Source organism: Molossus molossus, unplaced genomic scaffold (assembly GCF_014108415.1).
Source record: "Molossus molossus isolate mMolMol1 unplaced genomic scaffold, mMolMol1.p scaffold_m16_p_1, whole genome shotgun sequence".
NCBI lineage: Eukaryota > Metazoa > Chordata > Mammalia > Chiroptera > Molossidae > Molossus > Molossus molossus.
In genome coordinates, this window is record NW_023425344.1 from 29,511,037 (window position 1) to 30,087,752 (window position 576,716).

The 576,716-nt window shown below is 42.7% G+C and overlaps 3 protein-coding genes and 1 non-coding gene across 9 annotated transcripts; 3 read left to right on the top strand and 1 right to left on the bottom strand.

Annotated features, from left to right (window-relative positions):
- The first annotated feature begins 101,271 nt into the window (after positions 1-101,271).
- On the top strand, positions 101,272-146,417 carry NSUN7 (NOP2/Sun RNA methyltransferase family member 7). Its single transcript, XM_036278197.1, has 12 exons — positions 101,272-101,407; positions 101,698-102,086; positions 116,025-116,083; positions 116,715-116,845; positions 120,838-120,990; positions 121,336-121,519; positions 123,087-123,297; positions 136,020-136,163; positions 136,903-137,004; positions 139,213-139,330; positions 145,174-145,297; positions 145,779-146,417. The coding sequence occupies exons 2-12, from the start codon at positions 101,774-101,776 to the stop codon at positions 146,415-146,417; spliced, it is 2,178 nt and encodes a 725-aa protein (XP_036134090.1). The 5' UTR covers positions 101,272-101,407; positions 101,698-101,773.
- Positions 130,370-130,476, top strand: LOC118621168. Its single transcript, XR_004957642.1, has one exon. It is a non-coding gene; the product is annotated as a U6 spliceosomal RNA (small nuclear RNA).
- A 4,455-nt stretch (positions 146,418-150,872) lies between the features above and the next one.
- Positions 150,873-432,121, bottom strand: APBB2 (amyloid beta precursor protein binding family B member 2). 6 transcript variants are annotated; one of them, XM_036279992.1, is made up of 17 exons: positions 431,979-432,121; positions 392,940-393,054; positions 366,332-366,446; positions 338,727-338,795; positions 328,073-328,888; positions 257,892-258,097; positions 250,562-250,647; positions 250,407-250,467; positions 221,103-221,249; positions 218,304-218,431; positions 175,054-175,059; positions 164,756-164,870; positions 161,479-161,566; positions 160,727-160,810; positions 158,535-158,650; positions 156,893-157,072; positions 150,873-152,719 (listed from the first exon to the last, which is right to left on the bottom strand). In XM_036279992.1, the coding sequence occupies exons 4-17, from the start codon at positions 338,743-338,745 to the stop codon at positions 152,552-152,554; spliced, it is 2,220 nt and encodes a 739-aa protein (XP_036135885.1). In that variant the 5' UTR covers positions 338,746-338,795; positions 366,332-366,446; positions 392,940-393,054; positions 431,979-432,121; the 3' UTR covers positions 150,873-152,551. The 6 variants fall into 6 exon arrangements, with proteins under 6 accessions (XP_036135885.1, XP_036135876.1, XP_036135912.1 ...); XM_036279983.1 differs by having other exon boundaries at positions 257,892-258,100; XM_036280029.1 differs by lacking the exon at positions 175,054-175,059 and adding an exon at positions 251,026-251,088 and having other exon boundaries at positions 151,787-152,719; positions 257,892-258,100.
- Positions 432,122-532,861: 100,740 nt separating this feature from the next.
- On the top strand, positions 532,862-544,531 carry UCHL1 (ubiquitin C-terminal hydrolase L1). The gene is made up of 9 exons (XM_036273809.1): positions 532,862-532,960; positions 533,083-533,094; positions 533,550-533,678; positions 536,503-536,653; positions 538,891-538,976; positions 539,054-539,101; positions 539,848-539,914; positions 540,767-540,825; positions 544,104-544,531. Exons 1-9 carry the CDS (start codon positions 532,928-532,930, stop codon positions 544,188-544,190), a joined length of 672 nt encoding a protein of 223 aa, XP_036129702.1. The 5' UTR covers positions 532,862-532,927; the 3' UTR covers positions 544,191-544,531.
- The last annotated feature ends 32,185 nt before the right edge of the window (positions 544,532-576,716 follow it).

Consider the following 576,716-nt stretch of genomic DNA (forward strand, 5'->3'; position numbering starts at 1 on the left):
GAAGATTCCAATGATGAGATTTTTTTTTTTTTTTTTTTTGTTAACAGTTTACATTGGGAAGAAAGTACATGTAAAGGAGCATCTGGCTGATTTCTGTTAAAAGTTGCAAGATTGACAAGATATGTGGAGGTAAATTGGCCTGTGCATTCCATGAAGCTCACCAATAAGGGGAAACTGCACCCAGAAGCGAACCCTGGATGGATGTATGCCTCATTCTCACTTGGATTTAGGCATTTGATCTGCTGTCTGACCCTGGGAGAGAGCTCCTTATCTTATTCAGTTAGAAGCTGATGCTAGACAAATAATGGTCATTGCCATTTGAAAAAGTGTTAAATAGGGGGAAATAATTTTTAAACGTCTCATGAATATTAAAAAGTGATTATTGAAGACTAAAATGTGATCAGTGCCCGACAGAACACCCTCTTCTCTCCACTTAGCTTCACTTTTAAAGAAGTAATCCCTTTACATCAATGAGGCCCTTTGTGCTTTACCAATCAGGTTCACTTACCTCATCTGATCTGATCTTACAAATCATTTCTAAGAGCTACTGTATACCCTTTTTGCAGATTAGGACACTGAGGTCAATTAGTTCAAGGTTTAATTTCATGGTGGCGTGGAGACTAGGTCCTGGTTCTAGTCAAATCTAAAAACAGCATTTGCCACCTTTAGGAAAAATGGTTCCTTAAAACTAGCAAAGAATTCTGAAGCATTTTCAGTCCCTTTGATTTTTATCTTCCCAATGGCAAGATTTAACTCAGATCCATTAAACATTTTCCGTGTTTTAGATTCATTCCTTGTCAACACAGGCCAGAATGAACTATCAACAACAGGAAGTCTGAATACGCCCAGGTTCTCTCGTTATATCTAGCGGTTGACACTACCAGGCAGGAACAAGGTTCTCCACACTAAAAAACTCCAGTTCCACACTAGCCACTCTTCTCTTTCCCAGAAATATCTGGATCGTGGCCTTAAAAGTCTCTCACTGTCACGGACCCTCTGAGTTAAAAGATTCAAGAGGGGACGTTCTCAGACTCACAGATTTTTCCACCTCAGAACAGGTTTTTCCATAGGAAGCACTGGGCCAAAGCCTGGGGAATTATGAGCAGAAATCATAAAATGAGTTTGAAAGTGTGAAGGTAACTGACTCCGGGTGAACTGGAGCTGGAGTCAGGGAAGAGGGCCCTTGCGGCACAGGTCCCCGGAAGCAGATGCTTAGGGCGGTTCTGAGCTGGTTACTTTCAATGTTGTCTGGAATGTCTGCTCCTTCTTTCCCAGTTTTGCCCACTGCCACCTATTAAATGGGTATAGTTTTTGTTCCTAACTATTTCTCACTGCCCTCCCCAGAAATATGGCAAAAATAAAACAGATTTTTTTTTAAGTGGAAGGCTACAGCAAACAAAAATGCGAGCTTTTATAATTTCTTCTTTGTGGCAGAGCCTTGGTGCCTAGAAAAAACAACAACAACAACAATAATAATAATAATAAAATTCTCAGGCAAACTCTACGCTCCTGGGGCATTTTAGATGTGCAAACCCCTTCCTTTTGCGTCGTGCTCCCTTCTTTCCTTTTTGTCTGTGAGGCAATGTGCTAGCGTGAAAGCAAACATCATGGAGATGGGTTTCCTACAAATCTTAATTTTATCCCTTGGCTATGTGACACTGGACAAATTGCTTAAGTGCTCCGAGCTTCAGTTTTTTCATTATAAAATAATAACACCCACTTCTCTGTATTTCTATATGAGTTAAATGAGAGGTGCAATCTTAGCACAATTCCTGGCACATAGAAAGTATTCAAATAATGGTATTTCCTTTGGTACCTGGTGGTGGGGGGCTACTTTCACAGCTCACAAAGAATTCTTTCCGGTATTTAAATCTTAGATCAAGTAGCATTATTCAAAGATACCCTCAGTCACTAAGGCAAACCTCAGACCCTTGTAAAGAACCAAAGTATAAAAAACACCCATGTACATGGCATTTCTAATGAGATATTATCATCTTTGATCATCACAACTGTGAGCTGAGGTACGTATGAGTAAAGCACAAATCATTTTTATTGTCCCCTTGCTCAGATTAGGAAACCGAGGGTCTTAAGAGTTGTTCCAAGTTGCTAATAAGTAGCAGAGCCAGGTGTTGTCGTTTTTGGTTTGGGGTTTTGTTTTGTTTTTTAAACATGTTTTTATTGCTTTTAGAGAGAGAGGACGGGAGAAAGGGGAGAGAGAGAAACACTGATGTGAGAGTGAAACATCTATCCACTGCCTCCTGCACACCCCCAACTGAGGATCAAGCCTACAACCAGGGCATGTGCCCTGACCAGGAACCAAATCATTGTGCACAGGCATCTATGCTCAACCAACTTAGCCACACAGGCCAGGGCCAGAGCCAGATTTTTTTTTTTTACTGCTTTTTACTATTCCCTACTACTAGAACTGAGATTACCTTATTCCTATACCCACTTAGGGAGCAGAATCAAGGAGTTCCAAAAGATTGTTTCAGTTCATGGTTGTGGGGAGACGGCCAGGAGATTCTGGCCAGAGTACCTGGACACTTCTCATTTTGGAGGCATAGAGAGCCAAAAAAGAAATTCATCAAAGATCTGTGCCCTGTGAAAGTCAGGTGTACTGACCCTATGGCGTATGCTTCCAATTCTGTGATTAACATAAGGGCAGTAAGGTAAAGAGCCTGGGCTTGTTGTCAGCAAGCTTGAATATATCTTGGCAATTGTGGGGTCATGGGCAAGTTACATACTCTTGCTAAGCCTTAGTTTGCTGCCAATGGCAATACTTAACTGTAGGGTCATCATGATGATTAAATAAGCGCTACACATAAAGCACAATGCTCAATACGCTCTAAGTTTTCAATACATGTTAGTTATTTTTCTAACCACAGAACATGTACTAAAATGATACATGTGAGGCCTAAATGAGGAATGTAATAAATAAATGCAAAGAGCTAAGAACAGTCCTGACACATAGTAATTGCTGTTTGCTATGAATTATTGTTGTTGTTATTTCTCTGTAAAACAATTTTTTGTGACTGTGGTGAGGTCAGGGTAAACAATTGACTTTTTAGGGGATAGGAACTTCTGTTATTTATTTCTTATGAAAGCTGACATGTTAGGTAAGGTACCATCTTACAGTGTGACAAAGGTTAATAATATCTTCTCAGTGGTTTTATTTTCCACCTGTTTCCCTCATTTCCCCTAATTTTACCTAAAACAGAAAAGTTATTGCTGGATGGGATAAAATCACTGACCTGAACCCAAACTTTCTATCAAGACTGCTGATATTTTTTTCCCAACAAAAATCATTCAGGAAATAAACCTTAGTTTAATCTAGAACATGTACTTGACCCAGAGAGACCTTTCAACACCATAGTTTCCACCTCTCTTCCCCTCCTATGGTGGCCACTAACTACCCATAAGAAGACATTTTTTTTTTTTATCTTTTTCTTTTTCTTTTTGAACTTGTAAGAGTTTATCTGAACCTAACTGATGACATGCAAAAAAACCTAAAAATATTTTACTTTGAAAATTTTATATTAAATCCCCCCTGGATCCAATGTGTGCAAATTTAAGACAAATTGTTCCTAGGCATTCTTTCATCCAAGGGATTTGGCCCAACGACTAACCCTAGAAGGCAGTCAGCCCGCAGGTCAAGGGTGAGGGAGGGCCTTTCAGAGCAGTTAGTCGGCGCCTGGGTTTGTGGTTTCCATGCCACCCCCAGGAGGGCCCCTAACTGAATTTTAAAAATGTACTGAGTTTACAGAAAAGGGAATTAAGTATAGCAGGGGTTCGCGGCAAACATTAATCTTGGAAGGCAAATCCTTGATTTTGAGAAAGGCCTTCAATACAAGGAGTCCCTTGACCTTCGCTCTCCCTCACAAACAGCGCTGCCAAAGCCCGCCTGCCTGGGCCGAGGCTCCCGCCCCCCCTGCCCGCTGGGATGCATGGAGCACTAATGTAAATTATAGGCCCTTCAAGGCCCACTGGAGACCAAGAAATGGCTTTGTTATGGCAACAAATGCTGTTAATTCCTTTAGATCCCTTTAGGTCCCCTTCTCCACCAGAGAAGATCTCCAGAATTCTTTTTATTTTATAATGGAAAACAGCCACACATAAGAAGCTCAATCATTCAGCAATAACTTATCAGAAGAGATTGTCAACATAAAATTACCAGCATTGATTTAGTGCTTACCAGAGCATTTGCCAGACATTGTGGAAGCACTTTGCATGTATTTTGATTCTCACTAGAACCCCACAAGACTGAGGGTGCTGTTGTGCCATTTTGTAGACGAAGAGACCAAAAGCACAGTGCAGGTCAGCGACACTGCTAAAGTCCCACAACTAGAAAGTGGCAGAGCCGAGGTTTAATCCGGGCAGTCTGGCCCCAGAGCATGTCATCCTAACCACAAGACTCTATTGCCTCACAAAAGATTCTATATATGCCTCTGATTATATTATATGTGGGTGTGTGTGTTCTAATACCAGTAGTGCCAGCATAAACGGTGCCTGGCACATAGTAGGCACTCAACAAATGTTTGTTGAATGAATGAGTGAATGTGGATATACATTTAAATGTTATGGTACCAATATTTAGAAGTATGTGTCAACGAAGGTAGAGTTTAGCTCATCTAGGATCTGAGGTTTAGGGTCACATTAGAGAATGAATATAAGTGTGTTCTCAAAAATATGGTTAAGATTTTAATTTGACATACGCTACAGGAAATGAGTATTTTATAAGACGGAATTAACTGCAGGTGCGGTCAAATATACTGACCATAAAAGCCACATAAAAGTAATGTGAACAGCCCTGGCCTGTTTTGCTCAGCGGTTAGAGCATCGGCCTGTGGACCGGAGAGTCCCGGGTTCGGTTCCCGCTAAGGGCACATACCTCCATTACAGTTTGTTCCTGGCCCTGGTTGGGGTTGTGTGGGTGGCAACCACTCGATGTGTCCCTCCCTCTCACATTGATATTTCTCTCTCTCTCTCTCTCTCTCTCTCTCTCTCTCTCTCTCTCTCTCTCTTCCTCCCTTTCTCCCTCCTACTCTATCTGAAGATAAATGCAAAAATGTCCTCAGGTGAGGATTACAAAAAATAAAAATAATGTGAATAATCTTAACTTTGCTTCTATTATTTCTCTGCTTGTAATACCCTGTGTTCTACATCCATCCATTACCAGTTATAAACACAGTAGTTAGGAACACAGTGTGGCTTAGGAGTTGAGTATCGACCCGTGCACCAGAAGGTCCCTGGTTTGATTCCCGGTCAAGGCACATGCCTGGGTTGCAGGCTCAATCCCCAGCATGTAGGAGGAGGTTAATCAATGTTTTCTTCATCATTGAAGTTTCTATCTCTCCCTCTACCTTCCTCTCTCTGAAATCAACGAAAACATATTTTTTAAAAGTTTAAAAAAAAAAAAAGAACACAGTCTGGCCCTGGCCAGTGTTGCTCAGTTGGTTGGGTGGCATCCTGTGCACCAAAAGGTCCAAACCAGGGCACATGCTCGGGTTACGGGCTCTATCCCCAGTAGGGGGTGTGCAGGAGGCAGTTGATCAATGTTTCACTCTCACATTGATGTCTCTCTCTCTCTCTCTCTCTCTCCCGCCCCCCTCTTCCTGTCTCTATAAAAATCAAGTTAAAAACAAACAAAAAAAGAACACAGTTTGCCCTTTCACCCAAACTTCTGACAGTTTGAGTTTCTTCCAACATAATTTAAAACTTTTAATTAAGAAAGAATACAGTCTGGAGCCAGATACCTGAGTTCGAATCCTGTCTCTGCCACATACTGTGTGACTATAGGCAAAAAACTTGACCATCCAAGGTCTTTAGAATCTTAGAATTCTCATCAGTACCCACCTTACTGGGAGTGTTAGGAAGAGTTCATGTGTTACTTATAAATGGGATCTGATAATAGCACCAACCTGTTATAAGCCCATGTAAGTAATTACTGTTATAATTATTCATTCTACCACCCATCCATTATTTTATCCAACAAATATTTATCAAGGATCTACTATGTGTGAGGTTCTGTGCATCATGCCGAATATAGACAAATAAATGAGATATGGTCCCTGTCTCCAGGAAACTCATATTCTATGGCAATAGGTAAGCAATCAGCCTATGACCTTGCAGTGTATAAGCCCAGAAAGTTAGTGGTAGTCTAAGATCGACTTAAGGGGTCAATCTAGGGTAGATGACATCAGAACTGAGAGGTCTGAAGGTTGTGTAGGTGTTAGGCATACAAAGTAGATGAGAAGTATATTTCAGGAAGAGGAAAGTCACCAAGAAACAAGAGAAACGGTGGATCCGGGGGTGTGAGGGCAAGGACGTCCCTGTGGCTAGACGGTTGGATGGCAGTGGCATGGCTGAAATGGACAGTCAGGGCCAATTCATGAGGAGAATTATCTGTTATGCCAGGGAGTTCAGAGGAATTTTAAATAGGGAGTCCTGAGATCAGGCTGGCATATCAACCAGAGTCTAAGTTAGTGGCAAGGTGGATGCCGAGGAGAGGATTCAGGATATATACAAGTGGTAGGAGTCGTGGTGTTTGGTGACCTATCAGAGAATTTGGAGTAGAAACGATCATTCCATAAACACTTACTGAACACTTACTATGTGCCAAGCACTGTTCCAGATCTTGGGAAAACAAGCACAAATCCCATCCTGATGGAGCTTACATTCTAGTTGGGGAGGCAGGGGAACGTCTGACCGACAGTGACAAGATGCGGAGATGGTGGGTGGCGGTGAAGGCTCATCACCGGCGTGATGGAGGTCTTGGGGTGCGGTGAAGTGGCAGGATTTGCAGCTGGTAAGGTGGGTTTGGGCCAGTTAGGTAAGAGACTAGAAAGCAGATTGGTCCTTATTGTTATGAGTGATCAGATTTGGGAAGAACGTGACATGGTCACAGGTGTGTTAGAAAGAAATCTCAAGCTCAGCATAGAGATAGATTGAAGAGAGGAGAACTTGGGGGCAGAGAGACTAGTTGTGAGGAAATTGCAATGGTTCAGGTGAGAGATGACAAGGTCCACAGGGCAGTGACTGTTCCAAGAAATGCTGAATGTGGTGGCCACTGTGGATTACCTCGCTCCACTCTCCTTTCACGGTACCTACCGGTCCTGACAGGCTAGTACCAGCACAGTCTACCAGCATCTTTCTTTCAGGGCCGAGCTGACTAGTCTTTTTCACATCCCAACCTCAACCTATTACTCTGGCAACAACAATCAGTCCCTGGTCCAGTGACCCATATGACTCCTGCACTCAAAAATATTTGGTTCCACTGTGGTTATGACGACAACTACATTTCCTAGACTCCTTTGCAGTTCAGGTTCCAAATGTAATGTGCGTTCTGACAAGCATATCCATTTGCACAAGATTTGGAAAGTGAAAGTGAGGAAGAGGCCAGATTTCTGGTTGTTTCTGCTGTTTCATCCAGCAAGCACGGTCATAAACACACGGAGGTTCCTGTGGCAGCACCCCAGGGTGCCGCTCTAGCTTTATGGGTAGAGCATGGAGCACAAAACACCGTTTTTTGGTTTTTGCTAGATCAAGCAGACATAGCATGGCTCTGTTCAAATGTGGTTGTGGGAGCTTTCTGACCTCAGATTGCATAGAAAGTGTGTGTCATGAAATTCAGTAGTTCCAGAGATGCTTTTCTGCTTCTCTACTTTCCTGATTGTGGCTGGCAATGTCACTACAGAAGTCATACCTCAAGGTCTAGCCAAGTGCCTGCTCTTCCAACAACTATGTAGGCACCTAGCTGCATATATTAAATTCCTTTTTGGTTAAAACAGCAAGAGTGATTTCTATTTGCTGCGATTGAACCCTACCTGATATGTCGAATAGATAGAACTGAGAGAATTTGATGCCCATTGAATGTGGGAAGGAAGAGGGGAGTGGGTAGCAGTGAGGAAAAGGGAAGAGGCAACTATTCCAAGGGTTCTAGCTTCATGTGGCCATCAGTCAAAACAGGGATTCACAGGGAGGGTTGGAGTTTGCAGGTAGGAGAGTGGGGCATCTCATGAGTTGGTTGGACAGGTTTTCCACAGCATCCAGAGTTGAAATTAGGTCATTACTGACTAATAAGGGAGTAGAAGGATATTCGGTTCCAGAAACTAAGTGGCATTTTTACTGAAATGCATTACTCACCCACACCTTCAAGTTCAATTCTTGCATGAAGAATCATATAGAATAGCAATGGTGGAGTTAGTGAAATTGATACACCCTTACCTGTCTGCCCCTAAGGACATTTTCTCCCCCATGTCTTACTGTTCAGAAAGTTAGCTAATAGCTCCTTCCTTAACTTGGGGAAGACTAGTGCATTTTTCTTTTCAGAATGGTAAGTACCAGTATAGTCTACCAGCATCTTTCTTTCAGGGCCGAGCTGACTAGTATTTTTTGTTTGTTTGTTTATCCTCACCCAAGGACATTTTTTTCCATTTTTGTTCAGATAGATGGGAGGGAGGGAGGGAGACAGAGAGACAGAGAGAGAGAGAGAGAGACATCGACGTGAAAAGGACACATCGAGTGGCTGCCACCTGCACGACCAACCAGGGCCGGGGACAAACTGCAACCAAGGTACACGCCCTTAGCGGGAACCGAACCCAGGTCTCTCTGGACAGCAGGCCGACGCTCTAACCACTGAGAAAAACCGGCCACGGCTGACTAGTATTTTTCACATCCCAATGTCAACCTATTACTCTGGCAACAACAACCAGTTCATGGTCCAGTGACCCATATGACTCCTGCACTCAAAAATATTGGGTTCCACTGTGGTTATGACAACAAACCTGAACAAGTAGTGTGGCTTTCTTTTTCTTTATTCTTCCTTTTTTTTTTTAAGCAGTTGATTCCATTTATTGTCAGCATGGTGAACATGTTGTAGGCAGTAGAAAGGGAAACAGACCTCATTAGCAACTTTGAACTCTGTGGACGAGTAACAGCCTGACACTGCAACCTCGAGATGGGAACATGTTTTCTGTTTCTACAGTAACATTCCGGGACCTATGCAATTGTCATGAAGTATGTGCCTAAGTGAATACATTCCTTAATGGACCTGAGGATTGGATGCAGGAGATAGAAGTAGAAGATTTTGCAATCTGTTATAAATATGAGCACCCATATTTTCACAAGCAAAAACAGGCCTTTGGTAAGACTTCAAGGTGCATTTGAACGTGCCTTTCTTGTATTGTTGGTGATATTTAGTCATAGTTCATTAAATGTAAATATATTTGCTCAACTGTATTACGATCCACCTCTCGGGACTGCAGAAATTGTCTTGTTGAGTGTTGTCCCAGCTCCAAGCGGAGGTCCACGTGGTAGGCCCTCAAGGAATGCTTGAAGGGAGTTTCTAAACTGGGATCAAGAGACAATGTTTCAGTACTGGCTCTGCTTCAGTTTCCTCAGCTATGAAGTGAGTTTCCAGGTCATAAATTCTTTTTACTTCTTTGAAGGGCTTCTTAGTCATAAATTTTTTTTGATGGTGGGATCCTATTAACTCTCCTTTACCTTGAGGTCTGGGTCCGAATGACTGGGTGTGGAGCTCCATTCCAGAAATTATTCTGGCTACTGGACTGTTTCTGTTTGCCATTTGTTTACCATCAGAACATTTCCCCTTTCCATGGGGATTTTCTGAAAAGGTCACATAGCCACTTCAGAAAACTGTCCTCTTGTTGAATGACAATGGTAGCCTGTGGTTGGCAACTGGAAGCGATTGCTGTCTGACCTAAGCAGAAAGAGGGGGCTAAGCTACTTAGCTGCCAAGGACAGCGGGAAAGTCCAGCCTCCCGTGACGACACTGGGACTGTGGCTAAATATCTTCCATAGAAGTGATGACTAGGCAAAGTTCCACCAAGGCCTTGCTAGGCCAGCACAGGAGACGGAAGCATCTTCTGTAACCAGTTCTGGGCTTATAAGGAAGGAGTTTCAAAATAGTGTGGACATCCCATCAGCACCACCTTTTTAGTTCACTTCCAAAACACATACATGAGATCATCCAGTGTCTTTAGGAATCAAGGACAATCCTGCTATAAGCACACTGAATAGCTCTGGATAGAGTTATGATTATGAACCAACCTAGTCATTCATCAATCAAATACTTTCTGAGTCCCTGCCATGTGCTAGACTCCGCAGTAGGTGTTAGGCTCAGGATGGTACATGAAGTCATAATCTATAGACTGAGGTCTGGTAGTGTAAGCATTGACATGCAGAACTAATTATTATAAGAGCAACAGGGCCCTGCTCTGCCTGGGAACAGAGAAGAGGAAACAATTTATTCCCGTCCCAGGACTGCTGTCAATTCGTCTATCCTGTGTGCTGGCAGGGCCAATGTCTGTGTGTCGCTCTGCCTTCCCATCTCACACCTGTCCTACTTGCGGGAACTTGTCTCTCTGTGTCTGGGCCAACCACTCTGCTGCCCAGATCCCTCAGTGACTTCCATCCCTTAGCGAACATAGAACCAACCCCGCCTTTAGCAAGGCACATAATTTGACTCCCACTTTCCGCGCAGTTTTATCTCTCGCCACTTCATTGAACTCATCGAACAGTCCACACTCCATGATGCTCTTTTCATGCCGCAGTGCCTTTGGTCCCTGTAGCAGATGCTAGGGGATTTGCCACATCAGGCCACATTTACCCGTCCACTCTAAAAGTTGCTGCAAACAGTTGTCTCTCTCTCTCTTTCTGAGGCTTTTTTTTTTTTTTGTACAAGAGCCTGGACAGTGTGGCTCAGTGGATTGAGCGTCGTCCCATGGACTGAGAGGTCCTGGTTTGATTCCCAGTCAGGGCACGTGCCTGGGTTTCAGGCTGGATCCCAGTAGGGGGCATGCAGGAGGCAGCTAATTGATGTTTCTCTCTCACATTGATGTTTCTATGTCTCTCTCTAAAAAATCAGTAAATATTAAAATCTGAGGAAGAACTAGGAAGGGCAAACCAGACGTGTCCCTGGAAGCAACTCCCCTCATGCAGCTTCTTTCCCCTTCGGTTGGGATGTGTCTGAGACATGCTCGATGCTACGTGGCTCCCAGAGCTGTGCCAGGGGATTGAGCTCCCAACTGATTCCCAGGCAGAGCAGGGCCACATGGCAAACACCTGATAACTATCCTTCTTCCATTCCCTGTTGCATTCTCCACTCCTCTACTGTTGTTTCCTGGGATCTTCTCCCACATTAACTAGTGTATTGAAGTTCTTTTTTTTATATCCTCACCCGAGGACATTTTTTGTTCAGATAGAGTCAGAGAGAGAGAGAGGAAGAGAGAAAGAGAGAGGAACATCGACGTGAAAGGGACACATCGAATGGCTGCCACCCACACGACCCAACCAGGGCCGGGGACAAACTGCAACCGAGGTCCGTGCCCTTAGCGGGAACCGAACCCGGGTCTCTCTGGATCACAGGCCGATGCTCTAACCGCTGAGCAAAACCGGCCAGGGCAGAGCTCCTTATTCTTAAGGCTCTGCTAACAGCGCCTCCTCTGTGATGCCAATTTCCATCCAGCACACACCACCATCCACAGTGCGAAGGCCTCCTTCCCTAAGAGCCTGGCCGCTCACCAGACCTCTCTTATGTATCTCACCGCACTGTCATTATGTGTGTTTGACTTTGCCCACTAGGAACTGTGCCTGACTCATCTCTGTGAACCCAGACCCCGGCAGGGTACATTGTATAGAGTAGATACCTAATAAATATTTGATGAATGACTATATGACCCCTCTGCTGTGGTTTCCTGGCTATAATCCTTATGAACACAGCAAGCCCTTGGAAGCCATGTTCCTGACCCAGCACTTCTGGTGGAGAGATTCCTATTGTGCCTTGAGAGGAGGTTAGGAAGCCTCTCCTTGCCTCGCCCAGGGACTGATTATGATCCTGCTGCAGGGAAGGGGCCCCTTTCAATGCAGGGCGGGTCTCCAAGCAAACTCGCCCAGGCCATTAGGAATCAATGGAGCAAATTCCAAGGCTGTGAAAAATCAGTGACCAAGGCCTAAGGGCTGGCGTAGGGGCTCCTGAAAACTGCTGTAGATAAGCCTGGGGCAACTCAGAGGTGCCAGTACTCCTTAAGAAAGTTTCTACATTTGTCGTTTTTATGACAGGGTAAAAAGCAGCTCTGTAGTCAACTAAGGACTAAGTGCATAACCCAAAAGGAGATGTAATCCGGGAGAGGAATCCAAAACTGTTGGTGGAGCAGGCAGCTGGTCTTTGGGGAAGGCCGGTTTCAACCGCCTCTCTGTGCTTTGCCTGCAGTGTTGTTTTCATACCTCACGGCCAGGGAAGACCTGACCCTGCTGAAGGACCAGGATTAGCAGGGGTGGAAGGCGCAGGCCGATCCCCTACGACGTTAGACTTCAAACAAACAAACAGAAACACAAATTCCAGAGAAGGAAAGTTGGTCTTCCCTGCTGAGCAGAAATGGAAATGAACGAAACAGTTTGCAGCGTAAGAAATGGGAGCTGACAAAGGGAAATGACCCCGTGTTCTACCATGTTAGTGGAAATAAAGAAAGAAAGACTTGAAGGGGGCAGTAAACGCACTACGTCGGCAAGGAAGGAAGGAAGGCATTTGCATTTTTCAAGGGCTGCTGTATGCCAGGCAGGTAGCACTTATTTATTTCTCATATCAGAGAAATTTGAGGTATTATATTATTGTTATTAAACTTAGAGCTCAATTGCTTTGAGCTATTAGAGCCATTCTACAAATGGAAAAACAAACTCAGGGAGGTTAAATGACTAGCCCAAGGTATCCCAGCTAGTTAGAAATGAAATCTAGGTTTAAATGACAAGAAGAATTTGAAAATAATTCATATCCAGTTCATGAAACAAAATGACCATCACTGTTTGATTTAGGTCATATGCTCAAAGTAGAAGGAATCCTATCCTAATTCATTTTTCCTTCCTCTGCATTTGCAAACTCACAGAGGTGAATTTTGGTTCTTGTGAGGTGGGGGTATGACTCTGGGAGAAAGACAGGGAAAGGACTTTTTAGAAGATCAAGTTTAAAGAGGCCCAATTTTTGGAAAATCTCCAAATTTGGGTTTAGCAGTATGCTTGGCTTAAAGAGAAAGAAGGGAGGAAGGAGGAGAGGGGGAGCCTAGATTTAAATTTTTTATACTTCCTAATATTGGTTGTGACCAGAGGGAGACACTAAAATACCACCCACAAGACTGGCAAGTACTGCCCTACTTTCAATTCAGCCCAAAGCAGGAAGGCTTAGGTATGTCACGAGAAAGCCTCCTGTTACTGCCTTGAGACCAGAACAAAAGCACTGGAGGAAACTCCCATCTTGACTGCATGATTTCCAAAGACGCCTTGCTGGTCTTATGACTGTGATGTCTCAAGTGTCACAGTTGTGTAACTCGTTGATATTTAAGAATGATCCTCGAGCCCATCACATAGGATTAGGAAGACAATGTACATTAGTTTTAGTAAAAGGGTAGAAGAGTGATAACTCTTGTTGAAGAACAAAGAGAAGAAGAAAGAAACCTGGCCTAGAATCCTGGACATGTGGGTTCTAGTTCTGGCTCCTTCACCAGTTCGAACTTGAGGCAATAACTCTACCTCTGCACTTTCCTCTGCTCTCAGGAAGGAACTGTGCTAGACGTCACAGCGGAGAACTCCCAGCCCCAGAGATCTAAGGCAGCAATCTTCAACCATGTCCTGCCAGAATTTTGAAAATATGCAATACCTGACCATGTAGTCAAGGGGCACTGATCTTTTTTCTTTTAGATTATCAAATTAAAAAAAAAAAATGACAACAGCCAGAACAACAATAGCTGTCTGGTGTGAATGAATCAAAATGATACCTCTTCTGCCCTGGCCAGTTTGGCTCAGTGGTTAGAGCGTCGGCCTGCAGTCCAGAAAGACCTGGGTTCGGTTCCCGCTAAGGGCATGTACCTCGGTTGCTATTTGTCCCCGGCCCTGGTTGGGTCGTGCGGGTGGCAACCACTGGATGTGTCCCTTTCATGTCGATGTTTTTCTCTCTCTCTCTCCCTCCCACTCTATCTGAACAAAATATGGAAAAGTGTCCTCGGGTAAGAATAAAAAAAAAAATTATACCTCTTCTTTTTTGTCAAATCAGCCAAAAAGAATATATTTTTTAGTGTGTCACAGAACTTCAGTAATTAGTTATATGTGCTATAAAATGAAAAAGGTTGAAAATTGCTGATCTAAGGGATTGATTGGAGGCTTTCAAAGTGGTAGGTACTTGAATGTCATTTAGAGCTGGTGGGCTACGAATCAGAAACCAATCCAAGGACTATTTTTACTGCTGTTTATTTCAAATTTCCTAATTTGGTTTCGACTAAATGAAAGAGAAAGAGGGAGAAAAACTGTCAAGAGGGAAACAGGAAATAGCAAATAAAAAATTTAAAAATAACAAATATCTTTTTAACATGTTAAATAACAAAACCAGTCATGTTTAGTGTACTAAAAGAGTTCTTTTGGCCCTGGCTGGTTTTGCTCAGCGGTTAGAGCATCGGCCTGCGGTCCAGAGAGACCCGGGTTCAGTTCCCGCTAAGGGCACGTACCTCGGTTGCAGTTTGTCCCCGGCCCTGGTTGGTCATGTGAGTGGCAGCCACTGGATGTCTCCCTTTCATGTCGATGTTTCTCTCTCTCTCTCTCTCTCTCTCTTCCTCTCTCTCCTTCCCACTCTGTCTGAACAAAAAATGGAAAAATGTCCTCGGGTGAGGAGTAAAAAAGAAAAAAGAGTTCTTTTGGGTAGCAATGTCGTACTGTGGAATACAGATGGGGTTTGAGTCCAGAAGACCTAAAACTGAATAATAGTCTTATCACTTATGGTATAAACCACCCCAAATAAATCTCTTCATCTCTTTGAGTTTCAATTTCCTTGTGTAGAAAAAAGAATAATTATAACAACAGTAGTAGTATCTACTACTTACTACTAGCCACAGGCTCTCTGTATTATATCTCTGAATCCACCTACACTGCATGAATTAGGTATTACTATCCCTATTTTATAGATAAGGACATTGAGACTAATCAAATTGAAGAGTAGAGTGAGATTCAAACCCAATTTGGTAAAACTCTAAAGTTTATTCTCTTAACTACCCTCCTATACTTCCCCCAAAGGATCATATAAGTAATATTTTATTTTATTTTTCGTTTTTTGTTTGTTTGTTTGTTTGTTTTTATCCTCACCCTAGGACAATTTTGCATTTATCTTCAGATAGAGCGGGAGGGAGAGTGGGAGGAAGAGAGAGAGAAATATCAACTGGTTGACACTCACATGACCCCAACCAGGGTCAGGGACAAACTGCAACCGAGGTACGTGCCCCTAGCAGAACTGAACCCAGCTCTCTCTGGTCCATGGGCCGATGCTCTAACCACTGAACCAAATCAGCCAGGGCCATATAAGTAATATTTTGTGAATGGTGATATATAATTGTTCCATATAATATTCGTTATCAATACAATAATAGTAATAATGCAGTGGTAACAACAATAATGGTGAATTTTATATATATACAAATATTTTAATTTTCTTTTTCTTTATTGCTTTTAGAGAGAGAGAGAAGGGAAGAGGGAGAGAGATAGAAACATCAATGAGAAAGAACATCAATTGGCCACCTCCTGCATGCCCCCTACTAGGGATCGAGACCACAACCTGGGCATGTGCCCTGACCAGGAATGGAACCTGCGACCTCTTGGTGCATGGTCGACGCTCAACCACTGAGCCACACCAGCCAGGCCATTTTTTTTTTTTAATCCTCACCTGAGGATATTTTTCAATTTATCTTCAGATAGAGTAGGAGGGAAAGAGAAAGAGAAACATCAACATGAGAGAGATACATCCACTGGTTGCCCCCTGCACAACCCCGACCAGGGCAAGGGACAAACTGCAACCGAAGCACATGCCCTTGACCAGAATTCAACCCACAAATCTTCGGTCCTTGGGCTGACGCTCTAACCGCTAAGCCAAACCTGCCGGGGCTAATGGTAAAATTTTAAATGTTCATAATCAAAGTAAGTATCCAAATAGAAATCTATATAATCTTATTTAAATGTCTAATCAAACAGGGACTGGATGACGACTCCATGCTAATCAGCCCCTGGGAGCTTCCCTCATCAGTTGTCAACATTGCATATCTCAGTCTCTAGGCTCAGAAATAGAGTTTGCATGAGCAGAAATGTTGACATCTGAGAAACAGTGCAGAGAAGATACAGAACATAGTGAAACCTCTTTGTTCTATACAGTTTTATCACCGAAAGTGCCATCTGGCCAAGCACACCAGAAAATAACCAGAGATTACCAGCTGGCAAATTTTACCTTTGAAAAAGATCAACCAAAAGACTCAATATTCAGAGCAGTAATTCTGCATTGTAGTCAGAATAAAATAGGTGGTAAAGTGTCCCTATGAGTCATCAAGGCCAACAAAGAATCCCTCTGGCCTTTCAGAAGTAGATCACGTTAACTTGAAATTGAATCTTAGTGCAGGAGAATGGGGCATAGCTCCTTTAAAAGAGGATGTGAGAAACCAGATGACTCAAACAGGTGGCGCGGGGACCTGGGAGTCCAGTCCTACCGAGGTATCAGTGCCTGCCTCAGGAACCCTCCTCTCTACCTACTAATTGCTTAAATTTCTTCAGTTTCCTTAAAAAGTCTTGGCACTTTTCAAACCTGCTAGGTACAGACACAGAATGTTAAACGTGAAAAGGACCTTAGAACTCATCTGGTCGAATGTTCTCATTTCACAGGGCATAAAACAAAGGCCCAGAGAGGTCAAGTCTGAAGGCCCCAAAGCTTGTCAGCAGCACAGGCAAAACGTGAATCTCTACTTTCTAAATATTGTTCTCCTAACAGATGATGTTGCCCCATCTCGTCCTCCACCCTTCAGTGCTTCCACACTGATTTTTATTTTGACACATCTACACCTGCATCTCACTCAGCTATGCACTAAGATCTTTGGGACGATAATAATCACAGAGCTCTATTCACAGGCAGTAGATAGTTCTTCCTATAGGCACAATTCTAAGCATATGAACTCATAGATTCTTACAACAACCCTAGGAAGTATGTACTGTTATTATCTCTATCTTACAGAGACACAGAGAGGTTAAGCGAATTGCCTTAGGTCACACAGCTAGTCAGTGATAGAGCCAGGATTTAAACCGGGGTCAGTTAGCTCTAGTGTTCATGTTCGTATTTCATACAGAGATGTAGAGTAATGATTACTGGTTGCCTCTGGAGAGGAGAAATGTGGGGGCTACAAGGACTAGAATAGGAAGACTTTCTTTTTCCTGTAAATCCTCATAGATTGTTTACATTTTTGCCATATGTCTGTTATTTATTCAATAAACAAATAAAAATGATAACTATTGTGGGTGTCTTTTAAAAACAGTTCTAAAATGGGGAGTGGTGATGGTTGTACATTCTGGATGTACCCAATGCTGCTGAATTGCACATTTAAAAATGGTTAAAATGGGTCCTGGCCTGTGTGGCTCAGTTGGTTGGGCCTTGTCCCACACACTGAAGGGTTGCCAGTTCGATTCCAAGTCAGGGCACATACCTGGGTTTCAACGCTTGATCCCTAGTAGGGGGCATGCAGGAGGCAGCCCATCAATGTCTCTCTCTCTCTCTCCTCTCTTTCTCCCTCCCACCCTCCCTCCCTCTAAAAATCAATAAAAAATCTTTTAAAAAATGGCTAAAATGGTTACATATATTTTACTACCAGAAAAGAAGTTTTAAAAGCCTTTCTGGCCATGACAAAGGATACTGGGGCAGTGTTCTCCAAGACTTCAGGCAGCATGTTTGGGTCTGGAGCCTAAACATCTCACGATAATTCAGTAAATATGTATTGTACACTATTGTACATTAGGCTCTGTGCAAGGTCTGGTGGGGTATGTAAAGATGATAAAGCCATAGTCTTTATTTTCAAAAACTACGGGAAAGGCAGCTTGGGTGAGGAAAACACACCGTCAAGAGGCGGAGCTGCTTTTCTTGAACCATGACGCCCGAGCTACCAAAAGGGCATTTCCATGAGGTTCAAATGAGACACTGTAATGTACCTAGCCCAGCGACTGGCACATAGTAGGAGCTTAATCAATGCCAGCTGTTATTATTGTTATGCGACTCTTCTGAGACTTACTTTCCTCTTTTATAAAATCAGAAGCTTTGGGTTAGATAACCTACAGAAGCTATAACCAGGAATGGGGGTGGTCTTCTTTGTTTTGTCAGTGAGTCCAGTGGGGTAAAGCTCGCTGGTATTCCCACAGAATGAGCAAACAGGCCCCAGAGGAGAACCGGTGAGCTCCATTCCGAAGTGACAGATGTTCTCTGAGCTTCTCTGTGCCGACTCCACACAATGGTCCCTGCCACAGGCTCAAATGGGCTCAGATCACCCGCTGGAACTGCCTCTGGCTCCCACCACGGGTGAGCCCCTTGCCAAACAGCCACTGTTGAAATGAAATGATATGATCTTACCCTTAAATAAACTACATTTAAAATGAAGTAACAAATACTTAAAACTCATCATTTCCTAATTGTTTCATTACATTTTACTAGTGCGGAGTTTTAAGGCTATTTATACCGACTGTACTTGAACGGTGGAGAGTATACCATGGCGGCCATCTCTTCTGAATCCTTGAGTGATGTCACATTCGCACTACAGAAATCAGCAAATATTACAAATCAGCCTTCAACTTCACCCAAACTGACTGTTAAACATTTACTAGCACACTGCTGGCTCAAAGCGGCGTGCACTCGGGGTCCCGGAAGGACGCTCCCACTGCTCTGGGACAGAAGAGTGTGTCATTGTTACCCCGCTGCACGGAAGTCAGGGCCCACGAGGGCCCCGAGGAAACAGGCTACTCGACGCGGCCCTCTTCTCTGTTTCTTTAACCGAAATAAAATAAATAATTCTGAGTGCTCGGCCCCCAGCCAAGGACCTCTCATGTTCGATCCGTCATCCCCTGTTTGCAAGAGCTAATTACAGCGAGGGGTGTGCAAAGCAACAGCTCCCTGTGTTCAGAGTGGAATGATGGCTTAGTCACCCCTGACAGCGTGCAGGCTCGGTACTTCTCCGGCCAGTGAGCACAAATCCCAATACAATGGCATGTGACTTTTTCTTTTACTAAATGAATCAGACTTTGTGAATAGAAATGTAGATCTCCTCCGCCCACTCAGGCCCCACCATGCCAGTTAGCATATTTTCTGTTTTTCTAGTTAAATTGACTCACCAATAGTTCTGGGAGACTGTTGGTTCCCATGTTCAGTACCGAGAACAGCAGAGAGAGATGGAAGTCTTGCTCTGCAAAGTCACTGGTTACATAGCATAAATTTGATTGCTTTCCTGTGGAGAAAATGAAACCCACTCCTAAGAGAGAGCACTGGGCACTGGGTTTGGGCAGAGCACCTTTTCCCTCTCAGTGTCTGGGTTTCAGTGCCCTCGCTGTAGGCCCAGCACACTGCAGGGTGGCTCCCAGCTGAGGGCCAGGCTGCAACTGGACAGCTTAGAGTGTAAAAGGTCCAGGCCTCAAGACCCTAAACACTGACAGATGATGCTGTTCCCCAAACTATAAGTAATTCAAATAGTAATAACACAGTAATAAAATTTCTAATAACTCAAAACCTATGTGCAGAAACGTGTCCTATCTTGAATTAAGCGCATGGATTCTACAGCCAGACTTAGAGCTTGGATTTAAATCCTGTCTTTTCTACTTATCAGTTTTGTGATCTTGGGAAAGTCACTTAATATCTGTGTTTCAGTTTCAAAAGGGATAATTGATACTAATTACCACAATAGGGTTGGCATGCGGGTTAAATATGTTAAAATTTGTAACATGCTTAGAGAAGTGGTGTCTGGTACATATTAAGTGCCATATAAATGGTAGCTATTATTTAAATGCTGACATGCTTTCTAATTTTTTTGGATTGAAAATCTGTGCATAGGTGAATTTGCTGACATGCTTTCTAATTTTTTTGGATTGAAAATCTGTGCATAGGTGAATTGAAACTGAATTACCACTTATTGTACTTCTCTGTACCAGGCGCTGTTGTGAGGACTTCATAAATATAGTCATTAAATGATCATTCTTTGGATGGAAAGAAAAATAAGCCAATGGGGAAAAATAACCTAAAAATTCATGTAGGAGAAGAGTAGTACTGTAAATACAAAATTTCAGAGCTTGATATTTAGGGCACATGTGGCAATATAATAACTCACCCCTTTACTACACAAAGAAGTCCATCTTATCTTCACACATGGTATAATTCATTGTCAGACTTCGGGATATGGTCCTCCCAGCAGACGTCACTGCATTAGGACTTCTCCTAAGGAGCACTGTTTTTTCTGTTTTGTTTGCTACCAACATATTATAGATAATTCAAGTGAAAGTAACACATCCTTTATATTAGGAGCAAATAATGGAAGAATCCCACTATGGTATTTTGAACTATTCTTCTCTGGTGAAGACTAAAGAAGAGAAAGAAAGAAAGAATACATGTTGGATAATAAAAACTAATACTTGGATACTTGCCATTATGCTAGAAACTGTTCTCAGTGCTTTGCAATATGTTAATTAATCATTTGCATAACAATCCTATGATATATTTACTATTATTATCACCTCTATCTTACAGATGAGCAAACACGTACAGAGAGACTGCATGACTTAACCAATATCACACAACTAATAAGTGTAGAGCTGGGATTTGAATCAAGCAATGTGGCTCCCAGATACTGAAGTTCTTGACCACTACAATACGTTGCAGCTCAATAGGTAAAACACCCTTGAGATTCATATATTTTTCTTCCTCTTAAATATACTATGAATCTAATATGTGTATTTTAAATATACTATATAGAAAATGTTTTTTAATATACCACAAATGTAAAGATATTTATTTTCTGCCTCTTACATATACTACAAATCACTATTTCTGGCATTCACTTTTTTAACTTTTTACTCCTTTCAACACCACTACATCTCTATACAGTCTAAACCACACAGATGAGTACCTGGATTGTTCTCTAATTAACTTATGGGTTGTCAGTTCTATGAAATTTCTATGGAGACAAGGATCAAGTCTTAGACATATAGCCTATTCCCCACAGAGTCCTAGGAAATAATTAATCTAAGGACTAATATTTACAGGTCACTTAATTTGTGTTTGGCAATATTCTAAGTGTTTTATACTTATTCTCTCACTCATCCTCAGAACAGCCTTTGTGGCACACACTATCATTATCCCCATTTCACAGATGAGAAAACTGGAGTTAAGTGACTGTCTCTAGTCAACCAGCTAGTACAAGGCAAAGCCAGGATGTCAACCAAAGTCTGTCCAACCCCAAAGCTGCCAGCTCAACCACTAGAATATCCTACACACCTGCTGGTGCTAAATACGTAGTAGATACTTAGTAAATGTTTGTTGAGTGATCCATTGATGGATTCTTCATGTGTCTGTTTATTCTTTTATTTTTAGTGAAAGAGGAAAGATGGAAAATCAGGGGAGAAACAGAAAAGACACTTAGGAGGGGACCAAGGCAGCGACAGCTTTGTTGGCACCATGCAGGCACTATGCTCCTACACACTCTGATGTGACTGGAGACCAGAGGTGGCACTGTCCATCTTGCTTCCTTAACTTCCAACAACTACATATTTTGTTAATCTTGAAGTTTACATTTCATTCATTCATCTATGAAGTGATAGACTATCTGGGGACATATCAATGAACAAGATAGATAAAAATCCCTGCTTTCGTAAAGCTTACGTTTTAACTGGGGGGATGTAAGCAATACATATAATAAATAACTTATATAATAGCTTTAAGGTGGCAAATAAAACAGGATAAGGGAGCCCAGGAGTGTGAGAGGGTGAAGTCAGAATGGGCCTCACCTATAGGGTGGCATATGAGCTAATATTTAAAGATGAGGTTAAAAGAAAAATAATAAGAATAGTAGATCCATATTGCTAGATTATAGAAATTAAGAATGACTCTTTCACAATAAAATTACTACTGAGAAGAGGAAAAGTCACTTGTAGTTCTTCCATTCTTCCCTGGGAGGTCTCAGAGATGACGAAGCATCTATAACTCAGTTCTCATCTCAATTTGTTTAAAAATAAAATTGCTATCCCTGTCTAAGTAGTGGGAGCATACTTTTGAACCTCCAGTCAGTTGTGTTTGTCCATGCACATGCGGTTTGTGAGTTTGTGCATTAAGTGTTTTGTTCTCATGAGCACAGAATTATAATCCACGAATGACAATGAGAATCACCGCAGGACAGCAGAGACTGTCTTTCTGTTCGTGAATCAAATGAAGTACAAAGCTAGTAAATATCTTTTCAAAAACAGTAAACAACAATTAAATATATATATATAAATACACAGCCTGGCCAGTGTGGCTCAGTGGTTGAACGTTGACCCATGCACCAAGAAGTCGCCGGTTCGATTCCCGGTCAGGGCACATGCCCAGGTTGTGGGCCTGATCCCCAGTGGGGGCACGCAGGAGGTGGCCAATCGATGTTCTCTCTCATCGATGTTTCTGTCTCTCTCTTCTTCTCCCTTCCTCTCTCTCTAAAATCAATAAAGAAAAGATGTTAAAAAAATATATATATACATATATATAAATATACAAAGAAGCACTACTTAAATAGTTTCTTAGACAAAGAACATATAAAATTGAGTATGGCCTTGGCTGGTTTGGCTCAGCAGTTAGAGCGTCAGCCTGCGGTCCAGAGAGACCCAGGTTCGGTTCCCGCTAAGGGCACGTACCTCAGCTGCAGTTTGTCCCGGCCCTGGTTGGTCGTGTGGATGGCAACCACTCGATGTGTCTCTTTTCACGTCGATGTTTCTTTCTCTCTCTCTTCCTTTCTCTCTCCCACTCTATCTGAACAAAAAATGGAAAAATGTCCTCGGGTGAGAATAAAAAATAATAATAATAATAGATAAATAAAATTGAGTATGTTTCCCAGTTCATATTCTGATACAGTAATTGCCGACAATTATTGAGCTCCTACCATGTGCAGACATCGTGTGAAGTGTTTTCTGTGTATCATTGCATTTACTGCATTCACTCACTCAACAAAGATTACTGAGCGCTCACTTGTGCCAGGCACCGTCTTAGACTCTGGGGACATTGCAGGGAACAAAACAGACAAAAGCCTTAATGTTATGGGTGTTCAATAGGTCGGCTTTGATAAGTGCTTTGAAGAGAAATCAAACCAGTGGGTGGAGAGTGCCTTCGGGAGGCAGTGTTGCTGATTATTACATAGTGATCTGAGAAGATCTCTCTAATACGTGACAGTTGGTGTTCTGAGAAAAATTATTTCTAGGCAGAGCATACAGCAGAAAGTAAGAACATGTTTAGAATTTGACTCTGTTAAGCTAAGTAATATTTTATAGAAAACTGGAGGCTTGGAGGTAGTATTTTTATATATGTGTCCATCTCACATAAATAATAGGGAGCAAAGCCACAACATGACTCCAAGTCTATTGACCTCAAAATCCATGCCTTTCTCTTCCAAAATACCATCAGTTTACTTACTCATTCTAACCAGAAGAGTTATTCCTTTATAAGGTTGGCAGAGCATAGGACTACTAGGAATTAATTGGTGCTGCTGTTATTTCTATAATTTACTGTAGCCTTAGGCAAATAACTAACACTTGCTCTTCTCCATCGCCTGTAAAATGGGATTCAGGTAATTAACAACTCAGAACAACTGTTATGAGAACTAATTAGCTACTGCTTACAAAATACTATGAACATTAACAATAAGAGTGTTTTCATTCTGAGTATCACATTTTCCTCCCAGTGGAACTCTGGATACCGCATCCCTGTCCTTCCCCAACTTCCACGTCCGGTCTAGCTCAGATTTCCCTCTGTTGGCGAAACGAATTGCCTAGTTATGAAAACTGGAAGCCCAGGAGTCATTTTTAACCCCCTTTCCTTCGCTACACCCTTTCCCTCGTCCTGTTCATTCTACCTCCAAAACGTATCTTATACACATCCATTGCTCTCCATCTTCAATGCCACCAGTCTACTTCAACCTACCACCTTCTCTTGCATGAACAATCGCAATAATCTGCTAATTGGCCTCCCCCTCTTTTCCATCTTGCTCCTTCCCAACGCATTTGCCACATAAAGTCCAAGGGTGACCTTTGAAAACAGAAATCCATACATATCATTTCCCTACTTAAAACCCTCCAGTGACTGCCTATTGCAGACAGAGTAAGTACAAATTGGCGAGAGTGACCAACTTTATCAGGCCTTGCCCCAGGATTTCAGCACTAGAAGTCCTGCATCCCAGGAAACTCTTCAGTTCTGGGCAAACAAGGATGATTGGACACCTTAACCATGGCCTATAGGTTCTCACTTACGTGAAGAGCTCCTGCCTACCCTTCAATCATACCACCCTTCCCACACTGGCCTCTGCCAGGTCCGGAAACATCCTGACCCTTTCCATTCTCAGTGGCTTGATGCTTGCCTTTGCCTTGGCCTGGAATGCTCTTCCATGGCTGGATTTTTCTCAACCTCTATGGCTCATCTTAAATGTTCCAGAAAGGCCTTCCCTGATCCAAGTTAACTCAATAGTTCCTTTTTGCTGTTCTTTTTTTTATTCTCACCCGAGGACATTTTTGCATTTATCTTCAGGTAGAGCTAGAGGGAGAAAGAGACAGAGAGAGACACTGATGAGAGAGAGAAACACTGATGTGAGAGAGACTCATCACATCGACTGGTTGCCACCCGCAAGACCCAACCGGGGCCGGGGACAAACTGCAACCAAGGTATGTGCCCTTAGCAGGAACTGAAACCAGGTCTCTTTGGTCCGCAGGCCAACACTCTAACTGCTGAGCTAAACTAGCCAGGGCCCTTTTTTCTGTTCTTTTAACAGCATTCTTCTATATCCTTCCTTCTTAGCACCTATCATTACTTTTGATTAATTTTCCATATACCTATTTATCTGTTTTCTACCATTGGAATGTAAGAGGTCAGGAACCTTGTCTGCAGTGTTCACTGTGGTACCCCCAACACAGAGCACGTGGCAAGTGCTCAGAAAATATTTACTGAACCAAATTTTAAATTTTGAGCCTCACTCTCATCATACAACAGGCCCTGTAGGGACAGAGATGAAGGTCTTGCAAACACCAGAACATCTGGTAGATCTGGCTGCCCCATCCACACCCACCCCAACTGGCGTCTAACACCAGACCTCAAGGGGACCCCAGAGAAATTCTGGTTTCTCTGGAGGCCTGGATAGGTTAGAGGACTTGTCCTAAGCTACACACTCAGTTTACATTTTTTCATAGGCAGGGCTAAAACCAATATTTCCTGATTCCCTACCAACTAGACTCTAATTTCAAAGGATCTTAGTGGAGGGAGAAATCCTTTTGCTTTAGCCCTTCAAATAACACTCTACTCCATTAAAAAATAAGCTATCTGGAGCCAAGAGAAATAAATGACTTTTCCAAGGTCACACGACTATGGAAAGGCAAGGAGAGACTTCATTCTTCTACCACATTGTCTCTAGTTTGAAACATTTTTATTCTGGGCTTTTTACAACCATGCAATCAAGTATCCTTTCCATAATAAACAGGTTAGCAAATGCTATTAAAAAAAAAAAAAAAAAAAAAAAAAAAAGGGCCCTGGCCCTTTTGGTTCAGCGGTTAGAGCGTCGGCCTGCGGTCCTGAGAGACCCGGGTTCGGTTCCTGCTGAGGGCACATACTTCGGTTGCAGTTTGTCCCCGGCCCTGGTCGGTTGTGCGGTGGCAGCCACTCGATGTGTTCCTTTCACATCGATGTTTCTCTCTCTCTCTCTGTTCCTCTCTCTCCCTCCCACTCTACCTGAACAAAAAATGGAAAAATGTCCTCGGGTGAGGATAAAAAAAAAAAAAAAAAAAAAAAAAAAAAAAAAAAAAAAAAAAGGAAAAAAATTGGATGCAGGGATACCCAGGAGTGGCAAATTATTTGAACAGGTGTAATGCTTTTGTTCCTGATTCATTAATTCATCCAACAAATATCTGATTGAGTTCCCGTTATGTGCCAGGAATTGTTCTGGACACTCAGAATATAGCAAAGAATAAAGCGAACAGAGTCTAGAAGCCCTCCTAGAGCTCACACCCTAGTGTGGAAGACAGATCCTAACAAATAAATACATTTGTATGTGTAAGGTGGTCGAAGTGTTATGAAGAAGAATAAAGCAGGATTAGGAGAAAATACAGTGAGCATCGGGGAGTACAGCTGCTTTAAAAACAGATGGTCAGGGAAAGACACGCCAGTAAGATAATAACTTGAGCAGTGATATGAGTGAATCAAGGGCAGACGAGAGGAAGAAGGTCTCAGGCCAAGGTGAGCAGATGTGCAATGGCCCTGAGGCAGCACAGGGCTTGACATATTCAAGGGAATGCCCAGGGCCTTGTGGTTGGAGTGGAGTAAACCAGAAAGAGGAAGGAAAGGTCATACAGGGAGTTGGGGCCAGATCCAGATGGTAACTGCTCTTTAAACTCCTCCCTTATAAACCGACATGTCTTTATAAAGCTAATATTTACAAAGCTAGGCCTTGGAGAGAGGGGTTTTATTGAATGCTTTTGTGTGCGTGTTTCAGTATGTTCACAAGCACCACAGGATTGGTTTTTTTCCTTCCCCTGACTGCCTCTTGCTGTTAGGAGGTTAATCTGTCTAAATGCATTCAGCTTCATCTGTTTGGAAATCAGTCACTTAGTGCTTGTAGCCAAAAAAGATCAACTAATACATCTCAACCGAGCAGATAGGAGGAGCCACTCCCATGGATCAGATGACTGCAGAAACCTGAGCTATTGTTCAGCCAATAGTTTCATGTTGGTTTCTAAAAATAAGTAAGAATCTGAGTCATCCTTCCTTAGTCAGAGAGTTTTATTCCTTTTCACCCAGTGATTCCCGGTTGGTTAACACAGCACTTAGCAGCGACGTGGGCAGGTCCAACTGTCACCCTGTCATAGGTGGTGCGGCTGTGAGGGAGCCCGGTGAACTGGCTCTGAAGTCAGGCCTAAGTCAAATCCTGTCCTCAAACCACTCTCGAGACTGTTTGAACCAATTAACTTCTTTGAACGTCAGTTTTCTCATCTGTAAATGCTGTATTAGTTTCCTACTGCTGCGTAACACGTCTAGAGGGCTGGAACAGCACCCATTTTTATCTCGTGGATCTGGAGGTAAGAAGTCCCAGATGGCATAACTGGGGCCTCTGCCCAGCGTCTCACAAAGCTGAAATCAAGGTACGGGTCAGGGTGTTCTTGCCCAGGGCTCTGGGTCCTCTTCTAAGCTTACTTCTGCTCTTAGTAGAATTCAGTTTTTCTCAGGTGTGTCCGTGCCAGCTGTCTGCTGGGAGCTGCTCGGCTCTTTGAGGTGCCTACATTCACAGATGTTAAAATAGTATTTTGCACATAATAAGTGAATCTCTGTTTTAACTGGAGCATTGATTTGATGACTTGATTTGGAAGTTCTATTGGATCCAATTTAACAAGACAAAGATGGAGTTTCTCCTTTTTCCTCTGAGTACATTACTTTGTAATGCAATTGTTTTGGTGAAGCTACCCCTCCTTCCTTCCCATGTACTTGGGTGGAGTTCATCAACACAGGACTTTGAGTTCAGGCTTTTATAGTATAGACACCAAAATATTTCTGGGAATTGAGTCATGTCCTGCCACTTTAGAACGGGGAAGGAATGGCTTCTGCAGGTTATTGAAGGCCTGGAAAACATAAAAGAGGAGTGGGTGAAGTTCTGAATCAACGTTAGAATACAACTATTTTGCTTGACTGCATTAAAGATTATCAAGGCTACCGTTTTCACATTCATGACATGACACACTGTTTACATCATGACATCATGATTCACAACACAGTACCCACAAAGAGCATAAACTCTAGAGCCACACTGCTAGGGTTCAAATCCTGTCTCTGCCAGGCTCTTTCTGTGTGGCCTTGGGCAAATTCGTTAATCTCTCTGTGCTTAGTTTTCTCATCTGCAGAGCATCTACATCATGGGGTTGTTATGAGGATTGAATTAAATATTTATGAAGTGCTCACAACAGGGCCTGGTGCAGAGAAGTATTATATAAGTGTTTGTTAAGCAAATAAATTTTCTCCATCAACCCTTTCATCTAACCTGCTAAGAAGTAGCAAAAGTAGTCACTTAAGGATTCTGTCTCTTACAAGACAGTGGTATGGATTTTTCTAATTCTGTATTATTTATTTATTTAGCAAAATTTGCATGTCCTACAAAGTTTAAAAGGGTACAAAAAATAAAAAGTAAGTTTTTCTCCTACCCTAGGCATCCAGTTACTGAGCTTCCAGAAGCAATAATTGATACTAGTCTCTCATACATTTTCCTAAGATAGTCTATACATAAACTATAACATCAATATTTATATGTTAATATATCAAATAGATCATTTTCACAGATATGTTTTTAATACTAACGATCATATTATATTCTGTTCTGCACCCTGCTTTCCTTCACTTAGCAGTGTCTCTTGGAGATCCTGCCACATTAGCACATAGGGAGAGCTGCCTTGTTCTTTTTGCTGGCTATAGAGTATTCCACTGAGTGGGTATACATATTTAGTTAACCAGGCCCCTGTTGATGGACATTTAGTTTTCAAACTTTTCTGTTATAAATAATACTGTGATTAATACCCACATATCATTTTGCACATCCATGAGTATATCTACAGGGTAGATTTCTAGAGGTGGAATCGTTTGGTCCAAAAGTATGTGCAGTGTTGACATGGATTGCTGAGCTGTCTTCCATTGAGGCTGTACCAGTTTATACTCCCTCCAGCAGAATATGGGTGCCTGTTTTCCCACCCCTTCACTAAAATAGTGTGTTGTTTCAATGTTTTTCTTTGCCATAGACTTTAAGCCTGACTTTGACCCTTTGGTGTTAATATGGTTATCCACATTTACTAGCAAAAGTAGCAGCAGAAATAATTCGGGATGCTCTTATAGTCATAAGAGTGCACACACATGGGTCTCTGGAAACCAGGACTCTCTAAGGCAAAAGGCAACTAAATCTGACTCTGTCCCTTCTCTATGGTAATAGGTGAGCTTTCAATACAAGGCTGCAAACACTTTATGGGGACAAAGACTCAGCAAAGACCTAAAAAGCTCTTCCACATGCAAACAATACACCTGCTCTGGCTGCTTACCATGGATCCGCTAGGGTTCACATGGCATTGGGAGCACTGGCTATTTTGAACACGGACTTTGGGGCCTTTTATTCTGAAGATGGCTCTCAGCAGGTACAACAGAGTTCTTGTGTTCAGATGGGAGAACAGCCAAAACACCAAATTGCCTGAGTCAAAAGTGTGCAAAGCCAACCGGGAAAATGTTGGAGTCAATGAAATCTATCAGCATTCAACGTCATGGCGCCTCTGGGACTCACTGTTCCGTGCCTGGGCCTGGGAGGGGCAGGTGTCTGTCAGTGCATTTAGCTAGTGAAAGAGGTTTTCTGCTTGGATTTTCACTTAAAACTACTCATTCCTGGTAATATTATGCTTTATGATATTACTCATGTGATAGGCGGCAGCATGCAATACTATAAAAGTGATTCCATGTACCAGAATATGAACAATTTTGTTTATTTTGGCACATAATTGGGGGGAGGGAGGCTGCAAGCCCAGATGAAAATCCACTTTTTAAAGTAATAAGGTCTGAAGTATAGATTGCACATAATGGAATTATAGATAGCTATAGTTCCGATCTCTTTGTACCTCAGCCTTGTCTGGTAAAGTCTTACCAGTTTTGGGAAAATTTTTCTTTGAGCCGAGGGTTTAGTTCAAGTTAGTTAGATGTTTGATAAAACTCTAAGTCTGAATTTTTATTTCTCTTCTTTTCCAGGTAAAATTTTGTTCCAAGTTCAATTTTCATTAAATAACACATAACTCTCCCTGCCTCCCTCCTCTTTTCCCATGATGATGGCATCTAATCTATGAGGATGGATATTATGTCACTTGGAGAAAGAATTTGGTTAAAGCCAACCATGCACACACTGTCTGTTTGCTTTTCCCTAATTTGTATGCCAAATAAACAGGTGAATGAATTATCTCCGTTTGGTCTCGTACATCTTCTGTAATGACTGCACAGATATGTAAAATTTCCATACAGCAGCTTTGATATGCTAATCATGGGACTGCTTGCTGCTTGGGTCTTCAAATGAAGATCTTGCCATTATGTAAGGATGTAGCACTTTGGGTGTGTGGACTCCTGTTCAGCTGAAAGCAGTGTCTAGAGAAGGGGACAGATATGAGTCATTAGTAATCAATACTCAGAAGAGCTGGATGGGAGTACTGGCAGGTAAAGAACCCTGGGCAGGGTCCCTGTGGTGTCCACTACACATAAAAACGGAGGCGGGGGGGGGGGGGTTATTTGGACTTGCTCCAAAAATGGTGACTCAAGATGAATCTTCTACCTTTCCCTTTCAATCAAAATTTCCCCACTAAGTCCCTCCTGTATAGACATTTTAGATTAACAGTGGCTAGACTAATATGTCCGCCTTCCTGATGTGCGCCTGAAACCTAATTTTGTTAAATGAGCATCTGATAAATTACCCTGTCTCCCTGGCATTTTCATTTCTCAGAAGGAGGAGAAACAATAGGGGAAATACTATTCTTTCCTTAATTTTTACTGCAAAGGCAGAGTGAGACCACAAGAGACAAGTATTATGACAAAGAAGATAGAGAATCTTAAACTCTGGAAAGGCCAATTTTCTGAGAGTCCCCAGAAAAGGATAACTCTGAGTCTCTACATAGACTCTCTTTTTTAAAAAAATATTTTTAGCCCTGGCCAGTTTGGCTCAGCGGTTAGAGCGTCGGCCTGCAGTCCTGAGAGACCCGGGTTCGGTTCCTGCTAAGGGCGTGTACCTCGGTTGCAGTTTGTCCCCGGCCCTGGTCAGTTGTGCCGGTGGCAGCCACTCGATGTGTTCCTTTCACATCGATGTTTCTCTCTCTCTCTCTGTTCCTCTCTCTCCCTCCCACTCTACCTGAACAAAAAATGGAAAAATGTCCTCGGGTGAGGATAAAAAAAATAATAATAAATAAAAAAATAAAAAAAAAAAATATTTTTAGTTTATTGACTTTAGAGAAAGAGGAATGAAGAGGAAGAGACAGAAATATCAATGAGAGAGAACATCAACTGGCCGCCTCCTGCATGCTACCCACTGGGGATCTGACCCACAACCTGGGCATGTGCCCTGACTGGGAATCGAACTGGCAACCTCTTGGTACATGGGTCGATGCTCAATGACTAAGCCACACCAGCCAGGCTCTACATAGACTCTCAAAGGGACTTGGTTCAAGGAGACAAAAAAAAAAATTCTAAAAGTGAAATGTCAACTGTTGATCCCAGTGGATATCTAGGAGGGACGCCAGCAACTAGGTCTGTACTCCATGCCCCAACTCCCTGGCCACAGCTGGCCTCAGAGTGGATACCTGATCCAAGCTGGGTCAGTGAGTTTCAGGTCCGAGGAAGGAACTGCTGAACTGAGAGTCTAGGAGTAATGGTCACATCCATGCCCTAGAATGGAGCTATGAACTGCCACTGGTGTGACCCTGCCCTTCCCAAGGTTTTGTGTTTGACTCCCTTGGAATTTTTAAATCTATTAAGACCAGAGTTTTGTTTCTATTATTTGCAATCAAAAGAGCCTTAAGAAATACAAATCTTGAGATTCCAAAATGGCAGCAGAGTGAATGGAAGCTACACAGACCGTCTCCCAGGACCAAATTGGAATTACAACTAAAATAAAGACAAATCATCAGGAAAAAGCAATCGAAAAGCAGTTTGCGAGGACCATGGAACCGGGGACACTCACTCAATCCTGGTAGGATTGCGAAGGCGTGAGAGAGGGGCTGGGAGCCCACAAACAGCAGCGGCCTTAGCTGTGAGAAGCACCCTTGGGTTAAAGTCCCAAGCAGGTCCACAGCGCAGAGCCGGGACAAACGCTAAAATAGCCACAGCCACTCACCTGGGGCTCCGGCAGAGGGAGGGTGGACTGGACTTGAACTGTGTGGGGACACTCGAGATTTGGAGGGTGCTCAGAGCTTTTGCTGAGTTGTGCCTATGCAGGACGGTGGTCATCTTACTCCTTCCCAGGGCTCTGGGGAGAGGCAGTGGCCCTTCCCTCAGAGATTCAACCTCACCCTGTGGGCCATTGAAATGCAAATTGAGGCTCATTAACAACCACAATCTGCCCCACCCTCAAGAAATCCCCTTACACTGAAAACCTGAGGAAGTTTTTCATTCAACTGAGAACCCTTGGCTCTTCAAGTAACCGCTACAGATAGCCTCCAGGCGAAAAACTAGAGGATAACTGAACCATTCCTAGGCTAGCAACTCTAACTAGGAAAGTAAGACTTGACAGTGGTGTTTAACGTGGGTTCTCCCTCTCTCATTCAAACCCAGGAGAGGGAGCCACAAACAGCAGAACACCAACACCCTCAGGGAAAATTTGGCAGGTTCCAAAAGCCACAGAGATAGCCAAAATGGTGAAACAAAGAAACAAACCCCAAATGAAAAACAAGAGACCTCTACCAAAGATGAGATGAATGAAATGCAGTTAAGCAAGTTAACAAAGCTAGAATTCAGAGCCATGATCTGGAGGAAGCTCAACAGCATGAGTAAGGACATCAACACCATGAGTAAAGACATAGAAACATTGAAAATCAACTAACTGGAAATTAAAAACCAACAAGAAAAAATGAAGAATGACATAGCAGAAATAAAGAACACATTGGAAGGACTAAACAGCAGACTAGAGGAAGCTGAGGACCGGATCAGTGAATTAGAAGACAGGGTAGAAAAAATCAACCAAAAGGAAAAAACAATTTAAAAACAGAAAGACAGCTTAAGAGAACTGTGGGACAACTGGAAACGTAATAATATTTGCATCATAGGATTCCCCGAAGCAGAAGAAAATGAGCAAGTGTTAGAGAATATATTTGAAGAAAGAGTGACAGAAAACTCCCCTAATTTGGTGAAGGAAGAAGGCATTTAGTTAAAGAAGCACAAAGAGCCCCAAGTAAGAAGAACCCAAACAGGCCCACACCAAGATACATAGTAATCAAGCTGCCAAAAATTAAAGACAAAGAGAGAATCCTAAAAGCAGCAAGAGATAAGCAACAGGTTACCTACAAAGGAAAACCCATAAGGCTCTCAGCTGACTTCTCACAAGAAACACTACAGGCCAGAAGGGAATGGCATGAAGTAATCAAGGTCATGAAAAGCAAGGATCTGAATCCAAGACTACTCTACCCAGTAAGGCTGTCATTCAAAACAGAAGGTCAAATAAAGTGCTTCCCAGACAAAAAAAAAAAAAGGCTAAGGGAATACATTAGCACCAAACCAGCACTGCAAGAAATGTTAAAAGGATTGCTGTAATTAGTAGAAGCAATAGGAAGAAAAATATAACCACGCTAAACAAAAATGGCAATAAATAAGTACATATCAATAATCACCTTAAATGTAAATGGATTGAACGCTCCAATAAAAAGAGACAGAGTAGCTGATTGGATAAGAAAGCATGACTCTTCTATATGTTGCTTACAAGATACCCACTTCACAACAAAAGACTCACATAGGTTGAAAGTGAAGGGATGGAAAAAAATCTTCCAAGCAAACGGAAAGGAAAAAAAACCTGCAGTAGCAATACTCATATCTGATAAAAAAAAAAGATTTCAAAATGAAGACCATAACTAGAGACAAAGAAGGCCACGACATTATAAATTTCTTTTTACCCTCACCCGAGGGCATTTTTCCATTTTTTATTCAGGTAGAATGGGAGGGAGAGAGAGGAACAAAGAGAGAGAGAGAAACATCGATGTGAAAGGAATACATCGAGTGGCTGCCACCCGCACAACCGACCAGGGCTGGGGACAAACTGCAACCGAGGTACACGCCCCTAGCGGGAACCGAACCCGGGTCTCTCAGGACCGCAGGCCGACGCTCTAACCGCTGAGCCAAACTGGCCAGGGCCACCACATAATATTGAAAGGATCTACCCAACAGGAAGATATAACCTTGATAAACATATATGCACCCAATATATGAGCACCAAAATATATTAAAAATTTTCTGGAGGACTTCCAAGGAGAAATCGACAGCAATACAATCATAGCAGGGGACTTCAACACCCCGCTGATATCACTGGATAGATCCTCTAGACAAAAAATTAGCAAGGAAACAGAGACTCAAAATGAAGCACTAGACCAAATGGATTTAATAGATATCTACAGAGAATTACACCCCAAAACTACAGAATTCACATTCTTCTCAAGTGCACATGGGACATTCTCAACGATAGACCACATGTTAGGAAACAAACTCAGTCTCTACAGGTTCAAGAAGACTGAAATAATATCAAGCATCTTCTCATATCACAATGGCATGAAACTAGAAATCAATTGCAACAAAAACATGCAAAGACATTGGAACACATGGAGGCTACATAGCATGTTATTAAACAATAAATGGGTTATCAAGGAGATCAAGGAAGAAATTAAAAATTTCCTGGAAACCAATGGAAATGAACACACAACAACACAAAAACCATGGGATGCGGCAAAAGCAGTTCTGAGAGGGAAGTTCATAGCACTACAGACCTACCTCAAGAAGCAAGAAAAATTTTGAATAGACTATCTAACCTCACAACTTAAAGAACTAAAAAGCAAACAAAAAGAAAACCCCAGAGCAAGTAGAAGGAAGGAAATAGTAAAAATCAGAGCAGAAATAAATAACATAGAGACCAAAAAAACAATTCAAAGGATCAATAAAACAAAGAGCTGGTTCTTTGAAAAGATAAACAAGATTAATGGACCCTTAGCTAGACTCACCAAGAAACAAAGAGAGAGAATCCAAATACACAAAATCATAAATGAAAGAGGAGAAGTAACAACTGACACCACAGAAATACAAAAGATCATTAACAGCTACTATGAACAATTACATAGCAACAAATTCGACAATCTAAGCAAAATGGACAAATTTCTAGAAACACATAGTCTCCCAAAACTGGACCGGAAAGAGATAGAAAACTTGAACAGACCAATAACAATTAAGGAAATTGAAGAGGTAATCAAGACTCTCCCAGCAAACAAAAGCCCAGGCCCAGATGGTTTCACGGGGGAGTTTTACCAAACATTCAAAGAAGAACTAACACACATTCTCCTCAAACTATTTCAAAAAATTCAATAAGAAGGAAGGCTTCCAAACTCATTTTATGAGGCCAGCATAATTCTAATTCCAAAACCAGAAAAAGACATTACAAAGAAAGAAAACTACAGGCCAATATCCCTGATGAACATAGACGCCAAAATTCTGAACAAAATACTAGCAAATCAGATCTAGCAATACATCAAAAAAAATTACTCACCATGACCAAGTGGGATACATCCCAGGGATGCAAGGCTGGTACAATATTTGCAAATCAATAAATGTGATACACCACATAAATAAAATGAAGAATATAAACCACATGATCATATCAATAGATGCTGAAAAAGCATTCGAAAAAATCCAGCATCCATTTCTGATAAAAACACTCAGAAATGTGGGAATAGAGGGATCATATCTCGACATAATAAAGGCCATATATGAAAGACCTACAGCCAACATCATACTCAATGGGCAGAAAATAAAAGCATTTCCTTAAGAACAGGAACAAGACAGAGATGCCCACTTTCACCACTCTTATTTAACATTGTACTGGAAGTCTTAGCCACAGCAATCAGACATGAAGTAAAAATACAAGGGATCCAAATTGGAAAGGAGGAAATGAAACTGTTATTATTTGCAGATGACATGATATTATACATAGAAAACCCTAAAGACTCCATCAAAAATCTACTAGACTTAATAAATGAATTTGGCAAAGTAGCAGGATACAAAATTAACATCAAGAAATCGCCGGCATTCTTGTACACCAATGATGAACTCACAGAAAGAGAAACTGAAAAAACAATCCCATTTACCATCGCGCCAAAAAAATTAAGATACCTAGGAATAAACTTAACCAAAGAAGTAAAGGACCTATTTGCAGAAAACTACAGGTCATTGAAAAAAGAAATAGAGGAAGATATAAAAAAGTGGAAGCACATACCCTGTTCATGGATTGGAAGAATTAACATCATTAAAACGTCCATACTACCCAAAGCAATCTATAGATTCAATGCAATCCCCATCAATATACCAACGACATATTTCATAGAACTAGAACAAATACTTCAAAAGTTCATATGGAACCAAAAAAGACCCCGAATAGCCACAGCAATCTTGAAAAAGAAGGACAAAGTAGGTGGGATCACAATACCAGATTTCAGGTTATACTATAAAGTGACTGTAACCAAAACAGCCTGATACTGGCACAAGAACAGGCATATAGACCAGTGGAACAGAACTGAAAACCCAGAAATGGACCCAAGGCAATACGCTCAATTAATATTTGACAAAGGTGGCAAGAGCATACAGTGGAGTAAAGACAGCCTCTTTAATAAATGGTGTTGGGAAAATTGGACAGCTACATGCAAAAAAATGAAACTAGACCATCAACTTACACCATACACAAAAATAAACTCAAAATGGATAAAAGACTTAAATGTGACCCGTGAATCCATAAAAATTCTAGAAGAAAATGTAGGCAACAAAATTTCGGGCATCATACGCAGCTGAATTTTCACTGATAAATCTCCTAAGGCAACAGAAACAATGGAGAAAATGAACACATGGGACTACATCAAACTCAAAAGCTTCTGCACAGCAAAAGAAACAACCATCAAAATGGAAAGGCAACCCACTGTATGGGAGAGCATCATTGCCAATGATACATCAGATAAGGGGTCAATTTCCAAAATATATAGAGTACTCATACAACTCAACAAAAGGAAGACAAAGAACCCAATTGAAAAATGGGTAGAGCAGCCCTGGACGGTTTGTCTCAGCGGTTAGAGCATTGGCCCGTGGTTCAGAGAGACGCGGGTTCGGTTCCTGCTAAGGGCACGTACCTTGGGTGCAATTTGTCCCCGGCCCTGGCTGGGTTGTGCAGGTGGCAACCACTCGATGTGTCCCTTTCACGTCGATGTTTCTCTCTCTCTCTCTCTCTCCCTCCCACTCTATCTGAACAAAAAATGGAAAAATGTCCTCAGGTGAGGATAAAAAAAAAAATGGGTAGAGGAGCTGAATAGACACCTCTCCAAACAGGACATACAAATGGCCAAGAGACATAGGAAGAAATGCTCAACATCACTAATCATCAGAGAGATGCAAATTAAAACAATGAGGTATCACCTCCCACCTGTCAGAATGGCCGCCATCAACAAATCATCAAACAACAAGTGTTGGCGAGGGTGTGGAGAAAAGGGGACTCTAGTACACTGCTGGTGGGAATGCAGACTGGTGCAGCTACTGTAGAAAGCACTATGGTGTTACCTCAAAAAATTAAAAATTAAATTGCCATTTGACCCAATTATCCTACTTCTAGGAATATATCCTAAGAAGCCTGAAACACCAATGAGAAAGAATATATGTACACCCATGTTCATAGCAGCACTATTTACAATAGCTAAGATCTGGAACAGCCCAAATGTCCATCAGTAGACGAGTGGATAAAACAGCTGTGGTACATATACACAATGGAGTACTATGCAACGGTAAGAAAGACCTGTTATCCTTTGAGACAACATGGAGGGACCTGGAAAGTATTATCCTAAGAGAAATAAGCCAAGCAGAAAAAGCAAATACCACATGATCTCACTTATTTGTGGAATATAATGAACATAACAGTCTGAGGAATAGGGTAGACCCAGAGACGTGGAAGTAGGGTACAGACTGACAACCCTCAGAAGAGGGGTTGGGGGGGAGGGAAAAGATGAACCACAGAACTTATATGCATGTACGCATAACCAACGGGCACAGGCAGCAAAGTGGGGGACAGGGTCCAGGGAATGGGGAGGAGGGTGTCAAAAGGGAAAAAAAGGAGAAACATTTGTAAGAAAAATAAACAAAACAAAACAAAAAAACCAAACCAAACGAGATAAAAAAAATAAAAAAGAATACAAATCTTCACCCTGGTTGGTTTGGCACAGTGGTTAGAGCATCGGCCCACGGACTTAAGAGTCTCAGGTTTGATTCTGGTCAAGGGCACGTACTTCAGCTGCGGTTCAGTCCCTGGTCCTGGTCGGGGTCGGGTCGGAGGCAGCCAATCGATGTAACTCTCATGTCGATGTTTCTCTCTCTCTCTTCCCCTCCTCCCTCCTGCTCTATCTGAAGATAAATGGAAAAATATTCTCAGGTGAGGATTAAAAAAAAAAAAACAGATATTTTTGCCTGAAGAGTAACTATGTTTCATCTATAGCTATTATTTTAAAAACTATCTATAGCCCTGGCCGGTTTGGCTCAGTGGTAGAGCGTCAGCCCATGGACCAATGATTCGCAGGTTCAATACTAGCCAAGGATGAGGATAAGAAACAAACAAGCCGCCCTGGCCGGTTTGGCTCAGTGGTTAGAGCGTCGGCCTGCGGTCCTGAGAGACCCGGGCTCGGTTCCCGCTAAGGGCGCGTACCTCAGTTGCAGTTTGTCCCCGGCCCTGGTCGGTTGTGCGGGTGGCAGCCACTCGATGTGTCCCTTTCACATCAATGTTTCTCTCTCTCTCTCTGTTCCTCTCTCTCCCTCCCACTCTACCTGAACAAAAAGTGGAAAAATGTCCTCTGGTGAGGATAAAAAAAAAAAAAAATTAAAAAAAAAAAAAAAGAAACAAACAAGCCAACGGTGAGGATAAGAAACAAGCAAACACCAAAACAAACAAACAAACTATCTATAGATATTAACAATTTATAAGTTAATTCTCGATTTTAGGTTGATAAGATTGGACTTTTTTGCCATTGTGTAATTTTCTACTAAAAGCCCAAATAAAGTAAAACTGTGTTGATGTTAATAAGATGATAGATTCTAATGAAGAAGAAGGTTGGGAACCACTGATCTAGTACTTTCTCACAATGTAATGGGCCTCTTGGTGAGGTAATGACATTGAAACCTAAAAGGTTGATGGGCATATGCTTAAGGCAGGAAGTCACTGACACCTGCGCAGGCTCTGGTGCTCTAACCAGAATAACCACATGGCTCAGTGGAAGTCTTGGGTAGAGATGCCTGCAGCTACACTTGTAACAGTTTTGCAGCCTCAGTCGGACTCTCCCATCCGGAGTGAGCTTCCACTGGAGGATTCAGTCTTCACAGCGCTGTGCGATGTACTTTGAAGGGTCTGTGCTCCAGCTGAGCCTTTCTTATGAGGGTCTGTGTACTGGGGGAACGTACTGCCACCAGTCTCTTCCTTTTAAACACAGTTATAGTGTGTGGTGGGAGATGTAGCCCGTACTTTGAAAGCAGACACAGTTTACCTTCTTAGAAAAGGACCAGTGGGAGGTTGGCCCTGGCCCGTTTGCTATTAACAAAGGTGGGTGCTTTGCTTTTTTTTTTTTTTTTTTTTTTTATCCTCCCCCGAGGATATTTTTTCCATTTTTGGTACAGATAGAATGGGAGGGAGAGAGAGGAAGGGAGAGAGAGTGAGAAACATCGACGTGAAGGGACACATCGAGTGGCTGCCACCCGCACGACCAACCAGGGCCGGGGACAAACTGCAACCAAGGTACATGCCCTTAGCGGGAACCGAACCCGGGTCTCTCCAGACCGCAGGCCGACGCTCTAACCGCTGAGCCAAACCGGCCAGGGCTAAGGTGGGTGCTTTGAAGCAAGGGCAGAACTTCTCCCTCGTGGAGTAAAAATGGAGAGTCACTAGTGGTTGGATAGGAAGATTTCGATTTTGTCATTTCTCTTGACATTGTTGATTTAAATGAGTGTCAGTATTGCAAATTATGGTCAATCTATTTAAAAGGCCAATTCTGCACTGTGCAAAAAAGTCATCTAAAGGAAGGACCCTAGTGGTCCTCATGCAACATGTGGTGCGTTTTAACCAATGCATCTGTTGAATCAATATAAAAATCTCACTTCCTGCTTTAAGATTATTTGAAAGTTTAAGATAAATTATGCATTATCATTAAAAGTATATAAAATCAATAATAATTTAGAATATGATATTAACAGCTACACACCACTGCCCCCTCCACTCCTATCTATACAGTGTCCTCTGCTTGACCCATGTGAGTCAGAGAAACAAATAGTTTCTGAGTTCAGAAGCCTTACTAACCAACCATAGAAACCATCCTGTATAACTGTTAATCCTCAAGTCTCATTAATTTAGTGACTCCTTACATTATATGCTCTTAAGGCATAATTTTTTTCAAGTATATTTTAAAGATGGACTACCTCTGGTTGTTCTTGCCCAAGAAAAAAAAAATCAACTTGGCCTAGTTCTCTGTCACAGAGGACTCCTGAATCCTAAGCAAACCCAGTGGTTCCAGATTTTTTCTTTTTAATCCTCACCTGAGGATATTTTTCTATTTATCTTTAGATAGAGTGGGAGGGAGAGAAAGGGAGAGAAAGAGAAATATCTATGTGAGAGGGACACATCGATTGGTTGCCTCTTGCAAGACCCCAACCAGGGCCAGAGAGGAACTGCAACCAAGGTACGAGTCCTTGGCCGGAATTGAACCCACAACTCATTGGTCAGCAGGCCAACGTTCTGCTGCTGAGCCACACCAGCCAGGGCCCAGATTTTTTTTTTTTACTGATTTTTTTTAGAGAGGAGGGGAGAAGAGGAGAGAGGTAGAAACATCAATTGGCTGCCTCCTACACACCCCTCAATAGGGATCGAGCCCGCAACCTGGGCATGTGTCCTGACCGGGAATCAAATCAGGACCTCTCAGGCCATGGGACGACACTCAGTCCACTGAGCCACACCAGCTGGCTTTTTTTTCCTTAAAAATCTTTTATTTATTAATTTTTTAATCCTCACCCAAGGATATTTTGCCATTGATTTTCACATAGAGTAGGAGGGAGGGGGAGAGAGAGAGAGAGAAACATTGATGTGAGAGAGACACATTGATTGGCTGCCTCCTGCATGACCCTGACCAGGGCCGGGGACCAACTGCAACCAAGGTATGTGCCCTTGACCAGAATTGAACCCGTGACTCTTTGGTCCAAGGGCCGTCGGGCTAACCCTTGAGACAAACCAACCAGAGCTGGTTTCAGATTTTGATGTTTCAGACATTCTTTGAAACAACTGGGGAATTCTGTACCATCTGGAAAAAATTGCTGTTTTCAGGTAATATTACTCAAAATAAGGATGTTCTTTCATCTATTTTTAAAATTGAAAAAGTTGCGTAGATTGTAACTTGAAAATGCAAAGACACTCAGTTGGAGAATGTATGTTTTGACCAGAATAGTAGTTGACTTGCTTTTCAAGCCACCACAGAGCAGAAAGATGGAATAGTGCCTAAGGCAGAGAGAGGACAGGTCATTTCCGAAACCCTAGGTCAATACCAGCAAATAATTCCATAGAGCCCATCATTTCTGTTTATATTCATTGTTGTCTGAAAAAAGAAAGAAAAATCAGATCGTCTTGTCTACTACTTGAAACAAGTTTAGAAAATGGGAGACCAACAACTACAGTATCAGTCTGAATCGATCCATGTTGGGAACACCTTGATAGTAAAATGTGTTATGTAATAGGATGTGTGGCCTCTCTCTAAAGTACATTTTATTGCTAACCATAAGTAAGCCATGTGTTTAGAGTGTTTCAAACCCAACCTAAGAAAGAAACTATCTTCCTTTAGTTGTTTCCTTGTATCCGTTCAGTTAGTTTCTTCATGAAAATAAAAATACAGTGAAACCTCGGTTCTCAAACGCCTCGGTTTTCGACCAAATGGAGATTCGAGAAACTTTTGTCTCGGAATCCGAACAAATATTTGGAACTCGAACTTCCGAGTTGAGCCGAATGGCGTTCATTCGGCCCAGCGCGCCTTGCTTGCGTCATCAGTGTGAGTGCAGAGAGAGAGTCACGCTTTGTGGAGTCACGCTTTCCTATTGGTTTCATTGCTTCGGTTCTCGAACAATTCGGTTCTCGACCATCCTCCTGGAACGAATTATGTTCGAGAACCGAGGTATCACTCTAAGTATTTCTGTTCAATAGCTATTAAATGCTTAATTTGCCAGTCTCTTTCTACTATGTGGCTAGTCAGACTCTGCTGAAGGTTTTATGCAATTGAAAGAGGTAGTTACATTGACACAAGCTGCCACATTTGAAAAACAGCCTGAACTCCAAGCTTATTTTTAACTGGGCCATGTTTCCTCACAGACATAATATGCTAAACACTGGATTGGTCCCCTTGATAATTCAACAGACTTATTTAAACCCAATCTATTGGCACACTTAACATATCACATAAAATGTTTCCAGCCAGTGCCGACATAGCTGTGCTATTGCTCAAATTTTATTGTGCAATTTTAAATTTCCTTTTTGAAATCACCAACTATGGCTGAAGCCTTATTTTCTCTTTGGGGGCAGGGTGTCAAAAAAACCTCCTGTGTCCTTGATGTATGGGAGGAGATAAGTGTTTGTGGAATTGTCCTTTTGCCCTCTCAGAACTGAGTTTTTGCCCTTCTCTTTCCCTCCCCTCTGCTGAATGTAGTCACCTCCAACTCCCCGAGCTAAGGACTAGCCCCTGTGGATGGTACCCAGTTTTTTCGAATTTTAAAGCCCTTTTCTTACCGGGAGCTACATTTATCTCTTGATTAGCCAGGTTTTCTTCTTTCTGAAGACGTGACCTGCACAGTTAGTTTCCTATGTAAACACTGTACCTTCTCCAAGTCACGCAGGGCCTCTGTGCCTTACTACAGGCGTTATATGCACATCAATTTATACCCAGATTCGAGATTCCTTTACTTATTAATGACTGCGTGCTCTCCTTCCCTAAACCTCTGCCCCATCTGACCCTTACCAGTTTTTGAGAATATATTTCTTAGGCTTTTAGAGTTCTCTTATTAAGAGATTTCGTGCCCTGGCCGGTTTGGCTCAGCGGTTGGAGCATTGGCCGGTGGACCGAGAGTCCTGGGTTTGGTTCCCGCTAAGGGCACATACCAAAAAAAAAAAGAAAGAAAGAAATTTTGCAGTTGGATTGCCCCAGCCTTGATCCTTTGATAACAGTGGGAAATTCAAGGATTCTGGAATACATTATGGGCCACAGAAATCAAATCACGAACATACGAAGGAAAAGTTTTTTTGGGAAAAAAGTCTCAGTTAGTACCCTTTGTAATGGCTATGAATTTTATGGTGCAAATAGAAGTAAAAGGTTCTGAAAACTGAACAGAAAAAGGCCATCATTCTTATTAAGAGAGACAGTGAAGGGCTCTCAAGAAAGCTGTAGCGGAAGGAACAGTAAGATCTGACACAGAAAGGACGCCTGTCCTTCCAGAAAATCGACTGCAGACGTGCAAAGCCACCATCTGCAAGAAAAAGTGCAGCCAGAGAAGACTAATTGGAACCTGTTCCTTAAGTACTTTATCTATTGATGGTTCTTCTTTTGTTACAGCAAAAACATTGTCATATAAAGTATCTCAGACAGTCCAAATGACAAAAAATAAGCTTTTATGTAACAATTATTATGTCTCCTTATTAAACAGTATGCTACCACTTATGTGATAACCATATTACTGAATTTTGGGATCAGTACTGGAATCTCAGAATACAAAAATATTAAATTACAAGTTACCTTAGTTTGCATTGCTTTTTATTTATTTATTTATTTTTATTTTTTTTATCCTCACCCGAGGATATTTTTCCATTTTTTGTACAGATAGAGTGGGAGGGAGAGAGAGAGAGAGAAACATCGACGTGAAGGGACACATCGAGTGGCTGCCCCCCGCACGACCAACCAGGGCCGGGGACAAACTGCAACCGAAGTATGTGCCCTTAGCAGGAACCGAACCCGGGTCTCTCCGTACCACAGGCCGACGCTCTAACCGCTGAGCCAAACTGGCCAGGAGTAGTTTGCATTGCTTTTATCTTGAAATTTTTTTCTGTTTTTAGGTTCTGTCATGTCTAAGAAAAAAACTAGAAAATCTGCCCCCCTTGGCATGTTCTAATTAATAAATTGTATTAGACACAGAATTTCAATAAATATCCATTTCTTCATTCTTCAAAAAAAGAGGCATTCAGCACATCTCTGGCCCATGCCAAGCACAGCGTGAGGCACCGGGCGACAGAGATGGAGTGGACAGTCTTTGCCATTGAGGGCCATGCTTTACTGAACATCGATAAGCAGACAAATAATTAGTGCGCAGGAGAGGATTGTAGCTAATGCTTATGGAGTGTACCAGGATAGGTGATCTTTGAGCAGTCCTGAAGGATGATAAGTAATTTGCTTGGTGGGCAAAAAAAGGAAGAGCATTCAAGAACAAAGGAACAGCATTTGTGATGATATTAATGTGAGAAAGAGGCAAAAATGGTTGCTTAATGTGGGTGGGACAGAGGGGGCCTTTGGGAGGTCACTGGGAGATGAGGCTGGGGAGGCAGGCAAGGTCCAGGCCATGGAGGGTCTTAACCCCAGTAGGAAATTTAGGCTAGATCAAAGTTAGGAGAAATGAGATTTTAAATCAGGAAGTGAAAGGATCAGATTAGCATTTTAGGAAGATCACTTTGGTAGCAGTGTAGATGGAGTAAACAGGGAAGAGTCAGAGACCAATGGTCAGGCGGTTACTGCATGGATCTGAGCAAGAAGGATAATTACTAACATATACTGAGTGCTAATCATGTGTCAAGCACTTGACATGTGTTATCTCCTTTCATCCTCACAACGATCCTATAAGGTACTATGTTAGTCAGGACAGGCTAGGTTATGCTGTGACAAGAAACAATGCCAAGCCCTGGCCAGTTTGGCTCAGCAGTGAGAGTGTCGGCCTGCGGACCGGAGAGTCCCGGGTTCGGTTCCTGCTAAGGGCACATACCTGGGTTGCAGTTTGTGCCTGGCCCCGGTTGGGGTCGTGTGGATGGCAACCACTCGATGTGTCTTTCTCATGTTGATGTGTCTTTCTCTCTCTTCTTCCCTCTCTCCCTCCTGCTGTATCTGAAGATAAATGCAAAAATGTCCTCAGGTGAGGATAACAACACCACCACCACCAAAAAAACAATGCCAAGATCTCAGGCTTAAAACAACCAAAATAATTCTTTGCTCATGCCTCATGTCCCATGCAGGTTAGTTGGGGAGCTCTGCTCCTCAGTCACATAGAAACCCAAGATACTGAAGGCTTCCTTTCAATATAGAGCTCACAGCAGTGACAAGGGGTCATTTATCACAGAAGTGGGAAGGGAATGTGGTTCATTGTGTCTGGGCTCTCAAAGCCTCTGCCCCCAAGTGTCACAGGACCACAACCAACTCCACAGGGGGCAGGGAAGTGTAATCCTACCATGTGCCTAAAAGGAGAACCAGAAATACTTAGATACCAGCACCAATTACTACCACATCCTAGTTCTGAGTATAGAGTGAAAATGCATATTTCTGACCTTTTCAAGTTGGACGTAGTTATATGACCTAATTTGGCCAATGAGATGAGGGAAGTTTTAGGAACTAGGAGTCTTTAAGAACTAAGAACCAGAACATAATTTATCAGGCTCTTGCTTTCCTTGTGCTATGGCAACTGGTCATATCCCAGATTGTGGCTGCTCCTTTAGTCTGGGTTCCAAAGTGAGAATAATACATAGCAGAGCCTCCATTGACTTCCAGTGGGTATGTAGTGTGAGCTGCTACTGTAGGTGACTGAGATTTAAGAATTTTGTAGCTATAGCATAACTCAGTTCACCTGGGACTGTTACTGAGCAGACTCAGAACATTTCTGTGCAAATTTAAAAATCTCCACAGATAGGCTTATCATTATTATTATTATTATTATTATTATTATATTTCCATTTTACAGGTCAGGAAAGTCAAAGAACATGCCCAAAGTTGCACTTAATCATTCCATTGTCTTCTGACAAGAAGTTGGTCATCTCCACATACTTGTTGCCCTCTATGTAACTTGTCATTCCTCTCTGGCTATTTTCAAATTTTTCTCTTTATTTTTATTTGTGTGTGTTTTTAATCTGAGAATAATGGACCTAGGTATGTTTTTGTTCTACTTATATTGCCTGGGATTCATTGTGTTTCTTGGATTTGACAATTTCATCGATTTGGGGAAACTTCTGGCCATTATTTCTTCAATTATTTTTGTCTCATTCTCACTGTCTTCTCCTTTTGGGACACCAGTTACATATAGTCTGATATTGTCACACAGGTCTCTGAACATCTATTCATCTTTTTTTTTTTTTTTTTCCAATTCTCACCCAAGGATATTTTTTCGTTTATCTTCAGATAGAGTGGGAGGAAGGGAGGGGGAGAGAGGGGAAAACATTAGTGTGAGAGAGACACATCAATTGGCTGCCTCCTGCATGAACCCGGCCAGGGCTGGGGATCAAACCACAACCAAGGTATATGCCCTTGGTCAAAATTGAACCCATGACTCTTTAGTCTGTGGGCCCGATACTCCAACTGCTGAGCCAAACTGGCCAGGGCACATCTATTCATCTTTCTTTTGTCTATCCTTCTGTTCTTCAAATTGAATAATTTATTCTGATTGATCTTCAGGTTTACTAACACTTCTGCCATGTCCTATCTGATATTCAACCTCTAGCGAATTTTGTTACTTTGTTTTGAGAAGTTCTAAAATTTGCATTTGCTTCTATTTGATAGTTTCCATTTCTCTGCTGAGATTCCCTATCTATTCTTTATTTATTTACTCATTAAAATAATATTTTCCTTCATTTTGAACATATTTGCCTTTAGTTCTTTGAATATCTTTATAATAACTGTCTTAAAGTCTTTTTTACTCAATCTAATATCTGAGTAATCATAAGATTAATTTCTATTTTCTACTTTTGTTTTCCTACTATTTGAATGTCCAGTAATTTTTTTTAAACTTATCTTTATTGTTGAATGTATTACAGATATCCCTCTTCCCCCCTCCCCTTGACCTTCTCCTCCCCAACCCCGCCTCCCCTTCTACTATTCCCACACTACTGTCTGTGTCTATGGGTTATGCATATATGCATATAAGTTCTTTGGTTTCTCTCTTCCCGCCCCACATCCTCCCTTACCTGTCAGGTTCATCAGTCTAACAACCAATTTGTACTTCTTAATCCCTTCATCTTTTTCACCCAACCCCCCAGCCCCCTCCCATCTGGCAAGCAACAAAAGTTCTCTGTATCTATGAGTCTGTTTCTGTTCTGCTTGCTCGTTTTGTTTGTAGATTCAATTGTTGATAGGTACGTATTTATTGGCATTTTATTGTTCATATTTTTTTATCTTCTTCAAGAAGACCCATCAATATTTCATATAATACTAGTTTGGTGGTGGTGACCTCCTTTAGCTTTTTCTTGTCTGGGAAACTCTATATGACCATTGATTCTAAATGATAGTTTTGCAGGATAGAGTAATCTTGGTTGTAGGTCCTTGCTTTTCATCATTTGAAATATTTCTTGCCACTCTCTCCTGGTCTGCAAAGTTTCTTTTGAGAAATTGGCTGACAGCCTTATGGGAGCTCCATTGTAGGTAACTAACTGCTTCTCTCTAGCTGCTTTTAAGATTCTCTCTTTGTCTTGAACCTTTTGCATTTTGATGATAATGTGTCTTGGTGTGGACCTCTTTGGGTACTTCTTGTTTGAGACTCTCTGTGCTACCTGGACTTGTATGTCTATTTCCTTCACCAAGTTAGGGAAGTTTTCTGTCATTATTTATTCAAATAGGTTTTCAATTTCTTGCTCTCCTTCTTCTCCTTCTGGCACTCCCACGATGCGAATGATGGTACACTTGAAGCTGTCCCACAGGCTCCTTATGCTATCCTCATTTTTAAAAATTATTATCATCTTTTTTTTGCTATTCTGATTGGGTGTTTTTTGCTTCTTTATGTTCCAAATTGATGGTTTGCTTCTTGGCTTCACCTACTCTGCTATTGATTCCCTGTAAATTATTCTTTATTTCAGTTAGTGCATCCTTCATTTCTAACTGGTCCTTTATTATGCTCTTGAGGCCCTCACTAAGTTCATTGAGTGTCCTTATAAGCAGTGTTTTGAACTCTGCATCTGTTAGATTGCTTATTTCCATTTTGTTTAGTTCTTTTCCTGGAGTTTTGTTGTGTTCTTTCATTTGGGACATGTTTCTTGGTCTCCTCATTTTGGCTGACTCCATGTATTTGTTTCTACGTATTAGGCAGAGTTGCTATGTCTCCTAGGCTTCCTAGGGTGGCCTGTTATATTAGGTGTCCTGTAGGGTCAAGTGGCACAGCCTCCCTGATCACTCAGCTGGGCCCCCAAGGTGTACCCTCATGTGAACTTTACACCCTTCTGTTGTAATTGAATATTGCTTGCTGTTGGCATATCAGTGGGAGAAATTTACTCAGGCTGACCAGCTGCAAGGACTGGCTGTGCCCACTAACGACCAACCTCTGACTACCTTGGATGATTAGCTATGCACAGGCCCACCACACAGAGTAAGACTTACTTCATTAGGGCTCTGGTACCCACTGAGTCCATTCCTTGAGTCTGTCACTTGTGGAGGTGGTTGGATGGTGGTGCTTTGATGTGGTCTGAATCTGTCCATGGGGTGTGCTGGCTCTGGGGCAAAGTCAGCTACCGCCTGTGTTCTACCCAGGGCCACCAGGCATAAGCTACAAAGCAATCTGCGATGGCTGCTTCTAGTGCTGGGCATGGAGGTGCCCAGATGAAACCAAACTGTGAATCAAAGCTGCCTGCTTCTAGTGCCAGGCCTGGGGCCACTCAGTGAGAGGTATGGGGCTCTCAGGCTTGCTGTAGCCAGATGCTACTTGTTTGAGAGAATTTAGGAAAATCTGAAACAGGAGCCAAACAGGCCAATCCTATGGTAAAGTCACTGGAAACAGCTTGGGTGGGCCTGAAAGTTCAGTGGGGCAGGACCTCAGGGAATCACCAGGGCGGGGCTACCAGTGTGAGAAAGGTTGTTGGAGTCCCAGATATGGCGGCTGTCTGCCGGCCTCATCAGGGAAGGGCTCACCAAAGGAACAACAGCCTCTACCAGCAAGTCTGTCCAGGAGAAAGTTGCCTCTCCAGTCCTCACCCCGATGCCAAACAACTCAGTTCTTCCCTGTATGTCTCTGATGTCTTTCAAGCTTGCCTCCTCTTCATGCTAGAGCTCAGAGGGAGTGGGTCAAAGTAAGTTCGTGCATGGGCCCTTTAAGAGGAGCTATCTGGGGCTCCAGAAACCTCAGCCTCCCTCAGCCTCAGTTCCCACTAGTTTTTACAGCCAGAAGTTATAGGGACTTCTCTTCCTGGCACTGGAACCCTGAGCCGGGTGCCTGGTGTGGGACGGGGACCCTCTCACTCCTCAGGGAGGACCTTTTCAGCTGAGGTATCCCTCCTGATTTTTATCCGCCACACTTGAGTGTGGGACCAGCCCGTCCGTGCCTACACCCCTCCGACCAGTCTCGATGTGGCTTCTTTAATTTTGTAGTTGTAGGACTTCCCTTCAGGTTGATTTCAGGTGGTTCTAAAGGATGTTTGTTCTGTAGTGTAGTTGTAATTTTGATGTGGGAGGAGGCAAGACCACGTTTACCTATGCCGCTATCTTGACTGGAAGTCCTTCTCCAGTAATTAGTGTAATACGGGAGGCTATGGGTGACACATTATAGAAACTTTGGATTCTAGATTCTGTTATCTTCCTTTCAAGAGTTTTGATTTTTGTTCTAGTAGGCAGCTCAATTATTATCTGGCCACTTTGAACTTATGGAGGCTTTTTTTTTTTTATTCCTTTGCTAGTGTAGATCTTTGGAAAGTCTAAGATATCTTCCCAAGCCCATCTAACTGATGTGCTCAACCTTCCACTGTTACCTCTGTGGATCTTGTCAAGGCTCGGTGGTAGACATTGCTAGGGCAGATCTAGTGTAGGTCTTCCTCTAGGGCAGTAGTTCTTGAACTTTAGTATATATATATATATATATATATATATATATATATATATATCTCAAAATCATCTCAAGAGCTTATTAAAACATAATTTTCTGGGCTTCCTCCCTGAGTTTTTGATATAGTAGATCTGGAACCATAGGATTTGCTTTTCCAACAGTATGTTTCACAAATTTTCAGGTGATGCTGATGCTACTGGTTTGGGGACAATAATTTGGGGGGGGGGATGCTCTAGAACATGATCTTTACTTTGAAAATGTGATCTTTCTGGTGTCCTAGCTGGATGCATGAGGTATTACTAAAAAAGTATTAATGTGGCTTTCCACTTAGGCTGAGCCAAAACTCTGATGATCCCCATCCCTGCTTAAATTCTAATATTCCTGCTCAGCTGTCAACCCCACTGGAGCTGATGTCTGGTAACCTTTGGACAGTCTCACCTTACACGTGTGCAACCCAGCGCCTAGCCAAGTACCCACAGGAGAACTCTACAAGGATTTTGCAGCCCTCCCTCTGCAAAGCTCTCTCCTTTGCAGTGCCTGACCTTGCAGATTCTAGCTACTAAGCTGCCCTAATTTTTCATGGATGACTGAAAAAAGTGGGTTGGCTGCCCTCACCAGTTTGGGTCAGCAGTTAGAGCATTGGCCCATGGACCAGAGAGTCCCAAGTTCGGTTCCCGCTAATGGCACATACCTCAGTTGCAGTTTGTCCCTGGGCCTGGTTGGGGTCGTGTGAGTGGCAACCACTCGATGTGTCTCTCTCACATTGATATTTCTCTCTCTCTCTCTTCCTCCCTCTTTCCCTCCTGAAGATAAATGCAAAAATGTCCTTGGGTAAGGCTAAAAAAAGAAAAACGTGGGCTGGCTAAAGAGGCATAGAAGGAGTGGTCCAACAGGCAGGAGAAGAGCCACCGTCCCAGAAATCAATGGCAAAGAGTTTTTATTTATTTATTTATTTAATCCTCACCTGAGGACATTTTTACATTTATCTTCAGATAGAGTGGGAGGGAGGGAGAGAGAGAAACATTGATGTGAGAGAGATACATCAATTGGTTGCCACCTGCACGACCCCAACCAGGGCTGGGGACAAACCACAACTGAGGTACGTGCCCTTGGCCAGAATCGAACCCGGGACTCTTTGGCCCACAGGCTGATGCTCTACTCACTGAGCCAAACCGGTCAGGGCAATGGCAAAGAGTTTTAAAAAATATTTTGAATTCATACTATGTCACCCACCCCCATGCTAAGAGGTTTACAAACAAATTTGTTTTTAATTTTCAGTCAACCCAATGTTATGGTATTACTATCAATCCCATTTTATAGATGAAGATGAGGATGCAGATAATGAAACTGACATTAATTAAGTAGCACAAGGTCATGCAGCAGGTGAGTAGCAGAGCCAGGACTTCAGTCTAGGTATTCTGGCTTCAATACTTGAAGACACCACGGTGTTTGCATCACTCCAAAATAGGAGAGGATGACAAATGTTGCAGGGCTGTGCGGGAAGCTGAAGATTTATTTATTTATTTATTTTTTAATCCTTACTCGAGGACATTTTTCCATTTTTGGTTCAGATAGAGTGGAGGGAGAGAGAGGAAGAGAGAGAGAGAGAGAGAGAGAGAGAGAAACATCATCGTGAAAGGGACATAGTGAGTGGCTGCCACCCGCACGACCAACCAGGGCCGGGGACAAACTGCAACCGAGGTACGTGCCCTTAGCGGGAAGTGAACGTGGGTCTCTCTGGACCCCAGGCCGACGCTCTAACCGCTGAGCCAAACTGGTCAGGGCTTCTTCTTCTTCTTCTTCTTCTTCTTTTTTTTTTAAGGAAGCTGAAGATTTAAAAGCACCTACTGAATTAGGCACTGGGGCCACTGGTGAGCTCAGCAAGAACTCTCTGCAATAAACAGTAGGTGCCACTTAACTGCTCAACATTATCAAGTTCCTGGGCTTCACTCTTCTATTTGGCCAGCAGAGTGCTCTACACCGCTCAGCCCCTGCTTGTATTGTCATCCTTCTCAGAGACTTTTCTAGGTTTCTGCTCAGAAAGAGGGGACTCCCTCCCTCCTGCGTTCAGAGAAGACAAGACCCCCAGCTCCAGCTTCCTAAGAGAAGTGTGAGGTTCCTATTCACAGCCCAGCAACTACGCCCAGGCACAGATTTGGATGCATTTGAACATATCATCGACTCAGTTACCTATGTTCAGATTAGCCTCAGCAAATCTTTAAGTGCTCCCAGCTGTCTGCAGGTGTTCAGGGGATTATTATGGAGAGATGTTGATCAGCTGTTCTCCATGTTGCCTGTGGGCGGAACAAAAGGAAAGGGGCTTAAATGTCAGCAAGGGGTTTCATGTAAGTGAGAACTCAGTGAGGCAGGGAGGTCTTGTGTTTCTAGCCTTTCTGTTTTATTTAGCCCTAAATATTCCCCACCCTACCATTTCTTCTATGTATTATCACAAAAAAAGGACAAAAAACAACAATGACAATAATAGTAAATGAGTATATAGTTCTTACTTTGTGTCAGGCATTGTTGAGTTTTTGTTTTGTTTGTTTGTTCATCCTCACCAGAGGATATTTTTTCCATTGATTTTCTTAGAGAGAGTGGAAAGGAAGGAGGGAGAGAGAGAGAATCATCAGTATGAGAGAGATGCATCAATTAGTTGCCTCCTGCATGACCTCAGCTGGGGCCAGGGATCGAACCTACAACCCAGGTAGGTTCCCTTGACCGAGAATTAAACCTGAGACCCTACGGTCTTCAGACCGATGCTCTAACTGCTGAGCCAAATTGGCCAGGGCAGGCATTGTTGAATTTTAAAATCATATTCACTCTCTTAATACAACCACCTCACGGAACAAATATTGCCGTCCCCATTTTACAGATAAGAAAACAGGCTCAGGGTCAATAACTTGCCAAAGGTTGCATGAACAAATGGCAGAGCCAACATCTGAAGCCTCATGCCCAAATCCATCCTTTTAACCACTACCCTATATTGCTAATCTGTAGATGTTGCACTAGAACTGAATTCAAGATAAGGAAGAGCATGGAGAAACGCATGGGGCTACAGTAAATTGTTACAAAATGACTCTAAATAACGGTACCTCCCTGGATTCACAGCATGTGTAGTCCTCTTCCACACTGAACCCATGCCGGCATGACTCAACTGGCCAATAGTATGTAATAGAAGCAACTTTGTGGGACTTCAAAGCCCAGACCTTCAGAGGACTAGAGCTTCTGCTTTCTCTCTCAGAACCCAACTGTCTTGTAAAGAAGTGCAGGCTGTCTACCTGTGGGGAGAGACCACATGCAGCGAGACGCTTCGGAGGTGCTCAGCTAAGAGCCAGCCCTCTAGAAGCCTCTAGAAGCCTCTCCTCCCAGCTGAACTGTCCAGGAAGCACCATTTAGAGCAAAGATGAGCTGTTCCTGTTGAGCCCTGCCCCCACTCCTGACTCTTAAAGGGGTGTGTTTTCAAGTCACTACGTGTTCTTTCTTATTGTGGTGAAATACGCATGACATAAAATGTACCATTTTAACCATTTTTTAGTATATAGTTCTGTGGCATTGAGTACATTCGGATTGTTGTGCAGTCATTACCACCACCCAGCTCCAGAACTTTCTCATCCTCTCAAACGGAAACTCTGTCCCCATTAAACACTATTCCTCCCTCCTCCCAGCCCCGGGTCGTCACTGTTCTACTCTCTGTGTCTATGACTATAAGCCAATACATTTTATGGTGGTTTGTTAGGTAGCAACACATAACTTCATACAGATACTGATAGATTTAATCATCTGATTTTAGAATATATTAATGTGTTTGTTAGTTTGTTAAATACCACAGAGTTGTGGAAGCATCAGGAACCCGCCCAGAGCTTTAGTTTGCTGTGTCATTTGTTTAATTCTAATGTGCCAGGGCCCACGGTGTTATTGGTAAAATTATAATTATGCCTAACATTTACTTTAAGGTTGAGAAGGCAGCTTCACATTTAATATGTCATTTGCCTTTCACAACAGCCTTGTGAGATAGAACTAGTTTTCCATTTCATAGATCAGAGGACCAAGGATCAAAGAGTTTAAGTCACTTGCTCAAGGTCACAGCAAAGAGTAGAAGAAGTTGGTCTGCAGCCATGTATTGATCACTCTGATTTGGGAAGGGAGATGGGGAAGGGACTCTAAAGACAGGTCAGCAGCTTGAAAGAGAAGACATGAGTCTTGTCCTCAAAGAGCATCTGCTCTTCAGGACACACCCATGGACACACACACACACACACACACACACACACAGGAAAGTCCTTTGATCATGCTGAGTGCCAATCAAGATGACTCCCAATGAAATGTTTTATAGGGTGTGGCTGGACCCCACATTAAGAAACAAACAGGTTGGTTGTATTTTGGGCAAGAATAGCATGAATACATTCCCACTGAATAAAGCCATAGAATCATGTCCCATTCCTAAAAGAGTCAAAATCAATTCAGTGGGTCACAAACTCTACTTTTTTTAATGCAATAGAGCAGAATTCATTGAAATAGTATGGATGAGTGTTTTTTCTGTGGAGATTATTTTATTTATATTGTATACACATACTTGACTCCTCAAAATCGTGTTTTTTAGGGGGTGATTTGGGTCACTTTGTGAAATGTGTTTTCTTACTGTGGATGCTGGTGAAAATGCGTGAAAACCAGTGCCCACCCCACCCCTCTCCTGACCACAGCCTTTCTCAAAGTGCAGAAATATTCTGCAGTCTCTGGAGACATGTAGCCTGTCCACAAGCACTGGCCTTGGGCCAACACAGTAGAAAAGAGATAGATGTCATTTGAGCACAAGGACAGCAAGTTATTGACCCAGAGGCAAGTATGAACTAGCTGGATGGAGATACTGGGTCTCCATCAAAGACCTATAATTCCTCCAGATTTTTTGGGCCTCCATTCACCTATCTCTAGAATAGGGGGTTCGAACTAACTTGTGTTTAGGGAAAGTCTTCTACCAAGAGAAGAAATGCTGAGAAGATTTATACCACTGCCTCCTCATTTTCCCAAGGAGGGACACCTGGGGTAAAGAATGCAGAGGGAAAGTCAGTCTTTTTTAAAAAAAAATGTATCTAACTTTTTGTTTGTTTATATTTTTTCTGAGGTTGATAGAATAGATAAAGCACATTATCTTAGTTAATGATAAGATAGTTAACGTAGATTTCTGGTTTGAGGCAGGGGACTTGCCTTGAGTAACCCACCCAGGTCCATCTGTCTAAAATCATGAAATTTACATAATTTTAATTCCATGAATTAAACAATAAACTGTAATCATCTATGTTCAAGGTATGATGGTAGAGTCATGGCACTCCATCACATATAAAATTTTGTCCCTGTAATTAAGCCATGTACATAAGAGGGCAGTGGGAATTCCTGAGGAGTTAAAGGAACACAATCGTGGTGATTCCTTACCCTGAACTGAGAACACACAAACTCCTCAATGGCAGGATTTCTATCCTGGAGCCTACACAGAGGGAGGGGAGCTGGGTCAGTGACCACTGACAGCTCCCGATGTTAAGAAAGGCTCCATGGCAGAAGAGAAGGAGCCTGCCTATTACCAACAGCCATTGTTTAGAAAGAAAAGGCAAGTTGTAGAGTCTCAGCAATGCTGGCTCTGCCTCTGCCAGTACCAGCAGGAGGACAGGTGCAGAGAGCACGGAAGGGTTCTTCCGGCCTTAGACGTGGCCCGAGAAATGTCCCAGGAGTCCGTGCTTCTTGACATGCTGGGCTGACCCTGGAGCTTTCCAGGGACACTCACATGGGTCTGGCTGGGAGTGACTGGGAACTCACAGCCTTGTTTGCACTTTAAGAGTAAAAATTGTTTTTTGGTCAAACAGAAAATATCCTTGTCTGTTTGAATTTAAAACACAGTGATACAGTTTGGAGACTGATATAAGAAAATTCATTCTCATTGGGGAACTCTACACCTTTGTTCAATTTAGGGAAAGTATAAAGGAATTGTTCGAATTGCTTCATTTATATTTTCTCATGGTATAGAGAAATATATGTGATTTGATGACTAAGTTTTATGGTAATTTTTTTTAGAACACATTCAACAAGATGCCATTTAAAAGATTTGGATATTGCCTACCTCTCTGGATATGATAAAAGTTACATAAGTAAGAAAAGATTTATTAAAGGTCAGTGAATTATATTACTAGACCAGTGATTCCTTTCCTCCCCCTAAACTAACCCCAAGCCTAGCTTATCTCAGTAAACCAAAGGAAATTTAATCTTAGCCTCTACTATATATTCAGTGCATTCTGGCTGACATTTTAAACCCTGTTAGAAATCTGGTCAGCTTCCAAGCACATGCAATAGTAGAATGGAGAAATAGTATAGATAACTATCTCATTTTTCTTTCTCTCTGAAACACTGACAATGATTCTTTGTAAAATGTCTCAGGACATTGAAGGAAGTTATCAACAAACATTTTGCAGAAATCTGTCAAGAGCTGAGTATTGCAATTTATATAATGTGGATATTCCATTTCACAGGCTTCATGTGTTGCATGATTAAAACATGCATGGAAGACAATGGGGTCTATAAGCTGCCAAACATATGAGCAACTAGGAACCAAGGTGCATGTTTAAAGAGTGGCATATTCAGTTCCTGAGAGGACAGATGATGACCTTGGTGGCCTAAGCAAAACCACCAGATACACACTGATCCCCAACCACCAACCAGAGCAAATTTCAACCAGCAAAACAGGAGAAGCTCATAACTTCATTTAGTTGCTCAGAAACCCTTACAAACATGCCGATTTCAGTGGCATATGCCCTGTTAGAGTTCCAAGCTATGAGATAGGAATATCACAGACCCTTGAAATTCACAGATAAACTCAAGCCCTTATTTCTGCAATTTATTTTCAGCTGTGACCAAGGCCTACATTTTGGGCAGGATTCCACCCTCTTCCCATCCCCGTCCTGCAGAGGAACTACTGAGTCATGAGGCGCGTGAATCAAGATGCCAAGGCTATGGCTCCGTCCCAAACTGGATCACAACCCTTTGGAAACTGAACACTGGAATGTGGTAAGAAGACTTCATGATAGCGTCACACAGCACAGCAGGGTTCGCTGACTCACTCTCAGAACCAACCACCCAAGGGAATTTTAGATTTTTTCTTTGATAAGTCTCAATTCTTTTTAATGTGTAGGAAGAGACCTATAGATCGCTTAATTCTACTTATTTTAGGATTTTTATTTGGGATTTCACCTGTGATCACCTACTCTTTTCCCCAGAAACAGTGGGCAGTCACACCACTTCCCCAGATCAACACAGTAATTTCATGCTTGTGAACGACAGATGAACATTAGGTTCAAGCCTCTCATACTCCTCAATAAGGATGATGACATTTCCTTTCATAACGTTGTACTTTGCATGTCAATCTTAACTAAACTATTTGCTTAGGTTAAAATTATGTGGAGTATTTTTTTAAATCCTTTCTGGATGCACACATTTAAAAAGAAGTCCATATGTTATATGTACATATGTATGTGTGTGTATACACACACACACACACACACACACACACAAATATACAATCAAGGCAACTGTTTGTTAAAGTAAATCCTTTTTAAAAGCCATAATTTCAACTAGTCACCATGACTGTGTGCATCCATCTCTCTTTTTTTGGTTAAAATAATGACTAAAGGTAGTCAATTTGTTCATGCCATAAAAAAACACATTTATAATTGAATATCTCTCTATAAACAATAGGTAATGTGCCGATGGTTTCTGAAGAAATGCGAAGTCCAAAAACTCATCAAGGTTCCTTTCCTCACCTCTATTGAACTTTCATTACTGGGTGAAGAGAGATCACTCATTTTGTCGGGCATTCGAAAGATGCCACCATCATGTTTCTGTTCCTAACAATCTCTGTGTAGGAATAGTATTGAACGGTTCATAAAGTATGCTCCTATTATTGTTCCATGGTCCCACAGCTCCCTGAGAGGGGAGGCAGAGCAGAAGTAGTTATTTCTATCGACATATGGGAAATATAAGCTGGAAGAGGTTGAGTTACTTGCCTGAGGCTGTCATACACACCAAGTCACAAGCTGGGATTCAAACACAGGTCTTTTACTACTTCGTAAATGAAAAAAAAAAAAAAAAAGACACTGGTGCTTTTGAAGCAGACTAAAACTCCCATTTGCTTAGTTTTTCCTCTGAAAACTAAAAGCAATAAACAGATCACCAGGTGGGTCCAACAAATGTGGCACCTCTGTTATAACCAATGGGCACCCATCCGTAGGCGGGCAGTCTGTGCAGTGTATAAGGGACAGTTGTATGGTCTGGCAGCAGCTACCCTGTGTGTCCTGGGAGGAGTTCCAAGGCCCTGCAACTGGGCTGTAGCCACCAAACGTTCCCCCTAGTCGAACCCTCGTGGTCTTCTCCCCCGTCCTCTGATAAAGGACCAGAGTGGGGGAGAAGGCAGTTGGCACTGGAGGGCTGGTTCTGGGTGAAGGGTTGGTACAGTTCCTTGTGTGGGGAAAGAGATAGAAGATGGGAGAGATTAGCCACAGTATTTGGAACTTTCTCCAAGGGAGGGTGGCACAAGTAGCAGAACATGAAGTCCTGTCCTGGTCCTGGTTCTCCAGGCGACAGTGAGCTGGGGAAGAAGTTCGAGGTGGCGTCAAGTCCGTCCCTCACTCACTCACTCATGTGTTCATTCAACAAATAACTGTAGAGCACCTCCCGCGCAGCATGTCCCAGGGCACAGATCAAAGTTCCTGTCCTCGCATGTCTATATTCCGGCGGGGAGAGGAACAGCCAGCAAATCGGTAACTCGTGCGCCCGCTGGAGAGAAGCGCTGTGAGGACCGGGAGAGCGGGGTGAAAGAGAAAGTGGCTCCTGGGAGAACGGGAGGTACTACTCACATGTGTTGGCTGGGGACTGATGAGGTGCACCCACTGATAATGACATTTGAACAGAGACTCGAGGGGAATGAGGGAAGAAGCATGGGGATGTCTGACAGGAAGAGAATTCCATCCAGAGGGGCCAACAAGCGCGAAGGCTTTGCTGCAGAGAGTGCTTGGCCCGTGTGAGGACCAGCGGGGCAGCCCGGACGGGCTGAGGGGAGTCAGGGGGAAAACTGTAGGAGATGAGATCAGAGGGACTGTGGAGCCCAGGCCACGTAGGGACCTGTCGGCCAGTGTTAGGCTTGAGTGAAAGGGGCCCCATTGGAGGGTTTCCAGCAAGGAAATAATAGGATCTGACTTTTTAAAGTATCTTCTGGCTGCTGTGTTGAAAAACATGTTGGGCCTACACCAGGTAACATGATGAAAATCTACTTCATTCTTGAAAGACCTTGGATACTAGTCAGTTGCCGTCATATTTTTCAGATGGGTTTCCTGCTTCTCTCTAGACAGGTTTCCATCCATTTGTTTTATTTTCAATCATCAGATTCTTTACAATAGTGTGATCTTGTCATCATCCCTTTTCAACCCCCATGTAAAGCTTTTCAAATGGCTTTCACTTGTTCCTAAGAGACAGTTTTCCCTCTATCCTCTGGCCTAAGAGGTCCTGTAGATTGAGCCCCAACCACCTCTCTCCTTTTGTGCTCCCTACATCTTCCACCTTCTACTCCAGACCCTTGGGTCTTTTAGTTCTTTCTGGTTCAAGGCCTTCCTCCAGATCATTTCTTCTTCCTGACATGTTCTTCCTGTGTTTGCATGGAGCATCCTTGCACATCCTTCGCCTAAGGGCTCCAGGAATGTGTTGAGTTACTTAATTCGTGGATCAAATATGATCTATAAAATGAATCCACACTTTGGAGTCATTCTTGTTTTGGAGAAAGTTCAGATATCACTATTACTAAAATTCCATTCAGTATTGTTTTAGATTATGTGAAAGTATTTTGGAGTAAATATATGTCATGTTTATAAAACATGTGATTGCTGTTTGGAATACCTTCCCTGGATGTTATAATTCTAATTCACCTTCCCACATCATTACAGCATGATAAATTACATGAAAATTCCTGTTAAATAAAGGCTTGTTTGTCATAAATTTTAGTGTGACTACTTATTATGGATTTCCCCATTTTGGTATTTTTTAGCAATCTGAGAGACCAGTTCTCCCTCTGTTATCAGAGGTATATTATTTTGTCTAAGTCTTTGTAGATATCTTTTAAAATTCTGGAGTTGTGCTGTTTAGTATGGTGCTCAGCAGCACCTGGATTCACATTTATTTTTTTTAAATCCTCACCTGAAGATATTTTTCCATTTATCTTCAGATAGAGTGGGAGGGAAGGAGGAGGAGAGAGGGGGGGGGAGAGAGAAGAGAGAGAGAGAGAGGAGAGAGAGAGATTGTTTGCCTACTGCATGACCTCTACTAGGGCTGGGGACCCAACCAATACCAATGTATGTGCCCTTGACTGGAATCAAACCCAAGACTCTTTGGTCTACGGCCAACGCTCTAAACACTGAACAAAACTGGCCAGGGCAACATTTTTAAGCCTTTTTTTTTCAATTCTCACAAGAAGATATTTTCTCCTTTGATTTTTAGATAGAGTAAAAGGGAGGGAAGGGGAGAGAGAGAGAAACATTGATGTGAGAGAAACACAATTGATTGGTTGCTTCCAGCATGACCCCAACCAGAGCCGGGGATCAAACCTGCAACCCAGGTACATGCCCTCTACTGGAATCAAACTAGTGACCCTTCAGTCCGCCCACTGACGCTATAACAATTGAGCCAAGCCTGCCAGGGCAGATTTACATTTTAAGTTAATTAAAATTAAAAAATTTTAATTCTCACCTGAGGAATTTTTCCCATTGATTTTCAGACAGAGTGGGAAGGAGAGAGAGTGATAGAGCGAGAGAGAGAGAGAGAGAAAGATAGAGAAACATCGATGTGAGAGAGACACATTGATTGGTTGCCTCTCTCACAACCCTGACCAAGGCTGGGGATTGAATTTGCAACCGAGGTATGCGCCCTTGACTGGGAATCACACCTGAGACTCTTTGGTCTGAAGGCCGATGCTCAACCACTGAATCAAACCAGCCAGAGCAAAATTAAATTTTTAAAAATCCATTCCTCAGTTCACATGTGGCTACTGGCTACCATACTGGATAACCCAGATACTGAACATTTTCTATCACTGCAGAAAGTGCTCTTGGACAGCATTGTTCTAGAACCTGCCTTTCATGTCTCCCGAGTGTTTTGATACGTCTTCTATCAATGGCCTTTCAGTCAGTGCCTACATTGTGACAAAAATTGTGGTAAGACAGTACCGTATGGATGGATAGATAGATAGATACCTTATTTATTTTACATAGGATTAAACCATGAGCCAGCTCATTGAGGTTATTCTATAATATCCCTGTAATAAATTAGAAATCTGATGCCCATTAACTCAGGTTTCCATATTAAACTCCTTAATCAACAGGCAAAATATAAATTGGTCCACATCCATCAGACCATAGAGACCTACGATGCAAATGAAGGACACTTCTTGCCAGTGTGGAGCTCTTTCTTTTCAGAATCTGGAGAGCTTACAAGTTCAAAGATCCTGGGCACGAACCCTGAGGCCTAAAGAGCCAGGGAACATTAAAAACTGCAACCAAACGATGCATGGGCATAGTGTTCTTTACTGAAGAAGGTCAATTTATCTTTTTTTTTTAATGGATAGAGTGGGAGGAAGAGATGGGGGAAGAGGGAGAGAGAAACATCGATGTGAGAGGGCCACATCAACTGATTGCCACCCACACAACCCCAACAGGGGCCGGGGACAAACCGCAACCGAGGTACGTGCCCTTAGCGGGAACCCAATCCGGGGCTCTCTGGTCCACAGGCCGATGCTCTAACCACTTAGAAACCGGCCAAGGCCCAATTTATCTTTTATCATCAAAATTACAAAACTGTTAATGTCTTCTAAGAAATGGTTTGCATTAGAAAATCATATACATAAACACATAAACAGAGAGAACAAGATGGGAGATGATTTGCAAGTCTAGAAAGCAGAAAAAAAAGACCTTTGAAATGTACTTTGAATGATACCTACTAAACATATCCACATAAATTAGCCTAATCCTTGGTGGCTGAGAGTAACCAACATTTTTGCAAGTGATGCAAAACGCTGCAGAGTGAAAGGCAATTCCAAGTTACTTAGCCTAAGAAATTCCTTATTGTGAACATCAAAAAATGGTGAGCAATTATTTTTCTCAATAGAAAATCAGTTTCTTTTCATTCCCACTAACAATTAGTAAACAAATATTTAAAGAATATTGGTTTGAAGCAAAGGCATCACATCAATACCTGTAGTGCTCTCGTGTCTTGGCTTGGCTCTAGAGGTAAATATATTCATTGCCATTTTATAGATGGGAAAACTGAGTCTCAAAGATTTCCTATATTTCCTGGGTAATAAAATTGAAACTTGGGTCTCACCAACTCAAGAATTCCTTCCTGACTCACTTTCAGGCAAAATTGACTCTGACTCATCTTTGATTTCTGTGGTTAAATTCTGAATGAATCCAGAATATTAGAAATCAGTTTAGAAAACTGAAATAATACTTGAAGGAAGCAGCTAGGATATTTTCCATGTAAGATCAACTTAGCTTTTGATTCAGAATATTCTCTCTCTTTTTTTAAACCAAATTTATTTTAAAGGTTATTCTTCAGTCCATGCAAATGTCTAGAATATTTTTATTTATTTTTTTATTTAATCCTCACCCGAGGACATTTTTCCACCTTTTGTTCAGATAGAGTGGGAGAGAGAGGAAGGAAGAGAGAGAGAAACATCGACGTGAAAGAGACACATCAAGCGGCTGCCTCCCACACGACCCAACCAGGGCCGGGGACAAACTGCAACTGAGGTACGTGCCCTTAGCGGGAACCGAACCCAGGTCTCTCTGGACCGCAGGCCGACGTTCTAACCGCTGAGCCAAACCGGCCAGGGCTATTTTTTAGTTATTTAAAAGCTGACACATATTTTCATTTCATATAGTTTAATAAAGTTCTTCATCCATTAAACAACCCGAAGCAGGGGTCAGTAACCTTATTCTGTAAAAGGCCACTTAGTAAATACTTCAGACCTTGAGGGTCATACGGTTTCCAGCACGTTTCCGCAATCTGTCATTGTAGCATGAAATCAGCTGTAGAAAACACATAAACAAATTAGCCTGGCTATGTTACAATGCAACTTTATTTATGGACTCTGAAATTTGAATTTTTAAAAAATATGTTTTTATTGTTTTTTTTAGAGAGGGTGGAAGGGAGAGTGAGATAGAAACATCTATGTGAGAGAGAAACACCGATGGGCTGCCTCCTGCACACCCCCTACTGGGGATCAAGGCTGCAACCCAGGCATGTGCCCCGACAGGGAATCAAACTGGGACCTCTCAGTCCATGGGACGACGCTCAATCCACTGAGCCACACCAGCCTGGCTGAAATTTGAATTTTATATAATTTTGTATTCCATAAAATATTATTCCTCTTTTGATTATTTTCAATCATTTGTAAATATAAAAACTACTCTCAGCTCCTGGGCTGTATAATAAGAAAATATTTACCAGGCTAGATTTGGCCTGTGGCCCATAGTTTGCAAATCTCTAGTCTAGCGCATGAAATCCAAACCCGGAGAAATGAAGAAACCTGTTTCAGAATACGGAAGAACTAAGACTGTGCCCTATTTTCCACTTACTCAGCTTAATGAGTTGTATGCCATCATAAAGAAATGACCGTAATGAAAGCCACAGGAAGATAATTTAATTATATGTGGGGAAGGGGCATTTTAAGGCCATGAGCCAGAACTGCTGGGAAACATTTTTAATAAAAGCGAAGCCAGAATGCCTGCCATCATTACTCCACATGCTGCACCTGTACACAATGGCTAAAACACAATACACCCTTTCTTATAGTAATGTTTCCTTCCCTCTGCCACAAAATTGTGTACTGTTATTAACTGCAATCTCTGCAAATATTAAGCTAAAGGGTAACACAGGGAGAACAGTAAGTTAGTTTTTTAAATTACAACATTTGTTGCCCCAACCTGGAATTAATGGATTTTTTTAAAAATTTGCTTTCATTTCTCCATAAATGAATAATATATATATAATCTATATATAATTAATATATCATAACATTGAAGATTTGCTAATTGGACTCCTCTCTTATATCATTCAATATTTATTGAGGGTTCACTATGTACCAGACACTATTTTAGGCACTGAACATATTACAGTAAAATTCTCTTATATTCTCTTTCAGATGAATGTACAATATAGAGTTCTTCACGCTGACAAACTTTAGCTGCAGTCTACTACCATTATGCTTTTTATATAACAATCAACAAAATGGATAAAAAAAGAACACTAATAGCAACTACTTGGTTCATTTATTCTTTTTTTGTTTTTTTTACATCCTCAACCGAGGATATTTTTTCAAATATCTTCAGATAGAGTGGGAGAGGTAGAGAGAGGGACATCGATGTGAGAGAGACACATTGAGTGGCTGCCTCCCACACGACCTGGATCAGGGCCGGGGACAAACTGCAACTGAGGTACATGTCCTTGGCTAGAATCAAACCCACGACTCTGGTCCGCAGGCCCACGCTCTAACCACTGAGCCAAACCGGCCAGGGCGACTGTTTGTTTACTCTTTATTATGAGGTGTTTTTGAAACAAGGAGAAATACTAATGTCAAATAAATTCAAATCAATAAATATTCACTTACTCATTGCAAGGCATTTCCTAGTAGACATTTAAAAAATATTTTGCAGTAATATGTCTGCTAAACTTAGCAATAAACTCCAAGAACTTTACACCGATTTTCTCTTTCACCCACATCTTTCATTTCTTCCCATAACCTTTGTGTCAAATAAACTGAGGAAATCTGAGCACGGCAAAATACAAGGAGTTGTACAAGAATATAACTAGTTGAAGTGGGGGAAGTGTGAGAGGCAGAACCCAGGTCTTCTATTATGAAGAATCTTCCTTACCCTTTATGTCCTATACGTAAAATTTAAATAAACCATTAGTCAGAAAGGCAGCTCCAGAGTTTGTGGGACAACAAACTCTGTCACACACAGTTTTTCTGTTTAAAATGAGCAAAACAAGGAAACATTTTTTTTTTCACTTTCATTCTACAAACATAAAAAACTAGAAATACCAGATGGACCTGGAGGTAATTAATGCACAGCAAGTTGAACTTTTTACCTGCAAGATCACTTCATATGCGCCATAAGCAGCTAGAATCAAAATGTGACGATTTAACTATGCCACTGGGTTAAGTGGTTGACTTTTCCTTGAATTAACCGGCATTTGGTCTTTCCACTGCTTCAGTTCCCATCCTGGTCCAACCACTGCACTGACATTGCTGGTAAAACTCATGTCTTCATCAGCATGTTTCTTCCAGTTCTGATTCATGGTTTGGGGTGGACACTATTTTGATACTTTTCCCAAAGAATTCAGTGACAAATTAAGGGAGCAATGGGTGGCTCATCCCACAACCCCAGGGATTTCTTCAAGGGTGGAAATCTGAAATCAAGATGATCCAGGGCTGGCTGAGTGCCACCCACAAAGTTTAAATCTAGTTTTAGCAGATCCTGAGAACCTGTGTTTTTATATAAGTTTTCAAGTTGACTGTAGGTCAGCTCAAGGAATTCTCATGTCAAGATCAACTTCTGGACATGAGAAAGACATTGACCTGATGTTCTGATGGTTATTGAAACTGGAGAGTTCCCTTCAAACAAGGGAGCAAAGAGATGGTGCACATTCAATGGCCACACATAAGCAGCCCCTCCCCAGAACACACGTCAAGTCCCACTGCACCTAAGTCTACACTTGCTGAGTTCTTAATCTTTTTTTGCACCATGGATCTCTGTACTCATTCTAACAGTAAAGTTTTGTGGGTTTTTAAAAAAGATTTTTTAATTAACTCTTTTAGAGAGAGAAGGAAGAGGGAGAGTTAGAAACAATGATGTGAAAGTGAAACATAGATTGGCTGCCTCCTGCACGCCCCCTACTGGGATTCTAGCTGACTGGAATCGAACTGGAAACCTTTTGGCGCAAGGGACAACACTCAACCAACTGAGCCACACTGGCCAGGGCAAGAGTAAAGTTTTAAATGAATAAAATAAAATATACAGTATTTATAAATAAGCTATATTGAAAAATGGTTATCAAATTTTCTTATATAGTAATGTATGTATGTGCTTCCTTGTTAATACATTAAATAGCAAGATCTAGGTTTTAATGGCTACATAAGTTTGAAGTAGTATAATGATATTTCTAAGATATCAGCAACAACTGTAATGTGATATAAAAATGTCTGTAATTTCTTTTAGTGAAAAGTCACAGGTACTGCTAGTGTGGTTATTCCCTACATCATTATTGAAGCAAATGCTAACTTTAATTTAGAGATCAATTTTTTCACCCACGATCACCTTGAATTCTATCAATGGGCCCCGGGTTAACAATCCCTGAGAGGCTTGAAAAACAAAAACCCAACTAAGAGTTAAAGACCCAGTGACGGCCTGATGAAAAAATTTCCAGGCTGTGAATGCCCCTTGTTTTCCAACCATTTTATTTGCAAATCACAGTTTTAGTTACCCAGAGAAAGATTACCCCTGCCCACGTCGTCTCCCACTTTCTGTTGCTGATGGTTCCACGTGTGCTGGTGTTTCTGAACATTAGAAAACACCCCCAGAGTAGATCCCTTTCTAAAAGAATGATGCGACACAAAGATAATTATTTAGATAATTTACTATAAAATCTCCTCCCAAATTTAGGAATAATACAACACTTATTTTACTGATTTACACCATCAATGATTCTGCTTTCAGTTCTTTTCATTGTGGAAAAATACGTTATTGATGTGAAACATAGATCAGCTGCCTCCCACACACACCCCGACCGGGAATCAAACCCACAACCTGGGTATGTGCCCTGACCGGAAATTGAACCAGCAACCCCTTGGTGCACAGGACGACACTCAACCACCTGAGCCACACCTGCCAGGGCAGCCAAGTACTCATTTGATCAACCTATTAGAGGTCAATAGATGATGTTCTAGAAAAACCTAGCTTTTGAGGTGATTAAGATTGAACCAAAGTAAAAGTCCTGAGAATGACCATCTTGGAGTCATTTTCAATATTAGTTTTTTAAAAAATTATCTTATTAGCAGAAATAAAACAAAGAATGCTAAAGACAACTGTTTTTATTGCCAGAAATAACATCAGCATTAACAACAATATCAATTAAGTCACTATCCTCATACAATGAAAATACTACTACAAAGGTTAGCAAGAGGGACTTTCAAACTGAAGTAGTGGTTATTTTTGTTTGTTTTGGTTTTGGTAAAAATAAGTTTAAAAAAAATCTCAGTTAATGGATGAGGAAACAATGGCATTCATATTCTGGATTTCAAAAAAGACACTATGCTCGACCACTGTGGTTCAGTGGTTGAGCGTCAACCCATGCACCAAGAGATCTCTGGTTCAATTCCGGGTCAGGGCACATGCCCAGGTTGCAGGCCCAATCCCCAGTGGGGGGCATGCAAGAGGTGGCCAATCAATGTTCTCTCTCATCGATGTTTCTATCTCGCTTTCCCTCTCCCTTCCTCTCTCTCTTAAATCAATAAAGAAAAAAAATGTTTAAAAAAAAAAGACACTATAACATATATCAATCAAAAGAAATAACAATATGAAAGTATAATGTGTAACTACTTTTATAAATGATTATAGTATAGTTAGTTCTGCTAGCAGAGTGACCTTAATGTATGAGTGTATGGTTATAATGCTGCAAAAATTTGTAAGTGATTTTAATAGTTTCCAAGGACACATCTGCTTAGGTAGATAAAGAGAGTACTGTGCTTTATTCTAAAGCAAAGTACAGCCCAGGCCAGTTTGGCTCAGCAGTTAGAGCGTTGGCCTGTGGTCCAGAGAGACCCGGGTTTGGTTCCCGCTAGGGGCACATACCTCAGTTGAAGTTTGTCCCCAGCCCTGGTTGGGTCGTGCGGGTGGCATCCACTCGATGTGTCCCTTTCACGTCGATGTTTCTCTCTCTCTCTCTCCCTCCCACTCTATCTGAACAAAATATGGAAAAATATCCTCGGGTGAGGAATAAAGCAAGTACAAATCCAAAAAAGGGTTAGCTCGTATTAAAAAATGCTTTCATAATATTTATTACCCATGTAAATAAAGCTTCACTTTTTTAAAGGTACTGATGTAAACTGGGGCCTTGTTCTTTGACAATTATATCTTGCTTAATTTGAAAAGTTAAAGAAACCAGAAAGTTGTGCTTGATATTAACCTTGACATTTAGACTTGGGCAATCTGAAGTCTAGCTATAGCTGTCCAGAATCATAAGCAAACAAGTTACCAGATATCTACAAGGTTCCTGACAAACCAAACCATTGAGAAATTGCTTGTTGCATAAGTAAATTTGTTAGTTAAGTATAAAACTGTTGATTTCATTTAAAATTGTGGCAAAATAAATTTTACAAATTGTATTTTGCTCTTTTGTATTATTACTCACTTGCTTCCAATTAATTGAAAACCAATGAATTTCCCAGAAAAAAGGTAACAAAATTTGGTATGAAAACCAAACTCATAAGTAAAAATTTATATTAATTAAAAATTGACTCCCCTGTGCCCTCTACTTCAAGCATTCCAAAATGGTAACATTTTGCAATAATTATAGACTCTTTTGGTTTATAATTTCCTGGTTCAAATGTAAGCAAACAGAATATAATGTGATGAATAAGACAGCAAGGTCACAAGATCAACATACAAAAATCAATCGTATTTTTGTATAATTGAGATGTACATTTTAAAATGAAATAAATTAAGAAATTATTCTAGCCCGGCTGGTGTGGCTCATTGATTGAATATCGATCCACACACCAAGAGGTCACCGGTTCGATTTCCAGTCAGGGCACATGCCAGGTTATGGGCCCAATCCCCAGTGGGCAGCATGCAGGAGGCGGCCAATTGATGTTCTCTCTCATTGATGTTTCTATCTCTCTCTCCCCCTCACTTTCTCTCCCTCTAAAATCAATAAAGAAAAAAAATGAAAAAAAATTATTCTACTTATGACAGTATCAAAAATACTTAGGAATATTTTAACAAAAGAAGTATAAAACTTATACTCTGAAAATTATAAAACATTGTTGAAAGAAATTAAATGAAGCTATAAATAATAGAAAGAAACCCCATATTCATGATTGGAAGACTTAATATTGTTAAGATGACAATATTCTCCAAATTGATTATAGATTCAACCTAATCGCTATAAAAATCCTATCTGATTTCTTTGCAGAAATTGACAAGTTTATCCTAAATTAATATGTGAACTCAGGGGATCTAGATAGTTAAAACAATCTTGAACAAAGGTGAACAAATTTGGGTCTTCACATTTCTCAACTTCAGAACTTACCATAAACCAACATTATTTAAGACAGTGGGTCCTAGCATAAAATATTCATGTAGATCAATGGGATAGAATTGAGAGTCTGGAGTAAACTCACATATCAATGGTCAGTTGGTTTTTTAGAAGGGTGTCAAAGGCTGGTCTTCAAAGTCTAGCATATCTCGGTTTCGGCTAGCCACAGTTCAAGGGCTCAGTAGCCACATGTGACCCGTGACTGCCCCATTGGACAACATATTCCTCAGTAGAAGCAGCAGGTACAGCGCCGTCCCACACTATCCCACACCTTGCCCTGGTGGAAGTCACCGGCCAGCTACCGCCTCCTTTCTCAAGGCATGCTGGTGTGGTCGCCAGAGCCCGACAGACAGGCCCCTACGAGAGCGGGCACTCCAACAGGTCAGTTTCATGGGGGCAGGGCTTTGGTCTGTTTTTGTCCAGATTTAAAAATCTAGAGAAGTGCCTGGAAGGTAACGAATATTCAATATATACTTATGCAATGAATTATATCTAGTTGCCATCTGAGTTGTAGAGCTAGTGAACACAGCTTATATCTAGAAATTAGTATTGTCTGAGAATAATTTTAAATTAAGCCTGAACACTATAAAGATAACATTTTCAAAATCTGTGAATAAAAAATAATTCTAAATCAGTGTTAAAACTGAAAGGAGCTCATCTCTCTTGTTTTATACTCATTGTGCTACTACTGAATATGAACTTTAACCTTTAAAGATTTTTAGGTAGGCTTTACAGTATGAAAACAAAGAACAGGAGATCGGCCCCTGACTGTATTTATTGAAATGCCTACAATCACACTGTTCGCTGAATATGTTACTATAAAATGATATAATAAAATGTGAACACCTTACAGAGTTTTCCACAACGTCAGTCACTCTCTTAACAAATCCCCTCGAGAGGCACAGGATCGAAGTGAGCAGACACTCAGCCACAGGTCACAGCACTGCCCAGACAAGTCATTGCCTTTTAGAGTTTACAAAAAGCCTGAATAAAACTTTAATAACTATGATCATTATCATTATTATAATAATTATCCTTTGTTAGAGTGCTTGTTATGTTCTAAGAATGATGCTAAGGGTTTCACATACATTATCTCATTAAAGCCTTAATATAATGCTAATAGTCACTTGCTTAAAGTCATCCAACTAATACATGAAATATCCAGGATTAAAGCACTGGCCTGTCTGACTCTCACGTCTGGGACCTGTCCACTCAGCCTCCCTCCCCATTTTTGTAGTGAGAATACGCAAACCCAGAAAAATTCTATGATTTGCTCAACATAATTCAGCTAGTAAGTGGCAGAGCCAAAGCTAAAATCTACATTTACTCTCAGGACCAGATTCTTTCCTTATACAATAGTCTGTCCATAAGCAAAGCATGGGACACATCATTAATTTAAAAAAAAATTTTAAAGAAACTTTTTCCTTTATTGATTTTAAAGAGAGAGGAAGTGAGAGGGAGAGAGAGACAGAAATATCGATGAGAGAACATTGATTGGCCGCCTCCTGCATGCGCCGCACTGGGGATTGGGCCCAGAACCTGGGCATGTGTCCTGACTGGGAATTGAACCGGCGACCTCTTGGTGCATGGGTCGATGCTCAACCACTGAGCCACACCAGCCCGACTGAAAATATTTTTTAATCACTGAAATTAAAATTAGACCTTCACATAGATAAAACTAGTGAATACAGATTTTCCATCTATTTGCCATTAACAGCAAAGTATTGTGTTTAGCAGCCAGGATGGGGATTGGGAAAGCAGTAATCAGGCACTAAGGAGAGGAACCAAGCGTTGATCCTAGTCCCAAACTAAGTGAGCGAAGCAAACCATTATCTGTGACAGTGGTCAGTGCTGAAATGTTGCTGTGGCATGGCACAGAACAGGAGCGTCACAGAAGGCCACAGAAGGCCACAGAAGGCCACAGAACGCCTGGTTGGAGCTGAGAATCGTGAAATGTGATTTAAAGGGGAAAGAGCTGTCCTGGATGGCTCATGGAGTGGACCCAGATTCATCCGAAGGCTCTTCCCACACTTCTCTCCGCGTCTTTGAATCCCCAGCACCGGATGGCTGGGGGCCAGCGGCCGGGGGAGTGTCCCAGCCCTGGGTGTTTGCAGGGCAGACCTGACCAATCCGCTGTGGGAAGCAGCAGGTGCCTCGCCAGAGCCCCAGGAGAACGCAGAACAATGGGCTTCTCAGTCCTGGCGGCCACGCGGCTTTCCTCAGGGCCACTCCCTTACATTTAAGTCCTTTTTTATTGAAGTCAGTTGAATGCTGTCTTATCCGCATTAAGGGGGCTGGGGCTGCTCCCAACCACAATTAGATTTTTATGCTACCTGGGCATAGCAGCTCACTGCGTTTCCAATGCCCCACTATTCCAGTAGATTTTTTACTTCAAGGTTCACAATTAATTTTTGGTCAGCAAATTATTAGATGAAAGCAAAACTAGACTATTACACAGTAAAATACTAGCTGGGTTAGAAAGTCCAGTGCAAGCGACATGGTGACTAATAATCAACTGTGAGAGGTGTGCTCCCAAGTATCTCAGCTCCAACAGCTCAAATTGTTCCTGTAACTCCCCTTACTGGCCATTGTGAAGAGCGACACAAGAAAAACATGAACTGTACACTTCCTGCTCTCCCTAATACCTCTTCCTCTTCCCACACATCTAAAGACCTCGAGGTTAGAAAAAAACAAAAAGGTTAGAAAAAAAGGTAAGAAAAAAAAAATCTAGTGTGAGGGGACTAAAATCGGTGGCTTTATTTGCTGTTTTGGAGGAGTCAGCTATTCAAGCGGGAAATGCAGTGAGAAAATTAACTTTGATGAAGAAGAAAGCGTCCTCCCTGGTATGAAACCTGCATGCCAGTCACTTTCACTTACTTTATAAGAAAGAACATAAGTTACATGGGCAAAATTTATACCTGCAGCACCAGAGTCCAGCGATTTCAAAGCCATGACATCTCCCTAATCTCAGGGGAGTGGGTGAAAATGAATTATATCTGTTGAATCTGGTACTAATTGTGATGAACTGCAGGTACAAGAGCACCATCAATTCAGTTACCTCACTGAAATGACATTTCTAATTCAGAAAGAAACTTCCTGGAACATATATATATTGAGAAATTAAACATTGGCACTGCACTCAATTTACTTAATCTTAGGGAAAGGTGACATGGGACATGTAGTCCACCAAGGACAGAGATTTCTGTCAGTTATACTCTTCAGAATGTTTTGGAAGATATAAGCAGTTATGAGCTATACAAATTCTGTCATTTAAAATGAAAGACATAGTTCCTATGCCCTGGAATCTAGTCTTAAAATAATAGTAGATTTGTCCTTTTTGGCTGTTCTGCCATCATAATAGTCCCATCACTATAAGTTACTTAGTACTTTTATGTTCTTCTAATAATTTGAAAAATGATGTCCTCATGGCAATTATATTGATGATGCTGATGATCTAGAGGGAATATATGGTATCAGTGATTGTTTATTGGTGATGTCGGTCAGTTAGCTAACGCTGAACAAAAGATTTTCAAATATCAGATCATTCGCACTAAAATGTTTAAAGTTCTGCCTATCTCTGCTTCAGCTCATTTATCCTGTGTGGTTAATAATGATGTTAAATTCTTCTGATGACACTGAACATGGCAGTCTTTGAAGTACGATGTCTAAGCTAAGGACAACAATGTAGTCCTTGATGGTCAGACCAAGTTGGAGCATCATGTAAGACTGAGGGCCTTAGATCTGGATGCAGATCCTAAAAGTGGCATTGCCAAAACAGGAGGACCAAATTGCAAATGAGACCAGGATAGTGAGGGGACCAAAAGCATGTGATACCAGGAAAACGTGACTCCTCCATCTTTTCCTTACCTATCACTTTCTTCTGGCTTCACCTCTTTCTTTTATTTTTTTAAAATATGTTTTTATTGATAAATCAATATCTATCTATCTATCTATCTATCTATCTATCTATCTATCTATATTTTGCATTTATCTTCAGATAGAGCAGGAGGGAGAGAGGGAGGAAGAGAGAGAGAGAAACATCAGCGTGAGAGAGACACATCGACTGGTTGCCACCCACACAGCCCCAACCGGGATTGGGGACTAACTGCAACCGAGGTATGTGCCCTTAGCGGGAACTGAACCCGGGACTCTCTGGTCCACAGGCCGACGCTCTAACCCTGAGCAAAACCAGCCAAGGCAATTTTTATATTTAAAAAAATGTTTTTCTTTATTGATTTTAGAGAGAGAGGAAGGGAGAGGGAGAGAGATAGAAACATTGATTGGCCACCTCCTGCATGCCCCCCAGTGGGGATTGGGCCCACAACCTGGTTATGTGCCTTGACAGGGAATCAAACTGGTTACCTCTTGATGCATGGGTCGATGTTCAACCACTGAACCACACCGGCTGGGCTTTATTGATTTTTAGAGAAAGAGGAAGGGAGAGGGAGAGAGAGAGAAACATCTATGTAAGAGACATCGACCACCATCAACAAATCATCAAACAACAAGTCCTGGCGAGGGTGTAGAGAAAAGGGGACCCTAGTACACTGCTGGTGGGAATGCAGACTGGTACAGCCACTGTGGAAAACACTATGGTGTTACCTCAAAAAATTAAAAGTTGAACTTCCATTTGACCCAGTGATCCCACTTCTAGGAATATACCCTAAGAAGCCTGAAGCACCAATCAGGAAGAATATATGTACCCACATGTTCATAGCAGCACTATTTACAATAGCTAAGATCTGGAAACAGCCCAAGTGTCCATCAGTAGACGAATGGATAAAAAAGCTGTGGTACATATTCACAATAGAGTACTATGCAGCTGTAAGAAAGATCTCTTATCCTTTGAGACGACATGGAGGGACCTGGAAAGTATTATCCTAAGCGAAATAAGCCAAGCGAGAAAGACAAATATCACATGATCTCACTTATTTCTGGAATGTAATGAACTAAACAAACAGATGAACAAAATAGACCCAGAGACATAGAAGTAGGGTACAGATTAACATTCCTCAGAAAGGGCATGGGGGAGGGAAGGGATAAACCACAGAACTTAAATGCATGTACGCATAACGGATGGACATAGACAACAAAGCTGGGGACAGGGTGGGAGGGGATAGGGAGAAGGGAGTCAATGGGGGGGAAAGGAGAAACATTTGTAACAAAAATAAACTAATAATAAATAAATAAGTAAATAAATAAAGAGAGAAACATTGATCAGCTGCCTCCTACACACACCCTGCTGAGGATTGGGCCCAAAACCTGGTCATGCGCCCTGAGTGGGAATCAAACCAGTGAGCTTTTCAGCTTTTGGTGCCTGGGGGATGACAGCAACCAACGGAGCCCACTGGCCAGGGCTCTCTTCACCTCTTTCCCTTTATGGGTTAGTTCCCAGGGCCCATCATACCATCTATTTCTGTGCAAACAGCTTCATCATCATTTCTTCGTTTAGTTCTTCCATCACAAATGCCAGGCAAAAGACTGGCTCTGGATCCAACCAGCTATCCCCGTCTCTGCTGGGATCCCCAGGCCGCTGAGCTTCCAGGAGAAATCATGCAACTGCGCACACTGACTCCAGCACAGACTAGTAGTCTCCACCCTCAGCTGGTCTCAGTGCAGCCTGGTAGTCACTTAGCATTTTCCTAGGTGGCTCTCGGCCTTGCTGCAGAGAATTCAGCCTCTCCCACCTCCTCAGACCTCTGACACCGGTACCCAATCTGCCTTTTTCACCAACAGAGAAGACAGTGCTATTCAGATGGGAACTTCTTCCCTTTCCTGCCTGACTCCTGTGTGCTGATAAACGCCTAACTGTCTCTCTTTGGGGTTGGGGTGTGGGGAATTCTGATTTTTAGTGTTTGCCATTTCTATGATGTAAATATTCTCACTGTGGCTGAATTCAAGCTGTTAATGTATGTTCACTAGATCTCAAAATTCCTGAAAATGTAACAATTGCCTCCTGTGACCTACAGATGCTCCTTGATGTATGATTGGGTTACCAATAGAAACCCATCACCAATAGAAAATACTGTGAGTTGAAAATACACTCAATGCCACATTATAGAGTAAGGGGTGCTTACCCTTGTGATGGCATGGCTGCCTGGGAGCTGGCGCTCACTGCTGCTGCCCAACACCACGAGAGACTATTGTAACATATATCACTAGCCTGGGAAAAATAAAAAATTTGAAGTACTTTTTCTACTGAATGCATAGCGCTTCTGAACAATTGTAAAATCAAAAAATCATAAGCCAAACCATTGCAAGCCGAGGACCACCTGTATTGGGTGTTGGCTCCATCACTCACTGCGTGGAGCCTGGAAACGTAAATTCATCCTGATTGCCCTCTCCCCCTTGCCCCTTGGTTACGAAGGAAGGCGTGTCTCTCCTTCTCCTTCTGCCTACCATAAAAGCCTCTACTTCCTAGAATATTTTGTTCTATCTATTAAAACCCTGTCCTGCATCTTCAACTTTCCCCTCTTTATTGGCTCTTTTTTTTTTTTTCAATCATTTATACTCTCCACCAGCCCTCACTGCGTAATTCAGTTGGTTAGAGCAACACCCCCATACACTAATAAGGTCTTGGGTTCGATCCCCGGTCAGGGCACATACAAGCGTCAACCAGTGAATGCATAAATAAGTGGAACAACAAATCAATGTTTCTCTCTCTCTAAAATAAAAAATATATATATTTAAATTTTAAAAAATAACTCTCTCCCACCCTTGTGTTTGTTTTAAGAAAACTTCATTTGACTCCACGTTTCTCTCCAGCTATGTCACGGGCCCATTTCTTCAGAGAATTGTTTCTACTGTTTCATCCTCAGATCACTCTTTACTACCTGGAATCTATGTTTCCACTGAAATCTCAAAGTTACCAACAACTTCCTTATTACTAAATCCAACAGAGAATTCTCAGTCCTGCTGACTTCTCTTCAGCATTTTAAACATCTGACCACTTCTTCCTCTCCTTGGTTTCTGTGACACAAAGGCCCTCGGATTTTCCTCCTTCCTCTTGGTTTCTGTCTCCCTTGCAGGCTCCTCCCTTCTGTCCTTTCCTTACTTGCTGGTGGTCCTCGGAATCCTATCCTGAGGTCCTCTCTCTTCTCATGCTACTTTCCCAGGGTCTCACCTCCTCCCCGGCTTCAGTCACAATCTCCGGGTTGATGACTCGCCAGTCTCTGGCTTCAGACCAGTCTTCTGAGCTTTAGACACGTACGACCCACTGCCCACTGGTCATATTCATTGGATATCTTCAGGGGCATTTCAGGACTAACACTTCTAAAACTGAAATCTCCCTAAATTTTCTCCCCTCTGTGCTCTCAGCTCAGGAGGTCGCCCACGCCAGAAACCTTGGAATAATCCCCGACTCCTCTCTAATGCGCCATTCCAATTAGTCATAAAGTCCTCCTGGTTCAACTTCCAAAATGTCTCTTCTGTATATGTCTCATCATCCTCAGTGCCACCACCCTGATTCAGCCACACTCTCTCTCCCCAAGATTATCCCTGCTAACTAGTCTCCCTGCCTCCAGGTTTGCCTCACCTTAGTCCATTCTCCGTTCTGCAGTGACCTCTCAAAAACTCAAGTCAGACAATATCACTCGCCTCCTCAAAGCCTTTTGATGGGTCTCCACTCCTTTTAGGAGAGAGTCCACACTCCCTGATATGACCTCTGAACAAGTCCTGTGTGGGCTGACCACTCTTCCGGAAACTTTTCCTGCTTCCACCCTGTTCCCATTGATCTAAACTTTTTTCAGGTCCCTAAGCATGCCCATGTGCTGTTTCATTTCTGGGCCTGTGAATAGACTGTTCACTTTCTGGGAATACCGTAACTTCCTGCTATTTCGAATCTTCTTCTTTGACTAACTCTTACTCATTCTTAGAAGTCACTTCCTGCATAAGTATCACTGACCCAGCTCCCCTCACTCCTTCTACCATTGAACTTAACACACTGTACCGCAATGACTGTTATATAGAGCAAGAGATGAGTGAGCTTTTTGAACATTTCTGACAATACAATGTAGTGTCACTGTCAGCCATGACAGTTATGTCAAGTTCTATATCAAGACCGAGGTAATGGCATGTACTGGGAACACCCTGGGAAGGGGCTGGAACACCTAAAACCACAATTCTGGACACTCAAATAAGGACTCCATCTGGACGGTGATATGAGAGGGACCTCCACCCCTTGTGGACGATCAGAACTCAGAGCTCCCACCATCCAACACTCAAGCTTGCCTGTACCATGGTTCACACTAGGAGCCCTGCAGGACTTCCAGCCCACCAGGCCTGTGATGCTCCTGGAGCCTCCTGACTTGAGACTGACGTCCACCTCTCCATATGTGGACACCACCAGTGACCCAAACTTTGCACCGATGCTCACTCTGCTCACTTCTATAGCGTAAGCTCCCACCTCTGTGTGTAACCTTAGTGTGACTGTACTGGCTTATTGGGGAGTCTTCCCTAATAAATCTGCATTCTGGGAAGACACAAACATGTGTGAGTGACTCCTTTTGGGGATGCTCCCTTGCTCACAACAATTGTTTTACCTGTCTCCCTCATAGATACTAATCTCCATGAGGGCAGGAAATGTGTCATTGGTTTTCCACCACCCCACTGATTTTAATCAAGAATCCCCATATCCGCTCTGGCCAGTTTGGCTCAGTGGTTAGAGCGTCGGCCTGCGGTCCTGAGAGACCCGGGTTCGGTTCCCGCTAAGGGCATGTACCTCGGTTGCAGTTTGTCCCCGGCCCTGGTTGGTCGTGCGGGTGGCAGCCACTCGATGTGTCCCTTCACATCGATGTTTCTCTCTCTCTCTCTCTCTTCCTCTCTCTCCTTCCCGCTCTAGCTGAACAAAAAATGGAAAAATGTCCTCGGGTGAGGATAAAAAAAAAAAAAAAAAAATCCCCATATCCAACCAGCCAGTGTGGCTCAGTGGTTGAACGTTGATCCATGTACCAAGAGGTCTCTGGTTCGATTCCTGATCAGGACACATGCCCAGGTTATAGGCCCATCCCCAGGGGAGTGCATGCAGGATGTGGTCAATTGATGTTCTCTCTCATCGATGGTTCTCACTCTCTCTCCCTCTCCCTTTCTCTCTCTCTAAAATCAATACAAGAGAAAAAAAAAGAATCTCCATATCCATTAGGAATCATTCCCAACCCCTGGCAACCACTACTCCACGTCCTGTCTCTATGGAATTCACCCTCCTCAGCAAGTTGACAGTGAGAAATATTAAACCTGGACCTACTACTAACTTTTGAAATGAGAACATTAAGTTAGTGACTCATGACTAATTATTAAACCCTCTTGTACTTTATTTTCCTTAACTTTAAAAGGACGCTTATTCATTCAATGGCACAGGCCATAAGATTACCTGCAGTTTTTAATAAACCAAGTATATATCAGTTGACTTTCATATAAAATTCTGCATTGTTCGGTTTCTCATCTATTTCTTTCATCAATTCATACAATTTCCAATTTTATGAGTGTTGGTTTTGTTACTGGAAGCTAAGCCTCTCATGCTTTGAAGAACCTCCCATTCTGCCATGGCTGGTCCTCAGTCCTGGTATCCCAGTTCTGTAAACATTAGCTTCTTCCACTCTCACCTCAAGGAACTTGGCTCCCTGCAAGTTTACATTTTAAAATTTGGCTTACCCACAGTATTTATTGCTCCTATTCAGAACCTATCTTTTAATTAAGACTTCTTTTAGCTTTTGTTTTAAAAATGTGCAATAAAAAATAATAGTAAGAAAATGATAGACAATATTTTAAGGAAAAATACATCTGCCATCTCCAAGAATTCCATGGCTGCTTTATGGATTGTAATTGGAGAGAAAGCCTGATTAATTAACCTTTCCCCCCAATATCACAGTTAATATAAACTGAAAACTATGAAGTATCAGGTCCGATGCTAAAACCATTATTTACATTACCCTTAAACTCAAGGCAACCCAATAGCATAGGAAATATTGTTACCTTTCTTTTACAGATGAGGCAACTGAAGGTGAGAGATTAAATGACTTGCCCAAGGTTACACAGCGAGTTACTGAAGGTGAGAACCTCCGTCTGTTTCTAACTATAGAATCCAGAATATACTATGTTCATTCTGGAGGAAAAACAATTAATGGCAAAAGATAAATGGTATCTTAATTTCATGCAGTGTGCCCTGAAAAATAACATTCAATTCTGCTTTAAATGTTTAGAACATCCAATTTGAATATCTTTTACGATAGAAAATTATAAATATAGTGTGTATGTTTAAACATGGGACCTTGAAAAACCATAAATTTCTTTCCTTTTTTTTGTTAATCCTCACCGGAGGATATTTTTCCATTGATTTTTAGTTAGAGTGGATGGGAGGGGGAGCGAGAGAGGGAGAGAGAAGCATCAATGTGAGAGAGACATGCCGATTGGTTGCCTCCTGCACAACCCCAACCGGGGACAGGGATCAAACCTGCAACCCAGGCATGCGCCCTTGACTAGGAATCAAACCCTCGACCTTTCAGTCCAAGGGCCGACTGACACTCTAACTGCTGAGCCAAAGCAGCCAAGGCCTAACCATAAATTCCATTGCTTCTCCATCTAGATTGTTGATGTAATTATCACAGGATAAAACTAAACTGGGGAAATTAAACAGTAAAACAGACCTGCTACTAAAATTTCTGAAATCCCTCTTATTTTCTTTCCATAATGCTAGATGTACAAAGCTAAATTGTGTCTTATTTTCATTTTTGTAATAATTTCAATTATTGGGATTTAGATGCCTGGCACATAGTAGACACCCGCTAAATATCTGTTGAATAGATTAATGTGTTTGTCCCTCTCTGGAGCTCTATCACACTTACTTCCTGAAGTCAGGACCTGCAAAAGGAGAAGTTTGAGATGAACAAATACTAAGAAACACTCAGCATTGCAATTCTAGGAGTCTGTTCATAACATTCAGTCCTAAAATATAGACTGTACTTGTTCCCTAACTGCTTCAGCTACATTAGTCTTGTTTCCTTAACCAGCTTTCAAGCAAGGACTGTCATTCAATCTTTATAGAAGCCCCATGGAGACTAACCCAGAGCTGGTCTTCAAGTAGGTAATCTATCGAAATGTCCATTGCATTCTCTTACAAATGGGAAAGGCTTAATAAATATTTGTTAACATGGTTATAAAAATTATTTTAAGTTGATAAATTTTGTTAGAACCACCACCAGACTCTTTGTTCCCAATTTTCATAAACGGCAACTTAATTTTTCCCCAAAGTTAATATGAGTACAATAAACAAAGTATAATTTTATACTTAAAATTTTAAGCCAGGTAAATATATATGTAATAGTACCAGAAAGAGTTACTCTGATGTTACCTTTATGTTTGTAAATCAGACTAAATTAATTGGATTGCAAGGTCTACATGAGTTTAATCTCAGCCATACACTAGCATTTTCCCCCTCATACAACTTTTTTATTGAGATATAATTCAAACACTAAAAATTCATCATTTTAAAGTATACAACTCAGTGGTTTTTAGTATAGTCACAAAGTTGTACAACCATCACCATTATCTAATTCAAGAACATTTTCATTACCCCTCCAAAAGACCCCACGTCCATTAGCAGTCACGCCTTATTCAACCTTTCCCCAACCCCTGGCAACCACTAACCCACTTCTTGTGTCCATGAAGTTCCCTACTCTGGATATTGCATATAATTGGAATCATAAAATAGGTGGCCTTTTGTGTTTGATTTCTTTAACATAGAATGATGTTTTCAAGGTTCATCCATGTTATATTATGTATCAGAACTTCTTCTTTTTTTGTGTGTGTGGTACATGCCCCTAGCAGGAACCGAACCTGGGACTCTCTGGTCCACAGGCTGACGCTCAACTGCTAAGCCAACCTGGCCAGGGCAGAACTTTATTCTTTTTTATGGTTGAATAATATTCCATTGTATATATAAACCACATTTTGTTTATCCAAGCATCAGTTGATGAACATTTGGGTTATTTCTACCTTTTGGCTGTCATGAATAGTGCTGCTATGAACATTCGTGTATAAGTAGATGTTTGAACACCTTTTTATCAGTTCTCTTGAAGCATAATTTTATATTTATGTTTTTGTGGGTTTTTTTATCCTCACCCGAGGACATTTTTGCATTTATCTTCAGATAGAGCCAGGAGGGAAAGAGAGAGAGAGAAACACCCATGTGAGAGAGACACATCGAGTGGTTGCCACCCACAAACCTCAACCAGGGCCGGGGACAAACTGCAACTGAGGTACGTGCCCTTAGCGGGAACCAAACCCAGGACTCTCTGGTCTGCGGGCCAATGCTCTAACTGCTGAGCCAAACAGGCTGTTTACATTTTTGAAGAACTATAAATTTGTTTTCTAAAGCAACTGCATCATTTTACATTTCCACCAGCAGTGTTTAAGGGTTCTAATTTCTCTAGGTCCTCATGAATGCTTATTTTTTGTGTGTGGGTTTTTTTTTTTTTGGTGGTTGTTGCTGTTTTAATCATCCTTATAATAGGTGTAAAATGGAATCTCACTGTGGTTTTGATTTGCATTTCCCTAATGAGTAAAGATGGTGAATACTTTTCATGTGCTTATTGGTCATTTGCATATTTTCTTTGGAAAAAAAAATGTCTATTCAGATCCTTTGTCTTTTTTTTTTTAGAGTCTAAAGTGTTATTTTATACACTGACTACACAATATATATTGAAAGTGCATATACACACACAAAATCTTAAAAATAAGGTTTTCCAAAGGTTTTTCAACATTTCATGACTCCGCACTTGGAGGTCTATCACAGCTGTGTGTCTACTCTTGATCTGACTAGGTGTGAGATGATTGTGATCCTATCTCTTTTTTTTTTGTTGAGTTGCTTATACATTTTGGATCCATATCCCTTATCAGATATGTGATTTAAAAACATTTTTTACCATTCCATGGGTTGTTTTTTCATTTTCTTGATGGTGTCCTTTGTATCACTAAAGCTTTTAATTTTAATGATGTGTGTTTAAGCTTTGGATGAAGTCTAATTTATCAACATTTTTCTTTTGTTGCTTCTGCTTCTGGTGTCATAGCTAAGAAAGCACTGTCTAATCCAAGGCTACAAATATTTACTCCTGGGTTTTCTTCTAAGAGTTTTATAGTTTTAGCTCTTACATTTAGGTCTTTGATCCATTTTAGGTTACTTTTTGTATATGGTGCATACACTAACATTTAACATTTCCATGTGTAAAAGTTATCATATACATTATCTACCACTGTTTATATAGAAGTAGTACAAACAATTGCATATTTAAGTAGTAGAAATGGCAATATTCAAGTAAGCAAGCTTATTAAATAATAATTCAAAGCATATGCAGTTAATCTTAACAAAAAATAATCAGAAATTTTCTTATCTTGAGGGTAGTAAGTACAAATATATTAACAAATGTTCTCTGTCTATTACATTAAACTCTAACTTTTCATAGCATTTGCTTAATCTTTATCTGCAGATATTCCTTCTGTAGTATTATGAACGGGTAAGAGGAATTCTGACAAACCTATCATACTTTACCTTATATTTTCAGAAATAGAGCTAATTAAAGATATATGTTTTTATTGATTTTTTTAGAGAGAGAGAGAGATAGAAACATCCATGTGAGAGAGAAACATGGATTGGCTGCCTCCTGCACACTCCCTACTGGGGATCGAGCCCACAACCTGGGCATGTGCCCTAACCAGGAATCAAGCCGGGACCTCTCAGTCCATGGGATGATGCTCAATCCACCGAGCTACCCAGGCTGGGTGAAATATAACTAATTTTAAGTTGTTCTGTTCAAAGAAGTAGAAGTAATGGGAAGATGAGGGCTATTTCCTTATTCAAAAGGTGATACTGGAAAGTTTATTTATTTATTTTTTTTTTTTAATCTTTATGAATTTTTATTTATTTTTTTGTTACAGACATTTTACCTTTTTACCCCATTGGCACCCCCCACCCCACTCCCCCGTCCCCTGCTTAGTTGTCCATGTCCATTGGTCATGCATACATGCATATAAGTTCTGTGGTTTATCTCTTCCCACCCCCCAACCCCTCCCACCCCCTCTTCTGAGGGATGTCAGTCTGTGCCCTATTTCCATGTGTCTGGGTCTACTGTATTCCTCAGACTGTTATGTTCATTATATTCCGTATATAAGTGAGATCATGTGGTATTTGTCTTTTTCTGCTTGGCTTCTTTCACTTAGGATAATACTTTCCAGGTCCCTCCATGTCGTCTCAAAGGATAAGAGATCTTTCTTTCTTACCGCTGCATAGTACTCCATTGTGTATATGTACCACACCTTTTTTATCCATTCCTCTACGGGTGGACACTTGGGCTGTTTCCAGATTTTAGCTATTGTAAATAGTGCTGCTATGAACATGGGGGTACATATATTCTTCCTGATTGGTGTTTCAGGCTTCTTAGGGTATATTCCCAGCAGTGGAATCACTGGGTCATATGGAAGTTCAATTTTTAATTTTTTGAGGTAGCACCATATTGTTTTCCATAGGGGCTGCACCAGTCTGCATTCCCACCAGCAGTGTATTAGAGTCCCCTTTTCTCCACACCCTCGCCAACACTTGTTGTTTGATGATTTGTTGATGGCGGCCATTCTGACAGGTGTGAGGTGATACCTCATTGTTGTTTTAATTTGCATCTCTCTGATGATTAGTGATGTTGAGCATTTCTTCATATGTCTCTTAGCCATTTGTATGTCCTGTTTGGAGAGGTGTCTATTCAGCTCCTCTGCCCATTTTTTAATTGGGTTCTTTGTCTTCCTTTTGTGGAGTTGTATGAGCACTCTATATATATTGGAAATTAACCCCTTATCTGATACATCATTGGCAATGATGTTCTCCCATACAGTGGGTTGCCTTTCCATTTTGATGATTGTTTCTTTTGCTGTGCAGAAGCTTTTTAGTTTGATGTAGTCCCATGTGTTCATTTTCTCCTTTATTTCTGTTGCCTTAGGTGATGTATCAGTGAAAATTCTGCTCCGTACGATGTCTAAAATTTTGTTGCCTACATTTTCTTCTAGAATTTTTATGGATTCACGGGTCACATTTAAGTCTTTTATCCATTTTGAGTTTATTTTGGTGTATGGTGTAAGTTGGTGGTCTAGTTTCATTTTTTTGCATGTAGCTGTCCAATTTTCCCAACACCATTTATTAAAGAGGCTGTCTTTACTCCACTGTACGCTCTTGCCACCTTTGTCAAATATTAATTGAGCGTATTGCCTTGGGTCCATTTCTGGGTTTTCAGTTCTGTTCCACTGGTCTATATGCCTGTTCTTGTGCCAGTACCAGGCTGTTTTAGTTACAGTCGCTTTGTAGTATAACCTGATATCTGGTATTGTGATCCCACCTACTTTGTTCTTCTTTTTCAAGATTGCTGTGGCTATTCGGGGTCTTTTTTGGTTCCATATGAACTTTTGAAGTATTTGTTCTAGTTCTATGAAATATGTCGTTGGTATTTTGATGGGGATTGCATTAAATCTATAGATTGCTTTGGGTAGTATGGACATTTTAATTATGTTAATTCTTCCAATCCATGAACAGGGTATGTGCTTCCACTTTTTATATCTTCCTCTATTTCTTTTTTCAATGACCTGTAGTTTTCTGCAAATAGGTCCTTTACTTCTTTGGTTAAGTTTATTCCTAGGTATCGTAATTTTTTTGGAGCGATGGTAAATGGGATTGTTTTTTCAGTTTCTCTTTCTGTGAGTTCATCATTGGTGTACAAGAATGCCGTCGATTTCTTGACGTTAATTTTGTATCCTGCTACTTTGCCAAATTCATTTATTAAGTCTAATAGATTTTTGATGGAGTCTTTAGGGTTTTCTATGTACAATATCATGTCATCTGCAAATAATGACAGTTTCACTTCCTCCTTTCCAATTTGGATCCCTTTTATTTTTTCTTCATTTCTGATTGCTGTGGCTAAGACTTCCAGTACAATGTTAAATAAGAGTGGTGAAAGTGGACATCCCTGTCTTGTTCCTGTTCTTAATGGAAATGTTTTTAGTTTCTGTCCATTGAGTATGATGTTGGCTGTAGGTCTTTCATATATGGCCTTTATTATGTCAAGATATGATCCCTCTATTCCTACATTGCTGAGCGTTTTTATCAGAAATGGATGCTGGATTTTGTCGAATGCTTTTTCAGCATCTATTGATATGATCATGTGGTTTTTATTCTTCATTTTGTTTATGTGGTGTATCACGTTTATTGATTTGCGAATATTGTACCAGCCTTGCATCCCTGGAATGAATCCCACTTGGTCATGGTGAATAATTTTTTTGATGTATTTCTGGATCCGATTTGCTAATATTTTGTTCAGGATTTTGGCGTCTATGTTCATCAGGGATATTGGCCTGTAGTTTTCTTTCTTCGTAGTGTCTTTTTCTGGTTTTGGAATTAGAATTATGCTGGCCTCATAGAACGTGTTTGGAAGTCTTCCTTCTTCTTGAATTTTTTGAAATAGTTTGAGGAGAATGGGTGTTAGTTCTTTTTTGAATGTTCGATAAAACTCCCCCGTGAAACCATCTGGGCCTGGGCTTTTGTTTGCTGGGAGAGTCTTGATTACCTCTTCAATTTCCTTAGTTGTTATTGGTCTGTTCAAGTTTTCTATCTCTTCCTGATCTAGTTTTGGGAGACTGTGTGTTTCTAGAAATTTGTCCATTTCGCTTAGATTGTCGAATTTGTTGCCATATAGTTGTTCATAGTAGTTGTTAACGATCTTTTGTATTTCTGTGGTGTTGGTTGTTACTTCTCCTCTTTCATTTCTGATTTTGTGTATTTGGGTTCTCTCTCTTTTTTTCTTGGTGAGTCTAGCTAAGGGTCCATCAATCTTGTTTATCTTTTCGAAAAACCAGCTCTTTGTTTCATTGATCCTTTGAATTGTTTTTTTGGTCTCTATGTCATTTATTTCTGCTCTGATCTTTACTATTTCCTTCCTTCTACTTGCTCTGGGGTTTTCTTTTTGTTTGCTTTCTAATTCTTTAAGTTGTGAGGTTAGACAGTCAATTAGAAATTTTTCCTGTTTTTTGAGGTAGGCCTGTAGTGCTATGAACTTCCCTCTCAGAACTGCTTTCGCTGAATCCCATAGATTTTGTGTTGTTGTGTGTTCATTTTCATTGGTTTCCAGGAAGTTTTTAATTTCTTCCTTGATCTCCTTGGTGACCCATTCATTGTTTAATAACATGCTATTTAGCCTCCATGTGTTGAAATGTCTTTGCATGTTCTTGCTGCAATTGATTTCTAGTTTCATGCCATTGTGATCTGAGAAGATGCTTGATATGATTTCAATCTTCTTGAACTTGTAGAGATTTAGTTTGTGTCCTATCATGTGGTCTATCTTTGAGAATGTCCCATGTGCACTTGAGAAGAATGTGTATTCTGTAGTTTTGGGGTGTAATTCTCTGTAGATGTCTATTAAATCCATTTGGTCTAGTGCTTCATTTAGAGTCTCTGTTTCCTTGCTAATTTTTTGCCTAGAGGATCTATCCAGTGCTGTCAACGGGGTGTTGAAGTCCCCTGCTATGATTGTATTATTGTCGATTTCTCCTTGGAAGTCCTCCAGAAGATTTTTAATATATTTTGGTGCTCCTATATTGGGTGCATATATGTTTATCAAGGTTATATCTTCCTGTTGGATAGATCCTTTCAATATTATGTAGTGGCCGTCTTTGTCTCTAGTTATGGTCTTCATTTTGAAATCTATTTTATCAGATATGAGAATTGCTACCCCAGCTTTTTTTTGTTTTCCATTTGCTTGGAAAATTTTTTTCCATCCCTTCACTTTCAACCTATGTGAGTCTTTTGTTGAGAGGTGGGTCTCTTGTAAACAACATATAGATGAGTCATGCTTTCTTATCCAATCAGCTAGTCTGTGTCTCTTTATGGGAGCATTCAATCCATTTACGTTTAAGGTGATTATTGAAATGTACTTATTTATTGCCATTTTTGTTTAGTGTGGTTCTATTTTTCTTCCCATTTCTACTGCTAATTACAGCAGTCCTTTTAACATTTCTTGCAGTGCTGGTTTGGTGCTAATGTATTCCCTTAGCCTTTTTTTGTCTGGGAAGCTTTTTATTTGATCTTCTATTTTGAATGATAGCCTTGCTGGGTAGAGTAGTCTTGGATTCAGATTCTTGTTTTTCATGACTTTGATTACTTCATGCCATTCTCTTCTGGCCTGTAGTGTTTCTTGGGAGAAGTCAGCTGAGAGCCTGATGGGGTTCCCTTTGTAGGTAACCTGTTGCTTATCTCTTGCTGCTTTTAGGATTCTCTCTTTGTCTTTAATTTGTGGCATTTTAATTACTATGTGTCTTGGTGTGGGCCTGTTTGGGTTCTTCTTACTTGGGACTCTCTGTGCTTCTTGTACTTGAATGCCTTCTTCCTTCACCAAATTAGGGAAGTTTTCTCTCACTATTTTTTTGAATATATTCTCTATCCCTTGCTCTTTTTCTTCTTCTTCGGGGACTCCTATGATGCGAATATTATTACGTTTCCAGTTGTCCCATAGTTCTCTTAAGCTGTCTTCCTGTTTTTTAATAGTTTTTTCCTTTTGTTTTTCTGATTGGTTGATTTTTTCTACCCTGTCTTCTAATTCACTGATCCGGTCCTCAGCTTCCCCTACTCTGCTTTTTAAACCTTCCAATGTGTTTTTCATTTCGGATATGTCATTTTTTATCTCTTCTTGTTGGTTTTTAATTTCCATTTGGCTTATTTTCAGTGTCTCTATGTCCTTACTCATGCTGTTTAGCTTCCTCAAGATCATGGCTCTGAATTCTAGCTCTGTTAACATGCCTAATTGCTCCACATTGATCTCATCTTCGGTGGAGGTTTCTTGCTCTTTCATTTGGCTTCTGTTTCTGTGTTTCACCATTTTGGCTATCACTGAGGGCTTTGGAGCCTGTCAAGTTCTCCCTGTGGGTGTTGGTGTTCTGCTCTTTGTGTCTCCTCTCCTGTGTTTAGATGAGCGAGGGAGGACCCACGTTGAACACCACTGTCAAGTCTTACTTTGCTGGTTAAAGTTGCCAGCCCAGGAAACGTACTGTTATCCTCTAGCTTTTTGCCTGGAGGCTAGCAGTCTAGGTTACTTGATGAGTTTTGGGTTGCCAGTTGATTGAAAAACTCCCTCTGGTGCTCAGCCAAGGCGCTTTCACGAGGGTGGGGCAGATGCTGGTTGTTAATGAGCCTCAATTAGCACTTCAATGGCCCACAGGCTGGGGTTGGATCTCCGAGGGAGGGGCTGCTGCCTCTCTCAGAGCCCTGGGAAGGAGCAATGTGGACACCGTCCTGCGTGGCTGCACTCAGCCAAAGCTCCGAGCGCCCTCCAAACCCCGAGTGTCCCGACACAGCTCCAGTCCAGTCCGCCCTCCCTCTGCCGGAGCCCAAGGTGAGTGGTTGTGGCTGTTTCAGCCTCTGTCCGGCTCTGCGCTGTGGAGCCGCCTGGGAGTGTAACCCGAGGGCGCTGCTCCCAGCTGAGGCCGCTGCCGAGCTGCCGACCGTGGGCTCCCAGCCCCGTCTCGCGCCTTCGCAAGCCCACCGGGATCGAGTCAGTGTCCCTCGTTGTATGGTCCTCGCAAGCTGCTTTTCTGTTGGTTTTTCCCGTCGATTTGTCTGTGTTATAGTTGTAATTCCAGTTTGGTTCTGGGAGACGGTCTGTGTAGCTCCGTTCACTCCGCCGCCATTTTCTCTGGAAAGTTTATTTGAAGCATAGTAATGTCAAGTGCTGTCAAGTAGTAATGACATCTATTTATCAGACCTTCTGAATACCTTTCCCGAACAGACCTGTCAATTTGAAAGCATTTTAACAACATTATAAACTGTATACCCAGAGAAATGAAACAGAGAGCAGCAGGATTCAAAAAGAGAACAAAGAAACAAAGATCAACAGGTTTGCCAAACAGAAGGTCCCTGTGTTTAAAACAACTGGAGAGCTTTGTAGCAACTTCATTTTAGAAATTCCCTGTAAACTAGAGATGAAAAAATCCAAAGCACAAAGCTCATTTTAGAGATGAAAACTCTGTTAAATTTCTGGGTTAAAAGTAATTAGCATAGCTTATTTCCTAGTGTCATAATTTATATTAATCCTCTTTTAGATTCAAATTTCTAAGAAAAAAATTGACAAGAATTATAAAAGTATATTCTCCTAAAGAAGATTTTATTTTTAAAAATTAATGATCAAATTAGAGCAGTCAGGTTTTGCATGGAGATTGAGCAGAAGCTATTTTTAATTTTCAATAAAATTAGACAGATTGGCTGGGGGACATTGGAGGCTCCTAAAATATAATTTATGTTGTCAGATTTCCTTTCAGTAATTGTACCTTTCATCCCCCCAACCCCCCCCCAAAAAACCTCTTTCAGCAACTAGAGGCAGGAACGTTTTGATACAGAACGCAGACAAAATTCCCATGTGGCACTGTGTTTGTTCTTTGGGAACAGGGAGCCAGCCTTGTTTCACTGTCCTTCTAGTCGAATATTGAAGATGTTCAGTTATCAGAAGGTTTTTCTACTGAAGGCTGATAGCGAGTTGGCAAGGCTATGGAAGCAAGCCTGCCTTGCTCGGGTGACCACTCTGGGTTTTCCTTGCATCGTGAAAGTTGGTGAGTGTGTTTTCCCTTGGAGTCTCTGAAACCTGTTTTGGTGAAACTCACGTGTTTGTGATCTGGGAAGATACCATGACTGGGCTTTTCAAATTGCGGTACCAACGTAGCTTTGTGACAGGAGAGACTGTCTTGTTACTGCCATTGCCCAATGTCTAGAATACTCTCTGGTATGGTGCTCAATAAGCAAATATTGATTAAAAGAGAAGGGGAAGCCCTAGCCAGTTTGGCTCAGTGGTTAGAGCGTCGGCCTGTGGTCCAGAGAGACCCGGGTTCGGTTCCCGCTAAGGGCACGTACCTCAGTTGCAGTTTGTCCCTGGTCCTGGTTTGGTCGTGCGGGTGGCAGACACTCGATGTGTCCCTTTCACGTCGATGTTTCTCTCTCTCTCTCTCCCTCCCACTCTATCTGAACAAAAGATGGAGAAATGTCCTCAGGTGAGGATAAAAAAATTTTTTTAAAAGAGAGAAGGGGAAGAAGGAGGAGGGGAAAGGGAAGGAAAAGGAGGGAGAAAGATGCACAAAGTCTCTGTGCAACCCATAAACTACTAAATAGTTCCCTCTCACAGCTAATACGAGTCTCTCTTGCTTCTTTCCCTTTAGAATTTAAGTTCCCACTAGTCTGCCCTCTCTGTAAATAAGTATGGAGACACCCGGCCATAGACTGTCCCTGTGTTCTGACAGCACTCAACCCAGGTGGACCCTGCTTCCTTGGACCCTCCCACAATCACCAACCAGAGCTCAATCCTGTAAGGGTTTTTCCTAACACTTTCTTACTGAGATGCCCCTGCCCCCCATGGTGTGCATTCTTTCTTGATACAATGAGTAATAATCCAAGTTGTTTAACTGCAGATGTGTCCTTGGAAGCTTTGGCTGGTGGGCATTGCCATTTTCAAATATATTATTTAATGTAAACTTCATAACAAGAGCACAGACTTGTATTTATCGATGATCTTAAGGCTTCTAGAGGTTAATTTAACTCAGAATTACACGCAGAAAGAGACAAAGCTGGGATTTGAACACAGACCCTTACTACCTTGAATGACTGAAGACAGGAAGAAAGATAAAGACAGAACAATGTCCAAAAAGAGACAAAATGATTTTTTTCTTACCTTCTTTAACTGCCACTTTCATGGAGCAATATCTCCATCTTGTGATATTTTATAATGCAGCTTTTTAATTAATTAGATTTTGTAATTATAGATTATCCTTCATATGCAACCAAGATTTAGGAGTACATTTTCTTGTTATTTGCTCCTCCAGCAAAATAAAATTAAGAAATTAAAACCTATAGTTATGAGGAAAGAAATGTCTTTTATTATCATATATGGTCTTTTTTTTTTTTTTACTGAAAGTCAACACTATTCATCTTCTCACTTGAAAATAATGTCCCTTAAGATGACTAAATATCGCCCTGGCTGGTTTGGCTCAGCGGTTAGAGCGTCCGCCTGCGGTCCGGAGAGACCCGAGTTCGGTTCCCGCTACGGGCACGTACCTCGGTTGCAGTTTGTCCCCGGCCCTGGTTGGTCGGGCGGGTAGCAGCCACTCGATGTGTCCCTTTCACATCGATGTTTCCCTCTCTCTCTCTTCCTCTCTCTCCCTCCCACAAAAAATGGAAAAATGTCCTTGGATGAGGAATAAAAAAAAAAAGATGACTAAATATCACATAGGGTATATTGGTTGCCTCTGCACCAAGGAACTTTTGGGTGCCTGAAAGGTAGTGGTGGAAGACTTTCCACTGAATATACTTTTATATTTAAAAATAATAATAAATACCATGTGAAAATATTTCAAATATATTTGAATATAATGTAAAACATAAATTAAAAATCGTAAAGGTCAAAAATAAAATATAAATGTATATCCCCTTTACTTTTTTAAAAATAAGCACAATCTGCAACTAAGGTATGACAGAGAATAAAATGAATTCTCTTTTGAATTTTCATTTACAGTTATAATTGACTTAGATTCCTTGAATATGAGACTGTAGTATAGCAGCAGGAAAGAAATAGAGTCAAGGAAGCAGAGCTCAATTAAGGAGTCAGGTATAAGACAGAAAGAGGAAGATAAACAATTCATATTGAACCACGAGAATATAGCAATAAACATTTTCCTAAATGGTCATTTCAAGGAACACTTCTGAGTCATGTGAAAGAGCATAACTGCACATTTAAAACAAGGTAGCTCCAGCATATGGAGCAAGTACTTTACTGACATATTTATGCTAAACACTCATTTGTTGTTTATCTGAAACTCAAATTTAGCTAAGCACTCTATAAATTATCTGGCAACCCTAACTATACATCCATTGAAAAAATAAATAAATCACAGACAACTCATCAATTTACCAGCAGATGGCTCCCCAAAACTAGTTTAGAATAAAATAGTAAACTTAAACCTAGTGAGGAATCATCATTGTATTAAGGTTTTTGTTGTTTTGAGTATGTTTGCTTAATGGTTCTGGTTGGGTTAGTGTTGGAGGAGTGGGACTCTTTTTATTTAGTTATATAAAAACATAAAATATCCCTTTCCACTATTTTATGACTTTGTGATCCTTCAAGGTAGAATTAAAATGAAAAGGAAATTGTAATTTTTATTTTGTAGATTGTTTTCTTTTATATTTGCTTAAGCATTTAAATACTAAGTCACCATGTATAATTTCAGTGTAAATTGACATACCTTTCACAAAGGAATTTTATACAATTATTAGGTATGTTGAGCATCAGGGCAGGAATCTCCATAAATATCTTTACCTCTTCAACACAGACTGATTTGCTAGGATGTTCTAGCATTGAGGCATGAGCTTAGTTTTGGCCCCAAAATAGACACCCAGTACTCCCAAACAATATTAATCAGTTGAATTTTTAAACCTGCCACAATTTTCTTTTCTTTTTTTTTTTTTATCCTCACCTGAGGACATATTAGCATTTATCTTCAGATAGAGCAAGGGGGAGAGAGAGGGACGAAGAGAGAGAGAGAGAAACATCGATGTGAGAGAGACACATCGACTGGCTGCCACCCTCAGGACCCCAACCAGGGCGGGAACAAACTGCAACGGAGGTATGTGCCCTTAGCAGGCACCGAACCTGGGACTGTCTGGTCTGCAGGCTGATGCTCTAACTGCTGAACCAAACCAGCCAGGGACCTGCCACAATTTTACTAACGCTTTGACAATGCCAGAATGTCTTGCTATGATTTCAGGCTATGATTTATTTTCTAAGAAAAAAAGTGTTATAGAAACTATCGTGTCTTAAAATCTACTTTGTCTAATACTGGTATAGCCACTCAAGCTCTCTTTTTGTTTTAGTTTGAATAGCTATAGTTTTATTTCCTTTCACTTTTGACCTATTTGTGTCTTTGAATCTAAAATATTTCTTTTGTAGCCAGCATATAGTTAGATTTTTAAATTCATTCTACTAACCTTTGCTTTTTAATTGGATTATTTGATCCATTTACATTTATACTAATTACAAATTAGGTAGGATTTATATAAACTATTTTTCTATTTGTTTTCTGTTTGTCTTATATCTTTGTTTTGTTATTCTTCCATTTCTGCCTTCTTTGGTTAAAATAAGCTTTAAAATAAACATTTTAAATAGATATTGTTAAATAAATATTTAAATAGATCTTTTCTTTTTTTCTTTTTATTGATTTTTAGAGAGGGAGGAAGGGAGAGGGAGAGAGAGAGAGAAACACTGAAGAGAGAGATCAGTTGGCCACCCTCTTGCATGTCCCCCACTGGAAATCAGGCCCACAACCTGGGCATGTGCCCCGACCGGGAATAGAACTGGCGATCTCTTGGTGCATGGGTTGATGCTCAGCCACTGAGCCACACCAGTGGGGCTAAATAGATCTTTTAATATTTATTCTATTGGCTGCCAATCTTAGTCTCTTTAAATCCTTCTCCTCCCACTTTTTTCTTTAAATTTTTTAAAAATATGTTTTTATTGATTTTTAGAGAGAGAAGAAGGGAGAGGGAGAAAGAGAGAGAGAGAAATATCAGTCGGCTGCCTCCTGCATGCCCCCACTGGGGATCGAGCCTGCAACCTGGGCATGTGCCCTGACTGGGAATCGAACAGGTGACCTTTTGGTGCATGGAATGACACTCAACCAATGAAGCCACACTGGCCAGAGCTCCACCCACTTTTTTATTAGTAAATAAGCATAGACTTGAACACATTAAGAAACAAACATAGAGTGAAGGGACTTGCCTGAGATCATGCAACTAATCCATCACAACATTAAGACTAAAAACCAGGTCTTCCAATTCTATTTAGTTTTAAAATTTCCACTACAGTTGTGCCAAGTACATAGACTAAATTCATCGGTGACATGAGATCCTTCCGATTTCTTTCTTTCCTGTTCTAAATTTCTTGTATTTTCTCCCTCTTGTTTCAGAGGAACCACTTGTCCTTTAACTCTTGAACTGAAATCTCTTAATGCAAAGTTTTCTCAAGTGTGGGGCCAGTGCCACTGAAGGTATGAGAGATGGTCTGAAGTGGTATGCAGACTTGGCACTGAATAACATTTAAACACAGTGAAAAAGCTTCTTTATTCAATGCTCTTTTGATTCTTCTGACAAGGAGAAAGTCTCATTTTGATACCTGTGTTTAACACTTGTATATTGCCCATCTCCCTTTTAACCAAGAACAGTCTCTCTCAAGCCTGGAGCCTTGTCACAACTGTTTCTAGCTGGAATTCCATAGTATCGTTTTGTTCTTGTTGTGGTTATTTTCATTTATAGCAAATCGTGCTGATTTTCCACTTATAGTTCTACTTCAGTAAAAATAATAGTGACTCTGATTTCGTGTAAAACATTGAGTAAATATATGAGTATGGCGGAAAAAAATCTTGAAAGTGGTGCTGGAATAACCGTTTCTGGGAAATTACTGTGTTGGCCCAAGCTTGTTTCTCCTGGGCCACAAAGGACGGTCAAGATCTGGAATGATGCGTCCTCTTGGTCCCCTTTTCCCCTTGCATGTTAGATAACTCAAACTCTTCCTTAGTTGCTGTTGTCATTTTTGGCTTCTAAATCTCAGTGTCGTTTCTTATGGCACTGTCTCTGAATTACCATGGAGCAGACTTTTGTTCCTGTCCACATGCCCCACCCTTTGGAACTCTCTGTTCCATCCGGGTCTCCTGCTGCTTCCCCTCTGCAGGTGAATGTGGATGGCTCTTTTGGCTAATCATTAATTGATGGTCTTGAGTTAAAGAGCCCACCCACAATCATCTTTCGCTTTTCCCAAAGCGATGTATTATCAGCTTAGGATATCCTTTCCAAGGTGTTTGGAAACAAGTTTCCACCAGGACTAGCAAGAGGACACTTGGGTAGTGGTACCCTTTACCACATGTAAACATTCCTCCAGGTTCTCTCACCCCATATCAGAGGATGCTGTTCACTTAGTAGGGCCAGTTTCCTGCCTTCTTGGGCATCTTTCCCCTCTCCCCTCCTTTGGAGATGGGATATTTCAGTATCTGACCATGAGTCCCTAATGCACCATTTCTAAATACCAATAATTATAAATTGAGCCCTGGGGTTTAAGAACACAAGTTATAATTCTTTATTTTTCATATGCTTTTTACACTTCCAAAACAGGCTTCAGTGGAGCTGAGCAGTTTTATACGCCCAGATCAAACTGAAGCAAGTGAGCAAATGTATTTTGAACACCTACGTGAGGAACATACATAAGCAACTCTGAGTCAAATGCAAGGAATGTTAATTTACAAATATTTCAAATACTCTACCCCCCGGGGAAAGAAAAGCACTCTTTTAAGTATCTTTGGCAGAAAGCTCCCAATAAGTAACTCTCACTTTTCTATACTATCTCTAATTTAATGTTCTGATCACATTACAGAGTGTACTTCAACAAACATATTTTTTACTACTCTGCTTTCACAACCGTTGAATGTACACTCCTATCTCTATGGTTACTTTTGTGCAGTGCAAAGATTTAATGTGCTCCCCTCGGGCACTGCCCTCCACAATGAGGCCACAAACCAGAAGTGAGAGCTACAGAGGCAGGATTATACACATGATTAGAGTAAATAGTAACGGAGAGCTCACTACCCCACACTGTTTGCCTGTGCTTTATTTTGTTGGTAGAGACTCTCACTAGAACTTGTTTTCCACAATGAATTGTCACTTATATTGATCTAGTATAAAAAAACAAACAAACAAAAAAACCCCAAGAAGCTCCTCAAATGATATTTGGAAAGACAATGGTATTTTAAGTTTATAGCTAGCTTTCACCTCACACAGATTGTACTGTGTACTGTGTGATGAATAATAAAATGCATCATGACCCCTAAGACATCTTATATTTATAATCTTCTATTCTTGTGTGTGTGTGTGTGTTAAAGAAAGCAATGTTTTGCTAGCATCTAGTAATAAAAAGATATAATATATAATCAAAATGAAAAGATAAAATGAAGCTATTTTAGAGTGTGCCTGTGTGTTGTCCAGGTTGTGCGAGGAGAAAGATGGCAGATGGAGGGGGAATACAGGTATGTGCACAAATATTTATAATCAAAATTGAAGGGTGCCAAAATATAAGTATATCTATCTATTCATTAACTTCTTGAGGGTAAGGTCCCTCATAATTTCAATACACTCATTTTTTACTTCCAGGACTCAGCGTAGTGCCAAGTATACAGTAAGAATTTAATATACTTGTTAAGCTAATGAATGCATGTATGTATGCACAAATGTTCTGGGAATATAGAAAGAGAATTCCTGACATTCTGGGAATGATGGGTGTGGATTAGTTGGTGAAGGGGCTGGGGGTTGAAGTTTGTAGCAGAGACTGCTAATTGTTCCCCAATACCCAGTCTCCCCTTCTTTGACAGCAATAGGTCCCTTGATTTTTATCTGGACATATTTACTAACCTCCTCTATTGTTAGGGGTACGATGACTAAGTTCTGGCCAATGGAACGTCAGTGATGTATACACCTTTCAGGTCCTGGCCTTGGAAGGAATGGGTGTGCCCTCCCTTTCCTCTTTATTTCCCTGACCATTGGCTGGAAATGGGCATGGTGGTAAGCCATCTGTGACTAAGCTGACAAAGAGCAAAGCCCTCAGATGCAACCTAAAATCGGAGTCTGGGTGCCTGATGACTGTAGAGAGCCACTGTGCTGACAGAAGTTGATGTGAGAAATAAACTTCTGTTTTATTGAAGCCAGCGGTTATTCTGGGTCTCAGTTTCAGAGACTAAATTGACAGCCTTGTGATGCCTGTACCGAGTTTGGGGAGGCATTCACCAGAGACAAAAAGCAAAGGGCTTTCAAGATTGGGGGAACAGCATGTGTAAGATATGGAAGTTTGGAGAATGGATTTAGTACGTAAGCAATGAAGCTGGCAAGGCAGACAAGGGCCAGATCACAGAGGACCCTTCTGCACTGCTGAAAGGTTTAAAGTGTTTTCCGATAGACAAGATACTGCACGGTAGAGGTGCAGGACAGTGAAAAGATTAGCATCTCACGACTCCCATGTAAAAGAGGTCAGGTAATTAATCTGTTTTATAGGAAGAACAGAAATAGAAATCCAAAGAAGGTAAAGGGCTTTTCCAAGTCAGACACAGAGGTGGAATTAGAACTGGCGGTTTTTTGAATTATACCAGAGTTTTTCAAACTGTGGTCTTTGTGCTGACTGAATCAAAATAACTTGGGCTACCTGTAATACTGCAGATTCCTGGGGTCCACTCCAGAGCTACTCAGAATCTCTGGGGATGGGTTCCAGGAATTTGTATTTTAAAATAATTGATTTAGTGAGAGGAAGGGAGAGAGAGATAAATAAATGTTGATGTTGCTGATGTAAGAGAGAAACATCTACTGGAGGATCGAACCCACAACCTGGGTATGTGCCCTGACCGGGAAGTGAACCTGTCACCTTTCTGTGTATGCGATGACACTCCAACCAACTGAGCCACACTGGCCAGGGCCAGGAATTTGCATTTTTAATAAGGGCTTCAGGTGCTTGAAAGTTGAAAACCACTGAACTATACCAGTCTATCTCTAAGTGTGTATAAACAAGCCAAGTACACAGACCCTGGTAAAAGTCTTTCAGATGCCAGTTCAGCACATTAGCTTTCTCTGTAACCACATACCTTCAAGGAACTAAAGATTAAAGCTTCTTTAGCCAGGCCGGTGTGGCTCAGTGATTGAGTGTCGACCCATGCACCAAGAGGTCCCCAATTTGATTCCCTGTCGGGGGCACATGCCCAGGTTGTGGGCTCGGTCCCCAGTGGGGGGCATGCAGGAAGCAGCTCATCGATGTTCTCTCTCATAGATGTTTCTATCTCTTTCTCCCTCTCCTTTCCTCTCTCTGTAAAATCAATAAAAAAATTTTTTTTGTTGTTTTAAAAAAAGAAGCTTCTGCCCTGGCCGGTTTGGCTCAGCGATTTAGAGCGTCAGCCTGTGGTCCCGAGAGACCCAGGTTCGGTTCCCGCTAAGGGCACGTACCTCGGTTGCAGTTTGTCCCCGGCCATGGTTGGGCTGTGCGGGTGGCAGCCACTCGATGTGTCCCTTTCACATCGATGTTTCTCTCTCTCTTCCTTTCTTTCCCTTCCACTCTATCTGAACAAAAAAAAAAAAAAAAGAAGAAGAAGAAGCTTCTTTATAAATAAAACTTTTGGGGGGGTGGAGGAGGAACTAACAATTATTGAGCACTTACTACTTTCAACACTCTTCTTACAGGTGTATCCCCTTATCCAATGTTTCGCTTTCTATGGTTTCTGTTACCCGAAGTCAACAGTGATCTGAAAGTCTTGAGTGGAAAATTTGAGCGGTAAACAATTCGTAAGTTTTCAATTGCATGTCTTTTTATTTTATTTATTTATTTATTTATTTATTTATTTACTTACTTATTTATTTTCCAGATGTTTCTCCGTTTCCCCCACTGATTCCCTCCTCCCTCTGCCTCCCCACCCTGTCCCCAGCTTTGTTGTCCATGACCTTTGTTCATGCATACATGCATATATTCTGTGGTTTATCTCTCCCCCACCACTCCCTGTTCTGGGGATTGTCAGTCTGTACCTCACTTCCACATTTCTGGGACTACCCCATTCCTCTGCATGCCTTTTTAAACAGTGTGATGAGCTGTCACTCTGTCTTGGTCTATCCTACCCAGGATGTGAATCATCCCTTTGTTCAGTGAATCCACACTACACACTCCCTGACTATTAGTCACTTAGTAGCCATGTAGGTTTTCAATCAGTTGTCATGGCATCACAGTGCTTGAGTTTAAGTAACCCTTATTTTTCTTAATAGTGGCCCCAAAATGCAAGAGTAGTGATGCTGGCAATTCAGATGTGTGGAAGAGAAGATGTGAAATACTTCCTTTAAGTGAAAAGGTGAATGTTCTGTACTTGATAAGGAAAGAAAAAAATCTTATGCTGAGGTTGTTAAGATCTACGGTAAGAATGAATCTTCTATCCATAAAATTATGAAGAAGTAAAAAGAAATTCATGCTCGTTTTGCTGCTGTACCTCAAACTGCAAAAGTTATAGCCCTATATATAATGATATATAAACATGATTCAGTAGTACTGTCAGTGGTTTCAGGCATCCACTAGGGGTCTTGGAACATATCCCCCATGGATAAGGGGGGACTATTATACTATCACCACCTTACAGATGCAGAAACCGAGGCCAAGGGATGTTGAAGACTTGCCTAAGATTTCATGGATGTCAGCTGATCAAATGCCAAAATTTGCCCCTTCCTGTTTAACACACCAAGGGAAGGACTAGAGAATACACTTTAGAATCCCTGAGTATCCATAATAATGTTAGTCTGTGTTAATTTTCCAATTTGGACCATTTATACAAAGTAGTTGGACAAATTTCCAAGATTCCTGAACAGTACCCTGTAGGGTTTCTAGGGTTATTTACCTTAAGTATTTTTAGCATGCTTTTTGCTAAGCTTGGAGCTTGCACTCGCAAGCTTTTCATATACTTTGTTTGATCTCAGTCCAGAATTAAGAACTTACTCAATTTGCAGACTTTGGTTTCTTTTACCTTATGGAGAAAATGGAGATCAAATAGCTAGCAGATTTTTCCTTCTAAATAGATATTAGCATCTATTTTATTGATTTTTTTTTTTTTAAAGATTTTTTTTTCAGTTAAAACTTGAAACATAACTTACCAAGTTTCTTCCATAATTCAATGCCCAATTCTGTTTCACAAAAGGTTTTTCTAAACCAGGAAATGTGAAGTATGTACCTGTGACATTTCATTGCATGACCTTTATGTATTAACATTTGCATTAGTTCACTGAATTTTACTATAAGAGAAATTAGAGTGCATGCAAAAAGGCTCTAGATATTCCAAGTGGCATTAAAATGATCAGACTACCAGACCTCCTGAAATATGCTGGAGAAGTATCAAAGTGGCAATAAAAAAAAAAAAGCAATCTTTCCCTATTCTTTCGGTGTTAGAACATGCACTTTGGAGATAACAAAATAGGTTAAAAGGCCATCAATGAAGAGTTTAAAATGCACAGAAACTCAACAATAAACTAAAATCTCAGTCATTTGGTTTTATTCTAGAAATCAAGAGAGTACTTTTTCACATTTAAAAGTTTTCTTTGATGCAGACTTCGTTCTAGGGCTCTCAAAAATTAAAGTAGTCATATTAAAAAAAAAAAAAAACCTTTGAGGAGGTTTATATATGTTCCCAGTTGCATTCTATAATTTGGAGGGTAGAGTGAATTTGATCTATTGTAGGTCCATTTCAGCAACGGCTTTCTTTGCAGGAAACTTCTGGAAAGGAGGATGCGATCTTAAATTGGCAAAGGTCTTTAGCTTACCCTGGAGTCTAACGTGTTATCGACTGTTGTCAAACAAACAAACACGGAATAAAGTAAGTCTCCCCCACTCCCCCTTTTCTCCAGTAGTTCTACACCCATCTGTCCGCATTTCCTGCGCCCCTGCTGCACCCGCTAAGCTGTGTTGTCACCGACACAAAATTGTGGCTTTCCAGGAGACCACAGGGGACGTCAGGAAACAAGGGTCACTTGAGACTCTGGGGAAGACGAGGACCCTCGGGACCGCGCAAAGGGCCTAAGACTTCGGGGTGGCGGAGCGGGCATAGGTGTCCCGAGATGCGGAAAGAAGGGCAACTCGCGGAGCCAGAGGGTGCCCCGGCCAAATCCCGCGGGAACTCCCTCGGGCCACATCCGGCGCCCCACCCCCTGCCCTCCGTTGCCATGGAGACCTGGGTCCTGGGCGGGCGGACTACCGCAGGCGAGGGGGCGAACCATCCGGCTCAGCCGCAAGCCCGCGACGGGTGACCGCGCGTGGCCCGGAGAGGCGCAGCGGGGAGCGCTGGAGGCCCCGGCCCCCTCCCCGAACCCAGACGGCGGGAGAGGCTGCATTTGAACCAAACAGCCTTCGCAGGCTGCCGCCGCCGCCCCGCCGCCCCAGGGCTCCCGAGGGCACTGTTCCAGACACCGCCTTCGGTGCCCAAGTGCACGTCTCCGTCCCCAAGCCCCGGGAACATCCGCCCTCTGGGGGAAAGGACGATTTGCGGGAGCCGGTGAGCGGGGTCGCCCGTGGGGGCCGTAGACGGGCTCAGCGGGGAGCGGTGTCCCCAACCGACCTGGGGAAAAGTCGCCTGTCGCTTGGGACGCGATTCCCCAGCTGTCCCCACCCCCTTCCCTTTTGAGTGTGCGGAGATTTCGTTGGGGCTTGTTCAGCTCGAAGTTTAGGAGGCTCCGGTCGGCCTGTAAATGTCCCTTCGTAGTCTTTGGGGCCACAACGGAGTGGGGCCCCCGGAGTGGTCCTGCAGAGATCGTGATTTCCTGAGATAACCATTTCTCTTCACAGAGACGATGCTTAAGGCCCAAGGAGAACCATTTCCTGCAGCATCCGAACTGTAATCGACGACAGTCAGGGGGCAGACATGCTCCAGGCAGGTGAACTGCAGTCTTTGCACGGAGACAGCACGGAGGAGCCCTCGCAGCTGGCCACCCTGGCCCTGTCAGGTGACGAAGAACCCAGCGAAAATAACTCGAGCGGTGTCCCCGAAAAAACTGGATATCCGGACCCCGTTTACATTATGGCAGCGAACATTTTTCAGGGTATTCGAGTCGAAAAGTCACCAGAGAAAGTCTTAATAAAGTATGGGAACGAACCCCTGCGATCCTTGCCCGATGAGGCCGGGGATGAATTCTTTCAGCGTTTGTCCTATGAGCTGGCCTTCAGTACCCTGAAGTGTGAGTAGCACCAGTCTTGAAGATCAGCACTACAAAAAAATGAGAGAATGTGTGGCGTGCAGCCCCCTCGGACACGCCACGTTTTAAAAAGTTTTTATGCCTGTGAATGTCTATAGTCAGTTGCAAATGACAAGGAATTAGAAAGTTCCAGTAAAACAAGCTCCTTCAGGCCAGAACTGGTTTTCAGTGTAGATTTTGGCTTGTTCTTACATAGATGCAATTCGGTCCTTAAACTGAACAAGGAAACACTCTGTTAGCAGGAAGAACAAGAACCCACTGATACACCCAATTATAGTTTCTATCTCTTTGAGTATTTCCATTCTGTGTTTACATCTTGTATTTCAATATGTGAACTCTCAAAAATATAAAATAAAACCCAGTAAGAGCGTGGCGGAAAGTAACAGGGATAATAAGAAGAGGTACAATATATTAAAAATGAATATCAAAATTAGATCAACCCCAATTAAGATGAGCCACTCATAGTCAATAGCTTTAATTTGGGGGAGCTTCTAAATTGATTCCTCCAAACTTGTGTAGAATTTTGCTTTCTAATTTCCCTCTAGGGTTTGAGATGCCATGTTTCAGAGTCTCTCAGTGGCAGTTAATTAGTAACTTTTGAGTGTGGAGCTGATCCCAGGACAGAACCAAATATTGTTACTAAGAGAACAAGCCGTCAGAGGGCCTGGAGACATTTGTTTTTGTACTAGCTATAAATTTTAACATAATATAATACAATATATTATAATGTAATGTAAACTATAAAATTTATATTGGCTTGTAAACTGACTGAGTATAGTTACAAATAGAAGTTCTAGAAATGTTTGGAGTATTAGCAGCATGGTTGAAATGATTAGCACAGGGCTTCCTAAAGAGACACCTTGAAAGGCAGTACTCATTTGCATATATATTTTTAATATTAATACTTACCGGCCTCCTTTCACATCTTGCACATAGGCAGTTAAATTGTTCAGTGGAATTAAAATGTCCCAATAATTTCTTTCTTTTTCTAAAAAAAATGTTTTTAATTGATTTTAGAGGGGGAGAGAGAGAGGAAGGGAGGGAAAGAAATATCAATCGGCTGCCTCCCGAATGCCCCTCTACTGGAAAAAATGTCCCATTAATTTCTTAGACAAGATTATATATTTTTGGTTGACTGCCGAGGTGATAAACTCTGAAGCCAAGAATTTGTCAACACAGAGAAAAATGTGTTTGATGTTAATAGGCAACTTCCCTTTAGTTTTCATTTCTTTCTTTTCTCCTGCTTGTGATTTTTTTCTTTTAAAATTGTCTTAACACATTTTTCCTCCTCCAATTTAATTTTAAAGACCAACCAATAAGTCAAATGAACATTTTTACATTTCTCTTTGCAAGAACGAAAGGCAGCCCTGGCTGGTGTGGCTCATTTGGTTGGGCGTCATCCCATGCACCGAAGCGAAGCGTTGCTAGTTTGATTCCCTCTCAGGCCATGTGCCTGGGTTTTGGGCTTGATCCCCGGTGGGGGGTGTTCAGGAGGCCAATTGAAGTTTCACTCTCAGATGGGTGTTTCTCTCTCTCTCCCTTCCTCTCTCTCTAAAAATTAATAAGAAAGAATGAAATACAGATTGGGCATCTATGTTAATTAGTTGGTATTTAATGTTAATGCCAAAACTCTATTTTAGACAATTTCTTTTCCTAATTATTAACTCTTACCTTAGAAATCAATACTAAATGTCTGAAATTATTTTAGGTGAAATTAAGGACTAATTAGATGGTCATGCTATGGTCATGTGTATAGTAGATTATCTTTTTCTTTCAATTTTTATTTTTGTATTATGAAATGGTCATCTTATTATTTGATATTTTTTAGTAACCCAGAAAAATCCCATTCAGATCAGTTATAGGCCTTTACAAACCTGCTTTTGCTTGAAATGTTCATTTTTATAAGTTCAAATTCTATAAGATGGCTTTGGTTGTTTACTTGGTACAAATATAACTTAATAATATATTGCTTAAGTTATCTGAATAATTTCTGAATGTTCAAGTAGAATAAAACCAGCATTCTTTTTTTTTTAGTTTTATTTATTTATTTATTTACTTACTTATTTCTTACTTTTTTTTCTTAATTTATTTTTATTTATTCTTTTTTTTTTTATTAATTTCTGTTACAGATGATTCTCCTTTTTTCCCCCACTGATTCCCCCCTCCCTGCCCCTTCCCCAGATTGTTGTCCATGTCCTGTTCATGCATACATGCGTGTAAGTTCTGTGGTTCATCCCTCCCCCACCTCCCCACTCCTTAGGGGATTGTCAGTCTGTACCCCGCTTCCGCGTCTCTGGGACTACCCCATTCCTCAAACTGTTATGTTCATTATATTCCACAAATAAGTGAGATCATATGAAATTTGTCTTTCTCTGTTTGGCTTGTTTCACTTAGGATGATACTTTCCAGGTCCCTCCATGTAGTCTCAAAGGATAAGAGATCTTTCTTTCTTACAGCAGCATAGTACTCCATTGTGTGTATGTACCACAGCTTTTTTATCCATTCGTCTACTGATGGGCACTTGGGCTGTTTCCAGATCTTAGCGATTGTAAATAGTGCTGCTACAAAGATGGGGGTACATATATTCTTTCTTATTGGTGTTTTATGCTTCTTAGGGTATATTCCTAGAAGTGGGATCACTGGGTCAAATGGAAGATCAATTTTTAATTTTTTGAGGTGACACCATATTGTTTTCCATAGTGGCTGCACCACTCTGCATTCCCACCAGCAGTATACTAAAACCAGCATTCTTAAATGCAGTGGGTTTCCAAGATAATTAAGAATCTGATATTTTGCTTTAAAATATTTGAGGTTCTTGTCATTTCACTTTTATCTTCTGCATTATCAGTGTTTTATCACTACTTTCACATGATATTTTGTGAAGCTCATTTGGTTTATACAGTACAGACTTGGAATCACAGTTCAGAAAAGAAAACTCAGGATTTCCTTCCTAAGGTTTTATAGGAGCAATAACCTGAAAAGGTTAATAATGTACAAGCTAAAGACAGCGTGGATAATTGTCTCTTTTCTGATGAATTTGTGAACAAGTAATTAGATCATCTTACCTTTTTTTTAGAAAGTACAGGAGAAGAAAAAAAAGTCAGAAAATCCCTTAATCATACAAATGTTAAGTGTATTCCTTGGGTTGGGTTTTGTTCTCCAGTTTTATTGTTTGTTCCTTGATGATGCCCTTCTATGTGTAATAAACTATTTCAAATCAGAGAGTGTATATATCTAATTAACCTTTTAAAGGTATAAAGTGCTTAGTATAGTGTTTTTTTAAATGAAGACAACCACTACTGCTTCTTTACTAAATAGCCCCAAGGTCAGTTTCCACTAAAGGAGGTCAGGAGGAGCAGCCTAATCCTATTAGGTTTGACTTCTGTCAGAGAAGTAGAGTATTGGCAGCTTATTCGTTTTTTCAAAGAATCTCTGGATGTTTCAAGGAATACTAAATACTTAAAAAGAAGAAAAACTGGCAAAATGATTTCTTATAAAATACACTTCTTTAAAGAGAGAAAGAAAGAAAAACTTGAGGCAAGATATGTCCCTGAAATTGTTGATTTTACTGATGGCTTAATTCTTTCTTCAATCTGTCTAGGTGTGTATAGTAGTTGGTGAATTTTCAGTACCAGGAACTGGCTGTGGCATTAACCTGGTCATTTCAGAATCATCTAACCCAGCAGTTCTCAACCTGTGGGTCGTGACCCCTTTGGGGGTTGAATGACCCTTTCACAGGGGTCGCCTAAGACATAATAGTAGCAAAATTACAGTTATGAAGTAGCAACAAAAATAATTTTGTGGTTGGGGGTCACCACAACATGAGGAACTGTATTAAAGGGTCACGGCATTAGGAAGGTTGAGAACACTGATAACCTATCGGCGAAAAACTTTGTAATTGCTTAATGTAGGGTTTGAGAATTAGTAGTTTTAGTTGGGGGTCCCAGGACCACCGTCAGGGTCAATAATGTAATTAGAAGGACTCACAGAACTCAGCTAAGCTGTTATACTCATGGTTACAGTTTATCACAGTGAAAGGTTAGAAATTAAAATCAGCACCAGAAAAAGGTTATGCAGGATAGAGTCCAGAAGAGACCGGGTTCAAGCTTCCTATTGTCCTTTCCGAGTGGAGTCTTACAAATGGTCTTAATTTACCCAGGAACTATGTATGACAACAGGAATGAAGTACTGCCAACCAGGAAAATTCACCCAAGCCTTGCTGTCCAGGGTTTTTATTGGGGGTCAGATATGTAGACATGAGGTGCCCTGTGGCTGATTTTACTCAATCTCTTGCTTTTCCAAAAGTCAAGCCGATACCATGTTGCCCAAGGACCCAGGTGAAGAGAACTTTAATCAGGCAGGATATTCCAGGGGCTTCTACATAGAGGTTATCTCCCAGGAGCCAGCCAAGGGCTATACCATCTAGAACATGCAGGACTTGGACATCCAGGCCTGCTGAGTTAATTCTTGATTGCAGTGACTCATTAGAAAAATTATCTAGATCAATAACCTCTTAAGCTCTGGTTGTCACCTAAGAGGTTAAAGCAATTCTCTTAATACTACCTTATATTTGCATAGCTCTTTGTTTTTTTAAACATCTTTATTGTTGAATGTATTACAGATGTCCCTCCTTTTCCCCCTATTGACCCCCCTCCTCCCTGCTCCCACACCTCTCCTGCTTCCCCACAGTATTGTCTGTGTCTGTTGGTTATTGCATATATGCATATAAGTTCTTTGGTTTATCTTTTTCCTGCCTCCCCCTTTCCTTTGAGGTTTGTCAGTCTAGCAACCAATTTGTACTTCTTTTTAAAAAAAATTTTTTTTCTCTTTTTAAATTGATTTTTAGGGAGAGAGGGAGAGGGAGAGAGAGAGAGAAACATTGATGAGAACATTGATTAGCCGCCTTCTGAATGCCTCCCAACTGAGGATTGGGCCCACAGTCTGGGCATGTGCCCTAACTGGGAGTCCAACCAGTGACCTCTTTCTTGGAGCATGGGTTGATGCTCAACCACTGAGCCACACCAGCTGGGCAATTTGTATTTCTTAATCACTTTTTTCACGCATTCCTCCAACCCCCCCCCCTCCCATCTGGCAATCAACAAAAAGTTCTCTGTATCCGTGAGTCTGTTTCTGTTATGCTTGTTCATTTTGTTTGTAAATTTAATTGTTGATAGATATGTATTTATTGCCATTTTATTGTTCATATTTTTAATCTTTTTCTTCAAGAAGACCCTTCAGCTTTCCATATAATACTGATTTGGTGGTGATGAATTCCTTTAGCTTTTTCTTGTCTGGAAAACTCTTTATATGGCCATCGATTCTAAATTATAGCTTTGCAGGACAGAGTAATCTTGGTTGTAGGTTCTTGCTTTTCATCACTTTGAATATTTTTTGCCACTCCCTCTGGCCTGCAAAGTTTCTTTTGATAAATTGGCTGACAGTCTTATGGGAGCTCCCTTGTAGGTAACTAACTGCTTTTCTCTTGTTGGTTTTAAGAGTCTCTCTGTCTTTAACCTTTTGCATTTTGATAATGCTGTGTCTTGATGTGGGCCTCTTGGGGTTCATCTTGTTTGGAACTCTGTGCTTCCTGGACTTGTATGTCTGTTTCCTCCATCAAGTTAGGGAAGTTTCTATCATTTTATCAAATAGATTTTCAACTTCTTGCTCTCTTCTCCTTCTGGCACCCCCATGATGCGAATCTTGATATACCTGAAGTTGTCCCAGAGGCTCCTTACGCTATCCTCATTTTTTTGGATTCTTTTTTCTTTTTGCTGTTCTGATTGGGTGTGTTTTGCTTCCTTATATTCCAAATTGATGGTTTGCTTATTGGTTTTACCTACTCTACTATTGATCCCTGTAAATAATTATTTATTTCAGTTAGTGCCTCCTTCATTTCTGACTGTGCATCCTTCATTTCTGACTGAACCTTTTTTTTTCTTCTTCTTCTTTTCTTATCGTCACAGGAGGACATTTATGGACCCATCTTCAGATAGAGTGGGAGGGAGAGAGGGAGGAAGAGAGAGAGAGAAACATCGATGTGAGAGAGACACATCGACCGGTTGCCACCCACACGACCCCAACTGGGGCCAGGGACAAACCGCAACCAAGACACGTGCCCCTAGCGGGAACCGAACCCAGGACTCTCTGGTCCATGGGCCGACACTCTAACCGCCGAGCCAAACCTGCCAGGGCCTGACTGGTCCTTTTTTATGCTCATGAGGCCCTCACGAAGTTCATTGAGCATCCTTTAAAAAACTTTTTTTTTTCTTTATTGATTTTAGAGAGAGAAGAAGGGAGAGGGAGAGAGAGATAGAGACATTGATGAGAGAGAACATCGATTGGCCACTTCCTGCATGCCCACCATTGGGGATTTGGCCCACAAGCTAGGCATGTGCCCTGACCGGGAATCAAACCAATGACCTCTTGGTGCATGGGTCGATGCTCAGCCACTGAGCCACACCGGCTGGGCTCATTGAGCATCCTTATAACCAATATTTTGAACTCTGCTTCTATCAGATTGCTTTTCTCCATTTTGTTTAGTTCTTTTCCTGGAGTTTTGCTCTGTTCTTTCATTTGGGACATGTTTGTCTTCTTATTTTGGCTGTCTCCCTGTGTTTGTTTCTGTGTATTAGGTAGAGTTACTATGTCTCCTAGGCTTTCTGGGGTTGCCTGTGGTAGTAAGTGTCCTGTGGCACAGCCTCCCTGATCACCCTAGCTGTGCCCTTGAGGTGCATTTCTTGTATAGACTGTATACTCTTCTGTTGTAATTGAGTCTTTTTTTTTTTATCCTCACCCGAGGATATTTTTTCGATATTTTGTTCAGATAGAGTGGGAGGGAGGAAGAGAGAGAGAGAAACATCGATGTGAGAGGGACACATTGAGTGGTTGCCACCCACACGACCCAGCCAGGGCTGGGACAAACTACAACCGAGGTACGTGCCCTTAGTGGGAACCGAACCCGGGACTCTCTGGTCCACAGGCTGACGCTCTAACTGCTGAGCCAAACCGACCAGGGCTGTAATTGAGTCTTGATTGCTGTTGGCACATCAATGGGAGGGATTTACTCAGGCTGAACAGCTGCAAGGACTGGCTGTGCCCACTGACCACTGGCCTATGACTCTTGGAGGACCAACTGTGTAGGGGCCCACCACACAGAGCTAGACTGACTTCAGGAGGGCTCTGGTACCCATTGACTCCACTTCTTGAGTGTGTCAGCTTGTGGAGGTGGTTGGGTGGTGGTGCTTCACTGTGGTCTGAAGCTGTTGACTGGGTGCACTGGCTCTGGGGCAAGGTCAGCCACTGCCTGCGTTCTACCTGGAGCCACCAGGCATGAGCTACAAAGCGATGTGCTGATGGCTGCTTCTTGAGCTGGGCGTGGAGGTGCCCAGGCAAAGGCAAGTTGTGAACCAAGGCTGGATGCTCCTAGTGCTGGGTCTGGGGCCACTTAGTGAGAGGTGTGGGGCTTGCTGAGGCCAGATCCTGTTTTTTTGAGAGATTTTAGGAAAATCTGAAGCAGGAGCCAAGACAGGCCAATCCTGTGGTAAAGCCACTGGAAATAGCTTGGGTGGTCCTGAAAGTTGGGTGGGGCAGGGCCTCAGGGAATCACCAGGGTGGAGCAAATAATATGGGCTAGGTTGCTGGAGTCCCAGATATGGTGACCCTCTGCCAGCCCGTGAGGGAAGGGCTCACCAAAGGGACAGTGGCCTCCACCAGCACATGTGTGCGGGAGAAAGCTGCCCTACAGCTCTCACCCAGTGCCAAACAGCTCAGTTCTTCCCCGTAGGTCTCTGGTGCCTTTCAAGCTGCCTCCCCAACACGAGCCTGGAGGGTACGAGTCTGAGTAAGTCCACGCTCAGGCTTTTTAAGAAGAACTGCCTGGGGCTCCAGCAGCCTCAGCCTCCCTGAGCCTCAGTTCCCGCTGGTTTTACAGCCAGAAGTTAATGGGGATTCTCTTCCTGGCACTGGAACCCTGAGCTGGGCATCTGGTGTGGGACAGGGACCCCTTACTACTCAGGAAGAACCCTCCCAGCTGAGGTGTCCCTCCTGATTTTTATCCGCCACACGTGGGTGTGGGACCAGCCCGTCTGCCTCCACCCCTCCTACCAGTCTCAATGTGGCTTCTTTAATTTCATAGTTGTGGGACTTTTATTCAGCTCGATTCAGGAGGTTTTGAATGATTGTTCTGTAGCTTAGTTGTAATTTTGATGTGGTTGTGGGAAGCGTTGTGGTTGTACCTACGCCTCCATCTTGACCAGAAGTCTTACATAGCTCTTAGTAATTCACAAAACAATTTATATAATTTGGTATACCAGTCCTTTGAGATGGAAGATCTAATTTTGCAGCTGAAAAAATTGAGGGAAGCTCAAGAAGAGATTGAATGATATACCTAAGGAATCAAGCAGGAAGAGGAATAAAAAGAGGAAGTGTTTCATCTGGTTGAAATGGTGGTAGAATAGCAACCCCATACCTAATCCGAGTTTTTTATAGTTTCACATTATTTTATTTTAGCCATATAATGATTTTCTATTTGGTGATGCCAACTTCTTTTTGCTGCTTTTTAATTCTCTCAAATTTCTTTCAAATATCTTAATGGCTATTCTTTCTGATTTTGCCCAAAAGACTTAAATTTGTTGTTTCCCTACTTCTATACATATAAAAACCCCACCTATCTACATTTTTATAATTATTGGAGGGACTTGACCTTCTTGAAGTAAAGGTTCTAGAGGTCCCTCATATGAAGGAAACTATGAACACATAATAAAAATAGGGGCCCTGGCCAGTTTGGCTCAGCGGTTGAGCGTTGGCCTGCAGACCAGAGAGTCCCGGGTTTGGTTCCCGCTAGGGGCATGTACCAAAAAAAAAAAAAAAAAAAAATAGGGAGAGTCAAAAGAAGATACATCTTCCATCTTCATTTCAGAATGAGAGGGATGACCAGATGGACTGTGTGAGTTTTAGGGGTCCAATAAATAGGACGCCTCCTTTACACCTGAGTTTGGAACCAGCTGCGAGAGATGAAAGAAGATGTTTTGTGCATATGGCTTTAGATTTCCAGTCAAGTGGCTTGCAAATATTGTACTCCTGAGCCAAACCGGCCAGGGCAAATATTGTACTCCTGAATTAGAGACTTCCTAAGTCTAAGAAGTGCAGAGACCCCCTTTACCCCAACTCACATAAGGCACATGGCAAAGAGCAGCCTGGAATTCATGTGTGCCTCCTGCAGACAAGCTGACAGAGGGGTGGGGGTGGATGGGGAGAAGAAGAGAGAGGGAGAGAGGGAGGAAAGAGGGAGAGAGAGATATTCCAGTTCCTCCTGATTTTACCAATAAAATAAACTCAATTTTTCTGTGATAGGGAATGTGAGCAAGGGCTAGGGAGAAAGTCCAGGAATGTTTTGTAGGGAAGGCCTTCCACATAGAAAACATGAGGAATAGAGATTAGGATTTCTCTTCAACAGATTAAAGAAAAGAGGTTTTAATTAGTGGGAAGCAGGGATCATCAGAGCTATTGTGCTGAACTATAGCATAGGCAAGGTTTGCAGCCTTCAAGTCAGTCCTAATTCCCCGAATCTAGCATTAGCAGTGTGATTTATGTAGCCACTCTGGTTGGTTATGCGCAAGATGAGGAAAGGCAGCATACTGTTGGGTGAAAAGCATGCACTTTGATGCCAGCCTGGGATTGAGTCCCTGATGTGCTTCTTGCTGTGTGACCATGAACATCTTACTTAACCATTCTGTGCCTCATTTTCTAATCTATAAGATGGGTTAATGATGGTACCTAATCCATAGGGTTGTTATGAGAGTTAAATGAATTAATATGTGGAAAGCACATAGATGATGTGTAGCATAGAAAGCACTATCTAAAATATACAGCTATTATTAACGTGGATATCACTACATGAGAATGTTATGTAAACTGTAGATATGCAAAGGTAGTACATTCTGCACAATATCAAAGGCAGTCCAGAGTCGATATCAGTTTTGACAAGAGCCCTGGGGTCGGGGGAACGCAGTGGTGACAAAATTGTGTCCTGTCCTCTTCTCCTTCACTCCGCCTCTCCTGTTTCTTAGGCGCCCAGCGCACCTCCATCGCTCAGAGTTTTACAGCCTGTGCAGGTCTGCTGTCTTAGAAGCCCTTCAGCTTTTTTTATTTATTTTTATTTATTTACTATTTTTATCCTTACCCGAGGGCATTTTTCCATTTTTTGTTCAGATAGAATGGGTGGGGGTGGGGGGGGGAGAAACATCGACGTGAAAGGGACACATCGAGTGGCTGCCACCTACACGACCCAACCAGGGCCGGGGACAAACTGCAACCAAGGTACGTGCCCTTAGCGGGAACCGAACCCGAGTGTCTCAGGACCGCAGGCCGACGCTCTACCGCTGAGCCAAACCGGCCAGGGCTAGAAGCCCTTCATCTTTTGATGACCAGATTTTCTGTGACAAAAACTGGGACTCCTGCTGAGAAACTATGGAGTAGATAGGAATTGCTTTGGAAGTACTAGGGGTGTGAAACTCTAAACTTCATTTTCCTTATAAGTGAAATGGGAATATGGATAATGATTCCTAAAAGATTTCCTATGAAAACTGGAGTCTGTCCTCCCAAGTTAGTCACTTCTTTTTCCTCTTCCCATCCCCCAAATGAAAACTGAAATTTAGTGTGTACTGTGCAAATAGTAGGTTACTCATAAATGTTGAATTGAAGCTAGCCTAACTTTCTGTTCAACTGAGTAAAGCATTTGTTACAGGATATATATGTAGTTTAAGTACTTATAACAAAAGGAACATCGGTACCCTGCAGAGATTTTTAAACATGTTCACTTGATCCCACTTAGTGTCTTTGCAATCATCCCTCTGCCTGAAATGCTCTCTCCTCCCAGATCTTTACATGGCTAATTCTTTGTCATTTAGGTCTTAGATTAAATATCACCTGATCACATTTTATCACTAGTAAGTTCTACCAATTTTTAAAGAAATGATACCAATCTAACATGAACTCTTCCAGAGAACGGAGGAGGAGGGAACCCTTCCCACTCACAAGGCCGGCATAACCCCGACACCAGCACTGACAGATGTTACAAGAAGTTCTAGACCACCCGTCGTGAACATAAGCATAGAACAAAAATCCTAAATAAAATATTAGCAAATTGAATCCAGCATACATAAAAATATAAGAGATTATGAATGAGATCTTCTTGAATGTTTTTCAAAAGACATAGTTAAGGTTGGAATTTATTACTACTTTCACTATTCGGATATTGTGCCTTTGACTATGATTCCATGTGGAGCCTGGGTCATTTGGGTCCAGATTCATAAAAATTGCAAATATCTCATCATGTCATTGTAATTTAAATCTTTATTAAGAATCAAGATACAGCCCTGGCTGGTTTTGCTCAGCAGTTAGAGCATTGGCCCGCAAACCAGAGAGGCCCGGGTTTGGTTCCCGCTAAGGGCAGGTACCTCGATTGCAGTTTGTCCCCAGCCCCAGTTGGGGTCGTGTGGGTGGCAACCACTTGATGTCTCTCTCACGTCGATGTTTCTCTCTCTCTCTCTTCCTCCCTTTCTCCCTCCTGCTCTATTTCAAGATAAATGCAAAAATGTCCTCGGGTAAGGAAAAAAATAAAAAAAGAATCAACGTATATTTTAGATACAAAAGTAAATGTATTTAATGACATTGTCTAAAGTGTATTTTATTTTTTTAAATCTTTATTGTTGAATGTGGATGTATTACAGATGTTCCTCATTTTTCCCCCATTGACCCCCTTCTCCCCACTCCTGCCCCCCTCCCGCCTTTTCCCACACTATTGTCTGTGTCCATTGGTTATGCATATAAGTTCTTTGGTTTATTTCTTCCCACCCCCCAACTCCTTTCCCTTTGAGGTTTGTCAGTCTAGCAATGAATTTGTACTTCTTAATCCCTTCATCTTTTTCACCCATTCCCCCAACCCCCTCCCATCTGGCAACCAACAAAATGTTCTCTTTATCTATGAGAATGTTTCTGTTCTGCCTGTTCATTTTGTTTATAGATTCCATTGTTGATAGATATGTATTCATTGCCGTTTTGTTTGTTCATATATTTTATCTTTTTCTTCAAAAAGACCCTTCATCATTTCATATAACGGTTTGGTGGTGATGAACTCCTTTAACTTTTTCTTGTCTGGGAAAGTCTTTATATGGCCATCGATTCTAAATGACAGCTTTGCAGGATAGAGTAATCTTGGTTGTAGGTTCTTGCTTTTCATAATTTTGAATATTTCTTGCCACTCCCTTCTGGTCTGCAAAGTTTCTTTTGAGAAATCAGCTGATAGCCTAATGGGAACTCCCTTGTAGGTGACTAGCTGCCTTTCTCTTGCTGCTTTTAAGATTCTCTCTGTCTTGAACCTTTTGCATTTTGATGATGATGTGTCTTGGTGTGGGCCTCTTGGGGTTCACCTTGTTTGGGACTCTCTGTGCTTCCTGGACTTGTATGTCTGTTTCCTTCACCAAGTAAGGAAAGTTTTCTGCCATTATTGTTTCAAATAGGTTTTCGATTTCGTGTTCTCGCTCTTCTCCTTCTGGCACCCCCAAGATGCGAATGTTGGCACGCTTGAAGTTGTCCCAGAGGCTCCTTACACTATCCTCATTTTTTTAAATTCTTTTTTCTTTTTGCTGTTCTGATTGGGCGTTTTTTGCTTCCTTATATTCCAAATCGATGGTTTGCTTCTTGGATTTACGTACTCTACTATTGAATCTGTGTAAATTATTCTTTATTTCAGTTAATGCCTCCTTCATTTCTGACTGTGCATCCATCATTTCTGACTGGTCCTTTTTTATGCTCTTGAGGCCCTCATTAAGTTCACTGAGGTTCTCACTGAGTTCATTGAGCATCCTTATAAGCAGTATTTTGAACTCAGCATCTGTTAGGTTGCTTATCTCCATTTCGCTTAGCTCTTTTCTTGGGGTTTTGTTCTGTTCTTTCATTTGGGACCTGTTTCTTTGTCTTCTCATTTTGGCTGCCTCCCCATGTTGGTTTCCGTGTATTACTTAATGAGCGGTATGGGGCTAGCTGAGACCAGATGCTGCTTATTTGAAAGAATTTAGGAAAAACCTGAAGCAGGATCCAAGACAGGCCAATCCTATGGTTAAGCAAGTGGCAACAGCTTGGGTGGACCTGAAGGTTGTGTGGGGCGGGGCGGGGCCTCAGGGAATCACCAGGGCGGGGCTACCAGTGTGAGCCAGGTTGCTGGAGTCCCAGATATGGTGACCATCTGCTGCCCCAGGGAAGGGCTCACCAAAGGAACAAAGGCCTCTGACAGCACGTTTTTCCCGGAGAAAGCCCCCTCTCCAGCCCTCGCTCCAGTGCCAAACAGCTCAGTTCTTCCCTGTATGTCTCTGGTGCCCCTCGAGCTGCCTCCCCTCCAAGCTTAGAGGGAGAGAGTCCGATAAGTCCGTGCGCGGGCCCTTTAAGGAGCTGCCTGGGACTCCAGATGCCTCAGCCTCCCTGAGCCTCAGTTCCCGCTGGTTTTTCCAGCCAGAAGTTATAGGGATTCTCTTCCTGGCACTGGAACCCTGAGCAGGGCTCCTGGTGTGGGACGGGGACCCCTCAGTCCTCAGGGAGGACCTTCCCAGCCAAGGTGTCCTCCTGATTTTTATCCGCCACACGTGGGTGTGGGACCAGCACGTCCCCTCCGCCCCTCCTACCAGTCTGGATGTGGCTGCTGCTTTAATTCCGTAGTTGTAGGACTTCCATTCAGCTTGATTTCAGGAGGTTTCGAATGATGGTTGTTCTGTAGTGTAGTTGTAACTTTGACGTGGTTGTGGGAGGACGCGATACCGCGTTTACCTACCCGCCATCTTGACCGGAAGTCTAAAGTGTATTTTAATTCCAAAGTTTTCATTTTCAGCTTTGGTGTATTCAGTAACAGACATTTTCCTTGTCTTGTAGATCAAGATATTTTGGAAACTCTATTAATAGATAGCTGTATCTTTCCAAGTACTACAATAGTAAGTAGACAACTTTTATATAATTAGCTCTCATGATTGTTATTTAGATAGTACTGAAAAGCCTTCAGGTTTAAGTCATAACTAGCTTGCTAAATGCTGAAACCTCTTCAAAAAATATTCTTTTTTTTTTTTTAATCCTCATTCGAGGACATTTTTCCATTTTTTGTTCAGATTGAGTGGGAGGAAGAGAGAGAGAGAGAAAAACCTCGACCTGAAAGAGACACATCGAGTGGCTGCCACCCGCACGACCAACCAGGGCCGGGGACAAACTGCAACCGAGGTACGTGCCCTTAGCGGGAACCCAGGCCTCTCTGGACCGCAGGCCGACGCTCTAACCGCTGAGCCAAACTGGCCAGGGCCAAAGAATATTCTTAACTCTTTTCTACTTCTAATGCTTCTAATACTGACCTTAGTCCTTTCATTGTGCTGAACATACCAAAATGTCTTCTTTGAAAGATTTATTTTTTACTAGATTCTTTTTTTTTCTATTTTGAAGTCTTTATCTGCCAATCCAACCAGGCTCTGTAAATATAGCCATATACCTTCTCTCTTATGAAAAATAATGGAATGGAAAACATTGCTATTATTTATTGTTTATATACCTTTCCTTATGTGTGTTTCCCCTTGGTAGCCAGATCATTTGAGCAGTCTAATTATTGTGATGCTATATGATTTCCAAGATAGAAAATTTCAAGCTCGTCTCCTTTCTGATAATGAAGAGTCCATAGCGGAAGTTGAAGAAGTAGAGAACCTTCTTAACAGGTAATTGTAAAAGTAAAAAGGATGTTTTCTATGAAATCATTATTAGTGTTTTCATTGGCAAAATTCTGTACAGTATAATGTAAAAGTGTTAGAAAAAACACTTTATAGAAAAAAATATAAAAGTTCAGAAATTTCCTGTTTCTTTAACAACAGTATCAATTAAAGGCCTGGCTGGTGTGGCTCATGTGGCTCAGATGGTTGGGTGTGGTCCTATGCACCGAAGGGTCGCTGGTTTGATTCCCAGTCAAGGCTCATGCCTGGGTTTCAGGCTTGATCCCTGGTAGGGGTTGTGCAGGAAGCAGTGATTGATGTTTAGCTCTCACATCGATGTTTTTCTCTCTCTACAAATCAATAAAAATTTTAAAAAATAAACTACTGAAGAGGTTAAATATTCTGTTTAAAATCAAATTGTTTTTGAAAGCTTGAACTCTAAGATTCAACTTTTATTTGGAAAATTATTAAAAATTCCTAATAATTTTTGCACATAAATTAAACTTTATTCGAAATAATTATTTATTTGCTTAGCTTTGTTTATAGCTTTTAAAAAAAAATCTAATGGCCCAGCCTGTGTGGCTCAGTGGCTGAGCGTCCACTCATGCACCAAGAGGTTGCAGCTTTGATTCCTGGTCAGGGCACATGCCCAGGTTGTGGGCCAAATCCCCAGTGGGAGGCATGCAGGAGGCGGCCAATCAATGTTCTCTCTCATCGATGTTTCTCTCTCTCCCTCTCTCTTCCTCTCTCTAAAATCAATAAAGAAAAAATAATAAAAAAATCTAACGTATCAAATAAAAATTTCAACAGTAGACAAGAACCCACTGCTTTGACAAATTGAAAAAAATATATATTTTTTTAGTTGAGAACAAACATGCTTTAATTTTGTTTCTCTTTTTATTCTAAATATTAGCAGAAACCTACTATGGAGATAATTAAAAAAAAAAAAAGGTGGGGGGGAGAACTAATTAAACTAATGCATGTAAAATTACAGCCAGACATATAGTAAATGGTCAATATGGTCAATAAATGCTAAGTGCTACTATTGTTAGGGCTTTTGTTATTATGCTGTTGAACTTTAATAGAAAGTACAATTTATCAACAACAATAATCTTGGAAGGAAGATTTTTACCTAATGAATAATTTGAAACAGTTGTCAGTATGATATCTGATTTTATATTATTATTGGAAATTCAAGCAGTTTCATTTACATTATTGAAGGCAGAGACCAGAGACTCAGATGATAGAATTATATATATATATATATATATATATATATATATATATACACACACACACACACACACACACACACATATATATATATATATTTTTTTTTCATCCTCACTCGAGGACATTTTTCCATATTTTGTTCAGATAAAGTGGGAGGGAGAGAGAGAGAGAGAGAGAAACATCGACGTGAAAGGGATACATCGAGTGGCTGCCTCACGCACACCCCTACCAGGGCTGGGGACAAACTGCAACCGAGGTACATGCCCTTAGCGGGAACCGAGCCCTGGTCTCTCCAGACCGCAGACCGACACTCTAACTGCTGAGCCAAACCAGCCAGGGTGATAGAATAATATTAATGGCTTACATTTATTGAGCACTTAATATGTATCAATTACTGTTATAAGAAACTCTCTACATAGTGACCTTATGAGGTGGATACTGTTACCAACCTGTATTTTTACACATGGGAAAATGGAGGCAGAGAGAGGTTAAAGGAACCTATCTAATGTCATAGACCTAGAAAGGGGAGTAGACAGAATTCAAATTTCAGGAAGGCTGACTCCAGAGCCCAATCTTTAAACGTTTATATGCTGCCACTACTTACTCTTAGGATAGTGAGGCTTGGCTGCAGTACTCTGAATTAAAGATAGGACATAGTCATACCTCACAGCAGCTGTAGCCATGAGAAATTGTGGGATGGAGAAGTAAGCTTAGAATTACATACCTACAATTTAACATATAGAAAGAAAGCTCTGGCTGTATGTACAATGGGGATGCTGGTACAAAGAGATGACTGAGTAGTTTTCCGTGATGACATTCAAATAGTAGCAGGAGATGGACTACTGGATCAAGAATGTTGGGAAAGGCTATTTTTGCTTCCATTTTCTTCTTCTTTTTTTTAATCCTCATCCAAGGATATTTTTACATTTATCTTCAGACATAGTGGGGGGGGGGGGAGAGAAAGAGAGAAACATCCATGTAAGGGAGACACATCGATTGGCTGCCACCCGCGTGACCCCAACCAGAGCCGGGGATGAACCACAACCGAGGCACGTGCCCTTGGCTGGAATCTAACCCGGGACTCCCTGGTCCGCAGGCTGACACTCCAGCCGCTGAGCCAAACTGGCCAGGGCTTTGTTTCCATTATCATCATTACACTCTGCCTTACAGTTATGGAAGAAGTTTTTTTCAGTAGCCACAGAGTATTTCATTTACAGATAATATGTTTGATTATCCTAATAGCATTTAGATTTGGTCTTTGTCTTCAATCTGATATTATATATTTATATAAAATCTTTAACTGTATATATACTTTAAATTACATTTTGTGTGATTAAATTATATTAAAATTCACAGCCCAAAATGTTTGTTAACTGGAAATTTGGAAAATTATTTCTCCCTGTACTTACCTCATAGACACAACATATATATTTTTCTAGGCTTCATATCTCTACTTTTACATATCATGATTAAATAATTCAATACATTTATTATGGTAAATTTGAACTATGAAGTATTTGGAAAGACTGTTTAATAAAATAAGTCTGTACTCAGAAACATTTCACAGTGTATAATATGGAACCCCTTTGTATTAATGTATTCTTTTATGTGCATTAATGTATAATGTAATTGTTTTTAGTATCCTTTGCTATAGTTCTGTGACATTAGGACATAGTACTACACAATGTAATTTTATTGTAGCCCTAGGAGACTGAGTGTTTGGTAAGCCTTCCCTCTCCACTCCAAGTGCCTTGTCTTCATTCTCTCTCTCTTCCTCCCCAACTCCCTCATGTACACATATGCACACATGAACACATTCTCATGTGGAAAGTTCTCACTCTATTGAGTAGATAATAAGCTTAATTTTATTAAGTTTCCGGCAGCCACACTCATCACCCTGGTTGTACTTGACTCTTTTGTGGATTCTTTTCTCCATTCCTCATTCAAGGTTATCCTTGAGGTTTTTTATTCAGTTAGATTCCTACTGTGAAAATGATAAGAATATGGGTCAAAAGTAAGTCCTGTATTCTCATTCATTAAAAATTGGGGCCATGAGATCAAGAAAAATGATTGGGCCTTCATAGTCATGCTAACCAATTCTTGTTTTTCTTTTCTGTTGCTTGGAACTTTGAGGCATGGGATAATCAGAACTGGGAAGGACCTGATACACATTTATTCAAGCCTTTAATCTTATCAAGACTGCACTGCAGCCCTGGCTGGGTAGTTTAGTTGGTTAGAGCATCAGCCCCATATGCCAAGGTTGTGTATTCAATCCCAGGTCAAGGCACATAAAAGAAACAACTAATGAATGCATAAATAAATAAGTAGAACAACAAAATCTATTTCTTTTTTCTCTCCCTCTATTTTCTCTCTCTCTTAAAAAAAAAAAAAAAGACTACACTGTTGCCATCTTGAGGTCACACAGCTAGTAAGTGACAGACCTGAATTTAACTTTAGATTTGTCTGACTCAAATCCTACACCTCTTTCACCACGTCAGATTTGTGTCTCAGCTGGCAATTGATACAGGTGTCTGAGCGGATGCACAATTACCAGGAGCAGCAAAGACTAAAAGAGGAAGCAGGGTTATTGGATTTCTGTTTTCAAATATGGAAAATTTTTATTTTAAACTACAAAAATTTGAAATAGAATTTGAAATATCCTTGGGTAATGTTAAAATTTGAAATATAATTTGTTAATGTTTCTAGTGGAAAATTGATAGTCTTATCTTCAATGCAATAATCACCAAGAATGGATTATCTATCTCTAGTTTTAAGACAAAATTGGCTGCGTCATTGGCAAGATGTCGAATCAAACATGATGCCCTTTCAATTTACCACATTCTTCCAGAAACAGTTAGGAACCAGGAACTAAGGGCCTCCACTTTGCCACTGTATGCTTGGATAAATACTTGTAAAATCAGGTAAGAGTTTTAATCAAATTCTTAATTCATAGTGGCTATGAATTAAGTGGCTAACCTTTCAAAATAATGTGATGAGAAGTAGTACCTTTTAAATAGGGAGGGGCACATCTGAAGAAATAGAGAATCACAGTTTAGTTCAGAATCTTATCACTAAATTACCAAAGATAATCACATAAATATGTTAACTTTTCTTTCTCTGTGTTTTAACTTATTGTTGCCTAAAATTATAAGTTCCATTAGATGTAATATATGGAGTGGTATTTTTTATTGTAGGAAAAGATGCTAGTGTTCAATACATTTTTAATGTGTTATATTTGTAGTTACAACCTAAATGTGTATTTACAGCCCTGAAGAAGTTTATCATAGTTTGAAGAAAAAAGGCTACAGTAAAGTCAAATCTGCATTGCACATCAGTGGTAAAGCCTTTGCTGTGGACCAGCATTGCTATGATGTCTTAATTTTTCCATCTCATCTTAAAAGTGATCTTCTAAATATAGATCTCTTCAAAGAGTATAAACTGATATTTCAGGTAAATTAACATTTATATTCATTGTGATTCTCAATGATCCTACTTACCCAAAGAATTCCTCCACTTAAAAATAAAACCTAACAGACTGATTATATATTTTATAGATTATCAGAGAGGTTTATAAGGTCTAATTTTCACCTAGAATAAAATTAATACCTCTATAATCAGTGTTCCTATCATACTTTGGCATTTTTGTCCCGTGTGAAGTTCTAAAGAACATATTCTTCTCCCCAGACTCCATAGATGGGGAGACTTTATTGCTGGCAGTTATATTTTTCTCTCCTAGGGGAAGATTCAAGAGAAGGTACAATGATGCCTTTTCTTCCTTACATTTCTGCAGAAGGTGCTAGTGCCATACTGTATTTGAAAAATGCAATGTGTAATACTTCCCGTTGTCTCTTTAATACAGTCTATGGCTTTGATTTGTAAGCCATGTATAATGCACCTACCAATGTAGGCAAAGAGTGTTAGATAGAATGAGGTTTCCATGAAATGAAAAATAAAAGGTCCAAAATGTTAAGTTAAAATAATTTAAAAAAAATATATGTTTTATTGATTTTTTAGAGAGAGAGAGGGGAAGGGAGAGGGAGAGAGCGATAGAAACATCTGTGAGAGAGAAACATAGATCAGCTGCCTCCTGCATGCCCTCTACTAGGGATCGAGCCCGAAACCCAGGGCATGTGCCCTGACCAGGAAATCAAACCTGTGACCTCTTGATGCACGGGACGATGCTCAACTAACTAAGCCACACTGGCTGGGCTAAATGAATTTAATTAATTATGTCCTTAGACTCCAATTTTTACCTTAGATTCACCTGGGTCTGTTAAGTTTTATCCCTTCACTGCACGCTATTCTTGGGCAGAATCTTTTGGCCTTATATCAGAGTGACACCCTATGGAGCACTGGATCAGCTGCAGAATCCCAGTCTGTCTAACCCCCTCTTACATGCTTGTCAGCCATCTTTTAATCTCTGTAAATCAGCAGCAATTTAAATTACAATCTACTGGGTAAGAAAGAATGGCAGTAACCCTGACCAGGTAGCTCAGTAGGTTAGAGCATTGTCCTGATACACCAAGGTTGCTGGTTTGATCCCATCTCAGGGCACATACAGGAATCAACCAATTAATGCATAAATAAGTGGAACAACAAATCCATGTTTCTCTCTTTCTTTCCTTTCTGTCTCAAATCAAGCAATACATTAAAAAAAAAAAAAAGGAAAGAAAGAATGGCAGTAACAGATGAATGGGTTTTCATGAATGGATAAGAAGGGGAGCTAAGACATGACATCACTATTAATCACATTTTGGGGATTTGGGTATTACCTAATCACTACATAAAAGTTAAATGATAACAGTCATAATTTAAGCTAAACAAAGCTCTTTGTTTTAAATCAGTTTATATCTGTTACCTTTGTTAATTTTGTATTTTAACATATAAGATGTTTTAAAATAAAATAGTTTAGGTATCTCTTCAAGATTACCACCAAGTTCTTTCTTTTACCTAGGGCAAAAAAAAAGTCATGCTTCTAGTAAACTCTTTGTAATTTTAATCATACCGTATCTTACAGGACAAATCTCGAAGTCTTGCTGTCCATTCTGTAAAGGCTTTATTAAATATGGATGATGATATCTTAATGGTCAATACAGGTTCATGGTACACAGTTGCCCATATGTCAATCTTAACAAATAATAATAACTCAAAAATATTTGTGTGTGGAGTACAATCACAAGCTAAGCATCCTGACCTGAAGAACCTTTTCATAAATATGGGATGTAAAAGTAAGTACTAATATTTATTTGTTTGATTATTAATGTTTTACAAGATTTAGAGCCCTGGCTGGGTACCTCCGTTGGTTGGAACATCATCCTGATACACCAAGGTTGCATGTTGGTCCCCGGTCAGGGCACATTCAAGAGACAACCAATGAATGCATGGAGAGGTGAAACAACAAAATTGATGTTTCTTTCTCTCCCTTCCTCTCTGTCTCTGAAATCAATAAATAAAAATAAAAAATAAATTAAAGTGATTCAGAAATATTAAAAATGTTTGAATTTTATATTTTTAATATAAAAACTCTGTATGAACTATACTCTTAAAACCCTCACTAATTCATACTATATCAGTCTATTATTATTGCCTAATATTGGTTAAACAACTACAGTTAAAATTAATGAAGATATTGGCACTTTGGCATATTGCTTAACATTTAGCCACTATTTAATTTTAGGTTCAAACAATAATTAAAGTGGTGGTAGAAATGATCATCCTTTAATAAATAACATGATCATAGGAGTGCTTAAGAAACAAAGATAATATCTAGGACTAGAAGATAAGTCCCCTCAGGCTTCTTATTTTTAAAAAGTTTTCCATTGGATCATGCTAGAACTAAAAATAACATTTTATTATAGGCTCAGTGAGGCTGAAAACTAAGAAAAACTTTTGACAGATTCACAGGGCTGGGGAGAGAAAAAGAATTCAGGGCTTGACCCAGAAAGGTAGGTTGGTAAATACCCAGCATTTCATTTGGAGCACAAAAGAAGCACAACCTGCATAGGGATCAGTTCTCCAATGAATTGAAGCCCAAAGGTGAATCATCTCGATTAGCAGTTGGATTAAAGAACCTGGGATTGCTAGTGCTCAGATTTAGCTTCCTACCAGAAGCAAAAGTAAATTCTCACCCTGGGCAGTTTGGCTCAGCGGTTGAGCGTTGGCCTGAAGACCAAAGAGTCCCAGGTTTGGTTCCCACTAGGGGCACATACCATCAAAAAAAAAAGTCAATTCTCTCTGGCAGAAAATAACATCACCCTAGATTTCATATTATCTCCTAAATATCTTGCATTAAATTAAAAATAAAAAGCCGAGACAAACAAGAAGAAAAGATATAGCTGAAATAAAGGGAAAAGACACTATAATAGAAGCAAGCCCACAAGGGTCCAATTCTGGAGATATTAGATGTGGACCTCAAAATAACTATGATTAATGTGCTGACAAGACTAAATGCCAAGTTGTAGAATTTCAGCAGAGAATTGGAAACAATAATTTTTAAGAAGTCAAAAGAAAATCCTAGAACTGAAAAATGCAATATGTGAAATTAAGAAATTGATAGATTAAATAGATTAGAGAGAGCTAAAGAAAGAATAAATGAAATGATAAGCCAGAAGAAAATACCCAGACTGAAGCAGGGGAAGACAAAATGTGAATAATAGGGAACAGAGCATAAAACACACATGAGACTCAGAGATCCAGTGATCTCATGTATGTTGTGATTGGAAATTCAGGAAGAGAGATGAGGAATTGGGAAGAAACAGTACTTGAAATTCAAGCTAGGAATTTTTTAAAAAATGGATGTAATAAATTAAGCCATAGACTTAAGAAGCCCTATGAATTCCAGTAAGAATAAATATACAGAAAATATACAAGGCACATTATAGCATAATTGCTCAAAGACAAAGAACAATGTTCAAAGCAAGCAGGGACATGACACATACTATTCTTAATGAAATAACAATAAAACTAAAAGGTAACTTTTCAACAGAAACAACTGAAGCCAAGAGACTATTAAATAATATCTACATAGTGCTGAAAGAAACCTCCAGGCTAGATATTTATACTCAACAGAAAGATCTTTTAAAATAAACTGAAATAAAGACATTCTCAGACAAACAAAATCTGCGAGTTTGTCACCAGCAGACACAATAAAGGACATACTAAAGATTATTGTTTAAATAGAAGGAACATCATCTCATACAGAAAGTTGTACATGCTGGAAGAAATGCAGAACAATACAAAAGGTAAGTACATAGATAAATCTAAATAATTATAGTCTAATGTCTTGTGGGATTGTAAATTGCTTTCTTGTGGGGTTAAAAATATGTATGCTATATATAATTAAAATAAATTGCAACAATGGCACATAGAAACGGAATGAATGTGTTCGGTCATTCTTGCTTTGTCCATGAAATGGTAAAAGCAGTAAATTATTAAGGCAGTGGTGTGTGTGATAATATTTGGAGCAATCAATAAACATATAATAAAAGAACGTGGATCTAAGGGAAGAAAATAGAATAGGGAATTGCAATACCATTTAACATATATATATGTATATATATGTTATACCATATATATATGTGTGTGTATATGTGTGTGTGTGTACATATATATATGCTAAAACCACTCAGTGAGGAAGGGACAACAAATGGTGCTGGGACAACTGGACAGCCACTTATAAAAGAATGAAGTAGGCCTCCTTCCTCAAGCTGTATCTAAACATTAGCTCAACATGGGTTCAAGGCCAAGGGGTAAGAGGTAGAACCATAGGGCCCCGAGAAGGAAACACGGGTATATCTTTGTGACCTCGGATTTAGCAGTGGTTGTTTAGATGTAACAACAAAAGCACAGCAACAGAAGAAAAAAATAGATAAATTGGATTTTATGCAAATTAAAAACTTTTGGTCTTCAAAGGGCACTATCAAGAAAGTGAGAAAGACAACCCACAGAATGGGAGTAAATATTAGAAAATCATATTTCTGATAAGAGACTTGTATCCAAAATAAATTAATAATAATACAGCTAAATAAGGCAAGTATCACAAATAATGGATAAAGGATCTGAATTTAATTTGACTCATCAAGAAAAAGATCATGAAACAATTCTGACCTGGCCTTGGCCAGGTTGCTCATTTGGTTAGAGCATCGTCCCAATATGCCAAGGCTGTGGGTTTGATCCCTGGTCAGGGCACATAAAAAAGAACCCCTAACTATTCTGATCTCATTCTGATTAAAATCACTACAGACCCTGGGAACAGTTAAAACATAATAAAAAAGATACTATGAACAACTTAATGCCAACAAACTTGAACATTTAAACAACGTGAGCATATTCCTGTAACAACACAACTTACCAAAACAATACAACTTTTGGTAAAATCTGAATACTTTTGTATTGAGATCTTAAAATTAGTGGATATTAATGTCTTTTGAATTCATAGTTGAAAAATCTTCCCCATCCACAAAGCAAAAAAGAATAGCAAGAACAACAGCAGCAAAAATAACTTCAGTCCTAAAAGAAGAAATAATACTCTTTCAGAGAATAGAAAAAGAGGGACTATTTCCCAGTTTGTTTTATAACCTTGATATCAAAACCTGAAAAGGACATTAAAGGAGGGAAAATTACAGGCCAATGTACCTCATGAGCAGGGCTGTAAAAAATAAATATTAGGATACAGATATTGTAAATAAGATATTAGTAAATGTAATTTAGCAATATATAGGAATTATACATTATTAATAAGCTGGGTTTAATCTATGAATGCAAAGTTGGTTTAACTCTTAAAAATTAATCTATATAATCACCACATTAATAGAAAAATCATAATCAATCACCTTAATAGATGCAGAAGAGAAATATGATAAAATTTAACATTTATTCATGATGTATACGAAGCCCAAACCACATGCTCAGCACTGCAGAGTACTGAGGAAGAGATGGTCTTTTCAGTAGATGTTGCTGGGGAAAATGAAACTGCCTCTTATTTCACTACATACACAAATCTAGAATCTCCTAGAATATATAGTCAAAGAAATACTCCAAGAGATGGGGTTGGTGAAGATTTCTTAAACAGGACACACAAAGCATTAACTATAAAAGAAAAGATTGATTAATTGGTCTATAGTAAATTAAAAACAAAACTATATATTAAGAGAATGAAAGGCAAAGTGTAGAAAGGGAGCATATTAGTTGATGAAGAGATTTTATCCAGAGTATGCAAGGAATTCTTAAAAATTAACAAAAAAGGAAAACCCAGCCCTGTCCGGTTTGGCTTAGCGGTTAGAGTGTCAGCCTGTGGACCAGAGAGTCCTGGGTTTGGTTCTCGCTAAGGGCATGTACCTTGATTGCAGTTTGTCCCCAGCCCCTGTTGGGGTCGTGTGGGTGGCAACCACTTGATGTGTCTCTCTCATAGCAATGTTTCTCTCTCTTCCTCCCTCTCTCCCTCCCGCTCTGTCTCAAGATAGATACAAAAATGTCCTCGGGTGTGGATTAAAAAAAATAATAATAATAAAGACAACCCAGTCAGAAAACATGCAAGACATGACTGGGCATCTCCCAAAAGAGGATGTCCAAGTGCCAACCCTAACCCCCAAACAAATAGGTAAAAGTACCCCACCTCATTAGTAATGAGGACAATGCAATTAAAATCACAACCTACCACCGCACATTCACAAAATTGTTAAAATAAAAAAAGACTGGTTGGCCCTGGCCAGTTTGGCTCAGCGGTTAGAGCGTCAGCCTACAGTCCGTAGAGACCCGGGTTCGGTTCCCGCTAAGGGCACGTACTTCGGTTGCAGTTTGTCCCCGGCCCTGGTTGGTCGTGCGGGTGGCAGCCACTCGATGTGTCCCTTTAACGTCGATGTTTCTCTCTCTCTCTCTTACTCTCTCTCCCTCCCACTCTATCTGTACAAAAAATGGAAAAATATCCTCGGGTGAGGATAAAAAAAAAAAAAAAAAGACTGGTCGTACCATGTATTGGCAAGGTAAGAACCACTGGGAATACTCGAACACTACTGGTGGGGCTGTAAATCTGTACAGCCACTTTGGAAAACTACTTAATTACTAAAGTTAAATATATACCCTCTAATACAGCGGTTCTCAACCTGTGGGTCACGACCCCTTTGGGGGTTGAACAACCCTTTCATAGGGGTCGCCTAAGACATAACAGTAGCAAAATTACAGTTATGAAGTAGCAACAAAAATAATTTTATGGTTGGGTGTCACCAGAACACGAGGAACTATATTAAAGTGTCACGGCATTAGGAAGGTTGAGAACCACTGCTCTAATACTTAGATGTCGGAAGTTGAATAAGAGGGGTCTAGCTTTGGATACACTAGAGAAATGGGATAAGAATTAAGAGTGAGTTCGAAGCTGACCAGGTATTACTTTATTGCCTCTCAGCTCCAAACCCGCCCTTTGTCCTGCTTTGTGATAGTGGAAGTATACTCTGTATACTCCATTTCTCCATTGCTCTTGGCTCAGTATTAGGTTCTGCCATTAGAAGGTGCTGGAGAGACATTGCAAGTCTGGAGGAAGGAGACAGGACTTTTCTCCTTCCAGTATTGGTTTATCCCTGTGGTGGCCACGCAGGGATCCTGGAGAGCTCATTCTCAGCCGTGGTCGGCAGTGGCTCTCTGCAGTTATCACCGCTGCATTTCAGAGTTCTCAAGTGGTTGACCACCTATTACCCAGTCAGCGATGGAGAAGAGCAACAGCTGGGTAATCAAGCATAGAGGAAAGGGGGTTTCTCCTTTTAGAAGTGTTCCAGATAATAAATGAAAAAGGGATGATAGACTTAGAATCCAGTAGTCCAGCCCTATCCGCAGGGGATACAGTGGATGCCTCAAACCGCACATAGTACCAAACCCTATATGTAGTATGTTTTCCCTATATGTTCATACTCACGATAAAGTTTAATTTATGAACTAGGCACAGTAAGAGATTAACAACAATAATAAAAGTGAACAATTATGACAATATACTGTAATAAAAATTATGTGAATGTGGTTTCCCTCTCAAAACATTGTACCATACTCACTTCCTCCTTGTGACGGGATGTGAGATGATAAGACACCTACACAGTGAGATGAAGTGAGGTGAGTGCAGTGGCATGGTGCCTCAGTGTTAGGTGACAATGGCCCTCTGACGACATGTCCGAAGGAGGACCCTCTGCTTCGGGTGATCCTGAATCATCGGGCCTTGGCGGTGCCAACAGTTGAATGTCAGGAGTGGCTGAAGTTGATGGTTGGGGAAATTTAATATTTTCAGAGCATGGGTGACCACAGGTAGCTGAAACCGTAGCAAGCACAACCATGGACAAGAGGGGGACTACCACATGACTACCATATAACCCCTTTGCTGACACTACAAAGGCAACTTGGCGGATGAATATGACAACACGTGGAGTAGTTTTGCTCCCCCCACCCCTCAAAAAAAGAACAGAAAAAAGAGAGTCTGAATCTAATTAAGCTTCTAAAGAGCTGACTACTAATTTATGGGAAGCAAAAAAGACAGGAACATGTGAAACTACACTCTAGGGACGCAATTAGCAAAATCCAGACTGTGGGAGACTCTAGTCATACAAATAACCAAGGTTCATTAAGAAGTGAATGGTAAGAAAAATGGACAGAGAACCTTTAGATCAAAAGAAATTTAAAAGAGGACATATCAGTTCAAACAAACTATGAAAAATTTTTGACATGTGTGACTGATGGGAAATTTGAGCCATGATTCAATGCCATTATTATTTGATCATAATTAGGAATTATTTTTAAAAATTTTTTTGAGGTTCTATTTAAAAGAAGTTATCTTTTAAGGAAATATGGTGAAATATTTATAGATTCAAAATAATACGGGGTGGTAGAAGTGGGTGCAGATATAGATGAAACCAGATTGGGCATGAATGGTTCACTGTGGCAGCTCCATGGTGAGTGCTGGAGAATTTATTATGTATTATAGATATTTCTGTATTTGTTTGAACTTTTCCAATAAAAAAGTTTTTTTGTTTGTTCTATTTTTAATCCTCACCCGAGGACATTTTTGCATTAATCTTCAGATAGGGTGGAAGGGAGAGAGGGGGAAAGAGAGAGAGAGAAACATTGATGTGAGAGAGACATATTAACTGGTTGCCACCCACACGACCCCAACTGGGGCTGGGGACAAACTGCAACCGAGGTACGTGCTCTTAGTGGGAACCAAACCGGGGACTCTCTGGTCCACGGGCCGAGGCTCTAACCACTGAGCAAACTGGCCAGGGCTCCAATAAAAAGTTTAAATAGGAAAAAACAAAACAAAAACAAAGGGTGCTCGCTTTGGCAGCACGTATACTAAAATTGGAACAATACAGAGAAGATTAGCATGGCCCCTGCTCAAGGATGACGTGCAAATTTGTGAAGCGTTCCATATTTTTAAGTAGTCAAGGTCATGAAAAACATGGAACTGAATACAAGACTACTCTATCCAGCATGGCTATCATTCAAAATAGAAGGTCAAATAAAGAGCTTTCCAGACAAAAAAAAGGCTAAGGGAATATATTAACACCAAACCAGCACTGCAAGGTATGCTAAAAGGACTGCTATAATTAGTAGAAGAAATTGGAAGAAAAATATAACCACACTAAACAAAAATGGCAATAAATAAGTACATATCAATTATCACCTTAAATGTGAATGGTTTGAATGCTCTGATAAAAAGACAGAGTAGCTGACTGAATAAGAAAGTATGGCTCACATATATGTTGTTTACAAGAAACCCACCTCACAACAAAAGACTCACATAGGTTGAAAGTGAAGGGATGGAAAAAAATCTTTCAAGCAAATGGAAAGCAAAATAAGCTGATAAAGTAGATATCTGATAAAGTAGATTTCAAAATGAAGGTCATAACTAGAGACAAAGAAGGCCACTACATAATATTGAAAAGATCTATCCAACAGGAAGATATAATCTTGGTAAACATATATGCACCCAATATAGGAGCACCAAAATATATTAAAAATCTTTTGGAGGACTTCAAAGGAGAAATCAGCAGCAATACAATCATAGCAGGGGACTTCAATGCCCTGCTCACATCGCTGGATAGATCTTCTAGACAAAAAATTAGCAAGGAAACAGAGACTCTAAATGAAGCGCTAGATTAAATGGATTTCATAGATATCTACAGAAAATTACACCCCAAAACTACAGAATTCACATTCTTCTCAAGTGCACATGCGACATTCTCAAAGATAGACCACATGATACGACACAAACTAAATCTCTACAAGTTCAAGAAGATTGAAATTATATCAAGCATCTTCTCAGATCACAATGGCATGAAACTAGAAATCAATTGCAACAAGAACATGCAAAAACATTTGAACACATGGAGACTAAAGAGCATGATATTGAACAATGAATGGGTTACCATGGAGATCAAGGAAGAAATTAAAAACTTCCTGGAAACCAATGAAAATGAACACACAACACAAAATCTATGGGGATGCGGCAAAAGCAGTTCTGAGAGGGAAGCTCATAGCACTACAGGCCTACCTCAAGAAGCAAGAAAAATTTCTAATAGACTCTCTAACCTCACAACTTAAAGAACTAGAAAGCAAACAAAAAGAAAACCCCAGAGCAAGTAGAAGGAAGGAAATAGTAAAGATCAGAGCAGAAATAAATGACATGGAGACCAAAAATCAATTCAAAGGATCAATGAAACAAAGAGCTGGTTCTTTGAAAAGATAAACAAGATTGATGTACCCTTAGCTAGACTCACCAAGAAACAAAGAGAGAGAACCCAAATATACAAAATCAGAAATGAAAGAGGAGAAATAATAACTGACACCACAGAAATACAAGGGATTGTGAACAAATATTATAAACAATTATATGGCAACAAATTCGACAATCTAAGCAAAATGGACAAATTTCTAGAAACACAGAGTCTCCCAAAACTGAACCGGGAAGGATAGAAAACTTGAACAGACCAATAACAACAAAAGAAATTGAAGATGTAATCAAGACTCTCCCAGCAAACAAAAGCCCAGGCCCAGATGGCTTCACGAGGGAGTTTTACTGAACATTCAAAGAAGAACTAATACCCATTTTCCTCAAACTATTTCAAAAAATTCAAGGAGAAGGAAGACTTCCAAACTCGTTTTATGAGGCCTGCATAATTCTAATTCCAAAACCAGAAAATGACACTACAAAGAAAGAAAACTACAGGCCAATATCCCTGATGAACATAGATGCCAAAATCTTGAACAAAATACTAGCAAATCAAATCCAGCAATACACCAAAAAAATTATTCACCATGACCAAGTGGGATTCATCTCAGGGATGCAAGGCTGGTACAATATTCACAAATCAATAAATGTGATACACCACATAAACAAAATGAAAGATAAAAATTATATGATTATATCAATAGACACTGAAAAAGCATTCGACAAAATCCAGCACCCATTTCTGATAAAAAGGCTCAGCAATCTGGGAATAGAGGGATCATATCTCAACATAATAAAGGCCATATATGAAAGACCTACAGCTAACATCCTATTAATGGGCAAAGATTAAAAGCATTTCCCTTAAGAACAGAAATAAGACAAGGATGCCCATTTTCGTCACTCTTATTTAACATAGTACTGGAAGTCTTAGCCACAGCCATCAGACAGGAGGAAAAAATAAAAGTGATCCAAATTGGAAAGGAGGAAGTGAAACTGTCATTATTCACAGATGACATGATACTATACGTAGAAAACCCCAAAGACTCCCTCAAAAATTTACTAGAATTAATAAATGAATTTGGCAAAGTAGCAAGATACAAAATTAATGTCTAGAAATTGATGGCATTTTTATACACCAATGATGAACTTACAGAAAGAGAAACTAAAAAAACAATCCCATTTACCATCACGGCAAAAAAATTAAGATGCCTAGGAATAAACTTAACCAAAGAAGTAAAGGACCTATTCGCAGAAAACTACAGGTCATTGAAAAAAGAAATAGAGGAAGATATAAAAAAGAGGAAGCACATACCTTGTTCATGGATTGGAAGAATTAACATCATTAAAATGTCCATACTACCCAAAGCAATCTATAGATTCAATGCAATCCCCATCAAAATACCAACAACATACTTCACAGAACTAGAACAAATACTTCAGAAGTTCATATGGAACCCAAAAAGACCTTGAAAAGCCACAGCAATCTTGAAAAAGAAGAACAAAGTTGGAGTGATCACATTACCAGATTTCAGGTTACACTACAAAGCCACTGTAATCAAAACAGCCTGGTACTGGCACAAGAACAGGCATATAGACCAGTGGAACAGAACAGAGAACCCGGAAATGGACCCAAGGCAATATGCTCAATTAATATTTGACAAAGGAGGCAAGAGCATACAGTGGAGTCAAGACAGCCTGTTTAATAAATGGTGTTGGGAAAATTGGACAGCTACATGCAAAAAAGTGAAACTAGACCATCAACTTACACCATACACAAAAATAAACTCAAAATGGATAAAAGACTTTAATGTGACTCATGAATCCATAAAAATCCTAGAAGAAAATGTAGGCAACAAAATTTCAGACATCATACGCAGCAGAATTTTCACTGATACATCACCTAAGGCAACAGAAACAAAGGAGAAAATGAACACATGGGACTACATCAAACTCAAAAGCTTCTGCACAGCAAAAGATACAATCATCAAAATGGAAAGGCAACCCACTGTAGGGAAAGCATCATTGCCAATTATACATTAGATAAGGGGTTAATTTCCAAAATATATAGAGTGCTCATACAACTCAACAAAAGGAAGACAAAGAACCCAATTAAAAAATGGGCAGAGGAAGTAAATAGACACCTCTCCAAACAGGACATACAAATGGCCAAGAGACGTATGAAGAAATGCTCAACATCACTAATCATCAGAGAGATGCAAATTAAAACAATGAGGTATCACCTCACACCTGTCAGAATGGCCGCCATCAACAAATCATCAAACAACAAGTGTTAGCGAGGGTGTGGAGAAAAGGGGACCCTAGTGCACTGCTGGTGGGAATGCAGACTGGTGCAGCCACTATGGAAAACAATATGGTGTTACCTCAAAAAATTAAAAATTGAACTTCCATTTGACCCAGTGATCCCACTTCTAGGAATATACCCTAAGAAGCCTGAAACACCAATCAGAAAGAATATATGTACCCCCATGTTTGTAGCAGCACTATTTACAATAGCTAAGATCTGGAAACAGCCCAAATGTCCATCAGTATATGAATGGATAAAAAAGCTGTGGTACATATACACAATGGAGTACTATGCTGCTGTAAGAAAGAAAGATCTCTTATCCTTTGAGACTACATGGTGGGACCTGGAAAGTGTTATCCTAAGTGAAACAAGCTAAGCAGAGAAAGACAAATATTACATGATCTCACTTATTTGTGGAATATAATGAACACAACAGTCTGAGGAATGGGGTAGTCCCAGAGACGTGGAAGTGGGGTACAGACTGACAATCCCCAGAAGAGGGAGTGGGGGGGATAAATCACAGAACTTATATGCATGTATGCATGAACAGTGGACATGGACAACAAAGCTGGGGACAGGGCGGGGAGGGAGGGGCAGCGGGGAATCAGTGGGGGAAAAAGGAGAAACATCTGTAACAAAAATAAATTAATTAATTAAAAAAAGAAGAAAAAAAGGCCCATTTGATTAAAAAAATAGTTTCAAAAGAGACAGAATAGGAAGAGGGAAGAATTGATCAGGCAAGAGGAAGGGATAAGTAGGGCAATTTCAGGAGGAACTCAGCAGGTGAGGGGCACACGAGCAGAAGTGAAGGGGTGGCCTTAAGATGGGGCACAGAGCCCTGGCCGATTTGGCTCGGTGGTTAGAGCCTCAGCCCACAGACCAGAAAGACCCAGGTTCGGTTCCCGCTAAGGGCACATGCCTCCGTTGCAGTTTGTCCCCGGCCCAGTTGGGGTCATGTGGGTGGCAGCCAGTCGATGTGTCTCTCTCACGTTGATGTTTCTCCCTCTCTCCTTCCCGCTCTATCTGAAGATAAATCAGTGGTTCTCAACCTTCCTAATTCCATGACCCTTTAATACAGTTTCTCATGTTGTGGTGACCCCCAACCATAAAATTATTTTCGTTGCTACTTCATAACTGTAACTTTACTACTGTTATGAATCGGAAAACACATATTTCCAATGGTCTTAGGCGACCCCTGTGAAAAGGTCATTCGACCCCCAAGAGTCGCCACCCACAGGTTGAGAACCACTGAGTAAATGCAAAAACGCCCTTGGGTGAGGAGAAAACAACAACAAAGGGCCCAGAGTTACAACCTGAGGGAGGGCAGACTCTCAAACTCAATGTCAAGGTCCCTAAGGAACCGTACACTGTGCCTGATAAATATCTCTGATGCCTGTTATTTTTCTGGGAAGATAGAAAGAATATGAAAGGGGATCAAAACGAGACAGGGAAATAACCAGTCCTGAGCATTCAGGATACCCGAGGCACCAGGCGAAGCTTCACTCCGCTGCCTCAGTGTGCACCTCCTTCAGAGGGGGGCGCTATCCCCACTTATGAATAAGGGAATGGAGGCTCCCAGAGCCTGTCACACGCTAGTCAACAGTGCAACTGAGAGTGGAGTTCGGGTGTTCCCGCCTGCGAGCCGTTTCCCTCCACCACAGCATACTACTTTAAATAGCCTCTGAAGTTCAGAAAGGAAAACTTAATCACAGTTTATGTAGAAGCTATTTAAACTTCAGAATCACTCTCATGTCCAGAGAAACACGACAAGAACCCATGCCTTAACTTTGGGAAGTTATCAGAGCAGCACATCTTCTCTTCTGACTACATTACGACGACTTTTTGTGGTGATGAAGATTTGAAAATGAACAATGATAAACAGGCATAGTTATATACTGCATGAGGACTTTTAATTAATATTTCACATTAATTTTTCTTCCCAGATATTGAAATACTTCATGAGACATTTCTGAACATTGAATCAAAGGATACTAGATTACAGAAAGTTAAAGCCATTCTGCTGCTACCGCGGTGTTCTGGACTGGGTATTAGTAATCCAGTGGAATTTATTTTAAATGAGCATGAAGGTACTCGTTTTAACTTCCAAATTACTGAAATTTATTGATAATAACTTTGAAAATAAAATTATTTAAAATAATTAAAATGACATATCTGATTAATGAATAGTTTTCATATGAAATACTGTGTGTAATACACTTGATATTCATTACCCCTTTAATCCTTAGGCGTAGAACGTGAGGCTGGCCTTATCCTGGGCTATCCTGAGGGGGGCATGCAGGACTAAATAAGCCATGGGTGACAATAAACCAGACGCTGGGCGAACAGCCCACGGGAAATTACAAATGAGGAGAAAGGAAAAAAGTCTCCTAGGTATTGGTCATGTTTTGAGGTGACAGGATAAGCCTATAAGTGGTCTTTGGCAATCCTGGAAAAAATGAGCGCTTTTGAAGGAAACTGAGGAGATAGTAAGTAGCCAGGGCAAATAAGGAACTGCTGACCTAATGACTATGGTACAAACAGTAGCCATGAATTTAGGGGATGAATCCAAAAGGTTATTTTATCAGACTTAGCTACTAAGTAGAAGAGAGCAATCATGAGTTCATTCTGAAGAACATTGAAAACTATTAGAACCATTGAAGACTATATGATGTTGGTCATTGCTAACAACTTGGAATTATTTAAAGAAGGATGAAAAAGGTAATCGATGTGGTTTTAGAGTATTATAATGTATAAATAGTCTTTTAAAAAGTGATAATTTTAGAACATCTAATAGTGATATAATATAAAGCATTTATCTGCTTTTAGATACAGACTTACTTAAAGATTTCTCTCAAGGAGGCACATCAGAAGATAAACTTCACGTTCTTGCTCAACAGCAATATGTACAGCTAACACATGCAATGAAATGTAAGTTTATCAGTTCAATCTTAACATACGCTGTAAATCTTAGAAACATTAATACTTCATTTCTCCATTATAATCAGGCAGTGAGGTGTGCACCATAAGCGAATTTCCCGGAACACCCAGCCCTAGCACCTTCAAGTAACAAAATATTTATTTTTACCAACTTAAGTCTTTAAAAAAGATATGTTTTACTATCATTTCTTAACAGAGGTTAGCAAGCATAATTAAAAGTTTCTTAATGCTGAAGTGAAATAAATATGTAGATCCATTATTGTACAGTTTCATCTTCTCTATTTCTTTTTTTTGGCTTCTTGTAAATTTTCTGTTGTCACTGTGACTACCCCTAACAATTCTTCTGCGATCCAAATTTTAATCAATCTTGTATTCATTTTAGTGGTAAATAGAGAATAGAGACATGCAATTACAGATGAAGCCCAAACCCCTTGATTTGAAGTCTGAGTAACAAGGCTCTTTGAGTGTTTATATTATTGTTTCAATCACTGCATTTAGATTTGAGTACCATTTAGATTCTGAGTACACATGGACATGGGAATCTAAAAGTGTCTGAGAAATTATGCACATTTTTAGGAATTCAGGCATGTTTGTCAAATGCCCACGCTAGGTGGCATTAATCTGGGTGTTAGGGATATGAGTGTAAACAATCCTGACCTTCAAAGGCTCAAAGGTAAGGACAGGTGTTAGAGAAGAGAGAGAGTTTGGCCACTCGGCACTGGGAGAGCCACACACTGCACACCGAGAACTGCAGTGAAGAAATATTGGCTACTTGATCGGTCAATGGCGCCACCCAGGAGAATGCCCTCGTGACGGATAGGTGACAGACATGGGCCAAAATCTCAGGACACCTTGGGTTCCTGGTCCTGTTGGGAGCTGACTGATTGCAGGTGAGGGAAAGGTACAGAATAATTTCTTCAGGTCTTGAGGACAGCTGAGGTCTTTTCTGGTGTCCCTCTGTCCGATTCAATGGGGAAGTAGCCAGGGGTGGTTCCACATTAGGGCTCAGGAACTGAAACAAAACTGAGGTCAAGATGTTATCTTCGGCCTGCCAAGGTCCAGACCTCGTGACGTTAGTCAGGTCCGGGCTGCTGTCTTCTGCTGCCTCGGGTTGCTGATTATCCAGGGGAAAGGTCTGTGTATATGGCGCATGTGTGAGAGAGATGATTTCTAGAGCTAGGATATAAACTAAATTTAATCAAAGTTATAGGCACCCTTAGTTTCATAAGGTATTGATAAATCAATGCATAAAGAGATAGCAGCCCTGGCTGGTTTGGCTCAGCGGTTGGAGCTTTGGCCTGCTGACCAGGTTTGGTTCCTGCTAGGGACGCGTACCAAAAAAAAATATATATATATATATATATATATATATATATATCTCATACGTGAGGTAGAAATAAAGCAAAATGTAAAGCACAGAAAAGGTCTGCCCTTTTGATGCTACTAACAAACATTAATTTAAACATGCTAATTGTGTATATGATCTATGAAATAAGCTGGTTGGAAGATTAGGAAGTTGCTAAATAAATGTTATCACACTTTCTCTGACTACTCTATTTAAAATTATAGTATCACCTCTTGAAACTAGACATCCTCCATACTTGCTTTGTTCTTCTCTATAGCACTTACTACCTCCTGACAACGCTGTAATTTTCCTATTTATTTATGTCTTATCATGCCAACAAAACATGGAAAATAAGCTCCCCAGGGGCAGGGGTTCTTGTCTGTGTATCTCAGATGGCTAGAGCCACGCCTACCACATAGTAGGTATCGATAAGTGCAAAGAAATGAATTGCAGGTGGTACCATCACCTCATTTTAAAGATGAAAAATCTGAGCGGTTAAGTCATTTTCCCAGATTCACACATAAGTAACAGACCCGAGGTCCACCTCTCTGTCTGTTTCTAGAGCCCTTTCAACCAGCTGTGTGCTGTGGCCTGAGGAAGAATGGCTGGAAGCCACGGCTCACGGCAGTCGGCATAGGTACTTGTTTGTGTCTGTAACTAGGATGGTCACATTGAATTTCCATGCAACCCAGTTAGGTTTACTCTACTTTCTCACCACAGACCACATGACTAATACATACTGTAAAGGGGAGCCACGCAGACATCAGTGAAAGTCATTCCCAGCAAAGCCCTGCAGGATCAGTATAAACAGATGTTTGGGGTCATTCTGTTAATCTCATCTTCTTTAAATGCAGTCACTAAAGCTCAAGCAGTTGTTTACTGCACATGTTCAGTTTATCCAGAAGAAAACGAAGCTGTCATTAAGAAAGCACTGGAATTTCAAGACCATGGGACCAAAGTACAACCTTACAGGTGAGAAAGGACAGGATTCTTCTAAACAACTCAACCAAATATTTTTGAAAGTGAAAACTTGTGATTTTATAGTTTTATGAAGACATTCCACATCCTCTTTGTTAGACTTTAATATGCCCAAGTTGCCCATTTTCTTACAACGTGAACATCAGTTCGTGGTATGGGCATTTTCTCGTATGCTGGATTCCTGTTGTCGTTAAAGCTGAAGTCGTTTTGGCTTTGACTTTTCGGGGAAAAGTGAGTCTAAGGTTTATATCCTGACTGTTAGATATATCCATGCCTCAGTAGAAGAAAAACAAGTATTTAACCTGAGAAACTAGAAAGAAAATTGAATGTTTATTATCTGAAAACATACATTTCTTAGACCCTTTTAGCCTTTGACACCCACAGGCCTGAGGTTAAAATAGCCCAAATAACTGTAGTAGCTTCTGGGTAAAATGCTGTGGTAACCTGAGGGTAGAGAAGAAAAGCGGTAATTCTACAACTGAATTGTGGACATCAAGATAAGGAGTAGATCTATGACTCTATGACAGTTAACAAGGTATTTTAAAATGTTTTGTATTATTACTTATTGCTCATGTTTTGAACTTTTCCTTTAATTCTTACAGTAGGTTCTTAATATGCATATGGTTTGCTTCCTTCTTTTAATTTGATATTTTTCCTTTGATCATTCACAAGTGGACATGTTAATCACATCTGTACTTCCCTTCTTATTTTACTTCCTTATTTAGTAACTCTTGTTTGTAGCTAACAGCCAACCGCAGGTTCTGAGTGATTCCTAACATAGCATTAGCTAAATTACCATCTAGTGGCAAAGAGAATTATTGCAGGTATATAACCAAATTCATCACCATGGATGATCACTGGTCAGGAATAAGGTTTCTAAGAATACAATATGACGAAAATGGAGGAACACTTGTATTTCATTTCACTAGATTTTATTTAAGGTAAGCCATTATTATTAACATATAATAAGGTATAAAATACACAAGTAATATTTAAGGACATATTATAAAGACAGAATAATCTGGGATTTGGGCTCAAATTAAAGTGTATATATTTAAGAGGTTTATAATTACTTGTTGGGGATACTGTCAAAAGAAATTATGAATTACTTAGGGAAGTACACTATATGGCCTCTAAGAATCATTTCTAAGTTCCCAAAGTGGTAGACTTTAGGGCTGAAAGCAATGTTATATGCCATCTAATCTAATCACCTTTTGCCAAATTTTCCTTTTTATATCCCAGAAATATTCACCTCATTTTGGATGTCAGCCATCATGATGCTTACCTATGACAATGTAACTTCTTTTGCTTGCCCCCTATTGTAAAAAACTTCAAACATTACAGAAATGCTGTCTTAAAAAGAATTTTTCCAAGTCCCACTTAACCATTTAACCATTCTGAACAGTTTGAGAAGATTGTGCGTATTGTAAATTTTAATTGGTATTGTCAAATTACCCACCAAAATATACTCATATAAACCTCCTTCCCCACAGACTTTAATTCCTCACCAGTCTGAGGCGTGAAGATGAGTTCTCATTGCTGATTAAATTTTCATGTCTCTATTAATGAGTTTGGGCACATTTGCTGTTCACCGGCTGGGAAGTGTACTGTGTGGGACAAATAGGAGGGAGGGTTCTAGGGCACAGACTGCAAACATTTTGCAGGGTTTGAAAACACTTTTTCTTATGCTCCCTAAACATTGATAAATAACTATAGAACCTTTTCTATGTTGTAAAGTTGATGTCTAATATTTTTCATCCTAAGTTTAAATAGTTGTTAACCATATTATTTCTGAAATGTTATATTACATATGTGATTTAAATATATTTCTGTTAAGTCTTTATATCTGCAGATTTATCTTATTCAATTTATGGAAAAATGCTGAATTTGTTGCCTGTTTGACAAAGCAAGTTCTCATGGAGGCACCTTCTCATTGTGAAAACCAGGCTTATTTTGTCAGAAAAAGTCTGACTTTAATTTTTAATTCAAATAAACATGTTAATATGCCTCCATGAGTTACCTCTAATTGTAATCTACAGTAGCTCTGTACAAATAAGGAGGGGAGCAGGGAGGAGGACGGGAGGCGAGGAGGGGAAAGGGAGCTCAGGAACAGAGCTCTTTTAGTGTTTGGCAAACTCTTGAAGATTTCTTACCTAAACCCTGACACTGGAGCAGAGCCACACTCTTGAGTTGTACTATAACAAGGCAAGTGCCTTTTTTTGTTAAGCAGGAGAAGGGCACTGTGGAAGGAGATGTGGCTGTATATTTCACCTGCCTCCGTGGGTCTGTGGGGACTGACTGTCACTACACGAACAGTGCCTGGCAATAGCAGATGTTCAAGAAATGTAGCCTGTTCATATTACACCTTTCAACTGTATCATTCCTCTTTTTCTTCTTGTTACGTGTCTTGTCATCATATATTGGGGATATTAGTTTTCATTTGAACTACAGATATTTTAAAATAAAATTTTAATTAAAAATCTCAAATTTTTGAGTAGACAGTTGTTATCAATCTTTTCCTTATGGCTTGTGTTATATTGATCCTCAGTTTATACATTATTTTACCAATCTTCCTTTCGTATTTTTATACTTGATTTATCTGCTGGTTTTTCTAGTAAAGGATCTATACTTTATCCCCCCCACCCAAATCTTTCAGTCCTTCCCCCCACTGATTTAAAATGTCCATTTTTATATTTTATAATCCCGTAAATACTTCTGCTGAGTCTGTAATTCTATTCTACTCTGTTGATGTTTGGCTATTTCTATACTAATATAAAATGCTTTAATTATTATAATTTTAAAGGGTTTCCTTCTCAAAATTTATTATTTAAAGAAAATGACAAAGCCCCCTACCCACCTTTGTGTAATAAATAAAACAATCCAAAGATGCGTAACGAGGTTAATAATTTCCTTCCTGTATTTCTCCACCTCCAAATCCCCAAATGTCCAGCAGCTGGAACAGGGTCCTGGAGGCCCCTTGATGACCTGCTGTAACCCTTTGTTCCTTTCCAATATATGAGGGTGTGGAGGGGGCACTAGGAGAGGTGGGGCAGCTGGAGGGCACCGGAAGTAATGCTGTTCTTACCACTGGCGCAGCCACACCAGTGTGTACCAGACGAACGAATACCAGCCACGGAGTGTGTGTGTGCAGGCATACCTCGGAGACACTGCGGACTCGGTTCCGTAGCACCACAATAAAGAGTTGAAATCACAAACCATAATCTATTGCTTTAAAGTGTATGATCCACTGCTGTTCAGTATACTCAGGAAGTTGTGCAACCGTCACAGTAATTCTAGAACATTCTTATCACCCCAAACAGAAACTTTGTACCCACTAAGGAGTCACTTCTCATTCTCCTGTCCCCTAGCTTCTGGCAACCATGAATCTACTTTTGTTTCTATGGACTTGCCTATTCTAGACATTTCATTTAAATGAAATGATACAGTATCCTAATACAGTGATACCTCGGTTCTCGAACGCCTCGAATTTCGACCAAATTGGTATTCGACCAGGAGATTCGAGAAACTTTTGTCTCGGAATCCGAACAAATATTTGGAACTCGAACTTCCGAGATGAGCCGAGTTGAGCCGAATGGCGTTCATTCGGCCCAGCGCGCCTTGCTTGCGGCATCAGTGTGAGTGCAGAGAGAGAGTCACGCTTTGTGGAGAGAGTCACGCTTTACACTGAATTTAACCCTTAGACATACTGTACACTTTTATTTCTTGTTGAGACTTATGTTTTTCTACATATTATATACAAATTAGGCCAGTAAATAGGCATTTTCTGGGGCTTGGAACGAATTAATCCAGTTTCCATTATTTCCTATTGGGTTTCATTGCTTCGGTTCTCGAACAATTTGGTTCTCGACCGTCCTCCTGGAACGAATTATGTTCGAGAACCAAGGTATCACTGTATCATCAACTCAAAAAATCCCAGATGCCATCATCTAAATCAGGTGTGAGACTCTGGGTATGAATTTATTTTACTATTCAAAGAAATGGGCTATAAGCTGGGGTTTGTGGATTATTACTACCATTAAAAAGCATATATGTAGTTGAAATATATCATAGCCTATCAAAAAAACATTTACTGAATACCTACTATGTACCAGACACTCTTGTAGGTGCTAGGAATATGTCAGCAAATTAAAACTGACAGAAATCCCAGCCTTCGTATCTACATTGTGGGGCTATGCTCCAAATTGGTAAGAAATAATTATTTTCAGAGAGTATTTCAGAAATAAATATATTTCAGAAAAATGCTTTTGATCCTATTTGTGTAGAGAACATGCAGGGCGAGGCCTCAGAAACCCAGGTGGCCGGTTGCCAGGCTGGTGCAGGAGCAGCTGGCTCTCCTGCCTCAGCCACACAGCAGGTGTCCCCGCCCCGGGCAGCGCCAGCAGTTCGCCAGCAGCGCTGTGGGCCGCTCCGGCGCGTCACCGGAGGTCACGTGTGTTCGCCCACCTTCGAAGTGACCTCTCCATCCCCTCATTCACTTCGTGACACACGGAAATACTTGCTGTACCCCGAACGGACATCTCCCTGCTGGAATCACCTTCTTTACCTTACTGGAACCTACTTGTTCATCAAGACATCGGCACGGAGGCGCCTTCCTCTGTGACGTCTCCACATTTGCTGTCTCCCGTGGCCAGGGTGGATGGCGCTTTATTCTGTACCCCGCGGCACTGGTCTCTCCGCGGGCTCTTTATACTGTAAACCGAGAGTTTCTACAGCTGAATTGCAAACCTTTTACGAGAATCAATGAATACATGTTTTATGTGCTTTGCATATAGTAGGCAAATAATGAATAAATATAAATTTTAAATTTCAGAGTAGAGTATACAAAATGATAGAGTTCCTGATATTTTAATTTATGTGAAAAAGCATTGGTTGCTTTGATTAAATATATTTTAATTATGAAAGTATGGGAACATAAGAATTCTGTATTATTTATGAACGAACCACTTACTATTACATAAGAAATTAAATATTAAATATAAAAACCAAAATTTTATTTTAAACATTTTAGTGATTAGAGTTTTATATTTCTTATAGAAGTCTTTTTTTTTTTTTTTTTAATCCTCACCCGAGGACATTTTTCCATTTTTTGTTCAGATAGAGCGGGAGGGAGAGAGAGAGAGAGAGAAACATCGACATGAAGGGACACATCGAGTGGCTGCCACCCGCACAACCAACCAGGGCCGGGGACAAACTGCAACGGAGGTACGTGCCCTTAGCGGGAACCGAACCCGGGTCTCTCTGGACCACAGGCCGACGCTCCAACCGCTAAGCCAAACCGGCCAGGGCCTTATAGAAGTCTTTATTAGGCACTTTCTTTCATTATGTACACTACATAATTCACCCTTTAATACTCAACAAGTTATTGGGAAAAATAATGTAGTTAAAAAATGCTAGGCCAAATTTTTATGTTGTGCAAAAAGTAAAGAAAAGAAGGAAGTCGTGCTTTGTGCGGCCTGACGTGTGGAAGGACTATTCTGAACTGTGCCTCTGTGACCGCCACACATAGTGACCTGTTTTGATTAGGGGAGCCTCTTCTGTCAACATATTGATTTGGGGAAGAGTTTTTAATTTAATGAAAGGTTGGTATTCTTGCCATTGTTTTTTAACTTGGGAAGTAGAATAAATTACAAGTTAACATGAAATATTAGAGTATTTAAATTATAGTATTGTACAGCTTCAGCATTTTATTTTAATTTGGAATTTCTGTTGAAATGATATGTAAAACATAACAAGAAAATTTGTTTGCAATTTATTGTCTCCCTCAGTTGGCAAATTAGCCTTTCTAACTATGCACTGCTTGCTCCTGTCTCCTGCAGGCTGAGTCCTCCGGTCCTTCCTCTGTGCTCCTTACAGGACATACACTTGACTACTGATACATTTTTCAGAATGGAACCATCTGAAATTACCAATGGTTGTTTTCTTTCTGTTCTGACAAGGGAGGTAAGGGGAAAAAAATCCCAATGTATATCATACTTTGTAATTAAGAAACAACAAATCCTCGGGAAAACGTGTGAGCATTCTGTAATAGTATGCTTTTTAAAATAAATAACTAAAGGGCAGGAATAAGAATTAATGCTTTGTGGCAAAAAAAAAAAAAGAGCCCGTTTTTATCGTTAGACTTCTGAAAGTCCCCTTGCCTGCTTTCCATCCGTTCTCCCAGCACTTTGTCAACATCCAGTTCATCTAATTCACATATAAGAAGTAAGCTCTGTGATTCTCCTCCTCTCCTGTCAGGTTCGGCAATGGGGAAGTTTAATGACAAAAAAGTAATTTGCTGATGCTTATGGGATATATTAGGCCTAAGGCCTAAAAACCATTTCTTCTATCATATACTCTTTTACTTCTTCCGAAACACTGACAACTAATTGTAATATACACACTAAGTTAATGCCCACACTCAGCACCTGCTTCTTTATTGCAGCGGGACCCGTCTGAGACAGTCTCTGTGAAAGATGTTTTGGCCCGAGCTGCAGCAAAGGGTCTACTGGAGGGGATTGAGTTGGGTAAATCTTCAAAACGGGAGAAGAAGAAGAAAAAATCAAGAACATTATTGCAAAAAGCTTCTGCTACTGACAGTAACGGTATTCAAGCTAAAATTGCTGAGTTCCTGAATCGAGAAACTAATGCAAGTGCTAACTGGTCACAGCCTTCAACAACGAAACCCTGTCTTCCCCAAAAAAGCACAATTCAAGTGGGTTCTTCCACACAGGTCAGAAGACCCAGCAAGACTGCCACCAACCCCTTGGTGCCTACACTTCTGAAGAGCACATCTCCCTCCAGAACGTACGGACGCCCCACAAACTTCGCAAGGCCTCGCCAAGAAGACAGGATGGTGGTGCTGAAACCCGTAGAGATTGTTTTGCCTCCAGTAACGTTCCCATTTTCAACTCCCCAAGGGATCAGACCTCAGATGCCAAGTCAGCATTTTTACTGTCGTTGGGTTGGACCCAAGATTGTTGTGCCTGGCTACCTTTCTGTGCCGTCAATATCCAAAAAAGGGGAGAAGCCTAAAGAAAACTTACCTTCCTCCCTCCTCAGACATCGTCGGCCGTGGCTTTGAGTGTCTCGTGGCTTTTTTTTTTTTTTTTTAAGTGGTTAAGAGCGGTTGATTTTTTTCAGTCTGATACTTCTCTGAAGGTTAGACATCCCTACACAAGATCCTCTTCCTTTTGGTCACTTAGTATCTGCTAAATGTGATATTACCTTCAAGAGAATCAGGACCAGTGAGAATGATGTAGGTGGTTAAGCAAAGCGAATTCAGAGACCGCAACAGCTCAGGGCTGATCTGCTCTAGAGCGTCCACCTGTAGACTCAGTCTCCGCCGTTAGAACTTGACTCTGGTTAACGCTCAGTGTGGATTTGGGACACAGCTTTAAAGGAAAGCTGCAACAATTCTTCCCGAAGGGAAACAGTCGGCCTCGTTGACAGGCTTTTTTTCAAACTTAATTTGCGAGGCAATTGAACAGCTGTGGGAAGGATGCTGGCCCCTCTCACGACTGGAGATTGCCCTTCAGTGTCGTGTCAGTTGTAGCTTAACCTTGTCCGTCTCTCTGGAGGTTTTTATTCCCCTTAAATATCAAAATATCCTTTAACCTGTGTGAGTTTTGGGATGACTGAGCTGAGCAGGGAGAACAGGAAGCTCCAGAGCTCCAGGCGTGGGCAGTGCAGACGTCCATCTGGAGCGAAACGTTCTCACTGGAAGGGCTTCCGGGACCGAGTACCAGCAGCTCGCCTTTCCAGTTATGCCAAACGCTATTGTGAACAACAGTGACCAAGCAAATTCCCACCTAACAGTGATGGTTCTGAGGAAGAGGCAAACTGTTGAATACAAGTGACACCTGTTCTTGAAGAAACCCAGGAAAACTTCTGATTCTATTCAAAGGCCAGTCAAATACTGAAATCTACGTCATTTCAAATGGCAGTTAGCAAATTTTGGTAAATCACTTCTGATGCACCATGAAAATATAGCACTTTGTCAATTATTAATTATCTACCAAGAATTGGTATGATTATCATTTCTGGGTCTATTGATCTTTTTTTCCATTATGGTGAAAGAAATTGCTTGATATTAAATTGAGTAAGTTACAACTATAAATCCTATTGTTCAGAAAAATGTTCAGACACATTCATAAAGTTTGAAGTTCTATTTCAGAATTCAGTTGTGTTGAACAGTGTTACATAAATTTCTGACTGTTCAATTTGGGTGGCATGATTTTAGTAGAATATTATCCTCTTCCAGTTGATGTTTAGGTCTGTTTCAGCTCTAATGTTCTAGTTTTTTTCGCTTGAAGTGAGGTTAAAAAATGGTGAATATCACTTTAGTAGTAATAAATTATTTTATTTTAGCTGAAGGTTTACATCTATCTATAAAATGTGTTAGTGAAAAAAAGGAAACAGAACTTTTTATACTTGAACCAGACATATTTTAAATGCCAAAAGAATTCTCATGTGTTCATTGTAGCTCTAAATGTACAAATATTTTAATTACTCAGTTTATTTTTGCTAATCTCAGAAGTAAAATATGATGCATTTCTCTGCTGTGAAAGTTAGTGTTTCAGCCTCCACCCGGCTGAGAGCGTCCTCCCCTGGGAGGCCATGCAACTGAACTGAACTTTGTCGTCAAGAGCTGGTATTTCACCCCGGGAAACTTTTATCCCTCTCCTACCCTCTTGCCCTGCTTCAGGCTCCACAGTACTCCACTGTCCAAAGGGAGCACGTCTGAGATGGTTGTGGTAAGTTCTAAGAAGAAAACTGTCACTGCTATGAAATAGTTCGGGGTGTTTTCCCGATCCCTATAGCAGCACGGTTCCCGTCCTGTCACCGTAGCACTGACATTCAGAACCTCATAGCGTGCACCTGCCACTGGTAGTTTTCTCCTTAGATGTAGACGGAGGTTCTGAATGAAACCATTCATTCATGAAGCCTGCAGTTTCTCCTTTGAGAATCTTCTAAGGACATGATCAGTTACTTGGATACTTTGGTAGTCAAAAGAAAAAAAAGTACTTGGCATAAAAACAATATTTGAGAATTCTAGTGAAGGAGAATTGACAACACTGACATTTTCTCTTGAGCTCCCTAGAGAAAGGTGTGGCAAAAATCTACCATAATTCTGGTATGTAGCTACTACTCCAATAGCATTCAGATTTCAATCTAAATTTACCCTCTGTAACACCTGAAATCAGTGAAATTTTGTTCCTCGAGAGCAAATGCTTTTGATAGCGTAAGAGAGATATATATGCTCCTGGGGTACATGCAAGGTGAGCAAAGAATGGTACATACTCGGAATTCGTTTCTCTTCTCCCACATCTAACGCTTAACCTAAGCCGGAGTCAACGGATTTGTTCTCCCAGTTACCTTTTTATTTGGGATTTAGTGGCTGTACAACTCGTCTTCATCCTCTGATGTCAGGTTCTTTCTAGTTCTTACCAGGTGGAAATATGCAATAACTAATCAAAACTGAATCTTACATTACTGAAATGATTTTTAATTTGAGGCATGAATACTTTGAAAATAAAATGACTAGCGTGGAGACGCTAAAATTGTATTTCTTGTTCCTGCATATATATGACTGAGATATCAGATAAATGAGCCAAACACTTTATGCAGCTAAGTTTATTCTCACAACATGTTACATTTAAATGTGTAAAAGTGATCAACAGCAAAAATGGGCAGAAAGCAAAAACCAAATGTTCTTTCAGGACAAACAAGCTGCTCTGAGTGGCAGGGAGCGCTCTCATTGACACAGTGTGAACAGTGTCTTTTCCCTGAAGCTGAAATAAACTTTATTTCCTGGCTATGTATGTAACACACCCATTAGCTGTGTGCTAGGGTAAGCAAGCCCGGCAAACTAGAGAGCGAATGCTTTCACTGGTTCACTTGTGCTAATACCAGGGAAATGTTTTCCACGTTGGTTGTGAAGTCTTGAATTTGTGTTGCAATGCTTATGAAAATAAGTGTGTTATACAAGAAAAGAAGAGAGATTTAGGGCTCCTACTAAATGACCTGTAGAATCATCTTACCAATGTCCATCATAAAATCACAGTGGATTTTTAAAAAAAAGTAGCAGTGCCAACAGGGTATCACCAAGAACTTATTTTAATGGAAATGAATCTAATGTCCCTTCATGCAGTAAGACACAAACCAAAAACAGTGGTTCTAATCAGCTATGGGTGGAAACCAAGGGCAGGTGGCATGTGTCTGTCTTGCAGAGGAGATCGCACATGTTGTGAAGGATATAAAAATGCAGCACCAAGCAGTGCTTTCGTTTGCAAAGTAAAAATTTCAGCCACAGGCATGTTGGCCATTCCCCTTGATGCTGCCAAGGAGCACATATATGAGGTGGCAAGTCTGTGTCTATCTAGCTGCTTTTAAAAAATAAAAGGAACTTTAAGTATTTGCCTTTCCTTCTACATATTCCAATAAAAATGTGACTACAAATCATTACAAAACCACCTTTTAGGCAAAGTATAGTTCACTGAGATTACTTAGACCTGGATACATTGTGAGATAATATCCAGTAAAGATAATACATTAACACAATAATGCAGTATATTTCAGTAAAAATAGAATAAATAAAAATATTTTAAGCTGTATTTAACAGGTTAATTAAAAAAATGATAAGACATACAAGGCATAGTGAACATGGCTGCCTGTTTACCAAACCACAGATAGAATGCATAGATCACCGAGGTGTCACTACAACATCAGGTAACACGCATCCTGGCACAGAAACACACGTACTTTCATACATACTTTTTGGCCATGGCAGAAAGTGTCTGAACATACTGTTTAACATAATTAACTTTACAAAATTAATCGCATTTAGTATGCAAAGCTATCTTCAAAACAAAGTATCTGCAGTGACATTTTCAATACGTGAAGGCTATCATTCATCTTAATGTCCTACCATTGCATATATAATCAGTTTGCTACTTAAAGCTTGCTCAGTGTGCTTGATCCCGAAAACAAACAAACATGTCTTAAAAAATGAACAGGGGGTTCTGGTAGAGATTTCCAACATAAAAGTGGATTCATTGCTTAGAATTTTGAAGTTTATCGTACCAAAACATTTCATTGTGGAGATCGTGATTAAATCTGAAACAGCTTTCAAAGGGCACAGTATGGATTTTCTTAACACAGTAATTTCTGAAGATGGTATTGGGCACTTCAGATAGTAGGTGGGTTGGTGAGACATATGATTCATGTCTAGAGTGGCATCTTTGTTGTTATGACACGTGGGGGCTAGCAACGACTCCAGAATTCCGGGAGGGAACGCGCGGGAGGCCACGACTCATTCCATCGTTTCCTGGTGGCTCCGCATGGCGAATGGGCAGGGCCTGCACCACAGGTACCCACCTCTGGAAACCCTCCCGGGACCCTGTCCTCGACTACACGTCCGGGCACCCCGCGGGCAACAGTCCTGGACTGGGAACAGGCAAGGGCTCGTCATCCCTGCCGCTGCCCGAGACATCCAGACAGGCTCCCTACCGACACGAGGGAGGTGAGGTTTCCCACCGGAACCGCATGTGCCGAGGCAGGTGTGAGGCCGGCCGGCTGGAGCGCAAGCAGCACTCATAACTGGGAGCTGGCGGTGTGGGTCCTGGTCCTGACTCTCACGCACCTGCCGGACCTCGGCTGGGGACAGCCTCTTGTACCTCATGTTTTCGTTGCTCAAACGTGTTTGTACCTGCTCTACCTCACAAGGCTCGAATGGTAGAACGGGGGAACCATCTGACAAGTACATAGCAGAGGACTCACAGAAAGCAGTTCCTTTTATCACTGGGTGCTGTCAAATGTTAACTTGGACATGAAACAGTAAACAAGACGAATGTTTGGATTGATCTCCTTAGCAAATTCCTTTTAAAACAATGTTAACAAAGGTCTAAATCTGCGAGTCTTACAGCTAAGCTTCAAGTCTACAGAGAGAAGCAGGAAAGTGTTAGTTTCGGGAAACTTGATAAATAGCACATTGTCCTTAGGTAGATTTTGCTCTTCTATGAAATTTTTAAATCTTGAAAATATATCAGAAAAAAATTTAAATTTAAAAATATAGCTAGTGAAGTCCAACAAATTCTAATAGTAAATACATACATTCAAGAAAGGTTCAATTTAATGTAATTTGTTGCCATGGAAAATACATGATGGACAGACAGCTTTCTGGGCAAAAAGCATGAGGGTAAGACTGAGCTAGATGCGGAGTCCTAGCAGGTGTTCACTCAGGAGCGACTAACAAACAGCATGGTGGTGACGATATAAAACACAAATGACGTTTCCTCAATCCCAAATTGCATATTGGCTAATTATCAAACTAAGGATAAAAGGCTTACAAGGAATATTTCATTTTAATGTTGTTTATGTAGAGAATGGCCATAGTGAACTATAATTCTCTAGCTGCATTGTACAATATAAGGCAGAAGTCTGAATTTGTCTCACCCAAAATGCATTATGATTTTGTTAACTTCTTTTTCTCAATCAGTTTGAAAACCATCTGAACAGAAAGGCTATTTTTATTCGATTTTAATTTCTGAAATTTGGTTTGTTTTCAATTTTGAAATTTCGTTGTTCTCCCAACATCCCCCAAACAGCGGTGGCCCCGAAACGGTGCCCGCAGGTCAGAGAAAGGCGTCGGGGCAGCGCCAGTTGGTTTCCAGACTGATGCCGATAGCCAATTTTGTCAACCGAAAGGGTCAATTTCATGAATTTAACTAAAACAAAAACCCATCATCCTATTCTTACAGCATTTCAATGGTATCTGGTGTGCAGGGTCTACTCCGATGCTGAACACAGGACAAAGTGCTGTAGGACTTTAAAGTTGCTTGTGACAGATCCAAAGACAGTGAAACCGACCCAGGCGCCATTCGGTCCAAGGACTCGGCATTGGTTCACCAGGAGGGGTGTGGCCACATTCTTCTCTGTGTGTGAAGTTAAGCAATGTTCATGATATTTACAGTAAGAAAAAGACCTTCCACTGCTCATGATGTAACTTACTGACAGCAAAAAAATTAGTCATGCTTCTTTTCATATCACATGATGGTGGCAAGACGAGAGAACATGCTTGTCTAACACTGTTTGGTGAAGGTTAAGTTCTCTGAAGACAAAGCATCAGCGACGGAATGGAAGGCCGGACATCAGTTCCTCTCTCTAGTGTAGCTGTTCAGTCTTCAGGTGGAGATCACAGCCCCTCGGCACGTGCAGCTACGGCGTTTCCGTCACAGGGCGTTTCTGTTTCAAAGTGTCAATGAGGGATAAGACCCCGCGCTTCACATTGGTTGTGACTCTTCTGGTCACGGAGTCTGCGGGCGGAGGAGGTGGTCGCACCTTCTGTGAAGGCGGCCTGGCCACCAAGCACTTCTGGTATCGTAACTGAAACAGAACATGGTTTGTGCTCATTAATATGTGTCATCCCTTCTTGTGTAACGTGATTTTAACTTGTCACCAATACATCCACCCCCCCCCCAAAGTTAATGACCTAGCTCCTAAACATGAATCCAAGAACTTAGCAATTTTTTCCTTAAAGTGGAGTGTTTTACATTTTCTTAAAAGAGCATGAGGCTCGGTAAAGATGCTTTGGCCCTCGTCACCTTTCCCTCCCGTCCAGCTCCTCCCTCTACGTGTCCTCCTCCGACAGGCCGCAGCTCACACCCGTGGTCAGGAGCACGTGTACACCGAAGTCCTAATGCAAGTCTAACTCTTCATGGATTAATCTTTAACAACCCATTAGCACTAGCACCGTGGACAGTTTCTTGTCCTTCAGAAATCTAACACCACAATCCACTTGCTTTAGTATTAATGCAAAGATAAGTAATTCTTCAAAATTAGGTAAAAAGGTTAAAATTTATCAAAATTTCCTCCCTAATCTAGGCACTTTAAATAATTCCATGGCTGGTTTTAAAAAAATCAATTTAAATATTAATAAGTTCCGTAGTACAATGTGAAACAGGCTGACACTTCCCCTGGAGAAGCATAAACTACCTACAGCAAGACTCGGGGTCACAATGTTCTGTCACAGCCTGCAGAACACAAAACGGGCCGCTTCCAACCCGGTCACGCGGAAAATGATTTATCACGTGTCTCCTCTGTGTGAGGTCTTGTCAGGGCTCCACCACAACCCGGGCCAGGCACTTGTAAAGTACGGAGTTAGGAAAGGGCAGCGGTGGCAACGTTGTCCACTGGGCTGGGAGCCCCTAATGCTACTTAGGGCGCCTGGTGTGAATGGAAACGGTGCCTGACGAACGTCACTAAGGACGCCTCTGTCTTACTCTACATTTCACCCAAATCTTTTCAGCTGGGCCTCTACCACACAGCTGCAAAATATGCCTAACAATGAAGTAGATCCAAACAAATGTGTTCACACCACAGGCATCGCAGATGGTACAAATTCGTGCAGATCTCTCAGATGGAGACCTGAGCAGATGTGAGACAGGAGGAAAGCCTCTGAGCTAGAAATGCTGGCTTCGGAACGTCAAGAAAGGTTTGATTTTTATCAACATGCCTTAAACAGGACTGGCTGAGCCTCTTCAGCGGGCTGCCCTAAAACCATTAAAACAGTAAACAAACGAGCCCGGCCGGTGTGGCTCAGTGGTTGAGCATGGACCCAGGCACCAAGAGGTCGCTGGTGTGATTCCCGGTCAGGGCACAGCCCAGGCTGTGGGCCCGATCCCCAGTGGGGGCCAATCGATGTTTCTATCTCTCTCCCCCTCTCCCTTCCTCTCTCTCTAAAATCAATAAAGAAAATAAAATAGTAAGCATATGAGTAAACAATTGCTTCAAAGACAAAGCATGGGTCTGGGATTCAGAAAATTAACTGTAACCAGTGATAAAGCTAATTATTTATCAGCATTTAAAATGGTTAATTAAGGCTGAGGGGCATTCATTTTATGACAAAAACCATCTGGTACGATAATTTTCAGTTTCACGAAATACCTACATAGTCATCCTCCATTTCTGCTCCCCGAACTCGGCTTCTCCTTCCCTCACACAGCCCCGCCCCACCCAGCCTCCCAGGTGGCAGCAGGTTCCCCTGACTCCGCCCACACGCTGGCTCCCTCCACTGGCCCCGCCCCATCCAGCCTCCCAGGTGGCAGCAGGTTCCCCTGACTCCGCCCACACGCTGGCTCCCTCCACTGGCCCCGCCCCATCCAGCCTCCCAGGTGGCAGCAGGTTCCCCTGACTCCGCCCACACGCTGGCTCCCTCCACTGGCCCCGCCCCTTCCTGCGCAGGATCCTGGCTCCACAGAACCACGCTGGGAACTGTACCCCTGACAAAGGACTGTGGCAAGAGCAGAACCCGATAATGGGTGCTCACCACCAGGTCTTCCCTCCCTTCTCCCTCCTTCCCGCCCCATTTTAAAAGGGTCGTTTATGATAAAGGTCAATCCGCCCTCTCTTCTTGTCCCCACTCTGCCATCTGCATGTCCCTCATCCTTTCCCCTCATGCTTCACCCGACAACGTGCTGAGTGGAAACCACGGAGCCCCCTCCGCTCCTCCCAACTCCACTTTTCCTGGAGTCCCGGCACCTTCAGGCTAGTCTCAAAGTCACTCTAACCGGTGATTTCAACCGGTGTGACGCAAGAATGTCTAAAACAGGCAATACCTGACTATTTAGTCAGGGCTACTGACCGCTTTTCCCTTAGAATGTCAAATAAGAAAATGACAACAGCCAACACAATAGCCGTCCAGTGTGAATGAATCCAAATTACACCTATTTTTCTTGTCAGATCTGCAAAAAGTATCTTTTTCAGCGTGCTGCAGAATTTTAGTAATTAGTTTGTGTGTGCGGTGATGAAAAAGGTTGAAAACTGCTGCTCTAACCCAATTAGCAGGCTAAGTCCCTCCCAAGGCTCTTAATCTATCACCAAGACCTTGCCCCAACCACATATCTGTATGACCCCATTTCCATGTGGCTTCACCGGTTCGTGTCCCTCAGTCTAAAACATGCACCAACCTCCCCCATCGCAAAGCAAATGAGCAAACCCCTCGACGCTGGGCTACGGGCTCCCCACCCTTTGCCTTCAGAGGTGGCGAGTGATCCACTCACAGGGCCTCTGCTTCTTCCTCCCAGTCACCTCGATCCAGGGCAGTTTTACACTTTTAGTGACACACTTTCTAACCTAACAATTTTGGTTTTTGCGTATCTTCCATATGCCCAAACTCCATAATGCTAGGATCCTTTCTTAGCCCTACTGGAACTTCCCAGATCTGGTCCAGCCCACAAACGGTTAATTGAATGAAATGAAACAGGAACTTCAAGGCCAGCATGGGTCATCCCCCAGCCAGGCGAGAGTCTCAGATCACCTGCTCGGTTCATTCCCACTGCAGCTCTCGGCTGGCCCAGTGACCTGGCCTCCTGGTTGACCTTCCCAGCCCAGCCCTGTCCTTTCAACCCATCTTCCCCTTTGTTTTCTTTCCTTTGGTTCTCGAGTACACTTTCAAAACCTACTACAACCAACTCTCTTTCCTGCTTAACAATCTTTGCTGAAGATAAACACCTTGGCAAGACATTCTGGGCACTTCCTGATCTGGACCTTGCATCCTTCCACTGGGCTCCACCAACCCAACCTGCTGTTGCTAGTATACACATTGCATCGGATTTTGCAGCCTATGCTCATACAATCCCTGTTTTACTAGAACTTTGTCAGCGCCCGGCATCATCAGTGCTCACAGGATGTTTGCAGAATGAATGACAACGTGTTGTTGTCTGTTTGAAGTCATGCACAATGCAGAGCACCAACTTCGTTACCCGGAGCACGTGGTGTTGAACACGGACTGTCGCCAGCGCTGTGCCCAGTGGCCTCCGAGCCCCTGTTTCCTCACAAATAAAACAACTAACAACTACTTGACAAGGTTGTTGTTAGGATTGAATTCACAGATACAAAGTAAATAAAATATGTAAGAACAATGTACACAAAACAACTATCTGAAATAAAAATCATTCGATACACTACATTTTTAAAGAGGTATTGAGTTTGGTTCCAATCAGTACCAACTCATGCATAACCAACATTACCTGATCACATCATGAAATTAATCAGGGACCAAGAATGGACAACCCTCAGACTTGTGATTTTGGAGACTGTCCTTTTTTTTAAAAAAAATCTTCACCAGAAGATACCTTTCCACTGATTCTTAGAGTTGAAGGGAGGGAGGGAGGGAAAGAGACATCAATTGGTTGCCTCCCACATGACCCCATCCAGGGCCAGGGATCGAACCTGCAACCCAGGTACCCCTTGACTGGGAATCAAACCCCAGACCCTTCAGGGTTCTAACCACTAAGCAAACTGGTCAGAGCCGAAGACTGTCCTTTTCAATGTTATTGGAGCCTCAACAGATTTGTCTCCTCCCGCCCGCTTCTTGCAGGTGTCCTGGTCCCTGACACAGCAAACTGTTTATCACAGTTGATTGTGTCCACAGGAATAAGTGTTACACAGTGAAGCATTGCTTTCGAGAGCAGACTTTTCTCCTTTTAAACGAGTGACTCCGCTGACCTGCAGTAGCAGGGGCGGCGGGTCGACCAGCCCCCGCGGTGGGTCACTCACCATGCAGGCGGCCTGCACCGCCTCGGACACGTTGCCGGCGTTGGGCTCGCACCAGAAAACGTGGCACTCGAAGCGCTGGTTCCCAGTGTCCATGATGAAGGCAAACGTATGGATGTCCTTCCCGACGCCCATGAAGGACAGAAATCGCACACGACACTCCACTAGGATTTCCTCTTCGTTCTGCAAGACACACTGCTCAGCAGCCACCCTGGAGCCAGGCCACAGGCACAGACACGCGGACCTCAATCTTAGACTCGAGCTCAGAGTGGCCACTTACAGGGCTTGCACACACAGCAGCCTGAGTTTCGGAAGCACCTGCGTTTCTACAATGACCGGAAAGGGCATCGCACTCTGGCGTCTGCTCTTGCTCTGAGCGACACTGACACGGCGTGTGCTCCGCGCCGCGGGTTCCCTGAGGATGGCACCGTGTCGGGTGTGCTTCTCCCGTCCTGCCGCACAGGACACCAGGGACTCGAAGCCCTTTGTCCAGGCAAACCTAATGGAGACCCCACAGCGCCCAGAGAAAAGGAACCATGGGATCTCTTTCCACCCAGTTCTCCCCACGCTGAGCAGCATGTGGAATCATATTTCCATCTAAAACCGTGTAAAACAAAAAGCCGCCAAATCATGTCCCCATGCGATGCAGTGTGAAGAGCTGGTTGGAATCCATCCTGATGAACTCCACACCCTTTGCAGCAACCATATGCAGCGTGTAGTCAGTAAACACACCGGCATCTCGGACCATTGACACCTTGAGTTATCAAGTATCCACCCGGTGCTGTGGGATTGTTTCCCAGGCAAACTAAGCTGGTCTGAGGCCGGGAAGTTCTCTTGGGAGAAATAGTAGAGGTCTGGGTGAGGCGAAGGCGTGCAGCCGAGCAGCCCTGGAAGACACCGAGGCAGGGAAGGGCGCGGCCTGTTTGGAGACCCGGGGAGAATCCAGCACAGCTCACTGGAGAGGCAGGAGGGTCAGTGAGCACCTTACTCTCCTATACACGGTGAAGTGGGCTTGAAGGTACCTCTCAGTGGACAGAAGAGCCGCCAAGAACTTGTGGGGCCAGCCTGTCTGTATTCAAATCCTGACCCCGCTGCTTCTAGCACTGTGACCTTGGGTCATAATTAACCTCTCCGTGCCTCAGTTTCTCCAACCACAAAATTGGGATACTTTGAGTTGAGGCTAATGCTGGCCTCTCTCAGGATGACCAATGGCCCCTGCTACTATCAAACCATAGGACCTTCCACACTGGAAGCATCTCCTACGTCCCAGCCCCAGAAAACACAGCCCTGTCACTACTGGGGCCTGAGTAACCGGCCAGAAAACCAAACCATCAGTGAGTTACTGCTAGTGTCATCCAGTGACCTTCAGCAAATGACTCCAACCTCTTGGGCATATGAGGAAGGAGTCAGGAGCACCAGAATAGAAGCTTCTGGGTCCACAGGAAAGCAAAGGTGTGCAGACATCTAGACACAAAGGGCAAATCTTTTTTTCCCTTTTTCTGTTTTTAATGTAGGCTATTTTAATCATAAGCAAGCACAGCTCCCTAGAGGACCGGCCTGGGCTAAGTGCCCAAGTTTCATGGAAGATTATTGTACCCAAACCTCCCTGTAACCCAGAGAGAGTGACTGCATCTACGACCCTTACCTTTTCGCTGATGACAGTCACGGTAGCATCGGCCACGTTCATGTTCACGGATGGCCAATCCTCCTTGTTGGAGGAGGTCATCAGACTTTCTATGGCATTGTTCAGGGTATCCATTCCTGAATGGATGGAAGGAATCATTGAAAAGGTCCTAAAGCTATTCATCACTCTCAAATGTGGGCTCAAATCACCCAGCAATAGCTACATCCAGGCTGATCTTTTTTTTTTTTATAGCCCCAGAAGACATTTCATTTCTCATGCTTGCTTAAAATAATTTTTTTTTAAAAAGCCAGCTTTTCAACAGAACAACGGGTCATGAGAACTTAGAGATGCAGTGGGTGATGTTCTGTCTGATCGGATCGCGTCCTCTTTTCTCTCTCTCTCCAGGTTCCCCAGCGGAGTGTCTAAACGGTACTCAGGCAAATGGTACCTTTTCCAGCCACAGAGCCTTGGGAAAGGGGGCGACAGAAGCCAGTACCCGCCAGAATACCCCAATCTCCCTTCACTTTACGGTCACTTAAACAAGGCCAAGCATGGGTGGCACCTCTACAGACACTGCGAGCTATTCAGTGAGGCACTCTCGCTGGGGGTGTCACAGCTGTTTATTGGGGGAAGGGGATAACAACTTTATTGAGATATAATTCACACAACACACAAGTCGCTCATTTAAAGTGTGTAATTCTGCCCCGGCCGGTGTGGCTCAGTTGGTTGGAGCATCGTCCCATACACTGAAAGGCTGCGGGTTCCACTCCTGGTCAGGACACGTGTCTAGGTTGCAGGTTTGACCCCCGGTGGGGGCACGTACAGGAGGCAACCGACTGTTTCTGTCATATGTCAATGTTTCTCTCCTTCCCGTCTCGTCCCTCTAAAATCAGTAAAACATAGTCTTGGGTGAGGATTAAAAAAAAATTAAAGTGTATAATTCAATGTTTTTTTTAGTATATTCAGAGTTGTACAACCATCACCACAATCAATTTTAGAAAATTTTCATCAGCCCCAAATCTCTATCTGGAGAGGTGCCTGCTCTGGGCTCTTCATACACATGGAGTCAGAGCAGGTGGCCCTTGTGACTGGCTTCACTGGGCACGCTGTCAAGGTTCACCCATGTGGCAGCGTGTGCCAGGGCCCCACCCTTCCTCTTGCCAAGAAAAACTCCACTGCCTGGCAGTCCCACACTCATGTGTCCCTGTCAGCTGAGGGGCATCTGGGCGGTCTCTACTTTCTGACGGTCACGTAGCGCCGCCGGGACCACTCGCGTGCACTCTTCTGAGCGGACAAATGTCTCATTTCGCTGGGGTGTATGCCTGGGAGCAGAATGTCGCGGTCACACGGTAAGTCTAGGGCTAACTAGCCCAAAGCAGCTGCACCGTGTTCCCCGCAGAGGGACCGCGGGTTCCGCGGCTCCGCAGCCTTTCCTATCCAGGCACAGGCTGCCCCTCCAGCCTCCTCGGCGGGCTGCGGCCAGCCCCTAGGCTCTGCCGGGCTGTGCGCTGCTGCCGGGCCACCCTGGGGGGGAAGCACGAGGGCTCCCTCAGCCCCCTCCCTGCCAACTGGGCAAGGACTGAGCAGGGCCTCTGGGCCCCGAGGGGGAACAGAAAGCCCTGGATCATGCTTCTCTGATGTGCTGGGCAAACAAGAAATACGTGCCCGCTTTATTCAAGTCCCTACACTCTGGGGTCAAATGTCAGAGCAGCTTAGCCCATCCTCATGGCCCTTAAAAAAAAGGATTACGGTGTTATTTATTATTTTGTTGTTGTTGTTAATCCTCACCCAAGGATATTTTTACACTGAATTTTTTTTTAGAGAGAGCGAAAAGGGGGGGAGGGGAAGACAGGGAGAAAGAGAGAGAGAAAGATATTGATGTGAAAGACACATCAATTGGTTGCCTCCTGCATGACTCCAACCAGGGCTGGGGATCAAACCTGCAACCCAGGTACGTACCCTTGACCAGAATCAAACATCGTGACCCTTTGGTCTGTGGGCCGATGCTCTAACCGCGGAGCCAAACTGGCCAGGGCTGTCCTCATTGCTCTTTGGATCAGGCCTGGCTGTGTGCTCTGGCCGGCGGCACTGCAAGGGCCCGACTCAAGACAAGGCGAGGGAGTAAAGCAGAAGACCCACCCTTTTGGGAGGTGACCCCCTCCCATGAGCTCCCAAACACCTGCAAAATGAAAAGACATACGTGTTTCACCTACCGACTGGTTTGTCAACAGGTAACATGCCCAAATACTGCACGTGGAACTTCTGCACCAGCTCAGTCTTTGGTGTTGGAAAATCCACTACAGGGAACAAAGGCAACACGTCTTTCTCCGAGACGAGGTTCCAACACACACTGAGACAGCCACCACCCCATGCCACCTGGAACCCCTGGCTCTGCCTCCCCGCCCTGTGTTCCTAGAGGTAGATGTGGCCAGTGTTCTGTAAAAACAGACGCTGGGGCTCTGTCAATCAAAAGCCCATTCAACTTTCATTTCTAGGCAGAAACACAGTTGCACGCAGGAACTGGAATCTATGTGTTAAAGCTGTTGCTGTCTCTTTGGCGAGCACTACGTAACAGCTTTTGATGTCCTGTGTGTTAGGTGTGGTTCATACCCGGAGATAAGTTAATCACAAAGGGTGCAATCAGGGAAAATAAACAAAGCCCCCCCAAATATCAGCCCACATATTTGTTAACTAGCTGGTCCTTACCCCAGGCTGCAGATGAGTTAGCTAGCTACTCAGGACAGTATTTTTAACCCCGTCCAACAACACAACTCATCTCGGCCCTTCATCACACTATTGCGATGAGCAGCTCTGGGCGCGGAGGGCAGGCGCGCATGCTCGGCGGGTGCCGGTGGACTTGCGTGTGGTTTTAAGAGACGAGAAGCCCAGGGACTATCTGAGACCCTCTGGTTCTTGACGAGGGTGGAGAGCACCATCGTGAAGAGAGCAGGGACCACCAACCTACCCTGTAAGGGAACGTCAAGATTCACATTGGTTCTTTCCTGTGAGGAACTGCAGGCCAGGGCTTTGGCATTCTTCCGTTCAGCCATAATCTGAAGAAGAGAAAACAGTTGGTGTGTGGTTGCAGACCCGTCGGCAGCAATCTGAGCCAGGGAAGTGCCTGAGTGGACTGCAGCGAAGCTAAACCAGCGTTAGCCTGCTGCCTGACTTCCCCTCCCGGAGCACTGAGCTGCATATTCTGAGAACTGCGCTCAGTTTTTCTGGGAATAAGAGGTGAATGACTATCCCTCACAGTAACAGTCTCCTAATTGGTTGAAATTTATTCTTCCACTCACCAGACTCCCATCTTTACTAAAACAACCCAAACAAATATCCCTGGTCATGTGTGGACCTGCTGGCCCACTGCGGTCAGTGGAATAGAGCAATGGACATTCCCCACTGCTTCTGGGTGATGACTTTCAGGTACTGTTTTCAGGGCTCTGTGGACAAAGCACATTAGTCCCCCCTCACCCACATGGAATCCATGCCAAGAACCCCAGTACATGCCTGAAACCATGGGCAGTACCGAACCCTAGAAATACTATGTTTTTTCCTATACATGCATGCTTATGATAAAGCTTAATTTATAAATTAGGCACAGTAAGAGATTACCAATAATACCTAATAATAAAATAGAACTATAACAATATACTGTAATGAAAGTTATGTGAATGGCTTTGGGGCCATTATTAAATAAAATAAGGGTTACTTGAACGTAAGGACTGTGATTCGGAGATACCAACCTGACAACAGGATGGCTACTGAGTGACTAATGGGCGGCAGCGCGTCCAGCACGGATGCACTGGACGAGGGCTGAGCCATGCTCCAGTGGGACAGAGCAGGATGGCACGAGAGTTCAGTACGCTACTCAGAATGATGTGCAAATTAAAACTTAGGAATTATTTCTGGAATTTTCCATTTAATATTTCCAGATCGAGGTTGACAGTGGGTAACTGAAACTGTGGAAAGTAAAATCGTGGATAAGGGGAGAAACTACTGTACATGAGTTTAAATCCCACTTTGGCCACTTACTAGCTGTGTGACCTTGAGCAAGTCACCTGACCTCTTGTATCTCATTTACTTCACTGTACATGAGGATACTATTTATGTCCCTAATAAGTACGTTATGTCAGTTCTGAGGATTAAATGTAAGCACTCAGAAACATTAGATGCTATCACTGCTGTTATTCCCAAACAGTCTAAATCTTAAATCTGTCTACTGTCTTCCAAATCGTCTCTTCTCCATTAGGAGAGTCATCACCTAGCCTCCTGTTTACAGTGCTGTGGGTTTAGGGAATGAAGGAAGCTCCCCATTCCATGGTCCCCAAAGCAATTCACATCTTCATTCCCAACCCAAGCTTTCCACTCCAGGTGGAACAAAAGACACTGCCTCCCCAGGGCCCCACTGTGCGCATCTCCAAATCCGTGTCGGGACGGCGGGCAAGAGGCTGCTGACAATAGTGAAATGGAATTATTTACTGAGCACCTGCTCTGTGCCAGGCCGTGCTGAGGGCTTTACACTAGAAGACAAGCTCTAGAACGAAAATTTTTTTTGTTTTTTGTTTTCCCTCCCCTGTTTTGGTCTCTGCTGTCTCCTTAGAACAGTGCCTGGAGCATAAATGGTGCTCAATTATATTTGCTGCATGAACGAATGAAAAAATGACACCTGGAGAGTGTACTGCAGAGGGCGCAGCCATGCCTCAGTCCTGTCAATGCAAGCAGGTGACTATGGGCTGGGACAAAGACGGTGACCTCTATACTAGCACCCATCCTGCATGTCCCCGCCATGTGGGTCAGGGCGGCAGGCTGGGGGGCTATTTCTTTTGGGGCTGGGGACAGCTCCTGGCCCAACCCTTCCTGCAGGAACTGTGGCTGGTGCCCGCTTCACTCCTGCTGCTCAGATACCAGCCTGGGCCATGGTGGTGGCCGTGGCCATGGCCTGGGCTTTGCTAGTTCAGGAGAAATTGTGAGCATGAGGCTGGGTCATGATTCCAGCACAAAACCAGAAAGGTGATGTTCGGCAGACGGCAGAGGTGCTGGCAAAGTCCTGTGTTTGGATTCAATAAATAAGTTTGGGGAGTGGAAAGACCTGGCTGAGAGAAGTTGGTGACAGTGTCCTGAGGGTTTGGCCAACTACTATTTTAATACAAGCCAGGGGGTGATGTGGTGGCTAAGGGCATCAACCACCCAGTACTGTGTCCTTGGACGTTAAAGGACAGGGTGGCCCACGGTCTGCTCTCCGCCAGCTCACTTGGAGAACGTTCATTCTGGGGAACCAACCAGGGTATGTTCAGAGGAGGATGGTTAGGAGCTTGTAATCACGTGATCTGAAAGTGGCTAAAGAGGGAGGGAGAGGGATTCTGGAGAGGGAGGAAGTCAGGAGCAGAAAGACTCAACGATACTCGTCTAGCACTTCTAACCATGCCAGGCACAGTGCACAAGTTCAGATGTCGTCAAATAACCAAGGGTTGCACAGCAAAGAAACAAACTGGGGGAATCTGTCTTTGCTGCTGTAGATGACAGGTCTCAAGTAGATGCATAGGTTCTAGAGAGGAAGTTCAGGTCAACACGAGGAAGAGCTGTATAACAGAGCCACTCAATAACGGAACGGTCTCCTGCCAAGTAAAAGAGCCGTCAATGGAAGTCAAGTCAGTGGAAGTGCTGGGCAGGATTGGAGGCTTGTATTAGGATGCTGGGCTGGCTGCAGGGAGGGAGGGCGGTTAGACTGGCGATGCTCGATGTCCTCATTCTGAGGCTCTGTGACTCTGGTTAAGGAAGTGGGACCTTACAGTGAGACAGTGACCACAGCCCTGCCTCATAGCTGGTCCGTTTCTATAAGCTGCTAGGTGTCCTCAGAAAGTCAGCGTGTGTTCATGGGAACCCCCAGTGGCCTGCATTTCCACAGACACCCCAGGTGGCTTCTCACCAGCCTCCCTCCTGTTCACTCTCAGATCAGGTGGCCTGTCCTTGGGAAATCTGCCCTGACTCCTTCGCCCGTCTCCAGCTGGGCTCGATGCACACATCTCTGCCGCTGTTCTGTCCCCCTGTTGTACCCCAGACTGGGCGGGAGGAGGCTCCACCTATTTTGTAGATGGAGAGCCTTTCAGAGCAAGGCCCAACGAGCAGCGGGCTGAACAAAGGCCTGCCTGCTTCTGGGGAGCTCACTTTGCAGGTCAGAGAGCCCGCTCTCCCACCCCTTCCTGCTCAGCAGTGAGGGACCCCTGTGCCGCGACCCACCTTACCTTGGAACAGATTTCGTGGAGACTTGTGGCGATGGCTTTGGCTGGTGTGTCACATCGAAATACATGACATTTCAAAATTCTTGTATCTTTGTCTCTTGCTACATAAGCAAAATCTCTGTGCAAACAAAATTGATCAGTACATTACAAAAAGGAACCTCCGCCAACACGCTGTGGAGGGACGGTAACTGAGCCAGGAGCCGTGTGGCAGTGGTGAGCAGCACGCAGCGGTTAAAACAACGCAACAGCTACCTACAGCGGGGGGACAGTGCCGTGGACAGTAGGCATTCTTTTCTGGGTCGAATAACTACAGGCACGTGTGTGCTACATGCCGTTGAGAGGCTCTGACTCCTGGTGACCCTGTGACTGAGTGACGTCCAGTGTCCTGTCCTCACAGCCCTGCTCGGCTCCTGCAGCCTCAGGCTTACGGCGTCTATAACGGAGTCAATCCATCTATTTTCTTCCTCTCTTCCTGCTACCTTCTATTTTTCCAGCATTATTGGTCTTTTCCAAAGAAAAGACGTGCCCAAAGAAGGACAGCTTCTGGTTTGTCATTTTTCCCTCCAGCGATGTTTCAGGTTTACCTTGGAGATGTTGCAGGTTCGGTGCTAGACCACTGTAATGAAGTGAGTCACGTGACATTTCTGGCTTTTCAATGTATATAAAAGTTACGTTTAGCCCAGCTGGTGTGACTCAGCATGGACTGAGAGGTCCCGATTCAATTCCTGGTCAGGGCACATGCCAGGGTTGCAGGCTCAATCCCCAGTAGGGGGTGTGCAGGAGGCAGCCGATCGATGTCTCTCTCTCTCACATCAATGTTCCTCTCTCTCTCTCCCTAAAAAAAATCAATAAAAACATATTTTAAAAAGTTATGTTTAGCCCTGGCCAGTTTGGCTCAGCGGTTAGAGCGTCGGCCTGCGGTCCTGAGAGACCCGGGTTCGGTTCCGGCTGGGGGCGCGTGCCTCGGTTGCAGTTTGTCCCCGGCCCTGGTCGATCGTGTGGGTGGCAGCCACTCGATGTGTCCCTTTCACGTCGATGTTTCTCTCTCTCTCTGTTCCTCTCTCCCCCTCCCACTCTACCTGAACAAAAAGTGGAAAAATGTCCTCGGGTGAGGATAAAAAAAAAAAAAAAAAAAAAAAAAAGTTATGTTTAACTATACTGTAGTCTATGAAGTATGCAACAGTATTATGTCTACAAAAATAATGTGCATGTCCTCATTAAAAATGCTTTATTGCTGGAAAACACTAACCTTCATCTGGGCCTGTTGGAAAATGGCACCAGCAGACTCCCTTGACACAGGGTTGCCACAAACCCTCCATTTGCAAAACATGTAACATCTGCAGGGTGTAATAAAACGAGGCTGCCTGCACCGCGTCCCCCAAACCTGGTCTGTGGTAGTCTTGGACTCTATGACAACCCTTAATGAAAACTGAATTTTACAGAAACCCCCTATCTAGAGAAACAAATATTCTGATTATAAAACAGAAAACAGACTTAAGAACAGAAATTGCAGGAGTGACCCACACAGCGAGGTGGCAGAAGCAGAACAGGCTCTGACGTGTACACATGTGCACGGAGGAGGGGTGGACCACAGCGGCTGAGGAAGGGACGGGCAGCCCCGGCGGCTGGAACAGACACCAGATTGCATCCTGCTGGGGCACTGCGTTCTGTCAAGCACTTCTCACTCGGCAGGGCCCGGGGCGCACAGGGTTCGCTCAGACCCCAGGGTGAGCACCAGCTAGGGCTGCCTTCAGTGCCTATTTTACTCATGCAAAGGAGAATTCCTGTGACGTTACCTGGCTTCAATGCAACCATGCCATGTAACTCAGTTTCTCACTGTTATTACGGGAGGACAGTAGTTTAAAGATCAAAGTGTTTATGAAAAATACATGCCCAGAGGTACCCGCCTGGTAACGGATCACAATGATTTCTTTGCTTTTGTTGCTTAGCCGGGATAATGTCTGCAGATATAACCACGGGTGAATTTATTTTAAATTATTTCTCTTAAGGTAAGAACTGGTGGTCTTCTCAGATACCCTTGGCTTCCCTGGGAAGACAGAGCGATGGATGCCCTGGAGGCGGAGGAGGAAAGCCTGCCCACGCCTTGCCTTGCCCAGCAGGCCTTAGTGGGGCTCCCGAGCCTGGCTCCAGGGCAGGGGCATCTCTGCCTGGCTGCCCGCAGGCAGTCTAACATATGCTGTCCACACCTGACTTCCCAGCCTCCTCCTCCTCACATTCTATGTCCGCCGGTGTCCTCCACCAGGGACCAGGAGGCCTTCCTGACTCCTCCTCACCCCAGTCCCTAGGTTCAGCCTGTTTCATCTTCTGAAATGTCCTGAACCCACCTTTTCCTTGCCAGCCCTACTGCCACGCCGGCACCCGCCTGTTCTTGCGTCCCTGCCTTTGCTCACGCTGTCTCCATCCCTTGTCCAGGTTTAGGACTCGGCAGGGGCTGCGTGGCACCCTTCCTGGCACTGCTACGGACCCTCGCACAAGGCACTCGTACCCTAAGTGTCTGTTTATGAGTTTGTCTTCCCACAACTCCTTGCAGCTCCCTGAAGATATGTGTCTTATTCATCCGCAACACCCCGTCCAGGCCTGGCCATACCAGGTCCTGAGCACAGGCCTGCAGCGCACACCCCAGCTTCCTTGGTCAGAGGTCTTGTAAAGGTGGGTCTAAGCAAGGAGCTGGGCCCAGACGGTGAGGGGTGAGCACAGTCTTCTTCCAGGCCTGGTCCAGAGGCCCTTCCATCCTCGTCTCTACCACCATCAAGGTGACATATTACTTGAAAACGACATGAAGAGGAGGCACCACTTTGGAGCCCGTGCCCAAGGGAAGCCCTGTGTTCGGTCCCCCTCCCTCTGGCTACTCTTCTTCCCCGGAGGGATCCTACCACCCACACACAATGTCTCCCCACACACAACTCCTTTCCTTCAGAATTCCACATTCAGCCCCCACTGTTCTGAGGCCAGATCTCTTCAAAGCTCCATGGTCACACCACAGAAAGTCTAAAAATCTTTGTCTGGACTTCAGGACTTCCAAAACTTGTCCCACCAACTCTGCCAGCATCTTTCCTCCAGCTGAGGAGTCTCCCATCTGCTCAGGGCAGTGGGCCTCCACATCCACTCACCGCAGCCCCTCACCTGCCCACTGGCCTCCCTGCTCTGTCGGGAGCACACCACTCCTACGGTGTGCTCCAGCCCAGAAGCCTGCTGGCCCTCTGCTCTTTGCTTGTGTCTAAATGCTTATTACAATATGTAAATTCTGTACTACAATGGGTCTCATTACAAAAGGACAGGAGCTGTAATTACCATACAGGTCTCAACTTCCGAGACAGTAAAGAATAACCAGAGGGCAATTAATTGGGATTCAGGACAATCAAATTCCAGTCCTGTTACTGATTCGACTGAGGTATAGAAGCCTGGGCATGGAGTCCAATCTCATCTCTAAGTAAGGAGGAATATGCCAAAAAACCACAATTTCCACGGCCCTTCCTGGCTCCAACAGGCTATGATACAAGCGTCCAGACCCACCGTGTGCTCCCTGGCTGCTGGCGGCCCTACAGGTGTAGTGACTCCAAGGCCACCTGCGCTCAGGGAGGAGGAAACAGGTCCCGATCAATAAGCTCCCACCAAATTCAGCTCTGTGCCCTCTGTTCTTTCTCATGCAATCCCTTAGGAGTAATTTTAAAACATTATTACTAATCTCGATTTTCTTCTGGCTCAGAAAAGGTGCTTAACGCCTTAGGCAACCATCTGGAACCCACATCTTCCCAAAAGGAAAGCTCAGCAGGCTTTGTTTGGGGGACTCTATCCTTTCCTGTTCCCCCCTAGGTACCAGACTAATGACCAGAGACACCGGAATCTGTCAGTCCGTGAGAGGGGCTGAGGCTCGTAACTAACCCTCAGGGGTTTCATCTGCTTCCCAGGGAAAAACAAGTTTTCCCTCCTCCTCCCGGTGGAGGTCGAGGGTGGCACGTCTCCTCCACTTTATTCCCTGGCGCACACCCCGAGTCATCCTAAAGCAGCCCAAAGCTCCAAACACGGGCATTTGCAGGAGGGGTGAGGCCTCTCTTCCAGACCTGGAGCGGAGACAAGCCGACTGGCTTCCTCTACGTGCAACGACACATGCGGCCAACCTACTCTCACTGTTGTTCAGAACGAAATCAAACATCTCTTAACTGTTTTTAAAATATATATATATTTTTATTGATTTTTTTAGAGAGGAAGGATGAGAGAGATAGAAACATTGATGTGAGAAACATTGATCGGCTGCCTCCTGCACGCTCCCCACTGGGGATCGAGCCTGCAACCCAGGCATGTGCATTGACCTAGGACCTCTCGGTCCATGGGACAATGCTCAGTCCACTGAGCCACACTGGCCGGGCTTTTAACTGGCTGTTGTAAAAGCCTGGCTTTTAGCACCTCACTTCTCAACAGGGTGCTGCGGTAGACAGAATAATGACCCTCCGCAGACAGCCATGTCCTAATGTCGAGGTCTGTGTATGTTCCCTCACATGGCAAGAGAGACTGCGGATGTGTTTACAGGAGGGTCCTGAGAGCGGCCGTTACTCTGAATTACCTGGGTGAGCCCAACACAATCACTAGGAGGAGGCGGCACTTTCCTGGAGTGACAGCCAGGAGCAGGGGCCACGGGCCGAGACAGTCAGCAGCCTGTGAAAGTGGGAACGGCAAGGCAGCCTCCAGAAGAAACACAACCCCGCCAGCACCACTGTGGCCTGTGAGACCCGTTTCAGACTTCTGAGCTCCAGAATGGTATAAGAGAATAAATCTGTGTTGCTTTAAGCCTCTAAGTTTGTGATAGTTTGTTACAGCAGCAACAGGAAACTCATACAGCTGCCAGTTGGCTTTATATTCTAATGAAATATGCAATAGTATTAAAGACTTACGGTTTTATTTGTTTTTTTTTTGTTTTTTTTTTATCCTCACCCGAGGATATTTTTTCCATTTTTTTTGTACAGATAGAGTGGGAGGGAGAGAGAGGAAGAAACATCGACGTGAAGGGACACATCGAGTGGCTGCCACCCGCACGACCAACCAGGGCCGGGGACAAACTGCAACCGAGGTACGTGCCCTTAGCGGGAACCGAACCCGGGTCTCTCCGGACCGCAGGCCGACGCTCTAACCGCTGAGCCAAACTGGCCAGGGCAAGACTTACGGTTTTAAAAATATTGAATTCACTTCCACAAATACCTTCCTAGCCATAGTTCTGTGCCAGGCAGAGGTGCAAACACAGACAAGAGTCCAGCCTCGGAAGCCCACTGTCTTATGACAGACATTGCATGAGATTTGAGCTGCATCTTTAAGCATAATAAGGACCTCAGCAGGTAAGGAGGACAGTGGATGGTTCCAAGAACCTTCGAATACGCATGTGTGAAGGCACAGAGGTAAGAGTGTACGGGAGAGCTCCCAGTGGTCCTTGTGCATTCCCGTGGTGTGGTGGCCACAGGTGGTTGCTGGAGGTAGTGCAGTCGTCCAGAATCAGTTTGCAGAACACCCTGTGCCCTGCCAGGGGTCTGGCCATTACTCTGAACCATCCAAGCCTTGCAATAAGGCACGGGACCCCATCCATCATGTTCTAAAAAGTCCCTTCTGGTGGAACAGAGGGGTCGAGACAGGAGACACCGGGGCCACCGTGATGGTCCAGGTGAGAGGAGGGTAAGGCAGCGTCATGAGAACAGGGCAGAGGAGACTGATGGGAAATAGGTACTGCAAAGACAGCTGGCAGGATTGATGGTGTGGAAGAGGGAGAGAAGCAAGAATAACTCCGGGGTCCCTCCTAGGACAACTCAGCACCCTCATTACTGGGGTGGGGATGGAAGAGGGATTTGGTGAAGGAGGCTGATGAGCTCTGGGTTGGACAATAAATGTGAGGTCCTTGAGAAACACCAGGTGGCCAGGCCCACCAAGCAGGTGGACACTCAGTCCCTGAGCCCAGGCCTGTGGTCTGGGCTGGAGACATGATCTGGGAGGCAGCTGGAGTCTGGGGAGCAGAGTGTGTAGAGGACGAGGAAAGGCAGAACGAGGCCTGGACCACGAGGAAGGACGGTATTTAAAGGCCTAGTAGAGGCCGAGCATCCAATGAAAGGGTGAAGAAAGTGTGTGGGGGAGGGGAGGCTGGTTCCAAAGACATCAAAGAAAGGGCGTTTTAGAAGTTTCCAGACCTCCAGAGCCACAGAGGCGGATCAGCAGGAGAGGGGCCTTTCTGTCTCAGCAGCAGGGAGGCCTGTGGTGGTCTCGGCCTCCTGGGACCTTTCCTTGGAGAATGGAGTTAGGGCCCAGCTTCAGAAGACCAAGGAATACAGGAGTTGAAAGAATAGCATACACACACCTTTTCCCTTAACATTCTCATTCTGAAACTTTTCAAACATTCACAAAAGTAGAAAGGATAATCAATGAACTCCCAGTCCCACCACCCAGCTCCAACAACGATCAGTACATTGCCCAATGCAGCTTTTCAGAGAGATGCTTTTTCCTCTTCAGTGGTGCAATCCTACAAGACCTCTGACTCTCGGCTCACATGTAAGAGCAAGTTAACATCTTCTAGACACTTTCCTGCATTCCGAGGGGGACACAAAATTGCTCTGTGATAAACAAATCTCTCAAGCTAGAGTGTTCCTCACAGGCTGTGCAAACCTAAACCGTCCCCATCGGCCCAGTGCTATTCACGTGAATCTGGGGGGAAGAAGCATCAGGCGCCACCAGGGGTCCCAGGGCCTGGCACTGCACGTGGGTGTGGGGCAGCAGGGGCACGTTAGGAGCCTTTACCTGTGGAACCCTCAATGGCGTGCCCCGTTCCCCCAGAGCTGCGGTGGCAGCTGGGCTGAGATAGTCTCATCTCAGAACTGAGCTGGGCTCTACGCCACCCCCAAACGACCAGACCCCTGGCGGTCGTGCACCTCCAGGCCTCAGGGACCATCTTTTCCAATGAACTCTTGCAGATGTCTGTCTGAGCATTCTGTCTGACACTCAGCAGCAAGAACAACTTTTGTCCCTTCCTCTAGCTCACTCCATTTGGACCAGGAATTAGTCCCCTGCTCCCCACACAGAAAGTTTTTGCCCCTCTGATTTCTTAGTCATGGGAACCACTGCATTAAAAAACCAACCAAATACATAAATAAAAAAAACACAACAGGAAGTGAAAGATTTAGAGCTGTAGTTTCTTGAGTTTCTTCTGTAAACTCTACCAGAAGTGAGTACCAGGCATCAACTACCTTTCACCCTTTGTTCACTGAGCCCTTGTGGTTCCACTCTTTTTGTTCCTCTCCTTTTGCTGTTCACCCCGGTAATTATTTCCCCAGAGGACCAGCCTCCAGTTCTGCTAGGGAAAAATGTCAGTGCTAAGACATCTTACATGACAGCCTCAAATTTCTTAATGGCAAAGAAAAAGAACAAAAGGTCGCTTTTATTGTTCTCAGTTGAACAGCATTTTAATCACCCTGTATAGGCTTAATCCATCTTTATGGAATGAACAATTCTTTAATCAAATGGCTTTATTAAAAAATGGCCAAGACAGAGCAACTCACGCTTTCCCTAAATCTCTGCCCCGCAACTTTCTTACATAAATAGAATTTGTTAATGTGTTTATCCTCTTCAAAAGGATTTCAAGAGGCATCTACAGGCTTCTCACTGGTTACCTAGGCTAACATTCGAAGCCCCATCTACAGCAGCCCCGACAGGTGGTACCTAGATCACCTGGGTCATTTCAGTAATGCGGCATCTCACTTAATCAATCAGCCTGTTTCTTGCTGCTGGAATGTTCCTGATGGACCAGAATATGTATTTTTCCAAATGAGCTGAAACCTGCCTCCCTGCAAACTTTGCTTGTGGGATGGAGCTCTGCTTTCCGGGGCAGCCCAGAGTGAGCTGACCTTGTAACGCAACAGCCCAGACGTGTCTCACAGTAACTCTTCCTTCTTTTCCCTTCGACTCCCTTCCATTTGGTCTGTCACCAAACCTCCTCAGTTAGTGTCCCTGACCACATTTCCACAATTTGATACTTTCTTTCACAGAATCCGAATTTGCTTAGGTCAAATACACATTATGTTTGAAGCCAAGGATTTGTGAAGGCTGACATGTGACAGGCATTTGATTAATGGTAGTTATTATAAATGTGGTAAAAAAAAAAAGTCAAAGAAAAAGCCTACTCTGAAATATGGTCTCCTTGCCCATGAGGGATGTTTTAATGACCATTTGCATTCACGTGAATTATATTAAGACTCCCTGACGTGCAGGTGAAGGCCCCTTGCTCCCGGCTTATCTTTCTGTAGAAGCTGTAGACCAGAGCTGTCACTACTGCAGAGAGCAGGCCCCACCTGCGAATAAGGAGGAAACAGCAGCGGAGAGATGTGATCTAAGCGTCCCATCCTGAGCCCTCCCTGATACAGGGCTTTCTCTCCTCTGTTCCACCTGCCCAGGGCCTGGAGGGAGGAGTCGTTTCCAGTTTGCCTGCTCTTCTTTGCCTAACTGCCCTTATATTCTGATTGTACTCTGAAAATCTTGTTTTGGGGGTGGGAGGAGGGAAGAGGGAGAAAAGGAGAAATGTCATCTTCCTAGATGGCCAATCTGTAAGGTCACACACACACACACGCACACGCACGCGCACGCGCACGGCTTTATTTCATTTTACCCAGAGGTACATGCGCCATGTGTGAGCATCACTAACAGCACAAAGCTCAGGCTCTAGCTTGGTAAACTCAACTTTCTTTTCCCTTCCTTGCAAGTTTAAGAACATGCTAAGTTCATAAATTCTAAAAGGTGCACCCCAGGAGCTTATCACCTGGGTAAATGCATTCTCCACAGGGAACCCCTCACCAGGCACCTCCAGGAGAGCACACAGGCTGTGTAAATACCAGATTTGAAATTCTACCACCTGCAGTGACACAGTGGTGTGGGCAGACCAGAATCCATAGCTCTCTCCAGAACAGCCGTGCTGTTAATATTCAGAGCAACGGCTTCCCAGTGAAAAGACCAGAGGGTGCAGCTGAAAATATCCTCACCACTGGCTCACACAGGACTAGTTACTTTAGATGAGGGAGCTCACATCCAAGCGTACAGCCCTTGTCCTCCAGAACCTTCTACTACCCCCAGAGGTCAAGTTCGCAAATCCTCTTTCTCAGACCCTCTGGCAGGCGGATCCTGGCAGGGTTCCCCACCCAGTCTATGCCATTCCCCGTTCCCTGCTCATCAGTGAGCACCTCATCCTCAGGGAGGGAAAGGGCCACCAGCTGTGGCCAGCTCAGCCCCTGCCGGGTGGGGGTTCACCTGAGATCAACTCACACGAAGACGCCATTGCCTGTGTCTCTCTCCCTTGCCAAGCAGTAACGGTGATCATTCTTCCTCGAAGAAAAATGTCAAAACTTCCTCCTTCCATCAAAAATGGAGAGAGGTGAAGGGATTAAGAAGTACAAAGTGGCAGTTACAGAACAGTCACAGGGATGTAAAGTACAGCTTAGGGAATATACTCAATAATACTGTAATAACTGTGTGGTGCCAGGCGGGTACTGGAAACACCAGGGGGAACACTTTGTGGAGTATGTTCCTGTCTAACTACTATGCTGTACACCTGAAACTAACACATAATAAGTCTGAATGTAAACTATAATTGAAAAATAATAAAATATGAAAAAAATGGGGCTTTTATGAAGTGACGGAGCTGTGGAATAAGGCGTGGAGCGCCCCCGCGCAGCCAGAGCCCCGGGAACACACACCCTGCCTTTCACACCAGCTTGTCCTTCCCATACTTTGCTCTTCTAGACGTGGGAAAGGAGGGGAGGAATGCCATGTTTTGGCATATAACAGAGATGGAAATTGGGCTAGTCCTTCTTGGCTATTAGTCTAGAGCCAACCCTTACCAATAAAACCCTAGAGAATACATAATATAAGCAAGTCCTAATATTAATTCTTCAAGAAGCATGAAAAGCCTCCTTACACAACACGGCACATGACCTAAATCTTTCTATCGCATTTACTCCCTAGCGTGCTGACGAGACTCTTCTCAGCCGCTAGTGAGAGTGACCACGTCCCTTATTCAGCTGCCCATCACCTTCCCCAAACAGGGTCAAACACAACAGAGGATTAGGGACCCAGATGCAATTCCACACCCTGTTTTAAAAGTAGGACACACAACAATGATGACGATGCACGGTTAAACGAAACGGAGTTCTGCCTCTCAAAGACAATGGCGCTGGGGCGATGGCACATGGCATGAAGAGAGCGAAAGGGCGATGCCAGACACTTAGGACACCAGGAAGGGGGAGAAGTGAAAATCGGAGGGTTACCTCTCTCTGAATCCGGGAAGGCATGAGGGAACAGAGCAGAAAACAACACGTTAGCATTCACACAGCATCCGATAAATAAAACAATCCTGTCGACAGCAGCTCTGAGCACTGACATCCCATTGTATTCCCCAACTTTGCTTCAATGAATAACCTTTTGGTGCTTATTTTAGCTGAACTCTTGGACAGACGTGTGTATTTTGAGCCATGTTATGAAGAAGCCAAGAGATGCCAGCTGAGTTTACAGGCAACATATCAGCTGGGCGAGGCAATCAAGCTTAAAATATCACAGTCAAACACAGGAAATTGTTTGCAGTAAACACTGGCAGGGCACGTAGGTCCTTTTCCAGCTCCACCTACTCCCAGTAAAAAGCATATGGGAACAGTGACATGGAAACAGCCTTACCTGTTTTACTAACACTCCTGACATCCTATGAACAGAGCTACAACATCATAATCCAGGTGCTTTCACTGAAGTGCATCATGAGAGGGCTACAGAACGGGGGAGCAGAGACAGGGCAGAGGGCAGAGGGCAGAGGTGGGAAGTGGGAGGGCCAGTGAATGAGCGCTTACAGGGTGAGAAACAGATGTGCCAGGGAAGGGAGGAGTGGAAAGTGGAAAGATGCTGAGAGCAATTTGGGGTCTGGGGCCAAACACTTTCAGTTCCATCCCCAGATCTGCCCTGAGCCACGAGGGTCACACTAATGAAGTCTCTTAACCTCCTGACCAGGGTGCTCACCAGCCCCCTCTGGCCTTGTCACAGCCCAGTGAAAGAGTATGAGAGCAGAGCCCCAAGTCAGTCACATGCATACATTACACACAAAGCAACTGGATGGCAGAGGCGAGGCAAGGGAGCAACCTGCTTTCTCAGGTGCCCTGTGGCAGGCTCATGGAGCAGCCAGCAGGACCCTGTCGAAGGGGAAGCTACAACCATGGTGTGAAACAGCAAGCTCGCCCGACAGTGAGCCAGTCTTCAAGTGGAAAGGCAGAGCTGTACATGCTGAGGGAGCATGACCACAGCACATTACTAAGCGAGGGAAACCAAACAGGCTAACAATCCAAGTCGCAGATATCTGGTCTTATATGAAAAGCAACAAAGTTCGAGTGAGTACTATAAAGTATGCATAGTAATAAGTCTGGATTAACACAACACCCAGACTGTCCATTGTTATCTGGAGCGGGGACCACGGAGGATTTTATTTAAGTATTTGTTTGAATAGTACATAATGAGCACATGTGACATCTGTGATACACACAGGTAAATATCTACCTCAGTATTTGAAAGAAACCACTGTGCTGTATATACCCCAAGGCACAGGTAATATATAAGATTAAATAGTCACACTCCCAACAACTACCCTTTATTGAGCTCTGGCTCTGTGTTGTCCTAACAGCTATCTGAAAAGGTCAATATTATTGTTCTCACTGATAGAGACGAGACAAGTTCAGAGAGGTTGAGGAACTTGATGAAGGTCACACAGCTATTACGTGGTGAAGTCAGGGTCTGATGGTGGCTCTGCAGGACTCTAATTCTAGTCTTCTAGAATTTACCTATGATGATACCCCATTCTTCTTCACAGTCCCGCAGAACCATTTTGTGGTTTGTTCCCCAAATGACCCAGAAGGTTGCTAGACACAAGTGTTCGAAATAGGGGCAAAGACTTTAGCAAAGAACCTGGGGTTTTAGATAAGTGGGGAGCCTCCCTTTCTTTCCTTGGCCTGTGAATTTTTGAAGAGGAGAAGGTGGTTGAAAATTCCCAAGAGAGGCCCTTTAGGCTGAGTAAGTAGACAGAGCTGTGTTCAAATCCTGCTGGTAGCCACGTTCCTCTAGGTATGTTACTTACCTTCCCACTTTCCTGGGCTCCTGTGTGCTGGGCATGTTGTTAGATGGCGTGGCCCCTGGAACCTGGTTCCTCATCAGAGAAAAGGGATAAGGACACCTGGCTCAGGGCAATCATGGAATTAAATTAAATTAAATTAAATGAGGTGGTGTGTGTAAAGGAGCCCCCAGCATGTAACAAAGTGCAAAAATGGCATCATTACAGTTATTACCACTCAGTCACCCAGTGGTTTCATGTCTCAGCAAGGCTGTGCTGGGCAGCAGTTGAGATGAAATGTCTCCCATGGAAGGCAGGTCAACTGGGGAAGGATTTGTGGCCCTCTCCTCAGATTTGCTGGGTACCACTGACCACAGGATAAGGGGAGGTCACCTCCCGCTCACGTCCCTCTGCCTTAGACCCACTATCAAAATTAGTCTTTGGAGGCAATTCAGACTATCAGCAAAGGATCCAAAGACCTGGATTCAAGTCTTCTGTTGAGTGAACATTAGTCACTTACCCTCTCTATCTTGGGTTTCTCACCTCAGATTGGACGACCCAGGAATTGCATGGTGCTCAGATTTTTATCAGTAACAGATCTGTTAAGTGCTTTGCCTCTTACTACAAAGAAGTAGCAGATACCTTTCTCTGACTAGATTCTGATATATACCAAATGTTTTTAATTTTTTATTCTGAATGAAAAGCTTATGCCTAGTGCATGGCAAAAACACTAGGCCAATAACCTTAAATCTAGAGACCTGAGAATACAGTGTGTGTGTGTGTAATTATTATTGGAGCCCTGGCTATTTTAAGTCAGACCATTACTAGCGATTCACTTAAGAAAATAACATCGATATGTAGCTGCTGTGTTTATTCCCGTAGGGCCGAACGCAGAAAAACGACACTGCAAACTTTTAACAAGGTTAATTCCTTTGGGGTTAATAGACACTGCTTGATTGAAGTGTCGAAGTGAAAACCAGCCGTAAACAGGGACTTTAGGATGATCTCTGAAAGGTCATTTAAAAATACAAAAAGTCACAGTGGCAGCTGCTCTACCGATTTGACACCTTATAAATTTGCTGGGAAAAAAACATCAGCCCAAAACCTGGGCTTCTGTCTGAGACGCACCATTCCAGAAGACTAAATTTAGCCAGGCACAAGCTCACTCCCTTCTCACTGTACAAAATAGCAGTGGGAAAAATTAAACCCCAGGACTAATGCCACACCAGGCACATACCCTGGCTGCCTGATCAGCATGCCCTCCATGGCTGAATGTGGGAGTAACTGGCATTGTTTTCATTAAAATAAGCCTGAACTAACAGAACTACTTGGCATGTGTAACTGGGCATCCAAATGAATAGGAAATTCCTCCAAATAAATAGCACACCAGGAAGACAATGTCTGTTCCGGCTGTTTGGACGAGGACGCGTTTCCTAAGGCCCGGCACAGCCACCTACTTGTTATGCAGCACACAACCGGCTACTTTTCGCAAACTGAGCGCAGTGAGCAGGCTGCCAGTGTCCTCCTCGCTCCATTTTTGCAGAACTCCCTGCTTCGGGCTATTCTGATGCTTGTCTTTCATCACTGGGGGTCTTTTGAGCACCAGCACAGGCTGGCATCCTCCACATGACAACAAAGTAAAAACTATAACACTTGATGTCACAAAAACTCCCACGCCAACTCCTGAATCGAACAGCTTATTTCTTCCCCAGGTTCAAGTGTTGTTTTTTGTCCCTGGCATTGACTAGCTGTTTGCCCCTGGCCTCTGTGTTCCTCAGTTTCCGCATCTGTAAAATGGGAGTAATGGTGGTACTCATGTCCTAGGAGTGCTGTCAGGATTACGTTTTAATCCACGCAAGGCTCTCACAGGCTGGCGGCGTGCAGCGTTCACTTGACGTATGTGCTACGCAGTGTGGTAACCAACGGGGCTGAGAGGGGGAGGTGTGCCAGGAGGAAGGTTCCTAACCTGTTTCAGATCATGGACTCTTTTGGAATCTGATGAAAACACTCCAGAAACAAATGTGCACAGACCTACAATTTTATGTACAATCTTAGGTGGGAGGCGGCAAAGATTCAATAATCCCTGAAATTTATTCCCACACCCCTTTAGCATCCACGCCCTGCAGGGGAAAGTCCCCTGACCTGAACTGAATTCTGATTTTATGCAAATTTACCATCTGGTGTCTAGTGAGTTTCAGAAAATTCAGCTCAGGGAAAAGGTTCTGTCCTTCCCAGGATCCCACGGCTGCAACAGAAACACCCCTCTCTGCCCAAGTCTGCCCTCTACTTTGCAAAGCAAGTTCCCTCCTCACCTGCCTGCTCCTGCCCCCATCACGATGCGGCCTGTACCTGGAAGGAGAGTTACAGTTTCAGCAGACTAAGTGTGAAGCTGAGGGCCTAATGTAGTGTAAGGCTATTGAAATTCACGGCACATCCTTCTAAACAAAGGACTTTCTCATGCCACTGGAGAGAAGACACAATAGTTAGCGGTCAGCTTACTAATGAAAGAAAAAAGGATTTTGAGAGCAAACAGGAAGTATTTTTAAAAATCCATCTTTCAAGAGAGCACAAATGTGTTGTATTACAGTAAAAAACAAAACACCTCGCTTCTCTGAATATCTGAGCAAAAGAATACATGCATGGCATATTTAATCTTCAAGTGAGAAACAAATCATGCCATGTAACGATTTCACGGTGTAGAGTTTAGGGCATAATCAAAGGATAAAAAATCATGTAAATCATACCTGAATTGCAAAACCATGGGCTGGATTCCTTCCTGAAAGTTGAGATGGTAAAACAAAAACAAAAACTACTTGATACCCAGGAGGCTCCTATCTGACAAGGTACAGGAACGTGTGACTATTTAAAGACTGATACAGAGAGGGACAATGACAGCTCTCCATGCTGGGAAAGTGGTTTCCATGCAAGAAGTGCCATGAGGGCACAGACCACAGGCAAGGTACAAACAAGACTCCTGGTTAAAACCATGGTGAGCCTGTGGACGAATTCTCTTCAACTCCATGCACCCGGGCACATGGAGGGCCTCTTGTGGGCAAGACACATTCTTAAACCAGTTTCTATATTTTCAAGAGGATCTAGGGGCTATCACAATATGGCCAATTCCACTTCTTTGTGCAGATAGAAGGCATACTAGAGTAGATGACACAAAAAGCCAAGATATTTGACCTTTATTAAATTTTGTAAACTTCCATCTACATAAAATTATTCCTGATGTTAGATAGGACAAGGGTCTCAAGGTCTGGGCGATTCTTACTAAATGCTATTCTTGCTAAATGCTAAAATATAGCAAAGTATTTTGCAAATGCAGCTGCAACCACATGAACTTGACCTGAACTGCAACCAGAACTGCAACTGGATAAGTGTTGCCAATTGCAAAGAAGAAATCAACATGCAATGAACCAAATAGTGTACATAAGCAATGGTTAAGCCTCCCTTGTGTGTGTGTGTGGGGGGACTTTGGACATGAACCCTGTCTCCTATATATGTTGCAAGTAAATAAAACTACCTAACAATCACACAACCACGTCTAGTTCTGGAATAGAACACCCCAAGCACCTAAACTCTTGAGTTTGGTAACAACAATACTGTGTAAACTCAGTAATTCCTAAACAAAAATAGATAAACACTAGGATGACTGATTGCTAATAACAACGTAACAATAGCAGCTCCCATTTATTGCTGCCAGCCAGTTTCGGGTTTTGGTGTACGTTATATGGCCAAGCCACACAATAACCATGCAGAGGAAGCATTTCACAACGCTCATTTTCCAAACAAGGAATCTAAGGTTCAGGGAATTTAAGGTAATTTGCTCCAACCCCCCCAGTCAGAAAGTGGTGGATCCACAGTGGAACACAGGTCTGCCTGGCCAGTCTCTTCTCCTTTGTTCTGTTTCCGGGGGCATCTTGCACCTAAGCCTGCCTCCCTCCCAATTAATGGTCTCCTCAGAACCCCACCTTTTGGTGACAGGAGGTGGCCTCAGCTCTCTGCTCATGACTCTGTCCCTACTGGATTTTTGGCTCCACCACTGCTGGACCTGGTGACAATCCTTAGTGTTGTGTCTGGTCCGAACAACTTTCCCAGGCAAAGGCTGAGGATTTCATCCTTTACACAGCAGCCTCTTACCCTGTTGCTCCCCTGCTTCCAATCCCCTTCACACACTCCATCTACCTGTCTGACGTCACTTCCGGCCTCTCCCAGGCCCGCTGGGCTCCAGCCACACTCGGACCCTTCTGTTGTCCAACTTGTACACAGGCCTGTTTCTGCCTTAAAGCCTTTGCACTCTCTGTTTCTGCTGCCTGGATCACTTATTCCCTTGTGTCTTCCGTGGAGGGCCCTTCCTTATGGCCATCGCCTCCGAAAGAACCCTCTGGGCCACCCAGTCACCGCCCGCACCCCCAGCCATCCCTGCTTGTTGGTTCGTCTGTCCTTCCTTCTTCCTGTGAACCCTGAAAAAGAAGACTCCTACTAAGAAGGGCTGTGGTGGCTAACTGGGCTCAGATTAAAAAACAAAAGCAGAGCGCAGCAGCCATTTCTGCCCAGGGGCCTCTCATGGAAACCGCACTTCAGGGAGAGGTCTGCGCCGAGTTCCTGCGTCTGTAGCAGCCCCGAGGGAGGAGATCCTGGAATCCTATTTCAGCCAACAGGACTAAAGCTTTCCCCATCCAATCGGAGTGTGCAGCACGCACCAATCAGAGCAGTCCCGTTCTGACCAATCAGGAAAGTGCCTTTTAGACAAATCAAACTGTGAGGACTTGCAGTCCTCATCTGCAATGAGGACAGACCAATCAGGCACCAGGGTCAGGGGCTCTGTTTATGTAAGCCAGCTCCCTTCTGGCTTGGGGAGTGCTCTTTCCCACTGAGGCCTGCCTCTCCCTGGCTGAGCTGAGACACGAGGATGTCTCACCTGAGTGGAGGGAGCACAGCAGCACAGGCCAGGGCAGACCAAGGCACAGCAGAGCAGAGCTGTCCAGCAGGAGAGGGGCCCAGCCCCAGGGCTGCCTCACAGCTGTGCTGCATCACAGTTGAGCTGTCTCTCACTGAAGAAAGTTTCTTTCTTCACTGCACCCCAAATCTGGGATTTCTGTTGGCACTGAATTGGTGTCAACGATCACTGATGTTCATGATGTCCACAAAAAAGAAAAGTCCATGAGAGCAGGAACCTTGGTGCCTTGTTCAATCACCACTACCTGGCACATAGTAGGTAAGCAATAAATATTTTTGAATGACTGAATAAATAACTATATAACTCTAGAAACTAAGGGCTCTACCCCTCATACCTGAACAGGTTGGTAAGAACCTAAGGGAATGAAGCCGTGAATAAAAGGGAGTGGGCTGGATTTTTTTCCTCTTGCTACTATTTATCACAGACATCACTTTAAAAGTGACTTTAGTTCATATTCCGTTTTCAATTCCTTTGAAACAATGTTAATAAAGCATATATTTCATGTGAATGTGCAGGAGGCAAGTTCTGAAAAGATTATTAATCTCCCGTGGCTCTGTCTGGACGCAAAGCAAATCTAGACGCGGATCATCCCCGGCAGAGGCAGCAATCTTGTTTGCAGAGCCCCTAACTGATTCCTTCTTCGGAACATTTGTCTGCATGAAAAACGGCTCTTCTGCTTCCAGAGAAATCAGTACATAAATTTCCCTTGTATACTGATTTCTATCAAGATTTACCGACTCCCCAGATAATTTTCTTAATAACTGTACTCAAAGACAAATAAACCTGTGTGTACCATTTAAGGAAAAGAACCCAGACAATGCCTTCTCATACACGCCGAGGCAGAGAGGTAGTACGAGTTACCCTACAAGGCAGCACAGAGCATCCCCCCAGCCCCCGGAGGTACTAAGTTACCTGAGCAGGAGTTAGCTTCTTGATACAGGTTGAAAGAATACACTTCTCCTACTCAGTAAGGCTATTTTTTATATGCAGCTAGTGTCCTTGTTTCAGCATCTTTTTCTTTTCCATCAAATCTGATAATATTAAAGAAACAAAAACCACGATCCCATCATGTTAGCATCCTGATTTTACTGAGTTTACCTTCTTCCTCTTACTGTCCATATCTGTTCACATTTGACAAATAAACATACCACCTTGACAAAGCTCAGGTGTGGGCTTGGGATGTCTGAGTAATGGTTTGCCACAGAAGAACCCCAAGCAGCTCAATCCTCTCCAGGAATTCCCTCTGGAGTCTGGTTTTCAGAACACCGCAAAGCTGGCCGAAAGTGACCCAACCTTTTCCCAAGGGACAAGGTCCCTATATCAGCTGTCACTGTGGGTTCCATTCAGGTCCTTTAAATCAGGGGTTGCAAACTATGGCCCCAGATCACAATCCATCTTCCCCTCTGTCTATTTTTTTTTTTATAAATACAGTGTCACCGGAACACAGCCACACCCATTCACTCACTATCGTCTGTGGCTGCTTTTGTGCTACAATAACAGAGTTGAGTAGTTGGAACAGAGAAGATTCAGCGCCAAAGCCCAAAATATTTGAAATCTGGGCTTGTACCCTGCTTAGATGACAACCCGACTGAGGCGTACAACAGACAATGTGGACAAAAACTGAGATTAGGACCAGCGAAATAATTTGTGGAGCAAAATGAAAATGCAAGGCCCGGCGGGGAAAAACTGTTAAGGGTTCCAAGATGCTAACAGCAGAGCATCAGGACACGTGTGTATTACACCTGTGCGACTAGCTGAGCTGCTAGAACAATCCTTGTTATAGTCGACAAACTCCAGGGCCAGCTAGAAACTATTCTACCCAGATGCAGGAATTCCGAGCTCCCTTCCCATCTGTGTCTTCTTTAGAACCAAAAACCTTCCGCTCAACGGAAGTTTTACATGGACACCCAACACGAAAACCAGATTCATACGGAGCTCTGCCCCGGTGCCTTTATTTCAAGAAGGTCACTAGCAGGCGGATTCTTCTTAGAATGCTTAGAGGTGGCAGGGGAGAAAAATAAAAAAAACCAAACACACTAGACCCCTTGAAAACAGCATTTTCATGTAACCCAGCAAACAGATGCATGCTTTGACATGACAGAATCAGGCCACATCGGCCCCACTTGTCAACTGTGTTCTCTGAGCTGATTTTCCTCTACCATAATTATTTCAACTGTCATAATTTATTCATCCCCAGAAAAGCTCACATGTTCTAGGATAACTAGACTAGGCTTCCAGATCAGGAGGGCTGGCAGCCCCACCCACTTCTGCCCTTCTCATCTACCTAAGGAGTGTTTTCTGCGCATACACACACACACACACACATATATATATATAACCCCCCCCCAAAACCAAACTTCCCTGACCTTTGTAATCTTCCAAAAGAACAAATCTGATGATAGACGGAAGTCACCAAAAATCCTATCGGAAACCAAATATTTCATTTCTCTACTTTATAGATATAAGGTAATGGCTTTTCTAGCTCACAAAGTGCTCAGTGAATTTCGGCAAAGTTACTAAGGAATTTTACTCTTTCTGATTTGAAATACACACGGAACAAGTTTTATTTATAATAGAATATCAGTTATTGGAACCACGTAAGATGTTGCATGTGAAATAAATAACTTCAAATGCAACTGTCAATGTGGTTTCTCATAAAACTAGGAGCAAAGGTAGAATTATTCCGTATGGATAAAAGCTTAAACCTATCTTCTTTCTTACTTTGATCCTTTAGTTTTATGACAGAACAAAGGAAATGCTCAAAGGTCAAATAATCAGTTGAGAAAGACAAGGCACCGAAGGGTGAAAATGTCTTAGGAAAACGGCCGACTGTGCAGCCTCCCCTGGATATGTCTGCTCATCACACGGAGAAATAAAACAAAACTGAGTAAAGGCCTTGATACAACATAAATTGAAAGTGAGTTGCTCCATTGTGTAATTGTCCTTATATAATCGTAATTTTAATTAACATGCATCTCTAACAGAAATGAACAATAAATCTAAAATTCCAGGTATGGTCCTAGATTATTCATCTTCCTGCATCTTCTCCACTCAACCCTGCTATTCAATGTCCACAACCTGTTCCTCTTCACCCCCTCTGCCACAACTTGGATCTTTCCTGGACCAGGACTTGCTAACTGGTCTCCCAGCGTCCACCTCTGCCCTAGACATCCATTCCCCCTAACAGCATTCACTGAGATCTTTTTAATGAAATAAATCAGATCACGACACTCCCCTGGTTACCACTCTTCAAAGTCTTCTCATGGCATTAACAAGAAAACGCAAACCTTCAACCACAGACAAAAAGTAGGATCTTGCCCCCACCTGCCTCTCCTACCCTGGAGCCACTGGTTTCCTTCCTCCTGGTTCTAATCACACGGCCTCCTTTCAGATCCTGGAACAGGCTAAGTGCTCCTCTTTCTCAGGCCTTCCTACTTGCTCCCGACATGCCTGGCTTCTTCTCAACCTCCAAGCTCAGCTCAAGTGTCACCTCCTAGGGATGGACCCCCCCTTGGTACCCCCATACCCACCGAGTTACTCTCTGTTGCACTGTGTTGATTGTCTTCATGGCACGTATCCTAATCTATATCATCTTGCCTTTGAATTGTTTCTCTGGCTTATCTCCTGCCTCTTGGAATCTTGCCTGTTTCATTCCCTCATGTACCTCACCAGATGCCTGATGTATAGATATTTCATATGTGAACAGCAAATTAATCTACAGATTATAAAGATTAAATACATGTGATGGTCATAGTTAAACCCTAAAAATAGAAAATAGAATATTTTATCTATATTCATTCTTCTGCCCATTCAACAATTCAATTATTTATGGGGAGCATCCTACGCCAGGTAGTATGTTAGGACCAGAGAAGTCCAAAGGTCTAAAAATTTCTCAAAAATGCTATATTCAAAAGTGTTCAAAAATAGGCACATAGAAGAAAAAAAAACAACACATCACACTATTTAGTATGTTTTTATGTGACCCTAAGGGATTTGTTGAAAAGCCTGAAAACACAGACTAGTAAAAAATTATGTCATCACCATACTCCTGAAATCCACAAAAAGTAGGGAGAGAGTAAACTGGGCCTTTCCACCTGTGTTCCAGGTTTCTAAACCTAGGAGTCACCTCTTCACATATGTAAAGCTTCGCTCAGTCAGTGGTTCAGAATGAAATTCATCTCCCTGAGGAGTTGTTCAAGATGAAAGCTACTGAGGTGAGACTAGGAGACTGCATGACTGACAGTTTTCTAAACAGACGGGAATGATCACATCCAAATATACAATGCCATGTTCAAACTCTTTTAGAACTCAGCTTCTGGCCCTCCTTGCAGTCCCAGACTCTTTTGAGAGGTATCCCTGATCAAGGTTAGCAGGTTGAAGACCACTCCAGTGCACAGTGACCCAGTGATCTGATTAATACCCTCAGAATGGAGGTGTCCTTGGCACACTTGTTTGCACCTACAGCTCTGGGCTCAGATGATCTCCAGGGCAGCAGCCAGCAGCAACATCCTCTTGGTTCCTTCACGTCATCCACACATTTCAGAGTACCTGAAATGGGCCCCATGCCAGCACTGTGTGAGCTCCAAGAAAGCAGGAAGGTACCTGTTGTATTTGCCATTTAATTATTATTGCCAAAGTTCAGCACATAATAGGTGTTTAATAAATACTCATTAAATAAAGTTATGCCCATTGTTCAAAAGGTAGAACCTGCTAGATGACTAAAGAACCCAAAAAAATACCAATTGTCAGAAAGGTGGGGTTCCTGACCAAACCAAAACATAGCCCAAGTCTTCACTGAGCTTCACACACCTTGCCCCTTCTTCAACAATAACAGCTGATACTTTGTGGACAGTCTTTCTCCCATTAAGCATTTTATTCACATTTCATTTTGGACAATACAGTCACAGTCTATACTTTAAAAAATAGACAACCTCAGACGAATGGGGGTAGGGGGGTGGGAAGGGTGCAAAGAGATAAACCAAAGAACTTATATGCATGTATGTACAACCAATCCACGGGGATATTAGGCTGGGGAAGGCAGGAGGAGTGGGAGCAGGAGGGAGGGAGATCAATGGGGAAAAAAGGGGGACATCTATAATACTTTCAACAATACAAGTATAGACAAAAAAAATTATAGACAAAATTGACAAATACAGATTTGGGGCTGTTTTTCTCACAGTGTGCTTTTAACTTCTTGGGAAAGACCTTGGGACATCTGAGACCTCCTTTTACAAAGCAGTAGCAAAGAGCTGAACTTTAGGGAGAAAGCTTATAAACTGCTTTTGTATCAGAGCAAGCCTGGAGAAGAGACTTACTGTTCAAAGGTCTAAGAAAACAAAAAAGAGAGCAATGTGAGGAAGGCAGCCAGAACCCCCTTTCATGATACAAGTCAAAGCCAGGCTGCAGTTGCAGTTAAAAAAAAAAAAAAAAAGATTAATGGATTGCCTCCTTCTCTGCCTTCTCCCACCCAGGGCAATAATGAAGATTCACAGCTAACACATTAATTAGGGAATCCATAGACATGCCTGGTTACATATTGGTACAGGAAACCGATAATAGATAGGAAAGGCACATATTCCCTGAGAATCCAATAAAGTGTTGTATGCAGTATTCAAATTACATTTTTTCTCTCTTTCTTTTTTTAAAGACTCCTTTTTCAATGCCAAGAGCAAGCGCATAAGTTGGCTTCTTTTCTACATTTTGGGAATTTGCTCATATGGAAGTCACACCAATACTATAAATCATATAATAAAAATTATTTGAAAACGTAGTCTTTCTACACCAACGCATATTGCTTTTAATCCAAAAACTGGACTACCCAGATCCTGCAATTATATCTCACTCCTAACAGACAAGAAGACATAAACGTGATTCCCCAGGGGGCATGTGAGATAAACACACTCATTTACTCAATCCTGTAACAGTGGCCACAACAGAAACGCCTCGTGCAGACCATCTGAACAGGCCACGATGGAAGGGCTTCCTGCCGCGCGGGTAAATTGGTATCAAAGACTCCTCCCCACCCCCATTTCACACGATCCTCACGCTCTCCAGGGAGGCAGAAAGACCCCTCCTCATCCCTCTCGGGCGCGGTGAACACACTCCTTCCTCCCTAAGCGCTGATTTCGGGGAAGGGAACGGGCAGCCTTTGTCCCGCGAGTCTCCCGGGCCGCCTCGCTGTCCCTGCGAGCGAGCTCGGGCTCCAACCCGGTTCGTTACCTCTGCTCGCACCTGCAGACAAAGGCGTTCCGCCCCCTCCCCAATTTCCTCACCTGGGTCTCCCCGGGCTGGGCGGGGATGCGGCCCCCGGCGCGGGGACGAGGACAGGGGTGCCGCCACCAGACAGCCCGGAGCCGTCGCTCACACCAGCAGCAGCGCGTCCCTTTAGTCTCAAGTTGAAGCGAGTGGCGTCCGCGCCTCTAGGCGTCCCGCCCGCCCGCGCTCCCGCCCGCTGCCGCCGCCGCCGCCACCCATTGGCTGCTGGAGAGACGCGTGGGACGCCGCCCCGCCCACTCCGCGCCCCGCCCCGCCAGGTGCCCCTGCCAGGTGCTCCCTGCTGCCAGGGGCTGCGCCCAGGGCGAGCAGAATAGTGGAAAAACCCCACCACCAGCACACCCCCATTCCACAACGAACATTTCCCTTTCGGGACTCCCAGGACTTGGGAAGTTCATTCTAATTCCACCGAATCTCTTTAGAAAAAAGTTTTCGTCTGGGGCCTGGATTTCTGGTTTCTAATACGACCATGCCTGATCAGTGCAGGGTGGTGGTGGAGGAGACAGGCAGGGGCGGTATGCAGCCCACAGCCAGAAAGCCCGGGCGATGCCACGCTAAAGCAGAGGCAAACGGTATGATCAATCAGGCAGCCAGTTTTTAATTGAGCCCAGAAGTATTTCTCAGATTCTCTGCCAAGTCACAGGAAGCTCTTAACAGTAAGTAGTTCACCCCTACACCCCTCTCTTAAGGCACCTTTTCTTTACTACTGACCTGAAGCCAAGATGACACTTGCATCCCAACACTGTCATCTCTAGCTGGGAAGTCATTTACATGGAAGCAAGAAAGTGCTAAGTGACAGCATTTTAAATAAGAGTGCTGGCCAGTCATTGGCCAACATAAAGTTTGAAAGGAAAATCCAAGGTCTCTGACTATATTCTGTGTGTGTACTGAAAGTATTTCTTTTAATTGTTTCTGGGCAAGAATAGTTATTTGATTGAGCAATTAACAAAGTGAAATAGGCAGGGGACATCAACCATGTTTTCTGCCATATTCTAAGTCCCATACATTCCTTTTATAGGGAAACAAATGGAAAATCGAGGGTGTATATAACTAGGAGGTCTTGTCTGGGTTTAGTAAAACACATCACAGGTATACTGGAAACTCTTTTTAATGTTCATATTTTAAAAGAGGATTAGACATCTATTTATTTGTTCAACACTAAGCTCTGTGATGACAATTTTATATTAGGCATTTCTGGTTAATGGTTGCCTTTCAAAGGGGAGCATGATTTAATTCATGGTGTAGCTGAATCTATGACCAGTAACACTGCAGTTATTTAGAAGAGTTGTTTACAGTGAACTGCTCTGGAAACCACAATTGTTTGGAACACAGCCCAAACTAGAAGTGGGGGTGGTAGGTTTGAGGCATGGGGCTCAGCAGTCAGAACAGACATCACCAAGTCTGGAGGCATGCACCGATTTCAGTGTTGCACCTGTCACCCTTCAGCGGCTGCCCTTCCTTACACAAAATTCTAGCTAGCTGGGTTGACTGGTTCTCTGCCTGCAGCAGAGTAGATGCAACAAATCAGATGGGGCTGCTGGGTGCCCACAGGTGGCGGCACAATGTGACAGCTGAGGGTCTGCTGGCAGGGCAGTCTGCTTGACAAGTCCTACCAACTGTACCTCTGACTGCTCTCTCAAATTTGTCCCCCTCCCCAGCTCCACTGCCGCCACCCTAGTTCTAGCTGCCATATTCGAGATGGTTGCAGTGATCTAACACTGGCTGGTCTCACAGCCACACGTGTCCCCTTAGAAAAACAAATCACAGATCTGAGCATCCATGCTCCTGCTTTAAAACTCTATAATGGTTTCTCACTGACTGGAGATAGAGTCCATAATCACTTTCAGGGTCTCTGAGGCACCTGGGGTCTGGTCCCTATTTTCTCTCTAGTCAATATTGTAACCACATTCCCTCCTCTGACTGTCTGCTCCAGCCTCATCTTCTCCAGTTTCTGGAACATGTCCCACTACTTTCCACTTCAAAGCCTCTCCACCAACTGTTCCCTCCTCCTGGAACACTCCGCACGGCACTGCTCCCCTGGCTAATCCCTCTTCCATCCTTCAGAGCTCAGTCCATTTCCTTGGGAAAATCATTATAACCGGCGGTACCACCCATCTCATCCCCCCATCCCCAGCATCCCAGATTTTCCTTCATAGGTCTTGTCCCCTTTAACTTTATGATGAGTTTTATAAAACTTACAGTAGTGTCTAGTTTTGTTTCTGTATAATAAGCAATTCAACCTTGACCAGAGAGAGGGCTGGTCTTTGCCTTCGGCTTCTGGGAGGTGATCTCTGAGACCATGGAATGTCACACCTGATACAAGTGTTTCTGTGTACCTGGGGGTCTTAGGTCTAACAGTGTGATCTGTGGTAGGGACTTTGGGTCATCTGGCATCAGTTTCACCTCTGGAGGGGCTAGAGACTGAGATCAGTCATGTTGCAGTCAACCCTACCTTTGTGATGGAGCCCTCATTAAAATTCTGGACATGAATGAGCTTCCCTGGTTGGCAATACTCCATGCATATTGTCACGCATCAATACTAGGTACGTTATGCTGCCCACAACTCCACGGGGAGAGGACAACTCTGGGTTTGGAAACTATGTCTGGAACTTTCCTGGGCTCTGCCCTATGTACCTCTTCCCTTGGCGATTTTAATCCCTATCCTTTAGCTGTAATAAACCAAATTGTGAGTAAAATAGTTTGAAAGAGTTCTGTGAGTCCTTCCAGTAAACTGTAGGACCTAATAGTGGTCTTGCAGACTTTTCCCCAGTCTATTTTCCGAGCAAACACATTTCCTGACCCACAGGAAGTGCTTAATATGTTTAATAATGATCAAATGTGATAATTTTTTTTCTCTAGGTACTTTAAAAATGTTCAAGAATAAATTTCTCTTTTGCAAACTCCTACCTTTGAGTCATGGTCCAGATCAAATATCACCTCTTCCAAGAAGCCTTTCCCTGAACCCAGGGTTTGTCACTTTTATTTTTTTTTAATCCTCATCTGAGGACATTTTTCCATTTTTTGTTCAGATAAAGTGGGAGGGAGAGAGAGAGAAACATCGACATGAAAGGGACACATTGAGTGGCTGCCACCCACACGACCAACCAGGGCTGGGGACAAACTGCAACGGAGGTACATGCCCTTACCGGGAACCAAACTCGGGTCTCTCTGGACCGTAGGCCAACGCTCTAACCGCTGAGCCAAACTGGCCAGGGTGGGTTTGTCACTTTTAGCTTTGTATTCTCTGGCCCACAGCTCTGTGTTCAAAGCAGTCAGTGGTATTGGAACATCTGTTTCTGTGAAGGCCCTTGTTAGCTGAACTCTGAATCCCAGCATTAGGTGTGGTGCTCACACAGAGCAAGGACACAAAAGGTGTGTGCAGAACAAAGACCATTTAAAAACTTTAACAAATTGGTTTTATAGAAGGATAGGTTCAGTTATCTGTCAAATTCTGGTACAGCTCATTCCCTAAAAAACAAGGTAGTTACTGTAGTAACTGAATGTGATAATGGTATTCTGCTCTATTATTTTCTTTTCCTCTTTCTAAAAATAAAAATATTCCCTAAAATTATTATCCACTTTAAAGGCCTGACATGCTTTAAATAAAAATATGGAAGTAGATCATCAAACTTTTAAAAATCATCTCACTCCCTAATTAGAATAAAATATTACAGTTTATTTATATAATACATTAAGAAAATAAAAAAACCCAACCACTAATCTTTCTTTCCTCCATACAAACCTAATTAAAAATTCAACCAGCATACCAATAATCTATGATGTCCTCATGTAGCACAGAAAAAAAAAATCAATTTTATTTCCTTCAGACCTGCATTTAAACTAGATAATAACTGCTATAATGTGTAACAGCCATAATCCCATTTCAATTTGTTTGATTAGATGAGTATAAACACTAAACAAGAAAGTCACAGGATTGTTGTAACAATGTTCACACTGTTAACTCATTATAGGACAAAGCATTTTAATGTGCTCCTAGAAAACATGCCGCCAGAAATATACATAAATATGAATTGAACTATCTGTAGATAGCACCCACAAATATCCTTATATTGTCTCACCCAAAGGTAAAAGCAGCTTTGAACTCAGAGGCCACTTGAAACTCTCCCTGAATTTAGGGTAAGAAAATCCCTGAATGATTCCTTAACTATTTGAGGTTGTATCTAAACATCCCTTTGTATCACCGCATAATCACTGAGGATTTCAAAGCAGCACCCGGATAAGTGGTTCTCACATTACAATGTGCATAATTATCATTACAGTGAAGATGCCAGGGCCTCACCCTTAGAGTATAACTCAATCAATAGGTTTTGAGTAACCCTCTGCTCTTTTCATATCAGCACCACCCCTTCTGACCCAAAGGATTCAGAGGCAGGTGGCCTGAGGCCTATACACTTAGAAGGGGCCCGGTACTCTGTGTAGATGAAGGAAGTCATGTGACACACATAAAGGCACTGGTCAGTACGATGCTGTATGTCCCTCTGTGTCCCCCACTAGACTCTGAGTTCCTTAAAACTCAACCACACTTTATTTGGGTTTGTATCTTTATGGACCAGCTCAGCTTAAAAATAAATTAATATTTACTAATAAATGTAGTAATAAATCAAGTTCATTTGTAGCAAAGTGGCATGCATCACACTCATTCATGGACATCAGGAGAATTCACCAGGGGTGCATTTCTGAGGGTAACACGTGATCCTAACAGGGTTATCAAGAGGGCAGGACCTTGACCTAGATCAATGTGCAAATGCATCCTCTGGGGATGTGCTAAAATGCTGACTCCTATTCACTCGGTCTGCGGTGGGGGCTGCATTCCTAAAAAGCTCTCGCAGGTGGTGCTGATGCTTTAGTCCAGAGACTGCACTTTGGGTGGAAAGCACCCAGATGCAAATTAGCCAAACAATGGACACAAAGACAAATAAATATACAGCCAAACATATTTCAAACTCAATGAACCAGGACAACAAAAGCCAGGGAGCTGTGGACCATGAGTAAAATTCTGAACTTATTTTAAAGGAGGGTGTGCCTGAGGGCTGCTCTTGGAGGAATCCACGCTGTACATTTGTAAAAGAACCCCCACCGCCCACGAACCTGACCAGGTACAGCAGGAACTTGGCTTGCACTCATAAGGATTCAACTTTATTCTAAAAGACCTCCAGGTTTTACCACAGTTTCCCTTCAACTCAGTTCTAACACAATATTTGGAAAAAAAAAATCTCCTGCCGAATGGTCCGGAGTCTTCCTGTTTTGCCTTATAAAACGCAAAGGCTGCCTGGCCAGCATGGCTCAGTGGTTGAGTGTCGTCCCACGACTGAGAGGTCCTGGTCTGATTCCCGGTCAGGGCACATGCCTGGGGTGCAGGCTCATCCCCAGTAAGGGGTGTGCAGGAGGCAGCAGATCAATGTTTCTCTCCCTTCCTCTGTCTCTAAAAATCAATAAAAATGTATTTAAAAAAACCAAAACGCAATGGCTTTTTATAATAAATGTGTACAACAGAAATCTTTGTAAGAGGAAGATAATTCCAAGCCCTAGGTAGGGGGCATAGCTTATTTTCTTTACGCAACATTAAGCAGACAGAGCCTCCCACCAGACCAAAGACAGTGGGCAATTCGCTGGAATTCCCTATAAAGAGATTTGACTTCCCTTCCTCCCCACACCTCACCCAAAAGTTCTCATGTTCCTAACTGATAGGTGGTGAGAGGTGAGCATATACCGTCACCTAAGATATGATTCAGAATCCTAACAGAACCAGCACAGCATCCAATTTTTAAAGGGCATCCGCTCAGCCATCTCCCAGGTCAGGGCCCTCTTGCGGTCTCTGGAAAGCAGAATTGCCGGGAGGTGGGGGACACTGCCAGCCCGAGGGCGACAGAGCCCAGCCGTCCTCATACCCCCCAGGAACAAAAACAAAGGGCCAGGAGAAATGCCTGCTGACCGGCAACTTCCATGACTAAAATTAGAGAAACTTCATGTTGGTGTTTCCGTCTTAAAAACTCCAGCTTAAACTGACACCGCATCCATGCCTGAGAAGGCGGGGCAGGGGCAGGAGAGGGAGGCTGATAGTGTGAAGCCAAGAGAAGCTTTTCGAAAAAAATATACTTTCCCTTACCTCTAGCCCACGGCTGATCTGGTGTCTGTCCCTATAGTTTTGTCTTTTCCCAGTTGTCATATAGATGGAGTCATACTGTATATAGCTTTGTGGACCCTGCATCTTTCACTTAGCATAACTGTTGAGTGTATTAGTAGTTCATTCCTTCTTATTGCTGAGAATATCATAGTATAGATGAAGCATATTTTGTTTACTCATCTACCAGTTGATGGATATTTATGTTGTTTCCAGTTTGGGGCAATTATGAATAAGAGCAATAAAAAAAACAAAACAAAACAAAAACTCAATTTTTAAAATGGGCAACAGATTTAAATAGATACTTCATCCAAGAAGATAATATGGTTTTCATAAGCCCAATAAAGATGCTCAATATCATTATTAGTTAGGAAAATGCAGATTAAAACTGCCATGAATTACCATGTCACACATTTTAGAATGCTGTAACAATAACAAAATCCAACAAAGAAACAAAAACTTGGAACACTAAGTGCCGACGAGGAAGCCGAGAACTGGAATTCATACGCTGCTGGTGGGAATGCAATAGTACAGCTACTTCAAAAAGTGGTCTGGCAGTTTCTTATAAAGATAAACATACCATTGCCATACAATCCAGCAGTCCCACACCTGGGTATTTACCCAAAAGAAGTGAAAACTTATGTTCACACAAGAACCTGTACGTGAATGTTTATAGCAACTGTATTTGAGGTTCATGATTAACTTCCCTTTTCAGATGTGTAGACAACAGTCTTTGATGGGTTCCTGAAACTCCTATGGCTGATTGCACTTTTCCATTGTTCACAGACCTGAGCATATCAGTGATTTGAAAAAAATGATAGTCACAAAACGCCATTCGTATGAGCCTGCTGTTGAGGCTGAGTCCCAAAGGAGAGCTCACCCTCTTATTGCCACTTACAGCACCAGGAAGCATAAACAAAACAAAACAAAACCAAGCTGGTGTTCTGACCCTTAACTTAACCTTGACTCCCTCCTTCCCATATTGCCTTCTTAATCCACTTACATGCCCCCACCCCCAGAGAGATATCAACTACCTCAGAGGGCTATGGAAAGCAGGGCAGATAAAATTAGCCAGCACTTTGGTCCTTCAGTGTTGAGTTTAAATAAAAACATCATTTATAATTGCTAGTATTTGTTTTATCTTCATGCTCAACTGAAAGTTCCTACTTTTGAAGGACGGTGGCATTTTGGATGAATTTTGGTACATACAACATAGCTGCCCTTGTTTTGATAAATAAAGCTTTACTGGAACACAGCCATGGCCATTTATTTATATCTTGTCTAGGGCTGCTTTTGCCTACCCCTTAAGACAAAGACAGTGTGACCCACAAACCTACACTATTTCTAGTCTGGCCTTTTACAGAAAAAGTTTGCTGACTCTTGATCTCGCAGAATGATCCTTTGGTCATCTGATCAATATGAACTATTACTGTATTATTTGTGTAGCACTGTATAGCTACTAATTACTAACATACTAACATTTGTGTAGTACTTTTTATATCTTCAGATATGATCAACCTTACATCTTCAGATACGAACAAATGACTGTTCATATCTATCATTTCATTACCCCATTAGCCCTATCAAGTTGGCAATTCTTATTACTACCATGGCCCTTTTACAGACAAAATAGCTCAAAGAGAATGAGTGAATTTATTTATAAGACGTGAAGCCAGAACTTGAACCCATTTGATTCTTTAAATCTGCTCTTGTCACAAATAAATAGATAATAAACTAAAACACAGCACACAGAGCGAGCTCGTCACTTAGTGGACAAGCTAAAATCAACTTGGATTTGCGTCTGCCTAAAGGCCCCACTGAGCTCATTCAATTAAAATAAGTTCCACATGAAGTTCACATACGAGGCTCACGTCCCCACTTAACCTTGTTTCTGGCACGTCGGGACTGCTGTACTCACAAAAAGCTTCTCGGTTACAAACTGTGTTCCTTTCATATATATTAATTATACTAATTCATTATTAGAGAGTTGATTCAGGTTTTATGGGAGCTAAAGCTTAGAAAATTTCTGGGTCCCTCTTTAAGAGAAAGAACACAGAAATAATATCCTTTTGCAAATTTTACAAAAACCACGTGAACTTATTGCTAGGCCCCTACCGGAGCCTGGAAAGGAGCCCCGAGTTTAAGCTTCATTATCATAATAGTAAATCCTCCCCTTGTCTCATGTTTCCCTCTCAGAGAAAGGAAACTCATAAATTCCAAATCCAGTTCCTAGAAAAGAGGGGAGCCTTTGGCTAAACAGAATGATTAAAATCTGCTACCCCGACAGCTTTCTCTTAACGCTACCAGACTGAAAGCATCCATGCTTCCTCTTGGCAAATTCTTTCAGCCTAACGCAGTGGTGTTCAAAGCGAGGTTCACAGATAAAATTAGGGTCACTTGGGAGCTTGCAAGAAATGCAAGTCCTCAGGCCCCACCCCAGACGCAGAGTCAGAAACTCTGGAGATGGGACCCTACTGTCTGTACTTTATAGACACCGACAGCCGACTGTGACACGTGCTCCAGTCCCTTGTCTGCGACACCACAGATTCCACTTTCTCCACTCATGTAAAAACATTTTTGAGGAAATGAGGGGAAACTATATCATTTAGGCAAGTTTCATCATTTCTCTTTAGGAACACAACAATCAATTCTAACAGCAAGCAATCCCATTTTTAGAATTGTTGAAAAACATGACAGGTGAGATGTGTCAGAATTAACCAGAAGGAGAGAAGCAAATGCTCACAGCTCAAAGTCTACTTGGATGACTTCTGAGTGCACTGCTGATAAATTAAACAAATTCATGACTTATTGAGCGGGAAATGTATATTTAAACACTCCTGATAGAGTCAGAAGACTGAATCAGTAATTCTGAACTCTGAATCAACTTAGAAATTGAAGGAACTGCCCACAAAAAAGCTAAATTACTTGTCAGGGCTGGGTGGCTCCGTTGGTTGAAGTGTCCCCCACCCGCTCCCCCAACAACCAAAAGGTTTCAAGCTCAATCCCTGGTCAGGCATGCATGGGAGGCAACTGATCAATGTTTCTCTCTCATATAGATGAGAGAGAAAAATCAATAAAAACATATCCTCAGGTGAGGATTATTCAAAAAGCTAAATTACTTACCGTAAGTAAAATTCTTTATTTTCAGAGTGGTGGATTGAACAAAATTGGTCCTTTTAAATACCACAGAGTAATTTTATTAGTTTAATCACCAAAGACCTCTTAATTTAATATATAGTTCTTGTCCAAATTAACTGCTTTATTTGTCCTCCTACTGCTTTTCTCTGCTAATCAAAGGTATACTTAGCCACTGGCCATAACTTCCGATCAGCATTAGCTAACCAGCGTTGCCACTCTAAGCTGCTATTTTTTTTTTTTTTTGAGCTGCTATATTTTAATTCCCACCAGAAGCAATGTTTTAGTTGGCCTGCACAGTTTTATAATGCATGGATGCATATTTTTCCCTTTGGCCTCTCCTCATCTACACCATGCAAATAATAAAACCTGCCCCCTAAGGCTGTTGTAAGAATTAAACAAAAAACGAAACCAGATACAATGTAATTAGCACTGTATCTGGCAAATGGTAGGCACCCCAGTATGGCAGTTGCTATTTGCATGATCATTAATTTTTTTTAAAATATATTTTTATTGATTTTTTAGAGACAGAGGAAGGGAGGGAGAGAAATATCTATGTGAGAGAAAAACACTGATTGGCTGCCTCTTGCACGCCCCCTCCTGGAGATTGAGCCAGTAACCCGGGCATGTGCCCTGACCAGCAATTGAACCAGGACCTCTCAGTCCATGGGACTATGCTCAATCCACTGAGCCACACCGGCAGGGCACATGATTATTAATTAGGCTGCTTGAAATCTTGAACTGAGCTTGATAGTGGACACTTGTTGGCTTGTCTGTCCTCGCCCCTTTCTGGAAAACACCACACCACCTAAACCCATGTGACAACAACAGGCTCCTGGTTGATGTCTCGCCTGAGGTGAACCTGGCCAGTTAATTTAGACTAGGGTGGGCACCTGGTCTGGGCGGGGGGCGTCTCTTCTCAGGAACTTGGAGTTGAGAGACCATACTCTCTGACTGCCTAGAAAAGAAACGCATGTGGTCATTTTCTACCACATGAAGCAGAGAATGAAGCCAAGAAGAGAGCTGAAAAACAGAAGCTCATCCCGACTCTGCTGCGCAGCTTGGCTACCCCCTGCCTTGGGGTTTCTGAAGACAACCAGATCATCTTTTGTTTAAGATCAAATTGCTTTCTGTTGCTGGTAATCAATGATCTTTAACACCTCCAACTCCCCACGGTGGTAGGTCCCCCATGAGGTCTGAGGTCAGTCCCAGCTTGGATAGCATGTGCTCGGACTCATCAGAGTTGAAGATGCTAGCCCACCTAAAGGCTGGAAGGAGAGATGCAGTGCAAAGGGTTTTGTGCTGGCGTCTGTCACCCACCAGCTGTGCGATCCTGGTTAATTCACTTCACCTTCTGAGTCTGTGTCCTTCAGAGTCTCCTCTAAAGGACAGGAGAGAATGACAACAGTGGTGGCAACTACAAGACAGGGCGCGCTTACAAGACAGGGCGCGCTTACCTGTCAGTCAGGGCACAACAAAGAAAACAATAACTGCTCTAAGTATTTGAAACAGAAGGACTTGAATAGAAATGGTGAGAAGGGTAATGGAAGAGTCAAAAAGCAAACAGAAGTCTGCAAGTTACAAAGATTAGCAACAGCAGGAGGCAGCCTACCACTGCCAGGCTTAAGGGCCCAAGGGAGGAGGTGGTAGAACCAGAGCCCCGGGGTCAAGGTCAAGGCCACCCAGAGGAGCCACAGCCAAGAGGCCCATAGAGGGGAGAGGAACCTGGGCTTCTACTTCCTCCAGCCTCCACCACCTCCCTGTGGCCAAATCCAGGCAGAGCCTGGAACAGAGCCTGCAGGGGTCAGAAGTCAACAGGGTAGGACCACAGTGGGGGGACAAAAGCACTCACTAGATACCTGCCAGGCACTGTTCTCAGCTCTTAGCAAGAGTAACCATTCACTCCTGGGCAGTGGGCAATGTTTTTATCTGATGAGGAAGCTTAGGTACAGAGAAGGTTATGTAACTTGCCCAAGAACATATAAATAGTGAGTGGCAAGGCTGGGGTTCAAATCTTAAAAATGAAATTTCTTTTTCCAGAGGTGTGGCAAGCAAAACAAAGTGCCACACTGTTGCAAGCACTGCGTCTGCTGTTGGACAATGCAAATGCTTCAAATATTTAATACCAGAACACCACATTTATGCTGTTGATCCACAAATGAATGAAACACGTACCGGTGTTCTTGGTGGTTCTGAATACTGCATATCCCCCTGTGCCGGCAACGGCTACAAACTCAGAGCCCCCAAGATTTACAATCGGGCTCTAAAAATGAGTTTCCACTTTGCAACCATGGTCATGGTTTTCTAGGCAAACAATCCTCTCCTTCCTTTCTTCCTTTAGTAGGCACTTTTCAAGAAACTATTACATTTCAGCTATCATTGAGAGTATTCAATATCCCTCCCGTCCCTGCCCTGTTTCTGCCTTCCGAGGATAAAAGTTATTGTTAAGCGGTAACTCTGATGGCAACCTGAGTGTCTAAGGGCCTAGGTGAAGTGCATCCAATCACTACCTGTTCAACATCACGTGTGTCACGCCTCTGCCACCCACTCCATGTCCACGGCAGACATGGTTAGCTGGTCACAGAACTCCTCCCAAGCCTGGTTTTGGTCTCATGGCTCTCTCTTCTCAACACAGCACTTCGGGCCCTTCCTGTCATTAGCCCCCAATTACTATCCTAGCATTAGGATAAAGATGTCCTAAAAATAAGGCAGATGTCTGAAGAGACTGCTTTATAAACCAACCAGGCCAGAATGTTTTAATCTGAAGGCAGACAGGGAATGTTTGTAAAATCACCAAAACTTCTGAGAAAAAAAAGGGGGCTTTATCTCTTGGTTTATTTCTTTGTATTGATTTCCTTATCAATTATATAATAGTTTATTTTTCTTCGCAGGCAGAATGCTCTGAAGGCTTATTACTACCTATGACGTTTATCACTAAATACTTAGTATTTAGCAAATACGAAACTCTACGGGACTTTATGTGCGCTAATGTAGGTTTACATGCATGCCGCTTCAGAGATGGAAAAATGAGGTCACTGCACTTTGCACCGGCTATCTGTCTCTTAAAAGGGACAAAGTGCCAGTGAATGTGTACAGTACTACCTCCAAGTTTAAATGGCTGAGAGAAAAAACAACCAAGTGTCTAAAAACATAGATACCGAATCCTGTTATACATCATTTTGGAGGAAGACACAGTTCTCTGGCAGTGAACTACTCGCCCATGAAATGGAATAACCCTTCTAGGAAAGGATGATTAATTATTTAATAAACATCATGTGTTTTCAGCTTCGCTGAGAAAAATAAATGGGAGGCGGTGCTCTGGGAATCTCAGTGGGCAGCACCCGCTGCGGGTGCAGAGGACCGAGCGCCCGAGTGAGGAACAGCATGGGGTGGGGGTTGGGGGGTGCAAGGGGCCCAGGCCAGGCCCTCTCTGACTTATTACCTCGCATCAAGCAACAAGTAGGTGCTAAAGCCTCCACCTCCACACAGCAGGACACAGGCTCAGAGAGAGGAGTTGATGGAGCCACACAGCCAAGAGGCAGATGAGACCCAGGGATTCACCGCAGGGGTGCTGGACTCCAAAGGTCCTCCTAAGATACCACATAATCGGCACCACCAGAGGGGAGAAGAAAGCTGGGGTTGCAGAGGGGGTTCCCACCATCCTGATTACAGTAGGTTGAAAATGGCCCCAAAGGTATCATCAGGTCCTAATCCCTGGAACCTGTAAATGTTACCTTGGAAGAAAAAGGGTCTTTGCAGACATGACTGAGTTGACTATCTCGACATGGAGGGAGTATCCTGGGTTACCGGGTGGGTTTTAAATCCAATCAGAAATGTGCCTACAAAGGAGAGGCAGGGCAGATGCCATGCACGGAGGACGCTGGACCGGCGTGGTGGCCACAGTCAGGGAACGCTGCAGCAACCAGAGGCTGGACAGTCAGGGACGGGTTCTTCCGTCCGGCCTCCAGAGGGCGTGGGCCCTGCCGACACCTTGATGTTGGCTCAAGGAGACTGATGTTGAACTTTTGGCCTCCAGACTCTGAGAGAACACATTTCTGCTGGTTTAACCCCGCCAGTCTGTGGTCATATGTCACGGCAGCCACAGGAAATGGATATGCTGACCGCTGAACAGAAGCTGGAGTTTGCTGTGCTCTCTCAGCGGTACTGGGATCCAAATTCCAGTAGCCATACCCTGTCCTGGTCAAGGGCTTTCAACTCTTTTTCTGAAGCTTCCTTCTCCCTCCCCATGTGTGACCCTCAGCACAAGAAGAAATTGGGGTTCAGATGAACAACTGTAAGGGTAGGGAAAGGACAGGATTTATTTATTTATTTATTTTAAACTTCCAGCATCATTTATTTTTCCTGGAATTTAGATACAATTAACTATAGCAAGACAGTGCTCAATAATACTTAAGCCTCACTTTATGTCCTTTAAACTACACCTCAGTATTTGTAAACGTGAATTCACATCCCAGTAAAATTGGAAAACTAAAATTTGACACACCAACAAATTTACTCAATATTGATGTAACTACAAAATTTTATATGTAACACATGGACTTCAGAGTCTGGTCTTTATAAACTAGCTTAAACATAAACAAAGTTAATCTGCTTGTTTGTGCTAATCTAGTTAGTGTTACACCAACAGACCCCCAATCCCACAGCCTTAACCATGTAAACAGATTCTCTTCCTTAAGACAAAGTGGCGGGAGGCACAAAAAAACCCCAAAGTTCCCACCCAGAAAACAAAAACAAAAAACACATTAATAGAATCATCCAACTCTAAAGTATCAGCAGATATAATATCAGAAATAGGTTATGGCAATGCTGAAGTCTTAGTTACCTAAGTAGTATAACAGAAAGTTATACTGTTGACTAAAAGAACACATTTTGTTTAATGAGGTTCTCATTAAACTTTGTTTTAATGGGTCTCAAAATTCTGTGACAGATTTTTGGTCAAGTTGTTTCCATTAAAAAGTACTGATTTTAAAAACTAATAACTTAAAAACTGCCACACACACACACAAACAATCTACAAAACACTCTCCTTTCCTTCTGAAGGTTTTATGGTACATTGTGACCATTAACCAGTCGTTTACTATTAAACTTAAACGGCCATTTGAGACAAACAGTTCTGAGACCATTCTTTCGCCCCTGATTAAGACTGGGGTGGCAGGTATTGGGGGTAACATTCATTTAGCCTCCTGGGCTTTCTGGGCAGACCTGGTGACTTTGCCAGCTCCAGCTGCCTTCTTGTCCACTGCTGAGATGACACCCACAGCAACTCTCAGGGCAGGATTTAGAATTCATGGTTTCAGACACAGCTCAGCCACCTTTCTGTGCAACACGGAACAAGTCATGTGCATGGTCTAGGTCTTACTTTCCTGGTCTGCAAAAGGCATAATAATAATAAAAGAGACAGTGTGCACAGACCCTTAGGAAACGATAAAGCACTATATCAAAACATGGAAAAGAGTTGAATTATTCTCCCCTCATTCTCTCCTTGATACAATCAGGATCTTTTTTTTTTATCCTCACCTGAGGACATTTTTCCATTTTTGTTCAGATAGGGTGGGAGGGAGGGAAGGAGGGGGAGAGAGAGGGAGGGAGGGGGGGGGAGAGAGAGAGAGAGAGAGAGAGAGAGAGGGAGAGAGAGAGAGAGAGAGAGAGAAACCTGGACGTAAAAGGGACACATCGAATGGCTGCCTCCCGCATGACCCCAACCAGGGCCGGGGACAAACTGCAACCAAGGTACGTGCCCTTAGTGGGAACCGAACCTGAGTCTCTCTGGACTGCGGGCTGACACTCTAATGCTGAGCCAAACCAGCCAGGGCCAATCAGGATCATTTAAAGAACCTAACACTAAGGATAGCATCACACTAAGTCCCATACAGGGAAGTGTAAGACATGGTGCTGGCTGTCAAGGAATTTACCATCTTACTAGGGATACATGCATATCTACAGCGTTTAGTAACAACACAAGGTTGAAAAGATTAAGTTCCAATATGATCTTCATGACTAGAGGGATCGAAAGAGATCACAGGACACTGTGTGGTGTGAATATCTGGTCCCCTTCCTAGGGGAGGAGTATGGTTCCCCAACCTCTGCAGTCAGGGTTGGTCATGTCACTTGCTTTGGCCAGTGACATATGAGCAGAAGTAGTCAGTGTCATTTCCAGGCAGAAGTCTGAAGAGTCAGAGCATCCTTTTGAGCTGCCACCACAGCAGGTGGTACTCTGGTCTCAATAGTGACCGTGTCATTGGCTCTGGATTCAGAATGAGGACAATGACTTCCAGGAGCCGTGCCTCCAGCCCACCTGCCCTGGACCCTTAGCAGAGTGAGAGGTGTTTTAAGCCACCGAGCGTTTTGGTTGTTACTACAGCATAATGTAACCAGTGCTGACTGATACAGGTGGTGACAGAAAGGGTAACAGAAGAGGTGGCACCTGGGTGAAGCCATAAGGACAGCAATGTCATATAACACGCGTGGAGGGTTGGTAATTCTATTACAAAGTGCTTCATAGACTCAAGGACTTCCGTGATCATTTCCTATTCCACTTAGTACCTATGAGGGAAGGGACCATGAAGTTCCTGTTCAGAGCTACATCCTTGGTGCCAAGCACAGGGACAACACATGGTGGGAATTTAATACATGAGTGTCTAATAGATTCCCAGAGAGGTAGATGGGGCCAAACACTAGAGGAAGAAGGAAGAGGAAAAGAAATTCCACAGCCTGACATCTCAAGGTTGGAATAAGGACGATGTGGCTTTGGGCGTGAAGAGAGCCACCTTGACAGATCACTTAAAAATACACAGGTACAACCATGGTTAAATTATAATTACAAAGCTAAAAAAAAAAGATGGTGCCCCTTCTGGATGATGACAGCCATTTCTATTCTCTTCCTGTCCTGATTAATTTACTTCTCTGGTGTAGTCTGTTCTAATAGCGTGGTTCCAAGGCCTCAGAGAATGATGAACAACATTCTGATTAAAACAGCCAAGATGCAAAGACTTAAGATACAGGCATTATCATCGGCTTCTTCTTTTTTTAAAGAAGCACTCTAAATTGTACAGTACAGACTTATTAAAACCTTATCTTTAATTAAAAAAAAAACTGTCCCTCCTTTTTTTTAAACTCTTGACTTAATGAATATGATTAAGTGTTATCTTTCTTAATAACTACCCTCCATAGCTTCTCTTATGTTAATAAAGAAGACAAGGCAACTCTTAGCTTGAGGGTATATAGAGATAAATCAAAACATTTCCTTTAGGCAAGAAAGGGGCACAGACAATCATTCGAGGCCACTAAATGGGTGGGGGAAATATATTAAGAAAATCCACACCATCCATTAGATGTTAATGCTTTTAGTAATAGCTGCTTATCTTTGTAATGGGATCCCTGGTGGCGGAGAATGTATTTTGGCAAGCGAGGACCTTCAGGACTGAGGTGGTTTCTGTGACTCTATTATTCTCTAATTCATGTACAAGACTACAGACGTCACTTGAATTAGTCAATAAATATTGATTAACAGTAGATATATATATTTAGTGTTGTTGTTCTTAAAGCCACTCAGGACTTTCACAGAAAGAAAAAAAAAAAAACCTCAAAACACTCCTCCTGCAGAATGCATAGCATTTCCCAATTAATGAATAATAGGGAAGTCAGAGGGGAAAAAGATCTGTGTTTTAAACACCCTACTGGTTAATGGGGCATTATAGCTGGACTCTGTTTATTAAAATTTATATCCCATTTGCTTCCCAAGAAAATTAAGAGATTTGCAATAAAAGAAACATATTCTATCAAGCTCTTAAATTAGAAAAGTCAAATTTAAAACCAAATAGAAGAAGTAATTCTGTAAATCAATTAGGCTAAATATTAATTTAAACCACATTCAACCATCTCTGATCCACAAAAATGGCAGTCATATAGTTCAATCTAATGTTATTACTATAATTAGAGATTTAATTTAACTTGAAACTTCCTGGCAAAAACGGGAAACATGATAAACTATGCAATTATCACTATTAACCAAATTCTTTAAGAGGGACAATATTCACTGACCGCGATGAAAGTTACGCTCAGGAGAACAAACACTTTTCAGTGAAGGCACAGGAGGGGTGGGGGCGGGAGGCGGGAGGGTGAAGTGCTAAGCAAATGAAAAAGTAAAAATGTAGCTTTGTTATAATAGAACTTGACCCTGGATCAGTGCTCTTCAGTGTTTCCTAACCTGGCAGGCCCCAGGATGCTGATCCTCTGGAAAGTTCACTTGTATGAAGCAAATAATGAGTTTCTTGCTCACGAAGTGGTAAGTAGAGGAGCTCCAAGCCTTTGACAGCGAAGCTGTGCATTTGGGGCCCTCCGGGTGCAGAACATTGCACATGGTGTTTCTCAAAATTATTTGGCCATGGAATCTTTTTTCCCCTTGACACACAAGTTATTGAGCTGGTAGTGTTCAGATAGAAACTTTTTGGAAAAGTTAATCAAGATTAGTGTTATTCAGACTATGACAAATTCGTGGTAATGAGCAGCATTTAGACAGTTAAATTGAATAAAAGAGCAAATAAAAATACAACAAAGGGCATGGCACACAGTGAAGATAAATACTGTGTGAAATTTTTGTTAAGTATGTGAGTAAAGGAGACAGAGAGAGAAGAGAGGAGGGTGGGTAAGGGGGAATCAGGTCATGTCATAAACTGCATTTCTTATGGGTTATGACAAAATAGTTTGAAAGCCAGGAACAGAAAAATAGATGGTTAGGGAAAATGTGGGATTCACATGATTTTTAAAAATCTAAGTATTTGTCCTTGCAAATTTCATTTTCATGTAGGTAAACACACACATAATCAGCAAGTCAAATAAAACTCCCTTCAACGTAATGTGTATATGAATACATACATCCATACAATAGTGTGTGTGTGTGTTTGATTCATTCTGCTTGAAGTTCTTTGTGATTCTTGAAAGCGCACATGCTTCCTGATGGCTTGATTATCAGTTTCAGAAGATTCTGTCTTTCCTATTCCTTTACCTGGCTCTGGTGTCCTGCTGGTCCCCTCAATCACGAGTTAGATAGATCTTTGACATGTTGCTCATTGTGTATTTTTCAAATTACATTTAAAACAGACTCATTAAGGTATAATTGACACAATAAACCGCATATATTTAAAGCATACAATTTGATACGTTTTGACATGTATGTATATACCTGTAAAACTATCCCCACAATCAAGACAAAGATTCCTCTTGCTCCTTTATAATCCCTCCCCAGGTAACCACTGATCTGCTTTTTGTCAGTATAGATTAGTTTACCTTGCATTTTCTAGAATTTTATTTAAATAAAATCATACAGTATGTACCCCTTCTGGATAGGGGAGGGTCTAGCTTCTTTCATTCAGCACAATTCTTTTGAGAATCAGTTATGTTGTGTATATCAGTATTTGATTCCTTTTTACTGCTGAGTAGATATCCATTGTATGGATATACCACAATTTGTTTATCCATTCACCCACTGGTGGATATCTGAGTTGTTTCTAGTTTTGCTTATGAATTACTGCATAGATGAGTCTGTTTTTGTTTTTTTTTTTTTTAATCCTCACCCGAGGATATTTTTCCATTTTTTGTACAGTTAGAGAGGGAGGGAGAGAGAGAGAGAGAAACATCGACGTGAAGGGACACATCGAGTGGCTGCCACCGCACGACCAACCAGGGCCGGGGACAAACTGCAACCGAAGTACGTGCCCTTAGCGGGAACCGAACCCGGGTCTCTCTGGACCGCAGACCGACGCTCTAACCGCTGAGCCAAACCGGCCAGGGCGATGAGTCTGTTTTTAACTTTTTAAAAATTATACTTTGACCTGAGTACTAAGGAGGTGGAATCATTAGGGTTGACCCCTCCCTGAATGTGAGGAGGGTAAGAAGACCCATAAGTTGTTGACTCGTGCAGCAGGTCAGCTGGCAGAGCCATTACCCACGGTGGACTCGGCAGGAGTTGAATGAATGAATGCATGCATGCATGCATGCTGAAATGAGTGAATGAATGCACGAATCTAGAGCACAGGAGAAGGAATAACTTGGAAAATGGGTTAGGTGTGTGGATGTTTAAAGATGGTACTCTCAGTTTTGACCATATTGAGTTGAACAGATATGTTTTGGCATTCCAGCAGGGAGCTGTTACTAAACTAAGAGCAAAGGTGACTGAGACCTAGGTTAGCCACATGGGGGCCATACACACTAAGACCTCATGGTAGGGAGTGAGGAAAGACGATTCCTTCAAAAGGCAGCTGAAATGGATGCTAAGTTCTTTGGACTTCAGACAGTAGCTCATAGATTTAGGAATGCCTGTGCCTTCCTTCTTCTCCTTATCTTCCTGATCCCCACGCCAGTGATGTCCAAAGACAGATGGGGTGTGAGGGCTACTGACGGGCTGCAGCCAATGGTAACTGGATACTTTCAAATAGAATTAAACATCTATTTCACAGCCCAGTTGGTGTGGCTCGGTTGGATGTCATCCTGTGTACCAGGAGGTTGCTAGTTCGATTCCCAGCCAGGGTACATGCCTGAGTTTTGGGCATGATCCCCAGTAGGGGGCGTTTAGGAGGCAGCCAATTGATATTCCTCTCTCATCAATGTTTCTCTCTCTCTCTCCCCCTCTCCCTAAAATCAATAAAAACATATTTTAAAAAATGAAAAGAAATCTATTTCACAGATTTTGTAATCAAAGAAGGAGTAAAAAAAGAAAAAAAGAAAGAAATGATACTGGTGCCTCTATTGGCGCTGTATATGCAATTCCTAGAAAACAAATGCCAGGATGTCATTACCTATTTAGTTTGCCTCCTGGTGCAAACCTGGTTTCAGTGCCCACACAGAAATGTTTGGTTCTACTGAGCAAAAGATTGAGACAGATTTTTCTGGTTTTGTTTCCAACAAATGTGCACTGAGGAGTTCTCCTTTGCAGGAGTGGCAGGAGAGGATTTAGGAATCAGGAGGCAGAAGCCATGAACCGATTTTCAGTAACAAAGGGACTCTCAACTCTGTCATGACCTGCCACACCCTGGGCTGGGCAGCTCAGGGCACAGGACACAGGGATGAGCCCTGCCTGAGGGCGGATCTCCAATGGGCCAGGTGCTCTGTGTGGGAAGAAAGGAGCCCTTGAAAGTGCAGCTGTAGCCACTCATGGAAAGGGGCAACTGGGTGTGACAGGGTAGGTGACGAGGCCTCGAGAAGCATGAGAAGCACGAGGCATCGTCTGCAGACAGAAGCAAAGTCCGCTGTGGGTGTCTCAGTCTGCTGTGAGTGTCTCTCAGTCTGCTGTGGGTGTCTCACAGTCTGCTGTGGGTGTCTCACAGTCTGCTGTGGGTGTCTCTCAGTCTGCTGTGGGTCTCTCAGTCTGCTGTGGGTGTCTCACAGTCTGCTGTGGGTGTGTCTCAGTCGGCTGTGGGTGTCTCAGTCGGCTGTGGGTGTCTCACAGTCTGCTGTGGGTGTCTCAGTCTGCTGTGGGTCTCACAGTCTGCTGTGGGTGTCTCAGTCTGCTGTGGGTGTCTCACAGTCTGCTGTGGGTCTCACAGTCTGCTGGGGGTGTCTCACAGTCTGCTGTGGGTGTCTCTCAGTCTGCTGTGGGTCTCACAGTCTGCTGTGGGTGTCTCTCAGTCGGCTGTGGGTCTCTCAGTCGGCTGTGGGTGTCTGCCAGCCCTGTACTCAGCCCTCTCCCTACCGGGTCTCTTTTACAGCCTATAACTGGGCACACCTACCCCAACCTGTCACCCTCCAGTACCTTCAAACATTTCTTTCCTTTGGCATGTTTCTGGTGTAAAATCTATGAATGACAGAATTTTCTAGGTTTTATTTCTCTTACTCCCTCTCTTTCCCCTCCAACTTCTCTAGATATGCGGATGGTGCTCGATCCAGCCTGCCACCCACTCTTGCTCCTTAATTTATAGTCTAAATGATTCTTCCTGGGTTCAGGCAGACTTACTCCTTCCGTTTCAAATGAACGATTTGGCTCACTTATTTTCATTTGGCTCAAAGTCTGACTTGGCATTTCCGTCCTCTGGCCGCTGTGACCATAATTCTGCTCTTAGGGCCTTTATCCTCAGAAACTAGGTCCTAGCTTGAGGACCTAGAATTAATATCTTAATTCTTGTTTTGGCTTCTCTTTCTCTTCTTCCCTTTCCTAAAGAGCAGTTCACCAGGGTGTTCTTTGGGGAACAGTCTACAAGAAAAGTACTCCCATTTGAAGTTATAAGAAAAAACACAGAGACACGTACCTGCACCCCAATGCTGTTTGCTGGTAAGAGGTAGGGCAGGGGACATGACCTGATCGTCGTCTGGCCGGACAGAGGCCAGCGAGGGGTGGACAAGAACAGGGAGGCTAGTACAGTCCCGCTGACACCTTTGCAACAGCAGCAGGAAGCCACGGACCCAAGGGACTGGAGGGAAAACTATTACAGGGTAAATTTCATAAATTCTCACTTTTCTCCGTTAGAAAATAACTCCTCCAAACACAATTCCCTCCAAGGGTTTAATTCATGGCTGTGATACTTAAACACCAAGTCTGGCTTAATGAGAGGGTTAGAAAAATTCAAGTTTTTTTTTTTTTGGAGGGGTTAGGGTCTCTAAATAGCAACATCAGCCTTTCAAGAGGCATCAACTCACAAGGAACCAAGAATGAATGATTTTTAGACATTTAAAGTCAAAGCGAGAATAATGCTAACCTCCCATGTGTTAAAGTTTCTCCCATCTTCTTGTGTTTGAGCCAGGGCAGTATTTCATGGAAACAGTGCTATCTTCATGAAGATAGTGCAACTGTGAACAGTGCAGGGCACTTCTACAAAAGGACCTCACGTACCCACCATCCTGGCAGTGGTCCCTACTGCAGATGTGGAGGTTGGGACACTGAGCGTCCCCAACATCAGTGCACAAAAATATCCCCCTAATTAAAAGCAAAGGGTGGGATTCCTACTCCAGTATTTCTTTTGCTGACCAATACTAGCTCTCAAAACATCACGTAATTGTCCGTGATAAGACTCCTTGAGTTCCACCTGATATTCTCAACTCTGTCTTCTCCAGTGACTAACTGTACTACAGTGACGTTGAAATATAATAAGAAATATATATTTGGATTTTCAGTCTCACCAGGGAGGGGAGAGGGGTTTGAAACTGAGCTGATCACCAACAGTGAATGATTTAATCAATTTGCCTATGTAACGAAATCTCCAAAAACTCCTACACAACAACGGTGGGAGAGCTTCTGCTTTGGTGAACACATCCAGGTGCCAGGATGGTGGCACACCCCCGAATCCTTGGGAATAGAAGCTCCTGTGACTGCCGCTCTTTCGGATCTCACCCTGTGTGCTTTATCTGGCTGCCCGTTTGTATCCTTTATAAATGCTTTTATGCTGTTTCTCTGAGACCATGAGCCATTCTAGCAAATTACACAATCTGAGCAGAAGTCATGGGAACCCTCGATTTACAGCTAGTCGGTCAGAGGTATGGGTGTCCTGGACTTGTGACTGGTGTCCAAAGTTGGGGACAATCTCGTGGAACTAAGCCCGAGACCTGTGGAATCTTTGCTAACTCCAGGTCCAGAAAGCTCTACTCCGCATCTGGCTCGGACTACGAGGAGGTGCGAGGTGCCAGCTGTTCAGGGATCAGCATGAGAATCTCTCTCTCCCTCTCTCTCTCTCTCCTTCCCTCCCTCCCCACAACAACCTCAAGCCTCCACACTTCATTGGCTGGTGCTAAAACATGCTTATGAGAAATGCTAGATTATGTGCTGAACCAGTTACCAGAATGGACGAGGCCACCTTCAGAAGACACTGCTGTCTTACATATGCACCAGCAGGGGCAGCGTCACAATGAAGGACCTGCTGGAAATGCCTTCACACATTCCTCGGAGGGAAACCTTACCTGGGCGATCACTTACGATGTCTTTCCTTAAAGGTTACTGTAAGCTAAAAGTATTAGCAAGCATCCCAGCATGATGAATTGAAGGCAAAGAAGCCACTTCTAAAGAGATAAAAAGAACTACCCTGTAAGTCAGCAAAATGGTCAAGTAAATCCTGATGCCTCTGCTTCCTATGGGGCCACATTAAAAAGAAATCAACTCTAGAGGTCAAGATAATACTGTAGCACAGGGAGAGAATTATAGCTGTCTGCCTGCAGACCTTTCTCCCAGGGGCAAGACCGCACTCCCCAGATAAGCTTTCAACACTGGATCTGGGAATTCCATCAATCATTTGCTGCTGTCCGGCTCAGAGAACCCTCTGGCTAGACGTCAGTACGAAGTCTCCATCCTCCATATGGACCCCCCCACCCCCAATACTCCTAGGAAAAGAAACATGGGCGAAGCAAAAAGAGGGAAAACTTTCAGATTAGCTCAGAAACCAAGCGGCTCACTATCTCTCCATCCCTGTCTCCCAAGACAGAACTGCTCTTTGTCACTGACAATTTCTACCAATTCAGAAGGGAAGTGTCCTCGGCACAAGTGCTGTGTCACCGCCGTGCGACGCAGCCGAACAGAAAGGACAGCCACACTCACCAGCGTGCCCAACAGAGCGGCCAGCGCAGCCGCCTCTGCCCTGTGCCCTGGCCGCCTCCTCAACAATAACTCAACGGAAAGACCAACCAGGAGCCTACAGGCAGGAGACAGAAACCACACGGGTGATTGAACAGAGGAGGTCATACGAAGAACTGTAACCAGAAAAAAAAAACACCAAAGGGGAACATGGAGAGGTTATCAGGAAGGCAGCGATGGCAAGGTGGGGCTGTGACCTCTAGGGAACAAAGGACACAGATGAGAATCACCACTCTAACTCAGAAGCTTGCAGGTGGCGCCCCAGGGAGCAAGACAGACCCCTGACACTGAGGAGGAAGCCCTGCTTGGAGATGCTGTGGTCTCTGGTCTTGAGGGAAGGGCCCGAGGCTCTAGGACCCAGCCCTTTAAAGAGGGCTGCAGGGGTGCAATAAAACGGAGCATCGAGAACCTGCAAGGTGGGCTCAGGACTGAAGCTTGTCTAGGATGATGCTCACCAGCAGGAAGCAGCTTCCTGCTCCTCCAGCCTTGCAGTCTCCTGCTGGGCGGAGCCCAGTGGGCAGCACCCTGGCGAAGCAGCAGTGTGCAGAGTCCGGGCCAGCCTCCCAAGCGCAGCAAAGAAGGTGGGTTTGGAACCCGGAGACAGCCGCTTAGTCACCGGCAGGGCAAGCTGCTTGTGGGCTGGGAAAGTTGGGTGGTTCGTTTTCACCCTCCACAGAATGCTAGTAGTTCCACCTCTTCTTTTCTGATAGTAGTTTTAACTTGACAACTGTCAGCCCCGCTAGAGACTCCATTTCCCACAGTCCTTTGCAGTGGCATTCAGCCAACAGGATGTGAACAGAATGTGAGGAATGCAAGTTCCGAGTGGCCTTCAACGCAGAGACAAGTCCCTTGGCTCATTCAGACCAGGATGATACTGGAGGGATTGAGGGGCACAGAGCCGCCCCGCAGACAGCCCAGGGGAAGTAACCTAGTAGTTTAGCCGGTGACCTGTGACCCGTACCCCGTGTCCCACACAGAGGGCCGAGCAGTGCTCCGGTGTCCCAGCAAGGCCGGCAGAACTGAGGCACTGGGAGGAAAGCAGAGGACTGTCCTTTCCACAGGAAGGTCACCTGGCCTTATTCTGAACGCGTTATTGCTCTCACCCCTTCTGCTACATCTGTACTCTTTGCTAATTTTTCTTTCTTTTCTTTTTAAACAACCCACTAAAGATGGAAGGTCATTCTTAGCCCGAGGGCATAGTTTGTCAGCCTCTGCTTTCAACTCACACTGGTGTCTTTTCTCATCAGTTAAGGATCCAGACCCTTAAGGACAGTGACAGGCCACGGAGTCCATCCCTGCTGACCCCAGGCTATTTCAAACCATCCCTCATTTTTTGTGAGGGTTAACAGAGAAGTGTCCTCTTCAGACAGAGGGACATCCCAGGTGTCTGTCCATGCCCTGGCACTACTGGACAGGCAAAGCACATCTTCTGTCCTCAGCTACATAGTCTGTACAATAAGGAGGTAGAAAGCCTTTGGTGACTAAACCAACTTTTACATTTCAAACCCTATGAGAAAGTTTTGCACATTTTAACTAATCTACCCCAGTGTCACTCAGGGACCCTCCATGCAAAACCCACCCCCAAAGAAAGCAATCTTTTCAAAAGAAACTAAAATGAAACAACAAACAATACTGGCAGGAAAATAAGAGCACGAACTGTGTGGCAACGGCTTCCAAAATGACTGAGCCAGGGGCTTGTGGAGAGAAGCCTGCGGGGAACACCCTAGGGGAGGAGAGGGGGAAAGAATATTCCGCACCCCTGACACTATATTCTTCAGGTACAAATCCCCTGAGAGCCTAACCCGATAAAACAATTAACCAGAAATAACTCATTTAAAAAATTATAAATAATCTATGACATCGTAAAATTTTATTAAAAATTATTCATCAAAAAAATGCCCTCGCCGGTTTGGCTCAGCAGTTAGAGTGTCGGCCTGCGGTCCAGAGAGACCCGGGTTCAGTTCCCGCTAAGGGCATGTACCTCGGTTGCCGTTTGTCCCCAGCCCTGGTTGCAGTTGTGTGGGTGGCAGCCACCCCATGTGTCTCTCTCACATGGATGTTTCTCTCTCTCTTCCTCCCTCTCTCCCGCTCTAGCTGAAGATAAATGCAAAAATGTCCTCGTGTGAGGAAAAGGAAAAAGAAGAGCCCTGCACAGTTTGGCTCAGTGGTTACAGCGCCGGCCCATGGACCACAGAATTGCAGGTTCAATTCTGGTCAAAGGCACGTACCTCGGTTGCAGTTCAGTCCCCAGACCTGGCTGGTTCATGAGGGAGGCAACCAGTCTATGTGTTCCTCTCACATTGATGTTTCTCTCTCTCCCTCCCTCCCTCCCTCCCTCCCTCTCTCTCTCTCTCTCTCCCTGGCTCCCATTCTATCTGAACATAAATGGAAAAATATCCTCAGGTGAGGATTTAAAAAACAAACAAAAAGAAAACAGAGAAAATGTACAAGACACTTTCTAGGGAGAGGTTTTGCTGTACAAACTGTAAGCACAGAGGACGCGCCAGAGCGCTGAGCCCGCAGGAGAACGTGTGGGAAGCACCGGGCACGACGCTGTGGCCGCCGCGGCTCACTCTGAAGGAACTGGATCTTCGTCGGAGCCGGCCCAGTGGGGTCTCCAACTTATAACGGTTGTTTATTAACAGTAATTCCAATTTTTTCTTATAAGCAGAAACGGCAATCTATTGCTGCACTAATCTAAATGGATGAGCTGGCTGGCCGGGGCAGCCTTTCCCAGCGTTCCAGGCAACCGCGCTTCCAGAAGAAAGGGTCCCATCGCGCCTGGAAACGCGTCTCTAAGGGTCCGGGGCACATCAGCACAGAAACACCTAGAAGAAGGTCTCCGTTTCCCAACTGACCGGAGAGCCTTCCTTTTCCTCCAGGAAACCCGGTGAACATGGTACTTCATTCATGCTCCATTGCTGATATGGAAATCTCCGGGGAGAACCCACTTCTGGGGTCTGAAATACTCTGACCATACCGCCCACCCATTTTCCTTTCTCAAGAGAAGCAGACTGGATCCCACACTCTACTGTTGGCAACATACCCCAGGATCTGTGTGCCCAGAAGATGGACCCATATCTGCCACAAGAGGGGAGAGGAGTCCCCATTAAAGTCCCCTATGTTCAGAAATTATGTTGCTTGCTTCTGATTTCTCTATGAAAGAACAGAGAGGGAGCTCTCCCCAGAACCCCAGTGAGTAAAAAGAGAGTGTGCCCCAATGCTGCCTTTGATAGCAAAGACAGCTCAGGAAACCCCCTTCGGCACTCTCCGTGCCTGGGAGCATTCGCATGCATCTCGCTGCCCCCAAAGGAACCCACGTGCAGAGTGGCCCAGGGAGCAGGGGCAGCCTTCCCTCTTCCCAGCAACTCTGCAAACGTGCTCCAAGAGAGGCCAAAGGTAGGCGTGACCCAGGAATACGACAAAACCTTCAGCCCCATCGAGCAACAACCAACATGCACAGAACCAACATCGGATGTGACTGCAACTCCTTCATAAGAAGTTTCTCAAATCAACCTTGGGGATCGGGGCATCACAGCTGGATCACCTCCTCATTTAAGGTAAACTTACTCCACAAGGAATTTTTTCAGAGCAAATCAAAGCCACTCGAAAGCCTTAAGAAAATGCTAAACCCAAAAGAACTTTATAAATTCTGACATTACATGGCTTAGTGAAGTACTCTGAACTTCCAGAAAGATTTTGTGGCCTTCAAGCCTCTGGTACACATCCATTTCTTCTTCATTTTAAGCACATCAAGAAATCCCCTAAGAGATTCCATGTTCTCAGCAAGGAAAGTTACAAAAGAGAATGAGAAACAGGCTCGTTTTCACAAGCGAAATGAAACACTTTTATGTTTTATTCATGCACAGCCCAAACCCCCTCCTTCTGCATCATTACAAAATGAATTTGCTCTTGTAAATTGCTGTTAAAAAAAAAGAAAAGAATCAAAAGCAAAAGCAAGTTTAAAAGAAGGCAGGGATACAAAGGCCCCTCTCCTAGGGGATGAAAACCCAGGGGACCAATGGGGAGAAACAGAACCTTCCATTGGCAAACATACTTTTTATTTACCGCAATCCGGCCCAGGGCCCCTAACCACCAGGAGCTTGTGGAGGTCCTGAGAGCCCACAGGAAGCGCTGAGTGAATGTCTGTTACACTTCTCTGCTAACACTGAGCAAGAATAAGACACGGTTTGAAAACATGGGAAACCCAGCCCACCTCTCGAAACCATAAGCACGGCAATGTAACCTAGTGTTCACCGACTTCACTGGGAGCAGAGGATGGGAGGCTCTGCAGGACAACTGAACTCAGCGTGTGCGGAACAGCCTCTCATCCTCTGCAGCCAATGCCGAGCTGTTCTTGCAACCTCCCTGAGGTCTGGCCCCTCCCAGTCTTTGAAGGGAAGCCACGCAGTCAGCTGTATCTGCTAGTGTGAGGCCAATAGCTTCAACAAATCAAGTGCTAATATCCAGTAAGCACTTGCCATGTCCCCATCACTGTGCCAATTACTGCAGATACACATGGGCACATGTGTGCATGCTTTGTGGTCCTTATGATGATCTGCATTTCACAGCTGACAGGAACTGAGCCTCAGAGCTTGAATAATTCAGTCAACTGGAGTTTGAATCTTTTTTTTTTTTTCCTCTCTCTCCCTGAACATGTAGCATTTGGCCTCGCTTGAAAGAGTTGGGATGGGCTGAAAACCTCATCAGTGAAATCTGCTCACAACGGAACCTCAAGAAAACACAACCCCACCTACTTGCGTAAGTATATGCTGATCTTCACCTTGGCTCCTGCCTTAAAGAACAGGAGCCAGGGAAGGATCAAGCAGCCTACACTCTTCCGTCAAGGCTAAACATTTGTAATGATGAGCAAACATTATCAGGTATTTTCCTTGTAAAGTTAACCAACTCGTGTCAATGCATCAACTTCAGTGCTACGGTTTTGCCAAGCCAGTAAATGACAGGCATGTACGCTTCATCTAGCCACTCATCCCCCCAGAGCACCTGGCCCAGCTGTCCCCATTCACCACTCCGTTACAAAAGCTCAGACACAACTGTGCTCCCAGAAAGGTTCACCCAGCAGCAGTCCGAAGACATCCACCCTGCTCTTAAGACCACTTATCGCATCTGGTTCCGGCAAAAATGTTTGTTCTTTGACTGACAAATACTTAAACATTTTCCTTTCTGGCTTCGAACTTGCAACGGGATCAAAAGACTATCAAAACCACTAACGCCCACCAAGGCAGGGATAATCCAAGGCAGAGCCCTCCAGAGAGGACCACATGCTCCAATAAACCAGAATGCTCAGGAATGGAACCAAGAGAGCCACCTCCCCGCTGTCCGGGATTTCCACCTGCGTTTGCAATGTTCTTGTCCATTTTCAACAGTGCAATAATTAATCATCCCATAGCTCATCACCGAACGCTAGGAGATCCGCGGACACTGAGAGTTGCCGAAGATTAAGGATACAGTTGATCCTTGAACAGAGCGAGGGTTAGGGGCACCAACCACCGGAGCAGTCCAACACCCACATGTAACTTAAGTCCGCACTCATATACTCTAACTCCCAGCTGCAGACAGAGGATATAACTGACCTTTGAACAACATGGGTTTGAACCTCTCGGGTCTAACGTGAATCCAAGCAGTTCAGACCCGACTTGTTCAAGGGTCGACTGGGCTTCACGAGTGAAGTGCACCGAAAGTCACCCAATTACGTAACAGTGGCATCCCAGACGACGTCTGTGACGACTGCCACTTTTTAGTTAGAATATGTATGTGAAAAACAGACTTCCTTGCTTCCCGTCATCCTGGGGAATGAAAAGTCACAACACATCTCAGTAAGAAGCACCTCTGTAAACAACCGGTTTTCAACAGTTTCTGGAAAAATACACATGGAATGGGATGTTGGTATGACCAGATGTTTCAAGTGCTGGAAAAGGTCGGCCAAGGCGAAGCCCCGGAGTTCCTGGTGATCGTGACTCCGAGATCTGAAGCCTGCGACTCAGGCTGTGGAGCCGCTGCCTCCACGCCAGCCCTCAGCACAGGAAATACCAGGGGCTGCGGGAAATGGCCCGGACTCCACCGAAAGAGATGGGAGACGGACACAGACTGCAGAGAAGGGTGCACGTGAGCTGGGAACTGAGATGACCGAGGCTGAGCGGGAGAGAGAGACGCAGAGGTGACCGAAGGTCGGAGGGACAGAGACCAGGAAGGGAAGTAGCGTGGAGGGTTCACGAGGCGGGAAAACAGACACAGCTGTAATTGTTCACATTTCTGAAGAACGGCTGCCGTCACTGCACATTCAGCCAAGGGCAGGATGGGGAGACCACACCCCGGAGAGGTGCCGGCACTCACCGGCCGTTGTCGCGGCCCACGCCCCACACGCGGATGCTCACGATGGGCTGGGAGTGCAGCACGGAGCGGTCCATGGGGTCCACCAGGCTGAGCGTGTCGTTCTCCAGGATCAGGTACATGTCCTTGCCCTGCAGCCAAGGAGAAAACGTTACCTTCCTCACAAGCACCCACACGCCCTCAGCAACAGTGGCGTCCAGGGATGTGGTTTCAACGGCCGGCCGGAGGAAGCCACCCTTGGGTCTACAATTTGTTTTCCTAAGGGAGAAGCATCCTCTCCTGACTACAATAGTCACAGATCTTTCATACTTCCCTCACACCCCAACCTCTCTCTCCCTCTCCAAGTCCTCTGAAAAGTGTCCCTAGCCTGCTTTCTGGCCGCCTCTTCCTTTTCATTATTCACACTTCTGAATCTTTAAGAAAAAGGCTAGTGGTGGGTTTCCTGGAGTCTGGTCCTTCATTAACTCCGCGCCCAGCATCCATACCCCCGTCTCCCGCTCCCTCCCCTCGGGCCAGACCCCGCAGGCACCTGCCATGATGTCTGTCTCTTCTCTTAACCACTTCACATCTGTGTGACTCGGCTGGCCAACAGCAGGACCAGCTGTGACATTTCTCGGTACAACCGCAGTTAACATGTGTGCGGCTTTACCACACCTCAGACATTATGTCACATGCTTAAGGTACCTTGGCCCGTGCACTCTCCAACTGGCCCCCAAGAGTTTGGTTTGTCATTATTTCCAATCAGCAGGTAGGGAAACCAAGGCCTCAAGGTTGAGTGACTTGTTGAAGGTCAGACACAGCACCTGTGACGCCTTTAGCTCCCCGGGTGTTGTGTTGACGCTGTAGGGGGGGGCTGAGGTTTCTTCTCTCTTACATCACTGCTGAGGTTTTGGTCTCCTGTCTCCCCCCATGTGTTGGCTCTTTGAGGGCAGGAATGCTAGACCATTCAACTTTGTTCCCCTTGAAATTCCTGAAGCATGATTTTAAAAAACTATTCAACTTCACTGTACAAGTGAAAGACCGAGTCTCCTGAAGGCCATGGTCAGCCTGATGCTGGGACCCAGAAGCCAGGGAGGTCTCCTGGGAGCACAGTGAGGCTTCCTGGCGGCTCTTCGAATCCCAGAGCAGGACAGATGTTGCCGGGCCTGGTTTTCGAGGATGACGGTCTGGCTCCCATCCAAGGCTCTGAGAGTGAACACAAGCTCCATTGCTCAGGTGCAGACATGGGTTTTCAGGGCCTCTGTTGGCCAATGCTTAGGCTGAGCGTCTACATCTGAAACCCAGGATGACCTGCAATCTTCCCAAAGGGCAGGGGAGCCGTTTCCAGAGAGCCCTGGGAGAAACTCAGCCGTGCAGACTGCGGAACCCGAGCAGCAGGCTGCCCGCCGCCTCGGATCTGCGCACCCCCAGATGTGTGCTGGGGAGCTGCAGCTCATGCCGCTTGCCGAGGGGCAGGGCCTCTGTCTGTGGCCACTTCAAGGTCACGGCTCTGTCCAGGCCTTGGGCAAAGAGCCAATCCTTAATGAACTAGTTTGCAGATTGACCACAATTGGGGTGCAGGTCCTGGAGAGTCTGCTGCCCAGCACCTCACAGACGTTGGGTAACTGGTCAGTAGCTGAGCAACGGTTCGCAGAGCCAAGAAGAGGAACCGACCTGCTGCCCCCCTACCCTCCAGCCAAAGGCTGGGCTCCCTTCCTCCAGACCTCAGCTGAGCGCTGGGAGCCGGGGAGCAGAGCGGGCCCAGGTGCCCTGGGCCAACCAGGTGATGTGCTCTGAGGTAACGGGGAGCTGCTAGGGATTTCTGGTACCTCCCCTGTCGCTCCCCACCAGGAATGAAGCACTGACTGCTGCCTAAAGGAGATCTTCAGCCAGGCCCACGAGGGAATGGCCCCCAGAAAGCTCCTCCCGTGCAGCGGCTCCAGGGCAACCACTCTGCAGGTGCTGTCGGACTCGGAGGGCTTGCTGTGCCTGGCACACCCTGGTATGCTCAACACGCCTTTTAGGATGAGACCCACAGTGAGGCCAAGTGCCCCGTCACCGAGCTCGGTGATGCACTTTCTTCGGGCTGGTTCAGCTTAAAAAATCACAGCGGGTTCTCCCAAAGGCCACAGAGGCTCTGTTCCCTGGGGAGGGACCCAGGGCAGCAGACACGGCCCACGGCACTCCGATGCGTTTGCTCGGCAGGTCCCAGAGCATGGCAGGAACTGGCTCTTCCGGTTTCATACGATTTTATAAATGTTTCACATTTACACTTACTATTTTCCTCTCTGAAATTATCCACTATCATTTCAAAGTAGAATTACTTTGTTCAAAGTGAGAAAGAATATATAGGTATCCATTTCAAAACTTATGTAATGTTGATTTTCAGATTGTAAGTAAAAAAGAATGTGTTACAAAGGATACTGTTTTCGACCTTTGGAGCATCCGCGTCGACAATTTGGTGTGTACGAGTGGGTCACGTTCCCCTCTGAGAGGGCCGTGGGTCTTCTCCTTATTTTCCGGCACACCCGACTTGGCAAGCAGATTTAAGGGTTTTTCTCGGCCCTAAAGTCCACAGTGGATTCTTGGGGACTCAGGAGTTCCGGCTAGGTCCTGTCACTTGGACGCTGAGGAGCGTTCTCCAAGGGCCCCTCCTCACTGGGACCCGACAGTGCTAACGGGTAGATCACGGGCTGCGTCCTGCCTACACCTGACAAACACCTGCCGTGCCCCTCAGTACCACGTCCACGGAGCTCTGGGCTTCCCCGAAGCACAGCGGAACGGAACCGAGTCTGCCACGCGTGGTTTCCACGTGTTACTTACCTCTCCCCAGATGCCGACTGTGTCCCGGATGTCATTTTTGCAGTACGAAAGCTGCCTGATGCAATTGTTGACAGCAACACTGCTCTTCCCAGGGGCGAGGTCCTCCTCCGCCATCTCCACCCAGCCCAGAGAGCGCACGGCAAAACACTAGGGGACAAAGTCAGGAGTGTGAGCTTCCTCAGTGGCCACAGTCACTCTTCGTCAACACACCCTAAACGCCTCTGCTACATCGTGTCCAACCATCTCATCCCCTCGCTGGAAAATTAAACTGCGACTTGTTTTGCCCTTAGAAAATGTGAGTGATAAATATCTTCTTGCCTGACTTTCTGTGTGTGCTCAGATCTTTTTCTTAGAATAGACAACTAGAGGTGGAATTATAGGGCTAATGGGCATACACATTTCTAAGCTCCTTTATTGGGCAGGTTTTAAAAATAGTAAGACATGCAACCCCCATGAGCTTAGTTGTTACACCGAGAAAAAGGCAATAGGAGAAGGAAGGAATTACATCCATGTTAGGCACTTTATTAACAATGAGGCAAATGTACTGTCTAATCCCCAGACATGAAGGAAAATGGGAAGTGCTTGCACAATAACAGGTCTCAGCTCCCACACCATGTCATTAGCACCAAGTCCTGAGAAGCCTGCAGAGTACACGGACCTGTGAGACTCCTTAAAGCACACGTTCCATTTATTCTTTGGTCATTAGAGATATTTTGAGATGACGCTCCTTGTCTTTTTAAAGTTCAGTTATTCAATTAAAAAAATATATAAAAAGCATTATATGCATACTGCAACCAGTAAAAAAACCAAAGATATATAAGGAAAGAAATCCCTGGGCCACGAGAGGATGCAGCCCCTGCTTTGCTGATCACTGCCAGAGTTGCTAGGTGGCCAGAACTGGGGTCCCTCACCTGACCCTGTAGCCGAGTTCCTTACCCCCTTGGAGGGCTGGGGTCCCAAGCTGCACAGCAGTTGAAGAGACCACCTTACTGGGACAGCAAGGGCATCTTGTAAAGTTTCCCAAAGTGAACGTCATAAAATGAGGAACTGCAGCAAACTGTCCCAAAGGGACCACATTCATCTAGTTCAATCTTCCCCATCTCAGCCTCCAGGCCCAGACTCCTTCCCAAACTGTTAATCAGTTATTCAGTAAAACATACACACACACACACACACACACACACACGCACCAACAACAATCTATTTAAACATGAGGATCCTGTGTCTGGGAGAGAGGTTCTGGAACATGCCCTTGCAGTCCATCTGCAGGTGTGTGTCCACTACAGCAAAATGCTCAAAGGGAAAGAGGATGCCCAGAGGCACAGGGCTGGCCTGTGACCATGGGAGGGCCGGCCTCTGGTCAGCAGCTGAGGTGTTTCTTAGCCAGTCTGCCTGCCCCTCTGCAGCTCTGCTTCCTTAGCCCCAGAACAAACTGTGTGTCTCCAGGTGGCTACACCTGATATGTCACAGGGGCACGTCACAGCCCATCTTCCTCGTTTTAGGAAGACGCACTGGTCTGAGCCCGTAGCGCTCATTCCCGCCTCCTGCAGGGAGCACTGTGCAGCTCACTGACCTCCCTCCTTTGCTGGTTCCCCACACAACCCCTAGTCCTTCAATCGTGATGCAACAACCTACCCCAGCCTGCCACTTCGATCTTGTTATCTACCAGCTCCATGTCCCTGTCCCGCCTCAAAAAAGACAGAGATTCTCTTGATTTGGAGAATATTTATGTTATCCCAAACTACTTAACAGCAGAAAATAAGTACAGTACAGTTGTACCATCTGATCCAACACACAAGACATCCTTAAAATGTTAAGGATAAGAACTCATTACATCCTCACCCCATCCCTCTGAAGTTGACACTAAGTTGGCTGTACCCATTTTACAGAGGAGTAAAGTGAGTGAAGCACAAAGCTATTAAGTGGTGGCCCTAGGATTCAAACCCATGCAGTCTGACTCTGGGGCTCCCGCTCTGCTTTATGCCTGAGATTTCTCAGCAGGAGAGTATCAGGTGGGCTTCGCTCACGAGGAAGGCACGCTGTCAATGCGGTTTGAGTGCACGGCTCTAGCACAGGGATCTCCTGGATTCAAATCTTAGCTCTTAGATTTACTGGTACTGTGACCCTGGGCAGGTAATTTACAAAGTCCCAATTTTTTTCATTTGTAAAAATAGAGGGTTCTCACGAGGAGAAAACAATGCAATAATACAGCAAGAGAACCACACATTGAAATGCTCAATGACCATGTGTTGAAAGAGCCAATGAACACAGGGCCACATACGTCTTACCTGGAGCCATCAAGGGGAAGCAGCAGGATCAGAACATCTGCCGTCAGGGTGACCACACGTTCCGACTGTCCCCAGGATGGCTCTAGGTCAGGTTTGTTGATGTGGCACAATTACGAAAAACAGCTCCTTTTAAATTATTTTCATCACTCTAGTCAAACTACCAGCACACTCAGCTCCAGTATGGAAGTGCACCCGGACAGGATGCTGAGCGACGCCCAAGTGGAAGGGGGGCTCAACATCGACAGAAGCTGTCATGAGTAGAGCATCGTGGTGATCCTGGGTGGGGTGCTGAGCCCTAAGAAACCAGCATTATTGTGGGATGCCCTTAAAACTAGAAGCCAGGAACATATTTTTTCACTTTCTCTAATTGCCTACTACAAAATCCTACAGTCTATGAATACTCGAAAGAATGTATTAACAATAAAAAAGGTAAAAAAAAATATATATTTACACACACACACACACACACACACACACACACATACATACTGGCTGCTTTTTGTCCCTTGAGTCCAAAAGCATGTGGATTTCAAACTATACCAGCTCACTGAAAAAACCAAGGGTATTTTTCTTGGCTAAGAAATTCAAATGGCTAACTAATCCCACCAGAATACATTAAGTATATTATTTTGTCATGCTGATAAAGAGAAAACAAGAGCCCTAAATATATTATTATTATAATGATTTTATTTTAAATAATTTTCTTTGTGCTATTCTGCTACTGCAACTTAGTTTCCACTTTGAAAAGCTTCACTACCGGATTGAAAGAAAACTGGGTGTATGGGGACTAACCGACCTCCCCTAGGGGGGAGCTTGGCTTCCTCACAAAGGATGTGCTGTTTGGTGCTGCCCCCGTGTGGCCAGGAAAGTTTATCACCACCATCACTTTTTGTGAATCCTTACCCATAGATTTTTTTCCATTCCCTTTAAGAGAGAGTGGAAGGGAACGGGCCACACACACACACACCAGTGTGAGAAAGACACATCCACTGGTTGCCACCTGTGCACACCTGGACCTGTAACCTAACCTGAGACCCTTTGGTGTGTGGGATGATGCTCTAACCACTGAACAGACTGGCCAGGGCACCACCGTTACTTTTCCTTCCATAGGGGAATTAATGTTTTCTGTACTTATCAGCTCTGGGAATAAACACTCGTTTCAGAGTATGGGGTGAGTTCAAAATATTCACTAAATCTGCCTTTAAAAACACTTTCCCAATTTTTGAATAAAGCTCAATACTTGCACTTTGATTGATGTTCATTCCTCAGTAGCTCTTAACCAAAAGAACAAAAACGAGTAATGGTTCAGGATATGGACTGTGTCATCAGATGAATCTGGATTCAATCACAGCCTTGCTATTTACCAGCTGCTGACTCAGGTCTCTAAGTCTCAGTTTCTTCATCTGTAAAATGGGACTAACACAGTACCTATACTTTGTAGCATTCACTGTGAGGACTGAATGAGATAATGCTGGTAAAGTGCTTAGCTACTGCCTGGCATACAAGAACTCAGTAAATGTTTATTATTATTACTGATAAATTTAACTCTTCTTCGCGTGGATTATGAAGATTTCTGTAGTTCAACGGATTTCAGCCAAAGCTGGCATGCGGAGCAGAGGGGAGGTGCTGAAGATCATGGAATGTGTGAGCACCCCCAGAGGGCTTTGTGAAGACACACAAAACCAGGCCTGTCCCCAGTTCCTGGTGCACTCACTGGGTAAGGGGAGGGCCCAAGAATCTGCATTTCTAACCAGCTCCCAAGTGATGCTGATGTTGGTTCCGGGGACCACACTCTGAGAACCACTGATGGGGCCAGAGGGCCCCTTTCCGAACCTGAAGCCATGCCCACGACTGATCCTGAAAGTAGAAGATGGGTTCAAATCCCAGGACTGCCACTTACTACTTGTGATCTTGGGCAAGTGTGTTAACCTCTCTGTGCCTCAGTTTCCTCACCATAACATGTCGATACTAAAAATACCTGCCTCACAACAGCCTCTCACGTGTGCTGAGGATCGATGGGCTAGATGAGTTTGCTGCTGCTCCTCTGCTGACTGTGGTGACTGTGGGCATGGAGGGGGCCCGGGTCAAGGCTGGACAAGAAGGGACCCCGCTCTTGGCCTGGGGTTCCCTTCTCTTCCATCTGTCCTCTCCTCCCCCTCACTGGAATCAAGTTGTCACACTTTGGCTGGAAACACACATCCTCGCAGTCATTTCTATTTCTTTGAGTCCTATTTCAGCAGAGACATCCGCCTGGAGCGAATCTCCTCCTAAAACGTGTGGGAAGCACACAGTGCAGAGCCTTGGCTTCTGTGGCCAGGCGGTCCTGGGTCCACAGTCCTGGAAACCCATCAGCGGGGTTCAGCCTCCATGAACCCACGTTTACTCAGCTGAAGAACGAGAACACGAGGCTCCAAAGGAAGCGAGGAGGGAAAAGTGGCCAGTGCACTGCGGGCCCTCAGCAGACGTTCCCTCTCTTCTCTCTGCTCCAGGAGACTCTGATTTCAGGCTCTGTTTTCCCACAGGTGTTCAGTTTTTCATTCCCCGGAGCTCTAAGGAGGGCAAGGTGAGCACGTGCAGGCAGAAACCTTGGGGGCCTGGCTCCTGAACCACAGGTGGGGCGGCGGGGAGGGAGGGCGTGCGAGGAAACGGGAGCTGTGGAGGAGCAGGCAGGAGCTCACCCATCCCGGGGGCAGCCTCGGTGCACAGCACCAGGGAAGATGGTGCTGAAATGAGCTCCTGTCCACCAGGCAGCACACCCAGCGCCCAGAACCCAGCTCTACAACCTCAGAGATAATGACAAGAGGTAAGTGATCCCAGAATCGATAGCAACACTAAATTATAGGTATTACAAAACTAAAAAGGTTCAGAGAAAAGCTACAGTTTGGTCTAGCATTACAAATGTAATCCTAATGAACACTTGTTTACAAGAATTACTTACTACTTAAGCCTAATCACCCTGCAGCACAATAACAACAGAGTATTCACGTCAATACACACTTATTGAGTGCCTATTAGTTCCTGGAGACACAGAGATGAGCCAGGCACAGCCCTGTTTGAGAAGCTTGTAACAGGTAGACAGGAGGCGGGAGCCTGTAACTGGCAACGTGCCTTAAGAGGCAGAGGCACACACACCTGCCGAGAGCCCGCAGAAGGAGGTTTTTAACTCAGAGAGAGGGACAGCTTCCTGAAGGATGCTGTGTTGAGCTAAGCCTTGCAGGATAGATGGATTCATTTATTTAGCAAACATCACTGACACCTACTGCATGCCAGATACTGGAGACAGCGGAGAACCCAACAGACAAATGCTGTGCTCTGAGTAGTATTTCGAATGGGAAGGGCTCACTTGTTTGGCTGCAACACTGAAGGTCACACAGCTCCATGGACGTAACCACGATACGTAGGGGCGGGGCAGTGAGCATGGTGATTTAGTGCCCAGGATTTCCAGTCACTGACCTGGGATCAAGTCCCAGATCGGCCACTTACCTGGGGCATGATCCGAGCCACGCCGCTCTCTCTTGGTTAGCCTCAGACTGCTCACCGGTTGCAGCGAGGATAATGGCAGGGGCCTCCCCGGGCACAGGCGTGATTAGGGGGATGGTCTGTACTGTGCCCCTTTATAGGGCCTGGCTGAGAAAAGCTGCACCCTGTTTTCTCAAGGTATCTGATCCCTGTCAACGTGCCAGGATTGGGGAATGTTGCCAACAGCCAGCCAGTCCATCCTGTTTCGTTTTCCCAGCTAGTGATCAAGAGTCAATAAGGAGCCCTGGCCAGTTTGGCTCAGCGGTTAGAGTGTTGGCCTGCGGTCTGGAGAGACCTGGGTTCGGTTCCCGCTAAGGGCACGTACCTCGGTTGCAGTTTGTCCCTGGCCCTGGTTGGTCGTGCGGGTGGCAGCCACTCGATGTATCCCTTTCACGTCGATGTTTCTCTCTCTCTCTCTCTTCCTCTCTCTCCCTCCCACTCTGTCTGTACAAAAGATGGAAAAATGTCCTCGGATGAGGATTAAAAAAAAAAAAAGAGTCAATAAGGATAACCCTTGGGTGGCTGGTGGCAGAGAGAGACACGGGGTCTGCTGAGAGCCTGGGAGACCCATGGATGGGCTCCAGGAAGTTCTGAAAATAAACCCAAAATTGTGCGTGTGTGTTTGCATCCTATGTAGAGTGTCTAAAGCTTTCTCCGGTTTTCCCAAGGCTCCGAGGCTGGGAGGCTCTTTAAAGCACTCCAAGGAGGCCCGGCACCACAGCGCCCCTCACGGACCTCCCTCCGGCACGCAGACTGGGGACAAAAGGCTTACTAGTTGGCATCGGAGTTCTTTTGCACAAAACCCTCACTTGAATATATTTTTCCATCGATTTCAGATAAAGCGGGAGGGAGGGAGAGAGAGACAGAGAGAAACATTGACGTGACAGAGACACATCGATTGGTCACCTCCCGAATGACCCCAACCAGGCCAGGGATGGAACCGCAATCAAGGTACATGCCCTTGACCAGAATCGAACCCCAGACTCTTTGGTCCGAAGGGCTGACGCTCCAGCTGCTGAGCCAAACTGGTCAGGGTGTGAGAGTTCTTTTTTGAGAAGCAAATGAGGAAATGGTTTCCTGATCAGGAATTTAAGGAAAACGGAAGAAACCGGCCAGAAAGGGAAATGGCAGAAAGGGCCGCCCCACCTCCGGGGAAGCATAACCTGGGGGGCGGCGTGCCTGAGCAACTTGTATCGATGAGGGCAGTCCAGTACCCAGTTTCAAAAGCCAGGACCTGTTTCTGATGCAACGTGAGCCCCTCCAGCTCACCGACGCCCCGGCGGAAGCCAGCTACAGAGATGGCTGATGTCGGCAGGGGGATTAAAGGAGAAGGGTGTACCCGCCCCTGGAGAGACGCCTGGCAGAGAACAGCGATGGCAAAAGCCTCAGGGTGGAGAACAGGAAGTCAGCGTAAGAGAAAGGCATGTCCCGGGGAAGGGGCAGGACTTGGGGGAGGACACGAGTTTCCGCAGGACGTGTGGTGGGGATGCAGCCTGTCGCACGTGGACCCCAAGGCGTGGGATCCCGGCTGCTGGGTTACGGAGAACTGCACTGCAGAGGCCTTTTCTATCTGTGTTCTTGGGGTCAGGTAGGAAAAAACCAACAACAAACCACATGTATTCTTACTATATGTGACTATGAAAAAGGACCTTTTTAATCATCATAGAGCCCACAACCTGGCAGCGAGAGTATCCTTTTTCTATTTCATACTGGGGGCCCGAACAATGTAACTACTTAGGTTACGTTCATTATATTTGACATCCTATACTCTGGATGTTGATTCTAAGAGTTAAGACCAGCCCTCTGCCCTTTCGTTTCCCAGTTATGCACCAGAGACGGCAAGGACCTAATTGTGCCCAGCAGCAGGTCTTCGCCCAGACTTCGCTGAGAAACAACGCAGCCAGGAAGCAAGGGGCCGTGACCTCGAACAACCTGCACAGAGTCCGTTCTAAAAATGCACAGGCTTTCCGAGGCTCCAAACAGCTTTCCTGGACAACGCCTCCAGATCAGGGAAGCCTCTCCCGCGGAGTTTGTGGTCCTCACTCGTAGGAATGCAGATCGTCGTCATTAGACACAGACTGAAATAAAAGTAGGCTTCCTTTGCTACCGCTGTTCTCTGAAACACTGAAGTGCTTTCCGAGTGCAGCGCCCCAGCGGGCTCTGTCACGGAGGTGCCTGGGGACTCTGGAGTGGGGCTTGACCCAGTTCTCCATCCGGCTGAAGCAAGGAACCAGCTTCATTAATGATGAAGTGTGGCGATGACCTTAGCGGCCAGGGAGGACCCGGAGTGCACTTCTACACGGACCCCAGTGAGCGCTTCAGCTGTTCCTGCTGCAGCCCCCCCCACGCCCCAACTGTTTGCAACATGGTGAGAACTCAGACAGAAAATAAGACGCCTGGCCCTTGGGGTTCAGAGTCCACAAGTGCCATTTACTTAACTTTCCCCCTTTTCTATTTTTCAGAGCAAGACAACCTAGTGGAAAAGCAGAATACTAACATTTTATGCTGACAGATTATTCTACAAAGAGGACAGTCATAGAAATGGTGATATCCATGTAGTACTTACAATGTACCGGGCACTAAAAACTGAGCCTATAACCAAAGCATTGTCGAGGACAGCCACCTCCCTGACTGCCTGCTCACCATTCCCAGATGCCAACTACTCCCCTTTACAGCCCTTACGTAAGCAAGTTAACCCACGTGACGACACATGTGGTAGATGTTACATGATTCCTACTTTACAGACGAGGAAACCGCAGCACCGAGTAGTTATTCTAGTAGTTATTAAGGCTTGAGTTCTGTAGTTATGAAGGCTTGAGACAGTGTAGGGACTTGGGCCCAGGAAAGGAAACGTACCAGGTGGCCAGGAAGCCAAGTTCAGACCAGGTGGCCAGAAAGCGTCAAAACACATGTGTAAGCTCATCAAGGTTTGGCCTCAATATGACCTTCCTGGGGTGGCAGTAATGAGCACCACCACCATCTTGCCCCCACAGCGCAGGCAGAGAGAGTTGCTGAGCAACCTGACGGAAGGAGGAAGTAACCCCACCCTGACATGGAAACTTCCACGCCCCGAACTGTCCCAAGCCGGCCTCTTCGCACAAGCCCACCTGTCTCCAGCTCATCAAAGCCGCCGGTACAGTCAGCCCCCACCACTTGGAGGACCGCCTCTCCTCTGCTGCCTCCCGTGCTCGAGCGTAAGCTTAATAAAATCTGTCTGGAAACTCCTCTGGGGTTTCCTCTTGATTTCTATCTTGGGGAACCCAAGAACCCCAATGCCAGCAACATCCTTGGAATTCATATGTTTAACCTCTAATTTCCAATGTGACCGTATTTGGAGTTAGGGCCTTCAAAGAGGTAACTAAGATGAAATAAAGTCACAGGGTGAGCCTAACCAGTAAGACTGGTGCCCCTGTTGGAAGAGGAAGAGACACCAGGAGTTTGTGGGCGCAGAGAAAACGCCACGTGAAGACCCGGCAAGAAGGCAGCTGTCTGCAGCCCAAAGAGAGAGGCCGTGGGGGAAGCCAGACCAGGAACACCTTGCTCTTGAACTGCCAGCCTCCAGAACTGTGAGAAAATAACTGTCTGTTGTTTGAGCCACCCAAGCTGTGGTGTTGGTTACGGCAGCCGAGTAGACAGTGCAGAGGTGTATGAACTTAGGGTAACCAGCGTGCACATGGAGGAGCTGGCATCAAGTCCAAGTCCAAGTGCTGACCAATTCCTGTCGCCAGGCTACCTGCCTCCGAGGAGCGGCCACGGTGCTGGTTCTCCTGGGGGAGAGGCATTCCTCACCCTGCACCTGGGGGCCTCAGAGAGGACACGATGAACACCTATGATGCACAACCCTCCCCCCACAATCCTAAGTACTTGCCAGCTAGACCAGGCTAATGCCAGAGGTCAGGGAAGTCTGGTTCCATGCTAAAGTGGCCCCAGATAATTCAAGGCTAGGAGCACACTGAGACTAAAATACCACTGAAATAGGGAATAATTACTTCAAAGCCCCCCAGGTCTAGATTTAGTCCTTCAGCCTGGCCCTGAGACTTCTCAGTTACACGGGAGCCTCTACCATAGGCACCAACTAGCCCTGAAGAGGTCTGAGTGCCCGGTGCACACTTCCACCAGGGGGTGCCATTACACTTCCTGCCTGCCTTCCCTCCCCTGGTAAGTTCATACACCTGATAACAGATCACTCCCTGGTAGTGCATCTCCATGGAGGCAGAGGAACTACAGCTGCAATCAACTAAGGCCAGTGCAGGACGACCTGAGGGAGGGGTCAGGGGCAGCCCAGGGTGGGGCTGAGGCCCTGGGCCGTCCCAAGCAGAGCCCTGCTCTTTCTCTGACAAAAGGCTTTCTCTTCTGTTGTTCAGGAAAGGCCAGTGCTCCCGGCCACAAGGAGTCCTGTACAATGCCCAGTCCACAGTGACTCCTCCTGAATCTGCCGAGTACGGTGAATCGTCACCACGTTGTGATCAACTTTTATAAATTAAAAACAACAACAGACTGTCTATTTACAGAGAGAAACGTACGCCTGCCGGGATGCTGGGGTTGGCTAATGAGGACTTGTTCTCTGGGGGAGATCCTCCACCGTTTTCAACCACCAGCCCACTGCAGGCTGATGGGCAAAGAGGCAAGCGGAGAGGCCCACGTCAACATCCTTGATCCCAGGAGAGTCCTCGCCAGTGTGACAGAGAGACAGGCCCCTGGGTTGTGATTTCGTGCGTAAACAGTTCATTGCATTAGTCATTTCCTGCCCAGGAGCCAGGTTGATATTATAAAGCCTATTTTTATCAATGGAAACATGGAGCGGAGGAGGGTTCAACCAAGAGACGTAGCCCATGTTTCAAATGTCCCAGAACAAATTATGTGTATGTGCATCCTCAAACATGAACTCGCAGGCATATCCCATTAAACATTTTCATGTGATCACCATCCTCTAACTAGCAGTGACCGTTTACCAAGTATTTTCTACACAAAACCAAGAGCCTCCATTTGGTGGGGAAAGCATGAAGGATGGCCCTGAATTTACGGATCACTTTCCAAATACCACCTTCGTGCTTCCCAACACGCAGCATGTGTTCCTGCAACCCTACGGAGCAGGAGCTCCACTTGCTATTTTATCAGAGAAACCGAGGCTCAGGGAATTTAGCGGAATCGCCCAAGGCCACACAGTTGAGTTTCATCAGAGGTTTAATCCTCAGGGTAGATTATCATCTTGATTTCAGAGAACAGGAAAGCAGCTGAGTCAAGTTCAGCACGACTGAGGCCTGGCTGGACGCCCGGCCGAGTCCTGACCCCTGGTCTTCGTTGGGCATCAGCTGTCCTATAAACAGGATGCTCAGTCCAAAGGAGGCTCCTTGACACCAGGCCTGCTCTGTGGACCTCTGATCGCTCACGGTTCAGTGGGCTCAGCACATACTTCATGTGCTACTGTCTAATGACCTGTGAGCTGGAGACAGACTAAGGTATGGTGGCAAGAGGGAGCCAAATCAGGTAGGGAGCCCTGGACCACCACTCCCTGGCTGTGCTCTTGGCAAGTTAATTGTTGCCAGTTTCTGCATCCTTAGAGGGATAATCCTGCCCTTGCAGGAGCTGTGAGGATTCAAATGGCTGTGTGCCGAACCCTGGCAGGGAGCCTGGCACAACCAGTTTTACTATAGCAAAATGCATATAGCCTGGGTCTAATGCCAGAGCACCCAGGTTCGAATCCCAGACTCCCACTTAATTCCTGAGTGACACAGGGCAATTACTGACCTGCTCTGTGCCTCAGCTTTCTAACCTGTGAAATGGAGACAACAGTACTTATGTCCTAAGAAACATCGAGAACAGCAAATGGTATACATCTAATATGCTCAGAACGGTACATGGTGAGCATTCAGTGTGAGAGCTGTTATTATGACAAGCTCTAAATTATCAAGAAATCCTGATCTAGGCCATGCCTAGTCATATAAAAGTCATATAAAAATACCCATTGAGACAGTAATGAGGGGAGGGGAGAGGTCAGGTGTCATGTGCTTCCAAGTGTCTCCACTGTAAGACCTGAGGGCCAGTCCTTCCGGAGGGCTAATTCCTGCCCGGTGCCCAGTCCAGGTCTAATCTGGCTTGTCAGGAGCTCCATCTTCACGAGCGGGTGGAGCCTTCCACAGGCCTGCAGACTGGAGCCCACATTCCAGTCCCGGACGTGGGGACGGAGGAGCAACCTGAGCCCTTGCTGTGTTTACAGTCCTTGTCCCTGGGCTTCCGTTCGCATCGAAACTCTGGGCACCCAGCTGGACCCCGAGACCTGTCCTCTGCTGAGCCCCAAGCAGAGCTTCTGTGCTAATTTCCTCTCTGGGTGCCAGTGGGATCCAGAAACTTACTGTCATGATGTCCCTGTGTCCCAACCCTGACCCTGAGCTCAGACAGACCATCCAGGAGCTCCTGCTGTGAAGGCCTGCTCCTGAGGTGGTGCCCCCCGCACACAGCGGAACCGCCGAGCCCGTGGAGAGCATGGTTTGGGCACTCCTGCACGCACCCAGCAATCAGAGACAAGGCCAGAATTCAACATTTTGTTGAACTGTTCACAAATTCAAACACTTCCACAAAAGACTATTTCTTATATAGTGTGAAATGGTGGCTCTCATGAAGTGAGGAGGTGAAAAAGAGACTCCTTAACCCTGACACCTGCCATGTTCAATTAGGGCACCTGTCAAAGCCCCCTAGCCAAACTCCCAATCATGACCCTTCCCAGACAGGCCCATCGCACAGCAGCCCAAGGCCCAGGTCAGCCGAGTCACCACAAAGCATCTCTAAGAAATGATCTGACAGTCACCACAGAAACTTCAACTGGTGGGACAGTGAACAGGTTACACGAAAGGCGACTTCTGCTGGAGACACTTAGATGCCAACAACAGCCGCATCTGTGGCAGTAAACATCAGACTCCCAGCCCACACTCTCAGAGCTTGAGTAAGAGCCCAGGCAAGTCCAGGCCAAGAAGCTAGGCTGGCAGGATCCCGCCTGTTTCCACAGAAGAGCAGCAGATGTCTCCACCACTGGGAAACCCTTCTTCCTCCCCAAAGCGTGAATGGTCTTTTAGCCTTGCCCTACAGGAGTCTTGGAAAAGACTGGAGGCAAGTTCTTCAGTCCACATGGCTGACTTCCACTACAGATTCTGTGTCTGCTGCTGCAAAGTTAAGAAAGGCTCTTTGCAGAGTAAGCACAGAGCAAAACCACAGTGAATGCCCAAGCCTGCATGTAAAGTAGGCCATGCTCTTTTGCTGGGGGAAGCAAGATGGCCATGTGAGCTCTCCAGGAGATGCTGATTCAGAGAGGAGCAGACAGAGCCTCAAATGAGGAGTCAGGCTATGCCCTCCAGGCTGGGGGCTGGGGGACTGAGGCAGTGGGGGACACTGGAGAGACGGAGAGTTACACAGTCCAATCCCAACCAGGGACAAGTCTATTTGTACTGGGAATTGCAATACTTGAATAAACAACAGTATCATTCTTATGCTTTTTAGGCTGTGTCCGAGGCAATTCAGAACCAACTGATCTTCTAAAATGTGTCCACAGATAACTCCATGAAGAATGATGCCACTTGGGTCCCGAATAAAGGTCCTTCCTCGGACCAGCTCAAGTGCAAATACAGTCAGCCCTCATTACCTGGAGATTTCATGTTTGCAAATTCACCTGCTCACTGATGAACACTCGTGGTCACTCATGGACGTGTAAGGAGTGGCAAAAACACCTGGGCTGCACGATGCGCATCTTCTCGCTGAGGCTGAACAAGGCAACACGCTGTCTTCTTCTGTCAGCTCTCATACTGTGTCCTTTTCATGGTCTATTCGTGCCTTGTTTTTTGCACTTTTGTGCTTTTCGTTGGTGACTTTGGTGTTTAAAACGCACCCCCAAGCATGTGACTGAAGTGCTGTCTAGTGCTGCGAAGTGAGGGAAGGCTGAGATGTACTGTGTGGAGAAGATCTGTCTGTCATGTGAGCTCTGTGCAGGTACGAGTTACAGAGCTGTTGGCTGTGAGCTCAGTGTGAACGAACCAACAACCTGTGTTCAGTAAGGTGCCTTTAAACAGAAACACACATAAAACGAGGTTATGCACTGACGGGCCGATGGAGACGTGGTGACAGGAGCCAGAGGAGCCAGCCCTGCACCCGCCCGGGCTGACGGCCCGTGTTTGCCAGTTCAGCGTTGGCTTTGCAGAACTTCACAGAACCACCGCCAACAGTGAAAACGACTGTACCTGCCCTTCATTCCAGGCAAGCGGTCGTGAAGGTGGACTGAATTACTCTTAAGCTTCCTAGACCTCGCTGCAGGAGGGTGTAGGTGGGACAAGGATCCACGAAACCCTGGGTTCTTGTCCTGGTGCTACTACTACCTGGTGACTTTCAGGATGTCACCTGATTTATCTAGGCCTCTTTTTCCTTATCTGACACATGAGAAAGGGGAAGGAAGGCGCTGAGGAAGGAGAAGTGTTTGGGCTAAAAGATGGCTCAGGACTTCTCCAACTATGACATACCTCTCAGACACTGTATCCCTTCCTGTCCCCATTGGTCACTCACTCAGCTCCAGCCACACTGGCCTCTAGGTGATGACACCTCCTCCTCCAGGTCCGCACTAACCTTGGGCTTCCCCCTTATCCGCTGGGTTCCCTCCCTCACCTCTCACTCCCTGTCACCTCCTCAGGAGGCCTTCTGTGACTATTAGAAACTGCACCCCTCCCAGCACTACCTAGTTCTCTTCCTGATCTGTTTTCTTCTAGAGCAAGTATTTCCCCTGAGGTACTTATATTCAACATCTATGCTCTGCAGTTTCTCTCTCCTTGCTGGAATGAAATTACGTGAAGGCAGGTCTGGTCTGCAGCCTCCCGACCCCTGGCAGAGAACCTGTCTGCTGTCAGGGTGGAGTGAGTTCATACACGTCAAGTCAGGCTTTGAGTGGTACCGGGGGCCTGGTAAAAGTGAGCCCTAATTATCATCATCATTGAGATTGATTGCATTTTTATTGTTGGTTTATAAGAAAAGTTTTATTGCACTACTCACTATGAAGTCCTCACCTTTTCTCAAAGTGTCTGCGATGCACGCAGTGAGCTCATGAAGTGCAAAGCTACAGAGAGCTCGATTACCAGCCCGAGGAGAGCATTGATGCTGTTCCAGTTCTCAGAGCCCACTCCTGGCAGTTGGCACCGTACTCACACGGAAGGGCACTTAACCATGGCACAGAGACCCACAGAACCACGGCTCTGGGCACCCTGGAACCCAACCACCTAATTTCACCGATTTGTACCAGCTCCCGAGAGCATCACCCAGAGTGGCCGCTAGCAAGAATGGGGCCTGTCTTCCATGGAGCGGAGTGGGTGCGATGGGGCCCTGAGTGAGTGGAAGGCCACCAAGGGGTCTCTGAGTAACCACCACTCTCTGAGATGGTCTCTGACCAGCCGGTACTGTGAATGCAAAGACGAGGTGAATAGGAACCGATGCTCTTCAAGACCTTATAGCAATTCAAGGAAAAAGAAGAATTTTAAGTAGCCGTTTTAGAGACTTTGCTTTAAATGAGATATATTGAATTCTCAGGGTAGGAATGCATGTACACATTAAAAAGAAAAATATTTTCAGCAATTGATTAGAATAAAGGCTGAAAACCCGATCCCAGAGATGACAAGATATCTGAGGAATAGACGTATCTTGGACTTTATCTGAAGACAGACAGACCAGAGACACCTCTGTGGCTTCGCCTCATAGGCGGGCACAAAGCAGGTGCTGCCGATGACAAACCTATTTTAGAAATATGCCAAGTTCCGCAGGTAGTGCTTTTCCACTTTGTTCTTCACCTGGAGGCCAGCAGCTCTTACCGTTTAGCTGAGCTGTGCTTCTCAAAATACAAAGACGTGTTTCTACTCGATACAGCTCGACCCCTTTAACTTACACAGCTGGATTCTGTCCCAAGTAGGTAATATACCTGTGTCTCAGGGATACTCATGCTTTAACTTGCATGTGTGTGGACACAGGAAAGATGGGTAGAAGGAGCATTAAGGAGGCCCAGTACCGTGGTGATCACACAAAATTGCCAAGGAGAGGAGGGACCCAGAGAGTGTCGGAAGGCAATGGATCCTCACAATTCCGACAGAAGTGACTCTGCAGGCTGGATCCTGCCACAAAGCCTTGAGATGGTAATGGGACAGACAGAAGCAAGCAGCTGGTGGAGGCAAGCCTGGACAGAGGCAGTGCCCAGAGAGAAGCCCTGGGTGAGGAGAGCATGCTAGGAAGGGTCAGGAGAGAAAAGTTCGTATTATCCAGCATACACAGCCAACAGCCTCAGCACCATGGCCAGGGAGTTTGGCCACACTGCAGACTTCTGCTGGCTCCCAGCACAGGGCAGGGCTCCCAGATGGGACCAAGCCAGAGCAGCACCTGCAGCTGCCTGAAGCTCATTACTGCCACCTGTGGGACAACTGCGACTCTGCACCCTGAGTCCGAGTGGACCTGAGCTGGGTCATGATTTGGGCCAGAGACTGTTGGCTCAAGCTCAAGGGGATGCCTCATTCCAAAACTCATCTCTCAGTTTTCCTGAACTCCATGGTAGATCCTCAGTAGCTCATCTCTTAATGTTCCACTATTCTCTGAATTAATTCCAGCTTCTCAGCCTCTGAGCCTTGTTTTCAGGGATGAACTCAAAGCTTTTCTTGTCCTCTTCGCTTGATTGATGAGGTCCATCAGGGAGAAGTGACCTGCCCAAGGTCTCCCAGACTATGAGTGGCAGGTAGGGGAACATGGGGATGGGGTCTCCTGATTCTCAGCACGTGCCAGGAGCCACATGAGATCAGAGACCCCTGTATATATGTACTTTCATCTCTCACAATGCCTAGGTAAGTCCCAAGTACATCTCCAGCACTTAGTATCTGTTGATTATTGTTTTTCTTAAAATGAGATGAGAAAAGCTGCCGAAACTAATCAGTGCCACGACTCCTATGAATTATAAAAGTATTATAAAGTTATATTATACATAATATACATTCTATTCTATTATTATAAGATGACATTAATTTTCTCAGAAAAGAATGAAAAGGGTATCTTGAATTATTTGAATGACTAGGGCGAATGCCAACCAAGTTGTCCTTCTCCACAGGGTATCAAGAAAAACAGGGGGGTTGGAATTGTGAGGAAAATATGGGGAGTGGTAATAGTGAACTTCTTAAGGAAAATGACAGTAAAACAAAGAACCCTGTACCAAGGGGGCTGTGGGCTCTTTATCCCTGGGGCAAAGCTTTCAAACAGTATGATGAATTCATTGCCCCCAGTGAACTTCCTGCTTCAGCAAAGATGACTATACCAGCCGACAGGTGTATTCTGTGTGTAGGTTATGATTCTGCCTGCAAAATGCAACCTCCATGAGACTTACTGTATAGCAAGGCATTACAACCTCGACCATCCCCTTCTTCAAACTGCTTTGGGAAGAACCATTACCTCTTGAAGGAGAGGATGGCAGCACATAAAAAGAGGACATGCCCTGGCCGGTTTGGCTCAGTGGCTGGAGTGTCAGCCCGTGGACCAGAGAGTCCCGGGTTCACTTCCCGCTGGGGACACATACCTCGGTTGTGGTTTGTCTCCAGGCCTGGTTGGGGTCATGTGGATGGCGGCCACTTGGTGTGTCTCTCTCGAGTTGATGTTTCTCTCTCTCTCTCTCTCTCTCCCTCCCTCCCTCCCACTCTATCTGAAGATAAATGCAAAACAAAAAATGTCCTCAGGTGAGGATAAAAAAATAAAATAAAATAAAATAAAGAGGACACAATTATTTTCATTTTTATGTCCTGAGAATATCTCCACTCACTAGCAGTGTGGTGTGCCCCGTGCTGGCCAGACCACTTCATTCCACATGGCACACGCGTGTGGGGAGGGGACTAGTGTCCACAAGCACATCAGCCCTGCTACAGTTACTCAGCGTGGCCACGCCTGTCTCTGCAGACTTTGCGTCCTTCGCAGAGAGGGGTCCCCAAAGAACTGTAGAAGAGGGGATGGTGTTCCGCATGCAACACAATCCCAGAGTTTGCTGTGGGCCACGGGCACATTTCTCAGCTTCCTCTGTCACCTTTTACCACCCGTTAACTCTTTAATAATCGTCTGTAAAAAGATTTCTGGAAAAGTGTTTTGTAGGTGCTACATTATTTACCACCAGTCTCGGACACTGAGAGGTGCTCGAATGCTGGTCAAGCAGCCGGCCAGAGGCTGCAAGCCCCACTTCTTGGCTGTCCTAGTAACTCCCCGAAAATCACTGCAAACACTGGGGAGAAGTGGCAGGTAGAAGTTTCCTGCAAAATGGGGCAACTTTAAAGTCAATATTTACATAGAACTTTGGAGTAAGTGTAAGTTTTTTTTTCCCTTCAATAAAGCTAGGATGAGGCCTCTGGTGACTAAAGCCCGAGTCTTTTCAACCAGGCTGTGGAGGTGGAGATGAGACGGGGCTTTAACCACGGCGCCAGGACGGGGGACTGGTGTTACTGAAGCGACCATCTTCATCCATTCCCCTACGACAGACAGGCTGTCAATCCAACTGCTAATGCTACTGCTTCCTGACGCGGCTGAACTTCCGGGCACAGCTGCAAGTTACCGCTACCTCCAGTAATTCCAGTAAGACTGTCACTGCCGTTCTTCAGTGAGATGACCATGTTCTCTGCACTGTTATTTTCTCTCGCTCCCCTCCCCAGTGTGGTAGGCCTCATACCGCCATGCATGCAACAGCTGTGGAATAAATCCGTGCTGAAGGAATGGCTGGCTGAATCATCACAGACAAGCGTGAGAGCTGCCACTCGGTCCGGGCTGTTTAGAGACGGAAAACATGGCAGCCTGGGCTAAAACGATTTCCTGATAAGTAGCAGGGCCAGGAGCAGGGAAGACGCAGGCTCTGATCTTCGTGGCTTCACACTTTGATGAGATTTTAGATAGGAATCCTCCCAGTGAGGGGATGAGATGGCTGAACTAAAAAGGCTCAGCACTATTCCAATAGTCCTGTAGAAGGAACCATCTTTTCTCTATAAATTTTATTAAATGCAAAGAAGTAAGACATGTTTGCATCACTCCCTCAGTACTAGTGCTGGAATTAAGTTCTCAGTCAAGAGCCCCGAGAAAATAAGGCTGAATATCTGTTGGCCATTTTCCAGGCAGCCCAAAAAGCCAGCTTCAGGGTCCCCAAGTCTTGACCAGCTGGCCCTTCCTGGAGGACTCAGCCCTAATAGATGAATTACCCCTGCTGCTTCTGCCTGAGGCTACTCTGCTCAGTGACTGCATGGCCCGGAATTCTCACCAGGACCCCAAGAGGCCAGGTCATGCACCTGCCGCCCGGGCAGTCTCGGGATGCCCGTCTCCACCACTGCAGCTGGCTGCTGCCCACCTCCTCACCTGTTTCCTGCCGCCCTCCTCCGGGCGAAGCGGGAAGTCTGCCTTTCCAGGCACCTGCCACCATAGGGCGCAGCTGCCAGCAGATGGGTCAGAAAGCATCTTGTTTCAACAGTGCCCTGCGAAACTCGGGGCTCCCACGGCTGCAGTTCCTCGAATGCCCATTCAGGCAACTGTAGTGACCAGAAGTTAATAAGGGAAAGGCGGCCGAGGTCTTGCCAGGAACACATCACTCTGTTTGGCTGTGTTGGCAAATAAAGGGAGGAAAACTGTTCTACAACACAAAAGCTGCCCTCTGTGCTAGGAGACAAATGACCCTCCGAGGCCAATGATGGCTCAGGGTCCAGGAGACAGAGAGTGTCCGCTCTGCTCAGTGGAAAGCCACGTGGCCCAGGGTCAGGAGGCCGGGCTTGGGGTCCTACTCTTCTGACCAGCCACGTGCTCCTCGGCAGATCTCGCTGCTTCTCTGTACTCCTCCCACCTCTCCTCGGGCTAAAGGACCAGGTCCTCACCTCCTCTCCGTGAACGTCCCCCTGAAAGCCAGCACAGGAGGACGGACTGCATTCCTCCAGGAGGTGCTGTGTTCGTCACTGGCTCTGGGCCTCGGTTTCCTGCTTCCACTGTGTTAATAACCATGCTCTGTGGGCATGACAGTTGTTGCAGACTGCAGGTTCCCAAGATACACACAATAAAGCCTCCATGCTCTCTGCAATGTGACCTTGCCACGCGCCCTCAGAAGCCAGAGCCCGTGTCTCCACGCTTGGTCACGGCTGTGGCCTCTCTGATCAACAGAATGTGGCCGAAGTGATGTGGTTCTGTTTCCAGGCACAGCCTTGTCTCACCTGGTGGTTCAGCTTCCTGCTTCCTGGAAGCCAGACAGCATGGAGAAGCACACCTGCCTACCCAGAGACCACCACTGCGAGAGGCCACGTGACGAAGAGGCCAAGGAGCACCGAGCCGCCTGGCCTGTAGGTGGAGATGCCATCCTGGAGGTGGATCCTCCTGCCGTGGCTGCCCCCATGTGGGTGAGAAAGGACCACACTGCTGAACCCCTCCCAACTTCCACAAAACCACGAGCAAAACATGCAGTTGTTTTAAGTGAGCTGTGGTCGTTCTGGTGTCACATAGCACACAGGATTAGACAACAAACAATGTTCTCTGCAGTACAGGACAAATAATCATGGGCCTTATCTTAATCAATCTGTTCCTAAAAGCTTTTGCTAAAAATGATCACACATTTATATATAATATTATTTTAAAATCTTCTGCATTCACACTTACAGAAAGGGGGAGAATCACTAATTTCTGTTGCAATGCAAGTACACTCATAGCTTAGGCATCATCTCCTTCTGGAAAAACACATGATTCACCCTTACTCACAGCTGGGGAGATGCCCCATTCCAGACACAGAGCTCAGCATTCAGCACAATGCACTGCGTTTGCCTGTTTGCTCTGCCCCTTGAGGCAGGGGAGTATCTAGTCTTCTCTGTAACAGGAACAGTAATAATGGCTAATGCATAAGGAATGCTTATCATGTGCCAGGGACAGTTCGAAGCACTTTACATACACATCTTATGTTTACAATGTTATCAACTCACTCCGTGTTTAGAGTAGCCCTGTGGGGTAGATACTATTATTGTCCTCACTGCAGATGAGGCAAGTGAGGTACAGGGAGGCTAAGTAACTTGCTTGAGGCAGAGTCACTTACCCAGATAGTAAGTAGCACAGCCTGGCTTCGAACCCATGCAGCCTGGGGCAGAGTCCATGCTCTTAACCATTACATCATAATGGTTCCTCCTTTGACAATAGGCATTCAATACACGTCGTTGATGCTATTAAAGAATCTACAACAGAAACCAACTCCAAACTTCTCACACAGATCAGGATTTCTGAAAGAACACAACCTGTGCCACTCAAATAAAAATCAATTGTAAGAACTACATACAGACATAAATCCCACACAAATGCTAAGTAATGATAATGAATTGGCTACATAGACCAGAAATAAACCTGAATGAGAAAAGATACTCCCTACTCCTTCCTGTGTATCTATTAGTACTAATCTAGTCAGTAGCCCCTAATAGAATTACTTCATGAAGATCTATACTAATAGGAAGGCACAGACAGAGCTCACAGATGAACATATTAGAATCTCATGTTCACTCCCCATTCATTTTGGAAAGTTCCTCTTTCAAACCTACTGACCAACTGATTTGTATCCTCTCCTTCCCCTCTGTCTCCGCCTGGGGCAGGTTACAACGAGGGCAAGGAGAGCGAAGCTCTCACAGAATCCAGTGCCTGGATAAAAACTCCAGGAGCAGCTGAGAACAGACTGCAAATGGCCACAAAAGAACTGGAAGGTCAGCGTGGACAGACTATGTCTACTCCCCAGCAGAAGATGCATGGGTATGAGGCCTCATTTTTCAGGGTTCAGATTTTTGAGTGTTGCTACCCAATGCATCGTGTAGTAAACCAGCAGCACCAGCAGCACCTGAGAGCTCAACAGAAATGTAGTAACGTAGTCCCTCATCCTGCCCCAGAACCACTGGGTGCGTCCACACAAACTGAGAGGTTTGAAAGCAACTGCAAAGGACAGGGCCTCGTGAGCTTGGGTCACAGTGAAAAGAAAGGGGGAGGGGTCTGTCCCTGAGCAGTGATGCTCAGTTCCCTCACCATGCCTGCCTCCAATATCTCTGCTACCTCCACCCAAATTCCCAGGCAGCCAAAGTGACCTTAAAGCTCAGGGAAGCAATGACTGGGAGTGGGCGGGCACAACACGTTCTTGGGCATAGAAGTGAAATGCATCTGAGTTCGAGTCCCAGTTCCACCAGTGACTAGGTGTGTGAGAAACCACATGACTTAATCCGTAACATGGGGGAAATAAGTAGGATGCCTCGTGTCTGCAGGAAAATTGCGTGTGAGTACCTGTGCCCGCCACCTGTCTCCAGCCCTGGAGTGTACTCCAGAGCAAACTGCTCTTCCTTTCCTTCTCCGCACTTGACAAGAGATCAGGCTGAACAATTTCCCCGCCAGGTGCCGTGGATCATAACAGCTGCATTCTATTCGGAACCTTCAAATCGATCAGAACCAGTAGTGACTTCCAAGAGGATGACATTCATTTTACAGAGGAGGAAGCTCAAACCCAGAAAACCTCATGCTGGGGCTGATACAATCTTCCTTACCCAGTTCCTTTATTATGGATTTCAAAGACTGTGTTCTAAATGCAGTTCTACAAACCTCCCCTCACAAATATCCTGAAAACGATGCTATTGACTGAGGGCGGATGTCGGATGGGTGCCCAGGAGACCCATTTTGGAATGCCATCTCCACTACTAATTGTGACCATAGGGGTTATTTTCTCAAATTTTCTGGGACTCACATTTTTTTTCACCTGTAAAGGAGGCTCATTAGATCATCTCTATGGTCACCTTCAGCTATAAGCAATCCAATGATTCCAAACAAAATAGGCTTTTGCCTATTTCTTTGAAGATGTAATTTTCAATATTGTCCACAAAGTGGCAGAACACCTCCTTCACAGGAGTCCTAGCAGAGCGACAAAGACTGGGAAGGAACTTCAAGAAGCCAGAAGATATTTTCCAAAGCATTATGTTCTCTGCCATTTAACTATCAAACTTTATTTTTGTAGTGATAATTCTAATCGAGCATTTGGCCAGCAATGTACCATAGGTCATGAGAAATGAAAAGTGTTACAGAGCTAAACTCAAATTTTAAGGTATTAAAGTAGGAGGAGCACAGCGGAGAGACTGTAAAATAACGGGAACTTAGAAACAAAAGCTACCAACCACGCATAGGGCATGGCATTTCCTTCTTCATAAATGAAGCGTGAGAGGCGGGCAATTATTTACAAAAGGGTTGACTACACGAATGTTTTTACAATGTGTGTCACATGGAAAAGTGACATAAAATAGAGAGAATAAAATGATTACCCAAATATTTAAGATCACAATAATAAAGGTTTGGAATTTAAAAATGCATAGGGACTTAACACAATGTGGTATACTGAATTAGATCCTGGAACAGAAAAAAGACATTAGAAGAAAAACTGGTAAAAATCAGAATAAAGTATTTAGCTTTGTACCAAAGTTAATCTCTTAGTTTGGACAAATGTGCTGTGGTCATGTAAACAGGACATGAGGGGAAGCTGGGTGACGGGTATAGGAGAATGCTGTACTATTTTTGCAACTCCTCTGTAAATCTAAAATTGTTCCACAGTAAAATTTTTAATCTAAAAAAAATGCATAGTAAAATAAGCAGCAAAAATAGACAGAAACACAAAGTTTCCTAAGAAATATCCTGTCTCGATGATGATTTAAGAAGGGGAAATTTTAAAGAAGGGGGTAGTAGCTCACATGCAATAAATCAAAGGTACATAAATAAAAATGACAAAGCCCAGAGTAGGATGGGCAGTGGACAAAGGTATATTCTAGGATATTACTGATGGGTTATATGCTGCTGCAGGCTTTCTAAAAGCAATTTTGCAATAAGTGACAGAAGCCATAAAGGTTTTGCCTTTAACCTGGTAATGTCAGTTTTAGCAACCTATACCAAAGCAATAATTTAAAAGAAAAAAAAAAGTCATAAAGTTGTAGATCTGCTCTGTAGTACTGGAAATGGCTCCTACAGCCAGGGGGTGCCTAGACGAACTAGGTGCTATAAATTACATGGCATATAATAATGGAATTAAGAATGGCAAATCTGAGAATTATAGAAAAGAATATGTGAAATAATTTTCAAAGAGCGCACTATGCCCTGGCTGGTGTGGCTCAGTTGGTTGAGCATTGCACCAAAAGGTCATTAGTTCAATTTCTGGCAAGGGTACATGCCCAGGTTGCAGGTTTGGACCTCGGTCAGGGTGCATATGGGAGGCAACCAATTGATGTTTCTCTCTCACATCAATGTTTCTCTCCCTCTCCCTCTAAAATAAATAAAAATGTAATGTAAAAAAAGTAGGAGCGCCCTGGCCGGTTTTGCTCAGTGCTTAAAGCGTTGACCTGCAGACTGAAGGGTCACAGGTTCGATTCTGGTCAAGGGCACGTACCTGGGTTGCAGGTTCAATCCCTGGCCCCAGTTGGGGTTATACAGGAGGCAACCAATTGATGTGTCTTTCACATTGATGTTTCTCTCTCTCTCCCCCTCCCTTCCTCTGGGGGGGGGGGGGTCAATGGAAAAATATCCTCAGGTGAGGATTAACCAAAAAAAAAAAAGAGAGAGAGAAGAAAAGATTTAAAAAGCTCACTATATGCAATGTCGTATCCTAGACTGTGTCCTGAAACAGAAGGATATTAGTGGGACAAAAAGGAAAATATGAATAAAGTCCATAGTTTAGTTAAAATTCTTAGTTTTCACAATTGTGTCATGATTATGAAGATGTTATTAGGGAAAGCTAGGTGAAAGGTGTTTGGGAATTCAATCTTTGTGACTCTTTTATGAATCTTTATTTTATTGTTTTAAGTTAAAACAAGGAGCTCAGAATTATACACAAACACACATATTGCTATCAACTATAAAAATACTTATTGTACAAAAATTTAGTAGGCTTGAGAAACATTTTCAGAGTTATAAAAATACTTTGCAGTTTGGAGGGTGGAGAGAAGGAGAGGGAGATGGAGAGAGAGACAGACACACAGACAGAGAGTCATTTTATGTTGCCACTGCTATTTAGAGGTCTCATGGAACTAACGATTGCCAAGAAGCCCAGACTCACAGAGGCTGCAGAGGTTTCAGAAATACCCACATCCTGACAGCCTTAAAATGGGTTTAATTTTTTTTTAGCATGGAAGTCTCATTTAGGGAGTAAGGAAGACACTTTCTATAATAATCTTTTTAGTAATCACTCCTCAGGGACGACACTTAGAATTTCATGATATATGAAATTAAATTTTATATATATATATATATATATATATATATATATATATATATATATATAAAGACTAGATACTTTCTGCTTATTGGTGGTGGGCACTTGGTTTCCTAATCCATGGCAGACTGAAAACTGTAAATGTTTATCTAAAGAAGTGACTTCTACAGAGCTAGGACATTTGGAAATTCCTAGTCTTGTAGCCACTGGTCCCCTCTAAGTGCCCCAGGCATCGTTAAATAGGTGAGGAGTGACTAGGAGGGTAGATGGGAGAGAGGGGGTGATGGTGATGAGCGGGGTGCTCCTCCAAAGTGGCTTCATGAAAGTCAGTTTTAAACTCACTGGCTTCTGCCAACTTTGTAAAAAGTCACTGCATTTAGGGTTCTTGGATTTTGAAATAGCTGTAATTCTTCAAGAACCTCTCGGCTTTCCCCACAGGGCTTCCCTTGGCTGCATTCCCAGGGAGGGGTGTGACCACGCAACCTGAAGAGAAGCGCAGAGAGACAGCTCGTCTGCAAAGGGACGTCAACGCTGCCACCTGCGCGGCGGCCCCAGAGCGTGTAGATCTGCCGATCACCAGCAATGTGGATCATCTCCACTGCAACACGGGCTTCCTCCTGTCGTGGGCCTGCCCTTTTTACTAGACTAGCTGACATATTACTCCTGAGGGACGGAATGAAAAAACAGCATCCTTGCACTTCTAGAGTCTAGAGTTCATCTCGGCCTCAGTCAGACCTGCAGGCTGGTGCACAAGCCTCCACCGATTTACTGGGAACGAGTTGGCTTAGGTGTTTGTCCTTCGCTTTCAGTGACTAATGCTGTGAAATACCAACAGACAACACCCACATTTCTCTCTATCTATACGTACTTGGAGTTTGTTAAGGACGCTGATCACATTACTTGTTAGGGGCCCCTAAACAGAGCTCCAAGTGACACCTTTCTCTAGACAGCCTAGTGATGTTGGGCTCTGGAGCCCGATGGCCCAGATCCAAATCCTGACTCTACTACTTAGCTGTTGAACTTTCTGTGCCTCGGTTTCCTCATCTGCAATATGGAGATAATGATACTTGGCCCACTACATTTCTATGAGAATGAGAGTCAACAGAAATTAAGTTTTTAGGATCATGCCTGGCAAAAAGTTAGCACTCAATAAAGATTCACTATTACAATGATTTTATAACGAGGCACTAGAAAAACCATTCCATTCCACGAGGAACCAGAATGCTTCCGCTTTATGCACAGTGTGATTCATATAAAGTGGGGTTCGAAACCCTTTCCCCTACCGATATGCTCGGGGCCCTCAACAGTGACAGTGCCTTTCTATACATGAGGACCTTCAGATCCAGGGTGGGATAGTTAGAAGCAGATGTACTTTGCAAAAGTCCCTTTGAAATTCTGAGTTACCCTTGCAGAGATCCATGTCATCCGCCCTCAGTGGAACTAGACTGATAATTCCCTTCTATTTTCTGCACCTTTTAAAGAAAGCGTTTGTTCTCGTAACTCTTCTCACATCTTTTATGGAACAGAGTAGGATATGCAGCGAGGAACACAATACATGTACTATGTTGTTTGGAACTGAGAACAACTGCAGTAACTTACGACAAAGCTGAGCCTCCTTACTAACACGGACAGATTCACAAGAGGTGTGGGAACGGACATGCTGGCCATGGGAAGGCGGGTAAAGAATGAGGTGAGCAGTATAGCTGGGAGGGAAAATGAGAAAGCCTCAGCTTTGGTGGTATTTCAACCAGGCCTCCATTCCTGGGACCAATTCCATCCCCATACGCTCTTGTGGTTTCACAAGGTGGCTTTACGGGCCTCACTGCCCCAGCCCTGGCTGGTGGCTCAGTTGGCTGGGCGCCATCCTGTGTACCAAAGGGTTGTAGATTCGATTCCCCAGTTAGGATACATGCCTAGGTTGCAGGTTTGGTCAGGGCACAAATGGGAAGCAACCGATCAATGTTTCTCACATCAATGTTTCTCTCTCTCCCTCTCCGTTTCCCAGCTGAGCTGGCTAAGCTCCTGACATATATAAAAACATTTTTTTAGCCCTGGAGTGGTTCAGTTGGTTGGAGAGTCCTCCTTTACACCAAGAGGGCTGCAGGTTTAATTCCCAGTCAGGGCACATACCTAGGTTACGGGTTGGATCCCCAGTTGGGGCTCGTAGGGGAGGCAACTGATCAATGTTTCTCTCTCACTCAGATGTTTTTCTCTCTCTCTCTCTCTATTTTTTTTTTCTTTATTGGTTTTAGAGAGAGAGGAAGAAAGAGATGGAAACATCGATGAGAGAGAACATCAACTGGCCGCCTCTTGCATGCCCCCCATTGGGGATTTGACCCACAATATGGGCATGTGCCCTGACCAGGAATCGCACCGGCAACCTCTTGGTGCATGGGCCGACGCTCAACCACTGAGCCCCACCAGCCAGCCCTTTCTCTATTTTTAAAATCAATAAAAACATCCCTGGGTACAGATTTAGAAAAAAGAGCAGACAGGCACTGCTGCCGCTCCCCCTCCCCCCTCCAGCCTGTGCCGATGGCTCTTGTAAAATACCTGGTAGCAAAGCAAATTACATACATCCCACCTTCCTATTTTGCTGCATCCCTCCGTGCCATCAAATTTATCTTTGAAGGCCAGCATGCCAGCGGCAGGCCAAGGACCTGTTCAGAACACTGCTGGCTCTAGGGCGCCTTTGTGCAACGGGGCTGTGCTTGGAACAAAGCTGAGCAGACAGGAGCAGAGAAGATTTCCACCATGAGCCCCGAGCTGCACAGAACCGATGGCAGTTCGGCAGTGTCTGGCAAAGGAGTCAAGGCTCTGAACCTGCGTGCTGTGACGACTACTATGGGGCCCTATTTGCGGTTTTATTCATAGACACAGATCTGCTGAGAAACAGAAAAAATATCTAGAACGAGCTTCATTATTTGCAAATGAAAATAAAATATGCAAAACAAAAATGCAGGGCTCCTTGTTCAAAAAAGCAGGAAAAAATATTGTATTAAAACATGAAGCTTTTCTCTCTTGCATTCTCTCTCTTGACTTTCGGTGTTTTTAACTTGCTACTGAATGTCATGTTCCCTCAGGCACGGGGACACTTGTGGGATGAGTGCAGACCATCACAGGCACCCGGGGCCCTGCCCACCCCCACAGACCATCATCTTCTGGGCTCCCCCTCCCACCAGCTGCTGGATGGATCCGTTGTGCCCTGGCCAGGGGTGGGGAAACTGAACCAGGAATCCCCTTTTACCACAGACTCACCCACCCTCATCCCCCAACCCAAAGCAGACGGGTGTCCCTCAAGTTTCTTGCAACATCTGTGCCAGGACAGGCAAGGTACCTAGACTGAGAGTAGGCAGGCTTCACTCCCACTGAGTCACCTACTCAACACCCCAGGTGTCGTCAGCCTGGGTGGGGCAGGCCACTACTTTGACCTTTCCCGAGACGCCATGGAGCTTGTGTACCCAACACCAACCCTCCCCATGCTCACACCTAGGCCCCTACAGGTGGAAGTCCACAGAGGTTGCTGGGTGGGAGCAAGGGGAGGGAGGAGGCAGGGCCTGGAAGAGGCAGGTGGCAAGGCTGTGCATAAGCCAAGGCTCCAACCCCCGGTGCGCACTCCATCACTCCACTAGGCTTCACTTAATAACACACACAAAGATAAAATTATTAAGAATTTCAATGTGGTGACTGTACTGCATCAAACCCCAGGCCTGGGGCCCTGATTCTCAGAACAGGGTCCTGTGCCACTGCATGACCCCATGCCCATAATGCCGGCCCTGCTGGGACCCCACCAGAAGCCAGAAGCAAAAGTTCGCTCTCACTGTCCATCGTAAAGCACGCCTGCTCATGACCCGGATGGCAAAGAGGTTTCACCTTGACTAGGCCTGAGGCCACCATGGAGGAGGGGGGCGTGAGGGGTCTCAGACCACCTGCTCAGATCTGCAAGGTGGAACCTGGTTTCCTTTTAAGGGCTTCTGAAAGCCCTTAACTCGCTACATCGTGGGAAGAAAATGGACGTACTGAGATACAGGTAGAGTCGTGGTGGTTAGAGAAATCCTCCTGAAGCGAACATGGTCTAGGGATTTACGTTAAGTGTTGAGGGAGATTAGAAAAGAGAGCGGATCGAGGGATAATTACTTAATAAGTGGCTCTGGGTTGATGGTTTATAAAAACTGGGCCATTATCCAAAGTCATTACTTTGATGCAAGACTATAACCTAGTTGCTGGAAGCACGTTTTTACAAACCTTGGCTTCTGGGTCACTGTTGATGCTACAAGAATCATCATCATCAGCATGCGGGGCGTTTCTAGGAAAAAACAAACCGAAAACGGGACTCAGAATTCTACCGTAACTCTGGTGGCAAAAGCCACACACCACAGCCGGTCCTTCCAATGCCCTACCTGAGTTTCAAAGACGCATAGCGTAGTGTTGCTCCTTCAAACTCTTTCAGACTGGGGTCTGGGTTAACTGTGGCTGCGTGCAGATCCTGGAGAAAAACAGACGCTTGTTAGTGGAGAAGGGAGGAGGGCCCAGGACAGACTTCAAATATCCTGAGGGAGGAGAGTCCTCCAGCCTGAGGCAGGGTGCACGTGAGCGTAGCAGAAAGCATGCAAGGGCTGCTGGATGCTGGCTCGGTGCAAGGTGCGGCTCACAAGACACAGGCAACCTGGGCAGTCAGCTCGAAGTCAATCACAACGGGAGACGGCAATAAAGGCCGCGTGTGTGAGCTGGACATCCCTAGCAAGAAGCCCCATCGCTCCGTCCCTGCAGACTGCATGATGCTCACAGACAAGAGAAAGGTACAGCCATAGCCATGCACAAAGGACAACACAGTAAATGAGCTAAGAGCTGACAATATACTTGCCTTCCAAATGTCACTATTAATCTTTCCCCCATTCAGAACAGCAAAATCACTCCATGGCTGTTTCTAGACATATAATTATTCACACAGGAAAAAAGCACATTGATATAAAAAAGGAAAAAGAAAAAAAAAAGAAAGATAAGGAAAGAAAAAAAGGAAGGAGAAAAAACAAAACAAAAACACAAGACACTGTTGTTAGCATTGATATTCACAGGATGGGTTAGGGAACAAATTCTAACAGCAACACTAGCTCACGCTCTCTAGATCTATATTAGCACCTGAAGTCCAGACAGGAGGGCAGAGATGGCATTTTACCTACCAAAACACATGCCTGAACATTATTAGCAGACAGAGAAGTTATCTTCTAAACCGGGTCTTACAAGTAAATGAAATGCCTCCAATTATTAAATGCCCAGTACACCTAGTTTCATGGGAACTGTTGCCATCTCCCATGAACCAAACAGAGCCATTTTCTTGAGGTAGGAATGAAATTAGGGATGACAACTGTCAATGTGCTAGTTTGGAAACTGAGGAATGTCCATGGCTAAGGGCATAAAAAGCTGAGAGGTCAAATTATTTTCATTTAAAAGAAAAGAAAAAAACAATGCAGGGGAAGAGTTAAGTAAGGAGCACAGCCTGACATCAACGTCTTGCTGAGATTTAACCTACCAGCAAACAGCCCTGAGCAAGCTAATGTAAACCCCTCAAATTCATAAAAAGCTCTCCTTCTCAGACACGCAAGCCTCTTCACAAATTAACATTTGATCACAATATTTGATCACTAAACATCATTACAGAACAAAGCATGAAGCCCTATCTTGTTGGAAGAACTCTTATAACAGATCTTCGAATCTAAACAACTGCCATTTATCTTGGACAAGAAGGAAAAAATTTTCCCCCATTAAATTTGAGTGAATATTCAAATATGTTTCATCTAAGATTTGGGGAAATAATACTAATAAAACCCAGGGACATCCTTATGAATCTGTGGCACTGACTTGGTGGGCAAATCTCCTTTCTCAAATAATAAATCAACAATGGAAACTTTTCAACTAAAGTTCTTTGACAATGAGAAGGAAACACGACCCATAACTTATGCTCACAATATTAACAGAACTTTTAAAACCACTCAAAGCAGAAGGAGCCGAGTCCCAGCACCCAGTGCGCTGAAGGGCGCAGGCATCTAAGGCTGCAGGACCCTGTGAGGGCAAAGGCATCGCGGCTTCAGGTCATCGACCCTTGCCCGGCTGTGTCGCTGTGGCTGTCCTTTTCAGACTAGGCATCTGAACTGCAGATTGTCAGAACAAATGAGAACTTAGGCCACTGTATTTATTTTTTAAATCATCTCTTTTATTGAATAAAAGAGTGTGGATGCTGCCCAGCCCATCGCCACTCCCCTGCTCCATCCCCCAGGCATTCAGCTTTCACTGAGGGGAAAATGAATCGTGGGGAAGAATCTTCAGGGGTTAGCTGAGGACACCTGGGAGCCCCCTGGCATGGGTGTGAGCTTTTGTGTGTGTGTGTGTTTTCCTGGGGAGATGATCCCCAATTTTTCTCATACTTTTCAGAGGGGCCAGTGACCAAAAAATGTTGAGAGTCACCGTTCTAGGGGTATCAAGTAGAAAATAAAATTTCTTTTTAAAAAGAAAATAATCCTATTTCGCCCCAAATCATCATCACTGTTTACATGTGAGCAATCTTTGGTTTTCATTTAAGTCAACTGTGGAAGACGTTATCAGATAATGAATTAGGAAGACGAAGATAATTGTGCTTTGAAAGAGAAAAAAAATTCTTTTACAGGGGGGACGTCTGCTAAAAGGCATTTGAAATTGAGTGTCAAGAGACACTCTGCTGGGACTGGAGAGAGGGAAGGAAGAGTATTTTTAAAAACAAGTATTCAGAAAAGCTTCAGCACTAAATAAGAGTTCTCTGTGTAAGTGTGTGTGGTTTAAAAATGTTTTATGTATTTACTCTGAATGAAAGGGTCCCTGTAACGTAAAAGTGGATTATAGTTCTCAGTCTACATGAATTTAGATCTCATGCTATGAAGACATGAGTCAGCTGGCAAACTTCCAACCATCACCTTTACCGGTTTAAATAAACAAAGGTCTTATACAGTGATTTTGCAAAAAAACCTTAAAATAACATGGGTACTCCTAAAGAAACCCTTTCACACAAAAATCAAGTAAGGAAAAATGGAAAATAACATTTTATGTTATGATGAGGTCAAAGACCTTTTTTCCCTTCTATATTAAAAAATATTCACTTTAAAACATTTTTCCTTCCCATAAGTGACCATAATTTTTTTTAAATTAAGGACATTAGAAAACAAAAACAATTTGTTTTAAATTTTAAGAACTACATATTCTATTCATCTAATTTCTTTTTTAATTAAGAGGAGAGAATGCAATAATTTAGCTAATAAATTAAAAAAAGAACCCAACAGATTCTTTGGTTCTGCAGAAAGTCTGCAGCTGCCCCAGCCTGCAGTCTGGATGGTGGGGGTGAGACATGAAAGAAGAGAAGAGACAGAGGAAGATGAGAAGCGAGGAAAAGGCTCAGCCACAAAGTCAGGGAGAAAGGGTAGCAAAGGCAGAGCCCGTCTTCCATGAACGATGGCCTCCCAGTGATAATCTGAGGCAGCAGAGCTGAGTGGTACTCTGGTGCCAGTTACAGCTGGGGACAGATTCTCCGGTGCCTGTCCTGACCTCGCCCAGGCTGCAGAGCTCCTGACCCTGATTACGGTGACGATGCTCAGTTCCGGACAGCCCGTTGGGGGCACTGACCCAGCGCCTGGAGCACGGCACCTTCACGACTGCACAGCAGCAGCAGCGTGAGGGTGAACCCACCAAGGGGTCTTAATGCTATAACCTTGACTATGGACAGCTTTCTTCTTCCATATTTCTCTTCTGAGACCTTGGGAAGCAATTCCACAGCTCAAACAAAAACACGCTTTCTCATCCATCCTCTCTTCTTAAGGAACCGGGAAGCACCTTCGGTTGGAGAGATTAGAAGGCAGACTTGCCTACAGGCTAATAGTTATCCACAGAAATACTCTGTGTGGCTGGCTCCCTCCTCTAAAATTCAACATCTAAGTAATTTGGAACAAGACAATGGATTGGGCGGAGATGATCACAGGCCAAATTTCAGCAGCAAATGCTTCCTGGACAGTGTGTAAACGTTTGAAAATACTGCTGCCATGTGGCCAGGAAACGTGAGCCACTGTGCTTGACACGTCCCCAGTACACGCCAGGATGTGACATGTAAAACTGTCAAACTGTAAGGACGCCTTCAGTCCTAAATTTTTGCAAGGCTTAGTCAACAGATCTGGCACTTTTTATTTATTTATTTTTTGAAGCCAGCTCGGAGAAAAGATGAATAAAATATACATTTCTAACACAACATCTTACAAGTTTCTTCTCTCCCTTAACATTCTGCTTACTCTCATGTTCCCAAATTAGTTGAAATAGATTCTATTTAGGGATCAGAGAAATGGTGTCAGAGAAATAATCATTTCTCTTTAGCTGTTATTAGCACCGGAGACAATGGTATCAAGAGAAGTCATTTTCTGGAAGGCTCTGCCTATGACACAGCTTGGGGTGAGGTGAAGGGGTTCCAGGCCCTCCAAGCCCCTGACACACAGTATAGTGGAGCTTGCATCGGGTGGGAGTCAAAGGACCTCACTCAAGCTTGTCTGTACCGCGGATTAGGTGTGCGATCTTAGACAAGCTCCTCACCTCTCGGTCTCAGTGTTGTCAGATGCAAAAAGAGAGTGACAACTATAGTACCAGATGCACAGGAGGAGAAGGTGATGGGCATGCGCTAGACCCTATATACACCCGATTATCCTGAGCGCCTCCAAATTTATATACATCGCAGCATTCACACACCCTGGGTATGTGGCAGGCTGGGTCCTTCCCCCAGTACTCCGCTTCCTCTTCTCTCTACCGTCTTACCCCTTTCCTGCTCTGATTTTAATTTACTGCCTTTTAAATCTGCGTGGTTCTTTTTTTTTTTTTAATTCTGAATTTTTTTAATTGTTTTTTTTCTTTATTGTTTTTTAGAGAGAGAGAGGAAGGGAGAGAGAGAGAGAGAGACAGAAACATCAATGAGAGAGAACATCGATTGGCCACCTCCTGCATGCCTCCCACTGGGGATCAGGCCCACAACCTGGGCATGTGCCCTGACCGGGAATCGAACCGGCGACCTCTTGGTGAATGGGTCGATGCTCAACCACTGGGCCACACCGGCCGGGCTCTGCTTGGTTCTTCGACTTAATGGATGGCCTTCTGGACAGGAAAAAGGTGCATGAAGTGAACAATGGAAAGGTTGATCTGAAGAACACCTATCCCATCAGTCTATTAAAGCGCTGGATATGAGTCATGCTCTCTTGAAACTTAAGAAACTACACATCCATTGACAAAGTTCCTTGGAAGGATAAGACTCTGTCAAAAACAATGGCATGGTCAGCAACAGAAGAGAGGAACGGAAGGAAGCCACAGCGACAAGGTGGAAGTCACACAGCCTGGGCAGGGCACAGGCCGAGTCAGAAGCTGGATGAACGCCCACCCCCGCCAGCTGGTGCTTACTCGAACTGAGCCTCCGCGACCTCTTTCTTAAGCAGGGAACACAATGGTGGTCTTCCCCGCCACATGAAGAGTCTTGAGAGACCAAATGAAAGGACATTTATGAAAGGACCCCGAAAGCCACAGTAGGTCGTAAACAGCAGCTGGGAGGCTGAGCACTGGGTGTGTGAGGAAACACTGAACTCTAGGGGAGGGAGGGTCATCGGAAGGAACCCTGAGCCAAGAATAGGCAGGAAGAAGCAGACCTGGAGAGGGGGAAACCAGGCGAAAGTGGGCATCAGAAAAAGGCTCAGGGTTCAAGGTGGACTCTGCCCCTGACACTTTTCCCCAGAGCCAGCTGCCCACCTGTGCTGCCTTCTTCCCCAAACATGGAAATGAAAGTCTACCGTACTCATTGAAGAAATTACAGTCTGAGCCACAGACACCTTGGGGTGCCTCCTGGATTCCACCACACCCGCTCTCTGGCCCCAGGAAGTGGGCTTTCAAAGGACTTCATTTCTCCCACAGACAGAGGACAAGAGAGTCACTGGACAGAAATGGGATCTCACAGGTACTCTAATCTCCTCACCTCTGGGACAATGAGAAGGCAGAGCAGGCGGAAAGCCCAAAGCCAAGGAAGAGGAGGGAGAAGCACTGTGGCTTAGAATTCAGGAGGGTTCAGGAACTGAGTTCTACACCTTGAGTTCTGCTGGTCACTGAGCGCTCTGTGCCTCATCTCTGACGTATGGGTACTGGTGTCAGATGACCCCTCCCACCCTGGCACTCTGGCTGCAGGGCACTTCTTATTGGTATAGGTGGGTGAAGGGTCGCAACATGGGAATGAAGCCCTGGAATGGAGAAAGACCCTAACAGAGATGCCAAGAGCAAAGGTGTATGGGTAAGGAAGAGAGGGGATATCTGTGCCTTAGCGAGAGCCGGCTGGGATTCTGCAAGGCCACTCTGGGCCAGGGAGAAATGCCAAGAAGCAACGGGGCTGGGATAGGAAGAGGACACCAAGCTCTGTGAGCACCAGGGCTGAGTTCGTTCATCTTTATCCCCCAGTGCACCTAACACAAGATGAATAAAGGATCGAGTGGAATTTGCTCAGGGACCAGGAATATGATGCTTCAGTGAAGTGTTATCAGAATCGCCCAGTGATAAACAACAAACTCTCACGAGGTTGAGTGGAACTGAAGCATGTGCCTGATTATCAGGAAAAAGGACCAACAAACCACGGCCCTTGTCTACCAATGAGGACACAGCTCGCCCCAACCCCGCGCTTTGAGGATGGAGAAGCTGAGGTCCAGGCTGGGAAAGGGAGGTGCCCAAGCCTGGAAACAGCAGGATGTGGCTGGAAGGTAGGTTTTACTGCCTCCCTGAGAAGAGCAAGTCAATAATCAAAGACGTGGGAAACATGTCTTTTTCTTGTTTCCTACAGAGGTATAATAGTTACAAATATATAGAGGAGCTTTGCAGGTCAGAGATGCAGTTCAAATGCTGTCTATGTCCCCAAAGCCGAAGAAAATGGGTGTTTAAAAAACAAAAGATTATGGTCAGAAAAAAGCAGAAATGTCTTGGTGTCAGCAATCAAATGACTTTTCTCAAAAATAAAGCCACTATTTAATTGTGACCTTTTCCAAATGCAATTCTCTTAGATATTTTGTCATTAGGATTCATAAAGGTTCACTGCAGGACTCTTTATATTAATAAATACCAATATGAGATTTTTTAAATGCCTCAATTCTTTGTTTAAACATTCAGATGTCTTCCTCAGGGATAGCAGAAATTTATGCTGCTCATTATTTCTAAAATAATGTCGCTTCTGCTAAATAAACAGATCCTGTTTTTAAAATAGAAATTACGCATTTAAGGGCTCTCAAGGGTTATTCTTACAGACATCCTCCCCATGCAATCAAATGAATCCAAGGATAATAAGATATGCAGTAATTATAAGACGTCTGGCCAAGAGATGTTCTTCTGTGTGTAAATATTTTATGGAGTCAGCACCATGCAATGGCACCTACAGAGTAAAATATTGCCTCCACGAGCCCTGGGGAATCTTAACCACTTCTCATTAATCAGCCCTCTTACTTTCTGTACCTAAAATAGTAGTTCAAGAGATCAAAAATAAAAACATCTCTGAAGATGGTATTAACACTATTTGGGTTTCAAATGCAACATGCATGATAATCAAAACACTTACCTCAATGACCTGTTGGGGCAGAAGCAATGAGTGTAAAGAGAAATCACAAGTTACAAGTTACATACACTCTACTAAGTCGTTAAAAAGACACTCCATTTTACCTCGTTCTCTGGGGTGGGAGAAGGCGTTACAGAACTAAGGGACCCTTTCCTGGAGCCCGGAAGATCTGCTGGGATGGAGACAGGGCGTTCCCACTGAGTCGTTCCTGTTGGTATGTGCCAGTAATAGGTCCCAGCAATGTCGCTGATCCTTTTCCATCCAGGAGGCAAATCTGGATCTGTCTGAAATGAGTGCTCACTCCATATATCTGCTGGGAAATGAACAAAAAAGGGAAGGTTTTGTTAAAGAGGAAACAAACTACAGTCTTCCAAGTTTAGTACCAACAATCAGGAGAATTCCATAGACAGAGGTGTCTGTAGATTAAACAAGAAGAACTACAGCCATGCTGTGGATACAAAGCATGGTTAAAGGGGTGATAGGGAATAAAACAAGGAAAGAACTGGAAAGGAAGGATGACATTTGAGAATATGAACATAAAGGACCCACTATTAAGTCATCCAATAGCTCCAAGAACCCCACGATCAAACCAAAGCTCTGTTGTTGTTTCGTGTTGTTGAGTGACCCTGGTGACTGAGTGACATCCAGTCCTCAGCAGCCCTGCTTGGCTCCTGTAGACTCAGTCTATGGCGTCTTTCATGGAGTCAATCCACCCATATTTAGTCTCCTCTTTTCTTGCTGCCTTCTATTTTTCCAGCATTATTGTCTTTTCCAAAGAACCCTACCTTCTCAAGATGTACCCAAAGTAGGACAACTTCAGTTTTGTCATTTTTGCCCCCCAATGATGTTTTAGGCTTAATTTGTTCCATTAACCAGAATTAACTACCCAAGTGAAATTTTCAAGATTATACACATCGCCCTGGCCGGTTTGGCTCAGCGGTTAGAGCGTCGGTCTGTGGTCCCAAGAGACCTGGGTTCGGTTCCCGCTAAGGGCATGTACTTGGGCTGCAGTTTGTCCCCGGCTCTGCTTGGGTCGTGCGGGTGGCAGCCACTCGATGTGTCCCTTTCACATCAATGTTTCTCTCTCTCTCTCCCTCTCACTCTATCTGAATAAAAAATGGAAAGATGTCCTCGGATGAGGATAAAAAAAAAAAAAAAAAAAAGATTACACACATCTACCAAATCCATTTGTAAATTAGTGAAAGTAACAGCTGGTGTCCTATAACACTCCCAGCAATGAATACAACTCTTAGTTTCTTTAGCCACTTTCTATTTAAAAAAAATGTTTTGTTTTCTTTATTGATTTTTAGAGAGAGAGGAAGGGAGAGGGTGAGAGAGAAAAACATCCATTGGCCGCCTCTTGCACGCCCCGCACTGGGGATTGGGCCCACAACCTGGGCGTGAGCCCTGACTGGGAATCAAACTGCTAACCTCTTGGCGCATGGGTCGACGCTCAACCACTGAGCCACACCAGCCGGGCTTTCACCACTTTCTATAAATAAATGCTGTATTTATATCTTTTAATAACTCCTCTCATTTGATATAAATATGTGCAAAGTCGCAATGTCTTTTATAATACTCTAGAATTCTAAATTGTACACAGAAAATTCTCAAGGAAAGCAGCCTGGAAAAGCCTTGGTATTTGTCCTGGCCAGTTTGGCTCAGCAGTTAGAGCATCGGCCCGTGGACCAGAGAGACCTGGGTTCAGTTCCCGCTAAGGGTGCGTACCTCGGTTGCAATTTGTCCCCGGCCCTGGTTGGCGTCGTGTCGGCAGCAACCACTTTATGTGTCTTTCTCACATCAATGTTTCTCTCTCTCTTCCTCCCTCTCTCCCTCCTGCTCTATCTGAAGATAAATGAAGATTTATCTTCAGGTAAGGATAAAAAAACAAAAAACAAAAAAGCCTTGGTATTCAAGAAGGGACCAGACTGACTGTAAAATCAGGCCAGTGACATAAATCTATAAAGTAGGGTGGGTGTGAAACACTACAGAGAACGGTGAGGACTGTGGCAAACTGGCAAGCATGTGCAAAGTCCAAAGGCATTCAAATTCAAAAAGTAATTTTTAAACACTGTTGGAGAGATCATAAATAAAATAAATCAGCCATTCTCTGGTCTATGTGACTATTTTATGTTTACTAAATAACTCTTTGCTTTTAAAAATCTCATTCTTGGCCTTTTTTGAGTTGAATATGAAATGGATAAAGTGCTAGAGAGGTCAGGAGAGAAGAGGAACAGGTTAAGAAATTTAGAGAGGCAGAGGAATCACAGGCAGCTGTATCAACACAGGCAGGCAGAGAAACTTAAGAAACCCGAGCTTTAAACCTGGGGATCACTTATTCTAAGGATTGGGCCCTTCTCTAGGTGGCCATGCAGAAAAGGCGGAGCCACCCCAATGAGCAAGCCTGTGGGCCCTGCCCCGTGCAAATGGCACTGCATCACGTGGGCAGGCATCACTGAGGCTGTTACAGCCCACCCAGGAAAGAAAGAAGCCAAACAAAGAGGTTGATTAAGACTATGGGCACAGATGTACATTCATGAGGTAGTTTGGATCCCAGCATTCACTTTCTCATTTAAATCTGCAGGAGGCAAAACTGCACTTGTCTCGAATTATGATGGAAATTTCCCCTCCCCCCACAGGAAATGAAGCCTGATTAAATAATTTCAAGTTACTCCAACTCGAAACAAACATGTGCATAAACTCCTTTGTCCTGTGTTGGTTTTAGGGGGCTGGAAGTTTCCAGCCAGGAAATTACTTGGTGCAGCTTTGCGGGGGAAGCAAGGAGCTGGTGTTGCAGAGGACTGGCAGCTCCATGCCCTTCGGATTCTCCGCGGGCCTGTCATGCACCCCTCCGGAGAGATCTGCTTAGACTTCTGAAATCACATCACGGGAGTCTCAGCTTTCAGTGGGGCTCTCCTAAAAGACCTCCAGTCCGGAGAACTTTATTATTTGTTGTTGTTGATGTTGTTATTTGTTCATCCTCACCTAAGGATATTTTTCCATTGATTTTTAGAGTGGAAGGGAGGGAGGGGGAGAGAGAGAGAAACATCCATGTGAGAGAAGCACATTGACTGGTTGCCTCCTACATGACCCTGACCAGGGCAGGGGATTGAACCTACAACCCAGGTATGTGCCCTTGACTGGGAATCAAACGCGAGACCCTTCGGTCTGAGGGCCGACGCTCTAAACCACTGAGCCAAAACCCACCAGGACCAGAGAACTCTCTTCTTTTTGGGTGAGTCATTTCGAGTCAGTATTGGATAACATAAAACAAAACAGGATTCCATCTCAGAGCCAACTTCAGGACCGGAACTCAGACCAACTGTGGGGGCTACTTAAGGAAAGACTTATAGAAGAATTAAAACGGAGAAATATATAGAAAACCTGCAGAGTACTGTTACAATCTCCAGTGCAACTAGGAATGAGGCAAGTCAGCAAGGACTCTGGACCTGGCACCAAGCAGCCTGGCAGGAACCAGGAGTGAGCAGTCTGTAGGGGCCTCTACATTCTGGCTCAGACACTCAAGCTGACCTTGGGCAACTTACCTCATCTCTTCGGGCTTAGATGCTTATGTGTAAAATGGGGATCAACACAGCACCTAGCTCACCAGGTAGTGTGTAACACATTCAGAATAAAGTTGGCATATCACGGGCATACTCACTACATAAATGTTCACCGTTATTGTTATCAGTATTATATTATAGGTCACCAGTCAACAATACTGTATTAAGCTCATTCAGTCACCATAAGGAAAATATTTTCCTATGTCCAAAGGAAAATGCTCATTACAGAATTTATGCGATTAAATGTTCGAGGCAATAGGATAAAAGATGATAACACTGTGGTGACTTCCTGAAGAAGGTCAATCAGGTTCCTCAGCAGGGCTAGACTCTGAGGGCCTGAGCAGGTCAGACTAGCCCAGCTTCTATCCAGGACGCCTTGCTGGACTTCTTCCCAGCATGCACCATGCCCCTGACCACTATGGCTCTGCTTCACAGGTACCTAATTTTTTCTCCAAATGGCTCTCTCTCAACTAATGTACAAGTAAAAAAAAAAAAATCCAGAATTTTAAAAATAAAGATTTATGTCCCCTGCTGTCTTTATTTTAAAGCAGATTTGCTAAACTTGTCCTAGGTTTCTCTCAAACACAAACCATCCTCAAATGAATCAAGTTTTCTTGTATTTATATGATTCTTGAGTTTTTACCCCACTGTGGGCCTGGAGCCCTCATTAAAAAACACAAAGTTGCCCACCCTCCCGCAGAGCAGGTCTTCACACTCAGCACACTCAGCAGCGTCAGCTCGCAGCCCCGACGGAGTATCAGCACACCTGGAAGAGCCCTGGCCTTCCAGCCTTACACCCAAGTCCCATTAATGCTGCCATGGGGTTCTAAGAGCAAGTAACAACGAGACTGTCAGTAACAGTAAAAGTAACGAGGGTGTGCTGCTGACGGTGGGCTGCACCCCCAACTGCTGTATTGGGGAGCCTGTGGAGTGGCCCAGCTGTCCTATGCAGGACACACTGTTAGCCCCATTGCAGAGAGGCCAGCAGTTTGGTTTAAAGCCAAGGGGGTAAACTGTGTGCCTCTGTAGAAATGGGTTTCACTTTTTCAAAGACCCAAGAAAAACCAGTATGGACACCTTGGGGGAGATTGGAAGGTGAATAAATAGAGGGAGAACAACAGAAAAAGATCACAATGGCTGCAATGCTGAGGCTATGAGCCCAGCCGGGTGACCTGACCAGGGTCAGACAGCTGATAAGTGATGGCACCAAGATTCACTCCAGAAGACTGGCCCTGAGCTCTGAACCACCCCAAGTCCTACGAAGGCACGTCCAACGCAGGTTTAACACAGGGTCTTCTTTTCTGGGCCTCCCTCCCTAATTCTGCTTTCAGTAAATGGGGCAGCTGCTTCAGCCCCCATACACCTGGGCCACCCATTCCCCCCCCGTCTGTCCCGAAGGATCTTACACTTAAGCTGCTTCACGTCTCCTGTTATCACAGTGTCTCACTGAAGGCGAAGTCACAGGCTGACAGGCTGGGGACAAGGAGCCGAGTGCCGTCGGTGCCCTTTTAAAAGTGGCTCTGTGCGCCCTGGCCGATTTTGCTCAGTGGTTAGAGTGTAGGCCTGCGGTCCAGAGAGACCCAGGTTCGGTTCCCGCTAAGGGCATGTACCTCGGTTGCAGTTTGTCCCCGGCCCTGGTTGGGTCCTGTGGGTGGCAGCCACTTGATGTGTCCCTTTCACGTTGATGTTTCTCTCTCTCTCTCCCTCCCCCTCCCACTCTATCTGAACAAAAAATGGAAAAATGTCCTCGGGTGAGGATAAAAAAAAAAAATTAAAGTGGCTCTGTGGTCCTTCACTGTTCCTAGTTTTGTCCCTTTGGAGGGAACAGGAAGCCGGCCTGGAAGTCAGAATGTAAAAATAGCGAGGCTGAGAGCTCCAGAAAGTCCCTCTCATGCTGGGAGCCCTCGGGCCAAAAGCAATGCTTGGCTTGGGAACAAGGCGCCCATCTGTGAGCAGCAGGACTTGTCCCGTCCCGCCACCTCTGGCCCCCCTGCCACTGGCCTGGCTGCACCCCAGCGTCTTTGCACGGACCCACTCCCACTCCCACTCCCCTCCCCAGTGGGGCCTGTGCGTGAGGCAAACCCACCTTTAACCATCCTCTCCCCTGGGCTCACTTGCAGGAATCCAAAGGTCAAATGAAAACAAATTAGCATCTACCACCAGCTGGAAATTTCCTCTCCTGCTCTGGAGGCTGCAGGAAGGAGGAATGGTAAGCTGGGATTCTAAATTTGGCAAGGTCTGCAGTGCAGAGAGCACAGAAGCTTTCCCTCGGGTCCTCAGAATGGCACTCACTCCCTTCCTCAGCATCTGTGTACCCAGGGCCTTAGGTGTGCTTGGCGCAGGGGAGGGAGGAGGGGGGGAGAGGAGACAGAGTGACTCATTCAGCAAGTATTTCCTATCTGCTCTGTGCCAGGCATTGTGTTAGGCCTGGATATTCAGAGGTCAACAGAGAGACCCAGGCTAGGCATCAGTGACCTGGGGCCATGGTTCTTAAGCGGCAGAGTCACCTGGAGAACCTGCTAGAACAGAGATCACTGGGTGCCACCCTGGAGTTTCTGACTCAGTAGGACTGAGGATTTGCATTTCTAACAGTTCCCAGGTGCTACTGACTTCATGCTCCTGGTTTCCAAACCACACTTTCAAGAACCATTGGCCTGGAAAAACAGAAAAGGTAATTATTCTTTTCCAGCAAACTCCATCTAACCACTGGCTCAACAAAAGAAAACATGTAAATGTATATTCATTCATTCATTCATTCATTCATTCATTCATTCGTACTGAGGGCCTCCTATAAATGCCAAGCACTACTCTAGATGCTGTGACTATGGTAACGAATAAAGAGGCATATTAAGTAACGTGATCAATTGTGCCTGGGTGGCCTATTTGGACAAGATGGTGTGGGAAGGTCTCTGAGGAATAATGTTTCCCTAAACTAGAAGAGGCCAGCTTTGGGAAGAGACAAGAGAACAGCACTCTCAGCAGAGGGAACAGCCGGCCAGTGCCAAGACCAGGAGGCAGGAAAGAGCCTGTCATGTCATTATAATGGAAAAGACACCTGAGTGAGGGGTAAGGTCTAAGATAATCTTTAAGGCCACCAGGGCTAAGAATTCATCCTCTGTGCAAAGGAAAACTCTTGAAGGTCTTCTGTGATCTGCGTTTTCAAATCAGAACAATAATTTGCAAAATATTCCCATTCTCGGAGAAGAAAAGACTTTCTTTTCCAAAGTCTCAGTTGCAGCTGCTGCTAACTACTCTTTTAAGCAATGTTATTCCTGAGGGATCCAGATGCTTTACTGCAAACCATGTGAAGTTAGCTTTACACCCCTTCTTCTGATCACTCAGCGGTCTGCTTCCTTTGTCTTCTCTTCTCTTCACGTCTCGTCTCTTCTCGTCTCGTCTTGTCTCTCTTCTCTCTTCTCTTCTCTTCTCTTCTCTTCTCTTCTCTTCTCTTCTCTTCTCTTCTCTTCTCTTCTCTTCTCTTCTCTTCACGTCTCGTCTCTCTTCTCTCTCTCTCTCCTTAGTTCTTTTATTTTTGCTGGACCCAGAACTTCAGAATACAGCAAACGAGACTTTTCATTTCCTCCAGCTTCGTTACCAACTTTTGAAGACAGAAGCACAGAGCCAGGACTTGAGGTCTAGACGGTTAATTACAGATTTGCTGAGAGTTCCCAGCAGCATACAGAAACTGCTTAGAATTGGTGCAAAACTGTCCTCAGCCAAAGGGATGGGCAAACACAATGCCTATGGAAACAAGGGAATGAGCCCCTAAGTGTTTCCAATCTGTAAGCTCTCAGAATCCTGACCCTTAGCCAGTCAGACAGAGGGGAGGAAAGTGCACCAAAAATAGTTTCAGAACCTCATCTGTTTCCTGCTATTTATTTGCAAGGCATAATTGAGACCCTGAAATGTCTATCCCAGCCTCAGAAAAAATACATATTGTACTCAACTGAGCTTTCCTGGGGTAGCATTCTTTTTACAGTTGTAATAAAACTCCTAGCAGTTTTGGGAGTGTTCATTTCCTAACACCTTTCCCGATATTTTTCTTTTAAAAAATTAATATTAAGATTTTTGAGTGTCCTTGAAATAAGAAGCTATTTGTAGCTGGGGATTTTTCTGTTAAAGATTTTTGAGTAAATATTCCAAGAACTCTTTATTTAAATGGGCCTTAAATTTGGGCCTTGTAACACAACACACTTTGTATCTTTTTATCAAGTATTCTGGCGTAAGATCAACACAGAATTTCTCTATTTAAGCTCCCTGGAGACACAGTCTTTGCTGAGCATACCCTATTAAATTTTTAGTGTCAGGGCCATTTTACTGTCGCAGACAGGAGGTCTGGAGCCAGCCGACAGCCTTGAATCCCAGCTCCAATATTGGCGAGCTGTGTGACTTCAGACAAATGGCCAAATGTCCAATGGCCTGTCTGCTCAACGTGTGATGGGGGTGCTGACAGCTCCCGCCTCCGGGGCTGCTGTGGAACCACGAGCCCATCACCAAGCTAGGCACCCAGGGCTCACTCAGTAAATCCATGCTGTTAGCTATGAATCGCTTCATTCAAATGTGGCTTTGGGGACACCACATCTGGGTTTCAACCACAGTGCATTTCATTTTAAAAACCAAGATTTCTGAGAGTTTTTACTCCATGTGTTTTTACTAAAAAGGCAGTTTTTATTCAGATCAAGAAAGCCAGATGATAACCCTGGCACGGCCCTGTCGATGTATAAACGACGCACCACACCAGCACAGACTGGTTTGAGTAGGTGGCACCTCTTTAATCAGCATGTGGCTATTTTATGTCATGTAGCTGAGCCATTAAAGCAGCAGAGATGAAGTCCAAGCAAAGTAGTTTGTTGGATGTGCTGTACTGTCTAAGACATCCCTCCTTCCGGCTGTTCTTCCTCTGCCTCACAGCCTGGAGAAAGTATGTAAATGGGAACCGATCCGATGTTGGTGGAAGTCGGAGAGGAAACTATGCCTCTGTTCACAGACCGTTAACCAAAATCAAAACACAATAGGACGCAGGGGGACTCAGCTAAGACAAATTTAAAAACTAAATGGCACGAGATGTAAGCAACTGAAAATTATTTGGGGAAAAATTGGTATTTGTAAATATCCATTCATCTATCCATTCATACCTATACATATATATAATTGAGGTTAATCATATGATCCAGCTACAGGTATTTTAAATATCATCAGAAGGCCTCATTCTAAACACCTAAATACACAGCAAAACATGCATTTCCTTACAAATTATAAATAAAAGAAGATATTAAAATGTCATCACAATATGAAATATAACCTTAGAACACTACTTCTTTTTAGCATGTGCGCAAAGGACACAGTAGCCTAATTTACAACCACTACTGAGAGGCCACCGGCTTAAGGACCTCCCCCTCAAAAATGTTAAAAATAAAACCTTAAAACATGAGTGGAGATTTATATTTTATTTTAAGAAAGTTACCATTTTGGTAACCTCAATGTTGTGTTTTCTAAGACGTGGGAGCAAAACCTGTGGTAAAACCAACAAATGTCTGAAATCTAAACTTCAAATGATAATAACGAAAGGAGAATGGGTGTGGGGCAGAGGGGCGCTCTTGAAATCATTAATATTTAAATAAACCGAAAAAGTCAAGATCACAGCACATTTATGTAAAACAGCTAGGCAGGGTTGTTATTTTCACCCCCAGCTGTCTGACTATACCACAACCTACTGCACGGCAGCAACGGATCTGGTTCGATACCACATGGGATTAATCAGGTTTGGCAGAAAGATCAGCACATCTGACCTACTATTCTTTGCTTTCAAGTTTGGGTATTTAGTACAAATCCTAAACACCGTGTTCTAGGAAGATCTACCCGTGAACGTAAGCGCAGGGTAACCGCACAGCAGAGAATGCGTCCAGCTGCCACGCCCTTGGTCCACCAACCACACCACCTCCTCACTTGATTATCCTTTCACAGTGAGCAGGTACAAGGGAGAAAACAAAATACCATCATCCTCAGCAGGGCTCTTTCTTTTTTCTTTCCATCCTCACCTGAGGACATTTTTTTGTTCAGATAGAATGGGAAGGAGAGAGAGGAAGAGAGAGAGAGAGAAACATCGACGTGAAAGGGGCACATTGAGTGGCTGCCTCCCGCATGACCAACCAGGGCCGGGGACAAACTGCAACCAAGGTACCTGCCCATAGCAGGAACCGAACCCGGGTCTCTCTGGACCGCGGTCCAGTGCTCTAACTGCTGAGCCAAACGGGCCAGGGCGGCAGGACTCTTTCTCTGGCTTCCGTCCAGTTAGACAGACAGAACCACCACTGCACCCTGCTCCTTCAAGGTAGGCAGGTTCGCAGCATGTGCAATAGAGCCAATGCTCCTTTCTGTTGTTTGTCAGGGTCTCCGCTACCTCTCTCTGAGAGCTGTGCTCCGCCCCAGCTGCAGGGATGACAACAGCAATGAGGACAAGGTGGGAGCTCTCCCAGGTTGCCTAGACCTATTTCAAGGTCAGCATTATTTTTAAATGGTGGCATGACAGGACCTGACTTCCCAGCTACATTAAATATGAGAACAAAAGATGATTACTGAGACTCTGGGAAATAGACAGTGTTCAACAAACAACAAACTACAACCGGGCCTTTCATTGCACATTAAAAGGGCAAGCTGAAGTGGATGCAGTCTTTCCGAGCATCGAAATCTGTGTCAGAGCTTACAGAACTATACTCCCATAGGTTCAAAGGCATAGATTTTGTTTCTAGTGTAAGAACAAGAGCATGGGGACTTTCAAAATGCTGTGATGGCCCTGGTCAGCTTGGCTCAGCGGTTAGAGCATCGGCCCCCGGACCAAAGAGTCAAGGGTTCGATTCTGGTCAAGGATACGTACCTGGGTTGTGGTTCATCCCGGGCCTGGTCGGGGTTGTGTGGGAGGCAGCCAATCCAGGTGTCTCTCTGACATCAATGTTTCTCTTTCTCTCTCTCTCTCCCTCTCTCTCTCTCTCCCCCCTCCCTCCCTCCCTCCCTCCCTCCCTCCCTCCCTCCCACTCTATCTGAAGATAAATGGAAAAATATCCTTGGGTGAGAATTAAAAAAAAAAAAAAATGCTGAAACGAATCCAATCTCATGCAATCCCACAAAATCTTGTGACACAGGCAGAGGATATGATATTCCCATTTTACAGGTGAGGAAACAGATTTCAGCAACATTAAAGGACTTGATCAAGGTTGGGAAACTGGTTATCACTGACTGTGGAGAAATCTCAGATTTTTGATTGGGAACCATTCTATTTGTTAAGTGTATTTTTAAAGGTTAACTGCCCTTAAAAAATCAGGAGAACTGAAGTAAATGTTCAGTCTGCCAGAGTGTTTAGTGAATAAGCTTCAATATTTGATGTAAATTAGGATTCTAGACTATGGATGGGGTGGACAAATTCAGAGAAAAATGTTTTTTTATGATTAACTTTAAAAAACACATTTAAAGACATCATGGTAAACAGTGTTTTGTATTACTCCTCTGGGATATTTATTATCCACCTGTATTAACAAAGAATTGGAAGCAACTTACATAAAACACATAAATATATTTCAACCAATAAAATAACAAGAGAATAGAGCCAGGGAGTTGAGAAGAAATTTAATTACTTGCTCTAAAAATTTACAAAGTTTTAGTTGTCTAATAAAAGAAGTTTATCAAAAAAGAAACTTATTTCTAAACACCAAATCTAAGAGGAACTTAGCATGTGGGAAACAGCACCAGAAGTACAAAGGCTATTTAACCGATAAAGAAGTTTCACACTGCATCCGTAAATCTTGTTCTAAATTGTATTCATACTGAACAATGGGAAATTAAATGTAAACAATTTTGTAAAAATAATAAAGTTAACCAGGTACACCATTCTGTGCTTTTCCTTTGGTCTATGAAAAGCCTGGTATTTGGATTGCATAAATAAGGTACCTATAGCAGACAATGCAAGGCGTTCCTCAATATCCAGTGTCTTCTTCCAAAGCAATTAAAAACTTCTGATTGGATACATGGCCACCCGGAATACAGAATACATTTTCCAGCCTCCCTTGCCTACCATGTAGGTAACATTCCAACCACTGGGGCGTAAGTACAAGAATTGTATGGTAGTTTCTCAGAGCCTTCCTTATAAAATAGCTGGAAAACATTTTTCTTGCTGTCTGAAACAGACATGCCAGCTTGGACCATGAGGACACAGACTACGCCCTAGGGATAGTGGAACAGTAATGGTCAAGGAATTTGGGTTCCTGAGGTCTTTGTGAAACAGCCAGCATATAGGTGGACTGCTACTGTCAGCTTTCTACTTGAAAGGAAAATCAATTTCTATTGAAATCAGCCACTGTTATTTTAGAGCCTTGTATTACTAGCAGTTGTAGTTGATCCTAACTCATCCATCTAATAGAAGGAAACTGAATTCCAGACCTAGTACCTAGGAAAGACACAGCTTCTAACAAATTAGGTTTGCAACCCCATATTCAACCTCAAACTAGAGGTGTCTAAATTATAGAGTTTAAAAAGCCAGGCTCCTGACCCCCAAATTCTCCAGTACTTCTTCTAAAACAGCATATTGTTGGAACACAACTTCATCAGTTATCATTCATTCATTTTCCACCACTCACTAATCCAAATACCTTACCCTCATCGCCAACTCTCATCAAAAATACCAAATTCAGTGTTGGATGTAATTTTTCATGAACTTTAAGAAGTAACTATCAAGCTTCAACCGACCACATGCAACACGCAGCCATTCATTTGATTCACGTTTTTTTAGTTCTTTGAGCTACACCATCCTCCTCCTCCACCCTCTCCAATTCTAGGTCAGAAGAAAAAAGCAAAGGTTTTCCGGGAAAAAACAAAAAGGCAAAACCAATTAGCTGCTGCACACCTGAACAATTGCTTGGTTTTTCTTTCCACCATTCGAAGTGTGAAACACAGAGCCCTGCAGTTTTCAAGGATGCTGGGGCTCCTGGCACAAAAGAGGCAGCAATATTTGTGGATTCCATCTGCCAGAAATACACGTGTAGAAAGAATCTTTTTTTTTTTTTTAAACACTTCTCAAAATAGAATCCAGCATAAGAGACAATACTAGGCAATTCCAGAAAAGGACAAGTAAATAAAATAATTATTCTAAAAACCTCAAACAACAAATTAGTGCTTAAAGTTTAGAAGGACTCTCTTTCCGTAATGATTAGGTATGGAACTATTTGGTGTTTAAATTGTGGGTCCCCGATAGCAAAAAGTTCAGAAAAAGTACCATAGGGATACTACTAATCAGAAATTAAACACATCTAAATTCCTTAAAGCAAAGACTAGGCTTGTTCCTCCTTTTATTTAACCAACCAAGGTACCACAAACATGTCTCATGCACAGTAGGTGTGCAATGTAAGTTTTCTGAATGTAATTGGGAGTGGTTCCCTTTTTCATAATTCAATCTCTGAACTACAGAGACTGCCTAGATAACACCTACATGAATGACAGCTATAGGAAAGAGGAGACCAATAAAGAGAAACAAGGAAAGAAAGGGAAAAAAACGGGGCTGGGGGCATGTACCACTAATCAGACTGCCTTCTGAGTTCTGCTTTGCTATGGAATCAAAGAAGGAACTAGAATCACTGTTTGCTAGTTCTTCTTCACCCACAAATGTACTGGTTAACCCTCTAGGCCTCGAATTCCACCCAATATGCTGTAATTAATTTCCTACTAGAAAAATGCTCTTGAAGTGTTAAAGGTTTCTCATCTGCAGGGTGTCTGGGAAGAAGTCCAAGTTTATTATGGTACAGAAATAGGTTTTTTTTCTTCTTTCTTTCTCATCTTAAAATCTAAGCCTCTCACTTGTGAAAAGTGATTCATACAAAATTTTTGTTCTGGGTGAATTCCATTTTCTTTCTTCCTTGACCTATTGATAGCTAGTGTCCATTTGTAAATGATGGTCTGTCTGTTCTTGAATTCTGGTATTTCTAAGCATCCTCCTCCTCAACTCTCCCCATTCCTTTCTCTATGAAAGAAATGACTATAACCTGAAGGCCTTTGAGGGAAGACTGCTCAGCACACACAAACGATCCTTGGGTCTCAGAAGTGGGTACAGAGGAACGTTCCCTGGAAGGGGATAACTCAGAGGCGGTCAAAGTGCCCCTTGTTGCAGACAGAACAGGCCTCCGTCAGTGGGGACAAGCGGGTGACTGTGGAGAACTTCGCCCTAGACAGCTGTCTGTGCTTCCTTCCTTGTAGAAACAAACTTTGTGTGTCTTCTCATGTCACAGATGTACTTTGATGAATGAACAGAGAGCACATAACTCCTCTCTTTAGAAAATATTACAGTGGGAAGTACCTAACCATGGAGCCAGGAGCGGAAAGGAGCTGAGTGAAAGAAAATACTGTGATTTTTTTTTTTCCTGAAAAAATTCCCTTTGGAGAAACAAACAGTATAAATTACTTTTAAAAGCAAGAGTATATTTTCAGTGTAAATTTTCCATGGATTATTTTCTTGAAGGGTACTAATTTTTTTCTTCCACTTTCTGCTTCGATGACTAATTCATTAAAAAAATATATCATGCTCTGCTGACAGCAAGAACTGCAAATTTTCTTACTGTGAATAAAGGCTACACTTTCACTTGGCCCAGATTGAACTGGTCACCGCAGAAAAGCTTGACCGCTCTCATGGCCACTGGGTCTGTTTGAGAAACATATCTATGAGAACTGAATTGGCTAGCTGCTCCTACAAAAACAAGCCCCAACTTGATTCACCCTACAGTCAAAGGGATCCGATTCAGCAAACGACTGCAATGCTGTATTTTTCACTGAGCAAGATTATGTACAAGTATATCCATCAGTAAAAATAAGATCAACAATGCTTTTCCAGAACAGGTAATTATATTATATACACCCTCTGACCCAGCGACGCTAAGTGTATGTTCCACACACCTCCTCACATAGTTCCACCCGTGGATACTGCGAGGGCGTTCCCTGCGGGGCTACCTGAAGTGTGGGGACACGAGGTCCTCTGGGAACCCATCGTCCTGCGAAGGAACAGTAAAATGTGCCCGCTTCCCACCAGGGACACCATGCAGCAACGAGAAACAATGTGTCAGACATACACAGCCTATGGATAGATCTTTAAACACAGCACTGGGGGAAAATACTCTTTAAATAAATTAAGGACACACACACAAAACAACAGTGCACATCGCAAGTACACTTTTGAACAAAAGTTACCCTGTAAACACACCAGAATGGTTGCCCATGAGTGGAGAGCAGGGAGTGGGCCACAGGAATAAAAGGCGGTAAATAAGCACGTTACCAGGAGAGGTGTTCGACGTGGGCCATGATGAAAACTCATCACGGATTGTGGCAGATGACGAACTCAACTGAGGTCCAAAACCAACTCACTTTTTTACCTTTACATATTTTCCTTAACAATAAGAACACTAATGAAAAACCATTCAAGATAGCAGCCATTGTTTAGGTTACTGAAGTGGCAAAGTTCTGAAAAGCCATAAATATACAGCTGTGCTGTCCAATATGACAGCCGCTAGTCACACACGGCGACTGAGCACACGAACTGCGGCCAGTCCACACAGAGAGGTTTAGCCAGACTCACACACACACTGGATTCGGAAAACTTAGCACAATAAAGAGAACACAAAGTATTATATTAATAATTTTTACATGGATTATATGTCAAAATGATATTGCAGATGTATTGGGTTAAATAAAATACACGATTAAAATCAATTTCACCTATTTCTTTTTACTTATTTTAATTTTAATGTGGCTATTAGACTACTTAATATTACATATGTAGCTCACATTGTATTTCTTTTTTTTCTTTAAAAAAAAATCCTCACTGAAGGATATTTTTCCATTTATCTTCAGATAGAGTGGGAAGGAGGGAAGAAGGGAGGGAGAGATAGAAACACATCAATTGGTTGCCTCCCACACAACCCCGACCAGGGCTGGGGACCAAACTGTAACTGAGGTACATGCCTTTGACTGGAATTGAACCCACAACTCTCTGGTCGAGGGGCCAACACTCTAACCGCTGAGCCACACCAGCCAGGGCTCATTGTATTTCTAACGAACAGAAGTGGTCTAGGGGCTTCCAGTGAGCCAGGGGTAACTTACATGAGGGGTCTTTCTGGTAAAGATTTCTTTGGAGCCTCACACTGGAAGGTTGGGAAAAACACAATGTAGTCCCCTGACTGGAAGGATATAAAAGCAGTTCAGGATTAAATATTAAAGTTCTAGGTCAGGAATTGCCAACAATTTTGAAGCACTCACAACCTTCCATTTCTCTCACTTAAAAACTTTTTTTTAAATCAATATGTTTTTATTGATATATTTTTATTTTGAGGGAGAGAAAGGGAGAGAGTGGGGGAAGGAGGAAGAAATGTCAATGAGAGAGAAAGGAGAGAAACATGGATCAGTTGCTTCCTGTATGTGCCCCAGTTGGGGATCGAACTCACAACCCGGGTACGTGTCCTGACCGGGAATCAAGCCTGCCATTTTTCGGTGTACGGGATGATGGTCCAATCAACTGAGCCACTCTGACCAGGGCTAAAATCTTCACTCAACAGAAATTCAAGTCCTTGAAACTAGACTGAAAGAAATTTTCTACTGTAACTCATTCTGAAGCTATGATTTATAACAATAAGATTCAGTTGGAAAAAACCTGATCTAATTTATCAATATAGATGCACGAATATATGATTTAAGCATCTAGAGAGGTGCTTTTAAAATCAAAATGGCCTCGGTATTAACACTTTAGAGATTTCGTGGTATTCAATAATCCCCACCCCAGCACACACACACACACACTCTCATTCTCTCTCTTCCTCCATCACACGTGGTCCTTTGTCACATAAGGACTGTTTTTCCTACACACTCTTGTATGGACCAACTACCACCTATGAAAGGCCTCTCTCTCTGTTCCTTAATGACAAGACCCTTGCATTTTCATCTCTGTAATCCCAGTGCCGAGTACAATGCCTGGCACATGACGGATGGTCGACAGCTATCCATCAAATTAGCTTTAAGTGAGTGTTCTGAGAGGGGCAGACAGAGGTGTCTGGTGAGGAATAGTCTGATAACTTTCTTGAGATTGCTTAAGAAAGTTATGAAAAAGTACCATATGCTAAGCAATGTTTTTACATTCCATCAACATCAGCCTTGACATTAGTGTGTACTGAGAAGCTTCTCACGTGCCAAGCACTTAGTTATCGATTCATCTTCTCACTAGGGCCTTTGCAGGCTGGTGTTATCTTACCTCCACTTCACAGATGATGCAGAGAGAAAGGGACTCATGGTCCCAGAGCTGGAGCTAGGATTCAGTCAGGCAGACCCGCACCAGAGCACACACTCGTACGCACACGTTGGTCAGTACACAAAGCCATCCACTGCAGAACAGAATACAATCAGCACTGAACTCTCACACTCAGCCTTGCTCCCCAGCCTCCACAGCAGTCGTTCATCCAAGCTCTCAACAACCTCCCTGGATTGGAGGATGGTTCCCAATCAGTTATCGTGATGACATTGCCCTCCAATCATACTACACCTGCTAATTCCCAGAGAGCACCCATTTCAACCCCTTCTCACTCCTCTTCCCGCACAAAGTACACGACTTCCCTCTGCGGGCAGAGCAGTCATTGCCCTCGTCAACGGTTTCCACTCCCTCTGAATCTCCCTCCTCCCCCTCCCAGTCCAGGCAAAATGGGTACTCGCTGGTCTCACAAGATACTGTGCATTTTAGCATCCATGTGCCTTTGCTTAGGCGGTTCCCCTCGACTGGAATCTCCTTCTCTCCTGCCCCCAAACCGAAACTTGGTCATTCTTCAAGGGTCACCTCACCCACGAAACGTTTCCTGAGCACCCATTTTAAAGAATAACCTCTTCCTCCTTGTACCACCAGCTCCCTTTAGAGACAAATTACTTAGGCCGATCTTCTGCCTGGTCAATTCTGTACTTAGTATTATCGTGTTCAGTGAGAGACACCCCGCCCCTCGGGTCCACAGCACAGGACTGTGTACCTGCGGGCGCCAAGTGCCTGTGGGAGAAAAGCCGAATGGAAGGTGGAAGCCACCCTCCCACAGGGCTCCACAGCCGCATTCATGAGTCCATTATACAGCCAAAAAAAAAAAAAAAAAGCTACCAAAAGTTTTGAGCAGGAAATCCATATGTTTTGAGAATATTATTATTGACAAGATACAAAATAGTTGAGATGGAGTTGGGTGTATCAGTGTAGAAATTATGTCTCCAACACATGTTCACAAATTACATGTCAGTAATAGAAGTGAAAACATAGAGCCAAAATAACATATAATTACAACTTCGACATTCCTATTCAATTTTGCTATTGCTATAAATCAGTGATTAAAAACCCAGTCACTGGCCATTTGAAAGAGTCCTTCCTCCCAGCCTGTCACTGTTGTCATGACAACATGACTTCCAGCTGTATCTCTGTGAACAAGCTTATGTTTAGAGGGAGAAGATGAGGATCGATCAGGCTACATAAAGAACACATTGACCAATTTTGGAATACAAAGGAAGTGTGTCTCAACCAAAGGTTACCCAGTATAATCTGTTTAAATCCCTTTAAATAATAGAACCAGGCTGGGCTTTTCTAATCAATAAAATTGAGTTTCGCATCTATATTCCTTACAGATAATCAGAGCATACACTTTAGTTCAACACACCAGCCCTGTAATTAGGGATTTTTCACAACACTCCGCCCTGCGCTTACTGATGTTGGCCTAAGTGCTCCTAAGTCAGAGCTGCCGCATCCCTGCTGCAGGACGCACCCTACCAGGACCGGTCCTCTGACCGGAAGGAGATGGGGTGGGGAGTGGGATGGAGGTCCATTATCTCTCCAGCCCACCCACGTAATCTAAATGTTGGGCATCTTACATGACTCTATAAGTTGGTGAGAAAATCCTGTGAGAACCAGTGATTACTTGTGAGTAAGCTCCACACGAACGAGAATTTGACTAAAAGTTTAGTCAGTTTCTTCCTGTCCCCAAGCATTAGGTGTTTGACGGCTCCGCCTTCTCCTTTCTTCTGTGTCAAAGGCACTTATATCAACTGCATTTGGGTGTTTGTTTGAAGACTGAAGATGGCCTCATGACCCACCTTATTTCAGCAATGGCCTTGCCAATGGGACCAGGGTGCCCCAACACCCTGGGCAAGACTCACAGGGACAGTTCCTGCCTCTAGGGGGCATCTGGAAATGTATGGGGTGTTTGGGGTTCACAAGGACTAGAGGGCACCCCCGGTGAGGGCCAGGAATGCTACATGTCCTGCAATGAGCAGGGTGTCTGCCAAGGGTAACGAACCGCCCTGGTTTTCCTGGGACTTCCCTGGTTTGAGCAATGAAAGTCCCACATCCCGGGAAGCCTCCCAACCCAAGCAAAGCATCCTGTTCAGTCCGGCACAAATGAAGGACCGTCCTGTCAAACCCTAGAGACGTTCCTCTTTCACAGAGAGTAAACATACATTTGTCCCATGTGTCCAAGAATCCTCTGGGTTCCTCCACTCGCCAGTCCCCCCTGACGGTGCTGTTTATTTACAGAGTCTATACCTCGGAGGGAAAGTAATTTTCCTCATACGTACTTGTCACCTTCGGAGTTCTTAGCAAGGGTGAATGCCCAAGCCGGCTTTTGTGGAAACACTTCCCACATCAAGGCTACAAAATGTCTTCGTAGTGCTCAGCCTATTTCCATTGGCTGATGAGCTCCAGCAAAACCTAAGGGCGGGGTGGGCTGTGGGCACAATGCCACCTAGGGAGACACATTCTAGGAGGCAGGAAAAATTTTAATCTGAAAATTCAAACTTCATATTGAGAAACAGATCAGTGGGTTTTACAACCTGCCTTCTCTTATTCTTGGTTTCCTTCATTAATGTTTTTACAAGTACTTTCCTCAATTACTCTTTAGCTGAGAAGGCAATTTATACCACTGACAAGTATAAAGACTAAATTCTCTGCTCATTCAAACAAAGGACGCAATAATTGGAGTGAGGCTCTCTAAGGATCACATTCTACATCTTCATGCAGAAATGGCAGAAACTTGCTGTGGGAAAACAGTGAAGGCAGCTGCTTTTCATTCTCCTTAAATTTCCCAATCCGGAGGCTATGAGACAACAAGCCGCTCGTGGATTCTGCAAAATTTTTCCTAGAAATATTTTCCCTAGAAATATTTTCCGTATATGATCATCAAAGGAGATCTGGTTTCTTTTCAGTGATGGTACTTTGAAAGCCCTAAGGAGTTAACACCCTTAATTTAACACCGGAAAGTGTCTAAGAGCAAGGAAGGAAAATGTCACACACCGGCTCCTTTGACACCTTTTGGCTCTTTATCTGATAGCAGGCAGCAGATACTAAACATTAAAATTAGGACAGGCATTCCTCCGGATTGCTGGTCTACATTTAAACCACTGATCTAGATGAAAAAGGGGCATAGGGCAAAGAAAATAACTTTTATATTCGCATTAAAGCTTTAACTGAACTTTGGTGTATAGCCTCATGAACCAATCACTTTGTGAGAACAGTGACAAAGAAAACAAAGAATACTTGGTTTCAATCTCTAAAACTGAACAAGTGTATTCTGAGCAAAAAACAAAAGGCCCATAAATTAGATCTAGAGTTATAAAACAGATAAATTATAGACCATTTTGTTTTGGCACGCTTGCTTTGTAAAGGATCCCTTCGAATAATCCTTTCAAATAGCAAAATTCCCTAATACAGTTAATACTGTATGCCCAATTTCATATGTTTTAAGCCACACATTGATTTTTAGAAATTCCTAAAGAGTAAAAAGAAAGAGTCTAGAATAAGCCATTATGGCACAGAAATAACTTTGTGCCAGAGTCATCTGAGTTCCTGAAATCTCTCATCTGCCTAAAAGCTGAGCCCCTCGAAAGAACTCAATAGTCATAAATCTTCTTCTGGGGGGATGAGAAGTCCACCCCCAAACAGACTGTTACCAAACCATCTTATCCCCCATCTGTCCTCCTAAAACCCCATGTATCTTTCCCCCAAATCATTTGTTTTTCCATAAATGCCCTCTCTCCCTCCCATCTAAAAAAGTTTGTTTTTTATCCTCCCAAAAGTGCCGCTTTGCCCATCCCCACGCCCTAGTAAAATGGTATATAAGCTCCAAAATCTAAGAGCTTTCTTGAGTCACATTTCCTTGTGAACTCTGAAGGGGGCATCAAGTATGTAATTCAATCTGTTTTTTTTTCTCTCTCTCTTGCTAATCTGTTTTAATATCAACTTAAGTTGCAGGTGCCAACTTCTGAACATAAGAGAGTAGAGGAAAACTTTTTCCTCCTTGGCAAATATAAGGCTTTCTTTCTTTCATTTCCTTCTTTTCTTTCCTTCCCTTCCCCTCCCTCCCTCCTCCTTTCCGATTCTTCCTTTCATTCACTGAACATCTGCCGGAGCTGGGTGTCGGGCTAGCTGCTGAGTTCCGGCAGTAACCATGAGCAACCCGCTCACTGCCCTCATGAAGCTTGCAGTCCACGGGACGAGTGCGTCCAGTAAGTAAGTTTCTCTTATGAGAAACAAGTCCTAACTCTTGTTTTAACTCTTGTTAATATAGTTGGTACTTACCAGGCTGCAGTTCTATGAGGGTAAGGACAGTCTATATTGCTTAGTGCTACCCCCAGGGCTGTCCAGCGCCTGGTACTACAGTAGGTACTTAATAAACATCTGCTGAATGCCTCCCACCACCTTGAATCTGGACTCCAAACATATGCACTTCCCGGTAGTCTATACCCACAATCACAGTATTTGTTGAGAACCAGCGGGATGCACATTCCTGTCTGAGACACTGAATTCTTTCCTTCTCACAGCAAACAGATACATTTGAATGGCCCGTACCCCTTACTCCAAATGTGTAGGCTAGTTTCCAGTTCCTCTTCTAAATCTACCCTCCACCCTTTCCACCCTGCCCTAGACCCAGAGAAGCTAGATTCTTGGCAGGTTCGGCCAATAAGAGGCCCAGTGGGTGACCAGAGGGCGGGAAGAGAACGAGGCCAGAGTATGAATCCCCAGCTCTCTCTTTCAAGAGCACAGGTGGCTGGGGCTTTGATCAGGCCCCACTCTCACACCCACAGCTGCAAATGCAGCTCTGCCTGGGTCCCAGGAACCTTCCCTCCACTTGGCCCCTCCGGAGCTGGTAGTGCTAAAGGAGACCTGTCGCCAACCCCAGAAAACTCCCCCAGCCCTTGGAGGTTCCTCTTAACCTCGCCCAAACCTGTATAAACAGTGCCTTCTTTAAACTCCCCTCGAGTACCCTGCTGGGGTGATCATCTATTTCCTTCTGGAACTCTGATCCCTACAGAAATGTATTATAGGTGCGTTCTGTAACTAAGGGCTGCTGTAGCAAAGGACCACAAACAACAGACATTTACTCTGGCAGTTCTGGAGGCTAGAAGCCCAGAATCAAGGTGTTGGCAGGGACATGCTCCCTCCAGACCTCTCGGGGAGGGTCCTTCCTAGCCTGTTCCAGAATTTGGTAGCCCCAGGCATCCTTGGTTTATAGCCATGTAACTCCAGTCGCTGCCTCCATCTCCCTGTGGCCATCTTCCTTCGTGTCGGCATGTCTCTCCTTTCACGTGGCGTTCTCCCTGTGTCTGTGCCGTTTCCCTCTTCTTATGATGACACCAGCTATGTTGAATTAGGGCCCACTCTAATGAGCTCACCTGCAATGACCCTATTCCCAACTAAGGTCACACTCACAGGTGCCCGTGGTTAGAATGTCAACATATCTTTTAGGAGGACATAATTCAACACCTAACAACAGCTAATGTTTTCAGCAATATCTTCTCCATCCAGAATTGTCTGAGGGCAGGAAGACATCTTCACCTATCTGCCCCGACAGGATCTTGCCAAGGCCAAGCACACAGACAGTGTAATAAATGTGCGTACACACAGACCCAACAAATCAGCAAATGGATGGCAGATAGAGTTACTGAAAAGAGATTTGTGGTTTTATTATAGTTAAAAATATCATGTCAATAGAGACATGATAAAAGAACAGAAGCTGCTGACCCATTTCGTCTCTGTTACAGAACTGTAAGAAGAGACGCTGAATTTAGTTTGCCGTACATCTAGTTCTGCGCACATCTAATTCTAGTATCTCCACGAAGATCTTTCCAGAAAAGTAACCCTCTTTAATCAAACACAATCAGAGGACATCTACTGAACAGCTCATTACTTTGGGCTGGACTCAGATAAATTCTGAGGACACAGATGTGAGTGAGATACGGTCACTGCCTTCAAGGAACTCACAGTCCAGTGGGGCCCAAACCTTATACACAATGCACAGGCCTTGTGCTCATCACTCATTTCTCCGCTTCATTAAAGGATCCAAAGCAAGATTTTACTTCTATTTGCTGACTCAAGGCCATCACTCCAAATGTCAGCTGCTACAATGAGACACTTAAAGTCTTTACCTGTATCACTGCTAACCTAATGCTCTTTGAGCACTTGAAGTGTGTTCTGGGTCCCTTGCCTTCCCATCCTGCGCCAGTGCTAAGCTACCACCTTGCTAATTCTGGAAGGCTTGGCTTGATCAGTCTCTTTTCTCTTGATCCTTCCTTCCACCTCCCAGCTCCCTTCTAACCACTAAATCTAAGCCCTTGTCTACATGCAGGCATGTTAGAATTGTGTCTAAATTAGAGTAAAAGGCTTGGAGTGAGGGCCTGGAGTTTCTTTGGTAACTGAAGTGAAAATGGTTTGGCACAGGGACAATGAGGCATCTATTCTGTGGCTTCTCCAAAGGCTTCTGCCCTTGTTTCAGCTTCTTATCACTGGTCTAATTCTGCTCCTACTCCCTACACCAGGGTGGTTTTCTATGTTGAGCAGTGATCACAACTAATTTTGTCTAATTATATGTTCATTACTGTATGACTCCTGCACTAGAATTTCAGCTCCTTGAGGCTATAAATGGAACAGATGGATGTAATGGATGGATCTTTAGAATCTTGTTCAATACCTGGGTACATGCTAGACGTAATTAATAAATATCTTCATCTTCTAATATTTATGACTCCTTATTCCGCCAGGCACCGCACATTGTATTTCACATAATCTTACAGTTGTCCTGGGAGGGAGGACATAGTGCCATAGGCCCCCTGTGCAGTGCATGTGCATAGCTTTCAGGTAAGTAAGGGATCTGAAATAGTAAGGAAAAAAAAAACCTACTTTCCCCCAGATAAACCTTATTCTTTACAAAACAGAAAGACCCATTCTTTTCTTTTTAAAAACAAATGTTTTCATTGATTTTTTTTTTTTTTTTTTTTTGAGAGAAAGTAAGGGAGAGATAGATAAGCTGCCTCCTGCACACCCCCTACTGGGGATCGAGCCCAAAACCCAGGCATGTATCCTGACCAGGAATCGAACTGGGATCTCTCAGTTCATGGGGTGACACTCAATCCACTGAACCACACCAACTGGGCAAGAAACCCATTCTTTACTTATTTTTTAACCCAGAACTTGGATTGACTCTAATTCTAGGGAATTTCAGGAATACCTTCATTCTCATTTAATCCAAGCCTGTAAATTTAAGTTATTTACACTTTTTAAAAATGAATTTTTTATCCTTCCTTTTAGCTAAAATTATTAGGAAAACTATCACGTGTAACAAGGTTTATACAAACTCATATAATATAAATGATATTTAAGGCTATTTCTGTTTCACATAAAAGTTATTACTTCTTTTCTCTATAAAATTTAGTGCTACAGAGTTAACAGTATACAGAAAATTTACTAAAATTAAACTTTAATTCCAAATTATTTTTTAGATCTGGAAAAAACCAACAATGCTGAATACAAATGCAAAACTCCCAGTTTCATAGTAGCAAGTCAGGAGCAAATTCAGAATGGTGCTTACTTAAATTTTATGTAAAATGTATAATAATTTACAGTAACAACTGAATAGTAAAATTAATGGGACTCACTCAATATGAGAACTAGCCAAGATGCCAGTTTTTTTTCTTGGGTGGGGGCTGGCCAAGGAAAACTGAATTACCCCATTTATTATTTCCATAAACTATTTTTAAATTTTTTTATTTCTCACCCGAGGATACTTTTCTATTTATCATCAGATAGAGTGTGTGTGGGGGAGAGGAGAGAGAGAGAGAGAGAAAGACATTGACGTGATAGAGCCACATTGATTGGTTCCCTCCTGCACGACCCGAAGACCTGACCAGGGTTGGGGACGAACTGAAACCAAGGTACGTGCCCTTGACCGGAATTGAACCCATGACTCATTCGTCCACAGGCTGATGATCTAACTACCGAGCCAAACTGGCCAGGGCCATAAACTATTTTTTAAATTACCATCCTCCTACCCACCTCCCCCTTGGCAACCATCAGCTTGTTCTTTATGAGTCTGTTGTTTTGTTTTGTCTTATTTATTCATTTGTTCTATTTTTTTAGATTCTACATATAAGTGAAGTCATCCAGTATTTGTCTCTCTCTGTCTGACTCATTTCACTTAGCATAATACCCTCTAGGTCCGTCCCTGTTGTTGCAAATGGCAAGATTCCATTTTTTTAAAATTTCTGAATAATATTCCCCTTACACCTTTATTCATTCATCTATCATGGACATCTAGCTTGCTTCCATATCTTGCTATTAATAGTAATGCTGCAATAAACATAAGGCTGCTTATATCTTTTCGAATTAGTGTTTTTGTTTTTTTCCAGTAGATACCCAGAAGAGGAATTGCTGGATTGTATGGCAGCTCTATTTTTAACCTTTAGAGGAGTCTCTATACTGTTTTCTATAATGGCTGCACTAATTTTCAATGAAGGTTCCCTTTTTCCCACATCCTTGCCAATACTTGTTATTTATCAATTTATTGATTATTTGATTTGCATTTGCCTGATAATTAATGATATCAAGCATCTTGTCATATGTTTGTTGAACATCTGTATGTTCTCTTTGGAGAAATGTCTACTCAGGTCCTCTGCCCATTTTTAAATTTTGTGTGCGTGTGTTAAATTGTATGAGTTCCTTATATATTTTGGATATTAACCCCTTACCAGATGTATCATTTGTGAATATCTTATCCCATTCAGTAGGTTGTCTTTTCACTTTGTTGATGATTTCTTTGCTGTGCAAAATCATTTTAGTTTAATGTAGTCCCGTTTGTTTATTTTTTCTTTTGTTGCCCTTGCCCAAAGAGACATATCCAAAAAGCAATTGCTAAGAGCAATGTCAGAGAGTTTACTGCCTATGTTTTCTTCTAGGAGTTTTACCATTTCAGGTCTTACATTCAAGTCTTTAATCTATTTTGAGTTTATTTTTGTATATAGTATAAGAAAGTGGTCCAATTTTTCTTGCATGCATCTGTCCAGTTTTCCAAATACCACTTATTGAAGAGACTGTCTTTACCCCATTGTATATTCTTGCCTCCTTTGCTGGAGATTAATTGACCAGATAAGCCAGGATTTATCTCTGGGCTCTCCATTCCATTGGTCTATATAGCTGTTTTTATGCAAGGTGCTAATTCTTAATCTGACACCAGGTGGCAGACATTTTGCTTTAGCATTCAAATTTGTTAAGGTATTCCTCTTATTCCTTTGGTTTAGAGACTTAGAGACCTTTGGGAATCATATTACTTACTACATGAATTCCAATTTTTCAAAAGCAGAAAAATATGTGTTTAGAAATGAATAAGTGTTTCCTAAAAACACTTACCAGCTGTGATCACAGAGCCTTGGACCACTAACATGTTCTGTTAGGCAGAGGATCAGAGACAGACATAGTCCTGGGGACCAGGAGTCTAGGGGTGAAGGTGAACATGAATCAGATATTCACTCAAACAATTAGCAAGCTGAAATGGTTGTCAGTGCTACAAAGGAGAAGCATGTCAGCTGTCTTTGCACACCTCACGGAAGCAGCATGGGCCAGAGGCTTCGGGGAGGGAGCTATCTTAAATATCTCACAACGCGAAGCCCCTTGCTCGACGCTGCGGGCAGTGGTCCTCAACATGCAAGCATGTGGGTATCTTTCACTGTATTCTTAGTGAATACTGACTGAGAAAAGACCCGAGTTATAATAAGATCAGTGAGCTTTTAAAAAAACTTGAGTTCTTTTCATCTCAAGAGCATCTAAATACGTTTGAAAAAGAGTCACACTCATATAAAACACTGGGTACACATACAGATATGCAGACTCTGATATATCTCCTTGTTGCCAGAGGTTTGAGGCCCACAGACAAGGAATTATTATGGCATGTGATAGATACAGGTCACCGTGGGAAAGACACGAGAGACCCTGTGCCGGACCTCAAGGAACCTTCGTTCTTGTGGGGATTTAACAAATGGACAAATGAGTTTCATATAAAGTCAAGTGTAAACCGCCAGGGCCCAGGAGGGTGTGCTACACTGATGTCACGTAATAAGAGGCTTCGTGAATGGCAGAAGTAGTAAAATGGTTCAGCCCTTCTCACATGAATGTAAGAGATGTCCTCGTTTGTGCCCGTAACCAAGCACTGAGATATAAAAAGATGAAAGACAGGGCCACATTGTTTTCTCCATCTTGGGCATTTAGTCCACACACATGCCTTGACAACTGCCAACTGTGCTCAGACCCAAGTCGGCAAGCAGTCCATTGCTTCACCCCAAATCCGGCAGCTCTGAGACTGGGCTAAGTCACACATTATTTTAGTCATGCATTCAGGCTAAGGACTTTCTATGCCTACATGACACATTCACAGTCTCTGTACTGGGACAATAACTAGATTCTTACTTTTCAAGCTAAGAGTGAGTCTATCCACGTGGGAGGTCATTGAGCGGTGGGTCATCCGGAGAGGGAGCTTGAATACAAACTGCCATAGACAAACACCGTCTTGTCAATGGTGAGATTTTACTTCAGAAGAAGAAATGTAAAAATATTCACCCTATTTATACTTAAATTGATATATTTTTTAAAAAACTACCAAGTATCACTGAATGGGGGGGGGGGCATGGAAAATTACTTAATAGATGTCAAACTGTCAACCATTTTTTGTGAGCCATTTGGATCACACAGGCTTTCTCCAGTTCCTATCCCCACCATCAACTCTATAATTCCTTGACTGTGTGAGTCATCATGAAAATTATGAAGATTAAACAAATACAAATAAACAACCCAGAGCTCATTTTATCCAAGATTCCGGTTCATTTAGTAACTAATTGCTAAACACATCGTCTAATTCACAAGACAATAATGGGAAACAAACAAAAAAAAAAATGTTCATTAACATCAGTGAGCTCCAGATTAATAACAGAACTTGGAGCTCAAAAACTAGGAGACACACAGAAAAGGAAGTGACAGAAAGGGCCAGCACGCTTCCGGCCTTCCTGTGCGGCGCGGCCTGGGGACGGTCTTCCACGGAGCCTGTTCCCTCGTCCGACAAGGAGTGCAGGAGACAGGACTAGTGCTAGGCATCTGGCACCCTGGGAGTTCAAATTCCGGAAGGAAGGCTAGAGATACTTCATTCAGCTTAACATTTCTCAAAAAATGTTGCAGATTAGAATTGATATAATTAATTTGAGATCCCTAAAAATTAATATTGTTATAGAGTCTCTAATCAACTAACAGTCAACCTTCAGTGCCCAACACAGAATAAACAATCTTTGGACATGTAGTCGACCTTATTATTATTTTTTTTCCAATTACTGTTTACATTCAATATTATTTTGTATTAGTTTCAGATGTGCAGTATAGTGGTTAGACAATCACATATTTTACAAAGTGTTCCCCTGATATTTCCACTACTCACCTGGCACCATACAGTTATTACAATATTATTAACTATATTCTCTATGCTGTACTTTACTTCCCTGTGACTATTTTGTAGCTACCAACCTGTACTTCTCAATCCCTTCACCTTTTTCACCCAGTCCCTGAACTCTCTTCCCCTCTGGCCTTATTCTATGGTGGCCCAAGCCTCTTACCTCCTGATATATGTATGGAATAGGGGCGAGACCCAGGAATGTGATGGGTGATTGCATCTGTGATGACATTACATTGTAAAGTGAAGAAATTCTGTAGACTTAATTAAAGTCCCTCATCAGTTCACTTTGGATAAATTAAAAAGGAGATTATCCTGGACCAGCCTTAACTCAGGTGAGTCCTTAAAGGTCATGAGTAGCAGCAGATGCTCACTGAGAATTAAGCCACCATGTGTAAAAGGAGGGGATCACATGGCAAGGACCCAAGGGCAGCCTCTACAGCTAAAAGTGGTTCTGGCTAAGAACTAGCAAGAAAATGAGGATGTCAATCATATAAATGCAAGGAAATGAATTCTGCCAACAACCAGTGACTTGGAAGAGGACCTGATACTTCAGAGGAAACTGCAGCCTCATTGATTCCTTGACTTCAGACTTTAAGAGTCTCAGCAGAGGACCCAGTTAACCAATACCCAGAATCCAGACCCACAGAACTACAAGTGTTATACGGCTACATTTGTGGTAATTTATTACTTAGCAATAGAAAACTAATATAGGACTCTTAGGTTTTGGGGGCAAAACCAGGGCTGTTTCTCCATTTCACCACCAGCTGGACCTTTACCTGGTCTTCTCCAGCCTGCAATTTCCTGGAAAGCACTCTCTGCCTCCTCATGACTGTTTTTTCTTCTTCATCCATTTTGAATTCATTTGCTCTTCTACAACCCTGCCTGAGAGCAGTAGCCACTCCACCATCAGCTAAGAAAAAGGAATGTGCGTGTATGATGCATGAGGGGCCATGCTGAGTCAATGAGTGTCCAACAAAGGCATGGCCGTTCAGCTCAGAGATCTGTACTACCAGGGAGGGGAAAATTTGGCACAGTATCAAAAACATCCAGAGAGGGAGCTTGAATACAAACTGCCATAGACAAACACCGTCTTGTCAATGGTGAGATTTTACTTCAGAAGAAGAAATGTAAAAATATTCATCTTATCTATACTTAAATTGATATATTTTTAAAAAACTACCAAGTATCACTGAATGGAGGGGGTCCAGGAAAATTACTTAATAGATGTCAAACTGTCAACCATTTTTTGTGAGCCATTTGGATCACACAGGCTTTCTCTAGTTCCTATCCCCACCATCAACTCTTCAATTCCTTGACTGTGTGAGTCATCATGAAAATTATGAAGATTAAACAAATACAAATAAACAACCCAGAGCTCATTATACATTATAGCCCTGTAAAGTATACATTATAGCCCTGATGATATAGAGATCCCTCTCCATTTTATACTAGCTAGCGAACTATGTTTATGACCTCATGGCTTTATAGCTGCATATAGGCACAAAATAAAACTTAAACTGTGAAGACTTGGTAGTGGTGTTTAATGTGTGTCCTCCCACATTCATCCAAACCCAGGAGAGGGAGCCACAACCAGAAGAACAACAACACCCACAGGTAAAATTTGGCAGGCTCCAAAACCCACTGAGAGCCAAAATGGTGAAATAAAAAAACAAACAAATCCCAAATGAAAGAACAAGATAATTCTGCAGGAAAAGAAATAAATGACATACAACTAAGCAAGATATCAGAGGGAGAGTTCAGAGTAATAATCATGAGGAAACTCAACAGCATGAGTAAAGATAGAAACTCTGAAAACAAACCAATTGGAAATGAAGAATGACATAGCAGAAATAAAGAACACATTGGAAGAAATAACCAGCAGAGTAGAGAAAACTGAGGACTGGATCAGTAAATTAGAAGACAGGGGAGAAAAAACAGAAAACTACAAGTAAAAAAAAACAATTAAAAAACAGAAAGACAGCCTACAGAACTGTGGAACAATATGAAACGCCACAACATCCGAATCATAGGAGAGACAGAAGAAGAAAAATGAGCAAGGGTTAAAAAATATATTTGAAGAAATCGTGACAGAAAACTTCCCTAACTTGGTGAAGGAAGAAGGCACTCAAGTTCAAGAAGCACAGAGAGCCCCAAGTAAGAAGAACCTAAACAGGCCCAAACAAAGACACATAATAATGAAAATGCTAAGAATTAAAGACAAAGAGAGAATCCTAAAGGCAACAAGAGATAAGCAACAGGTTACTACAAAGAAACTCCCATAAGGCCATCAGCTAACTTCTCAACAGGAACACTACAGGCCAGAAGGGAATGGCTTGAAGTAATCAAGGTAATGAAAAACAAGGATCTGAACCCAAGACCACTCTATCCAGCAAGGCTATCATTTAAAATAGAAGGTGAAATAAAGAGCTTCCCAAACAAATATGGCTAAGGGAATATGTTAGCACCAAACCACCACTCCAAGAAATGTTAAAAAAACTGCTGTAATAAGCAGAAGAAATAGGAAGAGAAATATAACCATAATGAACAAAAATGGCAATAAATAAGTACATATCAATAATAACAGCACAGCCGGTGTGGCTCAGTGGCTGAGCATTGACCCATGCACTAAGAGGTCGCCGGTTCGATTCCTGGTCAGGGCACATGCACAGGATGTGGGCCAAACCACCGGGGGGGAGGGGGTAATCCAATAGGCAACCAATCGATGTTCTCTCTCATCAATGTTTCTATCATTCTCTCCCTCTCCCTCCTCTCTCTAAAATCAATAAAGAAAAAATAACATAACCTTAAATGCAAATGGATTAAACACTTCATTCAAAAGACAGAGAGTAGCCCTGGCTGGTTTGGCTCAGGGGTTAGAGTGTCGGCCTGCGGTCCCTAGAGACCCGGGTTCGGTTCCCACTAAGGGCATGTATCTCCGTTGCAGTTTGTCCCCGGCCCTGGTTGGTCGTGCGGGTGCAGCCACTCGATGTGTCCCTTTCACATCGATGTCTCCCCCCCCCACACTCAACCTGAACAACAAAATGGTAAAAAAAAAAAAAAAAGACAGAATAGTTGAATGGATAAGAAACCATGACTCATATATATGTTGTTTAAAAGAGACCCACCTCACAACAAAAGACTCACATAGGTTGAAAGTGAAGGGATAGAAAAAAATTTCCAAGCAAACAAAAAGGAAAAAAAACGGTGGGGTGGCAATACTCATATCTGATAAAACAGACTTCCAAATGAAGGCCATAAATAGAGACAAAGAAGGCCAGTACAAAATATTGAAAGGATCTATCCAACAGGAGGATATAACCTTGGTAAACATATATGCACCCAACAAAGAAGCACCAAAATACATTTAAAAACTTCTGGAGGATTCAAAAGAGAAATCAACAGCAATACAATTATAGCAGGGGACTTCAACAACCTGCTGACATCAGTGGATAGATCCTCTAGACAAAAAATTACTAAGGAAACAGAGACTCTAAATGATGCACTAGATCAGATGGATTTAATAGATATCTGCTGAGAATTACACACCAAAATTGCAGAATTCACATTCTTCTCAAGTGAATATGGGACATTCTCAAAGATAGATCACATACATGTTAGGATACAAACTAAGTCTCTACAAGTTCAAGAAGACTGAAATTATATCAAGCATCTTCTCAGATCACAATGGCATGAAACTAGAAATCAATTAGAGCAAAATCATTCAAACACAAGGAAGCTAAAAAGCATGTTATTAAACAATGAATGGATTACCAAGGAGATCAAGGGAGAAATTAAAAACTTCCTGGAAATTAATGAAAATGAACACACAATAACACAAAATCTATGGGATGCAGTGAAAGCAGTCCTGAGAGGGAAGGTAATTGCACTACAGGCCTATCTCAAGAAACAAGAACAATTTCTAATTGACTTTCTAACCCTACAACTTAAAGATCTACAAAGTAAACAAAAGAAAAACCCAGAGCAAGTAGAAGGAAAGAACTAGTAAAGGTCAGAGCAGAAATAAACAACATAGAAATTTAAAAAACAATTCAAAAGATCAATGAAACAAAGAGCTTGTTCTTCAAAAAGATAAACAAGATTGATGGACCCTTAACCAGACTCACCAAGAAACAAAAAAAAAGAATCCAAATAAACAAAATCAGAACTGAAAGAGGAGAAGTAACCACCGACACCACAGAAATACAAAGGATCATTAAAAAATACTATGAACAATTATATGCCAACAAATTGGACAATCTAGGCAAAATGAAGAATATATAACGGTGAAGAAATATAAAACTTGAACAGACCAATAACAACTAAGGAAATTGAAGATGTAATCAATAAACTCCCAGCAAACAAAAGCCCAGGCTCAAATGGCTTCATGGGGAAGTTTTACCTAACATTCAAAGAAGAACTAATACCAATTCTCCTCAAATTATTCCAAAAAATTCAAGAAGGAAGACTTCCAAACTCATTTTATGAGGCCAGCATATTTCTAATTCCAAAACCAGATAAAGACACTACAAAGAAACAAAACTACAGGCCAATATCCCTGATGAACATAGATGCCAAAATCCTTAACAAAATATTAGCAAATTGGATCCAGCAATACATTAAAAAATTATTCACCATGACCAAGTGGGATTCATCCCAGGGATACAAGGATGGTATAGTATTTGCAAATCAATAAATGTTATACACCACATAAACAAAATAAAAGATAAAAGCCATATAATCATATCAATAGATGCTGAAAAAGCATTCGACAAAATCCAGCACCCACTTCTAATAAAAATGCTTAGCAATGTGGAAATAGAGGGAGCATATCTCAACATAATAAAGGCCATATATGAAAAACTTATAGTCAACATCATATTCAATGGGCAAAAACTAAAAGCATTTCCCTTAAGAACAAGAACAAGACAGGTATGCCCACTTTTGCCACTCTTATTTGACATAGAACTGGAAGTCTTAGCCACAACAATTAGACAAGAAGGAAAAGCAAAAGGAATTCAAACTGAAAAGGAAGAGGTGAAACAGTCATTATTTGCAGATGACATGATATTGTACATAGAAAACCCTAAATACCCCATCAAAAATCTACTAGAGCTAATAAGTGAATTTGGCAAAGAAGCAGGATACAAAATTAAGATCGAGAAATCAACGGCATTCTTATACACCAATGATGAACTCACAGAAAGAGAAACTAAAAAATCAATCCCACTTACCATCGTGGCAAAAAAACTACAATACCTAGAAATAAACTTAACTAAAGAAGTAAAGGACCTGTTCTCAGAAAACTACGGGACATTGAAAAAAGAAATAGAGGAAGATATAAAAAAAGTGGAAGCATATACCTTGTTCATGGATTAGAATAATTAACATCATTAAAATGTCCACACTACCCAAAGGAATCTATAAATTCAATGCAATCCCCATCAAAATACCAATGACATATTTCCTGGGACTAGAACAAATACTCTGAAAGTTTATATGGAACCAAAAAACATCCTGAATAGCCACAGCAATCTTGAAAAAGAAGGACAAAGTAGGAGGGATCACAATACTGGATATTAGGTTATACTACAAAGCCATTGTAATCAAAACAGCCTGGGACTGCCATAAGTACAGGCATATAGACCAGTGGAACAGAACACAGAACCCAGAAATTGACACAAGACTTTATGCTCAATTAATATTTGACAAAGGTGGCAAGAGCATACAATGGAGTAAAGACAATCTCTGTAATAAACAGAGTTGGGAAAATTGGACAGCTACATGCAGAAAAATGAAACTAGACCAACTTACACCATATACAAGAAAAAACTCAAAATGGATAAAAGACTTAAATGTGACTCAGGGATCCATAAACATCCTAAAACAAAATGTAGGCAACAAAATTTCAGACATCACATGCAGCAAAATTTTCACTGATACAATGTGTAAGGCAAGAGAAACAAAGAAAAAAAATGAACACATGGGATTTCATCAAACTGAAAAGCTTCTGCACAGCAAAAGAAACAATCATCAAAATAGAAAGGGAACCCACTGTATGGGAGAGCATCATTGCCAACGATACATCAGATAAGGGGTTAATCTGCAACATATATAGACTACTCATACAACTCAACAAAAGGAAGATAAAGAATCCAGTTAAAAAACATGGGCAGAGGACCTAAATAGACACCTCTCCAAACAAGGGCATACAAGTGGCCAAGAGACATATGAAGAAATGCTCAACATCACTAATCATCAGAGAGATGCAAATTAAAACAACTATGAAGTATCACCTCAGACCTGTCAGAATGGCTGCCATCATCAAATCATCAAACAACAAGTGCTGACGAGTATATGGAGAAAAGGGGACTCTAGCACACTGCTAGTGGGAATGCAAACTGATGCAGCCATTATGGAAAACACTATGGTGTTTCCTGAAAATACTAAAAATTGAACTGCCATTTGACCCAGTGATCCCACTTCTAGGGATATAGCCTAAGAAGCCTGAAACACCAATCAGAAAGAATATATGTACCCCTATGTTCATAGCAGCACTATTTACAATTGCTAAGATCTGGGAATAGCCCAAGTGTCCATCAGTAGATGAGTGGATAAAAAAGCAGTGGTAGCCCTGGCCGGTTTGGCTCAGCGGTTAAAGCGTCGGCCCAAGGACCAGAGAGTCCCAGGTTTGGTTCGCGCTAAGGGCGCGTACCTCGGTTACAGTTTGTCCCTGGCCTCGGTTGGGGTCGTGTGGGTGGCAACCACTCGATGTGTCTCTCTCACATTGATGTTTCTCTCTCTCTTTCTCCCTCCTGCTCTATCTGAAGATAAATGCCAAAAGAAAAAAAAAAAAAAAGCAGTGGTACATGTACACAATGGAACGCTATGCAGCTGTAAGAAAGAGAGATCTCTTATCTTTTGAGATGACATGGGGGGACCTGGAGAGCATTATGCTAAGCAAAATAAGCCAATCAGCGAAAGACAAATATCACATGACCTCATTTATTTGTGGAATATAATGAACAAAATAGACCCAGAGACATAGTAGTAGGGTACAGACTGACAAACCTCAGAAGAGGGAGATGGGGAGGGGTGGTTAGGTAAGAGAAAAACCAAATAAGTTATATGCACGCATGCATAATCGACGGATATAGACAACAACACTGGGGGAAGGGGCGAGATCGGGAGGAGGGTGTCAATAGGGGAAAAAAGGAGAAATGTCTGTAACAAAAATAAATTAAAACAAACAAAAAAATGTAAGCCCTAGCTGGTTTGGCTCAGCGGTTAGAGCGTCAGCCTGCAGTCGGGAGAGACCCAGGTTCAGTTCCCGCTGAAGGCATGTACCTCGGTTGCAGTTTGTCCCCGGCCCTGGTTGGGTCATGTGGGTGGCAACCACTCGATGTGTCCCTTTCACGTTGATGTTTCGCTCTCTGTCTTCCTCTCTCTCCCTCCTGCTCCATCTGAACAAAGAATGGAAAAATGTCCTCTGGTGAGAATTAAAAAAAACCCAAAAAACTTAAATTGTGTACCTTTGAGGGCAAGGACTTAAAAAAACAGTAAGAGATTGGCCCGTGTGGCTCAGTGGTTGAGCATCGACCCATGCACCAAGAGGTTGCTCGTTCAATTCCGGGTCAGGGCACATGCCCAGGTTGTGGGCCAAATCCCCAGTGGGGGGTGTGCAGGAGGCGGCCAATTGATGTTCTCTCTCATCCATGTTTCTATCTCTCTCTCTCCCTCTCCCTTTCTCTCTCTCTAAAATCAAGAAAAAAAATTTTTTTAAAGTGGTAAGAAGCGTCAAAAACTGTTTCTCAAAGTCAGGCTTCTTCTCAACTCTTCCCAATCTCATCCATTTTCATGATGATGAGCAATCTCAGATCAGGTTCTCAAAGAGGAAGAGGCTGTGTGGGGTTCACGTAAGGGATGCTTGCTAACAGAGACCCCTGGGCTCCCTCAAAGGCCTTGCTGAATCCGAGTCCCTGTGGAGTGGGGCCTCAGGAATACACACTTTATAACACACTGGGTCTTCTGCACACTGAATTTGCGAATCAATAACATAACTTGGCCAAGACCACCCTTTTATAGATGAGAAACATGAGGCTAAGCAACTTATTTATGGAGAGAGAGCTAGACTTAGAATCCAGAATGGAAGAGCCACTGATACAGATCAGGAAGCCGGAGATGAATCGGTATCTGTTTCCCACACCACACTTCCCTCCATTAGTATAGATAATTAAGCAGTGAAGATAAAATGGTTTTGTAGTGACAGAAACATGTAAACACATTAGGAATAAAATTTCATTTCGCCAAGGTTTGTGATTAGTTAGCATTTTATGATTTATGCAAAATATGACAATACACCGAATGATCACAGAATTCACTTGTGAGGAAAGTTTTTCACTGAACAGCCCCTCCCAACCACCCAGCAGCTCTGAGCGAGTGTGCCCTCGGCAGCACACGTGTCTGCTCCGTGTGCACAGGGAGGGCGAGGCTTCCAGGTGTGTACGGGCTGCCCCTGCGCAGCCCAGCCGCTGCCGGACTCCCTCTGCTGCAGCAGCCCCCTCCTGTTTGGGCCAGCTTTGCTCATGTGCAGATCACAGTGAATCAGAATCTGACCTAAAATGCATCCCCATTTCTCTCAATTGCCAACAATACCTATTGTTATGGGCTGAACTGTGTCCCTTCAAAAGTCACATGTTGACGTCTTAACCCCCCTAGTACAATAAAATGTGTGTATATTTCTAAGGCCTTTAAAGAGGTTACATTAGGACTAAAGGAGGCTGTTAGGGTGGGTCTGATGACAACAGGACCGGTGTCCTCACAAGAAGAGGAAGGACGCCAGGGATGTGTGTGCACCGGGGAAAGACCCTGCGAGGAGCAAGCAAGAAGGCAGCTATCGCCAAGTCAAGGCGAAGGGAAACCAACCCCGCTGCACCCTGGTCTTGAACTTCCAGCCTCCAGGACTGTGAGAAGATAATTTTCTGTTATTCAAGCCAGCAAATCTGTGGTAGTTTGTCATGGCAGCCCTAGCAAACTAACACACCTGTCCGTAGTAAGAACTCTCACTAAACATAACATCCCGGCCGGATAGCCAGAGTCAACAAATGACCTTTCGGACTGCAGTCCAGCCGTCCTTCTCTTCAGATAATCAATCAGCTTTCTGATTACAGCAACTTTTTAATTCAAGATTAGAGAATCTTTAGTCAATGAATTTTTAAAAAGCCACATTTTCCCTGCAAGTGTTTAAATGTGGGTATTTCTGCGGTCATGAAGTAACACAGAGGCCATAAAAATAATGCATATTGATCATGTCTGCTCACCACTCAAAAATAAATCTTCAGCCCGGCCGGTGTGGCTCGGTGGCTGTGATCGACCCATGCACCAAGAGGTCGCTGGTTCGATTTGTGGTCAGGGCACATGCCCGGGTTGTGGGCCAAATCCCCAGTCAGAGGCATGCAGGAGGTAGCCAATCGATGTTTCTTTTTCTTTTTTAGAAAGGCAGACTGCCACGTGCAGCACCTCATTTGGATGTGTCTGGAGTCCTGGAAGCTTGACTGCCCTATGTCCTCCTACAAATGGACCGTGAGAGCTTGTTTGGAGGTTCTAGCAGGGGAGCGCAGCTACTCGTATACCCTTGACCGAAGACCAGTCCTCTCCTCTTCGTACGAGTGGGTGGGACGCACATGGATGGGTGAGGAAGGAGGGGGACACCCGCCTAGCTAGCCTGCTCAGCCGAATCAACCCTGGCGATCACTGGGGTGACAGATGTAGCAGCCAGATCGTCCTCACATCCTCATCAATGTTTCTATCTCTCTCTCCCTCTCCCTTCCTCTCTCTCTAAAATCAATAAAGGAAAAACATTTTTTAATCTTCATTTTTAATCATTAACCTATATACATACAGGAGATCAATTCAATGGAGAAAAATCAATCCCCCACCCAATGAACGTCAATAACCTATATAAACAAACACAAACCCTGGAGCAAAACCTTGTGGTCAGGTTTCCTTCCCACCTATACTCCCACCAGGACACAGACCATCAGAGGTGTCTCCTCCTCTTCTCCAGAGATGGAATATCAAAATTCCAAAATTCCTTCTATCTGTTCAAATGCAGCAAGCATGAAAGTAGCACGCCATCCCTGACATGTCACTTTGTCCTTGAACCGCCCTTGGTCCTTCCCTTCTAGCCTGATGAACTCTACCAGCTGGGGGAGGACAAGGATGGAAGCAGACAAGACACAGCATCTATACTCAGAGTCGCAAACATATTATTTGCTCTCCCCTAAGAACGGAGACAAAAGCAAAGATGATTTAAAGGCATTCTTTCTGTGATTTGCCTTCCCACCCATGTCCTGAAGAGTAATGTTTCTGGAAAAAAGAATGAATAACAGTGGTCGACATTTATTGAGCACTTATCAGGAGCCAGACATTATTCTAAGCACCGTTTTATTAAAAAATTACTCATTCAATTCTCAAAACTTCCTGTTTCTCAGGCCAGGGAAATCAGCAACAGGGAGGATAAGTGGCTAGCTTAAGGTCATATCGCTAACAAATGGGGCCACCGGGACTCCGACCCAGGCAGTCTTGTGCCACGGTTCGCAACAACTACACCATTTGCTCTCCCCTAAGAACTGAGACAAAAGCAAAGATGATTTAAAGGCATTCGTTCAGTGATTTGCCTTCCCACCCATGTCCTGAAGAGTACTGTTTCTGGAAAAAAGAATGAAACACAGGTTTCTATCATTTAAATGTAAAACACTGGGGACTAACAAACATTTCACAGACATTCTCTTCTTGCCATTCTGGGAAGTACGGAAATATTCTTTCTTCCATTAATGGACAAAACAGCTAAAGCTGACTTAATACAATGTCACAGCAAGTCTGTATCCCTAAATCAAGAGTCTTGTTTACTATGATTTTTGATCCTTGAACCATGAGGTCTCTTGTAGGGCAAAAACAAAACAAAACAAAAAATATTCTTACTTGCAGTGCTGCTGGTGAGTTCACTGGTTAATAACATGATGCACAGAAAAGCCTGGGTCAGCACCTACCTAGTTAATGCTGGGGGTGGACTAGTCCACAGATTCAAAACTTTGTTTTGATCCTTGGAGGCAGAAGAAGGCGGCAGTGCAAGGCATCACTGGGTGAGGTTTAAAAACTGATGGGCTGTCACTCCACATAAATCACAGACACAAGAAGGCTTTCTCAGTGGTACTAGGGCAGTAGTCACGCATGAAACCCACAGGGGGCTGGCCTCCTGGGAAGCTGGCTAGTCTCAGTATCTTTAGCATTTGTATTGTCTTATAAAAGTTCATGTAACTGAGCCTAGAATCAGTTATTCTTGAGTGAATTCAAAGCTTTCTCTCTCCCTTTCAGGGATCTTAATAGACTTCCTTTCTGAGATATAGAGGATGAAAGTTTATTAGATGAAATAGGCATGGATTTGGGGATTATGAAAGAGGGTATGTGGTTGCTAGACAAATGAACTTCACTGACACCGAGGGCTGAGCAACAGGGAAGGAGTCAGGGTTCCCAAGAAAACCTCCCAAGAGCACGTGAAAATGGTCCAGGGCAGACGTGTCATTTGGTTCACTGCAGTGATGTGTTCCTGCTTCATCCAGATCCCTGAGACTCCGAGAGGTAGGACGACTCTGACAAGAAGCAGAGAGACAGAGAAAATCTGCCCTGGCAAAGCTGGGAATTCAGCATGTTGCTTACCCTTTCTTTTGGGTAAAGAACCGTTTGCAGAAAAGATGCTGCTATATCATAGTATTCATATTGTGGAGAATATATGACATTAACAGTAAAATACAATTTACCAGATTTTTATTTTATTTATTTTATTTTTATTTTTTATCCTTACCCAAGGATATTTTTGCATTTACCTTCAGATAGAGCAGGAGGAAGAGAGGGGGGAAGACAGAGAGAGAAACATCAACATGAGAGAGACACATCAACTGGTTGCCATCCGCAAAACTCCAACTGGGGCAGGGGACAAACTGCAACCAACATTCGTGCCCTTAGCGGGAACTGAACCCAGGTCTCTCTGGTCCGCAGGCTGACACTCTGACCACTGAGCCAAACCAACCAGGGCTAATTTACCAGATTTTTAAACAACCTATACAATCTTGGTAAATACTGTATTTGCCATTCTTGCTGAGGCCCTTACACAAGAGATTCACGACCTCGCTGTTTGTTGCAGCTTTGTTTACAGTAGTCAACCTTTTCAGCAGAGTATCTGTCTAAAATTCTTTATCTGGGTAACTACTCTGAAAAAATACTTGCACACATTCATGAGATGTACAAGGATGTTCACAGAAGACTAGTGTGTCATGGGGAAAATAAGAAACAACCTAGCCCTGGCCGGTTTGGCTCAGTGGTTAGAGCACCAGCCCTCGGACCAATGAGTCACAGGTTCAATTCCAGTCAAGGGCATATACCTTGGTTGCAGTTTGTCCACAGCCCTGGTCAGGGTTGTGCGTGAGGCAACCACTCTATCTGATGATAAATAAAAAGTATCCTCATCCTTGGGTGAGGAATAAAAAATAAAAAAAAATGAAACAATCTAAAGGCCCATCAGTAAGAAACAATAAATGTAATATACCTATATTCTAAATGATTGTGCAGGAGAATGAGGGAGGTCTGAACCTGGAGTCTTGAACCAGACCTCCTGTATTGTAATCTGAACTCCACCATGCATTGACAGGTAACAGGTAAACAAGGCTGTGACAAACTGCCTCCCGGGTCACTGGTTTCGCTGTTGAATGGTCTCACTACATGACCTTAGAAAAACTCCATAACCTCTCTGGCACTCAATTTCCTCATACTGTAAAATGCAGATAATAACAGTTGTCTTCTTATAGGGCTCATATGAGGTTTTTATAAAGTACTTAAGCCACTGCCTGGTGTAAGGGCCACAGAAGTGTAGTTATTAGTAGTAGTAGTTCCAACACATGGCTCTCATGTGCGTGCGTGTGGGAATACACAGAGATGATCCCGTTTATATAAAATTAGATAAACAAGCTACAATCACATAGTATCTCTCTACCTATCTCTTCCTCCCCCTCCCTCCTCCCTCCTCCTCTCCTCCCCCCCCCCTCTCTCTCTCACTTGTACACACACACACTTTCTCTCCAGGGAAGAGAGGCGGTGGAATGGGGAATGGGCATGAGAGGGAATTTTGACTTACAAGCCCGTCCTTCAGAACTGTCTGGATCTTTTAGAACCAGAATCCCACCTACACTGGCTGGTTCCAAGTTCTTATCTCCTTCTCGCTCCTAACCCACACCAACTGCCACTCATATCACAGCTCCAAAATCACTCCCCTCTGGTCATCAGTAACCTCTGGATGGTGAACTCCAAGTTTCAACTTCTATTTTACTTCACCTCTTAGGGTCTTTCAACACAACTGACAACACTCCTAGAAGTGGCTTCCAGGAAACCACGGCCTCCGGCCGTCCTGCCGCCTCTCTCGCCGCTCCTGTCTCCTCGGCCATCTCCCGGCTTCCGCGGGCCTCCCGTGCTGACGGCTGATCCTGGGCTTTCTCCGCTCACCTCATTCAACGTCTAGGCAACCTCGTCAGTGCCCACAACATCAACTGCCACTTAGCATCACCATTTGATATTTTAATGTCATGTCCACGACCTGGTCTCCCGGCTTCCATCATCCCCTGTTTCATCCACCCAGTTATGGAGGCCATATATTTAGGGCTCCTCCTGACAAATCCCTCTCGCCCACACCCCTAAATCTAATCCTGTGAGTTAGTTACTGCATCCCTCTCATTTCTGTCTCTTCCCCTCCTCCATCTCCACTGCTGTCTTCTTCGGCTGACACAATGGCTCACCTAGGATATCACAATCATGTCCTAACTGGTTTCCAGGTTTTCTCTTGTCTTCCTCACACAGATTCTTAACCCAGGGTCCCTGGACTCCCATCCCAAGGAGTCTGTGAGTAGAATCCATGTGGCCAGTGAACTTGGATGGGAGGAAGAAATCACATCTTTATTTTCATTCATGTCAAACTGCAATTCAGCATTTCACTCAATGATAAATATCGGCAACAGACCACACTAGTATAAGGAGAATACTAGCGCTCCAAATACTGCTGTGATTTTGCCACCAACAGAAATCAGATCTGTTCATACCACATGACGGTTGTTACATATCTTGTTCACTGCCGTCACTACTTTGAAATCACTGTGGCTATCAGAACCCACGTGAATTCTTATTCACTGTGCTAATGAAGATGCACGTATAGTACCACCTCACATGTGTGTTTAATATTTTGACTACTATATTTAAACGTAATTGGTCTCCTTTGTAATCCTATGTGTTTTATTTTCTAGATTTTAAAACATTATTTTCAGAAAGTATCCCTAACTTCATCAGATACTCAAAGAGGTAAATGGCACAGTAAAGGTCAAGGACTCCCACTAGCTGGTTTTCACACCAGTCACAGTTATTTTCTCAAAATACCAGTCTGATGTCACCCTCACAGGTATCCCACTGTCTTGCTAATAAAGACCCATGTACTCAGTAATCTGGACCTGCCCACCTCTGGCTTCACCTGGCATCACTTGTTCCCTAGGTTGTAGCTACACCAGCCATCTTTCAGCAACTCAAATTTGGCCCCCCAACCCAGGGACTTTGCTTGTGATCTCTGCCCACTCATCCCTACCTCCACGTGTCGACACAGCTAGCCCTTTTCCGATCTTCAGACCTTCCTATAAACATCACCTTAAGAAGGCCCTCCGAGACCCCAAGGCCACCCCTTCCATTGGCTCTGCACTCTCAGAGCTACTAGAACTTCCCCCTCAGAGCACTTTTCATGATTACCAGTCAACTCTCCTAGGCAGATGTATCGGCTCCATGAGACAGCACAGTGCTGCTTCGGAATCTATTCTACTGTGGGTCCATGCTATGCCGTAAGTTAATATTTGTCAAATAAATGAGTTTAAAAAAACCACAACCATCTAAATGTCCAACGATAGAACTAATTAAATAAATTACAGCACTCTACACACTAGTTACTGAACAGCCATCAAAAATCACGTAATAAAATTATATTTGCTGACATGAAAATGTATCAATATATCTAATATTTAATGTAATAAGTGAAAAGGGAAAGTTACCAAACAGATGTTGAGCAATTTCACTTTAAGTAAGAACCAAAAAACAGTTATATAAACATATGAAGAGCTGGAGATACTGCCACAGAACAAAGTCTGAAAGGACATTCATAAAATACTTATTTAACAGTTCTCACCTCTCAGTAGTAGATATCATAGTATATCCAAAATGTCAATGTGTAATCAGCCTAAAAATTATTGATAAGACTGTTCATACTCTTTTCTTGTTTGAAATCCCATGTGTTCTTTACAAGAGAATATTTTAAATTGTATATTTATATTTAGCTATGTTGCCTTAATATTGTCTTCAACAAATAGCCCTTGATTTATGCAATTAATAAACTAATAATACTTCAAACTATCTACTTAATTATTTTAAAAAATAATTAAACAACCCATACGTGGTAAGTTTGAGTTAACGAAGGTCCATTTTTGCAGGCTACTTAAAGCATTGTAGAATCTAAGTGTGTGTGTGTGTGTGCGCGTGTGTGTGCATACACACATATAAACACACAACTGACAGTAAGCACAGTGTCAGCTGTGAGGTCACTGTGACCAGGACAGGTCTTTTCAGGTTAGTAATGATTTCATTATCTTGTAAAATCTACTTAAGTTATACTGCGTTTCACGTTCAATATATTGAACTAATCCACAAACTGTAATAAAAAAGATAAAAATCATAGCAATTTTATTCAGTATTAAAGGCAGATTTCTTACCAGATATACTGAAATTAAAGTCATGCTTTTTCATTCTTTACAATTTAATCACATTAAATCTCTAAGTATTAAAACAATAAAAAGATAATGCCCCCAAATTAATTAATTTGAATTAGAGTAATGCTGGGTAAAAAGATGAACATCAGTAATTGTTGGAGAGCTGAGGAAAGCATTTCTGATTATAAGTCATCTGTGAGAGAAAAGCCTCACTGGTAGTAATTGCAAGTCTTCAGCTCCAGTTTCTACTTCATTCTAGCAGAGTTACTCTGCTTTGTACTAAAGCACCGGCTGAAATGAACTTGCTGATTCACATATCTTGAGCATAGACTTTTTATACTTGAATAACTTCATAGGTTATTCCAGAGAAGAAACTGGTGACACATGAAGGAGAAAATAGAAACTTTATAACAGGTTCTCGTTCTGTTTGAAAACTTTCAAGCTCCAAAGACCACAATGTACAAACTTCACAGTCACGCTAAGAACTTTAACTAGAGACAACTCTTTTCAAGCTACTTCATCAATTCCAAACTGCTCATTTCCCTCTTTTTATGATTCCCTTACCAGCCCAGCAAATAAATAAATAAGGTAAAGACTGATGGTCCAAGGCAATCCAGAAGCAAGCTATCATCAAGCAAATACCATAATTAGAGATTACTTACAGTCTCTGGCTGGGACAGTGCAATCCACTCTCAGCTGATCTACTACCAGCATCCTTTAGGTTTCTGAGCTACATCCTCAGTAGTTTCCTACCCTCCTTTCCATGCCTCCAATGCAGCTCCCCATTTTACAGCAAGGCACACAGTTTCATGTGGAAACAAGAATCAAGTTAATCAGCCTAAGCAGAATCTGGTTTTCTGGGGAAGAATGAAGCCCCCTCTCCCACACATGCCTGCCCAGACACCATGTTCCTGAAGCTCCAGTTGCACATGAAATCAACCCTCCTTGTCCAGAACTGAGAACAAGGCAGCTGAGAGAGGTGCATTCACCACTGACCTGCTTCTAGTCTGAAAGACACTGATGCATGATCTGACTTACTCCATTCGAGAGACGAGCTCTACAACAGGGCATTTGGAACATGAATCTATTATATTAATCTGTCACCCATGATGGATATTAAATAGCCATCTAAACAGCGTGCGCGCGCACAACGTGCGCGCCCACACACACACACACACACACCCCGCTCTTTCAAGCACAAAGGAAGCCATTCAAAAATATATTTATTGGAAATTGAGGGGATAAACATGGAGGGGAGAAAAGGGCTAACAATAAAAAATTATAAAGACAAATTTGGGAGAAAAAATTCTTTCTGAGGTCCTTAACCTTCACTACTCCACAGGAGCACAGCGAGAATGGTAGAAATTGATTTTGTGAAAGGCTATTAAAGAGAGTGCTGTTCTCATCAGAAAGTCCCTCCCCCTTTCAGCCATAATCAATAATTTAAAGCAAAGCCAAAAATCACATCAGCCAAATGACCAAGGAAACTTTTTTTGCACAGTGTATAGGTAAAATTAAATTAGTGTCTGCTAAAGAAGTATGACTCAAGAGAATTATTAAGTAAAAACTTGAACTCTTCCACAGTTTGCCCATATACTCACTTGAAAAGCAAAGCTCAATGGTAAACATGATTTCACGTATATGTATCAACATAATAATAAACTTATCCTTTTTATTGCTCAGATATTGGATTTGCTGTCAAATTTTAAAGATTGATTCGAAACTTGACCAGCACAAAACATTCTTCAGAACTTGGCAGCATAACAGTAAAGAGTTGTTTTCTAAGGTCTCTTTAATGTCCAAGATTCTGTGGTCTTCCGCTGCATTAAAGTGAGATTTTATGTTCAAACATTAGCATTCAACAGACAAAATCAATCTCTCCAAAATTCAGTTTCTATGTCTAAAAAATGGGAATAATTATATCCAGGATTATTCTGTGAACTGAATGAGATCATGGATGTTCATATAGTTGGTGAGAAACATATGGTCACCATGGCTAAGTGACTATGCCCCGAGGATGATTCAAAGCCAATTCTGACACAGGAATTCAAAGCCATATTACAGTCACACCCATGATCCCAACAGTGGTTGAACCAGACTCAACCTAAAATGTATTGCTCCCATTGCTCTTAGGCTGAAAGCCCTTATTTTGATACACACTATTAAAATGAAAATTAATTAAAAATTAATTCTTCCCAACAACTCACCCTTTAGTTCTCAAATGTCAGGGGCTAGCACATGGTACACACACAGTTAACACTGCTGTAATGAACACTAATAAATGAAAGCATTTTCTTCTGCTGTCCAAAGTCTTTTTGTGAAATTTTCAATATTCACCTAGTGGGTGAGAAACAAATGGACTTTCCAGTGGAGAAGAGAAGAGAGAGGAGGTTGATAATGTAGCCCCCTCTGCCATCTCATTTACTGCCGCACAGTATCCAGTCGGGTGATCATTAATATTTGTGGGCTCTCAGGCAGGCAGCTATCACATGATGCCTCGCCTCTTCCTGTACTTTTCAGGTGTCGGAGGCAGAAGGAAAGCCAAGCTCGGCTCAGACAAGACGCTTTCTCCCCTCAACTATTCACTGACACATACCTGCATGGACATGAGAAATGCCTCCCACAAGTGGATGTTTCTCTGCAGAAAGGGTTCACTTCTTGGAAGCAAAACCGAAACCTCGGCATCTAAAATTCATACTTCCAAAAATTATGGCCTTTCTTTCATCACTTAGCTTTTATAAAAACAATGCACAGATGAGCTCAGTGGAAATCAATATGACACAAGAGTTTTTAATTTCCCTTGAGTAAACTAGACTGTTTCCCCCCAAAGCCAACCCAAATGTGTCAGTTTTTTCTAATTAGCTACATTATTTACTTTGTTTCAAAATTTGCTTGTTTGTATATATATTCTCTAATTACTCTAATAAACAACTAATAGTAACTTATAGAAGTGCATGCATTACAGACTATTATAAAACCTCCTACTGAATTCTGCTCTGTGTTACACTGAGCTTGAGGGACCACTGTGCAACGAGGGCTTCATCCGAAGGGGGCTGTGTTTGCTCTAGGGAACTGTTCCACGGACGCCACGTCCATAGATTCGGTATCACCCAATCAGATTTTCTAACCCAATGGCAACAAACATAACAATCACTGGGTATTAAGGAAAAGCAAACCCTGGCTTTAAAGAGGTCTTCAGTGGACTGCCCACGTGGAAAAGAAAAAAAGATAAAAGAACACATACAAAACACTAAAACTACGTCATCAAAGAAGAGGTCCAAAAGATGGACTTAGGAACCTTAATCAATGATTCTCAGCCTTGGCTGCACAACGGAACAATCAGGAGAGTTTTAAAAAATACTAATACCAAGGCTTTATATAAGTACTGTTGCCATCGCAGACCAGACAAATCACAGTCCATGGTAGAAATAGCCCAGCATAGATCCTTAAAAACCTCTCCAGGATATTACAATGTACAGCTAGAGCCACTGGGTTGAATCTTTAGCCAAGGACAACAATGCATTTCTTTCCTATGACCCTTCATACATATCTACCTTAGGTCTTTGGCCCACCTGCTACACCAATTGTGGGAATGGTGCAACATGGAAACAACCCAAGTATTCATCAATAGAGGAATGGATAAGAAACAGGTATATATACATGCTATGACATGAATGCACCTTGAGGACATTCTACTAAATGAAATAAGCCAGTCACAAAAAGACAAATACTGTATACAAGGAACCTAGAGTAGTCAAAACTGTAGCAACAGAAAGTAGAATGGTGGTTGCCAGGGACTAGGGGAGGGGAGATTGGGGAGCTATTGTTTAATAGGTAGAGAGTTTCACTTTTACAAGATGAGCTCTAAGGATGAGTGGCAGTGAGAGTCACAACAAAATGAGTGTATTTAACATGACTGAACTGTACACTTAAAAATGGTTAAGAAGGTAAATTTTGTGTTATATGTGTTTTACTGTAATTTTTCTTAAAGAAGTGGGAGTCGTGCAAGATGGCCTATGGGATTATGAATAAAGTATATCTTGTATTTATATTTGTTATCTTCTCCATTTATTCCTGTTTTTTTGTGTTGTATCTATGCACATAATACATGTTTTAAAAAATACATGTTTTTAAGGATTTTTGAGAGAGAGAGAGAGAGGAAGGGAAAGAGAGATAGAAACATCAGTGTGAGAGAGAAACATGGGTCGGCTGCCTCCTGCACACCCCCTACCAGGGATTGAGTCCGAAACCTAGGCAGGTGCCCTGACCAGGAATTGAACTGGGACCTCTCAGTCGATGGAACGATGCTCAATCCACTGAGCCACGCCGGCTGGGCAATATACCACTACATTTTCTCATCATGATCCAGTATTTATTCAACTGGAAGAACTGTTTCATAAAATAATACTTACCCTAAAACTGACAGTCTATGCCCAGCATCATGGGAACATTTCAGCTGTTTCGGGTGGAGAGAAACTGGAGAGAACGTGTTCTTTTCATAAAAGTGCCAAAAACAAGTGGTGAGATCCCAAAGTTGATCATTTCTTATGAGAGCACTCATGCCATAACCACTTCTTACAAAGAAAAAAGAACTCAGTGCAAACCTTTCAGACTTCCAGAAGGCTCGTGACAGAACCACGGCCAGCTTCTGGGGGAAGTGCTTCACTGCGATGGAATCCAGACCAAATGCGTCACCACTCAGGAAATGCATGGTGGGTCCAAGCGCACCCATATGGGCGAAGTGATACAGATTAAACAGTGATTTATTTCATCCCAAACTACATCCATCATTTTAAAACTATGTTTCCCCACGCTACCCCAAACTGTACATGGCACGGTCTCTCCCACTTCTGCCAATGAAAGCAAAGACTGGGATTCAGCTCATGAAGGTTTAAACTGGGTTTACATGCTCTTTGGAGGCAAGCAGGGGAACACGAGGCAGGGAGAACCCCGAACAGTGAGGGGATGGCGGGGGATTTAGTCTGCTGAGTACACAGACTTCTGTGTTCTTAACTGGGTTCTGATTTTTACATTTCTTATTTTGCTTCCTGGTATTGATAAGAAGTGCCCTGGAGAATGTCAGACACTTTCAAACTTTCACACCCTACATCAACCTGTTTTAGCCTTAAGATTAAGACTATAATGTTCAAAATGCTTTAGATGAAATTACGGTGGGCCAGAGAAATATATACTAAGTGATGCTGTTTATTTTTTTTAAACATACACAAAGAACACAGAAAAAAATAAGCATGAGTTGTAACTCCAGTTGTTTTCTCCTGCTTCTTAGTCCCGAGCTTGAAGTGAGGTGCTTTTGTTTGTGGCAAATGAGCCGAGAAAAGAATGAAGAATTACAGATGAGCTCTAGACCCCTCTTCACCAAAGAGATACTTTTTAATTTATAGCTTTAAAAATTCTCCTTCCCTAACCCAGCTAATCCCTCTGTCTTCTAGAATTCTTTTAGAATCTGCAGAACAGCAGAAAGTGTTTTAGCTGAAGATGCTACTCATCTTGCCCATTCAGAAGGTGGGCTAAGGTTACTCTTAAGAATCTTCTAAGCCCTGGCCGGTTTGGCTCAGCGGTTAGAGCGCCGGCCTGCGGTCCAGAGAGACCTGGGTTCAGTTCCCGCTAAGGGCGTGTACCTCGGTTGCAGTTTGTCCCCGGCCCTGGTTGGTTGTGTGGGTGGCAGCCACTCAATGTGTCCCTTTCACGTCGATGTTTCTCTCTCTCTCTCCCTCCCACTCTATCTGAACAAAAAATGAAAAAATGTCCTCGAATGAGGATAAAAAAAAAAAGATTTAAAAAAAAGAATCTTCTAAGAGAATGTTCAGAACACTCTGAAACTAGGTTTTAAAAATCCTACCAGTGACAGCACTCGAAGTCTAGAACACTCCTTCTCTTCCCATCTCTCTCTGCCCCCCCCCCCACACACACACACACCACAAACTCAAGTTGACATTAATGGAGTGAAAACTGTCAATGAAAAAAATACTAGACAGAAAAGCATCTTTGCTAAGCCTTTCTGCAGTCAATACTCAGAACTTTTCATTTCATTTTTTTAAACATGTGATGTTCTTTTATTTAGACATCCCTGGAAGGGGTGTTGCGATCATAAGTAGCAAGTTAAAACTGAAATGTGAAATATAGTTGAGAAATTTTTGTCTAGATGAACTTTCATTTATTGACTATCCCACTACTCACACATGTTACTGTCTTTTAAAATCTAGCATATAATTAGATGGTATCTGTGCAGTAGGATGAACCGCTGTAAAGGCGCTGGAGACATCCTGCTAAAATACCGTGACGTGTTCAGTGTTGCCTATTCCTGCCTTCGACCTTTTTGTTTTTGACCTAGTATTTGTTTTTGATATGCTTCCCTGTTAGCAAACTTCCAGCTGGTTTATTCTCCTTTTAAAAATTTATTTTTATTGTTGAAAATATTACAGATATCCCCCCTTTTCCCCCACTGACCCCCTCCATCCCTCTCCTGCCCCCTGCCCATGCCTTCACCACGCCATTGTCTGTGTCCATGGATAATGCACATATGCATGGTTTTGATACCTCACCTACCCAGTTATCAGTGCAGCTTTTTAGTTCACTTCAGCAGCTACAGATCCATCTTCTGATGCAATGAAAACATTTTAGCTGTCTTATGGACAGCACTCTTGGGTGCCTCATAAATATGTAGTAAGGAAGAAAGCAAAGCAACACTGGGAAAGTCGTCCAGTCAGGAGCATGGAAAAGCTGGACAGGAGCACTGGGACGCTGCGAATCACTCTGGTACCAGGTTAGTGAGCGGGAGTGTCAAGAGCAGAAGCCACACCGCGTGACATCCAGACCCATGGGACTGCACCACTCAGGACCCACACTCTTTCCTACACTTTTTTTTCCCCCTTTAGTGCTTTTAGAGAGAGGGGAAGGGAGAGGGAGAGAAAGATAAAACCATCAATGAGAGAGAATATTGACTGGCCACCTCCTGCATGCCCTCCACTGGAGATCAGGCCCACAACCTTGGGCATGTGCCCTGACTGGGAATCGAACCAGCGACCTGTTGGTGCAGGTCGACACTCAACCACTGAGCTACACCAGCTGGGTTTCCCCACCCTCTCAAGGAAAGCTAATCTTCATATGCAATGGCCTACTCACCAAACTCTATAGGGCTGGATGGAAAGCAGGCCAGATTTCCACGTCCAAGCTCTCCCCTCCACTGAGAATTATCTCTTTGCCTAGACGTTCTATTCTGCTGCTCATCTAAAAGAATTTTGTTTGTGTACATAATTATAGTCCCTCTTTTACTCTATATCTGTGCCTTTCATTTAGTGGGAGTTAATTTTCCATACAGGAATATTTGTAAAATCAAATCCGGCCAAGTCCTTACCGCATGCCTTATTACTTCACGTAACTCTCGCAACCACCTATGAGGCAGGTACTACAGTAATTCCAGTGTCACAGGGAGCAATGCACGATGATCCATTTAGTAAAGACAGAGCTGGCATTTTAAGTAGTCGATCTTTATGCTGCACGCAAACTTCTATCAACAATTTTGGGGTCAAGGACCAGAGAAAAGATGTCCAGTGGTCTAACTTCCGAAGCCTATAGCAATTAAGAACTCTTCTTGCCCATACCAAAAACTAAACCAAACACTGCTTTTTTTTTTTCTTATCCTCACCTGTGGACATTTTTCCATTTTTTGTTCAGATAGAGTGGAGGGAGAGAGAGGAAGAGAGAGAGAGAGAGAAACATCGAAGTGAAAGGGACACATCGAGTGGCTGCCACCCGCACGACCAACCAGGGCCGGGGACAAACTGCAACCGAGGTACGTGCCCTTAGTGGGAACTGAACCCAGGTCTCTCCGGACCGCAGGCTGACGCTCTAACCGCTGAGCCAAACCAGCCAGGGCTAAACCAAACACTACTTTAAAGAAGGAAATGAATGTTTCACACATGTTGGGTTTTTGTGTGTGTTTTTTTAAAATTAGGACTGTAATTCTTGTTAAATTTTGGCAGATCAGCACCGACTCTGCTGGGAACACTGTACTTTAAAAACCACCGAAAGTCCCAACTACGACAGATCCTGTGTCAGCACTGGAGCCGAAGTGCAAAGGGTCCCCTGAGGAGCTAGTTGAAATGAAAGAAATGCGATTGTTCTTGGAGTTACTACACAACAGTTAAATCAGCTGACAGAGCAACAAGAAACATTGGGTAAGCATGAGATAGGATGACTCCTAAACACAGTATGATTGTTGTATGTGATATAATAAGAAATATATATTTGGTCTTCATCCAAGTTCCTGGAGAACGCCTAAAATCCTTGCAGTTTCCTATGTGATATGGGTCAGAGAGCATCTTCTGTTACTATAATAAGCAACTGTCAACTACACCTGTGTTTATACTAATTGGATGACTAGAGGGGACCCTAGATAGCTGCAGGAAGTGGGCTGGTTGCCAGAGAAAGAACAGTGGGTTGGACTTTCAGTGTCAGCCTCCAGTGAAGAAAAGGAGGCTACACAAAGGGCCAAGGATTTAAGTAGCATGCCTGTGAAACCATGTCCCATGTCCCACTCCAAAGGGACAAAAACTCCTGTGCTCAGGACCCTTTGGGACCTTACACTATGGCCCTCTTCATCTGGCTGTCTATTTGTATCCTTATTATATCCTTTATTTAAAAAAAGGAAAGGGGCCCGGCCAATGTGGCTCAGTGGTTGAGTGTCAACCCAGGCACCAAGAGATCACCGGTTCGATTCCCGGTCAGGGCACATGTCCAGGTTGTGGGCCTGATCCCCAGTGGGGGGCATGCAGGAGGCAGCCAATCGAGTTCTCTCTCATCGATGATTCCATCTCTCTCTCTCTCCCTCTCCCTTCCTCTGCCTCTCTAATATATCAATAAAGACAAAAAACATTTTTGAAAAAGGAAAGGGTAAGTCAAGTGTTTCCCTGGGTTCTGTGAGCCATTATAACAGATTATCATTCTGAGGAGAGGGTCCTGGGAGCACCTGATTTATATCTAAGTTGGACAGAACTGTAGGTAACTTGGGGGCCCACTACTTGTGATTGGAGTCTGAAATGGGGAACAGTCTATGGAACTGAGCCCTTAACCTGTGTGTCTGCACTAACTCTGGGTAGTTAGCATCAGAATTAAATTAAATCGTAGAATGCCCAGTTGGTGTCCGCAGAGAATGGGAGAACTGCTTGGTGTGGTAAACCTAGGCTTTTGGTGTCATAAGTGTTCTTGCATAGGTAAAAAAGAAAAACAGATCATAGTTGTAGGAATGAATTATCTTTACCTTAGAAGAAAATATTACTATATCTTAAGAAAGACTTAATCAGAAACCTTAGGTAGCTTAGAAAAAAGCAGATCATAGATTCAAAGTGCAAGAAAAAGGCCATCTTAGCCAATGTACATCAAGGATTCTAAGTGCCTGGTAGCTTGTCCCAAGGGGAAGAAGTACAGAAACTCTGGACTGATGCCATTTAAACATGTGATTCCTCTGACTCCCCTCTGGCTAAGACCATGTTCCCCAAGCAACCTCCTGCTCATGCCTGGGTTTCCCATGTGGCTACCTAAAGGGAGAGAAAGCCTAGTCATGTTGTTTAGGGCAAACCAGGCTATGTCATAATGATCTCTGGTGGGATATAATGCATTAGCACTAACAGTATGCACTCTGTGTCAGCTCGAGAAGTCCAGTACCTGGGAGTTGTCATTCTCATCACAAATTAATAAAACTGATATATTTCAGAACTTGACTAATGAGTCCATCCCGAAGACACAGATCTGCTTTTAAAGCTTGGTTCAGAGCCTGTCAAGGTCATAAAGCTTGGCCTAGAGTCTAGGCCAAGGTCATGAATGCCACCTGATAAAGTCTACTGGGTATCTAACATGGCCGAGACCCTTAACATCAACTTGTGAGTGGACGCGTATGCTTAACTTTTTATACGTGGCCCTTCCACTTTACTAGGGAAGAGTAAAAAGAAGAGCAATGGAATGTGCCATCCCTGCGCTTAACAGCTCAACCATCGGTGAATGAGATACCTAGCCATTAGTCCAGAAGTATGGCTAATAGTTTAATAGTTAAAATGGGGAGTAAAAGAGACGGGTTAAATGCCTGTTTCATGGTGTGTGTGGGAGGGATTTTTCTTTTTGGAGGGGGGGAAGCATGTCCTTTAGTATCACGCGACCTGGTGAAGCCACCCATCTTCCTTCCCACTCCTCCCTTATCCTATCGCTTCTCAACCTAAGTATGGCTAAACAATGACGCGCTAACAGAACATACAAAAGTCCCAGATATTATGGAAGAATCTGTCTGGTGTCCAAGTAAAGCCACAATTCTAACATCAAGACATGACCCCCTGGCTATCCACACATGTCTAAAAAAAACATCGTCTTTCTCCAAAAATTAGCTCCTTCTCCCAACTTCACCATTTCTGAAAACCAGCATTTTCTTAGTCTTCAAGCTGAAAAATCTGACATCTTTCATTCCAACCCCCCCCCCCCCATCAGTTACATCCAATCAATCACTAAATCTGCTCGTCTTCTCTGGTCCTCAACGTCTCACTCCCATAATGGCTGCCTCCTCTGCCCCTAACATACTCTAGGCACCGATGCCAGACATCCTTCTTCAGGCTCTGCTTGACCAACAGCCCTCCTTCTCTCGTGGCCATCTATCCTTTTCCACTAGCAAAGGCAAGTTCACAATTAAGCCTTAGCATTCCCCAACCTGGCTTCCTCCTGCCTAACTGATGTAATGGCCCTTCACAGACCTTCCTCTCCACCCAAATCGCTAGAGGCTTCAATCCTCACATCAAGAGCAAACGTTTCCAAAAGGGGCTTCAGGGGGTCTCTGAGGTGGAAATTATTTCCAAAACACTAGGATGTTTACAGCCTTTTTCACTGTCCTAACATTTAACTGATCAGATGCAAAAACAGTAATGGATAAGATTGCTGGCATCTCAGCACTAAGCAAGACCGTGGCAAAGTTGCCCGAGAAATGAGGGCACTCTCCAATACCTACGGGTGTCCTTGCTGAAGCAGGAGAAATTTTAAATTTGTATTGAACCTCAACCCTCGACTCTATGCTGTTTCAATGTAAATATGCAGAAAGCACTTGTGCTGCGGACGGAGGTGTGATTATTGTTTTGGGAAAAGCACACGGACACCCTTTTCTCTTGAAAGAAGGACTGACTAACGGTGGTTATTCAAATCTGGCACTGGGCAGACATTTTCTCGAAAACGAATGAGGTGAGCCTGTCACTTCAAAGAAAACAACTGACAGTATTTGTTGCCCGTGATAAAATGCGAGCTTTCGAGCAAAAATTAGAATTTTGGGAAACTTGTATCTGCCACTGAGAACTCGACAGCTTCCCAATAATTAATGGCTCTTCTGATGAGATGTGGTGAGATCAACAAATGTAATGTTTTCATATTGTATAATGAAACGTGTCAACATTTGGAAGAGCTTCATAACTCACTGAACCAATATTTTCCAAGTCACCAATACATGATGCTTCAAAATACACATGGGTAAGACATCCATCTGAGGTGTATGGACAGACACTGGGTTTTAACACGACAGAGCACAAAAGAGTTCACTATTGTGTTTGCAGATTCCACATTGTAACTAACCTTTGGGAAATGACCAATTATGAAATTTTGGTGTAACATCAAAAGAGAATAGTCCTAACTGCCTGAAAAGGCTATTAAAACATTCTGCTCTTGTCCTCCTACATATCCATATGAGGTCGGCAGGATTTTCTTCACCTACTTCAACCACAAAACTTCACTGAGACACAGGAAGGGTAGGAGCAGGTAAGACTCCAGCTGCCTTCCCGTAAGCCATACATTAAAGAGATTGTCAAATAAATAAAACATCACTTTTCTCACGAAATTGTTGTTGGCTTTGAAAACAATGGTTCTGCTTCATAGAATATGTTATATTTTGTTAATATTGATGGATTCAGACTTTTTAAAATAAATAACTTTTAAACATAGCTCAGTTTTAATCCATGTAAACAAAAGATCTTTGGAGTTCTCAATAATATTTGAAGGTGTAAAGGGGTCCCCAAGACCCAGAAGTTGGAGAACACTGCCTTAGAGCAATTTCTTCTCTTGCTTTCTCCCACTTTTTTCCCTGTGTGCCCACAACTTCTTTTCCTCTCCAAACACCATTTATCTTTCAGTTCTGTCTTCTTCATGCATCACATGAACCCTGCAGATCAAGAAATGCCTTGTCTGGAACTTCATGACCTTCATCTGTCCTGCATACTTGGCAAAAAATCTACCAGGTATCACTAGTTATGTTTTGAGGTAAATGCATTTATTGCACATTATTTTTCTTCCACAAGCACGTCCCATGCACTGTTTAGTCCATGTGCTCAGAATATAGCAGTGAACAGAACAGACTGCATCCCTTCCCCTACAGCTTACAATCCAGCACTGCCACTCAAAATGTGGTCAAGCACCAGAACATGCGTCAATATCACCTAAACGAGCTTATTAAAAATGCAGCCCTGGAAGATGGCGGCGTAGGTAAACGCGGTGTCACATCCTCCCACAACCACATCATAGTTCCAAGTAAACTACAGAACAACCATCATTCAATACCGCCTGACATGAAGCGGAATGGAAGTCCACAACTACAGAATTAAAGCAGCAGCCACATTGAGACTGGTAGGAGGGGCGGAGGCCTGACGGGCTGGTCCCACACCCACATGTAGGGGATAAAAATAAGGGCACAGACTTGTCGGACTATCTCCCTCTCAGCTTGGAGGGGAGGCAGCTCCAGGGGGGCCAGAGAAATACAGGGAAAAACTGAGCTGTTTGGCACTGGAGCGAGGGCTGGAGAGGGGGCTTTCTTCGAGACAAACGTGCTGTCAGAGGCTTTTGTTCCTTTGGTGAGCCCTTCCCTGGGGCAGCAGACACCCGCCAAATCTGGGACTCCAGTAACTTGGCTCACACTGGTAGCCCCGCCCTGGTGATTCCCCGAGGCCCCGCCCCACCCAACTTTCAGGCCCACCCAAGCTGTTGCCACTTACTTAACTATAGGATTGGCCTGTCTTGGATCCTACTTCAGGTTTTCATAAATTCTTTCAAACTGAGAGCATCTGGTCTCAGCTAGCCCCATACCTCTCGTTAAGTAATACACAGAAACAAACACAGGGAGGCAGCCATAATGTGGAGACAAAGAAACAGGTCCCAAATGAAAGAACAGAATAAAACCCCAAGAAAAGAGCTAAGCGAAATGGAGATAAGCAACCTAACAGATGCTGAGTTCAAAATACTGCTTATAAGAATGCTCAATGAACTTAGTGAGAACCTCAGCGAACTTAGTGAGGGCCTCAAGAGCATAAAAAAGGACCAGTTAGAAATCATGGATACACAGTTAGAATTGAAGGAGGCATTAACTGAAATAAAGAATAATTTACAAAGATTCAATAGTAGAGTATGTAAATCCAAGAAGCAAACCATTGATTTGAAATATAAGGAAGCAAAAACCACCCAATCAGAACAGCAAAAAGAAAAAAGAATCCAAAAAAATGAGGATAGGGTAAGGAGCCTCTGGGACAACTTCAAGCATGCCAACATTCGCATCTTGGGGGTGCCAGAAGGAGAAGAGAGAGAACAAGAAATTGAAAACCTGTTTGAAACAATAATGGCAGAAAACTTTCCTAACTTGGTGAAGGAAACAAACATATAAGTCCAGGAAGCACAGAGAGTCCCAAACAAGATGAACCACAAGAGGCCCACACCAAGACACATCATCATCAAAATGCAAAAGGTTCAAGACAAAGAGAGAATCTTAAAAGCAGCAAGAGAAAAGCAGTTAGCTACCTACAAGGGAGTTCCCATAAGACTGTCAGCTGATTTCTCAAAAGAAACATTGCAGGCCAGAAGGGAGTGGCAAGAAATATTCAGAGTGATGAAAAGCAAGAACCTACAACCAAGACTACTCTATCCTGCAAAGCTGTCATTTAGAATCGATGGCCATATAGTTTCTCAGACAAGAAAAAGTTAAAGGAGTTCATCACCACCAAACTGTTATTATATGAAATGATGAAGGGTCTTTTTGAAGAAAAAGATAAAATATATGAACAAACAAAATGAACAGGCAGAACAGAAACATTCTCATAGATACAGAGAACATTTTGTTCGTTGCCAGATGGGAGGGGGGCTGGGGGAATGGGTGAAAAAGGTGAAGGGATTAAGAAGTACAAATTCATTGCTAGATTGACAAACCTCAAAGGGAAAGGGGTTGAGGGGGGTGGGAAGAAATAAACCAAAGAACTTATATGCATAACCAATGGACACAGACAACATTGTGGGAAAAGGCAAAAGGGAGGCAGGAGTGGGGAGGAGGAGGTCAATGGGGGAAAACTGAGGAACATCTGTAATACATTCAACAATAAAGTTTAAAAAAAAAATGGAGCCCTGGCCAGTTTGGCTCAGCAGTTAGAGCATCGCCCACGAACCAGAGAGTCCTGGGTTTGGTTCTCGCTAAGCATACGTACCTGGGTTGCGATTGTCCCTGGCCCTGGTTGGGGTCATGTGATTGGTAGCCAATCGATGTGTCTCTCTCACATTGATGTTTCTCTCTCTCTCTCCCTCCTGCTCTATCTGAAGATAAATGCAAAAATGTCCTCAGGTGAGGATTAAAAAAAAAAAGGCAGAATGTCCACATTTTTAAAAATTAAAAAAAAATTTTAATGCAGAGTCTCAGGCCCCAGGCCAGACCCACAAAGTCATGATCTGCATTTCAACAAGCTCCCCAGGAGATTTTCTCTCCCGCACGTTAACATCTGAGGAGGAGAGGATCTATGCGTCTAGCTAATTATTGGGGAAGTTCTTGGAGGTAAACTATTACCTTTAATTTGTTGTACTACTAGTGTAAATAATACAGTTTACTTGTTACACTAATCACTCAAACATGAGTACCCAGTGTATGGGTTTATTTCTGGGGATTAAATAAACAAAAAAAGGAAAAACGATCTCCTATCCTTTGAGACGACATGGACGGACCTGAAGAGCATTATGAAAAGCAAAATAAGCCAGCCAGATAAAGACAAGTACCACATGATCTCACTTATTGTGGAACATAATGAACAAAATAAGCTGATGAACTAAACAGATCCAGAGACATGGAAGTAGGGAACAGACTGACAAACCTCAGAGGGAGGGGTGGGGGAGATAAACCAAGAGATAAAGCATGTAACTTATATGCACATATGCACAACCAATCGACACAGATAACAACACAGGTGAAGGTGGGTGGGGATGGGAGTGGGGCGGGGAGTGTCAAAGGGGGAAAAAGGAGGGACATCTGTAACCAAAAAAATTAATTAAAAAATCAACCTATATCTTGAAGAAGCTTTCCATCTCATAGAAAAGATAAGACTAATTATAACTATTTCCAAAAAAAGCTTTTCGTGGACCAGATTTTGTGCCAAGGGCTTTATATAACAATCTTATAAGGTCAGCAGTATTATTACTTCCACATCAGAGATAAGAAAGTTGGGGCTCAGAGGTTCGAAAACTGATGGAGCTGGAACGAGCCAGATGTCTGACCAAAACCCAGAAGGTGGTAAATGCCATAGAGAGTTAAAGAGATTCAAACGAATCTTTGAGGAGGGGGTCTGTGAGTTCTCTGAAGGAAAGATAAGCCTCAATCACGAACTCACTAGAACACTAGCTCTGTTCCTTACACATATTAGGAACTCAGGAGACATTCATCGACAGGAAGTATGTGAGTGTGATCCTCACTTAAAATAAATAGTTTAGATTTTACCAAACCAATTATCCTCAACTCCATTGAAGACATAATGGACCTGAATCCACCCTATGACTCAGGGTCCTTGTTCCATAACACATGGAAGAAAAATAAACAGGAGGCAGATGGACAATACATCAATTGAAAGGTGAAAGACACTCAAAAATCATGCAAGAAGCCAATACTTGTTCTAGGGAAAGAAAGGAAGGGTAGTAGGTCATGGAATCTCTCCCTTGTCTACCGTGAGCAAGAGATGAAAGGTCCCCCACAGGTTATATTCCTAGAGCAGACAAAGAAAAGCAAAGTGGGAACTGGAGAGTGAGCACATTACTAATAAATGTCCCTAGAGGCTTCCATCACCAGGTGTCTCGACAATCCTAGTCCTTGATCATCTTCTACTGTATCTCCTGTCAGGCCCTTCCAAATGATTTAGAGTTGGGGGTCATCTTTGTTCTCTCACTTTCTGACAATTCCGCATGGAACATTTTCTTCTATAACATGCTGAGAAAAGGGTCTACAGTTCCATTATGACTAGTCTACATGCCTAACTTCATGACCTTCAGCTGTCCCACATATATACAGGGATTAAATAGGCTTTCATGGGCCAGTCATCTTGTATACCTAACCATCACATATACTATCATATGTGTGAGAGAAAGAGTCCTGGTAACAAACCAACAGACCTAAATCAGCTTCTTAAACAAGCCATTTATAGGATGGAGATCTACCTTTATAATATCCCAGATGTATAAATTCAGTGCAGTTCTTTTAAAAAATATATGTTTTTATTGATTTTTTTAGAGAGAGGAAGGGAGAGAGAGATAGAAACATGGATGTCAGGGAGATACATTGATCTGCTGCCTCCTGCACCCCTCTACTGGGGATTGAGCCCACCACCCTGGCATGTACCCTGACTGGGAATCGAACCTTGACCTCTCAGTCCATGGGATGATGCTCAATCCACTGAGCCACACCAGCCGGGCTTAGTGCAGTTCTATGTGAAGACTTCTTCTAATACTGAGAGAGAAAAAGAATCAACCACCAATGTCTCTAATGATACTAAGAAGAATCCTTACAAGAATTAAATTCAATCATACTCAAGAACAAATTTAAGAAAAGCAAAGCCAAAAGAAAAATAAAAGCTTACATACAATAAACATCATCTCTTCTGTTAGATACCAACACTAATATTTTGGAGTTGGGGTTAACCCGTTCCCTTACCTTCTGACCGTTCCACATAGACTGCTGATGATTTTTTTTTTTTTAATCCTCACTCGAGGACATTTTTCCATTTTTTGTTCAGATAGAGCGGGAGGGAGAGAGAGAGAAACATCGACATGAAGGGACACGTCGAGTGGCTGCCACCCGCACAACCAACCAGGGCCGGACAAACTGCAACCGAGGTACGTGCCCTTAGCGGGAACCGAACCTGGGTCTCTCGGGACCGCAGGCCGACGCTCCAACCGCTGAGCCAAACCGGCCAGGGCGACTGCTGATGATTTTTAAACAACCTAATGATTTGATGTTTCCAGTCAAATCTGTTTGAATTTGAAGCTTTTTTATTTTGCACCCAAGGTTTCTAATAGGGAAGCACAATATATAAATTATAAGGGTAACTGGTAACTAATCTCACATTTATGAAAGAAAACTGGGTATATTAACTGAATCAGACTTGAGGTACAAAATCCATGAACCACCCACATCCCAGCTTTTGAAAAGCTAATGTTTTTTCTTCTCTAACCAAATTAACAGATGGAAGAACTCTGAGAAGTCATCTAAAGATGACTTTGCAAATTTCAAGTGTGTTTTGCTTAACAGTTCATGTCGCACTTTATAATTCTACCAGAAGGTATAGGACTAGAACTAGAATAACTATGATTAAAAGACGTCTACAGCTCTAAGGCTGCTGCTACAATGGCATTACAGTTGCATGCAGTGGTAACAGGCAAGATCAACATCAACCCAGTTCTTTCTACCATAATAGTTTCATGCGTGACGGCTGAGTCCACGGACACTTGGAGCAGGGTCCACAAGCCCAGTTACTGTGCTAAGTAAGGGTCCATCAAAAGCTGCCCTGACTGTTGTCTCGTTGGCATCTGAGCCCAGTGTTATGAGATTTCTGGATTTACAAGAGAAACAAGACACCCATATTTTTATATAATGGTTTCTAATTTCTAAGCATTGGCATCTAATTCAAAGTTTTCTAAAACACTGTCTACTGGACACAGCCTGTCTACGGGTGTCTGTACACTTCCCAGCACTGCCCATTTGCGATTTCTAAAGCTTTCACGGCATCATATTGCCCGTGCTTTGCCCAAAAATTAGGGTCATCATTTTCTTTTATATTCTCCATAGCTCCTAAGAATATTCTTTGGAGAGTAATGTCTCTCCAAAGAATATTTGGAAAGTAATGTCTCTTAAACAGAGGTAAGAAAAAGCATGGCTATTATATAGTTGTCTGTCTGTTCTGACACTTTGATCAAAAAGAATAATCCCATCTCCATGTGCCAAAGACACCGAACTATCCTGCCCTCCAGAGCGGAGCCATACTGATAAGTGTTAAGCTTTACTATATCTTTATCATCTTTTTCTGCCTTTTCCATATTTTTTCCCAGTCTCAGTTGCGTTTGTGCTTTCAGATTCAATAGTATCAGGTCCATACCTAAGTTTGATCATCTTTAAAATGAAGAATTTGGACTGAAGGTAAGCCAAAGCTATCTTAAGGTCTCTTGTAGTATATTTTATTCACCTATCAACTCTCGTAATACCTGCAAATGTTAGCTTTCCTTCTTGGAAAAAATGGAACATAAGAATTTTTACAGATATCTTCTCACATCTCCTCTGTGTTTCATACATTAAGGCATTATCTATGAAGACATCTGTACTGAGTTAAATAGTCTCCCCCTCAAATTCATGTTCAGTCACAACTTCAGAATGTGACCTTATTTGGAAATAGGGTCTTTGCAGATCAAGCCAATTAAATTAAAAGGAAGTCACACTGGATTAAAGGAGGCCCTAAATCCAACGACCGGCGTCTTCATAACAAGGACATGGGAAGACAGAGGCGGACCTGCAGTGATGCGGCTCCAAGCCAAGGAATGCCACGCAGTGCCAGGAACTGTCAGAAGCTTGGCAAAGTCAAGGAAGGAATCTTCCTGCTGACACCTTGATTTCAGACTTTTAGCCTCCAAACTGTGACAGAATAAATGTCTGTTGCTCTAAGCTACCAACTGTGTGGTAATTTGTTACAGCAGCTCTGAGAAACTAATAAAACATCTGAGCATCATCTCTTTTTTGCTTGGAAACCCAGGTTGCCCAGGATCTGGAGGTAGGCTTTCTTTCCTGTTCTTACTGAGATGTGGCACATTTTAGAAGGCACTCTCTATATGGTGGGAACATGCTCCATGGGAATAGGACACTAGCTGCATGTGAGCTATTTGAGGTCACAGACTAGTTCTAATTGATTTCTGTCTTGACATCTAGCACAGTCCGCAGAGTAGACTTTTTAAAAATAACTGGCATATGTATGTATATATGAATAAACAAATGAGGGAGACTATATGGATGAATTAATGAACAAAGCAATAGTAGCTCTCTATGCATTTATTAATTTAAGATTCTGTTGTGAGGAGAATGAGTCTGGGCAGATACTCATGATGAAATTTGACCAGAAATTTTCTGAACATGGCCAGTAGAATTTTTGTGTCTATAATTCCAATAAGTCACAATCTTAGAGACCACCTACCCTCCATTAAGGGCATCACCGGGCATTTCTGGGAGCACCTCACGCAGGACTATTACAGGACTTCACCCTGTCACTTCCTAAGCAGCCATTCTCTGTCCACACTACTCTTTCCCCAGAAGCTAAAAAACTTGCCAAAATAGGAACTAAAATTTTTATTTTCAAAATGCCAGTAAAGCAGAGAAAAGAGTGGGGTAAAAGTCCTACCTTAAACTGCTTTAGTGGTCAGTAAAAAAGAACTGAAAGTGATTCTTTACTTTTTTTTTTTTTGGTACGTGCCCCTAGCGGGAACCGAACCCAGGACTCTCTGGTCCGCAGGTCGCTCCAACCACTGAGCCAAACTGGCCAGGGCGATTCCTTACTTTGTAACAGCTCTAAGGGGCATTCATCTCCCCAGATATCTACCCAATTTCCAGCACAGAACTTCCAGATCCCTCACCAAGAACCCCAACATCAAGAACCCTAACTTCCACACCCCAATCAACTGAAGTTTCTTCTTCCTCTGAGCACCCTCTATCCCACAGCTCTCTAGCCTCTCATAGCCCCTTCCCGGCTCCATCTTGAGTAGATCTTCTGTCTTGGGCTCACTACCCCACTATTAGACCTTTGCTGCTGCTCATTTCATTATATTTATCATCTTGTTCCCTGAAGTACCTAGGGTAATATTTTATAATGGAAGACAACCAAAAACTATCTTGAATGTTCAATTGAATACATTTTTTTTTTCTCTAGAACATTCTAAAAAATATTTAATTAAGCAAAATCATTTTCTTCCTTAAGTTCATGGAGTGAGATAAGAAATATTTTTATATATCTTACTCCTGAGGTACTGAAATCTAATTTGGAAATCACACTATCTATCCCAGAACACAATGTGTCCAAGTTATTTTGGAAACATCTCACATCTGTCTTCTGGAAATCCTTCTGTCACATCATAAGTTCGAACTCTCAACTGCGAAGACAAGACAGGAAGGCCAGTGAATCACTAAAGGGTGTTTATAAGATTAAAATTAATTCAACAGTGCAAACCAGCAGAAAACTGAGCCTTTCCGACATCCTGAAATTTTCTTTTTAAAGGGATTAGGAGCTTTTAAAAAGCAATTTAAAAATCATTTATGGTTGAAATTACCAGAGCAATGTGACATAAAATGAACATTTAGTAAAAGTGTTACTATAAACTTACCCAATGCTCTAACACTGTTCAACTAGCTAAGGCCAGAAATGAGTGCTGACAATGACAGTGAAATAACTAGGTTTGTGCCTTGGCTCCCACCCTCCCCAACTATCCATCTTGCAAAAGAATTCCACTCTGCCTGCCTGGAGAGGGGAAACCAGCTGATCTATAACATCAGCGGATGCAAACTCTTGAGCAACAGGGATCGGTTTGCAATGCGGTGCAACGTGTGAAAGCCAGTGAAGCCTCGACGGCCCTTTTCCTAGGCCCTGGCCTCTCTGGCTGTTAGACCTATAGACTCCAATACAAAGAATGTTTGTGACTGACTGGCCCCAATTCCTCATCCTTCCCAAGAGCCTAGAATATAAGTAAGAATCACCCTATCCAGGGGCTCTGAATAATTATTTCATACAAGCTGTTCTGGGATAGATCGTGTGATTTCCAATTTAGATTTCAGTACCTTGGGAGTAACATATATAAAAATATTTCTTCCATTTCTATGTGTGTACTGATCTAGCAGACCTCAGAAAACATGAATGTTTGTCATGTGGCTCATCCATCCAACCAACAAGCAGATAACACTCCTGGAGACTGTGACTACGTGCTACTGTATGAGCAGGTTCACATCCACACACAAGGAAGACTTGGCTCCTGCATTCATGGAGCTCTGCGTCTAAATGGAAACCTTTGAGTAATGTCACAAACTGCTGAGAGGAATGGGATAACAGAAACCTGGGAACATTTCACTGGGGTAAAGAGAAAGGACTTTCAGAGAGTCTAGAAGGTTTCACAAAGAAGATGACATTTGAGTTCATTCTCAATTGCTTATAGAAATGGAATGACCCTCTAAAATATAATTTTCCGTTTTCCAGATTCTCAAGATAAGTACCACACACATCCAGTTGAAGTAGATGAAGTCTGATGCATTCCAGTTTCTGGGGACCACATGCCTATAGCTCTAGATGGTGGTACAGTGGAAAACACTAGATGCTGTATCTGAAGACCTTGGTTCAAGTCCCAGCATGGCTGCCCAAGTATGAAAAAGTACCATGAACAAGAGCTGACACACAGTAGGCCCATAGCTTTCACTGTGCCTTCCCCAATAACTGGTGTTCAGTCCTACCTTTATGAGGCAACATCATCAATTATGTTACAAAATATGTACCCAATATCAAAATCAGGCATTGATTAAAACATAACATCAAATGCTTTACTCACTACATCAGGGCCATTTGGGGATATGGAGATGGCATCCATTTGATTCAATTCATCATTACTTATTTACTAAGTCCACTTGCTATATTTGAGGCACTGACAATACAAAGATGAAAACAAACCAGTCCCTGCTCTTAGGGTACAGAAAGTCCTAACTAAAACCAGAGTAAAAAATATAGGTAATTCATAATTAGGGGAGAAGTAAATTTTTATATCCCACTTTAGTCCTGATAGTGATGATCACTAATAATAATAAGCACTAATATTTATTAAGCTCCTATTATATGCCAGACACTGTTCTAAAGACTCTTTGAAGATGCTCTCAGTTAATCCTCACAATAGATCTTTGCCAAAACCCTACTACCACCCCCATGTTACAGAGAGAAGCTATGTGAGCTGCCTCTCTGAAACGTAGCTGGGATTTGAACTCAGGAAGGTGACTGTAGAGTCCATGCTCTCTATAGGTCAATCAAGCATTAGACCCCTTGCCGTACTATCTGTATTTGGTTTTCTCTGTGTATACCTTGCCTTTGCACATTACACTTAGTAAGGAAGCTAATTTTAACATGGCTGTTCCACGAGATCTACCCAGTTTGAAACCCCGTATCTTCAATTTTATGAAGCCCCAAATTAAACCTAAGGTACATGTTGGTCCCAACAAGGTACTGAAACCTGTACCCAGGTAGCACCAAAGTGTCATGTCTTTCAAAAATCTTCATGAAGCAAACATAAAACACCAGGTGATTAACAGAGAGAATACACACAATCGATCAACCTGCATTTATCTGAGCCATGGTGCTCATCTGGGGTCTTTGAGGGGTGGGATCTCTGGCCAAACGCTAACAGGTTGAAAGTTCTCACACCCTTTCTTTCAGGAAAAGGCATTCCTTTGAACTCTTTGAAACTCTTATGAAACTCGGTAACTTCATAGATGCGCTCCTTTTTTAGAATACCCTCTTGTTTTCTCCAAGGACAGACTAGGAGGAAAAGAGGAGCAACATATTGTACACACAGGATTGTGCAAAAAAAATTACTAAGATGCTGGAGGGGCAATTTGGAAAGAAAGGGAAATAGAAAGTAGTGGATCTTTGTGTTAGTCAGTACATTTTATTTTATAAATAGCATTCTAACTTGGATAGGATGCCCCTAAGGTAGAAATGAGTCTGTTCTATTTTCCCAGGCTCCCCAAAGCACACAGTCTACAATCCAAAGATAACTGTATCATGATTTAGCCATAAAATGCATACCGCAGTGATGAGTATTTACTTGATACACAGCGAATAAGAAAATATACACATTTTTATATATGAACTATCACGCTGCATACCAGTATCTTACAAAATGTTTGCTCTTATTTTTTCTTTTCTTTCAACAGTTTATATTTCTGTTTACTGTATATAAACACAGATATACTACATGAAATATATATAATAAACACTAACTTTGCTATTGGAAGTGAAACATACAATGTTTAATTTAAACGGCTTGAGATCAATCTAAACACTAGCGGGATGCTTCACTGGAAGATGAAATAAAAAAAAATACTACTTCTGAATAATCGCTTATTTTATTTTACTAACTGATACGGTGGTCACTACCCTGAACTCCGAGGGGTGATCATGAAGTGGAGGTTTCTATTCAGTAGGGGTTCAGAACTGGCTCAGGAAATTTCTAAAGAGTTCCCAACTATTCTTCATGTTAAAAGTTGAGACACTGCAGTTGAAATAGCTCCAGAGACCCCAAAGGGACTCTCTGGAAGGATAGCACAGACATGGCTTTCAGCATGTGTTTTAAAAACTCAATCTCACTGCTTTAGACTTGCAGCTAATCCATTCTTTCCAGCATACAAGATTCAAATGTCTGTCCTTAGCAACCCATTAAGGGCCATCATCACACTGTCACCCATACTTTAAAATTCTAAGGTCTTCAAGACCAACTTTAAAAGAGAAAAATGAACATGTCCTCTCAGCACGTCAGAAAACGCGAAGCCAGCTCACATCACGCTGAGCACTGTAATGAGCTGTGGAGAGAAGCCCACGGGAAGGACTCCAGGGCTCTGAGCGAGGGAGCGGCGAGCAGAGGGACCGGCGGAGTCACAGTGTAAGGAGCAGACTGCACGTTTCGGCTTCAACTCCGCGCTCTCCATAGGCCCTTACTGACACCAGCATCATCACTGGGAAAGTGGCGAGAGTGAGGAGCAGGGGAGACTTCACTGTTGATTAAATACCTTCCAGTAACATTTAATATTTAACTCCAACAGAGAGCACCGTGTGTGAAAACAAGAGGTGCAGTTTGGATGTGAGATACTCAAGTTACTTATGTAGATTCAAACACTAGCAGGTGACAGAGTCCGTCAGCTACAGGGTATGAATTCTCTCAATAAATAAAAAGTAACAGAAAGTTGTGAACTCAGTAACATTACTAAACATAATTATGAACCCAGCTGCAGCAGGCTGATGGAATCTATCATTTAAAGTACTGTGATTTTAGCCCAGCCAGTGTGGCTCACTGGTTGAGTGTCATCCCATGCACCAAGAGGTCGCTGGTTCGATTCCAAGTCAGGGCACATGCCCAGGTCGTGGTAGGAGGTGGCCAATCGATGTTCTCTCTCATCGATGTGTCTATCTCTCTCTCCCTCTCCCTTCCTCTCTCTCTAAAATCAATTAAAAAAATATATTTTTTAAAAAGTACTGTGGTTTTAAAGGGTATTTCTAAAACATTTCTGCTTTTTTTATTGATTTAAAAAAAAATAAAAAAGTTAATGCCTTAACTTTCCCCTTCCCTTTTCCTTATCTGTAGTCCTTGTAGTTTCTCTGCCTTACAGGGTGGAAAATGGTATTTCCTTCCCTGGTAGTTCGGCCTGTACCACACTCACACAGCCCGGGATGCACTAGGGTAACTGCAAGGTCATGTTACAGCAATAAGACCTGGCGAGTGCTTGTTTCCTCTAAATTCAGATACAGTAACGTTCTCTGCATCTTTCAGTCCCATGATCAGTATGATGGGGGCCGTGAGAAACTGAGATTAAAAGTAGCCAACTTTTAGGACACTGTTCACTTCTGTCACAATCTTTACTCCTCTGACAAATCTGAACACGTTAGGGATACAGACAAGTCAATTAGACTAGCTAAAATCCTAAACTTCTGAATATATTTTAAATATGTTTTTATTAATTTTTTTGGAGACAGAGTAAGGGAGAGAGAGCTAGAAATATCGATGTGAAAGAGAAACATCTATTGGCTGCCTCCTGCATGCCCAGTACTAGGGATCGAGCCCGCAACCTGGGCATGGGCCCTGACCCGGAATCGAACCGGGACCTCTCAGTCCGTGGGAGGATGCTCAATCCACTGAGCCACACCAGCCGGGCAACTTCTGAATATATATATATATTATATATTATATAATATATTATATATATTATCGTCACCTGAGTACATTTTTCCATTTTTTTTTTTTTTGTTCAGATAGAGTGGGAGGGAGAGAGAGAGAGAGAGAAACCTCGACATGAAAGGGACACATCGAGTGGTTGCCACCCGCATGACCCATCCAGCGCCAGGGACAAACTGCAACCGAGGTACGTGCCCTTAGCGGGAACCGAACCTGGGTCTCTCTGGACCACAAGCCGACACTCTAACTGCTGAACCAAACCGGCCAGGGCAACTTCTGAATATATTTAAAAGAAACACCACTTTCTCATTTTCAAATATCACTTGAGTGAAGCTAATAAAATGTTCCCCAGTAAAGGTCAAAAAGGAAATGTCTTTGATAAACAGACTTAACTTTTTATTAGCTTGAGCATAAGTAAGTTCTTCCAAGAATTAATCAGGTTATATCCTGTCCCTGGCAAATGTATTTCTTTTATTATCTTGATGAACAAAACTCAATATTTGTAGATAGGTAGACAGTATTTAGTAATAGTTCACCTAAAGCACTGGCAGTATAGTTTCTAGTTCGATAATGTTTTACCAATGAGGACCTATTTCTTTTACAAAAATGCTTCCCAGAAAAAACAACTTAAGTATGAACCAACTGAAACTGTTGAAGAATCTAACAATATTTTTCACACAAACTGCTCAGTTTTACCCCAAAAGGATTATGTTCCTCTCCATTACAAATGAATGTTTTGAGTCAGTCTAGAGATGAATTCCATCAATAACTGAAAACACCAAAAGAAAGCGGCCCCTTCCGACACCTGTCCCGGGGGTACCTGTCTCATCCGGGGAGCTGGGTGAGGCGCTGTCATGGGACAGTGTGGTCCAGCTGGACTCCTCGTCACTGGGTGCCAGGTTCTGGATCCGGTGTAGGGCACAGTCCGTTTTGGCCCCTGTTTTAGGGTGATCCTTCTTGGTTTCTGGACTGGATGACACTGTGGCTACTTGGCCATCCTCAGGGCTGCACTGGGGTTTGTTTGGTTTCTGCAGCAGCAAGTCACCATTCCCAATGATGGTGGAGGCCTGGCCCTGCCCCGGCTGCGACTTCTCGTCCACAATCCCATGCTGGCTGCCCAGGTCCTGCTCCAGTTCTCGAGCTGAGGTTTCCAGGTCTGCATAGTAATTTAGGAAGCTCTTGGTTCTCCTGGGTTGAGAGGGTAAAATCTCACAGCCGGAGGAATCCTGTGGCTGGGGCTCTTTACCTTCTAACTTCTCGGAAGTTATGTTGATGACTGCAGTGGGACTGGCATTCTTGTTGGGGTCCTGCTGTCCCTGCTCTGCAGCCTTCCGGAGCTGGTTCTCCCCGTTTTTCACCAGCTTGATGTTGGCGGAGCCGTTTCCCAGCAGGGGCTGTGCGGCAGGGTCCGAGAGGCCCATGGCTGCCTGGATGTTAGTCAGTGCATATTTTTTCCTGCATTTGGGGGGTGTACTGTTCTTGGCTTCTGTGTGTTTGATTTCGGCATTCAGCAGTTCATTGTGGGAGGAACGGAGATTAAGGGTGTTTGGTGGTGTGGCCGGGCTATTACGATTCGTGACATCTGTGGTTCCGCTGCTGGCCATAAACACTGCCAAAGTGTCTACACCTGAGTCCGCTGGAAGACAAAGGACACTGGTCATTAGATGTCTGACATGATTAAACCACTTAGCATACAGAGTGAGTAAACATTTTATACAGGAATTTGAGAGAATAAATGCTTCTGTTGCACATGTTCTTACAAAATTGACCTATTTTCCTCTTTATTGTCACCATTTACTTCTATATTGAATAGGAGCAAATAAAAGGCTTAATGTGGATATCCAAAAGCCAACTTACAGGAAAGCTAAGAGGACTGAGGGTCCAAGTTTTACTTAAAATTAAAAAGTCTCTCTCTTTTGAATCAGTATGGAAGCCTTTTCTTCCGGTGGCTTCACATCTTGAAAATCATCCCCGTTCTGTTCTGTGGTTCCCTCAGGCAACAAAAAAGTGATTCAAACATCCCCTGGGGCTCCTGCTTTCTTAATTAACCTGCACAGTCACTGATCAATGATGCACCATACGTCCCAGGTAATTTGTCTCAACTGTGTTTAGAAATGGTGCTCTGAATGCCTAGAAAAATCGCACCTCCAGTACAGTGTTTTGCTAATATCTTCATAAGCATTTTGACTTGGGCTTAGTGTTTGTACTAAACAGAGAGTTTGGAGAAATGCCTTAAATGCTCAAGAAAACACACAGACACACAACTAACTAACAATGTGGCATTAAGTCCATGACTAAGGTTCGTTAGATCCCCAAAGGAGTCTGAATATGTTCCACTAAACTAAAATACAGACTCAGCTACCTGCAGTCCCCAGGTGCCCTTGCAGAACTCCTACGAAACTATCTGACAGTGCATTTATCTCAAATATAGTTCACACCATCAGTGATTTATTCCATGTGTCTCTTGCTAGGAAGAAAGAAAGGTTTCTCAGACTAGAAGGGAATAAAATTCATCAGCAAGAATTCCTGAGGTTTCATATTTCTCAGCCTATAAGGGATGACTTTTTTCTTATCTGATCCTTTGCCCTCCACAGAGACCTCAGTGAGTTCTCCACCAGTGGTGGGTGAGCCAAAGCACAGCTCCGAACATTCCTAAAATTGCATTGGTGACAACTCCCTCTCCCTCCCACAGGCAAAACAGGGACTGCTACAGGAAAGGAAGGCGAGAATGTTCCATTCAGGAGCTCAGAGGTATCTTTCTATCATTAAATACAGCAGGATGGGCTGTTTTTGGTTTTTTTTTTATCCTCACCCAAGGATATTTTTCCATTTTTTGTACAGATAGAGTAGGAGGGAGAGAGAGGAAGGGAGGGAGAGAGAGGAAGGGAGAGAGAGAGAGAAACATCGAGGTGAAGGGACACATCGAGTGGCTGCCACCCGCACAACCAACCAGGGCCGGGGACAAACTGCAACCGAAGTACGTGCCCTTAGCGGGAACCGAACCCGGGTCTCTCCGGACTGCAGGCCGATGCTCTAACCGCTGAGGCAAACCGGCCAGGGCGGGGATGGGCTGTTTTAGAAGAGAATCCTCCACTCATCCTAGAGACCATACGCTTCAGGAACTAGACAACATCTGTGCATTCTGGGCAGTCCACATTTATAACAGAATGACCAGGTAGCCCATAGGAGTAGTCAAGGGCTGGAACCCAAGTGGTTAGACCTTGGACCTCATTCTCCAGAATTATTCTTTACAAGAATCCCTGCTTAGCCTGCACACCACCTCAGCACGTGGGCTTCGTTTTAGAGGAACAGAGAATCTCGCGTGTTTCTCCCTTTCAAACAATACTTTGAGACTAAATTAAAAATTTTTTAATATTGTTTTGGCTACTACTACTCTTTATGGAAAACATGTGTTTTCATTTATCATTCAACCTCACTCAAGTGCAGCATTTGTGAGGAGAAGAGCCCATCTGAGCCCACACAAAGTTTCCTTGAGACACATATCCACAACACAGCGGGGGAAATTACATTTACACTCTAGGGTGTTAAGAGTGACGTTCTTATGAGAAAGTTGGAAATCAGCTGGCTTTTTCAAAGGTAAGGCAAAGCATTTCTATGAGGTTATTTATTTTTTAAATATGTTTCTACTGATTTTTTTTTTAGAGAGAGAGGGAGGGAGAGAGAGATAGTAACATCAATGTGAGCCTGGGCCGGTTGCTAAGTGGTTAGAGCTTCGGCCCGCAGACCAAAGAGTGGTGGGTTCAATTCCAGTCAAGGGCACATACCTCGGGTGCAGTTTGTCCCTGGCCCTGGTCAGGATTGTGTGGGAGGCAGCCAATCGATGTGTCTCTCTCACATCAATGTCTCTCTGTCTCTCTCTCTGCCCCTCCTACTCTGTTTGAAAATAAATGGAAAAATATCCTCAGGTGAGGATTTAAAAATAAATAAAACACATCACTGTGAGAGAGAAACATCGATCGGCTGCCTCTTGCACGCCCTCTACTGGGGATTGAGCCCACAACTTGGGCTTGTTCCCAGACCAGGAATCGAACTGGGACCTCTCGGTCCATGGGAGGATACTCAATCCACTAAGCCACACTGGCCAGGCAATGGGGCTATTATATGATGTTAAATCCTACATTGTAGCAATGTTATTAGGGAGAAATTTTTATTTACTTTGTTTATAACCATAAACATTTTCAGAAAGAAAATATTTAAGTCGCTTCTATATCCTGAATGAGACAGATAAAAACTTTTAGCCATGTTCTCACCAGACTTTTGGATCCTATCGTCCTCCCTATGCCCTTTGTGGCCCTTCTGCTTGCTAGAAACCACATGGGGGAGGTTGGGGAGGGTTCATTCAGAACAGCAGGACCACCCTACACAAAACAGCTCTGTACACGCTGTTTTTATAGATCTAGCCTGAACACAGTGTTAGTGTCTTAGGTATGAAATGATGGTATCATCTGAAAGCAAAATAAAGGTTCAGCTCTAGAACTAAGAGAGCCAAGGTGACCCTACGAAGTTACAGCTGTCCCCAGGAGATGCTCTATCAGCTAGGCAGTCCTTTGGGCTCAAGAGGGTCATAAAGTAGACAGAGGTTAACACAATCCTAGGAAGACCCAGGCTGTGGGAGAAAGGTCCCCAGAAGTAGAGGCAGTGGTTGGAGCTCAGAACTCAGGGCCAGAGAGAGGGGCCCGAGCCCTGTCTGTGATGCTTACCAGCTGAGTGACCTAGGACATCAGACCAGGTTGTGGGCCCAATCCCCAGTGTGGGGCATGCAGGAGGCGGCCAATCGATGTTCTCTCTCATCGATGTTTCTATCTCTCTCTCCCTCTCTCTCTCTAATGTTAATAAAGAAAAAAAAGGGAAAAAAATGGGGACAATAGTACCTAGTTGCTGTGACGATTAAAATGAGAAATGCCAGCAGAGTTTAGCATAGTATGTAGCAATAAATGTAAGCTCATCAATGTTTCTCTCTCTCTCCCTCTCCCTTCCTCTCTCTTCAAAATCAATGAAAAAAAAAAATTATTTTTTAAAGCCTAAGAATAAGTCCAAACTCCTTAACTTAACAGACAAGTCACTTACACGGCCCGCTCCTTTGCTGTAGACAACAGTGTCTGCACCTCGGCTCGCTGGCTGGGAACCGAGAAGCCGGTGGAGCATCCTGTCAGAGCTCCGTCCACACTAGGGACTATCATGATGTTGCAGCTCCCTCCTCCCCTCACTGGTCTCTGCTATGGCGCCTCAGGCCAGCGCTTTCTTCCCTCTGGCACTGTGCTGGGAATGGGGAAATCAAGGCACCGAGGCCCCCAGGCCCCCGCTAAGTGCTCCCAGCCTCACGGAAGACACACACACAAGTGACAGACAGCACCCAGCGTGGGGTGGGGAAGGCGCGAAGGAGCAGATCTGAGGGTGAAAGAGGGGGTGTCACGGACAGCCTGAGCAGATGCAGACAGGAGAGGAGAGGCGGTGAAGGGAGGGGAGGGGTCGGGAGGGAGCCTACAACACAGGCTCCAAGAGTGTGGACTGACTCTGGGCAGAGAGGAAGGTCAAGCACTTCCACAGCAGCAGGAAGAGTGAATCTAAAGCCAAAAGGAAAGAATGAAGCGGAGGCCGAAGTGCCTGTGTGTGTGGCACTCACGGTCATCCTTTCTGGGGAGCATGTCCTCCTGCAGCACATTCTCCGAGAAGGGGACACTCAGATGAGTGTCCACGTAAATGAGGCAATGAAAAGGTCAGTGGTCATCAGGGCAAGAGCAGCGAGAGGTGGGCAGTGGGGGTCTCCCTCACCAGAGGCGGGCGGGCCCCGCCGCCACGCTCCTCTGCTGGTGTTGGAGTCTGGCTGCGCTTACTGAGTGCAGCAGAGACCAGGCCTGGAGACAGACGGAAGGTGACCGTCCAGTCCAGACACAGGGAGAGGACACGACGGGCAGGACAGACAGGGCTGGGGGAAGTCTGTCTCTCTCAGCGCCGGTCTAGTCATTCTTCTCCTGACCGGGGCACGGAGATGAATTCTCCATTAGCCACCTGGATGGGAGGTGAGGACTAAAGAGAACCAGGGACACTGAGTGATTAGAAGGACACTGGTGGCTTCTGTCCTATCAGCTTCAGGAGAATGGCAGAGGGGGGAGACGGGGACCTCTGGGAATTTCACCACAAACACAGCAAGGGAGAGAGAAGAGACGCCGAAGTGAGGGGAAGAAGTTGGTTTTCCCAAAAAGAGGCTTGGCCGTGTTCTGTTGTTCACGGGGAGAGCGAAGGCCAGCAGAGAGGGGGGAGCGGAAACACAGAAGGGGCACAGACCGAGAAGGAGGAGTCCACGTGAGAGAGGAGAGGAGGGACCAAGCAGAAGTTGGAGAGTCGGCCTTGCCCATAGCAAGGACACCGCTTCACGTGAGAAGGAAGGCGCAGGGGTAAGGATGGGACCAGGCGGGTAGGTCACCACCGAGGGAAAGCGAACTGATGGCCTTGATTTTCTCAGAGGGGACGCCATCTCAGGGAACCTGAGGGGATGGACTCAGTTTGGAAATAGCCACAAGGGAAAAGCACAGGGTTAATGACATGAAAGTTTTTTTGTTTAATTTGATGGCATAAAAGCAGACACATAGGTCAATGGAACAGAATACAGAGCCTAGAAATAAACCCCTGCATATATGGTCAATTAATGTATCACAAAGGACTCAAGAATATACTATGGGGAAAGGACAGTCTCTTCGGTAAACAGTGTTGGGAAAATGGACACCCACATGCCAAAAATGAAACCGGACTTACCCTCTTACACTATACACAGAAGTGGATTCAAAACAGATAAAAGACCTGAAAGTAAAACCTGAATCCTTAAAACTCCTAGAAGAAAACACAGGGGCTAAGCTTCTTAACACACATGTCAGCGATGATTTTTTTGTATTTGACACCAAAAGCAAAGGCAACAAAAACAAAATAAACATGTGGGACTACCTCAAAGTAAAGAGCTTTTGTTCAGCAGAGGAAACCGCCAACAAAATGAAAAGGCGCCTGCGGAAGGGGAGGGGGAAAGGGCAGAAAGAGTGTCCCGGGGTGTAATGAAGGTGTCACGTGGAACCCCAGGGGTCGGTCTTCAGAACAGAGGCGGTTGGTTCTGCCCTGGCTTTCTGGAGGTGGACAGGACCCGTGGTTTTGCCATCACATCTATTCATTGTCCTGAGTGTTACCAACGGAGATTTCACATCAGCTCAACAGGATCAACTATTCCAGGGCTAGGTATAAGCTCAGAGCTAAGGGTGTGACAAGCACTAATGTGGCTACTGCCTGCCGTCGGTCTGGGGTACGATGAAGAAACTTCTATTACAGCCTGGCATGCATTTCCTCCTTTTCCAGTAAATGCCTCAAATTTTCTCTTGAGGAATTAGCTCATTCAACAGACTGTGTGTGTGTACTACAGATACGGTTCTCATTACCGAGAACAATGAACAAAACTGATCAAATAAAAATACCTGCTCTCAGGAGCTTGCATTCTAGGGATTCAGCCCTATGTTTCAGGCAGAGATGATGCTCCCCCTTACTTCCTGAGGCATGTGGCCCAGGCCCAGCCAATCAGAGTAGCAAACCCCCATGGCTCTGGTGACTGGTTCGAGGAAAAGCATGTGACCCACACAGAGCCAATCCTAAAACTTTTGCGACAATGATCAGAAAAGACATGCTCTCTCTTCTCTTCTTGAACTAGAAGATACAAGCTTCAAGGAGTCACCATGGAAAGACAACCCGCATCCTGCGTAAGCAAGAACCGAACAGATGGGCCGGCGGAGCCAAGGCACAGAGAGGAAGTGAGCAGGCTGAAATGACATTGCTGCAATCCCTGAAAGAAGCGTGCCTGAGACCTAACACCCTGGGACTTCCAGGGTATGGAGGCAATCGATTTTGTTGTTGTTGTTTGAACCATTCTGAGATGTTTTTCTCCTTTTAGCAACTAATAGAGCCTTAGTGAATATACAGAGTATTTTTTATGAAGCCTAAACAAAATTAAGTAAGCCAGGGTCATTTTAATTTTTCGGCTAACGAGCTTTTCCTAAACCCAGGGTCACCACGCTCCCAGCCCTGAGCTATAACCCGCAGCTCAGATGACACCCTAGCACAGCCCCGTGCTGGAGCCTGTCGTTAAACCTGCTCCCCCTTGTTTTTTCTGAGACCTCTAGCCTGCTGTCAAATAAAACATTTGTCAGGAATGACAGGAAACTCCTCTCCTCGGCAGCCCGCTGCTCTTTCTCTGCTCCCATGACACGCTTATAAAATTGGAAACTGACAAATGGGCCCAGGGTTGACGGATGGCCCAGGGAAGCCCGGTGTTGGCCCCATTCTTAAGCGAGACTTCACATTTTCTTCATTTTTATTTTCCTGCTGTACAATTTTATTTCCACTGAGGAGTTAATAGCAAGACTTCTACCCTGAGGAATGTTGCCTTTTGAACTAGAACTCAAAGTATTAAGGAAATGAAGCAAACTAAGATTTTTTCCTATTAGGAAGGAGAGACAAAATAAAGCTGGTTTCCTGAAATTACTCACAAAAGTAGACTCTCAATGTGACAAAAATGATAAGAACTTCTCTGTGAACAAAAGAGGCAAAGGTCACCAGGAGGCAGCCCGGGTCCCTGGGTCAGAGGATCACAGGGTTAGTACCTCGGAAGTTTCTAAACCAGGAAAGCAACTTCACACGCTGATTCACAGGGCAACTTCCTCAGGCTCTCTGAGACAAAGGGGTGATTTCAAGAGCTAGGTCTAGTCCACCTAAGGGTTTTCCATTCTCCATTCAACTTCACTGCCTGAGGGCTCACTCTGTTCAACATCCCAAGTGGAACTGGGGAGAGTCAAGAAAGATGTTCCAGTTGCTTTCCTTTAAGAAACTCAGTCAGGGCAGCAAGAAGGGTAATATTCAATAAACTCACAGTGGCTAAAGTAGACAGAGGGGCTTATAAGAAGGTATTAGTGATAAGGAAAGAGGTTCAGGGAAGGTCAAACAAAACAAAACAACAACACAGAAAACAGCTGAGCTGGGTCCTGAAAGGTGGGTAGGGGTCTACCAGTTGACAAGGAAGAGAAAGGCACTCCAGATGGGGGAAAACATGGCATTCCAACATCACACCTGGTAGATGTGATGACTGGTTATTTGGGAAACACAAATCAGAATACGTGTATTCAAATAAGAATTGAGACATTCGAAGTAGTCACCTTGGGATATGATATGCTTATCCCAAGGATATTTTCTCTGCTCAGTTTCTAAACTATGTTCATTATTGAGGAGAGTCTTGCCCTGGCTGGTGTGGCTCAGTTGGTGGAGTATTGTTCTGTGCACTGAAAGGTTGCTGGTTCAGTTCTCGGCCAGGGAACATGCCCAGGCTTTGGGTTCAGTAATGAATGGTAAGGGAGGCAATCAATCGATGTATCTCTTTCACATCGATGTTTCTCTTTCTCCCTCCCTCTCTCTCTTTCTCTCTCCTTCTTTCCCTTCCTCTCTGTCTAAAATCAATAAAAACATATTTAAAAGAAAAAAGGAAGAACCTCTCAATGTCTTCTGAAGATGAATGTTTTTTTAAAAAAACATAGCTCTGGATGTTTATGGCCAACTCTGATGAACATAGTCAATGATCAAGCCTGGGAATACTGGTTTAGGTAAAAAAAAGTAGGTAAACTATAACATAATGACACAGCTTTTTTTGAATAAGCTGGCCTTGAGTCAATTCCAAAAGGGGGAAAAAAGGAAAGAAACCTTAAAACAGGGTGATTACTTGACTATGTCATAGTGAAAATATATTGGGAAGAGACTCTTAAATTGAATCATGAAGTTTCCACAAGAATTTTCTAAGCAGATGACAGTATGGATTCTGGTGTGTTTGATTGTAAAGGCTCTCGGTAGTCATAGCTCCCGAGAGCTGGAAAATGAGACTGAGGCTCACCTTCTTCCATTTATTGGTCCAGACTCTCCCTTACTAGCTGCCATCTGAATTTTCAAATAAAAAATGGCTGGAATATGATATTCCACTGAAATAAGAATACTGCTTTCTTGGCAAAGTGTGTTACATCCTGTTCCAATGCATGACAGTAGTAGTTCTTATTAAAAAACCATGCTGGACCACAGTTTCATTATCTCTTGTATAAGTACTGAGGCATAACACAATTTGAGTACCAACAGAAAGAATGACTAGATCAGCATAACAACAAAAAAATATATATAGTGGCCATCAGAAATTTCTACAGAAGTTATTTGATTAGTTCACCTCCATTTACAGAGTAAAACACATCATTTTATATATTTGCCAACTTTGTTCCTAAAATGTTCCCATACTGAGTCTATCTTGCAATGTCATAAAAATTTTTAAACACTAAAAAATTCTTTAAAGGATTTATTCTCAACACTTAAAATGTATTTTTTAAAGGACATACATATTTGCCTTGATTTTCCAAAATTAACACACCTATTCAAATATGTATTTACAAAGCAAATCTATTCCCTGCACACACATTTTCACAGTATGAATGAGCTATCCTTTAAGAATCACCTCTAAGTTCCTAATTTTCCTCTGTGAAGTTAGGGGTGTCATACTGGTTTTGGCTAACTTTAATAAATAGAATTTTCCTGCCACTCATATACTTCTACTGAACTAAGGGTTTATTTTATTGTTTTATTTTAGTTCTCTGTTGAAATGTAACACGTAGAGGTATATAAAACAAAGAAAAGGCTTGGGCATACTTAATGACTTTCATTTGGAATTTAGGGATATTAATATCAATTTGTCCATGGTAAAAATCTATTTCTTTAAAAACTCAGAATTTTCTGAGTGGTGTATGTCCTAACATACGTGGCACCACCCAGAGTATCTGCCATTTGCAGTCCTCTATGTTTAACTCCCAATGTTCTTGCCACTGCTTTTCCCTTATTATATTACTGTGAGGCTAAGAATTCAATCCCACACCATCTCGTGTATAGACTAGCATCCATCATGTCACAAAGACAGGAACATAAAATAAAATTAGGGTGATTTTTCTTAGGGCCTGAAATTAATCAGCTCTACGTCCAAGGAGAATACTGACTTGAGGAGCTCTACTCCAGGCGACCCCACAATGGCTAAGATGCTATTTAAAGAGACTCACTACCAACAGCTCCTTTGATCATATGTAACAGTTCATGGGCTACAGCGTGCAATGCTAGGAGGCAACATTTAATAGTTTCAACTTCCCATGACAGTCAATTGAAGTATTTTCACATTATGATATTAGTAGAGTTGTGCAATTATTACACAGATACATTTAAGTCCAACGGAGTCTTCCATCTTATTTTAAAGATTCATTTTTTTCTATTAGTGAAAAACAATGAAAACCCCAAACATGTTATTTTAGCAAATCATACTTTTAACATCAAAACAAGCATCTATCATATATATTTGTTAAAGTTTTAATATTAAACTGCTTGTCTGCATTGAAATATGTGAAAGTGTATCTGACCTGGAAGTACTTCAGACATGGGTCACTGGCCGTCAGCAATGGTGCAGGAAATGGGTTATAATGTGAAATCTGAAAAGAGGGATCATTTGAGAAATTAAAACCCTAAACAACAAAGCATGTAAGGAAAAAAGCATACCATTGAAAATCCTTCCAAAAGCTGTTTAAAATGTTGAACAAATTTTGGCAGAGAATGTCCAAATTTTTGTTTATTCATAGTTGGTTTTACCACTTTTGACTAAAATTTTAATTTCTGCTTAGTCACATTTCCCACAAATATCTGAGTTTTTTGTTTTGTTTTTTCCATTCCAGGCTTAAGTTCATCTATCTATTTACCTATCCATTTATCTATTATCTATCTAAAGTTTTTAATGCTTTTTCTCATTAAAAACACACAATTCAGAAGCCAATAAGAAAAAAACTAGTACACTTCACCATATAAAAATTTAAACCTTCAGTTTAGAAAAAAATAATGGCTATAAACACAGTAATGACCAAAAAAAAAGAAAAAACCAACAAAAAACTAAAAAATGACATAAAGAGCTAATTTCCTTTTCATAGAAAGGACTCCTTGAAATTATTAAGAAAAGTATGAGTAAGCCTGTAGGAAATGAGGCAAGGACAGGTACAAGTCCCAAGAGAAACACAAATGTCCAATAAATGTATAAATAATTAGCCTCACTTAAAACTAAAGAAAATGTGAATTTAAATAATAATAACTTACTGGTTTTCCTATATCAGTCTGCCAAGATTAAGAGGCTTGACATAACCTAAGGCATGGACTGGAAACGAGTTATTAAACCTTGCTGGTGGGAGTAAAAACTGGCCAAACTCTTTGAAGGGCCATTTAGAAATATCTGAGTACATTAAAAATGTATGGACCCCACTGCTCAGCAATTCCATTTCTAAGAGTTTATGTTATAGATACACTCACATAGACTCTATTGTTCTAAAGGCAAAAGATCAGTAACAACCTAACTGTTCTTTAGTAGACAGCTGGCTCATTAAATTATGATATAGCCATATAATGGAGTCCTGTGCCACTGTCAGAAAAGATGAAGCGGATCTACATGAGCTGATATGAAAAGGTGAATGACATGCATAGCATAGCATGACTGAATTTGAGTAAAATCTTTAAAGGCATATACATGTTCATACACATGGATTCATGCACACATGCACATGTACACACACTCTTGCATTTATAGAGAACATTTCTTAAATGAATATTAAAGAACTAAATATAGTGGTACACTGCCAGTTTACCAAATTAGATGCATAATAAGGAAGACTGAAAACAGACCTTATTTTCAATGAGTTTGCTATGAGAAATGTCACTTAGAATGATAATGTTTTATTAATTCAAATACGGATACTGCAGTGATTCCATTTATATAAAGGACAAAAACAGGAAAAACTTATCTGTGGCAGGATAACGGTTGGCCCTGGTGGGCAGGAAAGGGGGAGGGAGCAAGAGGGCAGCCTCCAGGATGTTGTTATGGTAATGTTCTATTTCTTGATCTGGTTGTGAAAATTCATCAAGCTCAATCCTCATGCCCACATTTCTGTATGTTTATTACACATCCTCGAAATGTTCAAAGAAAAAGTCAAATGCTAGAGGTTTACTGAAGCATTATACAAATGGAAAAACTTTATGCAGGGGTGGGCCAAAGCAGGTTTACAGTGGTGAATACTCGAAACACAGAGTTTATTCTTGTATTATTATTTAATCATTATTGTATTATTTATTTGTATTATAACTGTAAACTACTTTTGCCTACCCCTGTAGTTGTAAACCCTAAATTCTAAGCTAACCTTTCCAAACTAGTAACCTTTAATGGGTATTACTTCCATCCTTATGATTCAGATAATGACCTGACAACAACCTGGTCTACTGGCCCACGATACATTTTTAATCATATTTTCACATATTGTGGGTAAGGCTCATTGCTCTGCTCTCATGAAAAGGGTGAGTTTATCTTTAACTGTCCTGAAACAGCAGGGTGCTTCCTCTATCGCCGCTGCTTTTTGCCCCAAGCCTCTCTCAGTTCCTTGAAAGTATTTCGCGATTCAATTTTTCTTTCTTTCCATTTTTTTCTTCAGTGTACCTTCAGTTATAAGCAGAGACAGATGTGAGGTGATAGGTATTTCAAGAAAACGAATACCAATCAAATAGAAGAAAGCCAAGAAAAGGCATCCTTTCAGGAGTATTTTGAAAAGGCTTGAACAAAATCTAAAAATCGACATACTTTTTAGTACATATAATCCTTAAAATAGAATATTCCTTTTTTCCCCCAACACAAAACAAACTCCAACTTGTATAAAGTTAAAAACTGGACAATCTTCTAATCACTTCAGATTTTGAATGGCCCTGTGGTACTATTATCTGACCAATATTTATTCCATACTCGCCATGAGCAGGGAATACTTTAGTGCACCAAAAACCACCTTCCCCACTCTCATGGAACTTACACTCGAGTTGGGGAGATGGCTATTAAACACAAAGTTACTCAAATCAGTGTATTAGTATATATGTTTCAGAGGAAAATAACTCAGTTCTACGAGAATATCTGATGAAGGAGCAAGTACCCTTCCCTGAAGAAGTAAAATTCAAGTCAACCTGAGGACTAACCAGGATTTAGCTAGGTAAACACTTATTAGACCTACTATGTGCAAGGCACTCCCTGGCCTGGGAATGAAGCACAAACACGCAGAGCTATCTTTCCCTTGGCACTGGTATCCTTAATGAATATATCTAACCCATAAAACACTTTCCAAGGACTTTGCGGCATGAACTAATTCTAATTAAATAATAACCCAAGAAAATATAAGCACTTAAAATGGTATTAGGAATCATCTATAGACCTGCCGGTGTGGCTCAGTGGTTGGGCGCTGCCCATGCACCAAGAGGTCGCCCGTTTGGTTCCCAGTAGGGGCACAAGCCCAGGTTGGGGGCCCAATCCCCAGTGGGGGCCTGCAGGAGGCAGCCAATTGATGTTGTCTCTCATCAATGTTTCTCTCTCTCTCTCCTTCTCCCTTTCTCTCTTTCTAAAATCAATAAAGAAAACAAAATATTAAAAAGAAAGAGAGAGAATCATCTATAGCTGTGCTGTCTGATGTGGAAGCCACAAAGAGAGACAGGGAGCTACGAACACTTGAAAGGTAACTAATGCAATTGAGGAACAGAATTTTTAATTTTATTCAAACATAATTAACTTAAATATAATTTATGAACTAATGCATGGGAAACACTTAAGTCAGTTTGCAACTTCCTGGGTAGTGGATCTGCTTTTCACTATAAATTTTATGAAATCTAAATACAGATCAAGTATTTCCAATGAACATTCTGCAGTTGACTGCTATAAATGTAAACCACACGCTGATTTTGGAGACTTTGCATAAAAAACTGTAAAGTACTCTCATTAATAATTTTTAAGTATTGATTACATGTTGAAGTGATATTTTGAATATACTGAGTTAAATAAAACATTGTTAAAATTAATTGCACCCACTTATTTTTTTAAGTGCTGATCTAGATAATGCAGACGGATTCTGAAACTTTCTCCTCATCAAAATATTGTCTACCTCTCCTATAAAAGCAAAGACAGGCAGAAATGCTAGCTCAGCTGTAAAGCTAGAGAAGGTCTGCCAGCACTCAGAGCAAGTGTCTTTGCTTCCTGAAAAATCATTACTGCGTTCAAAGACTCCGGGAAACAGTAGGCCACCTCAAGTTCCACATCAAGAAGACAGTTGTGACTTTAAAACAAAGCTTAAAACTACGTTAAGTGAAGCAATCTAGCAACAACAGTTTCCCTTCCAGCAGTGTTTTTGTGTCCTATTAATGAAAATCCATAATGCTTATATACCTTGTATAATATTATCAGATCTCGATTAATGTCCAATTGGACCACAGAGGAGTGTCCCCAAGCAGAAATAACAGAAGAACGATTAAACAAAGGAGTGAATAAATTCAATGCCCACTTGTATTTTATTTCAGTATAAGATGCTACCTACCTTTCCCCCACTAGACAGCAATATATAAATTTGAAATTATATACTATATATTTATTTAACTTATTATATGATAGTCCAATCCTCAATGTCTTTATTTTTGTCAATATAATGACCTTACTAAGAATGTTAAAGTAAATTACCTCACCATAGTCATGCTCTTATGTGTTCTACTTACATTACTGATTTTTTTAAATCATTAAATTGTTATCATTTTTTTCCTAATAGAGGGTAAATTCTTTGAAGAAAGAGCTGTCTTATTTATTTATTAATTTTAATCCTCACCTGAGGATATTTTTCCATTTATCTTCAGGTAAAGTGGGAGGGAGGGAGGGAGAGAAACATTAACATGAGAGGGACACATTGACTGGTTGCCCCGACAACCCCAACCAGGGCTGGGGACAAATCGCAACCAAGGTACATGCCCTTGACTGGAATCAAACCCATGACTCATTGGTCCACAGGCCGATGCTCTAACCACTGAGCAAAACCGGCCAGGGCGTCTTAATTTTTAATTTAACTTATTTTTCTTTATTGATTTTTAGAAAGAGAGGAAGGGAGAGGGAGAAAGAAACATGGATGAGAGAGACCATCAACTGGCTGCCTCCTGCATGACCCCCACTGGGGATTGGGCCCATAACCTGGGCATGTGCCCTGACTGGGAATCAAACTGGCTGACCTCTTGGTGCATGGGTCGATGCTCAACCACTGAGCCACACCGGCCAGGCTTTAATTTTATTTTTTATTGAGGTATAATAGAAATAAAATTATATTAGTTTCAAGTGTACAATACAATAATTTAAAATTTGCATTTATTGCAAAATGATCACAGGAAGTCCCATTAACATCCGTCACCACACATGGTTACAGTTTTTCTTCTTGTGATGAGAACTTTCTTTCTTTTTTTTTTTTTTTTTATCCTCACCCGAGGACATTTTTCCATTTTTTGTACAGATAGAGTGGGAGGGAGAGAGAGGAAGAGAGAGAGAGAGAGGGAAACATTGATGTGAAAGGGACACATCGAGTGGCTGCCACCCGCACGACCAATCAGGGCGGGGACAAACTGCAACCGAGGTACGTGCCCTTAGCGGGAACCGAACCCGGGTCTCTCCGGACCGCAGGCGGACGCTCCAACCGCTGAGCCAAACCGGCCAGGGCGAGAACTTTCTATGTACTTTAAAATGATGCCAGAGAGACAAGAGGCACAAATAAAAATCAGACAAAGAATTTCACTATACCCATCTTCCCCAAATAAAGTAAAAAAGTCTAACCACTTTTTCTTCTCAACTTCCCTCGCTCTCCGTCCTGTCCACTCCCTCTTCGCAACTTTAGCACTTCCCACGGCCCCTAACTCCCGCGGCCGCAGTGTCAATTCTCCCAACACCTCCTCCACATCTAGCCCAGCTCCACAGCTCCAACCACCATCACGCCCTCATCCAAAACCCCCAGAACAAAGCTCCTTCAGCCACTGACAGTTGAATACCCAATGGATTCTAAAACCTCTCGTTTACTCAAATCCTTCATTACCTTAAAATAGTTACTATTTTGCTGAAAACTCAAACCCAGTGCATGTCTATTAGACCCAACACCCTCTTGCTATCCAAGTACTTGCTAACATCCCCTTTACTATCTTGAAGTGAAATTCATAGATAACATCACCTATCTACACGATAACTTCCAGAAAAGGAGAAATAAAAGGAGAGAGACGTTTGGACAAGCAAATTCTTGGGTCTGACAACAGCAGCAGTCACACGAATGAACAGTGATTGGATTCTCGCATCTACGGGTAAAATCTCGGAGTGTGACAGCCGTAAATGCAAACTGACAGTGGCGTGTGGCGTGTTGTCAACACAGACGTCACGACTGGAGTTGCTGTCAATAGTATCCATTTCAAAACACTGAACAACTCTAAGAAAATTCCAAACAGCGCTAAATATAATCATCTTACAATTTGAAGGAGTGTCTATTAAAGCCATAAAAACACTTTATGTTTGGACTTCTAGGTTCAGATCATCATAAACATGTTGTGCACCCACAAGAATATTTGGTAGGGTATTTGCAAGCTTTGCAGGGTGAGACAGTTTTTGTTACACAGGTTTGTCCTGGGTACAGCAAAACATTTATCATCTCTGGTCTCCACCCTCAAAAATGCAAGTAATGGGTGCCCTAGATAACTCCAACTCTCAACTCTGAAAAATCAAACCTCAGCCCAGAGTTCTCTCTTCCTCCCTGTACCCCATTCAATACATAGGTCCTATATGATTGTGCACCAACACTTCGTGTTTGAAGCGTATCTTATTCAACTGCAAATTGTGTTGCCATCAATCTGACAGTTACTATGAGGATTAAAAGAGATATGATAGGTGGCTTGCTTGCTTTGCTTAGTGCCTGGCGGATACCAAACATTCAACAATGCTAACTGCTATTACTGTTCTTCTTAGATTTCCCTTACACATATGACCTGTTTTCTCAATGAGGGTATACGCTTTCTGAAGAAAAGCAGTCTCTTGGAAACCTCTGCACATTCACCAGAGTATTCAATAAACTTTGGTGGTCTACATCCTCCGTCTTCTCTCCCTACCCTGTCCTGCCGTCTTGCAAAAATGCTTCACAAGTAATAAGCTGAGTCCAAGAAAGAAGCTAAGAACTGCAATTATAATGAAAACTTGCTGCCTTTACTGAAATCATTACTGTAACTGTTTAGCACAGAAAGGGCTGTCAAAAACTATTGTCTTACCCTTGCTCTTGACACTATACAAGGTTGCATTAGTGGATAAAAACTTTTAAAGTAGACACTGCATTCCAGAACTAGACCTATCTCCTAATTCATATTGATTTAATCTCACTCTAAAGGTTTAAAGATTTTTTCCCTGAAGAACTTAATTTCTATCTAGAGCTATAAAATGGAGCAGCTGCCTCAGATGAGCAGGGTTCCTTCCATACCCACTCTACCTAACATTTACTGAGCACATACTATGTGCCAGACATTGGGCTACATGGGGACTTTATAAGGATTATCTTGTTTATAACTTCCAATAACCCCATGAAAGAGCTACTATTATCACATCAATTTTACTGATGGGGAAACTGAGGCACACAGGGTTAGGTAACCTGTCCAAGGTCACATGGGAGGCAAATGACAAAACTAGCACCAGGACCCACATCTCTTTGTCTCCAAAAAGCAGACTCATGACCACCATGTTACGTTTCTCAGGACTCTTTCTCTTGAAGTTGACTCAAATTACCTGAATCAATTCTACAAGACAATTCTTGCCACATTATAATTCTTTTGAATGTTTGTGTCCAATATCCTGATATCCAGTAAAACTACAAAAAGGGGGGGGGGGGGCTCTCTATTGCTGACAAGAAAAACCTAAGTCCTCTTTTTCCTTATAGCTAAAGACAGTAAAATGGATTACAGTTAAAATCAAATGTGTGAAATTTTAGCCCACTCTGAGGGTGGGTTCCAAGGTCAAAAACTGAAGCAAAACTCAACAACAAACTTACTTTGAAAAAAATCTTTAAATTACCTACTTAGTACAATGCACACAGTTTTTTTCTGCTAAAAAACTAAAGTGTGTGCAACTTTATGATGCATTCATAATGAAGGGTATTTAGTAAGTATGTGTATATGCAAATTTTTATTTCAGTGTTTTGTATTTCTGCAGAGAAGAGAGAGGTATGGCATATAATATTGCACTCTATGGGAATAAACTTGATTTTTAAAAAACTTTGAGATATAATTACTAGTAACAATTTCTTGCCATCTGCACACCTGGGTGCTGCATGGCTGCTGCTGAGAATCACTGTTCTGGAAGAGCCTGAATGTTACACTTATTATAACTACTGTAGAGAGAAAAAGCAATGAAAGTGCAGAGACTGATCCTACCTCTAATGTCTGTATCTTAGGCAAAAACATTCAAGGAGTTTGGTTTGTGACTCTAGCCTTTTATTATTATTATTATTATTATTATTATTTTATAACTGCCACTGCACTTTATTTTTAAAATTTGTTTTTCAATTACAATGGACATTACATTAATTCCAGGTGTACAACATAGTGACTAGACATTTGTATACCTTATGAAATGATCACCCTGAAAAGTCTAGTACCCATCTGACACTATACATAAGTTATCCAGCTCTTCATCACACTTGATTCAATGTTCTCCCACCCAGATTTCAAAACCAATTCTTTTTTTTTTGTCCTCACTCGAGGACATTTTTCCATTTTTTGTTCAGATAGAGCGGGAGGGAGAGAGAGGAAGAGAGAGAGAGAGAGAAACATCGAAGTGAAGGGACACATCGAGTGGCTGCCACCCGCACGACCAACCAGGGCCGGGGACAAACTGCAACCAAGATACGTGCCCTTAGCGGGAACCGAACCCGGGTCTCTCTGTACCGCAGGCCGACGCTCCAACCGCTGAGCCAAACCGGCCAGGGCCAAAACCAATTCTTAAACACTATCAAACAAAGAAAAATATGCATAGCAGGTGAAAAATCCTGTTTTCTGACATGAAATCCAGGGGAAAACACCAACAACTGGAACAGAAATATTTTCAAGATAGAACAATAAATGTAGGTTTTCCCTGTATGAGTTACCTTTATAACTCTTAACAAGACATCTTTTTACATAACACAAAAGCCTGATCCCCACTTTTCATATTTTAAAGGCATGTCATCTGCAGTTTAGAAATCACAGCAATGTTTAATGCGGCTAAGAAGTGCTAGTTTAAAATATGCTGCTGGATAGCTGTGGAGGGCGGTCTGCATTAATGGCCTTAATTAACAGCTTCTCTGTGTCCTCACTCCCTGCTTGGTAACTGTGGTCTCTGCCCATAAACTCAGACCTAGCTGTGTGACTTGCTTCGGTCAATAGGTTAGCAAATGAGATGACACAGAAGCTTGAAAAGCATGGCCCGTTTCCAGCCCCATGAAAAGGAAACGATTTGTGCTACTGGCCCTAGCACACTCCCAGGTCGGCCTGCTGGAAGCATGTTGGAGACCTGGGTGGGAAACCTGAATCCTCTTGGCCAAGGGCCATCTCAGACCAGCCTAAGGCAGCTAACCACCCAACACACGGGAGAGCACTGCGAAGCCTGCGCACTTACCTGCAGCTGCAACCACATGAGTGAGCCCAGCAGAGACTAAGAATCACTCAGCCATCCTGTAGATACTAATGGCTATTGTTTAAGCCACTAAATGTGGGGGCGGTGCCTTACACAGCATTACTGTGGCTGTAGGTGAGTGATACAGTACTTATACCCACAATCGAAATGATATACTAGAAGAGCATTGGAATTAAACCTCAATCAATGCAGGGGAGGGTTGATGCTATGTGAGAATTCCGTTGTAGGAAATCAAGTTCTTTTTTTCCCTCTTAATGTTAAATTTCTCTTTTTAAAATTGAAGCAACATTGGTTAATAACATTATATAAGTTTTAGGTATAAAACATTCGATATCTGTATACGCTATAGTGTGCTCACCATCACAAGTTTAGTTTCCACCTGTCTCATATATTTGACCCCCTTTACCCACTTCATCCTCCCCCTCCCCCCTTCCCCTCTGGTAACCACCAATCTGTTCACTGTGTCTCTGAGTCTGTGGAAACCAAGTTCTTTCTCAGAGATTTACACCCTCCCCAGATTACACGGGGCTGTCTGCCTCTAGCAAGGCTGTATCTTGGTTTCTACTGTTGTTCATTCAGAAGACACAACCACGTACACCTTGCACATTAGAACACCCCATGACAGCAAATTTTAGGAATTTTTCATAAGGACATATAAGCAATACTACTTCTACTAGGAACAAAATCAGAAACAAGTTAAATGCCCATCAATAAGAAACAAATTAAATAAAGTATCATATCTTTACAATGAAATAGTGTTCATCATTTAAAAGTGAGAATGTTTCTATAGTTAGTTACATAGAAAGATCTCTCTTAAATATTATTGAATGAAAATCTATCCATAAAAAAGTATGATGAGTATATTAGAATTCCACATATAGTGCTTTTAACTTTTCAGTATGTATGAAAATTATCATAATAAAAGCTGAAATAAAGAGAACATGTATGGTGTTATTCTTTCACAAATTTTTTTTTTTTTTTTTTATCCTCACCCGAGGATATTTTTCCATTTTTTGTACAGACAGAGTGGGAGGGAGAGAGAGGAAGGGAGAGAGAGAGAGAAACATCGACGTGAAGGGACACATCGAGTGGTTGCCACCCGCACGACCAACCAGGGCCGGGGACAAACTGCAACCGAAGTGCCCTTAGCGGGAACCAAACCTGGGTCTCTCCGGACCGCAGGCCGACGCTCTAACCGCTGAGCCAAACTGGCCAGGGCTCTTTCACAAATTTTTAAGAAAAATTTTATGGTACTAAATTTTATTAAAGTATAGAACATTAACAAGATTAAATTCCATATAAACATAATGATTTAAAAAAAGAATAAGGAACAGATTGACATCTTTACAGACAATGAAAACATGACAAAAAGAGATTTTTTTAAAAAAAATTGAAAATATAATATACTATTTAAAAAGAAGATAAAAGAGATTATTTTAAAAATTATATAAGACACGGAAAAACAACATACATCTGAATTCTAAAATATATACAGACAGTCCCTGACTTATAATGGTTCAACTTACAATTGTTTAATTTTTACAGTGGTATGAAAATGATATGCATAATAAATTACACGAGATAGTCAATACTTGATTATAAAATAGGCTTTGTGTTAGATGATTTTGCCCAATTGTAGGCTAATAAGTGTTTTGAACACATTTAAAGTAAGCTAAACTAAGCTATGATGTTCAGTAGGTTGGGTGTATTAAATGCCTTTTCAACTTACTACATTTACAAATACTATGGGTTTGTTGGAACATAACCCCATCTTAAGTCCAGGAGTATCAGTATTAAATTAATTTATATCATTTATTCAATGTCTCTGTCTCCCCCATTTTGAAAAGCTCCATGAAAGGACGGACTATGTCTGTTTCATTTATCAATATATTCTAGTGCCTGGCTCCTGGCAGACATTTAATAAATAGTTCATAAAGGAATAAATAGAAAAGTTCATCAAAATGTTAACAGCAGTGATCTCTGGGTGGCAGGATTTAGAAAAATGTCTTCCAATGTTTTATATGTTGCTGATTTATGTAAATTTTTCTGAGAATGAAACGTTTTCATATTCAGAGCAAGAGTTATTTTCGATTTGGTAGAAATAAAGTTTGTGCATTAAGTTATACATGTACATACCATATCGCTTTAAAAATAAAGGAAGAAAGAACAGCCCCCCACCCTCCCTACCCTCACTGCATATGTCTCCTGTTCATAAATGAAGGCTCTGGGGTAAAAGCGATAAGGCTGAGTTTTTCTGAGGAAGACTAGGTTTAGAGTTTGTGAAAAGGAAGACAGCAACCACCCCCATCTGCTTTCGATGTTATATTTGATAGATTTTACTCTGTAGCTCAGAAAACATGTTAATAGGACTTCTCATGGTGAGAGGAAGGGATTAAAAAAGCAAAGAACCCAGTTTGGCACCACATGGAAAACGGCTCAGAGTGCCTGCGGTGTATGGACAAAGATAACACCTTTTCATAAAATTTACACGCCAAGACATCCCCAGTACACAACCAGAAAAGCCGATGGCAGTGACAGAAAAAGCACCAAACAGGACAATCCCAAACAAGAATGAGATGCAGCCTTAATTTGTTTAACTGGGCCCTCATATATCTATTAGAGAAAACAGAAAATGACTGCCTCACAAAGCAGATGGTCTTCTCCAGTTCTTTTTTAACAAGATAATTAAAGGAAACGAAAGAGAGCAAGGATCTTGTTAAATTGGCCAAGGAAAATGATTTCATCTGAAGTAGAATGCATGAGGTTTTGAAGACAGGAGCTCGAGTTTGCCCACAGAGCTGACACGGGTCCTTGCGGTAATGCCTACATTAGAAAGGAAAGCTGTTCGGAGGGCAACCGCCTCCTAGACAGCACGGAACACCCTGGCGCCTTATTAACAGAGGCAAGAAGGCAGGCTGAGCCCCAGCCAGCATGGCTCAGTTGGCTGGAGCATCATTTTGTGCACTAAAAGGTCACTGGTTCGATTCCCAGTCAGGGCACATACCTAGGTTGAAGTTTGATCCGTCAGGGGTGTGTATGGGAGGCAACCGATCAATGTTTATATATCACATTGATTTTTCTTTCTCTCTCCCTCTCTCTCCCCCTCTCCTTTCCTCTCTCTCTAAAATCAATTTCAAAGTATTTTAAAAAGAAAGAAGGCTGAGGGGGGACATGGCCCTGTGGAGAGAGTACTGGAATGGGAGTCAGGACACATGGGACTTGACTTCACTTCTTGATTTTGATTCTGAGGAACCTACCTCATTTTGTCATGTTCATTGTTTGTAGAGAAGCCCATTATTCATTCACCCATCCTATCTTAGTAGAGAGAACGAATGAGATAATGAGAAAGAAACCTCTGTACAACAAAGGCTGGAAGTGCAAAATTGTTAGTTTATAACGAAATTTTGTTTCATTGCTTAATATAAAAGTCCCTTGTGCAAAATTAAGAATTAAAAATGGGGGAAATAGAAATGAGGGTTCCAATGTTTTGAACCCAATAGAAGAAGAAACTATATCCATTTCTGTTCTCCTTTAAGCTCCAAGACAAGTTTTTGAGAGAAAGGAGAGGCAAAGACAAGTGTACCTCAAAAGCAATTCAGCTTCCAGACCAGATTCTTGACTGAGACAGTGACAGGAGCCTGGGGTCTTTTATGGTCTTGGCTGGGATTCATCCAGAAAGAGCACTGCTCCAAAATGCCACCACGTATGGCTTGCCTTCTGAGCCTGAATTTCTCGCCAAAGCTTGGGGGATATTAAGCCCTGGGTGACATTCAGTACCTAACAGTCGTTGAGGGCTTCCTCCGCGCTAACAATAAACAGTGTGCAGCCTCTCTCTCAGTTCCCACCAGTCCTAGGAGGTAGGCAGCACCATTCTCCTCCTTCGCGGAAGGACACTGAGCTACAGTGAGCTCAGGAAACCTACCAAACACCAGGCAGCTAATGAGCAGCAAGGCCCAGGCTCCAAACCTGGTCTACTGATTGCAGAATCCTTCGCTTAATTGTCCATGCTACTGCCTCTGCCAGAGCTGGTGAAGCAGACTCCAAGGAGCCCACCTGCAGCTTGCCAGTCCTCCCCTACCGGTTCCAGATGGCGAGGGTCATAACCCAGCAACTGGTAAGCGGCTTCTCTTCAGCCACATCACAAAAGCGCACAGAACTTTCCTTCTGACCTGCCTCTGAACTATTCCTGGATCTCCCCCCGTTCTCCCTGCGTTCTTCAAATCCTCTCTCCTTCAGACTTTTCCTGACGCTTCTAACCTCAGTTTCCCAATCCCGCCCCATGAAAACTAAATCCGCTCTGTGTTTCAACAATGACAGTTAAATCCCATTTCCACACATTATGTATATGAATCGATCCCAATTTCACCAGAGTGGTTTAAAAGACACCGGGCAATTTTCTTAAGGATAAAAATGTCTAATACTTATATCACACTGACTATTTACCAGGCATTGTCTTAAGACTTTACACATATTAACCATTTCAATCCTTAAACCACCCTATGAGGCAGGAACTGTCAGGATCCCACGGTATAAATGAGGTAACAGGCAGAAGAGACTATGTGATGGTCTGAGGTCACACGTCTACCAGGGGCAAAACGATGTTGTTTTCAACCTCTCTGAACGTCAGTTCTCTCATCTCAATAATAAAAGAAATATTTACTTCACAGGAGAACTCAGCAGAAATGGAATAAACATGCGTAAAGCAGTTTAATGTTTATATTCCCCCTTCTCCCTCTAATATGTCTGAGTCTAAGGTACAATCACCAGACATTTTAAGATGAGAACACGGGGGTGAGAGATGTGGGCGGCATTCTTTCAGAAGCGTTGTCCCATCTGTGCACCCCGATACCCCTCTGAGTAAACAGGACCCACCCCACCTTGCAGATGAGAGGTTAGGGAACGCCTGCATGGACACTCTGCTAGTGACGGGCCAGAATGCAAACCCACACGTGCATATTGTCTTTTCAATGTTCTTCAAGGAGTCTGAGGACAGGGAGAGCCACATCTTCTAGTTCCCATCATCAGTCCCGTGTGTCCACACCCAGAACAGTGCGCGGCTGGACAATCCCACATGCAGCCAAGGCTTATGTGACTACCTTTCCCCGAGAAAGCAAGATGAAAGCCAGAATCAAAGACAAAAATAGGTGCAGTCCCATTTACGGATCCTGCACAATTAGCAACTCCTCTGATTTAAGAGAGATGAAGAAATGATGGAAGGAAGGAGGGAACAATCAAAGGAGGGAAGGTGAAAGGAGAGGGGAAAAAAGAGATGGAGAAAAAAATGTCCCCAACTGCAGAAATGGTAGGAAAACACACACCAAACTTGTAATCTCGATGTTCTCTCATCTACTTCAGGATCTTTCTCCCCAAAGGGTATCAGCTACTGATCTTGGAACAAAGGGCTGGTCCTCAGCCCTTCAGCTGGGCCTGCAGACAGGTCTCAGGAAGACAGTCCCCACTAGGATCATGGCTTTTGGGAAGGAGGCAGGAGGGAAGAAAATTACTCAGCCCTAACCAGCAGGCCGAGGCTGCCACCAGGACAGGGTGTTCCCTTCAACACAGAATGCCCATTCACAAAGAAAACCAGCAGCCTTTATCTCTGCCATGATCGGCGCTCCTTGTCAAAACGGAAGGGCAGACAGGAAAGCGGAAGCCAAGAATCACTGGCAGGGAAGCTAAAACAAAGGTGGCCCCCAAATGCAGGACCACACCCATCGCCTCTCCTGTTCTCACTCCCAGTATCCTTAAACTGGGAAGAGGACAAGTGCCTTAAAGATCACAAATGACCTAAAAAATACTGTTCAGATCTCCTGTGGACTCAATGTCACGCTAAGACAAATGAGCGTTGGAGGGTCCATAAACTCAGACCTTTGTTAGGACACACTTCTGTGGGTCTTTTCTCTGGATTGTTTTCCCAGGTTGGGAACCACTGTACCCATTATCACAATGAGAAAAGAGAGCTCTGCAAAAATAAACCATCACCCTCCTGCCAAATCTCCTTCTCAACTTCCTTAATCTGGTTGGGCAGAAATCTAAGTTACGCCCCACCACCTCCCCAGCCCCACGTCCAACTGGGGCCCTGGCATCACTAGTTCATGCCCTGAAGCCACTGGCACCTGTATGCTACTCCCATTTTCACAGTCATCACCGAAGCCAAGCTTTTATGGACTCTCCTGGAGGCCTGCAATCCACCTCCTGATTGCCCATCTGCCCTCACCCCTGTCCTCTTGTACACTCCTGCAGATGCACCTTTCCAGGAGAAACCCACCTTTATCAGCACACACTCACACTGCAGACCAACAGAAATGGGATTCTAGGGCCAGACCACCTAGCTTTGAATTCTATTTCCATCACTGCCTGTGAGTGTCTCTTTGTAAATCACCTAACCTCTCTGTACCTCAGTTTCCTTAACTAGGAAAGGGAGATAGAGTACCTACATCAAAGGCTGTGGGACTTAAACAGATGTGGGCGTGTGAAGCACAAGAGTGATGGTGGCACACAATCAGTGCGATGTGTTAGCTACCATCATTGTTCTCGTCATCGTCGTCATCATCATCATCATTTTAAGAGCTCCCCATCATCATCATCATCATCATCATCATTTTAAGAGCTCCCCATCATCATCATCATCATCATCTTTTAAGAGCTCCCCATCATCATCATCATCATCATCATCATCATTTTAAGAGCTCCCCAACGGCTACCAAATTCAATTCTAACTCCATTGATAGGCTCTCAAGATCCTGCAGGCACTGGCCCAAATCAGTCCCAACCTGCCCCTAATCTCTATGGACATAAGCCCTTCCTCTATCTCCTGATCCCAAAGGGGCCCCACACTGGGTTGCATACTGTCCACGTAAGGAACATTCAAACCTGTGAAGAATTTTTGTGAGTTTATTTGAGCCAAAACTGTCAATAATTGCCAGGAAGCAAAATCTCAATAGATTGAGATAATGTTCCACACAATGGCAGTTTTGCACCTTATTTTATGCATCACAATCAGAAGAGCAGATGCAAGTGAGTTACATGAAATCCACTGGTGACATATTAAGGAGGCGGGAGAAAGCAAAATGGGGAAAGCTCTGGGACTGGATGGAAAGTAAAATGATAGACGTATACGTCTTTTACATAGGTGGGTCCAGGACAGTTCGCAGTCAACAAGTAACTCAATAACAACGAGGGAATTTGTGGTCTCTGCAAAGTGGTGCCTGTGCTTTGAGGGGTCTGGGAAAAGGAAAATTACTTTGACATTCCAAAGATACGTTATCAGAGATGCAAAAAGACCACAGACAGGCTCAGTTAAGGTAAAGACTGACCTTTATCTGGGAAGATGCCAGCCTAGGACATGACTACCTGCCCAAACTGCTTTCAGTTAAAAAACAGTTTTTAAAGTAACCATCCTTAGTGGTTACTTTAGGTCTTTGAGTTTGTAGGCCTTCCCTGAACTTGGCAGGTTAGCATGTGGCCCCTTTTCATCCACAATACTCTTTACTGAGTCCACTACAAATTTCCCACTTGCGTGGTTCTATCATTTGCTGTACCTGGGATGCCCTCCTGCTATCAGTGCCTGTCACACCCTCACCAGCTCTCAAAGACGGACACACGGATCCCACCTAAGGCTCTGCCATCAAGAATTCCAGCAGACAGCACCGCAGACGTAAACACATCTAGCCGGTTTCGTGGTCCTGTCCTTACCTGCCCAATGGCCACTTCCTGCTCCAACTCAAAAAGACCCTTGCTCCTCTCTGGGCTTCAGTTTCTTCTCTGTAAAATGAGGCATCACAACAGATGGTGTATACGGTCCCTAAGCCTACACAGTGTTTCCTCATTCCTATGGAACAATCTTTCAAGATGCATTGGGTAATCTACGTATTTTTATTTTTTTAAATGAATGACTGAAATTATTTTAGGTCTTAAGTTCTGAGGTTATGGAAAAAGTGGGGTTTTACTAGATGATGTCTAAAATCCCTTTCTCTTTATTATTTGTTGAGCTCATGACTTACAGTCCCTATTTTGCTAACAGCTTAGAAGACAATTTTCATTTTACACCTTATATTATCTCCACAATGCACTCTACAGAGCCATTTCTACCCCTTGTGTGGAAAACAAAGCACTAAGTGTTTGCACTAAGTCCAAGACAGTAAAAAAGAAAATACAAACTAATTCCCCCTACCCTTCTTTCCAACAATTGAGAATTCCAGGATAAATAGTCTGCTGTAAAAGAACCAGTCCCCCAAATTTCTGGAAATCACCAGGGTGGAACTTAGCCATAAAAACTCTAAAAAGCAGCAGAAAACCTAATAATACCATTACCCTGAAGTCCAATAAAGTCTTTTGGACTTTAAAGCACATTTTTAAGAAATCGGACTATTTACGCTATTACCCCTAGTATCGCTTTAGCTTCCTATAGAGTCATAAATACACACGATGCAGCTCACCGCCATACTGACTAGAACTATCGTGAAAAGGCCATGAGGAAGATACTGCCATGAAGTACGGCTCTATGGTACGTGTGACAGCAGGTTGGCGCAGACAAGTTCATTTACTTTGAAAACTGCATTTCTAAATCCATAACTCATCATTTTCAACTATGAGCAACTTTTTTTTTTATCCTCACCCGAAGACATTCTTCCATTTTTGTTCAGGTAGAGTAGGAGGGAGAGAGAGGAATAGAGAGAGAGAACAAAAAAAACATTGATGTGAAAGGGACACATCAAGTGGCCGCCTCCCGCATGACCCCAACCAGGGCCAGGGACAAACTGCGGCCGAGGTAAGTGCCCTTAGCGGGAACCGAACCTGGGACTCTCTGGACCACAGGCCGATGCTCTAACCACTGAGCCAAACTGGCCAGGGCGACTATGAGCAACTTTTAGTACGAGTTAGAATGTCCTTGTCAGAGACTGTTTTCACAGGCGAAAGGTCACACTGAACCTCAAGGAACATTTACGAGGCCGTCACAGCACACAGGGAAAAGTTTATTACATTTGTATCTTCCTATCTGCTCCAGTTAGCACTGTATTCAGCATCTGGTGTCAGCAAACCTAAGTATCAGTGGATTCGACCAATAGAAAGCAGTTGGAAGGCCCAGGGTGCTGGTGTCTATCCGACAAGAACGACGGCAGAGCAGGATCTCCACGATGCTCTTGGCTGTTCCTTCATGCTCACCCCTCTCAACAACAAGAGGACTGCTGTGCATTCAGGCATCTAGCAGCATTCAGGGCAGAAAGCCGGGGAAAGCAACAAAGTGCCGTGACAGGCTCATTTTTCAGGTTTCAGCAGGACACTACATGCTTTCCCAGCAACCCTACCCCCATCCCTGTGGACTTAGCCTTAGGTCTCACCTGCTAGAACAAGGCACATGGCCACAGCAGCTATGTGGAATGCTAGGAAGTCAGGGGTCAGGGCTGGGATGCTGGCTTACGCCATCACGGTCTACTGTCTGAGGCTGGTCTCCATGCCACCCTGAATTAAATCCAGGTCTCTTAGCAAAAATGGACTAAGACATGAATACTGAATGGGCAATTCACTGTGCCTCCATTTTGGGTCTCCACCTTAGGAATAAGAAAGTCGTCCAATAAATACATAAGATACAATTAGAGTATTTCCAAAGTGTTTTCTGCTCCTCATATTGAAAGCATCTATAAAATGCCTATAAAAACAAACAAGAGTTGTTCAATCTTTAGGGTCATATGCCCTGGTGAGGCACAAGAAGGTTTTACAGTTGTGAGTATGTGAAACACAGAGTTTATGGTATTATTATTTATTAGTTGTATTATTTTCCATACGAACAACTATAAACCTACTTTTGCTCGACCCTGTACATATACAAACAGGTAGAGGCTGGCAGTCAAATGGTTAAAGGTGAGTGTGAAGTCTTGCTGCTGTGAATTCTGGTCACAGCCTGAGCACTAAGAAGCTCCATCTGAGGTGAAGTTCATCTTTCCACAGGCAGAAGGGCAATGGTAGCTGTGCTGCCAGCTTCTAAGGTACCAGATGGGGGAGACACATCCTAACAGTACTTCCCCACCTGCTTTCCCTCTGCTTTTACCCACCTCCCTACCTCTGCATACCCCTATTTAGCACCAAGGAACTCCCGTAGGATCCTGACACCCACCTACTTAACGTCTAGTGGCCTCCTGCTGCTCAGAGGAAACAATCGAAACTCATACCAAGGTCCTTGAGTCTGAGTTCGCTCAGCCTCCTTCTTCAACCTCATGGACCACATGGCCTGCCACGCCCACTATGCTGGGGCCGCCGTGGCCTCCTTTCCATCCCCTGGACTGCCCCTATTCCTGTGGACTGGATCGAGCTTTAGTTCTCCCCACGCTTTCCTACGCTCAGGTCACAGAGAAAACACCACTTCTTCCGGGAGTTCTTCCCTATGTCACCCTGTGTCAGAGGGGCCCTGCCCAGCAGCTCTCCATCATTCTCCTGGTTCTCCCACAGCACGTGCCACAACCCACAATTATCTTCCCTGTTGCATGGCCTTGCTATTGTCTGTCTCCATCACTAGAATAAATAGAAGTTCTATGGGGCATCGACTTTCCCTGCCTTGCCCACTGTTCTCCACCCAGCGCCCAGCACACCGTAAGGCCTCTAGACTTAGTTTTACATTCCTACTTCCAGGATGGGCTTCATGCAGCTGACCTCTAACTCCCCTCTATATCACTAACCCCAGGTGTGGTCACCTAACGAACCTTGCATCCCAGGGCCTGAACCCACCCCTCACCCCTGCAATCCTGATCTCGGAACGTTCTTTCTCTCCAGCTTCTCTCACATTTATCAAAGCAGGCGGCACAGTGGTTAGGCACACAGACCCTGGAGAAAGACAACCTGGTTTCAAGTCCCAACTACACCACCTACGATGTAGCCTTAAATAAGTTACTTATCTCCTCTGTGCCTCAGTGTCCTCATCTGTTAACTGAGTGACAACAGCAGCAACTGTGTCACAGAGAGCTGCTGGGAGGGTTCAAAGATACACATACAGTGCTCAGAACAGTGCCTGGCTATGTGTTAGTCATTAATCATAATATAAGTAGCTTATTATGAACTTGTCTTTGTTCTCCCTAAGGTCTGCACTGCCCTGGGCCCTTTCCGTGTGACCCCTTCATTAAGTCGCTCTATGATATCCCATTTCAGGTGCCTTCAAACACCACCCACAGCACCTGTAATTCCATAGCTGGTCTTCCAACTATTAGGGGCAGGGAACATCCGGCCTGCGGGCTGCATAAGGCCCGTGAAGTCAATACCAGCTAAAACCACACGCCTCACCAAATTAGCCTGACCAAACATAGCAGGATAATTTTTAAGTTGATAATTTTGTATGGCACTCGAATGATGTTATAAATATCCAAATGGCCCTTGGCAGAAAAAAGTTTCCCCAACCCTGATCGAAATACACACACACACACACACATGCACACAAACACTCGTTCAAGAAAGGTCTGGAAGGTTCAGAGGCTAACAGCAACCTGACCTATCTCATGACTCTGAAATAGGCCAAGTCATTCCTTTCAGAACTTTATGGGTTTCATTTTGCAAGGATTTCTGTGGCCTTCATTCAGGTCATTGACATTCATGTCCCCCGGGAACAATGTCAGGTTTACATAAATAAGCAAAGTGTCTAGGAGACCTGGAAAAAATAACTCCCATTTGCTTTGGCTTCGAAATTGCCCCATAGAGTTGCATATTTCTCTTCTTTCCTTTCAGGGGCTGCTCCCAGGAGATGGAACTTAAGCTCCCAAAGTGTGGCTGGGGCATGTCCTCCCAGCTACTCCGTTTAGCAGGAGCTGCCCTGGCCACCCCTCTGGACAGCACATTCTTCTCACCTCTGAGTGAAAGCTTGTCCACATACATAGAAGGGGCCGTTTCAAACCCTTTTCATGGGGAGTGTGGGGAAAAGCTGCCCGACTGTTATCCCACAAATGCTGGGCATGAGGTCCTCAGGTACTCAACACACTACGAACAGGTTTCCTCGCAACAAGAAAGCTAGTCTATGGGAAGAGAGAACGGAAGTCACATCCCCCCCCAGACTATTCTGCCATGTCTCCTATTCTCATCCCACAACAAAAGCAGTGTTGATTCCTGCTACTGAAGACAACACAGGCTTCCTGCTCTGCGCTCTCTTGTTACTGTGGGAAAGGTTCTAGACCCCGAGCGGCCAGGTGAAGAGACTTTTTCATCACAATATAAAACTTCAAATCTCAACCTCAAAAAAGGCAGATTACAGAGGAGGATTTTAAAAGAGAAAATATTTACAAAGAAGGGATTTTTAACATGGAACTTTAATTTGTCTCGTCAGATAAAAAGAAATAACCTGTCGTTAGTACTGTGAATACCAAGACATAACCTTATTCACTAGACGTGAAAACAAGTGCTATATTTACGAGTATCTAAAAAATACTGGCCATAGGCAGGTCATCGGTAACCAACTTCGGAGCTCAGGCTCATGCGCCACGTACAAATCTGGAACCTAACTTACTGATTCTGAGATGTGTACAGAAAGCAGAGTTCTACCAGTGATCAGGTGACCATTGTGGGACCTACTCACTGCATGAGGAAACCATGGTTACTCAGGTACAAGGCATCCCAACCCATCCACTGACTTAATAATTATTTAACACTTATCTATTTTTAAAGTCTGCAGAACTCAGGGATTGTAATCTGGTGATTCAAAGGTATTAAAATTCTATGTTCAGGGGGTGGTGATAAAATTTCTAGTCAATATGGTGAGCCGAGGTGACAAAGAAGGACTCTGCCTATTCCAAATACATGGAAAAACTGAGTAAGATATAACTAATAATGTTTTCAGTACAAAGAAAAAGTCAAAATCAGGAGAAACAATTCCCTGGGCCAGTGTCGGAGGAAGTGGACAGGACTCATACAAGGATGATCGAATGGAAGCAGATAAAACTTCTCCAGAGGGCGGTCTGGACGTGTGCAGCGTGTCTTTACAATGTGCAAGCAATCCTCTAACTTAGCGATTTCAATTTTAGATATTTTTTTAAGGAGAAAAAAAGAGTTAAGAGTGATGCCTAATCTAGAAGGACAACAAAAGACTGAAAATAGCCTGAACATTCAACAATGGGTGATTATTAATCAAGATATATCTATGCCATGTAATAAAGTACAGAATCATGAAATATCACATACTAGAAAAATATTTAATAATATCAGAAATGTGCATGATGAATTAAGCTACAAAAAGCAGGTCATGCAATAAGATGGACAGTATGACCACAAAAGTAGATAAAGGTACAGATGCATGCGTGCACACACACACAGGCTGCAAAGACACGTGCAAAATGTCAAGGACCTTTTTCCCCTCGTGCTTTTGGTATTTACACATTTTCTAAAATAAACGGATCTTTCTTCCCCTCGGACAGAATAAAAATCTAATCGATGTTATTTTTAAAGTCTTATTGGCTTTAACCTTTACCACCTCCTATATCCACTCTTCATTCAAGGAATTTTATTACTAAAATGTTGAGACTCCCCAGGGGTTCTTCTGCTGCGATCACTCGCATCTGGACAATCCTGCAGGACTTCCTTCCGCACCAGGAAAACCAATTAAAACCAGAGCAGAAAGCCCCTCTCTTGGGATACTACATCCTATCCTGGCTGCTCCGGGCAGTGAGACACACTGGCTGTTAATGATTTGAGCACTGCTCCCAGGCTCCTGGTCTTACCGCAAATTCCAAACGTTTCCTCAAACCCTGGCTAAGTCCAGAACTGCCCCCACACACACCCTGCAAACTCCGGTTCTGCCCAAGCTCCAGTCCCGCGTGACCTCCGGCCAGTGCTCTTCAAACTGAGAGCTGAGATCTATTAATGGGTGGTGAAAATTCAACAAATGAGTCCTGACCAGAATTCTTTTATCATGATAAAAGTTCCTCCTCCTACCTCGGTGAATCAGCTGTCCTGTATCCCTGGTTTCACTGCCTTTCTCTGGAACATCATAGAAATAATAATTCTGCCACAGGCTGTGGTTGCCTTTGAGTTGCTATGAAAGTAAATATACTGGTCTAAAGAGATACTTATGACACTTGGCTGAGTAAACATAATGGGTGACTCTGCCCCATTTCTGTAAGTAAACAGAATTTCTATAAGTAAACAGAATATACAAACGTATTGAGAGAGAATATTTGAAGTATGGAAAAGTATTCAACAAAATGTTAAGAGTGGTTATTTCTTGGTGTGTAGGGATGGGAGAAATTTTTTTATTATTTTACTTTTTTCTATATTCAACATGTATCATATGCATGATGTTACTATTTCTGTATTAATTATTATTACACTTTTCATATGAAGTACTCTCCTAGGGCCTTCATATTACCAGGCTTAAAGAATGGATAAAAGAGAAGACATCAGACAGATGTCAGCATCCTTTGATGCTGAATCTTTTAGGCCTTTAAGACCCATTTCACCAAAAGCTGTGGTAGCGAGAACGCGTAAGGAGACATCATCTAAGTGATCACCGAAGGCTCAGCAGGTCAGTAGAAAGCCAGGTGGGGAAAAGAATACAGACCTGGGGAGCAGTCAAACTAAGGCTCACACACAACTCTGCTCTGAGAAGTTACTTTGTTGATTCAAGCCTCACTTTCTCGTCTGTGAGATGGGGATAATGCGATGAAGCTTTCAAAGTTTATCCAGTTTGAAGGGAAAAACTTCTAGTAAAACAGGACACAATGTGTGGCGTGAAGGAAAACCAACGCCTTTCATCGGTGAGCGGAGAAGCCAGGAAGGAAAGGCCAAAAGAAATAATCATATGTGCCTGTTACAGTTCCAGCTTTTCAAATGGCAACTTGTCACGTGCAGAAAGGGAGGAGACACGCCCCTCTGAGTGAAGGGAAGGAGAGGCAGGAGGAGAGTGGGGGAGCCAGCAGCACAGGCACAGCTCATGGGATGTCCGGGGGGCCCTGAGTCTGCCCCCTTGGCCATGGCCCGCACAGGCTCTGCCAAATGCTCTGGAAAATGCTTTACAGGGGCTTCCTGAGGACAGTTATCCAGACCCACCCCCAAGCACAAGGTGATTCCACAAATATTTGAGCATTGACCACAGATAAAGCACTGTCTTCACACATGGAGGAGAGAAGGGAAATGAAAATGTGGCATGTCAAAGTTCAGGCGAAGTGTGCATAAAGAGTAATCTGGGACCAGCCAGTGAGGGTCAGTGGTTGAGCGTCGACCCATGCACCACGAGGTCGCTGGTTTGATTCCCAGTCAGGGCACATGCCCAGGTTGTGGGCCAAATCCCCAGTGGGGGGCATGCAGGAGGCGGCCAATCAATGTTCTCTCTCATCGATGTTTCTCTCTCTCTAAAATCAATAAAGAATATTGATTGTTTAAATATTTAAATAAACAAAAGAGTAATCTGGGACACAAGCTTCAGGAAGGAGGTTTAAGGGCTGTAGGACCATGTGCTGCCAGACAGGGGAAACCAGAGACGCTGCCTAGGAAAGAGGGCAACTCCGCTGCACCCTGACGCTGGAGCAGGGTTGCATCGGGTTGTGTAAAGGTGGGTCCACGATCCAGAGAGGGAACAGCCTGAGCAAAGCACACTGACCTGAGGGCATAGAGGGTGTCTCAGCAGGAGCACCCACTTAAGCGAGTCTAAGCTATCCACTGAGGAGTAATACCCCTAACTATAACCACAACCATTTTTAACCATGAGAAATGGGTACTAAAGGAGTAGCACAAGAAAGTATGGAGGACTCAAGTGTCAGGGCGCCCTCCTGGACGAGTGGGGATGCACTAAATGTACTTGGCAGGGAAATGACATGATCGGAGCTGTGCATCAGCAGTTAGATTAATTTGGCTTTTATGAATGAGTCAAATTTGGTGGGAGAGAGACTTCAGGCCAGAAGTCAGGAGACGGTTACAACAGCCCAGATCCTGGCGGCCAGGTTTAGAGCAGCGGCAGTCACGCAAAGGACAGATAGGTGCAAGGAAAAATAATTAAGGATGCGACCTTATTACCAAATCCCAGGATAACTGAACTCTAGTCCCAGCACAAGCACAAATATCTGCTGAAAAGGCGGGAGGGGTCAGCTCTGGCTCCCGACTTGGTGTTTTGGTGCACAATGGATACCATTCCACAGTCACCAAAGAACAGCAGCCGGTCCTAAAGGAAGCTCGCCCCGAAAGGCAGAGCCGTGGTCCCAAAGCAGAAGGAAAGAAAATCTAAACTCCAAGTGGCCACGTGAGCCTCAAAAACAACTCAGAGCACAGTGGTATGTACCACCAACTCCTGACCATGCTTAATAACAAAGCTATAAACCCCAGAGAATTATTTTCCCCTGAAACAGTCTCTCTTCTCCGGGAACAATGTGGCCCTGTCCTTGCCCAGGCTCAGAGGCCCGGGCCAGCTTAGATTTCTTGTCTGAGGTGACAGGAGACAGCGCAGCTGAGGTTACCGTTTCCTAGGATGAAGAGTGGCCACTAAAGAAGGTCAGCTGGCGTCTCCACCTGCACATTTTCTGTAATAATCCGGAGAAGGTAGGTACAAAGGGGAGGGGTGCGAATGGAAAAGAAACCATATAAAATAAATGACGGTTTTAATGTATTGGACTAAGGGATCAACAATATTGAAACAAAGAGACGGAAAGTACAAAAGGTTGAGAACCTCGTTCCAGTTCCCGGGAAGGACATCTCAAGCACCGTGTCATGCAGACACACGCAGGCCAAGGGACCCACAGGTGTGCTCCACAGAAAAGGGAGCCACTCATCCTCCTTCCCACCAGGGAAAAACACAGGTAACATGCTCAGCAGAGGCCTGAGGATACCAGAGGGTTCTTGCACCCAGGAAGGGGAAGAGAAGGCGACAGTTCTCTCCTAGAGAACTCTTGGTAAAAATAATAAGTCACGTGACAAAGAGGAGCTTCCTTTCAGCTACTTGGCAGCTTAAGCCTCCCAGCTCGGAGCCCGGAGACGTCTGGAGAGGAGAGGCCAATGACTCACCACCACGGCGGCGGAAATGAGCAGGTCCACATTTGTGAAATTTCCAAGTAAATTTACTTCGTCTGCTCCAAGAGCCCAAGCTTTAGAATTTTAACCATTTGAAAGAAGCATTTCCTTAAGATGTATCAGATTGAACCATATGAAGTAAGCATTCTGGTAGGTCAAATAATAACAATTTCACAGGGTTCAGTCATAGAACCAACATTCTTCTGTAGCAGGGACAGGCACATTTTTTCCTCACGGGCCAGACTGTAGATATATTAGGCTCTACAGAGCAAGAGGCAAAGCAGAGATTACATAGGTATTTATATGACCCTTTAAAACTATGGAAGCCAATGTTAGGTCCTGCAAAAACAGGCCTGGGCTGGATTTGGCCCATGAGCCATAGCTTGAGGACCTCTGGTCTATGGTATACAGGGTGAGCTTTTTCTGATGATGTTCACGATGAAAACTGCTAATTTTATAGTAAGTAAAGTATATGTGCAAAAGCTGTCCCTGCCACCCCGGTGGCTTTGACCCTGCTGCTTGGTCTGAGTCGACCCTGTTGTCATCTTGCCCTTCACTGCGGCTCCCGGCCCCCGGCTTTCTGATGGCGTGAGAAGCCGTTGTCTGGGTGCGGCTGGAGGGTGGCTCTAACTTTCCTGTGAAGAAGAAACTGAACTGTACAAGGAACAGGGACAGGATGTGGAAGCAAAGGCACTCTGGGGAACTACCCGAAACACACCCCTGATCTGAAGCCAAAATTCCAGAAATTCAAAGGGAAGCAACAAAATCAAATAGATATCTAAACAGCTGGGCCAAGGCTGAAAGACTAAAGGGAACACAAAATACGTTTGAGACAAACTCTCCTTTATGGAAATAAGAACGAACTTCAAACGGGCAATACTCATTTTTCTCATAAGTGAATCAGGGCTAGAGACAAACAGAAAAAGGCTGCAATTGTAGCTGTTCCCAAAAAACACTGGTCAGAAAAACTGAAGTGCTGTGGGACACTGAGAGTCATCACTGAGGGAACCCGGTGTATCCTCCTTCAAAGAATGCTAAGAAATGAGAGTACCACTCTCCCTAACACATGTTCAGCAACAACATACCCTGAGAACCTCTCTTCTGGGTCCATGAATTTTTTTTCATTTCAAAAGAATTAAAACAACTGCTGGGAAATGTTTGTAATTAATGGCATCACTATGGATGAAAAGATTGCATATTGTGATGAAAAAGGAAAGCTTACAAAAAAAACCAAAAAAACCTCTGTATGGTTGGATGCACGGAAAGGAAGGTTGCTGATATACACTCCTGGTCATAGGGCCACTGAATTATACAAAGTCCCAATCTGGATAACATTTCTCATCATTCATTATTAAAATCTTACCCTAGAGCGATTTACTTTCTTGCATTTCTGAATACTGCCAGCCGAATGTTATAAGCCTTCACCAGTTCAGCACCCTGCCACATTCTATGGTGGAAATTAGGGAAAAAAGAGGAGGAGGGAGAGACCAATCTCGTACGTACATGAGCTGCCTGGACGACAGGGAGCCTCCGGGTACCGTCTGCCCATCGCGACCAGTCAGCACATTGGCAGGGGCCGGGGCAGTTTCCGCACACTCAGGAAAGACACGAGGGCTGGCTGTGGTGGGGGCAGGAAAAAAGTAGAAACAAAACAGAGAGTGAGAATAAATGACTGCTTTTGTTTTTTCATTAAAATGCTAATCATGACCACAAATTTCCAGATAACTACATTTATGAATTATTCATAGTCACATCCGAGGCGAAGTCTCCCTGTCACTACAGGCAGGCACAGAGCTGTGACAACTAGCATGTGGTCCCTGTAATAAGTGTGACAGAGGCACAGGTCACTGCAAGTCTGTCCGGCCGGGCTGGCCCACCGGCCCTCTCCAGACCAGGCCACCCTATGCGTATTTCATGGATGCTTTTCATCTCGCTCTTCCTTGATGAAAAGGAATAGCAGTAGCCTGGATCTTTGCTGTGACAGCTGAACTAATAAACTAAAAACTCTAAGAGCTTGAAAGGAAAAAAGAAAATTTTCTGTATTGGGTAGATAAGACGTCAAACTGATTTTCAGAAAAACTTTTTATTGAAGTATAACACAAACAGAGAAAAGTACACATATCACAGATGGGCGACACAAAGAACTTGCCTAAACTGAACAGATCAAACCCCAGAACATTAGAGCACCCAGAAGCTCCCTTCATGCCCCCTCAAAGGTGACTACTGTGCATAGTTACTTTTGCCCAGTTTTGTAAACATCAAATTGATTTACTGTCATTATTAATTCTTCATTTAAAAACCATATGTTGAACACCAACTGTATGCTAAGCACTGCTAGACACTGGAGCTGCCAAGATGAATCAGACAGCCTCTGTCTTCAAGGAAAGTGAAGTCTGGTAGGACCTGGAGACACACACAACGGACCTGGCAGGACAGTGGAATGTGTGCAGTTGACTGAGATTCATGTCAAGCAGGGCACCTAGCCCAGAAATGGAAAGCTCAGGGAAGGCTTCCAAGAACAAGGAATGCCTGGCATGTCCTCAATCTGGGTAGGAGTTAGCCAAGCTGGTAATGGGGCGCAAGACAAGGGAAAGGCAGAGGTAAGAAACCGGATGGTATAATTTGGTGGTGTGCAGTGAGACCAAGAAAGAAGCCTGGTCCAGATCATAACCTTATACACAAATCCAAGAACTCCACTTTATCCTGGTTACAGACAGCCATTGATGGGCTAGATCTGGGTTTCAGATGCCCGACTCTCTCTGGATGGATTCAAAGGAGGCAGAGTAGAGGCAGGAGACCAATTAGGCCAGTTTGTTAGGTAAGAGAGGAAGGGAGGGATTAGAGCAGTAGAAGTAAGTAGGAAAGGGAAAAAAAGAGAAGAATTAGTACTTGGGAAACAACCAGATGCCAAAGGCAGTACATTGGAAAAATGACTACATGTAGTTAGACAGGAGTGACAATTGAGGTAGAGAATCCAGGAGAATGACCAGGTTTTATAAGGAAGACAAGGGGCTTAGTTTGGGGCATTAGAAAGTGAGATGTAGGAGATTCAGGAAGGGATACCCAGATATCCTTGAGTATGAGCGTGGGAAGGAAACCTGAGCAACACATAAGGGCACATACATGATCGTGACACAGAAAACAGCAGAAATGACATCAGTGGGTGATACCACTGAAGGAACTTGGACAGAGTGAGAAGATGAGAGGCTAGAGATAAAAGCAGAACCCTAGAGAACATGAACAATGATAGGATGGGCAGAGGGAAACGATCCTTTGAACAAGACCAAGGAAGAAAGGCAGAGAAGTACTGTGGGATACAATGAGATGAATAACGACAAGAAATGAAAAATATACCTTTGGAATGGACAGTTAAGCAGTTACTGGCCACCTTGACTGAGGGCAATTTCTGTAAAATGGTGGAGGCAGAGATAACAGAGCCAGTGGGAGGGAAGGAGAATGGATGGTCGCTGGAAGGGACGGTGCTGATGGAAGTCCACCCTGCTAAGCAGAGCGTACAAGAGGGAGGAGGCAAGGATGGAGTAAGATCCCAAAGGAGGTGGGGGAAGGGGCGGGAACAAAGCGGAAGGGGCTGGCCCTGAAGAGGAAGTGGAATCCACAACCTTCTGACGTTAGAAGAGTATTAGTTAAAGGAATAAAGACAAATCGGGCTGTAGTAAGTGTGCAGGCAACAGCATTGGGATGTTGGAGACAATACACCAAATGACATCAATATTGTCGATAAAATAACTGGGGAGACGCTTTGATGAAAGGAGTTGACACATAAATGGTTTGAAGACACAGATGAAAATCTTGGTTTCTGGCATGCTACCCTCCAAAATTAAAGTAGTCCAGCCCCATTTTAATGAAAATGCTATATTCGCCAGTACTTATCAGGGTGGAAAGGGGTATTTGTGGAATACGCACACCCATAGAACTTAATAGAATCAAAATGTATACAAAATATTCAGAAGAACATTCTTCTTAAAAATGATCTTAAGTTTTGGGTGCCAATCTTCCCAAAGGCTCACATGTAGCTTCTTTAAGTGAAACCATAACCCACCATCTTACAAGGCTTCTTAAGATGCTTCAGTTCAAAGGTCCCTCCAAGCATGACTACCCTAATGAAAATAAAGCCAGACATTTGAAGGTAACGGCAAGAAGAAGGGGAGAATGGAGTTAGCAGCAGGACCTGCCCGAGATTTTCTAGCATGATGCCTCTTAAGACAGCAGCCATGTCAACCCACTTAAGTCTCCTGCCCACTCTTCAACCTCGAGTTTTGACAAATACAGAAGTGGGGGAGCGATTGCATTCTTGGAAAGCACTGCAATAATGCCCAAAGCAGCAAGGTTTATTAGAAAATCTAATGCAATGGAAAACACCTTGAAAACAGATTTTATGTTCTCTGGGCAGCCTTTGTGACCTCAGAAACTCTGAGGCTGCTCCACGGTTTGTCTATTCTGTTAACATGAATATCTCCAGGCCATCTTTGGAAGATGACAGTATTTTAGAATTCTAGATAAGCACCTTATCATCAATAAACTCAGCCAGGACTGAGAAGGCTTAAAGCCATCTGATGCCTACTGACTGGGCCCTTCATCTCTGTATCCCTAGGGCCAGGACATATAACAAGCAGTCAATAAATATGGGATAAATCGATAGACCAATGCATAAGTGAAGAGCTAGTACAACTAAGAAGTAAAGGGACCAATTAAATAGTGAGAACAGAAATAGTCTTTCTATTCCTTCCTTTCCTACCCTAACTGACTCAAAGCCAAGCTGCAAATCTCAGTCCACTGCATTTCCTTTCCTCTTCGCAGAAGAAAATCTTTATGAACTCATAAATAAAAATTGTGTGTTAAGTAAGAGGATTCAGAAATAATGACATTATGAAACACAAACTGACTCTTAAATGAGAAAATAGGTAGGTGTGAACATTTTGAGCACACAAAGAAATAGAAATTGCCCACTTTGCGTCTGTCTGCCTCTTCTTGTTATCCTCTGCGTGAAGGACAGGACATCATTATTCTAACAGCTCGGTGTCTCTCCTCCTAGATGCTCATTCAACATAGCAACCTGCTCAGGTTCAACCCACTGGGGCAATAGATAGTCAAGTCCCGCTTCTTTGAAATTTTTGAAAATTCACAGGTCTACAGTTTTGTCCTAATATATATTTATACTATTCATCGTTTCACTTCTTTTATAACACATAAGCTTTGAGGAATCACTGATCATACTGAATACATTTTACACATTTACACAGCAGCACACTATGGTATTGTCTGAAAATAACTTGAACGATAAAATTTCCGAAAGTGAGAAATAATGGGATATTGCTGTTGTTGTTGTTGTATGTATTATGTGATGTTTTTCTAAAATGTTAAAAAATACCTTGGTCCTGAAAACAATCAATGTTTCTGCCCTCCTGATAAGCAAGATCTCGAGAAGGGAACAACTCTTTGAGACTGCCATCCTTCTTTCCACTCTTGATTAAGATGCTAAGAAAACCAAGATGAACAATACACTATTCACTTGAATGCAAGCCGTCAAGGGGACAAAAGGAATATTTAAGCCAGTCCACAAAGAGTTTAGTGTGCAACTTTTTATTTACTATATTTATGATACTGTCCGTAATATATTCACTAGCAAATGCTCTACTAGGACATTAATCCTCAACAGATACATCAATGCTGTGCCTCTCCTACAAATTCTCATTTTGCTGATGTGGGGCAAAAATGTCACAAATTCTCTGACAATCAACATCTCATGTCAACAGCCATTTGTTCTACTATCCCCTTTACAACTATTGTGTGACATCATAATGGCTCTACTTAAATATTTGCTGTTATTGACCTAAAAGACTAATTTGTAAACAAAAAGTTAAAAGGGGCTTTATTGAGTGCAACATGTTTTTGATATGAAAGCTGTGCAAGCTACTAAAATAATATACAACATTCAATTACAAGTCTCTGAATCACTCTGCAGTTATTATACTGTATAATCTCACTATTTGGAAAGCTCAAGGAGTAAGATATTGAAAATGACCAAGATTTTCATAATAGTTGAAGGGCTACTCATCTAAGTTGTTTGGAAAAGTAGGTTTAGTGGCTCAGTAGACTGAGCACTGTCCCATGGACTGAAGGGTCACTGTTCGATTTCCAGTCAGGGCACATGCCCCGGTTGTGGGATCGGTCCCAGGTCCCCGGTTGGAGGGCATGAAGGAGGCAGCTGATCAATGTTTCTCTCTCACATCGATGTGTTTTTGTTTTTGTTTTTGTTTTGTTACAGATGTTTCTCCTTTTACCCCATTGACACCCTCCTCCCCCGCTCCCTCCCCGCCCTGTCCACAACTTTGTTGTCCATGTACATTGTTCATGCATACATGCATATAAGTTCTGTGGTTTATCTCTCCCTGCCCCACTCCCTCTTCTGGGGATTGTCAGTCTGTACCCTACTTCCACGTCTCTGGGACTACCCTTTTCTTCAGACTGTTATGTTCATTATATTACACAAATAAGTGAGATCATATGATACTTGTCTTTCTCTGACTGGCTTGTTTCACTTAGGAAAATACTTTCCAGGTCCCTCCATGTCATCTCAAAGGATAAGAGATCTTTCTTTCTTACAGCTGCATAGTATTCCATTGTGTATATGTACCACTGCTTTTTTATCCACTCGTCTGCTGATGGACATTTGGGCTGTTTCCAGATCTTAGCTATTGTAAATAGTGCTACTATGAACATGGGGGTACATATATTTTTCTGATTGGTGTTTCAGGCTTCTTAGGGTATATTCCTAGGAGTGGGATCACTGGGTCAAATGGCAATTCAATTTTTAATTTTTTGAGGTAACACCATATTGTTTTCCATAGTGGCTGCACCAGTCTGCATTCCCACCAGCAGTGTACCAGAGTCCCCTTTTCTCCACACCCTCGACAACACTTGTTGTTTGATGATTTGTTGATGGCGGCCATTCTGACAGGTATGTGATACCTCGTTGTTTTAATTTGCATCTCTCTGATGATTAGTGATGTTGAGTATTTCTTCATATGTCTCTTAACCATTTATATGTCCTGTTTGGAGAGGTATCTATTCAACTCCTCTGCCCATTTTTTAATTGGGTTCTTTGTCTTCCCTTTGTTGAGCTGTATTAGCAACTCTACATATTTTGGAAGTTAACCCCTTATCTGATGTATCATCGGCAATTATGCTTTCCCATAGAGTGGGTTGCCTTTCCATTTTGGTGGTTGTTTCTTTTGCTATGCAGAAGTTCTTTAGTTTGATGTAGTCCCATGTGTTCATTTTCTCCTTTTTTTCTGTTGCCTTAGGTAACAGATGTATCAGTGAAAATTCTGCTGCGTATGATGTCTGAAATTTTGTTGCCTACATTTTCTTCCAGGAATTTTATGGATTCATGAGTCACATTTAAGTCTTTTATCCATTTTGAGTTTATTCTTGTGTATGGTGTAAGTTGATAGTCTAGTTTAATTTTTTGTATGTAGCTGTCCAATTTTCCCAACACCATTTATTAAAGAGGCTGTCTTTACTCCATTGTATGCTCTTGCCACCTTTGTCAAATATTAATTGAGAATAATGTTTTGGGTCCATTTCTGGGTTCTCTGTTATATTCCACTGGTCTATATGCCTGTTCTTGTGCCAGTACCAGGCTGTTTTGATTACAGCAGCTTTGCAGTATAACCTGATATCCGGTATTGTGATCCTGCCTACTTTGTTCTTCTTTTTCAAGATTGCTGTGTCTATTCAGGGTCTTTTTTGGTTCCATATGAACTTCTGAAGTATTTGTTCTAGTTCTGTGAAGCATGTTGTTGATATTTTGACGGGGATTGCATTGAATCTATAGATTGCTTTAGGTAGTATGGACATTTTAATGATGGTAATTCTTCCAATCCATGAACAAGGTATGTACTTCCACTTTTTTATATCTTCCTCTATTTCTTTTGTCACTGTCCTGTAGTTTTCTGAGAATAGGTCCTTTATTTCTTTGGTTAAGTTTATTCCTAGGTATCTTAAATTTTTTGCCACAATGGTAAATGGGATATTTTTTTAGTTTCTCTTTTGTGAGTTCATCATTGGTGTATAAGAATGCCGTCGATTTCTTGACGTTAATTTTGTATCCTGCTACTTTGCCAAATTCATGAAAGAGGAGAAATAATAACTGACAGCACAGAAATACAAAGGATTGTGAACAAATATTATGAACAATTATACGGCAACAAATTCGACAATTTAAGCAAAATGGAAAAATTTCTAGAAACACATAGTCTCCCAAAACTGAACTGGGCAGAAATAGAAAACTTAAACAGTCTAATAACAACAAAGGAAATTGAAGCTGTAATCAAGACTCTCCCAGCAAACAAAAGCCCAGGCCCAGATGGCTTCACGGGGAATTTTACTGAACATTCAAAGAAGAACTAATACCCATTCTCCTCAAACTATTTCAAAAAAATTCAAGAAGAAGGAAGACTTCCAAACTCGTTTTATGAAGCCAGCATAATTCTAATTCCAAAACCAGAAAAAGACACTACAAAGAAAGAAAACTACAGGCCAATATTCCTGATGAACATAGATGCCAAAATCCTGAACAAAACACTAGCAAAGTGGATCCAGCAATACATCAAAAGAATTATTCACCATGACCAAGTGGGATTCATCCCAGGGATACAAGCCTGGTACAATATTCGCAAATCAATAAATGTGATACACCACATAAACAAAATGAACAATAAAAGTCATATGATCATATCAATAGATGCTGAGAAAGCATTCGACAAAATTCAGCACCCATATATGATAAAAACACTCAGCAATCTTGGAATAGAGGGATTATATCTCGACATAATAAAGACCATATATGAAAGACCTACAGCCAACATCATACTCAATGGACAAAAACTAAAAGCATTTCCCTTAAGAACAGGAACAAGACAAGGATGCCCACTTTCACCACTCTTATTTAACATGGTACTGGAAGTCTCAGCCACAGCGATCAGACATGAAGAAAAAATAAAAGGGATTCAAATAGGAAAGGAGGAAGTGAAACTGTCATTATTCGCAGATGACATGATATTATACATAGAAAACCCCAAAGACTTCATCACATAGATGTTTTTATCTCCCTCTCTCTCTAAAAAAACTCAATAAAAACATAGTTTTTAAAAGTGTCAATACTTAAAAAAAAAAAAGAAAAGAAAAAGTGGGTTTACTTTCAACCATATTAGATTAATTTTTTTCTAAAAGGTAATGCCTTCTCAGAGAATCTAGACTATATGTTTTTAAATTTATCTTTATTGTTGAAAGTATTGCAGATATCCCCTCTTTTCCCTCATTGACCCCCTCCACCTTACCTCCCACCTCTGTACAATATATTTTAAAATTTGTTTGGTGTCTTGGGATCATTAATATGACTGTCAGTAATCTTGCTCCCTTGGAACATGAGAAAGGAGCTGGCCCAGCGGGTACCAAGCAGAGGTTGGTACCACCACGAGGAGAGCCAGGGGAAGAGTTCCTATCAAAGCAAGAAGACACTTTGAGAGTCAAATGGAAGGAACTGCCAAGGTTCAAACACCAAGAAAAGCACAGATATCGGTACTCTGTGCTGCCAAAGGTGAATCCAAGTCATAGAGCCAGGTCTAGAGACAAGCAGTCAGGCTTTGAGTGGAAGAAAAGTCCCTGCAATAGAGGGACAAGCATAAGATTGGCTTTATGGGATGATGCTGGTAACCAGACTAAACCTGCTGGTAAAGGTAACACAACCTCCCAAGGCACAGAGGGCTGTTTGCTCCTCCACGCCAAGGCCTCTGACTGCCAGGCTTTGGGAGGTCTTCTGTCTGCCTTAATAGTTTGGTTATCTCTCCCTGCCCTCAAGAGTCAAGTCTCATTGCAGTCAGCGTACCAACCTTTCCCTTCTTCAAGACAGCTATGGAAACCAAATAAAATAAAAAAGTATGAGAAAACTAAACTTAAAATACCAAGCTCCAGATAAGATCTGAAGGGCAAGGTGCACAGACTCTGAACCCATGCTTGGGCAGTGAAACCTCTTTTTGTTTATTTCTTGTTTCTCTGAGAATTCAAATACTCATCCTTAAGTGGGACACATCTGAAGTCAGTACAAACACAGCCAAGCCTAAAACAAGCCCTGCAGGTTTTACTTGTAAGTGACCACGGTTAATTAACAAGAAGTTCTTTCGGAAAAATCCAATAAGCTGAATATCCAGAAACACAACAGATCAATTGCCTCCATGCAAGGTATCTGTGGAAATGTGAGAGTAAACTAAACCTAAAGGGAGGGATTTGTCACTAGATAAGAAGGCAGCTGTGGACACAGCAGTCAGCCTTCCATGCCTCATCTGTGAAATGGGTTAGCCATACCTACCTTGCAAAGGCATGAATGAGAACAAAATGAAAGGCTCAGACAACATCAACAAATGTAGATTAAACCTAACTCAGAGTTCCCTGTGACACAGATCTTTACTTAAGCTGAGAAAGTCATCTGCTTGATGGCTTCTATCCAACCCTAACCACCTCATATAATAATATTTTTTCCCCAAAATTATTTTCGACGGAACTTTTCTTTTGGTTAATAAATAAAATGTTTTTAACCTAACTGCTTAAATAGTAGTACAAATACTCATGCAAACTTAAACTGTGAAACCCCCCATTATGACATTTCTACTTTGTTCCTTCCTTAATTTTTTCCTCATTCAAGTTATTTCCTTTCTCCCTTTCCCAGTTTTCTTTATCGAATCTGTGTTTTTTTCTCACTTTAAGTTAAACCCTTGCAATAACAGTAACTAACATCTTTTGTTACTTAGCAATTTATACGGCACTTTAACACATATTACCTAATTTCCCTTAAATTACTTCTACTTTCTTCTCTTTATTTTCCCTTGCTCCACTTTTCAAATGTCAGGAAAAACTTTCTAAAATCAGCAAAGAAGCAATTATTCTCCTTCCAGCAGCCAACACACTACTACACAGTACTTTGCAGAGTTGTCTAATGCAAGTTAGACTATATACAGTTTACCTAAATCCTGACACATCCAATTGTTCCTGCAAATAATTTCTTTTAATTATTAAGTTAAAATACAGTGAGAAATGTGTACATGTCAAATATGTTAAAATAAGACAGGTGAATCCCTTTAAGAATCATCAAAAATAATAAATGAAAAATAAAAGGAAGAAGAGGTCAAAAGATCTGTGGAAAGAAAAAGAACAAAGTTGTTGCTGTTGTTCTAGCTTTCAGTAAAATTTCCATTATCTACCTTACCAGAACTGTTTTTCTCCAAACTCTGCAATACATAATCTGATCATTAAATCTGAAAACCACAAGGGATGCACCCATCTCATTAAAAAGATGATCTTTTGAGTTGTAATAATGAGAAAGAGCATCTATTTTTGGTGTTAAGGACAAAAGTACTTCCTCATTGTTGCTCAGCGACCCTTCTAGTAAGTGTTAGTATGAAGACGGATACCCAGCATTCTTACCATCGTGATGAAAACAGGAACCTTCAAATAGAAATATATCCTTTCAGAACCTCTACATACACTCAAACTTCATTTACTAACAAAGAACATGAGGTGTCTGAAACAAAAATATGAATTCTGTCATGTGAAGGTAAATATTATTTTCTTTAATGTTTCTTTAAACTCTAGATTGGGAGTCAGATCAGATTCCCTCTTCCTCATTCAAACCCTGCAAATCTGTATCGGCTTCCCTTTGCTTTACAATGGATGAACAAGGCCCATAGTAATTTATAGTAATCCTTGATATACCTCAATAATATATTAAACATTGTAAAAAAAAAATCTGTTGGTACTGTTAAAATTTGGGTACTAACAAAATGTGAGGAAAAAGTTGAAAGAGAGATCGTATTTACCCCTGATTCTGCTGTGGTGTTTCCCTGTTCAATAATGTTAAGCCTTTGACACATTATAAAACCTTCTGTATTTTGCAAGAGTTGCTCTTGTGTGATGAAAAAAATTTTTTTTCTTTATTGATTTTAGAGAGAGAGGAAGGGAGAGGAAGAGGGAGAGAGAGATAGGAACATCGATGAGAGAGAGCATCAACTGGCTGCCTCCTGCATGACCCCACTGGGGATCAGGCCCACAACCTGGGCATGTGCCCTAACCAGGAATTGAACCGGCCACCTCTTGGTGCATGGGTCGACACTCAACCACTGAGCCACACTGACCTGGCTCTTGTGTGATTTTATACTAGGAATGCAAGAGGATGTCACGGACCAATATTCTATAGAATCTAGAGATGTCTCATGGAAACTCAGTATCTCGCAGAATATAACTAGCACCACTGGACAGAATGGTTCTTAGAAAAGAATGTTTCTCTAGTTTGTACACAACTCAAGTCAAACTAGTAAAAAGTCTAAGAAAGATGGACCCAACTGGAATTATGGTTCTAGAAAATCCCAGGCAACAAACGTCATTTCTTCATGTTGTTGGAAACTGTATGTCATTCTTGTGAACAGGTTTGAGATCAGACTTGGAATTTATACCTTAGACATAACTGACCCTTTTCCCTACTACATACTCAAATCAAGAAAGGGTGACACCTAGTTCATTGTGACAGTGAGAGTAACAATCTCTGAATGAAACTGAAAAGTAGAGTAAATGGAATCCATCCTAGAGTAACCTACTTAACTCTTCTTCAGTGGACCAGACAATCATGTATCCAAATTGAAAGACCAAATCTCAGAAGTTCATTCATAGGGATTTTCAGTTGTGTGTGGTAGATTGTGTGCTTAACTCCACTCCTTCCACTAAATGACACTAAGCAAGAGGCAGAGATAAACTCACAAGAAAAAAGACAATGAAAGACGAACATTTGCCCTGGCGGTTTGGCTCGGCGGTTAGTGTCAGCCTGCAGAACAGAAAGTCCCGGGTTCGGTTCCCGCTAAGGGCACATACCTGAGTTGCTGTTTGTCTCTGGCCCCGGGTTGGGGTTGTGCGGGTGGCAGCTAGTCGATGTGTCTCTCTCACATCGATGTTTCTTCTCTCTTTCTCCTTCCCTCCCCTCCACTCTATCTGAAGATAAATGCAAAAATGTCCTCAGGTGAGGAAAAAAAAGAAAAGAGAAAAACATTAATGAAGCTATGACTGCCCTGGCCAGTTTGGCTCTGAGGTTGCAGCATCAGCCTGCGGTCTGGAGAGACCCGTGTTCAGTTCCCGCTAAGGGCATGTACCTCGGTTGCAGTTTGTCCCCGGACCTGGTTGGTCGTGCAGGTAGCGGCCACTCGATGTGTTCCTTTCACATTGATGTTTCTCTCTCTCTCTCTCTCTCTCTCTCTCTCTCTCTCTCTCTCTCTCTCTCTCTCCCCCTCTCTCTTCCTCTCTCTCCCTCCCGCTCTACCTGAACAAAAAACAGAAAAATGTCCTTGGGGGAGGATAAAAAAAAAAAGAGAGAGAATATATAACTGAAAATGGAAAGTAGATGGGCCAAAGATAAGTGCCTTTTCAAAGCAGGGGCAGAAAAAACTTAAATGCCTACAAACAGCACTGTCAGGAAGAAGCAAGCCAATATGGGGCACAGGCCTTAGGAAAGTGCAAGTTCAGGCACAGCTTCATTTGACGTGGAGGCTGGATGAAGGCGGTTGTATAAGAAGGTGGCACTAAAAACTGGAGAATTGCTTTCAAGGCATTATAAGGAGTAAACCTCCAGATCCTTCGTAGCCATGATGTTTTGTCACCTGTCTCTCTTTCCATCTCAGGTTTGCTCTTTGCTAAGGCTACGAGACCTGCTGTATTCTGAGAAGGGCTGGTCTCAGGGACATCAGGAATAGTGACTGGGTGGAGGACCCATAAAGAAAGGACTGAATGAAAGTGTCCACTCTGAATGGAGAGCCCCCAAAGCTCCTTGCCTTGCTGGGTTCCTGGAGACTGGCCAGGTAAAAGAGTGGAAGACTTTCCTGGAGAAACTAACCGGCCCAAGAAAAGAGATCTACAGTTACCCAAACTAGGAAGAACTGGAGATTCTGAAAAAGGAAGTCCTTCTGTGGCAGGTACTCCTTGTTGCTCAGCGGAAGCAGCACCTCTAGCAAGCTGAGTGCAAAGACGATGCCTGGCACTCTTATCATCGTGACAAAACAACAACCTTCAAATAGAAATGTTTGGTCACCAGTTGATGAAAGAAAAGAACTTGTCAACGTGCTCATGTGCAGAGAGCATCCTATCAGTTTTCAGTGCCTTCACATAAATAAAAATGGACGGCAAATGGTCACCACATGTGTGATGAAGAGTCTCACATGACACACAGGAACTTCAGGAAAAAAACAGAGTTAATGCTGGGAGCAGAAAAAAACTTCACATATACATTATTAAGAACACCAAGGGGATAAAAGATATTGTATCTATAAAGCAAAAATAAATAGGATGCTATAAAATAGATATAGTGTGAGAATAAGAGTTCCTAGAATTAATATTATGATCATAGAAATAAAAAAATCCATAGAAGGGTTAGAAAATAATAGAGGTAAATGTTCCTCAAGAGTACAACAAAAAGATACGAGGAGAGAGACCGGGAATTTTTTGGTACAATAAGTAAGTTGGAGAAAACATACAAAAGTTTAAGCATCTGAAAGGTAAGAAAGAGTTCCAGAAAAGACAGGATTCAGAAAATGGTGGGAAGAAAATTATCCTGCAAAAATCTTCACAATGAATGAAAAAGTTACACACCAAGGCACATTATGATGAAACCTCAGAACATTAGAGTTAAAAACAAGCAAACAAAGAAACAACTAAAAGGTCCCCCCTGCAAAAGTCACATATAAAGTAACCAGACTTAGAAAAGCATTCAATAATTCAATAACGAAATGAGAAGCAGAAGAAAAAGAAACAAGGCCTCTAAAACTCTCAGGGAAAACGATGTTCAACTTTAAATTTTATATCAACCATATGTGTAGAGAGACTAAATGATATTTTCACACCTGCAAGATCTCAAGAAAATTACATCATACATCTTCTTCCTCAGGAAGCAACTGGGCAATGTGCTTCCCCCAAAGAGAGAACAAACCAAGAAAGATGCTATCCACTATAAACAGGTCAACCAAGTCCCACTATAAACAGGTCAACCAAGTCCCAACATTATAGTAAAGGAAAATTCCAGTTCAACCACAGTGCACACAGCCTCAAGAGTAAACAGTTCAGAATGGAGCAGGCAAGCAGAAGGCTCCAGGGAAAATCAATCTCTCTCTCTCTCTCTCTCTCTCTCTCCCCCTCTCTCTCTCTCTCTCACACACACACACACACACACACACACACACACGGACTGAGACACAGCCACTGTATTTGACCTTACCTGAGATTTTGGAATGAATATGCAGTACATGAATAGAATGTGAATTTAAAAAAGAAATTTTTAATGTTTATAAGAAAAAATAAATAAAACCATAGTACACTCAAACCTCAGCTGTAAAAAATGTTTACAGTGAAAATAATGGAGATAGAACTATCTTGGAGCATGAAGGGCAGGTATTTAACGAAGGGAGAATAAAACAGAGCTAATGCCTTATCGTCCTTAATAAGAATTCACTGTTTAATGTCTAAAATTGAGAAAAAAATTCAAGAAACATCAATAAATGTATTGATGAGCTATATGCAAATAAATATCAGAATAAGAGCTAAATAAATTCAAAGTGATTGCCTCTGAGAAGTGGAAAATAATGCAAATATGCAGGAGGAAGTTGTAAAATATATATGCATACATCTTACAAATAAATATATAATTGCAAATAAAAAATAAATTTAAAAAAGGGTAGAAATTGATTAATAAAATACATAAACCATCCAACCGTAAAAGACAAAGTGAGAATATAAAATTTCATTTTATACTATAAATAAAGAAACAGATAAATGTTAATCTGCTCCTCCTGGTGAATCAAACTGCTCAAATTCAATTTAATGCATTTTATCTTGAAGTAGCAAGGAACACACTGTGAGAGGTCAAACACGCCTAAATTGTCAAGTCACCCCGCTGGCTTTGGTCAACACATGGGGCAAGGGCGGCTGAACACCAGCGCACAGGAAAACCAGCCACCTTTGTTATCACCGACTTCATTAACTGCAGCCTTAGGTGGATAAACATATTGGCCATTCTCTCTACCAGAGCCCCTACTGTGGCTTCTTGTAGTGAAGATTTGTTTTTATAGAGGGGGGAAGGATGGAGAATACAGTATCTGAATCCCCTCACTGTATCTGGGGAATTCCTGATCATGTGAGTATTGACAAAAGCCACACCTTTCGACATAGAGGCATAAATGGCTGGATACTTGCCTTCCCGAACTCCTTGCATCTAAGACATGGGCACATGACTTAGCCTTGGCCAACCCTGAATCTAGAGCTGGAGACACAAAGAGGCAGGGGCAGGAGGAAATGATCAAGGCTGAGTGCAATGGTAACAACATCCAGTGCCCAGAGGCAACAAGACTAAGGAGGCAGAGTTGGTAGCAAGTGTCTGGTATCTAACCATGTGGTCAACATGAACCAGCATGGTCCAGTTTCAGTGATCAGGTCCACCCTGTATAGAACCTTGGCTATGAATCTGATTGTTCAGTCTCTATTTGCTCCTGCCCTTTTTCCAACTTCCAGCAGTTCAAGGAACTACCCAATATCTTCTCAATAAGTTACTTCTCTGCTTAAATCATTCAGCCTAGTCTCCACTGCTTCTAAGAGCGCTGCTGGATCGACCGCCCCTGGATACACAGGTAGATAGGTGGCTGTCTACAGACATTAAGAATGAAATGTTAATGTTCCTTAAGGTATCAAAGCAGAACTAAGAACATTTTTCCCACAGGGAAGCATGGGGGAAGCTCAGGTTTTAAGGTCCAAATAAAACTATGCTGCTGGGCCCTGGCCAGTTTGGCTCAGCGGTTAGAGCGTCGGCCTGCGGTCCGGAGAGACCCGGGTTCGGTTCCCGCTAAGGGCACGTACTTCGGTTGCAGTTTGTCCCCGGCCCTGGTTGGTCGTGCGGGTGGCAGCCACTCAATGTGTCCCTTCACGTCGATGTTTCTCTCTCTCTCCCTCCCACTCTATCTGTTCAAAAAATGGAAAAATATCCTCGGGTGAGGATAAAACAACAACAACAAAAAAACTATGCTGCTGGAATATTATGGGTTAAAGAAGTTTCAACAGGCTCATCTATTCTTGGAATTGTTTTCTCCCATTAGGAAACACATTCCAAGTTCAAAACCACTAACTGACTTGACAACAAGCCACGGGGAACTTAACCAGTGTGTGAATTGGGAGTTGCCACTATTTGCATCTGGCAAAAAGTCTACGCTCACGATTTCTATTGTTGTGAGTGGGCAGAAGAGCAGTGGGCGAGGAAGAACAATTTCTTTGTCTTCCTACTTAAAACAAAGCTTTCTGAGAGATGAAGCCATCTGAAAGCCAGTGGTCAAGAACTGCACAGGAACATGAAAGCACACACCAAGGCACCCAGAGATTTATCTCCACCCGGAGCAACATCAATACTGCTGGAAAGCTGCATCCATCCGTTCAGCACACTGCAGCCTATTTAGCTCCAAGTCTGAGAAGCCGAACCCCAGGCAATTTATCTGCATATGTCTCGGGCTAACCACACAAATTCTGCAGACGCAGCTAGAAGTTAAGATAGATGGTTCACTGTTGACGTGACCAGAAGGGCTTCATAAAAGAGTCAAATGCAGTAATGACATTAACAGAAACTTGGATGCCCAGAAAGAAAGCCTCTCTCTGTGGTGCCCATTATTTTGAAACGGAGCAAGCCTTTCAGGACAAACTACAGCTACAGATAAAGCCATGACAAAGTACAAGTACAGTTTTGGTGAGTTGTACAGAACAGGACTATCCACACCCCATGGAGAGGCGTATAGGATAAAAGCAAAGCCTGGTGCATGCCTGTGGTGTTAATTCATAAAGACCTGCCAAGAGATCAACCCCTCAGTCACAGAATTCAGGCAATTAATCACCTTGGCCAGAAATTAATTTCATCTCAGTTGGTGATGTAAATGCTACTTCAAATTCTATCAACTGCCAGACCACCTTTACCATAATATTCTGTGCAGTGAGTCCCCATGAAATATCTGATGGCCGCTAAAACAAGAGTTTCATCCCACAGCTGTCTGAGTGAATTAGACTGTGTTCACACAGTGGTTTGAAAAGCGAAGATACATTTATCTCAGTCAATCCCAGGTTCTGTACCCCTCTTTCATTTGGGGATCACAGTGGACAGTGATTCCGCACAGCAATAAGTGTGTGTATCAAAGTAAATACACAATATAATCACCACAGCTCTGCAGGGAACAACATACAATTCCGAAAAGAAGAAAAGTGGTGGAGGGTGGGAGGGAATCCCAAGAAATCCGTTTCAAGAGCTGTTACCAAACTATCTTTTTGTTTTTTAATCCTCATCTGAGGACATGTTTTCATTGATTTTTTTTTTTTTTTTTTTTTTGAGAGAGAGAGAAGAAGGCAGACAGAGAGAGAGAGAGAGAGACAGTCAGACAGACAGACAGACAGACATCAATCGGTTGCCTTTGTATGCGTCCCAACCGAGATTGAACCTGTAACCTGGGTATGTGCCCTTCCCGGGAATCAAACTCTCAACCTTTTGGTGTATGGGACAATACTCCAACCAATGGAACTCCCCAGCCAGAGCTTCAGCACTACCTTTTTTAAGAAATTTAAAAGTAAGGGTCAGTTTCTTACACACAAGTACAAAGGAGGCAAATCCCCAGCTAGCTAGTGAATTTCAAAATGGTAGAACCCTCCACAGCTATTTCCAAAAAAGACTCACTGTACTCAAAGTCTGAATTAGTATTTAGGTATACAGAAATAGATCTTTGTTTCCCCCCCCCCTCTGCAATGGCTTAAAGGGATCAGCCACAAATTTACAGAGGGGTTTTATTTCATCCAGTGTAAGTTCTGTTTCCAGTCATCAGAAGTAGCAGATTTTTAGATGTCATCATAAGAATCTGTATTGGATTATATAATCTCTCAAACACCTTCTTAGTCTGAATTTTTTTAAACTACACATATATGACAAGATGTAATTAAAATGTCATTGATTTCACCAATATCACATAATGTAAGCAGATAGTCGATGAAGTTTTAAGAAAAGTATAAAATGGTGAAATATTGTCTCTCTTTTGAAAAAGTAGTAACTGAGATGAACCACCAATGCTCCAACACTTACTGCAAACGCAGCAGGTGATAGTAAGTGTGGAACAGGGATGAAGCATGTGACACAGTTACTGGCGACAGGGAGCTTAGCGTGTTGAAGAAACAAGGCACATGGAACTCTGGCAAATGGATCACATGCCTCTCGGAAAGGTTTAGACCTAAAGGAAAAGAGGCTGGATAGGAAGAGGGATCTTTTTCTATCAGATGATTAAACCTATTATACACTTAAAAAAATTTTTCTGTGACATGAATAAGTCCACACCTCTTATGTCAGAGAGGCTACAATCAACAATTCTGAGTAATATTCCAGTGTATGTATGTACCACAGTTCCTTTATCCTCAGCTGTTGGCGAACACTTTGGTTGCTTCCACGTCTTGGCAGTTGTAAAAATGATGTTTCAATGAACATGAGAGTGCAGATGTCTCTTCTAGATAATGGCTTCATTTCCTTTGTATATATGCCCGTAGTAGAACTGCTGGCTCACATAGTAGTTCTATTTTTAACTTTTTGAAGAACCTCCATACTGTTTTCCACAGTGGCTGCACCAATTTACATTCCCACCAACAGTGCACTAGTGTCCCTTTTCTCCACATCCTCGCCAACACTTAATTTCTTGTCTTTTTAATGACAGGCAATCTAATAGATCTGAGGTGATCACAGAACAATTTATTAAAAAAAATTTTTTTAATTGATTTTGAGAGAATGGAAAGACCAATTTAATTCTGTATTAAGGGAAAAACTCCAGCATATATTCTGTTAAACCCTTGAAGGCCTTATGTGAATGTCTCATTGGATTAAAATATTTCAACAAAAGACAGAATTTAACAGAAGATTTTAGGGGGTGGGGGGGAATCTGAAGTTAACAATTTCCCATCCAGCCTTTTTCTTTAAAATCTCTGACAAAACCTCTGTTCTAAAAAATTATTTATTTTACCTTCTACTTAGAGAACCAATGAAAATGCATCTGAAGTCAATTACCATTGCTGTGGAAACACTGAAACTAGAACTTGAAGCATGCTCAATTCCCCAAACACTCGTCATTGTGATAACCTCTAACTGCCCTTTCTCATACCGCCATGCCCACTATTAACTGTAATTAAAGTTCATTTTGTTTAAATCGACTTATTTAGCTCTACATCTGATTCTTTTCAGCTACCACTTATTTTCTCTTCTTTCTACTTATTACAAGAAATCAGACACTAGTCTAATATGTAATTTTACTGGTACTACATCCACATTAAGTTAATTCCTCAAAGTAGTCTGAATGAATCTATAAAGGTTTTCTTTAAAGATACAGAAAGCCACCAAATTCCCTTCTTACTAGGGTGGCCATTTAATTTATCATCCAAACCACGATGCATGGCATTGAAAGGGAGCATTATGAAAAATAATAGCAGAAAACAGGCACAGTCAGGATGTCCCAGCAAAAAGATGTGTCTGGTCATCCTACCAAACACTGTGCTTAAAAGCTGAAAGTCTCAAAAAATGAAGTCAAGACCAATACCAAAATGAAGGTATAAAGGGTTCATGTGTGAACAGGAAGTCAGAGAGTCAAATGAGAAGATCGATGGAAGGCTGCAGCCTCTCTCAAACACCCAAACTCAGTGGCATGTCCAGAGTGCCTAAACACAGGTCCTCCCCACTTGGGCTATTAAAACAGTCTGCACATGTGAATTAAGTCCATAACACGTCATGTGCTCTCCCTGCTTATTTATCGGTTTATTTAATTGCACTCGCACACTCCTTGATGGTACTCACCAGCACTCTGAGTTTCCTTTCCCCTATCTGATTCCCCATCCCTGAGCCAATCAACCAGAGATCCTGGTACTTGCTGCATTCCAGGCACTGTGCTAAGCACCTCCTATGTGAAATGGGGAATCCAAAGGTGAAACAGATACTAAAGTGTTTGTAACACTTTATTTAAAACTCAATAGAGTTTCACTCCAACCTCCATTTCCCCAAGTTCTAAGCAGCCTAAGCAAGGTGGACAACTGCAAAGTACTCTAGTGAAGCCATCCTTCTGTTTACTGTAGATAATTTAGTACATATACTGATGTAAAAAAAATAATAAACTAACCTTTTGATAAGGTGTCAAAATTTCCACATCTTAAAAAGTTTTATAAAATCTCTCCCAACCAAGACACTGCAGTTTTGGGGGACAGCAAACACTCTCTCTTCAATATCCTTGAAGCTGGGGAGGAGCTGACCATGTCTTGCCCACCAGACTCCGCAGCACCTTGCAAAATGTCTAGCACCAAAAAAGCACTCAATAAATATCTGCCGAGTAAATGAATGAATGAAGGGTTCATGGTTAAACTCTTTTTTTTCTTGATTCCAACTCCTCAAAATCTTTGCTCCATTGATTATCTCCTCTTAAAAGGCAGCTTTGGGGTCAGCCAAAAAAAAACCCATTTCTAATCCCTGGCCACTTAATAGCAATGTAACCATAAGCAAGTTTTCTGATCACTTTTTATGCCTTGTTTTTCTTATCTATGAAATAGAGACAGCACTATCTAGTTTGCAAGGTCTTGGTGGTATTTGTGAGATTTGAAAACAATTTATGTAAGGGGCCACACAGGAATCACATAAATGTGAGTTGAATGAGAGAATACATTGCTACTCTGTTCTGTGGCTCCAGATCAAAATGTAACCATCAAAATCTAATTTGCCAAAGCTGATCTTTATTCAAACAACAGATATGTACCAAGAGCCATTACAAACAACTGGAGTCTGTCTGCCTTTGAACATCAAAGGAAGAGTTTAACATCTGCTTTTAAATGCAGAAAAACAACAATTAATTTACAAGTAAAAGGGAAAGGTGTGCAATCCAACTTCCTTTCCCCACCGAAGCATCCTTACATTAAGGGACCACCAGTTCACGGCACACTGAAGCTGTTTGTAATGGTCCCGTAGTGGGGGAAGGTAAACCTGGAAGTGCTTTTTAAATTCCACGTTTATTGATAGCTCCTCTTCTTATTTTTTTAAACTGATCTTCATTGTTGAATGTATTGTAGATGTCCCTTGTTTTCCCACCTTAGCCCCCTCCTCCCCACTCCTATCCCCACCCCCTGCCTTCCCCACACTATTGTCTTTGTCCATTGGTTATGCATATATGCATATAAGTTGTTTGGTTTATCTCATCCTACCCCTTTTCCCCTCTTCCCTTTGAGATTCATCAGTCTAACAACCAATTTGTACTTCTTAATCCCTTCACTTTTTACACCCAGCCACTCAACTACCCCTGCAATCTGGCAACCAAGAAAAAGTTCTTCGTATCTATGAGTCTATTTCTGTTCTGCTTGTTCATTTTTTTCCTAGATTTGATTGTTGATATGTATTTATTGCCATTTTATTGTTCATATTTTTTATCTTCTTCTTCAAGAAGACCCTTCAACATTTCATATAATAACGGTTTGGTGATGATGAGCTCCTTTAGTTTTTTCTGGTCTAGGAAACTCTTTATATGGCCATTGATTCTAAATGATAGCTTTGCAGGATAGAGTAATCTTGGTTGTAGGTTGTTGCTTTTCATCACTTTGAATGTCTCTTGCCACTACCTTCTGGCCTGCAAAGATTTTTTTGAGAAATTGGCTGACAGTCTCATGGTAGCTCCTTTGTAGATAACAAACTGCTTTTCTCTTGATGCTTTTAAGATTCTCTGTCTTTAACCTTTTGCATTTTGATGATGATGCGTTGTGGTTTGGACCTCTTTGGGTTCATCTTGTTTGGGATTCTCTATGCTTCTTGGAGTTGCATGTCTGTTTCCTTCACCAAGTCAGGGAAGTTTTCTGTCATTATTTTTTCAAATAGGTTTTCAATTTCTTGCTCTTTCTCTTCTCCTTCTGATACCTCCATGATGTGAATGTTGGTACACCTGAAATTGTCCCCATTTTTTTTGGATTCTTTTTTCTTTTTGCTGTTCTGATTGGGTGTTTTTTGTTTCCTTATATTCCAAATTGATGGTTTTCTCCTTGGCTTTACCTATTCTACTATTGACTCCCTATAAATTACTCTTTATTTCGGTTAGTGCATCCTTCAGTTATGACTGTGCATCCTTCATTTCTGGTTGGTCCTTTTTTATGCTCAAGGCCCTCACTAAGTTCATTGAGCATCCTTATACCCAGTGTTTTGAACTGTGTATTGTTAGACTGCTCCTCTCTGTTTCATTTAGTTCTTTTCCTGGAGTTTTATTCTGTTCTTTCATTTGGAACATGTTTTTTGTCTCCTCATTTTGGCTGCCTCCCTGTGTTGGTGTCTATGTATCAGGTAGATAGAGTTGCTATGTTTCCTAGGCTTTGTAGGGTGGCCTATTATAGTAAGTGGCCTGTAGGATCCAGTGGCACAGCCTCTACGATCACCCCAGCTGGGTCCTTAAAGTACACGCCTTGTGTGGACTGTACACCCCTCTGTTGTAATTGAGTCTTGATTGCTGTTGGCACATCAGTGAAAGAGATTTACTCAGGCTGGTCAGATGCAAGGATTGGCTGTGCCCACTGATTACTAATCTCTGACTACCTTGGAGGATCAGCTGTGCAGGGGCTCAAAACACAGAACAAGACTTATTTCAGCAGGTTTGTGGTACCCATTGAGTCCACTCATTGAATGTGTCACTTGTGGAGGTGGTTGGGTGGTGGTGCTTCGACATGGTCTGAAACTGTCCACTGGGTGCACTGGCTCTAGGACAAGGTCAGCCACTGCCTGTGTTCTACCTGAGGCCACCTGGCATATGCTACAAAGTGATCCGCAGGTGGCTGCTTCTTGTGCTAGGCTTGGAGGTGCTCTGGCAAGGCCAAGCTGTGAACCAAGGCTGGCTGCTTCTAGTGCCAGGCCTGGGGCCACTTAGCAAGAGGTATAGGGTTCGCTGCATTTCCTGCAGCCCCAACTATTCTCCCCCTTTCTGTCTTCTAACTCAGCCCTCAAGACTGATTTTATTGCCAGCTCTTCAGGGCAACGAACACATTTCCTGATTCCTCAGCTGAAATGTCCACCCCTCCCTCAGCAGGCCCAGAGCATTTGTGAGTCCACCTTCCCCACCAGCTCACTGGAGTTAGGAGGACACTGCATGATCTTTGAAGTTAGATGGATTGAAACTGGAATCTTAATTCAAACATTTTCTAGCTGTGTGAATGTGGGCAAGTTCCTTCCCCTCTGAGCTTCAATAATCCCTAACCCTAGGAACTACTGTGAAAATAAGGGTTTAATTCTATGACTTCCATACTTGTTCAGACAGTAGATCCACACTAAGGGCAGAATGCCATTAAATCTTGATATATTTTTAAAAATAAAAAAACACCCAAAAAATAAAATAAAATAAATCTTGATATATTTAATTGCATCATGTGAATTATGAACTACTCTACATTATATGTATACAGGTTTCTAAATATAAAATATATATACATATGCGTGCGTGCGTGCACACACACACACACAAATACATGTTTTTAAAATCATCATTCTAAACATATCAATTAAATGCTTATTAGTTTAACCTTTTTTCCATTTGCTAATGTAACTTAACAAATAGTAGCAGGTGCTAAAAGTGTAATAAAACACAAAGGAAAAAAGAAACTTGAAGATTAGAAAATTCTATTTATAACTTATTTCAGAGGAGATGGGTCAATAAATACCATTACTCAATTTTAGTGGCCAAACACCGCATCTAAGAACATCCAGCCCACTGCTTGGCACATGGTACATGGTACACGCTGAATAAATGTTATCTGAGTTCTGAATCTGAAACATGCACATAGTAGTTGCTCAGCAAATGTTGGCTTAATAAAGAAACTTAAAATTGAGAGAGCATGCAAAGGTCTATAAACATCTGCATCTCCAATTAATCTGAATTGCAATCTACTCTAATACAGTATATTCAAAAGTCTATGAAATGTTCCTTCTGTGCCCATCACCTCTGAGATCCTTAGAGTTCCTTGCAAGGAAGAGACATGCAGGCAGAGTCCTTCCTTAAGTACAGAAATATTGATGAAGACACCTACACTCTTGTAATAGAACAAAGGGACCAAAGACACAATGCTTTATACACAGTACCAGTCAGACAGTAACACCTACCATTGTGAACACACATTTAGTCCATGAAACTCCTATTCAGATGTCTGGTTACAGTAAACACTGTAGAGAGTACAGAGGGAAGTCCTAGTCTATTCTGTTTGCAGATGAAAATCCTACACCATATACTTCACCTGTTTATACTCCTCTCTAACTAAAAGTCGGGATGACCTCAAATTAAACAAAAAGCTAAGATCCAATAGTTTCACTTTCACTAAAAATGATATCATAGATAAATATTTATTAGCATAAGGCCCTGGCCAGGTGGCTCAGTTGGTTGGAGTGTCATCCCGTACACCAAAAGGTTGTGGGTTCAAGCTCCAGTTGGGACTTATATGGGAGGCAACCAATCTCTCTCTCCCTCCCTCTTCCTCTCTCTCTGAAATCAATAAAAACATATCCTCAGATGATGATTTTTTTTAAATTATTTATTAGCATAGGAGCTCATTATTTATTGTTAAATGGAAAACAAAAAACAAAAACAAAAACAGGATACCAAACAATTTGTAGCATAATACTCTTTTAGTATTAACATAAAAATATGTACGCATTACATAAGATAATAAAATAGAAGCTGTTTTTAACTTCTTAATAATCTATGGCTGATTTTCCAAAAATGCACCTATATTTTGTCAACATTACAGACTCAAATTTCCAGAAATCTGCCTCAAATAATTAAACAAAATGCTTCAAAGAGGAAAGGCTTTGAAAACATATTTGTGATTAAGACAATAAAAGTGGAAGACAAAGGGAAGTTAAAGAGAAGGATGGAGACTGTGGTTCTGAATTTTCCCTAAAATCATGCACTCGGCCTCCTCAAAAAGAAATCAGTCCCCAGTACATGTAAGTACCCCTAAGAGTCTACAAAATATTGTCAGAAACATTCTCTCAGGACTTGTAAATTTCAGGAAAATCTTCCCTCCTCCTCCCTTAACTATTTCTTCAGGACTAGATTTAAGTGGAGCACACTTATACACTATAACCTTCTTCTATCTTTTTAACTTGCAGGTGAATTATGAACATCCTTTGTTGCAGATAAATATTCACCTATGACATCAGGTGTAGTGAGCGGAGACCTGTTTGCCACGGCCCCTCTGCTAACACAGTGTCTGTCTGGAGCTTATTATTGTGATCAATAGTCCTATTGATACCTTGCCTCTATAAAGTGGAAAAATGACTTTTACAACAATGTCACAAAGGGAATATTTTGGTATAATGAAAGAAAAATAGTTCACCAGAGACTTTATTAAATTTTCAAGAGATGCTAAATTATCTGAAAGGCAGTTTAAGCAGCTTACTTTCTGAGGCTAAGTTTTATTTCCAATCTAAACACCACTGCAAATATCTGGATCCTAGAGCCCAGAGAATTAATCTTTTGTCCTTTTCATTCCATTTCTGTGAACAGATGGTGACTTCCAACATAATCCTCTTTCAAATAGCCTTCCAAGAAGGAATAACAACTATACCACGCAAGATTTTCTTTATTTTAAGGTTAATATGTGAATATAAGACTACAAAACTTAACTAAATACAAATTGCTATCAATTTTTTAAAATTCCATTGCCAATAGTATTTCATAACTGTAATATTTCGCTATACCAAAGTAACTACTTTTGGAGAAAATTTTCAAAGACCTTCCTTTCAATTAACTTATAATGAGCAGAGATTTGATAGCACTCAGAAATTATATTCCTGGTGTGTGTGTATTGTATGTGTGTGTGTATATATAATATTTTATCAGTACAAATATCTTATTAAACTTCAAATAGGGTTTATAATTAAAGATCCTTTCTTTACTATAAATATTACAAAATAATACACACTTTAATTATAAGTAAATTTATAGTAATACAATATAACAAAATCTGATCTTATTATTTAATGCTTCTACAGAACTTATAGAGCAAAGTTCTTTTCTGCCTTGCTTTATTTTAGATATATTCTAACTAGCTCATTTGTACTATCAGAAATGCAGAGGAGCTGTGAGACACGACGCATACCTAGTTTAGAAAACTATTTAGTAATTAAATGGGTAAACAGTTCCTACTGTCAATGATGTGTTCCTGGAACAAACTAGAAAGGAGGGAGGGAGGGAGGGAGGGAGGGAGGGAGGGTGTGTGTATTGTTCTGCTTGCACTCTTATGGGCCATGATGATATACTTCCAAATAGTATCTACAACAAAGTATACTAACTGTATTATCTTCAAGGCCCATTTTACCTTTTCAAAAAGATAAGAGAATAAAACTGACTTTATAGTCTCGGGCAATTTTTTTCTAAAAGATAGCAAAACCATTCATACATGTGTCTCAATTAGCACATCTTAAAGTTGTTCAAAAAGGTATAAAATAATAAACTGGCAGGTGCGTCAAATCTTCGAAGACCAAGCTACATGAGGAACTTACTGAACAGAGACTCTACATTTTGTTTTCCTTTCCAGACAAGAAAAGAACCAAATAGACTTCATTCTTATTCTACAAACTCAGAACCAAAGAGCCTATGTAAAAGTCTAAAACACCAGAAGTTCAAAAAACTGGACCCATTTTTCTGTCACACCACGTCACATTCCCATATCTTTAAAGTTTAATTTATCTACTGCACATCTAACAAAAGGCTTTATCACAACCTTGAGGACTCAGCTTTTGGAACCCAAAAGAAATGGCACAATACAGAGACTCATTCAAATCTCTTTAGAAGGTTTTTTTTTTAAAAAGGTCTCCTGAGTCCCTTGCCATCTTTCAAATCCATAAGAGTACATAAAACTTACAAGAAAGAAAGTAGAAAGGCCACAGACCCACTGTTAACTTTTCAGAGAAATATAACAGATTTTTTTTTAAAGCAAGTTAGAAAATACTTACCTTTCCCAGGTCTTTGGTACAAAGCTCAAAAGGCAAGTTCCCTTTTCCCACAAAGTCTTGTTAATTAATAGCAATCACGCAGTGAGGTCAGGCAACCCAGATATATCTAAAAATTCTGTAGAGACAAAAAATTTAAAATTCAAAGTCAGATTAGAAATTAAAAATCAAAACACCACATTGATATTTAGATTCTCTCTGCATAATTAAAATGCATAGGTTTCACTAGAATATCTAAATGATGAGCTTTGTTAGCTACTTTTCGTTCAGAACAATACTAACAGGCTTGCTAAATCTAGATAGAGTTTTGATCTGTTGTCTTATTTAAGTTACTAAAGCAGAAATCAGCAAGGCTTTTTGGCAACCATTCATAGTAAAAATGTCCTTCTCAGGGAGTCATCAAAAGCAACCGAGGGAGGATCTGGACTTCTAATTACACTGTGACTTGGGAGGGAAGGTCTTCCGAAATCACACTTGCCTGCCCCACCTTGCAAAGATGAGCTCATCTCACAAACACAGAGGCATTTGTAAATAGAAGTGAACAATAACTTAAAGAAAATCATCAATAACTTTTAAATGCCCTTCAGATGTAGTCCCTTAAGCACCCTCTGCTGCAGCAGGTGGGAATAAGAAGAGTCCTGTCGCCCTGGCCGGTTTGGCTCAGCGGTTAGAGCGTCGACCTGAGGTCCTGAAAGACCCGGGTTCGGTTCCCGCTAATGGCACGTACCTCGGTTGCAGTTTGTCCCTGACCCTGGTCGGTCGTGGGGGTGGCAGCCACTCGATGTGTTCCTTTCACATCGATGTTTCTCTCTCTCTCTCTCTCTGTTCATCTCTCTCCCTCCCACTCTACCTGAACAAAAAAATGGAAAAATGTCCTCGGGTGAGGATTAAAAAAAAAAAGAAGAGTCCTGTTAACTTTTTTCTAATAAAACAGAATATCCAAAAATTCTGCACACTAATAACCTCACTTAAAACGTAAGTTACTTCTCCAACAATGAGGTGAATGCATACATAGGCATTAACTCATTCATACGATTACAAAGTTTGAGTGGGTAAAACAGATGCCACAAGTAAACCATAATCTCAAGTCTGTGTTCTCCCAGTCCAGGCCTTACATTAGATGTAATTCTAAGAAGTGTGATGAACTCATCTATGAGCTGCAAGAGGTTGAAAAAATAGGTCATTTAGAAGGAGGCAGAAAGAACTACTCCAGTAACTGAAAAGCCGACAGAATCCTAGAAACATCAATGACATCTTTTATTGTTGTCATTGTCACTGTCAACACTTAAGACAGTGCCGACTCTCATGCCAGATACTTCTGTTTTACAAGTCTTGACTCTATGTAGGATAGACACCAGCAGAATATCTCCTACACATCACTGTCTTACCACACAGCGTACTCAACTTGGCTAAACCCGGTGTTTGTTCCAAGACTGATAGAGCAGGAAACAATTTGAGCATAACTCGAATTTCACATTTGTTTATGCATGATTTCATTGCAAGCAACACTAGGTTATAATAGTGGAAGACCACACCCAGGCGGAACCCATCTGCATAAGGATACAGAGAATGCAAAGCCCCTGCTGCAAACAAGTGCCAGTGAGCTCAGTTTCCTCCAGTGTGTTGTGAGCCCACCCATCCACGTCGGTGCCCCAACTTTCCTTCTGATTTCAGGTGCCCTTCCTTTCTCCACTTCAGACTAACTTCATAAGCTGCAACCCTTCTAAGCCCTCAGGTCAGGACTTTGTCAAGGTAAAGTGCCATGTTTATTTATTCTTTAACCACCTAATATGTGTAAAATTGAGCTATAATTTTTATTCAGTTCCTGTCTTTTTCTTTAAAATATGTTTTTATTGATTTGTTAGACAGAGAGGATGAGAGAAAGAGAGAAACATCCATCAGCTGCGTCCTGCACACCCCCACTGGGGATCGAGCCTGAAACCTGGGCATGTGCCCTGACTGGGAATTGAACCGGGACCTCTCAGTCCATGGGACGACGCTCAGTTCACTGAGCCACAGTGGCTGGCCTATCTTATTTTTTTAATGTATCACTAGTAAACACTGATAAAAGATGTTGAGGGCTGTGTCCCAACCCCATTTATCCCCTAAGTGTTGTGGGTTCTACTGATCTAAATGATTTTACACAGCATGGTGGTTTTTAGAAATGTGCATATCACGTTTTAGCAGAGCTGACTATATAATAACTAGTATCTATAAGGATGCGTGTGATATAAACTAGAAGGGATTACATTGTGATTTTTCAAATCTTTTCGTTGTTAAAAGGAATAGCAGCATAGGCAATACAATTTTAGAAAGATTCTCATTCACGATGTTCACGGTTACCAAGTATGGACCCTTAAGGGTCAGTTTAAGTTATGTGAAAAATTTATTTATGAAAAGTTCCCTAATGGTGTTAGATAATTAACATATTACTGCACGATTCTGTACAGACCAAGATGGTGGTGTTATAAAGATAGATTCTTGAATATAAGGGGGCTTACCCATAACTGCTGGAAAGGACAAACTGAATTGAATTACTATACATTTCTTTAAATAAGTTTAGAAAAAGATTCTGAATTTACCCTTAAACATGTGTAAGATATACATAAAGATATGTACTAAGAAGTTTACTGTTATAAATAATATCATCTCAAGCAATTTGAAAGATTTAAGTATCCAACAATGGATAAACAGATTTTTAAAATCTGTAAGATATTTAATAAATGGGAAAATGTTTTAAGCAGTGTTCATATGAATGCAGACTATAACACAGTATGTTCAATATGGTACCGGTTTTGTTTAACAATATCAAAAAAGACTAGAAGTAAAAGAAAAAAAGTCAACATATAAATAGCTGCTAATTACAGATAATAGAATTAGAGTAGAATAATTTTTTTTTAATCCTCACCCGAGGACATTTTTCCATTTTTTGTTCAGGTAGAGTGGGGGGAGGGGGGGGAGAGGAACAGAGAGAGAGAGAGACACATCGATGTGAAAGGGACACATCGAATGGCTGCCACCCGCACAACCGACCAGGGCCGGGGACAAACTGCAACCGAGGTACATGCCCTTAGCGGGAATCGAACCCGGGTCTCTCAGGACCGCAGGCCGACGCTCTAACCGCTGAGCCAAACCAGCCAGGGCAGAGTAGAATAATTTTTACTTTCTTTGCAACTCCCCATGGTACCCAAATTTTCCATAATAATCACATTATTTTTACAATTAAAAATAACAATATGCTATATAAAAATAAGACTAAGGCCTTGGGTGGGAAAGTTTCTTTTTTTTTCTTTTTTTTTTAATCTTTATTGTTGGATGTAAAATGTAATACAGATGTTCCACATTTTTCCCCCATTGACTCCCTCCTCCCCACTCCCGCCCCCCTCCCGCCTTTTCCCACACTATTGTCTGTGTCCATTGGTTATGCATATAAGTACTTTGGTTTATTTCTTCCCACACCCCCAACCCCTTTCCCTTTGAGGTTTGTCAGTCTAGCAATGAATTTGTACTTCTTAATCTCTTCACCTTTTTCACCCATTCCCCCAACCCACCTCCCAACTGGCAACCAACAAAATGTTCTCTGTATCTAAGAGAATGTTTCTGTTCTACCTGTTCATTTTGTTTGTAGATTCCATTGTTGATAGATATGGACTCATTGCCATTTTGTTTGTTCATACATTTTATCTTTTTCTTCAAAAAGACCCTTCATCATTTCATATAATAACGGTTTGGTAGTGATGAACTCCTTTAACTTTTTCTTGTCTGGGAAAGTCTTTATATGGCCATCGATTCTAAATGACAGTTTTGCAGGACAGAGTAATCTTGGTTGTAGGTTCTTGCTTTTCATCACTCTGAATATTTCTTGCCACTCCCTGCTGGCCTGCAAAGTTTCTTTTGAGAAATCCTCTGACAGCCTAATGGGAACTCCCTCGTAGGTAACTAGCTGCCTTTCTCTTGCTGCTTTTAAGATTCTCTCTTTGTCTTGAACCTTTTGCATTTTGATGATGATGTGTCTTGGTGTGGGCCTCTTGGGGTTCATCTTGTTTGGGACTCTCTGTGCTTCCTGGACTTGTATGTCTGTTTCCTTCACCAAGTAAGGAAAGTTTTCTGCCATTATTGTTTCAAACAGGTTTTCGATTTCTTGTTCTCTCTCTTCTCCTTCCGGCACCCCCAAGATGCGAATGTTGGCATGCTTGAAGTTGTCCCAGAGGCTCCTTACACTATCCTCATTTTTTTGGATTCCTTTTTCTTTTTGCTATTCTGATTGGGCATTTATTGCTTCCTTATATTCCAAATCAATGGTTTGCTCCTTGGATTTACGTACTGTATTATTGAAGCTGTGTAAATTATTCTTTTTTTTTTTTTTATCCTCACCCGAGGACATTCTTCCATTTTTTTTTGTTCAGATAGAGCGGGAGGGAGAATGAAGAAGAGAGAGAGAGAGAAACATCGATCTGAAGGGACACATCGAGTGGCTGCCACCCGCACGACCAACCAGGGCCCGGGACAAACTGCAACCAAGGCATGCGCCCTTAGCAGGAACCGAACCCAGGTCTCTCTGTACCACAGGCCGTCGCTCCAACCGCTGAGCCAAACCGGCCAGGGCTAAATTATTCTTTATTTCAGTTAATGCCTCCTTCAATTCTAACTGTGTATCCATGATTTCTAACTGGTCCTTTTTTATGCTCTTGAGGCCCTCCCTAAGTTCACTGAGGTTCTCACTAAGTTCACTGAGCATCCTTATAAGTAGTATTTTGAACTCAGTATCTATTAGGTTGCTTATCTCCATTTCGCTTAGTTCTTTTCTTGGGGTTTTGTTCTGTTCTTTCATTTGGGACCTGTTTCTTTGTCTCCTCATTTTGGCTGCCTCCCTGTGTTTGTTTCTGTGTATTACTTAATGAGAGGTATGGGGCTCGCTGAGACCCGATGCTGCTCGTTTGAAAGAATTTAGGAAAAACCTGAAGCAGGATCCAAGACAGGCCAATCCTCTGGTTAAGCAAGTGCCAACAGCTTGGGTGGGCTTGAAGGGTGGGTGGGGCGGGGCCTAAGGGGGTAAACAGGGCGGGACTACCAGTGTGAGCCAGGTTGCTGGAGTCCCAGATATGGCGACTGTATGCCGCCCCTGGGAAGGGCTCACCAAGGGAACAAAGGCCTCTTACAGCACGTTTGTCCCCGAGAAAGCCCCCTCTCCAGCCCTCGCTCCAGTGCCAAACAGCTCAGTTCTTCCCTGTATGTCTCTGGTGCCCCTCGAGCTGCCTCCCCTCCAAGCTCAGAGGGAGCGAGTCCGATAAGTCCGTGCGCCGGCCCTTTAGGGAGCTGCCTTGGGCTCCAGCCGCTTCAGCTTCCCTGAGCCTCAGTTCCCGCTGGTTTTTCCAGCCAGAAGTTATGGGGATTCTCTTCCTGGCACTGGATCCCTGAGCGGGGCCCCTGGTGTGGGACGGGGACCCCTCAGTCCTCAGGAAGGACCTTCCCAGCCGAGGTGTCCTCCTGATTTTTATCTGCCACACGTGGGTGTGGGACCAGCCCGCGCCGCCGCCGCCCCGCCGCCGCCGCCGCCGCCGCCACTCCCGCTCCCCCTCGCGCCTCCGCTCCTCTTACCAGTCTGGATGTGGCTGCTGCTTTAATTTCGTAGTTGTAGGACTTCCATTCAGCTTGATTTCAGGCGGTTTTCAATGATGGTTGTTCTGTAGTTTACTTGTAACTTTGATGTGGTTGTGGGAGGACGCGGTACCTCGTTTACCTACACCGCCATCTTGACCGGAAGTCTACAGAAAGTTTCTTCTTATTCCCATTTTAATTTCACATCTGAATCCAGACAATAGAATGGAGGCCAGCCCAGAAAGGCAGACACCAGAGGCTTTCCCCACGATTAACAGATCCCGTTTAGGACTGAATCCTTAGAAGTATTTTCTATCTCGCATTTCAAGGGCAACCCAGTCCCAACAGGGATGTTCAAAGTATATACATCCATTACAGAATCCAAAATATAATTTGCTTTCACTGGCTAAAACAGTTATGAACTTAGTAAAATCCAGATGAAAGATTTTTTAATTATATAATTGTACACACGCTGTCTTTATGTCTGAAAGACATTTTGTTCTGAATGAAGAAATTGTGTTATAAATAAAGCTCCTTTCGAGCAAGATCGAGATTAAAGAAATACAAGGAGTGATGGATTTGGGCACAGGAATGAACACTCACTTGGGCAGTTTTTAATAGAAAGTAAGAAAAGAGATTGATCTTTATGATCTCCAAAAGAACTCAGTTATATTAAAATGTTCCCGACAACAATGAAATTTGACTTTGAAAGTCATCCATTTGCCAAAAATAGTGTCTCCTTGGTCATGAGTGCACTTAGTTTAATCCTAGTGTGCTGATGTCAGAACTGAATGGTGGACTTCCGGTCAAGATGGCGGGTAGGTAAATGCGGTATCGCGTCCTCCCCCAAGCACATCAAAGTTACAACTTAACTACAGAACAACCATCATTGAAAACTGCCTGAAATCAATTGAGTGGAAGTCATACAACTACGGAATTAAAGCAGCAGCCACATCGAGACTGGTAGGAGGGGCGGAGGCGCGGGGGGCGGAGGCGCGGGGGGCGGAGGCGCGGGGGGCGGAGGCGCGGGGGGCGGAGGCGCGGGGGGCGGAGGCGCGAGGGGCTGGTCCCACACCCACGTGTGGCGGATAAAAATCAAGAGGATACCTTGGCTGGGAAGGTCCTTCCTGAGGACTGAGGGATCCCTGTCGCACACCAGGTGCCCGACTCAGGGATCCAGTGCCAGGAGGAGAATCCCCATAACTTCTGGCTGGAAAAACCAGCGGGAACTGAGGCTCAGGGAAGCTGAAGTGGCTGGAGCCCCAGGCAGCTCCTTAAAGGGCCCACGCACGAACTTATCAGACTCTCCCTGTAAGCTTGGAGGGGAGGCAGCTCAAGGGGCACCAGAGACACACAGGGAAGAACTGAGCTGTTTGGCACGGGGGAGAGGGCTGGAGAGGTGGCTTTCCCTGGGACAAACGTGCTGTCAGAGGCCTTTGTTCCTTTGGTGAGCCCTTCCCTGGGGCAGCAGACAGCTGCCATATCTGGGACTCCAACAACCTGGCTCACACCGGTAGCCCCGCCCTGGTGACTCCCTGAGGCCCCGCCCCGCCCCACCCAACTTTCAGGCCCACCCAAGCCGTTGCCACTTGCTTGACCAGAGGATTGGCCTGTCTTGGATCCTGCTTCAGGTTTTTCCTAAATTCTTTCAAACGAGCAGCATCTGGTCTCAGCGAGCCCCATACCTCTCATTAAGTAATACACAGAAACAAACACAGGGAGGCAGCCAAAATGAGGAGACAAAGAAACAGGTCCCAAATGAAAGAACAGAACAAAACCCCAAGAAAAGAACTAAGCGAAATGGAGATAAGCAACCTAACAGATACTGAGTTCAGAATACTGCTTATAAGGATGCTCAATGAACTTAGTGAGGACCTCAAAAGCATAAAAAAGGACCAGTCAGAAATTATGGATGCACAGTCAGAATTGAAGGAGACATTAACTGAAATAAAGAATAATTTACACAGCTTCAATAATAGAGTACGTAAATCCAAGGAGCAAACCATTGATTTGGAATATAAGGAAGCAAAAAATGCCCAATCAGAACAGCAAAAAGAAAAAGGAATCCAAAAAAATGAGGATAGTGTAAGGAGCCTCTGGGACAACTTCAAGAGTGCCAACATTCGCATCTTGGCGGTGCCAGAAGGAGAAGAGCAAGAACAAGAAATTGAAAACCTGTTTGAAACAATAATGGCAGAAAACTTTCCTTACTTGGTGAAGGAAACAGACATACAAGTCCAGGAAGCACAGAGAGTCCCAAACAAGATGAACCCCAAGAGGCCCACACCAAGACACATCATCATCAAAATGCAAAAGGTTCAAGACAAAGAGAGAATCTTAAAAGCAGCAAGAGAAAGGCAGCTAGTTACCTACGAGGGAGTTCCCATTAGGCTGTCAGAGGATTTCTCAAAAGAAACTTTGCAGGCCAGCAGGGAGTGGCAAGAAATATTCAGAGTGATGAAAAGCAAGAACCTACAACCAAGACTACTCTGTCCTGCAAAACTGTCATTTAGAATCGATGGCCATATAAAGACTTTCCCAGACAAGAAAAAGTTAAAGGAGTTCATCACTACCAAACCGTTATTATATGAAATGATGAAGGGTCTTTTTGAAGAAAAAGATAAAATGTATGAACAAACAAAATGGCAATGAGTCCATATCTATCAACAATGGAATCTACAAACAAAATGAACATGTAGAACAGAAACATTCTCTTAGATACAGAGAACATTTTGTTGGTTGCCAGATGGGAGGGGGGTTGGGGGAATGGGTGAAAAAGGTGAAGAGATTAAGAAGTACAAATTCATTGCTAGACTGACAAACCTCAAAGAGAAAGGGGTTGGGGGTGTGGGAAGAAATAAACCAAAGAACTTATATGCATAACCAATGGACACAGACTATAGTGTGGGAAAAGGCGGGAGGGGGGTGGGAGTGGGGAGGAGGGGGTCAATGGGGGAAAAATGTGGAACATCTGTAATACATTTTATATTCAACAATAAAGATTAAAAACAAAGAAGAACTGAAGGGTAAGAGTACTCAAAGATCAAAGGACAATTTGGGACAATCCGGCCCCCACACACCTGAGTTCACTTACTATGCTTCTAGCAGCATATTTAAATGATGCGTCCCTTTCCATGTTCGGTTTAGCCTTCTTTGCAGACCACACATCCAAAAATTATTTGGTATAGAACAGGTGCTTTATTGTGACTCGCCATTCTCAAAAATGTTGAGGATTAAAAGTTGGTGTGTTGGTGTGTGTGTGTGTGTGTGTGTGTGTTTCATGAAATTACAAAGCATCTGAAACATTTAATGTATACATCTGAATAATAATCATATTCCTGCTGCACAAAGCACATGTATAGTAGTTTCTGCTTTTTTGTTTTGTTTTTTTATTTCCAAAAATGCTGACCTCCATAAAAAACATAAAAATAGCCCTGGCCAGTTTGGCTCAGCGGTTAGAGCGTTGACCTGCGGACCAGATAGTCCCAGGTTCGGTTCTCACTAAGGGGCAGGTATCTCCGTTGCAGTTTGTCCCCACCCCAGTTGGGGTCGTGTGGGTGGCAACCACGCGATGTGTCTCTCTCACATCGATGTTTCTCTCTCTTCCCTCTTCTTTCCCTCCCACTCTATCTGAAGATAAATGTAAATAATAAAAATAAAAATAAAAAAGCCCTTATGTTTCAAATCTGCTTTTGTGTTTTTAAGCATTTTCATGGGTTTCCTATTAAATGGAAACAAAAGCTACTGGCATCATGTTTGTTTTGTTTGAAAGAAAGAATAGGCCACTGAACATTTTAATTATGCTATTATATATAAAAATAGATCACAGAGGAGATATTGAGTTCCAGAAAAATCAGTCAGTTCAAGTTCAAGATTCCCCTCAGGGACTATCACTTTATCAAATGCACATTGAATACTTTGGAATATAACTTGGTTTCTGTGTCTCACAAGTTGCTGCCTAAAAAGGTGCACATATGCACCTTTAATAATTTGCAAGCAAATATCATTATCAGCAAGTAAACTCAGATACTATATCCAACTACAAGTGCTTACAAGGAAAGCTATGAATTTTAATTTTTAAAAGAAGACATGCTGAAATATACATCCATCTCCACATGCCTCACACTGGCTGAGAATGTAGAGCCCTGAGAAATTCTCAGTATGAAACCTGTATTTCCTAAATTGCTCTAAGAATTAGCATATGTATAGCTCAGGGGAATACAGTATCGTAGCATTACTAGATATTAAAAAAAAAAAAAAGGGCAACCAATCTTTTCAGAGTCTTCCTGGAAAACAGGCAGAAATTATTTTCTCAGGATCTCTCGTCTCTCCCTGGGCAGAATTCCCACATAATCTAAATTGGCATCATCTCACATCACTTTCTGCATCACTGTGCCACCTCTGGTCCAAAGCCCAGAGACCTTTGCTTTCGATGACCTCCTCCTCTCACTCGCTCTTTCCTTCCAACTTCGAAACTCCCAGTGCCTCCGTGGGATTATTATAGCAGAAGTTCAGAGGTAAGGGGGCTTAAACGAATGATTAATGACTTTTAACTTTCTCTGGAGTGTATGCATTTTTAAAGAAAATTACCCAGATCTTGGTTTCTAACCACTTTAGCTCTTTGAAGAAAGTTGGCTACCGGCCTGAGCTAAGGAAAGTAAAAGATGAGCCTAGAATATCTTACTATGCAGAAAGCAGGAAGTGCTCAGATATTAATGCAGACAACACAAAGACATAGGAGCTGCCTTGAAAGGGTTCCCACTGGTCATCAGTTTGAACAACAGCAAAAAGATATGGATGAATTAGACCACAATGAGTAAAAAAGAATCACAAACCCATAGATATTCATGAAGAAGAGTATAGTGGGAAGCTCATCTTTGTAAAGAACGCAGCCCTGGCCAGTGTGGCTCAGTTGGCTGAGTGTCATCCGTGCATTGAAAGGCTGCCAGCCAGATTCTCAGTCAGTGCACATGGCGGGTTCCAGCTCTATGCCCAGCAGGGGGCATGCAGGAGGCAGCCGATTGATGTTCTGGCCTTACATTGTTTCTCTCTCTCCCTCTCCCTTCCTCTCTCTTAAAAAAAGAAAAAAAAAATTTTTTTTTTTTAAAAAGGACATGAGCTGATTAACACCAAAAGAATAGCAGAAATAGAAAATCCTACTTTGCAACCAGTGAGGCAGTAACTGATTGACTCAAGGATCATTAATGGATCCTAAAACCACGGGGGATGGAGTTGCTGTAGGACAGGACACTCCCAGACTCAGAGCATCATTCCACAGATTACTTATCACTTACCTAAGGGGAAAGGTGTCTGAGCTCAGTTATAAGACAATTGAACATATGCATCTCCACAGGAACTATGTGGTATGTTGTCAAAATGCTTCATCTGTATGCAATCATAAAGTAACAAACAGATCCTGACTGTGGTACTTTCCACAAGACAACTGTCTTGGAATCTTCCAAGATATCAGTGCCATAAATGACAAAAACAAAACAAAAACAGGGTGACTATTCCAGATGAAAGGAAATAAAAGACACAAAATATAACAGATGACTATTGATGAATTTCAGATGAGGAGAGGGGCTAGAAAAGACATTATTGGAATAATTGGGGGAGTATGAATAGGTATTCAAATATTATCTATATGTAAGATAATATTTCTTGGTGATAATAGTATTATGGGTTATGTGGGAGAATATTCTTGTGCTAGTCTCTACAACTAACTCAAATGGTTCAGCAAAAAAACTTTTTCTTTTTTTAAATCCTCACCCAAGGATATTTTTCCATTTATTTTCACATAGAGTGGTAGGGAGGATGGAAGGGAGAGAAAGGGGGTGGGGAGAGAGAGGGGGAGAGAGAAAGAGAAACATTGATGTAAGAGAGACACATCGATTGGTTGCCTCCTGCACAACCTGACCAGGGATGGGGACAAACCACAACCTAGGTATGTGCTCTTGACCAGAATCGAACCCGGGACTCATTGGTTTGCAGGCCAATGCTCTAAACTCTGGGCCAAACTGGCCAGGGCTCAGCAAAAAAACAAATTTTGTGTGTGTGTGCGTGTGTGTGTGTGTGTGTGTGTGTGTGTGAGAGAGAGAGAGAGAGAGAGAGAGAGAGAGACAGAGAGAGACAGAGAGAGACAGAGAGAGAGAGACAGAGATAAAGCAAATTTGGAAAAATGTTAGCATCTTCTATGGCAGGTTGGCCAAAACACATAAAAACTGGTAACCATGGTTACTTGCAGGTTGTAGCTATTCCGTATAAAGAAAGATTATGAAGGGGCTATGGTTGAAAGGAAACTGACACAAGTAGGAATACAGTCCACTAGTGTTAGAGCATTCAGTCCACTTTCCAAAAAACTTCCCATTTCAGAATTCAAACTTTTTCCAATTCACTTCCTTTCTGCAGCAATTAACGGTCGTGAGCTGGGAGAAGAAGACTGAAAAGAAAAGGAAACCCGAGGGAAAGGATGACAATGGGTCAAAATTAGCAACAGAACAGTTCAGTTCTTTTCCACCCATGCTGAAGAAGAGTTGGGTCTCATGGTTTTAAATACTCTGCCTTGCTTCCCACCTGGAGGAGAAACCCGGTGTGGGTGTGGACATTTCCAATGAGGCAGGAAGAGTCCCTTTTCCTGCCTGGGCACTTCGTCCTGTGCCCACCGCTGATCAAGCCTAGAACAGGGGCATGAATCTGAATTACTCTCTATGTGAGCAAACACGAATCCCAGACTGAAAGCTTTCGACAGCTGCCGCAAACACAGAATTCTAACCCCTAACTTGATCCTTTTTTCCGTTACCTCTTTCCTTCACCTATCCAGTCTCAAAATTGCAGCTTTATCTCTTACTTCAGTTCCCAGTGGCCCATTCTTCACACCCTCTCTTCCCCGTCCACGTCCTCAAGGCCACACTGGCCACAAGGCCTCTCATTCCAGGCAGAAACCACCTCTCTTCTTTGCACGTCCTTGATATTTCTGTCTGTGGCACTCACTTGGCACTTGTTAAAAATATCTGCCATACGGCATTGATTCTGTAGCCGTTGCAGGCCAAGTGCTTTGCTGTTACCTCATTTTAAGTCACTGTAATTCTGTGAAGTAGTTTATGTTATTTTATCCTTATCTCACCCAAGAAATGACTACTCAGATAGCTGAAATAAACTTGTCCAAGGTCACTACGTTGTGAAGCTCATATTCAGACCTGCTCTTCAGGTTCTACCCTAATACCACAGTGCTTTGTGTTGTTATTTATAGTTTTAAACACTGTCTCCTGTCCTTGACTCCAGCAAACCACCCTTGAAGGAAGGGATCTGGTTTATCCAACTTTGTGCTCTCTCCAGAGCCTAGCATACTCATAACTCATGTTTACTGATTCATATTTTAAGACTCAGCCCAGAGACCATTTGTCTTTCTGACTTCCAGCCCCCATCCCTACGGAACAAACCACTCCATTCTCCTGTCCCTCTATATGCTTCTACTGAAGTATATGTAAGCTTTTTTGTAAAACTTAACTTATTGGGCTGACATTAGTTAATAAAATTATATAGGTTTGGGGTATGCAAGCCTGAACTGCGGGGTGCACGACAGCCACATGTGTGCCTGGAACACAGTAGACATTTAATGAATGTTCACTGAATGAAATGTTTGTGCATGAGACAGTTGGGTTTCCCAATTGGGGTGCTATGCCTTGGTAAAAAAAAAAAAATTATTTCACTCTTATCTTTACCATATGTGGAGAGAATTATTTTAGGCTAGAGTAGCAGAGGGGAAATGGAAAAGAAGAGGGAGTCCAGGTCTTGGCCCTCCAAGTGGGGCACATCCATGTCACATGCTGCCCTGGGCATACTGTGTTCTATGCTCTAAAAGAGCTTCCAACTTTTAACATATGTGTAATATCATTCAATACAAATTATGATTCATCGTGTCTGAGAAAGAGCCCATGGTTTCATATTTCTAACAAGCTTCCATGAGATGTCGGTGCAGGTGATCTATAGGCCAGACTTTTGTGTAGCAAAAAGTTCTAGACAGTCATAGTGAAAGTATGCCCATTTAAAGAGATATAGCATGTAGACTAAAATGACAAGACATGAATTCACTGACTGTTAATGCTAGTTACCTCTGGGTTTCTGCTTTCTGCTTTTCTATAATTCCCAAGTATTTTACAATCATTCCTGCTGATGGAAATAAAAAATGTAAATCCTATATACATATGTATACACACACACTCACACATGCATAAAAACCTGTACATTTTCTCTCTGTATGCCTACGTCTTTATTTATGCAACGAACATATTTAAAAGGACTAGACTTGGGAGATAACAGGTTGGTGAACTTAGCAATTCCCTACATACTCATTTTAACATGCAGATGAACATAAAACACGCAATTACACTTAACAAGCAGTCACCACAGCAAGCATTGTTTTTCTTAGGTTCCTTTCCCTTAAAAGAAAGAGAAAGAATCCATTCAGTTGGAATATAATAAAAGACAAACTAAATTAAGGACAGAAGACAAAACAAGCAGGAGCTACACTGAACCTCTTCCAAGTGGGTCAATAGAACCGCATGAAAGTTAAAACCAAGGTGAAATGCGTTCCCCCAGCAGAGGTAGGGCGGGCTGGGTTTCACAACGAGGCTAGAGGAATAAATTAAAGTGGCACTCACTGTGCACCTGCAAGTGAAGTGGAGGGAAATGATCCTCAGAGGAGCCCCAATTCCGAAGCATAACAAGGAGAGATCATTAGGAAAAGGCAATTAAGGGTGTACATTTGTAAGAAAACTTTCCCCAAATACCCAACTCCCCTTCATTGGAGTTCAAAACGATCCCAGGGTTATTCTGCAAGTTGTAGAAGTTGCTGACCTGGCAGGTGGGTATTTCATACCCACTCCAATACCTGCATCAATTCTAGACACTTGCCCAGCCGTACCTGTCTGTGAGTCAGGACAGGCCAAAAACAGAGTAGGAACCCACCCGCTCCATGACATTTCCAGGGTGTTCCTGGTCGGGGTGGAACTAGCCAGCCTCTGCATCCTCTGCTGTCCCACTCAGCTCTCTTCCAATGCCCACATAAGTTTCCCATCACAGGCTTCAGGTATTCATACAACTTCACCCACAGTCCTACCTGATTTGGGGGCTTAAAGAAATATTATGAAATTACCCACAAGGATTAGAGCCTTCTGGAAGGCTTACATATACAACAGAACATAAAATCACTTCTGTGTGTCTACACAGTAGTATTAAGGAGGAGGTTTCATATCTTTGAAGTTTAGACACACTGGCCATTTGGCTCAACTGGAAACAATGTGTCATCAAATCTCTGTTGAATTCTGTGAGTCTAGTGCCAGACTACTCCAGACAAGTAAGCATATGCTGAGTTACTGAAGTGTGATCCTCGAGATTTCGAAACTAGTATCCAAGACGTCATCTTCCCTGAATGATGAATCTGAATCTACTTGGGCTTCCTTACATGTGTTTTACTGAAATTCAGTATTGTTTTTATTTTGAATTATATCAATAATAAATGGGGCAGGAGAGGGGGAAAACCACTACAATCTTCTCAGTGCCCCAAAACTTAAATGTCTTAATATCTTAGTTGGAATTTTAAATTTAAAAGGCATGACAATAAAAAAAAAAAAAAAAAAAAGTAATACATGGTCTTTTGCTTGGGTTCTGGTTGAAAAAAAATTTAATGCTAAAGACTTGGGGGTGGCAAATTTGCAAAACTTGCCTATGGGCTGTTATTATATGATATTTGGTGACTATTGTTAACTTTTTTTTTTTTATCCTCACCCGAGGATATTTTTCCATTTTTTCTACAGATAGAGTGGGAGGGAGAGAGATGAAGGGAGAGAGAGAGAGAGAAACATTGACGCGAAGGGACACATCGAGTGGCTGCCACCCGCACGACCAACTAGGGCCGGGGACAAACTGCAACGGAAGTACATGCCCTTAGCGGGAACCGAACCCGGGTCTCTCCAGACCGCAGGCCGACGCTCTAACCGCTGAGCCAAACCGGCCAGGGCTATTGTTAACTTTGTTAGGTGTCATGGCATTGTGTTGACTTAAGGTAGCTTCCTTATTTCTTGGAGATGCACACTAAAACATTTAAGGGTAAAATGTCATGATATCTATAATTTATTACAGCAAAACATATGTATAAACTTACACAGATGAAGTAAATAGAAAAAAAAAAAATGTTAATAACTGTTAAAAGTAGGTGGGGATTCTACAGGTGTTCCCTGTTCTGTTCTTTCTACTTTTTTCTGTATTTGAAAACTTTTATAATTAAATGTTTAAATTCACATCAATAAAAAACATTTGCAGCCTTATAGTTTTATCTCCCTTGTCCTAATGTCTTGCATTAGACTACAATCCACCTACAGTAGATGATTTTCTTTCCTCCAGAAGACACGCCCCACCTTCCCACCCCCGAACCTCTGTGTATTATAGTCTCTCGACCTGGTACTTTCTCTCTCCTGTCCAGGTCATTGTGCTGAGAGCTGACTTATCCTTTTAGGTCCATTTCAAATGCTGCCTTTTCTAGGGAAACTTCCCTAACCCCTCAACTTTATGCACCTCTGTGTTCTGACTCCCCAGAACACTTGGTTCCTCCCATCACACTGATCACAGCCCATCTTGTATGGTAAAAACTGTAGCTCACATTTACACAGAGCTTCTTACGGATGAGGCCCTGCTCTGCATACTCGCACACGTGTTCTTTCACATGCTCATTTTATTCCTACCCCTCTGAGATAGGAACTGTTACACCCACTTTTCTCAGGTGAGGAAACTGGCTTTGAAAGGCTGGGTAATTCACTCAAGTCACAAGGCGAGTTAATGGCAGTCCCAGGCTTTATTCAAATGGAGCCCCACTGCTCCCAAACTCTTAAGCACTACTGTGCACGTCACTTGCTCGGTGGCCTGATCCTTCCCTACCACACAGAACAACTCGAGGCAGGCAGAGTACCATATTTACTTATTCCCTCAACCAATACTTGTTGAAAGGAAGTACTGGCGGGAAACAACAGCTCAATGTGATGGGATCAAGTGGGGAGTGGAACAGGGCAGTTGCATTTGTTTTTGCAAAGTTTATTTCATGTTTTTCCATAACCATTTATCCCCCTATACCCTCTCCTACCCCCACTCACCCCTAGTTTTTGACCTAGATTAAAAAAATAAGAAAATGTGCCCGGCTGGTGTGGCTCAGTGGATAGAACGTTGTCCCACGGACTGAGAGGTCCCAGTTTGATTCCAGGTCAGGGCACATGTCCGGGTTGCAGGCTCGATCCCCAGTAGGGGGTGTGCTGGAGGCAGCCTATCAGTGTTTCTCACATCATTGTTTCTCTCTCTCTCTCCCTTCCTCTTTCTCTAAAAAAACAATAAAAACATATATATATATATATATATATAAAAAGATAGAACTTTCAGATCCCTGCCCAGGGGCTTCTCTCTCCTGTTATAAATGACTCTCTCCACTGCATTTGTGAGATCTGCTAGACTTCCCCACGTAAAAACCTTCCTATGTGGAACTAGCCTAATAAATCCCAATGAGTAACAGTAACTCCATTTTAGATCAAAATCCTAGAAAACTACAGATGAGCCAGGAAAGACACAGAGCATAACAAATATGTAAATATTTAACAGACACCATTTGATAATATTAGCCACAATAATAAGGAACAGCATTAAGAGTACTTCACTGTTTACAGTTCATTGTGTCATCATTCTCATAAAAGTGGTAAATGATATGGGCGGTAAAGATAGAGCCATTTTATAGAAAAGGAAAATCGAGGCTTATCACTGAAGGGAGAGCTCATTCACACCCAGCACTGCTGACTTGATTCCAGCTCGGGATCCCTCCAGGCTTGGCTCAGTGCCGGCTAAGAAAGACGGGAGCTCTCTCCCCTCGTAACTGTCCACAGCACTGCCCTGGCTCTGGGGGCGCTCTCCCTCTGAGGGCCTTATCTGTTCATGCAACCGATCTCCTGGGTGGAGTTCTAGAAGCAACTCCGGACTAGGGCATGGCCTCGCTCATGCTGACAGCCCTGCATGTGAACACAACGCCTCCCACAGGGGGTGTTCCCCGGACCCCACGGCCATGACCACGTGAAGGATCCTGACGGCAAAGCTTACCCATGGGCAAAAGCCACCCTGTTCTGCTTCCTGAAAACAAATGGGAAGTTCAAAATGACTTTTTTCCCTTGACCTTGAAGCAAAATAAATTACGTTTCTGTTTTACAACATGGCTGGTAACCATACATAGAAAAGCGACAGAGTTCTGTTTTCCTCCTGAGTCCTTCGCTGGGCCTCCAATTTGGGGCCAAAAACATTTGGGGAATGTGCTGCAGGTCCTGGTTTTCCTCCAGATTCCAGAAAAAGGGGAGAGGAAAATGAGTGTTACCATCCGCACAGCTTGAGTTCCTCTTCCAAGAAACGCCCTCTACAAAGTTAACACCCAATGCCGGCACCTGCATCTTTCTGTCTCAAAAGACTTGTTGGCCAAGTTGACCATTTTATTAGAACTCTTGATTCTCAGAAGCTAAATCAAATGAAAAGTCAAATATTTTTAAAAGATCAAATCAATAAAAAACATTCTTCTCTTCCCCCTGGTATGAAACATAAAGCTCCTGACGCTACACAGACAGTGGCTGTATCAGAGTCAGCCGCTCCTGCCCAGAGGAAACCCAGGCCCGGTGCGCCAGCACATCACAGAAGTTGCTGAAAGAAGCAGTTTGCTCAACAGTACTTCTGTGTCTCCACATCTGAGTATGGCCAGGGTGGGAAACTGAAACCACCGGGATCAAAGAGGCCAAAACTCAATGCTTGCTTTGTTTGTTTTTAACCAGAATAACCAAAACTGAATATAGTTCACCAAGGTTTTCATTTCTGCTTCACTGTATTTTTCCTTCTGTGTCCAACTATAAAAGAGACGTTTAAAGAATAATAAAACGTTCAATTCTACCAACAGTAACACCCGTGCTTTGAACTGTTTCATCAGAAATGACAGATGAGGTGTGCAGAGCTCTCAAAGCCTTCGCTTGTGTGTCCAATGGCACGTCCGGTAGAAGCAACACCACTGAGATCATTAGCAATGTCCTCAGATTTCACAGTTAATGACTTGATCCTCTGCCCTCATTGTGAAAGTGATCACAGAGTACCAGAGGGGACCCAGGGTGTGTGTGCGTGTGTTGTGTACACACTTGTGGGTGCTCATCTGTGCTGTGCTGAGGGTGCGGGTGAACGTGGGGGAGGGCAGGCTTCAGAGCTGGAACTCATTAAAAGCGTATCAGGTGTCTCCTAAGACCTGATTCCTCTTGTCCCTTTGCTATTCCACCCTGATCTGTGCTCCAGGTGGCTGACCACTTAACACCAGGCGCCCGAGCCCTCTGACTCGCGGCTGGGTTTGACCAAAGGAGAGGTTCTCACAAGAGAGCACCCACAGGAGAGCAGAAGGAGAACAACTCCCGCCCTGCAGGGTCCCCTCAGGCCACCAGTCCTGTCAGGTGGCCACTACACAGAGCTCTCTGTCTCCCTGTAACAGCCTCTCCCTCCCCCCAGGTCCAGAGTGGAAGGAGCTTGGCTGCTACAAGCCCCAGAGCACTGCGCTGTCCACGTGGTTCCCTACACCCTGCCCAAGTTCCCAGTTTGAATGTGCCACCTGTTTCCTGATGGGACCTGAACTACTAGACCTGAACCCTTTGAATACTCACCTAACAAGGTAATGTCCTCTAATTAGTACTGGTTTGATCCCATTTTTACGACAGCTTGACATCACGTGTCAAAGAAAAATCACTCTACAGTATTTCAGAACTTTTTTTTTGCATTTACCTTCAGATAGAGCGAGAGGGAGAGAGGAAGAAAGAGTAGAGAGAAACATCGATGTGAGAGAGACACATCGAGTGGCTGCCACCCACATGACCCCAACCAGGGCCGGGGACAAACAGCAACCGAGGTACGTGCCCTTAGCGGCAACTGAACCCGGGTTTCTCTGGTCCACGGGCTGATGCTCTAACTGCTGAGCCAAACCGGCCAGGGCATTTCAGAACCTTTTAAAGCTAACTGTTTTGGCAGGTGTATTGACATGTTTTTTGTTTGTTTGTTTTCAATCCACAAAATGTCATCAGCTGTAATAAATTACACAGTAGTAGAAATATACTTGTAGCTAAAACGATCCTTTTCTCCAGCCTTATTGAGGTATAACTAACATAAAAATAGTGATTTTTTTTTCTTTATTGATTTTTAGAGAGAGAGGGAGAGAGAGATAGAAATATCAATGAGAGAGAACATCGATTGGCCGCCTCCTGCATGCGCCCCACTGGGGATCGGCCCACAACCTGGGCATGTGCCCTGACTGGCGACCTCTTGGTACATGGGTCGACACTCAACCACTGAGCCACACCGGCCAGGCAAATAGTGATATTTAAAGTGTACATCATGTATTATAGAATTGTACACCTGAAACCTATGTAATTTTATTAACCAATGTCACCCCAATAAATTCAATAAAAAAATAAAGTGTAAGTTGTGGTGATTTGATATCCATGGTGATTTGATATCCATATACATTGTGAAAAGACCTCCCATCTAGTTAATTAACACATCTATCACCTCATATTTTTATGTTTTTGTGTGTGTCTGTGTGTGTATGAGAAAGGTATAAGTTCTATTCTCTTGGCAGATTTCAATGATATAATACGATTATCAACTATAGTCACCATGCTTTACATTAGATCTTCAGAACTTTTATCTTACAGCTGAAAGTGTGTACCCTTTCACAAACCTCTCCCTGTTTTACCCACCCCAGACGCTGGCAACTACTTTTCTATGCTCTATTTCTATGGATTTGACATTATTTTTAAGATTCCACATATACGTAATACCATACAGTGTTTGTCTTTCTCTAATTTATGTCACTTAGCATAATGCCCTCAAAATCTACCATGTTGTTGCAAAGACAGGATTTCCTTCTTTCTCATGGCTGAATAATATTCTATTGTATGTGTGTGTGTGTGTGTGTGTGTGTGCATGCATCCATCTCACTTCTTTTTATTCACTTACCAGACAGTTAGGTTTTTTCCATATCTTGACTATTGTGTGACTAAAACTGCAGTAAACATGGGGGTGGGTGCATGTATCTTTTAGAGTCAGTGTTTTCTTTTTTTTTTTTTTTTCAGATAAATACCCAGATGTAGAATTTTTGGATCACATAGTAGTCCTATTTTTAGTTTTTTGAGGAAACTCCATACTGTTTTCTATAGTGGCTGCAAAAATTTACATTTCTACCAGCAGTGCACAAGGTTCCCTTTTCTCCACCAACACTTGTCCTCTTTTTGATGACAGACGCTCTAACAGGTGTGGGGTGATATCTCACTGTGGGTTTGATTTGCATTTCCCTGATAGTTAGTGATGAGCATCTTTTCATGTACCTGTTGGCCATTTGCATGTCTTCTTTGGAAAAAATGTCTATTTTGTTCCACTGCCCTAGATTTAATTGGATTATTTGTTTGCTATTAGATTGTATGAGTTCTTTATATGGTTTGGATATTAATCCCTTATCCAATACATATGCTTTGTGAATATTTTCTCCCATTTGGTAGGATGCCTTTCCTTTTTGTTGATTGTTTCCCTTGCTGGGAAGGAGGGAAGTGTTTTAGTTTCATGTAGTCTCACTTGTTTAAATAATCCATTAAAAATGTAAGTCAGATCAACTCAGCTCTCTACTCAAAACCTTGCCACCTCTCTCAGAAATGAACATTTGGGTCCTTATTCAGCCCTTTAGTATCTTTCATAACCCGTACCTCGCTCCACCCATGATGTATATGCACAGTCGGCCTCACCTCTGCAGCACTAGTCCCTTTGTCCACTCTGCTCTGGCCTTAAGGGGGGCTCTGCTGTTTCTCAAACACGCCAAGTCCACTCTCAGCTGAGGGCCTCTGCCCCTGCAGTGAGTTCCCTGCACCTGGAGTGCCACTTCCTGGTCTCCACCTCGCGGAACCTGGCTCACCTGTAAGTGCTGTACAAGGCCCTCCTATCACCTCTCAAGCGGCCCTCTCTGGCCTCCAGCCCTCTCTCCCCTTGATTTCTCCACTGTGCTTATTACACTGGTATATTATATATGTATTGGTTAAGGTCCATTTCCTCCTATGAGAGAGCATGGTCCCAGCGAGTAGGGACCTTGTCCGCTGGGACCACACCGCTCACGTCCACTGCCTAGAACAGTGTGTGGCATATAGTCAGCACTCAATAAATATTTGTTGAACAAATGGGAGAACTGCTGATCGGCTTTCTGAAAGCTGCCACTAAATTTCCCGTGACCAAGAAGATGTTTGTTCAGTGGGCAGCTTTCGAAGATGCTGTGGAAGAGATTCTGTCTCTATTAAAAGAGGAGTTTATGGAATAATGTGCCATTCTAATGTGCACATCAAAACCACAAAGTACACAGGAAACAATCAGAAAGCATGAATACACTTAAACAATTGTTTAAACCAGGATGGCAAAGGTTGTTTTCTGGAAAGGGCCCAGCGTAACTTATACTTTGCAAGCTACAGAATCTCTGCCACAGCCACTCGACTCGGCTGTTGTAACATGAGAGTAGCCACACACCATACACCAATGAATGAGCACAGCTGTGTTCCAGCAACACTTTACTGTGGACACTGAAATGTGAATTTCATATAATACTCAAGTGTCATAAAACAGTATTCTTCTTTTGATTTTTTTCAATGATTTAAAAATGTAAAAACCATTCCAGGCTCATAGGCCATACAAAAACAGGCAGCAGGCTGGCTGACCCCTGCTTTAAATAATTTCTAAGGTGTTTTTTTTCCCTATAGACAAAATATATCTAGTCCATCAATCTGCTGGATATCTATAATTAAGCATGGAATAACTGTATTTGGTTAAGAATAATATGCTGAATGAACAGTTTCAGGATAACTAAACCTGATGAATACACTCTTTTATGACTGCCTTTCCACCCAGATTTTGATAATTTTAACAAATTCTGATAGTATCTTTTTCCTCATCTAAATTTCTCATCTTCCACCCTAGTGAAAAAGATTTGTCCTACTCCTTCGTTTATCAGAAAGGGGAACTTAACAGGATCTTAGGACAGAGATGGCTTCCCAGGCTTTGGGACAAGGCAGATTCCGGTATAATGTTTTATGGTAAAGTGTACACTGTGTTGCATACACTTCGCTTTCAAGTACTTTTAAACACACCCTGTTGTACGGGCTCTGGAATGAGAACTATTTTGATTGCAGGTGCTGCTAGAATTCAGAGTCATCTGTCCCCACGAGCCATAAAAATTGCTGAAAAGGCCAGGCTGGGAGATGGTATGGCCAAAACGTGTTCTTTCATAACTTAAAGCAGCAGACTTTAAGTTTTGCTCAATTATAATAGTAGTCTCATCTCTGTTACGTAATAGGAATATATGAAAATAAGCCACCTGAAGAACTCTTCTTGGTATTACTCGGAAGAGGTGTCATTAACGTGAAAGATGTCTATTTGACCCTAGGTTCACAGTAGGGAAAGGCAACACTTTGCTTTTGGTCTCCAGATGTTTTAAATATCCAAAGTTGGGCATCCCAAAACCCGATCAACAAAGAATTCAAGGAGAAAGTTCTCAACATTTATGCCCCTCATTTTCTCCCACACACTCCTTATCATTGAACAAACCCTGTTCATCCCACATCCCACCCCTGGAATCTTTCCCCAGTCTCTTCTGGCCTCCCCAGTCCCACCAACACAATCCAGGTCACTTTTCTTCTCAGCTGTACTTCGTCCTCTCTAGAAGATGAAACCCATACAGCAGGAACAATGAACTACCTACTTTTGTATCCCTAGCACCTAGCACAGCACCTGACAACACAGCAGGAGCTCAGGAAACATGGGAAGGCACCCCTCCTGTGCATGACAACCCAGGCCGTTCCCAACTCGGCCCCACTTTCCATTTCTAGTCTGTCTTCAGTCATTTTCCACCACCCACACCCTCCTGGTTTTGTAGACACACCCACCTGTTCCTGAGCAGCTCTGTGCATGGTCCTGCCTCCATAGTCTAGACACTGCTACCTGCCTGAAACGTCATCACCTCTCCCCCACCTGTGGGCCTTGGAAAGTCCAACCCCACGTCCAGAAAAGACACAGAAAAAGAAGAATTTCTTGCTCCTTTACTTGGTTGGCACAGAAATTTGGATACACTGTCTTAAGGCAATACACTTTGTTTCCTGGCTGTCTCCCCAAAACACCAAGTGTGCTGAGGGCAAGGCTTGTGTCCTTTCCTTCTTTTTCATCCTCAGTGACTGACTTGTGGCAGATGTTGCGTGCCTCTTGAAAGCTACGCCTTCATTCATGCAACAGCTACTTATCAAGCACCCACCCTCCACTGGCACTGTTCCAGATGATGCGGACATATCCCCGAATACACACACAGCCCTGCCTTTTGGAATTTGTAGTTACAGATTTATATTTATAGTAATTCCTCTTGGAATTTTTATTATTTGTATTATAATGAGGAAAATACCTAAAACATAGGTCACTTAAAACATAAGTAGAGTATGTAGTGTGTTAGAAAGGGATACGTTTCTAATAAAGAAGGAAAAAATAAAGAAGGAGAAGGATTTGGGGAGGATGAGCAGGAGGGTTTGCTGTTTTCAGTATGTCGTTCTGGGTACATAGGGCAGGTTTCACAGAGATGGTGACATCTGATCACAGGTTACGTAAGAGAAAAGGTGAGCCACATGGACATCTGGGGAACAACAAACAGGAGGAAGAAGGAGCGAATGTAAAGTCCCCTGGGCAAAAATATGCCCAGTGGGTTCAAAGGCCAGTGCGGGTGGAGTGGAGTTAGCTGAGGGAGAATGTGAGGAGATGAAGTCAGAGAGGCAAGCAGGGGCACGGTATGGGGATTTTCAAGCAATTGTGGGGACTTCATTTTTTATCATGAGGGCAGAAAAGTCACTGCAAGTTCTGAGCAGCACAGCGCCGTGACTTTTTACAGAACCAGTCTACTGAGAGCAGTGTGTGGGAAGACAAGGACAGAAGAAGGAAAGCAATCAGGAGGCCCTTGGACGAGTCCAGGTGAGACAGAATACATGGCCTGGGTCAAGGCGGCACCAATGGGCATGTTATAAAGGTCAAGTCAATAAGGTTTTCTGGATCTTGGAAACATGCCTCCATTTTTTCTTTGTCACTAGTCAAGACGAAGCCCCAGCCCAGACCCTTCTCCTCATTCCTAGGTGTCTGTGAAGGACTCCAGTTTTTTCTCCCACCTCGATGATCTCCTCCCTTCATCCAAAAACCGCCGCAGGGTTGGTGTTCAGAATGGCACTCCCATCACACACCACCTGCTCAGGCAGGCCTCTGGTCAGAGGACACCTGCTCTGACCTCCACCTACGCCAGCTTCCTCAGTTCCTGTCATTCATGATACCCACTGACAGTGGTCGTGTTTCAGACTTTTCTATATTGTAGACATGAATGATCAATTATGTGCACATACAAATAAACACACATATATGTATTTTGGACATTGTTATCTTAATCTCCCTAATAGATTACAATTCAAATACCTTAAAATATGGGGGTTATAATTCCTGTCATGACTCAGCGTAAGGTACATAGGCTATAAAGAAAAAAAATGGAAGATAAGAAAAATAAATATTAATAATTCTGATGGTCTATCTATCAGATCATTTTAAGAAAAAAGAAGTCCTTAAAAGTCTTTTTTAAAACTAGAAAAATTCATATGGCTTATTGATTTTTAAAAATGAAACATCAATTATAATAGATTGAAATATGTATAGATAAGGGATGCCACAATGAATTTATTCTCCAGACCACCACTGCCTACATTCTAAAGAAAAACTGTCATCTTCCTATCTCTACTGTTAAATTTCAGCATTCAAACTAAAACCAAAGGAGGTGAATCACACCAGAGAAATGAATACAACAGTTTCCAGAAAAAGCCTATCAAGAGTTGAAGAGTTAAGCAGTTCTTGCTACTGGAAGAGTTTAGGGGAGTCATCTCCTTTGACCTATGACCTGTGTCTAGGCGTTTTAATTAAGAGGAAAGCAAAATCTGGACACAGAAGTGAAAAGACATTTAAAAAGCGCACTGCCTTTATCTGTGCATCTGTCGTTACTTCTAGTCCAGACAGGCAGGCCTTTCTTAGCAAGCAGCTTTCCTGATTAGCAATCACATTTTGGAGACTTCCAAGGATACCTCCAGCCTCATAGTCCGAAAAGCAAATACAGTTCAGTCCAAAGCTCATATTTAAAGCAAACAAAATGAGCATAAAGGTCCACTTTCAGACACACTTCAGCAAGATGGGATTCTTTGTACTTCAATCACATTTGGTAAACATCTGTATTTTTCCTTTCTCTTTCTCAACTCAATGTTTTAACTAATGAGCTTTCAAGGGAACATTCGCAGGCCTAGCACACACTTGACCATTCTCCCCACAAAAATTACCTACTTCCTCTGCATGCAAAGAGGATAAGAAAGACTGACCAATGAACATTAAAAAAAAATTACAGTTTTTAAAAACATTTAGTAGGTTTTACAAACTATATTAAAACATAATGAAGCAAAATGACCCATGATCATACTGTCCAGCTAGCTCCTGATTCTTTCCTAAAAGGAAAGAAAATAAATACATGAACATGGCGAGAAAATTCAAGTAATGCAGAAAAGAGAGAAGTTTTTCAGTGTATAAGCAGTTCATACCTTTTCAGGGAAAAATATGTGTGTGTGTGTGTGTGTGTGTATATATATATATATACCAGCATATACACACACACACACACATATATTTTAATTACACAAAAGGAATGGTATTCATATGGTTCTACAAAACACTTTCATTTTACATAGATACATGCACATTCATATATATATGTGTGTGTGTGTATGTGTATATGTGTGTGTGTATGTATATGTGTGTGTGTATACACACACACATGTAAATTCCAAATCAGCACACATACAGAGCTACTTCATTCTTTACAAAGATGCTATAATATAATTTGCAAATTATTTTGGCATGGTTTTAAGTGAACCTATTTATAAAATTGCTGGTGATTTTAAGTTTTGAAACACCTTGCCAAATTGCTCTCCGACAGTGTCTATTTTAGAAGACGATTTAATTATAGACAGTAGTCCCTTTTCTGCCTGTGTTACAAGTATCACAACTGACCTGCTTTGTCTCAAACTGCAGCACAGAACTGCAGACAAGCAGACAACACAAACTCTGAGCCGAACCAGAAACATCTCAGAGCAGAGCTGGAGGCTGGCAACCACAGCTTTGTAAAGGGTTCTGTGTAGCTGACCTTTTACTTTATTTCTACATTCTTTGTCTAAGATACAACTGCAGGAAAAGAAGGCGGGGAAGAAGGGGGGTTATCACCTGCTGAGTACTTACCTTAGTTCATGTAGCTGCTATAACACAATACCACAGACTGGGTGGCTTCTAAACAACAGAAATTTGTTGCTCGCTGTTCTGAAAGCTGGATATCCAAGTTCAAGGTGCCAGCATGGTCACCTTCTGGTGAGGGCCCTTTTCCTGGTGTTCTCACCTGGTGGAAGGGGTTAGGAATCGCTCTGGAGCCTCTTTTATACGGCTCTACTCTTATGACTTTTTATACGGCTCTACTCTTATGACTTAAGCATCTCCCAAAGTCACCACCTCCTTGTACTATCATCTTTGAGAGTTGGGATTTCGACATATGAATTTGGGGGGACATATTCCTTGAGAGCATAGCAGTACTCAGCTAAGAATACTAGCAGCTGAAAACACTAGGAAAGCAGAAGATAGACGCGAGTCACATACCATCATAGAGTTGAACACCTTGGATCCTCCACATTGTCAGATCCTAGGAAGCTCCCATGGCAGTCAGTGCAAATATAAGCTCAAAGTCCCCAAGCGAGGAATGCAGAGTAGGGATGGAAACAGTCAGGAATGTCCTTCTTCCTTCCTTCTCTAAGTAGCTGCTCTGGAGTGTCTGATTCCCCCAGCAACCAGATACCTCTGGATAACAGCAAGTTGATAGAGGGAAGGCTGGGCTACATACCTTGGCCGTGAAACCTGGGACAGACTCCCAAACATGCCCTGCATTTGTATTTCCACCTCTGAGGGTCTGATTAGGTATTTTCCTCAGGGAAAAAGGCTTGAAAACCCCCATTCACCGACAGCCTCCTACCTCCTGCTTACTTATAAAAAATAACAAAATGCCACATCTCTAGAATAATCTACATTCACATTAGCACTCCTTGAAAATTCCAAAGCCTTCCATTCATATATTACTTTGGGCCTTTATTATCTCATTAGTTATAAGAACAGAGAAAGCTATAAAAGAGATACAAAGAGAGTGAGTTTTCTATAGGTCGACTGCTTCATAGGTGTGGCTTTTATTTATACTGGTATATAATAAAGTTTGAGGAAAAGCTCAGATTCAAATTTAAATTAGAAGATGTGAGACTTGGATAAAATCTTTTGGTCTTTCTGAACCTCAGCTTCTTTATCCATAAAACAGGGTAATACTATCTCTCTCATAGGATTGATGTCAAGATCAAATAAAGTTCCCTCCCCCACCCCTTCATCAAAGGCTGAGAAAGTGCTTGAGTGTGTAACATATGGGACATGCTCAATAAAACGTTAGCCCAAAAGAGCTTGTATTCTGGCTGTCTCTCCCCCAGAATATTACATTTTATTCTCTCTAGCAACTACCGAAGTAGCCTTCCACAGAGGATACCATTAACAAGTTACCTCGGAATGTAATTAAACTGCACTGAACTAAGTAAAATTAATCCAGCACCTCTCATCACTCATAAATGAATATTGCTCATGACCAGTGATCATTCTGAATCCAATTTTAGTATCATCGAGGGCCTAAAGTCATGGTTGCAACTCCAGATGTTTATTTCTGTGATAAGTCTTTGGTAAAGTCACTAATTACCCTCTTACTTCTGGGCACTGTCATGCTTTAACCAGACACCAGCAAAGAGCCACAGCGCTAACGAACTATGTGCAACCTTAAGTCTTCAAGAAAATCACCATTATGAAACCAAGCACAGAATAGTTACTAAGATGAGGACCAATGAGTCGTAGGTTCAATTCTGGTCAAGGGCATGTACCTCGGTTGCAATTTGTCCCTGGCCCTGGTTGGGGTCATGCGGGAGGCAGCCACTCGATGTGTCCCTTTCACGTCGATGTTTCGCTCTATCTCTCATTCTCTTCCTCTCTCTCCTTCCCACTATCTGAACAAAAACAGAAATGTCCTTGGGTAAGGATAAAAAAAAATGTGCACTAGTAGACTGCACAGAGGCATTTCCTGAGACAAGCTAGACTGATACTGATATTCATGTTTTAAATACATTACTGGGCTTGAACACCGTCTATGTAAAAATTTCCAACAGACTATTTTCGTTTATAAATGAAGCTGAGGATCAATCCTTTTTTAATCAATTTGGAAATTTAGAAAATTCTGAACAGTTATGTCATAAATACAGATCTTATTTGGACAATATAATCAAATTAAATGTTTTGTTCATATAGCTCACTATCAGACTAAGAAACTATTACTTGTTTTATATCAGTTTAACTACATTGAAATAAATAACAATTGCCCAGATGTCACTCAAGTGTGGTCTTTTTGAAACCTTTCAAAGGAAACCTAATACTTCACAGATTATTTAACATAAAAATATAAAGACAAGCAAAAAAATAAAAACATGTAATATTCCAAACTGTTAATATATTTATCATAAACATCCTCATTACAGATTTACACAAAAATGGTTTCTCCTAATGAAAGCAATTTCCAGAAACTCTTTATTCTTGCACCGAATGTGACTTAAGTTGCTGTGACTTTTCTTCATCTGCAACCACATTATTATAAATAGGCTGGAGCCTTCACAAATATAATTGTACCACAACTCGAACTTCTGCAGCTCAATCATCCTGGACCCCTGATTTCAGTCAGCACGACACTCCACTCAAAGTAAAGGTTCAGCTCCCTAAGAAAAACAAGACCAACAAGACCAAATCCTCCTACAACATTATACTACATTCCTTATAGGGTCATTCATCATTCAGAGAACAGGTCACAGAGATTTCGGAAAGGGCATCAAAGAAAAAGAAAAAATTTGTAGAAGCAACTGGGTTAAAAGATTCGTGATACCCACTTCCAAGATCCTTGAGACAGAAATGAAAGCTTATCTGTGGCTTTTTCTTTTAAATGAACAATTAAAAAAAAAAGAATAACTCCATGTTGTTCTGTGGATGCATTTTATGAAGTGATAGTATCAGCCAAGAACTGATAAATCAGCCAAAGGACTGCCAAGAAAAGCAGAGGGCCAGGTAACAAACATGTCAGTTCCCATCAAGCTGCTCTGCCCAGGTTGAAATGAGGAGATTAAAAAAACAGAGCAGAAAACAGATAAGCCATCCTGGAGAGCTGCACAGAATGGCTTGACCCACTAATGGAACTGCAGAAAACATGTTTTAAATCGAACACTGTGATTTTAACTGCCAATTAAAGCCGGTGGCAAAAATCAGCTTTTAGCTATATGCCAAAGAAGGGAAGTGTCTCTGCATCTCAGCAATACCAAATTTATATATATCTCACATTAAAAATAAAAGTCAGTCCCCAAACAAAATTATAACTTTACCAAAAAAAAAAAAAACAAAATAAAGGAAAATGGCCAAGTAGAGTTCAAACATCCCAATAAAGCAGCGATTTTCAACCTTTTTCATCTCATGGCACACATAAATTAATTACTAAAATTCTGCAGAACACCAAAAAATATATTTTTTGCCAATCTAACAAAAATAAGGTACAATTTTGATTCATTCATACTGAACGACTATTGTTGTGTTGGCTGTGGTCATTTTTTTAATTGATAAGCCAAGGGAAAAAAAGTCACTGCCCTGACTAAATAGTCAGGTGTTGCATGTTTTACAAATTCTTACAGCATACCAGTGTGTCTCTTGTGGCACAATGGCTGAAAATTGCTGCAATAAAGCAATGACTTCTTTTTTTATTATTCCTTTTCAATCTTTATGCATTCACAGTTTTTACAGAGTTATAAGTAGAGACATAAATTTAAACTTCACAATTCCCATATAATTATATTCATATCTGCACAGTAGTCTATTGAAAACCATACTAATACAAAGAAAAAATAGCAAAGGTAAGTATAAATACAGCTAGCATTTTAACTATATTATGAAAACTGTCCAATTTTCATAAAACATAAAATTGTACTATATTCCAAAAACCCAAAACTAATTCATAATTTTCCATTTAGTAAAATAATAGTTTTGTGAAATTTAGTTTTTCGGGTAAAAAGACCCAGCTCATATAACCATTAATAAAAGTACTTGATATTCTTGAAATAATTACCAAACTTATAAACCCTTCAATCAGCAGTTATTGGCAATGATTAAAAAGAAGTAATAAAATTTTTTTAATTTAATCTGTTTTATTCAATGGAAAATGGGTATAAAAATGCTTACCACTTTTATTTTTTAAAAAGCATTTTTTAAAGTTAAAATTTAAATTAAATTTAAATTTGTGGCTCAGTGGACTGAGCGTCATCCCATGGACTGAGAGGTTTGGGTTCAATTCCCTGTCAGGGTACATGCCCAGGTTGCAGACTCGATCCCCAGTAGGGGGCGTGCAGGAGGTAGCCAATCAATGTTTTATCTCTCCTCTCTCTAAAAAAAACAATGAAAACATTAAAATGTAAATTTTTTCAATTATAGTTGATATTCAATACTATCTATTAGTTTCAAGTGTATAGCATAGTGGTCAGACATTTATGTATCTTACAAAAGGATCATCACGAGAAGCCTTGCACCTACCTGCACCATACATACAATTATTACAATATTGACTATATCCTCTATGCTGACTATATCTCCATGACCACTTTATGACTGTCAATTTGGAGTTCTTCGTCCTTTCACATTTTCACCCATCCTCCAACCCCCCTCCCATCTGGCAACCATCAATTTGTTCTCTCTATGAGTTTGTTTCTGTTTTGTTTGTTGACTTACTTTGTCTTTTGAAATAAACATAAAAATGAAATCAGGAAAGAAGTGCTTTTTAAGGTAATAAATGTCGTAATCTAGAAAATGCATCTAGATGGATTTACGTTGTCTTCTACCGCTTCAGATTCCCGTAGTTATGCACAAAGAAATAACCCGATACTAGATACCTTTAACAGAATGACTCGAACAGAAAAGGAGAGCAAAAGTAGCAAAAATACAATAATAGTTTGTTTTTGCTTTTTCTTAAAAAGAGAAATATATGGCAACTTAAGCTTATTTCTTGAAAAAAACCTTTTTCACAGAAAAATTCATTGTAAAAACCTAAGTAAAGTGTGCTACTGGCATAAGGAGCAGAACGGAGAGTCCAGAAATAAACCCAACAAGTAAAGGATAATCTTTTCAGCAAATGGTGGTGAGATAACTGAATATCCATATGCAAAAAAGAAAAGAACAGAAAGAAATTGAAAGTATACCTGAACCTCACACCATACACAAAATTTAATCCAAAATGGATCACAGAACTGAATATGAGGATTAAAAAAATAAATGCTCCAGAAAGAAACATTGGAGAAAATCTTTGTGACTTTTGGTTAGGCAAAGAGTATTTAGAAACAAAAATCATGAGCTTTGGAAGAAAAAATGATATATTGACCTTTATTACAATTAAAAACTTTTGGGCCTCAAAAGACACAATTAAAAAAGAAAAAAAAAAAAAAGCCAAAGACTGGGAGATAATATGTGCAAATACATATATCCAATGAGACAAATAACCTAAAATTAAAATATGCAAAGGATTTTAATAGGCATCTCCCCAAAAAATATATAGGAATGGCTAAGTGCCCTGGCCGGTTTGGCTCAGCGGTTAGAGCGTCGGCCTGCGGTCCACAGAGACCCGGGTTCGGTTCCCGCTAAGGGCATGTGCCTTGGCTGCAGTTTGTCCCCGGCCCTGGTTGGGTCGTGTGGGTGGCAGCCACTCGATGTGTCCCTTTCACATCGATGTTTCTCTCTCTTCCTCTCTCTCCTTCCCGCTCTAGCTGAGTAAAAAATGGAAAAATGTCCTCGGGTGAGGATGGAAAAAAAAAAAGGAATGGCTAAGCAACTCACTGATTGAATAACCAGCTTAATTATGAGGAGACAAATTTCATAATTACCATCTTTTGTCCTTTTAGAAAAGCTACGCAATAGGATGATTTCATTAGAAACTCCAAAGCACATTACAGTACTTGGTATTTCTCACATCACAATAAAGTTTTCATATCACTGTAAAAAAATGATAACAGCCAGACTACACAAGAAACAGAACTATCTCTAATCTCCGATGATATAATCTGGTATGTAGAAAATCCTAAGGCAGTCAAATACCAGTAAAAAACTGTTTATCACTACTGATAAACAAGTTCAACAGGTAGGAGAAAACATGACCAATATACAAAAATCAATTGTGTTTCTATACAGTAGCAATGAATATTCTAAAAATAAAAATTTTTAAATGATTCCACTTATAAAAGCATCAAAAAGAAAAAATACTTAGGAATAAATGTTAATTTTTGTTCCCTAAAACCAAAAAATATTGTTGAAATTAAAAAAGACCTAAATCAATGGAAACATACCCCATGGTCATGGATCAGAACTCTTAATATTTGTAAATGGAACTACTCTTCAAACTGATCTAGAGATTCAATACAATCCTTATCAAAAGGCTGGTTCAATATTCAAAAATCAATTAAATAACCCATATCAATAAGCTAAAAAGGAAAAACCATATGATCCCATCAACAGATGTAGAAAAAGCATCTGATAAAAATCCAACATCCACTCATGACAAAACCTCTCAGCAAACTAGGAATATAGGATAATTTCCTCAACTTGATTTTAAAAATCTACCAAAACCTACAGCTAACATTATACTTGATGGTGAGAAACTAGATGCTTTCTCACTAAGATCAAGATCAAGGAACAGATGTTACCTCTCACCACTCCCACTGAACATCACACTGAAGTCCTTACTAGTGAGATAAGACAAGAAAATAAAAGGCATATGAAATGGGAAAAAATAAATAAAACTGCCCTGGCCGGTTTGGCTCAGAGGTTAGAGCGTTGGCCTGTGGACCAAGAGTCACTGGTTCGATTCCGGTCAAGGGCACGTACCTTACCTAGCTTGTTGTTTGTTCCCAACCCTGGTTGGGTTGTCCAGGAGGCAACCAGTTGATGTTTCTTTCTGTCTCTCCCTCCCTCCCACTCTATCTGATGATAAATAGAAAAATATCCTCGGGTGAGGAATGAAGGGAAGGGGAGGGGAGGGAAGGGAAGGGAAGGGAGAAAAGGAAGGAAGGAAGGGAGGGAGGGAGGGAGGGAGGGAGGGAGGGAGGAAAAAAAGGAAGGAAGGAAAGAAGGAAACTGTCTTTGTTTGCAGATAATATCTCAAAGAATCAACAAAAGAACTGAAACTAATAATCAATTATAGCAAATTTGCAAGTTTGCTGGATACAAGGTTAATATACAAAAGGCACTTGCTTTCTTATTCACCAATAATAAACAATTGGTATTTAAAATTAAAAACACAATACTATTTATATTATCACCAAAATAAATGAAACACTTAGATATAAGTCTAACAAAATATGTACAAAATCCACTTGAGGGAAACTACAAAACTCTGATAAAATAATAAAAAAAGATCTAAAGAAATAGTTATTTCATGTACATAAATAGGAAGACAATATTATCAAGATGTCAGTTCTTCCCAACTTTGCCTATAGACTCAACACAATCTCAGTCAAAATCCCAGCAAGTGCCCTGGCTGGTTTTGCTCAGTGGTTAGAGCATCAACCCATGGACCAAAGAGCTGCAGGTTCATTTTTGGTCAAGGGCAGGTACCTTGGTTGCAGTTCAGTCCCCAGCCCTGGTCAGGGTCGTGCAGGAGGCAGCCAATCAATGTTTCTCTCTCACTCTCCTTCCCACTCTATCTAAAGATAAATGGAAAATTATCCTCAGGTGAGGATTTAAAAAAAATATCCCAGCAAGTTATTTTGTGGATATTGATAAACCGATTTAAAAGTTTACATAGAGAGGCCAAAAGCCCAGAAGAGCCCATACAATATTGAAGGAAAAGAACAAGATCAGAGAACTAACACTACCTGACTTGAAGATTTACTATAAGCTACAATAATCAAGACAGTGTGGTGTTGGTGAAAAAAATAAACAAATAAAGCAATGGAACAGAACAAAGAGCCCAGAAATAGATCAACACAAATCAGTCAATTGACCTTTGACAAAGGAGCAAAGGCCATTCAATAAAGAAAGGATAGTGATTTCAATAAATCAATAAATGATACTGTAATAACTGGACATCACATACAAAAAATAAATAAATGTACACAAAGACCTTAAAACTTTCATAAACATGAATGCAAAAAAGATCATAAACCTAATCGTAAAACTATAAAATTCCAAGAGGATAACATAGGAGAAAACCTAGATGACCCTGGGATGGCAATGACTTTTTAGATACAAAACCAACAATCCATGAAAGAAATAACTGACAAGCTGGACTTCATTAAAATTTTCTTCTATGAGAAAGAAATTGTCAAGAGAATGAAAAGACAAGCCACAGAACTGGGAGAAAATATTTGCATAAAAAAACTTATTTGATAAAGGACTTGTATCCAAAATACAAAGAACTCTTAAAACTCAACAATAAGAAAATGAACAATCCAATTTAAAAAGCTGGCAAAATATCTGAACAGACACCTCATCAAAGAAGATACCCAGATGGCAAACAGCACAGCATATGAAAAGATGCTCAACATCATCCCTCATTAGGGAAATGCAAATAAAAAGAACAATGAGATACCACTATACACATATTAGACTGGATAAAATACAAACACTGACAACACCAAATGCTGGGGAGGATGTGAAGAAACAGGAACTCTCACTCATTGGTAGGAATGCAAAATAGTACAGACACTTTGGAAACAGTTTGACAGTTTCCTACAAAACTAAACATATTCTTATGATACAATCCAGCAATCATGCTCCTAGGTATTTACCCAAAGGAGTTGAAAAGTACGTCTACACAAAAACCTGCACATGAATGTTTAGAGTGGCTTCATTCATAACTACCAAAACTCGGAAGCCACCAAGATGTCCTTCAGGCCCTAGCCAGTTTGGCTCAGTGGTTAGAGCGTCGGCCTGCGGTCCAGAGAGACCCGGGGTCGGTTCCCGCTAAGGGCACGTGCCTGGGTTGCAGTTTGTCCTTTCCTGGTTGGGTCATATGGGTGGCAGCCACTCGATGTGTCCCTTTCACATCAATGTTTCTCTTTCTCTTCCTCTCTCTCCCTCTCGCTCTATCTGAATAAAAAAATGGCCCTGGCCTGTTTGGCTCAGCGGTTAGAGCGTCGGCCTGCGGTCCGGAGAGACCCGGGTTCGGTTCCCGCTAAGGGCACGTACTTCGGTTGCAGTTTGTCCCCGGCCCTGGTTGGTCGTGCAGTGGCAGCCACTCGATGTGTCCCTTTCACATCGATGTTTCTCTCTCTCTATCTCTTCCTCTCTCTCTCTCCCTCCCACTCTATCTGTACAAAAAATGGAAAAATGTCCTCGGGTGAGGATAAAAAAAAAAAAAAGAAAGAAAAAATGTCCTCGGATGAGGATAAAAAAAAAACACAAAAAACTATCAAGCCAGGAAAAGACACGCATATTGCAAAGTGCAAATTGCAGAGTGAAGGAAGCCAATCTAAAAAGGTTACATACTGTATGATTCCAACTATATGACATTCTGGAAAACTATGGAGACAGTAAAAAGATTAGTAATTGCTAGGAATTCAGGTGGAAGGGTAGAATGAATGAATGGTTAGAACACAGGGATTTTCAGGGCAGAGAAAGTATTATGTGTGATGCTGTTGTGGTAGATAGAAATCAAATACTTGTCAGAACTCATAAAATGTACAACACAAAGAGTGAACCTCATGTAGACTATAGACTTTAGTTAATCATACTGTATCAACATTGACTCATCAATTTTAACAAATGTACCACACTAATGCAAGATGGTAATAACAGGGAAAACTTGGGGGGGGGGACTCTATACTTCCTGCTCAATTCTTCTGTAAACTAAAACTGTCCACCCAAAAATAAAATCTATAAATTTTTTCAGAAGCAAACCATGTCAATGATTTTCTTAAAAATACAATAAAGTTTAATATTAAGAAGAGGAAATAAATCTTTAAAATTCATGATACACTTGGAATTCTGCTTAGAACAGAAAGCCAACTGAGGTTTTCATAAGAAGAGTGACTGTTACCCTGTGGTGTTAAAATAAACTCTGGACAGCTCTCTGATAACCTCTCATTTGGCTGCCCCTGAAACAAGTGTTTACAGTAAATACCAAGATTCTACTACGAGCAAGCTCTGAAATTATCTTCCTTATCTGCAATTTATTTTTAACGATAGGCTCTGGAAAGCCTCCCTTTTTCAGATTCAAAAAGCAAGTAATCAAATTAATTTTTTTTTAGGTGTATGTTTTTAAATGTTGCTGAAGACGAGCCCTGGCCCATTTTGCTCAGTGGTTAGAGCATCGGCCTGCGGTCCAGAGAGACCCGGGTTTGGTTCCCGCTAAGGGCGTGTACCTCGGTTGCGGTTTGTCCCTGGCCCTAGTTGGGTTGTGCGGGTGGCAACCACTCAATGTGTCCCTTTCACGTCGATGTTTCTCTCTCTCTTTCTCCCTCCCACTCTATCTGAACAAAATATCGAAAAAAATGTCCTCGGGTGAGGATAAAAAACAACAACAATGTTGCTGAAAACGAAATCCTATTTCTCCTTTGTTAAATAGCAGCTCTCTCTGCTAGTCCCTCCACCACCCAGCAGAACTCATAATTCCATCTCTTCTACTCCCAAGAACTTAGTTCTTACCTCTAGTGATCCATTTTTCACTGTCAGCTAGCCAAACACTGGTCTAGCCAATCCTCCCACTGAGCCCCTGAAAACAGGGATGGCCACAGTCATTTCTTGCTAGGACCTCATCCTAAAAGGCATTTCCTATCAAATTGTTTGTAGATGTAAGTGATGGACACCTAACAAACTAACCAGCTATTCTGCTAGGAAAGTAAAAATGCAGTTGCTGTTTTTAGGTGATGTAGATTCTGGGACCATAAATTGTGTGTGTGTGTGTGTGTGTGTGTGTGTGTGTGTGTCCGTGTGTCCCCATCTCATTTCCTTCATCTCTCTACTCTGATTTCCTGTGTTGCCTTCATTCTCAGAAAGGCTTTCCCTCAGTGGTAGCAAAGAGAGTAACACGTAGCTCCAGCTTCACAGACCCACAAAAAGGAAAAACGTCTTTGCAACAGTTTCAGTGAAAATACTGGGGCTCCTCCTCTATAAATTCATCCTTGTGACCCCGACTAGCCAGGCTTATGTCACATGGCCATAACAGAGGCAGTGAGGTCACCTCCTCTTACTACATAGTCTGAAACAAAGCAAGGGTGACTGGCTGCCCAGGGAAGCTCTGGGTAATCTGTTGAAGGAGGAGGAAAAGGATGCTGGGTGAACAGAGTCAGCAGACATTCAGTACATCACAGGTTCTCAAGACTGCTAACTTGCTTCGGTCAGGTGAGAATTTATTAAGGCTTCTTATGTCTAATGCTGAGTTTCCCACTGAATATCCAGCAGAAAAGGTTTGCAGTGCCTGTCCCCGTTACACAACACACTTTCTCAAAATAAATTATTTTCCATCTTACTGCCACATGTGAGGTTGTTGCGCACGTTCATGCTTGTGGTCCACTGTTTTGCACTTATTTATATTCTTATTACTTTAAGGACCTTTCTTCTCCTTTGTCCTATATGAGTATCTTATGCCTAAGGTTAAACCATGTGTTGCCAGCTTTTGTTCGGGGGGAGATAAAAAACTTGCAGAGCAAACTGAGGGAGCACAGACAGAAGAGCCCGCCCTCCCACCCCACCCCCACCCCACCCCAAACAGCAGGTCTCCATGATCCACCATGTGAAATCCAAATGGAGGCAAGTCTCAGAAAGTGCCAGTGCCAGTCCTTGCTTCTCAGGGACACCGCACGATGCTTTCCCTCAAAAATAAAGCCAACATCACTGCGGTGATCAGGAGAGGCCTCTGGCTGTGGCTTCTTACATACTTGTACTTGAGACCCCCTCTCTTCTCTGGAAGAAGAAGATGAGAGAGGGCAGGACAGAGGAGGGGAAGAAGGAAGGCAACACCATGCTGTACACAGAAGTTTATCAGGGCACAACATCTGCCGTTAATGCTAGGAATCTCTCAAATAACTGGAATGATCATTTGGGGTTGTCTCAAAAACACTTTCTGGAATGAACAAAACAACTTTTCCCCTTCTGACGCAAGCCACTTTGTCCAGCCTCTTATCTTATACCAACCTGATCTTGCTTAAGTTATGGTCTGTCCCAGGCTCTCACAGCAGCTTTCGTTTATGGATTTTCCATCCAGCAAATGTTTCTGTTCCACAGCTTGGCAGATCCAACCACAGCATGCTTGGCTACGGACCACAGCAGCTCACCCACAGCAGCTCCAACCTGGAGGGGCAAAGGCCAGAAACCATTACAAAAAAGGAGAGTCTCTCTCTCTCGCCCTCGCCCTCGCCCTCGCCCTCTCCCTCTCCCTCTCCCTCTCCCTCTCCCTCTCCCTCTCCCTCTCTCTCCCTCTCTCTCCCCCTCCCTTCCTCCCTCCTTTATATTTCAGAGGATAACCCCAAGCATCTCCTAAATGTTTAAAACCATGAATGAGCAGAGACAACAGTTTATAAGGTGTCCTAGAGACAAGCTTGGGCCATTGTAAAAGGAGGATTAAAGTACTTAATCATTATTGAAAAGGTTTGACCAAAAGATTGTGCGCTGTTTGTGGAAAATTTAAAAGCCAGATGTTTTAATTAACCACAGAAAACACAAGCTACAACTAAAATTTCATGAACACACTGATCTGCCCTGTGGAAAACCACAGGAATGTCCTGGCAGGGCTCAGCCAGAATTCTTGGGACACAGAGGGCCAGAATCATTCCCCTTAGGAACTTGAACAGAAAATTAACTTGCTCAATATGGTGGGTTTTTTTTTTAAGTAAGATGAAACCCAGATTTAATCTCAATCAAATGTAAAAACATTTCAGGACTTCAAAGGGTACCACCAAAAGTCACATAAAGGAAAGGTCATAAAAAAATTCCAATGTATTTCAGGATCTAGAATGTATTTTCAATGCAAAATGAATGGTGCAACAGAAAATTTTATAGGCTAAATAATTCAAAGGGGAAACTAATAATCTTTCATTTCCTAATAAAGGAAAATTATATACAAAACCAATATTCAACATGCGAATCATAAATATTATCAAATGTATAATATATTTTAGCAAAAGGAACTCTAATAACTTCCTACTTCATGCCAAACCTGTGGCCTGGCCCACACTAGCTACCATGCTTCAGTTTGAAGAATCGTGGCATCCATAAAAACTGTGTTAAAATAATGTCTGTTACTGAGGTTGCAGCTAGCAGTTCTGGAGCAGAAATCTAAAATGAGGGGATCTTTTAAAGCAATCAGTGAACAATTAAGAACTAAAAGATTAGGAAGTCTTCATTTGTTAGTTATAGTAATAGTTATGACAACATCTCTGCATGCTAAATATTGAAAGCCTAGTCAAGAAGCAACAGGACAAATGTTATTTTCAGATACTGGCTCCATAATTCTATTTCTGTAAGTCAAAACAGACCCTGTCACAAGCGTGCCAAGCATAATATTACATTAATCTCCACCTTCATTTGAAACGTTAGTCCTAAAAATAAGTTTAAAAAAAACACAGCGAGAAAAAGGTAAGAGATCAAGTTATACACGTATGGTTTGGTCCATCTTGTTCTGCAAACTGAGAGAGCATAATCAAAGGGCACCACAGTTTGAACAGCAGCTATTTCTGGGTCATGGGATTAGAAGTTATTTGTAATTCCTTCTTAGTGTTTTCTATAATTCATATGTATTACTTATAGAATTAGAATATTTTCAAATAAGGTTTTTATTAAATACTACAGGCATACAAATCAGAAATGGGATGATACTACATTAGCCTGATCTATAGGCTTCCTCCTATCTGAACAATAAGGGTTAATGAATTAAGAAGTCTTCATTACTGAACTCAGTAATTCTTAATTTAGACATTCAAAAACCAAGTGTCCAATAACACTTCCAGGGCTAACAACAATACTTCCCCAGAAATAATAAATTTATATCTATTATTTTGCAAACTTCCCACAGAGACAAGACAACCATGGTTGTTTCCCCCTCTAATGCATCCACAAAGAGCACCTCCTGGTGTTACTGACAATCCGCACATGTTAAATCCATATCGTCAAAACCAGGAGAACAAGATAGAATGTGTTCCACCAAAAATGAAATGCATGCAGGGAAAAAAACCACAAGACAAGACTCAACCGCAGGCTAAAAAAGACTGCCCAGAACACGTTCGGTGGGAGAAACAATGGGTGCAGTGTGCTCGGGCAGCAGGTGTCCCGCGCTGAAGCTGCCTGTCAGAGGGAGAGCACTCAGGTCCCAGGACTCGCTCTGTTGATAACAGCACATTCCCACCGCTCAATGCAGGAGAAACGATTTTCAACCAGATAAAACTACACTTGCACCAAGCCACCTGAGAGAGACAGACAGGATGCACGCCCACTCCTGTGCTGGAAATAAGTGATGTATGCCATCTAGTCCTGACCTCTTTCTTCCAAAAGGACCCAAGTCTTAGGTGAGTGACATTAATGATTTCAAAAATTAAGAAAACAAGAGTCACTAATAACTAAACAGAAATAATCTGACTGCTTCCTATCTGATGTTTGATGTGATTTACAGAGTAGGCAGGATTTTTCTCTTTTCTTCTAAATTATCCACATGAAATATTGCTCACCCCCACTTCTTTCTCAGCATCTACCTACAGGATCCACGCCACAGCAATCAGTAACCCAAGAGTCTCACAAAGTGTGAACAGCCTGAAAAGAAGGGGAGAGGAGGACAGATGGCATGACAAGCTCAGAACCGCTCCCTGAAAGGCCTTCACTGGAGCTCACGTCTCGCCCCCTTGTCGACTGTGCAGAACGACAACAAAGGCATGGACTGTGAAGCTGCTAATAAAAAAGCCGCATCCAGGGATAATGTGATCTCGCTTTGTAAGAGCCAGAACAAACACAATGGCTCTGTCCCGCCTCATCTGAGAAGTCACGCACCCGACCAGAAAAGGCGTTTTTTTTCCCACCCAAAAGTGTCCCTTGCACCCACACCATACAGAGAGGGGCAAAATAGGTTTATAGCAGTGAGTACGCAAAACAGTGTTTATTCTTGTACTATTATTTATCAATTATTGTATTATTTTCCATACGAACAATTGTTAACCTACGGTTGTCCCACCCTGTGTGTTTCCATGGCTGGATCCTAGAGGAAAGACTGTCTTGTTCATTTATTCCCATCGATGCCTAGTTCTAATGACAATGGTTAGTATCCATGGCAGGCACAAGGAATTACAATGAAATTAAAGCTTTGTGGTAAATATTGTTCAAATAACTTTTTTTTTTTTTTTTTTATCCTCACCTGAGGATATTTTTCCATTTTTTGTACAGATAGAGTGGGAGGGAGAGAGAGAAAGGGAGAGAAAGAGAAATATCTACGTGAAGAGACACATCGAGTGGCTGCCACCCGCATGACCAACCAGGGCCGGGGACAAACTTGCAACCGAAGTACACGCCCTTAGCGGGAACCGAACCCGGGTCTCTCTGGACCGCAGGCCGATGCTCTAACGGCTGAGCCAAACTGGCCAGGGCTCAAATAACTCTTTAAAGTCATTGGTAAGGGAATGACAGTAAGTTTGATTTTTATTTTATTTTTTTGTTAATCCTCACCTGAGGATAGTTTTCCATTGATTTTTAGATAGAGAGGAAGGAGGGGAGGGAGACAGAGAGATGTTAATGTGAGAGAGACACATTGATCGGTTGCCTCCTGCACGACCCTGACCGGAGCCTGGGATCAAACCTACAACTCAGGTACGTGCCCTTGACCGGGAATTGAACCCAAGACCCTCCGGTCTGCGGGCCGATGCTCTAACTATTGAGCCAAACTGGCCAGGACTGTATGGTTAAATATAACAGTGTGGTAGAATGAAGTCTGACCTACTAATCAAATTGGCAGTCACCAAATTCTCTTTCTCAATAGAGGCTGGTACTTAGAAATTAGAATTAGATTAGATTCACAGATTTCGAAAAACTGTCTTACTTAGAAACTGGGCTGTGTATTGCTTAGCTTTTAGCTTTAGTGAATGCCTTTGGGAAAATGTCCACCCAGATTTTGCCACTGTGTGAGCACCTTAAATGTTTGGCCAGCATTTTATTTGTTCTATTCTAATGCCACAGGCAAGGTTCCTCCTTCTTGAGCCTGATGCCAGAAATATCAGCCAAGCCAATTCAACACTTCTAAAATTCCTTCTCAAAATGACCAGGAGGACCAAGCAAGAACATGTTGGAGAACATTCCTCTCACAGCTTTGGAAATTTGATTTTAAAAAGGCAGATTCACAGTATCAACAAATTTATATTTTAAAATGTTTCCCCCCTCCCTCCCAAAAAAGAATCTATCATCGGTACACATTACAGGCAACTGAAAAGAATCTATGAATGAATAATCCAGAGTGGCACCCAACAAAGTTTGTGGCTGATGATGAAGACATTATGGCAATTTATTTTATTAATTTATTTTTGTTACAAATGTTTCTCCTTTTTCCCCCATTGACCCCTTCCTCCTGATCCAGCCCCCAGACCCGTCCCCAGCACTGTTGTCTATGTCCATGGTTACACATACATGCATATAAGTTCTGTGGTTTATCTCTTCCCTCTCCTTCCCCCCAAACCCCCATCTGAGGTTTGTCAGTCTGTACCCTACTTCTATGTCTCTGAGTCTGTTTTGTTCATCAGTTTGTTTTGTTCATTATATTCCACAAATAAGTGAGATCATGTGATATTTGTCTTTCTCAATTGGCTTGTTTCGTTTAGGATAATACTCTCCAGGTCCCTCCATGTCACCTCAAAGGATAAGACATCTTTCTTTCTTATAGCTGCATAGTACTCCATTGTGTAAATGTACCACACTTTTTTATCCACTCATCTATTGATGGTCACTTGGGCTGTTTCCAGATCTTAGCAATTACATTATGGCAATTTAGAAAAGGTTTCCAATAGTAACCTCCCCTGTCATAATCAAAAATAAAGAGAATTTCAACTGGGCATTCAGTGGAAATCTATGCTTATTAACATTTTAAAGACTGTTCTGGAAAGAACAAGGGAGAAGAAATTAGCACATATACAAGTGATGGCCCCAGTTGTGCTACTTATGTCCGAAGGCTTTCTGGGACAATTAACTTAACTTACTCTCTTTAACCTTCGTTCCCTCATTTGTAAAACTGGGATGGATACCATCAGCCAACTTCATGAGACTGGCAAATGATGAAACCAAATATAAAATATAAAAGCAGTATAGAAATTAAGGCCCTATGTATTCAGTCAACAAATATTTGCTAAGGAACTACAATGCTGCCGGATATGGCACTGGGGATACAACCACAAGGACCTCGGTTACGGGATGCAGTGCAATTTGTAAGAGGCCTGGGAGCTGTGGGAACATGTAGGCAGCCTCTAATCCAAATACCAGACAAATACCTGGTAGTGAAAAGTGGTAGATGTGGTTTTCACTTTTGGTCATCTAATTGCTAGCTCATTCATTTAGCATATTTTTTACTGAACACTCATCATGTGTCAGGCACTATTCTAGGTACAAGGGATTTAGCACTGAACAAAATTTCTACCCTAATGGAGCTGACATGTCAGTCCTCACCCATATGAAACATAAAATACATGAACTAAATAGATTTAAGCAGCAGGGCTGCTTCTGCTGCAATACAATGACTTTTTTTTCTTTATTGATTCCAGAGAGAGAGGAAGAGAGAGGAAGAGAGAGATAGAAACATTGATGAGAGAGAACATTGACTGGCTGCCTCCAGCATGCCCCTCACTGGGGATGGGCCCACAACCTGGGCATGTGCCCCAACCAGGAATCGAACCAGCGACCTCTTGGTGCATGGGTTGATGCTCAACCACTGGGCCACACTGGCTAGGCTATAATGACTTTTTTTAACCAAAATATCCACACACAAAAGTTAAAAGACATATTCTAATTGATCTAAATATGGTAAACATTTTGTTATTTTATTAGTATTATTTTGTAATCCTCACCCAAGGATATTTTTCCATTTTTCTTCAGATAGAGTGGGAAGGAAACAGAGAGAGGAATAGAGAGAGAGAATCATTGATGTGATAGAGACACATTGATGGTTGCCTCTTGCACGACCCTGACCAGGGCTGGGGACGAACTGCAACCAAGGTACATGTCCTTGACCAGAATCAAACCTGACTCATTGATCTGCGGGCCGAAGTCCAACCACTGGGCCAAACCGGCCAGGGCTTTGTTTGTTATTTTAATCTCCAGGCCACATTTTATAATATACCAAATAACTTGCCATCACATAAAAGGTGCTGCTAGGTTTGAGGAATTACGATTTGTGTACATGTTGGCATAGAGAACAATACTCCCCCCCACACAAGCTTCCCTCCCCCCAAAGAAAAAGAACACAAGCTGGAATCTTTTCAGTAACAACCGCAGCTTTAACAAGGGGAATATCAGTTATTTTTGAAGCATTTCCTGCAGTCATTTTTAAACGATAAAAAAAAAGTTGAATTATTTATTTTAGAAACTAAACTGAAGTTCAATTTTTACATGCCAAATGTCTGTCTTAAAAAGTTTCTTTTAAAATATTTTATAAATAAATTTTAAAAAGGCCTGGGAACGAGGCTGTCCAGGACACAGTCAACCCAACTGTCTGAAAATTCAATATGGGACGGAGGGGAAGGGAACAAAGAAAGAAAGAGAAAGGAAGGTACAGGAGCAAAGACCACATGTTGACCAGGACTGATAACCTAGAAGTTTACATACTCAACAACTACTAATGGCCAATGTTAAAAATACTGTATAGCAAAGAAAAAAATAAATGTCTAGGTTAAACTGACAAGAATGCTACTCAACTCCAAAGCAAGGGTTCCCAAATCTGGACTCCCTGCAAAAAAAACAAAGTCCAAAGCCCAAGAACTCTGAATACTAGGTCTGGGGTAGCATCCAGCAATCTTTATTTTTTTTAATTGTCCCCAAATAATGCTGATGCACAAAAGATGGTTGGGAACCACTGTTTTACTCTATTTCCATATTGAAAAAACTATTAGAATATTCATATTATATTAATGGATAAGTACTCCTCAGTACTTCCCATTAATCCTCATACCCATCCTGAAGAAGGAAATATTATTACACCTATTTTTAAATGGGAAAACTTGAATCGTGAAGTAGTCAAATCACTTGACTGACGTTAAAGGTTTTAAATCAAGGACCTGAGATTTTTACTCAAGTCTTAGCTGGCCCATATTTCCTTAACACTCTGATCTGGTGATGTTCAGCAAGCTAAGCCCTTTTCCCAAAATCTATGCTAAGGATGTCATGTGATTACTCATCTTAGTAACATACTATAGGCATTAAAGTTTTTAAAACAGAACTTAAATCCCAAATTCAGTCATGAATTCTGTAATTTAAGAGGATGTTGTGAAAATCATATGCAAAGTGTGGTCTATTTAGACTTGTGGGATGGAAAATGTTTGGCCCTTGGGCCACCTAAGGCCCACTGGAAATCAACCCAGCTGACTTCACAGGCCTCACCAAATCAGCCTGACCAAATACAGCAGGCTAATTTTTTTTTTTTTATCATCCTCCCCCGAGGACCTTTTTCCATTTTTTGTTCAGGTAGAGTGGGTGGGAGAGAGAGGAACAGAGAGAGAGGGAAACATCGATGTGAAAGGGACACATCGAGTGGCTGCCACCCGCACAACCAACCAGGGCCGGGGACAAACTGCAACCGAGGTACGTGCCCTTAGCGGGAACCGAACCCGGGTCTCTCCGGACCGCAGGCCGATGCTCTAACTGCTGAGCCAAACTGACCAGGGCCAGCAGGCTAATTTTTAAGTTGATAACATTGTATGGCCCATGAATTACGTTATAAATATCCAAATGGCCCTTGGCAGAAAAAAAGGTTCCCCGCCCCTGACAGAGCATTGGGGAGGTAGGTATTTGGTCAGATCTACAGAGTTATTTCAATTACCTTCCATTCCAACCTCAGATCAGTAAAAGGGTATGCTTCTGCTCTTAGGAAATGAATCGATACTCTTGGTCCACAGTAAAATCTGACCCATTAGGAATTATTGCCGAGGGCTTCACCCTTTTTCACAATTTCATACTTTCGTTCATGTTATTCCTTCTGCCTACATTGCCCACCCTCCTACTCTAAGTGCAAATTATCTGTCCTTCAAGGCCCAGCCCAAATACCACCTCCTTCATGACCCCTTTGTGGTTTTCAGTGCTTCTCCTATCTCATGTTGCAAGCTGGTGCTTATTCAGGAATATATATACCTTATTTTGACACAGTCTTTGGAACATCTTGACACAGCCTTTGCAAAATGATCGCAAGTTTAGTAACATCCATCACCTCACATACTTATACAAGATTTTTTCTAGTTATGAGAACTTTTAAGATCGACTCTTAGCAGCTTTCAAATACACAATATTGTGAACTATAGTCACCATGCTGAACATTATATTCCCAGAACTTACTTATAACTGGAAGTCTGGACCCGGACCACCTTTACCCATCTCCTCCACCACCAGCTCCCTGGCACTGGCAACCACCAATCTGTTCTCTGTTTCTGTGAGTTCCGTTTTTTTGTTTTATTTTGCTTTTTGATTCCAAATGTAAGAGAGATCACACAGTATAGTTTTCAACTGTCTGACTTCCTTCACTTAGCATAATGTCATCAAGGTCCATCCACGCTGTTGTAAATGGCAGGATTTCCTTCCATTTTAATGACTAAATAATATGTCTGTTCAATTTTTATCTCAGACTATTTATACTTACTTATAATTACAGTTTTTAGCTTAGAGTATTTCAACAGAGTTATTTTATATTCTGTATCATATGATTTTAATATCTAAACTCCTCAGTGTTGTAAAGCTATTGTTTTTTTACTTGTATCTGGTGAATCTCACCCCCAGTGGCTGGTTTTCTAGTAGGGTTGAAGATCTTTGATTCTGAGTTCATTTGGTTGACCTTAGCCAGAAGCCTCCGAATGTCTAAGGTGGGGATGCCTTCCTTCAGAAAGGATTTACATTTGCTTCTGCCAAAAGCCAAGGGGTACCATCTACCTGGGGCCACTTTAACTTCTTTTATGAGTCCTAGTAAAATGCAGGCTCTCCCAGCTTGCCAGTGACCCACAGTTTAGTCTCCAAACACAGTGGTGATATCAGCATTTGCTCTTCCAACAGTCTGTCTTTTGTGTTTGTTTACACACAAAGCTCCCAGCTTTGGTGGTTAGTGGGGTAGAGACATTGGAGATGTCTTAGATTATAATCCCAGAAGTGCATTAAAAATGTTCTATCCAGCCCGGCTGGTGTGGCTCAGTGGTTGAGTGTTGACTCATGCACCAAGAGGTCGCTGGTTCGATTCCCGTTCAGGGCACATGCCCAGGTGAGGGCCAAATCCCCAGTGAGGGACATGCAGGAGGCGGCCAATCGATGTTCTCTCTCATTGATGTTTCCATTTCTCTCTCCCTCTCCCTTCCTCTCCCTCTAAAATAAAAAATAAAAATAAAAATAAAAATTTAATGTTCTATCTAGAATACAATGCTTTAGTGTGGAAGTGTGTTACAGTATCCAGTCCACCATACTGCTAAAAACCTAAGTCTTGAACTAATCACATTCCCTCAAAACCTATTCTTCGTCTTTTGTTCCACATTTTGCTGAAGGGCACCGTGGACTCTCGCCCAAAACTGAAACCCAGTACTGCAGGTATCAATGACCCTTCTCTCTCCTCCACTACTTCATGTGCAATGAGGTACCAAGTCCCACCCTCTTACTTGATCAAAAGTGGGTTTGCATTTATGTTTCTGGCCAATGTGTCACCTAGTGATATAATTTTAATTATTAAGAAAAATTACAAAAAGTAAATGAGATAGAAGTAAAACCAAAATCATGTATTCCGGTCGAATGAAGGTGCTTTCTATGAAGAAAGATTCAAATACAGGTAAGTGGGAGGAGGAATGAGCTTCACAAGGATCTCAGATGAACTAGACTCTGATTTTCAGACCATAATCACATTTTCAAGAAGAGAATTAATATCTGTCATGATAAATTAATGTTACTTTGAATTTTATTGGTTTTGTAGATTTGCTTAAATTTACTCTATAAATTTGGCATTGGTTTATAGTTATATAAGAACTGGAGGCATAAGGAGTTTATACCTAGCCTTATATTCAGCCATTTAGAGCTACTTCATAACAAAAATATTTATATCAGTACTGGGAATTTGTGAGAAGTTTTTTCCTTTAAACAAAGAGGTACATAAATTAGAAAGATTTTAGGAACACTGATCTTTATATATTTTGCCACCTTTGATACATCCATCATCCTCTCCCTAAACAAATAGACAGAAATAGAATACAACAGAACAAGCCAGAATTCATTTACTAAACTCCAATTTCTCCCCAGTTCTCCAATTCTCCAGCTCTTTGAATTTACTCAGTACTGATTAATCTTTTAAGATATCATGTTTTGTTTCTTTCTTCTAACAGTGGTGATTTTGAATAAATAAAACCACTAGAAAACGCTGCCCTGCCCAGCTCCTACCATCACCCATTTCTACTGGAACCTACAAATTGGTACAAATGCACCTGACAAACAGAACAGCAAGTAAAATGTGTTGAACAATGCATAGTCCTTGCCCTAAGGAAGTCCATTTCCTGGTTGAGTTTCAACAGCTGGGAATTTGGGTGAGTACAGCATTGTTGTTCTGAATGATTAGAAGAAACTCCCAATCGTTTCTTTTTAACTTCTAGATTCTTATTCTTTATGGACTAATGGACTCTAGTTCCTTTGACCGCCAGATATTTCATTGTAAAGGTCCTCCTACCAAGAGAAAACTTTCTCTCTCCAACAGACAGACCCATGTGTCAACATTAGATTTCTCTTCCCAAAGAGCTGACTCAGTCAGACCCAGAAGTGGGGGTCACAGCAGATCCATGCAGTCACTCACTGGACAGAGACGCACACTGGGGCCCAGACATTGAAAAGGCTTCCCTGGGGCCACACGGCTGGTGGGCCGAGACCAGAATCCACTTCTACTCAGTCTTGCCATCCAATCCAACGCTAACTCATCTGACTCGTTTTAAATCATAAGTTGTTTGAACCAGGACTTCAAATTAATGACTTTGGTCATTATTAAACTTTTTTTTTAAGTCAAGTAATTTGATATTTTGCTAATAATAACTTGATATTCATACTGTATAAAATACCAATTCATGTTTCAAAAAAAGTCTAATGGAAGGATCTCAAATTCTGAAACCCAATCCCAGGATTCTTATTTGGAAATGCTTTTTGTTGTTTTTGTTTTTTAATCAGAGTACATTAACTCGGGGTGGTGGGAGTAGCGGAATGAGATTACTTTTTTTAATTCAAAGAAAGGAAAAAGAATATTCTACAGACAGTTTTAAAATAACACAGTAACCAAATGTTCTCAAATTCAAGCCTGAGGTAGAGTATAAAAATATGCATTTTTAACAAGCACAAGCTGATTATAATTCTGATGTCTGAAGGCCACTTGATGGGAAACACTGACCTATTCAAATTTTTTTAATTAAACTAATTCTGGTATTTATATCTAGTCAAGAAAGTAAGACAAATAAAGGAAGAAGAAAGAAAGAATCCAAAAGACACACTGCACAGTCGAGACAGCAGACAGACAGACATGGTGTTACGCTTCAAGCATGTGGAAAAGTGGCTTTTATGGAATAACATTCCTAAACTTTGGCCTAATATTTTATGCTGAGATCTAATGCTAAGAATTTTTAAAACCAACTGAAAGCAGAAATGATACTATCACCCAAAGAACAGGTGAAATCAAAGGCTAGTACAGGGTTTGGCAGATTTCAGGCCCTCAAGAAACATTTGTTTAATTAAAAAGCAACTCCAGCTCTAGCTGGAAATCTATTTAACCACAGAAGTGAAATCATAATTAATATGATCACATCTTATTTTCTCCCTGTGTTTATTTCCTCAGGGCATCTATGATGGCTGAACTGGAAATGGAACCATAAGTATTATAATAACATTTGTTGGAAAGCTCATCCTGTATTTTGTAATTTATAAATTGATGGATATGGCTTCTCAGATTTTTTTTATCTGAACTTTTTAAAATGATATACATTATCCACCTTAAACCAAGTAATACTAGCCAGCAAAACCTCTACTAGAAAGGACAGGTGGGAAAAAAGAAAAAGGGAGAGACAGAGGCACAATCAATCGAGGGGGAAAATCAAGAGTAAAGAAGTCAGGAACTAAATGTAGCTAAAAATACAAATTGCTACTTCATTGTCTAAATACTGTCATATACCATTTTTAACACAAAAGGGAATAAAAATCCCAAACAGACCTGTTCAGAAGAAAATTACCAGAGCTCCTGGAGACACTGCAGGAGGGTGTCCCTGTGCGCTATATCTCCACACCAGTCCAGCTTGCTTCAATCACTCACTCCTTCATTCATTCATTCACTCACTCACTCACTCATTTCTTTTTGCTTCTTTCATTTCAGGACATTTAGCAGTGTTTACTCTATTCAGTTTACCCAGACGAAAACCCAGATATTACAGTAGGAAAGAAAATGTTTATTTACAGATTAATGTCTTCTGTGAAGCTCAGTGCAGTTTTCATTCACAGAAGGGCAAAGTATTATGACAAGTTCATAGGTTTTGGAGTCTGAGGAAAAATGGATTCAAATCCTGACTGTACCTCTTATCTGCATGACCTTGAGACTCCTCATTTAACTCTCTGAGTCTGTTTTCTCCTCTATACAATGAGGACCATAATATCTACCTTCTGGACAGAGTGGGGTAAGGGGCAAAATGTCCTAAAGAATATAGCACAATGCCCGACACACAGCAAGTGGCCATATTTTTATTTCATATCTGCTACATTTGCCCAAGGGCTCTGCGATATTCTGACTGGGGACCACGGTCTAAAGCAAGTATTCCTAGACTATCACTCTGTTCCAGGCTACAAAGGGCTCTTGCATGAAAGTCTTCCTCAAATGACCATCTAACACCACCAGGTTTATCAAAGCTGTGAGCCCACAGGCTCGCGAACTGGATTCTGTTCTCTCCCGAGCACAGATGAAATGAAAGCCGCTCTCCAGAGGCTTTTCTCAAGGACCGTCCCCCTTGCAGAGCACTCAGCCTATCATTTTAGCTACAGTAAAAGAAGCCAAAAGAATGACCCCCAACTTCCACCCCTGGAGCCAGCTAATCCCAATACTTAAATAATAAGGTGGCGGGGGGGGGGGGATGGAAGGGGCAAATATGAGGGGCGGGGTTGTCAATTTGCTCTAATACCTCCATCCCCACTGGCCAGTACACGCCGCTGCTCTGGTGTACAAATCCTCTTGGAATCTGGCCAGGCCAGTATGTGTCAAGAAACAACACAGGGTCAGTGGAAAAAGAGGCTACTGTACAGAACATGTCATACAGAAGGGGCACAATGATAGCACCTAACTTATAGAGCTGTTTTGAGAGTTGAATAGGTTAGTATATGAAAAGCACCCAAATTCGCTATTATTACTTTGAAAGAATTACACCCAATTCCCATTAATGAGGCAGAGTGTGCAGGAGTATTACTCTCTTCTCAGAAGAGGACTGCTGTATCCTTCAGATGCTATGTCCAAACTAAAGTTCCACAGACTGAACTCTGTCGTAGACGTGCTAGAAAGTCATCCCGGTCTGTCTAAAGCGGTGGCTCTAAGCCAGGGTGGCGTCAGGAGCCCCGCGAGCTTTTCCAAGAAATACGTGCCTGGGCAGTAGGTCTGGTTTGGAGCCCGGAATGTGCATTTTGACAAAGCAATGTCACTCCAATGCCCACCTGGACGTGAGAAACACTGGCTGAAAGCAAGTCCCAACTCTACAAGACCAGCCTTTCTTGGCAGGGTGAGGATAGTTCAGGGGCGTTGGAAGGGCACCACCGCCCACAAAAATGCCTCTGCAGCCTGCATGCTGCAGCCTGAAATTCCTTTTAGCAGGAGATTTCCACTGCACAAATCAAAATACACTTTAGCCCTGGCCGGTGTGGCTCAGTCAGTTGGTTGGGCATCATCCATGCACTGAAAGGTCGCTGGTTCAATTCCTGGTCAGGGCACATGCCTAGGTTGCAGGTTCCATCCCCTTGGTAGGGGCATGTAAGAGGCAACCGATCGATGTTCTGCTCTCACATCAATGTTTCTCTCTCTCTCTGTGTCCTCTCCCTTCATCTCTCTCTAAAAATCAATTAAAATCTTTAAAAAAAATTTTTTTCACTTGAAAAGGAACCAACATTGGTTGAGCATCTATAGCATATCAGGCCATAGCTATGTCTATATCTCTCTATATCTACGTACAGAGAGAGACAGACACACACACACACACACACATCCTGTTTCTCACAATAACCCTGTGGCACAGTTACTGTGCAAAAGAGGAAACTGAGGAGCAGAGAATTTCTATAGCAGAGCCAAGATTCCACCCCAGGTGTGTATGCTCACTGCTCCACACTGCCTCCTGGCCTATCACCTATACTCAGGAACCCATGGGTCTAAATCAAGGACAAAGACACTGGACTGAAGGAGGTGCTTCACAGAAACACTACATCCCACCCCAAGGTTTTCTTCAGATTATATTAAACCAGGAATACACTGAAGTGTAAAGATGCAGAAAAGGGTCAATTCACACTCCACCCCGTCTTTTCCAGGAGACAACTGTAGGGCACATCTCAAGCTCACAATGCATAATGCTGCATCCGCACAACAGAAATGTATTAGCCTTATGACTTTCTCTCCCCCCTTTTTTTAATACGCAAAAGGAATAGATTAATTAATGGAAATAGATAAAAATGAAAAGGATAGCCTCATCTACTTCAAAAAACTACTCAGATAAGAGCATAATATCCACAGTAATATAAGTTAAAAATTTATTGATCTGGTGCCTGAAAACCTCCTGAGATTCCCATTTCACAGATGAGATGAGAAAACTGAGGTAGAAAATGGTCAAAATAACTTATCCAAAGACCCACCGAGTATAAATAGAAATTCAAACCCAGGATAAAAATCTAGCCTTTTGATTATTAAGTGTAGTGTGCTATTTTGCCTATAAAATATCTCTATGTAATCTATCCAGCCTTACAGAGATATTACTTTCCCTACTATTAGGAAATTTCCATGAGCTGTAAAGTGTCTCTAAGCTGCAGAAAAAGCAAAGGGATGTGGATCATCTATAAACTGGAATAAATAAGAGAAGCTTGTAAACCTATTTTCAGCTTAATGAATAGAAAATAAATAGAAACATCCAAAGAAAAGGAAGGCAATCAAGAAATAAAATTAAAGAGAAAAGCAATGGGCTTAAGGGAGAAAAACAAAGGAACAAAACAAAGTCACAGGATGTTGCTTTGTGGGTGCTGGACGAACAATGGCAAGGATGAGAAACAAGGGCGGGGAGATGATTCAGCCAACTCTAAGACAGGGATCCAGGACCCAAGACAAGCTGGCGGTAGGGAACAGATGGGGGCCTGACAGGTGCTGCTGGCCTGGACCAGGACAAGGGACTGAGATCACCAGGCCTGACAGAGGAAATGACAGAAGCCCTGCTGCTTAGGCGATCAGTCAGCCTGAGGGCATGCTTACTTCCATTTCCCTTCCCTGCCAATGCTAGAGCATTGCCAGACATTCCTGTTCAACACAGGGGATGATTTTTAAAGTACTATACAGACCAGACGCACAGAAAACATTTCTCTCCACGCTGCACCCTGGTCAGCAATCGGGATGCCAGAGCAGGCATCAGGAGCTGAACACGGCAGCAGAAACCACCGACAGTCGGGAGACCGGATTCCAGATGCGGCTCCTCGAATGCCCCGCCTGTGCCACCTGGACAAACGCCCCAGCAACTCTGACCATCAACATCCAAGTGAAGACAGAGTGACCTCTGAGAGGCACATTCTGGTCACTCCCTCCCTCCTGTGTTACCGTGGTCGCCCTCTCATCTCTCACGGCTGCAGAGAGCTCTCTCCAAAGAGAAGGAGGGAGGATAAAACTGAGGACGGTTCCTCCAAGAACTGGAAACCCATATAAACAAAACTAATGGAGCTGAGAGAAATGAGAGCTGCCATTTATCGAGCCATCGCTAGGTGCCAGGCATGTATTAGCTCATTTAATCCTCACAACAACCCTCTACGGAGGGCAGGTTAAGGAACTTGTCCAGGGGACACATTTTGTGAGTAAGCTCTGAACCTGGGCCCCAGGGCCTGAGCTCGCAATCACTACACACGCAGCATGAACTTCAGGGATGTGACTACCCAGCTAATTATATGACACGTCTTTGCTCTTTGGCTGAAATTCTATCAACTCAAACTGACAATGTGTGTTCCAGAATGCTGCCGGTTTCCCCAGGGAAGAGGAAGTGACAAGTCTGGAACTACAATCTGGCATTACACAGCCTGAGTGAAACCAGGCCCTTCACAGACGGCTCCTTCATCTTGGGATCTTTCTCCCTGAGCACAGGCCCGAAGTCTCTTTCAAGAGGACAGCATTCCAGGCAGCCACTGACAACGAGGACCCCGTCCAGTGTACCCAGAGAGTCCACGAGGCACAGAATTGAGTGAGCGACTCAAGTCATTCCTGTCATTAGCGAGCCAGGGCTGGAATCTGAGTGTCCAGATCCCAGTGTCATGTTCTTTCAATACTTTAAAAACCAGACCCATGTCTTATTCCTGGCTTTATCCTGTACCTTTTATCACAGAAACTTTCAAACACATAAAAAAGTAGAAAGAAAGAATGAATCCCATACCACCATTATCCAGCTTTAACACTTCAACAATGACCAACTCACAGCCAACCTTGTTTTAGCTCCATATCTACCGAGTTCCCATCCCCCTTCAACCATCCTTACCCCAGCCCCCCACAGAGGTGGGCAAAGTAGGTTTACAGTTGTTCCTATGGAAAATAATATAATAATTAATAAATAACAATACAAGAATAAACTGTGTTTCGTGTACTCCCAACTGTAAACCTACTTTTACCCACCCCTGTATTTAGGGATAAAATGTAAGCAAGTGTTTAAATCTCAGTCTCTGAATTCACAATCCATTTTTAATACACACACAAGTTATAAACAGGATCTCAGGACTACAAATTTCCAAGACACTGACACAAAGCACCAGAGAAGTCTTCTTTGATTTAGAGATCTCAAGACACATAACTTCACGTATCTGATTAAGAGAACACAATCCTTTTCTTTGTACCAGACAGCACAAACCCAATTAAGTGCTTAAAAGATATTTTTTGTGATGATAAAACCCTTTTTAAAAAAACTAACCAAAAAAACCCTATACTTCAGGGATCATCCGAGAAAGCAAAATAACACCACTTCTTCTTATATCTTAAATATTAAATAACTAAAACAGGCTATTTTATCCTCTGGATTTCAAATACTATATCATACTAGCTTTAACATAGGCACAAAGAGTAAATTCCAGGTGTTTTTAGAATGAGCAGAAAGTTGTAACTTAGGAATATTCCGCAGTGATCCCTTAAAACAGGGCTATTTTTTAGAGGACTAGATTAAACCTAGATAGTTCAGTACATGTCAAGGTTAACACAATGCCCACCGTGTAACACCAATTCCGGATTCTCATTTTCCTTTTTCAGTCTCATTTTACAAAGGATCTTAAGTAGGCATATTTTCTCTTTGGCCCCATTTGCAGAAATTTTCACCATCAGAGTAATAAACCACTTCCCTAAACCATTAAACCCCTAACACGCTCCTCACAAAAATCAACTATTTTCTATTTTATTTGACCATTTCAGGTTTCTGCAATACACCCACGTAGAGAAAGACAATTTGATTTTGAGCTTTAGAATCCACAGAACCCCGGGAGGGCAGTTTTCAGCTGTGCAATGCTGGTAGTCACCTGTCTCCTCACTGAAGCCTGGGGTCGTGTTAGCACGGGCAAACAGGAACAAGGATCCGGCGGCATTCCCCTAGTCACTGCGAAGGGCTCTAGTTGGCCCAACCTCAACACCTTGGAACAATAATTGGGAGAACTCTTTTCCTAGATGTGAACAAAGATACACATCATTCTGGAAGCTACTGGCAGCCATTTTGTCACCTTGAAGAGAACCACACTGGCAGGGGTGGGGGGGGAAGGGCTGGCAGCCGAGGCCAGCACCAAAGTCATGCTTCTTAATACCCTATAAAAGTCTATAACAAGGTCAGAGTGGCATGGAGAATAAGCAAGTTTAGAAACAGTTACAACAATTGGACAGAATAATTTTGCATCTATTGAACACAGTATTTAAGAACCTAGGGTTTAGCCCTGGCCAGTTTGGCTCAGAGGTTAGAGCATTGCCTGCCTGCGGTCCGGAGAGACCCGGGTTCGGTTCCCGCTAAGGGCATGTACCTTGGTTGCAGTTTGTCCCTGGCCCTGGTTGGTCGTGCGGGTCGCAACCACTCGATGTGTCCCTTTCACATCGATGTTTCTCACTCTCTCTTCCTCTCTCACCCTCCCACTCTGTCTGTACAAAAAAAAAAAGGAAAAATGTCCTCGGGTGAGGATAAAAAAAAAAAAAGAACCTAGGGTTTAGCCCTGGCCAGTTTGGCTCAGAGGTTAGAGCATTGGCCTGTGGACCAGAGAGACCCGGGTTCAGTTCCCACTGAGGGCATGTGCCTCGGGTGCAGTTTGTCCCTGGCCCCAATTGGGGTCATGTGGGTGGTGACCAGTTGATGTGTCTCCCACGTTGACGGTTCTCTCTCTCCTCCCCCCTCTCTCCCTCCCGCTCTATCTGAAGATAAATGCAAAAAAAAAAAGTGTCCTCGGGTAAGGATAAATTTTTAAAAATTTTTTAAAAAAGAATCTATGGTTTATATTTGCGTTTTTAAATTTCACTTTTCTAGTAATTCTTTTGTATTGCATTTTACAAAAGTGTTAGTCTGTATTGAATTAGAAATTTTTATAAGTTCCTTTCCTTAGATAGCTTGAGAAGTAGAACTCAGCACTGATCAAACCATATGTAAACCTGAGTCTTAATCTCTACTTTTCAGTTAGATGGGTCAACATATACCATTTGTTGCTTAAGCCTGTTTGAGTTGACTTGTCTGCCATTTACAACAGAAACTATTTTATCTGATGCAGGGAATTAACTATCAGCCCAAAGTAAAGTGAGAGAAAGGACAATGATGGAGGTAAGACACAGCGCAGGCAAAGCCACCAAGAATTTCAATCATTACTTAAAACTCTACATGAAATTGAAGAAGCAAATATCCACTCAAAGATGTATAAATAAATAAAGGCTTTTCACACCCCTGCAATTAAACGGCCACCTTGACTTATTTCTTTCCAATAAACCCATGCAAGCATTTCATTGTTTCACCTATTTCAATTTGGGGCCAAATGAATTATCTTCAAGCAAATGTCACACATGGTGGGTAGTGATTTCAGTTTCCTAAATCGTTGTCAAAGATTTGCCTACTGAAACTTCCAAAAAAGAGAACTGGAAAAATGACAGTTTTGGGGTGGGAAAGAAACATGAGTTATTTCAAAGCAGCAGCCTGTGATATGGTAAAATCTTTCTTCTAAAGTGCCTCCATCCAACATTTTTCCAAACTGCAATCATTTCAATGCTGGCTTTCACTGTATTTATGCTAAAATTTAGCAGACTTATTTTTATGGTATTTTACCAGGGTGAAAGCCAAAAATGAATGGAGGGGAAAAAAGGAACAGAAAGTATTACTGTGAGTTTTTTCTTTTTTTTTAAGTAAAGATAAAAACGATAAATGGCAAGAATTAGGAAAGAATGAAGAATGAACTTCATTAAAAAAAACATTGGTTAGTTTTATTTCTGTTTTATTAATATAAAACAATCCTAAAACAGTATGAGGTTATTCCACATTAAAAGTCCATTTATAATAAGTGAGCTGAGTAGCCACTGGGGGAAAGCACCCAACCTAAATAATCAGTTCAAGGCCAGGAACTCCCAAATCCCTTAACAAATGGTACACTCTCAAGTGAGTGAAGCAATTAGAAAGGATAATGTCAGAGCCCCCTCCAAAGTTTCCCTAACTGTGGGGCCCAGGGACAGTTTCCCAAGAAGTCTGAAATTTAGAAACTTTCTATTTCTGTTCTATTTTTATAATAATTTTAAATTAATATATAATAACATAAGTATATCCTAGGCCATACAGATGTCCACCTTATTACAGTCATGTAATCTCAATTCCTACATTTGCATTTGTAAGAACACCAGTACCAAAATCACTTAAAATGAAAGCCCGTGGTTCTCAAGCTACAGTACCCCAGACATGTTCTCAGAGGTCAACACCTCAAGCCTGGTTAACTGTATGATATCCAATTGGAAAGAAGATCAAGTGAATTACATTAAGGTTAAAAACAGAGAAAACTGGCAATGCCCTGAGAAGCACACAATATCACCGCCACAATATTCTAACAGAAATGCATAACCTTTATTCAGTCACGAGGAAACAACCAACTAACCCAAACTCGGGGGCATTCTACAAAATAGATGCCCAGTACTCTTCAGAAGTGCCAAAGTGTTGACAAAGAAAACTGTGAGGCATGTTCCATATTAACAAGACTAAGCAACTAGGACAACTGAATATAACATGTAATTCTGGATTGGATCCTAGACCAGAAAAGAACATTAATAGAATATTAAAATTTAAATAAGGTCTTTAGATGATAGTATTAAATCAATGTTTACTTCCTGATTTGGGTCACTGTACAGTAATTATATAAGATATTAACTTTTAGAAAATCTTTGTGAAGAATGTAAGGAAATTCTTCATATTAGTTTTGCTTTTTTTTGAAAGCCTGAAATTATTTCAAAATAAAAAGTTAAGAACAATAAAAAAATTCTAATAGACAAGAAAAGGTATGAACCAACAAGAAGGAAACCCAAACAGCTGGAAGCTGTTCAAAGTCTATTAATGTCCAGCTAACTAAAGTGTCTGGTCCTCTCTGTAGACATGTCCCTTATGGAGATCTAACCAACATGTGATGTCAGAGTCTCATTTGGCTTCCCATGTAGGTTCCCCTTCAGAACTGATATCCAGACCCTTTTCTGGCTCTAGTCTTCACTCTGATATTAACTATCTGGTATTTTTGTTGTTGCCATTAATCCTCACCTAAGGATATTTTTTTTTCCACTGCTTTTTAGAGAGAGTGGAATGGAGGGAGGGAGAGAGCAGGAGAGGAAGGAGGGTGGGGAGGGAGGGAGGAAGGGGGAGAGAGAGAGAGAGAGGGAGAGAGAGAAAGAGAAGAAGAGAGAAAGAGAGAAAGAGAGAGAAAGATCCATACGAGAGAGACATGTCAATTGACTGCCTTCTGCATGTGCCCTAACCAGGGCCAGGGATCAAACCTGCAACCCAGGAACCGTGAATCAAACCCACAACCCTTTGATCTGTGGGCTGAGCTCTAACCACTAAGCCAAACTGGCCAGAACAACCATCTGGTATTTTTGTTTACATGAATTTCTCGTGACTTAGTTAACAAGGACCAGACCCCAGACTATGGTAATAAAAAGCTACTCATCTAGAAGATGCTGCCCAACAACCATTCTACAAACCTGTAACACCCATAGATTGTTATATCCCACAGCTTCTGGCAAAGATAATAGCCAGCTCCAAAAAAAAAAAAAAAAAAAAAATGTACAGTCACCTTGTAAAGCAGGGAAAAGTGTCAGCAGCAAACTTTGAATCTGTTCAATAAACAGAATAATGGAGGCCAAGAGCCAAACTCATATACAACTCAGAAAAATTTAGAATATTGTTTGTTTGAGTTGAGTAACCCTTTTATAAGGCTCCATGAGGACCTGTACCCATAGTGATTCAGAATTATACTTATAAAACATAAATCTATTCATGTCTTTCCCTAACCAAAAACTCTTAAATAGCTTCCCATTACATTTTAAATAAAGACCAAAATCCTGGTCATGGCCTGGAGTCCTGGCCGCTCCTGCTGCTCCAACCCTTCATTAGCAACCCTTCCCCTTGCACACTACAACCCCTGAGTCAGTCTTGATCATCACTTAAAAGCCTCAGTGCAAACTGTGATCTTTGTCTAGAATGTCTTCCCACCTCCCCTCCCTCTACACATACACACATTTCAACTTAGCTAACTTCCACTCATCAGTATTTACTCAGGTTTCAACTTAAATATCACTTAATCAGGAAAGCCTTCCTTGAAAAACCTTGGAAACTAGATGAGTACCCTCTGTTTTACATTCTCCTGGGACCCTATAATTTCTCTTCATAGAAGTCACCCCCATTTCTACTTATATATTTATAAGGCTCTTACTCTCCCCCACTAGATTAGCAGCATCCAAAAGCCAGGGAGTCTGGTTTATAAGTCTGGTTTATAAACCACCACAACCCAATACTTAGCAGTCCTCTGCACTTCAGACATCAGCTCATTTCAAGGATTAAATAAAACAAGCCAAGCATATGGATATGGTAAGCACTCAATAAATGATAGCTATTTGAATTACATTCAAATGACTGCTCTGCATATGCTTGAAATTTACCAGTGCTTTTTCTTTCACCTGATGGAGGAGGGAAAAAATGCCTGGCTAAAGATGCCAAGTTGTCATTTTTTCAATGATACTTTTTGACTGTCAAGTCAGCGCATTTTAGGATACTGAAAAACGTCTAATTACAAGGTACAACATCAAGAAAGGAAATGCTTCCAAAATTAACACACTATACATTTTTTACTCTGATATAAATCTATACTCATCACTACATTTTCACTGTTCTCTGCAGTCTTCTCTGTCTCCTTCTCCTTCAAAAATCCTGGTTATTACTAGTACAAAGACAACTGCTCCCTTTTCAAACACCAAAGACTCCACCAATAACTTACATAAAAATGAGCTTCAACTATGGCTAAAATGTCATTTGCTTTAGCCATTTGCTTTAAAAACATGAAAAACTTGCTTCTATCTCAACTATTAACTAATAAAAGCAGGATAGATCACAGTTATCTCAAGTCATCCTTGTTCATAGGAGAATTTAAAATCATTTGGAGGGACCTGGAGAGTATTATGCTAGGCAAAATAAGCCAGTCAGAGAAAGACAAGTATCACATGATCTCATTTATTTGTGGACTATAATGAACAAAATAGACCCAGCGACATAGAAGTAGGGATCAGACTGACAAACTTCAGAGGAGGGTGTGGGAGGAGGGAAGAGATAAACCAAAAAACTTATGCATATGTGCATAACCAATGGATATAGACAACAATGCTAGAGCAGACAGGAGGAGGGTGTCAATGGGAGAAAAGGAGAAACATCTGTAACAAAAATAAATTAAATTAAAAAAAGAAAAAGAAAAATCATTTAAAACTGTAATTTAGTTAAAAGATAAAATAGGGGCTTGAAACACCAAAGGTGATCATTTTTCCAGGATATGTTTCACTGTAACACCAGCTAAATTCTCCCGGGACCAGACAATGTACTCAAGCAAAGGAGACAGGGACCGAATACTGAGATATCTTAGAGGTCAGATAACTAGACTGATTCCTACTGACCAGTGGAGAAATGAGAATTCAGGTGTGTGGTTTCCTTACACTTTAGAGAATTAGGCTTTAGAAAATATCTCCACTGAAATGGCTACATTCCATATCTATGTATCGAATGCGGCAATAACCCAACGGATACATGCAAAGTCCAGTGGGTATTTCAAAGACAGATGGTGTAGGAGAGGAAAGACTTTACCTCTACCCTCCTAGGTTTGATAGTTGGTTTTATGAAATAAACTGGCAACAGGCAGATTAACTGATGAAAAGGTACACAAATGTATTAATTTTAATATTATGTGCACAAGAACATCACGGGGGGGTGGGAGGGGTGCGGAGTGAATACCCAAGAAAGCAGTGAGATTTGAGAGCTTACAGACCATCTTAATACCGTGTGGGGAGGGAGGAATGTAGGCCTCTCAGGGGAGACTAATGATTTTTAGGAAAGATGAATGGGGCCTTAGAGGAGTAGATGGGAGGTTTGATAGCTTATTAGAAAGTCTGTCTGGGTGTGATGTGTGTGTTAAGTGTCAATCTTCCCTGACTGATGAAACTCCTGAGGGGATTTATGACAACTGACTTTCTTTTGGAGGCTCCGTCTTTAGGAAGGTACTAGGAGTTCAGAGAAAGCCTCTCACTGCATTTGCTGTTTTCAGATGCCTTCAGTTCGAAATAATCAATATATTAAAATAGCATAGTTTGGAGTGGCATGTCCTGAACTCCTTCAGATGAAAGCATGATCCTGATGCTCACAATCATGGGATAAATAGATACATAATATATACAAATATGCACACACCTGATACTTTGAATCTCATGAAAGTTACTAATCTTTTCGGGGGGGGGGGGGAGCTTATACTAAAGGAGACAGCCTTAACTGATCTCCATTTAACCACCTTGCCAAATTAACCAGCACATCCCGTTCCCTCTGTAGAGCGTAATCATAGGTGCTTGAACATACTAGCAGCTCACAACCAGCAGGAAATGCTAGGTGAGCACAGGGCTTCTCAAAGCATACTTCGGAGACAGATGCCAAGTCTCCAAACTGTTTGTTACCAGCTGCCTAGAAAATGAAGAGTGGACATTTAGAATGTGTGTAGCCACAGACTACTTTCATTGACTAGTTCTGGTATTTTTTACCTTGTTTTTTAATATGTTTTTATTGATTTTTTAAAGAGAGAGATAGAAACATGGATTGGTTGCCTCATGCACGCTCCCTACAGGGAATTGAGCCCTCAACCTGGGCATGTGCCCTGATGGGGAATCAAACTGGGACCTCTCAGTCCATGAGATGACGCTCAATGCACTCACCACACCGGCTGGGCTGGTGTTGTTGACCTTGCAAGGTGAGTTGCATGTGACAACAACTGCCTCCTAATCAAGCCCTGTAGAACCATATGACCACAAGCGACAGTTTAAGGTTACTTTGTCAACTGTAATACAAAAGTATTCAAATCCAGCCTGGCCGGTGTGGCTCGGTGGATTGAGCATCATCCCATGGACTGAGAGGTCCTGGTTTCATTCCCAGTCAGGGCACATGCCTGGGCTGCAGGCTTGGTCCCCAGTGGGGAGGGGGCGTGTAGGACACAGCCAATGGATGTTTCTTTCTCACATCAATGTTTCTATCTTTCTCTCCCATCCTCTCTCTCTCAAATATCAATAACAATATTTTTTTAAATATTAAATCCAAAACCCACTTCCTCCATTGAAAGATCTTTTAAATTTGACAATGAAATTAAAGAATTGTTGGAATTGGCTACTAAAGAAGGACTAAAGGTGAATTTTGATGTGGCAGCATCACTTTGGAGGAAAGTGAAATCTGAGGACCTGAAATTGCTGAAATTGCTTTAAAATGTCTTTTTTTCATTCTCATCAACATCCCTCTGTAAAAGCAATTCTTCCACCATGAGTGTTATTAAAACAAAACAACAAATAAGTTAGATACATCAAAAACCTAAATATTGATATGCATATATGCAGTTTGTTCAAAGTATACATGAAGTGTTTAACATGGGGCATCAAACTTCACTCATAACTTTTTGTTTAGTTATAAATTAAATAACAAAGTAATGAGAGTAATAGTAATAGTGAACTGCCTATATACACAGATTTGAAGCACATGTACAGATTTTGTAATTTTATTTTTTTCCCATGTTATGTTTGTTCTGAATATATTTAATGAAATATAATTTTATCTGTTGTTCCTAAAATTAAGTTAAAATAGTAAGGTTTGCATTTTGTATGTGTTTTTTATTTCTTCTTTATTATTTATAAAAGCACAGGTCCATAACAGGTTGAAAATAAAAAAGACTAGACCTTCACCATGTAAGCTGAGAAGCAGTAATCTGTTCCTACCAATCACATTGGGTCATGTTTATTCCTAACCTATTTATTCAGTTGCTTTTATAATTTAACTCAATTGCATGTAAACACATAGTACACTGCATATAAACACATAAAATGTGAGTCCAGAAAAGTTAATGTTTCTATAAAATAAAGTTGAATATTTGAATAATGTAGAATAATTCAATAGAAGTAAAACACTAAAATAATGAACAGTATATTAGAAGTGAGAAAGAAATGGCAAAGGACTTTGAAGCAAATCAGAAAAATCTGCAAGGATTCTGCACTCACACAGTTTACAAGTACCTTGAAGTTCTTGTAATACTTTAAAGTAACCCACACTGAAAACCAGGTAGACTGTGCATCACAGGTGTGGTTTATGTGCAAAAACTAATGTAGAAACCCCAAATGGGGCCCTCCAACATAAATTAGCAAAGTGGTGTACATTTATAGGTTTGAGTTTAAAATAAAATGTATAAAATATAAATATAACTTTTTCTTTTTTTTTTTTTTTTACATTTCTCCATTTTACTGACCAGCTGCTGGCCATGGACATGAGAATCCCAGATAAGAGAGCTTTTACTGTACACAAAATTGCGCACAGAATATTCAAGAGATTCCGGGCTCCTGGCTCTGTTACTGAGAGGTAACTAGCTGGTAGGTGATAAAACAGGGACAGAATACAATGTATGGAAAGGCTCATATGAATCACAAAAAGCGCAAGGAGTCCAAAAAAGAGAGTCTAACCAAATAAAGAAAATGAAACAATCTGTGAAATTGCAAAGCATATGCCTCTTTCTTAGGGATGTTATATCCACACCCGATTCCTGCAGAGAATGTGCCTTTTAGCAGTTAACACCACTAACCAAATTAAAGCAGAGCCCTTAAAGGACAATTTTCCAGACAAAGGTGAAAGGTTGAGAAACAAAAGTATATATCGAAAAATTGAGATACTATAAAACATTTTCCCTTACTATACATACAAAAATGTCAGTGACTCTGATCCATAAATTGAACTAATCCAAAGACATGGGCTTAAGTGTAATTCTGAATTCAGAGTTTTCTGCAGCTTATCCACACTGGCCCACAGTTTAGGATTAAAGTTTTAATTTAGTGTTACAGGAAAAAATGCAAAACAAATGAAAAATGTAATAGTGTGATGAGGGAAATTAACACAGGAAGTCTCATTTAATAAAGCATTCAGGGTTGACAAAAACTAGTTATAGAAAAAAATATGTTTAACATTTTATTAATACTTAAACTGAAATAATTTGAGGACAAACTTATTTTGAACTAACACCAGAGTGTGTCCTATCTCAGGTTCACAGCACTGGGACTTAACTGTCAATTACATCTCACAGAGAAAACACAACACAATGGAAACAATATGCAAGGAAAAGGCAAGGAAACATGCGTGGGGAAGGAAAAATAATCTTCCCTCTATCCTTCTGAACTCTTACCTGAAATCCCCGAAATAAGAGATTTAACAAGATAAAAATAAATAGATGTTTATTAGCCTGTATACCTCATGTATACATGGGAGATACCCAGGGGAAAATGAGTCACTTTTAAAGAGGTGGCTTAGAATTCGGGCTTAAATCCCATCTTAATAGAGAAAAGGGAAGGAGGATGGAGATCTCTAAGGGGAGAGTAAATTATTTTTTAGGAAAGATAGATGGGACCTCACAAGAACAGACAGGAGGTATAAAGGTTTGTGATAAAGTGTGTCTGGGTGTGGTGTCCACTTCTAGTCTCCTATCCTGTGGTACGAGACAATCTCCCCTGGTTGATGAAACTCCCATGGAGGGATCAATGACAACTGAGTTCCTTTGGGAAGATCCATCTGCAGGCAGATAAGGGGAATTCAAGCCTCTCCCTATATCTGCTGTTTTTTAAGTGCCCACAGCTCAAAATAATATATCAAAATGGCATACTTTGAGGTGGCATGTCCCCCTAGGTCATATTCTGGGCTGGCTTGGGAGGGTATATTCTGATCCCTCCACATGTAAGGCCTATGTAGGCTGTGGGGGACACTGGGCTGATGTTCCGAGTCCTGCTCTCCAGTCTGGCTCTGTCCATAATTAGCACCACGGCCCTGTGAAAGGGGCTCACCTTAATTTTGGGGTCCCCATCTGTGAACTCAAGGAGCCAGCTTATGTGCACACCACAGGTGTATCCACACTGAGATTCCACTGCCCTGGAAGAAAACCGGCACTGAACAGAGGCTCTATGGGCAGTGAGGGGCAGGAGGCAAGCACAAGATCTACACTCACTGGCTCAGCCGACGGTTATCTGGTTACGAACAAAGAAAAGAATGGGGAGACATGCAGCCTGGAGAGCAATGCCAAGGACTAACTACTGATTTTTTATAATTTCCATGGCAAAACGCATAAAACCACAATAGAACTTTAAAAACTATTTGGTTTTAATAGAGGTTTTCCTCCTAAGTTTGTAATTAACAAAAATTTATTTTTTAAAAAACAACACAAAGGAAATATAGTGAGATGAAGGGATTCACAGAGGTTATTTCAAGACTGTTTTATTGGCATCTTTATCTTTTCTTATAGAATATTAAACTAAATCTTTCTTTTTAAATGAAAAGGCAAAAATGAAGGAATTAGGAACACACTGGGAACTAGGTGGCCAGGGCGAAAGTCCCACTTACCAGCTGCACAGCCCTGGGCAAGTCTCAGTGTCCCCACCTATAACATGAGGATGATATGGTCTCAGCACTCCGCGTGGTTGTTGAAAGTTAATAGGAATTAATATGTAGATATATAATACTAAGCACAGTGTCTCTGGCACACAGAAGAACCTATATAAGGGTTTGCTAATATTTTATGGTAGCTTCATATTTAACTAAAAATAGATGTTCACTAATATACCAAATAAAAGACAACATAGACACCAAGCCCCTGGAAAACCTCACATAAAAATATCGACATTAAACATTTAAAATATCAAAACAGTTAACAGTGTTTCATATGTCAGATATAGGGTCTACATGGCAGATATAGGATCTATATGACAGTAGCTTCATTTAACTATTTCCCAGATTCCAACCTTTCATCAATCTATTCTATCTGTAGCCACTAGATTAAATTTACTAAAGCAAAGTGGGGTTTAAGTCACTCTCTACAAGAACCTTAAAAACTCCACATAGGCCCTGGCCAGTTTGGCTCAGCGGTTAAAGCGTCAGCTTGGGGTCCAGAGAGACCCGGGTTCGGTTCCCGCTAAGGGCATGTACCTCGGTTGCAGTTTGTCCCCGGCCCTGGTTGGTCATGCGGGTGGCAGCCACTCGATGTGTCCCTTTCACGTCGATGTTTCTCTCTCTCTCTCTTCCTCTCTCTCCCTCCCACTCTGTCTGAACAAAAAAAATGGAAAAATGTCCTCGGGTGAGGATTTAAAAAAAAAAAAAAAACTCCACATGGTACAAGATAAAATTCAAACTGCAGACCCAAGCTCTACCCGTCCCCAGACTAGTAATGAGCCTCTAGCGCTCTGTACTTCACAGAACTTATAAGAGTTTGTAATTACATATTTGAATGATTGCTTGGTTAATACCTTTCTTACCCACCAGAATGAAAGACCAGGAGGTAGGCCTGTGTTTTATCCACCACTGTCTGTCACAGGCCATGGCTTGCTGCACGTGCTCAGTAACTATTTGATGGATGAATGATCCTTATCATCCATCAAGGTTCACACCACCACCTAATATGTATGATCCTTCACAGTTTGCAAAACACTCTCATATAAATTTTCTTGTCTGAGCCTCACAGTAAGCCTTGGGGGAAGGCAGAGCAGAGGAGAAAAATCAAGGTCCAAAAATCCAGTGAGTCACCCAGGGTCACATTCTTAGCAAGTGACAAAGAACTGAAGTGTGTTAACTCCTAGTGTGAAATTCCTTCTAGAACATTCTGCTGCCTGAGTTAACTTTAATATAAAATACTCAGGCGATGGCCATGCCTTGCACTTTGCAGCCTCTGCAGTTTTTACTCTTCCTGCCACCCACCCAGAACTGCCTCCTACCTCTTTTCCCACTTTTCATTCATTTCATTCATTCATTCAAAAAACAAATATTTATTAAGGACTGTGATTGATGGGCAAACTCTCCTTCTTCCTTCAGGGCCCACCACTGTCCCATATGTGCCATGCCTACTGAATGGACATCTATGTATTCACTCAACGACAGTTTTTCATTGTGGGGACATGTATGTACTCTTTCAATACCACAGTGAGCACCTACTGAGTGTCAGACTATATGAGGTTGCAAAGAGAACCGAAGAGCTGGGATACTGACATTCTAGTGGTCTAAAAAATTACTGAACTTTCTGGAAAACAGTAACAATGTAAACCAATCAGATTTTAAAAGCAACATAATTGCTGACATTCACACAGCCTAAGATGTCCCCGGAACCTCAACTGAGAAGTAAAGCAAACACTAATGCCCATCAAAATAAAAAATATATATCAAATTTTATATTAGATTAAATTTATCTATCATCATTTAAAAAAAAAAAAAAAGAAAAGACTCATTCAATGACATTCTCAAGCAAAGTATCCCCAGGTCTGCTCCACCAAAATGGTTTTTACCCATCGGGTCTGATAAATAGTTAATAGCCCTTCTCAAACTTGTCAGCTCAAAAGCACACACAGTTAAAAACAGAAACAACTGATTCAGGGATCCTATTCCTCTGAATTACTAGCACAGAACCACACCTCTAAATACAACAGCAATAAACCTGCAATAATCCTCATGAAATATAGTATCAATTAAACATTGGTGCAAGAAATGTAATGCAGAAGAACTGCCGTATTAACACTCCCTGAAGATCAATCATCCAGGACTTTAAACAAGTGAAAACCGATTCTATGAATATTTAACACAGCTGGTTTTATTTAAAATTTCCCATAGCAGACATATACTGGCATGAAAAAGAGCTACAAAGGGTTACTAATGCTAGATTATATATGAATTCAGAAGAAAGGAAGACAGCAGCCTGGGAAGCTTCCTTATCTTCGAAATGACAATATTTTACAGCCTTGAGGGAAAGCATACAAAACAGTATTCGATAATATGTTAATGTATTACAGCATTTAATAAAAACAATGCTCAACTAATCCTCCTCTTTCTTTTCTCCCTAAATTTCAATACTGAATGTAAGAAGCCAATCTCAGATTAGACAAGAGGGCAGCCACAAGAACCAAATGACGCTCAGAAAGGACAGAAACCGGAGAAATCACTTGTATGTGGGGGCAAAGGTTTGAGCCCACGAAGAACATGTGTCTCCCAGCTACTAGCTCCTACCTGCTTTCCAACACCTTGGTCCTGGGGGACTTGAATAAGTCCAAGTAAACCTACTGGATGGTGTGATTGTGCTTGTTTGCTTGCCTGAGGGTCTTTCAAGGCCAGGTAGTTCAGTTGCTTAGAGCACCATCCCAATACATCAAGGTTGTGGGTTTCATCCCCAGTTAGGGCACATACAAGAATCAAACAAAGGATGCATAAATAAGTGAAACAACAAATCTGTGTTTTTTTCTCTCTCTCTCATACACACACACACACAAATCAAAAAGTAATAATTTTTTTTTAAGTAGAGTGAAATTTGCCCAGGTGTTTTCCTGTATATTCCAATGGAATAAATGTGCCCCTCCCCCAGGTCCCCTCTCTCTGCCTTTCCCACACCTTGACCACCCACCAGGGAGTGAGGTATAAATCCTGCAGAGAAGCCATAACTGTCCTCGAGGAACCTTATCAGGAAAAGCGTCCCTTTTATTAAACCTAAAGCTCTTCTCTTGGTGCAGTTTAATTCCACTTCCTTTTTTTCCCCCTCCGTGAACTCAGTAGAAGGGAATAAACCCCTGAAAGAAAAAACCCTTTCATTTCACAGAAATAATCACATTTGGTCAAATGAATTCTGTGAGTTAATAGAATAGGTGTGCTCTTAAATAGTGCCCTTTTCCAAAAAGGAAGGACATCAATGATCAAATTTAATTCTATCATTTATGTTAAAAAAAAAAAAAAAAATCAGATCTAATATGTCCTCGTAGGAACAAAGCATTTAATATCTCCTTGGATCTGAAATTGTACAGGTCTCCCTGAAAGGTGGACTTCACGCCTTCACCCACATCCAAGTCCAGCTGGTACAGAGCACTCTGCTCAGTCTCCCTGAGCATTCGGGGCAGCGGGAGGACACAACTCGGAGCCCCTTGGTGTCCCTCCACTCTTTCAGTTGCCCTTTTGGGTCTTCTGCCCCCTTACTTTGCTAGACTGGGAAAGAGAGAGATGAAACTCAAGTCTGGTGATTATACGTTGCTCACAACTCTTGATTTTAAGACATGAGAATGAAGAAAATGAAGTGCGGCTTAAATTGTTTTGGGGTGTAAATTATCCTGCGAGCTAATTATGTATAATTTCTTCATTTTCTTTATCCAAGCAAGTGAATCCCAGATAAATTTCCTTTTAGGTCAAATATTTCTTCCCTTATGACTAATCCTATATACCCCTAATACTCCCTTACTCACCCCTCAAGAAGTCAGTGTCTCCAAGGGTGCTTTCATATTTTGATCTTTCAAGGAACCTTCTCACCCCACAAGCATCTAAGAGCTGCCCTAATGTATTCAGCTCCCTCTGCAATATTGCATTCTGCTTAGAGTCCATTGGCCCTGTCCAATAAAGTGGAGGAGGAGGAGGAGGAGGAGGAGGAGGAGGAGGAGGAGGAGGAGGAGGAGGAGGAGGAGGAGGAGATAGAAGAAGAAGAACAACAACAACTCAGTGTTAGAAGGAAAGGAGCTAAAATGTGTCTGGGAAGGGCTAACATATACTTTGGCGTCAAGTTATCATTACCGGGCAGAGTTAAAATTAACCCTGTGAAAGAAAAGGAGGGGGGGAGGGTCTAAGGAATATGTGACCTACATTCTAAGGTGGTTATATAAAGGTTTCCCAAATGTTTTTCCATCTCTGGCTTCCCAGATAACTCTACATCTCCAGAGTGAACATGTGTCCTCAGCAAGCTGGTCAAAGATCTAGTCATAAACTTGAGAACTGTCAGTATTCCCAGCTCTGCTTTCTCCCCTTCACTTAGTTCACTGCAGTAAGATGTCCATCCTATTGTTCTATGAAAACTGCTTTTGTCAAGGTCACCAATGGCCCACGTTGCCAAAGCCAGTGGTTAATCCAAACCCTCATTCTACTGGATGATTGCTCGGTCTTGAAACACATTTAGTACATGCCTTCTGAGACCTCACCCCCTTTCTTTGGGTCCTCTTCCTACCTCATTAACTCCAGATTCCAGAATCTCTCCTGTATCCAACTGTGTATTCAATACCTCTACATGAATATCTAACCAGTATCACAGGCTGAAGTCCTAAATCAAATTGCTGATGTTACCTCCAACTGGCTCCTTCAAAACCTTGCCCATCTCAGTAAATGGCAACGCACTCTTCTGGTTGCTCAGAAGGCATCTTGCCTCTGAATTCATATTCTCTCTCTCTCCCTCCTTCCCTCCTCCTCTCCTTCATCTCCATATCTAATCCAGAACCTGACCATTCACTACTGCCACCTTCAACACTCTGGCCCACCTACTATCTATCATCTCTTGCCTAGATTATTGCCATGGCTCTGCTTCCTCCCTTCATTCTAGTCTCCACAAAACAGGACTTTTTTTTTCTTTAATTTTTATTGATTTTTATGAAGGGGAAAGAGAGAGAGAAAAAACATCTATTTGAGAGAGAAACACTGATCAGTTGCCTCCCATAAACGCCCAGACCAGGGATCAAACCCAAAACCTGGTTATGTGCCCTGACCAGGAATTGAACCACCACCTTTTGGTGTACGGGACAATGCTCAACCAACTGAGCCACACCGACCAGGTCCAAAGTGACTCTTTTTAAAACATAAATCATAGTATACTATTAATCTGTTCAAAATTCTCTAATGGTTTTCCAGCTGCTATGGGGTTGAACTGTGTCCCCCAAGAATTCATATGATGAAGTCCTAACACCCAGAACTTCAGAATGCAATTAGTTGAGGTCATTGGGGTGGGTCCTAATCCAATATGACTGGTATTCTTATAAGAAGGGGAAATTTGAACACACACACACACACACACACACACACACGGAGAACACCATGTGAAGATGAAAGCTGAGATCTACATAGCAAGGAGCTTCAAATATTGCCAGCAAACTACCAAAAGCTAGAACAAAGAGAAGAAACAGGTTTTGTCTCACAATCATCAGAAGGAACCAACCAACCTCTAAACTCCAGACTGTGAAACAATCCATTCCTGTTGGTTAAGCCACCCAGTTTGTGGTAGTCTGTTACATCTCCCTAGCACACTAAGACACCATGTCACACAGAATAAAAAGTGACCCTGCAATGGCCAAAAGGCCCCAATGACTGTACCCTGGCTTACTCACTTGCCTCATTGTTGTCCCCCATCACATCAGGGACACTTCTCTTCAGGGCCTTTGCTCTGGCTCTTCCCTTGGCCTGGATCATTCCACCCCAGTGCCTTCACTTTTTGAAGATCTCTGTTCCAATACCTGCATAAGGCCTTCTCTCTGTAACAATCTCTACCCCCTCCTCCAGCTTTATTTTTCTCCATCCTGTGTCACCAGCAGATTCTTTAAATACTTTTTGTATCCGTCAGCTGGGAGATGCACTGCCAGGACTCACTGAGCAGCTGCAGGCAGGTGGACCCCCGGGCCCAGCTCCTCGGGGTCAGCCTTAGCTGCAGAGTTGCCTCACCTGCCCAAGGGCACACCCTTTTCAGAGAAGCCCATGCCCGATAACATACCTGGTAAAGGAGTGCGGTTTCCACCCGTGCAGGACACCCTGGCAGACAATACTCCTTCCAGAGTTCCCTAGGGAGTTGACGGAGGCCATGTCAAATCTGTAACACAGCTCACCCCTCTTCCTCTGCCCAATCCTGTCCCCTGTGTTCAACAGTACTGATCCCAAACAAACATCTTATTCCCAAACTCCACCTCAGCACATGCTTCTGGAGAACCAACCCTAAGACACTGATCTACTTCCCCCAGCTAGAATATAATCTTACTGAGGACAGGGACTTGGCTTTGATGTATCCCCAAAGCCTAAAATAGTACCTGGTACAAAACAGAAAATGACTGAATGGAAATATCAGAAAGAAGGGAGGGAGTGAAGGAGAAAAAGGCACTATTTGGAGACTAGCCCCCAGATAAAACAAAAGCCTCTTACTATGGTCATTATCTGTCACATAGCCAAAGGACTACGAAGCTTTGTAAGGTTTCCACAGTAACATTTTGCTGTTTGATTTTAGAGAAACTTCAAAAAAATGTGTACAAACTTTCTAAGATTCACTTTTATCTTGATACTCCTGACTCTTCCCCTCCTCCTAGGATTTTACATTTTGCAACCTCAAGTTCTACCACCAAGAGAGGCTCAGTCCTCTAAACTTACAGGTAGGGAAGATACTGCATAATCACTGTTCAGTAGCATTGTGACATGTTACTTCTTAACTCCCATGAACAAGAAACTGCTTTGCATTTTATCATAATAAGCAGCTTATTATATAGCTTTTCTCTTTATTGACTGTGTCTTATTTCAAGCCTCACTCAAAATATTATTTTTTTCTTTCTTGGAGAATTGTCTTTCACTTTATTGCAACACTAACTGCATTGCTGTGGCAAATGAGTTAAAATATATTTTCCATGCTCTCTGGTTTGCTACTCACTCAGACCCAAATGAAGCTGATTTCCACTTGGGCTCGCACCTCATGCCAAGTCAATCAAGAATATGTGAGGTGTGACTATAAAGTAAGGAAGCCAAGGTGGGGGAGGGGAGTTATGCATGTTTGGTTTATAGAATAATTTTCATTTCTTTACATATCATTGCATAATGAAATTCTAAGTGAAAGGTGTAAAGACAACAAAATCGACCCACAATGGAGCTACTTTACTGGTCTGATTCAGAACATTGTCTGAGCGTTTACAGCACAGGAATGTCACACACAGGTGTACCTGAAATATTTTATAACCATAAATACAAATAACAGTGTCCTCCCATTCCAACCTACCTAATTTCATCAACCTTCTGAAATTACATCTTTTGCTAAAGCAGCCTCAGGGTGAAAATGCAGTAAGATAACATTAATTAAAATACATAAAACCATCCAGAAGTAGCAAGGTGTATACTACATTTTTTTAAAGGTAGAAATTAAACTAAAAATAGTCATCTTTATTTTGCCAGCTTAAAAAGCTAGGTCTTTTACATAGTGCCTGAAGCTACAATTCTACCAGACTTTTCAAGGTGGGACCATAATTAAAATGTTATTCATTTGCCTGGCGTGCACCTCACTTCGTAAGGTTGTGCGTGCATGCTCACTTTGCGACTGCAAGCTTCAGTTCCCTGCTGCCCGATGGCCACAGAGCAGAATCCAAGAAGTTTCAAAGTACAACGTGCCACCTCTTACCACTCTGCCAACAATTGTACCCCACAAAAAAATTTCGTTTCTGTGCAATCCTAATAGGACACTCGCTATTATCACTGCTGAAGTTCAGCTCTCCACTTCACTTGGAAACAAATTACTTCTAGCCATAAATAAAGGACCATCATGGGATCAGCGCTGACATGATCCCACGACCGTCTCCATAGTGACCATATTGGGTGGTATGATTCGTTAAATGAGAAAACTGAGGCTCAAAGTGATTGAGAAACTTGCTCAAGGCCACACAGATAGAAAGCAATGAAACCAGAACTGGAACTCCAGCCTTCCAGACTCCAAACACCAAGCACTTGAATGTACTATATGTTCCTTTAAAAATTACTGTAAATGTAAACAAATATTTAAGGTGTATATAAACAACCTAATTTTATCACTAAAATTCATGACTTCTGCATGTGCATCGTAATCATCAATGTGAGAGTGTTATTTGGTATTATGTCTTCTCATGTAAGGTTACTTCAAGTGTCAGCATTCAGATGACCACAGCACAGAAATGAAGTCAGGTCAGGCTGTGAGCTTCAGCTGGAATTTTGCTTCCTGAGGGTTTGAAGGCATGATGATACAAAACAGAATCTCAGGTAATAGGGGGCAGCAGTCCTTTGGCCTCCACACTATTAAAAAAAAAAAAAAAAACCTGCCTATTTCAGGTAAAATTTTAAAATTTCTTTTTTATACTTTGTTTTATATTGTGTTTTCTACTAAAAGCTAGGCCATCTTTATAACATGAGAAAAGACAGTAAAAATATTTCAATTTGAGAAAATTAAACTAGTGATTCTTAAGTTCAGATCTTGTCTCCAGAAGCCATAAACAAAAAGGATAAAACTGAACAGAAGGTCTACATGCTATGAAGTCAGAAGGCTTGGCTATATGCACCAAACCATCAAGTACTGTCCGTATGACCCTAGGTGAGTCATTTAGCTCCTCAGAAACCACATTTCCTTACTTGTAAGAAGAGGATACTGTAACACTACTTACTGAACAGAATCGTTGTAAGAAAGGAGATCAATGAGGGGGAAAGGAGGAGGACATCTATAATATGTTCAACAATAAAGAGAAAAAAAGAATTAAATGAGAAACATGCATTTATGTGCACAAGTATACATTCAAAACTATAAAGTGCCATCCAAGTTATTTATTAACAATCAAGATTTTTAAATCTAAACAGAAAGATCCTGAAATAGATAGTACTCATTCATTTCTGGAACATGAATTTATCTGTTCCTATTTTAGCCATTTCATAAGCCAAATCTTACTGCAAAGGCGAAGTGCAAAAGTGTGTGTGTATATTTCCCAAATGATATTGCTAGTAGACTAAAAAAAAAAAAAATCCATTACTCCTTAACTCTTTCCAAAATATATTTATGCAAAGGAGTTTAAACTTTACATGACAGCCAATTTGAAATTAGATTCCCATTCAATTCACATTAAAGTGCCTATGAATAGTGATGGGTGCTATTAGTTACGTATCTTAATGTTCTAGAACATTTGGAGATTTACTTGTAGTAAAGACTATCTAGAGACAGAACAACCAATTAGCAGGCTTTACCCCATCAAGGTGAGAAAATAATGAAGACATCTGGGAACTGAAAAGAAAAAAACAGATTACAGGAACATTTTGGAAGACTGGCTACTCCTGTTGATGACCTACTCGGATGAGGCGAAAGGAAAGAGGCAGGAAGGTTTCCAGCTGTGGTGCTTGTGGGGATGGTCACGCTGTTACCTACAGGGAGGACACAGGACGTACTCACAGGGTTAAAAGGTGCTGGCATCATACACAGCTGGTGGCAATGTAAACATGAACAACCATTCTGAAAGACTTGATTAAATGTCCACGAAGAGGCATTTACAAGAATGTTCATAGCACCATTATTCTCAATAGCTAAAAACAGGGAAACCCAAATGTCTATCAACAGCAATGTGGATAAGTTGAAGTACAGCCATATGATGCACACTATACACAATGGAAAAGAATAAACTACTGCTACTCACAACAATAAGGATGTTGAGAAGACAGCTGTGGGAGAGAAAGAAACTTTACCCTTCTGGGTTCTTTCCACTGGTCTAATAATTACATCTACATGAGAGATGAAGAGAAAATGACCAAACTTAACTACACACATAGGCATGGGAACCCCATATACATGAGAGACGCAGAGCCAAAAGCGGGGATTGAGCATTCTAAGCCAAGGATGAGATAAGGCACGTTGGGGCTTGAGGGGGGGGGGGGGAGTGAAGGTTATTCACAGGACAATAAGAACAGACAGATGTTCAGTAATTAAAAGTCTGCCCTGCCCTTTTTATAGGCCATAAAAAGGTATTTCTGGTGATCACTCATTATGGGCAAGGCACCTAACTTAAATTCTTTAAGGGAGAGGTAAAAGTGTTTCATGAGCCTGCAGGGTCTCAATTATCTTCAGCTCAAAATAATTCACATGCCAAATAGCACATCTTGGGGATGGCTGTTCTGAACCCCTTCACAGCCAACATGAACGGGCACATACCGTATGACATATTCACTCCATTTATGTGAAATTCAAAGCAGGGAAGACTCATCTCCAGTGACAGAGGTATGACAGGAGGGTTTCTGTCTGGAACGGGACAGGAGGAAAGCTGCAGGACAGATGGAACTATTTTCGATCTTGACCTGGGTAATGGCTACCAGGTGCGAGTATGTGGGTACACACGTCGCTGTAGAGAAGCTATACCTTAACTTAAAAACTTAGTAAGGCCTTGGCTGGTTTGGCTCAGCAGTTAGAGTGTTGGCCTGTGGTCCAGAGAGACGCGGGTTCAGTTACCACTAAGGGCATGTACCTCGGTTGCGGTTTGTCCCCGGCCCTGGTTGGTCGTGCGGGTGGCAGCCCCTCGATGTGTCCCTTTCACGTCAATGTTTCTCTCTCTCTCTCTTCCTCTCTCCCTCCCACTCTACCTGAACAAAAAATGGAAAAATGTCCTCGGGTGAGGATTTAAAACAACAAAAAAACTTAATAAGTAAAATTTGCTCATTATAATGATTGAGGACTGAAGTCCGCAGTACAAGTAAATGCATGTTTATGTACACATGTATGTAATGTATGTAACATGTCACTGTCCTCAGGAAGTCATTAAATGTTCTGGACGTAGCTCACATTCTTCGAATCAACTGTGGCTCTGACATAGTATGTCATTCCCTCTTTTCTACGTTCTTAAAGACCAAATTTATCAATCCCATTCCTGTGATAGCACAGCAGGTCTCATAATAACACTTACTCTCTGTCAGCCCCTGGGAGATAGCCCCAGGGCTCATTCACTTTTGTCTCCTAGGCACCTTGTACACTGCCCTAGCTCAGGGCCGATGTTCAATAAATGTTTACTGCATTTCACTTGAACAATTCAACATGCCTTTCATGAAGTTCCCTTCAAACTTCCTCACTAATGACCAAGTGTCACATCTTCTCTAATAATTATCCAAGTAGGTCAAATTTATACATGCTATTATTTTTCCAAAAAGTTGACTTAGTCCCCTAATATTATCATTCTTGGGGGGAAAATGCTCCATAGCTTCTTTTTGTACTTCAGAAGTACGAAAAGAAGAGCAAGTATCAGTCATGAAAAAAGAACATAAATCCTCCTTTGCATAATCACATGTGGCTGTTGAGCGCGTTTTGGTTTCCAATGTTTTGTTGTACAGATTATGCATCAGAGACACCTTCATATTAGTCTTATATACTGGGCCATAAAAATATGATTTGATTTCTGGAGTTAGCTAGACTTTACCTCCCAATAAAAAAAAAAAAAAGCAGTTGAGCCAATAGTAAGACTCCAAAAAGTGAGACCCTTCTATAAGAGATCTCCAAAGAAAAAAGCCAATGAATCTCCCACTTCTGATTAAGGAGCTTTGCAGAGCTGGACCAGTAAAGAGCTGGTGGTCTTTTTTGATGGACAAGAGCAGCAAAAGGCTGCAGGAACGAGAACGCAGGCCAGCTACGAGATAGCTATGGTTGGCCTGCCATTCCCTATGTGGATGATTTGAGACCCAGTGGATTATTTTCATTCTCTTAGGGAGGAACTCAGCAGGAAGCCAATGGAGTCAGGTCGTGTGCAAGAGGACACAAACAATCTTGACAGTAGCCTTGCAGACCCCAGGAAGAATGCTCAGACTGAAAATAAGCCAGAGGATTGGGTGATGGAAAACGTGTACCACATATCTTCCTCCTTTGTCCACTTTAGTTAATCAACAGCCTTCTTCCCCCTATCAATGCCTGTGTGCTTAACATGATCAAACCATGCTTCTGAACAATCAGCAACAGCTTATTTAATTCTTCTGCTTGACTTGGGATCCACTGACAATTAGTTATTAAACTAATTTTATTTATTTATTTTTTATCCTCACCTGAGGACATTTTTCCATTTTTTGTTCAGACAGAGTGGGAGGGAGAGAGAGGAAGAGAGAGAAACATCAACATTAAAGGGACACATCTAGTGGCTGCCTCCTGCACGACCAACCAGGGTACGAGCCCTTAGCGGAAAGCAAACCCGGGTCTCTCTGGACAGCAGGCCGACGCTCTAACTGCTGAGCTAAACCGGTCAGGGCTATTAAACTAATTTTAAATTCTATTTTTATGCATTCATTTATTTCCACAACCCTCCCTCAAAAACCCAAGTGTAAAAGGAGGTGGTTCTTACCAGTGTAAGCCCCTCACCAAGCGGGGTGGCTGGCCTGAGCACCATGCGTGGGAGCCCATTTGCTGTGCCCCTGGAGTGCCGGGTGGTCCATCCCCCAGTGCAGTGGTCGAGGCTTCACAGTGAATATGTGGCCAATGCTAAATGTCTTATAGGACATTTGTAGGACTCATTATCTGTCAGTAATGACAAAACAGATGAAGTCTTTTCCCACTTTTTTTCCAACCCCTTCATTTCAACACTGTGATGGAGGACCTGTTTTTAAAAACCATAGCTGATGGTGTTTAGTCAAATGACATTTTTAAAAAAATTTTAATCTTTATTGATTTTAGAGAGAGAGAAAAGGAGAGGGAGAGAGAGATAAAAACATCGATGAGAGAGAACATTGATTGGCCACCTCTTGCATGCCCCCCACTGGGGACTGGGCCCGCAACCTGGGCATGTACCCCGACCAGGAATCTAACCGGTGAGCTCACCAGCTGGGCTCAAATGACATTGCTGACAATTCAGACCACACCATCTTGAGTGCTGAAATGGACCTTCAGAGAGGCTATTCTCTCCTGAGGCAGGAGAAAAACATAGGCAGGGCAAAGCCATAGTAAGAGAGGCCAGATTACTAGCTACTCTTCTCCAAAAGACCACCAAACCCCTGGTGATGTGAGCCTGACTACAAACCTGTTCACGTGAAACAAAGTTTACTAGCTAAGAAACTGAATGAAACACAAAAACTGATAGAGCTACTTTATGCATGAAGATTCTTTCATCTCAATATTCCTTCCCAGATAACCAGAGTATGTTTCCTTAACTAATATACCTCTAAACCTTTTTCATCCACCAAACTACCTGAGCAGTAAAAGAGAACAAAGGTGAGAAAGACCTGGGGAAAAGAACGAATGTAACTGGTACCTACTATGTGATGAACCCTCTTAGGCACTGTCCTTATATATGTTATCTCTTAAAATCCTCACAACTTTATAAGGTGGGAATTAGCGTCTCCAGTCTGTGAATGAAGAAAACCGAGGTGTGACTTGTCCATGATGACTCTTAAGGACAGAGCTAGGATTTGAAGCCAGGATTGAAGGACACAAAAGCCTTAGCCCTTCCCCAGCACTGGCATTCCTGAGCTCTCTGAACAGAAACCGGGGACCCCCCAAGGCTACTTCCATCAGCAAGATTAACACATGCTTGTGGGGGCTGCCGTTTTCTGCATCATTACTTCTGTGGCTCTCCCAGGACCCGGCTGGGTACCGGACCACTGTTGCTGCTGTTATAGCAGCTGTTGGAAAAATATAGCACAGCCTTGGGCAGAGTGGAAGGGTATGAGTAGGAAAAAAGAGAGAACACTTGCATGTATATACACAAGAAAGATGTGTGTGTGTGCATAAAAATTTTTCTTAAAAAGGTAGGACTAGCTGCAATGACAAGGAAGATAAATTTTAAGACATCCAGAACAGTGGTCACATTTCTTTAATATGGGTAGTAGGTACATCAGCATCTAATACATTAGTCTCTACTTCCTGAAATATCTGCATATTTAAAATATTTTCTTGAGACAAAAATTTATAGATAAATACAGATAGGCAGATATCAATACACATATACAAATAAGTCTCTCACACACACCTGGAAGACTGCCCAGACTATTAACTAATTAACAATGCTATCTGCAGGCAGTAGGAAGAGAATGGGGCATTTAAACTTAATACAATTCTGTGTATCTCGATAAATAAATAAAATAAAACTTAAAGAACACGCATCGGTTTTCAGTAATCACTACAGTTTCACACAGAGATGTGATTTATTTTTAGATATGACCCAACATATCACTTCCCGCCCTTGAAATACACCTTCGCTTAGCTTCTAAGACACACTCCCACCTCGGTGGCCACTTTCTCGGCCCCCTTTGTGTGTTCTTCCCCATCCCTTCAACCCCACCCTGTCGGCATGAGGCTCAGCGACTGCAAGTCTTCTCCACCTTCTCCCCGCACCTGGGTGACCTTTATGCTTCCCAATCCACAGCTCCAGTTCACACCTCTCCCCTACACTCTGAATCCTAAATCCAAATTCCAGGCCCACATCTTCCACTGGATGTCTCTTAAACACCTCAAATTATCATATGCAAAGCTGAACTCCTGCTCCACCCTGTCTTTGTCCACTCAGACTGCTATAACTGAATCCCACAGACTGGTGGCTTAAAAGAGACAGAAATTACCCTGGCCGGTTTGGCTCAGCAGTTAGAGGCTCGGCCCAGGGACCAAAGAGTCGCAGGCTCCATTCCGGCCAAGGGCACATACCTTGGCTACAGTTCAGTCCCCGGCCCTCGGGAGGCAGCCAATCTATGTGTCTCTCTCAGGTGGATGTTTCCCTCTCCCTCTCCCTCTCCCTTCTCCCTCTCCCTTCTCCCTCCCTCCCACTCTATCCGAAGATAAATAAAAAATTTCCCTGGGTGAGGATTTAAAAAAACACCAAAACAACAGAAACCTATTTCTCACAGTCCTGGAGCGTAGGAGGTCCAGGGTGCCAGCAGACATGGTGTCTGCAGAACCTTCTTCCAGGCTGCAGGTTCACGTGGTGGACAACAGAGCTAGAACCAAACCCGCGACTCATTGGTCCACTGAGCCAAACTGGCCAGGGCTGCTCATTTTTTTTAAAGCTAAGGATTCTTTGGGGCCTACAGTTAACTATTTAAGATTACATGCAACCTTCAAATTTTGATTAACAAACATTAGCCTGCAAGGAAAAATGTAGATGAAGTACACAAATATTCAGGTAAACAAGTGTGCTCTAAATTTCCCCCACTGATAGCTTCCCTAGCGTGTCAAAAGTACACATCCACAGTGCTTTGTTCATCTGTTTATCATGAGAGACATATCTGCCACACATTGGCAGCCTGATTTTCTCTGTATTCTAGGAAAATAACCAAATTTTCCAAAACAGGCTAATTCAGAATTTAGCCCTTTAAATAGACTTGGGAAAATTCTCCAGCCTGAATAATTGTTAACCAACCCACTACTTAGGAATTATTCTTTGAAATGGTTTTTTTGGATGGCATCACTGATAACTGAATAAATGAACACAGCTTGCTGGCATCACACAGATGGTATAAAGGACCACATAAAGTGACTTAACTCATTTTAAATATTAAAATACAGCATTTAAGTCAGGATGCACTGCAGGCCAAAGCTACTCAAAGCAAACACTGTAGAGAAAATATTTCCTAAAAGCAAATTCTTGACCTGAAATTTGATCTGCTTTCTTGCATTCCATCAGTTATCCTGACTCAAATAGAACTGGAAGTACTAACAGGTTATTCCAAAGGACAGTTCAATTATTTTGGAAGAAACAAATGAACCATATTTTTAAAAAATAGAGTAGCCTTCCTAGAAAAAGATCATTATTAACATGGAATAATTTAGCAAGTAAAATTGTTTTACTGGTACACCACATTAAAATGCAATTTTCAAGCTAATATATTTACAGAACATTTCGAGATGGCCAGTTGCTTACCCATGGTGGCGGGAGCTTATCTTCTGTAATTATACTGAGTGCATTCTCAATGATTAGAGAAATAACTGATTTTTCCTAAAGAAAAACATCAGAACCCCAGTTTCATCCTTTAAAAGTATGTATCTCCCTGCAGAAATTTTCTTTGTTTAAAAAAAAGCAATTAGAAAAAAATGCAAAGCAGCTACAATTACCACCAAATACAGTCTGTGCCTCTGAAAAGAGCTTTCTCACACCAGTTGGTCCTTAGACACTCTGACCCTAGGGAACTCCCAATTTTGCAATCTAGCAACTTCTGTGTCTTAGGGAAATGTTAATTTAAGGGAATAGGGGGAACCTGCATTCGCATTTACAGAGTACCTGCCTCAATATCAAGTTCTGTCCTCATAAGCTATATTCAGACCAATCCTACCACCTGCTTTAGCTGTGTGCCCTTGGACAACCTTGGTGTCTCAGCTTCCCTATCTGTATTTGAGGATAATTAATCACAGCAGCTACCTCATAGAGATGTGAGGCCAAATAATATCTTCCATGTAACACATCTGTCACAGTGACCCTTGTCTCACAGTAAGTGCTCAATAAACATTAACCCTTATCATTTCTATAGAACCCTCCTACAGGTGAGGTCACCACACTGAGAGACTAACCCAGGTTCAAAACCACAGTATATGTCTTCCAAGCTTATCAAACTATAATCTGAGGCATCAAGCATACTGAGGGACTGTCATCCACATTCTCTGAAGATACTAAAAGGGGAGCAGGGAAGTAACAATAAAAATCAACACCATGCAGTTGAATATGAATTAGAAACTTACGACCAATTACAAATGTCTCCCCATCAGCCTTTCCAAAAAGAATTATTTTAAAATATTTTAATCCCAAATAGTATGTAAGTTATTGATCAAGGACCATATTCTAGGGCACAATAACAAATGTGAACTCAATTTAGAATACCTGGTCAACCCACTAATCATTTCATCAACAGGAAATCAAGAAAGCTGATCACTTTATAGCCTACATTTCCACATTATCACAGTAAATCCTCCCCACCAGGTTGGCATCCTTCTAGATGTCTTCCGGATAGAGAAACTGTGGCACAGGCTGGGCACCCACCCACCTCTACCTATCCCAGGGCAGGGTCCAAAGTAAAACTCATCTCTGTCTAGATCTAAAACCTATATTCTCTTTAGAACAATGTGGACACAGCAAAAGAAAGATTAGGCCACCTAGTTGCTTGGCTTTGAAGGTACATTCAACAGATTAAATAGGAAAGGTGCCAGTTTTGTAGGACATCCCAAAGATTAATTTTTACCAAATTATTTCATCTCTAAAGTAGAAATCAGTAATAGACATAGCCCAAAACATATCCCAGGTAGAGCATACCCAACTCATAATTTCACACCTGTCTGGGTCATTGCTAGTTTCCCACAAAAGAAAGCTTTTTAAAAGACAGGAGTTCAGTATCAGGTTCAAGTGAGTGGCACCCATAATCTCCCCAGCGCTTGGGGTCTTTGCTATCCCCACCTGTCAGAGCTTCAGGTCCCAGTAGCAGATTGTACTAAGGTTAGGACACGCCCAAAGCAACTTCAGTCCAATGCAAATTAATTCCTTCTTCAGCTTCTAAATTGACAGTAAGGTAAGACTCCTCAGGTCACAGTTCCTGGGCTGGTGATTACTTTCTCAGATACTTTTTGGGGGGGAGGGGGTAAAATATGCATAACGAAGTTACCACTTTGACCATTTTCAAGTGTACAGTTCTGTTGCATTAAGTACATTCGCATTTTTGGGCAACCATCACCACCATCCATCTCTAGAACTTCATCTTCCCCAGCTGACACTCTGGACCCCTTAAATAATCAACTTCACTACCCTCTCCCCAAGCCCCTGGTAACCACAATTCTACTTTCTGTCTCTATGAATGATTATTCTCGGTACCATAAGTACATTACACAATATCTGTCCTTTTGTGGCTGGCTTATTTCGCTAAGTATAAGTAAGGCCAGTTATCTTTTTCCTGGAATAAACACCCTGAAATATACATCCTCTAGAGGAAATAAATATGAACACAGGAGAATTACCCCCCCCCATTTACATTTAGCAATTTACATTGCTAAAAGGATATAAAAACACTAAAGATCGTTGAGGAGGAAGAGAGGGAAAGCCAACCAAATCACCCATAATCCCACCATGGAACTTCTCCATCTTCATTTCTACACAATTTTTATAATTATACGACATTGAGTATCTTCCTTCTTTAACTTAGCCATCTATCAAAATGGTATCTCTGCAAACATTTCAAAAATTAACTTTCAAGGCCAACACTAAAGAAAAAGAAACGTGCTTTCATAAAAACATATATCTGTCGAGCTCTCCTATGACAGAAATAAGGTAAGATTGCTTAAAGTTTCACTCTGATATCAGAAAATTGTTCTTGGCAAGTCAGTATCATATTGTTTAATAGTTGATGCAAAAAGAAGATAACACCTTCACAAGTGTTGATACAAAATCATTTAAATGTTAAGTAAAAATGTATACAAACTCAAAATGCAGCCATACATCCCACTATTATCTCTCTCAGTGGAAAATTGCACAAAAACATCTAATGAAAATTCTGATTTCTTTAAAGAAAACAAAGATAATACAACCACAAGTCAACATTCTCCTCAGTTTTTTGTTTGTTTGCTTTTTCTTGCAATCCACATGTTCTCAGAACTAAAGGATGAAAAGAAAAAAATCTTCATCTTAGTGTGTTTCTTATTTCTGTTGTGGCTTGTAAAAAAAAAAAAAAATAGAGAGAGATACATATAGAACAGCAGGAATCTAGTACCAGTAAAGGAAAATTATTTAAGCTGAAATAAAACTCAAGCTAGCAGGAAATGATTTTGATTGGGAGACAATTATATATAAGTGGATGGAATGCAAGACTTCCTTATTTATTTTAGTAGAAATAACCTCAAGTCCTGGAAAAAAGACATTTTTAGAAATGACACTGACCCAATTGCTAAGTCTCATGAGTAAGAGCAAGGAGCGTTACTTTGGTTGCACTACTGCTCATACATTTTCTGCTCAAATCACTGGAATACACGTCATTTAAATGCGGGAGTTTCCCCCCTGATTTTAGGATAGAAGATGATGGAAATCACAGAGACCTTGTCCACAGTAAGGGTATCCAACATACCCAATGTTCCTACTGAATTTCCTGTCTCATTTAGGGAGAGCACAAGCGCCGTGAAAACAGAGCACCCCAACAAGGGGGACCCAAAAGGACCAATCATTCTGAATTTAAAGTCTAAGGGCCCAGAACTACCAGGAGCCCTGGGGACACCAAGCCTGAATTCTCCGCACTCCAGACCTGGTTCCCTTCCTGGGCGGACTGTTTCTGGGCTATTCCGTCTATACCTGCAGCTTCTGTTAATCCTCTTCTCATCGAAGTCCCCTGGTATCTCTCTGGAGATTGCCCCAAGCATAAAAAAATCAGAAGCACAGGATAGAGCCTCCTCCCCTATCTTTAGTGAGCTCCCCCACCTTGTCCCTTTCCCAGTTTGCTGTGCCAAACGAGAATCCCAAAGACTATCAGAGACTAAAACTCTTCAAAAAGACTGACCCAGACCATCTGCTCTGCCTTCAGGAAGGACCAAAACTAAACATACCTCAACCAAAAGGAAATCTAAAAGTCAGTATTTTTAAGTTGGGATTAAGATTCCAAAATGTCGGTGTTAACCAAGTCTGACCCCAAGTTTATTTTTCTCATACCTAATGCTTACCCTTAGCAACTCCAACAGGTCAGTCCTCTCTCCCTACTTCTACTTGGGCTCAGCTGACATCCAAGGCAATGTCTAAATACCCAGCAGAAGATAGAATGAAATCATAATTTAAACAACTTGGGTCAAAAACCGCTCTTGGTTAAATTAACTGAAGCAAAGCATGTACAAAAGCAGCTTGAGTCCCATGTGGCATTACAGCCAGCTCCTTCCTCCTGCAGCAAGTGGCTGTATCTCCTGGACTCTGCATGCCGTTCACCTTAGGACCCAAGTCAGTGGGACTGACCAACTGGACACAAGCCACAAAAAAAACCAACATGAAAAATCCTGTCCCTGACAACGTTACTGCAGTCTCCTACAACGATCAGAAAGCCACTGAAGGGTGAGCAGAAGGTGGAGAGTTGAGAGAGGTCTCCGTCACCTGGAGGACCTTTAGAGCTGGCCGTCTAACGTGTGCACCAAGAAACACTAGTTCCAGGGAAACTGTGCAAAATGGGCCCACGGGCAAATGCTGAATTCAATGAAGTTGACAATTTCCTTTTCAGCAGGCCTTCTGGAATACGTTCATGGGGAGAGAAGATGAAATTCATGGCAGAAACCTTCATTCACAATATACTTCCAATCACTTGGGTTTCAACAAACACACTTTGGGAAGCACTGCTTTAGAGGCCGTGGACACAGGTTAGAGCTGGACCTGGATAAGCAGGCACAGTATTAAGGTGACATCAACCCAGTGTTCAGAACTTCGAGGGCAGCAGGGCTCCTTGAAGAGATGTTTTCAAGTGAGGCCCTCTGGCCCTGGCCCAGTAGCTCAGATGGTTAGAGCATCATCCCAATATGCCAAGGTTGCAGGTTCGATCCCTGGTCAGGGCGCATACAAGAATCAAGCAATGAACGCATAAATAAGTGGAACAACAAATCTCTCTCTCTCTTCCCCCTTCTCTCTAAAAATATGAATAAATAAATTAAGTAAGTAAGTAAGGCCCTCTGCACTATTCTCTTGGCCTGAAATTGCTCTTCTCCCTGTCATGGTCCTGACATGGACATCACTCAGGACAGATTCATAGTTACCCACTCAGATCACTTGATCTAAAGGGGCCCACGAGGCACTTTGCATCACATCACCCATCTCTATTTTTCATAGCACCTCCCACAAAGACAGCAGAGAGTGTTTAAGTCAGTGCCATATCCCTAGGGCCTACTGGCACATAATAGATGCTCAGTAAGCATATGCAGAATGAATAAGTTAAGTATTCTAACTATTCCTTCCTCTGACTTGGAAAAATGATTACTTACACATCTGGTTATATTGACTTTCAGTTCAACATATTTATTATTTCAGATAAAGAGGTCATGCTTATGCTATGGTTGCTAAGTTAAATGGTATCTGCATCTCCTTTGGACACATGTTTTCAGACTGAGCCACTACAAAATTTTAAAACGATGTATTTTTGAGTCATTCCAGAAACAATAATGAGTTTAAAGTGAGCTCCTCCCCTAGACCTTTCTGGAATTTGGACACAAAACCACAAAGTTAATTGGCTCTTATGTTAACCAAACTCATACTGACCTCATTAAAATCCTGCTATAAGACTATATCATAACTGGGGATAAATTCTCAAAAAAACTAGCTGCTGAAAATGTCCCGGGGCATATTTATTAAAACCTCCAATGATAACATTCTTTTTTACTCATATATTCATTTCCTGACAAATATTTACTGAGCACGCCGACTTCCTAAGAACTGAGAACACAAAGAAAAGCGGCAGTGCACCCCAGCACAGGCTGACCGGCCAGAAGAGAAGCCAAGAAAGCAAGGGTCGCAATGCAGTGTGACAAGAGATGCAACGTGAATGAGTGTGAGGAGCTCACGGGGGGGGGGGGGGGGGGGGGGGGGGGGGGGGTGTCAGTCGCCCTCAGATGATGTGCCCCAGTGGACTTCCAAGTGTGGTCCCCAAATCAGCAGCACCACCTGGAAAATTATTAGAAGTGCAAACCTTCATCAGGCCACCCCAACACCTACAGAACCAGAAACTCTGAAGGTGGGGCCAGCAATGTGTTTTAACAAGCCCTCAAGTCATTCTGACTCACACTGAGGTGGAGGATGATTAAGCCACTTCCTGAAGGAGGAACAAAAGTCAAGCAGGTAATGAACAGACAGAAAGGGTGGTTGCAGGTGGAACAGAGGATAAATGCCTGAAGGCCAGAGAAAACCTGGCATGTCATAAGAATGGTGTGGCTCAAGCTGAGCACGCGGGATAGAGAGCACAGCAAACCATGAAGGGCGTCAGGTGTGGTGTCAAGGAGCTGGGACTTCACCCTGAGGACGGCGAGGAGCCCCTAGAGGGTTGGGATGGACATACCCAGGCCTGCCTTGGAGGCAGTGTAGAGAACAAACACAGAGAGGCCACGGAGAAGGCAGCTGCAGACTCCTAGGGAAGAGGCGATGGTGGTCAGAAGGTAAGTGGAGGCACACCATCAGAAACAGCAGGGCTCCAGGAAGAAGCTGGGAGTCAGGGGTGCATCACACCACCGCAGCGATCGAGGTGCCAGGCACACTGCGGGATGGAGTGAGCATCCCTTTTTCCCTGGGAAGCCTTTCCTGACACACCCTCCACACCCCACCAGGGCGGGTGCTGGTCTGGGAAGCACTGAGTACTTCCCCTGGCAGCACAAATCCCATTTTATCATAGTTGGTTCTTTGGCTGTTAGTCTTTCCCTATAGACTGACAGCTTCCAGCAGGCAAAGGCTGGCCATTCTGGTCAGTTTCCATCCTGGTCAATTTCCACCTGCAGCATTTGGAACAGCGCCTACCCCAGCACTTGGGAAGCCAAGGAATGAATGGAGCTAGACAAGCCAGGAGGCCACTGTGAGGCCGCTGCTCTCATTCAGCAGAGAGATGACCATTCCTTCCATGGGGAAGGAACAAAAACGTCATAACAACTGAACATCTTCATTCTTCTCTAGTCTGTTGGTACCATTCAAATCACCAAATGAAAATCTTTTCAAGTCGATCACATTATGAAGAGTCAACAGTAAATATGACCTGTTGAGTGAAGTCCACAAACTCATCTTCCTGTGGAAAATCAGAAAAGACCGTGGTCTGAGTGCTTCTGCAAGTGAAAGGAAGACACAGAGGCAGGCCACAGAGAGACTGCCACCTATTTGAGAGAACACGTTTGCCTTCTTCAGTTTTCAGAACAATCTGCAGAGCCTCCAAGTAGAGGATGGAGACATTTCTTATCCTGCTGACGTGGCCTGCGTCTTTGCTTTGATTTTTAGAAGTGATTTCAAGCAGGCAGATAATGTTGTGACCCAATTACAGGGTATTTTGGAAGCAGCAGGCACCTAACTTGGGGGTGGAGCGGGTGGGTGTAGAAGGGAGAGTTTCTAAGCAGGCACTACCACCTGCCTCTCAATCCTGCACAGAATTTTATAGAGAAAGGAGCTGTGACAATCAGGAAGTAAAGCAACATCTCCCCTGACCTGCTTCCTGTTTTCTCGCTATTCCCAAAATAGACAAAGCTAAGGAAAATCATAAATATATTTCTTAGCCCTCTGGGAAAAGGTCCATCAAGGGCACAAATTTGGATCCTTAGGGGGAAAGGGGGAGAAAGGCAAAGCTATCCAAAGTCCTCGAATCAAGAGGTGAAAACAGTAGAAAATAAAACCCCGGACAAAAAGGAACCAGAGAAACAAAAACTGGCCAATTCTTACAGCAAAGCTTACTGCCAGGTGGTGCCACAAGCCCAGCTGCCCTGGAGCCTCAAAACTCAAGCTCTTTAGAGTCAAAAGTTAAAGTTCTTGCTTAAATAACTTCAGGTCTTACTTCATGCCAAGTGTTGTTTATATACCACATCCTAACTCATGAATTTCTGATATCCATATTATACAGAAACCATTAGTGCTCCTACTTATGGGTGAGGAAACTGAGGCACTGTGAATTCTGTTGCCCAAGTATAATTCCACTGTCCCCGGTTACATGGCCATTCGATTGTACAGCAGCACTGGAAGCCTACGTGCCCAGCTTTTAACCTCCAATCCCTACTACTGCCATCCACATAGGGCTGTCCTCTGCATGCAGCTAAGATGTTTAGCAGCATCCTTGGCCTCTGCTCACTAGATGACAGTAGTACTCATCCCACAGTCATGACAACCAAAAACGTCTCCACATACTGCCAAATGTTCCCTGGAGGGCACAACTGTCCCTTTTGAGAATTACTGCTACAGAGGTTTGACAGGCTGAATCTCTGGGTCCCTTATAGAAAGAGTAGCAAATCCTGGGTAGAAGAAACAGGCTACAACAGTTTTACTGAGTGAAGGAAAATGGAAAAGGAGACAGCTGAAGGGTTTCTGCAGTGTGGATTTACTCTAAAGTCCCTTGCCACCGCTCCTATTCCGTGAAGCCTCCCAGCAGAGTGGGACAGCCTTCCTCTCCACTCCCCAGAACCGCACACGCAGGCCTGTGCGCAGCACCGTACAGCCAATGCTCTGGCACATTCCTCTGGGTCCTCCTGAACTACATACAGTGCCTGGCCCAGCGCTTGTGCTCCATAAACACTCGCTGAACAAATGAAGCTGAGGTTTCTGGGTGTCACCAAATGAAGGCATCTCTGTCTTCACTAAGGATCTTAAAAAGATATAAAGAAATAAAACTTGGTTCTTGAGGAGGATAAGAGGTTCTGGTCAGATCAAGAGAAGACTCTGAGGTTGCATCGGTGCTTCTGAAGTACCAATACACAACCACCCCACCCCCAAGTTCACTACGAGTCCACACCATGCCTATTATTAAAAAAAAAAAAAAAAAATTATTTGTATCAGTTCACTGAGAAACGCATCAAGTCAAGAAACCTAACTCAGGCTAAGGAAATTCTAACTTGTTCACTTCCACGAACAAACAGTGCCGACCCACAAATTGGGCAATTCAGTATGACAGGTCCAAGGCCCAGTACAAAAGTCTATTTAGAAAACCAAATGAAGCCCTGGCCGGTTTGGCTCAGGGGTTGGAGCGTCGGCCCGCGGACCTGAAAGGCCCGGGTTCGGTTCCTGCTAAGGGCACGTACCTCGGTTGCAGTTTGTCCCCGGCCCCAGTTGGGGCTGTGTGGGTGGCAACCACTCGATGTGTCTCTCTCACATCAATGTTTCTCTCTCTCTCTTCCTCTCTCTCCTTCCCGCTCTATCTGAAGATACATGCAAAAGTGTCCTCGGGTGGGAATAAAAAAAAAAGAAAACCAAATGAAGATCAGAAGGTAACTACAGAGCCAGCACCCAGGAGCACACTGGATGCTCCCAAGGAGAGGTGCCATCATGGGGGGAGGGGGTGCTCTCTCCAGACTCATCATCTGGGGTGCTGGGGTCCTCTCTCCAAACACACCACCCTAGCAGCCAGAAGTCTCAAGCCAGCCATGGGGCTGCTGGAGAACCCCTGAAATCATCACCTCATCTTTTTCATATTTAGTAATTACATTTGAATTTCCCTACTACCCAACTTGTGTTCAGATGAAAGAAGTGCACATTGGGGCATAATTTGAAGGAAATAGTTCCACTACTAAATATGAAGATTTAGGTTAACATACATTTTGAAAGTGAACAAAAGGGGAAATTTTCACCTTTTTCCCAAGTGCTCAATGAACTTAGGACGGTTTCATGGTGTGCTGAAAGGAGAACACAGGCCTTGTTTAGTCCTGGGCACGTCCTTTAAATTTTCTAAGCCAAGGCTTCCTCGCTTATAAAAGAGGAAAAAGAAGGAGGTAGCTAAAAAAAAATAAAAGTGAAATGTTTCGTGTATAGCACCAGGCATATACTTGACCCTTAATTAATTAATACATATTATTGCTTCATCCCTCACAACCCATGCACTGCTCTGCATTGACCACAGTCCAGGGCAAGCATTATCATTCTTTAGTAAAAAGAACCTGTTTCCTTATCTCTAAAATGGGAACAGTACCACAGAGTTTTGTCAGAATTAAATAGAGTATCAGCTATAAAACAGTACAAGAGTCCCACAATAATATAAATAATATGTTATTATGACCAGTGAGATTCATATATTACTAAGTACAGATTTTTTTTGTAATCTTCATCTGAGGATATGCTTTTATTGATTTTAAAGAGAGAGGAAGGCAGAGAGAGAGAAACATTGATGGATCACCTCCTATATGCTCCTTGCCCAGGGATCGAACCTGCAACCTGGGTATGTGCCCTACTCAACGGTTAGAGCATCGGCCTGCAGACCGGAGAGTCCCGGGTTCGGTTCCCACTAAGGGCACCTACCTTGGTTGTAGTTTGTCCCCGGCCCTGGTTGGGGTTGTGTGGGTGGCAGCCACTCGATGTGTCTTTCACATCGATCTTTCTCTTTCTCTCTTCCTTCCTCTCTCCCTCCTGCTCTATCTGAAGATACATACAAAAATGTCCTCAGTGGAGGATAAAAAAAAAAAACTCAGAAATAATTTGTTTTTCAATTCCATGAGCAAATTATTCTTAAGCTTCCTCTAGAGATTCATCAAGGCTCACCCTGGAGGGAAAGATACTGCACAGGTCCAAACCAAGCTGGCTATTATACAAGGCTTGGTTCCATGGCTTTGCTTCCATCAGCATTTCCTGGAATCACCAACCCCCAGCTAAAGCATGCTGTTGTGGCAGAAGAGGCCTGCATGCAAAGAAACAAGCACCAAGATCCATCATTTCAGCCACTAGTCCCTCCTGCTCTCTCAGACCCTCATGTTTCATCTTGGCACTTTCCTTGTCATTCCTAGGCTATAATTCAAAAATAGTCACTAGTTCCCAGAGCACTTTCAAAATTAGTTTCTTCTCAGTTCCTAGGACCTTGGGTCTGTACCAGTGACTACATTCCTGGAAGGCCCAGAGGTCCCATCAAGCCCACCCACAGGCTCCAGTGTGACCTGGCCTCCACTGTTCAACTTGATCCTGAGGCTGTACACGGCTCAGGCCTGGATTCCCAGACTTAGCCATTTCAAGGACCATTAAGCTGCCAAGTAAAAATATTCCCATCAATCTATTAAAAAAAAATCTTACCCCCAAATCGAAAGGGTATAATCTCAGAGAAAAGGGCATATTTTCTCATTTGAACACACTCATGAAATGTTCACTGCATCGTCATCATTATCATTTTGATAAGGACATTGAAAATGTCACCACAGACAACGGGCCTAGCATTGTGCTTTGGATACAACAGATGCTCAGTTACTTTTAAATTGTATAGAACCTAAGCTCGATTCAATGGGCAGCGGCTTTGTAAATGCTGCCTCCCACACCACCAGTAAAGCCATGCTTTCCTTCTTCACCAAGGGCATTTCCCTTCGCTCTCTGGAGCTCTGCAAGTTCTCCCCAACGTCGTCCCCCAAGCACACACTTCTAGCTCAGTTCCAAATCTGCATTCTTTTCAGTCAACTTTAAAAGGAAGAAACAAAACCACTCTTCCTCTCCTTCTAAGCACTCCTAAAGCATAGTTCCCAGTAGAGATATACTTTGTTTTATCCTCACCTGAGGCCATTTTTTTTTTCCATTTTTTGTTCAGATAGAGTGGGAGGGAGAGAGAGGAAGAGAGAGAGAGAAACATCGACGTGAAAGGGACACATCGAGTGGCTGCCTCCCGCATGACCCAACCAGGGCCGGGGACAAACTGCAGCCATGGCACATGCCCTTAGCGGGAACCGAACCCGGGTCTATCTGGACCACAGGCCGACGCTCTAACCGCTGAGCAAAACCAGCCAGGGCAAGATACACTTTGAAAACCTCAGTTACTAACTAGCAGACCAAACTTTGCAAGATGTCTATAATGAGCAAAGAATAGAATGGTTCACTTTATTTATGACCACTATCAAATCATTAATAAACAACACAGAAAAACTTTAATCATAATTCCATACCATTCATTTTTTTCATCTTCTCTCCCCTTCTTTGTCCATATGAAATTACATATTTTATATACCAATAAATTATATAATGGGACTTGTCTCCTGATGATAGCAAACCTGTCCCAGCATTTGTTCAATGCTTAGAAGACTAGGTAAGATTCACAAACGATGGAAATAAGATTATATAGAAAGGGAGTGTCTCCTGTAACTCTACACCCAAAAGACCTCTAGTACCAACTCAGGCCTCTTACTTCTTGCCAAGTAAGAAGCCTGAGTTGGTATAGAGTGATTGCTCTACTCCTAGCAAGGGCCCAGGAAATTCTGGAACCTGGTTATGATCAGAAGCCCCAGACTCACTGTCCATTTACTATCAATTATTTATTTATTTATTTACTTACTTACTTACTTATTTAAGAGAGAAAGGAAGGGAGACAGAGATAGAAACATCGATGTGAGAGAGAAACACCAACTGGCTGCCTCCTGCACACACACCCCACTGGGGATGAAGGCTGCAACCCGGGAATGTGCCCTGACCAGGAATCCAACCAGGACCTCTCAGTCCACGGGACACTGCTCAATCCACAGGATGATGCTCAATCCACTGAGCCACACCAGCCAGGCTATTATCAATTATTTAAAAACTGATAAAACTCTGGGATCTCCTCACCTACCTCACTTAAAGGTTAATGAGACTGAGTTTTGTGAGTATCTTGAAAGCCAAGTACACTAAAAACACCAATGATATCGGTTTCCTGTGCTCTTGCCCCATCATCATAGCTTGTCAAAAACAAAAAGTTCATGATCTTGCCAATGATGTGTGGGCACATTCCGACTGCTACTACAGCAGCTGACTATGGACACCTACCCTACCCAGTGGTGGTGTTAACATGAAAGGATCATTGTAAGCCACAGACCAAGGGCTGCATTTCTGATCAAGGGCTGAAAAGAGAGGACAGGGACATGGGAATGGCTTGCCAAAATGTCATGTGGGTGGGCCTTGGCCACCAAGGCACAAGATACCCGCCCCTGTAGCCCCCATGGAGACTTCTTTCTCAGATTGCCCAAGAGCCGCATCTCCCCAGAGAAGATGCCATAAAAGTATTAAATATCCAATGTCCATTACCCAAATCTAATCATTACTTTACTTCCTACCTAGTCTTGGTAGGGGCACAAAAAGTTAATTTTAGGACAATCATTCTTTAACATATAAAAACTAAAAGGGAGGTAGGAATTGGCCAAAAAGGAAAGGGCATTTGACAAAACTGGACAGGTCAGATGTGGTGAAACATAAAATCAGCTTCATCTAATACTTTCAATGAAGTCTCCCCTCCTCAAATGGCTGTATCACAGATCCTTAGACTGGGACAAGAAGAACCAACACACACCCACATTTTACAAATAGGCCCAGAGAAATGTAGTGACTTCCCCAAGGTCACACAGTAAATTAAAGTAGTGGATGAGCCTGGCCCAGAAGGCAAGTCTTGGGAGCCCCTGGTTGGCGGTCCTGCCATCAAATCCCACTAGACTTTAATTACGGAGTCTGTCACTCTGCCTCTGAAAAATCATTTCTACGAAGAGAAATGCCATCAACACATATCAACATGCAGAATGTATACTAATAACACATTAAAATGAAGATGGGTAATCTGGATTGATTTTCCTTACATTTCAGTTTATGTGTTGGTAGTACAACATTGTTGAAAATAATTGAACACAAAACAGTTTTTAAATCTAGATGAAAGCTTCTTAAATTTTTTTTCAAATCATTTTGAGGACAGGTTGTTCCAATCAAATCGAATTCTAAATCACAAATCAAAGATGTTTACAAGAGAATACTTACTGAATAATAATAAAGCCAGTTGAAGATATTCTCATATGAGATAAAACTTAAAAGTTCTGCCCTGGCCAGATTGGCTCAGTGGTTGAGCGTCAGCATGCGGACCAGAGAGTCCTGGGTTTGGTTCCCGCTAGAGGCACGTACCACAAGGGAAAAAAAAAAATTCTATTGCTGTGAAATCAAAGAACTGCCCACCTTCTCAGAGGGGTTTTCTTGGGAAGCTGACATTTATGTTAAAGCTACTGACACATTCGATAATATATGTAAGGAGCTTAATAACAGACTTGACACATAGTTTGCATTGAACAAATGCTGTTTCCTTAACCCAGGGTAGGAAAATAAGTATCACCCACATAAGGAGAAAATACCTTCTTACTATACTTTCCCTAAGTCTGTCCTCCACTTCTGGAAAACGTAAGGTGTTATATCATCAGGGTATTAAAGTATAACTGAAAAAGGCACAGGGAGACAACATTGCATTTTTCTTAAAAGACAAATTTAGATATCCTGAATGCAGAGTAATCAACATAACATTATTCTAATGTTATGGCAAGGTTTTCAGTATTAATTCCTGCTATTGGGGTGGGGGGGATTCAATGTTTATTGTTTCTCTGGTAGCAGGAAAAGAAAACAGGTGTCACAAGTTTAAATATGACATAAAAAGAGTAATGGTTTTAAAATATTTAATCTTTACAGAAGTGGATTCTAGCAATGCTTAGTCGTCTTTTCCTAAATAACTTTGTAGTCAACATTCACGTGACTCAAGTTAAGTGTAAAATGTCAGTCTTTTACGCTTAAGCTTATCAAGCTTTTCCACCACCACTTTATAAAAGTTTCAGAAAGCAGGATCATGCTACCTCCATGGAGGCAAATTATTTAGTTAAAAGTATACTTTGGAAGAGAGACTAGCCTAAGACATAAACACCTTCCCTAGAAAAGAATCTCAACTTTAGCGTCCTCCCTCAAAGGCTCTGAGTAAACACCTAGGGACATCCTAGATTTTGAAGACCTGACTGATTTCTCCGGTGGATGACAAAAGGACAGTACAGAAATGCCGCATCTGATGCCCCTCTGGTGTTCTGACTACCAGCCCACTGTACTCTGCTGCCACCTGTGTTCTCTTAGCATTCCCCCAGCATGGAGGTTCCTCATCCTCTTGACAAATGTCATCCTTTCAAAACAGTGCCATTCCTAGGATTCTGCAAGTTATGATAAACAAGTGTTGAGCAAATATTGCTTTCAAGCTACAAAGTGAAAATACAACAAAGCTGCTACCCAGGTGCATAAAGAAATCCCCTCTCAAGGATGGTCTGTCCCTGAAAGGATAGCTACATGAATTCGGATACTCTTAATCATTGTGGACATTTGAGGACAGGATTTGAAATATAAATCCATGACCAGGATAAAAAAATAAATAAATAAAATATTTAATAGACTTAAATCCAGAACAACAGATCTGGATGCCACTGTTTCTTTTTTTTTTTAAATCAGTGAAATATTAAAACAAATAACAAACCAATACCAACCTCACAAAGTTTCCTCATTTCTTGGAATTTAGACACCAGTGCTGGCATCATTTTATGATAATACTTAAGGTACTTTACTAAGTCATCGGGTGCAATGTAAAGCCAGTGACTGAGGGACTTTTTAAACAAAACTGTGCCCTCCCAGAGCCCAGTCTCTTCGGAGCTTCAGACACTGACCTTATTCTCCTCTCAATCTTGGCTCTTTCCAACCACTCCTTCTACCCAAAAACGTTTGTGACAGTCGTACCTCTAAACTGAGCAAAACTTGACTAACAAAACGGCCACAACTCTAAATCTGATTTCTCCAATTTATTTATTTATTTAAATTCAAGTCCCATGCTCCCTGGGCCCTTCGCCCCTGACTTCTCTAGTGTCTCTCTGCACCCAACGTCGAGACCACCGTTCATTGTTTCTATGGAACTCCGCGTCTCTGTCTCCGTCCAGCAAGATTTTCATCACACAAATGTCATTTCTAGCGTTCAACCCTCCATTCCACCCCGCGAGCAGCAGAGGGGCTTTCTGGACTCGGTGGTCAGCTTTCCTGATTCGGTCCCCTTCGCACAGCCATTTTCTAGTTAAAATGCTCTCTGCCTCCGAGGGAAGAAATGAACTTTTCCCATTTTGATCTCGCAGAGGCTGGTCTCTGAACCCCGGAGAAGCCAGCCCCGTCTCCAACTCCCTGGCAGGATTGCGCTGCCGCCCCAGGAGGGAGAGCCCAGCCGCACGGTGGAGGCCGGTGCCAGGACTAGGGGGTGTGCGCTCTTCCCCGCCGGCTCCCACCCTCACTTTTCCCCTCCGCAGCCTCCACCCAGGGCTCATCCCCTCCAACCCCGTCTCCGCCGCCCCAGGCCCTGCCAAGCTCGGGCTGCCGAGGGAAAGAGGGCGAGGGGAAGAAGGAGGGATGCAAGTCAAGGAGTGAGCCCGCAATCGCCGTGCCACCCGGCCCTGCGGCGCGGGCGCAGGGCGCACAGGACTCCGCAGCGGGTGCCTGCTGCAGATGCGGTGGCAGCTGCTGCAGCTGTGGTTGCGGCTGAGCGGGCGGCAGTGCCCGCGCAGCCCTCGGATCCCGGAGAAGAGGAGCAGCCACTGGGACTAGGCGCAGCCACTCGCTGCATGCCGCTGCCCGGGTCTCTCGCCAGCACTCTCGGGCCGCCGCGGGGTCCAGGGCAAAAGCAAGGAGGAAAGCGAGGCTCACCGCTGGTGCGCGTGGTGCTCGCCTGGGCTACGGTGCTCGACAGCTCCGCTCCCGTCTCGCCCTCCGCGAAGCGCCGGATCAGCTGCGGGTGCAGCGCACGCGCTTCCTACTTGAGACCAGGACGGGCTTCGGCAACTGAGCATGCCCAGTGCCGCTCCGCGAGTCCCGCGCAGGGAGCGACGCCGGCGAGATTCCACTTCTCCAGGCTTTGGCGGCGGCTGCGCGAGGAGAGGCTGGAGGGGCCCGACCAGGACGGGGGCGAACGCGAGCAAGGCGGGGCCGGGGGCGGAGGCCTGGGGGCGGGGGCGGGCCGCGCTCCTAGTGCGACCTCTGCAGGCAGAGGCTGCGGGGCCTCTGGGACGCACCGTACACCCATCATCTGGAAAGATGGCAAGGAGACCGAGGGGCCTGGGGTGTAGAAACCCAAATGCCGGGAGTCCAAGCGGCCGGGTATCTCCTCTATGTGGCCTGGCGTCTTTCTGCACTAAAAGGCAGCTGGGTAACCTTACCTCTAGCTAGTCTTTTCTTCTATATGTCTGCATTCCCTTATAATGGAAAAATGTTCCCAGATGAGAGCTGCCTACACCCTCCCAGCTGCAACTTGTAAGCGAGACATCCTTCCTTCTGCCTCCACATCCAGAACCCTAGGCATATGCCAGACACACACACGCACTATTCCTCGATGTGAAAATCACAGCAAGATCACCTCAAGGGAGAAACACACCAGCAGGAATGGGAAAACATAATGTCCTTTTCACCCCCAGGAAAATTACCTTTAACTCAAATGTAAGCAGACAAGCAAGGTCCTGATAAGAATGGCCCCTCTGGTGTGGCTCAGTGGATTGAGCGTTGTCCCATGGACTGAGGGGTCCAGATTCCATTCCCCTTCAGAGCACTAGCCCTGGTTGCGGGCTGGATCCCCAGTAGGGGGGCGTGCAGGAGGCAGGCAATTGCTGTTTCTCTCTCACATGGATGTTTCTATCTCTCTGTCCTTTCCTCTCTCTTAAAAAAAATCAATAAAATCATATTTAACAAAAAGAAAGAATGGGCACTCTGTAAGTAGTAATCAGTGCTCTGCCCAGAGTCTGAATTACACCCCCAAAGCATCTTTAGGATTGCTGCCTCGCTACATCCACCCCCAATCCTCGCCATGTGCAGCAGTTATCAAACTTGAGCCTGAGTCCGACTCGACTGGAGGGTTTATGGAAACATTGCTAGGTCTCATTCTCTGTGACTAGGTCTGTGGTGGGGCCCAAGCATCTGTATACCTAACTAGCACCCAGGCGATGCTGGTGCTCTTGGTCTGAGAACCACACTTTGAAAACCACTACTCTACACATACACACAGCCTGACGTATTATCTCCTTCAGGAAGATTGTTAAAATTAAATTCATAGCAATAACAAATTGATGGCTCCTCCTCACTCATCCTAATCCCCAAATCTCAGAATGTGCTCCTTCCACAAATAACAAATTCACACCAGCTGTTCCTTATTCTTCAAGTGAGGACGCTATGCGGTTGGAGTGGAAATGTCCTTACTGTATTCCTTCAAACGTCGTGAATTTACTGAGAATTCACAGGGTCTTACAGTAAGCCTGGGATAGCAATGAATAAAAAAGCCCAGACCCTGCCTTCATAAAGCTTACAGTCTAGTTAGGTGAACATCCATCCATCAAAGAATCATTCAAAAATGTCATTTGAAGCATGGAGAGTGCAAAAGGGCAACCTACCAGGTGTGTATAAGAGTGTATCATGGGACCCTGAGCAGCAGACTCATAAGGGGGTTGGAAAGAATAAATGGTGGGGGGAAGCTGCCTTGTAAAGAGGGTTTTCTGGCGTTTGCACAATTTCCCTCAGACCCACCTGGAGGCCAACAATCATATTGCTCCTTCTTGCAGCTGGAAAACAGTGAGTATTGCCACTGAGAAATCCATGCAAGTGCTCACCCTTGGGGCTGGGTCTTTCCCGCCAAGATCCGCCTATCGAACCTGTGGACCATGGACAGTCGGGAGCCTACTTTGGGAAATTCAACCTACTTTAGGAAAATGCAGACTCTGGGCTGGAGAGCCTTCTAATTCTAGCTTACATGTTTCAGGCTCAGAGGTGAGGAAATTAGCTCAGGGCCGTCAGTAGCAGAGAGGGCACCGGCCTCCCGCCTTCCAGGCCGGTCCTCTACACCGCACTCTATGCCCCCGAACCCTAGAGCTCCCGCGGTTCCCCAGGAGTCCCGCCCCGCAATCCCGCTCCTTAGGGTCCTGGGGCGGTGAACCGCACCCGCCCCTCGCGGTTCGGCTCCTTCGGACGAGGAGGAAAACCCGCGGTGGAGTGCGCTGCAGCTGGGCGGGGCGACGCGCGCAGGCGCAGTGCTCACCAGGTTGGGCCGAGGAGACGCTCAGCTCCACACCTGATGCAATCCGCCTTCCGGAAACCGGCGGGCCTCCGCGCTCGCCCAGGAAACGCTTCTGGACCCTCCCCGGCCGCCGCACCCCCACCCCCAGGTTCCAAGCCTCCGAGTCGCCCTGGGGCGCAGGGCGACCCTCGGCGTTCCACGGGGGACCCGCTGGAGGAGTCGGGGAGTCACCGCCCGAGGAAGCAAAATCTCTGGCAGCCCCAACAGTGACGCGGGAAGGGCCCCCGAACGTTCCCGGCTGCGGGAGGAAATCCCCTGGATTCTGCATTTCCAGACGAGACGGGCGGGGCCGAGGTGGGGTGGAGGGGAGGCTTTCAACCTTCCTCCGCTTCCTTCCTTCCTTCCTTCCCTCCTTCCCTCGCCCACCTCCCCACAGGCATTTTCTGCCTCCCTCACTGAAGGGAACGTTATAGTAATAGCCGCTTTAAGGCAGTGTAGAGAGGACCCCGTTTTGCTAAATGAGTGGCAGCCCCTTAGCTCTGCTACATAAAGCCTTCCGCCATGCACTCATTTTATAAATAAGTAATTGGTTTCTCTGTGCCTCCCTCCAGTTTACAAAGAAAAGCATTTCTCGTTTCTCCACCTCATGCAATTTTGATGCCTTTTGTGAGTGGGATTTTTCCTTCATGCAGACTCACCAGTGAGTTATTTTTCAAGGAAATGATATTCCAAGAGTATGTTTATAAAATCATGAAAGTAAAAATGACCTCTGGAAGACCTTTAAGGCCAAAAGGAAAAGGGAAGGCAGATTCAAGAAATTTTAGTTGGAAGGATACTTAGGCGATCATGTTAGAATGAAGTCTGGATCCACACTTTACAGAGGACCTTTATCTCTCTTTTCCTTGCTTAACAGATGAATCAGTGGCAGACCTAGCACTTGAACATAGATTTCTTGACACCTCAATCTAATGAAAAAAAAATTATATATATATATATATATATTACACAAACACTGCACAGACTGCAAGACTATATTACAGTGCTGTTTATTCGATCCAGAGGATACAAAATACAAAATCGATGGCAACAAAAAGGATCCTATTACTTGTTCCTACTTCTGAAGTCATCAGTCTTTAAATAGTCCTTGATCTATCCAACCACTTCTAAGATAACCAGCAACTAGGCATTAAATATTTCAATTAAAGTAGTGTGAAATTCTTCAGAACCTCAAGACATCAAGGAATCGTTAGAGTCAACACTAAGAGTCTCTAGTATTTTTGCTTGATCATATGGTATATGAACTGTTTGATGTTAGGCCAAGGGAAATTTTAATGATCACAACAAAATATCAGGGTTATGATTTAAAGTACCTGGACAAAATGGAAATCAGAGTGAAATACAAAAGTAACTGCAAAACTCGTGTTACAATAAGATAACTTTTTAAAACCCTGTCTAACTTTTTATCTTGATGAATGTATATTTCTTTTTGGAATGTTCTAACATTTAGAGATCTGGGAGAATGCCTTTACTTATGCAAAAATAGAGTCAAGTAAATGTCAAAATACAGAGGTGCAAAGTACAAACTCATCACAAGTTACTAGTTACAGAATAGCTAATTTTTACTGAGTGACTGGCATGTGTCAGATACTGGCTAAGTGTTTTACATAGGTTATTTAACTTAATCTTTACAACTCTGAGTGAAATACTGTTGTTAAACCTATTTTACAGGTAGTGGAAGTAAAGTTTGAGAATGTGAAGTAACTAACTCTAGACACAACACGTTCAGTGGCAGACCTGGGATTTGAACCCTGGTGTTTGCCTGGAGCTTGAGCTCTTAACACTCTATTTTTTAAAAAAGTAAATATAGAAAATGATTGTGATTTTTTAAATCTCGTATAAGAAAGGAAGTGGGGTATTATACTGACTCTCCTTCCAAAGATAAGACTTGGTAAAATAAGTTTGTTGTCCATATTAGGAAAAAAAACCTTCCAAATTGTGGTCCCCAAACTTGGGATGAATTTTACCCCACATATTTGAGGCAGATGATCAAATACCTAGTGATATTTCAGAGGTACCAGCAAGGACTCCCCTCTGATGGACTTTCTCCAAGTCTAGCTGGTTTCTCTAGTCCTAAACTATCCAATATGATAGTTATTAGCCATGTATACTTAATTTTAAATTAATTAATTAAATTTAGAATTAAATGTTCAGTTCCTCAGTCAAATTAGCCACATTTGAAGTATTTAATTGCCACATGGGCTAATGGCTACTATATTGGACAGTGCAAGTATAAAGTATTTCTGTCACTGAAGAACATTTTATGGGACGCTGTGGCTGTAGTCCTTTATCCCAATAGTGTAAGGGAATCTCTCTTCACTTTCTGACACTCTTCCTCTGAAAAGACCACATTTCTAGCTCTACCCTGCCCCTAAGCTCCAGTCCTACTTTTCCAAACTAAAATGATTATCAGAGTGTAGAATACTATCATGGAAAGATAGAAGCTTTGGTGTAAGACCTTATTTCACACCCCAGCTCTTTTATTTACTGTCTGTGTGACCTTGAGCAAGTAACTTAAGCTCAATGAACCTCAATTTTTAAATCTGTAAAATGGGCATCTTACTCTTTGCATCATGCATGTGTTCAGGATTAAATGAAATGACACATGTGAAGCTTCTGGTAAGCCTTATAGATTTCCTTTTGTCCATTCCTATTTCAGTGAGTGACATCACCAATTACTCAGTTTTCCAAACTAGAAACCTCAGTCATCTTCAGGCCTTCCTGGCTCCTCAACCACCCCCTTCAAATTAGTCATCAAGCCCTGTTGCTCCCACCTCAGGGATGTCTCTTAAATCTGGGTGCTCCTCTCTGTCCCCATTCCCACTATTCTTATTGGCTTTTCATGGACTATTTCAGTATCCTACGAACTGACCTTGGTGACACCCATCACTTCCAGTCCAAGCCCTTCATGTTGCTGTCAGAATTGTCCTTCTAAAAATAGATGCTGATGATGCCACTCCCCTTTAAAACCACTGATTACTGCCCTGGCTGGTTTGGCTCAGTGGTTGGAGCTTCGCCCTGCAGTCCGGGGAGACCCAGGTTCAGTTCCCGCTAAGAGCACGTACCTTGGTTGCAGTCTGTCCCCGGGCCCTGGTTGGGTCGTGTGGATGGCAACCACTTGATGTGTCCCTTTCACGTCGATGTTTCTCTCTCTCTCCCTCCCTCCCACTCTATCTGAACAAAATATGAAAAAATGTCTTCGGGTGAGGATAAAAAAATAAATAAATAAATACATAAATAAATAAAACCACTGATTACTTCCAGTTGCTTAAAAATAAAAACCTAACTACTAAATCTAGATTCACATGACCAATCCCCATTCCATTTCAAACCTACATTGGACTTCTTTATTACCAACCTCTCAGCCACCCCTCCCCCAGCTCACAACTCTTCCTATACTCCTTTTCCCCACCCACTACACCCCTACGCCAGTAACCAGTGTTCCATGAGGCATTCCTGGAACAGATAATGGCCTTTCACATGCCTGCCCTTGCATACGTCCTTCACAGGCTGAGCTGACCCTTTTACATCTTCTTTACCTGGCAAATTCCCACTTATTTTTTAAGCTCCAATTGAGATAGTATCTCTTCTATAAAAGCTTAGTCAACTTCCCTAGGAAAAGGTGATGACCAGCTCATCTGTGGTGCTATAGGTTTAAGAATATAGATGCTGTATTTGGGCCACCCAGGTTTAAATCCTGGCTGCACCACAATCCCACTGGTGATTTTGGGAAAGTGACTTAACCTCTCCAACCTCAGTTTCCTCATCAGAAAATGTTGATGATCAGCCCTGGCCAGTTTGGCTCAGCGGTTAGAGCCTTGGCCCACGAACGAGAGAGACCCAGGTTCGGTTCCCACTAAGGGCATGTGCCTCAGTTGCAGTTTGTCCCTAGCCCTCGTTGGGGTCATGTGAGTGGCAACCAGTCGATGTGTCTCTCTCACATCCATGTTTCTCTCTCTCTCTTCCTCCCTCTTTCCCTCCCGCTCTATCTTAAGATGAATGCAAAAATGTCCTCGGGTGAGGATAAAAAAATAAAAGAAAAAAGAAAATGTTGATGATCATAGCACATACAACTTAGTTTTGTTGAAAGTATGTAATGAGATAATGCACAAAAAGCTTATAATAATGTGCCCAGCTCAATATATAGTACCTTAAAATTATTACTGTTATGATTAATTATTTATTTTATCCTTTTGTCTCTATGTGGGTCTTTTTTTTTTTTTTAACATTTTAAATAGATTTTGTTTTATATTTTACATTTATGTTGGATTTTACATTTTAAAAAGTATTTTATTATAAAAGTACTTGGTATTTATTGAACAAAATTTAAGGAACACTACTAATAAACCAAAAGGATTAAATTCTCTATTGTTTGAGAACTTCTTGGTTGCAAATAAAAGGAAACTTCTGTGGTTAATTTATTCAGAAAAATAATTACAGGAGCATTGTCTGATAGCTCACTAAATCAACACAAAGATGGAGAATTGGTTCAGAAAAGGGTCAGGCTCTCTAGAAGGCTGGCAGCAACAAACACACACGAGACTGTCACTGTATGTCACCTATGGCCACCCCACTGGCCGCTTGCTGTGGCCACTGTTCTTTGCAATTTAGCACCATATTCTCTCAATTCAAGGTCACAGGTAGAAATCCAAGGTCACATGCCCATACCTTAGCAGCTACAAGACAGAGAAAGAATGTTTGCCTCCCTTCAGATTCCCTATTGGGCGGTAAGGCCCTCCTACCACCCAAACTTACACAATAGGGCAGTCACCAAAAATAGAAAGAGAGTCTTATCCCCTTCCTTATTTCCCCTTCTCATGATCCTTTGCCCATATTTATCACTCATTGGCAAACATTATTTACCTCGATGCTTTCATGCCTTTGTTTCTGTATGCCTTTGCCTAGAATGTACTCCCTGCTTCACACATTGACCCACTCCTTCCTCCTTTACCTTGTCCACTATTCAACATCATACTCATTCTTCAGTGGCCAAGATTCTTCTTTGGATCTACTGCACAGGTTAATTGTTCACTTCTTGGTTTCAGAGCATGTCATCTATTTTTATAGCACCTCGTATATATGGTTAGATGTTGTATCATTCTTTGTTGCTACACTGTGAACTTCTATGTTCAGCTTTATCACATAGAAGACACTTGATAAATATCTGTTTAATGAATTAAGGAAAGAAAAGGGGAAATTGGCTTTTATTAGGTACTATACAAAGAACTTTACAATATTAACTCAATTTATAATTCAATATTTCCACAGAAAGGCTGTATCACCACTTTATCACAGAGAAAACAGGCACAGAGGAGTTAATTTACTTCTGCAAGGTCACACAGCTATTAAAAGACAGAGGTACAATTTGAACAAGGCAGTCTGGTTCTAGAGCTTAGGCTCTTACCTAATGAGATGTTCTGTGAAAGGTAGTAAGCACATGGTTCTTTTTCTAGGAAATTCCACCACATCTGTTTTTTTTTCCTCTCTCTCTCTCTCTTTTTTTCTTGTTTAAGCCCTAACAGCCTCCAGTAAGAGGGAAAAGCTAAGTAAATTTCTCTGTAAATTCTCACTATTAAAAATATATGTAGTAAAGTTTATAAACAGTATTCCGCGGTTCTTGAACGATGATAATGGATGTGCTCTGTGCAGAAATTACAGAAATTCAATTTATGAGTATGAAAGCACACAATAAAATTTGTCACACTCTTTGTCTCTTCCCTTCCCCCAGGTTACCAAGGGTTGTTACCCTTGCAGACACTGGCATTTTGTTGAACTGACTCTGGCTACAAAGAATTTATGTTATGCTTGGGGCAGTCTCGTTCCCTGTCTATATTATATCTTCTCACCTCTCCCAAAACCTTATTTTGCTTATCTTTAGACAGTAGAAATTTGAGTCCAGAGTACCAATGTGCGTGGTGTCTCATAATTAGTTGTCTGTATAGATAAAGGCAAGAATTTAAATCTTGCAAATGGAGGAAAATCATCACCTTCATGCCCGACGGGTATAACATAAATAATACCATGCAACCTGGAGAAATATCCATCCTAAAATGTAAATAAACATAACTAAATAGAAAGAGGGAAGTCTGAAATTAAGAATGCTGAAAGAGCCCTGGCCGGTTTGGCTCAGCGGTTAGAGCGTAGGCCTGCGGTCCTGAGAGACCCGGGTTCGGTTCCCGCTAAGGGCGCGTACCTCAGTTGCAGTTTGTCCCCGGCCCTGCTTGGTCGTGTGGTTGGCAGCCACTCAATGTGTTCCTTTCACATCGATGTTTCTCTCTCTCTCTCTCTGTTCCTCTCTCTCCCTCCCACTCTACCTGAACAAAAAAAAAAGAATGCTGAAAGACAGAAGAGGTTATAAAAGAACTGGAAATCATGTACAGGAGGAAAATGCTTCACTCATATCAAGATATGATAGGCAAGAAAATATTGCTAATTTGCAAAGAAATTGATAGTCTCCTTGATCAGGCAAAGAATTTATAATCTCCTTTCTCTACTCATTCCTGCCAAGTATCTTATACTCTTAAGCGCCTCTGTAAAAAGGAAGGAAGGAAGGAAGAAAAGAAGGGAGGGAGGGAGGGAGGGAGAAAGGGAGGGAGGGCAGAGAGACAGAGAGAGTAAATGAAGAAAAAGACCTAGAGACATTTTTCATTTAAGAAATTATTGATATAAGTAAATGTCTGTCATTAGGTTAAATGAAGCCTAGCTCCTTAAAATTTTCTGAGAGTATAAAAACTGAATTTGGGAGGTAGAGGGGCATTAGTATAGGAAAAAGAAGTGTAATTTAAAGTAATAGCACAGAATTAATACCTAATGTGAAAGTTAGATATTAAGACAAAAAAGATTCATGGTAAGGTCAGTTAGATAAAAGGAAAGACTTCAAAGGGATATAACAAGTACTTTATCCCTTGAGACATTTAAAATTAACCTGGACAAAGAACTAAAATATATTTTGTAGAAAGCAATCCTTTCTGACAAGCTGGTAGATTAGCTCTAATTGATTTTTCCACCTTCAATTTCTTTGAATCTCTGTAATGCTATTCTTAGAAGACAAATGAATTTTTATGGAAAATGAATTCTCTGTCTTCTTTTTAATGAAATAAGATATAATTTCTTGTGAAGATAATTTCCAAGCCAATAACTTTGCAAGTAAAATTTTCTACTGTTATTTGGATTATAAAAATTAAAAATCAAACTTAGAGCATTAGTAAACATAAATTACAATATATTTTCTCCCATCATGCACTAGCAATAGTCTTGAGATAAAATGCCCAAGAAGTGGATACACCCCAAAACAGGAAAGGTAGTGTTTACTTTTTTATTGTAGGTTCAAATCCTGTTTATAAAGTTATCACTGGGAGAATAACATTTAGTTTCATTGAAATTATGTCAAATTTTGTATTATTAAATTGGATAACAGTTTTGAGGTGATAAGGGATAATTTCATACAAATGTTATTTTTTTATAAGAAAAAAACTAACTTAGAAATGTTCTAGAAAAACTTTGCCTGATGTCTTTGAATTTTCCTAAGGCACACTTTGCTTAGGAAAAGAAGAAACTCTAAGTAAAACAGGAAGTATATCTGTTTCTTCATCCATATAGATTTTCAAAGCAGTTCTATATACTTTGATAAATGTTACTATTTTTCCATGAATAAAAATAGGATTGGAAAAAATATTCTTGATTAAGAAAGACATTTTTTATCCCTAGGTCATAAAGGTACGTTTGCCTATTATATTCTGTAGGTTTCAAGTTTTATATTATGTTTTTAAACTTACATGTTTAATTTGTTTTCTCACATGATGTGAGATGCAGATACCACTTTAGAGGTAGAAAGCAGCCTGTTCTAATGCAAAGTGCTGAATACTCCTTGTCGGTAATGCCGCTTCTATCATAGACCAAGTTCTCATCGGTCTGTTTCTAGGCTCTCTATTCTATTCCACTGATTAATATTCTGTTATTAGTGCCACACTAGTTTCATTTCCATGCCTTTGTCATATATCTTGGTATCTGGTAGAGCAGGCCTCTCACTCTCTCCTGCTCTATCAAGACTGCCTTAGCTCTTCTTTTGCAACATCTCTTCCTTATAAATGTGCAATAAATATACCATTTTTATTAAATATCTTTAGAATTTTTATTGGCATGCATGTAATATAGATTAACTTGAGGAAAACTGACATCTAGACATGCACTCGATTGACAGTGGGGTCCCATGTCCATGGTACTAAGTTGGAGTATTTCCGATAATTAGGATTGCTTTTGCTTTTATAGCCATCTGCCACTCGGGATATGATAGACATGAGGCCTGTTCACAAATATTCTTGGTCTCCTCTCCCTGGGAACAGAGTAGAACTGCATTTCCCACCCCCTTTTAAAGCAAGCATGGATGCATAACTTGCTTTGTCCAAAGAAATATGAGTAGACATGATGTGTGCCAGGGCCAAGTGGAAACTTTAAGAGCCGGTATGCCTCTTGCTCATGTCAAAGTAATACCTGCTTCAGCCTAGATCCCTGAAGGACTAGAGTGGGCAGAGCCTCCCCCTGACCTTCTCTGGGCATGTAGTGTGAGAGCTAGTAAATCATTGCTGTTTGGAGCCACTGGGATTTGGAGGGTTGTTACCCCAGGATAACCCATCTACTCTGGGATGATTTGCATGGTTTCAAAACTTTTGAAAGAAGAAGAAGAAGAGGGGGAGGGGGAGGAGGGGAGGGGGGAAGAGGAAGAGAAGGGAAGAAGAAGGAGGAGAGCTGACATCAAGAAAACCAACACTAAACATTAAATATGTTAGAGTGGCAAAGTTCCTGTTGGATTATGGTTATCAGAAAACAAACACATTGGCTCCTGTTTTCACCATTTAAAAAAATAGTAAACAACCACACATTAATAGATGTATAAAAAGAGGAAGTCATAGGCATATGCAATGAGATACAAAGCTAGGAATTTCACAAAGGTCACCCCATATGAATCACTTCATTGCTAAGCCATTATTCTGCTCATGGCTTCTATAGTATTCAGTAGAGCTACTTTCAGTAGAGTGGGTAGGAGTAGCACACATTTAGCACATGTTTGAAACAGAATATACATGTAACTTGAAGAAGGGGTATAGGAAATAGACAATAAAGAGACAGGAAAAGTAAGAAACATATAAAACAATAAAAAAAGAAAAACACAGAAAAGTAAAGTTTAAATTGAAGGAGATTCAGAGAATAAGAATATTCTTTTTAAAGCAAACACATATGAAATAAAATGCAATGCAAATGAATGATTCATGGGAATATATTAATTTTGGAACATATTATATCCTGAATGTATATACATATAATGTATACAAAGTTGTTTTCTCTCAATTTCCTTGGCCTAAAAACTATCCAAAAGTATTAAACATAATTTCACTTGAAATGAAACTTTAAGGAAAAACTTTTTTTTAAACCTTGCTGTAGAATTGAAATAATTGTTGCACAAATGACCCCCATTCTCCCAGTAGGCTTAACTATCTCAATAACTGGGGAGCAGGAGGGGTTTGCCTCTTCTCAGAATTTTTTGAAGACCAATTCTTATGTCTCAAGCAGTCACGATCTGACCTATTCACAAGGCTAGTGGTTGAGATTATTGTCTTTTAGTCCTGAGTTCCTTGTTGGCAACATTCATTTAACCAACATATTTGAGGACCTACTATGTGTTAGGCAATGAGTCGGTCACTGTGCTATGTGACTTGCCATCCAAAATTGTTCAACTATCAGTTATGATAAAAGACACAAACCATTATCAGGCTCATCTTTGGCCCACTGTTATGGGTTGAATTGTGTCCACCCCCCAAATAAATTGAAGTCCTAACCCAGTACTTCAGAATGTGACCTTATTAGGAAATAGGATCATTAAGATGCAATTAGTTAAGAAGAGGTCATACTGGAGCAGGACTGGCCCCTGATCCAGCATCGCTGAAGTGCTCATAAGAAGACAGCCGTGTGAAAACGCAGAGGCATAGGGAGAACACCACGTGAGGAGACCAAGCCTGCACAGTTGCATCTACAAGCCAGCTATGACCAGGACTGTTGTCCATCTGCATAAGCTAGGAGAGAGGCACAGAAAGAATTCTCCCTGAGAGCCCTCGGAGGAAACCATCCCTGCCGACACCTTGATTTTGGACTCCTAGCCTCCAGAACTGTGAGGGAATGCATTTCTGGTTTTTCTTAGCCATCCAATTTGTGGTATTTTGTTACCACAGCCCTAGGAGACTGATGTACCCATCCACTCTATTTATAAATAGATAAACATTGCACAGAAAAATTGTTATTAAAGTAAACTTATATTTCTAAACCTGGAAAATTGTCAAAGGTATCAAAGACAACATGAAGTCTGAAAAGTTCTCGCAAAATATTATTGTCCTTTTCTATGGTGTCACACTGAAGAAATAACTCCCTAGATTCGCAGTCGTTTTACCTCCACTGATTTCAGTTTGGATTTGTAACGATACATAGGCTGAACAGCAAATCTGATCAACGGATACCCCAAAAGAGAGGCACAATTCAGTTTCTCAAGTTTTAGGGTACTAGTTCCCTCAGAGACTGGCCTCACCAGTCTTCTATATTTGCAATATAATGAATGTTTCTGCCAGGGGCTTGGGAAAGGGGGTAATAGGAAAACAAGGTGGTTTTTTTCTTTTTTTTGGTTGTATTTTTGCAAGATACAAGAGTTCTGGAGATGAATAGTGGTGATGAGTGTACAACAATGTGAATGTACATTGAACTGTACACTTAAAAATGGTGAAGGTGCTATATTTTATGTTATGTGTGTCTTACCACAATTCAAAATACATACATACATATATAGGCCACACAAAAAAAATAATGAATAATTGATGCTTTTCCCCCCACAGCATTTGAAAACATAGATATATACCTCATACAGCAATCTATATTTACAAAGTAATTCTCACTTTTTTATTAGTGTTGGAGAGTAGAGAGAATCTTAGTAAAGATGACCCATTGTATTAGTCAGGGCATTTTGAAGTACAGGGCCAGGGCCGACTGGAGCAAAAGAGAGGATGCACTGACACACTTAACTAGAGTCCATCTGGGTATAGGTTGGTGATGACTGGGACCAGTGGATTCAGAAGATGTCACCAGAATTGAGTCTCTCCAGTTGTATTTCCTGCCTCTCTTCTGCTTGGACTGAATTATGCTCTGGTTGGGCCTCTTCCACTTCGCCCTCCAGTCGCTCCAGACCTGCGCTCTCCTGGCCGGTAATTCCACCAGCTCTGGCCAAAGCCCTACACTTGAGAGCCTGATCTAAGTCTCCTGCTCATCCTGAAGCCAGAAATATCAGAGGAGGCAGGGGGTCCAGCCCCATTATAGCAAATGGTCAGGAACTGGAAAGGGTGTCCTCCCAGCCCTGCCAAATGATGTGGTGTTAGTCATTGAGGAATGAATGCTGAGTAGGCAGAAACAACAGATGCCCGCTGCATGAACCAATCGAAAGTCCTCTCAAAGTAATGTGGGATCGTTACATTTGTCAAACTTGTGGAAAACAGCCTCCATACCCTCAGGCTACCAAATATCTCACTAGCTGGTTAAATTGTATACAGATATGTCTAATTCTCTTTGTCTGGAGGAAACACAGATAGAAATTAGGATAAATTAAACCAAAAGGTAAAACATACACACACACACACACACACACACACAAACTAAGTGGTAAGTTCTTTCGACCAGGGTCCATTCATCAAAGCAGCTAAGGAACTCTTCTTGAGCACAATAGCTTCCATTCCTCAATCCCCACAACCACTTCAATAAAGGTAGGCTCCTTCCTAGAAGTCTGCCCTGCACGTGCCTGTGTCAGGCTGGTCCTCCTTCCCCTTCTGCCCTTTCACTCACTCTTTATCCTCTTGCAGAAGAAAGGCACATCTCTGTCCCTACCTGATTCTAACTCTGTTGCATTGCCTCAGGTGTAAAACTAAGCAAAGGTACAACTCAACACACTGTCAATAGTGTATCTAATTATGAATATTTTTTTTTGAAAAATGGTGTGAAATAGCTAAAGATGAAAGACTGGACTGTTCTACAAGTCCAGAGATTCCAGTTCTTTGCAGTTAACACAACTGAAGGTAGAAGACATGAAGTTGTCAGACTAGATGAGTGAACATAGTTTTTATATGACTTTTGGCATATGACTTAGATGTGGTGATACTGTTGCAACAAAATCCCTCCCGTTCCCATCTATTCTTTTGTACATGAACAAGGTTTTCCAGAGCTGTATCTACAACACTGAAAACCAGGAATGGAATTCATGTTAAGCTCTATATCAAAACCTTCTAGCAGTACTAGACCTTGATTCATTCACAAGTACATAAACTAATTTTTTAAGATGCAGATTCAGCCCTGGCCAGTTTGGCTCAGCGGTAGAGCATCGGCCTGCAGTCCAAAGAGACCGGGGTTCGGTTCCCGCTAAGGGCATGTGCCTTGCTTGCGGTTTGTCCCCGGCCCTGGTTGGGTCATGCGGGTGGTGACCACTTGATGTGTCCCTTTCACGTCGATGTTTCTCTCTCTCTCTCTCCCTCCCCACTCTATCTGAACAAAGAATGGAGAAGTGTCCTCAGGTGAAGATAAAAAAAAAAAAAAATACAGATTCATTCATCTTATTAAGAGATGCACTTTCAAAAAATTTTTACTTTTTATGTTTAATAATTATCCATAAAACTTGTAACAAATTTATGATATCTTGATTAATAATATGATGATATTAATAATAATACAAATGAAGATATTTTGAAATATTTAAAGACTTAGGCACAGGAAATAAAAATAAAATTTAATATTTATATTACAGAAAAATTATGCTAGAATGATAAAGACATGTAGGTATAAAAATATATTACATTAGGATAAATTTTCTGGGAGAAATAGAATGGGATAAAGAGCAAAAGGAACAATGTAAAATTTCCTACTCCTAAGGAAGAGCTGGCTTAAATATTTTAAAAATACATGAGAGTATCAAACTGATACGGTATTTAATTCCATTGGGTTAATTTAAAAGAGTGACACTTGATTAATATGTCTAATGCACCAGAGATTATTTTTCTCTGCATTGATTTAAAGTTAGAATACAAATTTTAGGTGTCAATTTCAAAATATATGAGAGGGGTACATTGTTTATGGTTCAAGCTAACCAAAAATGTTTGAAGACTCTGATCTAAAGGAAGAGACCAGGTGGGTACTTTAAAAAGAAAGTAACATGTTAGGTAATAAATGAGTCCTAAGGTAGCCCACAGAGAAGCAGATACAAACTCCTGGGCAGTGATCAGACCTGCAGTGGTTGGAGAGAAGGTACAGAAGGGACGGTTCCCAGGGCAAGAGGCAGGCTGGCTGCCAAAACAGAGCCAGTCTCAGCTGCTAGTCCCGGAGACTTGATTTGGTCAGAATACCTCACAGTTAATTCTTCATATTCACCACTTGCAGATTACTTATTAACTTACAATAAGAATTGCAACTGTCACATTCAGTATGATGTGATAGAAGCCAAATTACACCAGAAGGTCATTTGCTAGGTCCAGTGGCATCAGAACAAGGGTGAGAATGGTGTGATGCAGGAACATAACCACCTGCAGTTCCAACGGCTTGCTACACCTATCTGATGGCTTGGGGGACCCCTGCCATGGGCACCAGAGGACCCCACATTAAGGGTCAGCCTGTAATCATGGGCAGGGCTGGGAGGGATCCTGCCAGCTTCTGTCTCTTGGAGCTTCCTTGTCTGTGCTAGGCCATGGTTCCTCAGATCCACTATATAGAAAACCAGGAGCATATGAATCATTATCAAACTCCAATCCTATCTTCTGTGTTTGACCTGCAGGTCACCTAAACAGAAATTTTGGGCAAACCCATTCTTTAGTCACATTTACAGATGAAATCTTGGCTTCTTCCAACGTAAGATGAATGACATTCATTATATGTGAATTTTTCTTGTTTAATTATCAGGTAAAGTGTTATTTCCAAATCTTGTGGGAAGAGGGATGGTGGGGATCTCATTGCCATGTATCATGTATAAAATATGTAATAAACGTAATTATAAAATTAACATGAGGAGAAAATTGAGCATATTAATTATTCAAAATAAGGGCTAGTTAAGGTCACTCACACTGCCCTGCACTGATCACAGCCACTTTGAAGACAACTGGTTAAGAAGGATGTTTCATTAATTCATCGCACTGAATCATGCCAGGATGAGGGGACAGAAGGAAGAGTAAGGCAGACTCTGCTATCCAGCCCTCACAAACGAGCAGCTGATCCTCATACATGTGACGTGCACCATGGTGACAGGAACACAGCGGAGGAGAAGGAGGGACTGGCTTCACAGAAGGGACCTTCCATCTCTTTCCTGAAGAGTGGAAAGTTACGAGGAGGACACAGGGAACAGCCATCCAATATTGAGAGTACAGTCAGTATCTGGAGACCTGCAAAGGCATTGCATCTTTAGAGAATGGCAAAAAACTTCAGTGTTCCTAATTTAGGGCTTGGTGGGGAAGGGTGCAGAAAGAGAAGAAACTTGGATTGACCACTCTGCAGTGGGAGAGTTTATGATGTCACATGGATGGGACGGCAGGGTAGTGGGTGAGCAAGGTATAACAACCACCTTAGACACCATGAAAAGACATATGAGGCCAGAGAGTGGAATAGAAAATACAAAAATTCAGGAGCCTACCACTGCAGTGAAATTTCCAGGAGTCATGTCAAGACATCCCTTTCAAGGGCAAGGACAAGCTGCGGCATATGCCCCCTTGTCAATAAGAAAAAGCAGGATGCCTAGTGCTGGCAGAGTATTTTGGAGGCAATATACCTATTTAGGATATTGACTCATCCAACAACCCAAGAGGCGTCCCTGTTTTGAGTGGAGAACAGAGAAAGTGATGACTTTCAACAGACCCAGACGGCTGGGAAAGCTGCACTTGGGCTGTCTGCCCAGGAGATCCATGGTGATCGAAGTGTCTGGCAGATAGCGATGCTGTACGGAGCCTTGGCTGGCTCCGCAGTTCAGACTTCTGGATTTCGAGCACAGCTATGCCATCCCCTGCAAATAACTATTCTCTTTTTTTGATAAACAGTTTCTGCTTTGCTGTTGGGCTCTAGCAAAGACTGAACTTTTCCAGTCTGCGGTGCCCATCATGCTCCGGGTGTTGGCTGACCCATCAAGCCATAGGGTTGGATGTGCACAGCAGTACTCAAGTGGATGTGGCAGGTCATGACTGGCTGCTAGCAGGTCTGGAAAACACAGTATGTTGTGTGAGCAGGTGACTCAGATCCCCATGGCTTTTCTCCTGCTCTCATGCTTCTTCTCTCTCAGTGCAGGCTTGTGGTCTGCGGGAAGAGAAGAGGAAGTCATAAATCCAAATGGTGATCACATGATCAGTTGTAGAAACAAGGACTATAGTAGTTGCAAATATTTCCTCCTTACTTTGATAGGAATGTATTTGTGTGTATATTTTCTTTCTTTTTTTTTTTCTGTCCCATTTTCCTACTAACATAACGTTAATAATGGTCAACCTCAAATCTCAGGATTTGTGTTACAGAATATTAAAGGGGGCTTAATTTGCCTAAGAGAAGAATAAACATAAATAATTCTGATATGGGTAAAGTGGAATTTTGTGTTTCGGCTGTTTGAGAAATCGTTGCATCATGTTAAGTAAAAGCATGTTTTTGTTCTTGTCTTTATTTGAAAGTTAAATATGTTTAGAAGAACAGCCAAGAGTGGCCCCAGGCCCACCACCAGATGCTTGGCTACAAACTTGCAGAGACTGTAAATTCACAGGAGAAACATTCCCACAGCTCTGTCCATAAACTCCCCATTTGTGGCCCACTTTAGTGGCTGAATGTTCTTGGCGTCTCAGATTTCCCTGCACGGTCGGTCTTGCTCCAATGCTTCGGGAGAACTGTTTAGTGACTGTTGGATCCTCCAAATCCACCATCTCAGACTTTCACTTCCCCAGCTGGGTAAGATCTAATTCCTATTAAAAAACAAAACAAAACAAAAAAATCCAATAGATGAGTGGATAAAAAAGCTGTGGTACATATACGCAATGGAACACTATGCAGCTGTAAGAAAGAACAATCTCTTATCTTTTGAGAGGACTTAGAGGGACCTGGAGAGCATTATGCTAAGTGAAATAAGCCAATCAGAGAAAGACAAATACCACATGATCTCACTTATTTGTGGAATATAATGAACAAAATAGACCCAGAGACATAGAAAGGAGTATGGTTCAGACTGACAAACCTCAGAAGAAGGGGGTGGGGGTGGGGTGATGGATGAGATAAATCAAAGAACTTATATGCATGTGTGTGTAACAAAATGAGAAGGCAAGCCAGGTGCAGCCCATAGGCAGTGCAAAGACCCTGCCCCTGGCTTTTGTAATTCCCTTACCTCCACCAACTGCCTAAACTACAGTGGAACTAAAAAGCCCCCAAATGCCTGGAGGCTTATCATGTATAAAAGGTGTTTGAAACCCAGGCTGGGGTTCAGCCTTTGGAGGTGACTCTGCTGGGCCAGCACCAGTGCGCATTAAATAGTCCTTTTCTAACCCTCCGGGTGCATGCAGTCTGTCTCTTCCCACCAACCCAATTTCTGCCACAACATTTTGGTGCATTGGCCAGGAAGTCGATAGCCATGCTGACCCCTTGAGCCACCATTGTCAGAAGCCTGTGGGAAGGAGCCACTAATGGGTCCCTGCGATGGAAAGAAAGGCGCATCACCGGTGATTTCACTGGACCCTGACCCTTGCCGGGCCCACCTGTAGTCGGCCACTACTGTGCTCAAACAGACTCCGGGGAGGATAGAAAAGCCTGCCAGGACCTCAGATTGGTAAGTGTCCCCAGGGACCCAGGAAGGAGTTCAGTCCCGCCTCTAAGGCGGAAGGGGAGCTGGATCACCTCCCAGGTGGCACAGACACCGCACAGGATAGGGAATCCCTGGATGGAAGTTTAAGTTCTGTGTGATTGTATGTGTGAGTGACCATATTCCACATCTGTTACAGAGCCTGCGTGAGTCCCAACCTGGGCATCTGTAGTGACCTCATACGGGCAGTATCAGGTTTGAGGGGACTTTGTCTCCAACAGCAAACCCGATCCAAGTCAGGGGCTTATACTGACCTGCCAGTGCCGAGAGGGGAGTGGCCAGGCAGAAGAAATGAGAGTTTCCTCCTGTTTCTCTTGCAACACCGTTCACTGGGAGGTTTGCTTAACCATCTTAGATATCATTATCGGGGGAAGTTCCTCTAAACCCACTGTTCTGGAATGTATGATAAAGAATTTTATAAAGGGGTTCTCAAGAGATTATGGGGTCAAATTGACCCCTGGAAAATTACACACCCTCTGTGAATTAGAATGGCCCACCTTTGGTGTGGGGTGGCCCTCTGAAGGCATCCTTGATGTCCCCACAGTCTAGATGGTGTATAGGGTAGTCACCGAACACTGTGGCCATCTGACCAATTTCCCTACATAGACCAGTGGTTGGAAATAACCCAAATCAGGCCTCCTTGGGTCCGATTCTGTGTTACTAGTCAGGGACAGTGTAAGGTCCTCGTGGCACAAGGTTAAAGGGAGACTTCATGGTGAATTAAGCGGCTTCCTATATTACAAGGGGATTCAGAAGAGGCCCCTCCACTGTCACCACCATACGCCCCACTACCTAAGGATGAGGAACCTCACCTGCTCAACAGCCCACCTCCATCCGTCTCACCCCCACAACCAGCCACTGTCCCGCCGGTGTCAGGGTTGCCAGAGCCAGTGGAAAGATGTTTCAGGTCAGTGACCCAGGGACCAAAACCCCCAGCAGCAATGCAATTACCACTGCAGGAGACAAGGGGTCCTCAGAGAATGGGCCTTGACTGGCCCTACAAGAGGGGTAAGGAGTCTTCCAGACTCATCGCCCCACCTGGGTCGACTGTAGCTGTTTGTCACAGAAGCCAGAAAGTGGCTGCAGGCCCAGGCGCCAGCTGGACATCTAAACATAGAAGCCTGGGCATGAGAGGCCTTACCTGATGAGGAACCCTCAGGGAGACCCGCAGACACAGAGACAGGAGAGGGAGGAGAGAGACAGACAGAGGCACAGAGGCAAAGCCAGAGTTTGGGGCAGACAGAGAGAGGCCAGAGAAACTGCGGGAGACAGAGGCAGGAAGAGACAAAGACACAGGAGAGGTGGGTTTGCAGGAGCCAGGCCACTAGACCTCTCCCAAGCCAAGAGGCAAGTTTTCTCCATCTCGAATGAAGGTCCCCAGACCCTCTGAAACTCTGCCGCTGGTCCGAGCCCCAGGCTGCAGAGAGGAGCTTTCCACAAAGCCAGGGTGTGAAGGACGCGGTGCCCAGACAGCCTCAGTCCCTCCCAGCTCAGCACCCTGCCATGTCCCAGCCGGATCCACATCCCAGGAGGGGCTGGATGGGCCACTGGCTGTGGGGAGCCCAACCCCATCTGCTGCTCCCCACTGTGCCTTTCCCTGGGCTGGTGTGGCTGCTGCTGGCTTCCCTCCTGCCCTCAGCCTGGCTGGTGTGGCTCAGTGAATTGAGGGTCCACCCATGGACTGAAAGGTCCTGATTCAATTCCCAGTCAGGGCACATGCCTAGGTTGTGGGCCCAATCCCCAGGGGGGGGCATGCAGAAGGTGGAAAAATAAGCACCCCAACTGCCAGTGAGGAAAACCAGGAACTTCTGCTTCACCCAGCCGCTACCCGCCAGACTTAGATTTCGAGACCACCCATGGCAAAGGAATGCTAGGGGCCAAAAGGAAACAGGCAGTCTACGCCATTCCGGTTCCCACTCCCCATCGACAGATTCGAGAATTCCTGGGAGCAGCAGGGCTCTGTCGAATATGGATACCCAGATTTTTGGAATTGGCAAAACCCTTATATGAGGCCCTGAAAGGAGAAGCAAAGGTGCCCCTTGTCTGGAGCCCCGATCAAGAGAAAGCATTTACAACTATAAAGACCAAGCTCACGGAGGCACCAGCCTTAGGACTCCCGGACGTATCACTGGACTTCAACCTGTTCGTGCATGAAAACAACGGAATAGCCCTGAGAGTCCTAACCCAGCAATCTGGACCTTGGCAGAGACCAGCAGCTTACCTGTCAAAGCAAATTGACCCGGTGGCAGCAGGTTGACCATCCTGTGTGAGGGCTTTAATGGCCACCACACTGCTAATCAAGGAGGCAGACAAACTCACGTTGGGACAAAATCTAAACATCAAGGTACCCCACTCTGACATTACCTTGATGGTCTCAAGAGGACAGCACTGGCTAACTCATGCCCGAATGACCTAGTACCAAGGACTCCTATGTGAAAACCCACGAGTAAGACTAGAAGCAGTAAAATCTCTAAATCCTGCCACCTTTTTGCCAATAGCAGCTGGGGCCCCAGAGCGTGACTGCTTGGAGGTACTTGATGAAGTCTACTCCAGCCAACCAGACCTGACAGATAAACCTCTGCAAAATCCTGACCTTATTCTGTACATGGATGGTAGCAGTTACATGAGTGAGGGCAAGGGATATGCCGGGTATGCAATAGTTTCAGATTTTGAGAGTCTGGAAGCAAGGGTCCTCCCTGAGGGATGGTCGGCCCAAAGAGCAGAACTATGGAGGGCATTGGAACTCAGCAAGGATAAGCAGGCCAATGTATATACTGACTTGCACTATGCCTTTGCCATCCTACATATACATGAAGCTATGCATAAGGTAAGAGGGCTCCTCACTGCAGGGCAGAAAGGAATAAAACACCAAGAAGAAATCCTAAGATTGTTGGAGGTGGTCTGAGAACCAAGAGAGGTAGCAGTCACCCACTGCAAGGGACACCAAAAGGGAAGAGACTCAGTGTCAGAAGGAAACCATCGGGCAGACGCTGCAGCTAAACAAGCTGCAGGAGAACAGACAGCCCCATCAAAAATCATGCTGCCTCCAGGTCTACCTGCAACCCCAAAATACCCGGCCCAGGAAGAAGAATGGGCACAACAGGAGAGGGGAATATAACGAAGGAAGGATGGTGGATCCTCTCAGACTACAGAATCTATGTGCCAGAATAATTAGCCCATCAATTAGTCCTCCACCAATATGAACTCACTCATCTGGGAAAAACCACCCTAGCAGCCTTATTAAGCCGATACTACCTGACTGCTTGACTTCCATCCCTCTGTGCCTCGGTCTCCCAATGCCGTCTCCTCTGTGCTCAAATCAACACTGGACAAGACGCCACCAGGCCCACTGGGATCCAGCTGCGGCCAAGCACCCTTTGAAGATCTAGAGGTAGACTTCTCGGAAATAGGACCCAGTAGAGGAAATAAATGTCTCCTGGTTTTCATCTGTACTTTCTCCAGCTGGGTTGAAGCTTACCCTACACATATGGAAAAGGCAAGAGAAGTAACCAAAGCTCTACTGAGGGACCTCATCCCGAGATATGGAATGCCATTGACTACAGGATCAGACAATGGCCCAGCCTTCGTAGCAGAAATAGCACAGCATGCAGCTAAAACTCTAGGCATCCAATGGAATTTGCACATGGCCTACTGGCCCCAGAGCTCAGGGAATGTAGAACGCATGAATTGGACCCTTAAGCAGACCATGGCAAAACTATGTCGAGAAACCAACCTGCCCTGGACTGATATACTGTCCCTAGCTCTCCTGCGAGTACATTGTACCCCTCGGGCAAAGATGTTCTCTAGAATTTAAAGGGAAATAACAAGAGTTGGCAAGGGCGTGGAGAAACTGGAACCCTCACACACTGCTGGTGGGAACATAACATGGTGCAGCTACTTTGGGGAACAGTCTGGCAGCACATCAAAAAAGTTAAACTGGAGTTACTCTTTAACCCAGCAATTACTTCTCTGTATGTAGCCAGGCATTGCAATGATAATAACCAGCAAGGTCAGACTGGCAGTAAAGAAGCAGCTTGACTTGGAGGGATTTATGGAGACAGAACATGGTGTCCTTGGAGCAAAACACATGGCACTTGACAGGCAAGATTCCACAAAACCAACTTAGAATGTTTTAGTCCCTCCGCTTGTAGTAACTACATAAGTTTATCTACTTTTGGCATCTTATACAGTAAAGAGAAGCTACATATATTTCAGTCTGTTAATAAACATGAGAAGTTGTACTATGAAAAAGACATGCCTCTAGAAAATTGTAAGACTGTATATTTATACCAAAGGATAGTGTGTGGCTCCGGGATGTAGAGTACAGTCAATGATATTGTAATAACTGTGTTGGTGCCAGCTGGGTACTAGACTTATGTGGGGCGTTGCCTCATCAGTTACTAAATGTCTAAACTAACCACCATGCTGTACGCCTGAAACTAAAGTAATGTTGACCATCAGCTGTATTTAAGCACTTTAAATGCATGAACTCACTTCATCCCAGTGGCTCTCTGTTAGGTGGCTGCCATGATCAGCCTCATTTTACATATGGGAAGAGATGAAACACCTTTGCCAAGGTGACTGGAAAATATGTGGGTGCCCTCATCTCTCTGCACATTCTGTGTCTTCTCCACTCTTTGTGCTCGTAGAATGTAGGACAAATAAAAATAGAGAGATCCAGGAACCTGGTATCTCTGGTATACAATGTCACTGAAGTCAAAAGAGTAGAAATCCGGCCTGAATTTGGAACATTTCGTTTTCCACTTTTTACCCTTATGCTCATCATATACTTTCATTCTCTCAACTTTATGTTTTGCAACTGGGTATTTTAAACTGAAAACTTTGACTTCTTTCTTTTACTATGTTACATTTATTTTTCTCTTTTCACCTATATAAATTTTGCCCTGTGTATAACCTCTTAGGCCTGGGATCCACATAAAAATAAATAGAACGTACGTTTGAAAATACCAGAGATCAGAACAAGCAAGTTTCGCAAGTATAAACAGCATAAAGAATCTCATTACATTTTGTTTATTTATTAAAAATTTGCCAGGTTCCATGTACACAGTTCATCTGCCTCTAAAACAAGAGTTAAATGCTTTTTCTGGATGTCATAAATAGAAACTCAAATCTATAACCTGGAATTTTTCAGGAGAAAGGACAGAGGTCGACTTGTCCGTCTCTCATCAATATCATTTAAAATATTGTTTAGTACTTTCTTCCTACTCTGCTGAGTTGCTGGGCATAAATCCAAGAAAATGAGGCACATATAGGCAGATGATTATTTCTATTCCTTTCTGGCTTGCAGTTTTATAAATCAGTCTCTGTCTCATGTATCAATTAATGTTTATATTGACACATTTCCCCCAGAGTAGTCTAGCTTGCATTTGTGATATGGGAGCTGCTGTCACGGTTTCTTGTATCTTCTTATATACTTTGCCCCACTGGATATAGAACACAATTTTTCATAGATTAGTTAGCTAAGATCCTCAGAAATTTTATCAAAATATATGGTTCCTGATGTTTAGCTTTATATGCATAAAGCACAATAGTTGCACACAATTAAAATTATTATTTACAGAGAAGATTTAAAACACTATGAAGGACTTCCGGTCAAGATGGCAGCGTAGGTAAACGTGGTATCGCATCCTCCCACAACCACATCAAAGTTACAACTACACTACAGAACAACCATCATTCAAAACCGCCTGAAATCAAGCTGAATAGAAGTCCTACAACTACGGAATTAAAGCAGCAGCCACATCCAGACTGGTAGGAGGGCGGAGGCGCGAGGGGGGACGGCGCCGCCATGATGGGCTGGTCCCACACCCACGTGTGGCGGATAAAAATCAGGAGGACACCTCGGCTGGGAAGGTCCTTCCTGAGGACTGAGGGGTCCCCGTCCCACACCAGGTGCCCCGCTCAGGGTTCCAGTGCCAGGAACAGAATCCCCATAACTTCTGGCTGGAAAAACCAGCGGGAACTGAGGCTCAGGGAGGCTGAGGTGGCTGGAGCCCCAGGCAGCTCCCTAAAGGGCCCGCGCACGGACTTATCGGACTCTCTCCCTCTGAGCTCGGAGAGGAGGCAGCTCGAGGGGCACCAGAGTCATACAGGGCTGTTTGGCACTGGAGCGAGGGCTGGAGACGGGGCTTTCTCCGGGACAAATGTGCTGTAAGAGGCCTTTGTTCCTTTGGTGAGCCCTTCCCTCAGGAGGCCGGCAGACAGTCGCCATATCTGGGACTCCAGCAACCTGGATCACACTGGTAGCCCCGCCCTGGTGACTCCCTGAGGCCCCGCCCCACCCCACCCACCCTTCAAGCCCACCCAAGCTGTTGGCACTTGCTTAGCCATAGGATTGGCCTGTCTTGGATCCTGCTTCAGGTTTTTCCTAAATTCTTTCAAACAAGCAGCATCGGGTCTCAGCGAGCCCCATACCTCTCATTAAGTAATACACTGAAACAAACACAGGGAGGCAACCAAAATGAGGAGACAAAGAAACAGGTCCCAAATGAAAGAACAGAACAAAACCCCAATAAAAGAACTAAGCGAAATGGAGATAAGCAACCTAACAGATGCTGAGTTCAAAATACTGCTTATAAGGATGCTCAATGAACTTAGTGAGAACCTCAGTGAACTTAGTGAGGGCCTCAAGAGCATAAAAAAGGACCAGTCAGAAAGGATGGAGGCATTAACTGAAATAAAGAATAATTTACACAGATTCAATAGTAGAGAAGGTAAATCCAAGAAGCAAACCATCGATTTGGAATATAAGGAAGCAAAAAAAGCCCAATCAGAACAGCAAAAAGAATTTAAAAAAATGAGGATAGTGTAAGGAGCCTCTGGGACAACTTCAAGCATGCCAACATTCGCATCTTGGGGGTGCCAGAAGGAGAAGAGAGAGAACAAGAAATCAAAAACTTATTTGAAATAATAATGGCAGAAAACTTCCCTAACTTGGTGAAGGAAACAGACATAAAAGTCCAGGAAGCACAGAGAGTCCCAAACAAGATGAACCCCAAGAGGCCCATACCAAGACACGTCATCATCAAAATGCAAAAGGTTCAAGACAAAGAGAAAATCTTAAAAGCAGCAAGAGAAAGGCAGCTAGTTACCTACAAGGGAGTTCCCATAAGGCTGTCAGCTGATTTCTCAAAAGAAACTTTGCAGGCCAGAAGGGAGTGGCAAGAAATATTCAGAGTGATGAAAAGCTAGAACCTACAACCAAGATTACTCTATCCTGCAAAGCTGTCATTTAGAATCGATGGCCATATAAAGACTTTCCCAGACAAGAAAAAGTTAAAGGAGTTCATCACCACCAAATCGTTATTATATGAAACATTGAAGGGTCTTTCTGAAGAAAAAGATGAAATATATGAACAAAATGGCAATGAATACATATCTATCAACAATGGAATCTACAAACAAAATGAACAGGCAGAACAGAAACATTCTCATAGATACAGAGAACATTTTGTTGGTTGTCAGTTGGGAGGGGGGTTGGGGGAATGGGTGAAAAAGGTGAAGAGATTAAGAAGTACAAATTCAGGATAAAAAAGCTGTGGTACATATACACAATGGAGTACTATGCAGCGGTAAGAAAGAAAGATCTCTTATCCTTTGAGACGACATGGAGGGACCTGGAAAGTATTATCCTAAGTGAAAGAAGCCAAGCAGAAAAAGACAGATACCACATGATCTCACTTATATACGGAATATAATGAACATAACAGTCTGAGGAATACAGTAGACCCAGACACATGGAAGTAGGGCACAGACTGACATCCCTCAGAAGAGGGGATGGGGGGTGGGGGGGTGGGAAGAGATAAACCACAGAACGTATATGCATGTATGCATGACCAATGGACATGGACAACTAAGCCGGGGACAGGGTGGAGGGGGGGTGGGGTGGGGGGTGCCAATGGGGTAAAAAGGTAAAATATCTGTAACAAAAAAATAAATAAAAATTCATTAAAAAAATAAAAAAAGAAGTACAAATTCATTGTAGACTGACAAACCTCAAAGGGAAAGGGGTTGGGGGAGTGGGGGAAGAAACCAAAGAATTTATATGCATAACTAATGGACACAGACAATAGTGTGGGAAAAGGTGGGAGGGGGCCGGGAATGGGGAGGAGGTGGTCAATGGGGGAAAAATGTGGAACATCTGTAATACATTTTACATCCAAAAATAAAGATTTAAAATAATAATAATAATAGTAAAACACTATGAAGGTCTTTCCCCTGCCTTCTGACAATCATTCAATACTTTTTTTTTAATTTAAATTTTTTTCTTTATTAATTTTTAGAGAGGAAGGGAGAGGGAGAGAGAGATAGAAACATCGATGAGAGAGAACGTCAATGCATTCAATACTTTCCATACCTTTTCTGGGTTATCATCTTACTACTTATATTCCCCCTTACCTGAGGGAGATACATTCTAAGACCTCCAGTGGATACCTGAAATCGAGGATAGTACTGAACCCTGTATATACTATGTTTTTCCTATACATTCATACCTATGATAAAGTTAAATTTATAAACCAGGCACAGTAAGAGATTAATAACAATAACTAATAATAAAATAGAACAATTATGACAATATACTGCAAAAAAAGTTATATGAATGTGGTCTTTCTCCCTCTCCCCCAGAGTAGTCTAGCTTGCATTTGTGATATGGGAGCTGCTGTCACGGTTTCTCTCTCCCTCCCCCCCTCTCTCTGATGACGGATCTGATAACTGAGGCCGTGACTAAGGGGTGGGGAGCATATACCACATGGATATGCTGCACAAAGGGATGATTCACATACTGGGCGCCGGACACAGCAGGACGGTGTAGGATTTCATCATGCTACCCACAAGGGTGCACAATTTAATATTTATGAAGTGTCTATTTCTGGAATTTTCCCTTTAATATAAAACTGTGGGTAAGAAGGGACTACTGCAAACTATCTTTTTAAAATCCTCTATCTTTTAAAACTTGTTTTTTGATATGCAAATAACACCTAACTCACTAATTAAACTTTGCAGATACTAAAAAGATATTCCAAATAAAACTGTGGTGATCTCTTAGATATAAAGGCATCAAATAAGCCCAATAAATATATTAATTAGAAATCAAGCTATAACAATGTGGCAGTTTTAGAAGTCACAAGCCAAGATTTTTGCTCCAATTTCATGCATTACTTTGGTGATCTAGACTGTTCTAGAACATAAAGCAATGGTAACAGAAGTGACAACAAGGAATCACTGCAAATAAATACTGCAAAAAAGAAAAGAGAAAGGAATAAAGAAGGAGAGGGAGGGAGGTGGAAGGAGCAGAGAAAGGAGGGAGGGAAGGAGCCCAAACTAACAGCGGTTCCCTTTAACCTCAGCTCAGGTGTCTTTCTGAAGAGGACAGTGATCCACAGGATATCAAAGGCAGCTTCTAAAGAGGTTGATTTCTCTGTTCTGAGGAGCTGAAAGAAACTGTGTTGAAGGAAGCTCTGTCAGAACACACCACCTTGCATCTTCTGTCCAAGGCCATCATCAAGGCCGCGTTAATGGCTGGGACTTCCAAAAATGTGGTCTTAGTGAAACCTAAAAGCAGTCATAATGCTCTTTCCAAAAGCCACAAAAATAACCAAGAGGCAGGTAGCACAGTGAGTTTCTGCCCTACTTTGGCCCCTCACTGCAATTATAAGCTTTGATAACTAATGGAACCATTTGGGGCTTAACTTTTAATATATTGAGGTGATAGGCAGAACTGGGTTAAAATTCCAGGGCCATCTCTTAACTTATTGTATACAGTATATGATTTATTATATATTGTATGATTTTAGGAAAGTTACATAACTTCTATAAATTTATTTCTTTTACCATAAGATGTGAATAAGACATTAAAATGTATTTTTTCAAAGCGGGAAGGAGGGAGTCAATGGGAAAAAGGGGGACATCTGCAATACTTTCAACAATAAAAATAAATAAATAAATCAAAAAGGTGTTTGAAAAAAGCCATACCCCCTCCCCCAAAGTACATAACATATGACTTCATCTATAGAAAACTCTGGGAAAGGCAAACTAATCTACAGTGACAGAAAGTGGAGTGGTGATTCCTTGGGGAACCAAGAAGCAGGGAGAGGCAAGAGGAAAGAATTACAAAAGGATGCAAGGAAACTTTTGAAGTGATGGATAAGTCCATGATCTTGCTGTGATGATGATTTCACAGGTATACACATATGTCAACACTTACCAAATCTACATTAAACATTTATTGTACATCAATCATATCTCAAGAAAGCTGTTTTTTTTTTTAAAGGGCCGAAGAATTAAATGAGATAGCATGTGCAAAACAATGAGTGCAGCATATGCTACAAGTTGGTCTCCAGAAATCAGTGTTCCCTTCCCAAAGTTATGTCACAGGGCTATTTAAAATGATACCGTACTCCAGAAACATCCGTCAATATTATGAACAGTAAAATCTTCCCAGCAGTTTTGTAGTTTGATAAATAATTTCAAAGAAAACATGAAAAAATATAAAAATATGTCTGAGGCAATTTAAAAAAAATTTTTTTCTTTATTGATTTTAGAGACAGAGGAAAGGAGAGGGAGAGAGAGATAGAAACATTGATGAGAGAGAACATCAACTGGCTGCCTCCTGCATGCCCCCTACTGGGGACCGGGCCCACAACCTGGGCATGTGTCCTGACCAGGAGTCGAACCAGCGACCTCTTGGTGCATGGGTCAACGCTCTACCACTGAGCCACACAGGCCAGGCTGTCTGTGGCTTTTTAAGGATATTATTTCTGTGGCTTTCTTTCACATCTTTATTAGAAGCATATTTTACATAGTTGGGATCACATAGCACATAGGTCTTACAGGCCCCTTTTTCATTCCACGTTGTATTTAAAATGTCTGCATGCTATTTTTAATAACTGCCCTGTAATTTTCTCAGGGGTGAAAATTCCGGATATATTGAGAAGATAGAGCTGCCAGGATTTCCTGACAGATCGAATTTGGGGCCTGAGAGAAAGAGGACTTGGGATGATGCTGAGGTTTTTGGCCTGAGCAATTAGAAGTTCAATTAAGTGGATTTTCTGAGACAAGGAAGAGTATAAAAAGGGCAGATTTGGAGGCGGGAATGAGGACTTCAGTGTCGGACAAGTTAGGTATTACACATCAAATGGAGATGTGCAACAGGTAGTTGGACACAAGATCAGAGGGGAGATCTGGATGTAGATATAAATTTGGGAGTTTCCAGCATAAAAATGGAACTTAGAGCCATGAGCTGCATGAGGGCTTCAAGGGCATGGGTATAAACAGACAACGGAAGAAGTTCAGCCACTGAGTCATGGGGGCCATCTAATCTAGACTTCCTGAAGTTGAGGAGGAATCAGCAATAGTGACAGAAAAGGAGTGTCAGGCCTGGCCCGTGTGGCTCAGTAGATTGAGCATCATCCCATGGACTGAGAGGTCCCAGATAGATTCCTGGTCAGGGCACATGCCCAGGTTTGGGGCTTGGTCCCCAATAGGGGTCATGCGGGAGGCAGCCAATTGATGTTTCTCACATTGATGTGTCTATCTCTCCTTTCCTCTCTCTCTAAAAAAAAAAAAATCAATAAAAACATGTTTTTAAGAAAAGGAGTGTCGGGACACAGGAAATCCCAAAAGAGTTGGCTGTCTGGGAAGCCAAGAGAGGAAAGTGTTTACAGAAGAGAATGCTGATAGCCATTCAAGTAAGAGGAAGACAAAAAAGTACTCTTGAAGGAGGGGCTATATCAAGGACAATTTTGGTGAGAGCTATGAGCAAAACTATTATTGGAGTGGATTCAAAAACTTAGAGTATAAAGAAATATCTACAAAGAAGATGTACAAATGACCAATAAGCACATGAAAAGATGCCCAACATTATTAGCCAGTCAGGCAAAGACAAATCAAAGTAACAATGACAGAAACTTCCGGTCAAGATGGCGGGTAGGTAAGCACATATCGCGTCCTCCCACGACCACATCAAAGTTACAACTAAACTACAGAACAACCATCATTCAAAAGCGCCTGAAACCAAGCTGAATGGAAATCCTACAACTACGGAATTAAAGCAGCAGCCACGTCCAGACTGGTAGGAGGGGCGGAGGGGATGGGCTGGTCCCACACCCAAGTGTGGTGGATAAAAATCAGGAGGACACCTCGGCTGGGAAGGTCCTTCCTGAGGACTGAGGGGTCCCCGTCCCACACCAGGTGCCCTGCTCAGGGTTCCAGTACCAGGTAGAGAATCCCCATAACTTCTGGCTGGAAAAACCAGCAGGAACTGAGGCTCACGGAGGCTGAGGCGGCTGGAGTCTCAGGCAGCTCCTCTTAAAGGGCCCGTGCATGGACTTATCGGACTCTCTCCCTCTAAGCTGGGAGGGGAGGCAGCTCGAGGGGCGCCAGAGACATACAGGGAAGAACTGAGCTGTTTGGCATTGGAGCGAGAGCTTTCTCCGGGACAAACATGCTATCAGAGGCCTTTGTTCCTTTGGTGAGCCCTTCCCTGGGGCAGCAGACAACTGCCATATCTGGGACTCCAGCAACCTGGCTCACACTGGCAGCCCCGCCCTGGTCATTCCCTGAGGCCCCGCCCCACCTAACTTTCAGGCCCACCCAAGCTGTTGCCAGTTACTCAACCATAGGATTGGCCTATCTTGGATCCTGCTTCAGGTTTTCCTAAATTCTTTCAAACAAGCAGAATCTGGTCTCAGCTAGCCCCATATCTCTCATTAAGCAATACACTGAAACAAACACAGGGAGGCAGCCAAAATAATGAGACAAAGAAACAGGTCCCAAATGAAAGAACAGAATAAAACCCCAGGAAAAGAACTAAGTGAAATGGAGATAAGCAACCTAACAGATGCTGAGTTCAAAACACTGCCTATAAGGACGCTCAATGAAATTAGTGAGAACCTCAGTGAACTTAGTGAGGGCCTCAAGAGCATAAAAACAGACCAGTCAGAAATGAAAAATGCACAGACAAATGATGGAGGCACTAACTGAAATAAAAAATAATTTACACAGATTCAATAGTAGAGTAGGTAAAGCCAAGAAGCAAACCATCGATTTGGAATGCAAGGAAGCAAAAAACGCCCAATCAGAACAGCAAAAAGAAAAAAGAATCCAAAAAAATGAGGATAATGTAAGGAACCTCTTGGACAACTTCCAACATGCCAACATTCACATCTTGGGGGTGCCAGAAGGAGAAGAGAGAGAACAAGAAATTGAAAACCTACTTGAGACAATAATGGCAGAAAACTTCCCTAACTTGGTGAAGGAAACAGACATACAAGTCCAGGAAGCACAGAGAGTCCCAAACAAAATAAACCTCAAGAGGCCCACACCAAGACACATCATCATCAAAACGCAAAAGGTTCAAGACAAAGAGAGAATCTTAAAAACAGCAAGAGAAAAGCATTTAGTTACCTACAGGGAAGTTCCATAAGACTGTCAGCTGATTTCTCAAAAGAAACTTTGCAGGCCAGAAGGGAGTGGCAAGAAATATTCAGAGTGATGAAAAGCAAGAACCTACAACCAAGATTACTCTATCCTGCAAAGCTGTCATTTAGAATCTATGGCCATATAAAGAGTTTCCCAGACAAGGAAAAGCCACAGTTCATCACCACCAAACCGTTATTATATGAAATGTTGAAGGGTCTTTTTGAAGAAAAAGATAAAAATGTGAACAAACAAAATGGCAATGAATACATGTCAACAACTGAATCTACAGAGAAAATGAACAAGCAGAACAGAAACTTCTCATAGATACAGAGAACATTTTGTTGCTTGCCAGATGCGAGGGGGTTTGGGGGGATGGGTGAAAAAGGTGAAGGGATTAAGAAATACAAATTGGTTGCTAGACTGACAAATATCAAAGGGAAGGGGGGTTGGGGGTGGAAAAAAATAAACCAAAGAACTTATATGCATATATGCATAACCAATGGACACAGACAATAGTGTGGGAAAAGGCAGGAGGGGTTCAATGGGGGGGAAATGAGAAACATCTGTAATACATTCAACAATAAAGATAAAAAAAAATAACAATGAGATACCACTCACGCTCATGAGGATGGCTACAATAAAAAAAAAAAAATAACATGTATTGGTAAGGATGTAGAGAAATGTTTTATAAAGAGGTAAATTTTTGGAGGTCCTTATGCTATCATTTTCCCTAATGTCAGCCAGTAGTTCCTCAGAAATAGTTTATATAAGAACAAATGATCTGTTTTTTAAAATGTTTGGTAAGATTCACTCTAAGTCTGGGTATTTTTTTATGAACATATTTTAAATTACTGCTTTATTTTCTTTCACAAAGTAGGCTTTCTATTTTTATTACATATTTAAAATTTATCTCTAAATTTTCAAGCTCATTGGCATAAAATTATTCACAGTATTCTCCTATTGTTTTTTAAATCTAAAATGTAGATGGCCCTGGCTGGTGTCGCTCAATTGGTTGGGCATCCTCCAGTGCACTGAAAGGTTGCCTGTTCGATTTGAGGTCAGGACACATGCCTGGGTTTCAGGCTCAGTCCCCAGTAGGGGGCGTGCAGCAGGCAGCTGATTGATGTTTCTATCTCATATCGATGTTTCTCTCTAAAAAAAACTCAACATAATGTATATGTAATTATATTCCCATTTTACATCCTTAATATTGTCTATTTATGCATAATCTTTTCCCTGTAAATTCTGACAGGTGATTGTCTATTTTATTAATCTCTTTTAAAAAACCAACATTTATACCCTGGCCAGTTTGGCTCAGCGGTTGGAGCGTTGGCCTGCGGACCAGAGTCTCGGGTTCAGTTCCTGCTAGGGGCACATACCAAAAAAACCCCCAACATTTATCTTTTTGACCATCTCTATTGTGGGGGTCATCTCACTGTTGAGGGGGTCCAGGAACCAAAAGTTCCTATAATGTTTTTGCTTAACAATGCTGATATTAATATATTATTATACTAGGTTTCTCTGGTTATTTTTTTCCTGGCAAGTTTTTACCTCCCCTTTACTTTCAGTCTTGCCATATCTGTGAGCTTTAAAATGTCTCTTACAAGCAGAAGTTATCTAGATTTAAAAAATAAAATTTGATAAAACATTGTTTAGTCCATTTACATTTAGAATGATTTTTTAAATTTGGATTTTTTCTACTTTTTTTTCTCTCTCTCGTACCTTGTTATTCCTTATGTACTAGATTTTTTTAATGCTTTTTTCGTTTTTTTTTCTTATCTTGCCATCTTGGGGGGTTTATGTTTTGTTCCCCTTTTCTCTTTCTCTCTAATTATTTGAACTTATATACTTTCTCTTTTATTAATTTCTCTTGAGATGTTACCATGACTATTTAACAAGGTCTAAAGTTAAATAATTTCTTAACTTCTGCCAGAAAGTAATCTTTAAATACTTTTATACTCGTTGCACTTCTTTCCATCATTATGTAGAACAGTATTTTAGCACTATTCTTTCTATTAATACCATAAACTAGATATTATTCTTATACACAAATATTACTTATTTGGATTTACATACATGCTTCCACTGAATATTATTATTATTATTATTTTATTCTCACCTGAGGACATTTTTCCATTTTTTTGTTCAAATAGAGTGGGAAGAAGAGAGAGAGAGAAACATTGACGTGAAAGGAACACATCGAGTGGTTGCCACCCGCACGACCCAACCAGGGCCGGGGACAAAGTGCAACCAAGGTATGCGTCCTTAGTGGGAACCAAACCCGGGTCTCTCTGGATCACAGGCTGACGCTCTAACCACTGAGCAAAAACAGCCAGGGCTCCACTGAATATTATTTTAATCCTTTTTTTTCCAGACCATCTACTGAGTCATTTTCTTTCTTCTTTGTATCCTTTAGGTGTTCCTTTGCACAGATAGGTCTCTAGGTAGTAAACTCAGCTTCTGTTTATATGTACATTTTTTCACCATTTTTTTTTAAAGATAGTTTTACTGAATATAAAATTCAAGGATGATGGTCATCTTCTCTCAACACATGGAGGTATTATCTCACTGTTAACGAGCTTCCTTGATTGCTATTGAGGAGACTGATGTCATTTTCATTTATGCTTTCTCAGTGGCTGAAATCTAAAATCTTTCTTGGTTCTTAGAGTTCTGCAGTTTCACAGCTTACACCTAAGCATGGATTAAAAAAAAAAACAAAACTTTTTTTTTTTTTTTTTTAGAGATACGTTTCTTTAATTTGTCTTTTTTGAGATACAACATGGATTTCTTTTTATTTTTTTTTTTCTTAAGATACAATGTGCTTCCCCCTCTCCTGAAGTAATCAAAGTTCCCTTACTGACATGGTCATGAGGCTCAGTTCTGGTTAGTTTTCACAAAAGCAGTAGAAAATACTGATGCAAGTTTGGTAGCCGATACAAAGGAACAGAGTATCTGCCTCTGGAATTATGGCTGACCTAGTGCTCGGAGGATGTTCCACTGAAGGTGTACTAAGACACTACGTAGGACACACTACCTGAAATACTGCTGGTCTCACAAGGGGCAAAGCAGAGCTCCAAGGACAACCCCCTTCCTCCTCCAAACTCCTTAACTCCCCCCAGAAAGTAGATCTGAGCTGGGGTCTGAGAAAGCAGTATTGATTTGGGGCTAGAACAGTGGGCATCCAGGTTAGGAAGAAAAAAGAGAATGCATTTTTGTTGGGAATCCAACAGAATTTGCTACACAAATGGACAAATACTGGAAGAAATATGTGGAGAAATAAAACTAATTTTTTATTTATTTATTTATTTTAATCCTCATCCGAGGACATTTTTCCATTTTTTGTACAGACAGAGTGGGAGGGAGAGAGAGGAAGAGAGAGAGAGGGAAACATCGATGTGAAAGGGACACATCGAGTGGCTGCCACCCGCACGACCAACCAGGGCCGGGGACAAACTGCAACCGAGGTACATGCCCTTAGCGGAAACCGAACCCGGGTCTCTCCGGACCGCAGGTGGACGCTCTAACCGCTGAGCCAAACTGGCCAGGGCGAAACTAAGTTTTTTAGGGTACTGAATTCATGGGTTGAGGTTGTTGTGTTTTTTTCCCTCCCCAGTTTAACTTGTTCAGATTTTTAAAAATGTTCTTAGGCTATTGAAGTTAAACATCCCGGTAAGACCAAGACACATCTATATATTGATTTATTCACTAGAAGGATTCTGAAAAAAATGCTTGGTTAGGTCTTAAACTCAGCTGTGTTCTCAAAAAACAAACAAAAGAACAGTTTTTCCCTGGTATATTTTTAGACTTATTTTTTTTTTTTTCCTGCTTATCCTATTGTTCATATACCAATCTCCTGGTAAAAGGAAATATGTAACAAATATCTAAGGCACCTCAGGAACTTATTTTACCTGATAAATCTTGTTTATTATATCCTAGTGACATTTAAAAAACCCAATGGCTAAAATTAAGGAATTAGAGACGAAAGTAGACTTAACTCAAACTTCACATGATTTGGTCTGTATATCTTTTATTTTCTGCTGCTCAAGTTCCTCGCTATGCCAGAATTGGGAGAAATCATAGAGTCCATGAAACCCTCGTTTTACTGTTGAGGAAATTGAGATAAAGAGAGGTTAATTAACCTGTCTATGTTCACACCATTGGTGGTTGATGTAGGCCCACCAAAGCCCTCTGATTTCCCAAATGGCAACTGCACAAGAATGTAACTGAGGGATGCTAGGGCAGGACTGCATGCACCACTATTGGTATGCATGCCCTACCCATAGAGGAGTCCAAACCTACAGTAGGTGAAAAAGGATTTAATACAGGGAATTAAGTGCATACAAAACCACTGGAAATGCTGAAGGACTAACCTTGGGGGTGAGCTTTCAGGATTGACTCCCATAACATTGCAGAACTGACCTGCCAAGGATATTTTAATCTTTGTCTTACTAGAGATCAGAATCGTAAGAAGGTAGTTTCTAAAGGGTCCATTCTAAATCTTAAATATTACTAAAAATAATAATACTTATAAAAAATCCTATTGCTGGTGAATTAGAAATGGTATCTTTAGAAATGGTGTCTTTATTTATGAAGGACAACTTATTCATTGATTTTGTTTCGCCACTTATAACAGGTCTGCCCCATGTTTACCCTAAATGTTTAACTGACTTTTAAAAAATGGTTTTCCTTCTGTTTTTAATATATTCATTTTTAAAGGTTGTAATCAAGATGTTATGATTTGTTTTTCACTTGACATTTTTCATATTATATTATATAATCCGTTATTATAATATATATTCCATATAAAGTAATAAAATTATTTTTATAACCATAGAATCAAGAAAAAAGTGAATATGACAATTAACTGTACTGTGATAATTGACATGGAGAGCTTCACACATATCTCTATTGAATTTTTAACAGTTTTATTGAGATATTCACCCATTTAAAGATCTTTTTAGTCATAAGAGTGTACGGCCATCATCAAAATCTCTATTAACTTTCATCATCTTATGTTAAACTTATTTTTCTAAATCTCATAATTTAGATTGCTTATTCTCACTTGCATGCATGCACATTCTATCTTTCTACTCTAATAAAACTGCACAGGACAGGGTGAAAACCATGGCCAGGTGGCTGCAGGTTGAGATTACTCTGTTCAGCAGCACTTTTTTTTTAAAGGTAGAATAATTCAAATAAGCTATAAAACCACCTCAACTATAATATCAATTGACGCCAACCCAGGCATCATGAAGAATACAATGAGAAGTATTCCACCTGTCTATCTAGCTAGTAACCTCTGAAGAAAAGCAGCTAACTGCTGGCTGGCATACTTTGTTCTAAATGCATCCATTCTGTATTTTTTCCCCCTAAGAGTTCACAAAATATGAGTTCTAGATTTTGGCTAATGACTGCTATCAAATCTCCTGACCTGTAGTTTTAGCAGTGTACTCCTTCCTCCCATCCTACCTTTTTAAAGATCAGTATAAGGTTTATTCATGTTCAGTCTCCGGTATTGCCCTGTAAGCAGGGAGTTGTTTAATTGTTTTATTTATTGCTCTGATGTTTCCTGGCACTTAGTATGCACTCAATTTAAATATTTGTTGAGTGAATGAATGAATGCCTTTTACAAAGATCTCTTAATAGTGTTTTCATGACCATTTTTACTATTTATTTTGGTAATAACTGTCTACCTGTCCATCAGCCCTTATCTTAAATGTGACTCACTTTCAGAAGCCTTCCTGATCCCCTGCTCCTGACTCCCTTTGACACCACTCTTATTATTGATAAAATCTCCATGAGGGAAGTTTCCATGTTTATTTACTGTGTTCACCTTTATGTTCCCAATACCATGCTCAGTGCCCATCAGGAAGTAGGTGCTTAATCCAGTACTTGTTGACTAAATGAAGTAAATTGGGATGGACATAATTTGTTTCTGTTTGAAGGCAAGAACTCATTCAACATAGCCAGGTGTTCTTGTACTACATATTTACCTGCCTTGACTTTCAAGTTATTGTCTTTTTGTTTGTTTGTTTGTTTGTTTGTTTGTTTTGTTTTTAACACCAATCAGCCTCCTCCTGCATGCCCCCCACTGGGGATGTCTTTTGTTTTTTTTAACAACTTTTTTGAGGCATAATTTACATATCATAAAATTCATTCATTAAATTCTTCACATTTTGTTTTTTCCTCTCATTTTCTGTGTAAAGGTCATTTTTTTCTGATGGATAAAATGTGTAAAAAATAGAAGAGGAATGTAGTGAAACCTTGGATGGAGAATGTACTTCTAGAGCCCAGTTTGCTAGGGTTTACTTCTGTTTCACTTTTCTGTTGTGATAAGCAAATAACCTCTTTAAGCCTTGGATTCTGATCTATAAAATAGCACTATTAAGGGTTTCTTCACTGGATACTCTAAGGATTAAGTGAAATGACATACAAAAGATCTGATCCACTGTAGAGGTAATAACACCAACAATATAGATTCCCTCCTTTCTCTCTGTCATCCATTAATTAACCTTGGACCCCCTAAACAGGAAGTCTGCTTTCACCATCATCATTGTCTTGTTCCAAGGACGATTTTTAAAAAATACCCAACCTTCTTGCTTCCTTAGTATTTCTGCAAACCCCACTTCATTCCAAAGTTTAGCTTTCCTGGCATAATTCTTATAGGTTTTTGTTCCTCTTTTTATTCATCCTTCAGCATATGCTTTTCCTCTCCATCTTTTTAATAGGCAGATAGGAAAAACAAACTCTGCCTGAGATCATTAGAGCACAGTGGTTTCTTTACTTGCCAATCCCTTTCTTATTCACTGTGTATTATTTTGAACTCAGAATTTTATTTTTCAAAGCCTCCATTCTTTTACATATGTTTTTCTTTTTCCATCCTTTCGCCTGGAAATCATACCCGTCTTTTCCCTGGACCTGTCCCCTCAAGTCTCCCACCCCCTGCCTTTCTGGGTGTTGTATTTCGCCCACATCCCCCAGGGTTCCACAGCTTCCACATGACCTACCAGTTCTGCTCAGGGAGTCACATTACATCAGCATTACTAATGCAATATCTGTTATATTCCAGACTTTGTTTTATCCTAATCAGTCCATTAAAAAACCGAAACCCGGTACTGGTCTGATTTAACATGGAGGATGGATTGTCTAAGGTCAAATGCAAACTGCTACGAGATTTGGGAGACATCTATTTATATTCATATTAAATATATACCTGTTGAACTTGGGCTTTTTCTCAACGTTTCAAGAAACCCTGAGATTCTCGGTAAGGGGGACGGTAGAAAGGAAGAGTTTCCAGAAACTTCGCAAATAATTAGACTTCGTCAAAAGGACTGTTCCATACACTCAAGGAACACCCACCAGCCAACCCATCTCCACAACCACCAGATTTTCTCACCAGCAAGCGAGACTGCAAGGTTTGGGGGCCCGGCCGTACCACACCGCGCTGCGCATAGGGGAGTTCGCGCCCATCTTGCTGAGACTGACCGTTTCCCCCTCGTTGGTTTTGCCCCGATCCCCCTGCGCAGGCACCTACAGTGCGTCAGGCCAGCGCTTTATAGCGGCAGCCTGGGCGGCTCCATTCGCTGTTTTTCCTCTTCTCCGGGCGGTGACTTCACCTGTGGTTCGCGACGATGCAGCTCAAACCCATGGAGATTAACCCCGAGGTGAGCGTCAGGTGCACCGAGGCCCCGGGAGCGCTTGACTGAGGGTCAGCCCATGCCAGGGAGCCGTATCCTGACTGGTTTTATTGTTTGATTTTTATTTATTTTTTGCATTTGTCTTTCAGATGCTGAACAAAGTGAGTGGCGTCTCGTGCTGCCTCTGTCCCCCTCCCCTCCGGGAGCGCCCGGGCGGAGGCTCCCACCTGCTCCGGCGGTTTTGCAGGGACTTAACGGCGTCCTGCGTGCTCCAGAGAAGCCGGGCTGGGGCACGGTCCGGACACTGTCCCTGTGCCCGGGCATCGGGGCGGGGGTGGGATGCAGGTGGAGGAGGAGGCTGCACCCAAATGCGGGCGCCCGGCCCAGCTCCCGAGGGCGTGGCTCGGGCGGCGGGACTCCGGTGCCCCGGCTTCGCGGGAGCCACGTGTGGGCCGCGCTTTGTGCTGTGTCATCGCGCCGGCGGGTCGGGGACCGGGCAGAGACTCCTCCCAGGCTCCGGTGGGGGCGCTGAGCGTGCTGCCTGCCCCGCCCTCCGGCGCGTGCCCACCATTTATTTGCCTGTCTCCACGAGCCTGGCCGCCTTGTCTCCTTGCAGGTGCTGGCGCGGCTGGGGGTCGCCAACCAGTGGCGCTTCGTGGACGTGCTGGGGCTGGAGGAGGACGCGCTGAGCTCGGTGCCGGCGCCTGCCTGCGCGCTGCTGTTGCTGTTTCCACTCACCGCCCAGGTAGGGCGTGGGGCCGGGGTGCGCACCGCTCCCGAACCAAAATCAGGCATCGAGGGCAGTATAGACTCCAGGCTCCTCTTCCCATCTGGCTTAGGTGCCCAGACCTGGCAAAAAACTGTCCCCTCCCTGTGGGGGATGGAGGGAGGAGCCCACACTCTTGGTACCTACTCATTGTAATTGCCCTTGTTCATCCATCCAGCATTGCCTCCAATTTGGAAGAGAAGCAGGATCTCAGTTCCATCATCCCTCAGGGAAATAATTCATCCTACTCATAAGTCCTTTGAACCTAGGTTTTTCTGGGCCTTCCAGTCCAAGGCATGGCTGGTTGTTTCCCTTTAAGGGCTGTCACCTGCCAGTGTGTTGTTTCTCAGACTCCTACCTTGCTATTAAAAGGAGGGGGATGGACTTGCCTAAACCACAAGAAAACAATAGGTTATTTAATTCTCCATCTCCACTGCCTGGGTAACCCGTGGACTCCTGGAATTCTTACCACTCTTCCACTGCCTACAACGTGCACACTTGGATTTTAGCCTCACCAGTGTGCTTTTGAAAAAAAGCTTAATTATTTGTATATGGTTCCTGTGTGGGAACCTCCTTCCATCTCTTATCCTCTTTCCTCTCAGACCTTGTAGGTAAATGAAATAGGTGTGCATTAGAGCAATGTTGGAAACACCTTTCCATTTCCCTTTAGATGGTCTTCCTCCTAGAAGTGTGCATGGATATATGTACCTCAAAGACTGAGCATCAAATATAAAAAAGGTAGCTGGGTTAATTGTTGTCTTGTGATGTATGGAATTCCACTAATTAGCATGGTATTGTCTATCTCCTATTGCTGTCACTTGACCCCTGATTTGGGAGTGGTTGAAAATTTTCTTTAACCAAACTTGAGGCATTAGCATTTGTGGCATCATTCCAAACAGCTTGAGCTTAACTGAAGCACCATCCTAAGTCTGGGTGTTGTAGAAGCACCCTCTGCATAAATTAAGCCCTATGGGAAGTTCCAGGCATTCCTTCTATAAATGGGTTAAAAACCCTTATTATACCCCAGTGACATGATTTTTATTGCCAAAGCTTTACTTTGGTAAAAACGGAGCTGCAAAAAATTGCAAGTCAAATTAACTTCCCTGTTGACCTAATGAAATGCAATCTCCTTTCTTATTTGAGCCCCTCATGGAGCTCTCTTATTAGAGGAACCATGATGACTCGGAGGTTTTGAGCAGCTCTCAGATGCAAGGCCTCTGGGAGGCAGTGGTGCAGCATGGTTGTCTTTCAAAAACACACTGGTCTCCTTTCGTTGGATCAAGTGGTTCTTGTTAGAGAACGTCTGGTTTGAACATTCTGTTTGAAAGAGCTTAATACTTAGTTTTTTAGCTCCAGTTCAGTCTGTCAGATTTATTGAGCACCTGTTCTGCGATACAAAACACCTACTGGGCTAAACACCAAAGCAAATTCAAAGAAAAGTTGAGGTTTGTTGGTTGACTTCCAAACAGACTAATGTTAATTTAGAAAGCATTTAATTTTATGTAGGAGAATATTATGAAATCCTAAATGGACCACTTCTAAAGCATTAATTTTAAGTGAAAATGAAGTATTTAAATAAGTGTCTCCATGCAAGAGCTCAAACAACACTAAAGGATGATGCTATCCTGTTTAAAAATTTTTAATTAACCTAGAAAAGTGAAAAGCCTTAATCATCAATGAGTAACTCAGTTCAAGAATCTGGTAGATATATGATGCTAGAACTTCCTACTAGCTGTGGAGTTTAAGTTGATCTTGTGGGAAAAGAGATCGTGTTTCTCTGAAGCTGTCTCAGACAAGGCCCAAACTTCAGTGCCATGTACAGTAATGGAGGGCTACTAGAACTGGAAATATGCTTCTGGCATTGTCTGAATTATACTGGTTATGGGAAATAGTGTTTCTGTAGCATTAGCGACCTGCTTTTAACTGAGATGTCATACCTGCAAGGTTTTTAAAACTTGTTAGTGAAAGGTTTAGACAAGCCCACTAAATGACTGGACCCAGAGCGAATGGATGCTTTGAGGAAAATGACTAGTCTCATTCATTTACTGGCCTCTACCTCTTTCCCCTCCCATTGCTAATCTGTCCTCAAACTATAGTTGGCAAGAACAATCAAGTGTCACGTCTTTCTCCTGTAGGATGAGGAGGAGTTTTTGTGAAATCACAGCCAGCACCCTGGGTCAGTTGTCTTTCCTTCAAAAAAAGAGAGAGGAAGTCATAAATTTCTTTAAATCGCGCTTTCAACAGTTAAGACTTGTTTTTGAAGAGAAGTGTACTTGGATAGAACAGAGGTAGAATGTTAAAAAATAGTGGGCTATAAACTGGCTATAAATTAGCCAAAACTTGATTGGGATGATCATGTGAGATAGTGTCATTGTTGGTGTTAAAAGAAAACTTTGGCTCTTTATGTTTCTATTTAAGATCTTGAGTTTATATAATGAACTTGTTTTCTATTTAAGATCTTGAGTTTATATAATGAACTTGTCTGTTTTTTTTGACTTTGTGGCACCATCCACTTCCAGCTAGAAGGCTGCAGTGATGTCTAGACAAAGCCTTGGGCAATATCCAAGGCCCTTACTGCACTGCAGCATCAGGGTGGAGTCTCAGAACCTCTCAGAACCCCACAGGCTGGCATGGGTTTGGGAGGCAGACAGGCCATTCCCTGGGCGTTGGCTGGCATCTAGAACCAAGGCTTCTGGTCACACATCCTACTTTTGTTTCCATTTAGGAGGTAGAACTTACTGTGCTGCCATCTGTTCTTTGCATTTTTATTTTGAGATATTAACATGTTTTTTTACATTCACAGCATGAGAACTTCAGAAAAAAACAGATTGAAGAACTGAAGGGACAAGAAGTCAGCCCTAAAGTGTACTTCATGAAGCAGACCATTGGGAACTCCTGTGGAACCATTGGACTTATACATGCAGTGGCCAATAATCAAGACAAACTGGAATTTGGTAAGTGTGAGTTTGAGGCCAGTCTTCCTCTAGTTGACCTCTAATTAACCATCAGTCTTCATTCCAAAACCCACAATGGTCTATTCAGCAAAGACACTGCCTTCAAAATGTTTGAAACTTACTTATCCAGATATAATCAGTGGGTGAATTCTTCTTTCTCTCTTTTGAGGTAAACTCATTTTCTAAGAAGCATGGTTTGGCTTCTTCCACCTGGAGAGGAAGAGGGAGTGATAATTTTGTATCACTCTGTGTGTGCTCTTCACTTTTGACAGCTTAGGAGGGTTTCAGGTGAGGGATAAAGAACACTCGAGGGCCAACAAGTGTTGTGATTCTCCTGTGTTCAGTTCTCAATGATTCTGAAAAATTAGAGATACTGTTAAGCCCTAAACAGCAATAGTTAGGACCTGTCTGTAATGGTGCTGTCTCTCAAAAGCAACAGGAGCAACAAAACACCTTAGAGCAGGTGGACACAGTGTGAGAGTCGCAAACCTTGAAGGGATGCAGCTGTGGACAGTCAGGTCAGGGGCTTGAGTCCATCTTCAGTGGATGCTTAGGAGGATGTAGAAGAAATAAGTGGGTCTCAGCCCTAAAGCTTATCAGAGGCACAATTAACAGCACTAAAATATGTTAAATTACGTGGCTATTATGTCCGGTTTAGGCCAGGAGTTGGCTAACTTTCTTAAAAGACCGGAGAGTAAATCCTTCCAGACCTGAGGGCCATGTGGTCTCTGCCCTCGTCATGTAAAAGCAGCCCCAGATTCAATGTGAACCAACGGACAGGATGTGGCTGTGTTCCAACAGAACTTTATTCACACAAATGGACAGCAGATTGATTTAGACACTAGGTGGGATGGCTAAGAACAATAATTTAACTTAATAGTCCACACTGTTGCTTATAGCAGGTCAAATATTTCTTTTGATAAGGGAAATGTGGCCAAGACTCTACAACTGCTATACTTTTAAAATAAACAAACAAAACTCACCTGCCTGGCTGTAAACATGCAGATCTTGTAGAAGTTGCTTTTCCAGATATTACATTGAGCCGTGTTAGAAAGTTGCAGCTCGGTCCTTTCTAGTTCTTCTGCAGTCAGTCTCACTTTATCGAGACTATTGGGTTCTTGAGGTCAGCAAAGGTACTGTAGTTTTTTTTGGTAACCATGGTCATCACGGTGCCAAAGGCTTAATCTGAATCACAGCCCCCTGCATAAAGTTAAGAGGATTCCTGTCACTTCCAAATTTTGAATAGTCCCAACTTAACAAATTTACTTTATTTATTTATTTATTTTTCCTCACCTGAGGACATTTTTCCATTTTTGTTCAGATAGAGCTGGAGGGAAAGAGAGGGAGAGAGAGAGAGAGAGAGAAAGAGAGAGAGAGATTGAGAGAGAGAAACATCGACGTGAAAGGGACACATCGAGTGGCTGCCTCCGGCACAACCCCAACTGGGGCCGGGGACAAACTGCAACCGAGGTACATGCCCTTAGTGGGAACTGAACCCGGGTCTCTCTGGGCGCAGGCAATGCTTTAACCACTGAGCCAGACTGGCCAGGGCACAAATTTACTTTTTTTACGTTTAGACTGAAAGTTCAAGTTGAGGTTTGAACTGTCCACACCAAGCAGCGACTAAACACTTAAACTAGCCGTCAGCCCTTCAGCTGTCCCTAGGCTAGACTGTTTGGCTCTTAACATTTCTATTTAAGATCCTTAGGTTAATGTTTGTCTGGGTAACTGCAGGACTAAGCTCGCATTTTCTACCTTGAAATAAAAATCTTGATTGAGAACTGATATTAGATTAGAATGTTGTTACATCATGTATGCAGTTCACGTTAATTGTGCATTGCCAGGTGCTGTACATACAGCAGTAGACAAGACTGTTTTTATGGCACTAAAAACCTTACAAATACACGTTACCCATGGATAAGTGCTGTAACGGGGATGGTAAGAGATTTGAGGGAGAATGTGAGATGGGAGTTGGAGAGTGGCCAGGAGCAGAGGCCGGCACACTTGACACCTGGGAGGAACTGAGAGTTCTCTGCTTGAATGCAGACAGGGAGTGGAGGGGAAACGAGTCTGGGCAGAAGGAACAGCCCATCCACATCCTGGGAGGCCGTGGTAAAAATTCAGGTGGCTAAACATGACCGGCGGCTGTGCGACAGCTTAAATCAGCAATGAGTGTGCACGCATTTGCATTATTTTATCTATACTAACATGTGCATTCTTTTTTGTTTTTTTTTAAGAGGATGGGTCAGTCCTGAAACAGTTTCTTTCTGAAACGGAGAAGTTGTCCCCCGAAGACAGAGCAAAATGCTTTGAAAAGAATGAGGTAGGAAGAAAACTTCCTACCTCCCTTTTTCAGCAACTCTGGAAGTTTTTGTGCTAACGATTCTCTCTTGTCCGCAGGCCATTCAGGCAGCGCACGACGCCGTGGCGCAGGAAGGCCAGTGTCGGGTAAGTGCGAAGACAAAGCAGAGCCTGGCTGCCCGCTGCCACCTGTGTTTTCCCTAAAATAGGTGCAGTAACCTCTTACTGGAACACAGCAAACAAATGTCTTCCACCCAGTTAACAGAGCCAGTTAGCAATAAAAACTTCTACTGGAATAATGCTTTGACCGACCTGTTTATAAAAACGGCTCTTAAATCTAATTGGCAATTGACATAGTCTTGAGTGAATTCAAACTGATAGTATTTTGTTTAGAGCCAAGTGAGTCTAATAGAGTAACACCCCACCTAGTAATTGAGCATTCCACATATTCTTTTCACAGACTGTTGGGTACAGTAAGATATACAGACAAGGACTGACAATTTCTAGAAGGATTATGTACCATTAACCTGAACAGAGCCTTCTAGTCAAATGTTAAATTAGATTAAAGTCAGTTACATTGCCTCTCTAATGATAGTTCATTCTGCCACTTTCTAGCCTTGTCCTTGGATGAGATAATTATCCTTCCTAAGCCTTAATTTCCTCCTCAGTATAGAGCAAGTCCTAGAGTTCTGACAGCTACAGTATATCTACCTTAATGAGCTTAGATTAGAGCCTAATATATTAAATACATAAATCTTATCTATAATAATTAAAAAATACACAAACAAGTTGGTTCAAGCATATTTATTTGTTACATATCACATTTATTTTTAACAAATTAAGTTCTGCTTTATAAATACCCATTTTCAAAAAAATGTCTTGGCTCTCTTCAGGTAGATGACAAAGTGAACTTTCACTTTATTCTGTTTAACAACGTGGATGGCCACCTCTATGAACTTGGTACGTTTTACTCCATTTTTGGAATTTAATCTAGTTTCATTCTTTCATACTTACTTCCTTTTACAGTATTGGCGTGTAACTGTATAGCACTTTAGTATGTCATTGTTTCTGAAGCCAAAACAATGGGATTCTCATGGGGGAACTTAATCCTTTATGCTGCCCAGAGCGTCCCCTTGGGCAACTGACCTGCTAAATGAATGGCTTTAGTCAGACCAGTAAAGAGACTCGACCGGCACCAGTCAAGGTGGGAGTGTTCAGTTCTTCTAGTTTTCCACTACAGTGCTGACAGCATAGAATCTCTAGCATCATCCTTTTCAAACAGGGAATACTTTGGGGAAAAGATAAATGGCTAAATAAAACCTAGGTGGTGTAAAAAAAATTTGTACATTTCTATTAACTGGTATATGGCAACAGAAAGATGATCCATCTTGTAAAAGTCATCCTCTTTGTATTAACAGAGAAAGCTGTGTTGGCTCAAGTCAAGACACTGGGCAAATGAGCTAATTGGCAGTCATTGAGGGGCAAAAGCAATTGCAAGGGGCCCTTCTTGCCTCTACCTTCCTGCACCTCAGACACTGAATCTGCCCTTTGCTCTGTGCTTCTTTCCAGGAGACAGGACACAGTCCTTCAGTTAGAGTTGCTGGATTGGGCTGTGTGATCTTGTTACTTGTAGATGACAGTTGCCTGGGATGGATACCTAGGAGCACTTGAACCTCATTTCTAGCATGTTGCTTTATCATCTCTTTGTGGAGTGGCAGTGGTATTTGGAAGAATCTAAAACTTTAGGCTGGACAATCACAGTAGTCAGAAAATGTGCAGAGAACACTGACATGCCTGGCCTCTTTGTTGCAGATGGGCGGATGCCTTTTCCAGTGAACCACGGCTCCAGTGCAGACGACTCGCTGCTGCAGGTGAGCTTTGGATCCGGCCCCAGTGGGGCCCACATGTCGTTAGCCAGGCTGTCTGTTCTGAAGTGCTAACACCTTTTCAGACAGCCAGCACCACAATAGCATTCTTTGGGGCTTAAAGATCATCTTAGTAATTCTACCTACCTTATTTTGTAGCAAGTGGTTTTAAACAGGATCCTTCAGAGCAGCCTTGACTAATCTGTATCGTGTGCTGTCTTTAGCCCACAGTTAGACTTAGCCTGAAAGCCATTGCTTTGCTGCTTTGTGGGATTAAGGTGACCATTGTCCTCTTGTCAGAATACATCCTAGCTAATGACTCGTGGGACAGCAACCAGAGCCTTTCCTCATGCCTCCCAGACTGCTGGATTTGGGTCGGTTTTGTAGGCATAGTGTATTATGAGTTCTGGTTAGGCAGTTAACTTCAGGAGCATTTTCTTCCCACATGGTCCACTGTTAGAGGACGAGAGAAGCGGATTCAAAACATGCCTGACGAGAACTTTAAGATCCAGGATGACAGTGTGACCATCCTGGTACAAGTGACTACAGAACCTCTGAGTTCTGGAGCAGAGCTCGTTGACCACACTAGGCCTCCTGAAAAGGCATCTCTGCAGTTGAATCTGTTTGCTGTTATAAAGGAAAGTTGCTTAATTGTGATGAAATAAAAAAAAAAATGCTGTTAAGGTATAACTGCTGCATCTGTGGTACTAACAGCTAATCTTTTTTTTCAGCCCTTGCTGTGTGAAGACCAGGGGTTGACTAACTTTTTCAGACAAGCTGTTTGAGCTTTGGGTGGCATGTAACCCTGTTGCAAGTCTTCAGTTCTGCTGTTGCAGCTCCAAAGCAGCCCATAGACACTGGATACATGAATGTGTGTGGCTGTTGCTCTGAAACTTGAGTCACACAAACAGGCAGCAGGCTGGAGTTGGCCCACACGCTGCAGAGTGCTGATCCCTCTCCTAGGTGCTCTTCTAAGGGACTTACAGCTTCTGTAGAATCCTAAGGATAGTGTGAGGCAGGTATTACTGTTCACATTTTACTGGCGAGGAAACTGAGGTGTAGAGGTTAAGTGATGCCCAAGGTCAATGACTTAAATGGCAGAGCCATGGCTCAAATCTAGACAGTCTGTCTCTGGAGTCTGTACTTTTAGTCACTGTACAACACTGCCTTTCTATACAATAGACCTGTCCTTGGAACATCATAGACCTGACGACTTGGAGGTTCTAGTGGTCCAGATGATGCCACTCTAGGAGGGAGGGTCACATGCTTCAGTTTTCTGGTATATACACCTGAGATCAAATGGAGCTAATTCTTGGATATGCAGAGGTATATGAGAGTAGTAATATAGAATGAGAGCAAGACCTAGAGGAGCAGAATGGGGGGAGATTTGCATGAGAGTCAGCATTTACTTACTTACGGGAGAGAGTGAGAACAAGGGCCACGTTTCTGGTCATGACTCATGTAGGGGAAATACTCTCCAAATAAAGCTCTGAGGTCCATTCTGATTCACATTTAACACTAATACCATAAAATGCACCCCACATGGGATACCTACAACTGTTATATGAGGAGAATTTATGAGGTGTAGGGAAGGTAAAACTTTTCTGTTCAAAAAAATAAAACCAACTCTAATTAGACTTTTATTTCAAATCAAATGAATGTAAACTAGCATCTTAATTAGTGAAAATTCTTGAGCGAGGCTGGTTCTACATGGTCAAAGATGTTTTAGGTTTTCTAAACTAGACACACAATCTACTTAAGCCAGTGAGAAAATACATAAACTAACCCAAGCATCCTACACTTGCATGACGTGAGTCCCAGCTCATAGTCTACACAGGAGGTGGCTGTTTTCTCTTTAGAGGCCACACTTCATATTTGTCTACACTAGGAAAGCCCTACAGGTCTGGAATTACACTGTATTAAAAAATCTGGCAGAATAAAATGTAGATGTCAGTCTAGACCCACTTTAGTTTTGCTAAGTGGTTTCAAAGTAGGAATGAAATTCTGCCATGGTTGATCTTTTTAAGGGCCACACACATTATCAAGTCAGTGATTTCTAGACTTTGGAGCTAATGTTCTGTGTCATAGAGTATTATCTGTCCTATTAAAGATCTTATAAATTAACGTGGTTTGTGGAGCTATCTTTCAAATGGACTCTACAGATTGAACAGAGTGATTAATATTTATGATCCCAAGGCATTTTTAAAACCTAGGATTTGGTAAATAACTAATACAGACATACTTCCGAGATATTGCAGGTTTGGTTCCAGACCTCTGTGGTAAAGAGAGTGGTATCACAATAAAGCAAGTTGTAATCTTTTTGTTGGTGGAGGGTCTTGTTTTCAATTTGTTTAAAAAACAAAAACAAAAAAAACGCAGTCTGTGGAGTCCTGGCTGGTGTGGCATGGGCTCGGTTGGGCATCATCCTGTGCACCAAAAAGTTACTGGTTCAATGCCTGGTCAGGGCACGTGCCCGGGTTGTGGGCTTGATCCCCAGTAGGGGGGGTGCAGGAGGCAGCCGATCAGTGTTTTGCTCTCACATTGATGTTTTTCTCTCTTCCTCTCCCTCTGTCTTTAAAAGTCAATAAAAGTGTTTTGTTTTTTTTAAATCTCTGGAACTCAGTAAAGCAAAATGCAATAAAACAAGATATGCCTGAATTGAAATCAATTTTCTGTTACCAATCTTTGTAATCTAGGTCTTAGAATTAGTAACACATCACTTGTCTGTACCTGGAATACCAGGTATTTAACCTTTTAAGGCTGTTTTGTAAAACGTTTACTTGGAAGAAATTTCTCTCTAATCGGCATTTCTGAATTAGAAGAACTTTTCCGTTCTGGAAGAGAGGTCAATTTTCTATCTTGTTTCAGCTTGAGGAAAAGAACATGAATAGTGTAGTTTTGTTGTCAAAACCAGGCACCAGGTGGGAGAAACGGGGACTCTGGTGGAGGTAATAAAGGAGTCCAAGCCTCTGAAGTCGGATCTGTGATGCAAGTCTGTCCCTCCTGGCACGTGATTTTTTATCTCTTGCATAAGCCCTGGTTTTCAAGTTTGATGGGAAGTTTTAAGTCGACCAGGCTGCACTTGGAGCATTCAGAGGCCTTACCGGTACTTTCTCTTTCAGAAACTTCAGACTTGCATCACAGATCCGACTTCAGAGGCTTGGACTCCTTTGTCACCTCCACCAGAGTCCCCGTTTCTCCCACCTGGTGCCTACTTTCTCTTTCAGAAACTTCCATTCTGAACTGTCGCGGTTTGGATATTAATGGACATTGCTTCTTTTCAGGACGCTGCCAAGGTCTGCAGAGAATTCACCGAGCGTGAGCAAGGGGAGGTGCGCTTTTCTGCCGTGGCTCTCTGCAAGGCCGCCTAATGCCCTGTGTGGGCACTGAGCTCTTCTCCCCTCTTCCCTTCACCATCGAAGTGTACCCCTGCCCAAGCAGTCTTAAAAGGCTTCGGTATCGTAGAACATAGCTATTCTCCTTTGGTTCTGTAGCTATAGCCCTCAGCCACACCCGAGCGCTAGTGGAGCTCAGCTGTCCATTGAGCAGTTTGGTGTAAGCTCCAGACGGAGAAGCATCTCCCCATTGTATGTCTGTACCTCAATATATCACGCTTTAAATGGCTACTTTGGTTTGTGTCTGGAAGTTAAGGTCTTGGATGTGGTTTAAATTGTTTGTCCTTATAAGGAATAAAACTTTTCTGCTGATACGAGAAGCCTAAACTGGTTTTTATTTTCTCTTTTACCTTCCCCTCAATATATCCGAAATTATGTTGATAGTGATAAAGGTATATATCTTCCACATAAATAATTTATGTAGTCTAGGTAAGAAAACTATAAAAATAATGCTGATTTAGCCCTGACCTTTGTGGCTCAGTTCATTGGAGCATTGAGCCCATGATCCGTAGACCAAGGGGTGGTGGTTTGATTCCCGGTCAGGGCACATACCTGGGTTGCAGTTTTGCTCCCCTGTCAGGGTCGATGTTTCTCACATCGCTGTTCCTCTCCCTTCTCTCTCTCAAATCAATAAATTAAAAAACATTACTGGTTTAGTGTAACTAGACATTTTTTCTATATATTGATGTTACTATGTGTAGTTGTAGACTGAAATACTTAAAAAATATATTTTAGAATAATTTTAGGTTTACAGATGCCCTTCATCCATTTCCCCCTTTGTTATCTTACATTAGTTTGATGCATTTGTTATAATTAATGAAAAACATTGATAATATTACTAATGGCTAATGTTCATAGCTAATTCACATTTCCTTAGTTTTTAAAAAATATCCTTTTTCTTTTCCAGGATACACATTTCATTTAGTTGTGATGTTTCATTAGGTTCCCCTTGGCTGTGATGATCCCTCAGACTTGCCATGATTACCTTGACAGTTTCGAGGAATTCTGGTCAAGTGTTTTGTAGGATGCCCCTTTATTAGGATTTGTCTGATGTCTCTCATGGTTAGACTGGGTTATGGGTTTTGCTACTGGGTTACCTTTGAGGAAGACCACAAAGGTAAAGTGCCATTTTCATCATATATAAAGGATACATGCTATCGACATGATTTATTACCATTGATACTGACTTGATCACCTGTCAGAGGTGACATTTGTCAAGTTTCTCCACTGTAAAGTTACTTTTCCCACTCCCACCGCCTTCCCAACGACTCGGGAGGATGTCTGCACAGCTCACACTAGGGAGTTGAATTATACTCTAGCTCCTTGTGGGTGGAGTATCTCTAAATTGTTCGCAATTGTTTTACAAGGGAGATTTGTCGTCTCTGCTATTTATTCAATCATCAATATGAACTGGATAGTTCTTTCACACTCTGTTATAATCCAATACTACATTTTGCTCAAATTGTTCCAGCTTTGACCACTGAGAATTATTTCAGTTGCTTCCTTGTCCATTTGACATACCCTAATCAATGTAGGTTTGGGATTTTTCTTTTTCCCCCCCAGCAATTCCTTGCTTTCTAGAAATTAGGTTTTTTTTTTGTTTTTTATTTACTTATTAAATTTTTTTTCTTTATTGATTTTAGAGAGGAAGGGAGAGGGGGAGAGAGAGAAACATCAATGAGAGAGAACATCGATTGGCTGCCTCCTGCATGCCTTCCACTGGGGATTTGACCCACAATCTGGGCATGTGCCCTGACCAGGAATCTAACCGGCGACCTCTTGGTGCATGGGTTGACTCTCAACCACTGAGCCACACCAGCTGGGCTAGGTTCTTTTTTTTTAAACACCTTTGTCATTTGTTAAGACTTATTTTATAAGCCAAAGAACTTATATGCATAACCAATGGACACAGACAATAGTGTGGGAAAAGGCGGGAGGGGGGTGGGAGTGGGGAGGAGAGGGTCAATGGGGGAAAAATGTGGAACATCTGTAATACATTTTATATCCAACAGTAAAGATTTTAAAAAGACTTATTTTATAGATAAGGACATATGGAATTTATTGGCTTGCAATAAAAGTTAAATGACATTTATTCTCAAGAATTGGTACTTGGCCCTGGCCAGTTTGGCTCAGCGGTTAGAGCGTAGGCCTGCGGTCCTGAGAGACCCTGGTTCGGTTCCCGCTAAGGGCGCGTACCTCGGTTGCAGTTTGTCCCTGGCCCTGGTCTATTGTGCGGGTGGCAGCCACTTGATGTGTCCCTTTCACATCGATGTTTCTCTCTCTCTCTCTGTTCTTCTCTCTCCCTCCCACTCTACCTGAACAAAAAATGGAAAAATGTCCTCCTGTGAGGATTAAAAAAAAAAAAAGAATTGGTACTTGAATACAACAGTTCTTGTCCAGTTAGCAAATGAAGGGCAGTGTGGAAAAAGCTCCATGCTTCCTGCTCTTACTGTGATCTTAGAGGAGCTTTATCATCCTGTTGCCAGGGGTCCAGAGAACTTGGGTCTTGGTGGCTACCTCAAATTTTTCAGCTCTAATTACTCTATGGTGATAATACTTGTGATTCCAACTTCTACGTGAAGAATATCTTGGTTCCTAGGAGTAAAGTGGTCACTACTATTAACATTCTTTTAACTTGGAAGCTAAATATATGGTGATTCGAGTAATTCTAAATTGCTTAGAGTTGAAGCCGGAGGAATGCATTTTCAATTCTAACTTGGTGTGTGACTTCTATACATCACTTTGGAGATTGAAGGAAGGAAACAAAGCAAGACTCCTTTCTGCTTATAGGAGCTGGTAAAAAAAAAATGCTTTTGGCCTCAGAAACTGAGTTACATTTAATGGTATAATTTGTCAGACTTTATATTTCATGTGTGAAAAGCATGTTTATTAAAATGCTTTCAAATTCTGTCATGCCTTAGCATGCTGCACCATGCAGGGTTATGCAGTGTCTGAGGAATGTGGGTGATTGCAGAGAAATTTCAGTGTTACTGAGGAAGTAGGCACAGAAGCTAGCTTACATGCCCAAGTTCTCCCCATTAATCACTAGGACTTAGACCAGCGGTTCTCAACCTGGGGATCAAATGACACTTTCACAGGGGTCGCCTAAGACCATCGGAAAACACATATTTCTGATGGTCTTAGGAACCGAGACACCGCTCCTCTATCCGTCTCCAGGCAGGTCCACCCACATGCCCACATATGAGTACCCAGCGTGATGACATCAACCGCACCAACCCCATCACATACACCCCCTACAAATACAGGTGTATGTGACAGGGTTGGCGCCATAATGTACTTATGCGGACCAGTCACATGTGTAGAGAGCAAATACTGTGTAGAAAGCAGCTACTCTGTTAAAAGCAGCTACTGTGCTGAAATCAGCAGTATTGGAGGTAAAAAGACACTTCATGAATTATAATTACTGGGTAAATGTAAAATCATGTACTGTAAAATCAATTGCTGCAAAAAAAATTATCTGTACCATGGGAACTTAATCTGGATGCTGATCGGTCTTTTTATATTCAGCTGTGGTTGATGTGAATACTGCCCCCTTGTGATAGTAACAGGTATGTAAAAAAACAACAACACAGAATGGTAAATCATAGGAAACTTTAATGAACTGTATTAACTAAACTATGCCATGCATCATCTTTTGTATTATTAAAGTTATTGTTATATATTATTTTCATTAGCAAACCATCCCATGACAATGGATCATGTAGAGAAGAATGTTAAGAAAAGAAAATATAATGAGGATTTTTTACAATATAGTTTTACCTCAATAATTACAGCAGGAATTGAGAAACCGCAATGTGTTATTTGTTGTAAAGTTCTATCAGCCGAATCTATGAAGCCAAAGAAACTAAAATGCCATTTTGATAGCAAGCATACTATTGTTTGTGTGTATGAGTTTTTTTTTTTTTTATCCTCACCCGAGGACATTTTTGCGTTTTTTGTTCAGACAGAGCAGGAGGGAGAGAGAGGAAGAGAGAGAGAGAGAAACATCGATGTGAAGGGACACATCGAGTGGTTGCCACCCGCACGACCAACCAGGGCCGGGGACAAACTGCAACCGAGGTACATGCCCTTAGCGGGAACCGAACCCGGGTCTCTCTGTACCGCAAGCCGACACTCTAACCGCTGAGCCAAACCGGCCAGGGCTGTATGAGTTTTTTTTAACTTAATCCCTTCACCTTTTTCACCCAGCCCCTCAACTCCCCTCCCCTCTGACAGCCATCAGTCTGTTCTCTGTATCTATGAGTCTGTTTATATTTTGTTAGTTTATGTTGTTCATTAGATTCCACATGTAAGTGAAATCATATGATACTTATCTTTCTCTGACTGGCTTATTTTGCTAAGCAAAATACTCTCCAGGTCCATCCATGCTGTCATAAAAGGTAAGGTTTCCTTCTTTTTTATGGCTGAATAGTAATCTATTGTATAGATGTACCACAGCTTTTTTTTGCTGGTGCCCCTAGCAGGAACCGAACCCGGGACTCTCTGGTTCGCAGGCTGACACTCCATCCGCTGAGCCAAACCGGCCAGGGCTGTACCATAGCTTTTTAATTCATTCTTCTACTGATTGGCACTTGGGCTGCTTCCAAATCTTGGCTATTGTAAATAATGTTGCAATGAACATAGGAGTACATATATTCTTTTGAATTAGTGTTTCAAGTTTCTTCAGATATATTCCCAGGAGTGGAATCACTGGGTTATAAGGCAGTTCCATTTTTAATTTGTTGAGATAACTCCATACCACTTTCCACAGTCGCTGCACCAGTCTGCATTCCCTCTACCAGTGCACTAGGTAGGTTCCCTTTTCTCCACATCCTCACCAACACTTGTTTATTTATAGCCATTCTGACAGGTGTGAGGTGAGTGGGGCTAGCTGATCTGTGAGGGGGTGATGCCAGTCAGGTTCACAGGAAAGTGGGGTGAATGGCACCCACCCCAAAGCCACACAACCCAGCCACTGACACCCACAAAGTCTGTCCAGATCTCTCTACCCTGGCCCAGGCAGCTGACTCCTCAGCAGGGTGCAAGCTCCACAGGGCAAGGCAACAGGGAGTTCAGTGTGGGGCTAGTGCTTTCCCCCAGGCTGATGCAGGATGGAGGGCTGTGCTCCATCCAGGAAAGATGGTGTGTAGGGTGTGGGAGAGGGATGCAGCACAGAGATTCTGGAGGCTGTCACTTTAGCTCTCTCCCCAGAGCCGCAAACTCCAGTCTCTTCTCATGTAACTCTAACCTGCTCCAATCTCCCTCCACAGGAGCCCAGGGGGAGTGGATGCAAAAGAGGTTTTGTGTACTGGCCCTTTAAGAGGACACTTGTGTCTCTAGCAGACTCCTGTCTCTCCACGGCAAACAGAAATCCTGCTGATTTTCACAGCCAGATGTTATGCAGATGCCTCTTTCTGTCTCTGGTGATCAGGGCTGGGGAGCCCGGCTTGGGGTTGAGACCCTCATGTTTTTCAGGGGGAAGCCCCACAGCGGAGATATCCTGGAATCTCAGGGTCTACCCTTGGGAGCAGGGCGAGCCCCGCTTATGTCTCCGTCCTTCCTACCAGTCTTGATGTGGCTTCTTCTGTAAATCCTTGGTTATATCTCTCTTATGCTAGTCTTTAGTTGGTTATTCAGATTGCTTGCTCTATGTTTTCCTTTTTTCCCCCCATTTATCTTTAGACAGAGTGGGAGAGAGGGAGAGAGAGAGACAGAAACATTGACATGAGAGAGATACATCAATTGATTGCCTCCCACATGACCCTGACCAGGGCTGGGGACAAACTGCAACTGAGACATATGCCCTTGACCGGAATCAAACCCGCAACTCTTGGTGCCACAGGCCGACGCTCTAACCACTGAGCAAACCGGCCAGGGCTCTATGTTTTAACTGTAATTCCAGTTTGGTCCTGAGAGGAGGTGAGTGTAACATTCACCTACTCTGTTACCATCTTGGATCCTTGCCCAAAATCAGATTTTATGCTGTGTCTCCTAACTCTTAGGAGTCAGATGCTTTCCATAGAGTTAATCATTGTCTAAAAGGCAGGGTTAGTTTTTTTTACATCTAACCTGAGTAGGGTGCATTTGTCACAATCAATGAACTGACACTAATGCATTATTATTAACTAAAGTCCATATTTTATTCATTATTTCTTTAGTTTTTACCTAATGTTCTTTTTCTGTTCTAGAATACCATCTAGGATTCCTGACATTACATGTGGTTGTCATGTCTCCTGAGGCCCGTCTTGGCTGTGATTTATTAACTAAAACAAAATATATTAACCCAGGCTGCTGCTCTGGCTCTGGTTCCTGACATTTCTGCTTGTCCATGTTCTCCAGGGACTACGCCTTCCAGGCAGCATCGCCCTGTGGTCCACCGTGAGGGCTGTGCATCAGCGTCTCCCCTTAGCAGCCGGGTGCCTTGGTCATCGCAGCCCCCAAAGCCTGACTTCCTCATCTGTAAGTGGGTTGAGCACCTGCCTCATCGGGCTGAGGGCCACAGGAGAACACCTGTGAAGTTCTTGTGGCTACACCTGGAACGTGCTGCTTTGTTCTTGTTTCTGATTTTCACCTTTCTTCCCTGCCTCTTTCTCTCTTTTTTCTCCAGTCTAGATTCTAAGGAACCGAGTGTCCTTTTCTGCATTGCTCAAACAACTTTTCCTAAAAGTCATCCTAATCCACAGCTCCCAGCCCATCCGTGTCTTGTTATTTGCAGTGAGCAGATACGATCTGTTTCACATCAAGACATGAACAATAGAAATTGTAAATGTCCCGTATTTAGAAATTTAAGTCCAACTGAGTGGCCAGTACCTGAATTCTCTATTTCAAGCCCAAACACACTGAATTATAGAAGACAAAACTTTATTCAGAACTATACTCACTATACACAGCAGGTGGCAGCATAGGAAAACTAATGGCTGTTGTGTAGCTAAGAAGATTTGACCAAAGTTGAGCCAGAACAAAAAGAAAAGTGGCTGTTCTGGGCAAGATGGGAAGGCTGTTCTGGCCTTCATTTTGGCTCAGGGTTTTGGACTGGACCAGTCCTGATCCAGATGGTCCAAAGTCAGCCTTGTGAATTGCTTGTTGGGCTATTCATAATTTTGCCTAGGTCTATTTTATCACAGAGATAGAAATAAGCAGTAATAATTTCAAACCACAGATTTGTTACATGAATGTTTCCTCTGCTGATGTTGAGTTAGATATGTTATCCCAAATACAACTGATTTGATATAATCAATTCAATGTCTAGTAAAATCTTGCTTTCAAATCCATCTTAACGTTAGAAAATAGTGGAATTAATTATATAATATTAAATTGTTGTATTAGCTCTTTAGGAAAACATTTCCCCCATCACCTCAGTTAAATAATGTTAATTTTATTTTCAAGTAGTTTCATATATACTGATTTGATCTTTCCTTTAGGAGAATTGGGTCTGGTCCCAACATTGACATTAGCTAATTGGGTAATATTAATTCCCTTTTCCTTTTTTGGTCTCAGTGTCCTCATTTAAAAAAAATAAAATAATTAAATAGACTTGAAGCTCACTAAAGTCCCTTCTATCTTTATGAGTTTAAAACTGTGCAGCCTTGGCCAGTTTGGATCAGTGGATAGAGCATCGGCCTGCGGTCCAGGAAGACCCAGGTTCGGTTCCCGCTAAGGGCGCATACCTCAATTGCAGTTTGTCCCCGGCCCTGGTTGGTCACGTGGGTGGCAGCCACTTGATATGTCCCTTTCACGTCGATGTCTGTCTGTCTGTCTCTCTCTCTCTCTTCCTTTCTCTCCCTCCCACTCTATTTGAACAAAAAATGGAAAAAACGTCCTCAGGTGAGGATAAAAAAAATATTTGCAAAAATATAGAGAAAATTATACACAGATTTTTCATCGACATGAGTGTCTACAGGACACTCAAAAGCTGTGTGCAATGCGGCACAACTCGTCACTGCGCGAGGCTGTTCTTTCCCAGTCAGCCCTGCACACCAAATGCCAGGGAGCCCTAGCCCCTTCCTCGTCGTTACTACAAAATATCTGTGCACAGATTTCCAAAACATCCAGTAGGGGTCGGGACTGCCATCCCCGAGGATCACTGAGCTAGACTGGAAACTGTTTCCTAAGTAATTTGTCACGTTCCAAATTCCTAAATGGCCCCCAACACTCCCAGCCCTGGGGTACAAACACCTTCTCCTGGGCCTTCCGTCAAACACTAATTGAAGGGATTTTGCAGATGTAATTAAAGTCCCAAATAAATCGGAATTGAGACAGAGAGATCGTCCTCAGTTGGCCTGACCTAGTCCTTAAACAGGACTAGGCTTTCCCGTCAAAGGAATGCGAGCAGGCTCCAGGAGCCGCGGTCAGGCCCCAGCTGACGGTCAGCAAGGACATGCGGACCTATGTTCTCGAGTCGCAGGAACCAAAGTTGGCCAACAACCTGAATGAACTTGGAAGCAGATTTCTCCCCAGAGCCTCCAGAAAGAAACACGGCCAACACCTTGACTTCAGCCTGTAAGGCCCCTTGTAACACAACCCACACTGGACTTGTGTGAAGAAATGGGTGTTGGAATGGGGTAGTCCCAGGGACATGGAAGTTGGGTACAGACTGACAATCCCCAGAAGAGGGGTGGGGGGGGAAATAAACCACAGAACTTATATGCATGTATGTATGAACAATGGACATGGACAACAAAGCTGGGGACAGGGCGGGGAGGGGGGGGGGCAGGGGGAATCAGTGGGGGGAAAAGGAGAAACATCTGTAACAAAAATAAATGAATTAATTAAATTTAAAAAAAGAAAAAAAAAGAAATGGGTGTTGATTTAAGCCTCTCAGTTTGTGATAAATTATTATGCAGCAATAAAAAACTCACACAGAACTTACTAAGGCGATGCACATGTTCACTGAGTCACCAGAGTCCCTTATCATCTTCTGTTCACCACCTGCTTGCAGTCCTCACCACTGACCCCTGTGGCTGCGCCAGCAAGAAACCACATTGGTAATTCTCAGTTCCTGCGCTCCCCACCTCCCTGAGTAGGAGGGTGTGAAGACCACACTGAAATTCCAGGAACCAACCACCGTCCCTTATTCCACATCCTCCCTGGGGACGTTCAAGGTCACTCTGGGTCCCTGGTCCAGCCCTCAGCCGTGTTTGTTTCGGGAACACATTCGTAGCTGCTGATGTTCCTCCTCGCAAGGCACCGCACGGTGGAACACAAGCAGGAGAGGAGGTGTCCTCCCTAACCCCTCACTAAACCTGCCCACACACCTCACTCATCACTACAGAAGGGCTCGGAAATCCAATCTGTATGGATATGACTTAAAAAATAATATCCTTAAAGTGCATGGTCCTGCGAAGTCACATTCTGTGTGCGGCGAGGAATCCCAGGCCTTCAGGTACGACCTGCTGCCTTTTCCTCCGTCCTCTCTGGGAAGATTTTTTCTGTAGCTCCCTCCTTCCCCCACTCTGCTCAGAAATGTCACCAGCAGACACTTTGCTCTGGGAAGTCCCCTTTTTGATTCCTTTTGAAAACATGGAAGCCACATTTGAGAGCTTTGTAATTATTTTAACATTTAAAATCCATAAACTCTTTGAACTAATGAATAACAGTTGGCTCAGAGACCAGGCCTGATTCTCCATCTCATGTGCCTTTGCTTCTGTGGGATGGACCCACCTCCTTCCTTTAAGGACACATGGTGGCAGTATAGAGGCTGTCAGTTCACCATCTTTGGGCAAAGAGTCCTTTTATGAATTTACCGTGGGGTCTCGTTTGGTAATCTCGAACCATCATAAAAGGGACCCTCAAATATGTGTATATATAAAACTTGCTTCTTTCCCTCCTTTTTTCTTTTCTTACTTTCTTCCTCTCTTCTTCTTTCCCCCCTCTTTCTCTCTCTCTCTCTTGCCTTGTGCTATACTCTTTGCTTCTCAAACTTTAAAAATCACAGTCTGCATTTTATATTCATTTTCTTCTTAATCTTTCTCTCTAATTACACTTCTTCTCCATTTTTTTTATAGCTTTCCCTGTGCTGGCCCCTAGAATCTTGGCAGCCACGGACGGGTAGGGCTCAACAGCTTAATGCTTATTCCAGATGTGAAGGAGACAATTAAGTTATAAGCATTAGTAATCTCCCTCTAAATTACTTATTTACATGTCGGTCTCCTGGCTAGATAATTTCTGGACAACAGGAGCCTGACTTTATGTATTGTTCTATCTCCAGCAATTATCTCAGGGTCTGGCACAGAATGGAGAGTTGTAATGGTTGGGAAAATTAGTGAATGAGATAAAGACACCAACTCTTTGGAAATAAAGTAATGGTACGTCTACATTTATAAGAGAATAGAAAGTGCTGCAGAGATAATAACCCACACACTTTGATGTACTCAGCATGTGTATTTGCACTGTGCAAGTGACGTTCCAGTGGCTAGCCGTCCTCTAATAAACATCCCCCCCTCCGGCTTCTGTTGTTAGCTATTGACATCCGCTCCACGGGGCTTCATTCACCTTTTACTTTCTGCTCCTCTCTCTACTGTACAGTTTGAAGAACATGTTTATGCTTTTATCATGTGCTTTGTCAGTGGTCAATTTTTTTTTTCTGTTTTCATTTGTTGAATTTTATTTACTCATAGTTGTTCTCATCAAATGCAACACATTTCGCGCTCCTCTGCCTGCTGGATTTTCCACCCTCGACAACAGAACGTGAAGGTGGAGCATAGAGAAAAGTGAACATTCAATAAAAATAAAAAAGAAAAAAGAACTGTTGCGCTGGCCGGGTGGCTCAGTTGGTTGGAGTGTCATCCCCACATGCCAAGGTTTCGGGTTCCATCCTCGGTCAGGCGTAGCCTAGTGGTTAGCAACAAGGGCTTGGAGTAAGGAAGGCCTAAGTCCCAGTTCTGTTTTTCATACTTACTGGTTGTGTGACCTTTTCCAATTTTTTAAAGTCCTTTTAGCCTAATTTTTTTTTAAAAAATGCTTTAATCCTCACCTGAAGGAATGTTTATTGATTTGAGAGAGAAAAGGAGAGAGAGAGAAAAATATCAATCGTTGCCTCTCGTGTCGTGTGTGCCCCGGCTGGAGAACCAACCTATAATCTTGGCATGTGCCCTGGCCTTGAACTGAACCTGCAGCCTTTTTGGTGCATGAACAATGCTCTGACCAGCTGAGCCACCTGGCCAGGGCCTTTAAGTCTCATTTTTTAAAACTACATTCATTTATTTATTTATTTTTGGTACGTGCCCCTAGAGAGAATCGAGCCCAGGACTCTCTGGTCCACAGGCCGACGCTCCAACTGCTGAGCCAAACCGGCCAGGGCTAAACCACCTTTAAAATGGGTATAATGATAAACTTAAACTTGCAATGCTGTAGTGATGCTTGAGCTACATAGAGTGACTAACACTGTAAGTGTTCATGTGTTTCATTTATTAAAATTATTTTTAATGTTATGATTTGGCAATACACACAAAGCCTTCACATTAAACGTGAGTTTCTGATCTAGAAATTCCACTTTTAGGAATTCAGCCTAAGGAAATAATTCGACACCCGCAGTGATTCAGCTGCCAGGACCCTGCAGAATTCCAGAGCCACGCCTCAGAATTTCAGTGGTGTGCGCTGAGTTTTGGAGCTGTAGCAAGAAGTCCATAGTGACTCCAGATCTTACCTGCTGCTACTCAACCTTTCCGTGATTCTTTAGAAGTAAAAGAAATAATTTAAAACGTGGGGAAAAAAAAAAAAAGAAAGAAAAATGAACATTAACTCTCAGCCTAAAAACATAACAGGAAACCGCAGACATTTTAGCCTGAATGATTGCCACAGATGAAGGAAAATCAGCACAATGATCACCAGCTAAAACATTAATGTCCATCAGAATCAGCACTGGTGATGGAGTTCGGCCAATGCAAACTATGGTGTTACCATATCCGCTCAACCTAGCACCTGGGTCAGCGTTTTGAAAAAACAAAAACAAAAACACTCATTTCAAAGTAACCTTGAACTTGGGCAACTTGTGTTTTATGTGCTTGTTTAACAGCAGCACAATAGTGCTTGCTGCAATTTAATTTTTTCCTGAAGAATTGATGTCCCTGGGCCTTCATCAAAATCACAACTGGCATTACAGAACTTAAAATGCAAAACATTCTGAACTAACAAAGTCAAAGGAATGGGCTCATTTTCATACATGTCTAGAAGACAGTGGATAGCACTGACTGCCATTTTATTTGGGGCTCTGCCTCACATTCTGGGATTTTAAATAGGAAATCTCGGGTTTAAATTAGCCAAAGAGGAAAATGTTGTTCTTGACTTTGGGTCAATGTGGAGATGGAACAGAAAAACCTCTTGCGAAGTTCTAGGAAAACCATGATGACATCCTTGAAAAATCAGTTGCTAGTGAGGAGGGTCTGACATAGATGCAGGGAACTTCTGCCTTGCATTTCATAACCCCTCACCTGGGGGTATGCTTATAGAGGCACCGAGCTGTACTACCCCACTGGTAATTTGGAATATTTCTCAAGTACATCCCACATTATAGGCTGGTCCCTCTCTTGGTTGGCAGCTTTAGCTGCTCTCCAGTGACCTCTTGGTATTTGTTTTACTGTTGTTTTGTCTGTTTAGAACAGAAGATGTAGAAGAATGTTTTCTATAAAAGATCTTATGTTCAACACTTACATAGATTTTCAGTGGGCAAACACACCAGTGGCTGGCATTTCTAATGCCCACTGCTGTGGGACCTGTGCCCTTTCCCCCCCACATGGCCACTATGAGAGATGCTATTTTCTTATACAACCCCACACCCTCATCTAAGCTGAGTGCAGTCTCTCTCTCTCTCTTTTTTTATCTTCACCCGAGGACATTTTTCCATTTTTTGTTCAGATAGAGTGGGAGGGAGAGAGAGAGAGAGAGAGAAACACTGACGTGAAAGAGACACATCAAGTGGCTGCCACCTGCACGACCCAACCAGGGCTGGGGACAAACTGCAACCACGGTACATGCCTTAGCGGGAACCGAACCCGGGTCTCTCCGGACCTCAGGCCGATGCTCTAACCACTGAGCAAAACTGGCCAAGGCTGAGTGCAGTCTCTTTTATTTTATTTATTGAAATATAGAAAAAGCCAGTCTACAGCAACAGATCAGAGACAAAATGGAGAGGCTGGCAAGAGTGACTAAGTGGAGCCCTCGCTGGCTTTAGGACCCCGGATCCCGCCATTCCTTGGGCTCAACACCATCCCTGCTCCATTTGGTTGCTCTAACTCTTTTTAAAATCTGAAAACCAGTAAATTCTGCTTTCTAAGTTGCTCAGAGAAGTGTTTCTGTCACTTGAAATGGAACAAATACAACTGTCAAGTACAATGTATGGTCGCCTCCAGGCAAAGTGTTTTCCAGAGCTCCCTGAAGGACTGGTATTGCTAGACTCTCACTTGGTTGCTGGAAACAGCTTTATCCCAGTTGTCTCTTTCTTAGAATTTGCGGGAGGAGATGAAATGGGAGAACAAGCTCCACAAAGATTTTTTTCTTCCCTTAACACAAAATGACACTATCATGGACACATGAGAGAATACTTTCTGATTAACTTTTCTAACAGTGAGGATTGGCTTCAATGTAATTCAGTTTTTTTTAAAAGCATGCACTGAACACCTGGTGTATGCTAGGCACTCGGTGTCCAGAGATAAAAGGCCGTTCCTTCTCCACGAGAAGCTCACGGTCTAGGGCAGTGATGCTCCAAGTGTGGTCTTAGAGCTACTGCTTCTCATCACCTGCAAATTTGTTAGAAAAGCAAATGAACCAGAAACCTTGGAGGCAGGCCCAGCAATCTATCTTAACAGGCCCTCCAGGTATTTATTTCTGTTACAAATGTTCTCCTTTTTCCCCCACTGACCCTCTCCTCCTGATTCCCCGCCCCCCCCCCCCCCCCCCCCAGTCCCCAGCATTGTTGTCTATGTCCATGGTTATGATGTAGCTCAAGTTTGAGAAATACTGGTCTAGGGACTTATTTCTACGTGCCTGCTTACCCAGTCTTTCTTCTCTCTAGTGGCACAAGTTGTGACACAACTGAACTGTAAGGCAAAGCTTTGCCCCACCTTCCACTGAAATGATTGAGGATAGAAATCATTTTGAATTTTCTGAACACTAAAACCAAGTGTAAAAATCCTGGGAAAATCTCTCAACTCCTTCCCCAAGGCCAACAGGAAAGGAAGGTGTGTGTTCCAGGCCTGTCTGATGTGGCTCCAGGCTATCGCGGCAGATAAGACAGTACGAGAGAACTGGGAGGGGTCGTCCCTGCAGGCCTGGCCTCCATCCTGCGCGGCCTCACTCGGACCCCTCCCTGCGCAGGGTGTCTGTGCCAGGGCCTCCGAGGGGAGGGGTCTGGAACAGTCAGTGATACCCGCCCTCAGACCACATCACAGGGCCCTTCTTCTTCCTCTGTTAAAACTTACCACTTTGTGTGAAAAGACACAGAGGGATGAACTGAGAACTAAAATCTTCCACCCAGAGCGGTTCTAATGGACATCTTTTTGAAGACCCTGTCTGCCTTCTCTCACAGAACGTTTTAATTTGTTCTTTTCTATCCTTTCGCTCTCCCATTTCTTAACTTTTCTATTTCTCATCACTCAATTCAATTAAATATTCAGAGCACATTCCAGGCCCTGCACCACGCACACGGGATGAATAAGATCTAGTGTCTGCTCTCGAGAAGCACGCAGCCGGAGGTACTCCACAACCGGTGGGCCCCATCTGATGTCGGAACGACACTGCAGGCACTGAACCAGGTTCTCGGTCCACAAAGGAAGACAGCCTGGCCCTGCACTAAAGGAGTTTGTTGTCTGTGGGAGAAAACAGGCACAAGCCAAACGTGACAGGGCCTGTGATGGAGGTAAGAAGGTGCACAGACAAGAGAGTGTCACTCTACCCGAAGGAACTGAGGAAGGCTGGAAGAAGGTGTCCTTGGAGTTGGGTTGGTCACATGAAGGGGGATGAACAGGAGATGGCATATGACAACATGGTGTGTCCAGAGGAAGGGGAGAAGCTCATGGTGGATGAAGTGCAGTTTTCATGGCTGAAGACTAGATTGGAAAAGTCACCAGGACATGAAGGATCGCATATGCCACCGGCCAGGCTACAGAGCCAAGACCTGATTCTATAAAGAGCAGAAGTTCACTGGGGTTCTCGGAAGCAGGGAAGAGAAATGGTCAGATCCAAGCTTTAGGAAGAATTGAGAAGCAGTGTGGAAGATACACATAGGGGGATAAAAGCACGAAGTGAGTGTTTTGGCTATCGATCACTGTGTAACAAATGACCCCAAACCTAGTGACTGACAACGATGATGATGTATTATTTCTCACAATTTTGTGAATAGTTGGGAGGCTCTTTGGCTGGTCTCGTCTGGCTTACTCATGTGGCAGCATTCATCTGGCGGGTCACCTGAGGGCTGGACCCAGCTGAGACACTGGGATGGCTGGACTTCGTTGCCCACGTAGTCTCAACCTTCCTCTCTCCGTGGTTCTTCATGCATAGTAGTGGCAGCACTCTAAGAAGGCGAAGGCTGAATCTTCAAGTCTTCTTAAGGCTCACCGTGGAGGTGGCACAGTGTCATTTCCACGGCAGTTTCTTGGTCAAAGCCATGTGGGCGGAGGAGGCTACACAAAGACATAAACACAGGAAAGCATCTGTTATTGGGACCTGACACAATTAGTGGGTTATTTTCAAAGAATAAGCAACAGACAAGAAGGGGCTTAACTAAGTTGGCAGTTGTGTGGGTAGAAGAAGCACATATTTAGTAAATGTAGGAATTCGTCACACAATAGGACATTGTGTTAAAGCTGAGACAGAGCTACAGGCAAAGTGTTAGTCAAGAACAGGTTGCAGGTGTACTGGATGCTGTTGGTACTCCCTCCTCCATCCCTTTCATCCGCGTCAATCCCCCATTCCCTAGCTGCTGCGGGTGTTGGCTGCTAGCAACTCACAGCTGTCCCCTTTCTTTGGGAAATTGCCTTTGGCTGAACAGGAGCTGTCTACTAGGGAGGTTATGTGCCCCACCCCCATGACTGATTAATTGGCATAGGATACAAAAGGCTGGCCCCTTGCCCCTGGGTGGGATTGACTGAAGGATACAAATTTATGCTCCAGAGCTCTCCTGTGGGATCGATCTCCAGGTGAGATAGCATCCTTCTTAGTGCTCCCCCTGTCCTACGCCGCTTCCCTCGCTCCCTCCTCCTGAGCGCATTCCCCAGCTCTGCTTCTAGGCAACCTAACCTAAGAAGCAAGGAGAAAAAAAATGTTTAGATAGGTGCTGGAATTTCTGGAGGGCTTTGCACCTCTATGCTTTCTCAGTTATGCCCTTTCTCTATTTTCAGTTCATGTTTCTCACTACTTTCTGTCTTGCTCCCTATAACTTAATTTCCCTTCTTACAGACTTTCTGCACAACTGGGCAGTGATTTAAGGGAGCTTAAATGATTCTGTGAGCCCGAGTAGATCTAGCTGCAAAAGAATTTGGCCTTTATAGAAGTGAAGCCAACAAGATAGGTTTAACCTTCCCAATAATAAACTCAATCTTCTAAAGAAATAGTTGTCCTATGGGCAAAGAACATGGACTATAAATTTGAAGACCTAACACAGCAGATCTTTGTTATTCTTTTTTTATCCTTACCCGAGGACATTCTTTCATTGTTTGTTCAGATAGAGTGGGAGGGAGAGAGGAAGAGAGAGAGAAACATCGACGTGAAAGGGACACATCGAGTGGCTGCCACCCACATGACCCAACCAGGGCCGGGGACAAACTGCAACCAAGATATGTGCCCTTAGCGGGAACCGAACACGGGTCTCTGCACCAGCAGGCTGACACTCTAACTGCTGAGCCAAACCGGCCAAGGCGATCTTTGTTATTCTTGTCTTTCAACACCATTCACCCTCTGGCAAATAGCTTGATTCCTCCTCTAGGACCAACCCCCCGCCCCTTAGTCCATGCTCTTTAGGAGGGGCTGCATTTCTGATTCAGAGGAGAGTATGTAACCTAGATATAAACTAATCCACACATGGTATTACCCTAGAGCAGCGGTTCTCCACCTTCCTAATGCTGCAACCGTTTAATACAGGTCTTCATGTTGTGGCGACCCCCACCATAAAATTATTTTCATAACTGTAATTTTGCTACTGTTATGTCTTAGGCGACCCCTGTGAAAGGGTCATTCGACCCCCAAAGTGGTTGTGACCCACAGGTTGAGAACCTCTGCCCTAGAGCCAATAATTGGTCCACAGATATTTACTTCGAGTCAGGCCAATCAGAGACAATCAGACTCAATGTGTGGCTTTTGCTTGGGTTTTTAGAGGAGTTTCCTGCCTTTTCCCTGCGGCTGTGAGCCATTGTTTGTTGCTGAGGGAGACTCTTAAGTGGAAGGGAGTCAACAGGAGGAAACAGAGCTAGAAATTGACAAGCTGGTCCTGATTTAATCATAGGAGCTCCTGTATCTAGCTGTGCCTATTTTTCTTGGACTCTGTAGGTACATGAGCCACTAAGTGCTTTTTAAAACATAAAAAAACAAAAAAAAACTTAAGCTGATTTGAGTTGAGTCCTGCCACTTAAAACAAAAAGAGACCCAACTAAAACACATGGAATTTTTCCCCTCTTAATTAAGCACTTGGTTTATTATACTCAGACATTGTTTCTGTTTATTAAACATATACAGTGGATATGAAGATTTTATATGGACATTTAAGCAGAGCTGCAGCTTATTCATTAGAAAGACTATTTAAAAAAACAAGAGAGACTAGTGTTGGCTGAAATGAAGGAATATCGGCTGGTAGTAAAACACATGGACTCTTATCCTGATCCCGCCACAAATCACCCTGTCGTGATAGGTAATAAAGGGAGAAGAGAACATGCTGACCACAGGTAGGAATTTGCTCTCTTCAAAATCCTAATCACCTAAAAGCTATGCGGTGACCTGAATTGGAACCTGGATTAGAGGAAGGACATTAGTGGGATAACTGGTGGAATCTGAATAAAGTCTGTAGTTTAAGTTAAGGGTATTTACCACAATTAATTTTCTTATTTTTGATTAATGCCCCATGGTTGTAAAAGATATTCATATTAGGCAGAGCTGAGTAGTGGGCACATGGGAATTCTGTACTATCTTTGCAACTCCTTTGAAAACCTAAAATTATTTTAAAGTAAGAAAAATTAACAAAATATGCTAGCCACTGTATACTGGAAATGACAAAATATCACTGAAATAAATTAAACAAGACTGAAATAAATGGAGAAATATGCCACATTCAAGAATTGATGAACTTTGTATTTTCAAAATGTCACTCTCCCCCCAACTGATCTATAAGTTTGATGTACCCTCTATTCCCAGTCTCAGCAGGCTTTGCGTATGTGTAGAAGTGGATGATGCTAAGCCAAGGCAATCTTGAAATAGAACACACTAGATGCCAAGATGTACCATGGTTAAGACAGTAAAGAGGCAAGGATAGACGAAGAGATTGGGAAAGAGTAAACCATCCAGAAACAGACTATATATAGTTATGAGATTTATGACAAAGGGACAATAAAGTAAAGCAAAAGAATGGTCTTTAATAAACAGTGCTGAATCAACTGGATATATATCCACCTAGGAAAAAATATGACCTCTATTCTACACAATAGACAAAAATTAATTCCATATGTATTGTAAAAACATAAAAAAATAAATAAAGCTTCTAAAAGACAATAACGGGGACATTTTCATGACCCTAGTATAGGCAATTATTTCTCAAACAAGACACAAGAAGCACAAACCACAAAGAAAACAAGTGATAAATTGAACCACTTAAAACTAAGACCTTCTTTCATTAAAGATTCCATTAAGAGAATGAAAACAAAAACAAAAACAAACCATTAACACAAGAAAAGATATTTATGTTTCATATAGCTAATAAAGGATTAGTTTCTAGAATATATAACTAACTTCTACAAATCAATGACAATTCCACATATACTCTAGATACACAAAACAGTATGAATCTCACCAACATGATGAGTTCAAGAAGCCAGAAACAGAAGAATATACACTATATGGGTCCATTTATATAAAATTCAAAAGCAGGCAAAACTATTCTGTGTGTCATACTGGTTACCTTTAGGGAGAAGGTGGTTATGTAACTGGAAAGGGGTATGAAGATACTTCTGGAATCCTGGTAATATTTTATTTCCTGATCTGGGTGCTACAAAATGGGATAGTTTCTTTTAGGATTTGTTCACTTTCATATACATATATATTATACTACAATAATAGTTTATTAAAATGCTTAGTTGAAGAGAAAAGTCTAGGTTGGGATTATATGAATAAATTCTGATGAGCTGTTGAACTTACTATTATATTGTCTACTGTGGTATAACAATTATTCCAACACTTAGTAGCTAAAACAGCAAACATGATCTCACATGGTTTCTGAGGATCAAGAATCTGGATGGTTCTGGCTCAGAGTCTCTCATGAGGTTGCAGTTCAACTGTTGGGTAGGGCGACAGTCATCGGAAAGCTTGACTGGGGCTGGAGGAGCTGCCTCCCAGCTCATTCGGCTTGTTGGCCGGCCTCAGTTCCTCGCCAGCTGTTGGCCGAGTTCTCAGTTCTTCATGGGCCTTCTCCACAGGCTGCCAGAGGGTCCTGACCACACCGAGTGAGAGCCGAGGAGAAAGAGAATCCACGATGAAAGCCACAGTTAGAAAAACTAATTGTAGAAGTGGCATACCATCACTGCTGCTTGTGTGCCATTGGCCATAGAAATCAACCCTAGTACAGCAAGAGGAGGCTCCCCAACAACATGAATACCAAAAGATAGGAACCACTGGGAGCCATCTTGGTGGCTGGCTCGCATACCTATATTCCACCTCTTACTAGAATATTGGTAGAAATTCTAAGATTCCAAAACTTGCTATTTCTCCTGTTATAATTTTATCAGTGCCCACAAAATTCTACAGCTGCTTTCAGACTGGTGACCCCATCGGAAGAACTTGCTGGTGGGGCTGAGAGGATATCTGCAAAGAGGGACAACTTATGGATTGCTGTCCCATGGGACATTTGTGCTGTGAAGGCTGTCTTTCAGGCCCATGATTACCGAAATTCCAGCAGGCTTCCTGTTCTCATCACCTCGACATAACTTCTTCATTAACTACTGATGCCTGAAATACCGCCAGGAAAAACCCACGCCGTCAGCGAAAGACGTTTTCTGGTCAAACACAGGCACATTATCCGAACACACTACAGCAGTGGTTCCCACGCTAGGCTGCTCTTCATAATCTCTTGGGAACCTGTTACAAGTACTAATTCCTGAGTCCCCCTGGACCCACTGATTTACACCCTTCAGTGGGTCTAAATCAGTATTTTGAGAAAACTTCTCAGGAGATTCTGAGAGTTAGCCAAGCATTTCACAACCGATCCTGCAGTGATACTTAAAAACTACTCATCTCTACCATTACTGCATGTGAATTTCAGGACCTTTCCGGGGAGTGAGTTTCAATGAGGGGAAGCCATTTTTGTCACAGAGAGTCATTTTCCTTTTCACCTCCATCTGCTCAACGTGCTGAGTGAGATACTGCTTCTTGGCCCTTTTTTGTTCCTCTGCCGCTCTTTGGTTCCCACCTCGCCAGCCTCAAGGGTGGAGTGGCCTGTCAGCACCGGGCTGTCACCGGAGCCACTGGACCCCTTATCTCCTCAGCTGCAGGCTGGAGGGCCAGGGACTTCGGTCAAGAGCACAAATGGCCGTCTCTTGACACAGACTGGAGATGTTTCCTCTTTGGCAATGAAACAGCACAATGCCTTCTAGGGTTGCCACTTAATATAGGTGAGATTACTGTTTGTGGCCTGGATGAATCTAGAGATGTTTCTCACCTATGGGAAAATATGCAAGGCACGAGAAAATAAAGCAAATTTCAAAAACAAGTACTTGTTTGTTTTTTCATTCATTGCCTTGACAAATATTTATGGAGCACCTCGGACCTTATCTCGTGCTCTCTTGCTTACTCCACTCCAGCCACGCTGACTCCGCGGCTGCTCTTAGAGCAAACCAGGTACCCTCCTGCCTTGGAGACGCTGTTCCGGCTGATCTCGGCCCAGAGCACTCTTCCCACAGACCTGCCTGGCGGCTTCCTCGCCTCCTCCTTCGCTCAGGTCCCCGTCCTCAGGGAGGCTTGGCCTGGCCACTCTATTTAACACAACAAGCAGCTTCCCCCAACCTGACCTTGCTCTACCTTCTCTCTCCCTCATGGTTCTTCCCGCCTTTAACATACCATACACACACTTCACTGTTGGTATTTGACTTCTTGCTCTCGGGGTAGGAATCTTTGTTTTGTTCATCATGCATCCCAAGCACCTAAGAGATAAAAAAATATTTGTTGAATCGATACACTGGGTGCTGGGACAGTGAAAAACAATACAAACATGGTCACCGCTGTCACAGAGCTTATGATTGATTGGAGGGACCGTGAATAAACAAATCCGACAGAAATGCTTTGTAGTGGTCGTGGGGATGGCCACGATGGCATATGTGGAACTCTACAAGAGGTGCATGGGCGGCCAGCCTGTGGGGTGTCGGGGACGGTTTGCTGAGGCTGCAGCACTTAGCTTGAGACCGGGAGGCTGAGTGGAGCAACCCAGCGAAAGGAAGGAGAAAAGGCAGAAAGAACTTTGAATCTACTTGAATTCCATATTTTAAGCTGTTTATAGTAGCCTAGCTTTCTATAACAACAGAGGGGGCCTCAATCTCATGAGGAGGTGCCCCTCTTTTCTCTTAAAGTGGCGATTCAAATTAAGCATCTAAAGATCTGTAAACCATTTGGTCCCCCTCTCGTGTTAACATCCGAACATCAGCCTCAGAAAATTTCTCCTGTTAGAGATGGATAGTCTTTGGTGAAGAAAACTCTTTATCTTCTAAATTTCTCTTTAATCAGATGAAGATATATATAAATAAATGTTTTCAAGCCTTGTGGGTCAGTCCATTGAATAAGTAAAGTTTAAATATGCTTGGCAGGGATGTTGTCTCAGAAGAAAAAGCAGATAAAGGCTGAAGTAAAAGTGCTTCATACTCAGATGAAAGCCTTCGCTGATGAAATGAGTAATTTTCCAGGTATTCTACCAAGCACTTGAAATAAAGTGCGTTGCACAAGGCAACTCAAGAAAATGACTGTAGGGATTTGAAGGTCAACATTATAATAGTTAATCACCTGCTAGAGATCACCTGACTGTTAGGCAGTTTCTTCTTTTTTTATTTCTCAGAAGAGCAAACTCATTAATAAGAAAACACACAGGTATGGAATACTGAGTAAGTGGTAAATACTGTAAAAATGACTGGAAGAATTCATGGACACTAAACATACCTTTAAATCCACTTGGCAAGATGTGGAGAAAGGGGAATCTTATGCACTCTTGGTGGGAAGGTAAATTGGTGATGCCACTATGAAAAACAGTAAGGAGGTTCCTCAAAAAAATTAAAAAATAGAGCTGCTATATGATCTAACAATTTCACTTCTAGGTACTTAAGGAAATTAAAACACTAATGCAAAAAGATATCTGCACCCCCATATTAATTGCCACATTATTTACAATAGTTAAGACATGAAAACCTGGATAAATGGATAAAGAAGATGTTGTATGTATAGAAAATGACGTATTATTCAGCTATGAGACAGAAGAATATCTTGCCATTTGCAACAGCATGGATGGACCTTGAGGGCATTATGCTAAGTGAAATAAATCAGACAGAGAAAGACAAATTATTGTGTGGTCTCACTTATATGTGGGATCAAAAACACAGCAAAACAAAAAAAATGGAACTTATAGATACAGAAAACAGATGGTTGTTTGCCAGAGGTGTGTGTGTGTGGGGGAAATGGGTAAGGTGGTCAAAGGTACAAACTTCCAATCATGGGGATGTAACGTACAGCATGGTGACTTTAGTTAACAATACTGTATTGTAGCCCTGGTTGGTTGCTCAGTGGTTAGAGCATTGGCCTGCGGTCCAGAGAGACCCGGGTTCAGTTCCTGCTAAGGGCATATACCTTTTTTTTTTTTTTTCCCCAAATCTTTATTGTTGGATGTAAAATGTATTACAGATGTTCCACATTTTTCCCCCATTGACCCCCTCCTCCCCACTCCCGCCCCCCTCCCACCTTTTCCCACACTATTGTCTGTGTCCATTGGTTATGCATATAAGTTCTTTGGTTTATTTCTTCCCACCCCCCCAACCCCTTTCCCTTTGAGGTTTGTCAGTCTAGCAATGAGTTTGTGCTTCTTAATCCCTTCACCTTTTTCACCCATTCCCCCAACCCCCTTCCCAACTGGCAACCAATACAATGTTCTCTGTATCTATGAGAATGTTTCTGTTCTTCCTGTTCATTTTGTTTGTAGATTCCATTGTTGATAGATATGTATTCATTGCCATTTTGTTTGTTCATACATTTTATCTTTTTCTTCAAAAAGACCCTTCATCATTTCATATAATAACGGTTTGGTGGTGATGAACTCCTTTAACTTTTTCTTGTCTGGGAAAGTTTTTGTATGTCCATCAATTCTAAATGACAGCTTTGCAGGATAGAGTAATTTTGGTTGTAGGTTCTTGGTTTTCATCACTCTGAATATTTCTTGCCACTCCCTTCTGGCCTGCAAAGTTTCTTTTGAGAAATCAGCTGACAGCCTAATGGGCACTCCCTTGTAGGTAACTAGCTGCCTTTCTCTTGCTGCTTTTAATATTCTCTCTTTGTCTTGAACCTTTTGCATTTTGATGATGATGTGTCTTGGTGTGGGCCTCTTGGGGTTCATCTTGTTTGGGACTCTCTGTGCTTCCTGGACTTGTATGTCTGTTTCCTTCACCAAGTTAGGAAAGTTTTCTGCCATTATTGTTTCAAACAGGTTTTCGATTTCTTGTTCTCTCTCTTCTCCTTCGGGCACCCCCAAGATGCGAATGTTGGCATGCTTGAAGTTATCCCAGAGGCTCCTTACTCTATCCTCATTTTTTTGGATTCTTTTTTCTTTTTGCTCTTCTGATTGGGGATTTTTTGCTTCCTTATATTCCAAATCGATGGTTTGCTCCTTGGATCTACATACTCTATTATTGAAGCTGTGTAAATTATTCTTTATTTCAGTTAATGCCTCCTTTAATTCTAACTGTGTATCCATGATTTCTAACTGGTCCTTTTTTATGCTCTTGAGGCCCTCCCTAAGTTCACTGAGGTTCTCACTAAGTTCATTGAGCATCCTTATAAGCAGTATTTTGAACTCAGTATCTGTTAGGTTGCTTATCTCCATTTCGCTTAGTTCTTTTATTGGGGTTTTGTTCTGTTCTTTCATTTGGGACCTGTTTCTTTGTCTCCTCATTTTGGCTGCCTCCCTGTGTTTGTTTCTGTGTATTACTTAATGAGAGGTATGGGGTTCGCTGAGACCCGGTGCTGCTCGTTTGAAAGAATTTAGGAAAAACCTGAAGCAGGATCCAAGACCGGCCAATCCTATGGTTAAGCAAGTGGCAACAGCTTGAAAGTTGTGTGGGGCGGGGCGGGGCCTCAGGGAGTCAGCAGGGTGGGGCTACCAGTGTGAGCCAGGTTGCTGGAGTCCCAGATATGGCGACTGTCTGCCGGCCTCCTGAGGGAAGGGCTCACCAAAGGAACAAAGGCCTCTGACAGCACGTTTGTCCCCGAGGAAGCCCCCTCTCCAGCTCTTGCTCCAGTGCCAAACAGCTCAGTTCCTCCCTGTGTGTCTCTGGTGCCCCTCGAGCTGCCTCCCCTCTGAGCTCAGAGGGAGAGAGTCCGATAAGTCTGTGCGCAGGCCCTTTAAGGAGCTGCCTGTGGCTCCAGCCACTTCAGCCTCCCCGAGCCTCAGTTTCTGCTGGTTTTTCCAGCCAGAAGTTATGGGGATTCTCTTCCTGGCACTGGAACCCTGAACGGGACACCTGGTGTGGGACGGGGACCCCCCAGTCCTCAGGAAGGACCTTCCCAGCTGTGAGATCCTCCTGATTTTTATCCACCACGCTTGGGTGTGGGACCAGCCCGTCTCGCCACTGCGCGCTCCGCCGCCGCTGCGCCGCCGCCCCTCCTACCGGTCTGGATGTAGCTGCTTTTTTTTTTTTTCCTTAGTTCCGTAGTTGTACGACTTCCATTCAGCTTGATTTCAGGCGGTTTTGAATGATGGTTGTTCTGTAGTTTAGCTGTAACTTTGATGTGGTTGTGGGAGGACGCGATACCGCGTTTACCTATGACGCCATCTTGACCGGAAGTCAAGGGCATATACCATGATTGCAGTTTGTCCCCGGCTCTGGTTGGTCGTGTGGGTGGAAGCCACTTGGTGTGTCCCTTTCACGTCGATGTTTCTCTCTTTCTCTTTCTCTGTCTCCCTCCCACTCGATCTGAACAAAAAATAGAAAAATGTCCTCAGGTGAGGATAAAAAAACCCAAAAAACACAATACTGTATTGTATATTTGAAAGTTACTAAGCAAGTACATCTTTTTTTTTTTCCTCACCCGAGGACATTTTTCCATTTTTTTGTTTAGATAGAGCGGGAAGGGGAGAGAGAGAGAGAGAGAGAGAGAGAGAGAGAAACATCGACGTGAAAGGGACACATGGAGTGGCTGCCACCCGCATGACCCAACCAGGGCCGGGGACAAACTACAACCGAGGTACATGCCCTTAGCGGGAACTGAACCTGGGTCTCTCTAGACCGCTGGCCAACACTCTAACCGCTGAACCAAACTGGCCAGGGCTCTAAGAGAGTGCATCTTAAAGGTCCTCATCATAAGAAAAAAAAGATGTAACTCTGTGTGGTGATAGATGTTAATTTCGGTATACTGTGGTGATCATTTTACAATATATACATATATTAAATCATTATGTTGTACACCTGGAATTAACATACTGTTATATGTCAATTATACCTTAATTTTTAAAAAAGAATAAGAAAAATGTACTTGTTAACTCACCTCTGGGAACTCAACTTTGAACTGGAAACAGGAGGAAAAACAACATCCTTTCCTGAACTCTGTTCCCAGCTTCAGAGATGTCCCTGAGATCGAGCCGTAGATGGTACCTGAGAACAGACTTAATGCTTGTAGGAGGAACAAGTGGTCTCCTTCATTAGATGACTATAGAGCTATTCACAAAGCCTTTGGGGATTCAGTGTTCTTTTTGCTTTCTGTTTTCATTTGTTTTTGCTCAGTTAGCCAGGTCATGGAGTGAAATGGTATAACTTCATTTGAGGGTTTTGGTGGTTGTGATCACTTCGAAGGACGCAGTAATTTTATCTCAGGATTTCCTTTTGTATCAGTCAGAAAAGGCTAGGTTGTGCTTGTGTAATGAACAAGCCCACAATTTCAGTGGCTTGAAACAAGAGAGGTTTATTTTCACATACCACTACATATCCATTTGGGGTTGGGCAGGAGGTATTGGCTTGTCACCCCGAGGAACTCCTACTGAGGGAGTTCTCTAACACTTACATCTCTAACACGGTGAGTCACCAGACCAGAGGAGAAACACATCTGGAGGGCTTTGCACTGGCAATTAATTGGTCATAGCTCATTGCCCAGAGCTAGTTACACCCAACCCCAAGAGAAGTAGAAAGTATAATCCTACCATATTTCTGGAAAGGAGAAAAACAAGAAATATTTGGCAAATAGCTCTAATAGATATCTTGACAATCCTTGACTTGGCCATTTATCCATTGGGTGTAAAACCCTCTCTGAAAGAGATGAGAATGCTTCTTTGCAAGGGTCAAAATAGCCTGGAAATGGTTGTCCTGTCTTAAATGAGAAAGACACAACAAGTCTGAGTTATTAAGGGAGTAACTGAAGGGGAATCATGAATCCACATCCTGTTACCCTGGTACTTTTATTTCTGATAATATTGTGTTGTTACCCATCCTTTTCTTCAATGCATCTACTACACTGATGTTAGCCAATTTGATCTGTCAGGCTAGACTTAGTTTTTGCTGTGGTTATAAATAATCCCCAAATCTCAGGTGATCACTATAACAAAAGTATATTTTTCATTCATGCTACATGTCCATTATAGGGAGGCTCTGCTCACCTTAGTCACTCAGAGCCCAGGGTCTCTGAGGCTACGCCACCATAAAAGTTTTCACATCACTCTGCATTTGAAAAGACATATGGTGATTCTCAACACCGCAGTTCAAGTTTCTTCTTGGAAGTAATACACATTACTTCTGCTCAAAATTTATTGGAGAGACCAAGTCACATGGCCATATGTAATTTCAAGGAAGCAGGAAAGTGCAATCCTATCATGTGCTTGGAAAGGGGGAAAATTCGAAAGCATTGGGGAGCAAACTCAAAGACTAGCCTACCAAACAGACATGGAACAAAGGAAAAAAACACTCTTGGATAGAACTACGATATAAGCAACACACAGTCATTAATCAAAGTTTGGAAAATATAAAAAATATGCCAAAGAAAATTAAAGTCATCCACCCAGATATAGATACTGCTTTTTAAAAAAACTTCCCATTCAAATAAAAATTTTATTGTGTTAAAATATATGAAAGAAACCCAAGCATACTGGTCATGCAGCTTTAGGACGAGTCATCATGAAAATTGCAGTTGAGCCTCTGTAGCTTCCATGCCCCCTCCCTCTCCCTCCAGAGGTAACCAGAACCTAGAACTGGGTGCTTATAAAATTCCCAGTGTGACCTAATGTCTAGGACATATGAATATACTCATAAAAATATATAGTGTTACTGTTCATGTTTCCAAATTTTATTTAAATGACACCATACTATACTAATCTTTAGCAACTTGTATGTTTTTCTCTGAATATCATGTTTTTAAGAGTTATCCAAGTTGATCCACAAGTAGCCCTACTTCATTCACTTAACTGCAAAGAACAGCCCTTCAGAAACTTTTATTGGCAGACGAATCACCAGGGAATCTTGTAAAAATACAGATTCTGGTTGAGTAGGTCTGGAGTTTTGAGGTGGAGCCAACCTCAGAAAGGCTGGTCAGGATCACATTTTGGAGAACAAGGCTGTATAATATTCCTTTGACTGCATATGGAAAAATGAATTCATCTATTCCCATATTGATGGTGTAGGGGTTCAGAACGAGTCACCCCAGGAGATGCCTCTGTGGTTTGCGGATTGTCTTGAGACCCTGCAGGCTCATGAGGAACTTTAACCTCCTCCTTAAATAATTTAAATTAGGGGCCTTGCCCATTATAGGAGTTATCACCAGAAACAACATTTTATGACCTATCTACAAGGCAAGGCAAACTCCTACTTCTAACTATGTGCTCGTCCTAGCAGCTCCTCTGAAAACCCAATGTGATCCTTACCTCAGAATGTCATGTTTCCTTTTTGTCTTTATTTTTTATTTTATTTTTTTATCCTCACCCAAGGACATTTTTTCATTTTTTGTTCAGATAGAGTGGGAGGGAGAGAGAGGGAGAGAGAGAGAAACATCAACGTGAAAGGGACACATCGAGTGGCTGCCACCCGCACGACCCAACCAGGGCCAGGGACAAATTGCAACTGAGGTACTTGCCCTTACCGGGAACTGAACCCGGGTCTCTCTGGACCACAAGCCAACGCTCTAACTGCTGAGCCAAACCGGCCAGGGCCTTTTTGTCTTTAAACCGCTCATGTATGTGGGGTCTCTGACTCTCTTATGTAGGTGGGGTTCCCAGGTGCATGTATGTATTTGGTTATTTCCTCTTGTTAATCTGTCTCGTGTAGATTTAACTATTAGATCAGTTGTAAGAACCTTGACAACAGAGGAAAGTTCCGTCCACAATGGACTTTTATCTTGTTTGTCATTTCCTTTTGTCATTACGAACGTGACAGCGAGTGTTCTTTGGCATCTCTCTCGGCACAGCTGTGCAGGAATCTCTAAGGTACAGACCTAGGACTGCAGTTGGTGGGTCATAGGGGCTGTCACCGTTCAGCCTGACTAAGTAAGTACTTCTGAGTCGCTCTCCAAATGCCAGTTCCCGCGGATCACTCCACCTGCAGCTCAGAAGCCCGGCTCTTCCACGGCCTCGCTGCCCACGTGTTCTCAGCGGCGGGTTGTCTTTGTATATGTTTACTCGGCATTTGACTTCTCTAGTTTTTCTTCCAATCTTGTGTGGTGGGTACTAGTCTCCAGACATAACTAACTCAATAATATACATTTTCTTCACTTTGCCAAAACAGAAATTAAAGCTGGATTTTGAACTAGCCGTTCGCTAGACTGATAGAAATTAGTCTTGAGCAGTTTGGGTTTCTCTCACCACTTCTTCCCCCTGAGACTCGATCTAAGTTCCAGGAAGCTTATGTCGTTCCAAGGTGTTAGGAGGCAGGCCCGGGTTCTTCTCTGCGGGGACACTGACATGTCCCTCCTCCCTGCCCGCCGGCCCTTCTGTGTCATCTTAGCAGAACTGTCTGCTCTTCTGGCCACACTGGGTGAGGACATGTCTGCAGGATTCTCCAAAGTCCCTTTCAGGAAGAGCGGGCTGCCTAGCCAACCACCGCTCTGGGACCCAGAAACTGCAGCCTCGTCTCTCTCTGGTCTCCCGTTTCCTTTCCAGCCCTAGAGGAAACTTTTCTCTGTAGGAGGGAGGATCGGGTGGAGGGGAGTGAGGGAAGTCCCCTCTCTGATCCCTTCTGTCTATCATTGGCTTCTTCACTGGTCCCCTAAGGGTGTCTGCAGGCTTTTGGACAGAAAAGTCAGGAACATTCCTTGGTTACTTCTTCCTGCCAGCCCCAGAGTTCCCCTGAGGCGATGGGAACAGAGAGGCCTAGCTGCTGCCTGTAGGGGAGGAGGGCAGGGCTGAGTGTGGCAATATGAAATGGAACGGTACAGCCAGTTTGGAAACAGTTTGGCAGTTTCTCAAAAGGTTAAACATAGAGTTACCATAGCAATTATACTTCTGTGTGTATACCCAAGGGAAATAGAAATATATGTCCACACAAAAACAAATGTTCACAGCAGCCTTGCTTATCATAGGCAAAAGTGGAAATCCCCTGATGTCCATCAACTGATAAATAAAATACTTTCTATCCATGCAATGAAATATTCTTTGGCAATAAAAATGAATGGCATGCTAGTACATGCTACAACATGGATGAGTTATAGCATCGTACAAAGTGAAGGAGGCTTGACACATAAGACCACATATTGTGTGATTCCATTTATATGAATGCCCAGAATAAGCACATCGATAGAGCTAGAAAGCAGACTGGTGGTTGCCTAGGTCTGGGGGAAAAGGGATTAGGGAGGAATGGGGAGGGACTGCTAACGGGTATGGGGTTTCCTTTTAGGGTGATGCATGTTCTAAAATTGATTGTGATGTTGGTTGCACGACTCTGTGAATATACTAAGAAACATTGAATTGTATATTTTAAAAGGGTGGATTTTATGGTATATGATTTATATCCCGATAAATCTGCTAAGAAAAAGTAAGTCAATTGAAGAAATACTGGTTACTCCCCACCAAACTATTTCCCAACTACATGCACATCATATATATTACAGATATTTGAAAAATTGGAAGCAGATCCTATATACAAGTTATCTTACTTTCCATCCTAAATATGTATTAGGCACCTACTTTGATCAAAGTACCATGGTGGAGAGTGTGGAAATACAAAGATGGATAAGGCATGTCCCTTCCTTTGAGAAGCTTACAATATGATTGTTTCCATCCACTGGACTTCTGGCTGGTGCGGCCTGCAGGTGGGATCAGTATTCTTTTCACCTGTCCACATTAACATCGCAAACTTCAGTGAGTTGAGAGCAGCAGTTAAAATAATCAAAAGGATAGAAGGATTCTGTAAGAAGTCATACTAAAAAGATTTAAACTTTTCAGTCAGTAATGACAGATGTGGGGAAGGGCTAAGTTAGCTTAAACTGAAATGTATGCTTGAAATCTAGAAATTCTCAACTTTGGAACCTTCAAAGAATTCCTGTTGCGCACCTATATTTATTAAGCCAGACTCTTGGGGTAAAACGCGCGCATAGGTAGGTCTTTAAATTGTCCCACTTGATTCCAGTGTGCAGGTTGAGACTACTGGCTTAGACACTTGAACCAAGTAGTTTGTTTTGAATAAGGAAATATGTTACATTATAAAGGGGAGGAGCAGTTAACCTAGGGAATGCATTACCCATCAAAGAGTATGCCTGGAAGGTTAGGCTAAACTCAGTGTGACTTGCCTGAGTGCGGTGGCAGTCCAAATATAGAAGGTGGCACCTAACATGCTGTCTATGATAAAGAACTCTCAGAGGGACATAGGAGCTTACGAATCAAGAAATGAAACCTTGGGTTAGAATCCAGAAGAGGCAGTCATCAATGCATTGAAATGAAAAGGCTACGCCAAAAAAAAAAAAAAAAGTGTTGAAAGATGTCCAAGGGGAATTGAAAAGGAGGAAGTAAGAGAAGCAGAAAGTTCAGGAGTTAACTCCTTGACCACTGTGGACAAAAGAGGGGTTCTACAGAACGTGACTTCACAAGGTGATCTCATCATACATTTCTAACTAGGCAGGACATGGTGGGTAGTCACGCCCCAGGCATATAACTTCTTTAGCAGATGGTTTCTCTTTGCCTTGTTCACTGTTTCTGTGCATCTAGATGAACACACTTTGGAAATGCCTCTTTTCAGACCCATCAAGAGAAACCACCCTCGAGAGAGCACATGATCGTAACTATCCTGTAATCCACACCCTCTCCCCAGCTCTCTCCCACCTTCATGCAATCTTCCTGCTGTTTCCTCCTTAATAAAAGAAGCTGCAAACTGTATTCTGGGGAGTATTTGAGACCTTGTTTCCCATCAGTGGTTGTCAGTTTTGGCCCAAATGAACTTTCATAAAAATTCTCGGCAGGTTTGGATGTTTCTTACGTTGACAATACTGAGTAATGACTTTTTACGTGTGACCCAGACTATTTGGCTGGAAGTGTTATATGACTGATGAGGATGTATAGGCTATAATTAAGGGAAATTAATAGATTTCCATCCATAGATTTTGGGCTTTATATCATGAAAGGCAGCTACACTATTCCTTAAAACATTCATTAGTCTCCACTCTCAAACTCAGAACATTGGGCTGAATGGATTGCTTTCTGGTCTGGCTCAGTGATTCCAGCATTCTAATGTCTTACATTTCTTTTCTCTTAGTATTAATTTGTCCAGAATGAGAAAAGAATTATGACTGGAAGTCTTTGTCCCATATGACACAAGCGGGGACAAAGGTTTCTGTGTTTGCTCAAGGCTCTATGCCGAACAGGATACTCTTTAGACATCATGGTTTTTTGCAAAGCATCATTCCTTTAGTAGGAGTAGAGTTAAACACAGAATGACAAACTCCATATGACTGTGGTCTTGGCATTGGAATTATAGTCTTGGCACTAGGAACTGTTTCCTGGTACAGGAACCTAGGGGAATTGCTTTCCTGTTATGTTTCAACCGTCCAACTCAACTATCTTCTCTTCCAGGGGATCCATAGAAGCAGGTTAACTCAGTTGTGGGGAAACCCCACCCAGGCTTTTTGGGCCGGTAGGCAGAACTTCCCACGGCAGGAAGGCTGTCT

What these genes read in the sequence shown, in the direction of transcription:
- UCHL1 (XM_036273809.1), top strand. Translation starts at nt 532,928, where the DNA reads ATGCAGCTCAAACCCATGGAGATTAACCCCGAG. An exon ending in CGCAGGAAGGCCAGTGTCGG is followed by an intron (nt 539,102 to 539,847) that starts GTAAGTGCGAAG and finishes GGCTCTCTTCAG; the next exon opens with GTAGATGACAAAGTGAACTT. An exon ending in TGGCCACCTCTATGAACTTG is followed by an intron (nt 539,915 to 540,766) that starts GTACGTTTTACT and finishes TCTTTGTTGCAG; the next exon opens with ATGGGCGGATGCCTTTTCCA.
- APBB2 (XM_036280029.1), bottom strand. An exon ending in TTAATAGTGACATTTGGAAG is followed by an intron (nt 250,648 to 251,025) that starts GCAAGTATATTG and finishes GTTTTTCTCCAG; the next exon opens with GATCTGCACGCAGCCACAGT. An exon ending in ACCTGTTGACAAACCAGTCG is followed by an intron (nt 158,651 to 160,726) that starts GTAGGTGAAACA and finishes CCATCCATTCAG; the next exon opens with GAATGGATACCCTGAACAAT.
- NSUN7 (XM_036278197.1), top strand. Translation starts at nt 101,774, where the DNA reads ATGCTCCAGGCAGGTGAACTGCAGTCTTTGCACGGAGACAGCACGGAG. An exon ending in TCTTTCCAAGTACTACAATA is followed by an intron (nt 116,084 to 116,714) that starts GTAAGTAGACAA and finishes TCCCCTTGGTAG; the next exon opens with CCAGATCATTTGAGCAGTCT. An exon ending in AGTATAAACTGATATTTCAG is followed by an intron (nt 121,520 to 123,086) that starts GTAAATTAACAT and finishes CGTATCTTACAG; the next exon opens with GACAAATCTCGAAGTCTTGC.